Below are 576,716 nucleotides of genomic sequence, written 5' to 3'. Positions count from 1 at the left end.
CTGAAAAAAAAGTAGTTTACAGACTGCTGTCAGTATCATCTAGCATTTTATGATAAAGTAATGAATTGCATGCCACCTGATAAACAGTCCAGGAGCCATATTTGAGGACTTGTTACAAAACTATTATTGCTGAACTATGCCTATTCTCATTTCAGCAATGATAGTTTCATAACAAGTTCTCAAATTTGGCTCCCAAACAATTTTATCAGGAGACAGACCAATTCCTATTTTATCATAAAATACTATATTATACCGATAGTAGCTTTTTGTGATTAAATGAGTGTTCCAAATGTATAAGTTGTCACTGACTGTTATTCTGTGCTGTGGGATTTACATAACAATCTCACTCACAACAGAGTGCTAAGAAATCACATTTTTCTGTACAAGCAGGGATAAACTAACCTGCAGGTCCATAGACATTTCTTTAATATGTTATAAGACTTACAGTGATATGGTTGGGGGGGGGGGGGGGGGGGGGTGATTCAGTGGCAACATCTTTCGTAGAGGAGTTTGGGAGACCCTCACTAGAAGATGCATCTCTGAAATTTCATGTATGTTCACTGGAATATTTTTAAGTAAGATGCATAGCTGTCAGCTGAGTCTTTTCTCTTTCCCTCCATCCCTCTCTATCTCCCTCTCCCTCCCTCCCTTCCAACCCTCCCCCCATGGTCCTCCCTCCCTCCCTCACACACATTCTCCTCTTTCCCTCCTCCCTCTGACACCTTCCGTCCTATGTTACATTGTACTTATTATAATTATGCAGGGTTTAGATACAAAAGAAATCGTAGACATTATTCTTTGTTACTGCATGGTACAAGCATGAATGACATCAGTTTCACTTGATCTTCTAAATTGATAGATTATATTTTCGGAATACTAGAGGTAGGGTCAAATGCAAAAGTTTTGTCACAATGTAGTGGTTCTTGACTAATATGCAGTTTGACATACTTATATAATAGTCAAAAGAGTATTTGTGTAATTAAATAGATATTGTATTTATACAAGTTTGGTCAAATAAATATGCATGTTTGGAAACAGATTTTATTGCTAATGCTAGTTGGTGTTAACCTTTGTGTGGTGCCATCTTTATGTAATTAAATTATTAAGGTCTTACTTATTTAGAATTACTAACATTTTAAAGGTGTAAAATACTAAAGGAAGTCTGACAGTTTGAATTATCCTCCTATCTACCAATGCTAGGTTTGTTGTAGGTTCTAAGTGAAGCTCACCCCAGTATTTCTGTGTGTGCTCCTCATAAGATTCAAAATGTCCATCTTGGTACCCTTTAGCTATGTTGTGCAATATTAGTCAAGGAACCTTTTTGGGAAAAAACAGATCTTATCACAGCAGAGCTGTTGAAATGCGAACCCATTTAATATTTTATATGATAAGTTGGCTATAACAAATTCTTGGTCCAGCATGTGCTACAATTCCTGATATACACGTCTTAAAGAGTTGGTGCAATGGTTAGCATACAGGACTAGCATTCAGGAAGATGACAGTTCATATCTACATCTGACCATCCTGATTTAGGTTGACCATGATTTCCCTAAACTGCTTCAGTCAAACACCGGGATAGTTCCTTTAAAAAGGAATTTCCTTCTTTATTTTCTCTTCTCTTTCTATAATATTGTCTTCAAGTTTGTTTCCCTTATATAGCCCTTCTGTGTACTCTTTCCCCCATTCAATCTTCCCTTCTTTGCTTAGTATGAGCTCTTAATTTTCATTCAGCTGCTTCCTTTCTCTCAGTGGTCTCTTAAATTTTCTTATGTGCCGCATCTATCTTTTCCATGGTCATGCATCCTTCTTCAGCCATACATTTTTCATCTAGTCCTTTCTGCTTTGCACTTCCATCAGGCTCATTTTTGAGAAGTAGGTTTTTCTGTTAATAACCTCATTTGATGTTTCCTCCTTTAGTCAATTAGAGTCAATATCTATATTCAACATCTCATGTGTTATCCAAAGACTACTGCTAGGCCTTGTCTTTTTGCCAGTTTGATACTCTGCTGCCTTCACCCTACAGAATACCAATTTTTCTTCTCTTGTCTTGGTTCTTCCAACTTTTCCAAGTCCAGTTCCTTAATCTCTTACCTTTGTGCAGTTTCTTAAGTTTTAATCTGTGTTTCATAACCAATGGCCAGAGTCCACATCACTCATGGAAATGTTTTGCAGTTTATAATCTGGTTTCTTACCATTATGTAGTCTACTTGAAATCTTTTGGTGCCTCCAGGTCACTTTCAAGTCTACAACTTTCTTCTTGATTTATAGGCAAAGTATTAGCAGTGATTAAATTGTGCTTGGTGCAGAATTCTAGCATTTGGTTTCCCTTTCAGTCCCCTCCCCTAGTCCATGTTTTTACACTACTTTTCCTTATGATCCTTTTCCTGCTATTGAACTGCTGTCCCCTGTCACAATTAAATTTTCATCTCCCTTAACTATTTGAATAATTTCTATGATCTTACCATACATCCTTTCATTCTCTTTGTTGCCTGTGGAACTGTTGTGGTCTTCAGTCCAGAGACCGGTTTGATGCGGCTCTCCATGCTACTGTATCCTGTGCAAGCTTCTTCATCTTCTAGTACCTACTGCAACCTACATGGGTCTGAATCTGTTTGGTGTATTCATCTCTTGGTCTCCCTCTATGATTTTTACCCTCCACACTGCCCTCCAATTCTAAATTAGTGATCCCTTGATGCCTCAGAATATGCCCTACCAACCAATCCCTTCTTCTAGTCAGGTTGTGCCACAAATTTCTCTTCTCCCCAATTCTACTCAGTATCTCCTCATTAGTTATGTGATCTACCCATCTAATCTTCAGCACCACATTTTGAAAGCTTCTATTCTCTTCTTGTCCAAACTATTTATCGTCCATGTTTCACTTTCATTCATGGCTACACTCCATCATACAAATACTTTCAGAAATGACTTCCTTGCACTTAAATCTATACTTGATGTTAACAAATTTCTCTTCTTCAGAAACGCTTTCCTTGCCATTGCCAGTCTACATTTTATATCTTCTCTACTTCGACCATCATTAGTTATTTTGCTCCACAAATACCAAAACTCATTTACTACTTTAAGTGTCTCATTTCCTAATCTAATTCCCTCAGCATCACCCGAGTTAACTCGACTACATTCCATTATCCTCGTTTTGCTTTTGTTGATGTTCATCTTATATCCTCCTTTCAAGACACTGTCCATTCCATTCAACTGCACCTCCAGGTCCTTTGCTGTCTCTGACAGAATTACAATGTCATTGGCAAACCTCAAAGTTTTTGTTTGTTCTCCATGGATTTTAATTCCTACTTCAAATTTTTCTTTTGTTTCCTTTACTGCTTGCTCAATATACAGATTGAATAGCATCGGGGATAGGCTACAACCCTGTCTCACTCCCTTCCCATCCACTGCTTCCCTTTCATGCCCCTTGACTCTTATAACTGCCATCTGGTTTCTGTACAAATTGTAAATAGCCTATCGCTCCCTGTATTTTACCCCTGCCACCTTCAAAATTTGAAAGAGAGTATTCCAGTCAACGTTGTCAAAAGCTTTCTCTAAGTCAGCAATTGCTAGAAACCTAGGTTTGCCTTTCCTTAATCTATCTTCTAACAGGGGAACCTCCCCATCGCACCCCCCTCAGATTTAGTTATAAGTTGGCACAGTGGATAGGCCTTGAAAAACTGAACACAGATCAATTGAGAAAACAGGAAGAAGTTGTGTGGAACTGTGAAAAAATAAGCAAAATATACAAACTGAGTAGTTCATGGCAAGATATGCAACATTAAGGACACTGGGACCGCAGCAGCACCGTGGTCTCGTGGTAACTTGAGCAGCTGTGGAACGAAAGGTCCTTGGTTCAAATCTTCCATCGAGTGAAAACTTTAATTTTTTATTTTCAGTTTATGTGACAAACTCTTATGTTTTCATCACTTTTTTGGGAGTGATTATCACATCCACAAGAAAACCTAAATCGGGCAAGGTAGAAGAATCTTTTTACCCATTCGCCAAGTGTACAAGTTAGGTGGGTCGACAACATATTCCTGTCATATGACGCACATGCCGTCACCAGTGTCGTATAGAATATATCAGATGTGTTTTCCTGTGGAGGAATCGGTTGACCTATGACCTTCCGATCAAATGTTTTCGGTTCCGATTGGAGAGGCACGTCCTTTCGTCTACTAATTGCACGGTTTTGCGATGCGGTCCCAAAACACAGACACTAAACTTATTACAGTGAACATAGACGTCAGTGAACGAACGGACAGATAATAACTATGCAAAAATAAAGAAAGTAAAATTTTCGCTCGTGGGTAGACTTGAACCAAGAACCTCTCCTTCTGCAGCTGCTCACTCTACCACGGGACCACCGCGCTCTTGAGCTCACGTTCTCCTTTATGTTGCCTATGTGGCCAAGACTGATGACCAGTTTGTATATTTTGCTTATTTTTTCACAGTTCCACACAACTTCTTCCTGTTTTCTCAATTGATCTGTGTTCAGTTTATCAAGGCCTATCCACTGTGCCAAGTTATAACTAAATCTGAGGGGGGTGCGATGGGGAGGTTCCCTTGTAAGATAAGTTGTAGGGTCAGTATTGCCTCATGTGTTCCAACATTTCTACGGAATCCAAACTGATCTTCCCCGAGGTCGGCTTCTACCAGTTTTTCCATTCGTCTGTAAAGAATTTGTGTTAGTATTTTGGAATTAGTAGGCATATAAATTTGAAACACTGTGGTGGGTGTTGCCTTCATATCTATCTATCTCGGATACTGATGGTTTCACTGTTCTGTTCATAGTAGTCTACCCACGTTGTCTTATACAATATTAGATCTACTCTTTCATTACCCCTATTTGATTTTGTGTTGATAACCGTGTACCGATCTGAAAAGAAATTTTGTTCTTCCTGTGACCTCACTTTGCTAATTCCCACCATAACTGACTTCAACATACCGATTTTTGTCTTTAAATTCTCTAACACACCTACCCAATTAATGGGTCAATCAAAATGAAATGGTCCAATAAAAATTAAGTTGGTTGCTGGGCCATTTTTAAATATATATACCCTATAATTGTGAAGTTCAAAACAGTTTAAAAAAATTACCTTTTATCTTTACTGAATGGCGGCCATTTTCGTTTGTAAGCACGCAACGATGTTTCAGTTTAGAGACGTCAGCAAAAATATGAATATCTCTGCACTGGGTTAAGTTACAACATTACAGTTGACATGATTGTTTTTAGAAAAGTGTCCTCTGCAGCATTGTCTATTACACAAAATACCCTAAATTCAAAAATATCCAGTCAAAATGACCTCCAAAGTTTGGTATCCAAATTTTCAAAATTCCACATTTAAGCTCAAAATAACAAACAAGGAATGATTTACAAGAGTCTATTTTTTTCCTATAGTTAGATATCATACACCACTAACCTCATATGGATCAAGAACACTTACAAATGTTTCCTTAATTTTTTATGAATTTTTGAAATTTGAAAATTTTCATTTTTTGTGAAGTTTGGGGTTTGTTATCTCAGGAGGGACTGAATATAAAAACATGATTTTTGCACAGTTTGTACACCTATATGATAGCAACGACTTGTAAAAATTTCAACATAGATATCTGATTGTGAACAAGATATGAATTTTAGAAAATGAGGAGATAATTCACATTAGTCTACAACTGATCTTATGGCCGTTGCCTATTCTCGTGTGATATTGGCAGGATATAATCAATTTTTATTGAAGTAAGTTACTGAATTATATACAAAAAGTGGAAAAATCACTGAAATTAACATTTATATTATTTTGACATACTTAAAATAAATATTTTCAATTAACATCCCTCAAGATGCGACTGTTCTTAAACCTGGTGGTGAATGTTAAGAACACTTATTTCTTCAGACGGCTTCTGTGATATAGAATATGCAGGCAACTGGCATATTCTGTGACCTGTCAAAGTCTGTGTGAATTGCAGCATCTTTTAAGTAAATTAGAATATTATCGCATCACTGGTAGTGCTGAAAAGTGGTTTCAGTCATATCATACTAATAGAAAATAAAGGGTGTCATTACGTGACACTTCAGCAGTAGGCAATCAGACATCATCTGATGGTTCAAATGGCTCTGAGCACTATGGGACTTAACATCTGAGGTCATCAGTCCCCTAGAACTTAGAACTACTTAAACCTAACTAACCTAAGGACATCACACACACCCATGCCCGAGGCAGGATTTGAACCTGCGACTGTAGCAGTCGCGCGGTTCCGGACTGAAGCGCCTAGAACCACATGGCCACACCGGCCGGCTGACATCATCTGACTGGGAAGAAATTACATGTGGTGTTCCCCAAGGTTCCATACTAGGTCCCTACTTTTTCTTGTGTATATTAATGACCTGTCATCTGTTACATTACCAGTGCTAAGTAAGGGCAGCTAATCAAATTTTTACTGACATTAATAAGTGGTTCATAGCCAATTCACTGTCATTAAACTGAAAAGACCCACTATATTCAGTTCAGAACTTCCAAGAGATTTCCTTCTAGTGTGTATATAAAATAAAATGACATGGAAATAGGAGAAGTTGGGAGTGTAAAATTCCTGGGATTACAACTTGATAATAAATTCAGTTGGGAGTGACATACTAACAAACTGCTAAAGTGCCTAAAAAAGTCTGTGTTTGCAATGCGAATGATGTCAGACATAGGAGATATAAATATAAAAAAACTGGCATATTTTGCTTATTTTCACTCCATTATGTCATATGGTATCATATTTTGGGGTAACTCCACAAACCGAGAGAAAAGTTTTAGAGTACGGAAGCGTATAATAAGAGTAATGTGTAGTGTGAATCCAAGAACATCATGTCGAAACCTGTTCAAAGAATTGGGCATACTAACCACAGCTTCTCCGTATATTTATTCCTTAATGAAGTTTGTTGTAAATAATACATCTCTTTTTCCAACTAACTGCTTAGTACACAGTATCAATACTAGGAATAAGAACAATACACATAAAGATTTAAAATCACTTACTCTTGCCCAGAAAGGACTCCAGTATTCAGCAACGCATATTTTCAATAAGTTACCAGCAACCAGTTTCAGACAAGGCACAATTTAAACATAATTTAAAAGAATTTTTGGTGGCCAATTCCTTCTATTCCATCCATGAATTTCTCAACAAGTGCAGTAGACCATTTTAATGAAAGTTTATTATACTTTAATTTTTGACAATACTTGGTTGTAACAGCCAAGTAACTACCTACTGTGTGAATGATGGATGTATGGAAAGCAGATGTAAGTCTTAAGTCTGTAAATAGTGAAAGTTTAATTTTAAATCTTGCACATAATTTGACTGTTCTTAACTGAGGACCATTGAAATGAATAATTTACTTTAATTTTTGACAATACTTGGTTGTAATAGCCAAGTAACTAGCTACTGTGTGAATGAAGGATTTAATGAAAGCAAATGTAAGTATTAAACCTGTCAATATTAGAAGTTTAATTTTAATTCATGTACATAATTTTACTGTTTATTGACTGAGGATCATTAAAATTAATGAAACTCAAGTTTTTCTATTTACATATTTGTAATGTGTTTATCTGACATGTTCCACACCCAGGAGGATCCCCTCATTTGTGGGTCTGTGGAATGAATAATTAATCTAATCTAATCTAAAAGAATAAGACCTCCCAGTTGCTGTGGTAATTTCAAGCACTGAAAGTTTCCTTAAAACATTTTTCATTGGTATCCAAACTTTGTCACTAGTAGTTTTCTTGAATGATGTTCTTGGGTGGTAAAAATACACAAAAACATGATTTTCTTCCGAATTTATTCCTTCAACCTCTGCAAGCCACCACTGTCCATCATACACACATGCCACTACGTCATTCAATGTTAAAGACAGAGATATAATTTTACTCACACAATGATTATCATAAATTTCAGTTTCTGATGTTATATAGCATCAAACTAAGTTTTCTGCGATGCCAAGGAATTTGTGGAAATGCCTTGTTCCTTTTATTGCTAAACAGTTTTCAAATCTGGTTTGAAGTGTTGTTTTCATATGCAGAACCACTTCTTTCTTGATCAGAAAATAGGTAATCCTTTAATATTATCCTTGTAAAAGACATGCATGTCCTGTACTGTGAGAATTTGGTCTGTAGTTGATCTTTGTAGGCTGGCTTTACTTACTTCACATTTTGTTGTACCTCCTACTCCATCACATGCATTTTCACCTTGGCAAGATCCAAAAAAGTGCCATTCAGCCTCCAACCCAAAGTCTACTTTGTTGTTGCACAGATTTGAAAAATTCTTTTTGTTCTTATACTGATTACCACTTCCTTCTGAAAAGTATATCAACTTCTCAACTTTGGGAAAATTTTCATTTACGTAATTTATTACATACTTTTGAAACACATGTACAGCCAAAGTGTTGTGCTCCAAGTAGTCACGTAGAATGCAAATTGAAGAACTGCAAACTTCATCTAGTTCATTTTTAAAGTAGAGAATAAATGGATGCACTGTTGGCTGGTCATTGACCCAGTGGTATCCTTGTATTGCATCCTGAATCACAAATGTAAAATTTTCTGCTAAATCAGCTAGCACTATGCATCCTGTTTCATGAAGTTGTGCTTTTTTTGTCCTTCAAACACGTACTTTGGATTTTAGAAACATAGTGGTGACTTTTAAGTTTTTGTAAGTTATCAATTAAAGATTCCAAGTACTCTTCCTGAGGCTTAACCACTGTTATCATTTCTGCCCTGTCAATTGTGACCCACTGTTTGAAGGTAACACTGTCTGGCATTTCCACATCATATTCGTGAAACATAACGGTTTCCTTACCAGCGTATTTATTACACAAACTCATCATGCAGTCATAATTGTTAGTGTCACAGACCGTTAAATCTAGTAACTCTTGTTGTTAAGATCACTGAGTTTTGCACCCACAATCATCAGTTTGACATTTTGATGATATAGACAAACACATACAGAGTGTGTCCCTGAGGATCTAGCCAAAATACACCACTTAGGGTGGAGGTCACAAAATTTTGACCTTCCAATTTTGCATTCAGGATGAGGATTTTTGAAGGCCACATAAAGTTCATTTAAGTTTGACAGCACCAGTCGTTCCTGCTTTGTTACTTTAACTCCATTTATAACAACTCTTTTGCTATCTTTGCAACCAGGGCACATTCTACTGTTTTCATAATCTTCAAAAAACTGCTGGATCTTTTTAATTGTTTCTTCACTTATACCTACTCCTTTCTTCTTTCCTAAAACTGGAAAAATGCCTTGCTCTTTCACTAATTTTCGGGTTAGTTTAACCAAACGATGAGGAACATTAAATTCATTAACTATTTTTTCTCTTGTCCTTGAGTTAGGGAGCAAACTTAAAATTTTAACTTTTTCCTCATTAGATGTCACTGACCATTTAATTTTTAATTTCTCTATTAAGCTCAAATATTGAGTGTTAGATGATGCTGGTGGTAGGTTTTCTTCTTCTTTAGAAATAATGTTGGTATCTGTATTATTAAAGCATGATACCAAGTCTTTTCTAATTTTGTCTGAAATTTGATTTACCTTATTTTCAGTAGCTGCTTTTCTTTTGCTGCTACTTGATTTTATTAGGAGATACTTAGAACAAGCAAAATCCAATATACTAACAGCTTCCTCATTAGGAATATAAATGTCATTAATAAGGTTACATCATTCTGGTTTTGGATCCACAGCAAATATTTTTTAGTAACAATTTGGGCACAGGGAATTTCCAGTAATCACATTACGTTTCACTTGGGAAGCTTTTTCACTCTCACATAACAAGGACAAATGTTCAAGTTTTATTTCCCTCAAAGCTTTAAAATGGGTTTTTTATGAACTGTAAGTGGATCACAGCACTTTCTTCCAAAAATGTGGTTGTACTTCAGAATATATTTCTACTCATGATACTCAAACACTGATGTTACAGAAGAACTTACTCAAAATTTAAACAAGGTTTGTCTAACTTCACAAAAGTCATTGACATTTTTCAAGTTTTTTTGAAACTGAACCATAAACTATTTGTCCAATAGAGCACTGTTCATCCACATTATTGCATTCCAGTTAATCTCTCAAAATTAATTACAAATTTCACACAGAACAAAGCACATAACACATTCTACTCTCTTGACGAAGTATGTACATCCACTCTTAACAGAGGTTACAGGACAGACTAACTACAAAAATGTCACACCCAGCAATAATGTACTTCTACAATGCCACACCCAGCAATAATGTACTTCTTTATTGACAATAACCTAAATGTAAATGGACATTTTTATTACCATGAAACAAAAGCGAATGCTCCTATTGTTTAATATAGCATTACTAAAAATAAATAAACTATATGAATATTGGATGATAGTGTTGACTAAATATATGTCACAATTAAATTTTATTACAGTGAAACAAACCATTTAAATAGGCAACAGCCATAAGATCAGTTATAGAGTTATAGAGAGTGAATTATTTCCTCATTTTCAAAAATTCACATCCTTGTTCACAGTCAGATATCAATGTTGAAATTTTTGCAGTACATTGCTGTCTTATAGGTGTACAAACTGTGCAAAAATCATGTTTTTATATTCAGTCCCATATGAGATAACTAACCCCAAACTTTACAAAAAATGAAAATTTTCAAATTTCAAAAATTCATAAAAAATTAAGGAAACGTTTGTAAGTGCTCTTGCTCTGTAAGAGTCTAGTAGTGTGTGATGTCTAACTATAGGAAGAAAATATACTCTCATAAATCACCCCTTGTTTGTTATTTTTGGGCCTAGAAAGTGGATTTTTGAAAATTTGGATACCAAACTTTGGAGGTCATTTTGACCGGTTATTTTTTAATTTAGGGTATTTTGTGTAATAGACAATGTTGTAGAGGACACTTTTCTAAAAACAATCATGTCAATTACAATGTTGTAACTTAACCCAGTGCATAGATATTCAAATTTTCGCTAATGTCTCCAGAATGAAAAATCGTCGCGCACCTACAAATAAAAATGGCTGCCATCCAGTAAAGGTGCAAGATAAATTATTTTAAAAAACTTTTTTAAACTTCTCAAATATAGGGCAGTGACATATAAAAAATTAAAATAGCTAAAAATTGTCAAGCAACCATCACTGGTCCACTTCATATGGATTGACCCTAATGGATTAATATTCCTCATTCCGACCCATAGAACACCTCCCCCCCCCCCCCCTCCCCCCCCCACCGATACTCTAACAAATGATATACCTGTATCCCACTACTGCAGAATAATACTTCAACAATAAAACATAAATGAGGAAAAAAAACGTAAATTTAAAGGAAATATGCCATATACAACAACTACACACAGTGCTCATGCAAGCATCTGCCTGCAGCAAAATGTGTCAAAGTCCTTAGGAAGGCTGTGCCATGCTTCATAACAACAAATTGCCTCCAATGAGCAATGCCTGTTTACATTAGATTCGTTTTAGCAGTTACGAGCGAGCTCATGTGCATGCGCAGTTGAGTCACGTTTGAGTAGTACCTTCTCCCGCCTCTGGCTACAGAAATGTGGCCATTGGCTGAGAAAGCACTAGCGGCAAGTAACCAGATGCTACTGGCAAAAGGGGGTACCAAATTTATATTCTTGATGGGAAAAAAAACGTGTTTGACACAGCGCCTAGCATCTAGCGCATGTTGCTCTATCGATTATTCATATGATTTTGAAATGCATCCCTGTTGGTTTTTGAAGACATTTTAAGTCGATTTCTGAATGAATCATAAATTGATTTTTGAATGCGTGCATAGTGTACGTGATGTCTCTGTCAGGAGAATCCTCGTCACATCTAGAAATAAATTTTTCACAGACAAAAGCGGGCGGGGCTATACAAGTTGAGTGGAGTAAAGCCGAATGGATGGATGCCAATCGCTGTCGTGATTTTGTGGTGGATTGGGTTTGCCAATGATCAGCATTGTAATAGTTACTAGCAAAATCTATATATTCAGACTATCACAATGGAAATAAATGCCTAACAGGTGAGAAAGATATGTATTATCTTGTTGGTGTATACAACAAAATGAAATTTTGACAGAAAATTTTAGACCATATTGTTACACTAGTAAGGACCAGTTGTACAGTCCCCGGATAGCAGCCGCTTAAGTTCTATTCTGGAAGCAAGGTGGAAAATGTGTTGTACGAACATGTAACAATGCCTAACCGGAGAATAATTGTGGGATAACTAAACCCGTGATTCTGGCAGGATTGGTGAAGTTAATCAGCGAACAAATTTTGACAATGGCAGGAATAGCTACAGAATAGGTGATGACAAGATTGTTTGTTAGAACGATGAAGGAGAAGAACTGGGGACATCACACAAATTATGGAAGAATAAGACGATTCCAAATTTATATAAAAATTTTGTAATACTACTTTTCGATCTCATGCTTGAGAAACTGGTGCGTATGAATGAAATGTGAAACTATTTCCTAACATAAAGCTTTTTGCTTGTAGTAGGCCTAATAGACATTTGATATTGGTAGTTCATGAATTACATTCTGTTGTGAAACTTCCTGGCAGTTTTAATCTGCCAGGAAATTTCATATCAGCGCACACTCCGCTGCAGAGTTAAAATATCATTCTGGATACATTCTGTTGTGTTATAAAAATGACCATTCATGCCAAAACAGCCTTGTTTATTTGGTGTGTGTTACAAAATTTCTGCAGTATTAGAAAGGCCTATTTTTTTTTTAACTATCAGACATGTAATCAGATTGAGAAACCACACCAGTCTTGGGTATTAAATTTATTAACAGCTTTTTCAATATTAGATAATGACATTTCGATTTTTCATGTAGCAAAACGTTTGACGAACTTTGATGAGGTAATAGATTCTTTCGCAGAAAGGAAATCACGCCATATAAAGCTGTAGCAAGATTAGAGAGAGAAAAATGCTAGGAGCAAAGGACTGAAGAAATGTGTACTTTCTTGCTTTTCTGTTGTCTTTATTGGTTTTATGTATCCTATATTTAATTTTATGTCACACAAAACAGCAAGTCATTAGCTAATAGGCAATAAACAGTGTAAATTTTCTGTAGAGTTCTTGTTCTCCTGATCACAAATAATCCCATCCGCTATTAATTGCGAGGTCATGGTGTCAAACCAGCTGACTGGGAGCAGGAGAGGCACCACAGGACATTTCAGTTCCAATGTTCTGAATATAGTGTGATGATGGCATCCATTACAAAATATTGTTGTTGTTGTTGTGGTCTTCAGTCCTGAGACTGGTTTGATGCAGCTTTACATTCTACTCTATCCTGTGCAAGCTTCTTCATCTCCCAGTACTTACTGCAACCTACATCCTTCTGAATCTGCTTAGTGTATTCATCTCTTGGTCTCCCTCTACGATTTTTACCCTCCACGTTGCCCTCCAATGCTAAATTTGTGATCCCTTGATGCCTCAAAACATGTCCTACCAACCGATCCCTTCTTCTAGTCAAGTTGTGCCACAAACTTCTCTTCTCCCCAATCCTATTCAATACCTCCTCATTAGTTACATGATCTACCCACGTTATCTTCAGCATTCTTCTGTAGCACCTTATTTCGAAAGCTTCTATTCTCTTCTTGTCCAAACTAGTTATCGTCCATGTTTCACTTCCATACATGGCTGCACTCCATACAAATACTTTCAGAAACGACTTCCTGACACTTAAATCTATACTCGATGTTAACAAATTTCTCTTCTTCAGAAACGATTTCCTTGCCATTGCCAGTCTATACAAAATATACACGTTTCAGAGTGAAATACATTGACATGCAATAGAAGAATGCTGTATGAAGAGGTGTGACACTGCACTTTGGCATACTTAAGACCAAATAACATGTCTTACATTTCCTCGAACACATATGTTTTATGTTTCAGACTTTTCAGAAAGATGTGCGCTACAAGATGAACATGCGCAGACCAGTCTGAGTTATAGGTTATAGTGGGTAGTCTCCACATGACCCACGTTAACATTTAGTGATTTTGCTGTTTCCCCTTCGTTTACTCTCACGTCAAATGCAAGCAAAATGGATATCTGTGACCAGGAGCTATCAAGTGAATTAAAATATATTCACGTAATCATGGAAGGCTAAAATATGTTACTAGTTTCAGATTTTATTTCCTTTCCACCTTTCTGACAGTCAAGCATTAACCGCCTTGCTGAACAATGAAGTTATTTTTGTCTGTTTTCTAAAGAAATTTGACTTTTATTAACATTTTCCGCAGAGGCAGTCAATGTATTTGAAACGAAACGTTTAATTCCACAGTATTGGCTAGTTTCAATTGTTCGCTGCATTTCAAGTGCACTTTTTCATCTTCTAGCAAGTATGGCATTATGCCATAATAAAGAACCAAACATGATATAATACAGCAATGATGCTCCAAGAAAATTTACATCCCGAAAACCACATAGAAAAGCTTAATATCAGGTCGAGCTCTACTTCATTGGGTATCTGGACATACGAATGTGCACTTTATGTATGCACTTTAAATGTGCACCTTTTAGTGTAGTTCACAAAATTCTGATGCCCTTGGAGTATCTTCTGATGTCTTGTTTCTTTTATGACACAAAGTATGATCTTTCAATGTTTTACATGTACATACATACATACGGGCTTCCTACATCATGGTAGCTACGCAAGCACAGTGTTGCCTGTTATGTGCCCTCTCTGGCAACTGCTGAAACGAACCTATCTATTTCTAACAGGTTGCGGGAAAATATTGTGAATAACCTTTCACGTAAGTTGAACAAAGCGCGAGTATGTACCATGAATTTCTTAAACCACAGAGTGTTTGACTCTCAATTAAAAATGGCTCTGAGCACTATGGGACTTAACAGCAATGGTCATCAGTCCCCTAGAACTTAGAACTACTTAAACCTAACTAACCTAAGGACAACACACAACACCCAGTCATCACGAGGCAGAGAAAATCCCTGACCCCAACGGGAATCGAACCTGGGACCCCGTGCTCGGGAAGCGAGAACGCTACCGCGAGACCACGAGCTGCGGACACTCTCAATTAAAAATCAACTCTTTGATGACGAGCCATGTAGAAGAATTTCAAACCGTGAAGATTAGGCATTTATGTCATTATTAATATGCGAAAGCTTAGCTTCTCTTGCAGCTTATTAATCTTAGAGACCAATATTATATGTGAAAGCTGTGCTTTTCTTGTGGCAGCACTATGTGTATTAATTTAAACTATTAACTTTCCCTGTTTGTGTGTTCATGCTACTTAACAGTGTCATCGGCTGGCTAGACTGGCTTACAAAAGCACATCGCAATCTCAATTTCAGTGCTTCAGAAAGTAACTTGTGGTGTTTGGTGGAATTTCAATGTGTACTTTCAAACAATGGAAAATCCAGGATAGAATGTAACAATACCAGAGAAGGAAAGCTGCTACTCACCATATAGTGGAGATGCTGAGTCGTGATAGGCACAATAAAAAGATTCACACAATCAAAGCTTTTGGCCATTAAGGCCTTTGTCAGCAGTAGACACACACGCACACTCACACAAACGCAACTTGCACACAGGTCTGCAGTCTCAGAGAGCTGAAACTACACTCACTAGTTTCAGCTCTCTGAGACTGCAGATGTGTGTGCAAGTTGTGTTTGTGTGAGTGTGTGTGTGCATGTGTGTATGTGTGTCTACTGCCAACAAAGGCCTTAATGGTGAAAGCTTTGATTGTGTGAATCTTTTTACTGTGCCAATCGCGACTCAGCATCTCCGCTATATGGTGGGTAGCAGCTTCCCTTCTCTGGTATTGTTACAATGTATACTTTCGTAATACGAAAATACGCAGCGTACATGTTGCTGCACATCAAAGATATTTCCAAAACATGTCCTTTTCCCTGAGTTTCGTTTTCTAAAGTGTTGGGAAATTCTACGCCTGTGTATAAAACCATAACCATTCAAAGGATTGACACGTTTTGCAGTTCCGAGGCAAAATATACTGTCACTTAACATGGAAAGAGTGTGTTTTCACCTGAGAGACGTGTATTTTGAACTAGGAAATTCGGGAAAAATCCGGAAATTTTTTTCCTTGTCTGCATGTACACCCTGATTAAACGCAGAAAGAAATAACTGGTATGTGAATCATTGTGTTACAAATTCTAAAAATGTTACATAAACAATGGAAACTCTAGGTAGGAATATCAACAATGTAGGAAAAGACAGATTACTGTAAAGAAGACATGTCAAATTGCAGACAGGCACAATTAAAGGACACTCACATCAAGCTTTTATACATAGCTTTCATCAGTAAAAGACACGCACACACAAGAGCAAGCACACATCACCATGGACAACCACCAACTCCAGCATCTTGGGCCAGAAACTGTTTTAGTTTTATTGGAAATTAGTTGTGCATTTTTAGTGAAATATTTCCCTCTACAGTCTGTCTTGAAAAAATAAAAGCAAGTGAAGTGTATTACTTGCGGTAAAAACTTGTGAAGTGATGGAAAAAGTAGTTACACAATTAACTGAAAATTAATACAAATTAACACTTCACAAACTACATCAAATAAGATAAAACTATATTTAGAAGTGCGGAGGCTGCAAAACAAATGGCACAAATATTCATTGTTAACCATAGAAATAAATCAGAAGACAGTATGCTCAATTGTAGACTGAAGAGCCAAAGAAACTGGTACACCTGCCTAATATCACGTAGGGGCCCCACGAGCTCACAGAAGTGCTGCAATACAATGTGGAATGGTCTCAACTACTGTCTGTAGTGCTGGAGGGAACTGACTCTATGAATCCTGCAGGGCTGTCCATAAGACTACAAGAGGTTGGAGATCTCTTGTCAACAGCCTGTTGCAAGGCATCCCAGATATGCTCAATAATGTTCATGTCTGGGAGATTTGGTAGCCAGTGGAAATGTTTAAACTCGGAAGAGTGTTCCTGGAGCCACTCTGTAGCAATTATGGACGTGTAGGGTGTTGCATTGTCCTGCTAGAATTGCCAAGTCCGTCGGCGTGCACAATAACCTGTCAGAGACATACCTAGATATACCAGGAGTCCCATATCACTCCAACTGCACACACCGCACACTATTACGGAGCCTCTACCAGTCTGAACAGTTGCTTGCTGACATGCAGGGTGCATGGATTCATGAGGTTGTCACCATACCCGTACACGTCCATCCACTTGATACGATTTGAAATGAGACTCGTCCGACCAGGCAAGATGTTTCCAGTTATTAACAGCCCAATGTTGGTGTTGACGGGCCCAGGCAAGGCATAAAGCTTTGTGTCATGCAGTCATCAAGGGTACATGACTGGGCCTTTGATTCCAAAAGACCATATTGATGATGTTTCGTTAATTGATTTGCACTCTGACACTTTTTGATGGCAGAGCATTGAAATCTGCAGCAATTTGCAGAAGGGTTGCACTTATGTCACATTGAACGGTTCTCTTCAGTCATCATAGGTTCCATTTGCAGGATCTTTTTCCGTCCGCAGCAATGTCAGTGATTTGCTGTTTTACTGGATTCCTGATATTCACGGTACACTCGTGAAATGGTCATATGGGAAAATCCCCACTTCATCGCTACCTCAGAGATGCTGTGTCCCATCGCTCATGCGCCGACTGTAACAGCATGTTCAAACTCACTCACATCTTGATAACCTGCTGTTGTAGCAGCAGTAACAAATCTAACAACTGCGCCAGACACTTGCTGTCTTATATAGGCGTTTCTGATTGCAGCGCCATATTCTGCCTGTTTACATCTCTCTGTATTTGAATACACTTGCCTTTACCAGTTTCTTTGGCACTTCAGTATATAATTCTGTCTCTGTTGTATTATCTGGCAGTCTATAAATTTCCAAGTTCAAGTTTTGTGATAACTTAATCGTAAATCCTTCAAAAATTGGAGACATTTAATGACCTTTTTTTATAAGTGTATCAAAATCTAATACTGACATAAGTGGTTACCTAGGTAATATTCATCCTTTTTTTTCATCCCTTCAGATTATATCATGATATCCATGAAGTTCAAACTAACAGAGCTGTCAATTTTATGGCCCAATACTGGGATAAGTCAAAAGCTTCATGCTTACTCGGCCAGAGGTCATCTAGACAGCAATGTGCAGGACAGTTTTGGCATGTTAGAAGATATTTCCATGTTCAGTATTTTTCCACAGTCACATTTATTGTCATCAGGTTCCAATAAGTCTGTGTTTTATCAGATTGATTTATACAGGGGCTACATCAATTCTGATAAAGTTGTAGCATTTTCCATGATTTGTAGTTTAGTTCAATACCACATGATGGCTGTTCTTAAATAGGGTTGCTAACTGGGGGTTCATTCAAATGTAATTGAGGAATCAATATATTGATTTTAATCTTTTTAATCCATAAATGATACCATATAGGGGATGACACTCATCAGATGTCATTTTGAATGGCTCGTTATATTCATGAGCTACCCTACTTGGGACTACCGAAACCTGAAGCTTGCTTAAGCTATTCAGTGAAGAGGACTTCATGCATCCTATGACTAGGTTACAGGTATCGTTAAGCCTTGTATAAATCTTCTTTGTATGTGCTGATCTGGACCCAGTAGGGCATGCATACACAGATTTGGAAAAGCTAACTGCTAATGTGGGGGTTCTAAGCACAGTAGGTTTGGTGCCGCAGTTACTGCCAGCTAGCTTTCTAAGGATATTGTTCTTTACAGCTACGTTATTTCCAGTTCTTTTGCAGTGAAATTTGTATGTAAGAGACCTGTTATAGGTCACTCCAAGGTATGTCAGTTGGTATGTGTGCTCAAGGGTAGACCCATTTCCGTTAATGTGCAGCTTTCTATTTGCGAGGCGTATGTGCAGATGACAAGCGCAAACTTTTGTTTCAGTGGGATTTCATTTGAAATAGTTGTCATCGTAATATGTTGACACAGCTTCAAGGGTATTTACCTCTACTTCCTCAAAGGTTTGCACTGTGGTACCCAAATCATCAGCATAAAGAAAATTTCCCATATATTCGGGTATATATGTTGAACAGGATATGAACTAGAACACTTCCCTGAACAAGGCCATTTTTCTGCTTTCTCCAGAATTTTTGGTTCTGCAGCAAGGATTTTATGGTTTTTACTATTTGATGGTCCATAGTAATATCAAAGATCTTGAGTAATAGTTTTGGGTGGTTTACTGTATCAAAGGCAGCACGTAGATCAACCAGAGCCAAGTCCAGTATTAATTTTCATATCCCTCCCCTATATGCTCTGTGAGTGTCAAAACCTGGCCAGTACAAGATCTACTGCACTTAAAGTTAGCTTGCTGTAGGATTAACTTTGAATCAATGATATTATTGATTTGATTAACAATCAGCCTTTCATACAGTTTGAAGAGATGGCACAGAAGGGCTGTGGGTCGATAGTTGCTTTATGAGTCAGGCTCTTTTCCTGGTTTTATGAGTGCTATTATCTTACACTACTTCCATAGTTTAGGTATTTTAAAAGTTTCTAGCAGTGGATAAATAGGCTTAACACCCAATTTTTGGTATTCAGTCTGAACTGCTTTACCTGTTCTACACACATATCCTCAGCACCAGCTGCCTTTCAGTTTTTTGTACAGTTTATACCCCCATTGAGTTCTCATTATGAAAGGAGAAGAGAAGTTGTGGATTTCTGTGTAGATACCATGTTGTAACTTGCTTTTCTCACATTTTTCACTGGGCGTGGCATTCAGTTGTAGTTGATACACAATTTGATTATGTGTTGCTCTAGCTTTCTTCCCCCCCCCCCCCCCCCCTTTTTTTCTTTATCCCCATTGAGCTTTCTGATCTGATTCCATGCAGTTTTGCTGTTATGTAACACATCTATTTTCTCCAAGGTTTCAGCCCATTTCTTTTGCCTTTTCTGTGTCTGTTTTACATGAATGACCTACAACTTAACATTGAGTGTCACTCAGTTATATTTGCAGATGGCACACTGTAATCATTGAAAGTACAGGTACTGATCAAGTTCCTCTAACTGTATTAAATACTTAAGAAAAATTAGATACCTGATTTGATTTAAATGTGTTAAAATGAAATGATGTTTGAATCAGTCACAAAAACCAGGATTTGCAGGAAGCTAACTGTATGAAATTCCTATGAAAGCAGCTGGATAATAATCTATCATGGGGTTCACATATACATTACCTTGCTAACAAATTAAATAGGGTAGCATATGCAATGAGGATATTGTACAATGCTACGAATATGGACATAAGAAAAGTAGTATGTCACTGCTACTTCGAATCATATTAAGATATGTAGTTGTATTTTGGGCTAACTCAAACCATATGTGTTGAATATTAAAACTTCAGGAAACCGTCATTATAAATATGCACAGTGTAGGGCGAAGTGAAAGGAAGCGAATTGCTTAGTGTAAGTTTAGAAACACTGGAAAAAACCATATATGAGAAACTAGTGCAGAAATGTTACTTTTCAGTAGAAGAATTCATGGAGGACAACCTACAAATTTGAGCAGGAGAGAGCAAGTACTTAGGACTGTTAATTTTTAAAAGTTTGCTACTTCTTAAGAAAAAATATTAGTTGCAAATTAATTTCATATCCAGTACAGTATATTATATTAATGATATTAGAAGAAAAATTGTAAACCAATGTTTTGTGTTTTGACAAGTATTCTGTACATTAAGTCAATGACTTGAAATTGTATGTTACAAGATAATGAATGTCTGTTCTATTCTTTTCTATTTCTTGTTTCACTGAGTGCTCTCATAAGCGTTGTGCCACAAACTACTGTCTTCTTACTGAAAGGGTCTGAATACAAAAAACAATTACAACTAAAGATGTAAATATAAAGTAGCACTTACCTTTGGGGTGGGGGGATCAACTGGATAATATAAAATATTTACAAGACCAATGAAAACAGTTTCTGGTTTAATATAAGGACCCATATCCCCCGTGAGTAATACGTCATGTGAAGAATGGTGCTTCCCAGGTGATCTAAATTACACAGTGGTAAAGCCATTAATCAAACAGAGGTCACAGGAAGATGTAGGAAACTATTGAGCATATGTCTTTCGCCAATCTTATTAAAAATATTTGAAGAAATTTTTGGAACTCAGAAGTTTCTTCACAAAAACGGAATTAACCAAATTAAAGCAGTTTGGCGCCAGAAAGGCATACCTGTCATTAACTGAGATGTAAAGGGAATCTGTTTATCTTTGGACATGTCTGAAAAGATCATACAAATCTGTAACTTCATAAAGCATGAGCCTACACACAACACCACAAAATACAAAAAAAAAAAAAAAAAGCCATCAAACGCTGGACCGAAAGCCCTTGAAAAACTCCCTTCATTCTTGAGAGAAATGAACAATAAAAATATTTTCAAAAAAATGTCTCAAACATTTTCTGATAGAAAACTGTTGTTGTTGTTGTCTTCAGTCCAGACACTGGTTTGATGCAGCTCTCCATGCTACTCTATCCTGTGCAAGCTTCTTCATCTCCCAGTACTTACTGCAACCTACATCCTTCTGAATCTGTTTAGTGTATTCATCTCTTGGTCTCCCTCTACGATTTTTACACTCCACCCTGCCCTCCAATACTAAATTGGTGATCCCTTGATGCCTCAGGATATGCCCTACCAACCTATCCCTTCTTCTAGTCAAGTTGTGCCACAAATTTCTCTTCTCTCCAATTCTATTCAATACCTCCTCGTTAGTTATGTGATCTACCCATCTAATCTTCAGCATTCTTCTGTAGCACCACATTTCGAAAGTTTCTTTTCTCTTCTTGTCCAAACTATTTATCGTCCACGTTTTACCTTCATACATGGCTACACTCCATACAAATACTGTCAGAAACGACTTCCTGACACTTCTCAATGTTAACAAATTTCTCTTCTTCAGAGACGCTTTCCTTGCCATTGCCAGTCACATTTTATATCCTCTCTACTTCGACCATCATCAGTTATTTTGCTCCCGAAATAGCAAAACTCATTTACTTCTTTAAGGGTCTCTTTTCCTAATCTAATTCCCGCAGTATCACCCGATTTAATTCGACTACATTCCATTATCCTCGTTTTGCTTTTATTGATTTTCATCTTATATCCTCCGTTCAAGACACTATCCATTCCGTTCAGCTGCTCTTCCAAGTCCTTTGCTGTCTCTGACAGAATTACAATGTTGTTGGCGAACCTCAAAGTTTTTATTGCTTCTCCATGAATTTTAATTCCTACTCCGAATTTTTCTTTTATTTCTATTACTGCTTGCTCAATATACAAATTGAATAACATCGAGGATAGGCTACAACCCTGTCTCACTCCCTTCCCAACCACTGCTTCCCTTTCATGCTCCTCGACTCTTATAACTGCCATCTGGTTTCTGTACAAATTGTAAATAGCCTTTCGCTCTCTGTATGTTACCCCTGACACCTTCAGAATTTGAATGAGAATATTCCAGTCAACATTGTCAAAAGCTTTCTCCAAGTCTACAAAAGCTAAATACGTAGGTTTGCCTTTCCTTAAATCTATTTTCTAAGATAAGTCGCAGGGTCAGTATTGCCTTGCATGTTCCAACATTTCTACGGAGTCCAAACTGATCATCCCCGAGGTCAGCTTCTACCAGCTTTTCCATTCGTCTGTAAAGAATTCATGCTAGTATTTTGCAGCCGTGGCTTATTAAACTGATAGTTCGGTAATTTTCACATCTGTCAACACCTGCTTTCTTTGGGATTGGGATTATTATATTCTTCTTGAAGTCTGAGGATATTTCGCCTGTCTCATACATCTTGCTCACTAGATGGTAGAGTTTTGTTAGGCCTGGCTCTCCCAAGGCTGTCAGTAGTTCTAATGGAATGTTGTCTACCCCCGGTGTCTTGTTTTGACTTAGGTCTTTCAGTGCTCTGTCAAACCCTTCACACAGTATCATATCTCCTATTTCATCTTCGTCTACATTCTCTTCCATTTCTGTAATATTGTCCTCAAGAACATCGCCCTTGTATATACCCTCTATATACTCCTTCCACCTTTCTGCTTTCCCTTCTTTGCTTAGAACTGGACTTCCATCTGAGTTCATGATATTCATGCAAATGGTTCTCTTTTCTCCAAAGGTCTCTTTAATTTTCCTGTAAGCAGTATCTATCTTACCCCTAGTGATATGCGCCACTACATCCTTACATTTGTCCTCTAGCCATCCCTGCTTAGCCAATTTGCACTTCCTGTCGATCTCATTTTTGATACGTTTGTATTCCTTTTTGCCCACTTCATTTCCTGCATTTTTATATTTTCTCCTTTCATCAATTGAATTCAATATCTCTTCTGTTACCCAAGGATTTCTATTAGCGCTCGTCTTTTTACCTACTTGATCCTCTGCTACCTTCACTATTTCATCTCTCAAAGCTACCCATTCTTCTTCTACTGTATTTCTTTCCCCCATTCTTGTCAGTCGTTCCCTAATGCTCTCCCTGTACCTCTGTACAACCTCTGGTTCTTTCAATTTATCCAGGTCCCATCTCCTTAAATTCCCACCTTTTTGCTGTTTCTTCAGTTTTAAACTACAGTTCATAACAAATAGATTGTGGTCAGAGTCCACATCTGACCCTGGAAATGTCATACATTTTAAAACCTGATTCCTAAATCTCTGTCTTACCATCATATAATATATCTGATACCTTCTAGTCCTCCCCCCATGAACCATGGACCTTGCCATTGGTGGGGAGGCTTGCGTGTCTCAACGATACAGATAGCCGTACCGTAGGTGCAACCACAATGGAGGGGTATCTGTTGAGAGGCCACACAAACATGTGGTTCCTGAAGAGGGGCAGCACCCTTTTCAGTAGTTGCAGGGGCAACAGTCTGGATGATTGACTGATCTGGCCTTGTAACACTAACCAAAACGGCCTTGCGGTTGTGGTACTGCGAACGGCCGAAAGCAAGGGGAAACTACAGCCGTAATTTTTCCCGAGGGCATGCAGCTTTACTGTATTGTTAAATGATGATGGCGTCCTCTTGGGTAAAATATTCCGGAGGTAAATTAGTCCCCCATTTGGATCTACGGGCGGGGGCTACTCAGGTGGACGTAGTTATCAGGAGAAAGAAAACTGGCATTCTACGGATCGGAGAGTGGAATGTCAGATCCCTTAATCGGGCAGGTAGGTAAGAAAATTTAAAAAGGGAAATGGATAGGTTAAAGTTAGATATAGTGGGAATTAGTGAAGTTCGGTGGCAGGAGGAACAAGACTTCTGGTCAGGTGAACACAGGGTTATAAATACAAAATCAAATAGGGGTAATGCAGGAGTAGGTTTAATAATGAATAAAAAAATAGGAGTGTGGGTAAGCTACTACAAACAGCACAGTGAACATATTATAGTGGCCAAGATAGACACGAAGCCCATGCCTACTACAGTAGTACAAGTTTATGTGCCAACTAGCTCTGCACATGACGAAGAAACTGAAGAAATGTATGATGAGATAAATGAAATTATTCAGGTAGTGAAGGGAGACGAAAATTTAATAGTCATGGGTGACTGGAATTCGACAGTAGGAAAAGGGAGAGAAGGAAACATAGTAGGTGAATATGGATTGGGGCTAAGAAATGAAAGAGGAAGCCGACTGGTAGAATTTTGCACAGAGCATAACTTAATCACAGCTAACACTTGGTTCAAGAATCATAAAAGAAGGTTGTATACATGGAAGAAGCATGGAGATACTAGAAGGTTGTTGTTGTGGTCTTCAGTCCTGAGACTGGCTTGATGCAGCTCTCCATGCTAATCTATCCTGTGCAAGCTCCTTCATCTCCCAGTACCTACTGCAACCTACATCCTTCTGAATCTGTTTAGTGTATTCATCTCTTGGTCTTCCTCTACGATTTTTACCCTCCACGCTGCCCTCCAATGCTAAATTTGTGATCCCTTGATGCCTCAGGATATGTCCTACCATATATTCGGGTATATATGTTGAACAGGATATGAACTAGAACACTTCCCTGAACAAGGCCATTTTTCTGCTTTCTCCAGAATTTTTGGTTCTGCAGCAAGGATTTTATGGTTTTTACTATTTGATGGTCCACAGTAATATCAAAGATCTTGAGTAATAGTTTTGGGTGGTTTACTGTATCAAAGGCAGCACGTAGATCAACCAGAGCCAAGTCCAGTATTAATTTTCATATCCCTCCCCTATATGCTCTGTGAGTGTCAAAACCTGGCCAGTACAAGATCTACTGCACTTAAAGTTAGCTTGCTGTAGGATTAACTTTGAATCAATGATATTATTGATTTGATTAACGATCAGCCTTTCATACAGTTTGAAGAGATGGCACAGAAGGGCTGTGGGTCGATAGTTGCTTTATGAGTCAGGCTCTTTTCCTGGTTTTATGAGTGCTATTATCTTACACTACTTCCATAGTTTAGGTATTTTAAAAGTTTCTAGCAGTGGATAAATAGGCTTAACACCCAATTTTTGGTATTCAGTCTGAACTGCTTTACCTGTTCTACACACATATCATCAGCACCAGCTGCCTTTCAGTTTTTTGTACAGTTTATACCCCCATTGAGTTCTCATTATGAAAGGAGAAGAGAAGTTGTGGATTTCTGTGTAGATACCATGTTGTAACTTGCTTTTCTCACATTTTTCACTGGGCGTGGCATTCAGTTGTAGTTGATACACAATTTGATTATGTGTTGCTCTAGCTTTCTTTTTTCCCCCCCCCCTTTTTTCTTTATCCCCATTGAGCTTTCTGATCTGATTCCATGCAGTTTTGCTGTTATGTAACACATCTATTTTCTCCAAGGTTTCAGCCCATTTCTTTTGCCTTTTCTGTGTCTGTTTTACATGAATGACCTACAACTTAACATTGAGTGTCACTCAGTTTTATTTGCAGATGGCACACTGTAATCATTGAAAGTACAGGTACTGATCAAGTTCCTCTAACTGTATTAAATACTTAAGAAAAATTAGATACCTGATTTGATTTAAATGTGTTAAAATGAAATGATGTTTGAATCAGTCACAAAAACCAGGATTTGCAGGAAGCTAACTGTATGAAATTCCTATGAAAGCAGCTGGATAATAATCTATCATGGGGTTCACATATACATTACCTTGCTAACAAATTAAATAGGGTAGCATATGCAATGAGGATATTGTACAATGCTACGAATATGGACATAAGAAAAGTAGTATGTCACTGCTACTTCGAATCATATTAAGATATGTAGTTGTATTTTGGGCTAACTCAAACCATATGTGTTGAATATTAAAACTTCAGGAAACCGTCATTATAAATATGCACAGTGTAGGGCGAAGTGAAAGGAAGCGAATTGCTTAGTGTAAGTTTAGAAACACTGGAAAAAACCATATATGAGAAACTAGTGCAGAAATGTTACTTTTCAGTAGAAGAATTCATGGAGGACAACCTACAAATTTGAGCAGGAGAGAGCAAGTACTTAGGACTGTTAATTTTTAAAAGTTTGCTACTTCTTAAGAAAAAATATTAGTTGCAAATTAATTTCATATCCAGTACAGTATATTATATTAATGATATTAGAAGAAAAATTGTAAACCAATGTTTTGTGTTTTGACAAGTATTCTGTACATTAAGTCAATGACTTGAAATTGTATGTTACAAGATAATGAATGTCTGTTCTATTCTTTTCTATTTCTTGTTTCACTGAGTGCTCTCATAAGCGTTGTGCCACAAACTACTGTCTTCTTACTGAAAGGGTCTGAATACAAAAAACAATTACAACTAAAGATGTAAATATAAAGTAGCACTTACCTTTGGGGTGGGGGGATCAACTGGATAATATAAAATATTTACAAGACCAATGAAAACAGTTTCTGGTTTAATATAAGGACCCATATCCCCCGTGAGTAATACGTCATGTGAAGAATGGTGCTTCCCAGGTGATCTAAATTATACAGTGGTAAAGCCATTAATCAAACAGAGGTCACAGGAAGATGTAGGAAACTATTGAGCATATGTCTTTCGCCAATCTTATTAAAAATATTTGAAGAAATTTTTGGAACTCAGAAGTTTCTTCACAAAAACGGAATTAACCAAATTAAAGCAGTTTGGCGCCAGAAAGGCATACCTGTCATTAACTGAGATGTAAAGGGAATCTGTTTATCTTTGGACATGTCTGAAAAGGTCATACAAATCTGTAACTTCATAAAGCATGAGCCTACACACAACACCACAAAATAAAAAAAAAAAAAAAAAAAGCCATCAAACGCTGGACCGAAAGCCCTTGAAAAACTCCCTTCATTCTTGAGAGAAATGAACAATAAAAATATTTTCAAAAAAATGTCTCAAACATTTTCTGATAGAAAACTGTTGTTGTTGTTGTCTTCAGTCCACACTGGTTTGATGCAGCTCTCCATGCTACTCTATCCTGTGCAAGCTTCTTCATCTCCCAGTACTTACTGCAACCTACATCCTTCTGAATCTGTTTAGTGTATTCATCTCTTGGTCTCCCTCTACGATTTTTACACTCCACCCTGCCCTCCAATACTAAATTGGTGATCCCTTGATGCCTCAGGATATGCCCTACCAACCTATCCCTTCTTCTAGTCAAGTTGTGCCACAAATTTCTCTTCTCTCCAATTCTATTCAATACCTCCTCGTTAGTTATGTGATCTACCCATCTAATCTTCAGCATTCTTCTGTAGCACCACATTTTGAAAGTTTCTATTCTCTTCTTGTCCAAACTATTTATCGTCCACGTTTTACCTCCATACATGGCTACACTCCATACAAATACTGTCAGAAACGACTTCCTGACACTTCTCAATGTTAACAAATTTCTCTTCTTCAGAGACGCTTTCCTTGCCATTGCCAGTCTACATTTTATATCCTCTCTACTTTGACCATCATCAGTTATTTTGCTCCCGAAATAGCAAAACTCATTTACTTCTTTAAGCGTCTCATTTCCTAATCTAATTCCCGCAGCATCACCCGATTTAATTTGCCTACATTCCATTATCCTCGTTTTGCTTTTATTGATGTTCATCTTATATCCTCCGTTCAAGACACTATCCATTCCGTTCAGCTGCTCTTCCAAGTCCTTTGCTGTCTCTGACAGAATTACAATGTTGTTGGCGAACCTCAAAGTTTTTATTGCTTCTCCATGAATTTTAATTCCTACTCCGAATTTTTCTTTTATTTCTTTTACTGCTTGCACAATATACAAATTGAATAACATCGAGGATAGGCTACAACCCTGTCTCACTCCCTTCTCAACCACTGCTTCCCTTTCATGCTCCTCGACTCTTATAACTGCCATCTGGTTTCTGTACAAATTGTAAATAGCCTTTCGCTCCCTGTATGTTACCCCTGACACCTTCAGAATTTGAATGAGAATATTCCAGTCAACATTGTCAAAAGCTTTCTCCAAGTCTACAAAAGCTAAATACGTAGGTTTGCCTTTCCTTAAATCTATTTTCTAAGATAAGTCGCAGGATCAGTATTGCCTTGCGTGTTCCAACATTTCTACGGAGTCCAAACTGATCATCCCCGAGGTCAGCTTCTACCAGCTTTTCCATTCGTCTGTAAAGAATTCGTGCTAGTATTTTGCAGCTGTGGCTTATTAAACTGATAGTTCAGTAATTTTCACATCTGTCAACACCTGCTTTCTTTGGGATTGGGATTATTATATTCTTCTTGAAGTCTGAGGATATTTCGCCTGTCTCATACATCTTGCTCGCTAGATGGTAGAGTTTTGTTAGGCCTGGCTCTCCCAAGGCTGTCAGTAGTTCTAATGGAATGTTGTCTACCCCCGGTGTCTTGTTTTGACTTAGGTCTTTCAGTGCTCTGTCAAACTCTTCACACAGTATCATATCTCCTATTTCATCTTCGTCTACATTCTCTTCCATTTCTGTAATATTGTCCTCAAGAACATCGCCCTTGTATATACCCTCTATATACTCCTTCCACCTTTCTGCTTTCCCTTCTTTGCTCAGAACTGGACTTCCATCTGAGTTCTTGATATTCATGCAAATGGTTCTCTTTTCTCCAAAGGTCTCTTTAATTTTCCTGTAAGCAGTATCTATCTTACCCCTAGTGATATGCGCCACTACATCCTTACATTTGTCCTCTAGCCATCCCTGCTTAGCCAATTTGCACTTCCTGTCGATCTCATTTTTGATACGTTTGTATTCCTTTTTGCCCACTTCATTTCCTGCATTTTTATATTTTCTCCTTTCATCAATTGAATTCAATATCTCTTCTGTTACCCAAGGATTTCTACTAGCGCTCGTCTTTTTACCTACTTGATCCTCTGCTACCTTCACTATTTCATCTCTCAAAGCTACCCATTCTTCTTCTACTGTATTTCTTTCCCCCATTCTTGTCAATCGTTCCCTAATGTTCTCCCTGTAACTCTGTACAACCTCTGGTTCTTTCAATTTATCCAGGTCCCATCTCCTTAAATTCCCACCTTTTTGCTGTTTCTTCAGTTTTAAACTACAGTTCATAACAAATAGATTGTGGTCAGAGTCCACATCTGACCCTGGAAATGTCTTACATTTTAAAACCTGATTCCTAAATCTCTGTCTTACCATCATATAATATATCTGATACCTTCTAGTCCTCCCCCCATGAACCATGGACCTTGCCGTTGGTGGGGAGGCTTGCGTGCCTCAACGATACAGATAGCCGTACCGTAGGTGCAACCACAACGGAGGGGTATCTGTTGAGAGGCCAGACAAATATGTGGTTCCTAAAGAGGGGCAGCACCCTTTTCAGTAGTTGCAGGGGCAACAGTCTGGATGATTGACTGATCTGGCCTTGTAACACTAACCTTGCGGTTGTGGTACTGCGAACGGCCGAAAGCAAGGGGAAACTACAGCCGTAATTTTTCCCGAGGGCATGCAGCTTTACTGTATTGTTAAATGATGATGGCGTCCTCTTGGGTAAAATATTCCAGAGGTAAAATAGTCCCCCATTTGGATCTACGGGCGGGGGCTACTCAGGAGGACGTCGTTATCAGGAGAAAGAAAACTGGCATTCTACGGATCGGAGCGTGGAATGTCAGATCCCTTAATCGGGCAGGTAGGTAAGAAAATTTAAAAAGGGAAATGGATAGGTTAAAGTTAGATATAGTGGGAATTAGTGAAGTTCGGTGGCAGGAGGAACAAGACTTCTGGTCAGGTGAACACAGGGTTATAAATACAAAATCAAATAGGGGTAATGCAGGAGTAGGTTTAATAATGAATAAAAAAATAGGAGTGTGGGTAAGCTACTACAAACAGCACAGTGAACATATTATAGTGGCCAAGATAGACACGAAGCCTATGCCTACTACAGTAGTACAAGTTTATATGCCAACTAGCTCTGCACATGACGAAGAAATTGAAGAAATGTATGATGAGATAAAAGAAATTATTCAGGCAGTGAAGGGAGATGAAAATTTAATAGTCATGGGTGACTGGAATTGGACAGTAGGAAAAGGGAGAGAAGGAAACATAGTAGGTGAATATTAATTGGGGGTAAGAAATGAAAGAGGAAGCCGTCTGTTAGAATTTTGCGCAGAGCATAACTTAATCATAGCTAACACTTGGTTCAAGAATCATAAAAGAAGGTTGTATACATGGAAGAATCCTGGAGATACTAACAGGTATCAGATAGATTATATAATGGTAAGACAGAGATTCAGGAACCAGGTTCTAAATTGTAGGACATTTCCAGGGGTAGACTCTGATGACAATCTATTGGTTATGAACTGTAGATTAAAACTGAAGAAATTGCAAGAAGGTGGCAATTTAAGAAGATGGGATCTGGATAAACTGACTAAACCAGAGGTTGTACAGAGTTTCAGGGACAGCATAAGGGAACAATTGACAGGAATGGGGGAAAGAAATACAGTAGAAGACAAATGGGTAGGACTGATGGATGAAGTACTGAAGGCAGCAGAGGATCAAGTAGGTAAAAAGACGAGGGCTAATAGAAATCCTTGGGTAACAGAACAAATATTGAATTTAATTGATGAAAGGAGAAAATATAAAAATGCAGTAAATGAAGCAGGCAAAAAGGAATACAAAGGTCTCAAAAATGAGATCGACAGGAAGTGCAAAATTGCTAACCAGGGATGGCTAGAGGACAAATGTAAGGATGTAGAGGCTTATCTCACTAGGGGTAAGATAGATACAGCCTACAGGAAAATTAAAGAGACCTTTGGAGAAAAGAGAGCCACTTGTATGAATACCAAGAGCTCAGATGGAAACCCAGTTCTAAGCAAAGAGGGGAAAGCAGAAAGGTGGAAGGACTATATAGAGGGTCTATACAAGGGCGATGAACTTGAGGACAATATTATGGAAGTGGAAGAGGATGTAGATGAAGATGGAATGGGACATACGATACTGCATGAAGAGTTTGACAGAGCACTGAAAGATGTGAGTCAAAACAAGCCCCTGGGAGTAGACAACATTCCATTAGAACTACTGACGGCCTTGGGAGAGCCAGTCCTGACAAAACTCTACCATCTGGTGAGCAAGATGTACGAGACAGGCGAAATACCCTCAGACTTCAAGAAGAATATAATAATTCCAATCCCAAAGAAAGCAGGTGTTGACAGATGTGAAAATTACCGAACTATCGCTTTAATAAATCACAGCTGCAAAATACTAACGCAAATTATTTACAGACGAATGGAAGAACTGGTAGAAGCCGATCTCGGGGACGATCAGTTTGGATTCCGTGAAATGTTGGACACGTGAGGCAATACTGACCTTACGACTAATCTTAGAAGAAAGATTAAGGAAAGGCAAACCTACGTTTCTAGCATTTGTAGACTCAGAGAAAGCTTTTGACAATGTTGACTGGAATACTCTCTTTCAAATTCTAAAGGTGGCAGGGGTAAAATACAGGGAGTGAAAGGCTATTTACAATTTGTACAGAAACCAGATGGCAGTTATAAGAGTTGAGGGACATTAAAGGGAAGCAGTGGTTGGGAAGGGAGTGAGACAGGGTTGTAGCCTCTCCACGATGTTATTCAATCTGTATATTGAACAAGCCGTAAAGGAAACAAAAGAAAAATTTGGCGTAGGTATTAAAATCCAGGGAGATGAAATAAAAACTTTGAGGTTCGCTGATGTCATTGTAATTCTGTCAGAGACGGCAAAGGACTTGGAAATGCAGTTGAACGGAATGGACAGTGTCTTGAAAGATGAGATGATCATCAACAAAAGTAAAATGAGGATAATGGAATGTAGTCGAATTATGTCAGGTGATACTGAGGGAATTAGATTAGGAAATGAGACACTTGAAGTAGTAAAGGAGTTTTGCTATTTGGGGAGCAAAATAACTGATGATGGTCGAAGTAGAGAGGATATCAAATGTAGACTGGCAATGGCAAGGAAAGCGTTTCTGAAGAAGAGAAATTTGTTAACATCGAGTATGGATTTAAGTGTCAGGAAGTCATTTCTGAAAGTATTTGTATGGAGCATAGCCATGTATGGAAGTGAAACATGGACAATAAATAGTTTGGACAAGAAGAGAATAGAAGCTTTCGAAATGTGGTGCTACAGAAGAATGTTGAAGATTAGGTGGGTAGATCACGTAACTAATGAGGAGGTATTGAATAGGATTGGGGAGAAGAGAAGTTCGTGGCCCAACTTAACTAGAAGAAGGGATCGGTTGGTAGGACATGTCCTGAGGCATCAAGGGATCACAAATTTAGCATTGGAAGGCAGTGTGGAGGGTAAAAATCATAGAGGAAGACCAAGAGATGAATACACTAAACAGATTCAGAAGGATGTAGGTTGCAGTAGGTACTGGGAGATGAAGGAGCTTGCACAGGATAGATTAGCATGGAGAGCTGCATCAAGCCAGTCTCAGGACTGAAGACCACAACAACAACCTTCTAGTATCTCCATGCTTCTTCCATGTATACAACCTTCTTTTATGATTCTTGAACCAAGTGTTAGCTGTGATTAAGTTATGTTTTGTGCAAAATTCTACCAGTCAGCTTCCTCTTTCGTTCCTTAGCTCCATTCCATATTCACCTACTACGTTTCCTTCTCTTCCTTTTCCTACTGTCGAATTCCAGTCACCCATGACTATTAAATTTTCGTCTCCCTTCACTATCTGAATAATTTCTTTTATCTCATCATACATTTCATCCATCTCTTCGTCATCTGCGGAGCTAGTTGGCATATAAACTTGTACTTCTTTGGTAGGCGTGGGCTTCGTATCTATCTTGCCCATAATAATGTGTTCACTATGCTGTTTGTAGTAGCTTACCCGCATTCCTATTTTCCTATTCATTATTAAACCTACTCCTGCATTACCCCTATTTGATTTTGTATTTATAACCCTGTATTCACCTGACCAAAAGTCTTGTTCCTCCTGCCACCGAACTTCACTAATTCCCACTATATCCAACTTTAACCTATCCATTTCCCTTTTTAAATTTTCTAACCTACCTGCCCGATTAAGGGATCTGACAATCAATGCTCCGATCCGTAGAACGCCAGTTATCTTTCTCCTGATTATTGTTATTACAGTGTAAATGAATTTATGTGCACTGCAGTTCAAAACAGTTGCAATACCTTTATTGTATCAAAAGAAAAATGGCACAAAACCTAATTTAATATGAAATAGCCCTAGAATAATTTTGTAATAAATTATATTTTTGTTAAACAGTAGACAGTAAATACTACATACCTGTTGGTGGATGAAATGAAAATATATCTTGATCCATACAATGTACTTCATCAAAGGATAAATAAATAAACAAATAAACCACTACCTTCTACTCTATAAATTAGAAAGCTACTGTGTCAGCGACAGTCGTTTTAAGTTGGTCAAATTTTATTTGATAGGGAGATGGTAAAATGGCAGATATTAAATTAGATACAGGTAATTATTTCACAGGGGATTTCACAAGATTCTATTTTCAGTCTAACCCTGTAGTTATTTTATATAAATGATTTACCCCTATACTTAACTTCCCATCCATTTATATTTGCACTCATTGAAAGTGGAACTATAGAAAAAATTCACAGTCATTGACATTATTGAACAGTGTACAGCACTTGTTTGATCTAAATAGATTAAAATTAAGCATGAGAAATACCCAGTACTTACAGTTTAAAAATAAGTTGAATAACTTTCAAACTACTCATAACAATCAGTAATTTGTGGAAGCATTTACTGGAATTTTTTAGGAAAAAAAAAATCCATCGTGATCTTCAAGCACAAATTATTGGCAAACAAGTTAAACAGTCTTGCATTCACATTGAGAATACTGCCCTATGCAAGTGACTTGGACACAAGAAAACATTTTATCACAGCAGCTGTCCTAAGCAAATGAGTTGGACAAAAAATATTTTATCATAGCAGCTTTTCAGTTGTTGCAGTGTGTGCAATTAATTGAGGGAATGCAAGTAGTGTGAGTAATATATTATTACAATTACAAAAAAGTATGATTGTAAATATGTATTATATTTAAGCCTTAAGAATCTAAATATTTGAACTCTTAAGTGTTTGCACATTTATAAATTGTTTATATTTAAAACTTCAGGACTATTTTCAGTTTGGCAAAATACCTCATGTACCTGAATTTGGCAGAAATAATCCAAATTTCGGGATTAAAATGAAAGGCAAATGCAGAGAGAATGAATTACCAAAAGCCTACAGAATCACTTAGTACGTACATAACAAAAAATCAGTACTACAGAATTCAAAACTTAAATATTACAGCACAGTACTCGAACTGTAGGCATTTTATTCACTTCAAACCTTATTAATTGGATGTTTTGTAAATTAAGAGAAATTTTAGGTTTTTTACATCATGTATATGTCTCAAATAAAATACTTGCATTGATGAAACTCCAGTACATTTAACCAATTATGTACGTAATAAGATTTAAAAATTCTGTTTTTAACAGTGCAGATGCCTCACATGATTTTTCGTGCATAGTCTAATATAATTCATTCTAAAATTTCAGCAATGCCAAATAACGAGCCTTGCCACTTCGGTCCCTACAACATTGTTGATTACTGTGGTCCATTCAAGTATTCAACAAATTATATTCCAAAATATTCCACTTATTCTATGGCGAATGTCTGCTACGAAGAAACTCCGGTCTAGGAAATGGCAATTGGTGAATTTTGAATACAAAAAGAAAGTCAAGTGGAAAAATTCTTGATCTGATTCAAATGCCATAGTTGGTGTAACACAGCAATTATTGTCAGTGGTACCACAGTGGAATGAAACATTGACATGCTGAAGATTAATGTGATTATTTTCAGTTGTAGTATGATAGCTCCTAGTGTTTTGTTACAAATGATGCAGCAACTGTAGTCTTTATGTGCAATATATTGTCAAGTGTAATAGCACCAGAAACAATTGTTGCAAATGATACAATTCTATTCTAGTTATATATCACCTATTACACATATATCGTATGAGCCAAGAGCTGTTCCATCTGTCACCTAACACACACATTTTCACTTTCAGCAACTCTAGTAGTGTCAGTAAACATTGAGTTTCTAGTTAATCCTTGTCATCATCATTTCAGTTATTTGTTAAGTATTAATAGTAATCCTTATAATATTGTCATTTGAGTGATTGATTACTGCATGGAAATATATGTTAATGTGCTTTTTTTTTTTAAGTAGTAATTTCGAATGCCATGTGAACTTGTCTTGAAAATGTTTAATTAGACTAAAAGTCTTGCACTGAAGCTATGCTTCTGCATTTTTATTGGTTGCTGTAGTTGAACATTGTACCACTTGGAACTTCCTGAATTAAAATAAATTCAGTTATAAATGTTTATGCATTTGGTATACTCACAGCTATCACACTTAATGTACTTATCAAATTGGTACTACTGCTACACAGTATCTATCAAGCACTTTTTAGCTTATCTTTTACACTCCAGATGTGCACTGTATGTACTTGCAGAGTAGTTTAGGCTGCTATTCACCAGTTAATGCAGCCTTCATATACATGTGTTTTTTTTAAAAAAAAAATCGTAATTACACTTTTCAATATGCAAAACATTGTGGAATTTTCATATATTAGATCTATTTTTTCAAATTACAGCTTTAGCCAATAATTACATTCTTTTTTTTTTAACTAAATTACAGATTCTTACATATAAAGAACTGGCAGAATTTCCTGACTGTGGTGTAATATTGATAACATGGCATTGCAACGTAATGAGCTCTTTCGCACATCGACGGCAGTTCTGCAACATAAATTGTCCACCTACCTCGACACTGCTGCAGATCTGCACACATAACTCCTGACTGCAGCTACTTAAGAGATCTCAGAAAAGCAGTGTTGAAGAAACTGAGATTTCATAACTACACGTCGGAGGCCACAATAAGTACAAAAAGCTGAAAATAGTCTTGTGAACTCTAAAGAAGAAATCGGAAATTGGTTGCTGTTCAAATTTCTAAGTTCAAAGGTCCTTTTAAACTTGCATTAGAATTTTTTTATTGCTGTTAAACAAGATCATCAGCCCACATGTGTTCAAATCATTAAAGTTCCTGTTCACAGCCATCGTTACACTCAATCAGCCAGAACTTTTCCTATCCAATTCCGAAATCATTTATGAGAGTAACACAGTCAATAAACTGCTATTTACTTTTGCACTCGGCATTCAGTGGTTGTCTTTAAATAAAGCTTTTGCTCACCATAAATACTCAGTAAAAAAAATTTACTTAGTACCGCCATGCTTTTAGTTCAAAGTTTACACACTTGATTTTCTCCAGAACAAAATATCTCTCAACTCTTAAAATTTCACAAATAGTTAATTGTAAACACCATCTACCTTTATCACAGTACCAAAAAGCGGAAGTCACAATATCACTTCGTTTTACACATAATGCATTCGGACACTTTCAGCACGATCCGGCTCCTTCGAAAGCTAGTCCACCACCTCCTTCCTCTCTCTCCCTCTACAAGCACCTCTATCTCATGCGTTAGGTGGCAAACCGTCTCACTTCTTATTGGCTGTACAGAATTACGGCCAATCAGAACTGACTTTCAGGGTGTGCCTTGCGCCAAAATCTAGCAAGAACCAACCACTGCTCTCAGCTCATTGATGTCATTAAAATAAGCAACTCAAAACTCTCTTGTTAAACAAATAAAATGAAATAAACTTTAAGCTGTACTTTATGTCTGGGATTTAACTATATAGTCGCGAATGTTCTGGCTGTCTCTTACATATTCAAACATTCTTGGACATCCGTCATCCACTAGTAGGGGAACCACTGGTGGATTCGTTCCCACGATACAAAGTTGAAACACCTGCAAGTTCCTATAGAGAATTACAAACTGAAAATTTAATATTGGCGAATGTCCCACATACACTCACACAAGCACTCTCTTTCACACTCACCCTAACACAAAACATAAATATCTACTTGAAATTCTTAAAGTTATTACTACAGTAAAATTACGAAAGGTTTTCTAAAATGAGAACTTTCCAAACTTAATCTAAACACTGAAGGTGTTATCATATCTTTTCAAATAGTCACAGTTGGTGAACTATTAACGAATATATACTGATTTAGTTTTTTAAGTGTCAAATAATTACGTTTTTTTGCCAACTTCTTTTTTTTAACTTCCAAATTATGACAGTTATTGATTTCAGATTTTGACAGATTGTTCCTTTACACAACAGAAGGTTATGTACCTAATATAAAGTTCCTCAGGCTATTTCTAGATCAGTTATTAATTTTTTATAGTTACAGAGAATGTAATGACTCTGTAAGCGCCTCTCCGCTACTTTCACACGCTGCAGTCATGCCATATGGTCATGACGCATGTCTGCAGGACACTGCTTGCCCATTGCAGATCATGTAAGATTCTGACTGCTTACACTAGATCCCGCATACATTCATACAAGAAAGCTTTAATAGACAAATTGGCAATTGCGCCCTAGCTGCGACGCCTCAGCATCATGTAATCAGATATTTGCTCCGCAATTGTTTGTAATGTTACCAGTAACATTTGGCTGGATAAGAATCTTCAGACCTAAAGAATTGTTATAGTAAAACCATCATATTTTGTTGCTTATCAATGTGCTTTCATGGTTTTGTTGTGGTATGCCTATTATTGACTATCTGCTGCTAACAGGCATTTACAGTAATGTTTGCTCAATGTTATATAATGCACGTAGATTCTGGTAAATCTGCAGTGAAGTGACGTTTGCTTTGAGAAAATATTCAACTACAACTTACACACTCACGCGCGCACACACACACACACACACACACACACAACTGGATATTATTTCCCATTTATTCAAACTAAAACACAAACTAGTGATCATCACATCGCTATGTCTTTTCATATATCTAACAGTTTGTCAGCAACAACATCATTATTAATTAGGGTCTGATTAGACCACTTTCCTTCAAAATAATATTGCCAGTGAACCAAGTTAGGAACTGCACAAACCAGATTCTAGACACCGGCAATTTCTTCATTAATAGATACTTGACAGAGGACTTCATTAATGTATTTACATAATGAAGCCCTCTGTCAAGTATCTATTAATGACGAATCTTCATCAAAACATCATTTTATCAAACATGGATAATTAGAGACTGTTTTTTAGAGTCATTCACTGAATAATTATGAACACTCAAAATTTATATTAATTTGTAATACAGCTGGATGGTGTTCAAGGTGACTTTTTAAAGTCTTTATAATGGTCAACTGCAATTGCACTAGAGACAGAAACTGACTTTTACATGGTAACAAACCTTAACTGCGAACATTCCTGCTGGAGTGAGGACTTCATTCAGATATGTTGACTGAGTGATTGTCAGGTGTGAACTCTCAGACTGCTGAGTTGTTGTCTGGTGATGGTGATGGTGATGGTGGTGGTAATTAAACTTTCCCTATTTAACATGTTTTAACATGGAAACTAATTACTGTATGTGGACCAAACTTGGTAGCATTAATTTCAGGGACATGGGGAAGAGAAATAATGCAGAATCGATTCAATTGAAACACTTTAAATGTACTGCTACGGTACATGATACCATTACATATCGGTACCATTACTGCTACAAAAGGGGCTCAATATGTGGCATCAGTGTCCAGAAGAGTCTGAAAGTGCAGGATTGGATTCTGATATGCTGTACTTCAGATCAACACTTGTGTGGATGTTCCCCTGGTAAACCCTGTCCTTCAGGTAGCCCCATAACCAGAAATCACACGGAGTGAGATCAGGTGATCATTGTTGGCCAAGCATATGGAAACAATTGGCTGATAATTCGATAGTTTCCAAATGTGTTTTGGAGAAGCAGGTGAACGTCACGAACAACGTGCAGTGGGGCCCGACCTTGCATGAAAACTGTTTGAGTTCATTGTGTCTCTCTCCAATAGGGCGGGTATGACATGCTGGGAAGCATATGTCAGTAATGCTGGTCAATCACACTGCACATCTTTGGTCCTTGAGCACCAGTATGTTTCAAAAAAAGAGTGGGCCAATGATGAATGTAGCCGTGAGGCCACTATATGGTGACACCTTCACCATACAGAGGAACTTCGTGCGCAGTGACTGGAGGTGAGGTCCCCACACTCAGCAGTTCTGTGCGTTCAACTCATCCATCAGAGAAAAATGAGCTTTGTCTATCTGCGGGATGTGTTGCAAGCTGCTGTATGATACGGATTTTGTGCAGATACATTTGAGATTGGTTCAGAGCATCTTCTGTATGGTGGTCCATGGAATGTTCAATTTCCATGACACAGAACATGCACTGTGTGATGATCGGGAATTGCACACAGTGTTGTCTGCCATAGCAACAGCAACCAGTCGTTGGCCTTTTCCTGGAGCGGTGCCCAGTTCTCAAGTTCATTCAAACTTGTTCATCATGCTCCACACAGCATATGGAGAAAGAGGACCCTTCTGTAATCCTTTCAGCTGGTGATATTCTCGAAGTGCAGCTGCTGCATTACAGTCGTTTTGATAATAGAGCTTCACCAATAATGCCCTGCTCCTTTTGTCCAAGCTCATGTTGACCTGTCAATGAGTGCACTGCAACTGGTCAGATGTGTAAGACTATGAATCACAATGACTGATCATGGCACCTGGTGGCCATAGTTGGAACTGGACAGTGGCGCTATGATGCATGGAAATCATGCACCCAATACTCTGGACATTATCATGCACCCCATACTCTGGACATAAATGCTACCGAGTTTGGTACTCATACAGTAATTGGTTTCCATTTATAACATATTTCATAGGAAAAGTTTAGTTATAACCAACCAGTACAATAGACTACAATAAAAACAATTGGTAAAGTCAGTAACTACATTCTACTTAATAACGATACAGGTGTCAAATTTAATACTGATTTTGTTTTAGTTAAGCATGTAAGAATTTGATTTAACCATATTGTGGGGAAATGCGTTCCTCACAAACCTTGTACACATAAGCTGCCTATGGTGAATTAGTACGTGCAGGCATTAGCAGGAAAAAATCGAACAGGACATGGCAAGTGATTGTCATTTTCTGGTTCCTTTATTGGAACAGAACACAATTACATAAAAATTAACCAGGAGAACATTAGCACAGTAAAATTATATAGCAATAAGAATGGGCACAAGGGATATAATTCCTATAGAACACAGTAGCCTCACTGAACGGAAGGTTGCAGTGAGTGGAAAGTAACAAATTGTAAAGGCCAAAAATTATATACAGCAATTCTGTACCTTATCAAAATACTAGGATAAAGTGTGTAGATCGGTTACTAAGAATTCCATGATGCGGAAGTAACCTACATCCCATGAAATTGCCACAGCTGCGTGAAAACATCAGTATCAAATTGGTCCATACGAACAAAATTTTAATACTGCCACTAGCCCTCAGCACGGTTTGCTGATGCCAACAATCATTGTCCAAGCGAAGGGTGCATTGCAGAAGCACCACCTTCTCTGCACCCATCTGCGTCCAGAATATGGCTACTGCACCTTGTGGCCAGTCCCCTCTTCCAAGTTCACGCAGCGCAATACACTCACTGTTAAACACTATCCCACTTGGGTGAGCTGTCAGTTGTTTGCTGTCAGTATGGGAAGTAACGGTAAGGGGTTCTTTTCATCACATGCTTTTCTCCGGAGAAACCTCAGAGCTGGAGCAAGGCAGTCCATTGCGAAGAGAGATTCTGCAACTTAGACTGCTTTGCTTGCAGCTGATCTGTGTGTCATCTGCTGAAGCAGATGGGTGGCTTGCACTGCATTGTGTTGCCACACAGCTTTTCGGACAAATTTACAGGATTCCCAATTCATGTGTTAGTTAACGAATTAACTTCTGGGCTGAAAATCAAGTATTCTTAGGTTGCACCCACACATCTTACATGTATTATACACTTATTTGTTAAATGTTTGCTTGTGTCACACTTATTTGATTTCGCTACTTTCTCAGACAACAGATCTGGTCTGGGAGGCCCTACTTGCTTTGCAACTAAATTTCCCTGGTAATTTTGTTTTCTGTTAGTGCTTAATACAGGTTCAACAGAGTTCATGTTGACACTGCACATGAAAGCAGATTGCTGCACAGTGAACAACCAACTCCAAACACAAACTGCTGTTTTCGGAAATTACTAAATTCAAGTCATAATATCTACCAATGTGGTCCTTTGACTGGAATACAAACGAGGTGCTGAGAGCAATAAGAGTCAAAAGCACACAGTTTTTGACCCCCATTTTTAAGTAAATATCAGAGAAATCAGTGAAACTGTTTTTCATGAATGTTCAGATATACGTACAATGTGAGCCCACAGTACAGATAAACCTGATCCACTATAACATCAACAGATGTCAGAAGCATGAATAAACGCTACAGTCCCACAATCAATGATGATGTGCTTTATCGTTCTTAGTGCCTGAAATGGATTAGTGTATGGAAAAATCCAAAACTAAATGTACTATATATCATTCAGAATTCCACAAAATAGGTTTTTCTGTCATTATAACTTGTGAGGTAATGGGCGAGTTGTGACGCCCTGGAAATGTTATATGTTCGGAACTGGGGCGGACGCATAGGACGCTTGTCAAAGCCGGGGCACGGCAGCAAACACGTGGTGCCAAACGTTAGCCGGATGAGAGGGTTAGCCCCAGCTCATGGTTCAGTGCGTGGCTGGGAATTCTGCTGTGATGAGGACGGTGCTTTGTGTCGATGAAGGAGATCTCTATGCCAGGAGTGCCAAAGGTGGCGGACTTTGTGAAACCTTAATGGCAGACATTTCACAGTTCGTACAGAAATTAATAGTAGCCAGAAGAATCATGATCCCTCAAAAAGAAACATGTAGATTACCATTATTTGCACGATTATTCGGATGGTGTAATGAGATTTCAATATCTCTATTAGTTTAAAGTTTAGTATCGAACAGTAAATTATACAAATAACACCCAGCAACAAATTTCCAAAATATAAACACTTCACTCATCGATTTTGTCGATAGCCGTGTCTTTAGAAAGCTATTAGTGTAAACCTAAATTGGTATGAATTACAGGCATATAACTTAAGTAGTATATGAGTTATTGGAGGTCAAAGTGGCCGATTACTATCGATTGCATCAGGCCATAATTACTCCACAGTTAGACAAAAAAATGGTAGCAGCATGCTGATAAATATATTGATTCATCGATGTCTTTGTTTATATCCATTATATACAATTCATGAAGAAATTGGTTAAATATATAATGTGTTTCGAAAGCACAGAGACATTAGGCTACTGGCCTATCTTTTGTTATATTCCTTTGATATATGTTTATTTAATATGTTTATGTATCTAATAATGTGTGTTGGAGCGTGTTTATGGTCCAGCCATAGGAACATTTATTTAATTTCAAGTTATTTAAATGTAAATCCTGTATTTCGCATGTGCTTAAATATGTGTATGGGTGCATTGGTTTGAAGACATGGCACGAGCGCTCTAGCCAATCACAGTACTCGTGAACGGGGAGACTGGATGGGAGCATCATTTCCGGAGAGGACACAAGGTAGTTAGGAACAGGGCAGTGCGAGAGATGGTACAGCACAGGACACGGTAATGAGTGCTGGACATGGACAATACAGTGCGACACACGAACAGTCGGCAGAAAGGCTTTGACAGTGGAGCAGTTTGCGCGTGGTCGCGGAGGATAAAAATATTTTGGAGTGGCGACTGTGGTCTTGTTTGATTTCCGTAGCTTCTACAGTGAAGACGTAGTGTGTGTTTAGATGTGAATATCTCGTGAGTTGTGTTGTTGTTCATAACTAATTATGTGCTGTAGGAATCTATTGTTTCCCTGTTATTGATCTTATATTTTATTTAATTGCTGGACCATTGACACCAATAAGTGTTGTGCAGAAGTATACTGCATTCTCAAAAGTATTTCTATCATACCCATCATTTAAAGTCATTAAGATAGTACCGGCAAATTATATTTAATTGCAATCTTTCATTTATAAATTTATATGTCACATTCATAATTCGCAATTGCCGAGAGATAGAAACCTTTGACTGTTCGATTACTGTGTTTATTCTTATCAGATACTGTAGAAACAGCAGTATTTGGCTCGTAATGCGACAACTACATATCCCAGCCCCTAGACAACAAAACCAGCCAAAACTTTTAATATTGCAATGTTGAGTCGGAGGGTGCGTAGTTTTTAGAAAGCCCGCAGACTCTAACATATCCTCATGTCCAATCAAATTTTTCTATATAATGAGTGAATTGGCATATCTGTGGGGTATGCTACCATCTAGTGTGGGATTTATGCCAAGCAAATGTGGATAAAAGAGTGCTGCGGTGTGCTCCCACCTGGTGGCATTGACATAAGCTTGTAGTTGAGTGGTAAGGGCTAGTAGTCCACACTGTTTATTAAATCTATATGTATTTGGCCCATAAGGCAATTACATCATGCCAGTTGCACACGTGCAGAAGCTCCTTAAAACATGTACTAGTGAAGACGTGCTTGCGATCCTGATGCCACGTTTCACAGATTCTAGAGGCGCAATGGAGCACATTGCAGTAGATTTAACACCGTGTATTTCAGATTACCACATCTACATTACATTTAACAGCATTCAAAGAAAAATAAGCAATAAATATGCAAGGTGTCAAAGTTTGCGTGTTCATGTGCTCTTACACAACAGCCACCACTGGCTGTGGGCATCCACTGCGGGTGCCTCAAGCTTGTAGACGAGCGCACACGTTGCTGTGAGCTGCACGCCAAGTGCTGTTGCAGCGTCAAACAGCCCCTCAGTGCCAGGGACACAGTGCTTTTGCATGGTGACTTGGCCTTGGCAGCTGGGAATGTCCAGGATGCGGTGTGGCTGACGTCATCAGTGGCTCTGTCAAGGTGATTGCTGGCATGAACAGCAAGGCAACCTCCACCCTGGGGTTCCAAAGGTCGCCACAAAGATCGCTGGGTGAGCTGCTGTCTTCGTTGCTCGGTGCCATCTCAGTCTCGATGTTTGGGGGCACACACGGGCTCGGGAGGTCGAGCATGTATACCGACTTCAGGCCCTGCTGAGGGTGCCTTGGAGCTGCGAGGAGAATGTCTTTGTGGCAAATGAGAAGATGAGATGGGGGCTCCCCATTACGGGTGAAGCAGCAACTGGCAGGCATCCACCCAGAGCATCACATGTGTGTGTGTGTGTGTGTGCTGAGATCCCAGTGCATGAAAGGCTGGCAATGTCACATGGCAGGCACTGGCACAGGTGCTCATAGAGGCAAGGAGCTGCAGCACATAGGCTGGAATGTAGGTTGTGCGTGGCAGGGGGTGTGGCCTGTCCGTTTGGTGGTGGATGTGACCAAATCCACCTTGTGAGCCACCCGCAGACCAAAGAGGAGTAGAGGCAGAGTAGAGCAGTAGACCAAGTTGCAGAGAGGTAAATGATGGCAGCTTGTAGAGACCTGTATTATCGCTCCACCATGCCATTATTGTCGCAAGATTCTTGAATAAACACTGTGTGAACTGCCTCCTGCAATCAGTGGTGATGTTGCAGGGGGTTCTTGAAACATGACACCCATGTGTGTATAAAGGACTTTGCCACTGTGTCTGCGGTTATGTCAGGCAGAGGTAGTGCTTCAGGCAAAACCAATTTTTTCTTTTGTTTCCTTTATTGCTTGCTCAATATACATATTGAACAACATCTGAGATAGGCTGCAAGCCTGTCTCACTCCCTTCTCAATCGCTGTCTCCCTTTCGTGCCCCCCTCCCCTCCCCCCTCTCCCGGCTCTTTTAACTGCCATCAGGTTTCTATACAAATTATGAATAGCCTTTTTGTTCCTGTATTTTATATTTTACTTGTGCCACCTTTAGAATTTCAACAGGAGTATTCCAGCCAACATTGTCAAAATCTTTCTCTAAGTCTACAAATCCTATAAACATAGGTTTGCCTTTAACCTATATTGTATGAGAATTCATAGGGTCAGTTTTGCTTTGCGAGTTCCTACATTTCTCTGGAATTGGAATTACTATATTCTTCTTGAAGTCTGAGGGTATTTCACATTTCTCGTGCATATTACCAGATGGCTGGCCCTCCCAAGGCTATCAGTAGTTCTAACAGGCTGTTGTCTACTCCTGGGGCCTTGTTCCGACTTAGATCTTTCAGTGCTTTGTCAAATTCTTCACATAATATCCTATCTCCCTTCTCATCTTCATCTACATCCTCTTCCATTTCCATAATATTGCTCTCAAGTACATGTCTTTTGTATAGACCCTCTATATACTCCTTCCACCTTCCTGCTTTCCCTTTTTTGCTTAGGACTGGTTTTCCATCTGAGCTCTTGATATTCATACACATGGTTCTCTTTTCTGCAAAGGTCTCTTTAATTTTCCTGTAGGCAGCATTTATCTTCCCTAGTGATATATGCTTCTACATCCTTACATTTGTTCTCTAGCCATTCCTGCTTAGCCATTTTGCACTTCCTGTCGATCTCATTTTTTTAGATGTTTATATTGCCTTTAACCTGCTTCATTTATTGCATTTTTATAGTGTCTCCTTTCATTGATTAAATTCAATATCTCTTGTGTTAACCAAGGATTTATACTAGCCCTCATCTTTTTATCTATTTGATCATCTGCTGCCTTCACTATTTCATCTCTCAAAGCTACCCATTCTTCTTCTACTGTATTCCTTTCCCATGTTCTTATCAATCGTTCCCTAATGCTCCCTCTGAAACTCTGTACAACCTCTGGTTCTTTCGGTTTATCCAAGTCCCATCTCCTTAAAATCCTGCCCTTTTGTAGTTTCTTCAGTTTTAATCTGCATGTGGTCAGAGTCCGCATCTCCTCTTGAAAATGTTGTACAGCTTAAAACCTAGTTCCAAAGTCTCTGTCTTAGCACTATGAAGACTACACATAAAGAAAGAGTTAAGTCCAAATTTTATGAAAATGAGTTTGTGGTATGAGTGTGGAGTTCATCAGATGCACTGTCAAGTGGGTGAACTTAAATGAATGTGATGAGTATAGTCGTGGAATTATATCCAGATTAAAATATGGTGTACATGGAGAAAACGGGTCAAGTCCATCAAATACACAGAGAGAAAGGGTGAAGTCCAGCAGGTGCAGATTTCTGAGCTGTATTGATTTTTTTGTCTGCTTTTATGGAAGTCTCATTGTTGACATTTTTAAATGTGATGTCATTGTTGATCTTTTTTATGTATTGTCAAAGCTAACACAGAGTAGATTTGACATTAGCTTCTTTGCTTTGTGCTGTGATGGAACTGAATTTCGTGTCATGATTTGTACTAACACAGAGCAGCCTTGACAATCGCCCCAGCACTTCATGTAAAATCCAACTAAGGTTGGTGTTTCAACTGGTGATGGAATATCCAGAGTCAATCTGCAGTGATAAGTCTAGAAAAAGACAGAGCTATGGTAGACAATCTAAAGTATCTAAAAAGCTAAGAACAGTGTCACATGAAGTAGTAATAGTAAATAGCATTGTAACTCAAGAAGGATTGTACTGATTTGCTAACTGATGCAGAGAAGTCTACATTAATATCTAATTTCAATTTGCTGAAGGACTGGAATAAGAAAAGTTGTCACCTGACAGGACTGATTTCTGTTGACAATGTACAACACCTAAGGCCTTGCAGAGATGGAACAGTAGCTAATTTGTGTTATTATACATTTCATTATAAGGTCAGAATAATGAGAGACAATACTGTGAAAGAATTTTCTGTTTGACAAAAGGCCTTTATATTACTGCATGATGTTTCAAGGAAAAAGTTAGAAACTATCCGGAATTCCTTAAAAAATGAAGGTATGGTGCCAGTTGACAAACGAGGGAAATACGGAAACCAAGTTCATAAACTTTCAACAAAAACAGAGCAAAACATCTGTGCTCACATCAGGTCATTTAAAGGGCAGTCCAGTCATTACAGCATAAATAAAACACAGAAACTCTATTTGCCTGAAGAACTCACAATCAAGAAGATGTTTCAAGAGAAACATTCTACTTTTCCTGTATTATATGAAACTTATCATAAAATATTTAATACAAAATTTAATATCTCATTTGGTTTCCCTCGAAGTGATACACGCAGTACTAGTGATAAGTTTTCTGTAACTTTCAAAGCTCTAGAGGCACAGCTCACTCATGCAAACAGCTGGCATATTTCTAGACCTTACTAAAGCCTTTGACTCGGTAAACCATGAGTTACTTTTAAGTAAACTTGAGTCATACAATGTAAATGCTGCATCCATGCAATTGCTGGCTACATATTTATTTAACCACATGCAGTGTACAATGCTGACTTACAAAATCAATAATCAGATCATTAATTGCCAGTCCAAATATGAGACAGTCACACAAGGTGTACCCCAGGGCTCAATTTTGGGCCCTTTCCTTTTCCTAGTGTACATAAATGATATAGAGCAACCTTTCAACTCCCAATTGGTAACCTATGCAGACGATACCTCACTGTTATTTCTTGGTAAACAAAATGATGAGTTAATGTTGGTAGCCACTGAGGGCTACCACAAATAACTACTTATTTCCAAGATCAAGGTTTGAAAGTTAATATCAGTAAATCTCAGTTATTGCCATTTAAACTTACAAACTCACACCAAACCTCTATCAGTAACATAGGTGAAATTGAAGTAGTGGACACAGAAGGCTGCAGATTTCTAGGTATTCACCTAGATGAAAATCTAAGATGGGTAAATCATATCAAATTTTTATGCAATAAAATTAGCAGTTCATTACATCTAATCAGCCAGTTATCAAATGTAGTTCCACATCAGACATTAAAAACAATTTATTATAGAACCATTTTTCCACAGATTAATTACGGGATAGAGATATGGGGTTGTGCTGCCGAGATACATATGAACAGAATATTAACCCTACAGAAAAGAGCAATCAGAATTATCCATGGATTAGGGTATAGAGATTCATGCAGGGAAATCTTTGTTCATCATAAATACCTCACAGTCTACTCACTGTATCTTTACAAATTAATTATATTTTTTGTGACACATCAAAACAAAGAAACAAAGTGCTCCGATATGCATGCCTATAATACAAGAAATAAAGACTGCTACTACAGACAAAGAACAAAATTAAAAACAACAGACCATATATATATATATATATATATATATATATATATATGGTTATAATAGAGGGAAACATTCCACGTAGGAAATATATATCTAAAAACAAAGATGATGTGACTTACCAAATGAAAGTGCTGGCAGGTCGACAGACACACAAACAAACACAAACATACACACAAAATTCTAGCTTTCGCAACCAACGGTTGCCTCGTCAGGAAAGATGGAAGGAGAGGGAAAGATGAAAGGATTTGGGTTTTAAGGGAGAGGGTAAGGAGTCATTCCAATCCCGGGAGCGGAAAGACTTACCTTAGGGGGAAAAAAGGACGGGTATACACTCGCACACACACACATATCCATCCACACATATACAGACACAAGCAGACATATTTAAAGACAAATATTTAAATATGTCTGCTTGTGTCTGTATATGTGTGGATGGATATGTGTGTGTGTGCGAGTGTATACCCGTCCTTTTTTCCCCCTAAGGTAAGTCTTTCCGCTCCCGGGATTGGAATGACTCCTTACCCTCTCCCTTAAAACCCAAATCCTTTCATCTTTCCCTCTCCTTCCCTCTTTCCTGACGAGGCAACCGTTGGTTGCGAAAGCTAGAATTTTGTGTGTATGTTTGTGTTTGTTTGTGTGTCTGTCGACCTGCCAGCACTTTCATTTGGTAAGTCACATCATCTTTATATATATATATATATATATATATATATATATATATATATATATATATATATATATATATATATATATATATATATATATATAAAAAAAAGCGCTGGCAGGTCGATAGACACACAAACAAACACAAACATACACACAAAATTCAAGCTTTCGCAACAAACTGTTGCCTCATCAGGAAAGAGGGAAGGAGAGGGGAAGATGAAAGGAAGTGGGTTTTAAGGGAGAGGGTAAGGAGTCATTCCAATCATGTCTGCTTGTGTCTGTATGTGTGGATGGATATGTGCGTGTGTGCGAGTGTATACCTGTCCTTTTTTCCCCCTAAGGTAAGTCTTTCCGCTCCCGGGATTATATATATATAAAGATGAGGTGACTTACCGAACGAAAGCGCTGGCAGGTCGATAGACACACAAACATACACACAAAATTCAAGCTTTCGCAACAAACTGTTGCCTCATCAGGAAAGAGGGAAGGAGAGGGGAAGACGAAAGGAAGTGGGTTTTAAGGGAGAGGGTAAGGAGTCATTCCAATCCCGGGAGCGGAAAGACTTACCTTAGGGGGAAAAAAGGACAGGTATACACTCGCACACACGCACATATCCATCCACACATACAGACACAAGCAGACATATCCATCCACACATACAGACACAAGCAGACATAGATGTCTGCTTGTGTCTGTATGTGTGGATGGATATGTGCGTGTGTGCGAGTGTATACCTGTCCTTTTTTCCCCCTAAGGTAAGTCTTTCTGCTCCCGGGATTGGAATGACTCCTTACCCTCTCCCTTAAAACCCACTTCCTTTCATCTTCCCCTCTCCTTCCCTCTTTCCTGATGAGGCAACAGTTTGTTGCGAAAGCTTGAATTTTGTGTGTATGTTTGTGTTTGTTTGTGTGTCTATCGACCTGCCAGCGCTTTCGTTCGGTAAGTCACCTCATCTTTGATTTTATATATAATTTTTCCCACGTGGAATGTTTCCTTCTATTATATATATATATATATGTCTGCTTGTGTCTGTATATGTGTGGATGGATACGTGTGTGTGTGCGAGTGTATACCCGTCCTTTTTTCCCCCTAAGGTAAGTCTTTCCGCTCCCGGGATTGGAATGACTCCTTACCCTCTCCCTTAAAACCCACTTCCTTTCGTCTTTCCCTCTCCTTCCCTCTTTCCTGATGAGGCAACAGTTTGTTGCGAAAGCTTGAATTTTGTGTGTATGTTTGTGTTTGTTTGTGTCTGTCGACCTGCCAGCACTTTCATTTGGTAAGTCACATCATCTTTGTTTTTAGATATATATATATATATATATATATATATATATATATATATAGTACTAAACTTGTAAAAAAATGCTATGACGTTTGCAAAAGACACCAGTTGAGTCTCCATGCAAAAAAAAAAAAAAAAAAAAAATACAATAAATAAATAAATGTATTAGATGGAAAGGAAAGATCAGACGTTCAAAGCAATATTAAGAGAGAGAAGATTGAATATGAACTGCACCATCATAAAGCTGATGTATTCTATCAGTGTAAAAGACAATTTTGTCAGATGAGCAGAAGGTTTACAAATACAGAATCAATATGTATGGATTTCCAACAAAATCTTCCATGTCCAAACATCAGCACCAACATTGTCTATTATAAGTGACAGCTTTCTCTATATCTATTTAACATACATCGACACAGACAGTAATGCAGTGTTTTATGTGTATCCTGAAACTGTTGGGAAGAAAGGTTCAAATGAAGTAGTTTCTTTGCCGCATCATTACGTTGCTTCACTTCCGGATCCTAAAAAAAACCTTACACCCTTTTCAAGTTCATCCATTATCTTGTCCATCATGCAAAGTGATTTGAATTAATTTGTGTGACATTCCAAGTAAGAGGACATTTGTATCTGGAAAGCGACAAATACTTGGGCCTCATCAGGCGTAGAATAAAAGTTGAGCTCCCAAAGGACTGGACAGACATAATTAAAGACATGCATGCGAAACCCACTCCTTTTTAGGCTGTTGAAGTTGATGGCTCAGTGATACGTCATTGGACTGATTTCTTGCAACCAGGATACAGACCAAAATGTCCATTCCCATCACAAATTATTAAGGAGATGAAGATGGAACATCACCATCCAAGGCTTATCATATGTCGTGACACAACGGATCTTGGATCACATCAGTTGTTACTACTACTGCTGGACGAATGGCAGAGGAACCAGAACTTGCAGGAGGAGAGTTTGTGTCCCCTTCAACCTGTTACGAAGGTAGGTTGGCAGAGATTTTAGTCATAGTAATGAAATGAAGCTAGATCATATCAGTGTGTGAAATAGCAGGTCCTGCTTAATTATTACAAAATCATTGAGATACCATGCTAATAAGAGGTTGCATGTCCAATGTTTCAGGACTGCTACCTACCACCAAGGAAAAGTATCGTGATCTGCAAGAACTGAAAATGTTCTGTGACACAGGTGCCCAGTTGTAATCTCTTAGACTTTCCCGGCGATTTGATGACACCTCGTGGAAATCGGGTTTTCTGCTGGATATCAACGTCTTCCAAACACGATATTTCAATGTCATTACTTGATGTCTTCATCAGATGTTCCCTGTTCTCAGGGAACACCTGATGAAGACGTCAAGTAATGACGTCGAAATATCGTGTTTGGAAGACGCTGATATCCGGCAGAAAACCCGATTTCCACGAGCGTTTTGTGTTATTTGTTTGTAATTAGTAAAAAGTGAGAAATGAAGACTATGGTTTATAAAAATTGTGATTTATGCTGATAACTGAAATTACATCCTATTAACTGTATTTTTAATGTATGTGTTGTAACCATTTATTGAACAATTGTTTGTAGTTGTATAACAGGTGATTTAAAGATACAAAAGTTGAGACATGGGCGTATTAATCATTATAATTTATACAAGTTCAATGAAAATAAAAACAAAATATTGATAAACAATATTGTTACTAAAATCTGATTAGTAATGAACATATCCTGTACAATAATGACGAGATTCAAAGCTGAATAGGTCTTTGTCAAGGGAGTTGCAGGGAAGTTTTATAGTGAAGTATCATCCCAATATCACATTACATTCTGACTTACAATCTAATTAGTACATTATACAAAGAAATTAAAAAATAGACAATCAGATAAAAAGATATACAGAATCCCGTTTTTTATATTGTTTTTTGTTTTTCAACTTTTAAGGAATCCTAAAGAAAAGGTCGTTGAATGTACTATATAAATTACAAAAGCATACTTCAATAACCAATGGAACTGTAACATTTTGAACTTTAAAACTGCTCTCCTGAAAAATCTATAAAATGGACTTACCCCTTCTTTCCATGTGGTCTTCATTATAGAATCGATCTGAAACCTTAAGGTGTCTCCTGGTATCTTCCATGTATATACCGTCTTTTGTGATTCTTAAAGTAAGTGTCATTAACCATGCAAAATTCTACCAGGCGGCTTCCTCTTTCATTCCTTTTCCCCAGCCCATATTCACCTACTACTTTTCCTTCTTTAACTTTTCATGCATTTTAATTCCATTCCCCCATGATCATTAAATTTTCTTGTCCAGTAACTATCTGAATAATTTCTTTTATTTCATCGTACATTTCTTCAATCTTCTCCTCATCTGCGGAGATAGTTCGCATAGAAAGTTGTACTACTGTGGTGGAAGTGGGCCTTGTGTCTTAGCTTGACTACAATAATGCTTTCACTGTGCTGTTCATATCTGTGATCCTATTTCTTTTTTTTTCATTATTAAACCTATGTCTGCATTATCCCTATTTGATTTTGTACTTTTAACTCATTATTCACCTGACCACAAGTCCTGTTCCTCCTGCCACTGAACTTCACTAATTCCCACTATATCTAACTTTAACATATCCATTTCCCTTCTTTAATTTCCTTACCTACCTACCCAATTAAGGTCTCTGACATTCCAGTTCTGATCTGTAGAATGCCAGTTTTGTTTCTCCTGATAATGATGTCCTCCTGATTAGTCTCCACCCAGAGATCCAAATGGACGACAATTTTACCTCTGGAATATTTTACCCAAGAGGATGCTGTCATCATTTAACCATACAGTAGAGCAGTATGTCCTCGTGAAAAATTAAGGCTGTAGTTTCCTCTTGCTTTCAGCCATTCACAGTACCAGCAGAGCAAGGTGGTTTTGGTTCATGTTGCAATGCCAGATTAGTCAATCATCGAGACTGTTGCCTCTGCAACTGTCGAAAAGGCTGCTGCCCCTCTACAGGAACCACATGTTTGTTTGGCCGCTCAACAGACACCCTTCCGTTATGGTTGCACTTTTATACAGCTATCTGTATCGCTGAGGCATGCCAGCCTCCCCACCGACAGCAAGGCCATGGTTCATTTGCCTATGGATGGCCTTTCTTTCGATCTTACACTGATACTTCTGGGTTTTATACAGCTATTGTTATCTGGTCTGGATTGAAAGTCTCCTAATCTAAAAAACCCTTGTGTGCACCCCACACACCGTCAGTTCCCTTAGTAGCAGCCTCCAATGTGTAGTGCACACCTGACTCATTTAGGAGGACCCTACAGTTCTGAACCCTATGGCACAAGCCCAGGAAGTCACAGCCAGCTTGTCACAGAACCTTCATAGTCTTTGGTTCAGTCCTACAAGTGTAGTAGTTCACCTACTCTCAGAATATCACACCATCACCATTAACAAAATGATGGCCAGCTATCATGTGGCTGTGAGATGTTCTTATGTTTAAAAAAGGAGTATGTGATTACCAAACCCATACTGGCACAGAAATCCAAGAGTTGTTTCCCATTCCTGTTGGAAAATAATTACATTTTAAGTTTAGAAGTGGTTTATGTTCTATGTGAACAATTTAATCTTGGTTTACAAGTAATATTTCTTTTTACAGCAAGTGTTCAAATGGCTATCACAATCATTTTTATTTTCCACGATACTGGTGGAAGCATGGTTCAATACACAGGGGCACTTTGCAGGAGCAGCATATGTATTTTGTTCTTGTTTCCAGCTTTTGTAAAAGACTTTCGGCATCATCTGTATGTTTTTCCCAACATAGGTATTTGATATCTTACTTTTGGCAGTTGAACATGATTGGATACAGTATTCTTGGTTAACAGGTTTACTGAGTGGTCTTTCTCTGTGCGGAATGTGAAGCCATCTATCAAATGTTTTGCGACTAATAATTAAAAGTTCAATTGATCTTCATATTATTCTTGTCCTGTATTAGTTTCGTGCAATATAAATGCATTTATAAGCACCATGTCTAGAGGGAAGTAGAGAATATGATGCCACCACTTATGAGAATGTCGACCAATTGCATAACGTTCTCTAAGTTGATCAAAGTGGTTTACACCTCCCACTATATTATTGTCTGTTGCTACAGCTTGTGGACAAGTAATATTGCTGGCAGTACCACCCTTATTCTTCCTTGAGACAAATGTGGTGTCTGTAGGGTTGTCCAAAGTTGTCAGAATAGTGACAGGTTTACTGTCCATCCATTTTATAGCTGCAGGACCATGTTTACACTGGAACTGAAAGTCTCCTCTTTTCATGGTAGATTTCTCTTTCATCATTGGAGGCAACCCTTTCGGTTTGCTATCTTCAATAGTGTTTGTATTAGATTCACAGTGGTGAAGAAGTTGTCAAATGCTACCATATTGTTACTATGTTTCAGGTCTTTGGTTAGGCTAATGACTACACACTCTCCCAGAAACTTTTCAGTACATCCATCGGCTGATTTTTCCTATGTAAATATCAAATTTTGTGCTAAACAGCACACATTGTATCCTCGTTTGACTGGCTTCAAAGGCATGTACTGCTTGAGTGATGTCCATCCCTTGAAAGGTATCATGCTTTCATCCACAACCAATAACTTACTGGCAGTGTATGGCTTACAAATTGTGTTGTTTAGAAAGATTGTCAGAGATCTGGCCTTATGAAGTTTATCATGGCGGATTCAATGTATTGTCATTTATGTGAATAGTTTCACATAACTTTTTGAAATGTTTGCATTTCATAGGCTGCAATTTATAAGGATTAGCTAAAGCAGGTTCTGAACTCCAGTAGTGCACCATCCTGGGTAACACAATGATACCCATCAAGATATTCATTCCAATCTAGGCCTGTAACTCGTCTATTAGTTAAACTTGTCCAGTTGTTTGTCACCTCACGTACGGTCTGGCCAGACTACCATTTTTTCTTAATTGCTCTGCATTCAGATTTGTCTGCTGAACCACATGCTCTAGCATCACAACTGTAAATAAAGAAAGGAAGTAGTCCGGCTCAGTGCTGTCTTTGTTTTTTTTTTTTTTTTTTTTTTTTTTAAGTGGGCGGTTAACAACTGATTCTTGTTGTGTATACACATCAAAGAAAGTCAAAAACAGCAATGTTACCAGACCATTCCTCTTCTGCCAATGGATCTTCTTCTGTACTTATGGTACCATCACTAGAAATCTCAACACCCATAGTGCAGGAACCATGTACACTATTATTGATATCAGGCTGTGGAACAAAACATGGATCAGGGTCCTTGCACAATGTCTAAAACAAATTCATTTTCTGTAGCTTTTGTTGTTGTTGTTGTGGTCTTCAGTCCTGAGACTGGTTTGATGCAGCTCTCCATGCTACTCTATCCTGTGCAAGCTTTTTCATCTCCCAGTACCTACTGCAACCTACATCCTTCTGAATCTGCTTAGGCCTATCTCACTAGGGGTAAGATAGATACCGCGTACAGGAAAATTAAAGAGACCTTTGGAGATAAGAGAACGACTTGTATGAATATCAAGAGCTCAGATGGAAACCCAGTTCTAATCACTTCCTATTTTGTAGTCCTCAGGATTGGTAAGTTGTGGAAACAGCAACTCCAATGCTTCTTCTGGCGTGTATGTCTTTGTATGCACATATATACATTATTCTTTGTCGTTTTCCTTTAAAAAATGATAAACCAGTTTTCAAATTATATTTGTTACTGGTATTAAAGTTTACTTACCAGACTGTGAAAACACTCCTAGAAACTTTGTCACGCAATAAGGGTATGAGCTGATACAGGTCACAGTAATGTATATTACAGAAGAGAAGTAATGTGTTCTGACAATAGAAGTGATCCCATGAAAAACAGAAAATGATTATTGCTGGAGTTTTCACACACCTCGTGCCCTGTACAACCATAAGATGCTTGGCATAGACAGAGGTGGTAAGACGTATTCCCAAAAGCTATGGGATATCCATAAGTTGGTGGTTAAGTATGCTTCCCTGGGACCATATTACTTTATTACTAGGTCTGAGTCATTTACCAGCCATGACTGGACAGACTGTGTCAGGGATACATATATAAGATTTGGTCACAATTTTATACAGCATACAGAAAAGTATTCACAATAAGGGCAGATACAACATATTATGTCAATATTATTTTGTCCATTCACTTTGGTCAATCTTGAACAATTTTTCAATAGAATATAATGAGTGTTCTTCAAGTCCTGTGCACCCTTCCTCTTCTTCTTCTTCCTTTTTTTTAACACCTCTCTACAACCTGGAGATTGTCCCCATAACAGCAGACTATAATTAATATGGCTATGAAAGAGTGCATAATAAACTGTTAATAGGTACTGGTCGGTTAACACACCTTTTAGTGTTATTAGCAGGTATATAACACGAAAGAGCTTCGAACACACATACTCTGTGTGCTTGTTCATTGTCAGTTCGCTGTCTGTCATCAAGCCTAGTAGTTTGACAGCCTTAATGTTATCCTGGCAGCCAACGTTGCTGAGACTGCATATCATGTGTTGTGTTTTTTCTTGATTCATTTATTTTTCAATGAACCACTCTTTAATGCTGCCAACAGAGTTGGTTCAGCCGTTTTCCCTTGGCAAACAGTGTGGTATCATCAGCAGACTGTAGAATGTCATAGATACAACGTATATTATTGACATAGTAAGGAACAGGAGAGGTCCTGTGACGGATTCCGGGGGTACACCTTGCTCTAATTTTTGCTCTTGAGAGATTGCTCCATGGACTGATACTATTTGTCTTCGGTTTTCATGATGGGGTTGAAGAATAGCTAGGACCACACCTTCAGTACCATAACATTTTAGCTTATTAATCAGTATCTTGTGTGAGATGCAATCAAACACCTTGCTCAGGTCGCAGTGTGTCAGTGCCATATCATAAAAGACAGGTTAATCTTGTGGTAAGTACACTTCCCAGACCTCTTCCAGAAACTACTTTGGTGGTAACTACACTAAATAAGAACCATTAATATACCGTTGTTTGGTGGGAAATATACTTTCCACAGTCCTGAACGCTTTATTTCAGTAAACAGAATCTGCGGCTGGTGTCGTGGACTCCCGCTAGATGGCAGGAGCGTACCAAAGTGGGACATATATTCCCGTAAACGCTGTAAAGAAATACATTTAATGGGAAATATATCCCCTCCCGCAGCGCACGAAATGGCTGAAGTATATGATTCGTGGCTTCATTAGTTGAATTTAGTTCGTACTCACCGCCACCCGAATACCCATCTTTGTCCATAATGTCTCGGGGCGCCTTTTCAGTTCGTAGTGACAAACTTTTAACTTTTATTTAAAAAAAAAATGATTTAACAGAAGCTTCATATTTTCTGCCGGCCGCAAAAGTTAGTGCTCATTCTGACCTATAGGTTACATGCCTCCCATTGTTTCAACTTTTACCTAGAGGTAACTGTTGCACCAGTTGCTGTTTACGAACTATTCAAATAAGGCGCTATGACCTACGTAATGCGATGTAGAATTAAGCGGCATTTCTTTCTTCAAAAATTGTGCTAAATTATTGTATCTTTTCCTTAAAACAGTCGTATTATAAAGTAACTTTCCAAATTTAATTTTTCGCAACATCAGCATATTGATTGCCATTAATATACAGTGAACGTGAAACAAAAATGACTAGTGAGTTAATTGGCAACCCTGAGGAAAACAGATCAGACGACGCGCGAAGTACATTTGTTATGACACTTTCTGACAGTCGAAGTCGTATAACGTAATTTACCGGTAAATATTTGTATTGAATCTTAAATTCTCCGTATTGTAAACATAACCTTCTCAGAGGACATTCGAAGTGACCTTGGAAACAGTGTTGCGGAGAGATAACCGATGCTTGCGAGTTAATAACTTGACATACTCATGACGAGATTAGGATTGTTCTTGTGTCTCGCATCGTCAACAACGAAGAGAAGTTTTGCCACACTAAGTACAATGGAACGGAAAATAATAGCTGTCTGTCAGCTTACAGCCACGAATGACAAAGATAAAAACTTCGAAACCTGTAAATCTTTAATCGAAACTGCAAAAGAAAGTCGTGCACAGGTAAGGCTGCTAACAAAAAACGCAGTTTTGCAGAAATCACCTCTTTCTAGCTACACCACTGTTCGAAATTTGATTACTTTATAAAAATTTCTATTGACCTGGTGTTCAACACTTGTAACTCTGGTATAAAATCATTACCAAAAATTTTCAAAATACAGAAAACACATTGATGTCTGTGTACTATTTGGATAAATAGTGGCACGAAAGGTGTTGTCAGGGAAAAAATGGATGAAAACAACACTAGAAAGAAGCCAGGTTCCAAATATAGCAGCAAACAAGGCAAAGAAAAGCTGGGAAATCAGACAAAGTGAATACGTTAAAAATTTCAATAAAGTACTACAAACTGCTCGGCCCAAGCCATGAAAAGTTATTAAAGACTGTACAATTGTTTGTCAAACAATCCAGTTTGCTGTGTGAAATAGTTTTACGATCTGGGTTGTGCCGAGATCAACTTGTAGAAGCAACCACGCTCACTGTTTATTTGGCTTACACAGTACTGTAAGCCAATAAATGCATAATTGTTATTAGCATGTAGGATAATAAGTCATATTTAGCGTCTAAAAATGTTTTTGTGCATTACTTTTATTAATTGCATTTAATCCCAGTGTCACCATATCTTGTATTTAGCAGATGGGTTTGTTAACTGTGTTCACCAAGTTAGTAACTATTACTGGTTCACTCATTCCATGTGTTACACCATATTCAGGTATAGGAGAATGACATATCATTGTCTTGCACCATTAGTTACTTCTTCCATAGATCTAGGGTGTGATCGTGCGTTATAGTTTGAGTGGCAGCATGTGGAACAGAATGATTACTAATCAGTGGTTTCAGTTGTGAAGATAATTGGATTATGAAACTTAAAATGCAATGTAGAAACTAGTGGTGCCCACCAGCTTCTTCTGTTTAGGGATGGGTTTTCTAACAGACTTAATGTGGGTTATCTAATGCAACCTACTATAACTTTACCTCTAATTCATGTAAATTTCACAGTCCTTTCCTGTGTGTTCCATCTTTCACCCAAACCACTTGAAGAAGTCACAGGGCATAAGATCTGGACTTGTGACAGACCACACAAATGGTAGTGAGCGACATTAAAATTTTTATCAATAAATTTAGACATGGTTGCCATTGTTAAAAGTTGGGCAAACAATGTGCTATTTGAACTTACCAGGACTGAACATTGACTCATGACATAGAATGAGATGTCATACATACTGGTACAAACCCAGCAGGAGCCAAACATTCATAATATTTATTTTGCTGTTATATTATTTTTAATGTGTAGATTGTAGTTACAGACTGATCTGTAGCAAAGCCCAATAATAATAATAGTAATTTTATTGTCATTAGGCCATTACAGCAATAGACCATGTCAGGCATATAATACAATATAACTTAATTCAAAGAAAACAAGAGGCATGTCATTAATACTACAAAATTATATTTCAGTTGAAATAATCATTTATGTCATAGAATGGGTGAGCAACTAGCCATTCATACAGTTTTTGTTTGAATGCATGTTCAGTTAGTTCGTGTACATATTGTGGAAGCTTATTAAATAATTGCTGAAAATTAGATGGGTAGATCAAGTAACTAATGAGGAGGTATTGAATAGAAGGAAATACAGAAGCGTCCGATCCCACCCGTCTGCTTTGACCCATGACGTCACAAATATGGCGGAAACAAAAACAAACACACACACTTCCCACAAGAAGCCTAATGACACTAACGGGACAAGCGCGGGAAATGGGGTGTTTTGGGTGGGCGGCAAACTAAATATAAACAAATTTAGACGCCTTGCATAGCTACAAAGTGTAAGTGAAGACAGCCATGCATGAATACCCACCCACCTCCCCAGGGGTCGTAACCCCTGCAACCCATAGAAGATAAAGATGCTTCAGTAGCTGATTAGTGTTTTTTGTCTTTTTTAAAAAAAAAAAAAAAAAATCTCGCGGGATAGAACGAACAGATCAGAAAGATAAATATAATAAACTAAAACAGAAATTTGAGGGAACAGATAATTAAAATAAGTAATAAGTGTTTTTAAATTTAAAAAAAAAACTCACGAGATAGAACGAACAGATCAGAAAAGTAAATAAAATAAGATAAAACAGAACTGGAGACAGCCACACTCAAACCAAACTCCGCACCGTCATGACGTCACACACGACTACACCCTTACGTCACGGGCCAAAGCCGACGCGTTGGATCGGACGCTTCTGTCGACCCTGAATAGAATTGTGGAGAAGAGGAGTTTGTGGCACAACTTGACAAGAAGAAGGGACCGGTTGGTAGGACATGTTCTGAGGCATCAAGGGATCACAAATTTAGCATTGGAGGGCAGTGTGGAGGGTAAAAATCGTAGAGGGAGACCAAGAGATGAATACACTAAGCAGATTCAGAAGGATGTAGGTTGCAGTAAGTACTAGGAGATGAAGAAGCTTGTACAGTGTAGAGTAGCATTGAGAGCTGCATCAAACCAGTCTCAGGACTGAAGACAACAACAACAACAACATTAAATAATTTGTGCTGTCAGTTCATAGCTGTTAAGTGACTTTGACCATCTGTGGTAAGAAGTATAAATGCATCTGCTCTTTCTCGCATTGAGGAAATGTATCTTTTCTCTACATTTTGCTTTCAGTAACTTCTTTTTTGTGTGGAGTAAAACATGGTAAATATATAGGTTTATTACAGTCATGATTTTTTATTCACAGAACAGTGGCTTGCAGTGTGCTTTATATGGAGAACCAGTAATTATCCTAATGTTTTTCTTTTGTAGTATTAGGATGTCACGCACTGAATTAGAGTTCTCCCATAAAATAATACTATATGTTAGGATGCTTGGGAAAAATGCAAAATACAACATTCTAACATAATTTTGAGGTACACAGTCCATAAATCGCCATGACAGAAACATCGCTCTAGATAATTTACCAGTAATATATTGTTCATGTTGGCTCCAGGATAATTTTTCACCTATATATACCCCTAAAAACTTAACACAACTAGGAAAATCTGATGGAGGCTTCTGTTTTACACTGATAACTATGTGCTGCATTTTGTTATCATTCAGTAGGAAGCCATTTGCTTTAAACTAGTAGGCTGCTTGAGCCATTGTCTCTGCAACACAAGCTTTGAAGCTACTGAAATCATTAGTACAATGAAGGAAAGTTGTATCATCTGCATGTAGTACTGTCGTGGACTCGATGAATGATAGCAGATCATTTATCATCTGCATATAGTACTGTTATGGACTTGATGAATGATGGCAGATCATTAATCATTATTGAGAACATAAAAGGCCCCAGTACAGATCCCTGTGATACACCTGTTTTAACTAATTCAATACTGTACTTTTCTTTACCTACACAAACAGCTCACTTGCGACCCTGTAGGTGCGATTTTAATAGATTAAGGCTGTTACCTCCACTGCCGTAGCACTCCATTTTTTCTAGGAGTATTTTATGCTCTACACAGTCAAAAGCGTACTTAGATCACAAAAGGTGAATTGAACAGCAAATCCTTTATCCTCAAAAACTTGATGTATGTGTTTGACTGCTGAGTCTATAGCATCAACAGTTGACAAGTTTTTCCTAAAACCATACTGTGATTTGCTAGTTATTCATGCATTTTGAAAGTAAACAGATAATTGGTGGTATATTACTGATTCAAACACTTTAGAGAGAGCTGGGACTATGGAAATTGGTCTGTAACTTGAAGGTGAGTCAATATCTCCTTTTTTGTCTATTGGGACTACCCTAGACACTTTTAGCTCATCAGGAAAATATCCCTCAGATATACACTTATTTATGCAGTATGTTAAAGGATACACAATACAATCTATTACTTTTTTTAGTATGTCTAGATTATAACTATTTTGGTTTCTTGGTGGCAAAGCTAACTAATGTCAGTACAAAATCATAGTGTAGCAATAAGTCTTACTTAGGAAATACACGGAGTTGTAATAGAAGTGTGGCAACATAGGCATGGTCCTAACTCGGCTACATGTGTGTGGAGTAGCGTGCAATGAAAAATGTGAAAAGGCTAAGTAAACAATGCATAATTATTTTATGGTATCAAGCTAACTTATTCCAAGTATACACAAATGTAAGAGAATTGAATAAACATGAAAAAAACCATCTAAACAGCCAAAATCAAGTGACTTCCAAATTATCCATAAAAATCAGGAACTTAAGGAAGTAGAATCTGTCAAATTCCTGGAGATATTTATAGAAAAAAATTATCCTTGCCTTTGCATATAAGCTACTTGGCAAAGAAGCTAAACAGTCTAGCATTCACAGTGACAATATTGCCCTGTGGCAAGTGGTGTTGGCACTAGGAAAGCTGTTTACCACAGCTGCTTTGAAGCCATTTTCAGATACGGAATAATCCTTCAGGGGAATGCAAGTGGTGTGAATAGAACATCATTACTTCAGAAATCTCTCTTTATAAATGTGTGCAACATTAAGCCTAGAGGATCATGCCCACCTTTATTCGGGGATATAAAAATTTTGACTGTTTCATGTATTTACATTAACGAACTTTTTGTCTTTATCCACATCAGTCCAGAATTATTTATAGAAAACCATTTTTAACATATGTATAACACAAGAAACAAAGATAATGTCATATTTCCATCTCATATACTAAAACTCTACTCCGGAGTCCTCATTAGATGGCTGTGAAGATTTATAGTAAATTAAAAAACAAATAACTTTCATGGTATGGAATTAGGTTTACTAGAGATAAGATTATGCATCATCGTAGTTCAAAAATGTTGTTACCCATTCATGAAACTTTTAAATGATGATGAAGGTTTCTTTGTGGAGTAATGATTTTTGTAAATTGAGATTGTGTTTGTTCTTTGTTTGACACATTGTGTGTATCTCAGGTACATTATGTATATTTATAAGTCTCCTGTATTTTAAGTGAATGATTTACGTGTGTGTTTCATGAGGCAGTCAAATTCTGATTCTGTTTATTGAGGAGGCAGTCCCAGACAGTCACATTGTAAAAGACTGCAAAAATAAGCTTTCGGGCAAATTCTGTAATGGCACATATTCACACAAGCACAACTCACACTCACATAGCTGCTGTCCTACAAACTGGAGCCTGACTGCCATCCAGGACTTTCCATTGTCTAATCTATGAGTAATAGAATTGTATGTTAGGTATAATCAACAGAGCTAGTTCATTTGTTAAGATATGGGCCTCAAATTCTGGAGGATGGAGGCTGATATTCAGTACAGTCATCTTGATTTATATTTTCTGTGGTTTTCCTAAATTACTTCATGCAGTTTCTGGGATGATTGATTAAAAAGATGACAGCTGACTAACTGCTCTCTTCTCTCCTGATTAGACATGTGTATGTTCATAGTCTGTAAATATGATTTATACTTTCCTTGCAGTAAGCTCTCACATATATAATTGTTAATTGATAATTGTGCAAATATCTTGCTAATACTGAGATTGAAAGGGTAGAGTATGGTTGTGAGTTGCCAAAGCCCATTAATGTGCTGTCCTGGATGAATGAGAATGACTGTAATTCTTGTTGTGAATAAAATAGAACAGAATAGAATTTATTCATCCTTGGACAGTTTACATGTTATTGGTGTAAATATTTACATATAAATCTAAGAGACATGTACATAAAAATTTGATGATATTTACATCAGTGACACATTGTCATATGTAATGTGAAAATTATATATGTGAGAACCTTTTAACCAGTGATTTATTGCAGCTTAGTATGACAGTAGTCAAAACATTGTCATTTAAATCTGATTCCTCATCTCTTTAATGAAGTGGTTCACTTTCTTCTTAAACTAATTTGCTATAAAAATCTTAAATGCGCTATAGGAGACAGAATGGGAAGATAGACTCCCAGTCTATTGAAAAATCTGGAGCCTAGATAGTTTGGCTGTTGTAAACCTTAGCTAGCCTGCTTTAGGATATACCATTTGATTGTTATATAATACAATGAATGGGAATGGACCCATTACTGAGCCCTGTAAAATGCTTTTTGTAACAGGAAATGAGTTTGAGCTTTGGTTGTTTATAGATACCACCTGCTCTCTGTTGCTTAGGTAAGACTCAATAAGCCGAGTAATGTTCTCTCCAACTCATATTACTGGAGCTTTTCGATAAGTGCACTATGAGAGGCTGTATCAAAAGCTTTTCTCGAATCTAGAAGAGTTGGACAGAATATTTTCTTAGTCTCAAAAGTAGGATGTATTTTTGTGATGATAGTCTCAACTACTTTGACAAAGGAAAGATGAGGTCTGAAACCATATTGTGAGGAGCTAAGTAGATCATTTGCTTGATGTGCTGATTCATGTGTTTGTGCATACAGTATGCTATAATTTTTGATATGATTGATATAGTGAGATGGGACGATTGGACAATAGTTATCAAGGGATGCTTTATCACCTTTCTTAGGGATAGGTGCCACGGTAGTAATTTTTGGGCAGTCTGGGAAAATTCCTACATGTAGCATTTGGTTGGTGATTTTGGTTAGTTCTTTATATTTTTATTACTTAATTTGGAAGTCCTTTGAAATTTTCTGCTGTTGAGTTTCTAAGTTGGGCAATTGGTTCACTAACTTGTCTGTGGGGTACACAAGACCAGCAGAAGTTGTCATGTTGCTTACTGTCTAAAGCTGGGAGCAAAACTACAGCTTTATTTGAATCTTCATTCAGATTTTTATTTGCGTCAGAACTGGTAAAATGTCCATTTAAGGTATTTGGTTAAATTGTAATATTTTTATGCTTATTTTCGGTGCTTATCTCTGTTTTGTTAACTTTCCGCACCGCTTTACACTTATTTGTTGAAGTGAATATATAATTGTCGTTGGCTGTCCTCTTGGCAACTCTAATTTCTGGTCTATACACCCTTCTTGCTGTTGTGTAAGTTTCCTTCTCAGCTTGTCTCAATTGCAGTCTGTCATAATGTACCATCATTTCCTCCCTAGGTTTGCTCAGGTATGGCATGTACCAGTTTCTCAGTTCTTGAACTTTTATATAACACTGGTTCTGCTTTGTGTATTTTTGTAATACTTGGGACAACACAAGTCAAGGTTCTCCACTAATAATTCTAAAAATTAGTGAGTACTGTACCCCAGTTTATGTGATTAAGATTGACTTTTAACTTTCATTGATTGGTATGGTTATTCTCCTAGGTCACTTGAAAAACTGTATGTTTTGTTGTTTAGAGGTTGCCTTAGCCAAAGCCCTGCATGATCTGATATTCCGAAGAAAGCATGCATTGTGCCTGGTGGGTTTGTCATTTAGACTGTAGAAGTTTAGCAATCTTAATGTGTCTAATAGGTGCTTCATATGTTTGGTCTTATACCTAATCTCTACTTTCATATCGCCGAATATCATAAATCTGCCATTTTTATATTTTAAAAACATTTTTGTCAATTTTTCAAAATTTTCTGTAAATTATTCTATGTTATTACTAGGGGAATGGTACACTGATACAGCTGTTAGTTGTCAACTTGGCATCAGTATTGCTGAAACATCGAAAACTGTTTATATAAATAAAAAAACTTACATCTCTCACTTCATATTCTGAATTATTTGTTTCTTTGATATAGATTGAAATGACCATCGTGCTTCAAATTTATTCTACAGTAACATGTCACTAATTGGTATTGATAAGGTACACTTAAAGATTCAAATTCACTATGAATTAGCTAATGTTCATTTTCTAGCAAAACCTGATAATTTAATTCTTCCAACCATTAATCCATTTCTGTTAGTTGATTTATAAGTGACTGTACATTAATATGTGAGAAAAACCCATTTTTTGCATTGATATGTGGCTGGCTAGACATGCAAAAGTCTTGAATACTGTCATGTGGCTGCCCCGATGAAATGCATCAGATGACATATGCTGTGCCTCCATTGGGTGACTCACCATAAAAAATGCTGAGGGTCCTTCCTAGTGCATTTCAGATGAGATGTTTTTTCTGCAGGTGTTGTTGATAACGAAGGTGTTGGTGTGGTCTCGCCTGTGCTGTGAGAATGCCAGTTTAAGATGATTTCGTGTTGGGTATTTGGTTCCTGTTGTTGATGTCTAATCTAATTGTTTATATTTTTAACAAGCAGTTTTTCCCTAGGCCATTAAGGTTTATTCATGTAGAGTGTGTAATCAGCAGTCGTGTTGCTAACATCCAGGATTTTTAAATTTATGAAATGTGTGCATAATATTGGTATTTGTTTATTGGCAGCAGTAATTTCCTTGTTTACCCATGACTGTGGAGATCAGTCGTATCGACATGGGACATTCAGTGTGAAAACATTTGTGTGTGTCAGCTGTCCTGGGCACTTTTTTGAATCTAGTTTTGCTTTTTAAGTTACTTTTTTGTTTACGTCATTTGACCAACTGCAAACACAACATAATCTTTCGAGGACAAACTTATTACGTCTGTGGACCATGGTGTGTATTTTACTGATATTGGTATTCAGTGAGCATTTTATGTCTTTGTTTTTTGCTGCTGTCATGGGGAGACAGACTTGTTGCCAGTAGTTTCTGTTTTTCCCAAACTAGCATCCATACTGTAATGAAATGGGGATGAGATGCTGTACGTATCATTCTGTCATATTATGTTGCTTATTGTCTTTCCTTGAGTGTAAATTCTCACTAATAATATAGTTTCATTGTTGTTTTTTTTTTTTCTTTTTTTAAGATGGTCTTTCTTCCTGAAGCATGTGATTTCATTGGAGAAAGTAAGGATGAGACATTTGCATTGTCAGAGCCTTTTCCAGGCCCATTGATGCAGAAGTATTGTCAGTTGGCCAAAAACAATAATGTGTGGCTCTCTCTGGGAGGTTTGCATGAGAAGGTAAAATAGTTTTCTTTTTAATAAAACTGTGATGACTATGCTGTACATATAATCTGATTTACGTTTTTATTTTCAGGTGTCACCCACTAAAGTAAGAAATTCACATGTTGTGATAGACAGCTCCGGAAATGTGGCAGCAATCTATAGAAAAACTCATTTATTTGATGTTGAAATTCCAGACAAGGGAGTGAGGTTAAAAGAATCAGATTATGTTGAAAGAGGGAAAGAGATAATAGCTCCAGTTGAGACACCCATTGGAAGAGTTGGTCTCGCTATTGTATCCTTAAAATAAACTTGTTCTCAGTCATATTATCCTCTTGATGATAGTATATGCATGTGGTGCCCATATTTTAGGGCTTCTATTATTACTAATATAGAAACATTTTGCTACTGTTTCTACGTGATAAATGCACTGCTGGAGAAAGAATTAATAGCCCTGGAAAGACATCAATTTTTATCCGATGATGGCATATAGCACATGGGGGATAGTAGACATCTGATAATGGTTTCAGCATGGTCCGCCAACAGATAGCATAGTGGCATAGCTACCAGAGCACCATCTATCTGTGTCTACATTTTAGTAGGAAATGCTCGCAGCCAGAAAGCTCAGTGTGGTGTAAACATGTGAAGCAAGCAGGTAACCTTGCATGATGCACTCGTGTTTCGTACTGGCAAATGAGTGAGTTTGAAAGGAGTTAAATTGTGGCCTTCCGAGTGGTAGGATGGTCCTTTCAGAGAATTGCCACTCAAGTTGGACGTGCTACATCAGTGGTCACGTGGACATTCTCACACCCTAGACGAGGTTCTGTTTGTCCACACAGCACAGGTGCCCACCAAGATCATCAAGTGTCAGACTGTGCACTATCTCAGCACAGATAAGAGGATTTGTGAGCCTAGACACATCAGCATGACCTGTTACAGATTGATTATTAGCTGTGGGACTACAGGCACGCACAGTCTAACGCATTTTCCAGTCACACCACAGCATCGACTTGCGTGGCTCGGCTGGTGTCATCTGAAGATCACTTGGAAAATGAAATGGAATGCCGTGGTCTTCGATGATGAAAGCAGATTCTTCCTTAATGCAAGTGATTGTCATTTGTGCGTACAGTGTAGACCTGGTGAGTGCTATCTGGTAGAGTGACACTCTGGCCCCTGCAAAAAGCTATGACTCCCGTTCATCTTTGATGTTTCTGGAGGGGATGCTAAACCAGTGCTTGGTACGTGCAGAATGTTGTTAGGCCTGTTCTTTTGTTGTTCTTGCAACAGGATGGTGGTGTGTTGTTCCAAGAGAATAATCCTCGCCCACACACTGTCCCTGAAGCTCAACACACCCTGCAAGATGTACTGCAACTTCTTAGCCAATGTAATCTCCGAACTTGTCTCCAATTCAGCACGTGTGGGATACGATATGACAAGAAGTGACTCACGCACCTTGTCAATCGACAACAGTTACAGAACTGTGTCAACAAGTCGAGTAGGCATGGCATCACATATCTCATGACAGTACAATTGCCATCTGTATGATTGACCCTGTCATCCAGGGTCAGCATCTGCATTCCCACCTGTGAAGGCTACGCCACTTGCTGATATGGATGTTTCAGCATGGGTTGATACCTGGTACCTCAGATCCACTTGTGCTATTTATTTGCAAATGTAATCACTTCGTGTACTCCATATGCACTGTTGCAACAATAAATCTTGAGTGAATTGGAAACCTGTAAAAGGGTGAGAGAGAGAAGTTGAATTTGTATGCAAGTGGCTTACTTATTGTCAAATGTCCTGTACTGCATCGTCAGCAGCAGCAGATATATACATTCATGTTGCTCTTGCACGTTTTTTACTGTCATCTGCCCACCTTCTATAAGGTATATTTCTCGATCCTTTTTTCTCTTGGAATCCAACAAAAACTTTTCATGGTCCGCCAATAACCCATTTGCATCGCTATGTATTCTCTCTACATCTTCCACTCCAGTTGTGATGTTCGCCAGTTTTATTATCTCGTTGATAGTCCTCGGTGTTGATGTACTCAGTTGTTATACTGGCTGAAAAATGGGGGGTGGAAGTTCAACACTGAATACTGTATATGATGTAGCTGACAGGTGCACGTTTGCATTTCACAGTTATTTTCTTTCACTGTTCATAACCCCCCAATATTACACACTTATATGGCCAGTTAACTACTGGAAAATGTTGATAAGCCTCATTAATAGTTTGCAGGCATACGTCAGCATACTGCTACAATAGTTTGCAGTTGAACATCTATGAGCAGTAAAAACCTAACCACACATTTCACAGTCTTTCAAATAAATTGACTAGACACATGCCCTATTTGAGTTACACTTATTTCGCAGTTAAGTTGATGCATTTTTGTTGTTCTAACCAACACAGGTTTCTTGTCTGAAACTCACCCGTGGACTGACTGTCTCGAGACCAAAAATCAGGCCTTATATAGCATTACAGTTATAGGCACTGAAACTGCACATTGTTTGACATTTAATTGACAGAAATTACAATTGAAATAATGCTTCATTCAATTAATTGGATATATAGCAAAATTCTATCTTTTTAACAATTTCTTCTTCTACCCAGGTTAAGCTGAATTATTTGTTTAAATGATGAAATTAGAAGATACAGTTACTCAAGCAATATTTTTTCAAGACTGGTAATTACTTTGGAATTGATTAAGGGCTTGCTCTGCTAACATGTTTTCGAATAGATCCAAATAGAGGCTTTAAGAATACTATCAGTTGTTCCTCCAAATGTTTATAATTAGTACAGAATTTATATTTGTTTATAAGTCAACAACAGAATTTAAGTTACGAAAATATTACTAATTTCATCCTATAACAGAAGTATTAACTAGGAACAGTTGAAATAAATTAGAAAATCAATTACATACATAAAACTAAACACAAAATTAGATCTGGTGTTATATTCTTTAAAACTGAGGGCCAACCTTTCTCTTTTATGAAAATGCAGGTTATACTTAGTATGTTAATGGTAATTAGCCAGACATGAAAAAATGGCTTTTAAGGAGGCAGATGGCAAAAAAAGAGGGGAAGTGAAAAGATCCCAGCTTGCTTCATCACACAGTCCATCCCATGATGTATTTATTTCTTTTTTGACTCTCCTATTAATTTCCATCAAGCATCTCCGAATTGCTCACGGAAATCCTCAATTTTTGGATTGTTTTTGCTTTAAAAGCCTGTGTCTGATTGCCATAAGTCAAAATTGTCAACATACACTGAATGTGAACATTACTTTTCAGGAAGTTGGTGTTGGAAATGATGTAGCTTCTCAAAAGCACTCGAAGCCATTTTTACTCTTATGGTCTTTTGCTGTTCATCCAATCATAGTCTTCAGCTGTTGTAAATACAAAAACACTTTAAACTATTGAGACTAAATCATAAGTAAGGCTGTGGAAATTACACTGTGTGTCAACGATTTAAGAAAAAACATAATCTATGCAGTCACCTATGCATGGAAGAGAATACTTGATATTGAGAAACTGCATTAACATACATTCCATATTATATATGACATTTTGTTGTTGGTGCCTGTGCAATTTCTGATTGCAGAATGCAGTACTGCGTCGTTTAAAATTTCATTACTGCTTCAACAATGATGGCAAGAAACTGTCTGTAGAGTAGATGCTTGTAGTAGAAGAAAAGAAATTGTAAATTGTTACAAGCTTAGCTCTTCCATACATTAATGCTTCGCAATTTACAATTTCACTCAAATTAGTAGGTTGAAGATGTTTGATGCTTCAGATCTGTAGGCTGTATATGTAAACAACTGTAACTTATTTAAATTACTAATTTTTATAAATAAATATTTAAATTAATATTTAGTTCTTACATCTGTCAATTGTGTGGCCTCTAGGCCTTTTTGGTAAATGTCAGACCACTGATCCAAATTTCAGTATTAAATCTTCAGTTGGTCCTAGGATTGCTTGTCACTTGTAGTTTCTTTCACCTGTGGCAATGATATATTAATGTGAAGAACACCAAATTGCACTGTGACTCAGAGCTCATGATAAACTATTGGTCTCTGTATAACTGAGGGTTCAAAGGGATGCCTACTTCACTAAAGCTCCCTAATCACGTGGAAAGGCTGTGCTGATCTCCAGATGTACATTTTTTGTGTATTCAGGTTCCTGAAAGATGAAAGATTACATTGTCTCTGAAACAGACTCAAATAAGGAAAGTCTCATCCGCAGACATTAATTGCAGCATGTTAACTCCAAACTCTTTTTATTATAGTTAATCTTTTTCTTGAGTGCCTAAAACAACTGCACTTTGTAAGGGTATAAATTTTGGTACAGTGATTCCTGTACAGTCTGACAGACATGTACATAGACTTTTCAACAGAGTGATTGAAGGTTTATCTTACACAATCAATATTCTTGGTTATCTACTCCTCTCAAATCATACACTGTCCCTGTCTCCATAAATTTCTTGTGCCATATACAAACTGATGGATGTTGTGATGAATCCCCTCCATATTTAGTTCTGAAGGTCTGTGTGTACATCCAATTTTAATTCAGTAAACCTGTGCCTGCTCTTGGGGAGTTATATAACTCCTGTACATAGGCCTTCAGTACCTCAGTTGTCTTTCATTGCTTAGCAGCTATTTTCCATCCTGAGCTCTTGATATTCATACAGCTGCTTCTCTTTCCTCCAAAGGCCTCTTTAATTTTCCTATGCACTATATCTATATTTGCCCTAGTTATACCACTTCTATAGACCTGCATTTGCCCTCTAACCATTCCTTGTTAGTGCTTCTAATTGTTGGTGTTGTTGTGGTCTTCAGTCCAGAGACTGGTTTGATACAGCTCTCCATACTACTCTATCCTGTGCAAGCTTCTTCGTCTCCAAGTAACTACTGCTGCCTACATCCCTCTGAATCTGCTTAGTGTATTCATCCCTTGCTCTCCCTCTATGATTTTTACCTTCCACACTTCCCTCCAATACTAAATTGGTGATCCCTTGATGCCTCAGAACGTGCCCTACCAATCGATTCCTTCGTTTAGTCAGTTTGTGGCACAAACTTCTGTTCCCCCCAACTCTATTCTGTACTTCCTCATTAGTAACGTGATCTATCCATCTAATTGTCAGCATTCTTCTGTAGCACCACATTTCAAAAGCTTCTACTCTCTTCTTGTCTAAACTATTTATCGTCCAAGTTTCACCTCCATACATGGCTACACTCCATACAAATACTTTCAGAAACGACTTCCTGACACTTAAATCTATACTCGATGTTAACAAATTTCTCTTCTTCAGAAATGCTTTCCTTTTCTTGCCACAGCCAGTATACATTTTATATCCTCTCTACTTCAATCACTTCAGTTGTTTTGCTCCCCAAATAGCAAACCTCATTTACTACTTTAAGTGTCTCATTTCCTAAACTAATTCTCTCAGCATCTACACTCCATTATCGTCATCTTGCTTTGGTTGATGTTCATCTTATATCCTCCTTTCAAGACACTGTCCATTCCGTTCAACTGCTCTTCCAGGTCGTTTGCTGTCTTTGACAGAATTACAGTGTCATCGGCAAACCTTAAAGCTTTTATTTGTTCTCCATAAATTTTAATTCCTACTCCAAATTTTTCTTTTGTTTCCTTTACTGCTTGCTCAATACACAGATTGAATGACATGAGGGATAGGCTACAACCTTGTCTTACTCCCTTCACAACCACTGCTTCCCTTTCATGCCCCTCGACTCTTATAACAGCAGCCTGGTTTCTGTACAAATTGTAAACAGGTTTTCACTCCCTGTATTTTATCCCTGCCACCTTCAGAGCTTGAAACTATATGTGGAAATTAATACTTGGTACATATGTCCGTGAAAGTAATGGTGATCACACATTCCAAGATACAGGAAACCAACTACCAAATGCAGTATCAGTTTCAGTTTTACTTAAATTTATGGATTTGTTATGAGAAATTATGTATTATTCTTTTAACAGGTTAGTAGGTGCTATTTCTGTGTCACAAAATTTTAGTACTCCAATAAGTACATATTCTGACACATGTATACTGATTATGTGTAGAAATTACAGTAGTACTGATCAAAGGAAAATGAAGTGCTACAAAAAATAATAAATCAAGAACTTGTTTGATAGATATTCATAGGTACATGCAGCTATGGTGAGGCATCAGTAAGTCAATACAATAGCCTTTTGTAGGACAGAGGAGCAAATGTCAGTACAGATAGTTTAATTAGCTTCACGTTTGTTTCTTGTTTTGTTTATCCTGTTTCATTTGAAGTTAGTTATGTGTAGGGAGGTGCAATTTTGTCAATTGCGATACTTGGTAGAAAGGTGTGAGGAAAACAAATGTATTGTTATATGAGGCTGGAGGTGTATCAGCTCTATGCAACATGCTGCAATTTGAACTAGTAGTGTGGAATTGTGAACATAAGTACTATGATTGGTGCAGCCTGCATGCTTGAAAACACTAATGTGTCCTAGAAAGAGAACAGACTCAGTACTTATCTCCCTTCAATGTTCTGCATTGAGAAGAAGATGCCAATGTACAGGGAGTTATCCAAAATTAACATTAATCTTCTTCAGATGACACAAAATTTCAATAGAAGAAACATGTTTCATTATGCATTGGGTGGAACAATGAAAATTATCAGTGGCTGGACTGCATTAGCACTCTCAGAGTTTGCCAGTGCCAAGTTTACAAGCAGGCGCTGTGGGAACTGTTAAAGTTTGCAGACCATAGAGAATGCTGTCATGGCAGTCCCAACAGCCCACAAACTTATGAATGTTATGAACCAAAAAACTATACAGACTGTCATAGCTAAATGAACTTTACCTAACTCAAATGTAAGCTAATACTGCCTAAGCAGAGACACTTTGAATTAGTAGTACAGTATTGTCTTTGGATGTTGAGAGAATTAAATTGCACCAATTAGGATAGACATGTATATGTGTGTATTGTGTTGTTTTAGGTACCTCTGCCCTCATACTTAGAATCAAGACAATCAAGTAGGTTTTCCTGAGCTAATGATGGCTGAGATGCATTTCCAGGAAGAATTGTCTGTTTAATAATTTTATTACTTGTTGTATCTTTGTATTTTGTCTACAACACGTTGCTGAAATATTGCCAAGACATTGGACCACAATCCAGCCTCGCACCACACTGCAGCTAATGAACTTCGATGCTATTGTTGTTGATGCACTTCCTGGCTTGTCTTCCTACTTCTTCGGTAAAATGAATACCAAAATAATGAAGTATGGCTGATATAATCCCAAATTGGAATGTCCTGCACCCAGTTTTTGTGTTGATTTTCTGTGGGCCATGGGCAGATATCAGGATGTGAGCCAACCCAGTGTACTTAGGAGGCCACCAGTCTGAGGATAACAAAACCGTTTAATTAATTAATTTTCAAAGAAACTTCAATTCTAAAACTTGTCTCAGCTCACTGATGTGTCCTACATACTCTCTGTAGACTTATTTACAATGACCTTGCCATACATGGCTATTTTCTGGGCACTGATTCAGACACTGTTATTCCCAGGTGTCAATGTTTGGTCCTCACTCAGATATGTCTATCTTCCTAATGCACTGTGGTCCTCATTCTCTGTTCGACTGTATGTTGTGCCTACCATGAGTGCACTGACAGTGTTTTCATGCACTGGGAAGTGGTTTGTATTAGAGTGCTCCCGTGCCTGACAAAGTTACAATGTTCTCTAACACTATTATTTGCGTACATTAATTGCCAAGAGGTATCCTCCTCTAGAAGTCAGTTTGTGTTTGGCTCAATAAGAGTCAGAATCTATTATTTTTGTGGTGTATTTGTAATTAACTGGTGTTCAGCAAAACCTGTGTTTTTGACGAAGAGGACATAAAACAATATTGTGAGAAGGAAAGTTGATACTCACCATATAGCAGAAATGCTGAGTCGCAGATAGGCACAACAAAAAGACTCTCACAATTAAAGCTTTCACCCATCAAAGCCTTTGTCAACTATACACACACAGACACGTGCGCACACACAAACACAACTCACGTGATTGCAGTCTCAAGCAACTGAAACCACTCTGCCTGAAACTGCAGTCGTATGTGTGAGGAGTTGCGTTTGCGTGATTTTTGTGTGTGTGTGTGTGTGTGTGTGTGTGTGTGTGTGTGTGTGTGTGTGTGTGTGTGCGCGCGCGCGCGTGTGGTTGATGAAGGCCTTGATGGCCAAAAGCTTTAATTGTGAGAGTCTTTTTGTTATGCCTATCTGTGACTCAGCGTCTCTGCTATATGGTGAGTAGCAACTTTCCTTCTCATAATATTGTTACATTCCATCCAGGACATAAAACAAGTAGCCTTAGCTCCTTCATCAGAGAGTAAAGGAGGGATAGGTTGGTAAAGTCTGGAAGGAAGGAGCAGATCACTCAAATCACTGATTGACAGGAACATACCTGTTGGGTGAGTGAGAGATACAAAGATAATGTATAACTAACATGGAGAAGCATTACGACCAGTTGATGAGAGTGAATATCTAGGGTAGATGGAGCTAACATTTGGATGAACATAAAAAGAAAGAAAGAAAAGAATAACAAGATTTTGTAAAACTAAACAGGGTTTAAAAAGTTTCTTATCTATTGCAAGTGGAATGCCTACAATCACTGTACTTAACAGTTTTGACTGTGAGATATGGACTTTAAATACAAAAGCCATCCTCAAACTGATAGTTGCTCAGTGAGCAATGAAAAATGTGTGCTGGGAATTACTAGGAGGAACATTAAAAGGATCATGCAGTACACTGGACTGAAGTAATAATGACTACAATGAAAATGAAATGGGGTGGGTAAGTCATGTAGCCATGAATGGGCAGCAGATGGACCAAGAAGTTCTTTACTGAACCCAAAGGAGAAAAGAGAGAGAGAGAGAGAGAGAGAGAGAGAGAGAGAGAGAGAGAGAGATGAGTCAAGTTGTTGACAAAGTGGAATGTGTGACGATCTCATTAGAAGATATGCTGGAGTGAAAGGGACACATTAAGCTGAAGATCACGGTCCATGGACAGTGGATGCCAATAAAAGTTCTTTACAATTGAAAAAAAAAAAATTACATAGGCAACTGATGCAATATCTTCCAACTCAGTGGTTCTGAAGTTTTTAATTAAACTACTTTCGCATGTTACACATACTGTAAAATGATCTCCCTATAAAATGGTTACTCCCCAAGAGCAGGCACAGGTTTATTGAAGCAAAATTGGATATACAGACAGACCTTCTGAACTAAATATGGAGGAGATTCATCACAATGTCCATCAGTTGTATATGGCACGAGAAATTTACGGAGATAGGGACTGTGTTTGATTTGAGAGGAGTAGTTAACCAAGAACATTGAAGGCAGTATTATAAAAAGGGAAGAGGAAGTATATGAAAATGATATGGGAGATATGATACTATGAGAAAAAGACTCAATTCAAAGCAAGGTCCCTGGAGGAGACAACGGAGCCCCAGAACTACTGATATACTTGGGAGAACCAGCCATGACAAAACTGTTCTACCTGGTGTGCAAATTGTATGAGACAGGTGAAATACCTTCAGGCTTCAAGAAAAGTGGGATAAATCCAACCTCAAAGAAAGTAGGTGTTAAAAGGTGTGAATATTACCGAACTATCGATTTAATAAGTCATGGTTGCAAAATAGTGACACAAATTATTTTCAGGAAAATGGAAAAACTGTTAGGAGCCTACCTTTTGAGAAGATCAGTTTGGGTTCCAGAGAAAAGTAGAAACACACTAGGCAATACTGACCCCTAAGACTTCTCTTTGAAGGGAGATTAAAGAAAGACAAACTTTTGTTTACAGCATTTATAGACTCAGGCAAAACTTTTGACAATGTTGACTGGCATACACTGTAAAAATTTTGTAGGTTATGGGGATATAATCCAGGGAGTGAAAGGTTATATACACCTTGTACAGAAACCAGGTGAAAGTTATAATAGTCAGAGGGCATGAAAGGGAAGCAACGGTTGAGAAGGGAATGAGGCAAGAGTTCTAGTGTGTCCCTGATGTTATTCACTCTGTACATTGGGCAAGCAGTAAAGGAAGACACAGAAAAATTTTGAGAAAGAATTAAGGTTCAGGGAGGAGAAATACGACATTGTAATTCTATCAGAGACAGCAAAGGACTTAGAAGATCAGCAGAATGGAATGGACAGTATCTTAAAATGAGGATCAACAAAAGCAAAACAAGGGTAATGAATTTAGTTGAATTAAGTCAGGTGATGCTGATGGAATTGAATTAAGAAATGACACACTAAAATTGGTAGGTGACATATACTGTTTTGGCCATAAAATAACTGATGATGGCTGAAGTAGAGAGGATATAAAATGTATACTGGTAATGTCAAGAAAAGTTTTGTTAAGAAGAGAAATTTGTTAACATCAAATATAAATTTGAGTAGGGAGGAAAAGATAGATTGCTACTTACCGTAAAGGTGACATGTTAGTTGCAGACAGGCACAACTAAAAGATACTTACATATTAGCTTTTGGCCACATCCTTTGCCATAAAAAGAAGTGCGCGCACACAAGCCAGCACACCTCATGCACATATGACCAATATCTCAGGCAGCTTCGGATTGGAATGCAGCTGATATGTAGAATGGAAGCAGCAATCTGAATGGGGTGAGAAAGGGGAAGGGATAGCAGTGTACTGGTGGGCGTGGTGGGGGGGGGGCGGGGGAGGGGGGGGGGGGGGGGGGAGAGAACACTGTATGGTGGTGTGTGCAGGGACTAGACTGCCAACAGGCACAACGTCAGGAGGCTGTGGGACAAGGAGAAGGGGGGGGGGGGGATAAGGAGTGAAAAAGGAGAGGAGTGAGGTAAGATGGGCAATTGCATTGGCAGAGGATGACACATAGAGAATGTGGTAGATGAGAATGGAGAGGAGGTGATAGGACAGAGGGGGTGCAAACAGTAGCTTGGAGGGTGGGAGGACAGTATGCTACTGTAGGTTGAGGCAGGGATAATTTTGGGAGTGGAGAATGTGTTGTAAGGGAAACTCCTGTCTCTATGGTCCAGGAAAGCTGGTGGTGGAGGAGAACCAGATGGCTTGGGTAGTGAGCAACCAATTAAATCAAGCGTGTTACATATAGGTGCACGTTGTGTCACTTTGCTCTTGGCCATAGTTTGGCAGTGGCTGTTTTTCCTGGTGGGCAGCTGGTTGGTAGTCACACCAGTATAAAAAGCTGAGCAATGATTGCAGCAGAGTTGGTATATGAGATAGGGTAAGCCTGTGACAGGACTGGCATAGGAAGTGCTAAGTAGGTAGTTTGGGCAGGTCTTGCACCTGGGCCTTCCACAGGATATTATCCTTTGTGTGTGTGTGTGGGGGGGGGGGGGGGGGGGGGGGATTGGAAGTGGCACAGGAATGGACTAGAATGCTTTGGAGGTTGGGTGAGAAACAGAACACCACCATGGGCACCTGCAAAGTGCTCTCCTATGCCAACCTGTTTATGGGCCATTTCCCAGCCTCCTAAAATGTGAAAGCCCTGGCCTGGTTCAGGTTCACTGCTGATATCTTCCTAATCTGGTCTCAGGGCCAAGACATCTGGTCTTCATTCCTTCACTATCTCTACACCTTCTCCCCCATCCACTTCACCTGATCCTACTCAACCCGGCGTGCCACCTTCCTGGATGTAGAACATCTCCTCTCTGATGGCTCCATCCACACCTCTGTCCTCATTAAACCCATCAACAACCAACAGTCCCTGGATCACTCTTACCACACCAAAAAAAAAACCCTATCGTACTGTCTGGCCACCCGGAGACAGTGTAGTATTCTGAGGGGCTCACGAAGGCCTTTACAGACAAGGACTATCCTCCATACCCAGTCCGCAAACAGATCTCCCGTGCCATTTTCCCTCACACACCCAACCCTCACACTACCCCTAAGAAACAGCCATGAAGGAATGCCTCCTTGATCACCCAGCACCACTCTGGTCTGGTGGTACTGGAACAACTGAATCACATTCTACGTCAGGGCTTTGATTTCCTATCATCATGCCCTGAAATAAGGGACTTCCCATCCCTCCTAGAGTGATGTGCAGTCACCCACCCAACCTCCACAACATCCTAACACATCCCTGTGCCACTCCCAATCCCAACTCCTTGCCACAAGCATGTGGACGGTCCAGGTGCAAGACCTGCCCAATCCACTCTCCCAGCACTTCCTATTCCAGTCCTGTTACAGACTTATCATATCCCATCAGAGGCCAGGCCACCTGTGAAAGCAGCCATGTTATATACCTGTTCTGCTGCAATCACAGCACAGCTGTTTATATTGGTATGACTGCCAATAAGTGTCCATCAGGACAAACGAGCACCACCAAAATGTGGCCAAGAGCAAAGTAGACCACCCTGTGGCACAACATGCAGCTGAACATAACAAGCTTCATTTCAATGGTTGCTTCACTATCCAAGCCATCTGGATCCTCCCCTCCACTACCAGCTTTACTGAATTGCAATCTCCAAATTATCCATGCCTCAAGGCACGGTAACATACTGTCCCCACAGCCTCCACCAAACAGTTTCCACCCTTCTGTCCCATCACATCCTCCCTATTCTCACCCCCCCCCCCCCCCCCCCCACACTCTGTGTGTTGCCCTCTGCCAGTGCACACGCCCATCTTTCCCCACTCTTCTCCTTTCTCACTCTGCTTTTGTAACCATAGTTGCTACAATGACGTCATGATCGCTAATCCCAGTTTGTATACTGGCATTCTCAATGAGGTCCAGCCTATTTGTAACTACAAGGTCTAAGATATTTCTGTTGGGTGTGGGTTGCCGAGCTAGCTGGATAAGATAGTTTTAAGAAAACATGTCCAAAAGTATTTTGCACCACTGTCTGTCCGTACGCCCCACAGTTTATCCGTAGACATCCCAGTCTGACATCCTCCCTATTCTCACCCCCCCCCCCCCCCCCCCACACTCTGTGTGTTGCCCTCTGCCAGTGCACACGCCCATCTTTCCCCACTCTTCTCCATTCTCACTCTGCTTTTGTAACCATAGTTGCTACAATGACGTCATGATCGCTAATCCCAGTTTGTATACTGGCATTCTCAATGAGGTCCAGCCTATTTGTAACTACAAGGTCTAAGATATTTCTGTTGGGTGTGGGTTGCCGAGCTAAATTGCACCACTGTCTGTCCGTACGCCCCACAGTTTATCCGTAGACATCCCAGTCTGACATCCTCCCTATTCTCACCCCCCCCCCCCCCCCACACTCTGTGTGTTGCACTCTGCCAGTGCACACGCCCATCTGTCCCCACTCTTCTCCTTTCTCACTCTGCTTTTGTAACCATAGTTGCTACAATGATGTCATGTGAAACCCCTGGTCTGGTTCAGGTTCACTGCTGATATCTTCCTAATTTGGTCTCAGGACCAAGACATCTGGTCTTCATTCCTTCACCACCTCTACACCTTCTCCCCCATCCACTTCACCTGATCCTACTCAACCCGGCGTGCCACCTTCCTGGATGTAGAACATCTCCTCTCTGATGGCTCCATCCACAAAATGGCCATATATCCGATGCCATGGGAAACATCCCTTATTTCAGGGCATGGTGACAGGAAATCAAAGCCCTGACATAGAATGTGATTCAGTTGTTCCAGTACCACCAGACCAGAGTGGTGCTGGGTGATCAAGGAGGCATTCCTTCATGGCTGTTTCTTAGGGGTAGTGTGAGGGTTGGGTGTGTGAGGGAAAATGGCATGGGAGATCTGTTTGCGGACTGGGTATGGAGGATAGTCCTTGTCTGTAAAGGCCTTCGTGAGCCCCTCAGAATACTACACTGTCTCCAGGTGGCCAGGCAGTACGATAGGCAGTACGATAGCTAAATGCATCGCTAAATTACTCGGACCTTTACACTTTAGGTTTCAGCCAGCTCTCAGTCCCAGGAATAATTTGAACATGAGAGCTTTCCTGGAGGGCAGTAAATTCGAGGACTTCGTAACAAATACTATGACAATTTACTGATAAAATTATGACAGTTGAAATGCGTTAACTCGGAACGTGGTCTGACTCCCCCTGCTGCATATCAACTGCACTATGCATCCTGCACACTGCACGCTCGACGCTTGACATCAGGGATCACCAATTTAGTATTGGTGGGAAGTGTGTGGGATAAAAATCATAGACGGAGACCAAGAGATGTAGAGTAAGCAGATTTATAAGAATGTAGGTTGCAGTAGTTATTCAGAGGTGAAGAGGCTTGCCATATTTTGTGGACTGTTAAGATGCACTTCTTCCTTCAAAAAATTGCCTCCTAAATTCAGGTGCCTCTTATATTCGCAATTAATATAAAAACGTCCAGTGTTTGAAATCAAATTCCCACCAGTCTTAAAAATGGCCATATATCCGATGCCATGGGAAACATCTCTCTATCTGGCAACATTGGATTCAATTGGCACCAGCAGTTCACCGACATGACTGAGAGCTGGCTGAAACCCAAAGTGGAAAGCTCTGAGATATTTAACAAGTTCTTGAACATTTATCAGAAAGATAGATTAGAGACCATAGGAGGGGGAGTTTTCATGGCAGTTTACAAAAATATTGTCTCTATTGAGATCGAAGTTGAGTGTGACAGTGAAGTCGTCTGGTCACATATAATAGATGTAGGTGAAACTTAGTTAATTGATGGATGTTTTTACTGGCCAACCGATTCTGGTGTGGCAGTTCCAGAGTCATTCAAAGAAAATCAATGGTCAATAGTGCATAAATACTCAGCTCAAGCAGTACTAGTCGGAAGTGACTAACCTGTTGAGTATAGACTGGGATGTCTATGAATTCATTGTGGTAGGCACAGACAGACAGTCATGGGAAATATTTTTGAACACGTTTTCTGAAAATTGTCTTGAGCAGCTAGCTCGGCAGCCCGCACACAATGGAAATATCTTAGGCCTTGTAGCTACAAATTGACCAGACCTTATTGATAATGTCAGTATAAAATTGGGATGATGTCATTATAGGAACTTCGATTTAGAAAGTTAATAAATTAGTCAAGAAGGCTAGGAGAGTGTTCTTGCTAGACAGAGCAGATAAGCAGTTATTAACATCTTACTTAGACAGTGAATTGGATCACTTAGTACTAGTAAGATGGATGTAGAGAATTTATGGGCAAAGTTTAAGCAGATTGTAAATCGTGGTCTGGAGAGTTACATGCCTAGTAAGTGGATAAAGGATGGAATAGACCCACCATGGTTTAACAACGAAATTCGTAAGATGGTGAGGAAGCAGAGGCTGTCGCACCTTAGGTTCAAAAGAGGATGCACAGTTGACAACAAGCAAAGGTTAATAGAGATTCATGCTGTGTGGTAAGAGCTATGCGCAAAGCAGACAACAGTTGCCACCATCACACTTTAGCAAAAGATCTGGCAGAGGACCTGAGAAAATTCTGGTCGCATGGAAAATCGCTAAGCGGGTCTAAGGCTTCCATTCAGTCCCTTGTTGATAAGTCTGGTGTGGCAGCTGAAGATAGCAAAGTGAAAGCTGAAGTTCTAAATTTCATGTTCAAGAAATCATTCATGCAGGAGAACCATACAAACATACCATCATTTGACCATCAGACAGACCCCCATTGGGAGGACATAGAAATAAGCATACATGGTGTAGAGAAGCAAATAAACACCAAATCACCAGGTCTGGATGGAACCCCAGTTTGATTTTACAAAGAATACTCACGGCATTGGCCCTTACCTAGCTAGTGTTTATTGTGAATCTCTCACCCAGCACAAAGTCCCAAGTGGCTGGAAAAAGGCACAGATGACTCCAGTATATAAGAAAGGTAAAAGAATGGACCGGCAAAATTACAGACCAATATCACTAACTCCGGTATGCTGCAGAATCCTTGAACACATTCTCATGGCAGTTTACAAAAATATTGTCTCTATTGAGATCGAAGTTGAGTGTGACAGTGAAGTCGTCTGGTCACATATAATAGGTGTAGGTGAAACTTAGTTAATTGATGGATGTTTTTACTGGCCAACCGATTCTGGTGTGGCAGTTCCAGAGTCATTCAAAGAAAATCAATGGTCAATAGTGCATAAATACTCAGCTCAAGCAGTACTAGTCGGAAGTGACTAACCTGTTGAGTATAGACTGGGATGTCTATGAATTCATTGTGGTAGGCACAGACAGACAGTCATGGGAAATATTTTTGAACATGTTTTCTGAAAATTGTCTTGAGCAGCTAGCTCGGCAGCCCGCACACAATGGAAATATCTTAGGCCTTGTAGCTACAAATAGGCCAGACCTTATTGATAATGTCAGTATAAAATTGGGATGATGTCATTATAGGAACTTCGATTTAGAAAGTTAATAAATTAGTCAAGAAGGCTAGGAGAGTGTTCTTGCTAGACAGAGCAGATAAGCAGTTATTAACATCTTACTTAGACAGTGAATTGGATCACTTAGTACTAGTAAGATGGATGTAGAGAATTTATGGGCAAAGTTTAAGCAGATTGTAAATCGTGGTCTGGAGAGTTACATGCCTAGTAAGTGGATAAAGGATGGAATAGACCCACCATGGTTTAACAACGAAATTCGTAAGATGGTGAGGAAGCAGAGGCTGTCGCACCTTAGGTTCAAAAGAGGATGCACAGTTGACAACAAGCAAAGGTTAATAGAGATTCATGCTGTGTGGTAAGAGCTATGCGCAAAGCAGACAACAGTTGCCACCATCACACTTTAGCAAAAGATCTGGCAGAGGACCTGAGAAAATTCTGGTCGCATGGAAAATCGCTAAGCGGGTCTAAGGCTTCCATTCAGTCCCTTGTTGATAAGTCTGGTGTGGCAGCTGAAGATAGCAAAGTGAAAGCCGAAGTTCTAAATTTCATGTTCAAGAAATCATTCATGCAGGAGAACCATACAAACATACCATCATTTGACCATCAGACAGACCCCCATTGGGAGGACATAGAAATAAGCATACATGGTGTAGAGAAGCAAATAAACACCAAATCACCAGGTCTGGATGGAACCCCAGTTTGATTTTACAAAGAATACTCACGGCATTGGCCCTTACCTAGCTAGTGTTTATTGTGAATCTCTCACCCAGCACAAAGTCCCAAGTGGCTGGAAAAAGGCACAGATGACTCCAGTATATAAGAAAGGTAAAAGAATGGACCGGCAAAATTACAGACCAATATCACTAACTCCGGTATGCTGCAGAATCCTTGAACACATTCTCAATTCGAATATAATAAACTTTCTTGAGACTAAGCAGCTTATGTCCACGAATCAGCATGGTTTTAGAAAGCATCGCTCATGTGAAAATTAGCTTACCCTTTTCTCACATGTTATACTGGGAATTATGGATGGAGAGCAACAGGCAGATTCTATATTTCTAGACTTCCAGAAAGCATTTGACATGGTGCCCCATTAGAGGCTGTTAACGAAGGTACAAGCATATGGAATAAGTGAGTGGCTCGAAGACTTCTTAAATGATAGAACCCAGTATGTTTTCCTCAGTGGTGAGTGTTCATCAGAGACAGCAGTATCATCAGGAGTGCCCCAGGGAAGTGTGATAGGATTGCTGTTGTTCTCTATATTCATAAATGATTTGGAAGACAGGGTAGGCAGCAGTGTGCAATTGTTTGTTGATGACACCATGGTGTACGGTAACGTGTCGAAGTTGAGTGACTGTAGGAAGACACAAGACGACTTAGCCAAAATTTCCAGTTGGTGTGATGAATGGCAGCTGGCCCTAAATGTGGGAAAATGTACAGCTTGACACACTCAAGTCGTTTAAATATCTAGGCATAACGTTGAAAAGTGATATAAGGTGGAACGAGCTTGTGAAAACTGTGGTAGGGAAGGCAAATGGTCAACTTCAGTTTATTAGGAGAATTTTAGGAAAGAGTGGGTCAGCTGTAAAGGAGACTGCATATAGGATCCTGGTGCGACCTATTCTCGAGTATTGCTCGAGTGTGTGGGATCCGTTTCAGGTCAGATTAAAGGAAGACATCAAAGCAGTTCAGAGGAGGATTGATAGATTTGTTACTGGTAGGTTCAAACAGTTACAGAGGTGCCTCGGGAACTCAAACAGGAATCCCTGGAGGGAAGGCGGCATTCTTTTCGGGAAACACTGTTGAGAAAATTTGGAGAACCGTCATTTGAAGCTGACTGCTGAACGATTCTGCTCCTGTCAATGTACATCACGTGTAAGGACCACAAAGATAAGCTACGAGAAACTAGGGCTCCTATGGATATGTGCAGACAATCGTTTTTCCCTTGCTCTATTTGCGAGCGGAACAGCAGGGGAGATGACAAGAACTGGTATAGGGTACCCTCCGCCATGCACCTTACGGTGGCTTGTGGACTATCTGTGTAAGTGTAGATGTAGATGTACATGTAGATGCGACAAATATGAGTTGCGGGGATTGCTAACACTGTCTCCATCCCACCCCGCCATCATACACACACAGCACTGTCTAGCCTATAATGCATCCAGTCTATGGTGCCAGTGAACTTGAAATTGAGTTGTGTTATCAGTAACAGAACAATACTTTTGTTATAGCTAGTTTCATAATGGAAAAAAATAAAAGGTATTTATATGGTGCAAGCTATAAATTGAAAATAAAACAATGGAAAATCCTGGCTGGAATGTAACAATATTATGAAAAAGAAAGTTGCTACTCACCATATAGCAGAGATGCTGAGTTGCAGACAGGTACAACAAAAAGAATGTCGCAAATAAAGCTTTTGGCCAGTAAGGCCTTCGTCAACAGATGCGCGTGCACGCACACGCGCACACACACACACACACACACACACACACACACACACACACACACACACACACACACACACGTGCGCGCGTGCGCGAAACAGTGTGAATTCAGTTTGTGTGTGTGTGTGTGTGTGTGTGTGTGTGTATGTGTGTGTGTGTGTGTGTGTGTGTGCGTGCGTGTGCGTGTGTGTGTTTCGTCTATTGTTGACTAAGGTCTTACTGGCCGAAAGCTTTATTTGTGTTGGTCTTTTTGTTGTGTCTATCTGTGACTCAGCACCTCCACTATATGGTGAGTAGCAACTTTCTGTTTAATAATATTGATAAATTGAAAATAATAGCATAGGCAGAACAACATAAAATCAGAGCAGCTGAGTGACATTTTGCCCCTCCACCAATAGAAAAAAAACCATTCACCATGTACGAACTAGTAAAAAAGAACTGAAAAGAATGAGGAAGACTAAATGCCCAAGTAGAGAACTGAAAGCAAAATGGCCAAATCTGGAAGACGAGAATTTTCAGGGATTTTAAAGGTCAGTTCAGTTTTACAAACTAAGAATTTTTTTAGTCTGGATTTGCAATCTAATAAGGAAAATGGTAAAAATGTTATTTTTTAAAAAAATTACGTAAAAATTTAGGTGTGTCTTATAGTGGGTAGCATCTTATAGTCTGTAAAATTTGGTACACAGGATAGAGTAATGTGAAGAACTGCATCAGACCAGTCTTCAGCCTGAAGATCACAACAACAAGCATTATTAAGTATTGCTAGTTAGGTCAATTTGCAGTATTTTGTGTGTCTTACTGCACATCAAAAACTCTAAATACAAGCAAACTATTCTAAATTTGTGAAGTTGGAAATTTTGAAGCATTAATGAAAGGCAGCCAAGAATGGCAGTATGCCACTGAACATGTCATACTAATTTAATTAGTTAATAGCATTAAAACAGATAGATGTGGTTAATACAGTGTCACAGAATGGAAAAAGTTAATTTAAACTGAAATGAAGCAAAAACTGAGACATCAGCACTCAGGAACTAGAAAGAAAATGATTTAGGAGTTAATTAGATTTAAGAATGTGAAAATATTATTAACGAAGATGGAAACAGAACACACAACCAATTAATGGAAAGAGAGTGCAAAAAACCTGAGAACAAAATATCATAGGGACAAACTGAGAGAGAGCAAGTGAGAGGAAAATGATGCATGAATAACACAAAACATTGAGATGATGATAACAGTGTAGCAGGTGATGAATGGAGATAATGACAAATAGAGAATGGCAACAATAAGAAAAATGGCAGGAGTAGTTACTGGAAAACAAGCAGCAAACAGGTGGAGGCATTAATTTAAGCTGAAGCCTGTTTGTGAATTGCACATACCAAATATGTTCTCACCAGAAAATTCTGAGTTACTGTCATTTGGAAGCAGAAATATACATGAGAAAGAACCAAGATTTCTACTGTTGTGTTTTATACCTGTCAGTGTGAATGTGCGGCAGCATCAGGCTCTACCTGTTTCTGTTAATTGTTAATTATAATTTGGTGATGATGATGCCAAACCATATTTATTTCACAGATGAGCAGTGTTTTTCAATTTTTCTATGTTGGCGTGATGATTACGAATTTGGCAGCAATAATGATTTGATGTAGTTAAACCTGTACTTATAATACACTTTAACCTCCCTTAGCTAATGTTATACATCACAGTATCATCAAATGGCACATATTTTACTGTAAGGCACTTCAGAACTTTGCAGTAGAAATCAACCCTACAACAAGAGACTGGTTCTCACCATCTACTTGCGTAAGATATACATCCTCACTATTGTCTCTCTTCTTTTATTTCCTCTTCCCCTCCCCCCAGTCTCTCTCTCTCTCTCTCTCTCTCTCTCTCTCTCTCTCTCTGTGTGTGTGTGTGTGTGTGTGTGTGTGTGTGTGTGTGTGTGTGTGTTGGTTTGTTTGTTTGTTTGTAATTCCCCCTAAAGATCTCCACACACCTTGGCTATCCAAACAAGGCTCACTCTGTACTAGAAACCTTTCTTCATTTTGTAGTTTTAAATCTATGTTTTTCCTACCATCTGATGTTTGCTTGTGTCATCAACATATATTTTATTGCTTTTTCCAGTTGTATAGCTGTTACATTTGATATTTTGTTTGCCTTTTCATCAACTTTCTTGCTCTGAAATCACATCTCTTGTTGGCATTCCACAATTAATTCTGTCTCATCTTGTTATGAAAAGTCTTAAGTTATATTCCAACCTAATTGTTTGTTGTTGTTGTTGTTGTTGTTGTTGTTGTGGTCTTCAGTCCTGAGACTGGTTTGATGCAGCTCTCCTTGCTACTCTATCCTGTGCAAGCTTCTTCATCTCCCCATTCCTACTGCAACCTACATCCTTCTGAATCTACTTAGTGTATTCATCTCTTAGTCTCCCTCTACGATTTTTACCCTCCACACTGCCCTCCAATATTAAATTGGTGATCCCTTGATGCCTCAGAACATGTCCCACCAACCGATCCCTTCTTCTTGTCAAGTTGTGCCACAAACTCCTCTTCTCCCCAATCCTATTCAATACCTCCTCATTAGTTATGTGATCTACCCATCTAATCTTCATCATTCTTCTGTAGCACCAGATTTCGAAAGCTTCTATTCTCTTCTTGTCCAAACTATCATCCATGTTTCACTTCCATACATGGCTACATTCCATACAAATACTTTCAGAAAGACTTCCTGACACTTAAATCTATACTTGATGTTAACAAATTTCTCCTCTTCAGAAATGCTTTCCTTGCCAATGCCAGTCTACATTTTATATCCTCTCTACTTCGACCATCATCAGTTATTTTGCTCCCCAAATAGCAAAACTCTTTTACTACTGTAAGTGTCTCATTTCCTAATCTAATTCCCACAGCATCACCCGACTTAATTCGACTACATTCCATTATCATTGTTTTGCTTTTGTTGATGTTCATCTTATATCCTCCTTTCAAGACACTGTCTATTCCATTCAACTGCTCTTCCAAGTACTTTGCTGTCTCTGACAGAATTACAATGTCATCCGCGAACCTCAAAGTTTTTATTTCTTCTCCATGGATTTTAATTCCTACTCCAAATTTTTCTTTTGTTTCCTTTGCTGCTCGCTCAATATACAGATTGAATAACATCGGGGAGAAGCTACAACACTGTCTCACTCCCTTCCCAACCACTGCTTCCCTTTCATGCCCCTGGACTCTTATAACTGCCATCTGGTTTCTGTACTAATTGTAAATAGCGTTTTGCTCCCTGTATTTTACCCCTACCACCTTTAGAATTTGAAAGAGAGTATTCCAGTCAACAGTGTCAAAAGGTTTTTTCTAAGTCTACAAATGCTAGAAACATAGGTTTGCCTTTCCTTAATCTTTCTTCTAAGATAAGTCATAAGGTCAGTATTGCCTCACGTGTTCCAGTGTTTCTACGAAATCCAAACTGATCTTTCCCGAGGTTGGCTTCTACCAGTTTTTCCATTCGTCTGTAAAGAATTCATTTTAGTATTTTGCAGCCATGGCTTATTAAACTGATAGTTCGGTAATTTTCACATCTGTCAACACCTGCTTTCTTTGAGATTGGAATTAGTATATTCTTCTTGAAGTCTGAGGTTATTTCGCCTGTCTATACATCTTGCTCACCAGGTGGTGTAGTTTTGTCAGGACTGGCTCTCCCAAGGCTGTCAGTAGTTCTAATGGAATATTGTCTACTCCGGGGGCCCTGTTTCGACTCAGTTCTTTCAGTGTTCTGTCAAACTCTTCACGCAGTATCGTACCTCCCATTTCATCTTCATCTACATCCTCTTCCACTTCCATAATAATGTCCTCAAGTATATCGCCCTTGTATAGACCCTCTATATACTCCTTCCATCTTTCTGCTTTCCCTTCTTTGCTTAGAACTGGGTTTCCATCTGAGCTCTTGATATTCATGCAAGTGGTTCTCTTTTCTCCAAAGGTCTCTTTAATTTTCCTGTAGGCAGTATCTATCTTACCCCTAGTGAGATAAGCCTCTACATCCTTACATTTGTTCTCTAGCCATCCCTGCTTAGCCATTTTGCACTTCCTGTCAATTTCATTTTTGAGACGTATGTATTCCTTTTTGACTGCTTCATTTACTGCATTTTTATATTTTCTCCTTTCATCAATTAATTTCAATATTTCTTCTGTTACCCAAAGATGAAGAAGAAATAAAAACTTTGAGGTTCGCCAATGACATTGTAATTCTGTCAGAGACAGCAAAGGACTTGGAAGAGCAATTGAATGGAATGGACAGTGTCTTGAAAGGAGGATATAAGATGAACATCAACAAAAGCAAAACAAAGATAATGGAATGTAGTCTAATTAAGTCGGGTGATGCTGAGGGAATTAGATTAGGAAATGAGGCACTTAGAGTAGTAAAGGAGTTTTGCTATTTGGGGAGCAAAATAACTGATGATGGTCGAAGTAGAGAGGATATAAAATGTAGGCTGGCAATGGCAAGGAAAGCGTTTCTGAAGAAGAGAAATTTGTTAACATCCAGTATTGATTTAAGTGTCAGGAAGTCATTTCTGAAAGTATTCGTATGGAGTGTAGCCATGTATGGAAGTGAAACATGGACTATAAATAGTTTGGACAAGAAGAGAATAGAAGCTTTCGAAATGTGGTGCTACAGAAGAATGCTGAAGATTAGATGGGTAGATCACATAACTAATGATGAAGTATTCAACAGAATTGGGGAGAAGAGGAGGATGTGGCACAACTTGACAAACAGAAGGGACCGGTTAGTAGGAAATTTTCTGAGGCATCAAGGGATCACAAATTTAGCATTGGAGGGCAGCGTGGAGGGTAAAAATCGTAGAGGGAGACCAAGAGATGAATACACTAAGCAGATTCAGAAGGATGTAGGTTGCAGTAGGTACTGGGAGATGAAAAAAGCTAGCACAGGATAGAGTAGCATGGAGAGCTGCATCAAACCAGTCTCAGGACTGAAGACCACAACAACAACAACAACCCAAGGATTTCTACTAGCCCTCATCTTTTTACCTACTTGATCCTCTGTTGCCTTCTCTACTTTATCCCTCAAAGGTACCCATTCATCTTCTACTGTATTTCTTTCCCCATTCCTGTCAATTGTTCCCTTATGCTCCCCCTGAAACTCTGTACAACCTCTGGTTTAGTCAGTTTATCCAGGTCCCATCTCCTTAAATTCCCACCTTTTTGCAGTTTCTTCAGTTTTAATCTACAGGTCATAACCAATAGATTGTGGTCAGAGTCCACATCTGTCCCTGGAAATTTTAAAACCTGGTTCCTAAATCTCTGTCTTGCCGACCGCGGTGGTCTCGCGGTTAAGGCGCTCAGTCCGGAACCACGCGACTGCTACGGTCGCAGGTTCGAATCCTGCCTCGGGCATGGATGTGTGTGACGTCCTTAGGTTAGTTAGGTTTAAGTGGTTCTAAGTTCTAGGGGACTAATGACAACAGAAGTTAAGTCCAATAGTGCTCAGAACCATTTGAACCTAAATCTCTGTCTTACCATTATATAATCTATCTCATACCTTCTAGCAACTCCATGCTTCTTCCACGTATACAACCTTCTTTTATGATTCGTGAGCCAAGTGTTAGCTATGATTAAGTTATGCTCTGTGCAGTATTCTACCAGACGGCTTTCTCTTTCATTTCTTACCCCCAATACATATTCACCTACTATGTTTCATTCTCTCCCTTTTCCTACTTTCGAATTCCAGTCGCCCATGACTATTAAATTTTCATCTCCTTTCACTACCTGAATAATTTCTTTTATCTCATCATACATTTCATCAATTTCTTCATCATCTGCAGAGCTAGTTGGCATATAAACTTGTACTACAGTAGTAGGTGTGGGCTTCGTGTCTATCTTGGCCACAATAATGCTGTTTGTAGTAGCTTACCCGCACTCCTATTTTTTTATTCATTATTAAACCTACTTCTGCATTAGCCCTATTTGATTTTGTATTTATAACCCTGTATTCACCTGACCAAAAGTCTTGTTCCTCCTGCCACCGAACTTCACTAGTTCCCACTATTTCTAACTTTAACCTATCCATTTCCCTTTTAAAATTTTCTAACCTAGCTGTCCGATTAAGGGATCGACATTCTACGCTCTGATCCGTAGAATGCCAGTTTTCTTTCTCCTGATAACAACGTCCTCTTGAGTAGTCCGCACCCAGAGATCCGTATGGGGGACTATTTTACCTCGGAATATTTTACCCGAGAGGACGCCATCATCATTTAATCATACAGTAAAGCTGCATGCCCTGGGGAAAAATTATGGCTGTAGTTCCCGCTTGCTTTCAGCCGTTCACAGTACCAGCACAGCAAGGTCGTTTTGGTTAGTGTTACAAGGCCAGATCAGTCAATCATCCAGACTGTTGCGCTGCAACTACTGAAAAGACTGCTGCCCCTCTTCAGGAACCACACATTTGTCTGGCGTCTCAACAGATACCCCTCCGTTGTGGTTGCACCTACGGTACGGCCATCTGTAACACTGAGGCACGCAAGCCTCCCCACCAACGGCAAAGTCCATGGTTCATTGGGGGTGGGGACCTAATTGTTTAAGAAGTTTATTTTTATTTGCACATGTTATTTATTTAATTTTTTCTGGAACAAAGGGGTTCCGAGTGACCAAACCATTTGAGTTTATACTTTTGTATATGGGATGTGTTCTTGATTTGCTCCTATCTGAGAATGTGGGGGGAGACATTTTGTTCTAAATAGGTTGTGTTGATAATGCATTGTTCGCAACACAGTAAGATTGTTTGTCATTTACTTTCATTCAACTTATTTGTCAAATATTCAACAATTGATAATACCTTAATTCAGTCCATTGCTATGATATGAGGTTTCCAGAGTTGAGTCTGGTGTTAGCACGACATGGTGCACAGATTCTCACCTACCCTTCTGCATTCACATTTGAGACTGGATCTGCTCACTGGGAGACACTCCTACGAGCCCGAGCCATAGAAAGCCAGTGTTATGTTGTAGCTGCTGCCCAGACTGGCAGGCATAACAAGAAGCGGACGTCTTGGGGGCATGCTATGGTATATCTTTTTATCTTTTCTTGCTTGAGAAACCTGCCATGAAATGGTTGTTGTGACAGCGAACAATAATAATCATTGTAAGAATTAAGTTCATTTAATAGTTAGCTTCTAAAAATCATACATTTTATGAAGGTCGTAAGTTCCACAAATCTAATGTTTATCGTTTGGAAGAGGGATTGCTATTTAGTCTGCAAGTGAGTTTGTAAACTATGACTAGACTTGAAGATTAAAACTTTTTCTCTTATATGAACATATCTCACAAGTCAGAACTATTTGCTGGACCTGGTCCCAGATGCAGTTTATTGCCCACAAAAAAGCAAATATTTGTATTTGAGCTCTTGTCAGTTACGCAGTTTTAATTCGTCAGAAAGATTCTTATTAATGGCAGTTTTAGAATAACTGATAATTTTTTAAAAATGTTACGATGCCAACAAAATGTAAGTTAACTTAGCCATTTTGAAAGGTTTTGTTAAATATTACAAAATAGTTATAGACCATGATACGGAAGCAAATAAGGTAGGCAGAATGGGTTTTTAATAACAAGTATAATCACAGATAGGTACCGAAAATTGGAAAGTTACATCTAGGTACCAGAAGGGTCTGCACAGGAACTCTGAGATAGCAAATGAGTGCAGGAAAATGCACAAATGAATAGGTGAGAGTGGGAATTGTAAGGATGAAATAGAAGAAAACCTAGATCAAACACTAATTATTAATGAGAAAAACCTAAATAAGACAATATGTATTTATTTTTATAAAATACACACTTTTATGCTTTACTTACATCTTAATAGCAGTGTTTTATTAGGCATGACACATTTTGGCAGGATGCTGCCACCATCATGTGCCCATCTACTAATTGCACATTTTTGTGTGGCATATGTTTTTTGTTATTGTTGCTGTGTCAGTGACATTAGATGGAAAGTTTAATTTGTTCTGCCAAAAAGTGTACTGAAAGTTACAGTTCAACATTTTTTACTGTGTGTAGAAGATCTGTAAGTGCTTTTTCATATTTTTCTACAAGTTTTACTGACCACTGTCTCAGATAAAGGAAGATACTGACCAGCTCACTTTGCTTTATGTGACTGTAACATATTCATAATGTATAGTCATGCACATGAATCAAAAACCAACAAGAAGGGGGGGACACAGATTTATGGCTGTAGGTGAGATTTGATTTTCAATTTATGATGCCCTTGTACTATTTATTCATTAGAAGTATGCAGGTGGACAATTGTCGGCACACATGTACGTAGCTATTGCCATTTTTTGGGGCTTCTTTTTAACTTACTTTTCCCACTATACCTATCCAACACTATAGCTTTATTTTTCTGTTCCAAATCATTAAGAATCTTCTTGCTCACTGACTTCCAAGTACTTCCCTTTATGAACACACATCCGTTTTATCTAACTTTCTCACAATCCTTTTGTTCTTGTTTGTTTAATTCACCTCTCATGACTTAAATGAAATCTTATTTATTCTTTTATTTGTCCCCTTGTCAGCGTTCAGTCATTTAATGTATGTACTTATGTATTCCACAAACCATAGTGGAGTGTGTTGCAGAGGACACCTTGTACCAGTATTAACTACTTCATGACTCCATTCTTTCGTTTTTTATGCAGAACAAGGAAATAATGACTGTAACTGTATGTTTCTCTTTGTGCCCTATTCTCATGATACTTATGTGAGATATACCAGTTTTTTGTTAGTTACCAAACAGGGTCTGAAACATGTAACTTTATTTTCCAACAATGTCCATTTATATTCCGTATAAATAAATGTAATGTAAGAAGGAAATACTTGTATTCAGAAATAGGTAGATGACAGTAATGATGACAATAGTGTGTTAATGACATTTAATCTACAGCTAATCAGTTACTATCCCTAAAGTACTTACTTAGTGAACCTAGGTAGTTATCAGTCATTTGTCAGTGTTTTTATTCATTTCATGCTAAATTACATAGTCTATGTTTGGCCAAAGCATTAGGTGATATCTTGACAGTTCTTGAAAGAGAAGCCTTTGGTTTTGAAAAATTTGGAGATATTTGCTGTTAACTCTTTCTGTTGATCCTACTGTAATATTTAAAATGTGTGCTAGCACAAACTATCTACATTAATACAAATTAACAATAGAGGAAAGGATCTTATGAAATGCATCACTGTGTGTTGTTTCTTTCTTCAGGTTGTGGACCCATGGGGTGTTGTTATAGCTCAGTGCTATGAGGGCACTAACATGGCACTTGCAGAAATAAACCTGAAGTATGTGGACAAAGTCAGAACATCAATGCCTGTATGGCAACATCGAAGACTAGATTTGTACCCTGAACTTGTGCCACTGAAAAATGAGGGTGACATAGCTAATGAAAATACTGTTTACCAGTTTGGTCAAACATCAGTTAGTGCAGATGCTGTTTTTTACAGAACACCCTACACAATTGCATTTACAAACAAGAAGTGTGTTTTGCCTGGTCGTATCCTTTCTTGAAAATTGCTGGCTAGCAAGTGTCTTTTTCTTATAACCATTACGTTCATATCTTTTAATACAGGATGCAAAATGTGAAGTAATTCAAATTTTGAAATATTTTATTTGACATATCTTTCTGGGTATTCATATTTGATTTGAGTTTTTCCACTCCCTCTTGGCATGCACTGGATTGCTAAGAGCTTGTGTGCAGATGACATTACAAAAGAAGAATGAAGTAGTTTCTGCGTTGGTTTAAAGGGTTTTAGCGCTCCTTTTTGTTCTACCGGCTATTTGGTTGTTTTTTCAGTTGGTTCATCCATAGATCATTTTGCAATAATTTAGACATGTCATCTTAATAAGACAGTAAGGCACAATTCAAAAATAAATACTTGCTGGCATGTAATAATTTACAGTTCCAGTGTCCCAAGGTTTTATACATTGTGTACTATGCTATTTTCATATTCATGTTAATTGACAATGTTGCACTATTCATCATGCTCTCATCACTATTCACAACACATGGCACACACTGCATAAAACCCTTTCAGCCAACATGAGGACCATGTTCTGTTAAAATCACAAGGGGCTAAAAATTTTAAACAACAAAAAAAATATGTGTAGATACAATGCGTTTACAATAAAATGACTCGCAGATAAACAAATACAACTTAATTTTGAAAACCATATTGTTCTTACAGATTTTGAAAACGCTTTTAATTGAATTGTCAACAATGTAAGGAAAGGATAGATGGCTACTTACCGCAAAGATGACATCTTAAGTTGTAGACAGACACAATTGAAAGATACTTACACATAGCTTTCGGTCACAGTCTTCATCAGAAAAAGAGAGAAAACCACACGCCATTCATTCACACAAGTAAGCACACCTCACGCACACGTGACCTCCAATTTGATTGGTTTGATAGAAATAAATTAGGCGCAGTTATGAGTGACAGTGAGTATGCACTGTACATTATAAGGACAATTAAAATCTTGTATTGTGAAACAAAGTACTACTGAATCCAGGAAAGAAAATAACAAATGAGATAAAAATAAAATAAAAAGGAGTTATATATCTAAAAACAAAGATGATGTAACTTACCAAAAGAAAGCGTTGGGATGTTGATAGACACACAAACAAACACACACACAAAATTCAAGCTTTCACAACCAACAGTTGCTTCATCAGGAAAGAGGGAAGGAGAGGGAAAGATGAAAGGCTGTGGGTTTGGTTGCAAAAGCTTGAATTTTGTGTGTGTGTTTGTGTTTGTTTGTGTGTCTATCAATGTGCCAACGCTTTCGTTTGGTAAGTTACATCATCTTTGTTTTTAGATATATTTTTCCCATGTGGAATGTTTCCCTCTATTATATTCATATCATAAAAAGGAGTTAGGCAGAGAGGTTCTTTTGACATTTATACTGAAAATGACCTTAAAAATTGAAAATCATATAATTATCCAGGAATTAAATTAGATAAACCCACCAATCTAAGTGGATCACTGTTTGCAGGTGATAAAGTAATAATATAAGAAACAGAAGATGACCTCCAGGTAGCAGAACATTGCCAAATGAAGTATGTAGAGAATACTGTCCTGAAATTTCATTACGTGAGATGAAGGTTATGGGTTTTCGAGGTAAATACCATGTGTGGTCAAGAATGGTAATTAACACCAAATTAATTGAACAGGTGCCATATTTGAAATATCTGGGTTGTAACACAAGTTATGATTATAATAGTGATATAGCTGGAAATCTGCACAAATAAGCAGAACAGTTAACTGTATAATTGAAAAAGAAACAAAAATTAAATTTTAGAAAACTGTGCTGATAAAATTATTGTTGTGTAGATGTGAAAGTTGACAAGTAACGGAAGACTGAATTTGGCACAAACATGATGAATAAATTTAAAAAGTGATTACTGATCTTGGAGTCTGTGTTGATATAGGTCGATAGAAATTTGAAATTGTGGATGTCCATCAGACATTCATATAGTGTCTTGAGCTTTAAAGGAAACATTGCACTGACTTATACAGTGTACTGAGAAGTTATGTTTTATCATCAGCAACAAATGCTGCAGTGGAAAGATTTAGAGATTTGAACAAATGTGGTTATTTAACATAGCCATAAATAAAAGATTTGGTTTAATCCTATGTGCCTTATGATTTTTGACCTGTTTTAATTGTGTAAAAAGACACTCATGTTCTATATGTGTGGTCACACTGGAGTTTTTAATAGGTCTCACACTTCTCCCTTCTAAAGTATATCTTTGTTCCAAAATAAAGAAAGGTAAGTGGAATTATCATTTTATTTGCCAACTGCATCTTCACATAAAGCTATTGTGATCATAGCAGCTTCCTGCATTTGATTCTAAGAAGTCTTGAAGACTTTAATAAAAGTGTTGAATAAAGAGAAAAGTTATTGTAGCTATCTCAAATTCACTCCAAATTTTATTGTTGTGGAGTATGATCGTTTCATGTAAATGTTTGGATTTTTTAAGCCAACTCAATTTGCAAATAGACTGTTCTTACAGTTTCTGTTATTCACTTTAGTCTAGAAGCCAACTACTACATTTACAGGTATACACAAAGCCTGAGCCTAAAAGATGCGTTCTTGAACAATTGAGTGGTTGATATTTTGTTAGTTGTACATATGTGTTTTTTACATTAATAAGTCTCTTTCTAAGATGGTGTGAGTAAGTGTGAAGCTATATATGCTTATTCAAGTAATTTTAATATAAATGCGATACAAGTAAATTTCACTGTTTTGCTGTTAGTTGGACTTGTGCCAACTGTTTTATGTGAAAATACTGGAATTAATTAAAATATAATTATTTCACTTTAAGGACAAGAAAGATATTCGGTTTTCAGAATAACAAAAAGAATAATGGTGATATTATTTTACATCAGTTGACTAAAATATGAGCTTTAGAATTGTGGAAAAATGATGATGATGAAAAATACTGGATAATATTAATGTTTTATGTACAAGATATTAAACAAATGCAGACAGAAAGAATAATTATCATCATATTGTTCTTATTTTTTCTTCTAAATTTGCTTTAAATATTGTTCTTAAAATCAAGATATATATATATGAAATCCAAACAGCGTAATATGAAAGCATTGTGTATAGATGAATTATTACTGTAAATCCAAAATAAAAAGTTATAATTACAACTCCATTGAATGTGGATTTGCACTGTTTAGAATATGTCCAACATATGTAAACACTTGTGCTATTGTGTATCATGTTTTGTGTGAGGCAACAAGCAACTGTGAGCAATATGTGTATGGACATAGCTTGTTGCACAAGCTGCTTTATGTTTTCAAATATTTTAGTGATGACAAACCTTTTATAATGTGCTATTTTTATCCACATGACTTTTGTGTGTGAGATCAGTGTACATGAACATGTTTCACAACAATAGATTTTAAGACTTGAAGATGACAGCATAATCTGTTTAACCAATTGTCTTAAGTAAAAAAAAAAAAAAATATTTTATGTGATCTTGGCTGTTGTTGAAAGGTTAACAATTAAACAGATCGCCCTTCAGTTCTCACAAAATGAGAAAATTCAATCAAGTTGTGGTAAACTGTGCTGTTAATTGAGCATGGGTGAGAAATACAACATGCTACGAAAGAAGCTGTCATTGAAGTTTTTTCTAGAGTTTTTTTCTTTCCCTCTCTTATTTGTATCAATAATTTGGTTTATTCTTTATTATGTGCTTCATGGAACATGTTGAAATGAGGTCCTCTCAATGTAAATTGCCTATTATTATTTCACAGTTCTCCTATTGGTAGTGTATATCTTGTCATTGGAGGATAATGAAAGTTCCATGATTGGGTATTAAGATGAGTGATCAGCCTTGAAAGGAGCATAAACTAAGATTTAGTTTCTTAGCTACTTGATTGTTCAGTATGTTTATGACACAATATTAGTGGAGTTAGTGACTTTTTTCTTCTTTTTCTTTTTGTCTTCTGTATTTTTGCCTGTTACTTGGCATAGTTTACATGGTTTCAAAGGTTTTTCCTTAAAACTATAATCAGATGTTCTTGTAGCACCTATAAGACCAGCAAAGCGAATACAAGACCTAACTAAACATGAAATATCAGATTTATTCAGTGCTGTGCAAAAAGTGCAGAAATCTGTGGAAAATGAGTACAAAGCAAACTCGTCCACAATTACAGTTCAAGATGGAGTTGATTCTGGGCAGCATGTGTTTGTAAGTCTGTTTCCACTATCTATTTTAATTGTGCAGTATGTTTAATTATTTAATTAGGGTGCCTCAGTGGGTTCTATTTTTTCTCTCTTAATGTGGTATTACACAAACATTTTCAACATTCTTTTTGATATCACTGGCTACATAACTGGATATGAATGCTGCAGAGACATTTCAGTAAGCGCAATGTACTTCTGTAGCAGTGATGATAAACTGTAGAGCTGTGTGGGTTGAGTGCCAGTATGAAATAAAGGAGGACAGTTAATCTTGGGTGTATGCGACCATGTATCTGACTGTTGTTACCATCAACCATTTGCTGTTGTTTCAGTGATTGCTAAGAACTGCTGTTTTTGGTGACTAGTAAGGAAGTGTTGTTCATCTAGTCAAATGTTCTTTTTTACCTGTTAATGCAACAAAAAGTGCACGTCTTACTTGTGGTGCAGGATTGTACTGAATTTAACAGAACAAGGAACAATTCCAGTATTTTAACGATAACCTTTTGGGAGGTTGTTTTATTTGTGCCATAACTATTCCAATATGGGTAAATGTTTTCTAGTGATGTACCTACATTGCAATTCTTCATTTTAGTTGTACTTGACTTGTAATATCAGTTGCCTATGTGGAAAAATTTCATTGACCGTTAGACATAAATATTACTAATTCATAACTGAAGAGCTCTGAAAGTGATTTGGATTTCTCTAGCTAAAAATATTGGTTTGAACTGAGTTGTTGCTGCTGTTACTGTTATTGTTATCTACAGTGCAAAGATTGGTTTGATGCAGCTCTGCACACTTGTTTACACACACACTCACACACACGCACACACACAGCATCATCATCATCATCAGAATTTCCTTCCAGCGCACTGGGTAGGAACTTGGTGAATGATATGCCTCCATTGGTTTTTGTCCTGGTATAGCTTTTCCCTCTCCACTACATCCCATGTTACTTGTCTCCTCTTGATATCTCCTTAACCTGGTCTGTCCACCTCATTCTAGGCTGCCCAACTGGTCTTCTTCCTGGTACCTCCATCTCCAAATACTGGTGTGGGGTTTGAGTTGAGTGCATTCTCTTCACATGACCAAACCACTTCAGTCTCAAAGCACTCGTCCTCTCCTCTGTTGTCAATGTCACCTGCAGGTCTCTCCTTACATAATCCTTCCTGACTCTGTCTCTCCTAGTTTTTTGTAGAGCTGACCTAAGGAACTTAATTTCACATGCTTGCATTTGACTCTCTTCCCTCTTATTTATGACACAGGCCTCTAGACTATACATCAGGATTGGCAGGAGGTAAGTTTTATAAATGGTCTGTTTGGCTCTTTGGAGGGACTTCCTGGTCCCAGATTAGATTTCGTACTTGGCGGAAGAAGCTAGATTCTTTTGTTATTCTGTTTAAGACTTCTAGTTTGGAACTTCCAGCGCGTGATGCGATGCTTTTCACACGTTCAACCTTCTCCCCATCCAGTATGATGTGACAAGGTGTGGGTGTCCTGCTCATCTTCATTGCCACTGTCTTGTCCCTACTCACAGTTAATGTGAATATTTTAAATTTTGTGTTCCAGTTACCTAGTCTCCTCTGAACCTCCATGTCCGCCTCTCCCCAAATGACGATGTTATCAGCAAAAACAAAAGGATTGAGATCTTCATTTTCTTCTGCCTTGATTTCTTTCATGATTGTGTCAATAAGTGTAATGAAGAGTAAAGGGGAGAGCTAACTGCCTTGCTGAACCTCTCTCTTTGTCTTAAACCATTTTGATCTTCCACATACTACTATTTGTACACTGCTCTCACAACCCTTGTACAGCATCTGGACTTTTTAAATTAATGAATCAGGAACATTATGTTTTCTCAGCATTCCCATACTTTATTCCTTGCTACACTGTCATATGCTTTTTCCAAATGAATACTACTATCAAGTCCTTTCCTTTTTCCCAATACTTTTCCATTTACTGACAGAGGGAGAAAATGAGATCTATTGTTCCTCTATTACTTCTGAACCCATGCTCTTCTAGAATTTTCCACAATCTTTTTTCTATGACCTTTCCCATTATCTTAAGGCAGTGTGATAACAGTGTGATTCCTCAGTAGTTGGTGCATTTCTTTCTGCTACCTTTCTTGAACAGTGGTATTATAATTCCTGTTTTCCATTCATCTGGCACTTTGTTTTCTTTCCATATCACCCCCAGTGCTCAGTGGAACCATTGTATCCCATGGATTACTGCGGCTTTAATTATATCTGCTGTCAGCTCATCTACTCCAACCACCTTCCCGCTTTTCATCTATTTCAGAGAATTCTCAGTTTCTAACCAAGAGATTGGATCCTACTCCTCCTCTAATTCAATGACTTCAATGTCACTTTCTTGTGCACCTTCCCCATTTTTCATCTCTTCTCTGATACCTTCCACATCCCTGATAATATCCCCATCCTCTGTTTCAATCGCTTTTATGTCTTCTCTGTCCGATCTTTTACTTTTCAGCAACCCATATAGTAGTTTTTGGTTCTCTTTGCTATCTAGGTGAATATTTCGCAACTCTTCACCTTTTCTTCTTTCACAATTCCCTTTGCTTGGAGTTTCTTTTGTCGGTATTCCTTCTCCAGTGTTGTCACCTTGTGTTCATCTTTTGGCACTAGGCACTGGTTCTGATTTCTTTTTTCAAACTCCATGTTTTTCTTTATCATATTACATTTTTTAATTGCGTCTTTTACTCTATTGTTCCACCAACTGGTTTCTTCGTCCTTCACTTTACCTTTTGTTTTGCCTCATATCTGCACAGCACTATTAACTGTTGATGTTCTAAATTGGTTCCACTCTTCCTCTACACTACCCCTTTCAGTTATTGGCAACTTTTGTGCTTCTGGATTTTAGAAACTTTTCTTATTTTCTTCTTCTTTCAACTGCCACTCCTTAATTTTTGGCATTCTTTGTACAGTATTCAAACTTTTCTTCTTATAATTTAGATCAACTACTAGTAACCTGTGGCCACTAGTGCTCACTTGGTATGACTTTGGTGTCCCTTATTTTTTCTCCAATTAATTTGTCTGTTAATTGTCTTAGATTTGCTACACCAGCCATATCTAGTAGTCTTATGGCTATCTTGTTTCTTGAAGAATGTATTCTTCACTAAAAGATGATTTCTTATGCACAGATTTAGAATTTCTTCACCCTCAACATTTCGTCTTCCGTATCCATTTCTGTTCGTGCCAATCTGAGCATTCAGATCCCCTATTATCATGATGTTGTCTTCTCTTACTAGGTCTTCCTGTTCTTCACACACACACACACACACACACACACACACACACACACACACACACACAGATATCCTCTCTTTCCTTCATTATTCCTTGACACATCAAGAGTTGTTCTGTCATCCCCTTTTTAATCATCAAGTTTCATAAATCTCTTTTTACCCCAATTCTATTCAGTACTACTTCATTAATTTTTTGATATAACTATCTAATCCTCTTCACACTTCTGTAAAATCACATTTCAGGAATTTCTGTTCCCTTCTTGTTAATTATCATAATCATTTCACTTACAGACAAATACCTTCAGAAAAGGCTTCATAATACTAAAATTTATATCAAATGTTTACATATTTCTCACTTTCAGAAAAACTTTTTCTGCTGTTGTCAACCTGCATTTTATGTCGTCTCCACTTAGACTGGCCTATTAATTTTCCTGCCCATGTAATAAAACTCCTGTACTACAGTTAGTGTCTCCTTCACTAATCAAATTCCTTCAACATCACCATATTTAATTCATCTACATCCCATCATCCTTGTTTTACTTCTGTTGATGTCCATCTCATAACTTCCTTTTGAGACATTATACATTCTGAATAAAAAGTTCTCGGGCTTTCAGCTGTGTCAAGTGATTAAAATTACATAAGTTTTCAGACAAGCACTGCTTGGCCATTTTCAAGTGGTGAAGGAATGTTTGGCCAAAAGCTCACGTAGTTTTAGTCTTTTAGATGCAATTGAAAACATGAGAACTTTGTATTCAGTGTTACTGCTGCGAGACTCTGCAGTCTTACGCTATAGATTCTGTTCACCTGTTCGTCCAAATTTTTTGCTGTCACTGATAGTGCTGCAGTATCGCTGACAAACCTCAGTGTTTTTATTTCTCTCCATCAACTTTAATTCTGTTTGATAATTTCTTCTTGGTTTCCTTTAATGCATGCTCAATTTACGAATTGAGTAATAAAAGGTGTAGGCTTACAACTCTGCCTCGTACTGTCCTTATTTGAGGCACTAACATGGGAAAGCATGTAAGTCATAAAAGCTACATTTTACCTAAGCAGAAAACATTTTTGGTCATATTAAAAAAGATTTTCAGTTGTATAAACTGATTATGAAACATACAAAACTCTTGTAAAACAAACTCATGCCCCACAAACACGTGTAACTTCTCCCTGTATTATCAAGAACCAGGCATAGATAATAATTGTACAACTTTATTATTTATATTCGTATTCCATGGATCATAATTGTGACATCTTGCTTATATGGAATGAATTAGTTTTATAATTAAAGTATATCTAGAAAATATGGCAACATCCTGACCATTTACACAATTTCTTAAGGGTGGTATATATATATATATATATATATATAATAGAGGGAAACATTCCACGTGGGAAAAATATATCTAAAAAGAAAGATGATGAAACTTACCAAACAAAAGCGCTGGCAGGTCGATAGACACACAAACAAACACAAACATACACACAAAATTCTAGCTTTCGCAACCAATGGTTGCCTCGTCAGGAAAGAGGGAAGGAGAAGGAAAGACAAAAGGATATGGGTTTTAAGGGAGAGGGTAAGGAGTCATTCCAATCCCGGGAGCGGAAAGACTTACCTTAGGGGGAAAAAAGGACAGGTATACACTCGCACACACACACATATCCATCCACACATACACAGACACAAGCAGACATTTGTAAAGGCAAAGAGTTTGGGCATTTTTTGGGCAGAGATGTCAGTCGGGGCGGATGTACAGAGGCAAAGATGAAGTTGAAAGACAGGTGAGGTTGAGCGGCGGCAAATTGAAATTAGAAATTAGCGGAGATTGAGGCCTGGCGGATAGCGAGAAGAAAGGATATGCTGAAGGGCAAGTTCCCATCTCCGGAGTTCTGACAGGTTGGTGTTAGTGGGAAGTATCCAGATAACCCGGATGGTGTAACACTGTGCCAAGATGTGCTGGCCGTGCACCAAGGCATGTTTAGCCACAGGGTGATCCTCATTACCAACAAACACTGTCTGCCTGTGTCCATTCATGCGAATGGACAGTTTGTTGCTGGTCATTCCCACATAGAACGCTTCACAGTGTAGGCAGGTCAGTTGGTAAATCACGTGGGTGCTTTCACACGTGGCTCTGCCTTTGATCGTGTACACCTTCCGGGTTACAGGACTGGAATAGGTGGTGGTGGGAGGGTGCATGGGACAGGTTTTACACCGGGGGCGGTTACAGGGGTAGGAGCCAGAGGGTAGGGAAGGTGGTTTGGGGATTTCATAGGGATGAACTAAGAGGTTGCGAAGGTTAGGTGGACGGCGGAAAGACACTCTTGGTGGAGTGGGGAGGATTTCATGAAGGATGGATCTCATTTCAGGGCAGGATTTGAGGAAGTCGTATCCCTGCTGGAGAGCCACATTCAGAATCTGATCCAGTCCCGGAAAGTATCCTGTCACAAGTGGGGCACTTTTGGGGTTCTTCTGTGGAAGGTTCCGGGTTTGAGGAGATGAGGATGTGGCTCTGGTTATTTGCTTCTGTACCAGGTCGGGAGGGTAGTTACGGGATGCAAAAGCTGTTTTCAGGTTGTTGGTGTAATGGTTCAAGGATTCCGGACTGGAGCAGATTCGTTTGCCACGAAGACCTAGGCTGTAGGGAAGGGACCGTTTGATGTGGAATGGGTGGCAGCTGTCATAATGGAGGTACTGTTGCTTGTTGGTGGGTTTAATGTGGACGGACGTGTGAAGCTGGCCATTGGACAGGTGGAGGTCAACGTCAAGGAAAGTGGCATGGGATTTGGAGTAGGACCAGGTGAATCTGATGGAACCAAAGGAGTTGAGGTTGGAGAGGAAATTCTGGAGTTCTTCTTCACTGTGAGTCCAGATCACGAAAATGTCATCAATAAATCTGTACCAAACTTCGGGTTGGCAGGCCTGGGTAACCAGGAAGGCTTCCTCTAAGCGACCCATGAATAGGTTGGCATACGAGGGGGCCATCCTGGTACCCATGGCTGTTCCCTTTAATTGTTGGTATGTCTGGCCTTCAAAAGTGAAGAAGTTGTGGGTCAGGATGAAGCTGGCTAAGGTAATGAGGAAAGAGGTTTTAGGTAGGGCGGCAGGTGATCGGCGTGAAAGGAAGTGCTCCATCGCAGCGAGGCCCTGGACATGCGGAATATTTGTGTATAAGGAAGTGGCATCAATGGTTACAAGGATGGTTTCCGGGGGTAACAGACTGGGTGGGGTTCCAGGCGTTTGAGAAAGTGGTTGGTGTCTTTGATGAAGGATGGGAGACTGCATGTAATGGGTTGAAGGTGTTGATCTACGTAGGCAGAGATGCGTTCGGTGGGGGCTTGGTAACCAGCTACAATGGGACGGCCGGGATGATTGGGTTTGTGAATTTTGGGAAGAAGGTAGAAGGTAGGGGTGCGGGGTGTTGGTGGGGTCAGGAGGTTGATGGAGTCGGGTGAAAGGTTTTGTAGGGGGCCTAAGGTTCTGAGGATTCCTTGAAGCTCCGCCTGGACATCAGGAATGGGATTGCCTTGGCAAACTTTGTAAGTAGTGTTGTCTGAAAGCTGACGCAGTCCCTCAGCCACATACTCCCGACGATCAAGTACCACAGTTGTGGAACCCCTGTCCGCCGGAAGAATGACGATGGATCGGTCAGCCTTCAGATCACGGATAGCCTGGGCTTCAGCAGTGGTGATGTTGGGAGTAGGATTAAGGTTTTTTAAAAAGGATTGAGAGGCAAGGCTGGAAGTCAGAAATTCCTGGAAGGTTAGGAGAGGGTGATTTTGAGGAAGAGGAGGTGGGTCCCGCTGTGACGGAGGACGGAACTGTTCCAGGCATGGTTCAATTTGGATAGTGTCTTGGGGAGTTGGATCCTTAGGAGTAGGATTAGGATCATTTTTCTTCGTGGCAAAGTGATATTTCCAGCAGAGAGTACGGGTGTAGGACAGTAAATCTTTGACGAGGGCTGTTTGGTTAAATCTGGGAGTGGGGCTGAAGGTGAGGCCTTTGGATAGGACAGAGGTTTCGGATTGGGAGAGAGGTTTGGAGGAAAGGTTAACTACTGAATTGGGGTGTTGTGGTTCCAGATTGCGTTGATTGGAGTTTTGAGGTTTTGGAGGGAGTGGAGCTGGAAGTGGGAGATTGAGTAGATGGGAGAGACTGGGTTTGTGTGCAATGAGAGGAGGTTGAGGTTTGCTGGAAAGGTTGTGAAGGGTGAGTGAGTTGCCTTTCCGGAGGTGGGAAACCAGGAGATTGGATAGTTTTTTGAGGTGGAGGGTGGCATGCTGCTCTAATTTGCGGTTGGCCTGTAGGAGGATGCTCTGAACAACAGGTGTGGATGTGGGAGAGGAAAGATTGAGGATTTTTATAAAGGATAGGAGTTGTTGGGCGTGTTGATTGGCTGAGTGGATGTGTAGGTGAAGGATTAGGTGGGTGAGGGCAATGGATTGTTTGGTTTGGAACTGGTATAGGGACTGATGGAAAGAAGGGTTGCAGCCAGAGATGGGAACTTTAAGTGTGAGGCCTTTGGGAGTGATGCCAAATGTCAGACAAGCCTGAGAAAATAAAATATGGGAGTGTAATCTGGCTAGGGCGAAGGCATGTTTGCGGAGGGAATGTAAATAAAACTTAATGGGGTCGTTGTGGAGGTGTTGTGAGGGTGACATGGTACTAGAAGGTGGAAAGTGGAACACGAGGCTGAAATGAAAATGAGAATAAATATGAAAAAATATATGGGGAGAGATAAAGGTAAAATTAGAAAGCAAGTGGAGATCTGGTGTGAAAAAAAGGCGAAAAAGGGTTGGTTAGGGCTGGGCTATGTTGATCCTGTGGTGAACTTGTGTAGGTAGATAATGATGTGCATAAAGGTTAGGTGGTTGTGTTGCCGCCAAAACACGTTAAAGGGTGGAGAAATTCGGGAAAATTTCGAAAAAACTACGTGAGGATGTATTAAAAGGAGTGGTTTGGTGGTGGCAGATTATGGAAATGAAGCTAGCAATTGTTTGATGAAGAAATAATGACGTTAAAACCTGTGGGAAGCGGCTAAAAATGATCGGTGATGTGAGAAAAACGGAAATGGAAATAAAGCAAAAGTTATTAAAACTGCCGAAAGGGTTGTTTAATAGCTGAAAGGAACTGTTTGTGGACTGGAAACGGTGGATTTTATAGCAGCAAAGCGGAAAAAAAAAAAAATTTTTTTTTTTTTTTTTTTTTTTTTTTTTTTGGTTAAGGTTTGGAAGTGATTTACGTATTATTACGTATTATTGAGTGTATATCGACGGGATAAAATTGTATACTGGATTACGGTAAAAAAGGAGAAGGTGAATAGAAAGTGATGGCAAAAACAGAAGGAGGAAATAAGACGACAGAAAAGACTTCGAAATGTAACAGTGACAATAACAATAACGATAACAATAACAAACGTGATTGTTGGCTTCAAATTAATGATATGAATATAATAGAGGGAAACATTCCACGTGGGAAAAATATATCTAAAAAGAAAGATGATGAAACTTACCAAACAAAAGCGCTGGCAGGTCGATAGACACACAAACAAACACAAACATACACACAAAATTCTAGCTTTCGCAACCAATGGTTGCCTCGTCAGGAAAGAGGGAAGGAGAAGGAAAGACAAAAGGATATGGGTTTTAAGGGAGAGGGTAAGGAGTCATTCCAATCCCGGGAGCGGAAAGACTTACCTTAGGGGGAAAAAAGGACAGGTATACACTCGCACACACACACATATCCATCCACACATACACAGACACAAGCAGACATTTGTAAAGGCAAAGAGTTTGGGCATTTTTTGGGCAGAGATGTCAGTCGGGGCGGATGTACAGAGGCAAAGATGAAGTTGAAAGACAGGTGAGGTATGAGCGGCGGCAAATTGAAATTAGAAATTAGCGGAGATTGAGGCCTGGCGGATAGCGAGAAGAAAGGATATGCTGAAGGGCAAGTTCCCATCTCCGGAGTTCTGACAGGTTGGTGTTAGTGGGAAGTATCCAGATAACCCGGATGGTGTAACACTGTGCCAAGATGTGCTGGCCGTGCACCAAGGCATGTTTAGCCACAGGGTGATCCTCATTACCAACAAACACTGTCTGCCTGTGTCCATTCATGCGAATGGACAGTTTGTTGCTGGTCATTCCCACATAGAACGCTTCACAGTGTAGGCAGGTCAGTTGGTAAATCACGTGGGTGCTTTCACACGTGGCTCTGCCTTTGATCGTGTACACCTTCCGGGTTACAGGACTGGAATAGGTGGTGGTGGGAGGGTGCATGGGACAGGTTTTACACCGGGGGCGGTTACAGGGGTAGGAGCCAGAGGGTAGGGAAGGTGGTTTGGGGATTTCATAGGGATGAACTAAGAGGTTGCGAAGGTTAGGTGGACGGCGGAAAGACACTCTTGGTGGAGTGGGGAGGATTTCATGAAGGATGGATCTCATTTCAGGGCAGGATTTGAGGAAGTCGTATCCCTGCTGGAGAGCCACATTCAGAATCTGATCCAGTCCCGGAAAGTATCCTGTCACAAGTGGGGCACTTTTGGGGTTCTTCTGTGGAAGGTTCCGGGTTTGAGGAGATGAGGATGTGGCTCTGGTTATTTGCTTCTGTACCAGGTCGGGAGGGTAGTTACGGGATGCAAAAGCTGTTTTCAGGTTGTTGGTGTAATGGTTCAAGGATTCCGGACTGGAGCAGATTCGTTTGCCACGAAGACCTAGGCTGTAGGGAAGGGACCGTTTGATGTGGAATGGGTGGCAGCTGTCATAATGGAGGTACTGTTGCTTGTTGGTGGGTTTAATGTGGACGGACGTGTGAAGCTGGCCATTGGACAGGTGGAGGTCAACGTCAAGGAAAGTGGCATGGGATTTGGAGTAGGACCAGGTGAATCTGATGGAACCAAAGGAGTTGAGGTTGGAGAGGAAATTCTGGAGTTCTTCTTCACTGTGAGTCCAGATCACGAAAATGTCATCAATAAATCTGTACCAAACTTCGGGTTGGCAGGCCTGGGTAACCAGGAAGGCTTCCTCTAAGCGACCCATGAATAGGTTGGCATACGAGGGGGCCATCCTGGTACCCATGGCTGTTCCCTTTAATTGTTGGTATGTCTGGCCTTCAAAAGTGAAGAAGTTGTGGGTCAGGATGAAGCTGGCTAAGGTAATGAGGAAAGAGGTTTTAGGTAGGGCGGCAGGTGATCGGCGTGAAAGGAAGTGCTCCATCGCAGCGAGGCCCTGGACATGCGGAATATTTGTGTATAAGGAAGTGGCATCAATGGTTACAAGGATGGTTTCCGGGGGTAACAGACTGTCTTTCAACTTCATCTTTGCCTCTGTACATCCGCCCCGACTGACATCTCTGCCCAAAAAATGCCCAAACTCTTTGCCTTTACAAATGTCTGCTTGTGTCTGTGTATGTGTGGATGGATATGTGTGTGTGTGCGAGTGTATACCTGTCCTTTTTTCCCCCTAAGGTAAGTCTTTCCGCTCCCGGGATTGGAATGACTCCTTACCCTCTCCCTTAAAACCCATATCCTTTTGTCTTTCCTTCTCCTTCCCTCTTTCCTGACGAGGCAACCATTGGTTGCGAAAGCTAGAATTTTGTGTGTATGTTTGTGTTTGTTTGTGTGTCTATCGACCTGCCAGCGCTTTTGTTTGGTAAGTTTCATCATCTTTCTTTTTAGATATATATATATATATATATATATATATATATATATATATATGGTTATAATAGAGGGAAACATTCCACGTAGGAAATATATATCTAAAAATAAAGATGATGTGACTTACCAAATGAAAGTGCTGGCAGGTCGACAGACACACAAACAAACACAAACATACACACAAAATTCAAGCTTTCGCAACAAACTGTTGCCTCATCAGGAAAGAGGGAAGGAGAGGGAAATACGAAAGGATGTGGGTTTTAAGGGAGAGGGTAAGGAGTCATTCCAATCCCGGGAGCGGAAAGACTTACCTTAGGGGGAAAAAGGACGGGTATACACTCGCACACACACACACATATCCATCCACACATATACAGACCATATATGATGTGTCTGTATGCCAGCGCTTTTGTTCGGTAAGTCACCTCATCTTTGTTTTTTTTATATATATATATATATATATATATACTACCATGTTCATTGTCTCTCTCACCTTTCTCTGACACACACACACACACACACACACACACACACACACACACACACACACACACACAAATAATACTACTACTGGGACTACACATTCAGAAATTCTTCTAGGGATTAGAAGGAACTGTCAAGCAGATACGATTTCAATTTGTGTTTGAAGTAAATTTTTTCCATCAAATTCTGTACATAACTAGTCAAATGGAAACCAAACACGTGCAACAACAGGAGCATGAAATAGTTCCATTCAAAAATATTTACCACACATGTTAATATATTTATCCCACTGGGACGGTTGGTCGCTGACAGATCCACAACTGAACCCATTGTTTTACTTCCTCACCCGACTGAAATGGAAGTCTATACATGTCCTCCTTCAGGTTAGCAACACGGTGAAAATGACACAGTGAATGATCTGGGCTGTGGGGAGGATGTTGCAGTGTTTCCCAACCAAATCGCTGAAGCATTGCCTTTGTCCAATAGGCAGTGTGAGGTCGGGCATTATTGTGCAACTTCAACTGCAGATGCCCTCTGCTTATCAACTTCCTCAAGAGTGGGACCGCAGTCAATGTGCAGCACTACCCTGTGCAGAAAATGCACAGTGCTACAAACCAAAATGGCCAGGAATGCTGTTGGACAGAATCACCCTGTTACTGATAACACCCATTGATTGTCCCGTCATAGATGGTCAAAAATTTTTGTGGGTGAATGCCTCACTTTCTTTCTGTGGTACAGTAAGGCTGTGTGATGGATAGTGTAAATTGTTTCCCATTCTAATATCATATTTATGAGTGTTGTTGCTGTTTTCAGACTGTGATTGATTGTTGATAACATACTTCATTAGGGAGTAAATGTATGGTAAGGCTATAGTCGAGATGCCAACTGTTAAAAAGAACTGTCCGTTAGAGTTTCCAGAGTGGACACCGCACGTTATTCTTATTAGACACTTCTGTGCAATAAACACTTTTTTTTCTCTGTGATGAGTTCCCCAAGGATTTGATGCCGTAAGACTTTAGTGAATGAAAATAGGAAAAGTAAGTCAACCTTCTTACAGTTTCATCTCCGAAATTTGATATTATACATAACAAAAGAGTTGCAGAGCTTAGATGTTAAGGATCTGTAACATATGACTTCCAATTCAGGTTCTTATTCACTGGATTTAGAATTCACTTATCCACTGGATTTAGAATAATCTGTTTCATTTATTGATTTAGTCTCATGCAGTATTTTTAATCACATGGTCAGGCATTGTGTAATTCTGATTGCGTGTAATGTCTTTTATCTAAGTTCAGTGACACTCAATTTGCAGAGAACTAGTTATTAATTTTCAATTAAATATCATTTACATTTTCAAAATGTGAAGTTTCGCCATTGGACTTGATTTTAATACTTGCAGTGACAGCAAGGAGATTTATTTCTGATTGTTGGGTGTATAAAGGAAAATCATATGTGTGTCACAAGGACACAAGAAGACTCAGTTTTAATCCCTGCAATACACTTCTAGTGATTATTTCCCATTCTGAAGTACTGTTTTATTTTGTGCACTTTCAGAGTTTATTAATGCAACACAGGATTTTATAGCTAAACAGTATGAAAACCGGTCACCAGCAATATCTCTGATACAATAATATTTGAGCTTCTTTTGGAGAATACTGTCAACTGCACAGTCACATGCTTTTGATAAGTCACTGAAAATACCGGTTAGCAATATTTTGTAGTTGAAATGTGGCGTAATCTGATTTGTGCATTGAAAAGCAGTGTGATCTGTGGAGGGATGTGTTCGATATCCAAATCAAGATTGAAATATCTTATTTTGAGAGAGGTGTGTTACAGTTTATATATATACAATTATTTTCTATTGCCTTTGAGAAGGATGAAGGGGATGAGACTGGTTGTTAATTATTGATATGTCTTGCTACCTTTCTGTTGTAAAACACATTAGAATAGGTCAACATTCTACATCTACATCTGTACTCTGCAAACCACTGTGAAGTGTGTGGCAGAGGGTAGATCTCATTATATCAGTTATTACCATTTTTTCCCCTTTTCCATTCACTTACACACATGGGAAGAAAGAATGCCTAAATGCCGCTGCACATTCTGTTCAAAAATGGCTCTGAGCACTATGTAACTTAACATCTGAGGTCATCAGTCTCCTAGAACTTAGAACTACTTAAACCTAACTAACCTAAGGACATCATACATAGCCATGCCCGAGGCAGGATTCGAACCTGTGACCGTAGTGGTCGCGCGGTTCCAGACTGAAGCACCTAGAACCACTTGGCCAAGGCGGCCGGCCACACACTCTGTAATTAGGCTGATTTTGTGTTTTCAATTCCTGTGGGAGCAATATATAAGAGGGTGTAATATATTCCTAGGTTCTTCTCTTAAAGCTGGTTCTAGAAACTTTGTAAGTAGGTTTTCAAGGGATAGTTTGCTTCTACCTTCAAGTGTCTACCAGGTCAGTTCTTTCAGCATCTCTGTGACATTGTCCCTTGGGTTGAACGAACCTGTGACCACTCATATAGCCCTTCTTCGTGTCTGTTCAATATCTGCTGTCAAGACTGTTTGTTATGTGTACCACAAACTTGAGCAATATTCTAGGGTGAGTCACACAAATGATTTTTAAGCAATCTCCTTCATAGATGTTTACCCACACAGCTGGTAGACTGACTGAGCCTGTGTGACCATTTTATTTCATATCCCTACAAACTATTACACCTAGGTGTTTGTATGAGTTGAGTAATTGCAACAGTGACTTGTTGATATTATAGTCCTGGGACACTATTTTTTTTGTTAAGTGCATAATTTTACATTTCTGAACATTTAAAGCAATTTGCCCGTCTTTGCACCACTTTGAAATCTTATGAAGATCTGACTAAATATTTATGCAGCTTTTTTCAGATAATATTGATAATGAAACTGCATCCTCGGCAAAAAGTCTAAGTTTCTATTAATGTTGTTCACAAGGTCATTAATAAGCACTATGAACAGCAAAGTTCCCAGCACACTTCCCTGGGGCACTCTCGTTTGTACATCTAATGATGACTGTCCATCCAAGGTACTTGCTGTATCCTCCCTACCAAAAAATTGTCAATCTGGTCACAGGATGTCATTTGAGAAAAGTGCAACTTGAGTTTCACATGGTCGATATTTTTGGAATCCGTGCTGGTTGACTTTGAGATGGACGCATCTGTACATGTTGTTGAGATAACAATTGAAGGAATTGTGTTCGCTGTTGTTGTATTTGAGGTGGGAATTTCAGGAGATGGGACCTGGATAAACTGAAAGAACCTGAGGTTGTAGAGAACTTCAGGGAGAGCATTAGGGAACGATTGACAAGAATGGGGGAAAGAAATACAGTAGAAGAAGAATGGGTAGCTTTGAGAGATGAAATAGTGAAGGTAGCAGAGGATCAAGTAGGTAAAAAGACGAGGGCTAATAGAAATCGTTGGGTGACAGAAGAGATATTGAATTTAATTGATGAAAGGAGAAAATATAAAAATGCAGTAAATGAAGCAGGCAAAAAGGAATACATACGTCTCAGAAATGAGGTCGACAGGAAGTGCAAAATGGCTAAGCAGGGATGGCTAGAGGAAAAATGTAAGGATGTAGAGGCGCATATCACCAGGGGTAAGATAGATACTGCTTACAGGAAAATTAAAGAGACCTTTGGAGAAAAGAGAACCACTTGCATGAATATCAAGAGCTCAGATGGAAACGCAGTTCTAAGCAAAGAAGGGAAAGCAGAAAGGTGGAAGGAGTAAATAGAGGGTCTATACAAGGGCGATGTTCTTGTGGACAATATTATAGAAATGGAAGAGAATGTAGACGAAGATGAAATAGGAGATACGATACTGCGTGAAGAGTTTGACAGAGCACTGAAAGACCTAAGTCGAAACAAGGCCCCCGGAGTAGACAACATTCCATTAGAACTACTGACAGCCTTGGGAGAGCCAGGCCTAGCAAAACTGTACCATCTAGTGAGCAAGATGTATGAGACAGGCGAAATACCCTCAGACTTCAAGAAAATATAATAATTCGAATCCCAAGGAAAGCAGGTGTTGACATATGTGAAAATTGCCAAACTATCAGTTTAATAAGCCACGGCTGCAAAATACTAATGTGAATTCTTTACAGACGAATGGAAAAACTGGTAGAAGCCGACCTCGGGGAAGATCAGTTTGGATTCTGTAGAAATGTTGGAACACGTGAGGCAATACTGACCTTACGACTTATCTTAGAAAATATATTAAGGAAAGGCAAACCTACGTTTCTAGCATTTGTAGACTTAGAGAAAGCTTTTGACAATGTTGACTGGGATACTCTCTTTCAAATTCTGAAGGTGGCAGGGGTAAAATTCAGTGAGCGAAAGGCTATTTACAATTTGTACAGAAACCAGATGGCAGTTATAAGAGTCGAGGGGCATGAAAGGGAAGCAGTTGTTGGGAAAGGAGTGAGACAGGGTTGTGGCCTCTCCCCAATATTGTTCAATCTGTATATTGAGCAAGCAGTAATGGAAACAGAAGAAATATTTGGAGTAGTAATTAAAATCCATGGAGAAGAAATAAAAACTTTGAGGTTTGCCGATGACATTGTAATTCTGTCACAGACAGCAAAGTACTTGGAAGAGCAGTTGAACAGAATGGACAGTGTCTTGAAAGGAGGATATAAGATGAACATCAACAAAAGCAAAACAAGGATAATGGAATGTAGTCGAATAAGTCGGGTGACGCTGAGGGAATTAGATTAGGAAATGAGACACTTAAAGTAGTAAAGGAGTGTTGCTATTTGGGGAGCACAATAACTGATGATGGTCGAAGTAGAGAGGATATAAAATGTAGACTGGCAATGGCAAGGAAAGCGTTTCTGACGAAGAGAAAATTGTTAACTTCAAGTATAGATTTAAGTGTCAGGAAGTCTTTCTGAAAGTATTCGTATGGAGTGTAGCCATGTATGGAAGTGAAAAATGGATGATAGTTTGGACAAGAAGAGAATAGAAGCTTTCGAAATGTGGTGCTACAGAAGAATGCTGAAGATTAGATGGGTAGATCACATAACTAATGAGGAGGTATTGAATAGAATTGGAGAGAAGAGAAATTTGTGGCACAACTTGACTAGAAGAAGGGATCGATTGGTAGGGCATATTCTGAGGTATCAAGGGATCACCAATTTAGTATTGGAGGGCAGCGTGGAGGGTAAAAATCGTAGAGGGAGACCAAGAGATGATTACACTAAACTGATTCAGAAGGATGTAGGTTGCAGTAGGTACTGGGAGATGAAGAAGCTTGCACAGGATAGAGTAGCATGGAGTGCTGCATCAAACCAGTCTCTGGACTGAAGATCACAACAACAACATATTTGAGGTTTTTTGTAGCTTTACTGTTATTTTTATATATATAGACTTCTTATGCCCCAGACTTCCTTTCGCTTTGGTTGTCATTAGATTCAAAAGTCCTGCAAGTAGCAGTAGTGAAGTGATAGTTTCTTGAAGTGCTATCTGGAAACCTGGCAATAGAACTTTTGACAAATATGTGTTGCCGTATAAGCTGTATGAAATGCACAACTCATATCATAAAGATTTTTAAATCTATGTTTAAGAGTAGCAAACTTTATTTGTCATGGATTGTGACTTTTTTATGTTGGGAAAGAGAAAATGTGGACTATTTTACTCTGTGTTTCCTCTTGTGGCTATGAGACTGAGGGTTCCTTTGCTGTAGGTTTTGACTAATAATGGTACCTCTCTTCTTGTTCTTTTAGCAAGTTTTCAGACAACTGACCACATACTTGAGAATGATCATGATGTGATGTAAAGTAAAGTAATGTTGGCTGAAGTAGTTGCATTTGACTGATTGTTTTGTACTAACTCCTTGTAGATAGTAATGAACATGCAGAGGGTTTCAGGATAACCTCTGCATAGATTTCATTTCTGTTTCTCAAAGAATAGCCACATACTCAAATAGTTACATGTTTCTATAAATCATTTTCTGTTTCTGCTTGAGTCACTCAACTACATACAGGAGATAAGATGATAAACTCAGACCTAAAATACCATAGTTTAAAACATTATATCAGCTTTGTGAGACACTGATTACTTTATGCATTACTGTATAATGTAATCAATGCTGATCATAGCATTAATAATAATTCTGTCATTTTGTTTTGATCTCGTATGTGGGAGTTACAGTAGGGGAAATGTGCAGATATTACTAAGAAAATCTATATGAGTGATAAGAAAAAAAGATTATATTGTCTTACACTGATACAGGATGGAACTGAAACTAGAGACAGCAAAATTATAATGCTTTAATAGTGGCAGTGAGTACTGATTCCATGAGAGGGCTCAAGGAGAAATAAGTGCCATATTTAGAGGATCACTGCCAAATATATGAAGAGTGTACATTAATGGTGTCATTGAGGAGTACACAGAATAGTTGTATAGTGGGTTACCATTTTCAATCAACTTTGTAAGTCAACCATTCAGGCATAGTGATTTTAGTGTAAAACCACATTTTAAGGGAAGTGGATCAGTGATCTCATCATGAGGACTCGATAAGCACGTCCGACTGTGGTGAAAGCCTCTTATTCCTAATCGAAACACTGTTTCCTTTGTTGGTTTTGGGTGTGGTGATTGTCGGGTCAATACTAAAACAAAATGCAACATCATACCACCAAATGAGGTTTCACATTGGTTGAGATACTGGACAGCAGTTCAGATTCCCTTATGAGCATCCAGTTTTAAGTTTTCTGTGATTTCCCTAAATTGCTTAAGATAAATATTCAGATAGTTCCTTTGAGAGGGACGGCAAGTTTCCTTCACAAGTTGAAGCTTTTGGTCCATCCCTAATGGCGTCCAGTGAAAGCATGCTTTGTGCTAAGTGCAAGAAAAATGTTAAAAATAAGGAATTCAGTGTTTTGTGTGGACAGTGGTGTGGAAAATCATTTCACACAGAATGTGTGGGGCTCACCAGAAGTGAAGATCACATTCTAAAGTGTTCAAAAGGTCGCTTAAAATACGTTTGTGACAACTGTGAAGTGAGGTTAGCTGCCGAAATCTCAGAAGACATCAAAACAGCGAAACATGAACAAATCTTGTACTCTAATCAGCAATGTAGTGTTGATCTAGTTGCATCAGTGAGTAATCTCACGCAAATTGTGAAAAAACTTACCAGTGATAACAAACAAATAAAAGAAAAACTAGACACTGTGATTGGCACAAACTCTAAGTTAGAAATATTGGTACCACGAAGTGAAGAAGCATCTTAATCATCGAGAAACACAGCAAGACAGTGTGCAGAGGATGTAGAAAACAACATGCCATTCCAGTACGATTATGCCATAGGTGGTAAATCATTGGAAGCGGTAACGACCGTAAAATACTTAGGAGTTACTATCCGGAGCGATCTGAAGTGGAATGATCACATAAAACAAATAGTGGGAAAAGCAGGCGCCAGGTTGAGATTCATAGGAAGAATTCTAAGAAAATGTGACTCATCGACGAAAGAAGTAGCTTACAAAACGCTTGTTCGTCCGATTCTTGAGTATTGCTCATCAGTATGGGACCCTTACCAGGTTGGATTAATAGAAGAGATAGACATGATCCAGCGAAAAGCAGCGCGATTCGTCATGGGGACATTTAGTCAGCGCGAGAGCGTTACGGAGATGCTGAACAAGCTCCAGTGGCGGACACTTCATGAAAGGCGTTACGCAATACGGAGAGGTTTATTATCGAAATTACGAGAGAGCACATTCCGGGAAGAGATGGGCAACATATTACTACCGCCCACATATATCTCGCGTAATGATCACAATGAAAAGATCCGAGAAATTAGAGCAAATACGGAGACTTACAAGCAGTCGTTCTTCCCACGCACAATTCGTGAATGGAACAGGGAAGGGGGGATCAGATAGTGGTACAATAAGTACCCTCCGCCACACACCGTAAGGTGGCTCGCGGAGTATAGATGTAGATGTAGATGTATTATAGCCGGAAATAAAGAGTTAAACATCCCTAATCTGAGGCAAAGTTGAAATACAGGTCTGGAGTGTGTCAGAGAAGCAGCACCTATCACCATCACCAATCACAACAGCAGCAAAAAACCTGCAAATTCATCAGGTGGTAATTTTCCAACGAGAAATAACGTTGAAGAGCCAAACATTGCTAGAGTGGCAATGAGTGTGTCAGTGAAACTCAACCCCACATTAAAAACAAGCCAGATACAGATGTAAACAATCTAATGGATGAAAACTCTTCGGAAGGCATCAATACAGACTGGCAAAAAGTGAAAACAAGTGAGGAGGCAGAAGAAATTTGACTTTATAGAAACAAGAAAATGAACTGGCCAAAACCACTGCAGACACAGAAAAAGAAAACAAAACATCTTACAAGACTGTGCTACAAAATGAAAATCTGGTGAACTGTGTTTGAGGCCCACTATACAAACGTTTGTGAATGCCAGTACTAAAAACAGAAATAGAGCCATCATAGGTATTGGCGATGAAAAAGGAATGCTGTATGGTGACAAAAAAGCCTGGTTCCACCTAAGCAAACTAAGAGGTGGCGCCACAGCTGAAACTGTAACTAACTTCTTACAGAAAACTTTCAAAAATCACAACAGTTTTACAGTTGAAAAACTGGAAACAAAGGGATTAAATAATAGCTTCAAAATTGGTGTTGATTTTGACCTAAAAGATAAAGTAATTGACAACAGTATATGGCAGAAGAACATTGTGATAAAACATTTTTTATTCCGGAGGATGTGCAGTGCACCAGTGCGATAAACTCGCAAGACCAAGAACATTCCAGTGAAAAAGGAAATGATATAATTGAAGAAAATGCTGTCTTACTTATAGCGAATGTAAATGTGCAGTGCCTCAGAACAAAACTTGATACATTATCACTGTTTGTTGACAAAGTGAGACCTGATTTATTATGTATATGTGAACACTGGCTAGCCCAACCAGAAACAGAATACAACAGAAACATTGAATATTTAGAAATGGCGAATGCATGGTGTAGAGAAACTATTATCCATGTTGTGTGTCTGTGTATGTAAATAGTAAACTCAATGCCAATAAAACTGATATACGTAAATTTTGTGTAGATCTAGACCTAGAACAAGCAGCTATGGGCTATTCGTAGGAAACTTTCTGCCAACAAGAGGAACTATTTGTCTTGACACAATTGTGACAAATCCAAATAGTTGGGACTACAAAGTAAGTGTGGTGGACCCTATACTAGCAGATCACCATGCATTAATCATGAAGTTATGGACAAACTCAGTAAGTACACAACAAATTCCCAGCTGGCATTCAAATTATGTATTCAGAAATAGAGTTATTACAAAAAAAGCTTAGGCGATTTCAAAACTACAGTGTCTTCTATAGATTGGCACCAAATAATTGATGAATTGCCATCAAACTTTGCATTCGACCACATGTTCCAGAACCTTAAAGTGAAATTTGATGAACATTTTCCATTAAAACCCAAAAGATATTCAAATGCTAAATCAAAATGTAGACAAAAAACTAACAAAGTAAAGAGGTGGTATACTCCTAGACTAGCCAAAATAAAATGTATTGTCCAAATACTAAATGACAAGGTTAAAGCTGCTAAAGATATGGGTATTAAGGATAGACTGTACTCTAGTTATTTACAGACCAAAAGGATCTACAGAAAGGAAGAAGAAAAAGCAAAGAAGGAAATCAATGCCAGATTTATTGAAGAAGCTCACAGTCCTTCTAAAGCGGCATGGGATTTGGTTAATGAGCACAGGAAAAGCCCACCTATTGCTCTAATTCTTGCAGTCCAGATGAGTTTAATGACTATTTTATAAAAATAGTGAGAAACACAGTAGATGAAATTCCTGACGTTGGAATAGATCCTGCAGCTGCTGTGAAATTTGAGAATAAATGTAGCATGGTAATGTGGAAGAGAGTGTATCCAAAAGAAATAATAAAAATTGTAAAAAGCTACAAATCTTCACGGAGCCTTGATATCTATGGCATGTCCTATACTATGTTAAAAACTATAATCAGTGAAATTGCACAGCCATTAACAGTAGTGATAAATAAAAGCCTCCACACAGGGGAATTTCCAGACTTCCTGAGAGTAGCACGCACAGTGCCTGTTTACAAAAAAGGCAGTCCACATGAAGTGTCGAGCTACAGGCCCATATCTATAATACCAGTACTAGCGAAGGTGATGGAGTTGATAATGAAAGAACAACTATTAAGTTACTTTAAAGGAAATAGTCTCTTTTGTGATGCGCAACATGGCTTTCGGAAGGGCAGGTCAACAACAACAGCTGTACTTGACTTAGTTAAAAACATAAGTCAGGGTTTTGAAGACAAAGAGTCTATAGCACTAGTACTCTGTGACCTTAGTAAGGGATTTGACTGCATCCCACATAGGGCCCTGCTCAGAAAGCTAAAAACATATGGTATAGGGGGATCTGTCCTGCAAACTCTTGAATCCTACCTGAGAAACAGATGACAGATTGTCTCCATGCAAGAAGCTGATTCAGGTAAGAAGAAGCTACAGCATGGTGTGCCACAGGGATCGGTAATAGGGCCCTCCTTTGCTGTTCCTTATCTTCGTAAATGACATAGGCTCCAATGGGCACACCTTGCAGTTTGCAGATAATACAACCTTGTTCTCAAAAGGAGAGAATGTTGTACAGGCAGTCCAACAAGCAGAAGTCTTGTTCGGTGAAGCTAAGGCCTGGTTTATCATGAACAAAATGAAAATTAATGAAGAAAAAACACAGAGGATGATATGCTGCCTCAGCAATACTGGAGCACTGGGTAACGCAGCAGATGTTAAACTTCTGGGCTTTCTCATTGATACCAAAGTAACCTGGCAACAGCATATCAAACATGTATGTTCCAAACTTTCACGGGTCCTGTACCTCTTGATGAAACTGAAAAGTATAGTACCAGAACAGTACCTGCTAACTGTGTACTATGCAATGTTCCACAGCCACATCAGTTACGGGCTGTTGTTTTGGGGCCATTCTGCAGGTTGCAAGAATGTTCTTTTACTGCTAAATAAAGCAATGAGGATCATTACTTCAAGCAAAAAAACAGACCACTGTAAACCAATTTTTACCAGGTTAGGCGTTCCGACTGTTTACAGCCAGTATATATTGAGCTGCCTTTTCCACATAAAGAGAAACCATGATATCTACAGAAAGAGAAATGAAGTTCACAAATACAGCACTCGCAACAAAGACATGTCGATGACATGCCAAGGTGTCGACTAGCAAAGACACAAAACAGCTTCACAATGGTGGCCCTAAAATTGTTTAATGCTCTATCTGATGACATTCAGTCTTTATCATGGGAGCAGTTTAAAACTACTATTTTTTTTGTAAGCTAAAAGAGCAACCCTTCTACAATATTGAAGAACTCTTCTCTAGTAATAGCATAATGTTTACTTGAGCTGCAGCTCAGTTCCATGACTCCAAAAGCAACCATTGTATTTAATTTAATTATATACTTGTATCTATTTTATTGTTGTGATATTATTGTAATCTGATTTATAACTTAAATATGTCTTCTGGTATTAAATTACTATCATAGTAGAGTTGTATTCATGTATTTTGATAATGTTGTATCTTGATGCTGTCTGTCCAGCTATGGCTGGTGAATGACATAGAATTGGTAATAATATTGACCTTGTCATCATCAGGAAGTTAAACCACAATCTTTGTTCTCCAACATCATAGTGTTTGAATGACTGAAAATATTTGTGTGTAAAGTTTCTGCATCAAACAGTCTCCCAGGTGTTCCACAAGGAAACATGCTTCGCTCCTTGGGATTGCCAACTGCATTGTTAGAAGAATGTTGTAACAAAATGTTGGGGTACCTTGACACAAAATTAATGCAGTGCAAGAACAAAGAAAGAGGGACTGGAAAACATGTCAGACCTTTCTTCAAGAAATTCCAAAATACTTGCCTTATGCAGCTGTTGTATTGTTTAGCCACATTTTCGTCTGTATGTCAAACTGTACCTTTCTTTTGCACTTTTGCCAAATTTGGATTGTGCAGGTAGAATGATCATGGTTTCTCTAGTATCAGTCACCTTTTAAATTAGTGGCAGGAACTACCTGAAAGTCTTAGGAAAGAGTTGGTCAGCCAACAGGCTGGCTCTGTGGAAAAAATAGATGTCTTCAGGAAGCTCCATAATATTATCAGGGATTACTCTCTTTTGCAGTTGTCTGATGTGTTATTGTCAAAGACTGATTGTAAGCCGGGACAATAAAGAACTTTCTTCCACACAAGTGACTTATAGGTTGGTGCCTCCCCTATATTCTCTCATACTTTTTTCTGTACTAATTGTGAAATGCACTGTGCACGAATCTTGCACTTGGGCACCCCTCTCTGCTTAGCATCCCAAACAAATGCTACTAATTGTGGTACATGCTGTACAAGAATCTTAACAGCTGTGGCTCCCCTGACAACCCTGTCAGCGTAGTGACCCAAGCGGCAGCTTCTATCGCTTGAGCCTTAAACTATACCTGAGTGCAAGTATGTAATGCTGTTAAATATTGACCAGCCTTTATCTAGGAGGTACAGTTACTTCAAGATAGGTCTACCACCATCTTTTTCCACTTCTCCTCCTTCACATTTATGTATTTATTTCTTGATTTCATCCATGATATATGTTTAAGAGTTTGTTTGCCTTGTATTTTGTGTAACAACATTTACACCACTGTTTATTTTGTGTTATCTCCTGTTCTGTTGTCACCCACCTTAACCTAGTCTGCACTCCATTCTGTATTCTTATATGCTTCCTTCGTCAGTTGCTCTGCTGTGGTTTTGAACTTCACAGGTTTTTAAAAGAAGTCCGCTGCTGCCATTTTAAAACTGATTTCCCTGTCATTCTGCTTTTCTGTGTGTACCCTGACAAAAGGGATTGAGTGACTTTCTTGCTGACTGGTTGCATCATCTTTTCCAGTCAGTCCATTCCTCTATTTTTTTAGGTGAAGAAACCCACATTTTTCTAAGCTACCAGTAGTATTTTTGGTATCTTTCTTTTTCTGTGCATATTAGTCTGTTACAGAGAATTCCTTTTATCAGTAATATGTAAATTATTGTTGGGTCCAGTTTCAAATAAAACCTTCTAGGTGTAGCCTCAGAAAAAAAACCATGTTTGCAATTAAATATCGTGCTTGATTCTAGTGAAATTGAAGTCTGTTTGAGACCTTATTGAGTAATGTAATTATCAGAGACTAGTTATCAGTGAAAACTACCATGGTAATACAACGTGTTTGTGATGACTATATGCGCTTGCTCATAAACTAGTGACCTCTCTGTCTTGATGTAGTGTGCAGTTGGAGATAAAGTTGATGAAATTATTATTTACTCTGTGCTGATGACCTGGAAGTTGTCAGGTGATGGAATGCAAACTCTGAGCGTGGAGTACATGGAACTGAATAGTTGTATGAAAGTAGAATAAACAGAAGAGAGTAAAGACAAAGACCATTTTAAGTACATAGAGGTGAATGGTTGATATATGTACACACGTGAAACACATTAGAAAATTGAACCAACGTTCAAGGTTTCATTCTTATGAATCTGTTGCGTGTGTTTATGTGCTACCTATCATTTGGTAATGGAATGTTGCTTTTGCACATTTTTGTTTGTTGTTTCTTTTGTAGAATTTCCATTACCATAAAGTAGCAGAATATATTTGTATTTCACAGGGTGTAATATTGCGAACAGTCTAGCTCTTATAAGAGAGGAATTTGTTAGCCAAAACTTAATTTTATAACCTGCTTTGCAGTTGAATTTGTAGTACAGCATCTTTTAGTATAAATGGATCAGTTATTAATATTGTTTTTTTCAGCATGTGCATGTTCATGTAATTCCAAGAAGGCCTGGGGATTTTAAGGAAAATGATGAAATATATCGTGAGCTGGAAAAGCATGACAAAGAAGAAACTGGATGGAGAAGTGAATCCGAAATGGCAAATGAAGCCGCAGCTTTGAGGAGACATTTTTCACGTTCCTAGTTAGTTCGTTTTGACTGTGTATATGTCTAGATGGTCACTGCTGTTTTAATAACCTGTTGTGTATATTAATGTATCTTAAATGAGAGAAATAGTAAAATAATCTTTACTGATTCTGTATGTCATAAAATCAACTTTTATCTATGACTACCTATCAACACGCAAGTCGCTGAAGTGGCATCAACTCGAAAGACTTGCACCAGGCAACCGGCCCACGCGACGGGAGGCCCTAGCCATACTATGTTTCATTTCATCTGTTCATTTACACAATCCAGATTATTTATCCGCTAGTGGGATACTGTCAACAGTTATAAAATTCCAAATGCTCCATCCACTAGCAGTATCTTATCAAAGTTTTGTAATCACCTTCGATGCAAAGGTACTGCAGTCTTTAACTCATGACATGCTTGTCGGTTTCATAAGGTTTTCTTGAGGAGATGGCTAATTTATTCATAAAACTGAAACAGAACAAATTGTTCCATTAATGATTAAATTGCATTAAGCCTTCACTACTTCACATTAAGCAGCAATTCTCTAACTGAAGTTTGTAAGCAGATGCTATATTTGCTCCAAATGTTGTGTGTTACTGCAACATTAATTGTTTTGTTGATGGATAACAGGCATTGTGTCTATGTGTAAGGCATTTCCCTCCACAGAAATAAATCACCATAAAAAATAGATACTGAGAACAATCACCTAAGTGAGGTGATGCAGTTAGTATGGTGTTGCCCATGTTATTACACATGTAATGCTTTCCAGTTGTGTGGGATGTGTTGCTTAATGGCCTAGCTGATTATACAGTTTGTAATGGGTATAAGTGCAGATATTTTGATATGTAATACCTTAAGACATTGATTGCCATGATATAGTTGGCATACCGACCCCTTGGGGCCATTTACTTTTTTTCAATATCCTGCTTTAGTTTGCTCCAAGTAAACTTGTTAAGTGCAAATAAAGTGAAAATATGGCATTTTAGTTTCTTTTTTAATTTTTTTGTGTGAGTTACATATTATTCACATGGCCCCAGAGTAAAAGTACCAGGTGTGTCATTTTATGTCGCTAATAATTTTAGGCTTGTACTCCTGTCAGTTTTTTATTCTACTGCATTATTTGTGTGCACTTCCATTATTGCTTCCCTGCATTGTTGCTACAGTCTTTATTCAGTGTTGTTTGTTCTGTAACAGAGTGATATTGTGGCAGAAGAAAATGTCTCGTAGAAGTTATGAAGATGAACAAAGGCATGTGCAGTAGCTTTTAGATGAAGTTATGGGCATAAGTGATGAAGATTCTGTGTATTTATTGGGTGATAGCTCAGACGAATTTTTACCAGAGGAGGCCGGAAGCAAAACCGGAAGTTCTGATGATAAAAACACATCAGCGAAGGTAGGAAGAATAGTTTTATGTCCATATTCAGTCAAAGAACCAGAGTTCACAGCGGTAAAAACCAGGCAACAAAGCACCTCTAACTGTGTTAGTGCCATAACTACTGCAGTTGATTCAGGTTCAATTGAAGTAAAGTGTAATATTAGAAAGTTCTGAAGATGAAGATGACACACTTAGAACAAATTCTAATGAGATTGTCTGGGGGCCAGTTACAGGTAGAAATATGAAAAACTTTACATTTATTCATTCCAGTTCTGGTGTAAATGCTTCTGTTGCACCAACTCTCAAAGGCAAGACACCATACAATTTTTCAAATGTTTTGTAACTGATGAAATTTTAGAATACGTGACTCAACAAACAAATTTTTATGCAAAACAGGTCTTAGGAAGTCATTCAGTAACTGTTAATTCACGACTGAAAAAGTGGACTGACGTCAGCAAAACTCAAATTGAACAATTTTTAGGATTTTTGTAGTGGATGTCACTAAATGTAAAACCAAGGATTCCAAATTATTGGTCAAGAAATATGCTCTATCACAACAATGTAAAAAAACATTATGTCATGCAATCATTTTGAAATGCTTTTATGTATGTGGCATTTTTCCGATAACAACCAGTGCCCACCGGGAAACCGCTTATTCAAAATTCAACCTGTTATTGATAAATTACTGCAGAGATTTAAATGTGCAGTTGTGCTGGAGAAAAGTTTGCATTGAAGAAACACTTGTGCCATTTTGAGGAAGACTAAGTTTCATTCAGTATATAAAAAGTAAGTGCCATAAATTCGGAATTAAATTGTTCAAACTTTGTCTGAAGGGTGGCTACACATGGAATATGAAAGTTTACTGTGGGAAGAATGCCAATCCTGGTGTTCCCCTTGCCACTTCTGTTGTTATGAGCCTTATGAGTGGATTACTAAATGAGGGCAGAATCTTATATACAGACAATTTTTACACAAGTGTTCATCTAGCACACCAGCTTCTTGAACAGTCAACACATTTAGTTGGTACTCTCAGATCAAACATAAAACTAAATGCTCAAGATGTTGTACAGACAAAACTGAAGAAGGGGCAACACAAAGCAAAGGAAAGTACCACAGGTGTAGTAGTACTGAAATGGAAAGATAAGAGGGATGTTCTGATGCTGAGTACTGTTCATGGAGAAGAAGAAGCAGAAGTTCAAACCAGGAAGAGCACAAAGAAAAAACCAGCAATGATAATTGACTATAATCAGTCAAAGTCTTATTGATCTTTCTGACCAAATGAACTTGTACTCGCATTGTGTAAGGCGGGATGTGAAATGGTACAGAAGCTTGCAATTGAATTGTTGACAAGGTCAGCAATGGTAAATGCTCATGTGATTTACCGATACATCAACAACAAGAAGATTTCTGTCACAGAATTGAAAGAGGAAGCGACTTTGAGACTACTCCATACAGAAGATGCCCAAGACATCTCTCACCAAAGCCACTGCATTACCTGCAGGTTGTCTACTTGTGAACGTGGGAGCAGCCAGACAGGTGTACAGTGAGCTACGAAAAAATGAATGAATTTTGACGAAGGCAAGCTGTCAAGAAATGAAAACAAACTGCATGGAAATGTAAGAAATGTGACTCATATTTTTGCGTAGAGTGTTTTTTCGTAAAGCACAGTGCATACAGGTGTTAGAGAAACGGAGTGGAATGACCCAAATTTTTCAGTTTCATTGTTGTTGTAATTAGAGTTGAAGAATGTAAATAAAACTGTATGTGATTTGCAATCTACTGTGTATGTAATATGTCGAACTAAATAATAAAAAGAAGAAAAGTCCAATACGACTGAGCCATGTGAGTTATATATAACACATGAATTAAAATGTCAATAACTACTCTTGAGCTCTTGAAAACCATAGGCCACGAACATGATTTGTTACTGGGACAATAACTTACTATAACACAGAGTCACAGCATGCTCCTGTGAGTTACAACTGCACCATGGAGCTTTAAATGGAAAAATGTTCGTGAGTTGTATTTACTTCACGTGGCCCAAAGACAACAGTTCCTCTGAGTTATTTTAACTCACATGGCAATCAATGTGTTAATATGTTCACACATCAGTAGGTTGGTTGTTTTTTCTCTGCATCGAACCGTCTTCCTACAAACACGTCGCATAATTTACTACCTGACTTTCCTGAATGGTCGTAACAATGCCACTAAGTCAATTACACCTGTTGCAATAGACTAAATGTTTTGTGTCCACACTTCAAAGCCTGAGTTGCTGCCCAGGGGGAAAAAATTGTTGATGGTTTGCTCTTGCCATATGTACTTGTAGGTACTACCAGACCTAAAAACACACGACGTGTTAATAGCTATAGTTATCAGTCTGCAAATGATGGAAATACTGATGTAACAAATTTATGAAACAGATATTTGCTCCTCACCATATAGCAAAGATGCTGAGTCGCAGATAGGCACAACAAAAAGGCTGTCACAAATAAAGCTTTAAAGCTTTCGGCCAGTAAGACTCTCTCTCTCACACACACACACACACACACACACACACACACACACACACACACACACTCTGTTCTAGTTTCTTAAAGGTTCAGGAGGTACATTTATTACTCAATTAAAGAAAATGATCCCAAAGAAATTTGTTTATTCTTCAAAGTATACCTGTATACAAAGTTGACATTGCTCATTCGATTTTGCTGAATGTTTACGTTGTTTAGCCACATAACCCAGAAGATACATACATAATGAACAGAAAGTAGAAGTTTGGGATACAAGCTGTCCATCTTGTATCCATATCATTGTTGAAGTTATCTTCTTCTGCAACTTGTGTATGAACTGACTCAGTTTAGCTTCGGATCTAGGTCAAATCAATTTTACACGTAGCAATGCACTTAAGTATATAACCATTACTGTCTTTTATGATACTAGTAGGATATGTTTGAAATATGCATATATTGTTTGCGGTGAGTAATGTTACTGTTATATGTGACAGTACTAGCCATCCACGTGAGTTTCACCAAGAAGAACCAGGAATTTTCTCTTGGTATCTTTCTTAGCAGCATTTGTCATTCCAGCCATCCTGAAAACCACTTTGACTCGGAATTGACCATTGGATCTGGAAGAATTGATAGTGAAGGATTACCTCCAACAGCTAAAAATGGTAAATGTCGAGCAGAAGAAGAGTGGCCAGTGTACACAACAGATGGTTGCTGTAACAGGCAAAGGAATACTCAGTGATGGGCAGGGGAAGCAGCTCACCACCACCATCAACAACAGCATAATTTTATGATCTCTACGAACTGATCATCCATTCTGCCTTGTTACACTGACATCCATATCGGTTCATTATCACTTTGCAGCAATTCAGAGACACTGAAGAGTAGCAAGTGCACCCAGAATCGTTAATAATTTGTTGTGAAATCTCTAAACTAGTTCTCCATTTGCCGCTATGCTCCTTGAAGGTGTTCTGTGTTACTGGCCAGTGATAAAAGCTACTAAAATGAGAAAGCATTCACACAGTTTCAATTGTCACTTTGAAAAAAAAAAAAAAAAAAAAATCAAGCTATAGTCATGAAAAATGGTGATGGAGTTAGTCCTTCTGTACATATGCAACCTTCAGCGTGTCATATTTTCCCCAATGGATGATTTAGGGGAGACCTTGCTTGAAGAAGTCTGAATTTTTGCCAGTCCCGGAGATGTTCCACCATGAAAATTACCTCATCATCATTTTGGAAACACCTATCACACGATGTTTTCTTATCCAAGGAAAGAAGAAGTCACTAAGTGCCATGTCAGGTGATTGCAGAGGAGGGAGGGAGGAGACAAAATTTGAATTTGGTTGATAGCCCAAAAATGCAGCAAGTGTAATGCTGTCCTGTGCAGAGTGAGCTGTGGCTTTGTCATTTGAGCAGAAAGGCCGCTTGGACAGCTTTCCGTAACACTTCATCTGCACAGCTTTCCATAATATTGTCAGGAGCTTATGGTAGTAGGCACCTGTGACAATTTAGCCTTATGAGCATAATAGCACAGTCATTAATAAATGGTTTAAAGCTAATTCACTGCCATTAAACTTTGAAAAGATCCCTAATATATGAAGACGTGCTGGTCGAAGAGATTGACAGTGTTAAATTTGTGAGATTGCAACTCGATAATAAATTCAGTTGGGGGGCATACCACAGATTTGCTGAAGTGCCTGAATAAGTCTGTATTTGTCAGATGTAGAAAATATAAATATTTTGCTTACTTTCATTCTTCACAGAAGCGCCAAAAAAACTGGTATAGGCATGTATATTCAAATACACAGATATGTGAACAGACAGGTTACGGCGCTGAGGTTGACAGTGGCTATATAAGACGACAAGTGTCTGGCACAGTTGTTAGATCGATTACTGCTGCTACAATGGCAGGTTATCAAGATTTAAGTGGGTTTGAACGTGGCATTATAGTCGGCACATGAGCGATGGGATACAGCATCTCCGAGCTAGCGATGAAGTGATATCATATGGGATCATATTCTGGGATGATTCATCAAACTTAGCCAAAAATTTTAGCATGCAAAAGAACATAACAACACTCATTTGGGGTGTAAAGTCAAAAACATCATGTAGAAACCTATACAAGGACCTTTGTATTCTAGCCCCTGCTTCTCAGTATATTTATTCCTTAATGAAATTTGTTGCAAATAAAATGTCTGTTTCCAACCAATAGCTCAACACATAGTATCAATACTAGGAATAATGGCAATCTACATAAAGATTTAAAATCACTTACCTTGGTCCAAAAGATGGTCCAGTATTCAGGAACACTCATTTTCAATAAATTGCCAGCAACAATTAAAAATTTCAGTACAGATAAAGCACGGCTTAAACAGAGTTTGAAAGACTTTTTGATTAGCAACTACTACTCTTCAAATGAATATCTTAACAGGGACAGATAGAGCAGCTTAAGTAAAAATGTTTTGTTAGATTTCAGTTTTTACAGCACTTGGTCACAGTAGTCAAGATTAGTAATTTTTTGTATGATAAATTTATTAAAAGTGCGTAATTGTGTTTCATTCTGTGTATTAAATCTGTAATTGTTAAGAGTTCTGGTTTATTGTAATGTATTCTCATATATTGAGATTCTCCTGACAAATGATCAGGGTAGTATTATATTCAGACAGTGGCATTGCTGCAGTGGTAACACTGGTTTCCATCAGATCACCGAAGTTTAGCACTGTCAGGCTGGGCTAGCACTAGGGTGGGTGACCATCTGGTCTGCCGAGCACTGTTGGCAAATGGGGTGCACTTGGCCCTGGTGAGGCAAACTAAGTAGCTACTTGATTGAGAAGTAGGGGCTCCGGTCTCGTAAACTGACATAAGGCTGGTAGAGCGGTATGCTGACCACATGCCCCTCTGTATCCACATCCATTCCCATTACCCCTGTTGGCTGAGGATGACGTGACCGGTTGGAACCATTGTGCCTTCATGACCTGTTTGAGGGGAGCTTAGTTTAGTATTACATTCTGATGTTTTATGTTATACTTTATGGCTTGTTCCACACCCCTAGAATCATCTCATTTTAGGGTCTGTGGAATGAAGACTGAATCTGATCTTATCTAATATGTTTTCACCACACCAAGGGAGTGTCCAAAAAAACACTCAACATCTCCTCATCCGATGTTAGCTGGGTCATCTTCACCTTTCTTGGCAGTGGTGAATTCAGCTTTTCCACTGCTTACTTTGCTCATTTGTCTCAGAATCAGAATGACAGATCCAGCTCTCATTCATGGTGATTAGGTGACTAAATAAGTCATTGGGATTGACCAGATACACCTGTAACATTTCCACTGCTGCCATAGTTTTGTGAGCTTGTAGACTTGGTGTAAGCAGTCATGGATCCCGCAGGCAAGGCAACATTTGTTGTCTTAAAGTTGTTGAAAGCTGACCCATGACTGAGTTTTACTTTTCCTACTTTCGGTTCGATGATGATACTCCACCCAGCTGTTGTGCCTTTTTTGATGTTACATTGTTGCTATACATTTTCACCAACTCAGCATGGATTTGTTATCACTGCATTCCTTCCAATGCTGGAAAAAAAAATTAGCATAATACTTCACTTTATCTGTGAATTTTGCCCTCACTGAATGCTACAGTTTTGTGGTATGAGTACTTCAGCACATACCAGGACTGCAAACTTATACCTGCAAACAAGTAAAAAATTAATTATATAACTTTAGTTTCTAGAGATACAAATTAAAGTTGTATGACTATCCCTCATATGGAAAGCATTCGTAAGGAACTGAACTGAACTGCCTGACAGCAAAATAATACCTACTGTTTCTCAGTTAACAAGATTGCAAGTACAGCAGTAGTTGCATCATTAGTTTGTTTAGCAATTAAGAAATGTAGTTTTTCAATAGTTTTGAGTTTAATTCAGTGAGAGATTGTACTAAGTTTCTTGCATCTTCCAGCGACAGAATTCATATGAATTGTGACTCTCCTCCCCCACCCCAATGAAGTTCTTATCCCTTGATGATAGTTTATAGTACCAAATAAAATAATTGTCACACACACACACACACACACACACACACACACACACACACACACACACACACACACACACAAATGCAACTCACATGCATGTGACTGCAGTCTCTGGCAGCTGTAAGCACACTGTGTGTGGCTTCACCTGCCAGAGACTTCAGTCACATGTATGTGAGTTGCGTTTATGGGTGCACAAGTGTTTGTGTGTGTGTGTGTGTGTGTGTGTGTGTGTGTGTATCTGCGACTCAGCATCTCCCCCATATGGTGAGTAGCTAGTTACCTTTTCGTAATATTGTTACAAAAGCACATGCACCCTAAGTAGTGGACATTAATATGGGTCATGTCCACCCTTCGTCCTTGTGAAGGGTTAAACTCTGCTGGAAACACTTTCAATGAGGTGTCTGAATGCAGGAATGCCAGCACACACTTCCACTTTAGACAAGACCAGAAATGGTAGTGATGTTGGAGGCTGGGTGTTTGGAATGAAGTTGATGATATAACTCATCCTAAAGGTGCTCTGTTGGGTTCAAGTTGGTAACACTTGGCAGACCAGTCCATTTCAGGTATGTTATTGCCCATGAACTGTCACCTCACAGGTGCTGATTTATGACAGGGTGCATTATTATGCTGACACAACCAATCTTTGTCTCCAGAATGTTCCTCTACTGTACACAGTAAACAATGCTGTAAAATGTGTTCATAACCTTCTGCATTTATCGTTCCGTGAAATGCAATAGGGGAATCACACCCTAACCATGAAAAACACCACCATACTGAAACACCAGCTGCATCGTAGTTCACTGTTAGCTTACACATGACGGCAGGTAATGTTCTCCAGGCACTCACCAAAGCTGAAACCTTCCATCAGATAGATACGCAGCATGATGTGCTTAATGACTGTAAATAATTTGTATAATTTTTTACAACCACTGTCCAGTTGCTGTGCTCTTTCTACCACCTTAAGCGTCAATCAGCATAAACTACAGAGATGTGTGGCTTATGAGGAACTGCTCGACCATTGTACCACATTCTTGTAACTGCCTACAGCTCGTGTGCTGGTAGTACTTCAGAAGTCACAAGTGATTCCTTCCATCGATTTATTTTTTACAACCACCCTTGGCAATGCTCCACAGTCCCTGTTCTTTAGTACATGAAGTTTTCAGGGTCTTGGTTAGCTGTGGTTGTTGCTATGCATTTCCATTTCACAATCATATCACAAACATTCCACTTGGGCAGCTTTATCAGTCTTAAAATGACCCTGATGTATTTGTTACTCAGATTACATCAAGTGACTAGTCCCTGTTTGATATCATTGTGCTCACCTGACTGACCCATTTTGCTGTTACTTCTTCTCTACTGACAAGACAGTATGTACAAGTGATATTTTGAAAGTAAGTTTCTTCATCACTTTTGAAAGAGAAGATGGTACACCATGTGACACCATATGAGCCTACACCAGTTGCTGGTTCAACAATGGAAAAGCCACTAGCAGAAGAGGAATGACATATGAGAGAATAGCAGAGATCAGCATGTCTTAGGTTATTCAAGTACGCATCACGGTGACAGAAAAATGTATACTGACAACGTGGTCACCAATGAATGTGCAGGCTGTTATCATTACGAATGGGTAGCTAGTATGTCTGTCATCCATGAACACCAACATGCCACGTATGGTGAAGATGTCACGTATCATCAAATAGTTGGTCGCTGGTTTTGCATGTTCAGAGAAGGAGGGCAGAGTGTGGAGGATGAATGTTGAAGTGGGTGTCCCTCGATATTGAGGAATGAAACAACAGTGATAGAATACAGGACGTGATGTTAGCAGACAGGCACATAACGGTGTCAGATGTGGTGTCTGCACTGTGTATTGGCTGTGCTCAAGCTCATCACATGCTCGATGATGTGTTGGATTACTGCAAGAAGAGTGTCGGAAAACCTGACTGTGTATGACGAGTGCAAGAATGAGGTTCAGTCCTGATCACTTGACGCAGTACATATGAGAGAGAAATGAGTTCCTGGTCAGAATCATCACAGGTGGTGAGACATGGGTGCACAATTTTACCCCAGAATCCAAGGCTGCCTCAGTGATGTAGAAGCATCCCAGTTTACCAGTAAGGAAAAAATTCAAAATGTCTCACCCTCTGCAGGAAAAGTTGTGATCACAGTTTTTGGAGACACAGAAGGTATGAGTCTCCTTGGTTTCCTCCAGCAAGGGACCATCAATACAGCATGCTGCTGTGGGACCCTCACCACACTGAGACCCGCAATTTGACGACAGAGACCAAGGCTCTTCATTGAAGGTGTGCCACTAACGCAAACCACAACAAGGCTCACTCTTGATCAGATTCATTGCTTTGGATGGGAGAGATTGGATCAACAGCCCCAATCTTGGGCCATCAAACTTACACCTGTTCCCTGTGTTGAAAGCTGCACTTTTGCATTGGAGGGCTCGGAGTTTTACCAGTGTGGTTTCTTCAGACTGAGAGCACGCCGCGACAAATGTCTCAATGTCAGTGCCAATTATGATGAAAAATAGTGCAAGTTGTATAGGTCATGATGGCATGATGTATTTGTTTTGACAATGAAGTTTGTGTGAAAAACAATGATGAAACTTACTTTCAGAACACCCCTTGTACTTTAAGTCTGGTGGGTCCACCTCTCATGAGACCTAATCATCAATTCTGCATTACATTGGGGTGTCTGGATATCTTTGATCAGAGAGTGTACATTTGGGGCTATTAATAGATTACTTTTGCTTTACATATTCATTGCACCCTGATCTGGATATTACTCTTCGTTGTATCTAATCCCAACAAGTGACAGCCCAAATCTGTAAGCCACAATTCTTTAAAGAATAAAACTCCCATGTATAAAACACTTTGAAATGCCTAATTACTTTACAGCTGAGTTAATGTATTAAATTATCTTATGTTAAGTATGTAAACGAGAAAAATTTTGGAAACTGTTTGAAATGACATGTACTGTTTGTTGGAATTCGCTAAGTGCTCTCATTCCCAAATACTGGGTGAATATGAGGTTGGTTTGATAAGTTTGGTAAATTTCTGTGAAAGAATAGAACATTTTTATTGGGCATTCATGATTGGTAAGCTCGATTATTCCAAGGATCGTATGGTATAAAGAATTTCAACAGTGTACAGTTCATTGTTGACAGCCATATGAATTTGTCGGTGTGTCGACTACGAATGAAAATGAGAAAACCGAGTTCTGTGCTGTTATTGAACATTTTCATTTGAAAGGTTGGACTGCCACGCAAATCAAACCAGAACTAAATGAGCATCACATGATCCATTTACTTTTAGATTAATGAATTTAAATGTGGTCAGACAAGCACCGAAGACGGAGTGTGCTCTGGCCGTCCAGTTGAGGTCACCACAAAGGAAACCACTGACAAAATCCTTGATATGGTAATGCAAGGCAGCCAAATAAAAATTTGTGAGATTGCTCACACTGTAGGCATCCCAAGTGAGCAAGTTCATGGTATCCTACTTGGAGAATAAGCTATGAAGAAGATGTGTGCGGGAGGAGAGCCGCGATTGCTCACAATCGATCAAAAGCGCGCTCGGCACAACATTGGAGTATAATGTCTGGCGATGTTTAATCGCAATCAGCAAGACTTTTTGCGCCAATTTGTGACTGTTGATAAAACCTGGATCCATCATTACACATCAGTCAAGCCAGCAGTCAAAACAATGGACAAAGGTTGGTAGAAGTACACCAAACAAAGCAAAAGACCATTTTGTCAGCTGGTAAAGTGATGGGCACTGTTTTATTGGGATTCCCTAGGAACATTTCTCGTAGATTATTTGGAAAAAGGCAGAACCATAAGAGGATCCTATTATGTTTGATTGTTTGAAACTCGCGTTGGCTGAATACAACGATGATGACACGCAAAAAATTGCTCTTTCACCTGGATAATGCACTATCCCACACGTCAGCTATAACAATGGCGAAAGTGCATAATTTGGGTTTTGAATTGGTTCCTCATCCACCCCATTCACGAGACTTAGCCCCAAGTGACTTCTTCCTGCTCCCTAACTTGAAACTTTGGCTTACTGGGAAGAAATTTTCATCAAATAGTTGCCATCAACGAGTATTTTGCAGAGTTTGACAGAACCAATTTTTCCGATGGGATGAAAAAGATGCAGGATCGCTGGACCAGAAGAGACTATGTCAAGAATTAAGGTGAGTTGTTAACGAAAAAAACATTTTTTGTTGCTTTTTTACCAGATTTATCAGACTACCCTTGTAGATCCTGGATAATCTGTGCGTCATGCGAGCTATGCTGCATCAAAATGTATACACAGTTTCTAACAGTAATACTTGCCTGGCTTTGTTAAACCTTTAACTTAAGGTTATGCGTAGATTATGAGAGTATCTTAAATTTTTAAATTCGATCAATAATTGTATGAACTAATGAAAAACAAATTTTTGGTGGCTCTGGAAGCTGTTAGATACGCAATGAGGAGCGGGTGACCATGCATCGGGGTAATATATTGGGTTGGTTCATAAGTTCGTAGCGTTTTTGTTCTGCATGTTGGTGAGCGTTTAAACGCATTAATCCACAATGATCCAGGTCAGTGTACTCGTGAACTGGCAGAAGTGATGAACTGTGGTCATTCCACCATAATGCAACATTTGCATGCAGTGGGGAAGGTTCGTCGGGTATATGGATACTGCTCTAATCCAAAACTACAAAAATTAGCAGGTAGATATGTACATCCCTGCTTGTTCATTATCAGTTAGCTAGTGAGAAACACCAACCATTCCTATCTTGCATCGTTACTGGTGACGAGAAATAGTGTCTTCATGTTAACATAATGAAAAGAAAGGAATGGTTGAGCTCAAACGAAGCAGCACTCCTCGTACCTTTGACCTGCATGCATCCAGAAAAGGTAATGTCAAGCACCTGGTGGAACAGCGACGGTATGGTGCACTAAAATTGCTGACATTTTCTGTCAACAACTGAGACGCCTTGCAGGCGCATTCCAGGAACAGTGACCAGGAAGGCTGCGTGAAGTGATGCTACTCTATGATAACACCCGCCCACGTTCTGCTAGATTGAAAAAGAGAACACTTTACTGGAGTTGGGTTGGGAAGTCATTCTGCACCCACCTTATCCACCTGGTCTTGCGGCCTCAGATTTTCACCTTTTCCGTCCTCTGTCGAAGAACCTTGAAGGAATTTCCGTTCCGGAGGAAAATGGCTCCGAACACGGTTTGACAAGTTCTTCGCCTCAAATTAAAGTCGCCAAATCGAGAAGTTTTAAACCAGCATTGGCAGACTGTTGTAAACAGTGAAGGAGAGTATATTATTGACGTCTAAAGTTTCTGTTATCTATATCTGCTGCATACAGGGTGTTACAAAAAGGTGCGGCGAAACTTTCAGGAAACATTCCTCACACGCAAAGAAAGAAAATATGTTACCTGGACATGTGTCCGGAAACGCTTACTTTCCATGTTAGAGCTCATTTTATTACTTCTCTTCAAATCACATTAATCATGGAATGGAAACACACAGCAACAGAACGTACCAGCGTGATTTCAAACACTTTGTTACAGGAAATGTTCAAAATGTCCTCCGTTAGCGAGGATACGTGCATCCACCCTCCGTCGCATGGAATCCCTGATGCGCTGATGCAGCCCTGGAGAATGGTGTATTGTATCACAGCCGTCCACAATACGAGCAAGAAGAGTCTCTACAATTGGTACCGGGGTTGCGTGGACAAGAGCTTTCAAATGCCCCCATAAATGAAAGTCAAGAGGGTTGAGGTCAGGAGAGCGTGGAGGCCATGGAATTGGTCCGCCTCTACCAATCCATCGGTCACCGAATCTGTTGTTGAGAAGCGTACGAACACTTCGACTGAAATGTGCAGGAGCTCCATCGTGCATGAACCACATCTTGTGTCTTACTTGTAAAGGCACATGTTCTAGCAGCACAGGTGGAATATCCCGTATGAAATCATGATAACGTGCTCCATTGAGCGTAGGTGGGAGAACATGGGGCCCAATCGTGCATGAACCACATCTTGTGTCTTACTTGTAAAGGCACATGTTCTAGCAGCACAGGTGGAGTATCCCGTATGAAATCATGATAACGTGCTCCATTGAGCGTAGGTGGGAGAACATGGGGCCCAATCAAGACACCACCAACAATGCCTGCCCAAACGTTCACAGAAAATCTGTGTTGATGACGTGATTGCACAATTGCGTGCGGATTCTCGTCAGCCCACACATGTTGATTGTGAAAATTTACAATTTGATCATGTTGGAATGAAGACTCATTCGTAAAGAGAACATTTGCACTGAAATGAGGATTGACACATTGTTGGATGAACCATTCGCAGAAGTGTACCCGTGGAGGCCAATCAGCTGCTGATAGTGCCTGCACACGCTGCACATCGTACGGAAAAACTGGTTCTCCTGTAGCACTCTCCATACAGTGACGCGGTCAACGTTACCTTGTACAGCAGCAACTTCTTTGATGCTGACATTAGGGTTATTGTCAACTGCACGAGGAATTGCCTCGTCCATTGCAGGTTTCCTCGTCGTTCTAGGTCTTCCCCAGTCGCGAGTCATAGGTTGGAATGTTCCGTGCTCCCTAAGACGCCGATCAATTGCTTCGAACGTCTTGCTGTCGGGACACCTTCGTTCCGGAAATTTGTCTCGATACAAACGTACCGCGCCACGACTATTGCCCGGTGCTAATCCATACATCAAATGGGCATCTGCCAACTCCGCATTTGTAAACATTGCACTGACTGCAAAACCACGTTCGTGATTAACACTAACCTGTCGATGCTACGTACTGATGTGCTTGATGCTAGTACTGTAGAGCAATGAGTCGCATGTCAGCACAAGCACCGAAGTCAACATTACCTTCCTTCAATTGGGCCAACTGGCGGTGAAACGAGGAAGTTCAGTACATACTGACGAAACTAAAGTGAGCTCTAACATGGAAATAAAGCGTTTCCGGACACATGTCCCCATAACATCTTTTCTTTATTTGTGGGTGAGGAATCTTTCCTGGAAGTTTGGCCGTATCTTTTTGTAACGCCCTGTGTATTAAACTTACAGAAAAACGTTGCGAACCTATGCACCAACACAATAGATCACAGTTGTAATGTACTGGCGACAGGCGAGGAAAGGCGCTTTCATTGCTGTGTTCATGGAATAAAGCCGGGTTCACACACGCAACTGTTACGTCACAGCTTGTGGCTTTCTGAAATGGCATTGCGAGCTACCGTTGTTAATGCGGGACGCCATAAATTCTACGTAGTTGCACAGCTTTCAGTTGGCGTCTACTGAAATCATATGGGGAAGGTGTGAATGTTGTAGTGCAGGTTACGGCATTAGGGCTGTGACAAGATTTAAATAAATGGAAGACAAAACCCAAATGTTGGACCCGATAACAGATTTCGCACAGAGATAAATCAGGGGCCACAAACACATTTTTAGAAAAAGTAACATTCGGAGACGAAAATACTGTCTGCAATGTCAAACTAAGCAACACCTGGTATGTAAATATTATCGCACCACTCTTCCAGATTTTAAGATGTTATTGTTTTACTGATATAGGTTTTTTGAGTAACTAATTTCTAGTTTTAACAGCTGCCACATCATAATCGGGAGTTATTTTCTGCATACAATCCACAATTTATACAATGCTTGGTCTCACACATAATGAAGTTTATACAGCTAACCTTTTAGGTTACATATATTAATTTTATTTATTTATTGATCCAAAAACCTTTTAAGATTGTGGGATATGACATTGGTTTGCGCGCGCACACACACACACACACACACACACACACACACACTGCAGAAAATCAAACACAGGTTACTGTCTTGTAGTTCCAGGAGCTACGAGGGTGTACCTGGCGACCACTGTTTTCACCCCCTTTTTTTTAAATAAAAATGAAAACACACTGAAATCTAATGGACCACAGGAGCATTTATCCACGATAAATGCGACAGAATGCTCGTATTTCGAAATACTGCTACCAGGGAGCAATGGTGGAAGGAAAGTGGCGCAACAAAGTACAACCAAGTTGAACTTTTTATTGTGGGGTGACAAAAGTTGCTTCTCTTAAGTAGCGCCACTAAAAACTGGGAGTTCACACATGCAAATGCATTGGAATTGTAGTATGCCACTAGTTGTGGCGACGCTTTTGTTGCGTATGTGAACCCGGCTTAAGTTTCGTTGAAGATTACTCCAATCACTCAAAGACCAGACTCAGAGCCGCCAAGGCGCACGTCAAAGCAGTAACACTGAGGCGAGGTCGCCCTTATTTAGCGGCGAAACGGCGGACACATCATTCGGCTGCCGCAGACCCAGTTTCGCGGAAGTAGGTCTCTGTGTTGCTACATTCACAGATGACGGATGAGCCGGCGCTTTTCGTGCTACGCCGCCCTATTGTACCGACCAGGGTTGTTTCGCGCGCAGCCAAGCCATGGCGCCACGTCCGTCCCTAGAAATATAAGGTGGAACCTAGTCTCTCGCCGTATTGCGCCTAGCTACGTAATAATTAAAAAAGAATCTGGATATATAAAGAGAGACAGAGAGAGATATCATTTGAAGTACCGTATTCGCCAAAGAAACACAATATATATATTCCCAGTATTACGAGAAGAAGTTCTAGTTATGGACGGAGTCGAATTAAAAGACCGGTACAAATGTGTGCCTCTCCATAGCGACGCCCTACAGAAGTCAGGTAACTGATAAAGAGATGATCGGTTAGCCTCTGTGCCACTCATATAGTTAGTCTATAAGCAGCGCTACAAAGATGGCGTCAGGTGAGTTACACGTGATGTTTCTGAGAGAGGGAAAAGTATATTTTAATCGGTGATGGGATTTTCGAAACTTTAATTCAAACTCTTGTCAGATGTTCATGTTTTTTTGCCGCCTCGATAAGATGTGTGTGTAGTCAGAAAATTTCTTTTATGCATACCTGTTGCTCCACCCAGAGAGGTCACGAAGTTTTAATTGTAATCTTCAAACAAAGTTACATAATTAATTTTTATTTGCTTTAAATTTTATCAATGGGCTGCAATTTTGTTTTGGATCTTCTGGCGGCGTGCTGTGGTATTATTGCGCGGGATTTCGTGGTATACAAATTGTGCATTTTAACAATATGAGGTCAAATGTCTTGGATATCATGCAGGGTGTACCACAAAGCTCTGTGTTTGGACCTTTACTTTTTATAATATATGTAAATGATTAAAACTGTGTGCCCGACCGAGACTCGAACTCGGGACCTTTGCCTTTCGCGGGCAAATGCTCTACCATCTGAGCTACCGAAGCACGACTCACGCCTGGTACTCACAGCTTTACTTCTGCCAGTACCTCGTCTCCTACCTTCCAAACTTTACAGAAGCTCTCCTGCGAACCTTGCAGAACTAGCACTCCTGAAAGAAAGGATATTGTGGAGACATGGCTTAGCCACAGCCTGGGGGATGTTTCCAGAATGAGATTTTCACTCTGCACCGGAGTGTGCGCTGATATGAAACTTCCTGGCAGATTAAAACTGTGTGCCCGACCGAGACTCGAACTCGGGACCTTTGCTAGATTTTCAGAATCACTAGGCAACAGTGGAAAAATAACTGGGATGAAATAACGGTTTCTTAGTTATATCGACCACGTTGATAACAAAAACGACAGTGAAAAACTCGACTTAGCTCTCGTTTCCAAGTTAAAGAGGGTGCGTTTATTTATAGTTACATTTTATTAGCATTCATTGTCAATCACTCCCCATATAGACTGGTAGAGCGAGTGGTAAGAGTTTGAGGCAACAATGGCGGTGTGTATTTTATCGCTACTTTTAGCGCGGGATCGTAGAATCAAGGGAAGGAGAAGAGGAAGAATTTCTGTGGTTAAATATGCCTCGAAAATGCGTAAACAGTGCTGACAATTTTTGCTACATTTGCGGACAGGTTACATTGAAATCGCAAAGAAGGCCAATAATGCCATTATATCAGGCAGGCGTACAGACTATACTTTGGCTGTGAAATTTCGGCTAAAATCGCCTTACAATATTCTGTGAAATCGCCGTTGATTATTAAAATTACCTTGTTCTTGCACCTACGACATATAAAATTGACGTCTGTGTAAATATTACCTCAAAATTTGAACTTATAACAGCATAAAATTGACAAATATCGCCTTTTGTTTTTGTGGCTTAATTTCTTCGAAATCACTGTGCTTGTAGGAGTTAAATTTAGTTCGAATGGTAAAAGCGATTAGTTTTTGCATAATTTGGACAAAAGTCTCTTTTTTTCGTTACCCCCTAAGGGAAAGTTTAAATTAATAACCGACAGTTGAAATAGTTGATTAAGCGAAGAGAGGGAAGAGGATGCACTAGCTAGCAAAATTTTACTTGTTTTCTGTAACTGGCATGAAAACAGCTCATATTTATATTTTCGGGTGTGCTGAGAACGAAAATGTTAATGAAAATGCAAGATTAGTTATCGTTTTGAAATTATGATGACTTTACGTTATTGCCTACATAAGCTTCTGCATGTGTTTACCTTTGTGTTATCCCTCAAAGGAAGGTTAGATTAGAATAGATTAGATTAGTTTTTCATTCCATAGATCCGTGTTGAGGAGATCCTCATGGATGTGGAACACGTCACTTAAAAAAAAAAGCTGAAATAACAATACTAATAGTATGAATATATACAATACATCATTTGTTTCTATTAAAAAAATTCGTCAATGGAGTAGAAGGAGTTAGCCACTTGTAAGTCTTTCAGGCTCCTTTCAAACTGATCTTTATTTGTAACTAAATTTTTTATGTTTGCTGGCAAATTATTGAAGATGAGTGTTCCTGAGTAGTGGACCCATTTTTGAACTAAAGTAAGTGCTTTTAAGTCCTTGTGCAGATCATTTTTGTTCCTGGTATTGTACGTATGAACTGAGCTGTTTGTTGGAAAAAGAGATATATTATTTAGGACAAATTTCATTAAGGAGTAAATATACTGAGAGGCAGTAGTTAGTATACCCAGTTCTTTGAAGAGGTTTCTACAAGATGTCCGTGAGTTTACTCCACAAATAATACGTATTACACGCTTTTGGACTCTGAAAACTTTTTGTTTGACTTGAAGAGTTACCCCAAGATATTATACCATATGACATTATGGAATGAAAGCAGGCAAAGTATGCAAGTTTTTTCACTTTTATGTCGCCTATGTCTGCTAACACTCGAATTGCAAATACGGATTTGTTAAGGCGTCTGTGCAGTTCTGTGGTGTGCTCCTCCCAACTGAATTTATTATCAAGTTGTAATCCCAGGAATTTAAGACTGTCAACCTCTTCTATCTGCTCTTCTTTGTACTTAATGCATATGCTGGGTGGAAACCTCTTACAGGTTCTGAATTGCATATAGTGAGTCTTTTCGAAGTTTAATGTCAGTGAGTTGGCTTTAAGCCATTTATTAATATCCATGAAAATATCATTAGCAGATCTTTCTAGAACTACACTCGACATACTATTTATTGCAATACTTGTGTCATCTGCAAACAAAACGAACTCTGCTTCTGGCAGTGTAACTGATGAGGGATCATTAATGTACATAAGAAAAAGCAATGGCCCTAAGATGGATCCTTGTGGGTCACCAAATGTAATTTCTTCCCATTCTGATGATGACTGATGACTTAATTCACCAGTCCCTTGCACTGACACCCTTTGTTTCCTGCTAGCGAGGTATGACTTGAACTATTTTGCACCTCTGCCCATGACACCATAGAATTCTAATTGATTTAAAAAGATTCCTTTAACAAATCACAGAATATACCTACTGCTTCTAATCTGTTATTTAATTAATTAAGTAAATTTTCACTGTAGGTGTAAATAGCCTTCTCGATATCAGAACCCTTCAGAAATCTAAACTGTGTTCTTGATAATATGTTACTTGTGGTCAGATGGTTGAGAAGCTGCCTGTACACTACTTTTTCTAAAATTTTTGAGAATGCTGGCAAAAGTGAAATCGGTCTGTAGTTTGATGGCATCTCTTTATCCCCTTTCTTGACTATTTCAGCCAGTCAGGAAATGTCCCAGTTATAATTGGCTGGTTACACAAGTAACTTAGAATTGTACTAAACTCACAAGAACATATCTTAATTAACTTTGTTGATATTTCATCATAACCACTAGAATGCTTTGTTTTTAAAGATTTTATTATGGAAGTTATTTCTTTTGGTGAAGTGAGTGACATATTCATGTACCTGAAGCTATTTGTAAAGGCTAGTTTCAGATATTCAAGGGCATTATTTACTGATCCTGACAATCCCATTCTATCAGTAACGGATATAAAGTACTTGTTAAATAGATTTGCCACACTATGCCCATCGGTTACTAATGTGTCATCTACCCTTAGTGCTATTTGCTCCTGTTCCTTTCTGGTTCTACCAGTCTCCTCTTTCACTATATCCTATATTGTTTTTATTTTGTTCCCTGACATTGCTATCTTCTTCTCGTAGTGCATTTGTTTAGATGTCTGTATTACTTTTTTTTAATATTTTACAGTATTCCTTGTATCTGGCTAAATCACCAGCATTGGAGCTATTCTTGGTCGACAGATACATTTTCCTTTTTGTCTTACAGGAAATCTTTATTCCTTGTGTGATCCATGGTTTTATTATAGACTTCTGTTTAACTTGAGTAACTTTTAGAGGAAAACAGTTTTCAAACATGGTACTGACATTGTTCTTGAATGTGTTATATTTTTCATTCATGTCATGAGCACTATAAACATCTTTCCAGTTCATATCTTTGATCAGTTTTCTAAAACACTCAATTTTTGGTTGATTGAATACTATCCTGTACTCAGATTTAGCAGTCTTGATAATCTGCTTAGAATTTACATCTAAAACAAGTAGCTGCATGTCATGATCTGATAGTCCATTTATTACAGGTTTTATGATATGATTTTGTTCCTTTGATTTGTCTATAAAAATGTTATCAATGGCTGTCCTTGAGGATTTAGTGATCCTAGTTGTAAAGTTTACAGTGTGAGTTAGATTGAAAGACAACATTACTAACTGCAGTAAATGTTTACTGGAAGATTGAATTAGAAAATCTGTATTAAAATCACCAGCAATCAAAATTTCTTTGTTTTTTCCTGTTAAATAACCCAAAAGAGCTTCTAGATGATTTATGAATAGATTATAATTTCCTGCAGGTGCTCAGTAAATAGTTACTATTATATAGGATCTGTTATGGAACTCTACTTCTGTTGCACATGCTTCTAGATGCTGCTCTAAACAGAATTTATTAATGTCAATGTTCTCGAATTTATGGCAGTTTTTAATAAATGTGCAACTCCTCCTCCATCCATATCTACTCTGCAGAAATCCTGAAATGTCTAACATATCTATACCAGTGGTCACTTGATGTTCAGAGAGGCAGATTACGTCAATTTGGTTAGATGAATTCATTTCATCAATACAAATGAGTAGTTCATTAACTTTATTTCTGAGTCCCGTAATGTTCTGGTGTAATAAAGATAACTGATACTGCATACTAATTGGATTATAACTGCATTGGTGAAGATGAACTGGCAGTTTCTGATTACTTACTGTTAAACATTGTTTAAATGGAGGCTGTATGCTAAAATCTGAATCCTGTTCATCTGTTTTCTCAAACCGAGTGTGTCTGCCAATCTCTCTTAAAACTCGTTTTCTATCCCCCTTCCCTATCCTAAAAAAGGCATCCCTCTGACACCTGTGACCACTGGTATTTTACCACTTGTGACAGTGTCCCCCCTTAAGTTTTCTGCAATCAACCCAGACAGTTTTCCCTTCCCTTTCCTATTGAGGTGAAGGCCATGCCTAGTGTAGTCCCACCTATCAATAGCATCCACAGGAATCAAACCAATATGGGACCCTATATCCGCCCTAAGCAGCCACTCCAACTCCAAGTTAACCCTCCCTACAGAAGAGTTCAAATGAGGCCGATCCAGGCGTCTCAACACAGACACAAATCCCACACTCGTATGCTTCGTTGGTGATGCCATCTTTACCAGGTCACTCTCTATGGAATATTCAGAGTCTCTGTCAATGCTGTTTCTCGGACAACCCACTACAACCACGGCATCCTCCTTCGTGAAATCCTTGCATAAAGAACCTATATCCTCTGTTACCTGACCCAGATCTGCACTAGGCTTGAAAAAGTTTGTGACCTGGTACTCTGGACCTAGATTTTCCTGCAGTAGTTGCCCAATACCTCTACCATGGGAACTACCTAACAACAGAACTTTCTTTCTCTTTACAAATTTCCCTACCTTTTTCAAGTCCTTGAAAGCTTGTTGTGCCCTTTCTACAGCTTCAGCTACATGAGGCTCATCCGATTCTGACTGAGGCAACAGATCAAATCTATTATCAAGATTTATCACAAAGCTGTCTGATGCTCTCCTTTGCCTGTTCCCCCTATTACCTGTTGCCACTTCCCACCTCTGTTCACCCTTCTCCCTCTTTAACCTGTCCAGATCTCCCTTGCCTTGTCTAGGTCAGCTTGAAGAGCTGCAATTTTCCCTTCCTGTTCCAGTATTTTCCTATCTCTACTGCAGATTCTACAATACCACTGGTGAGCCTCATTTAGGTCCCCATTTCCCAGGCCACTACATTCGCCCCAATGAAAGAAGCTACAACACCCATCACACCATACCCCGGAACTAACGATCCTACGGCATGTCACACACTTCTCACTCATGGCGAAAACAGAAATCATATAAACTGATTTAAGTACTGACTAATACGTAAACAAAGGACCCTAGAAACTATTCAGGCAGATATAAATAAATTGAAAGAGTAATGAATTAAAAAACTGGTGATTACATATAAGTTTAAGTCACTGTTCACTTACGATACGCGCGCGTGAAATTAAGCCTAAAATCTGTGCTATAGGCGCGAGAAGGAAAATAAACTTCTTACCCCGTTTAATCTTATTTAACACTTCACTAACACTTCCACTAATGTAACAATACTTATAATATATTTATACCAACTGGAAACGTTTACCTATAAGTTTAATGCACTGCTTACTTACGATTCGCGCGCGTGAAATTAGGCCTAGGATTCGTGCTACAAGGGCGAGAAGAAAAATACGCTTCTTACACCGTTTAATCTTATTTTATACTTCACTAACACTTACACTAATTTAACAACACTTATATTTATAACACCTGTAGACGTTTAAAAATAGCTTAATAACAACGCTTTTTATAATTATTTAGTGCAGCAAATACTTGAAGAGTCCGCGGTCACTGAAGGCGCGGCCACTTCGCCTGTCGTTGGTAGTTTTCTGCTGGTGATTCCCTGATTAGTGTCCAGCAATAGTCGGCTAACACTGATGCACTCCATTTTCCCCGGTATCTCATTTCAATGTCCGAAATTTGCGTTCTCCTTGCTCGTCGGGTACAGGACCACGGTTGTCAGGAAAGGAGTGGGAATCTGGAAATGTAACTTTAAGGACATGATGCATCCCATTCTATTGTAGCAGTGCAGAAGATTTACCGCAAGATCCTTATAGTTTTGTGCCCTCTTATTTCTTAAAAAGTTCATTGACACTTGAACAAATGTATACCAAGCTAACTTTTCATCACCTGTCAGGATGGTGTTGAAGTGCTCATCTTTATATAGTTTGCGTATCTGGGGAGCCACGAAAATCCCCTCTTCTATTTTCGCCTCACTAAGACTTGGAAACTCCCCGTGCAAATACAGAAACGTTTTCCGCAGTTTTGTCCATGGCCTTAACATGGTTTTTCATTTGGCCCAATTTTATACCCCTTTCCCCCACAAACCAACCAACCAATTTTATATGAAGAGCAGAGACAACTTAGTTCTTGGTGTTTCGTGCTTGACATTGTGAGATCCTGGTTCAAGTGACAGACACTTACCGCAGTGGCCGGTCGGGGTGGCCGAGCGGTTCTGGGCGCTACAGTCTGGACCGCGCGACCGCTACGGTCGCAGGTTCGAATTCTGCCTCGGGCATGGGTGTGTGTGATGTCCTTAGGTTAGTTAGGTTTAAGTAGTTCTAAGTTCTAGGGGACTGATGACCTCAGAAGTTAAGTCCCATAGTGCTCAGAGCCATTTGGACCATTTTTTAACTTACCGCAGTCTTCCTTTTTATAATGAAGTGCTTTGGCGCGAATATCCCAGAGGCACAGGAAGCAGCAGAATTTGGTGTCGCCGTGTTGTAGCCCAAGTAATATACCTGTGGCTTTCAGATTCCTGGAAATATATCATTTAAACTTGTCATAGTTCAATTGCAGTAACAATTGTTTCATGTTATCAAATGTTTCTTTCATGTAAGCTGCATACCCAGAAGGAATGGATGGTGTCAGGGAATAAAGACTAGTGGCACCGATAGGTCACATCGACCACGTAAAGCATGATCTTTCAGCTCTAACTGCTCTGACGAGCCGCGATGTTAATGTTCCAGTCAGCCTTTGTACCTTGTACAGTGTACACTTGTATCTTTCTTTGTGCTGAGATATATGTATGTATAGACATTTATGGGAACAGTTTGTTGCATATACAGTTATCCGTATTCGCGTTTTCCATATTGGTGACCCCGAAGTTGCTACGTCTTCCGCGACTTCCGCGCCGGCTGTGTGGAATCAACAGGTTGTACTTTCGACGCCATGGCTGCCTCACCCAACGTTTTATACGAGGATTTTGAGGCTCAGCTACTACTACCAGGCCATTCCAATCCCCTGCCAACGGTAGTTTCGCCGCTAACGGACAGTGATTCACGATCTCCAATGAAGTTAACCTCAAACTTTGCAGCTCTACAACGGCCGAGTGTTACACCGTTACCTCAAACAATGGACTCAGGTTTCGTGTCGCCAGAATGTGCACGTCAACATATGAAAGGTGAAGTGGACGATTTCCAGAATCGTGTAACGATCGATCGCTCATGTAGTGTTCAAAGGGACCCAAATTCGCACACGTGCTTTGATCCTCTACGCGGCGCAACGTCGGTTACAGTAGTGCCGTGTGCAACCCCGCCTTTTGTGCAAAACACACATGTGGTCAACTGCTATCAAGTTATGCCAGTTTTGCCTTCCTCACAATTTAATAACGAACATTTTTATACATCAAGTTCGCCAGGCTCAACCACCAGATCTGCTGCCCAGTTTCTCGACCATGTGGGTTTGAGCATACCCGACGGTGCTTCGCCATCCAGGAATGTTGTACCACGACAATGTGACTGCCAGCAGGTTTCAACAGTGATTTATGGTCTTACCACACGTGATGCGTCTTCGATGTGCACAGAAAACACCAAGTACCAAACCACCCCCCCCCCCCCCCTACTCCGCCCCCTCACTCACGGGGGGCCCCGATTCCGACCATACAGCCGCTCGCTTCTTCCGTAGTACCTTCTGTGCCTGCGACACCGGCCTCCTGCGTCATTTTCGAGGTGGACTGTGCCTTTAACCTCCAGTCCAGTTTACAGGCCTACCTCAAACGCCGCTCATCCATTCATTCCCACAGTACCGACCATGCCTGCCACGTTGTGCTTCCGTGACTCATCAGGGACTTTGCAACTTGCCGTTGTTAGGGATGTTTCTGACAGTAACACGCCCACGCCACTAGTGCCAGGTTACAGGACAGCCTATCCTACCACAGGACAGTAGACCTTCCAAGATACACCGAAGCAACCCTCATCCCCCTTCCCCCTGGCCGTCTGCCAAAGCTACCTCCTTTACACGAGGACAACTCCGTTTCACGGTTCGCACTTGTGGAGCACCTTTTTGGGTTACATCAAGTGACTGATGACAACTCTAAATTACTATGTCTCGTCGCACACCTCCATGACCACTCAAATTTAATTTGTGACCTCCTCCTTTCGTCACCGCCGCCGCCAAAATACGAGTTCGCCAAGAAGACAATATTGGACCAACTCGCCTGCTCTCCACAGGAATTAATACGAGGAACACCCGGGGGACCACACTCCATCACTACTCTGGCGCCGCCTTCGGCTACTTGTGAGTGAGCGCACGATGCCGGACCTTACCCTGTGGGCGGTATGGCCTGCCAAGTTACCTACCGACCTGCAGATACACCTGGTACCGCACTCCTTCGAGTCTATCGGCTCTCGCTTTTGCATCGAAGATCAGCTGTATGCACTACTGTAACAAAAACAATCAGCACACCTCTCACCGCAGGTTGGCACTACGCGCCTGTTTACCGGCCATCTGCCAGCAGAGGCAGGGCTCATTCCACCTCAACACCATCTACACCACCGGGCAGTACTCATTTGCTCTCTCCTCTTTCTGAGCACTCAAGAATCGCACACGCACCATATGTCGTGGTTTACATTCCAGAACAGATCAACGACGACAAACCTCCTCTGCTGTCACAATTACTGCCACCGCCACATCCAGCTCATCCATACTGTTGGTACCACAAGATTTTCGGGGATGAGGCCAAGAAGTGCAGATTACCTTGCCAGCACCCAAACGCCAGCCGCAGGATCTAAAAGATGCCGAGTCCTGCGGGGAACTTCACAGGCGTCCTCAAACATTGCACTCCATCCACTCGTCCTCTCGGCCGAGCGGTCGTTTATACATGACCGACATTTCGTCGCAGCTTGTTTTCCTACTCGACACAGGCGCTGACATGTTCATCATACCTACATCGTTGGCTCCTCCCGTTTTTTCACCGACGAAGTAGCTTCTACGTGCTGTCAACGAATCAACATTACAAACTGTCAGCTCTGCTAAAGTTATGGTGCATCTATCTCCTTCCCTACGTTTTCCGAGGACTTTTTACATTGCCAACGTTGACGAACCAATTCTCGGTATGGATTTCTTGTCCCATTACAAACTCTTCCCGAACATAGTCCAATGTTCAGTGCTACACCAACCTTCTGACACTCAGATAACGTGCTCAGGCACTTATGCTTGTCGTTACGTTTCCGTCGCGACATGTGATTTGGTTCACAAGTGCTCCACCCTCGCGGACAAAATTGTGACCTGCGTCACTAATCTACTGACAGAGTACGACGCAGCAGCGTAACTCTGTCGGCAAAACGACGAGTTGAAACAACGCATTGCTCACACTTTGCTGCTGCAACTGCAATCCCCAGGTCCTTCACGTGATCGACCTTCATCAGCAGACACCAGCACGGACACTCATCAGGTTAGTTCAAACACATTCAATGTGTGTGACGATTCGCATTCAGTGATCTCTGCACCCGCGACACTCCCGCTACGTGCAGTGCCATGTGTTTCAAACAGTGCTTCTAATGACAGTCGCGCGCGCAATGCGAACATACCCACCGCACAGGCAGCCGCCATGCGTGTTGGTAAACACTCTCTCTCTCTCGCTCGCCAACCACGTGATTCGACGGCCATCGCCGTTCCCCGCGCGACGCCAACGCCTCTGTCGCCGGTTACTCAAGGCAAAGCTAACAACAGACAGACGCTGCACGTCCCGATCCACTCCGTGCTGCGCGTACAGCCGACATCTCCAAACAAGCGCACGTCGCCCTCACGTAATAGGCATGTGACTTTCGTGCTGCCTTTTCCCACTCAAGCTAACAGCTACGCCTCATCGCACCCCACTCATCCCAAAACCTCACGTCAGGACATTACTCAGCCTCATGTGCAGTTCTCAGTCTCTTCCGTCACTGACAGAACGACAACGACACACAAGAAAATTACCACTGCCAGCCCTCCTATTAGGCACAAGGTTAGACGCCTCAACCCCTTAAGTTGCTTGTGGCCTGGCAGCAAATTAACGAACTTCTGGAGGCAGGCATTCTACAGCCATCGGGCAGCAATTGATCTTCATTGATTCACCTTATCACCAAGCACAGTGGTCCTTTTCGAATTTGTGGTGATGACAGATGCTTAAATGATCGTACCGTCATGGACAATTACCCAGTGCCGAACATAAAAGATTTCACCCATATGTTATAGGTTGTCACAATCTTCGGTGTGATTGTCTGTAAACGTGCCACCAGATTCCTGTAGTGCTGGAAGACATTCCAAAGACTGCTATCATCACGCTGCTCGGTTTGTTCCAACACAACTTCATGCCATTCAGCTTAAAGAATGCAGCACAAACGTGGCAACATTTCATTGACTCAATCTTAAGACAATTCGAGTTCTGCTTTGCATACCTGGATGACGGCCTCATTTTCAGCGATTTGACTGAGGACCACGAAGATCATTTATCCCAGATCCTCCAGACCTTGAACTCCAACAGTGTCAAGGTCAACAAAGATAAATTTCAATTGTGCCAGTCTTCTGTGTCATTTTTGGGTTACACCATCTCCACAGACGGAATACAGCCTCCCAAATCGCACGTGCAGGCTATCACGTCATTGCCACCCCCGGCTACGTACAAAGAACTCTGATATTTCCTGGGTGCTATTAATTACTACTGCCGACATCTACCTTCTGCCGCCGCCGTGCAGGCGTCTCGTTGTCCAGCAAACAGACTTTGGGCCTTAAGCCAGTCCGTTGGACTGAACCTATGCTAGAGGCCTTTAGGGCTCTAAAGACAGCGTTAGCTCACGCCGTCGTAATCGCCCACCCCGATCTGTCTGCCGAGTTGTTCATCACTACGGACGCCAGCGACATCGCGGTTGTGGCAGTATTACAGCAACGCAAAGGTGACATGGTTTCACCCCTTCATTTCTTCTCTAAAAACTGTCTACAGCACAGAAGAAATATTCCGCTTTTGTCAGAGAACTACTAGTGGTCTATGAAGCCGTCAAACACATCAAGGGCCGTTCTTTCTTCATTCTTGCTGACCACAAACCGCTGGTGGACGTTTTCTGAAATCCTCCCGAGGACCCACCCCCTCGGCGTTTCCTCCACTTCGACCTGGTCTCTCAATTTACTATGGATGTACGCTACATCAAAGGCACGGAAAACATCCCTGCTGATTTCTTTTCACGGATCAATACTGTCTCCCGCATCGTCGATTTATCCAACCTCGCTGCTCTCCAGGCCTCTGACAAGGAATCTCAAGCTCTCCTCACGGATCCTCAGACATCGCTTGTGTTTACCAAAGCCAAGTTCTCCGGTGTTTCAGACTCTAACAACCCTACCACAACAAAGGTCAAAAATTAATTATGATTGTAGTGTTGCTCAGGCTGCTAAATATTGCATTTTCGGGCAATAACAAACTTATATTATGTGGCAGGTGTCATTAGAGCACAGTTAATAAAGTCATTTATTGAAATAATGGATAAACTAGGCATTCATCTTTTCGTGTTTCCCACGCTGGTCTCGTTGTGAACTCATGGTTCAATCGTCGAAAATCTAGGTAGTGATGATTCCAAGCTCGGATGCAAAGAGGCCTAGGTGTTATCCTGTGATACTGAAAAGTTTTATAGATGTGTTTCATAAACCATTCTTGAAGAATAACCTTTTGAAAGTTAGTACAATGGAGATGTAAAAAAGTAATCAGCACTCCGAATTTAAGTTACACTTCTTTTGTATTACTTCTGTTGCAATATCACGTAACTCGTTCCAAAACATCACTTCACAATATAAAACATAGTTGAAAATTTCTTCCTCACAGTTAAAGTTCACGTTTCATAAACTGACTACAATTTGCGTCTTTTTAACATGACGACCAAAGCTTGACTCTCTAATAACCGCTTACGCGCCCAAAAATCAGAGTTACAAGTACATCAAAGATCATAGTGACAAAAGAAAGAATACACATAAGAATAATATCATTGCAATATAAACATATCGATCTATCGAAGTACCTCTACATTAATGAGATCAAATCTGAATGTTGTCACAGAAATATGTTAACTATTTTACAGAAACACAGTAGAATATTGCTGGCATCGAGAGGTTGAGGTGAGGTGCCGTAATGGTTACGTAATGCAAGTACCATTACAAGACGAAGTGTGGTGCGACTCTTCTACTGGCACTCTGCAGCCGTTGCTCCCTCCCACATTATGCCGACAAGCCTTCGACACCTTGCATAACCTCACCCACCTTGGCGTCCACACCACCACATGCCTCGTCACCGAGCGTTTTGTTTGAAAAAATGTTAAGCAGGACTGTCAAACTTGGACATGCAGCTGCATTTCCTGCCAACACAACAAAATTGGACGCTACATCTCTCCCTCCCTTGGCAAGTTTGACATTCCACAAGGACGTTTTCGTCATGTACATATCGACCTTATCGGCCCTCTGCCACCATCAGAGGGCCACAGGTATATCCTCTCCACAATCGACCGCATGTCTCGTTGGGTGGAAGCTGTTCCTTTACCCAACATCACAACAGAAACCGTGGCCAAGAGATTCATCTCATCATGGATTGCTAGGTTCGGTTACCCATCCTCCATCACCACTGACCAGGGTCGACAGTTCGAGTATGTATGTATATATAGACATTTATGGGAACAGTTTGTTGCATATACAGTTATCTGTATTCCCGTTTCCCATATTAGTGACCCTGAAGTGCATTTTTCACGATTCCATGTACCCTTAAAACAGCACTCAGGTGCCATGACTGCCTCTGCTCTATGGCGCTTCCTTGGGTGTTACTCTGCCTCCATTAGACCTTTAAACTTGACTTGCAGGGAACCATTTCCAAATTCGTTTTCGGCGAGAACCCGGTTCCACCTGGGGAACTTACCCTGCCTCAAGCACCCGAGGATTTCCCGATCTCCCCAGACTTTATTAGTAGAATGTGCACCCACTTTAGACATGCATGACTACACCTGCCTGTCAGTAACTCCCCGCCAGACACTTACATGCCAGCTGCACTCAACACATGCTCCCACGTTATGCTCATGGACGATTCTGTTAGACAATCCCTGCAACCCCCATACCTTGGCCCCTTTGAAGTACTCGGGAGGGGCGAGACGACGTTCAACATTATAGTTAAAGATCACCTGCAGACCGTTTCACTACACAGGCTAAAGCCTGCTTTTGAGGACTCCAACGCCCCTCTGCCATCCCATTTGGACCATCTGGACGAATTTTCCATTGCTGAGCCCGATAATGATTTAGCTCATCCCAAGGTAGGGTCTCCTCCTTCTGATGATTCATCACCGCAGTTCGCGGGTTTCTTAAGCATGTCGTCATCAACCCCATGCACAGGTTTTGATTACGTTTCATCTACTGGAGAGATTTGCTGCCTGACTTTCAACTTGCGCTGTAATGTACCACCTAAGCATGTCGACAACATGTTGATTGTCGCTTTTGACGACCGTGTGCTCATGCTCCTTACAGACACTGCAGACTTAACACTCAACGAGGAACTAGATGTCAAGATGGTGCGTAGCCTGTCCCTCACACGAGAGCGCAATCCATCAAGAATTCGTGCGTTCATCTTCTCAGATGGCTCGATCTGCATTAGGGGCAGGCACGCTCACACGCCACACCCCTCCCCACACCTCTACTCCCGGGTTGGGCGACGCATTGTCCACCCCCGCTGGCTGTCTGATTACGATGTGGACCTGCAGCCTGTCACCGCGCCTTCGCATGCCGCCCTGACTGAGATGGAGCTTCCAGTCATGCACCTACTGCCTTGCACTACTCACTCCAACGTCCATGCCCTCACGAGCTCTCCACAGGCCTCACAGGCCGTACTCCATACTGGAGGGGGGGGGGGGGGGGGGGGAGCGGGGAGGGGGGCTGTGTGGCGTCGATAGAGTACATCGACCACGTAAAGCATGACCTTTGAACTCTAACTGCTCTGACGAGCCGCTATGTTAATGTTCCAGTCAGCCTTTGTACCTTGTACAATGTACATGTGTGTCTTTTTTTTGCTGAAATATGTGTACATATGTATAGACATTTATGGGAACAGTTTGTTGCGTGTACAGTTATCTGTATTCCCGTGTCCCATAGATTCTCATGCCATCTGTGGTGTTGTGTTAAGACTGCAGATTGTGCTGCCCTCTGCAGCGGATATATAACTTCTTAACTGTAAATGGACGTGTGAAAATAAATGTGCGTGAGCAGAAGTTTTACTGTGTCGATTCCTTGATTTCACTAGTGTGTGGCAACAGATGGTAATACGTTGCGTTATGCAGTAGCACACACTTGAGACTTTATTTGGAGGAGTCGATGAACCACCTCCACTTATCCCTTTTATAGTCAGGGCCCACAGCCATCATTAGCCCCTGTACATCACTACGAAATACCGAGTTCTTGTCACTTTCGAAAAATGAAGGAATTGCACATGGCAGTTATGAAAGGCAGTCACGTCTACCGTCAAGACAATTCCACTGTTGTAGTCTTGACGACAACAGTTAACCTTTACCTTTCGGCCATTCCATATCTCTCCCTAGTCCATTAAGTTCACACTGCATAATTCTATGAATCTCTGTAGACTCATCGTTACGCACTTTCAAAATCTTTTGAAGATCTGGGTTTTGAAGGTCATGGTACAGCACTAGTTTCATTACCTCCCTCGTCACTATCACAGTCAGGTGGGACAGGACAAGACAGTCCATCTCCGTGAGGCACCGGTCTCTTGGCCGATGGTATGGTAGGGCACCGTATCTAAAGGGAGACTTTTTCTGCTTGTAAATACCATGTGTTAATGGAGTTGTCATACAAAAGAAACAATCATTCACATGGTTTGATGGTTCTCGCTAGATCATGGGTATAGCAAAGCCCATGGAAGATATTTTACGATTCAACTATGAAGACTCGAAACACAAGATATACAACATACGAGGTCTGTTCAAAAAATTTGAGATTTTTTTCAGTAGTCTGATCAGTGAAATTTACTTCTCCTTTCTACTGTCAAACTTGGATGTGTTAGAAAAAAATATAAAAAGCGTGGAGAAGAATAAAGTCTAGATAAACAAATATACACTCAAAGATGTCTGAATGAAAGAAAGATTGTCACTTTTATTGGCATGCAAACCAAGATGAATCTGAACAAATTAAAGAATGAGAACCCTAACCAAGAAATAATCAATTTGATTTCGAAATTTGAGGAAGAGACAATGACTTTCTATACCATAGTATTTCATTACCTAGAGAAATAGGCTATTTCTTTTGATAAATATCAAGTATTTGATTGGGTGACGCTATCTAAAACCCCAGATTGGAAGATGATTGAAAACCTGGCTAAAAATGATGTGAAGATTTCAGGCGACAATTGTTTTCAGGAATATATGTCTGTGAAGAACTTTTCAGAAACTAAGTGTGACTCAGAAGAATGGAAGGCTAATCATTCCATGGAAGAAAGGTGGATTTAGTTTCTTAAGGAAGTCGAAAATTCTGAACGCAGATGCCAGCTGCTAAAATTTGCGAGTGTATTTTTTCTATTACCGCCCTCAACGCCACTGTGGAAAGAGTGTTTCCGCTGATGTCGGCCCAGTGGACTGATGAAAGAAATCGACTGCTGCCAGGGACTGTGGAATCAATCTTACAGTGCTAGTTTAACTATAAGCTGGTTTGCAGAGAGTTTTATAAATAGGTAAAATGGAAAAAAAAACTTGCTGAAAAGGGTGAAATCTTCCGAAAAATATGGTGTACCAACTACTTCTGCCGCAACAGTTGCACGTAATTGTGTTCTAAATAAAAAGTAATTGCATTAAATAAAATTTTTATTTCATGTCTAGATCCCCCCCATCTCAGAGTGTCCGAACGATGTCGCAGCTAGGTATGGCAACCCTAAGCTTGGAGGAAGGCAAGAGCGTACCATGTGCAAACTCTCCTTAAATACTTAAATAGAAAATTCCGAAATTTCTAACGTTCCGCTGGAGTGTCAGACATCTGTTGCGACCATCCCAAGCTACTCACAAAAACTCTTGGGCAACAATGTAGCTTAAACAATGTATAAAAATTCTAGTTCCAAAACACAATGCATTGACGTGCGTCGCATTACAACAGAAGAGCTTTAGAAATTATGATGAGAAATTATAAATAGGAAACGAACTGGGAGAATAGAAGCAGAACAATTAAAATATTGAGACAGCATTTTGCACTGCGGATCATTACATATAGTAAACCAAATCTGACAAACAAGCAAAATTTCAGGTTCATGGAAAAACAGCAGAAATTAGATTTGTATTCGGGAAAGGTGAGCGGAAATACAGAAATTTACACTCAAGAGCCAAAGAAACTGGTAAACCTGCCTAATATCGTGTAGGAACCTCGCGAGCACCAGAAGTGCTCACAACATGGTGTGGACTCGACTAATGTCTGAAGTAGTGCTGGAGGAAACTGACACCATGAATCCTGCAGGGCTGTCCATAAATCTGTAAGAGAACGAAGGAGTGGAGATCTCTTCTGAACAGCACGTTGCAAGGCATGCCAGATAAGCTCAATAATGTTCATGTCTGGGAGTTTGGTGACCAGCGGAAGAAGAGTGTACCTGGAGCCACTCTGTAGCAATTCTGGAAATGTGGGTGGACATGAATAGACGCAAGTGATAATCAAGGTGCTTACGTATGTGTCACCTGTTACAGTCGTATCTAGACGCATCAGATCCAACTGTACACGCCCCACACCATTACAGAGCCTCCGCCACCTTGAACAGTCCCCTGATGACATGCAGGGTCCATGGTTGTCTCCAAAACCGTACATGTCCATCCACTCGATACAATTTGAAACGAGACTCGTCCGACCAGGCAGCATGTTTCCAGACATCAACAGTCCAATGTCGGTGTTGGCGGACGCAGATGAGACGTAAAGCTTTGTGTTGTGCAGTCAGCAAGGGCACACATATCGATGATGTTTCGTTGAATGGTTCGCACGCTTACACTTATTGATTGCCCAGCACTGAAATCTGCAGCAATTTGCGGAAGGGTTGCATTTCCGTCACGTTGAACGATTCTCTTCAGTCGTCGTTGGTCTCGTTCTTGCAGGATCTTTTTCCGGCCGCAGGGATGTGGGTGATTTGTTGTTTTACCGGATTTCTGATATTCATGGTACACTCGTGAAATGATGTACGGGCAAATTCCCACTTCATCGCTAACTCGGAGATGCTGTGTCGCATAGCTGGTGCGCCTACTATAACACCGTGTACAGGCTCACTTAAATCTTGATAACCTGCCATTGTATCAGCAGTAACCGATCTACCACCTGCGCCAGACACTTGTTGTCTTATATAGGCGTTGTCGACCGCCGCACCGTATTCTGCCTGTTTACATATCTCTGTATTTGAATACGCATGTCTGTACCAGTGTCTGTGGCGCTTCAGTGTATGTACTTAATTCAAAATATATATTATGTTGATGAATAATAACCGAGGTTTAAATCAATTTTTTGGGCATCTTATTCGAGAAGACCAAAATCTATTTAGAAATTATAAACACATCAACAAAACATGTTTCATCACTTCGATATGTCATGCAGGTGTGCAACTACTGTCATAGCTACTCGCATCTGCCGTGTGTGGGTTGCTCGGAGCAGGGAGAGTGCAAAGTGTATGGCGTGGAGTTGGTGGGATGCGTGGGAGAACAAACTCAGCCTTTGTGTACCGCAAGTAAGCAGTGCAGGGAACAGAAAACTGCATTTTGAGCTTCCGCGAACTCCTAATAACCTGTTTCCTCTTCCAGAATGGAGCAGAAGATAACTCCCGCGACGGGCCAGGAACCACGTCTTCACTCACTTTCGAAAAAGTCGCAATGAAAGTTGCGCAACAAAACACAAGCAGCGACGGCACAGCTCAGCAACAAAGTGGACGACAATGCAGTGAACAGCGGCTAATGCTAGCCTACAGAGTTGTCAACGCATGTCTGCAAATCACTATGGCACGAAGTCTCCCGACTGCAGCTGATCACAACTAGGGAGTCTGCATGGCAACTTACTGTTCCCGGATGATATTCCTGTACTGGTTGGAAGGTCAGCCCTGACGTTTGTAAACATCCCCACAGTTGCTATGAGCGCTACCTATGGGCGAGTCACTACACTCAAATGGAGTGCAGCACTTCGACTGTAAGTAAAGCATCATTAGGGAAAACATCCATCATGCCAGGAAGGCCAATCGCGACAAATGATTGGGATCGCGTCATCACGTCACTTATGCACAGTCATGTTGTGCGGACATGGAAACGGTTCCAGTTGACAGGTAGTGTTGATGACTTAGACCGTACAGGCCGTCCACATTCGACAGATGGACAGGATGATTGGTATCTAAAGCTTGTGAGTCAAAAGAAACGCGGGCTGAGTGGTCCAGAACTGAATTCAGCTTTCGAAGAGGCTACAGGATCTCATGTATCGCGTTGAACTGTTAGCAGACGGCTGCATTATGCAAGTCTCCGTTTTTGACGACCATGGCGAGCACCTTGTCGTACAACAGGAGAAATCAGCCGGAATGGACGCCTCAGGGTTAGCGTCGTGTGTTGTTTACGAACGAAACTCAGATCTTTATGCACCCTGATAATTGCAGACCTGTTTGGCGACAAGCCGGCAATATCGAACACCACCAACGCTGTACCCCACATGTGCATCAAGTTGGTGATGGAATTATGTTTGGGGTAGCATTACATGGGGCCACATCATGTGGTAGCTGAGGACAATCTCACTTTTCTACAGAACAGGAACAGGATTCTGCAACCAATAGTGGGACCGTATCACCAACATTATGGTGACAATTTCTATTTAATGGATGATGACTCGCATACTTATCGTAGTGTTCTCGTGAACACGTTCCTTCAGCATGCTAGGAATACAAGAAAGGAGTGGCCTGCACGTTCCCTGGACAGGAACCCAATCGACATGAGTGGGATGGATTGAAACGAGCTGTTTTTGGATGTTGACAACGACCACGTACCCTGTGCGACTTACACAGTATCGCCACTGGAGTGTAGAACAGTTTGAACCAGGCTTCGTGAACTCAACGATGGTATGGCACGACAGATTCATGCTTGCATCCGAGCAAGGGGACGTTCCACCACGTATTGACGCTGCTCAAGAGTGCTGTGAAGACCCTCCCCCCAACCTTGGGATATAGCTGATTTTTATCTTTACACACTTTTTTAATTTGGTTGCGAGGTTGTGCCGGGGCTAGCAGTGTATTTAACACCAAATTCTTCTAGAATCTGCATATATAAATGATGCTCAAAGGCCTCCCTATTCTAGCTCTGACTTTTGCTATTGCACATGGATTAAAAAGAAACACAAACTGACTGTAATCGACCCTGCAAGTGAAGTAGAAAAGAGTTTGGCACCTGCAATAATTTCATTTGATAAATAAGTTAAATAAAGGAAATTTTCATTAACGTAGTGAGAAATGAAAGGGTTCCTCTACCGATTAACAGAATGACAGTTCTGTCCAAAATAACAATATGATTTATTATGACTAAACTCAAAATAATAAACAAAACACATGAAACATTTACAATACATCAAATTGGCTCAAATTGGATACTCAAATAAATCCTGTGAAGGTGAAGTTGTCCATAAACTAGATTGTGACATTTATGACGAAGTGGTATGTGGAGCCAATTCCTTGCAACTCACATCTTAAGAGAAACACACAGCCAACCCAACATTAATTGCTGCTACAGTACTGAGAAGTCAGACAATGAACACCCGAGACAGAACAAAGTTAGAGAACACAAACAGGCGCGCTCTGCTGAGCTCTGATTATCACCTAGCAAAATTCGCTAAGCTGCCGGTGCTGCAGACATACATTACCAAGCTGTCTTCTTAACTGCAAGATCGTGTTGATCTGGCGTACCAGAGGCGATTGCTGGTTGCTTCGATGTCCCGTCGTGGTGATTATAATGTCGCGAGTATAGCCCGAAACATATTATCCTGGTCTGGTTGTTCCAGACTAAAGACTTCCTAGCAATACAAATGACCCTCTGAGGGAGACGAAGAAGACCTGCCACACAATCACTGATGGTACAGTGATTGATTTTAACAAGCGAAGTCACACAGTAACTCCGATACAGTCAACTTTAGCCAAAACTGCTCAAGACAGACAACATAGGCCGCTTGTACGCACAACAATCAATTGCCAACTGTGCTCGGAAAGTTACATTGAAGTCGAAACTTCAGCAACTTCGTCAGTTTCAATTAAATAAAAGTATATTAGACAGCCAACGGAAGGCAGGCTGTCCAGAGCAGCGAGAGCTCAGACTTGTAACCTACTCCGACCGAAAGACGAGAGCCGACTCTCACAAGAGCACCTGTGCAAACCGAACACAGAACAGTCCTGCCTCCATGACAGTGGCCGTGGTTAAACGTTCTAATCAGCAGCTCGAAAACTGGCAGAAAATTCCACTCTAATGCCGAAGCACTACCTTTCCACCAATGGAGATTCTTGGCGCCAATTTCTGCCCCGATTTTGCTACGTCACGGAGCTATGCCCTGAGCAAGCCAATCACAGTTACGATTTTGCAGAAAACGCGGGAATTTGCCCACCAAGACTGCCTGGGAACACAAGTCTTTCCCACGCCTCGCTGGTAGCCCGCCAGAAACGGTTTTCACTAAGTTTCTGCAAAGTAACGGAATGTTTAGCCCAGCCGCTCCATCAGTCCCCTGTGGGCGTGTCGCCGCCGCTCTTATGACAATGTCAGCGTCTGGAAAGCATTCACTCGACTCCCTCACACCCGGCAGCTTGACCCTTTCAAGATCAGCAGAGCCCGCCTGTCACCGGACCACCCGGGTAACGAGACGCTGCGTGGGAAGTCCGCGTGTGAAGCAATAGCGACTTTTCACCACATGCAATTAGAGAGGAAGATCGAATTACTCTGAGAAATATGAGAAGGGGCTCTTGCCACCTCTCATGGTAATCTGGACACATTGCAAATTAATATATGTATGCGAGCCTCAGAGCCAATTTTTATTTTCTGTATCATGAATTTCGAAATAAAGGGGTGATTTTAAACTTTTGTTGTGTGTGTAGACCAGCTGGAGAGAATGAATTTATTTACAGCAGATAATACAGGAAATAAATGAATTTAATTAAAAAAACGCACAAAGCATTCACAGCCATTGTAAAAGCATTAAGCAATGTTAATAGCAAAATGCCATGTTCGATAATAGGATATAATAGATATCCTGACAAACTAGTATACGAGGTGCGACAATAAAGTAATGAGACTGATTTTCTTTGCAAGATGTGGCAACCATCCAGTTTTGCGTAGGCACAATATCTTTGACCTTGGTCTCCTAGTCCAAACGGCACATCGATGCAACTGCTCAGTCGTGAGTTGTGTTGTAATAAGTTAACACGTGTTTGTGTCTCTCGTCACAGAAATGGAACCACATAATATTGCGCAACAGTATGCCATTTCTTTTTGCATTAAATTGGGTGAAAACGCGACGACAACTTACGGTAAGCTTCAGAAGGCTTTTGGAGAGGAGGTTATGTCAAGAGCTCAAGTTTTTTGTTGGCATAAAATGTTTAGTGAAGGCAGAATGAATGTCGAAGATGAAGACCGCAGAGGACGATCAGCAACCTCACGGAGGGATGTCAACTTGGCCAGGGTGCATGAACTCGTATAATCTGATCGAAGATTATCCGTGAAAATGATTGAAGAAAAACGGAACATCAATCGAGAGATGGTTTGTCTAATAAAAACTGAAGATCTTGCTATGAGAAAGATTTGTGCAAAAATGGTCGCCAAAAATCTCACACCACAACAGCGAGATACACAGAAAAATGTGGCAGCCAATCTGTTAGAGCAAACGGAAATCAACCCAGAATTGTTGAGCCGTGTTATCACTGGTGATGAAAGTTGCTTTTTTTCAGTACGATCCAGAGACAAAACGCCAAAGTTCGCAATGGTGCTCAAAGGGATCACCCAGACCAAAAAAAGCTCGCACATCAAAGTCAAAAGTGAAACGCATGCTTGTGTGCTTCTCTGATTCCAAGGGAATTGTTCACAAAGAGTGGATGCCTCCTGGACAAACAGTTAACCAATATTACTACAAAGAAATTTAAAAACGTAAAATAGTTCTTCGTGTCCGTGCCAACGTTGCTGGTAATTGGATTCTGCATCACGATAATGCGCCATCCCATACTGCTCTGTCAGCACAGCAATTTTTAACCTCAAAACAAATTTCAGTACTACCACAGCCACCTTATTCATCAGATATCGCTCCGTGCGACTTTTTTTCTGTTTCCAAGAGTCAAAACGGCGGTCAAGGGACACCATTTTGAAACAACACAAGATGTCCAAAAAGCTGTGTCGAGGGTCTTAGAGGATATTACAGAAGATGAGTTCCAGGAATGTTTCCATCAATGGCAGAAGCGCTGGAAAAAGTGTGTGCTGTCGGAAGGGAACTACTTTGAAGGAGACTACACTAAACTTGACTAAAACGGTAAGCAACATTTTTTTCACATCAGTCTCATTACTTTATTGTTGCTCCTCGTAAGTCTCAAAAACGATGTGCCAAGACTCAAAAATTATTATAAACTGAAGAACATACACAGATGAATTTTAAAAAAATAAAGACGTACAACTAGGATGCCACGTATAATATCACATTCCATTTTCGTCATCTATAATGCACAAATAACCACATCAATGACTGGATGTAATTTAATCACAGGTGTATTGGTATTGAAAAAAGAAGTTTTTAAATCACTACTTGGTCAATATTATTCGGAAATTCCTATGTAATGCGGAATTGACGAGTAAGTGTCATCAACGGCTAGCCGCCCCAGGATAAATGGAGATAGGGAGTAGGCTTACTGTGTCGTCAAAGCAGTAGTGACGCCAGAATCGATCGGTCGGGAGAGCTTAGTGACTTCGCACGTGGACTAGTCATCGCATATCACGTGAGGAACAAGTACATCAGGGGCATTTCAAACCTTCTAAATCTGCCCAACTTGACTGTTGGTGATGCGATTGTGAAGTGGAAAGCGAAGGAACAACGACAGATAAAAAACGAAGGAAGAACGACAGATAAAAAAGACCAGGCAGACCTCTCGTGCTGATGCAGAGGGCCCGTCAACAGTTACAGAGGGTGGCTGTAAAACATCGCACGAAATCAGCGGAAGGAACCAGACGTGAGTTCCATAGTGCTACCAGCTCTCCAGCTATCACAGTGACTGCATAGGGAATGAACAGGCAGAATGACCGAATAGCTCCTCATAAGCCCCACATATCAGTGGTCAGTGCCAGTCGATACTTCAAAGAGTTACGCCATGGGGCAATGAATGACTGGAAACGAGTGATTTGCAATGATGAATCACGCTAAACCCCGTGTCAGTCCAACGGAAGCGTTTGGATTTGTCGGGTGCCTGGAGAACTTTACCTGCCACCATTTGCAGTGCCAGCAGTGAAGTGAAGTACCGAGCAGCTGGTGTTACTGTCTGGAGATATGTTTCATGATTAGCTTGCGGATCCTTATTGCGCTTCAGAAAACGCTAAACGGAAGGATGTGAACACGTCTTGCAGCATTGTGTACTGCGAACAGTGGGAGGGACACTTCGGAGACATTTATTGTTTGTATTAGCATAACAACCTGTCATAAACCAACATCTCTGAAGCAACGGTTTTATAAGTCTACCCCTGCTATTGTAATTTAGTGCGCTTTTACCTAAATAATAGAAAAACCTTTCTTTATGTTGTCATGTACACTATATCCCAACAGAACAAATAGTCCTGCTACGGAAAAAGCCACGTATAACCCTCTTACTAAAATTTAGTTTAGTTTCCAAATAAAGTACACTGAGGGAGGATAGTCCTGTTAATAGTAAAAGCTAATCAATAGAGGTATCCTTTTTATAGGATTTGACCGTGTGTTGTGTCTAATGGATAAGTAAATTAGACAATTCAATTCTTTTCCTAAGATTTTCTGCAGCGGTTAAATAGAAACGCAATACAAATAATATTATACTGAAGCTAGGACAACTCAGTTCCAAGTTCATTTACTGGTTTAAAACACTTACTAATGGTGGCCAACCTATCCAGGCCATGAAACAGTGAAGTATTGAAAAAGCAGAAGTATGAATTTTGCCTACTTTCTTGTTACTGTTTAATTTGGTTCTATTCCACGTAAAAAATGTTGGTGCAGACACTGGAATTTCTTTTTGACTACTACACCATTATACACTAAGTTTTTAAAAGAGAAGAAGCTCAGGAGGTAATTCATGGTAGCTAAAAAAAATTGGGCAGAGGGGACCTATAGGAAAGCATTTTCTATTATAAACAAATGCTAAAATGCTTAGATACTAAAGCAGGCACTTTTTATACTGAACATTTCACTTAAGAAAAACCTCTTTCTTACTGCAATTTACTTTCAAAACCTGTTCTTCTTTGAACTAACCCTGTAAAGTCATTTACCAGATTATAATAACTTGGCCACACTCTGATTGGATTTTACGTACACAAACTTTTACTACAACACTTTGCAATTGTTAAGAAAACACAAAAACAATTTAAATGGTACCTCTTTATATTAACTTGGCACTTCATAAGTCTGTAAAATAGAATACTCGGATTCATCAAACACCAGGAAGGAACCCTATATAGATGTATGATTAGGATGAAATAACAGGGTGAACCATTTTCTTTAAAATTCAAGAATGATTATTGAAACACAGTTTAAATTAATAGTTCACGCTGTACAAAAGTAAATTTACTATAAAAGTCTTATCTGGTAGCTATAGCTTGGGTGTGGCGAACAATTGTGGGCGGCTACACTGCCCACAGTACGGCCTGCAAGTCTCTTGCTGTGTGGGCTCAGTTTCTCTTCTTGGCGTTGGTCAGATCTACAAACAGTAACCCAACAACTCGAAGCTATGCCGTAAGCCATTGGCAGTCTCCATCCGAGGCATTTTCTACGAATTTGCAGGCAAAGCTCCTCCTGCTCCACAAAGGTGTTGCCTCAATCACTGCTGCCTACAGGCTGTGTGACTTACTTTCCGTGCTTGCTCTAAGTAGAGCGCCAATTCGCCCTTACAACCTTTTCCACTCATCCGAACCACTTTCGTTTTAAACCAAAGCACACTGGGTTTTACATAACACCTGTTTCTTATATTGTTGCTAAGCGTGACCATTTCTTAAATTATCAAATTTACATTAACATGAACAATTTATACACACAAATATTTTTAAGTACTAAATGTCATCAGAAAATTATTTAACATAATAAACAATTTACATAGTAATTTACTTACATTACTCACATACAATACAAAGAACTTCACCCTCCAGTATAACACACTTTACCTTACATATACAGAAAATTTAGTACCAGTCTGCGAAAAATTTTTGAAGGAAAAAAAAGTATATAAAAATTTTAAATGAACCATAAACAAATATTGTTACAGTCTGTAGTCAACAACATTCCTGAAATCGATTGGCCTGCCCGCATTCCCGATTTGAACTCAATGGAACACTTTTGGGCTCAGTTAGAATGTTGACTTTGCTCCAGACTCGAGCGTCCACAGACATACATTTTTATACTGGCAATACCATATACAGAATCATTGGTGTTACTGAAGCCAGCTCTTAAGTATGGCAATATGGCAACGAGCGCAAAGGACGTGTGAACAGCTGTTTATTTACTGATAAAACAATCGTAAGAAATGGCGATAAACTGATATAACTATGCTACCTTTAGAGTTTTGAGAAAATGCTTAATATGAGGGCCACTTCAAAAGAAATGCACACTTTTTTTTTAAATCCATCATTTTTCCACATGTTTGAAAGTTTTACAGTGTGTAAAAACATCCTTTAGGAACAATATTTTCAATTCTCCACATAATTTCCATCCCTCTCAACTGCCTTACGCCATCTTGGAACCAGCGCCTGTATACCCACACGATAAAATTCTGGACCAACCTGTTGGAGCCACTGTTTGGCAGCGTGCACAAGGGAGGAATCATCTTCAAACCTTGTTCAATGAAGAGAGTCTTTCAGTTTCCCAAAGAGATGATAGTCACATGGAGCCAGGTCAGGACTGTAAGGCGGGTGTTTCAGTGTTGTCCATCCGAGTTTTGTGATCGCTTCCATGGTTTTTTGACTGACATGTAGCCGTGCATTGTCGTGCAACAGCAAAACATCCTGCTTTTGCCGATGTGGTCGAACACGACTCAGTCGAACTTGAAGTTTCTTCAGTGTCGTCAAATACGCACCAGAATTTGTGGTGGTTCCACTTGGCATGATGTCCACAAGCAAGAGTCCTTCGGAATCAAAAACACCATAGCCATAACTTTTCCAGCAGAAAGTGTGGTTTTGAATTTTTTTTTTCTTGGGTCAATTTGCATGATGGCACTCCATTGTTTGCCTCTTCGTCTCGGGTGAAAAATGATGGAGCCATGATTCATCGATTATCACAATTCTTCGAAGAAATTCATCTCCACCGTTCTCGTAGTGTTCCAAAAGTTCGCTGCATACCGTTTTTCTTGTTTCTTTGTGAGCCACTATCAACATCCTTTTTTAATGCCAACACTTTCAGTATTCTGCAAACACTTCCTTCCCCTATCCCAACGTAGCGTGACAATTCGTTCACTGTGATGCATCTGTCAGCAGTCACCCAATTCGTTAACTCTCTGCACATTGTCTGGAGTGTGTGCAGTACGAGGCCTGTTCCTGCCGCTGCGGGGAAAATCCTCAATATTGCCGTGCCCACTTTCATCATGTAACCTGCTTGCCCACCGACTAACTGTACTGCGATCGACAGCAACATCTCCATACCACCTTTTTCAACTTCTTGTGGATTTTTCCCACTGTCTCGTATATGACAGCACGGGAATTCTATGACAGCACGTTGCTTCTGACAAAGTCAAGGGTAGCAGTCATCTTGAAGACATGCTGTGACGGCGCCACTCACGGGAACAGGTCGAACTAAGTTTGAAAACAAGCGGGAAGGATGTATCTACACACTGTAAGACTTTCACACATGCAGAATGAAAACTGTGTTTTTACAAAAATAGTGTGCATTTCTTTTGGAGTGACTCTCGAACTTGCGTCGTGTTTGGTTGTTATTTCTCGTGCAGCAGACGGAAGATACAACGAAAGGAACGTATCACAGTGCTAGAATAACTAGAAACATCGTACGTATTTTTGCTTTCGTGCTGCACGTAATCCTAAACAATTAAATTACTGTTATCTGAAGTACTGGCAGTGATTAAATAGTTTATGTGCATTTTAGGAGGTTTCATAAATCTAATAGTAACAGACGTAGCTTAATGACGTGTTCTTATCCATTTTTTATCAACTTTGGCTTTTCTTCGAATATTATGCTCGTTATAAAAGTGCTCCTATAATTAGAAGGTGCTATTTGTCGTTGATAACACGTGTCTTTATTCATTTGAGTGTTCTTACGAAAACTACAGCCTGCTTTAAATGTATGTACGTGTAACTTGATGTTCTTCTCATAACACGATTCTACAACATAATTATGTGTTAACCTCAAACGAATATTTGCTCAACTGCAGAACTTGATTAGACCATCTCGTAAAGATTAAAACGTCATTTGTTTTCAGAAAATTGTAGCAGTACCGTAATCAAACTTGCTGACGCCATCTTACCTCACCAAACGTCAGGCTTCACTAAAAGATGCATCTTTGCCACTCTAGTAATGGATGTCTGTACCAGCGTCCAACGGCAGTAGCTTCTGTGGTTTCGATTCTTGGGGAAGAATGGACGGCTATTTCTTTCCTGACATTCTAAAACCCCACAGAAACTATCCTCAGCGGAGCTCAAGCTATCATAAAGGCGAAGAACGAACACAATCCATATTAATGTCGACTAATAGGTGTCCGGATACTTTTGATGGTATAGTGTATGTTACGATATCCAAAGGATGCCACAATATTTCGAGAACCAGAAGATGCTTTGCAGTGCTCACTCTATCTTTAAATAATTCTTTTAAGGGGCTCCGGAACGCCCTATACTTGCAATGTTAAAATAACGCTTATAAATTACATCTTTCCTCACAAAGTATTTGAGGTAGGAAGTTGAATTTTTTACAGATTATTTATTGGAATATGGGCTACAACTTAACACAGGGATTTTACAAAATTTTAGTTCAGTTATTAAAGATGATTTTTTTTCAATTGTAATGAAAATTCACAACATTTTTTTTGCAATTTTTTATTTATATGTTCAAAAATATACAGTTTTTTGGAAAAAGGCTGTGTTAAATTATGCAGAAGGTACTGTGTAACATTTACTGAAAGTTTGAAACAAATATGTTTGGAAGATCCTTAGAAAACATGTAATTAGTACGAGAAAATAAAAGTTTTGGGAATCGAGCGACAAAGATTGGATTAACTTTTTAGTGCATTCCAGGTCCATAGGATGGATTATCTTCATCCTCTGCAAACTCCTCTTCCAGCTTCCTCTTGTTCCTCCTCCTGTTTACTCTTGCTTGTATTTCTAGACTCTTTACAGCCCTGTCTGCAGCCCGAAGGCGTTCCTTGTCTAAAGCAAGCATCGCTCGTTGTTGTGTTCGTAGATTTTGCTACCATTTTCTTCAGTTGCAGTTACTGCAACACTGTTCCAAAAGGTGGTCATGTATGAACACTTATCACATTTCAGTTCTATTTCACTAGCAAGTCCTACGTGCTTTATTATGGAGAGTTCCAGACCAACTTCACTACAATGAATACATCTTACACAGTTTGAAAAAATTCCTTTGAGAACCGACATATCAAATATTTCATTCACATCCGATTCGCCCATAAAACATTCATAGTTTTCACTCATTGAACCAAGCTTCTTCTGTGAAGTATTTTCTTTCCCACTTTGACTGCTATGGGCATGTGTACTTGAGAGGTTAGGTTCACTCACTTGGTTATCGTCTTTATTGTTTACAGTAATAACACATACCTTTGGCTTTCCAACATTTCTCCTTTTCTTAAAAGCCTTCAGAGGATTTCTAATAACTTTACTTTTACTCATTATTATACTTCAACAAAAGAGAGACTCAAGAAACAGAATTAATTACGAATATTTTCGAGATAACGATAGAGTAAATAAACATGAAACAATCGACAATCACACCAGCGATATATATTGAACCATCACAGGTTAGCCACAACACATACTTTATCTCACATCATTAAAATGTACCTGATGAACACGGACGTTAATAATAATACCATTTGACAGCAGTTTAACAGCGCCACAGTGGGTCACGCCCATGTAGAACACATTTCAAAAAAAATTTAAAAATAGTTGTAGTCTTCGGAATTGAATAAATTATATATCTATTAAAAGGTAATAGTCTGCAGATTCAGAAAACGCAAAAAAGTAAAAATTGAACTTTTCATGATTTTGAGCCTTTCCGGAGCCCCTTAAGGTCTATGACTAATCACTGAAATGACACCATGTATCCTCTCAGACCGTGAAGTATAATTTCGTTTTCTCCTCGCCTTGCCGGCGCTTAGCTTTTTTTTTCTCTCAGGCAGTCAGGCAGTGTATCTTACAAATTGTTTCTGTGTATTGAGAACATTAATAATCCTCTTAGGCTTGGTTACGGGTACGCCTGATGTTATTTTCGTTTATGATGAACCTTCACCGTGTAGGATAACGTACTGAGATGTATTATTCAGCAGTTCAAAGTGACAGTTATGTATCAGCGAAGATACGACATAAGAGCCTGTTTTAATTACCAGTCGTTAATGTGTTTGGGGGATTCGAGGGAGCCAGATGACAGCCACGGCTCTCTGTTGAGTGGCATCGCCACTGCCGCCCAGGAGGTTCTATAGGACAGTACCTGTTGTTTGCAAACAGCCTTGGCAGGCGAGGCCGGGGTCACGCGCCGCTGCAGCGGCTGTTGCGCCAGCGCCGGTTCCAGCCGTGATGTGAGCTGATGTGATGTGATGCGAGGCACCTACAGCGGCGTCCCCGCCAGTTTGGCAGCACCGGCGCCGCGGCCCACACTCGCACTGGAGCCGCTCGCAGATTCTTTCTCGCTGTAAGTACCACACGATCCTGCAGCTGTGCAACTACGTCTACATCTTATACGTGCTCTGCAGGCAACTGTGAAGTGCATGGCAGTGCATACTTAGCATTGTTCTTCACGTTCCGATCGCGTACGGAGCGTCGGAACTACAGCTTAGGCTGCACCTTCGACCATAGATACTAGTAGACTGGCCTTGCTGTGCAGAAGCTATAGGGCTGGTGTGGCTCCAACATAAACCACGTGACTGTTGGCAAAACGTGGCGGGATTTCAAATGAGCGGTCTGCCATCCTGTGTTTGTATCGTATTTTACCCACATTTCTGAATTGACTGCCAAACGCTTCTAACAAAAATTACTTTTTTATTTGTGAAAAATTATTTCAGAATTACATTTGACCTGGATTTGTTCACAGTACCATTTATAAAATCTAACAAATATATCGAAGGCCCCTCTGGTGGGCAGCAGGACTAAATTACTATAAACTATCAGTTAAAGTAAAATGTCGTAAAAATTCTTTTAAACAGTAAGAGTGGGCTCGTGTCAAAACTTTAAATATTGGATTCGTCGCGTTTTAAGCTCTAGTCACTTATAAAAGAAAAGGGGATTTGGGAATTATGTCAACTATAGGTCCCAAAATTGTCGACTTTAGGAGCAGGTCTATTTTAGAGTATCAGTTTTAGGTGCACTTCAAAGGTTCAGTTCCTACTATTTTTACAAAAGTTTAAACTATCAGTTTTAAAAAAAATGATATTTTAGATGAAAGGTGACACACTGAAGTTTCAGAAAATAATTTTGGAACCTACGTTTATTTAATAGTATTTGAAGGTAGAAAAAAATACTCTTCATGTGTCGACTATAGGTGCTCTTACCTTACTATAATCTCACTTGTATATACAAAGAGGCGCGTATGTGCAGGTGGCTTAAAGTTCTTCCGTTTCAGGGCCTGCATCCAAAGCTGTCTTCGGTTTTCATCCTTAGGGAACCTATGAGTAGGAACGAGAAACACTTATTCTTACTTCTGTAACCGAATTATCACAGATACTTTCCAAAATGTAATATGAGTCTGACTTTACAGGCATCACTTTCAACACTTTAATTTACGTGATACTCTATTTCAAGTGTAAAAAACATATAAAAGTCACTTCAGCAGATTTCAATAAACGTATCTGCATTATCATAGAAACACACGTGAAATGTAATGCCATTTCCCCCGACAAAACGCTGAGTACAGCCATAAGCGCAACACGAAACAACCATGTTTTGCCAACATTCACGTGACTTTAGCCCAGAGATGTTGGAGCCACGAAAATGACGTCAGGGCCAGTCTATTGTATTTATGGTCGAAGGGCTGCACTCACAGTAGCATCGACGTCGGTGGGTTCCGCCAACGGCCGACGTGCACCGAAGACGGACGATCTTTTCAAATCAGTTCGCCGTTACGTTAGAGAACACAATGCAGCTGATCTCATCTCCCGATCTTACAGTCTTCGCATGACAGACGGTGAAAATTAAAACTGTTTCCCTCGGTCGGAAAGGCCGATGTCTCGTACACGAAAAGTGAACACTGAGGAACTGATAAGTTTAGTCCAACCAAGAAGCAGTGTGTGGCATCCTGAGGATGATTAATATCATAATCGTGGTATACTCGTAGCTGGGCATCTATGGACCGAAATCGCGGAAACCATAAACAGGCAAAGTCTTTGTAGGAAAAAATAATTTGTTCAAGTGGGTGTCACTTATGCTTAAAGTTACTGCAGAGAATCTGTCTGCATCTACATCTACACGGATACTCTGGAAATCGCACTTAAGCGCCTGGCAGAGGGTTCATCGAACCACCTTCACAATAATTCTCTATTATTCTACTCTCGAACAGCGCGCTGAAAAACCAACACATATCTTTCCGTGCGAGCTCTGATTTCCGTTATTTTATTATGATGAACGTTTCTCCCTACGTAGGTCAGCATCAACAAATTATTTTCGCAATCAGAGGAGAAAGCTGGTGATCGAAATTTCGTGAGAAGATTGCGCCGCAACGATAAACGCCTTGTTTTACTGATGTGAATTCCAAATCCTGTATCATATACGTGACTGTCTCTCCCCCCTGTCTCGCGACAATACGAAACGTGCTGCTCTTTGTTGAACTTTCTAGAGGTACTCCGATAATCCTACCTGGTATGGATCCCAGACGGCGCAGCAGTAATCCAAAAGAGGACGAACGAGCGTAGTGTAGGCAGTCTCTTTAGTAGATTCTTTGGTTTGCCTTCCCCACAACATTTTCTATGTGTTCTTTCCAAGTTAAATTGTTCGTAGTTGTAATCCCTAGGTATTTAGTTGCAATATTATGAAAAGGAAAGTTGCTACTCACCATATAAAGAAGATGTTGAGTCGCAGATAGGCACAACAAAAAGAATGTGTCACAAATAAGCTTTCGGCCAACAAAGCCTTTGTCAAAAATAGACGACAGACACACACACACACACACACACACACACACACACACATTCACGCAAACGCAACTCACAAATAGCAGCATGGCTTCAGCTGCCAGAGACTGCAGTCATATGTGTGTGTGAGTCGCCTTTGTGTATGTGTGTGTGTGTGTGTGTGTGTGTGTGTGTGGGTGGGTGGGTGGGTGGGTTTGTCGTTTATTTTCGACAAAGGCCATGTTCGCCGAAAGTTTATTTGTGACAGTCTTTTTGTTGTGCCTATCTGTCACTCAATATCTCCATTATATGGCGAGTAGCAACTTTCCTTTAAACGTTTTTTTTTAACGTGTGTGAAATCTTATGGGACTTAATTGCTAAGGTTATCAGTCCCTAAGTTTACACACTACTTAACCTAAATTATCCTAAGGACAAACACACACACCCATGCCCGAGGGAGGACTCGAACCTCCGCCAGGACCAGCCGCACAGTCAGTGACTGCAGCGCCTCATAACATAATATCTTAAAAATGAGATCGACAGGAAGCGCAAAATGGCTGAGCAGGGATGGGTAGAGGACAAATGTAAGGATGTAGAGGCATATCTCACTAGGGGTAAATAGATACTGCATACAGAAAAATTAAAGAGACTATTGGAGAAAAGAGAATCACTTGTACGAATATCAAGAGCTCAGATGGAAAACCAGTTCTAAGCAAAGAAGGGAAAGCAGAAAGGTGGAAGGAGTATGTAGAGGGTCTATACAAGGACAATCTACTTTAGGACATTATTATGGAAATGGAAAAGGATGTAGATGAAGATGAAATGGGAGATATATAACTGCGTGAAGAGCCGGCCTGTGTGGCAGAGCGGTTCTAGGCGCTACAGTCTGGAATCGCGCGACCGCTACGGTCGCGGGTTCGAATCCTGCCTCGGGAATGGATGTGTTTGATGTCCTTAGGTTAGTTAGGTTTAAGTAGTTCTAAGTTCTAGAGGACTGATGAACTCAGAAGTCAAGTCCCATAGTGCTCAGAGCCATTTGAAACATTTTTTTTTACTGCCTGAAGAATTTGACAGAGCACTGAAAGACCTGAGTCGGAACAAGGCTCCAGGTGTAGACAACATTCCATTACAACTGCTGACAGCCTTGAGAGAGCCAGCCCTGACAAAACTCTACCATCTGGTGAGGAAGATGTATGAGACAGGCGAAATACCCTCAGACTTCAAGAAGAATATAATAATTCCAATCCCAAAGAAAGCAGGTGTTGACAGATGTGAAAATTACCGAACTATGATTTTAATAAGTCACGGCTACAAAATACTAACGCGAATTCTTTACAGACGAATGGAAAAATTGGTAGAAGCCGACCTCGGGGAAGAAATGTTGGAACACGTAGAAATGTTGGAACACGTGAGGCAATATTGACCCTACGACTTATCTTAGAAGATAGATTAAGGAAAGGCAAACATACGTCTCTAGAATTTGTAGACTTGGAGAAAGCTTTTGACAATGTTGACTGGAATACTCTCTTTCAAATTCTAAAGATGGCAGGGGTCGAATACAGGGAACGAAAGGCTTTTACAATTTGTACAGAAACCAGATGGCAGTTATAAGAATCGAGGGGCATGAAAGGGAAGCTTGGTTGGGAAGGGAGTGAGACAGTGTTTGCAGCCTATCCTCAATGTTATTCAATCTGTATATTGAGCGAGCAGTAAAGGAAACAAAAGAAAAATTCGGAGTAGGAATTAAAATCCATGGAGAAGAAATAAAAACTTTGAGGTTCGCCGATGACATTGTAATTCTGTCAGAGACAGCAAAGGACTTGGAAGAGCAGTTGAACGGAATGGACAGTGTCTTGAAAGGAGGATATAAGATGAACATCAAGAAAAGCAAAACGAGGATAATGGAATGTAGTCGAATTAAGTCGGGTGAGGCTGAGGGAATTAGATTAGGAAATGAGACACTTAAAGTAGTAAATAAGTTTTGCTATTTGGGGAGCAAAATAACTGATGATGGTCGAAGCAGAGAGAATATAAAATGTAGACTGGGAATGGCAAGGAAAGCGTTTCTGAAGAAGAGAAATTTGTTAACATCGAGTATAGATTTAAGTGTCAGGAAATCGTTCCTGAAAGTATTTGTATGGAGAGTAGCTACGTATGGAAGTGAAACATGGCCGATAAATAGTTTGAACAAGAAGAGAATAGAAGCTTTCGAAATGTAGTGCTACAGAAGAATGCTGAAGATTAGATCGGTAGATCACATAACTAATAAGGAGGTATTGAATAGAATTCGGGAGAAGAGAAATTTGTGGCCCAACTGAACTAGAAGAAGTGATCGGTTGGTAGGACATGCGCTCAGGCATCAAGGGATCACCAATTTAATATTTGAGGGCGGCGTGGAGGGTAAAAATCGTAGAGGGAGACCAAGAGATGAATACACTAAGCAGATTGAGAAGGACGTAGGTTGCAGTAGGTGCTGGGAGATGAAGAAGCTTGCACAGGATAGAGTAGCATGGAGAGCTGCATCAAAACAGTCTCTGGACTGAAGACCACAACAACAACAACATCAACAACAACATTGTTCAATTTATGGCCTCTAGATTAGACTGATTTATCGTGTAACCGAAGTTTATCGGATTCCTTTTAGCACTGATGTGGGTGACCTCACACTTTTCATTATTTAGGGTCAATTGCCAATTTTCTCACCATTCAGATATCTTTTCTAAATCGTTCTGCAACTTTTCTAACGAGTTTACTAGACGATAAAAGACAATATCACCCTCAAATACCTAAGACGGCTGCTCAGAAAGTCTACTAAATCTTTTATATAGATAAGGAACATCAGAGGGCCTGTAACACTACCTCACGGAACGCCAGAAATCACTTCTGTTTCGCTCGATGACTTACCGTCAGTTACTACGAACTGTGACCCCTCTGACAGGAAATCACGAACCCAGTCATATAACTGAGACGATATTCCATAACCACACAGTTTCAGTACAACCCGCTTGTGTGGTATAATGTCAAAAGCCTTTCGGAAATATAGAAATACGGAAACAATCTGAACTCCCTTGTCAATAACACTCAACACTTCGTGTGTGTAACAGTTTGTTGTGTTTCACAGGAACGATGTTTTCTAAATTCGTGTTGACTTTGTTTCAATAGACCGTCCTCTTCGAGGTAATTCGTAATGCTCGAACACAAATATGTTCCAAAATCCTGCTGAATATCAACTTTAATGATATGAGCTTGTAATTTATTGGATTACTTCTACTACCTTTCTCGAATATTGGTGTGACGTGTGGAACTTTCCAGTCTTTGGATATGGATCTTTCGTCCAATGGGTGGTTGTATATGATTGTTGAGTATAGATCTATTGCATCAGCCTACTTTGAAAGGAACCTATTTGGTATACAGTCTGGACCAGAGGACTTGCTTTTATTAAGTAATTTAAGTTGCTTGCTTCACTACCCCGAGGATATCTACTTCTAAGTTAGTCATGTTAGCACCTGCTCTTGACTCGAATTCTGGAATAGTTACTTCATCTTCTTTGGTGAAGGAATTTCGAAACGCTGTACTTAGTAACTCTACTTTCACAGCACTGTCGTCGATAGTATTTCCATTGCTATCGCGCAGAGAAGGCATTGACTGTGTCTTGCCACTAGCATACTTTACATACGACCAGTATTTTTTCGGATTTTCTGCCGGGTTTAGAGATAAATGCGGAAACTATTATAAGCATCTCGCATTGATGTCCACGCTAAATTTCGAGCTTCTGTAAAATATCGCTAATCTTGGAGATCTTGCGTTCGTTTAAATTTGGTATGGTTTTTTTCATTGTTGCTGCAACAGTCTTCTGACCCGTTGAGTGTACCAAGAGGGACATCAGCTCCGTCGTTTGTTAATTTATTGCCGGCCAGAGTGGCCGAGCGGTTCTAGGCGCTACAGTCTGGAACCGCGCGACCACTACGGTCGCAGGTTCGAATCCTGCCTCGGGCATGGATGTGTGTGATGTCCTTAGGTTAGTTAGGTTTAAGTAGTTCTAAGTTCTAGGGGACTGATGACCAAAGCAGTTTAGTCCCATAGTGCTCATAGCCATTTGAACCATTTTTTTGTTAATTTATTTCGTATAAATCTCTCAACTGTTGCCGACACTATTTCTTTGAATTCAAGCTATATCTGATACACACTTACACTGTTAATTTGGAAGAAGTGTAGACTGTCTCTCTTAAGGGCGTCAGATGAATTTTTATCTGCTTTTTTGAATAGGTATATTTTTCGATCATTTTCCGAAGTTTGGGGGTTACAGTATTCAGTCTCGGAACAAACGTGTGCTCACTAATCCCTGTATCCATTTTGATGCTCGTTATTAGCTCAGGGTTGTTTGTTGCTAAAAGGTCAGGTGTGTTCTCACAACCATTTACTATTCGCGTAGGCTCATGAACTAACTGCTCGAAATAATTTTCAGTGAATATGTTTAGCACAATTTCGGATGATGTTTTATGCGAACCTCCGGATTTAAACATGTCTTTTCGCCAACGTATCGAGGGTAGATTAAAGTCACTACCAACTATACGCGTATGAGTCAGGTATGTTTCTGAAATTAAATTCAAGTTTTGTAAGAACCTTTCAGCAATTGTGTCATCTGAGTTGGAAGGTTGGTAAAAGGGTCCAGATATTATTTTATTCCGGTTGCCAAGAATGATCTCTGCCCACACTAACTCGCAGGAACTATCTACTTCAATTTTGCAAGGTAAACTCTTTCTAACAGCAACAAAGACGCCACCGCCAGCTGTGTTAAGACTATTCTTTCGGAACACTGATTTTTTCGCAAAAAAATCGGCTGAGCTTATCTCCAGGTTTAGCCAGTTCTCTTTGCGTATAATGAATTGAGCGTTCTTCCTGTGTTCGGGCTGCACCATTTGTGACTGAATCCCTTTCTCTGTTTTCCCGAGACCCTCTAATCTAAAAAACCGCCCAGTCCAAGACACACAGGCCCTGCTACCCGTGTAGCCGCCAGCTGAGTGCAGTGAACTCCTGACCTATTCAGCGGAACCCGAAACCCCACCACCCTATGGCGCAAGTCAAGGAATTTGCAGTCTGTACGGTCGCAGAACCGTCTGAATCTCTAATTCAGACCCTCCAGTCGGCTTTGTAACAAAGGTCTGCAGTCGGTCCTGTCGACTATGCTGCAAACGGTGAGCTCTGCTTTCATCTCGCGGCAATACTGGCAGTCTTTACCACTTCTGTTCGCCGCTTGAAACCAGAGAGAATCTCTTCTGATAAAAAGTGACACACATCATTGGTACCGACGAGAGCCACTACCAGCAGTTGGCTGCACCCTGTGCTCTTCATGGCCTCTGGAAAGGCCCTTTCCACATCTGGAATGACTCCACCTGGTATTCACACGAGTGTACCTTGGCTTTCTTCCCCTCCTTGGCAGCCATGTCCCTAAGGGACCCCATAACGCGCCTAACATTGGAGCTCCCAACTATCAATAACCCCACCCCCTGTTATTGCCCGGATCTTGCAGGCTGAGAAGTTCCCTCTGTAGCAGGTTAAGCAACGGCATCTGGCCGAGGGACAAAGTCAGCCACAGACAGCACCTGGAGCCTGTTTGTCAGACTACCCGGGGAGGCCTTCCGTGCGACTCCCTGGGAAGTCTAAATGGTTCAAATGGCTCTGAGCACAATGGGACTTAACATCTAAGGTCATCCGTCCCCTAGAACTTAGAACTACTTAAACCTAACTAACCTAAGGACATCACACACATCCATGCCCGAGGCAGGATTCGAACCTGCGACGGTAGCGGTCGCGCGGATCCAGACTGAAGCGCCTAGAACCGCTCGGCCACTCCGGCCGGCCTGGGAAGTCTTTCGCCACCTGCCACGCCTCGAGGCGAACTCCCACCCGACCACAGGTGAAGGCTCAACCTCAGTGCAAGCAGTAATTGGGCTGGTCACCAGTGCTGGCCGATCGCCTGACTCAGACGTGCTGGACGTCTGTTGGATCCTCACGCACAGCCCATAACAGTGACGCCCATCCACTGCAGCCTCAAGCTGTTTTGTATCGTGGTAGATCGGCGTTAGCCGTTTTATATACATTGGCGGGAAAAAATTTCGCAACACTAAGAAGGAGTTGTGCGACATAAACGAAAGTTGGTAGGCGTGTTTCTACACCTGAAACATGGTGTCTATTCAAATTTCGTGCCAGTCGCATGAGTTGCGCTAGTACCGCCATTATGAGGTTGCGAATCAGGTTTGCTTTAAATACATGCTGTAACGGCCGTTATCGTTAGTTACCTTTGAGATTGGACGTGGTGAGTTGATGTTACTCTAGAATGCGTTTAGGGCGACAAAGACGCCTTTATCAGCACTGAAACCTGTGGCTCAAGCACCTCACTAGTTTGAACAAGGCTGTATAATGGGGTTATGAGAACCTGGATGTTCCTTCTGCGATACTGCCTAAAGAACTGAAAGGAATGTAGCCACCGTACATGAATGCTGACAGCGGTGGTCACGAGATTGTTCTGTCACAAGAAAATTGGGCTCCGGACGACCATTGCTACCGAGAGGGAAGACCATCGTGCATGAAAGGCGTTCGATACAGTTCCGCACTGTCGCCTGATAAACAAAGTAAGAGCCTACGGAATATCAGACCAGCTGTGCGGCTGGATTGAAGTGTTTTTAGCAAACAGAACACAGCATGTTGTTCTCAATGGAGAGACGTCTACAGAGGTTAAAATAACCTCTGGCGTGCCGCAGGGGAGTATTATGGGACCATTGCTTTTCACAATATGTATAAATGACCTAGTAGATAGTGCCGGAAGTTCCATGCGGCTTTTTGCGGATGATGCTGTAGTATACAGAGAAGTTGCAGCATTAGAAAATTGCAGCGAAATGCAGGAAGATCTGCAGCGGATAGGCACTTGGTGCAGGGAGTGGCAACTGACCCTTGACATAGACAAATGTAATGTACTGCGAATACATAGAAAGAAGGATCCTTTATTGTATGATTATACGATAGCGGAACAAACACTGGTAGCACTTACTTCTGTAAAATATCTGGTAGTATGAGCGCGGAACGATTTGAAGTGGAATGATCTTATAAAATGAATTGTTGGTAAGGCGGGTGCCAGGTTGAGATTCATTGGGAGAGTCCTTAGAAAATGTAGTCCATTAACAAAGGAGGTGGCTTACAAAACACTCGTTCGACCTATACTTGAGTATTGCTCATCAGTGTGGGATCCGTATCAGGTCGGGTTGACAGAGGAGATAGAGAAGATCCAAAGAAGAGTGGCGCGTTTCGTCACAGGGTTATTTGGTAAACGTGATAGCAAACTTAAGTGGCAGACTCTGCAAGAGAGGCGCTCTACATCGCGGTGTAGCTTGCTGTCCAGGTTTCGAGAGGGTGCGTTTCTGGATGAGGTATCGAATATATTGCTTCCCCCTACTTATACCTCCCGAGGAGATCACGAATGTAAAATTAGAGAGATTAGAGCACGCACGGAGGCTTTCAGACAGTCGTTCTTCCCGCGAACCATACGCGACTGTAACAGGAAAGGTAGGTAATAACAGTGGCACGTAAAGTGCCCTCCGCCACACACCGTTGGGTGGCTTGCGGAGCATAAATGTAGATGTAGATGGCGTATGGCTCTGGCGCATCGTACTGCATTAGCAGGAGCAATCTCAGCAGCAGATGACATCACAGTGACACAACGAACTGTTTCAAATCGGTTACTTCAAGGACAGCTCCGAGCCACACGCCCTGCAGCATGCATTCCACTGACCCCCAACCACCGCCATCTGCGACTTCAGTGCTGTCAAGCGAGCGCCCTTTGGTGGGCTGGACGGAGATCTGTTGTGTTTTCTGGCGAAAGCTTGTTCTGCCGCGGTGCCAGCGAAGGCCGTGCGTTGGTTACAAGGACTCCAGTTTAGAGGCTGCAGCCCTCCTGTCTGCGTGCTAGACACACTGGACCTACACCTGGCGTTATGGTCTGGGGAGTGATTTCGTGTGGCACTCTCGTGGCTATCCCGTGCACCGTAACTGCAAAACTGCACGTCACTCTGGTGATTCGACCTGTTGTGCTGCAATTCATGAACAGCATTCCAGCAAGAGTTTTCCAACAGGATAACGCTTGCTCACATCCCGTTGCTGTAACCCAACATGCTCTACAGAGTGTCGGCATGGTGACTTGGCATGCACGATCACCAGATCTGTTTCTAGTAAAACACATATGGGACATCATCGGATGACAACTCCAACGTCATCCACAAACAGCATTAACCGGCCCTGTAGTGACAGACCAAGTGCAACGGGCATGGAACTCCATCCCTCAAACTGACATCCCACACCTGTGTGACACAATGTATGCATGTTTGCGTGCTTGCATTCAACATTCTGGCTGTTACGCCAGTTAATGATGCAGCAGCTGTTCACATTTTCAATGGATTATCTCCATTTTACATTAGCCTGTGATCTTGCACTATTAATCATTTACATATGTTATCTATTCTAATGTATTTCCGAAATTTCACTGTTCTACATTAATTATTTTCGGGGTTGTGATTTTTTTTCAGTCAGTGTATTATTTTTACTCATTACTAGGGTATTTATGGTAGTAGGATGGTGATTACGTTATATGAAATGGTTTGCAAATGTGGTGCGTATGTTTCCACTTTCCAGTGCTTTGGGTATTGTAAGTGGGCTGCTTCTGTGTTGGCAGCGCTGTGTAGCGCTTTGCATTGGATCTCTGACTGCGCTTCTTTGTAAGAGACTCTGTGGCTGGTTGGACTCGTTGGAAGTTAATCGTCAGTAGTGTTGGGCAGTTGGAAGTTAGTCGCCAGCAGTGATGGAAGTGCTGTTGGGCAGTTGGAGGTGAACGGCCAGCAGTGATGGATGTTAAATGTGAGAAGTTAGCATTGATGGAGGGCAGAGGTCTGAAGTGTTAGCGTAGGCTAACGATCTGGAAGTATCCGACTTGGAGATTGAAAATTCTTCATGATTATGTATCTTTGTACTGGATGTCAATGACGATTTATATTCGTGTTTGAAATGGATGTCACATTATTAAGGTAAAATTATGTTATTTGGTTTGCAACAAAATCTTTCCTTTGCTAACCACATGCCAATTACTAGTTAGTGGCTTCAGTAGTTAGAATCTTTTATTTAGCTGGCAGCATTGACGCTCGCTGTATTGCAGTAGTTCGCGTAATGAAGATTTTTGTGGGGTAAGTGCTAAATGAAATGTATAGTTTATTGTCAGGGTTGCTTCTAATTCAGGGCCATTCTTTTGTATTAATTATTTGAAGTCAGGTTGCAATTTTTTTTATTTTTTTATTTTATTTTATTTTATTTATTTATTTTTTTTTTGTTTTGAGCAGTCAGATTGCGTTGCGCTAGAATATTGTGAGTCAGTGTTGACATGATAAGAAAAAGTAAAGAGAAAGTACGCTCAAGCTCAGTACATTCAGTTTTACTCAGCTGTTTGAGACTCAAATAACGTAGAAGTTTCATCTTCTCAGTCATTCAGCAATTTAGGTACAGATTCACACATATAAATAAAGAAGTTTCAGTATTCAGAGCATCATATTCTAACATTTATGTTTGTCTTTCACACGAATGCTGAATGACAGTAATTGAAGTTTAACTGGCATGTGTCTGTTTCACTGAATTTTTCTGACGTTTTGCGGAGTGTATGTAATTTTGCTTTTGAGTGTCACCACCAATCATCTCGACTGTGTAATAGAACGTAAGTTGGCTGTTTAGGTTTTTATGTCGGTAACGCCACGTAGCGCTCTGTGTGAAAATCACAGACTGTGCTGTGTGCAGTCTGTGGCTGGTCGGACTCATTGTTGGAATATTCGATTGTGTAGTGTTGGGAAGTTGGATGTGAACAGCGCGTAGCGTTGCGCAGTTGGAGGTGAGCCGCCAACAGTGGTGGATGTGGAGAGAGAGATGCCAGAGGTTATTATAAGCCATGAATTGACTTTTGAACATTATTAAGGTAAATACATTGTTTGTTCTCTATCAAAATCTTTCATTTGCTGACTATGCCTATCGGTAGTTAGTGCCTTCAGTAGTTTGAATCTTTTATTCAGCTGGCAGTATTGGCGCTCGCTGTATTGCAGTAGTTCGAATAACGAAGATTTCAGTGGGGTAAGTGATTCATGATAGGTGTAGGTTATTGTTAGGGCCATTCTTTTGTAGCGATTTTTGAAAGATTGCGTTGCGCTAAAAATATTGTACTTCAGTTTAGTGATGATCGGAATAAGTAAAGAGAAAACTGATTGAGTACGTTGAGTTTTGCTCAGCTGTTTGAAAAACAAATAATGTAGAAGATTACCAGCACAGTCATTCATAATTTTTCGAGGTGACGTTACAATGTGTCTGTTTTACTGAATTTTTCGGAGGTTTTGCCGAGTGTCTGTAATTTTGCTTTTGAGCGTCACCACCGATCATCTTGACTGTGTAATAGAACGTTTCTCTGTTCATCTCATACGTTCGTAAAACTTGTTTCTTTACTCCAATAAACTGCGGAAAGTGGATACAGTACCGGCCACATTCTTCTCGAGACAGATGTAGCTCATTCACACGCATTTTTTTTTTCGTGGTACCCATCCCGCCCAAGGAAGTTATGACCTTCTCGACAGAGCAGATTCCAATCTAACCTAGCGTCCTTGAACCGTGCCAAAAACTAACGAGGGAGATGGGTCGCATTGTGACGAAGCTGTCAGCTGATGTTACCAGGTAGCCTCTGGCGTCTATGTCTGCTGACCGTGGCTGGCCGGTGTGGCCGTGCGGTTCTAGGCGCTACAGTCTGGAACCGCGTGACCGCTACGGTCGCAGGTTCGAATCCTGCCTCGGGCATGGATGTGTGTGATGTCCTCAGGTTGGTTAGGTTTAAGTAGTTCTAAGTTCTAGGGGACTGATGACCACAGATGTTAAGTCCCATAGTGCTCAGAGCCATTTTCTGCTGACCGTTGTCGGTGCCTCTCTGAACATAGTCTTAAACGTCTCTGCTCGCATCGTACTCCCTCTGACTTTGCTGTCCCTACGAGAGAGATGGGCTGGGAACTGAAGTACGCTGAGGTGACAAAAGTTGTGGACTACCTCCCGACATCGTGTCGCAGATGTGCAGAAATATAGACCTATATCTCTAACGTCGATCAGTTGTAGAATTTTGGAACACGTATTGTGTTCGAGTATAATGACTTTTCTGGGGACTAGAAATTTACTCTGTAGGAATCAGCATGGGTTTCGAAAAAGACGGTAATGTGAAACCCAGCTCGCGCTATTCGTCCACGAGACTCAGAGGGCCATAGACACGGGTTCACAGGTAGATGCCGTGTTTCTTGACTACCGCAAGGCGTTCGATACAGTTCCCCACAGTCGTTTAATGAACAAAGTTAGAGCATATGGACTATCAGACCAATTGTGTGATTGGATTAAGGAGTTCCTAGATAGCAGGACGCAGCATGTCATTCCCAATGGAGAGAAGTCTTCCGAAGTAAGAGTGATTTCAGGTGTGCCGCAGGGGAGTGTCATAGGACCGTTGCTATTCACAATATACATAAATGACCTTGTGGATGACATCGGAAGTTCACTGAGGCTTTTTGCGGATGATGCTGTGGTGTATCGAGAGGTTGTAACAATGGAAAATTGTACTGAAATGCAGGAGGATCTGCAGCGAATTGACGCATGGTGCAGGGAATGGCAATTGAATCTCAATGTAGACAAGTGTAATGTGCTGCGAATACACAGAAAGATAGATCCTTTATCATTTAGCTACAAAATAGCAGGTCGGCAACTGGAAGCAGTTAATACCATAAATTATCTGGGAGTACGCATTAGGAGTGATTTAAAATGGAATGATCATATAATGTTGATCGTCGGCAAAGCAGATGCCAGACTGAGATTCATTGGAAGAATCCTAAGGAAATGCAATCCGAAAACAAAGGAAGTAGGTTACAGTACGCTTGTTCGCCCACTGTTTGAATACTGCTCAGCAGTGTGGGATCCGTACCAGATAGGGTTGATAGAAGATATAGAGAAGATCCAACGGAGAGCAGAGCGCTTCGTTACAGGATCATTTAGTAATCGCGAAAGCGTTACGGAGATGATAGATAAACTCCAGTGGAAGACTCTGCAGGAGAGACGCTCAGTAGCTCGGTACGGGCTTTTGTCAAAGTTTCGAGAACATACCTTCACCGAAGAGTCAAGCAGTATATTGCTCCCTCCTACGTATATCTCGCGAAGAGACCATGAGGATAAAATCAGAGAGATTAGAGCCCACACAGAGGCAAACCGACAATCCTTCTTTCCACGAACAATACGAGACTGGAGTAGAAGGGAGAACCGATAGAGGTACTCAAGGTACCCTCCGCCACACACCGTCAGGTGGCTTGCGGAATATGGATGTAGATGTAGATGTAGATCTCCTCCTGACCGCGTTAGTGCAGCAACTCGACGTGACATGGACTCAAAAAGTCACTTGCAGAAATACTGAGCCATGCTGCCTCTATAGCCGTCCATAATTGCGATAAAGTTGCCGGTGCACGATTTTCTGCAGGCACTGAGCTCTCGATTTTGTCCCATAAACGTTCGATGGGATTCATGTCGGGCGATCTGCGTAGCCAAATCCCTCTCTCGAATTGTCCAGAATGCTCTTCAAAGCAGTCGCGAATGATTGTGGCCCGGTGACATGGCGCATCGTCATCCATGAAAACTCCATCGTTGTTTGGGAACATGAAGTCCATGACTGGCTACAGATACACTCCAATTAGCCGAACGTAACCATTTCCAGTCAATGATAGGTTCAGGTGGACCAGAGGACGCAGTCCATTCCGTGTAAACACACCCCAGCCAGACCAGCCTGCACAGTACCTTGTTGATAACTTGAGTCCATGGCTTCATGGGTTCTGTGACACGCTCGAACCCTACCACCAGATCTTGCCAACTGAAAGCGGAATTCATATGGCCAGGCCACGGTTTTCCAGATGTCTAGGCTAAAGCTGATGTTGTCACGAGCGAGCCCAGGATAGGCGCTGCTGCCATAGCCCATTAATACCCAAATTTCACCGCACTGCCCTAACGGACACGTTTGTCTTGCATCCCACATGGATTTCTGCGGTTATTTCAGGCAGTGTTGCTTGTCCGTTTGCACTGACGACTATACGCAAACGCCGCTGTTCTCGGTCGTTAAGTGAAAGCCATCAGCCATTGGGTTGTCCGTGGTGAGAGGTAATACCTGAAATTTGGTATTCTCGTCACACTCTCACTATGGATCTTGGGATATCGAATTCCCTAACGATTTCCGAAATTGAATGTCTCATGCGACTAGCTCCAGCTATCATCCTTTTAATTCCCGTTTTGCGGCCATAATCACGTCGGAAATATTTTCACACGAATCACCTGAAAATAAATGACAGCTCTGTCAATGCATTGACCTTTTATACGTTATGTACGCGATACTACCGCCACTCATATATGTGCATATCGCTATCCCATGACTTTTGTCACCTCAGTGTGTATTCCTACATTTGTCACTGAATGGTTCGTGGAACTCCGTAAGCAGCCTACCACGGGGTAGATAATGTCTGTCTTCAAGCGTTTGCCATTTCAAGTTTTTTTCTAGCGTTTCTGTGGCGCCCTTCCGTGAGTCAGACAACCATGTGACAATTCGTGCCGCCTTTCTTTGAATACCTTCAATACCATGTGTTAGTCGTATCTGGTATAGGTCCCACACACTTCAGCAGTATTCTGGGATGGGTCGCAAGGTAGTTTTGTAAGCACCACCTTTTGCAGACTGGTGCATATTCCCAGTATCCTGCCAATGAAATAATGAATGCCATCTGCTTTTTGTGCGGTTGAGCCTATGTGGTCATTCCATTTAATATCTCCATAGACTGTTACACGTAGGTATTTGCGTTATTTCACTGACAATAGGACTGCGCATTCTCGACTTCACTGATTTCGTCCAAATTTATGGTATATGCAGGTCTTGGCTAGAAATGAAATGAATGTGACAGAAGTGCCAACTCCGGATGGTCGAGCTTTAGATAAAATAGCATTTTTGGTGCTGGTCGAGCGAGGGAAGAGCCATTCACGTTAGCTTAATTTCTAGCTAGTGGTTGGTGCAGTGGAGATAGTAAGCGGCGGTAATCCGATGGTCGTGGGGTCGAGTCCCTATGGGGAAACATTTTTCCTTTCTTCTATTTTCAATTTTTACGTGAATTATACTGCAAATAAACCGCAAGCATATTCAGTATATTGCAATGATTAGTATTTTTATTAGAGGCCGTAAGGCAGATCCACACAATTATAGACCTATATCGTTGATGTCAACCTGTTACTGTAGAATTATGGAACATGTTTTATGCTCAAGAATTTTGACGTTCTTTGGAAAATGAAATTCTCCTGTATAAAAATCAACATGGATTTCGTTAACAGAGATCCTGCGAAACTCAGCTCGCTCTGTTCCTCCAAGAGATCCACAGCGCAGTGGACAACGGAGCTCAGGTAGATGCCGTGTTCCTTGACTTCAGTAAGGCATTTGACACCGTTCCTCATTGCGTTTAATGAAAAAATTATGAGCTTACCGAGTATCGGAGCAGACTTGCGATTGGATTCAAGACATTCTTGTAGATAGAACTAAATGCGTCGCTCTTCACGGGACAAAATCGACAGATGTAAAGCCAATATCCGGAGTACCACAGGGAAGTGTGACAGGACCCTTGCTGTTTAGTGTATACATGATTTATTAGAAAGCGTCGTATGCTCTTTAAGGCTATTCACAGATGTTGCAGTTGTCTATACCAAAGTAACAACGCCAGAAGATAGTAAGAATTTGCAGAACGACCTGCAGAGAATTGATGGATGATGCAGGCTCTGGCAGTTGCCCCTGAACGTAAATAAATGTAACACATTGCGCATACGTAGGAAAAGAAATCCACTACTGTACAGCTACAGTATTGATGACAAAAAGCTGGAGACAGCGTCTGAAGTAAAATATCTAGGGATAACTATCCAGAGCGACCTTAAGTGGAATGACCACATAAAACACATAATGGGAAAAACAGATACCAGACTCAGATACATCGGAAAAATCTTAAGAAAATGTAACTCCTCCACGAAAGAAGTGGCTTGCAAGGCGCTTGTTCGCCCGATTCTTGAGTATCGTTCTTCAATCTGGGATCCCTAACAGGTAGGAGTGATAGAGGAGATAGAGAAGATCCAACGAAGGGCTGCGCGTTTCGTCACGGGATCGTTTAGCTGGCGAGAGAGCGTTACGGAGATGCTAAACAAACTCCACTGGCAGACTTAACAAGAGAGGCGTTGTGCATCACAGAGAGATTTACTATTGAAATTTCGGGACAGCACTTTTCAGGAGGAGTCGGACAACATATTATTCCCCCCACATACATCACGCGTATTGATCACGAGGAGAAAATTCGAGAAATTATAGCCAATACAGAGGCTTACCGACAATCATTCTTCCCTCTCACTATTCGCGAGTGAAACAGGGTTGGAGGGATCAGATAGTGGTACCGAAAGTACTCTCCGCCACACACCATTAGGTGGCTTGCGGAGTGTGATGTTGATGCAGGTGTGAAAAGCAAAAGAAAAAAAAAGATCAAATTAAAAATAAATTTCCTGGGAAGGATTGTAAGGCTCACACGAGAACTTCGCATATAAATTAGACTCGTTTTACTATTGTACAGTTGACAATTTACATGTGTTGGGTGATATTCATCGCAGAAACAGGGAAACTTATTGTTCCTGTCCACTTGCCAAGAGCTGCTTGAAGGTCAAAAAGTAACTGACGGAATACAAAGTAGTGTCCGCGTAAATTACAATCCCTTCTTTGAAAGTTATTTTCAGAGCCATCTTGGACGTTGTAAGTGCAGTCCTTTCTTGGAAATTATTTGCAATTGCAAATTTGCTTTTGCCTTTCCTTTTCATGCCGTTTATGAAGATACAAAATATTCAGGAATACTTCGGCTTATTTGTAGTGTAGGTAACGTAAAAATTGACAGTAAAAAATTTAAAAAATGTTTCCGCGTAAGACTCCATCCCAAGACCTCCGCGTTACGTCTCTGAAGTCTTTCTACTGCCTAGAAACGACCGTTACTTCATTGGCTCATGCCTATCCCGACCCCCGCCAAAGATGCTACTATTTCTAAATGCTTGGACATCTGGAGCTCCTAATTCTATCCCTTCCATTTCTGTCCAGACCCTGTATGTACCACAATTATGGACGAAATCGCTGATGGCGAGTAGACCTTGTCCTCCTGTGAGTCCAACCGTGACTCACTGATGTGTTAGTCATAGGACACCAGTTTCCTGCGTTTTGTGAAGAGCACAACTGTACGTTTCTGTACACTTAGAGCAAGTTACCAATTTCTGCACCACTTTGAAATTCTATCTAGCTCTGACTGGATATTTATGCAGCTTTTTTCGAATAATACACTAGTGGCCATTAAAATTGCTACACCAAGAAGAAATGCAGATGATAAACGGGTATTCATTTGACAAATATATTATACTAGAACTGACATGTGATTACATTTTCACCCAATTTGGGTGCATAGATACTGAGAAATCAGTACCCAGAACAACCACCTCTGGCCGTAATAACGGCCTTGATACGCCTGGGCATTGAGTCAAACAGAGCTCCGGTGGCGTGTACAGGTACAGCTGCCGATGCAGCTTCAACACGATACCACAGTTCATCAAGAGTAGTGACTGGCGTATTGTGACGAGCCAGTTGCTCGGCCATCATTGACCAGACGTTTTCAATTGGTGAGAGATCTGAACAATGTGCTGGCCAGGGCAGCAGTCGAACATTTTCTGTATCCAGAAAGGCCCGTGGAGGACCTGCAACATGCGGTCGTGCATTATCCTGCTGAAATGTAGGATTTCGCTGGGATCGAATGAAGAGCAGAGCCACGGGTCGTAACACATCTGAAATGTAGCGTACACTGTTCAAAGTGCCGTGAATACGAACAAGAGGTGACCGAGACGTGTAACCAATGGCACGCCATACCATCACGCCGGGTGATACGCCAGTATGGCGATGACGAACACACGCTTACAATGTGCGTTCGCCGCGATGTCGCCAAACACGGATGCGACCATCATGATGCTGTAAACAGAACCTGGATTTATCCGAAAAAATGACGTTTTACCATTTGTGCACCCAGGTTCGTCGTTGAGTACACCATCGCAGGCGCTCCTGTCTGTGATGCAGCGTCAAGGGTCTCCGAGCTGATAGCCCATGCTGCTGCAAACGTCTTCGAACTGTTCGTGCAGATGGTTGTTGTCTTGCAAACGTCGCCATCTGTTGACTCGGGGATCGAGACGTGGCTGCACGATCCGTTACAGCCTTGTGGATAAGATGCCTGTCATCTCGACTGCTAGTGATACGAGGCCGTTGGGATCCAGCGTTCCGCATTACTCTCTTGAACCCACCGATTCCACACTCCGCTACCAGTCATTGGATCTCGACCAAGGCGAGCAGCAATGTCGCGATACGATAAACAGAAATCGCGATAGGCTACAATCCGACCTTTATCAAAGTCGGAAACGTGATGGTATGCATTTCTCCTCCTTACAAGAGGCATCACAACAACGTTTCACCTGGCAACGCCGGCCAACTGCTGTTTATGAAAGCGGTTGGAAACGTTCCTCATGTCAGCGCGTTGTAGGTGTCCCCATGGGCTCCAACCTTGTGTGAATGCTGTGAAGAGCTAATCATTTGCATATCACAGCATCCTCTTCCTGTCGGTTAAATTTCGCGTCTGTAGCACGTCATTTTCGTGGTGTAGCAATTTTAATGGCCAGAAGTGTACTTCATTATGGGTAACTGTATATTGTCTGCCAGATCATTAACATAGATTACTAAACCCTGCTAAAATTTACCATTGCATTAGGATAAAAAAGGGGATTTTGGACTTTATTTGGTATCTAAATACCATTGGAGATCTTATAATTGAGATTAACTAATGCAAAATCTATAAATTATCACTTCCTTTGAATAAAATATGTAGTAAATTTTCGATGGTTTAGTAGCAGTTTAACATTTTCCCTCCGTTAGTATTCTAGGGTTAACACACAGTATGAACAGCAATGGCCCCAAAAGACTTGTCTGGGGTACATATGAAGCTATTTCTACCCCTATGGGTAACTTTCTGTCGAGGATAACAGGCAGCACCCCCCCCTCCCCCCCCACCCCAGTCGAGCACACATATGGGACATCATCGGAGGACAACTCAAGCGGATTCCACAAACAGCATTAACCGTCCCTGCATTGACTATCCAAGTGCAACAGCATAGAATTCCGTCCCAGGAAACTGACGTCCGGCATCTGTACAACACAATGCATGCACGGTTGTATGCTTGCATTCAGCAATCTAGCAGTTACACTGTTTTTTTTATGTACCAGTGTTTCACATTTTCAATGGCTTATCTCGCGCTTACATTAACCTGTGATCTTGCAGTATTAATGACCTAAATATCTTACCTACACAAAAGTATTCCCAAAATTTCATTACTCTACTTTAGTTTTTTATTGTGTTGCAATTTTTTCCGTCTGTGTATATGAGGATTAGGAGTGGACACAAAATTGAACCCTGTGAGACTCCCATTGTGACATCGCCCCAGTCACTAAAATTTTCTACTCTTCCGACATTGTTTGCAGTAAGAGGTCGCGGAATCGAATCCCGGTCGGAGCACGGAAATTTCTACCCTGCCTTCATCTCTCAAAATTGTGACAAGTCGCCAGGGGCGACATAAGGCTCGCATCTCCCGATAAACTGCAGGTCCTCTTTCGCCGGTTGGATAACTTAGGTAGATAATGGACATGTAGGTCGCCAAAGTGGTGCGCAATTAAAAGACTTGCACTCGGCCGTTGAGCCACATGCAGTCATTATACAGGATGTATCAGAAAAGTCATCTGATCTTTAAAAAAAATCATAACTATTATGTTATTTGAGACAGGTGTCTGAACAACCTACTGTTGGAAAGAGCAAACTTTCGAGCTTTACATGGTTCCCGCTAGGTAGCAGCAGTGTACGCCCACTTCAGTTCTAGTAAAAACTGCGTCGAGACAACAGACAGCGTTTTGTGTTCTACGTTTTGCGCAGTGCGGGTCAGTAATAGCTGTTCAGCGTGACTTTCGTACTAGGTATGGTGTGGATCTTCCAACAGCACAGAACATTAGACGATGGCACGAACAACTCTGAGAAACGGGTTGTGTGTGTGTAAGGCTCGTTTCACACTGAGAGACTGATGACGGTCCTCAGTGATGGTCACCGGTGACTTCGCTGAACACTCTCAGATCACTGGTGTCCGACACCATAGGTATAGCCAAATGATCAGTTAGTGAAATGTACTCGTTCAGTGGTAGCAACTAAATTTCGCTAGCCTTTTAAGGTCCGAAAAATAAGGTATTAAATTTGAAAAAAGAATGTACAACTTACCAATTTTGTTTTTCTCATCCATGCTCTTCTCATTGAAATCAGGCACAAACTTCGTTATAATTTCTAGCCATCCATTCGTTTTCATCACTTTGTTGCTATAGTCATTGCTTTTCACATCCCAAATAGCAGGATGGCCTTCTACTGCACTTACAAAATCTTCCGTGTTAAGCAAATCTAAACTCATGAGTAAAGTGAGAACAGTGTAATGTACAACGAATATTTGGCATCACTGTCTCAGAAATGACTGCCTGTCGGTTGGCAAAACTGCAGCGCTCTGTATGTGATCTGTGTCCCAAAGCAAACACTCCTATTAAAACTAATGCATGTCCGGCGGTGACTGCTGTGAACACAGCGATAGTGTCCACCACATGTGGCGAGGGTGAGTCACTGCTGGGTCACAGTGGATCGGGGAGGCGGTGTAGTGTCCCGGTGTGTAGGCTCCAGTTCAAACGAATGTACAGGGTGTTTCAAAAATGACCGGTATATTTGAAACGGCAATAAAAACTAAACGAGCAGCGATAGAAATACACCGTTTGTTGCAATATGCTTGGGACAACAGTACATTTTCAGGCGGACAAACTTTCGAAATTACAGTAGTTACAATTTTCAACAACAGATGGCGCTGCAAGTGATGTGAAAGATATAGAAGACAACGCAGTCTGTGGGTGCGCCATTCTGTACGTCGTCTTTCTGCTGTAAGCGTGTGCTGTTCACAACGTGCAAGTGTGCTGTAGACAACATGGTTTATTCCTTAGAACAGAGGATTTTTCTGGTGTTGGAATTCCACCGCCTAGAACACAGTGTTGTTGCAACAAGACGAAGTTTTCAACGGAGGTTTAATGTAACCAAAGGACCGAAAAGCGATACAATAAAGGATCTGTTTGAAAAATTTCAACGGACTGGGAACGTGACGGATGAACATGCTGGAAAGGTAGGGCGACCGCGTACGGCAACCACAGAGAGCAATGCGCAGCTAGTGCAGCAGGTGATCCAACAGCGGCCTCGGGTTTCCGTTCGCCGTGTTGCAGCTGCGGTCCAAATGACGCCAATGTCCACGTATCGTCTCATGCGCCAGAGTTTACACCTCTATCCATACAAAATTCAAACGCGGCAACCCCTCAGCGCCGCTACCATTGCTGCACGAGAGACATTCGCTAACGATATAGTGCACAGGATTGATGACGGCGATATGCATGTGGGCAGCATTTGGTTTACTGACGAAGCTTATTTTTACCTGGACGGCTGCGTCAATAAACAGAACTGGCGCATATGGGGAACCGAAAAGCCCCATGTTGCAGTCCCATCGTCCCTGCATCCGCCATTTCTTCCAAAGGAATCATTGGCCCATTTTTCAGATCCGAAACGATTACTGCATCACGCTATCTGGACATTCTTCGTGAATTTGTGGCGGTACAAACTGCCTTAGACGACACTGCGAACACCTCGTGGTTTATTCAAGATGGTGCCCGGCCACATCGCACGGCCGACGTCTTTAATTTCCTGAATGAATATTTCTATGATCGTGTGATTGCTTTGGGCTATCCGAAACATACAGGAGGCGGCGTGGATTGGCCTCCCTATTCGCCAGACATGAACCCCTGTGACTTCTTTCTGTGGGGACACTTGAAAGACCAGGTGTACCGCCAGAATCCAGAAACAATTGAACAGCTGAAGCAGTACATCTCATCTGCATGTGAAGCCATTCTGCCAGACACGTTGTCAAAGGTGTCGGGTAATTTCATTCAGAGACTACGCCATATTATTGCTACGCACGGTGGATATGTGGAAAATATCGTACTATAGAGTTTCCCAGACCGCAGCGCCATCTGTTGTTGAAAATTGTAACTACTGTAATTTCGAACGTTTGTCTGCCTGAAAATGTACTGTTGTCCCAAGCATATTGCAACAAACGGTGTATTTCTATCGCTGCTTGTTTAGTTTTTATTGCTGTTTCAAATATACCGGTCATTTTTGAAACACCCTGTATCTCAGTCGGTGACCGTCGCTGGTGACTGTCACTAGTGTCCCAGTGTGAAACGGGCCTAAAGGTAAATCGTCTGGCCATCCCCGAGTGTCTGGTTCCTCTCTCCCCTTCCCCCCCCTTCCCCCCCCCCCTCCCCCCGCCCTTCACCGGTCCTTGTCCCCCCCCATCTGCCGTCGTGTCTCCTCTGTGGCGCAGTTTTAAGTGAGTGTTCAGTGTTGTGCATCCCCTTCCAGTGTTGCGAACAGCCACCATACTGTCGATAGGTGTGTTTTAATTCTTACGAGCAGAAACCAGATTGTCGCCATTTTTTTTAATTGTGCCTGTCTAACTAATATGTATTTTACTCAGCATCACCAACACTTTATTTTTTTATTTTCACTTCACAACTTTTCGCCCTGTCGCAGTTTTAACCAGTTACCGTTTTATCACCTGTTTTTATTGTTTTATTATCTCCTCATTATGATGTTACCTTCTGTTGGCTGCAGAGCGGCATGTGACGCTGCTGGCAGCCCTCTCCCCCTCTGGGAGAAATGGAAATTCAATAAAGCAAAAGAAAAAAAAAAAAAAAAAGAGTGTCTGACACAGACTTCGAACGCATCCGCCGTAGTTTCACAAGGAGTCCGCAGAATTCCGTTCGCCGTGGAGCTCGACAGCTCAACGTAACCCCGATGTCCGTCTGGTGTGTGTTGCGTCGACGTTCGCACATGAAACCGTACAAAATTCAGCTACTGCAAGCTCTTCTTGAAGGAGAGGAGTTCTGTAACTTCGTTCTTGACACGATGAGGATGACAGTTCTCTTCCACGCTTAGTATTTAGTGACGAGGCAACATTCCAATTTAAATGGGAAGGTGAACCGTCGTGATGTGAGAATGTGGGGTACGGAGCAACCACATGAAATTGTACAACATGAGACGGACTCTCCAAAATTTAATCTGTTTTGCGCAGTTTCGTGGGAAAAAGTGTATGGTCCATTTTTCTTTGCCGACACTCCGGTTACAGGAAGCACATATCTCGATATGCTTGAGAACTTTCTTTTCCCACAGCTGGAGACTGATTCGAACGATTTCATTTATCAACAGGATGGGGAACCGCCACACTGGCATCTGGAAGTGCGGTAATTGTTAAATCAATGGATTTCTGCACGACGGATTGGTCGCACTGGACGAAATGATTCAGCCTTACATTACTGGCCTCGAAGGTCACCGGACCTGACTGTATATGATTATACCGTGTGGGGTTTATAAAAGACTCTGTTTATGTGCCTCCGTTATCAGCAACAATGAATGAACTGAGATATCACATAACAGCAGCTGTGGAAGGTGTAACTCGAGACATGCTCGCTGCAGGATGTGAACAATTTGAATACCGCATTGATACATGCCGTGTATCTCAAGGGGGGCATATTGAACACCTCCGTCTTCAGGCGACGAGTGGCCTACCGGAACCATCCGACCGCCGTGTCTTCCTCAGGGGAGGATGCGGATAGGAGGGGCGTGGGGTCAGCACACCGCTCTCCCGGTCGTTATGATGGTATTCTTGACCGAAGCCGCTACTACTCGGTCGATTAACTCCTGAATTGGCATCACGAGGCTGAGTGCACCCCGAAAATAGCAACAGTGCATGGCGGCCTGGATGGTCACCCATCCAGTATCGAGCACGCCCGACAGCGCTTAAATTCGGTGATCTCACGGGAACCGGCGTATCTACTGCGGCAAGGCCGTTGCCCATGTTGAACACCTATGAAAAGATATGAAAAAAACTTTTTAAGTTTCCCGTTCATCAAAAAACAAAATTCATGGTATATGTTTATTACTTTCAGAAATATAGACGTGCCAAATCGTATGATTCTTTTTGATACATCCCGAATTTTATACATGCGATGCCACATGTTTAGCCGAATGGACGAGTTCCTTCAGATTCAGCAAGTGCTATTTTTGTTTTGCAGCTACTTTTGTGATGTTTTGTTGATTTATAGATGGCATTAAATTTATAAGGATTGGCTAGTAGCCGAGCATGAAACTGGTTATCATGATGTATTAATTGAATTGGCGCAGATTACTCGTAAGGGCCACTTTTGCGTGCTTGACTAAATATTTTAACGTAATGTAAAACGTCTATACACCTGGTTTTAAGTGGCACTTTTAAAGAACGCGGAAAGTAGTTGGAGGCCGAAAGTACTCTTCTCTTGATGTAGTACACCCTAGCTAATTTTTTCAGAGCGCGATCACTCTGATTTTGCTCTTTCGATGTGTCTTCTGTTAGTCGACAACCATGAACTCTGCCGCTCTGTGAATATTACGGTCTTGAAAACTTGCCCCGTCCAGATGCAGCTTTGCCCTTGTGAACGCTCATACAATGCGCCTACTTCAGCCCTGTGGGGGCACTGAAACTGAAACTTAGGGGCGGAGGGGGGGGGGGGGGGGGGAATTCGCTGCACCCAAAAGGATGTTTGCAAAGCGCGTTACAGCATGGACGTGAATGTGAAATTCTGAAAGTTTAAATTAGCCTGTAACTTGGAAATGGTATACTATTTATTGAAATCGTGTCTAATTGACAGCCAGGTACTACTATACATCTCCATCTACATCCATACTCCGCAAGCCACCTGACGGTGTGTGGCGGAGGGTACCTTGTGTACCTCTATCGATTCTCCCTTCTATTCCAGTCTCGTATTGCTCGTGGAAAGAAAGATTGTCGGTTTGTCTCTGTGTGGGCTCTAATCTCTCTGATTTTATCCACATGGTCTCTTCGCGAGATATACGTAGGAGGGAGCAATATACTGCTTGACTTCTTGGTGAAGGTATGTTCTCGAAACTTCAACAAAAGGCCGTACCGAGCTACTGAGCGTCTCTCTTGCAGAGTCTTCCACTGGAGTTTATCTATCATCTCCGTAACGCTTTCGCGATTACTAAATGATCCTGTAACGAAGCGCGCTGCTCTCCGTTGGATCTTCTCTATCTCTTCTATCAACTCTATCTGGTATGGATCCCACACCGGCGAGCAGTATTCAAGCAGTGGGCGAACAAGCGTACTGTAACCTACTTCCTTTGTTTTCGGACTGCATTTCCTTAGGATTCTTCCAACGAATCTCAGTCTGGCATCTGCTTTACCGACGATTAATTTTACATGATCATTCCATTTTAAGTCACTCCTAATGCCTACTCCCAGATAATTTATGGAATTAACTGCTTCCAGTTGCTGACCTGCTATATTGCAGCTAAATGATAAAGGATCTTACTTTCAGTGTATTCACAGTACATTACACTTGTCTACATTGAGATTCAATTGCCATTTCCTGCACCATGCGTCAATACGTTGCAGATCCTCCTGCATTTCAGTACAATTTTTCATTGTTGCAAACTCTCGATATACTACAGCATCATCCGCAAAAAGCCTCAGTGAACTTCCGATGTTATCCACAATGTCATTTATATATATTGTGAATAGCAACGGTCCTACGACACTCTCCTGCGGCACACCTGAAATCACTCTTACTTCGGAAGACTACTCTCCATTGAGAATGACATGCTGCGTTCTATTATCTAGGAACTCTTCAATCCAATCACACAATTGGTCTGATAGTCCATATGCTCTTTCTTTGTTCATTAAACGACTGTGGGGAACTGTATCGAACGCTTTTCGGTAGTCAAGAAACACGGCATCTACCTGTGAACCCGTGTCTATGGCCATCTGAGTCTCGTGGACGAATAGCGCTAGCTGGGTTTCACGCGATCGTCTTTTTCTAAACGATTGCTGATTCCTACAGAGTAGATTTCTAGTCTCCAGAAAAGTCATTATACTCATACATAATACGTGTTCGAAAATTCTACAACTGATCGACGTTAGAGATATAGGTCTATAGTTCTGTACATCTGTTCGACGTCCCTTCTTGAAAACGGAGATGACCTGTGCCTTTTTCCAATCCTTTGGAACGCTACGCTCTTCTAGAGACCGACGGTACACCGCTGCAAGAAGGGGGGGCAGGTCCCTTCGCGTACTCTGTGTAAAATCGAACTGGTATCTCATACAGCCAGGTACTGCAGTCAGACTGACTTTACTTCGATGCCGTCTTCAGACATTGTATGAACTGCGGCAGTGCACCACATACCCTGTGTTCGAACTTGCTCTGACGTAGCACTGGACATGTAAAGGCTGTACCAACGTGAGATGGAATCTTACCACCCTTACAAAATTATTCTAATTTCTAGAATTATTTAATTAAATGTCCAATACACAAGAAATTTATCTTAATCTGAAGAATTACGAATTTCCATGAGTTATGAGCTTTACAATCAGATAAAAAAATGAAATTCCTTATTTGGTTGCAGAAATTCACCGCGATCTTCTCTAGTGGCGCGGCGTTACTGAGACTGACTTCTAAATCCATGTTTTCGTCTTTCGCACTCACTACTCTTCCAGCTGAAATGTAGTGCGGTTCGAAGCTCTGAATAGTCTATGAAGCGCGCTAGAATCACTTGTGGCGTTGACGTCCTTCCTTCGACGTTAGCTTCTTTAGTACTTGCAACATGGATACCGGTAGCACGTGATATCCTGGTGTTAGTTGCTCAAATAAAAACGCACTGTTAGTTACTTAAATAAAAACGCACAACTCTCTGTTGAGATTCCTTAAACTTTAATTCCGGTCCGAGGTTACTTCTGTATATGCCGCAGATTACGGCGATTTTTCATTCCACATGTCTATCCAGATGCCTAGCTGACGTCCTGAAACCTAGAGCTACAAAATAAGTTTTGGCTGGATGACGGTCGGTTCCCAAATATTAAGCTTCGCGAAGGCTGGTGACGGTAATTTTTCTTTTTTACTGCTTCAAGTTGTTTAGTATTCCTGTGCAGTTATTCACAAAGTTTACAGGTTTTCCGCTTCGCGGAAGTCTTGCGTTGTAATATACCTTCCCTTTATTGACTGCAACTCACCAAATAGAAGACATGATGTAAGATACCTTGAAAGTCATGTTTTTCGTTTCGTGCAATCTTGATTTCTACGCTCTAGATTCACACCCACCCTCAGTCCCTTTCTCTTGATTACCAAGGGACGTTTATAGCCTACTACGACATTGTAGGCTTCACAAGCTCACGAGTAAGCCGTTATATGGTCTCGCCGTCCATTCTTTACGAGTATTACGCCAGTCTGCTGGTGACGTCATTGGCGCTGCGGCCCTGAGCTTCGATACCGCCTTGCGGCTGTTGCAGGACATTCAGAAACATTCGCGAAAGTGTCGTCACGCCAAGGTCTTGATGAGCTTCCTGACATGTTGTGTTTAACGGGAGGTAAAGTTACTGTTGTCGATCTAAGGTGATCACTGACGTTTTGGTACTACTGTTCACAGACCCTTTCTTCTATTTCTCTTTAAAGATCTTAGCTTATAGGGACCGTAAACGTTTTTGTGATTGATTTACTTTGAAGAAAAACAGTAAAAAATAGACTTTATCTCCCACTGATGTCTAGGTCATTAGAGACAGAACACCAGCTTAGCTGAAGAGGTATAGGGGTGGAAATCAACCTTAGCAATTTGAATGAACGGTCTTGGAGTTTGGTCGGCTCATTTATTAGTTGTGCAGACATCATCGGGTATATAAAAACACCATAACAAAACTAAGCGCTTTTTGGAGGACTGTTATTGGCTCTATCATCTAATGTACAAGTACAGCTCACCAATTTCCATATATTATAAGAGCTACCGGATTCCACTGATCGTAAAACACACTGATGTAGTTTGCCCTTGGTACAACAAAGGACCAACCCGCCACTTGTAGTAACCTCTTTGCTAACATAGTAAATCGAAACTCGCGAGACTATGGGAAGTGGGCGGTCACATAAATGCAGTTCTGCAGGATAAGCGGTGGGTAGAATGCAGTCTGTTGGATATATTCTGTGAAGTCCTTTTTCTGCCAGTTCTAGAGCCATATTCAGATATGTGAAATGGGTAGGAAGTATGATGTCATAGATAATGACAGGTGGAAGAAGGTAGTATAATCTCAGACAACAATAACGAAATGTGAAGTAACTTCCTTCCTGAAAAGAAAGCCCGCTGGATGGCATACAGTGATCGGATAGAAAATTGCGATCTTACAGCACTTTGTTCCATTGTTGTAATATCCATAACATAACGAAGTGCAGGTGTTTTACTTTCGGAGCCCTCGGTACGTGGTCCCAGTGGATGCCACCAGGCGTCCACACATGGATAGCGCATTTACTGGAGGTAACGATTTGTGACTTCCAAGCCGGTGCCAGCCATTTGAGTCTTCTGAGTCGTCTACACTGCTACAGCGCCAACTCACGACGTGTCTGTGTCTACTGCAATCGTACCTGACAATATCGCTCCTTCAACAGAGACACATGTTTCTTAAATACTGTCATGTTCTTCGCATCAATCTGATATGTCACAATGACTGAACATGTGTACTGACTTACAAAAATACACTACTGGCCATTAAAATTGCTACACCAAGAAGAAATGCAGATGATAAACGGGTATTCATTGGACAAATATATTATACTAGAACTGACATGTGATTACAGTTTCACGCAATTTGAGTGCATACATCCTGAGAAATCAGTACCCAGAACAACCACCTCTGGCCATAATAACGGGCTTGACACGCCTGGGCATTGAGTCAAACAGAGCTTGGATGGCTTGTACGGGTACAGCTGCCCATGCTGCTTCAACATGATACCACAGATCATCAAGAGTAGTGGCTCGCGTATTGTGACGAGCCAGTTGCTCGACCACCATTGACCAGACGTTTTCAGTTGGTGAGAGATCTGGAGAATGTGCTGGCCAGGGCAGCAGGCGAACATTTTCTGTATTCAGAAAGGCACGTACAGGACCTGCAACATGCGGTCGTGCATTATCCTGCTGAAATATAGGGTTTTGCAGGGATCGAATGAAGGGTAGGGCCACATTTGAAATGTAACGTCCACTGTTCAAAGTGCCGTCAACGCGAACAAGAGGTGACCGAGACGTGTAACCAATGGCACCCCATACCATCACGCATAGTGATACGCCAGTATGGCGATGACGAATACACGATTCCAATGTGCGTTCACCACGATGTCGCCAAACACGGATGCGACCATCATGATGCTGTAAACAGGACCTAGATTCATCCAAAAAAATGACGTTTTGCCATTCGTGCACCCAGGTTCGTCGTTGGGTACGCCGTCGCAGGCGCTCCTGTCTGTGATGCAGCGTCAAGAGTATCCGCATCCATGGTTTCCGAGTTGACAGTCCAGGCTGCTGCAAATGTCGTCGAACTCTTCGTGCAGGTGGTTGTTGTCTTGCAAACGTCCCCATCTGTTGACTCAGGGATCGAGACGTGGCTGCGCGATCCGTTACAGCCGTGCCGATAAGATGCCTGTCATCTCGACTGCTAGTTCTACGAGGCCGTTGGGATCCAGCACGGCGTTCCGTAATACCCTACTGAACCCACCGAGCCATATTCTGCCAAGAGTCATTGGATCTCGACCAACGCGAGCAGTAATGCAGCGATGCGATAAACCGCAATCACGATAGGCTATAATCCGACCTTTATCAAAGTCGGAAACGCAATGGTACGCATTTCTCCTCCTTACACGAGGCATCACAACAATGTTTCACCAGGCAACGCCGGTCAACTGCTGTTTGTGTATGAGAAATCGGTTGGAAACTTTCCTCATGCCAGCACGTTGTAGGTGCCGCCACCGGCGCCAACCTTGTGTGAATGCTTTGAAAAGCTAATGATTTGCATATAACAGCATCTTCTTCCTGTCGGTTAAATTTCGCGTCTGTAGCATGTCATCTTCGTGGTGTAGCTATTTTGATGGCCGTAGTGTAATTAATTTTTATCACTAAAAATAGTATAATGCAACTAAGACAGACTACCCCAAATACATCCAGGACTAAATGCAGGGTGTTAAAAAAAAGTATTTCACATTTTGGATGGTGGTAGTATGGACCAAAACAAGGCAAAAATGTCCAGTTAACGTAGGCACTAAAATGCACACCTTTAGAGCTATGAGCACTTGTTCATCTTCGCTAGTGTGAAACACATTTGTTCTGCTCAAGCTCTTTGCTATTACGAACGCTCTCTAGAATGGAGTAAGCAAATGAGGACAAATTCCTTTGTTATTGTCCGTGCATACAGCGTGCAGTAAATATATGTCAGTGTTGTTACTGTAAAACGTATTCACAGTTCTGTAAGTGCAGCGCATACATTAGTGTTAATAGAACCAGATTGTGTTTCGATAGATTAGTGAAATGCTTTTATAGTATAGTTTTATCTTCGCACTGGCCAGCGTACTGGAAGCCTGTTATTCCACACGGGAAATGCCAGACATATTCTTCCTGCACGATCTGGAAGATGGAAGCAACCGTCGGATCCGTGCCCTCCATGCTGAAAAATATCCAGAGTGCAGGGTCCTATGAGCACGATTGTTCAGCTGTCCTCTTCAGCTACTTGCAGTCTCTGGTTCCGTAGCTCCAACGGCCTAGATCATACGGAACACCTCCCTTCGCGATGGCTCACAAGTGCAGGTCGTAAACTGACTTAATAACGAAGAATTACATATTGGTGAGCCTGGGTATGGCATTGCAGGCTTGCTTCTGAGAAAATACTAACATCGCATTAATATTTAAGAAGCGTTCATAAAACTTTGGGACAGCATTTTTCTGAAACTGGTCATTCCATAGGAAGCATTGAGAATTGTATGCGTATTCTTCACAGAGTGGGGAAGAGCCGTGGTCTTAATTTGTTAGAGGAGCTTGAGATTTATAGAGCAAAAAATAAAGAAGCAACTAAACTACTTAACGGAAGAGTGACTATGTGCCCAATGCCTACTTTGCGCACTGTACGCCTCTGTTACATATAGTTTGTTGATAATTTCGCCTAGTATTGACTGCCTCACATATTTGCTTCGTTTTCGTATATTTTACTCATGACTCTAATATGTTCTTGTTCCTTCTCTGTTCATTTCATAGACTGCATTAACCAGATAATGTAGGTCATGCACTGTTACGGAATTTTATCATTCTTTACTTGCAACGGAGTACTGCAGGGTACGAGGGGTCCTCTGGCGGTCACGCTCCTCCAACCATTTTTTTTTTTTTTTTTTTTTTATAAATAGTGTGTGGTGTGGACTGAAGAGATCATCCTTGATGACTTATTCTTCTAGGATGGGATGTAAGGATAAAAGGAAAACACTTTATTTATTACACATTCAGTTAGGCTTGGGCACGCAATGGGTCCTTTAGCCTGCTGTCTTTGGTGATGTCTATCTCCTGTGGAGGGTGAAATGTGTTGAAACACGTATGTAACGTAGCAGCGATGGTGAGGCATGATAAAATCTTTGACCAGAGAGCCATTTATCGTGGTTAGTCTGCGCTTGACCGCGCGAGTGTTGCGAGCGGTAGTCAGTCTGTTAGTAGTAGTCGTCGTGCAGTCTGTCAGTAGTAGTCGTGCAGTACAGTTGCGAGCAGTGTCAGTGGACAGTATGTCGGTAGTAGCAGTCGAGTACAGTTGTGTGTGAGGAGTCGGCGGGCGTCGACATGGCATTCTGGTCAAGATTCAGGACGAGGTATGTTATTTTTTAAAACAAGGTAATCAATCAGCAATGCCCTTAGCTAATAATGTAAATTAATTGTAACTAATTTGTGCAATAATCGCCCCAATAATAATTTTGATTTCAAAGCAATTTTTTACAAAAGAAGCATTTAATTGAACCAACGATTTCCTTCCATTTCCTTTAAAGTAAAGTTTCAGTTAAATTTCAAAAAAAAAAAAAATATTATTTGCAATGCATTTCCTCCAAGCCGTGGCCAACAATAAGAGCAGAAATTTGACATGCAGTTTCAATGAGGTAAGAAATTAATTATGATTTTTTGCACAAGGCCAAAGACCGATATTTCGCTTTAATTGAATTTTCATTGTCACTGAAGTCTCGTTAGCATTGAATTGTTTTTCATTATTTTTGTGACAGCTTACACCTTGAGTCAGATTGCGAATTTCACATTTTTATTGTCTTTGTCAGCACATTTCATTGCAGGGAGGTTACGTTTGGCTCCCATTTCTATTAAATATTGTCCTTTTAAATTTCTGTGGGGAGGTTACACTTAGCACAATGTCCATTAGCATTCTTAAATAATATCCTTTTTAAAATTACGGTGGGGAGGTTACAGTGTCAAGGCTGTTATGTGTGACTGCTTCGTCGTGTTATGATAGATTGCCTATGGGGGGTGAAACGTTATTGACTTCGGTACTCGATACTTGTGCCATCTTGCAGGGTTTACCGTTCCTACCGATTCTAACTGTCGAACTTCGTCCCTAAGGGCATCGATCTTGTCAAAAACTCGTAGAGCTTTGTCATGGACCTTCTCTTGTATAGTGGTCTCGTGGAGTGCGGTGCGGATGTCGACGTTTCTTGTCCACCATGGAGCTCCTGTGATCCATCGATAGCAAATGTTTTGCAGCGCTTGGAGTTTGTTGTAGTTGGAGACGCACGTAGTTCCCCACGAGGTGGAGCCATACAACATTGTGGGTTCCATCGTTGCCTTACACAACTGGAGTTTATTTAGTCTTAGGGTTGAGATCCTGACTCTTCAGGAACGGAATCAATGACCTGGCCATCTTCTGGGCTGCCGTCTTCTTGTCGTCAATATGCTGCGTAAAGAGTAATTTTTTGTCAAGGTAGACACCGAGATACTTCACTCCCGGCGACCATGGGATAAATTGGTCAGCTATTTAGAGTCTGTCGTTCAGAACTGGTTTCCTCCGTGTGAACAGAACGGCTGCCGTCTTCGTCGGGTTGATAGTTATCTTATTTTGCAGCGCCCAGCGTTCCATTACAACAAGTTGCCGTTGCATCCAACCACTTCCCGCCTGTGCGGAATTCTGGCGTTAGCGCTAACAGAGGGGGCTGATTACGTGCAGAACTATATTTTCTTTCATTTGTGGCTTCTTTAGCGATTTGTTTTATGGTTGTCTAATATTATCCGGTGCACTATCAAAGGTGTTTAATATCTATGCCATTATCTAGAATATTGGTACTGGAGCATATGTCAACTACTGTTTCTTAACTCTACCTCTTTTTAACAATCTTACTTTTGTCGTGTTCTTTTTATTGCTTTTTATTACTGTAATGCCTTTTATACGTTATAACCTCATTACAGTCTCCAACTATTGTATCCCCCTTTATTTTCGCTGTCCAATTAATTATTGAAAACTAGTTTATTCCGACATTAGCGACAACTGATTAACTTACAACACAAACATCTTGTGGCTACTGTACGGCAGCTTGTTTTAAACAGTAGTACTACTGACAACATGACTCGTGCTTGTGATGTTATTTATATATATTTGACGATGCTGGTGCTGCTGCTGCATTTAACATTTGACGATGCCACTATGGCTGCGGTACATTAGGACTTTGTTTTTATATAACAGGTATGCCTCTTCATAGTTAAAGCGCATAAATGCATATATTGTCAGGAGTGTTTTTCATTATGGTCTATGTATTGTTTTTAAGCTGTAGACAATCTGCGAGTGTATTTATGTTTTTCCCATTTTTTGCTGCAGATCTGATAATGGTCATTATAGACCGATATCGGTAATCTGTTAAAAAAAAAGTTTGTGACCATAAACGTAAATTAAAGGAAACTTGATGTAAAGCAATCACTAAAATTTTTCTGAGTTTGTGATTACATTGTGAGTATGTAAAACTACCGACGTTTAGATCACTGTTGCAAGTGACCTTCTTCAGGGTGTGTTTATTTACAAACACGCCCTGAAGGAGGTCACTTGCAAAATAATGGTTCAAATGGCTCTCAGCACTATGGGACTTAACATCTGTGGTCATCAGTCCCCTAGAACTTAGAACTACTTAAACCTAACTAACCTAAGGACATCACACACATCCATGCCCGAGGCAGGATTCGAACCTGCGACCGTAGCGGTCACGCGGTTCCAGACTGAAGGTCACTTGCAACAGTGACCGAAACATCGGTAGTTTTACATATTGACAATGCGGTCACAAACCCAGAAAAATTTTATTGACTGTGACAATGGCTGCGGAAGCCTACGTTTATATTGATGTAAAGTACTTATTGAAATAATAAAGAAATGACACAATTTCGTAGACCTTACTGGTGTCATACGGATATGATTTTACGCACATAAACTGAAGCGACGAGTGAAAATTCGTACCAAAGCCGGGACTAAAAAAAAATGGCTCTGAGCACTATGGGACTTAACTTCTGAGGTCGTCACTCGCCTAGAACTTAGAACTAATTAAACCTAACTAAGTTAAGGACATCACACACATCCATGCCCGAGGCAGGATTCGAACCTGCGACCGTAGCGGTCGCGTGGTTCCAGGCTGTAGCGTCTTTAACCGCTTGGCCACCCCGGCCGGTCGGGACTCAAACCCAGGTCTCCTGCTTACTACGCAGGCGCCTTAGCCACTAAGCCACCTTGGCTCAGAGGTTTACACGACTGAACAGATCACCCTGGCACGCCTCCCTCCTCGATACAGGTTCTCACTGCCACCGCAATCTAGTTTAAGGCCCTCTGTTCGTGCATAAGACGGAATTTCCGTGCATTTGGGTGAACTGCTATGCCAAGGTGGCTTAGTGGTTAACACACCTGCCTAGCAAGCAGGAAACACAGGTTCTATTCTCAGCCTTGATGCAAATTTTCACTCGCCACCTTATTCTATATACATAATGATCTGATACTGTCTATGATGACTTATCAAAAATGCACATGGCAAAAATGTATAAGAATTCTTTGAAATAGTTATATGGAAACATAAGCCGGCCGCGGTGGTCTAGCGGTTCTGGCGCTGCAGTCGGGAACCGCGGGACTGCTACGGTCGCAGGTTCGAATCCTGCCTCGGGCATGGGTGTGTGTGATGTCCTTAGGTTAGTTAGGTTTAAGTAGTTCTAAGTTCTAGGGGACTTATGACCTAAGATGTTGAGTCCCATAGTGCTCAGAGCCATTTGAACCATTTTGGAAACATAAGGAAAAGTGGCTACCTCATTTGGTGAAACATACAATGAAAAGTCTCTACATTTTATGTATTCAGTGAATCATGTTTCCGTGTCGAGTGTTGTGTGTGTCATGGGTTTGAGTACACGCGTACCGGCGTTTACTAGGTCGGTAGTGTGGCTTCTCGCTGCCCTGAGAGTCGCGTTCCGACCCTGTCCGTCACAGGTGTTGACAGCTGCTGAAGCCTTTCAGTTAAAAGGCTGACGGCACCGCTGAAAGAAGCAGTCGCCAGACGGAGCTCGCATTACAGGCCTTTAGCGTTGTCTGAGGCTGTCGGACGGATTTCTGGGAACGCCAGCCAGTTACCTGCTAGACGCCGTTCACGTGCTGTCACCCCATCGCGATTCTAGTTGAAAGCGAGTGCAGGCGACAGTGAAACACCAAAAGCGTCTCCCCTGCCTTATCTTCTTCACAAATACACAAAAAATTCGTGCAAATTCCTATGCATCAGTTTATTGTTAGGGTCTGCTATTAGTAATGTCAGTGTGTGGGTGTTATGTTGACGAGTTACGCATCGGATTGATCTGACAAATACCCTTTGGCTCCTGCAAGAAGCAATTTCCACCCCACACCACTACAGAAGTCAGACAAACGCTCTTAACGTACCAAAAAGAAATACCTGAAAAACTTTCAGCAATAAATATCTTCTGGAGTCGTCCGCTGTAAGGAAAAGACACAAAAATATTCTATTTTCTTACGTAACTAGTTGGATACTTGGGTACTGGAGTATTGCTAGTTAGTGTAAGAAAAACATCAAACGAACGGAAAATATTATTTATTGCGAAATTTAAGAAAAATCAAATGAAACTTTTATTTATAAACTGCTACACAAATTTCCAGGTTCTTTTCAGAATAGGAGGTTACCTCTTCTGGATAGGAATCCTGTTAATGACACTTATATACAAAGTGTGGGAAAGCTTTTTTATCCCTTTTCTTTAAGAATGTTATTTACTAGGCAGAATGGCTGAGAACCGCGCCTACTCAACTTGAATAATTATCTGATTGAATTTTTCTAAGTACAGTCGAGGTTGTCACGTGAGAAATGTAATGGAGTGACGTGAATGAAGTATGCTATTTCTAATGGAGGAAAGATGGTGCTCACCTACGCTGTAGCGCACAATACTGTGAGCCGCGACGACTGCTGCCTGCATCATTCGCTGCTGTAAAATAACACAACTATCTCCTTCTACCGGGATTGATCTTCGCCAATCGAACTTTCACTACGCCTTGATGAAGTCAAGGACTCCTATCTGCCCCTAGTCTAACTATTGGCGTCGTACACCAGTCAGATAACCAGTCCACTGCGATGCCACTCAATGTTCGCTTGCAGGCGCTAACTAATACTCTGTCTGTGTTCACACCGCACATTATGTGTCGCGGCCAACAGAATGAACAAACGCTTAATCGTCAGCGACTGAATATAGAGTATCACTCCAACTCGCTAGCGACAAAGATGCTCTCTCAGTGCAGTACTGAGTAGAGACTTTGTTCCTCGCTCTCTGCGTACGTGCACGAGCGCACTTGCTCCCGCTATGTGTTCCCGCTACAAGAGCATCACTGGAACGACTTCCCTCCTTGCAAAAAGCGAAAGGGTATATCATCCACTGTCTTTCCCTCACTCCTCCAGCTCATTGCGTCAGACATAGTCCACCAATCTGCGTTACTCTTACAAACGGGAGAATGGCGCTCCGTTTAAGCTGACCAATCCGGAAACATATAGCATCTACGTTAGATGTTTACTGTCCCCCTGTGAGAACTCTGAAACTGCACTCTAGGTCCGTCAAAAAATGCGTATGCTGGGGCTCTCCCAAACAATACAGCAGGTTTTGCTTTTAAGGTGAACACGCAAGCCATTATCCCTTTTCTCTGGCAAAAACTGTTTTGGTCTGTGGGCCGTCGGCCGGCTGGCACAGCTACATGCTAACTCACCCTCCTACGAACTTTCCAGCAGGCTGGTTGCCTCCGCCAAACAAATATTCCTGTGGCCATCGTGTCTTGAATGTTTGCGCATGCCAGCCCCAACTTTTTAATCTCTGTGCGCATTTGTGATTTATTTATTAGATTTGCATATCGATTAAATGGAAATATGTAAAATTGACTGTAACCTATAGAGTTTGGGTCGAATGAAACGTCTTGATACACAGAATATGATGGTGAGGTTGGAATATGTAAGAAATGAAGGTCAGGAGACCACGCCACCTTACAGTAATTTTATTGAAATACAGAAACTGTGGAAAGAAATTTAAGTATCTTTTTTTAAAAAATATTCCATTTCAAATCTGAAAATTATTCACAGTATTCACGACTGATTATAGAAACTTAATAGAAATATAGAGCTATGCTATCATAAGATAACAACTGGAATTACACTGATTAGCCAGAACGCTATGACCACTGACCTCCTGTCGATATAAACCCATCCAGGTGGTAGCAGCGTCACCTGGCGAGGAGTAGCTGCTAATCAGACACACACATGCTGCATGTAGTATCAGTGAGTGTACTGTCTATGTGTGGAATAGGGAAGGCATGCTATCTGTCCGAGTTTGACCGAGGGCAGATTGTGATGGTCCAACAGCTCGGCGCAAGCATTTCGCAAACTGCACGACTTGTCAGGTTTTTGGGGAGTGCTGTGATGAGTGTCTTCAGCACGTAGCGAAACCGAGGAGAAACTAAGTCCAGATGTCGTGGGGTTGGGCGGCCGCCCGTCATTACAGATGTCGGACGTCGTAGGCTGTGCAGACTGGTAAAACAGGACAGGTGGCTAACTCTAGGGGAACTAACATCAGATTTCAAGGCTGGGCAGAGTACAAGTGTGTCTGAACACACAGTGCACGGAAAGCTCCTAACGACGGGCCTTCGCACCAAACACCCATGCGTGCGCCAATGTTAACACCAACAAATCGGCAACCAAGAGTGAAATGGGTACATGATCATCGGCACTGGACGTTGGCGCGGTGGCAGACCATCCCAATACCTTCATCCGCGATCTGTCGTTTTCCTGTATAATACACTACTGGCCATTAAAATTGCTACACCAAGAATAAATGCAGATGATAAACGGGTATTCATTCGACAAATATATTATACTAGAACTGACATGTGACTACATTTTCACGCAATTTGGGTGCATAGATCCTGAGAAATCAGTACCCAGAACAACCACCCCTGGCCGTAATAACGGCCTTGATAGACCTGGGCATTGTGTCAAACAGAGCTTGGATGGCGTGTAGAGGTACAGCTACCCATGCAGCTTCAACACGATACCACAGTTCATCAAGAGTAATGACTGGCGTATTGTGACGAGCAAGTTGCTCGGCCGCCATTGACCAGACGTTTTCAATTGTGAGAGATCTAGAGAATGTGCTGGCCAGGGCAGCATTTTCTGTATCCAGAAAGGCCCGTACGGGACCTGTAACATGCGGTCGTGCATTATCCTGCTGAAATGTAGGGTTTAGCAGAGATCGAATGAAGAGTAGAGCCACAGGTCGTAATACATTTGAAATGTAACGTCCACTGTTGAAAGTGCCGTCAATGGGAACAAGAGGTGACCGAGACGTGTAACCAATGGCACCCCATACCATCACGCAGGGTGATACGCCGGTATGGCGATGACGAATACACGCTTCCAATGTGCGTTCACCGCGACGTCGCCAAGCAGGGTTGCGACCATCGTCATGCTGTAAACAGAACTTGGATTCATACGAAAAAATGACGTTTTGCCATTCGTGTACCCAGGTTCGTCGTTGAGTACACCATCGCAGGCGCTCCTGTCTGTGAGGCAGCGTCAAGAGCAACTGTAGCCATGGTCTCCGAACTGATAGTCCATGCTGCTGCAAACGTCGTCGAACTTTTCGTGCAGATGGTTGTTGTCGTGCAAACGTCCCCATCTGTTGACTCAGGGATCGAGACGTGGCTGCACGATCCGTTACAGCCATGCGGATAAATGCCTGTCACCTTGACTGCTAGTGATACGAGGCCGTTGGGGTCCAGCACGGTGTTCCGTATTACCCTCCTGAAGCCACCGATTACATATTCTGCTAATAGTCATTGGATCTCGACCAACGCAAGCAGCAATGTCACGATACGATAAACCGCAATCGCGATAGTCTACAATCTGACATTTATCAAAGTCGGAAACGTGATGGTACGCTTTTCTCCTCCTTAAACGAGGCATCACAACAACGTTTCACCAGGCAACGCCCGTCAACTGCTGTTTGTGTATGAGAAATCGGTTGGAAACTTTCCTCATGACAGCACGTTGTAGGTGTCGCCACCGGAGCCAACCTTGTGTGAATGCTCTGAAAAGCTAATCATTTGCATATCACAGCATCTTCTTCCTGTCGGTTAAATTTCGCGTCTGTAGCACGTCATCTTCGTGGTGTAGCAATTTTAATGGCCAGTAGTGTAGGTCCTAGACACCTGTACTGCAGGATGGAGACAAGCTGGCGGCGGCTCCATTTTGCTCTGGGGAACATTCACGTGGTCATCCGTGGGTCCAATGCAGCTCGTGCAAGATAACATGACCATCGCACAGTGGTTACAGACCACACACACCCCTTCATGACGATCATGTTTCCTGACGGCAGTGCCATTTTTCCAACAGGATAATGCATCACGTCACAAGGCCAGGAATGTGATGGACTGGTTCAAGGAATACAGTGACGAGTTCAAGTTGATATGCTGGCCCCCCAACGCGACAGACCTGGACTCGATCGAACACATCTGGGATATGATTGAACGTGGTGTCGGGGCTCATCGCCCCCCTCCCCGGAATTTATGGGAATTAGGTGACTCATGTGTGCAGCCAGCGACCGACCAAGACTCATCGCTTCCATGCCAGTACGTGTCGCCGCTATTATCCGTGCCAAAAAGCGGACATACCGGCTACTATAGTTGAATTCTTTTACCTTGGCGGCTCGCGCAAGCCCGCCCAGACGCGGGAGATTGCTGCGTTGCCAGTTGCACACGACGCACGCGCCAATAGAAGCAGCACCATAGTATGGCATAGTTCGCAAGCTTATGTTTAGGGGAGAGCGCACAGTTCATGAAGTAAAGCCACCACGGCCGCATTAACCCTTTCGCTGTTACAAAGACGTGCTCCCTGCACTCCGCGCTGTGCGCGATTCTGTCACTGCACTGTTCGCCTGTGCAGACACATGGTGTTCCCACTGCTTTGACACACTTATCATTCGATTCCACAAAAACTATTTGGCCCAAAAACTAGATTTTTACATGTCTTCTTGACTGATACCTTCCCCCCATAAATGACTTAATTTTGTTTCGATGCTCAACGCTAGTTTCGTTCTCATTATTCTGTTCCTATTCAGTCAGACTTTCAACATGGATAGCTTTCCTACTCTCCCTAGATCTGACTCTATTTTTCTTATCCATTGGTTCAAAATGGCTCTGAGCACTATGGGACTTAACATCTTAGGTCAGCAGTCCCCTAGAACTTAGAACTACTTAAACCTAACCTAAGGACATCACACACATCCATGCCCGAGGCAGGATTCGAACCCGCGACCGTAGCAGTCCCACGGTTCCGGACTGCAGTGCCTAGAACCGCACGGCCACCGCGGCTGGCTCTTATCCATTGTACTTTAAGTAAAACTACACTCCTGGAAATAAGAACACCGTGAATTCATTGTCCCAGGAAGGGGAAACTTTATTGACACATTCCTGGGGTCAGATACATCACATGATCACACTGACAGAACCATAGGCACATAGACACAGGCAACAGAGCATGCACAATGTCGGCACTAGTACAGTGTATATCCACCTTTCGCAGCAATGCAGGCTGCTATTCTCCCATGGAGACGATCGTAGAGATGCTGGATGTAGTCCTGTGGAACGGCTTGCCATGCCATTTCCACCTGGCGCCTCAGTTGGACCAGCGTTCGTGCTGGACGTGCAGACCGCGTGAGACGACGCTTCATCCAGTCCCAAACATGCTCAATGGGGGACAGATCCGGAGATCTTGCTGGCCAGGGTAGTTGACTTACACCTTCTAGAGCACGTTGGGTGGCACGGGATACATGCGGACGTGCATTGTCCTGTTGGAACAGCAAGTTCCCTTGCCGATCTAGGAATGGTAGAACGATGGGTTCGATGACGGCTTGGATGTGCCGTGCACTATTCAGTGTCCCCTCGACGATCACCAGTGGTGTACGGCCAGTGTAGGAGATCGCTCCCCACACCATGATGCCAGGTGTTGGTCCTGTGTGCCTCGGTCGTATGGAGTCCTGATTGTGGCGCTCACCTGCACAGCGCCAAACACGCAAACGACCATCATTGGCACCAAGGCAGAAGCGACTCTCATCGCTGAAGACGACACGTCTCCATTCGTCCCTCCATTCACGCCTGTCGCGACACCACTGGAGGCGGGCTGCACGATGTTGGGGCGTGAGCGGAAGACGGCCTAACGGTGTGCGGGACCGTAGCCCAGCTTCATGGAGACGGTTGCGAATGGTCCTCGCCGATACCCCAGGAGCAAATTAGGGACAAATTTGCTGGGAAGTGGCGGTGCGGTCCCCTACGGCACTGTGTAGGATCCTACGGTCTTGGCGTGCATCCGTGCGTCGCTGCGGTCCGGTCCCAGGTCGACGGGCACGTGCACCTTCCGCCGACCACTGGCGACAACATCGATGTACTGTGGAGACCTCACGCCCCACGTGTTGAGCAATTCGGCGGTACGTCCACCCGGCCTCCCGCATGCCCACTATACGCCCTCGCTCAAAGTCCGTCAACTGCACATACGGTTCACGTCCACGCTGTCGCGGCATGCTACCAGTGTTAAAGACTGCGATGGAGCTCCGTATGCCACGGCAAACTGGCTGACACTGACGGCGGCGGTGCACAAATGCTGCGCAGCTAGCGCCATTCGACGGACAACACCGCGGTTCCTGGTGTGTCCGCTGTGCCGTGCGTGTGATCATTGCTTGTACAGCCCTCTCGCAGTGTCCGGAGCACGTATGGTGGGTCTGACACACCGGTGTCAATGTGTTCTTTTTTCCATTTCGAGGAGTGTAGTTTGCGGTACAGTAAATGGACACGAAAAAAATATTTTTCACGCATCTAAACGTCTATGACATACCTCCCGGATTATGTGTCGTACGCTGATATAATTTTGCAGGTACACTGAGAGTTATATGTAGATATTGTCTGCAAAATATGTTTACAAATAGAGTTAATATTAAAGAATAAATAAATTAAATATCACCCCTAATGCTGAAGTTTTACTGCATGAACAGTTCAAATGTAGCGAGCGATAAACTTTTTTCCTTTCATCTTTTTGTGGAGGGTGCCAACGAGGAAAGTTTCACAGAGGTTTGAGATTATGTGTAAAGTTTATTGCAAGTGACTGAGTGCTTTCATTCTCAGACAGTGGAAGAATATAGTCTGGGTGTCTGCGCGTGATGTGTTGCGGTGTCTCAAGATATACACTGGAGAGCCAAAGGAACTGGTACACCTGCCTAATATCGTGTAGGGCCCGCGCGGGCACTCAGAAGTGCCGCAGCACGCTTGGCATGGACGCGACTAATGTCTGAAGTAGTGCTGGAGGGAACTGATACCATGAACTCTGCAGCACTGTCCATAAATCCGTAAGAGTACGAGCGATTGCAGATCTCTTCTGAACAGCACGTTGCAAGGCATCCCAGATATGCTCAATAATGATCATGTCTGGGGAGTTTGGTGGCCAGCGGAAGCGTTTAAACTCAGAATAGTGTTCCTGGAGCCACTCTGTAGCAGTTCTGAAGGTGTGGGGTATCGCATTGTCCTCCTGGAATTGCCCACGTCCTTTGCAATGTACAATGGACGTGAATGGATGCAGGTGATCAGACAGGATGCTTACGTACGTGTCACCTGTTATAGTCGTAATTACACTTATAAGGGGTCCCATATCACTCCAACTACACACGCCCACAGCATCACACCATTACAGAGCCTCCACCAGCTTGAACAGTCCCCTGCTGACACCCAGGGTTCATGGATTCGTGAGGTTCTCTCCGTACCTGTACACGTCCATCCGCTCGATACAACTTGAAACGAGAATCGTCCGACCAGGCAACATGTTTCCAGTCATCAACAGACCAATGTCGGTGCTGACGGGCCAGGCGAGGCGTAAAGCTTTGTGTCGCGAAGTCATCAAGGGTACATCAGTGGGCCTTCGGCTCCGAAAGCCCATAAAGATGATGTTTTGTTCAATGATTCGCACGCTGACGTTTGTTGATAGCCCAACATTAAAATCTGCAGCAATTTGCGGAAGGGTTGCACTCCTGTCACGTTTTTTATTTTTATTTTTATTTTTACACGTCAAGTTCCGTAGGATTAAATTGAGGAGCCAATCTCCAAGGTCATGGAACATGTCAATACATGAAATTACAACATAAAAGAAATAACAGATAAAAATAAAATAATGATATTTTCACTCTGCAGCGGAGTGTGCGCTGATTTGAAACTTCCTGTCAGATTAAAACTGTGTGACGGAATGAAAATCTCATTCTGGAAACATCCCCCAGGCTGTGGCTAAACCATGTCTACGCAGTATCCTTTCTTTCAGGAGTGCTAGTTCTGCTGGGTTCGCAGGAGAGCTTCTGTAAAGTTTGGAAGGTAGGAGACGAGATACTGGCAGGAGTAAAGCTGTGAGGACGGGGCGTGAGTCGTGCTTGGGTAGCTCAGTTGGTAGAGCTCTTGCCCGCGAAAGGCAAAGGCCCCGAGTTCGAGTCTCAGCCCGGCACACAGTTTTAATCTGTCAGAAAGTTTCATATCAGCGCACACTCCGCTGCAGAGTGAAAATCTCATTCTGGAACATCCCCCAGGCTGTGGCTAAGCCATGTCTCCGCAATATCCTTTCTTTCAGGAGTGCTAGTTCTGCAGGGTTCGCAGGAGAGCTTCTGTAAAGTTTGGAAGGTGGGAGACGAGATAATGGCAGAAGTAAAGCTGTGAGGACGGGGCGTGAGTCGTGCTTGGGTAGCTCAGCTGGTAGAGCTCTTGCCCGCGAAAGGTAAAGGTCCCGAGTTCGAGTCTCGGTCCGGCTCACAGTTTTAATCTGTCAGGAAGTTTCAAGAATAAAATACTTATGAACCCGAAAAAGTCAGTCCATAAGTTTAAGCAAGCCCAATCAACAATACAAGAAGAATCATCTTAATTTTTCAAGGAACTCCCCGACAGAATAGAAGGAGTGACCCACGAGGAAACTCTTCAGTTTCGATTTAAAAGCGTGTGGATTATTGCTAAAATTTTTGAATTCGAGCTGTAGCTTATTGAAAATGGATGCAGCAGTATACTGCACACCTTTCTGCACAAGAGTTAAGGAAGTCCGATCCAAATGCAGGTTTGATTTCTGACGTGTATTAACTGAATGAAAGCTGCTTATTCTTGGCAATAAGCTAATATTGTTAACAAGAAATGACAGTAACGAATATGTATATATTGAGAGGCCAATGTCAAAATACCCAGACTCGTAAACAGGGGTCGTCACGAGGTTCATGAACTTACAGCAATTATTACCAGAACCTTCCGTTTCTGAGTCAAAAATATCCTTATAGAATGGAAAGAGTTACCCCCAAATGTAATACCATACGACATAAGCAAAGTAGATTAATTTTCGTGTCGAACGATCACTCACTTCAGGTACCGTTCGAATAGCAAAATGGCAGCATTAAGTCTTTGTCCAAGATCCTGAACACGATCTTTCCATAACAGTTTACTATCTATCTGAACACCTAGAAATTTGAACTCTTCAGTTTCACTAATCATATGCCCATTGTGTGAAATTAAAACGTCAGGTTTTGTTGAATTGTGTGTTGGAAACTGTAAGGACTGAGACATACTGTGATTTGTCGTTAGTTTATTTTCTACGAGCCATGAAATTGTGTCATGAACTGCACTATTTGAAACTGAAGCAATGTTGCACACAACATTCTTTACCACCAAGCTAGTGTCATCAGCAAACAGAAATATTTTAGAACTATCTGTAATAGTAGAGGGCATATCATTTATACAAATAAGGAACAGGAGTGGCCCCAACACTGATCCCTGGGGCAACCCCCCCCCCCCCCCCCCACCCCACCCACTTGACTGTACCGCACTCAGACCCCACATCACTGCCATTCTCAACATTGTGAGTAATGAACTTTTGCTGTCTGTTGCTAAAGTAAGAGGTTACTCCCCGTATTCCGTAATGGTCCAACTTCTGGAGCAATATTTTGTGATCAACACAATCAAATGCCTTAGTTAAAGCAAAAAATATGCTTAGCGTTCGAGACCTTGTGTTTAACCAATCCAGTACCTCACGGAAAAAAGAGAATATAGCATTTTCAGTCGTTAAACGACTTATAAAGCTGAACTGTACATTTGATACCAAATTGTGCGATATAAAATGATCATTTATCCTTACATACACAGCCTTTTCAATAACATTAGCAAGCACTAATGGCATAGAAATAGGTCTAAATTGTCTACATTATCCGTTTCTCCATTATTAAAAAGCGGCTTTACTACTGAGCACTTTAATCGTTGAGAAAACTGACCATTCTTAAAGGAAAAATTACAAATATGGCTAAATACAGGGCTGACATGTGCAGCACAGTACTTTAATATTCTGCTAGGCAGTCCATCATAACCATGAGAGTCCTTAGTCTTCAGTGATTTGATTATTGACTCAAATCTCCCCTTCTCTGTATCACAGAGGCGTATTTCAGACATCAATCTCGAAAGGCATTTGCTAAGAGAGTTATATGATTTCCTGTAGAAACTAAATTGGTTCAAATGGCTCTGAGCACTATGGGACTTAACTTCTGAGGTCATCAGTCCCCTATAACGTAGAACTACTTAAACCTAACTAACCTAAGGATGTCACACACATCCATGCCCGAGGCAGGATTCGAACCTGCGGCCGTAGCAGTCGCGTGGTTCCAGACTGTAGCGCCCAGAACCGCTCGACCACTACGGCCGGCGAAACTAAATTTTTATTTAATTCACCAGCAGTGCTCAGAAAATTATTGTTAAATACTGTACATATATCTGATTTATCAGTAACAGAAATGTTTTTACTACCAACTGACAATATCGTCGACCTTGTGCTGCTGACTAGAGACTCCCTTCACAACTGACCATATGGTTTTAGTTTTATCCTGTGAATTAGCTATTCTATTTGCATACCACGTACTCTTTGCCTTCCTAATAACATTTTTAAGCATCTTACAATACTGTTTGTAATGGGCTACTGTAGCTTGATTGTGATTACTACGAACATTTTGATATAATTCCCACCTTGTTCTACATGATATCCTTATCCTACTAGTCCCACCCAGGCTGCCTATTATTGCTAGTACCCCGTTTAGAACGTTCTAATGGGGAGCAACTCTCAAAGAACGTGATGAATGTGTTAAGGAAAACATTATATTGATCGTCTATGTTATCGGCACTATAAACATTCTGCCACTCTTGTTCCTTGACAAGGTTTAAAAAACTTTCTATTGCTGTTGGATAAACTTTCCTAGATAGTTTGTAATTACATGTGACGTTTGTTTGAGTACAAAAGCCTTTTAGTGTTAAAATTTGTGCATCATGGTCTGAAAGGCCTTTCATCCTTTTACTAACAGAATGCCCATCTAGTAATGAAGAATGAATAAAAATATTGTCTATGGCTGTGCTACTTTTCCCCAGCACCCTAGTTGGAAAAACACAGTCTGCATCAGATCATATGAATTTAGGAGATCTACCAACATCCTTTATCTTGTACCATGATATACAAAATTCGTACTCAAGTCACCACACATAACTAATGTTTGGTATTCTTACAAAGAGAATCAAGAACCCTCTGTAGCTTGAGCAGAAATGCTCTGAAGTCAGAGTTAGGGGATCTATAAACAACAATAATTATAAATTTAGTTTCACTAAATTCAACTGCCCTACACAACATTCAAATATCTGTTCAGTGCAGTGCCGTCTATGGACTCAAATGGAATACTGTTTTCTGTTTTTTACGTACATACCCGCCCCTCCCCCCCCCCCCCCACATCACAAGGAACTCCTTGAAAAACAGCCAGCTAATCTGTATTCTGGTAAAGGAAGCCTCTTAATTGTCAAATTATTTAAGTGGTGCTCCGACATAACAGTAATTGCAGAGTCAACAACTGTAAGCAGTTCACTAACTTTATCTCTAATACTTCCTATATTTTGATTAAATATGCTAATTCCTTCTCTACTTGGAAACACGACGTTCTTTGAAGGTGATCCCTTAGTTAGAGCAGGCATACCTATCAGCTGACTTCAATCTATAAAAGGTGCAGCTCTAACACCAACTACTGCAGGAATTTTTCCATGAGTGATCTCACCACCAGCCACTATCCTGTCACCTATAATCTTTGCCAGCCTCCTCTGCCCATACCCATTGAGTTGCAGGTCATGCCTAGTGAAACCCGATCTACTGATAGACCCAACTGGCACCACTGAGATGTGACCCATGCCCTCTGCCATCAGCACACTCTCCAGCCCCATGTTAACGCGCCTGACAGCCGCATTGAGATGCGACCGATCATGACGCTGAAACAGTTGCATGAAATGCACATTAATGCCACCAGTTTGAGTAGCTACCTTTACCAGGTCACCACCTACATCATATGCCCTGTCCCTACCGAGACTGTTCCCTGCTCCAATCACTATCACTACCTGATCCTCCTCCACAAAATTCCTACATAACGCCCCTATGCTGTCAATCACCTGAACCAACCCTACACTAGGCTTCACAATGCTGGTGACCTGGTATTCACTCCCCAACACTTCCTGCAACTGCTGGCCCACACCTCTACAGTGCGAACTACCTAGCAGCAGAACCTTTTTCTTTCTATTAGACTTTGCAACTGACCTAGGCCTCCTAACTGCTGAGGACCGCTGCATCTTTCCTGCACCTACAGCTAAACGAGGCTCCTCTCCACTCAACTCTGACAGTTGGTCAAATCTATTTCATATACGCAAAGTAAAACTGTCTGAACATCTCCTCCTCCTAGCTACCTTCTTGCCAACTGCCAGTTCCCATTCCTCACCACCCTTCACCCTCCTCAACCTATCTAGTTCCTCCTTTGCGCGTTGTAACTGCTCCTGATGGACATAGATCTTACGCTCCTGCTCCTCTATCAACTTATTTCTACTACAGATTCTGCATTCCCGGGAGAGGATCTCGCGAGAATGCCCACTGGCTTCCCCACTGCATTCCCCCCAATGAGAATACTTTGAACAAATCCCACACCGTAACCCACTACTCACAAACCTACGTCAGAGCCAGCACTTCTCACTCATAGTAAAATTTTACAGTTACTGAAAAAACTATACTTCTACGTTACCTAAGTCCAGATACACCAGAAGAACTATTTATAGAACTAACAATAGCGGTGTCGGAATTCTCTGTCTGCTAAGAAAGCGACTACTTGTATTAATACTACTACATCACAGCTAATACTAATACCAACAAAACTTCTGAAAATTATTAGCTAAAACCAAAAATTCATGCAGCCACTGGAACACTCAACGAAGTTAAAACACTGAATGAAAATTTTACTGAAATACACTCCTGGAAATGGAAAAAAGAACACATTGACACCGGTGTGTCAGACCCACCGTACTTGCTCCGGACACTGCGAGAGGGCTGTAGAAGCAATGATCACACGCACGGCACAGCAGACACACCAGGAACCGCGGTGTTGGCCGTCGAATGGCGCTAGCTGCGCAGCATTTGTGCACCGCCGCCGTCAGTGTCAGCCAGTTTGCCGTGGCATACGGAGCTCCATCGCAGTCTTTAACACTGGTAGCATGCCGCGACAGCGTGGACGTGAACCGTATGTGCAGTTGACGGACTTTGAGCGAGGGCGTATAGTGGGCATGCGGGAGGCCGGGTGGACGTACCGCCGAATTGCTCAACACGTGGGGCGTGAGGTCTCCACAGTACATCGATGTTGTCGCCAGTGGTCGGCGGAAGGTGCACGTGCCCGTCGACCTGGGACCGGACCGCAGCGACGCACGGATGCACGCCAAGACCGTAGGATCCTACGCAGTGCCGTAGGGGACCGCACCGCCACTTCCCAGCAAATTAGGGACACTGTTGCTCCTGGGGTATCGGCGAGGACCATTCGCAACCGTCTCCATGAAGCTGGGCTACGGTCCCGCACACCGTTAGGCCGTCTTCCGCTCACGCCCCAACATCGTGCAGCCCGCCTCCAGTGGTGTCGCGACAGGCGTGAATGGAGGGACGAATGGAGACGTGTCGTCTTCAGCGATGAGAGTCGCTTCTGCCTTGGTGCCAATGATGGTCGTATGCGTGTTTGGCGCCGTGCAGGTGAGCGCTACAATCAGGACTGCATACGACCGAGGCACACAGGGCCAACACCCGGCATCATGGTATGGGGAGCAATCTCCTACACTGGCCGTACACCACTGGTGATCGTCGAGGGGACACTGAATAGTGCACGGTACATCCAAACCGTCATCGAACCCATCGTTCTACCATTCCTAGACCGGCAAGGGAACTTGCTGTTCCAACAGGACAATGCACGTCCGCATGTATCCCGTGCCACCCAACGTGCTCTAGAAGGTGTAAGTCAACTACCCTGGCCAGCAAGATCTCCGGATCTGTCCCACATTGAGCATGTTTGGGACTGGATGAAGCGTCGTCTCACGCGGTCTGCACGTCCAGCACGAACGCTGGTCCAACTGAGGCGCCAGGTGTAAATGGCATGGCAAGCGTTCCACAGGACTACATCCAGCATCTCTACGATCGTCTCCATGGGAGAATAGCAGCCTGCATTGCTGCGAAAGGTGGATATACACTGTACTAGTGCCGACATTGTGCATGCTCTGTTGCCTGTGTCTATGTGCCTGTGGGTCTGTCAGTGTGATCATGTGATGTATCTGACCCCAGGAATGTGTCAATAAAGTTTCCCCTTCCTGGGATAATGAATTCACGGTGTTCTTATTTCAATTTCCAGGAGTGTATTTAACTAGAAACAATAAGACACTTATTGTCTTATGTAGGCGTTGCCGACCGCAGCGCCGTATTCTCCCTGTTTACGTATCTTTGTATTTGAATACGCATGTCTACAGCAGTTTCTTTGGCACTTCACTGTATATACAGTTTGTAACTGTAATAGTTCTTGTCTTATTGTCTTAAACCTATAACAGAATATTAAACGCTTTAATGAGTAGATCATGAAAGAACTTGAAATTTTTAACTTCGCTCAATAATATGTGGAAAGTATTGAAAATAAATTTTTTGTTGCCCCTGGAAGTCGTTAGATAGGCAACCTGTAACTGGGGCTGTGAGCCATGAACCCATGAACCATGCATGGACAGGAATAGTTGTTTAGGTTGTTCATCCGTAAACAAAATCTTGCAGTGAAACACCGCACCGCTTTGCAGCTTTCGTAGACACCACTCGGAAAATGGTGACCCATTTTGAAAGTCTTTGACATGAACCTGTTGACGGGGCGAAATGTGGAATGGATGAAATGCACTAGAATGTAGTATTCATAGATCGCTCCTTTGGATGATAACCCCTCGTATATTCTCATGGCCTAGTGGCGACGTCAGAATTGTGCGTTAAAGCTGCAAAAATGTTAAAGTTGCATTTCACTCACCTGTTTCTGTTCTTATTGATTATTGTATTTTGTTCTTCTCACTTCCAGATTTTTATGACATTTGCAAAGAGATATCGTGTAACTTGATGAGATCAGACCGCCTTTCAGCATACAAGCGCACCCGTACTGCAACAGTTCGGCGCTGTTCGACAGAAACGATTAACAATATCCAATATTTTGGCTGTCCTACACATTACGAAAATCATTACAGGCAAGTTGTCCGATCAGCACAATGTATATGTTTGGAAGATGGGCAAGTTACAGAATTGAGCAGTAACATTCTAGCAATAGCAGAACAGCAATTTACACTTCATTATTTCACTGTAAACCGAAAGACACCACAAATTCATCGCATAAATTAGCACCCCAAGTATTATAGCGCTGTTCCCGGGTAGACGCTGTTCCTCAGTGACGTCACAGCGTCAGCGAATAGCAGCAAAGAACGCTTACTGCCCATCTGTATTACTCTACGGACCCTGGGCACAACGTCAGACGGCAGATCGATGGACATTAAGCGCTTAGGTACAAGCACGAACCCTACCGGAGTCACTTGTTTTTTCTCATTTTGTGGAGTAGGGTTGACTTTTGTGTGATCTCTTCTCCTGGCGGCGGTACACTGGTTTCCGAGGTTCCACTCGTTACCTGCCTGGTGGCCACTAGTGCGGTTCATCAGATTTTCCGCCATATCCGTGATTTGGTCTAAGCTAGGACGACAGAATAGTCAGACAGCCATGGCCAGTGGGAACCTGGGGAAGGATGAGTTCCGCAGTTCCACCAGCGACGGAGTTACCCACCAGGTAGCGTGACCAGTCTGTCAACACTTGTGTGGCTCAGAGAGCACCAGGGTGGATATAGCGCACTCCCCTGGCCACCAAGCGTTCCACATTTAAAGCCAGTCGAGAATATGAGGCACCAATTAGATCGGGCTGTCCGCGCCGTGGATCCTCAACCGAGAAACCTAGCGCGGCTGGACAGGGCACAAGAGTCGGTATGGCTCCACATCCCTGTCAGTACCTTCCAGAACTTGACGGACTCTCTTGCTGCCGTATCACGCTGCAAAAGGTGAGTATCCAGGTTTTTGACAGTTGGTCGCATTAATGTGACCGGACAGTGTACTTGTGTATTACGGGAATATGCAGTTTTGCTGATACACCGCATTTAAGATACACTTGTGATCAAAAGTATGTGGATACCTGGCTGAAAATGACTTCCAAGTTCGTGGCGCCCTCCGTCGGTAATGCTGGAATTCAGCATGACGTTGGCCCACCCTTAGGCTTGATGACAGCTTCCACTCTCGTAGGCATACGTTCAATCAAGTGATCGAAGGTTTCTTGCGCAATGGCAACCCATTCTTCACCAAGTGCTGCACTGAGGAGAGGTATCGATGTCGGTCGGTCAGACCTGGCACGAAATCGGCGTTCCAAAACATCCCGAAGGTGTTCTTTAGGATTCAGGTCAGGGATGTTATTGTGGTATAACAACTCCACCACAGGCTGTGCATTATGAACAGGTGTTCGATTGTGTTGAAAGATGCAATCGCCTTCCCCGAATTCCTCTTCAACAGTGGGAAGCAAGACGGTGCTTAAAACATCAATGTAGGCCTATGCTGTGATAGTGTCACGCAAAACATCAAGGTGTGCGAGCCCTCTCCATGAAAAACACGACCACACAATAACACCACCGCCACTGAATTTTGCTGTTGGCACTACACACGCTGGCAGATGACGTTCACCGGACATTCGCCATACCTACACCCTGCCATCGGATCGCCACATTGTATACGGTGATTCTTCACTCCACACAACGTTTTTTCCAATGTTTACCCTTCTTACACCAAGCTAGGCGCCGTTTGGCATTTACCAAAGTGATGTGTAGCTTATGAGCAGCCGCTCGACCACGAAATCAGAGTTTTCTCACCTCCCGCCTAACTGTGGATCCTGATGCAGTTTGGAATTCCTGTGTGATGGTCTGGAAAGATGTCTGCCTATTACACATTACGACCCTCTTCAACTGTCGGCGGTCTCTGTCAGTCAACTGAAGTGGTCGGCCTGTACGCTTTTGTGCTGTACGTGTCTCTTCACGTTTCAACTTCACTATCGTGTCGCAAACAGTGGACCTAGGGATGTTAAGGAGTATGGAAATTGCGCATACAGACTATGACGCAAGTGACAACCGATCACCTGACCACGTTCGAAGTCTGTGAGTTCCGCGGAGCGCCCTAGTCTGCTCTCTCACGATCTCTAATGACTACTAAGGTCGCTGATATGGAATACGTGGTAATAGGTGGCAGCACAATGCATCTAATATGAAAAACGTATGTTATTGGGGGTGTCCAGATACTTTTGATCACATAGTGTATCTCCAGAACGAGTCATGTTTAATGCGATTCGTTCCAAGTGTCGGGAAATGTACGAGTACATGAAATGCGTGGAGGTAGTGAACTCAACACTGAATTGCAGTTCCAGCTTTCCGTAGCATTAGTGCAAAACGTTGCACATATGTCGGTTGATGCTTTTCGCTGGCTTTTCGTCAGAAGTGAGGAGGAAATTTAACAGCGTAACACTAATTACGACCAATATTACCTGAGGAAAGGATAGCATTACGCTCTTCTTGTTAGCAATCAGAGACATTTACGTTAGCTGTTTCAGTAGCTGCTGTATATCAAGTAGTTTTTCATGCTTGTCAATAAAATAAGATTAATGACATGTGAAATACACGTATGACCGGTCACGCAGGCTATGTGAGGAAATCTGCTGTATGGTCCGTTAAAGGGGAGATTTTTATTTATCACCAAAAATCTCTAACATAACAGTGACAATCAGTCCTGTAATTACAGACACCTCATATGGACATAAGGAACGAGAATTTTTGGTCTATCGTATATTTATAATTCTAATCAGCACAATGAATACATAATCGCATTTGTTTACTTGTAAGGAAATTTATTGTGCTTTTCGTTTTTAATAGAAATAATAACGAACTCTGTTCCCGGCTGATGCAAGCATCTAATGAATTACCGTTTTTCTAATGTCCCCAGTCGGGCGTTGATTGCTTCGGCAATTTTCTACCCCTCATATTTCTTTACCGTCGGCGTTTGGACTGTGGATTTCTTCCATCACAGAAGCACGTATGGTATTTGTATTTTTCTAACAGCGACATTACATTCTCTTCAGATCACTCCATAACACACGCAAGTCATGTCAACAACGACAGAAGTAGACAAGACAGCAGACGAAAGATTTCTGTACTGCTAGCGCCTATGCGGAGAGAACGCCAGCTTACTTTGATGGTTCGCTGAAAAGCCGACAACCTGCGACCCACGCACGACCGAATGCCGTTCACGGACGCGAGCCTAGCGTTTAGACAAGTCAACTCTCGCTCGCTGTGTTCTCTTCGAAGTAAAGGCGGCTTTTTTTTCTTTTTTCTTTCTTTTTTCCCCTTCTTCTTCTTCTTTATTGTTATTTCAACCTCCTCGAGCCATATGATTTGGGGGGGGGGGGGGGGGCGGAGGGAGGGAGGGCTGCCAGCGGCTACAATTTGCTGCTCTTCAGCCACACGGGAATAAAAATGTAAAAAAATAGTGTAAACATTAGACATGGTTGTTGACGAAAATGAAGTTTTTGCACAATAAAAAGGCATTTCGTCAGCTGCGTAAGTTACAATATAAAAGGCTGACTTGTTGATTAATTAAAATATGGACAAAGAAGAGTTTCCGCATGAATATATAAAAACAGACGGACAGTTACATAAGTTAAAAGATAAAAGGCCGATGTGTTGACTGACTAAAGTAGGTAAGAAGATGAGTGAAGCGATGAGTGGATGTAGATTTCCAGGGACAACGGTATCATGGGAACATAGCATTCAGGATGGTGCGTAGGAGGGTGTTTGCATGGATGGATGTTTGGGGGAGGGATGTGGGGAGAGTGAAGAGGGATGCGATTATGAATCAAGACTTAGGAAGTGGGCGAAGAAACGTGAAGGGGAAGGGAACCATGACGAGGGAAGGGTGGTAGGGACCTCCTACATCTGGTAGGTATATATCTGGGCGGATTTCATGGTTTTGTTTTGTTGGGAGGGGACGTGGAGGTTGTGCAGGCGTAGTGTTGGGGGAGTGTGGTGGTAGAGAGGCGGCAGACTACCAGGATCAGTGAGCAATGGGGTAATTAGAGGGGGGTAGTGGCTAATTTGCGGGTAATGTAGCATACTCGGAGATGACCAAGATGGAAGAGTAGGGTGAGGAATTTTATAAGTTGGAAATAACGTGAATGGGTGAGTGTAAGAGGATCCAAAAAGCTAGGCGAAGAACGTAGTGTTCGACGATCTGTAGGTCGTGATAAAAGGAGGGAGGGCTACATTTGCATAGCAGACGATGGGTCGGATCCGCGATTTATAGGTGTAGAGGATCGCGAAAGAGTGCAGTCCCCGTGTTCGGCCAGTTACTAGTTTTAGTAATTTTAGTCTATTGTGGGCTTCCTGTTGTGTGGATAGTTGATGGGGCTTCCATGTTTCTCGGCGATCAGGTGTTAGTCCGAGGTATTTTAATGTGCTAATCAAATGGATAGGATAGTCGTAAATGGTAAGGTACAGCCTATAATCATTGGCTAGTTTTTGATAGGGTTGATTGTGAGGAGCCCCTGGTTGCACCAGCAGATGAACTAATTGAGATGGAGCTAGAGGGGTCGGTGGGATTTCTGGAGTGTAGCGCAGAAGAGGGACAAGGGCAATGCAGGCAGTCTCCTTAATATATCTGTTGCATCTCCCTAAGTGTTCTGCCAATGAAACGCGGTCTTTGGTTCGTCTTCCCCACAACATTATTTGTGTGGTCGTCCCAGTTTAAGTTATTCGTAATTGTTATCCCCACGTATTTAGTTGAATTGGCAGCCTTTAGATTTATGTGATTTATCGTGTAACCGAAATTTAACGGATTCTTTTTAGAACTAATGTGGATTATCTCATTATTTTAATTCTTTAGAGTCAACTGCCACTTTTCGCGCCACGCAAAGATCTTCTCTAAATCATTTTGCAATTGGTTTTGATCATCTGATGACTTTAATATATGGTAAATGACAGCATCATCTGCAAACAGTCTAAGAGGGCTGCTCAGGTTGTCTCCTGAATGTTTTATACAAAGTAGGAACAGTAAATGGCCTATAAGATTCCCATGAAGAACGCCAGATATCAGTTCTATTGTACTCGATGACTCTCCGTCAGTTACTACGAACTGTGACCTTCCTAACAGGAAGGCACAAATCCAGTCGCACAAACTGAGACTATAATCCGTAGGCACGCAAACCGATTAGAAGCCGCTTGTGAGGAATGGTATCAAGTGTATTCTGGAGATCCAGAAATACGGAACCAATTGCAGATATCCTGTCGACAGCATTAATTACTTCACGAGAATAAAGAGCTACTTATATTGCACAAGAACGATATTTTCTGAAAACATGCTGACTATGCGTCAATAGAGCGTTGTCTTCGACGTAATTCATGTTTGAAAACAGTATATGGTCCAAAACCCTATTGCAAATCGACGTCACTGACTTGAGTCTGTAATTAAGCTGATTAGTCCTATTTTGCTTTCTTGAATATTCGTGTTACTTGTGCAACTTTCTAGTCTATAGGAACAATCTTTCGTCGAATAAGCAGCTATATATGAATGCTAGGCATGCAGCTATTCTATCAGCATACTCTGAAAGGAATGTAATTGTTACATAATCTGTAGCAGGAGACTTGCCTTTATTACGCGGTATGAGTTGTTTTGCTATACCGGGGATATCTACTTCCAAGTTAATCATGTTGGCTGCAGTTCTCGTTTCGAATTCTGGGATATTTACTCCGTCTTTTTCGATGAAGGATTTTTAGTATGTAGTAACTCCGCTTTAGCGCACTGTCATCGGTAACATTACCATTGTTTGTGCGCAGCGAAGGTATTAACTGTATCTTGCTGCTGGTGTACACTACATACTAACGGAATTCCTTTGGATTTTCTGCCAGATCTCGAATTAGAGTTTCGTTGTGGAAATTATATAAAGCATCTGGCATTGAAAACCGCGCTAACTATCGAGCGTCTGTACAACTTTTCCAATCTTAAGGAAGTTGTGGGGGGGGGGGGGGGGAGGGGGAGCGTTTCACTTTGAGGATAGGAAAACATGATGTTTCCTGACAGGTATTTCAATCGAGTGACCAGTTCTAGAATCAGGTGAAGGAATGTGCACTAGAGACCATCACAGGAAGTTTCCGCCATTTTCTGTAGCTTGTGTTATTGTGACATGCGGGGTTGTTTTTTGTGCGGCATTTGTAACTATTTTGAGTTCCGTGTATATACCATGAGTGTTTTATAGTGTATTGAAGCCATTTCAAGAGTCTTCTAATATTTCAATTACAGATTTTTATGGTGGGTAAACTTCTACACATTTTTCTAAAACTAGTTGTATAACTTGTGGACAGTTAAGCTATATGTCGTCGGTCGAGCACCATCTTGTACCCTGAAACGGAGCGAGGTCTTGTACCACGAAACACGTGATATACAGGGTGTTTCGCAATTCATGGTGCACACTTGCGTAGAGGCTGAGAGGGAACTTAGCAGATCAAGTTTTACTTAGGAACCCCTGCCCGGAAAGGTCATCCAACCGCTCTACAAAGCGTCCAAGTTACAGACGTCAGCACCTGTAAATGTATGCATGCACAGGATGATTCCGTGATGATATTACAAACTTTCAAGTATAATGGAGACGGATGAATGTATCAATTTGAGGTAAGGGTCCCTGTATCGGAAACGATCAAGACGAAAGTTCTAAGCGAAAACCGTTATGACAGCTCAGACAGTGGAGTACATGTACCGGTACTCTTGTTGCTGAGAATGTAGGGTAGGAAACTTTCAGAGGTGGCAGTAATGAGCAAACGTATCAAACTGATATGTATGCCGCGTGCTAAGGTCTATGGTCGCTTGGCGATGTAAAAAATTTAAACTTCTACGTAATTCAAATAAATGATACGGTGATTTATGCCACATATTTTGATATCTTACCAGTATCGATAGCGATAACAAGCAAAAATTCTCGAAATTCTCGATAGAGATGGATAAACAACCTGTATGCGTAATTAAGTTCATAGGGAACCCTGGTTGCGCGAATCCTGCTCGCACTTAGCTGGATTTTTTCCTCCCATTGTTCACAGTCCTTTGCATATTTTTTTCTGGATTCAGACCCATGTGTGAAGTATAGGTGAATACACGTACAGCATAGCATGACTGTGTTATTCGTACTTTACTACAATCACTCTACCGTGTAAAACTGAGTGTAGTCGCAGCAAGCCTTGACTGGCCAAATGCGACTCACTGTGAGCTGTGAGTCTGGTTGGAGACCAGGCAGTGAGTGCACATAACAGCAAAACTCGCAGCACCTGAATAAGACGGCTGGATCAGTCGCCTAAATATTGTGCAGAAAATGGAAACTTCTCGGCAGAGCTCCCGGACGCACACTATTAAGCAAAATTACTGTTCAGATTAAGACGTGCGCGAGCGAAGGGGCTGTTCTGGTGGAAATTTGGAACGAATGTCGAGCATGTATGCCAACGGCCTTACCGCAGTGGTAATACCGGTTCCCGTCAGATCACCGAAGGTAAGCGCTGTCAGGCTGGGCTAGCTCTTGGATGGGTGACCATCCGGTCTGCAGAGCGCTGTTGGCAAGTGAGGTGCACTCAGCCCTTGTGAGGCAAAACTGACATACGGCCGGGAGAGCGGTGTGCTGACCACATGCCCCTCCATATCCGAATCCAGTGACGCCTACGGGCTGAGGATGACACGGCGGCCGGTCGGTATCGTTTGGCCTTCATGGCCTAATTGGGAGGAGTTTAGTTTTTGTCGAGCACGTGTACTAAGCCAAGTCTGTGCTGCGCTAGTGTTAGAGCTCTCGCTTTTTGTAACTCATCAGCTGTACAAACAACCGACAGAGAAAAGGTCGGGGACTATTTCCGCAATGTTATGTAAAGATTCACTTTACACCCCTCAAGAGTGCAGAACAACACTCAAACTACTGCCGCGACACGAGAGTGGTATAATTTCCTGTGAGCAACCTGACAACCAAACACTGTAATATTTACGCCGAGGTGACAAAAGTCAGGGCATAGCTATTTGCAGACATACGGATGGCAGTAGTGTCAGGTACTCAACGTATAAAAGGGCGGTGCATTGTCGGAGCTGTCATTTGTACTCAGGTGATTCATGTGAAAAGGTTTGCAACGCGATTATGGCTGCACAAACGAAATGCGGAACAGTAGGTGGAGCTAGACGCATGGGACATTCCATTCTGGAAATCGTTACAGAATTAAATATTCCGATATCCACAGTGTAAAGAGTGTGCCGAGATTGCCAATCTTCAGGCGTTAGCTCTCACCACGGACATCGCAGTGGCCAACGGTCTTCACTTAACGACTGAGAGCAGCGGCGATTGCGTAGAGTTGTCAGTGCTAACAGAAAAGCAACACTGCGCGGAATAATCGCAGAAATCAATGTGCGATGTATGACGAACGTATCCGTTGGGACAGTACGGCAAAACTTGGCCTATGGTAGCAGACGACTGACGCAAATGCCTTTGTGAACACCGCTACATCGCCTGCAGCGCCTCTCCTGGGCTTGTGACCACATCGTTTGGACCCTAGACGACTGGAAAACCGTGACCTGGTCAAATGAGCTGCTGGTAGACTTCGAGTGTGGTGCAAACCTCATGGAACCATGGGCACAACAGGAAGGCGCTGCAGAAGGTGGTGGCGGCTCTGTAATGGTGTCAGCCTTGTTTACATGGCGTGGACTGGCTCCTCTGTTCCAACTGAACCGCTCATTGACTGCAAACAGCTATCTTCAGTTACTTGGACACCATCTGCAGCCATTCATGGACTTCATGTTCCCAAACAACGATGGAATTTTTATGGACGATAATGCGCCATGTCACCGGTCCACAATTGTTCGCGATTGGTTTGAAGAGCGTTCTGGACAATTCTAGAGAGTGATTTGGTCATCCAGATCGCCTGACGTGAATCTCATCGAACATTTATGGGACATAAGCGAGAGGTCTGTTCGTGCTCAAAATCCTGCACCAGCAACATTTTCGCAATTACGGACGGCTATAGGAGCAGCACGGCTCAATAATTCTGCAGGGGACTTCCAATGACTTGTCGAGTCCATGCCACATCGAGCTGCTGTTTTACTCTGGGAGAAAGGAGATTCGAGGCGTCAGAATTTTGAACCACAAATTCCAGATTCCAGGAGGGGAAAGTGGCTGGTGTTGCACCCTGGTCCCCCTCTAGACCCCCTTGAGGACGTGTGTGTCGTGTGTGTGTGTAGTGTAGCGGCACCACCGTTCAGGATAGGGAAAGTTAGTTTTGTGCGATATTCTGAGCACAAGTTACAGCCAGGTGAGGGCTGGATTGCAGTAAGTTACACTGACCAGCGGTTGCGAAGTGGAATGGAGGCCACAGTGCCATCAAATCGCTGAAAAGAGTAAATGCAGCTGTTCACATGTCGCAAGTTACAGGAAGAAGGGGCCCACTGGCGCAACCGGGGTGTTGGGCGTATGTGACTCGGAGCGATGCGTTAGTGGAACAGAGGCGCGCAGCCGAGTATAAATAGGTTCAAATGGCTCTGAGCGCTATGGGACTTAACTTCTGAGGTCATCAGTCCCCTAGAACTTGGAACTACTTAAACCTAACTAACCTAAGGACATCACACACATCCATGCCCGAGGCAGGATTCGAACCTGCGACCGTAGCAGTCGCGTGGTTCCAGACTGTAGCACCTAGAACCGCTCGGCCACTCAGACCGGCAGTATAAATAGGTGTTGTTTTCTTACGAGAGTCATTCAAGTGTGGCAGCTCTCCTGGACAGTGGGGCGTGTCACACTACTGGCGACACATGGTAACAGATAGGGCGACAGCGTCCCAGTGCATGGCGGATCGTTGGTTCGACCTTCTGAGGCCGACGCAGGGTCCGCAGCCAGCCCGGGTGGGCCACTTTTCGAGTCACTACCATGGGCAGTCCCGACAGACGCCAGAGACCTACAAGGCGAGGGCCGCAGGTTCGGACGCCGGAATGGGTGCGATCATTGCCACCGTGTTCCCAGCTACGCCAGTCGAGAAAGAAACTACAGCGGGGCCAGCCTATGGCCCCTGGCGGAGCAGCATGGAGTCAACAGAGATGGTGGCCGCTGAGTCGGCTGCTGGTGCAGCCATACTGATGTAGTCGGAACTCTACAGCTGTCGAACAAGGCCGGCACGACACAGCATTGCGTTGCACAGGTCGCTGGGGCGGTGGCCTCAGCATTGCAGGGCCTGTGACGCGGACTGAGGTGAACGAAGCTCTGTAGTGGAAACGAATAAATAATTTGAAAAGCTCGGGCGAGTTTTAATATGGCACCTCCTGGCACCCGTCCACTGCAGTAGTGTGATATAATGTTTGAGTTGTATGATGATAATGAGAGAAGGGAGAAGGATAAACACATTGTCAAAACAAGCCTATGCCTGTTGAATAGCATCAAGGAGGCCGGGTCGCCGAGCTTAACATCACAATTCGACGGACGGATTGCTATTAACAGTATCACATGCCCTCACTTCATGAGACACTGCGGAGAGGTTCGGAATTTAATCGGCGGCATTGGTGCAAAGGCTGGGGATCAGGGACTTTACGCCGCCGCCTTTCCTGCCCTTTGATGTAAAGCCAAAGGGAAACTAGCCAACAACACGTGGCGTACCCAGAAACACACCCATCCAAGTACTAGCCACGCCCGTCTTTGCGTAGTTTCATTGATCTGAGAGAATCAGTGCATTTAACGAGGCAAGGCCGTTGATGTACCTATTGAGACAGAGAACGGAAAGCGCCTATGGCTGCTGTGTTAACACCATCTCCACTCGGCACTTGTAGGGTAACGAACGACTGGAGATATCGCTGTGTTAGGGAGGAGGTAGGCGCCTCTATTGGCAACCACATGAATCAGCAGTTCACAACTGGCGCCAATGTACAGTTTTATTTAATTTCGATGCGTAAATTAAAATTCCACCAAGTTTCTATCCTCATTCATGAACAGGACGCAGCCTTCTGAAATCTGATGAATCTTCTCAAAATACACATTTTACTTCAGTGCTACAGCTACTAGTAGACTTCATTTGGATAGTGAAAAACTCAAAATTGACAGCGAAGTCAGATGAGTAGCTTCCATATCGTTAAAAATACTCTTCGAAACCCTATAAGAAAATTTGGATCCATAAACTGGGAAGAGAACGTATCTTAAACACCTCCGTTTTGCTGATGACATTGTACTATTCATCTCTAGAGCAGATAAATTTCAACGACGAATGGACGAACTTGACAGAATTAGTTCGATACTAGTCACACACTCCACACTGGTTTCGGCCATATTATGATTTTTATAATGTTGGGAACGACATTAAAGGTTTCAAGCCTTTTCACGCATCGAGAATACATTAGCGTTAGATGGACAGTGGTGAGACTACGCACACATAAGCGACGCTTGCTGGAAGAGATTAATGTGGTTTGATGACTCATAGCTTACCTTGCTCCCAGCAACAAGCCGAGTGTGTTTATGGCCGACATCTACACAAAGGCAACGCGTCGGAGTGGCTGCTTCCTACTCGTAAAGGCACAGATATCCTTGTGATGGTTTGTATGGCAACTGTGTGATTTTCCAAGATTTATTGTTGTTCTGCAGCGAGGAATTTTGACCAAGGCATAAAAAGGAAAGGCGGAAGATTAATGTGTACGTCGTGTCGATGGCGACGTCATTAGCGATGGAGCACTTGCAGAAGGATAGGGACAGAAGATGACTGTGACCTTTTCAAAGGAATAATACCGGCACCAAGGCATAGGTGAACATTTCTGTGACTTTATACTTCCGATAGTTTATACAGTGCTCGCCAGCGATAACAAGTGTATCCCAGTTTCCTCTGTCCAGCATTAGTTTTACCAACAAGCGTCTGAACTTCAACACCAGACTTGAACATCATCAAGCATTTACTGTAGATTTCAGAATCGAAAATACCACGCAGACATAAAAGAAAACTACAGCTAGATACAACTCGTCGGTTGTATCATGGGCTCCATGAGGAATTGCAGGTGCCACTATGCCACAGAAAGTTAAAGACCACATTTACAATGTCCATCTAGTCCCAATGAAATTCAGTTATAAAAAAAAAGAAACAGTTGTCAGGGTCATGAAGTAATCCCGCTGGTGATGGGTGAATCAACTGATAGTAAATCAGGATGTGCTGTCTCCCCAGCGTGGGCCTGGGCTGTAGATGTGGTGGTGACTGGTATTGTACGGTAAATTGTCAGTAAAATATCTGTCCTTATAATAGTTCTTTATTCATGTTAGTTCCAAGGATGCAGTTAAGGTTGCAGAGAAGATTACTGGCCTCGGTAACGTAGGTGGCCGTGAGCACGTAGCATCTCAGTGTCAGCGTTCCGGCCACCCAGCAGGCAATGCATGTAGGGAGCTGCAGCTGCTGACAGACATGCAGTACGGGGAACCCTGAAGCAAGTGCCGCACTGCGGCTGCTGCTTGTGGCTTGGCTGCTCCACTGCTGCAGCAACAGCCCACCAGGACACATGATGCTTAAACTGTGATGTGTGGCATGACTGAAATTGGTGGTGCGAGCCTGCCCTGGGTGACGCTCAGCAACATAAGTAAAGAGGGAACTGTCTGAGTACGTTCAGTTTTGCTCAGCTGTTTGAAAATCAAATAACGTAAGAGTTTTTTCAGCACTGTCATTCTTTACATTCAGAGGAGAAGTTTCACAGTATATAGATCAGGAACCTAATCCCACTGGCTTTAATTTTATTCTCACGCATGACATTGAGACAGTAAATAACAAGAGGAATAACAAAACTCTCAGAACCAATACAGAGAAATCAAGTGTCCAGTGGATTCAAATGTTTGCTATAATAGCGAATAATTGCTTTCACTGACTCCTTCTTGCCTACGTTTCTCAGGCAGACAATGTTTGAAACTAGGACTAGGAATGTAAAACATTTTTCAACAAATTGTCAAATTGGAAGTCGAAGAGCAAGTTACATAAATTACGATGACAACAAACGTTTTTCAAGTAGACTGATCACTGTAGGCATCCAACGCTTTTATTGTGTGTTACATGCGCAGTTTGTAAACTGGCAACGTCACCAACACACAATACCACTAAGCTATGAAACAACTGTAGCAAAACAAAGCATCCCCTCGTTGTCCATGCGATGGATAAGACGACTAATTCGCAACATAAATGTTAATGTAAGCAACAACTTCTGCTGGAACGTACTTCCTGGACCAAATACAGGGTGGCGCACGAAATGTGTTACCATTTTGTTTTTGAATATAAACTTTATTGTCAATACAACCTGAAAGGAACATATACTACAATGAAGAGCCGTCCATGGAGATTTGTTCTAACTCAGCACATGGTCAATATGTCCACCACTTCGTTTCCTAACTTCCTTCAAACGAACACTCAAGTTAGTGATTACCGTACGGCACATGTCTTCCGTAATTTCACTGCAAGCTTGAAGAATAAGTCTTCCGGGCTCCATTAAATCACGTGGACGTTTCGGGAAGAATTTTTCCTTTAGGTACCCCCAAAGAAAAACGTCTCATGGATTGAGGTCTGGACTATTGGGGGGCCAATTTTGTCCGTCATTGAAGCGACCTGGAAACCTGAGTGAAATGATCCGCATGTTGAAATGCTCGTGTAAAAACTCCAACACAGTGTTTGCAGTATGTGGCCTTGCTCCATCTCGCATGAACCACTGCGTGTTGAAGGGCTAGGCGGTAGCAAGAAGCTGCGGAATTTAATGGAGCTCAGAAGACTTATTCTTCAAGCTTGCAGTGAAATTACGGAAGACATGTGCCGTAGGGTAATCACTAACTTCAGTGTTCGTTTGAATGAAGTTAGGAAACGAAATGGTGGACATATTGAGCATGTGCTGAGTTAGAACAAATCTCCATGGACGGCTCTTCATTGTAGTATATGTTCCATACAGATTGTATTGACAATAAAGTTTATATTCAAAAACAAAATGGTAACATATTTCGTGCGCCACCCTGTAACATACATTTCCTACGTCTTTAGTACGAATCATGTAGCAAATGTAATTTAAAGAACTTAAAAATATCGAGTGGACTTACTAACATAATTATGAACCACTCAGGAACGTAAATCGATGGTCACATAGTTGTCAAACGTATTCTACGGTGTCGCCATTGTCCATTAGACTAGCAGCAGGAAGAAAATGTTCGCTCAGCTGATGTTCTGAGATAGCTAGCACTGGCGAAGCTAGCGCTTCGAAGACGCCACAGCATCGTCTGCCACCACTTCGTGGGAAACGAAATACCTCAAGTATAAGCCAGTGTGTTGTATTCGCATATCTGTGGCTATGACTTGGCGCTAAATTGTGGTTATGGATAGTACGTATGCTCAGATTGCGAATCTAACATTATCAATAAAGACAGGGGGAAATAAATTAGGCGTCCTTCCTCTTCCCTAAAATCAAATATATTTTAGTTATTCTATCTTAAATGAAATGCGCAGAAAATCATTCACCAGAAGTGAATAGCATCTAAGCAACACGAGATGATGTTAACAGCTTGCCGGCGCGGGATAGCCGTGCGTTCAACGGCGTCATATCGCGGACCGCGCGGCTGCTTGCACCATCAGTTCGAATCGTTCCCTGGGCATGGATGTGTGTTAGGTTAGGTAGGTTTGAGTAGTTCTAGGCCTAGGGGACTGATGACCTAAGCAGTTTGATCGCATAGTTCTTAGAGCCATTTTTTGACCTTTCGAGTAAATTTTCTTTACACAAACGGCCGTGTCTTTAGATTGTGTTGACATAGAAGCTCACTTTTTTACACCACCAACGGACCGTATACCGCAGGAAGTGCGATACACTTCCGCTTATTATATCTACCCCTACTCGAGGTAAACGGGTTTTAGGGGTTGGGTAGACAGATAGACGGTCAAGAAAGTGAGACTAGTAGGGTTCCATTTTTACCGATTTAGATGGCGAAATCCTAACAACGAAAATAGCTACGTCAGTTACTGAAGATGATGGCCGCATAAATAATTCTTTATTCGAAATGTTCTAGTTGCAGTCGATACATCAGCATATTAATCGTAGCTACGCTTTCGATCCAAATCATGTTTACAGGAATGCAAATAAAATCCATTTGCCTATACACGTGGTAATTCAGATCCCAGTATTAATGCCACTGCGTTTTAGAAGTGCGAGCCATTCCCATTGCTAGCTAGCTTAAGAAACACCTCGGCTAATGAACGTTTTCTGGCTGTGGCGAGTCTAATGGAGAATTCGAAACACTGTAGAATACGTTTGACAGCTATGTAGCCGTTTATTTCCTGGGGTGGTGCAGAATTATCCTACTAAAGTTACTCGGTAAGAACAGTACTTTGTTATTTCGATAAACATCCCGAATGATTGTCACATAAGCGGTGACATAAAGGTAGAAAATTCATGTTATTTAGTCCAGAAAGCTCTATGCAACAGAAACTGCAGATCATTTTGCCATTTTCATTGCGAAATTGCCGGCTTATTCATGTCTGGGGTAATAACAGAGGGCTGTTTGCCTGCGTTGTCTGCTAGTGTAGTGAAAAGTGTTTGCTACTGCAAGGCAGATCTGGTTTGTTTTCGGTTCTAATCTCGATGGAGGCAGACAGACCATCAGTAAAGCAATTTTAAGAAATTCTCGCGCCCCCAATACGTTTTATTGCTTCCTTTATTCTGTACCGGCGCCCTGTGGATGTCAATATGAAACTCTTGTAGAATTTCATACTTGTTCCTGCCTACTTTTTCCGCTTCTGTCAATAATTTAATTGACTTAAGTGTGGCACTGAATGATTTTTAACTGAATTTCGTTATGAATCTTCACGCATTGCCAAATTTGCAAACTTTCATGATAGGTCAGCAACGGTAATCCAGATGACTAGTCTGAATGTTGACACATGAATGAAGATAGGTCAGAATGACAAAATGGTTAGTTTGGACATAGTGTGTCGTTTTACGAGCGTGCTGATATAAAATACATTGGAACTTCTGGCTCAACAATTTCTACGTGGGATCGTCAAGTTGCTCCGCCGCGTACTATCGACAACATACTTCCTGCATAGTGACGAACACTATGAGATGACGGATGGCAAGTGACGGTATCCCCACTGTCTCTGGCTGTCGAGAACTGCTTCATGGAGCACTCTGAGGAGAAAGTTCCGAACTCTGCCACATTGCATGCACCTTTCTTCCTATAGTACATTGACAACACCTTCCCGATATTGCCTCACGCAGAAAATGCACTGCAGCAGTTCATCAGTAACACGAATGATGTCCATCTCAGTCTTAAATTAACAGCCGAGATGGAGAAGGATGATAAGCTCCCATTTTTGGATGTTTTAATTGAGCTGAAGATAGGAAACTGGGTTGGCCATTCATTGAGCAAGATACCAACATACACAGATTGATACTTGAACACTGATAGTTTTCAGTGCCATGAATGCAGAAAGTGGGTCTCAGACTGCTAGTACACAGAGCAAAGATTATTTTTGAAATGAACATCTAGAGTCTGAATTGCAGCATTTGAGACGGCATGTTCAGAGAAAATGGTTACAGCAAGGGAGGCATTGCGAACGCCAGCAGGTGCAAGTCGGCTGTATTCCTTCCAACTGTGGGGCAATGACCATCAAGATAGGATGTGTGCTGCAGAGACATGGACTAAGACGAGTGTTCCGACCCGCCTCCAAGGTACAAGATATGCTGCTTCCAACAACCCTACCACAACAAAGCTCAAAATTTAATAATGATTGTGGTGTTGCTCACGCTGCTAAATACTGCATTTTCGGGCAACAACATAGTTATTAAAGTTAATAAAGTCATTTCATGTAATAATAAATAAACTAGGCACTCATCTTTTCGTGTTTCCCACGCTGGTCTCGTTATAAAATCATGGCTCAATCGTCGAAAATCTAGGCGGTGATGATTCCAAGTTCGGATGCAAAGAGGCCTAGGTTTTATTCTCCTATATTCAAAAGTTTTATAGATGTATTTCACAAACCATTCTTGAAGATTACACTTTTGCAGGACAATGGTGATGTAAAAAAGTAATCAGCACTCTGAATTTAAGTTACACTTCCTTTTTATTGCTTTTGTTGCAATATCACGTAACACACAAAACATCACTTCACAATACAAAACATACTTGAAAACATCTTCCTCACATTTTATAAGCTAACTACAATATGGGTCTTTCCAACATGACGTCCAAGACTTGACTTTCTCAAGGTCCGACTCTAACAACTAACTAATAACCGCTTACGCGCCCAAAAATCAAGAGTGACAAGTACGTCAAAGATCATAGTGACAAAAGAAAGAATACACATAAGAATAACATCATTGCAATACAAACATATCGATGTATCAAAGCACCTCTACATTAATGAAATCAAATCTGAATGTTGTCTCAAAAATATTTCAACTACTCCATTAAGTTTCGGGAATGCAGCCGCATAAATTCTGCTTCTTCTTCTAATATTTCGGCTGTATATCTTTCAGCCATCTTCAGAGAGAGCCGTACGACAGTCGTACGACTCTCTCTGAAGATGGCTGAAAGATATACAGCCGAAATATTAGAAGAAGAAGCAGAATTTATGCGGCTGCATTCCCGAAACTTAACGGAGCAGTCTTTGCGCCGCGAAAACCTGAAGATTCACATATGTCAACTACTTTACAGAAACACAGTAGTATTGCTGGTATCGAGAGGTTCAGGTGAGATGCCGTAATGGTTACGTAATTCAAGTACTATTACATGCTCTTCTTAAAGACGACATTGGTCTTGGAGCGGCCGTTTGTTATGGTACCCTTGCGAATTCAGGAGTATATGTACAGTCCTGACTGTTCATGTTGTTGATGAGCGTTGTGCTGGGCACATGCGAGACATTAAACAATGAGAACTGAGAAATCGGTTGTGGCCGAATATTGCTTCGAGAACGTGCACAAAATATAATCTGAAAAGACGAGAGTTTTGGTTCATGTATCGTCATATTGCGATTCCGTTATAAAGGAAGATGCCGAGATTAGAATAACCGCCACTCTTTCAACTGACAACAAGGGTACACACGTTTTGGGGCATGGGGTGGGCTTCGGACATTGAATGAAGGCAAAGATGAATGCTCGACGCTTGTAGGGAGGTGGGACCTTCAGTGTCAAACATGGCTCCAACTCCACGTGCCACTTGATGCCACTCAGTCCCCCAGCGGGCAGGAGCGGCTGGGCTGCACACCTCACCTTCTTCCTGCGCAAGCGTCATAGTGGCCCTCCCTGGAAGATTCCAGACGCTGCTATCGCATCTGTTTGAGCGGAACAACGTGCCAGCCCCGAAAGTCAATGGTGTTTTACTCCCGATGACGATAGTAGAGACAGCTGTCGGAAACTTGAGTATTGTATTTGAAGTGTCGGAGTTTGAAAACCGAGAATATTATTATTCAGGCATGCCGCCACAAAAGACTGCGAGGACGTATAGATGACATTACAAAATCAGCTAAAGATCTTAACGTGCGAAAAATTTTAGAGAAAGCCATTATATAGCATGAATGTGTAGTGGCATGTAGTGAAAATGAACTGCAGTCATGATGCATATGCATCGTCAGACGTTCTCTGTCAGCAGAAAGACCTAATGAGCATTAATGCAACGATTAACGGTTTTATAACCATCACTAGCAAACCTGACAATGTTTCGCAATTGCTAAATAATATATGGGAATTAGATATACGTTCTATATCTCCTCCTCCCCCCTATTTCTATCTTCTCTTCCCCCTCTCTTTGTCCATCCTCTCCTCCTATCTGTCTGTTTCTCTCTGTTCACCTCCTCCTACCTCCTCTCCCTGTCCATCTCATACCCCCCCCCCCCCTATCTCTCTCACCACCACCACCTCCTCCTCCTCCTCCTCCTCCTCCTCCTCCTCCCTGCCCATCTCTTCCTTCCCCTCTCTGCTTCCAATTTCTCCTTCCATCTGCTCATCTTCTCTTCTCCCCTCTCTCTGGCCTTGAGCTTTGTTTGACTCGGAACTGAACTCCTTAAATGACTGGATAACTCGTGTATGGGTTATGACAAACTTCTGTTGCTGCTGCATCTGTGAGGATGGTAACTTCAATGACACAGTTCCACATAGTTTTAATCTGGGAGCAGATAGGATTACAAAGTTTCAGATTCCATACAAGATTTAATCATATATATATATATATATATATATATATATATATATATATATATATATGTTCATTCTAACATTTATTAGAGTATTGTTACAGGTAAATCAGTTAATAACTTTACAAGAGTGTTGTAGCATCTTTGTTTCCATCTGAACGTTACTAATTGTAAAATTTGAAGTAAACTGGCCAAGAGCTTTTCGAGATTTTTGCTAACAACCTTTTCGCTTTATACAGTAAATATATATTTAGATACCTTACATAACAGAGAAATGTGTAGCCTATCTGCAGAGAAATGTGTAGCCTATCTGCATCAGAACGTTTACTAGAGTATCATGTAGAAGTTTGAAGTAAATCAGCTAAGAGCTTTTCGAGATTTTTCATAACAAAGCTTAACAACTTTTTTATGTATTAGCATAGATTACAGAGCATTTCATTATTAAAAAATTAATCACTATTAACTTCAATGCATCGCAGTAGTTTTATGTAGTTCTTCACATTAAAAATTATTTAACTTTTCCGTTTATGAGAAGTAATATTAATTTTTTCTGAGGTGACCATATTTTTGAAACAAGGAAATGGAACATTTGAAGTTTTTCTAACGGAGAAAGGGACAAAAGAGGACACACAAAATTGTTTCTTCATAAATACGAAGGTTTCGAAGCTAATAATAAACAAATAAAATAAATTATGTGTAAGTTACTTATATAGTAGGTCTGAATTCACTGTAGCCAAACGGTTCTGTACAATTATTAGTACAAGAGTCCTTCCTAATGGATATTTTGCTGATTTTCTTCAGTAAGTCCGCTTTACTACACAACATTCGGTAAAAAATTACACAAGTGTGATTGAAGTTCACCTTTTTAATCGGCAAAGCTTTCTAAGTCTGTACCGAAAGAGTGTTCTTTTAATTTGTCCACAAACCATTCAAACGAGAAAAAATTCGTTCAATGGGGGTGTTAGTCCCATGTAAACAGAGAAGAAATTATAATATTTTAAAGAAACTTATATAAGGCACATTGTTCATGTTACAATGTGAAATAATTTCTACCCGACAGTCTCTACGTGATGTTTTTTCCAGTTTCCTTTTTTCTAATATTGTCGGTGTTGTTTAGTACACACATACTCATCATGCATTTTCAGCCTTTCGTATATCTTTCCATTGGGGTACTCCTGCCTTAAGTGTTCTCCAACTCCAGTCCCGCAAACTCTCGACTGCAGCTTAATAAAGTGTACGGACATACTTCTCAAATTTTGCAGACTCTGATGATAATCCCTCATTTTGCATTTTACCAAGAACTGATTTGACAGTTGATGTTATGAAAAACTCTTTACCTTTGGAAACAAAATTAGCTTTTAAATCATTTAACACAGTAATTACTTTAAAATCTATAATTGTTTCCCCTCTACTTTTTGAACTGGGATGTGAATGGCTGATGCTTGGTTGTGAAGAAAGTACAGTCAAGCTATTGATAAAGGATTTTCAAAGAATACTATGATAATAAATGGTCATTTACTTTGAGATTCGAGATACATTTTCAGATGAACAAATTTAGTCAGGAGACTTTCGACTGCAGGGCGTGATGCAGGCCACCTTCTTTTGATACAGCCTATAACTTGTTTGTAATACAGGTCTACAAATTTACAAAATTCACCTCTTATAGTCCACACTTAGAAATAGGAATATATTTTAGAAGCAATGCCTCCATTATCAATAGAAAGCGTAGCTGCGTAGTCTTGTAAACTATATGAGCAAGTAAGTTATGACCTAAATTTCCTTTTCGTTTTTTGAATATGTTGTTGAAGCCCGTTCTAGAGACACCGCCAAAATTGCAGTTCGCATTACCTGCACAAAGAGCTAGTGCTTTATCTGTTTCTCCAGGCAAAGATTTCAGATCCAATACAGAACACGGTGCTGTCTTCTACCACAGTCACAACGGTAATGAATTGTTTTTTACTCGCACTCGAGCATATGCGTTTAAAGTTTTCGTTAATGGTGGTGGCATTCACAACAAACACCAGCGCAATCGGCACAGTTCAATTGTCGTCCGAAGCTGTACCTTTCCAAGCGAATCCTCCACACAGTTTCAGGTATATACGGGTGTCTTATAGACCCATGATATAAACAGCACTTAGCTTTGTCAGTTGTTAGTATCTTTAAAGTTTTCATCAAACTGATGCAAAACAGGACATTTTCAATTTGTGAGAACTACAGTTAACGGTGTTTTAATCCGATAAGTCATTGCCACAAAAGGGAAATTTTGGCGACACATCCTTTCTTAAAAAGTGGGACAGAGACTCAAAACAAAAAGAAAAAAATAAAAGGGATTGTCCTGACTAATACGGGACGTCTGGCCACCTTAATATTCACTAAAATACGTACATTTACCGTCTTAAATCGATATTTTTTACATTCGTCAACTTCTGGACTTTGTACAATCATATTTTCTTTTACATTGGTTTACACTTGCCCACAAGTACAGGGTGAGTTACTAGCTATTGCCACCAAGAATAACTCCGAAAGTATGATAGGAGCTGAAAAGTTTGTGGGACAAAAGTTACATGGGACAAGGGGGCCCATGATATGACGCTGGTTTTTTTATTACTAGGTGGGGTCGCATCAGAGATATGCTCAACTTTGTTTTTTTAGATGGGATGCTATAGTTTGGTACTTATTTTCTGATAGCGGCTATCGAGACGAATCCAGTGATGTGTAACAGTAAGGTCTTTGAAGGTCAACGAAGGTCAAAAAGGTGGCATGAACGTCCATTTACAGAAGGTATTCGAAGTGATGACCATTGATATCAATGCAGTGCTGCAATCTTCTTATCATGGACTGAGTGGTATTCCTTATCCCTGCGGCACTTATGGAAACACATGCTCTGACAATTCTCTCTCGCATATCTTCAGGTGTAGTTGGAACGTCTTTATAAACAATGTCTTTTACGAATTCCCACAAGAAAAAAATCCAGAGGCGTCAAGTCTGGCGAACGAGCCGGCCACGACATATCTCCTCCGCGTCCAATCCAACGATTTGGGAATTGTCTCTGCAACTCATTACTAGCCATCAGCGGAAAACATGCCGGACATCCATCGTATTGATACCACACTCTGTTCCTTGTTCCTAAAGGTATTTCTTCCAATAACAGACCTAAGTTTCTTACAGGAATGTGGTATACTTCCTACGTTAACATTTCGTTCGATGAAACAGGGACCTATAATTCTGTCCTCCAGAATCCCACACCATGCATTCACCGACCACGGTTTTTGGTGTGCAACTTTCCGCAGCCAACATGGATTTTCAGTTGCCCAATAATGCATATTATGCAAATTAACATTTCCATGGTTTGTGAATGTGATCTCGTCAGTAAATAAAACCAAAATAATAAATGTGTCATCCCACTGAATCTGAAGTTGAGCCCATCGGCAGAATTCAATGCGACGCATACAACCCGTACCAGTTAATTCTTGGTGGAGACTGATACGGTAAGTATGATATTTATGGGGATGCAGAACACGAACAAAACTACTCTGGCTTATGCCAGATTGCCTTGCGATTTGACGCAAACTAACACAAGGCTCTCGAACCACAGTGGCAAACATACCAATTTCCATTTACTCGTTTATAACTTTCCTTTGCCGGATATGTCTCCGATACGTTAAAGTTACAGTTGTTCTCACTTTATCATACACATATTTAAATGTACGACGTGTAGGGTGAATACGTTGAGGATATCTTTCAGCGTGTAAGTCTCTAGCTTTCACTGAACTTCGTTGTCATTCTCCGTAAATGAGAAGCATATCAACTTTCACTTGATTCGACGATACTAGTCTTACCGTTCTTATTAGTGTTGTAATGCGAAACCGTCGAATGATGTTTACATGTCAATGGCACATTAGATGGATACGCCGTATTCGGCGAATATTTACTATTTGCACGATATACGAGAGAGAATTGTCAAAGCATGTGCTTCGATAAGTGTCGCAGTGATAAAGAATACCACTCAATCTATGATAAGAAGATTGCAGCACTGCATTAATACCAATGGTCATCACTTCGAACACCTTCTGTAAATGGAAGTTCATGCCACATTTTGAAAATAGTTGACCTTCAAAGACCTTACACATCATTGGATTCGTCTCGCTAGCCGCTATCAGAAAATAAGTACCAAACTATAGCATCCCATCTCCAAAAACCAAGTTGACGTTCATATCTCTGACGCGACCCCACCTAGCAACAAAAAACCAATGTCACATTGTGGCCCCCGTTGTCGCATGCAACATTTGTCCCACAAACTTTTTAGCTAAAGTCATACTTTCCGAGTTATTCTAAGTGGCAATAGTTAGTGACTCACCCTGCATATAATGTTTGAGGCTGTTTAACGATTAATACAGTTGTTGTTTATAGTAAGTGTTTTCGTCAAAATAGGGTAACACTGTCTTCTAACGCCTCGCGGGATTAGCCAAGCGGTTTGCGGCGCTGCAGTCATGGACTGTGCGGCTGGTCCCGGCGGAGGTTCGAGTCCTCCCTCGGGCAAGGGTGTGTGTGTTTGTCCTTAGGATAATTTAGGTTAAGTAGTGTGTAAGCTTAGGGACTAACGACCTTGGCAGTTAAGTCCCATAAGATTTCAAATACATTTGAACATTTGTTTGCTAGCAAGGGTTCATAAATTAATTGTACATTCTTCTTGGCCATATAATTACAATTCGAAAAATAAGTTCTCTTGCCTGAAACCAGGATGATACACATTAACTGTTTAGTAATTAGACGGATAATTATTTCTTTGCTTCACATAATACACTACTGGCCATTAAAATTGCTGCACCACGAAGATGACATGCTACAGACGCGAAATTTAACCGACAGGAAGAAGATGCTGTGATATGCAAATGATTAGCTTTTCAGAGCATTCACACAATGTTGGCGCCGGTGGCGACACCTACAACGTGCTGACATGAGGAAAGTTTCCAACCGATTTCTCATACACAAACAGCAGCTGACCGGCGTTGTCTCTTGAAACGTTGTTCTGATGCCTCGTGTAAGAGGGGGGAAAAGCGTACCATCACGTTTCCGACTTTGATAAAGGTCGGATTGTAGCCTACCGCAATTGCGGTTTATCGTATCGCGACATTACTACTCGCATTGGTCGAGATCCAATGACTGTTAGCAGAATATGGAAACGGTGGGTTCAGGAGGGTAATACGGAACGCCGTGCTGGATCCCAACGGCCTCGTATCACTAGCAGCCGGGATGAAAGGCATCTTATCCGCATGGCTGTAACGGATCGTGCAGCCACGTCTCGATCCCTGAATCAACAGATGGGGACGTTTCCAAGACAACAACCATCTGCACGAACAGTTCGACGACGTTTGCAGTAGCATGGACTATCAGCTCGGAGACCATGGCTGCGGCTACCGTTGACGCTGCATCACAGACAGGAGCGCCTGCGATGGTGTGTACTCAACGACGAACCTGGCTGCACGAATGGAAAAACTTCATTTTTTCGGATGAATCCAGGTTATGTTTACTGCATCATGATGGGCGCATCCGTGTTTGGCGACATCGCGGTGAACGCACATTGGAATCGTGTATTGGTGATTGCCATACTGGCGTATCACCCGACGTAATGGTGTGGGGTGCCATTGGTTACACGTCTCGGTCATCTCTTGTTCGCATTGACAGCACTTTAAACAGTGGACGTTACATTTCAGATGTGTTACGACCCGTGGCTCTACCCTTCATTCGATCCCTGCAAAACCCTACATTTCAGCAGGATAATACACAACCGCATGTTGCAGGTCCTGTACGAGCCTTTCTGCATACAGAAATATCCGATTGCTGCCCTCGCCAGCACATTCTCCAGGTCTCTCACCAATTGAAAACGTCTGGTCAATGGTGGCCGAGCAACTGGCTCGTCACAATACGCCAGTCTCTGCTCTTGATGAACTGTGGTATCGCGTTGAAGCTGCATGGGCAGCTGTGCCTGTACACGCCATCCAAGCTCTGTTTGACTCAATGCCCAGGCATATTAAGGCCGTTATTAGGGCCAGAGGTGGTTGTTCTGGGTACTGATTTCTCAGGATCTATGCACCCAAATTGCGTGATAATGTAATCACCTGTCAGTTCTAGTATAATATATTTGTCCAATGAATACCCGTTTATCATCTGCATTTCTCCTTGGTGTAGCAATTTTAATGGCCAGTAGTGTAAATCAGAGAAAGCTTAGTCAGAATTGCGTATGTACCGGTAACTCTTACTACTGATTTTTATCGATTAATTTACTAATCTCAGATACGTCAGTTGCGTATCACGTGGGACAGTGGGTTGGGGGTTTTATGAGAAAATAGGTCAGAGTTCCTGACGAGGCACTCTAGTGGGTGTGAGAGGAGACCAGTCTAACAGTACACGTCGTGCCATTTTGACATTTGTTGCGTGTCGTCTTCACGGCGTTGCAGTTTTATTGGCTAGCCGTGTAGTTCTTAGATGCCAACTTAATGTACGCTGAAGAAGCACTCCAGGTGTACACTCCACGCCACGCTTGCTAATTGCCTGGCCTGGGATACGAACGACTGTAGCGATGCTGCCACGCGGCTGCTGGTGCTCCCGAGATGCACCGCCGCCTCCGCGGCCGCCATGTTTGGCAGGGTGAGCAGCTGAGCCTACGTCACAGTAGAGGCAGCGCGACTCGCTGTACCACAACGTGGGTGAGCACGACACCGCCTTTTGCAGACTGCTGGGACCCCGCCTAGCTCACACTCACTCTGCGAGGGACGCTACAGGCTTTCCCTTCCATTTCTACTTCCTGGTTGGTTCCCGTCAGGAAAATGACATGCAATGATGCCCTTGGTAGACACAAACAGTTTTAACCTATCAGTCATTTACAGCGAAGTTACTACATCTACATGTACATACATACTCCGCAATCCACCATACGGTGCGTGGTGGAGGGTACCTCGTACCACAACTAGCATCCTCTCTCCCTGTTCCACTCCCAAACAAAACGAGGGAAAAATGACTGCCTATAAGCCTCTGTACAAGCCCTAACCTCTCTTATCTTTGTGGTCTTTCCGCGAAATGTAAGTTGGCGGTAGTAAAATTGTACTGCAGTCAGCCTCAAATGCTGGTTCTCTAAATTTCCTCAGTAGCGATTCACGAAAAGAACGCCTCCTTTCCTCTAGAGACTCCCACCCGAGTTCCTGAAGCATTTCCGTGACACTCGCGTAGATTAGATTAGATTAATACTTGTTCCATAGATCCTGAATACGACATTTCGTAATGCTGTGGAACGTGTCAAGTTGATAAAAGATGTCTGTACAAGATATTACATTACACAAAATATTGCATGACACTAATCTTTAAGTTTTTTTCCCTTAATTTATATCTAAAAATTCAGCCAATGAGTAGAAGGAGTTGTCATCTAGAAATTCTTTTAATCTATTTTTAAATGTTAGTTGGCTATCTGTCAGGCTTTTGATGCTGTTTGGTAGGTGACCAAAGACTTTTGTGGCAGCATAATTTACCCCTTTCTGTGCCAAAGTCAGATTTAACCCTGCATAGTGAAGATCATCCTTTCTCCTGGTGTTATAGCTATGCACACTGCTATTACTTTTGAACTGGGTTGGATTATTAACAACAAATTTCATAAGTGAATGATGATCAAACCTACCAGTAACAAATCTAGCAGCCCGCCTCTGAATTGCTTCTATGTCCTCCCTCAATCCGACCTGATAGGGATCCCAAACGATCGAGCAGTACTCAAGAATAGGTCGTATTAGTGTTTCATAAGCGGTCTCCTTTACAGATGAACCACATCTTCCCAAAATTCTACCAATGAACCGAAGACGGCTATCCGCCTTCTCCACAACTGCCATTACATGCTTGTCCCACTTCATATCGTCTGCAATGTTACGCCCAAATGTTTAATCGACGTGACTACTAAAGACACATCATACTTACCACAGGTAGTGACAGGAGGCAGTGTAAAGATACTGGGCGGAAAATGCAACGTTACTTCTGACCTTTATTGCATTATTTATAGATATGATGAAGAATATTGCCTTCCTTCTCAATAATCGCTTTCAGCCACTAAAACACTATCCTTTATTGTATACCAGTTAGTTTCCTGAGCTGTGGGGAACTCTTAGAACCTTGATGATGAAAAGGTATCGGGTTCACACCCGCGACGTTTCGAAAAATGTCTTACTCATCGTCTTCTGGCAAAGCCTTGTTTTCCTTAAGCCTGACAGCACTCCACTCTTGTAACGCCTGTATACATAATTATCAGCCCAAACTGGTGTTCATATAGATGCTCGAATCTATCCTCGCTCAACGCATCCTCAAGCACCTACAACAAGGCATGACTTTTGTCCAGTCTTCTCTGTCGAATCATTTACTTCTGCACCTCATCTTCCATCTAACTCATTAGTTTAATGGCCACTAGTAGGCTATTTTTGTGTCTCTTGACCTTCAGAAATCCGATTACTGTGTTGACATACTGACCATCAGCTTCACGCAGATAATCTTCTCTACTAGTCAGTGGGTCCTTCACATAAGCCCTGCCCAAGGGTATGCACTGTGTACTGCATGGAACCATTGTTTGCATCGCACCAGGCATTTGGTTTGTGTTTCATGAGCCACTTGTAGTAGTTAGATTCGCCAGTCGAGTGATAGTTCTCTTACCAGCAGCAGCAGCAGCAGCAGCTCATGTAGGTCCTTTGATATGGCGCAGCTTGTCATAAAAAGCGACTTACTTTACATTTCGTCAGTGCTCTATGGTTTCAGTTTCTACACTTCATGTGTGTCTGTGTATTTATCAGGTCATCTTTAGTGTGGACATGAACTGTGACTGCTGTGTTCATATGGGACCTGAGCTCGTGACCCTTCGCTCACAGGTCCAAGGAGTGTTGGCGTCGGTCACACTTCTTGAGACTGTTACTAGTGCTCATCGCTGTGGGGTGGTGTATGAGACGATACGTGGGACATCCAGCACGACCCACATGTCCCCCAATCTGTCACTACTGTGGCCGCCCCGAGTACTGCCCGCACTGTGGTTGACCCCTCACCTGTGGTCGAGTGGCAGGTCAATCCAAGTGTGGCCGGCAGTGAAGGACTGCCCAAGGGTTTGATCGGAGGGCCTTCTTGCAGCGGTGTACCGTACGTCTCTAGAAGAGCGTAGCGTTCCAAAGGATTGGAAAAGGGCACAGGTCATCCCCGTTTTCAAGAAGGGACGTCGAACAGATGTGCAGAACTACAGACCTATATCTCTAACGTCGATCAGTTGTAGAATTTTGGAACACGTATTATGTTCGAGTATAATGACTTTTCTGGAGACTAGAAATCTACTCTGTAGGAATCAGCATGGGTTTAAAGAAAGACGGTCGTGTGAAACCCAGCTCGCGCTATTCGTCCACGATACTCAGAGGGCCATAGACACCGGTTCACAGGTAGATGCCGTGTTTCTTGACTTCCGCAAGGCGTTCGATACAGTTCCCCACAGTCGTTTAATGAACAAAGAAAGAGCATATGGACTACCAGACCAATTGTGTGATTGGATTGAGGAGTTCATAGATAACAGAACGCAGTATGTCATTCTCAATGGAGAGAAGTCTTCCGAAGTAAGAGTGATTTCAGGTGTGCCACAGGGGAGTGTCATAGGACCGTTGCTATTCACAATATACATAAATGACCTTGTGGATTACATCGGAAGTTCACTGAGGCTTTTTGCAGATGATGCTGTGGTGTATCGAGAAGCTGTAACAATGGAAAATTGTACTGAAATGCAGGAGGATCTGCAGCGAATTGACGCATGGTGCAGGGAATGGCAATTGAATCTCAATGTAGACAAGTGTAATGTGCTGCGAATACATAGAAAGATAGATCCCTTATCATTTAGCTACAAATTAGCACGTCAGCAACTGGAAGCAGTTAATTACATAAATTATCTGGGAGTAGGCATTAGGAGTGATTTAAAATGGAATGATCATATAAAGTTGATCGTCGGTAAAGCAGATGCCAGACTGAGATTCATTGGAAGAATCCTAAGGAAATGCAATCCGAAAACAAAGGAACAGTACGCTTGTTCGCCCACTGCTTGAATACTGCTCAGCAGTGTGGGATCCGTACCAGATAGGGTTGATAGAAGAGAGAGAGAAGATCCAACGGAGAGCAGCGCGCTTCGTTACAGGATCATTTAGTAATCGCGAAAGCGTTACGGAGATGATAGATAAACTCCAGTGGAAGACTCTGCAGGAGAGACGCTCAGTAGCTCGGTACGGGCTTTTGTTAAAGTTTCGAGAACATACCTTCACCGAAGAGTCAAGGAGTATATTGCTCCCTCCTACGTATATCTCGCGAAGAGACCATGACGATAAAATCAGAGAGATTAGAGCCCACGCAGAAGCATACCGACAATCCTTCTTTCCACGAACAATGCGAGACTGGAATAGAAGGGAGAACCGATAGAGGTACTCAAGTTACCCTCCGCCACACACCGTCACGTGGCTTGCGGCGTATGGATGTAGATGTAGACAGTTCGTTGGACGAACAGCTTTCGGGCGCTATCTGTGGCTGACAAAGTCCATGAACCAGGTGAAATCGCTCAGTTCCAGAGGAACTCTCTCAGTCTGCAAGACCTGGGCGTTCACTAAGGGTGAATTTACTGGTAGTTGGAGCTCCGACATTAGGCGTGTAATGGGGCCTGTTAGGAATATGGATGCAAAGGAGGGGAAGGAATCCAGTGTGCCTACTGTGAGTAGTTGTTCCAGATGAGGAGACGATGCTTCCGGATGCCATGAAGAGCACAGCGTGCAGCCAACTGCATATGTTGGCTCAAGCTGGGGCTAATGAAGTGTGTCGCTTTGGTCTGGAGGAAATCTTCTATGGTTTTTGGCGGCTAACTGAAGTAATAAAGATTGCCAGTCTTGCTTGCGAAATGAAGGCGGAGCTCACCATCTGTAGCATTGTCGACAGAACCGAGTGTGTTCCTTTGGTACAGGGCCGATGGGGGGTCTGAATCAGAGGCTCAGACGGTTGTACGACAGTGCGGGTTGCAGCTTCCTCCACTTTCGCCATAGGATCGTAGGTTTCCGGGTTCTGCTAAATTGGTCAGGAGTCCACTACATGCAGGAAGCGCCTACACGGGCAGCAGGGGCTGTGTGGAAAGGACTGAACGCTTTTTTGTTATGGGGGACTCAGGAAAGTGCAGAAAGGGCGTCACTCTGAAATAGTGCAGCACGAACACAGGAAAAGGGTAGACATAGGAACAATCAGTACTGTAGTTGTGAACTGTCGTAGCTGTGTTGGGAAAGAACCAGAGCTCCAAGCGCCAATAGAAAGCTCTGAAGCTCCAATCGTTACAGGCATGGAAAACTGGCTAAAGCGAGAAATAAGTTCAGCCGAATTTTTTGCAAAGGACCTGACAATGTTAAGAAAGGGGTGGAGTGTTTATTGCTGTCAGAAGTAGTTCACATTGTAGTGAAACTGAAGTAGATAGTTCCTGTGAGTTAGTATGGGTAGACGTTATATTTGACAACCGGAATAAATTAATAACTGGCTCCTTTTACCAAACCTCCGACTCAGATGATACAGTTGCTGAACATTTCAAAGAAAACGTTAGTGTCATTTCAAACAGGTACTCCACTCATACAATTATAGTTGGTGGTGACTTCAGTCTACCTTCGATATAACGTTTTTAAAGTCGATGGTAGGCCTAAAACGTTTTCCGAAATCGTACTGAATGCCTTCCCAGAAAATTATATTGAACAGCTAGTTCAGGAGCCCACTCGAACTACAAATGGTTGCGCAAACCATTGTCATCAAATGATCCTGACCAAAGAGGGAGCATTACGACAGATACAGGGATTAGTGACCATAAGGTTGTTGTAGCTAGACTGAATACCGTAACATCCAAGCCCACTAAAAATAAATCCAAAATACATCTATTTAAAAAGATCATAAAAATTCGCTTGACACCTACGTAAGAGACACTCTCCATTCCTCCCAATATGACTATGTAAGCGTAGACCAAATTTGGTTGAAATTCGAAGAAATAGAGTCGAGGGCAATTGAGAGATACATGCCAAATAAATTAATAAGATATGTTCCTGATCCCTCACGGTACACAAAACAGGTCAGAACACTATTGCAAAAAAAAAAAAAAAAAAAAAAAAAAAAAAAAGGCCTGCCAGATTTACAAGAACGCAAAATACCCAAGACTGGTGAAGTTTTACAGAAGCTCGAAATTTAGCACTAACTTCAGTCCGAGATGCTTTCAGCAGTTTCCACAATGAAATTCTCTTGAAATCTGACAGACAACACAAAGAGATTCAGTTAGTAAGTAAAGTACAACAGTGGCAAGACGACAAGTCACTATGAATACTTTCATTGCGCGATAACAATGGTGATCTTATTGATGACAGTGCCACTAAAGCCGAGTTACTAAACAAAGGTTTCCGCAATTCCTTCAAAAAAGAAGGCAAAGTAAACATTTCAGAATTCGAGTCAAGAACAATTTCCAACATGAATAACTTAGAAGCAGATATCCTCGGTGTAGCGAAGTAGCTAAAAACACAAAAAAAGGCAAGGCTTCCGGTCCAGGTTTTTATAGCAGTCAGTGTCCTTTCGGAGTATGCTGATACAGTAGCTCCATGCTTAGCAATCACATACAACCACTCCCTCGTAGAAAGATCCGTATCCAAAGACTGGAAAGTTGCTTAAGTCACACCAATACCCAGAATAGGATGTAGGAGTCATCCGCTGAATTACAGACCCATATCACTACGTCGATTTGCAATAGGATTTTGGAACATGTAGTGTGCTCGAATATTATGAACCACCTTGAAGAAAAAGATGTATTGATAAATAGCTAACACGGAATCAGAAAATATAGTTCTTGCGACACACAACTAGCTCTTTATTCTCACGAAGCAATGAATACTAACGACAGAGACGTCACGCTCATTCCAAATTTTTGGATTCCCAGAAAGCTTTTGACACTATTCCTCACAAGCGGGTTCTAATTAAATTGGGTGCGTATGGAGTATAGCCTCAGTTGTGTGACTGGATTCGTGATTTCCTGTCAGAAAGATCACAGTTCGTAATAACTGACGAAAAGCCATCGAGTAAAACAGGAGTTATTTCCGTCGTTCACCAAAGAAGTGTTCCACGCCCTCTCTTGTTATGGTCTACATGAACGATTTAGGTAAGATTCTGAGCAGCCTTCTCAGATTGTTTGCAGATGATGCTGACATTTATCGTCAAGTAAAGTCACCAGATGATCAAAACAAATTGCAAAATAATTCAGACATGATATCTGTATGGTGCAAAAAGTGGCAATTGACTCAAAACCATGAAGAGTGTGAAGTCATCCACATGAGCACTAAAAAGAATACGCTAAATTTCAGTTACACGATAAATCACACAAATCTAAAAGCCGGAAACCCAACTAAATATTCTGGTATTACAGTTACGAATAACTTAAATTGGAATGATCACGTAGATAATGTTGTGGGGAAAGGAAAACAAAGATAGCGATTTATTGGCAGAACACTTAGAAAATGTAACAAGTCTGCTAAAGAGACTGTTTACACTACGCCTGTCCACCATCTTCAGGAAAATTGTTGTGCGATGAGGTATCCGCATCAGATACGATTGGCAGAGGTCATCGGAAAAGTTCCAAGAAGGCCAGCTCGTTTTCTATTATCGCGAAACATGGGAGAGCGATCCATGGATATATACTTGATATTGAGTGGTATTCATTTAAACAAAGGCGCTTTTCGCTGCGGCTAGACTTTCTCATGAAATTTCAATTACTAACTTTCTCCTAAGAGTCTGAAAATATTTTGTTTGTGACCACCTACAAAGGAAGAAATGACCATCATAATAAAATAAGAGAAGCCAGAGCTCTCACGGAAGGATTTAAGTGTTTGTTTCTCCCGGGAGCTATTAGAGAGTGGAACGTTAGATGGTTCAAATGGCTCTGAGCACTATGGGACTTAACTTCTGAGGTCATCAGTCCCCTAGAACTTAGAACTACTTAAACCTAAGGACATCACACACATCCATGCCCGAGGCAGGATTCGAACCTGCGACCGTAGCGGTCGTGCAGTTCCAGACTGTAGCGCCTAAAACCGCTCGGCCACACCGGCCGGCTGGAACGGTAGAGAAGTAACTTATAGGTGGTTCAATGAAACCTCAGCCAGGCATTTAAATGTGAATTGCAAAGTAATCACATAAATGTAGATAGATGTAGATGGAGAAGTAATATAATGCGCGTTTTAAAGTAAGCACCGTTTTGAAACAAAATATAAAACAACAACAACGTTACAACTGCTTTATTTTTACATGAAAGCCTGGACCTTAACCTACTTTTGCACTTATATTAAGGCAATTATTGCATCATATGATCAGCCTCTGGAATCTGGTCTGACGGAAATGTCTTGACTGTATAACCAGACCTGTACTGACGTTTTGACGCCGTCAATTTCCTCGTAGCGCTGACCAGCTAGGTGCTTCTTATGCAAGAACAAATGACAGTCACTAGGTGCTAGGTCAGGGCTGTATAAAGGATGATGAGATTGTCCCCCTCAATACGACACGACGAGATCTTGAGTGCGATGATCGACATGTGAACGTAAATTGTTATGCATGCCACGCATTTTGCTTTGGATGGGACATTTGCATTGGTTGTATTATCCCGAGGCAACAAATCGACAAATAAGGCTGATGCCTATCCCAGAACACAGAACATATGATTTCTTGGTCTGAAATTATTTAGTGAAACTTCAGTTTATCTGGGGAATGCAGAACGCCTCCATTTCAAGTGATGTTGTTTTGATTCTAGTGTACCGTGAGCAAAGGCCAACGGCCTTGCCGCAGTGGTAACACGGGTTCCCGTCAGATTACCGAATTTAAGCGCTGTCGGGCTGGGCTAGCACTTGGCTGGGTGACCATCCAGTGTCACGTCCCGGAACAGCCTCACTCTACCAGAATGAAGTAAGTGCGAACTTCGTAGCGCAATCGGGACGTTAACGACAATGGGTTAGTTATAAATTGCTGTCAACATTTATATCGGAAATGAGAGGGAGAGAATCTCCTTGGTTTGAAGCAAATAAGTTTCCTGAAAATAGGTTACAGAATTGCAATAGGCAGAAAAGATTGGTTGGTTTCTATCAAGTTTATTCTCACATATACTTATGTGAGGTGTTGGACCATAAAGCCCTTAGTAAGATTCAGTCTATTTATTCGGACTTGCTACTTCAGAGCTAATTGCCAGTACATATAAGAACCAAGTAAAAGGAAATAACTTGTTCTTGGTTAGCACTGAAATCTCTGTAAATAATTGAGACAAAAACTGACAGCCTCTGTGCAACGCTATTCCAATGAAACTCTAAAAATCCTACTTGACCTGCAGTTTCTGAGTGTCCACCAGAGTCTATCACCGTCTTCTCATAGTTGAAGTCTTTATCAGCTGCATCAGCTGCTATGGGCTTACTTAGCCCCATCTCCCAACTGCCGGCACTGGCTCTGAATCTGCATCTAAATCTCTGCCTCTAGCTATTCCGCTGACTGACCTTTTATTTCGTTTCTCATGTACTTGGGTGCACATGAGTTAATTTGTTTCACACGACCCTTTCATTTTTAAGTGATCGGATTGCACAAGAATGCCTATGGTTCCACAGGTCACTCTCGTTTCTAGTTGGTCGGCTTGCGCAAGACTGCCTTCGGTTCCACACGACACTTTCGTTTCTAGCTGCACACAACTTAATTTAGCTCCACACGAGTCTTTTCCGCACGTGAATAACACTCTCTCCTGCTGTATTATCGCCCTGGTGTTTGTGTCTTCCATTGCGCAAGTTTGATTCATGCTGCTTCCTCTTGCAGGAAGTCAAACACTAAGTTATTTGATCAACAAGCCATACTTGGCAGCCTCCGCCGCTTATCTTGTCCCTACATCCTGGTGGACTATTTCTCAATGTCGGCTGGCTGTTTGCCTATGGAGCCTGGACTCTTATTATGGTCACAAAAGCAAGAATAAAAATTAAAATTTTCTACGGTCACCACACCGGCCTACCGAGCGCTGTTGGCAAGCGGGGTGCACTCAGACCTTGTGAGGCAAACTGAGGAGCTACTTGACTGAGAAGTAGCGGCTCCGGTCTCGTAAACTGACATACGGTCGGGAGAGCGGTCTGCTGACCACATGCCCCTCCATATCCGCATCCAGTGACGCCTGTGGGCTGAGGATGTCACGGCGGCCGGTCGGTACCGTTGGGCCTTCCAAGACCTATTCGGACGGAGTTTAGTTTAGTTTAGTACCGTAAGCAACCCATGTTACGTGACCGGTGATAATTCGGCTTAAAATCTTATTCCCTTCGACATATCGCATGTGGAGGAATGTAACTGCACTGGCTTGACTGTTGGTTTTTTGAAAGTCTCTCAACATTTCGGAACCCAGCATGTACGCAACTTCCAGTACCGCAATCGTTCTGTCACAAGAGCATACAGAATATTTCTTGAAACATGGTGAAAGGCACCAGACAATGACAAAATCTTCTTAAGTCCTTTATCGACTTCCTGCGCCAAGTCATCAGTAATAACCCACAGTCGCCCACTTCGTTTCTCATCGTGCATTTTTGTGCGACCAACTTTAAATGCTGTACACCATTCCCTAACCATTCTAACACCCAGAGCTTTTCTCCATGCACTTCATTACTCTGGTGATCAGTTTCGCAGTTTTCGCGTCTCTTGCATTTAAGAAACGAATAACGGAGTGTACTTCACAAACGGCCGTATTTTCAATCGGCTGAGCCTTTTAAAACACGAATGAACGTTTATTGATGCGATTTATTTTCGCCTGGCTTCTTAATCATTTGTAACTTTCAGAAAAGCGTCGCGAGTCGCGAATTTTGAGTAAAGCCTAATTGCGTTTATTAAGTTTACTGAGGAACTCTAGGAAAAGTAAGGTGAGTGTATTACGAGAAAGCACATCTTTGATACAAAATAAATGTGTAATGTCTGCACTTATTAAGTTCCAAAACCCACAGCATTTCTCGTTATACCAGCTATCGATAGCTCTTAAAAATTACATTCTTTCATCGAATAAGTGTGTAGTTAGTAAAATAACACGCTAGATAATTTAAGTTTTACATAATAACGATATGGTAAAATACTCTCCTCTTTGTGTGCTATAAGTTCGATATCTCAAACTGTTTATGAAATATGAGGAATTTGTGCATATTTGAGTCTGGATTTACCGCAGGCTCGCGATAGCAAAGGCGTATCTATGTTAGATCAATTGTATTGAGATTAATGACAGATTGAGATCTCCACTGAAGTCTAAAGAAAAATTCAGTATGTTATGATCATACAATGTAAGCTATGTATGTTAGCTAAATTTCATACAGAGTAACGTATTGTGTAATATGCACCAAACGCAAAATCATAGCGACCCCTATTTTTCATTGAACACTTTTTCGAATGTCGCGCAATGTCTTACTTGCACATAAATATCATAATAACTACACTACTGGCCATTAAAATTGCTACACCACGAAGATGACGACCTACAGACGCGAAATTTAGCCGACAGGAAGAAGATGCTGTTATATGCAAATGATTAGCTTTTCAACGCATTCACACAAGGTTGGCGCCGGTGGCGACACCTACAACGTGCTGACATGAGGAAAGTTTCCAACCGATTTCTCATACACAAACAGCAGTTGACCGGCGTTGCCTGGTGAAACGTTGTTGTGATGCCTCGTGTAAGGAGAAGGAATGCGTACCATCACGTTTCCAACTTTGATAAAGGTCGGATTGTAGCCTATCGCGATTGCGGTTTATCGTATCGCGACATTGCTGCTCGCGTTGGTGGAGATCCAATGACAGTTAGCAGAATATGTAATCGGTGGGTTCAGGAGGGTAATCCGGAACGCCGTGCTGGATCCCAAAGGCCTCGTATCACTAGCAGTCGAGATGACAGACATCTTATCCGCATGGCTGTAACGGATCGTGCAGCCACGTCTCGATCCCTGAGTCAACAGATGGGGACGTTTGCAAGACAGCAACCATCTGCACGAACAGTTCGACGACGTTTGCAGCAGCATGGACTATCAGCTCGGAGACCATGGCTGAGGTTACCGTTGACGCTGCATCACAGACAGGAGCGCCTGCGATGGTGTACTCAACGACGAACCTGGGTGCACGAATGGTGAAACGTCATTTTTTCGGATGAATCCAGGTTCTGTTTACAGCATCATGATGGTCGCATCCGTGTTTGGCGATAACGCGGTGAACGCACATTGGAAGCGTGTATTCGTCATCGCCATACTGGCGTATCACACGGCGTGATGGTATGGGGTGCCATTGGTTACACGTCTCGGTCACTCCTTATTCGGACTGACGGCATTTTGAACAGCGGACGTTACATTTCAGATGTGTTACGACCCGTGGCTCAACCCTTCATTCGATCCCTGCGAAACCCTAGATTTCAGCAGGATAATGCACGACCCTGTACGGGCCTTTCTGGATACAGAAAATGTTCGACTGCTGCCCTGGCCAGCACATTCTTCAGATCTCTTACCAATTGAAAATGTCTGGTCAATGATGGCCGAGCAACTGGCTCGTCACAATACGCCAGTCACTACTCTTGATGAACTGTGGTATCGTGTTGAAGCTGCATGGACAGCTGTACCTGTACACGCCATCCAAGCTCTATGCCCAGGCGTATTAAGGCCGTTATTACCGCCAGAGGTGGTTGTTCTGGGTACTGATTTCTCAGGATCTATGCACCCAAATTGCGTGAAAATGTAATCACATGTCAGTTCTAGTATAATATATTTGTCCAATGAATACCCGTTTATCATCTGCATTTCTTCTTGGTGTAGCAATTTTAATGGCCAGTAGTGTATCACCATTAACGTTAAGACGGTCACGTCATCCTGAACCTGGCGTACAGAGCTACAAGTAAGCAAAAATGTATTTTTTTTACCGAATAGTTTCTGTAAAATCGTTTGAGAAATACTGCGGGACGTTGACCTCGATTGTGTCACCCTCGGCCGGCTGAAAGGCGCCAGACAGTGTACCTCTCACTTTTCCGAACGAACGGATGAACCCGCCCAGCGCTTTTGACAAAATCTGGTGACTGTACATCGGCCACGGTGCCCTGCACGAACTCTACTCGTTGCCACCACGTCGTGCGCCTGGGCTTGTAGCGGATGCTGGATGTCTTGACGGCGTGCAGCAGTGCCCCGGTCACCCCCAGTGTTAGGCCAGGGCGGAGGCTGAAGACATGTAGGTGTTGAGGAGATTGCGAGGGCGCACCTCCCCCAGCCGGATCGTAGACGGCTTGAAATCCGTCGGCTGATGACGCTCAAAGGGCGGAGCCTGGCTGGCTCGCAACTCCACGCATCGGCGAAACTTCCCCCAGAGTCCCGCAGCCGCAGGTACGGCGTGCCGCAACTCGATGACTTAATCAGCGGCAAGCTCCCAGCAGATTTTCATCACCAAGGGCGGATCGTGGTTTCTCTGGAACTCAAAAGACCATCATTCTCTCCGCATCAAGAGGCAGATAGAATGCCGGGACGACTGAATGCATTGAACCCCGAATCTCGATTATTTAAATCCTTCTGATGCAATCCTACTAGTTGGGGTTGAGTAAGTTTGCTTCATTGTCCTTTTTTCCTAGCTCACTCTGTGCCAAGCATAGATTGTAAAACGAGTTAAATTTGTAACGTGTTCCTTGGTAGCACGCAACTAACCGAATTACAAAATATTACTTCGCTCTTGATCGCACTGTGTTAGCTGTTCCATGCGCTTGACCATTGACCAGTCTCGCAAACTCCTGTCTGCCCAAAGTGTTTTGTCATAATGTCAACAATATCGTCCAGTAGCACAACGGCCAGGCTGGGCCTCTACTGTCTGGCCGCGTGTAGGAATAAAACTTCAAGAAATTCACAAGCTATGCGTCGAACTTTTTCGGGGTGCATCTGACCTTACTAAATGAACCAGTAACGAAGCGCGCTGCTCTGCGTTGAATCCTCTGTGTTTCCTGATAAGGATCCCAGACTGACAAGCAATGTTCAGACACTGCACAGACGAAAATTTTGCATGCCTCATGGGTCGCCTACACTATCTGGGGATTCTTCCAATGAATCTCAGTCTGATTTCTGCCGTTCCGGCGTTTTCTTTTATGTGGTCGTTCCACTTTAAATCCCTCCATACGCATACTCTTAGATACTTTATGGAAGTAACTGCTTCAAGTGACTGTTCTGCAGTCGTGTAATCATACAATGAAGTTTATTTTTGTCTATTTATTCGCAATATGTTAGACCTCCTTTTGTTGAGTTCAACTGCCATTCTCTGCTCCAAGCATCGATCCTCTGCATCTCTTCCTATATTTCTGTGCAATGTCCCACCGTTGCAACTTCTCTTTATGCTACAGCATCTTCCACGAAAAGCCTATCGAACTTCCGAAGTTTTCTACTAGCGTTTATTAACGAATCTGTCAATGTGAGTACACAGTTGTGGCGACTAATTTCGAACCAGCTGGTTCATTTTCGAGCCTGGCTTACCGAGGCTGCACTGGAAGTGCTTGATCTCAATGATAAACTTCAAAATGGCAATAAATGTTTGATAAAATGTTCGCAGAACGACTATCACAATCCACATGTGCTTCTTAGCAAGTCAAAATTTGATTCTGATTTTGACTTGCTAAGAGGCACACGTGGATTGTGGCAGTCATTCTGCGAACACTTTATAAGGCATGTGTTGCCATTTTGAAGTTTATTATTACGATCACGCACTTTCAGTGCAGCCTCAGTAGACCAATCTTGAAAATGAATCCGCTGATTCACAACTAGTCGCCAAACTCATGTACTGCAACTGTTAACAAACGTTTCATGAAATATTAAATAAGATGCTGGTTCCTGTCTACAAAATGTTCAAACTGAAAAAATAGTGACCTACTAGGTCATTTACATATATCGTGAGTTGTAATGGTCCTGTAACACTGCCCTGGGGCACGCCCAAAGTCACTTTTACGTCTGAATATTTCTTTCCATTGAAGATGACATGCTGTAGTCTGTATGCTAGAAACTCATCAATACGATCACACAATTGGTCTCATGTTCCATATGCTTGTATTTTGTTCGTTAGGTGGCAGTGTGGAACCGTGTCGAACGCTTTCTGGAAGGCAAGGAACACGGCACTAACCTAGGCGCCAGTATCTATTACTATCTGGGTTTCGTGGACGATCAGAGCCAGATGGGTTTCACGCGATCGTTGTTTTCACAACCCACGTTGGTTCCTACAGCAGAGATTTTCGGTTTCCAGAACCGTCATATTAGACGAGCATCAAACGTGCTGCAAAAAATTGTACAATACACCAAAGTCAGAGAAAGTGGTCTACAGTTTCGTATGTCGTGAGACTATCTTTCTTGAAGACTAAAGTGAATTGCGTTTTTTCCCCATCACTAGGAACTCTTTGTTCCTCCAGCAATCTACAGTACACTTCTGCTAGAAAAGGGGCAAGTTCTCTCGCATTCTCTGTGTCAGGGCCGCCCAACTTTCTTATGTGCTCGAGGAACATTTATTTAACTCATGCCTAATGTGGTGGTCACTTTTCAGTGACGGAGAAGCAGTTGAACAAGCAATGATCAGTGATGCATAACCTCTGTTCGATAAATCTGCTCTTGTCTTCTATAAAAGGACTTTAGTTATCTTAGAAAACTGTTGGTAGACGCGATAGAAATATGTCTAAAAATCTAGAATCTCTGTTCTATAAATCTGCACTTGTCTTCTATAAAAGGACTTTAGTTGTCTATTGAGCAGACTGTTGGTAGACGTGATGGAAATATTTATAAAAATATAGAATCTGAGACATATCAAGACCTGCAACAACATGAATATTTTTCGCATTAGTTTGATTTAAGTACTGATATTTCTGACAACCGAGAGTTGTGTTTATTTATTAGAATGGTCTTTCATGGATTTACGGTTAAGGAGAAGTTCGCAAAAGTGGTGCCACTTTATGGATGTACTAGAGGTGAAGACATATTTAATGGATTCTCGAAATTTTTTCCACTCTCTAAACTTGTTGCTATAACAACAAATGGGATGGCTTCAATGACTGGAAAGTATAATGAGTTTCTTCCTTTTTGCGCGAAAGATGATTCAATTCAAAAATTTCTTTCTTATCACTGTATCATCCACCAGACAGCTTTGTGTGCAAAGGTTTTCAAGTGTGACCATGGTATGAACGCTGGTAACTCGTGTAATAAATTGCACTCGATCATATTCTGCACGTCACCGATTGCTTGGAAATCTTTTGAATATATCAGATTCTCAGTATGGTGCAGTAATTCATCATGCAGGCGTAAGGTGGCGTAGTTGGGGGAAAAACTCTGAAACGATTCTGCTATCTTCTGGATGAGATAAAAGAATTTATGAAACCATCTTGTGGGGAATGTTGTCAAGAACTTGACGAGATGCCATGGCTCCTAGGGTGTGGGTTCTTGGCAGATATGACCTCATAATTGAATGAGCTACACGTTCCATTCCAAAGGAAAAATCAGCCATGATAAGTACTATAAATGCATTTCAGACGAAACTAAAATTATGGATGGCATATTTAAAAAGAAATTTCTGAATCACAGTTTCCAGCTCTGAAATCCAAGTCACAGAATTTAGTAATAGGTTTAACCAGTTTCCAACACTTAGACCAGCTTGTGAATTAAAAATGGAAATCTTAAAGCTTCAAGAAGGTATATCTTTGAAATCGTGTTTTGCAACTTCAAGTTATTTCTGGACTCTAGTGAGCAGGAATAAATATCCCATGAACGTTAGTGTTGCTCTGAAAACTAATTCTTGTTTTTCCTCGACACATGTTTGCGACATCACATTTTCATCTATGAGCACTATCAAGAATAAATACCGGTCGAGCCTGACAGACATCTATATGAAGCATTAATAACGTTATGTTCCAGTTAAACGTCAGATTTTTATAAACTTAGAGTGACCATGCAGTGACAAACTTAACATTAATTATGTAAGCCGTAAATCTAAGGAACTTTAATGGTAATTCTTTGAAATACCTTTACAGCATTACAGGTTTGTAGCAGCAGTAGTAGTAGCAGTAGTATAGTCCGCACCACGAACGATGCAGTTCGCGCAGCTCGAGATAAGGACGGGGAGTGCGTTGTTGGCCGTTCCAAGCGACAGCTGCGGAATCCGCATGCACGTGCTTTGCGCTTGGTGAAAGCATGTATCCCGCAGATTATGCCTCTCACTTGCTCGTATAGAATTTGTCGTTCACCGCCACCACCATCTGCCATGACAAGTCGCAGCAAATGGAAGAGAAGTTCACTAAATAAATCGCTACGTTCGCATATAACGCTCGCATTGCCTACAACACTCACAACAGTGCGCTCAGAACACTTGTGAACACTCATTGGCTGCGAGAGAACGCCTGGCTTAGGTGCGCAAAACAAGCCTAAACTCGACCGCCATCGTTCGTGACTCCAACAATAGTAGTAGTAGTAGTAACACCCGTCGGGTCTAGTCTTCCTTGTGTTGAGTGATTTCAGTTGCTTTTCTATCCTATGGTCACGTACTTTGATGTCACACATTTTGTCATTCGTGCGACGATTTAAACGAGGTACTACAGTGCAATCTTCTTCTGTGAAATAATTTTGGAAAAAGACCTTTAGTATTTCTGCTTTTTCTGTATCGTCCTCATTTTCCATCCTTTTATGGTAATAGAGTATCTGGACAGATCATTTCGATCTGTTTACTGATTTAACACTAGACCAAAACAGGACTTTCGGTCAAGTCGATAAATAGAATTTTGTTTTTTAATTCGTTGAATGCCTCGCGAGTAGCTCTTCTTAAGCTAATATCAATTCCCTTCAGTTTTAGTTTGTCTGTGATACTTTACGTTTAAATTTGCAGTGAAGCTTTCTCTGCTTTCGTAGCGGCTTTTTAAGGCGGCATCTTTCACACCTTTGCTCGGCACGTATCCGACCAAGGTGTATTGTGCAATACTTCCGAACTCTGTTCACTGTTGTCCAACATTTTCGATCCTGGAGATGAACTTCCCATGTAGAACACTCAGGTTTTTGTCGCTCTGTCTAAGCAGAAATATCTTCCTACCTTTCTTTACACTCCTGTTTCCAACAATATTCTGTGGTGCTTTAACGACCTTACGATCACTTTTCATGCCCAGTCCGGACAAGTGCAAAGGATGGGCGTACTTAACATTGGGAGGTCCAATGTTAGGCGGGTGATGGAGCCCCTCAGAGAAATAAGAGGCAAGGTGGGAAAGAATGCCAGTGTGCACTCGGTATGTTTGCTGGGGGAATGTCTCGTCAGTGGCGTGGAGGAGGCCCTGCCGGCGGCTATCGAGCGCACTGGGTGCAACGGGCTGCACGCAGTCGGCACGAATGGGTTCTGAGGGCATCCTCGGCTCCGTTCGGCGGATGGCTGATTTGGTGAAGGCGACTAGCACTGCACGCGGGGTGCATGCTAAGCTGTCTATTTGTAGCATCGTACCCTGGGTTTTTCGCGGTTCTCTGCTTTGGAGCAGAGCGGAAGGTCTAAACCAGAGGCTCAGACGACTGTGCGACGGTATTGGATATGGATTTCTCGACCTCCGCTATCGGTTGCAGAATTGTAGGGTTCCCCTTAATAAAGTCAGGCGTGCACAACACGCAGGAAGCGGCTACTAGGGTAGCGGAGTGCGTGTGGCGTATACATGTGACTTTTTTTAACTTAGAGGAACCCACCCTGGGGATCAAAGACGATTTGCTTGCTAAATTAGCCACAATGTACTCAGAGAAAGTTCGTCGACGCAGATCAGAGATAGAAAAGGTCAATCGATTTTAGTAAACTGCAAGAGCATCCAAGAAAGGCTCTAGAATCACACTACTGGAAGATGACGTGCTACAGACGAGAAATTTAACCGACAGGAAGGAGATGCTGTGATATACAAATGATTAGCTTTTCAGAGCATTCACACAAGGTTGGCGCCGATGGCGACACCTACAACGTGCTGACATGAGGAAAGTTTCCAACCGATTTCTCATACACAAACAGCAGCTGACCTGCGTTGCCTGGTGATACGTTGTTGTGATGCGTCATGTAAGGAGGAGAAATGCGTACCATCACGTTTCCGACTTTGATAAAAGTCGGATTGTACCCTGTCGCGATTGCGGTTTATCGTATCGCGACATTGCTGTTCGCGTTGGTGGAGATCCAATGGCAGTTAGCAGAATATGTAATCGGTGGGTTCAGGAGGATAATACGGAACTCCGTGCTGGATCTCAACGGCCTCGTATCACTAGCAGTCGAGATGACAGCCATCTTATCCGCATGGCTGTAACGGATCTTGCAGCCACGTCTCGATCCTTGAGTCAACAGATAGGGGCGTTTGCAAGACAACAACCATCTGCACGAACAGTTCGACGACGTTTGCAGCAGCATGGACTTTCATCTCGGAGACCGTGGCTGCGGTTACCCTTGACGCTGCAACACAGAGAGGAAAGCTGCGGTGGTGTACTCAACGACGAACCTGGGTGCACGAATGGCAAAACGTCATTTTTTCAGATGAATCCAAGTTCTGTTTACAGCATCATGATGGTCGCATCCGTGTTTGGCGACATCACAGTAAACGCACATTGGAAGCGTGTATTCGTCATCGCCATACTGGCGTACCACCCGGCGTGATGGTATGGGATGCCATTGGTTACACGTCTCCGTCACCTCTTGTTCGCATTGACGGCACTTTGAACAGTGGACGTTACATTTCAGATGCGTTACGACCCGTGGCTCTACCCTTCATTCGATCCCTGCGAAACCCTACATTTCAGCAGGATAATGCACGACCGCATGTTGCGGGTCCTGTACGGGCCTTTCTGGATACAGAAAATGTTCGACTGCTGCCCTGGCCAGCACATTTTCCAGATCTCTCACCAATTGAAAACGTCTGGTCAATGGTGGCCGAGCAACTGGCTCGTCACAATACGCCTTTCACTACTGTTGATGAACTGTGGTATCGTGTTGAAGCTGCATGGACAGCTGTACCTGTACACGCCATCCAAGTTGTTTGACTCAATGCCCAGGCGTATTAAGGCCAGTGTGGTTGTTCTGGGTACTGGTTTCTCAGGATCTATGCACCCAAATTGCGTTAAAATGTTATCACATGTCAGTTCTAGTATAATATATTTGTCCAATGAATACCCGTTTATCATCTGCATTTCTTGTTGGTGTAGCAATTTTAATGGCCAGTAGTGTAGTACCGCTTACTGAAGGCTATAGTGCACAGATAGTATTAGGAGCAAAAAGTTGATTGAAGCCGGATGTTAATGACAACGAAATCCAAGTTCAGATTGGAATATTCATTGTAAGGAAAGGATAGTCGCCAATGGTGGCGGCGAGTTTATTGCAGCAAAGAATTCGATAAAATCTAGCAAGCTTATCATGGATTCCGATTGTGAATTAATCTGGGGGAAGTTAAGTATCTAAGATCAATCAAAAATGGTAGTCAGATGCTTTCATAGACTGCCTGCGTGAGGAGCTAGATTGGGAGTGTCACGCTATCATAACTGGCGCCAGAGACAGGGATTCGTGTGGCATTGTTCTAGATATCTGGTCCGAAAATGACTCTGAGCAGATAGTTAGAGAACCATCTCGTGAGGGTAACGTGTTAGACCTCCTCGCAAACAAACAGGCCGGATCTTATGGAATCAGTTGACGTAGAGGAAGGTATCAGTGATCATAAGGCTGTGGTAGCATCTATGACAGCGGGTCTTAACAAAGAATATTAAGACAGGTAGGAAGAAATTTTTGCTTAGCAAGAGTGACAGGATACAAATTTCAGAGTATCTGAGCAGTCAGCATCAAACATTCGGTGATGAGGACGAAGAAGTGGAGAACAAATGGAAAAAATTCAGAGGCATCTTGCAATATGCCTTAGACAAGTCTGTTCCTAGTAAGGTCTAAAGGGATGGGAAAGACACACCATGGTTTAATAGCCGTGCTAGAAAACTGCTACGTAAACAATGAGAACATTTCAGATTCAAGAGAAGTAAAAACCTAACTGACAAACAAAAGCTGAACGAAGCGAAAATGAGCATAAGGAGAGAAATGAGAGAAGTGTTCAATGACTTTGAAAGTAGAGCTTTGTTAACTGAGCTGAGTATAAAAACCCTAAGAGATTTTGTTCGTAAATAAAATCAGTAAGTTGGTCAAAATCATCTATTCATTCACTCGGTGACCATACTGGCACCGAAACGGAAGATAACAGAGAGAAGGCCGACATACAGAATTCACATATACTGAATTCGGTCTTCCGAAACTGTTTCACCGAGGATGAATGTGACGAGGTCCCTTCTTTCAATCGTCGTGCGAAGGTCGAATTGGCAGATATTGAGATAACAGATCGTTCAACAGGAAAACAACTACAATAGCTTGGTAGTGGAAAGGCGTCAGGACCGGACGAGAAACCTATAAGACTCTACAAAGATTATGCGAAAGAACTTGCTCCTCTTCTAGCAGTAATTTATAGTAGAGCGCTTGAGCAAAGAAGGATGCCTAGCGACTGGAAGAAAGCGCAGGTCATTCCCGTTTTTAAGTTCGGAGACTGAAAATCTCCTCTATAAAAATCAACATGGATTCCGCAAACAGAGAATCTGCGAAACTCAGCTGCCTCTGTTCCTTCGTGAGATCCACAGCGCCGTAGACTTTGCGATTGGATTCAAGACTTCCTGCACATAGAACTCAACACGTCGCTCTTAACGGAACAAAATCGACAGATGTAAATGTAATATCCAGAATACCTCAAGGACGTGTGATGGGACCGTTACTGTTTACAATATATATAAATGATCTAGTAGTAACTGTCGGAGCCGACCGCGGTGGCCGTGCGATTCTAGGCGCTTCAGTCCGGAACCACGCGACTGCTACGGTCGCAGGTTCGAATCCTACCTCGGACATGGATGTGTGTGATGTCCTTAGGTTAGTTAGGCTTAAGTAGTTCTAAGTTCTAGGTTACTGATGACCTCAGATGTTAACTCCCATAGTGCTCAGAGCCATTTGAACCATAACTGTCGGATGCTCTTCAAGGCTGCTTGCAGATGTCGCGGTTGTCTATAACACAGTAGCAACGCCAGAGGATAGTAACGATTTGCAGAGTGATCTGAAGAAAATTAATGAATAGTGCAGACTCTGCCAGTTGACCCTGAAAATAAACAAATGTAACATATATTGCATATATGTGGGAAAAGAAATGCACAGCTGTACAGCTACACTTGATGACAAACCGCTTGAAACAGTATCTGCAACCTTAAGTGGAATGACCATATAAAACAAATAGTGGAAAAAGCAAACGCCAGACTCAGATTCATGGGAAGAATCATCTACGAAGGAAGTAAGTTATAAGGCGCGTGTCTGACCGATTCTTGAGTACTGTTCATCTATCTGGGATCCCTACCAGGTAGGAATGATAGAAGAGATAGAGAAGATCCAGCGAACAGCGGCGCGTTTCGTCACGGGATCGTTTAGCCAAAGAGAGAACGTTACGGAGATGCTAAACAAACTCCACTGGCAGACGTTACAAGAGAGGCGTTGTGCATCACAGAGAGATTTACTACTGAAAGATCGAGGGAGCACTTTTCGGGAAGAGTCGGACAACATTTTACCTTCCCCTACATACGACTTACGTAATGACCACGAGGAGAAAATTCGAGAAATTAGGGCCAATACGGAGGCTTACCGACAACCGTTCTTCCACACCCCATTAGATGACTTGCGTAGTATTACGTAGATAGATAGATTCCTTATTCTAAGCTGAATCGAAAAGTTCGAGCCTGTTTATGACCACAGGACCTGATATGTTACCTTGAGTCGGTTATCTGATTAGCTACTCGAATAATGTTCAGGACGAGGCATTTAGAACATTTCACATTAGTCCCTGTCCATAGCCGCGCGGGGTAGCCGTGCGGTCTAAGGCTATTGTCACGGTCCGTGCGGCTCCCCCCGTCGGAGGTTCGAGTCCTCCCACGGGCAGGGGTGTGTGTGTTGTCCATAGCGTAAGTTAAAGTTAGATTAAGTAGTGTATAGGCTTATGGACCGATGACCTCAGTAGTTTTGTCCCATAGGACCTTACCACAAATTTCCAATTTTTCCCTGTCCACACTATCCTCCCAAATCACTTGACTGTCCCTGTCTATAGTTGGTAAGTTGAAATCGTCAACTAATACTATAACGTAACATGGAAATTTACGCAAAAATCTTCTCAAAGTTTCCCCTCAGATGTTCCGTTACTACTGCTCCTGAGGCAGGGGGTCTATAACAGCATCCGATGACCATGCTTGATCCTTCTGTAAAATTCATCTTCGGATAAATTATACTGCATTCCGTATCCGTACTAACCTTAAAGGATATTATCGTATTATTATAAACACGCCTCCACTAACGGTGATCAGCCTATCTTTGCGATATACATTCCAAACGGAATTTAGAATTTCATTGCCATTAATATCTTGTTTCAGCCAGTTTTCTGTTGATAGTACTTGGTCAGCGTTATTGCCGTTCATGGCATCATGGTAAGTACCCCATGCCTTGCACTTCACAGTGGTTTGCATACTATTTATGTTGACGTATATGACCACTCATTGCAAATGTCTTCGTTCTCCAAAGATCAAGAATGTATTCTTGAGCTTCATTTGCTCGTGCAACCTTTCAGAAAACGGTCAGTGGCCAACAAGAAGGAAGTATTCCCTCGTCAATCATTCTGACACGGGAACTGTATTTGGGAAATCAAGTTACGGTGCAGTATATGTTGGGAGACAATGTCTGATGGTCATCCGGATGCTTGTTGATTCTGATAAACTGTAAACAGCGTTAGAGCGAGGTATTTGATTTCGTTCGTGTCACTGGTCGTAGAAGGAGAATCGAATTGACTATCCTCGCTTTTTGGATGTACCACCTTACAAGCAGTTATTACAGAATACATACATAACGCATTTCTGATAGACGCCCTGTATAAGCGTGAAATACACACATCATCAATAACTTTCCGAATTCCTTCGTTAGCAGTCGAGATGTCGATGTTAACATGTGGCTAGAGATTGTGGGGGTGAAAAACGTATTGTTTCCCTGGTATCTCGACAGTTTATTACTAATTTACATGGGTAATAAACGTGGCTAAGAATACTGATACTATCACTCTTTGGAAATGATCCTATCAGATTAATAACTTGTCATAATGTAAATTAGTACACTCATAATAAATGAAACAGCCATTATTAAGCGTTGCCGCAATGATTCATAGGGTTCATTGATCGTCGACCATTGTCAGAATTTGTGTTGTGAACTAGTCAGAAGCAGGCCAAAACAAGCTAACTGTATGGTTGAGAAACTAGAACCATGCGTAAATCATATTTTTATTTTCGTGTTGGTCAAAGATAATGGTTTGTCGCTCACGCATTCAATAAATTTAATGACATCGTGCATCTTGTATTTTCACTGCTCGTAGTTTTTTCTCTGTGTGGAAAAGGGATATGGACAAAAACAACGGATTTCCGTAAACAAGGCCAAAAAAATACTTACAGTATGTTCGATTTTGTTGACAGAAGTACGATGTCATCAGTTGTTTTTCGTTTCCTTTGAGCAGTACGCTCGTAATATCGCTGCCGATATGCAGCTATCATCTTTGTCCCCGTTATTGCATTTTTTTCGGACTGTAAGCTAAATTCTCAGTGTGTTGTCATTTGTTTCAAGTATACACAAAAAATAATTCGAATGATACTAGTTCTTCGCATTGAAAATCGAGTTCAGATGGAGCCTACAATACGAGATTATAATGTGGCACGTTCTCGTGTTTTTTGATAGAGCGACGTACGCTTCGCGGAGTGTGTTAACGGAGACAAATCGGGAAAGTGTATTTGTAGAGGGCGCCTGACAAATGAACTGGCCTCATTAAATATACACCTGTTAACTCCGCTTTTAAACTAATATGCACGGAGGAGCGTGTTTATTTTAGACAGGCTACAGGAAGCCGGTGAAGCCTTGACCTTTAGCGCATCGCAACAAAGGCTGCAGCGGTTTTTCGCTGCGCTGTTCTCGCCCGCCGGCGCCCCGTAGCACCACCCCGGTCTGCGGTGACGTCACCGCCTTCCCCCACAAACTAGTAGCTGCGCGCCAACTGCGGCGCACACGTCCCACCGGCAGTCGGTACCCGACTGCCGCGCCGCACGCACGCGAGTGAACGAGTGTGCCAGCGGCGAGCTCAGGCGAACGAAACACGACGGAAGACATTTCCGGGAAAACGAACGAACCGGGTCCACGGAGGAAAGAATTGCGAGGGCGCTCGCCGGAGCAGGAGGTTAAAGAAGCGGACCGGATGAAGTGGGAACTAAAAGACAGGCACTCCAAGTCTCCGCGCGCTTACCAGATCGTAAGCGAGAGGCCGCAGATCGCGACCCAGCGCCCGAGCGACGGGGTCGTGTCTCCCATAGCGAATAACTACTCGACCGCGGACGTGGCATGCATAGACCAGATGCACGCGGGAGGCAAAGGCGGCGGCCACGGACCCCCGCCGCCGTCGTGGCCCAAGCTGAAGAGCCAGAATCAACAGAAGAGGCCGACCACGCTGAAGCTGGACGTGGGGGCGGCGCAGCGGGCGCCGCCGGAGCGACTGCCCAGCCCGCGGCCGCAGACGGCCACCCTGGACAGACCGCGCATCCTCGACATCGCGCTGCTGGGTAAGATCGACATGACGCTGACGCGTAAGGCGCTGCTCTCCATCTCCAGCCTGTGCGCGGGCGCGCCGGCCGACGCGGCCAAGCGGAACGGCGCGTCGCCCGGAGACGGCCGCGGCGGCAAGTCGCGCAGGTTCGCGGGGGTGGCGGCGGCGGCGGGGGTGGCGCGCCGGGGGCGGCAGCAGCCAGCTGCGGGCCGCTCCGCTCACACCGACGAAGACGATGGCACCAGCAGCGGCACCGCGCCGCCCACGCCGCGCCGCCAGCCGGCCAAGAAGCAGCAGCTGAAGGTGCCTGCGGCTCGCAGGCGGCCCGCGCCCGCGGGGGAGGCGGAGGAGGCGCGGGCGGGGGCGGGGGCGGTGCCGCAGCCCTGCACCACGTGCGGCCGCCACGAGCAGCCCGAGCGCCTCCACAGCCACCCGCCTGCCAGGCACCAACAGGTAGCCTCACCGAGCTAAACCATACTTTGCCTTCGTCGGTTTTATGACTGTTTCCTTTTCACGTAGTGTAGTATATAGACTGTAGAAAGTAGTCGGGATGAAACTGGAGTTGGTATACTAGCCGTCAGCTTTGCTCAGTGTTGCAGTTAATTTGCGTCGAACGATTTACACAACAATACGACTGTAACGTCGTGTCCTTGGCCATATTTTGTAACAAATAAGACAGCTTGGTGATTTCCAAGAAACGGTACACATCGAAATCGCTCCTCACTACGAGCGGTAAGTGTCGAACGCTCGACCATCGAGATGTTGACAAGAGAGACGACAAAATACGAACGTCGAAGTCATTAAAAAAGAGAGACTAACAGCTGTTATTTCACTCACTGCAATTTATTAAAGGAATGGATAATACCACTTACATCTCTGATCACTGTCGTGCACAACACCGTGTCTGGTGTAGCCACCATTCCTTTTACCCCATATCCGGGAAGCACTTTTGACACGTCTTTTCGGAAAATTGGGAGAGTCTCACTGGAGAGAGATTTACCAGACAGTCGTAAGTTGTGAAAATATAAAAACTGAAATATTTACCCTCACGCGACGTTGCTTTGTCACACCAGAAAACAATATCCATAATTCCCGCTTCGAGAGCCGAGCATTCGATATACACCGCTCGCAATGAGGCCGCGACTTCGATGTGCACCGTTTCTTGCAAATTACTAGTAAGATATACATTTATCAAACACATTTATCGTAAATACTACTGAAGTGGAGACTTAATAATAATTAGGACTATATCCCTGTAAATCGGATCTTTTATCATGAAAAAGTACCGTAACTATTTACCCGGCCGGCCAGAGTGGCCGAGCTGTGCTAGGCGCTACAGTCCGGAAGAGCGTGACCGCTACTGTCGCAGGTTCTAATCCTGCCTCGGGCATGGATGTGTGTGATGTCCTTAGGTTAGTTAGGTTTAAGTAGTTCTAAGTCTAGGGGACTGATTACCTCAGATGTCAAGTGCTTCGAGCCCTCTGGTTCCCATTCCAGGATCATTTTCTCTATCAGACTTCTTCCATTCTTCGTACCTGCCTGTACCATTGTAACTTCCTTACGTCCACCACGTCATATATTCTTTCTCTTACTTCCATTCTCTTTCTTATTTCTTCGTTTCTTATTTTCTCTTTTCGAGAAATTCTTGCTGATTTTCTCAAGAAATCTCTGCAGTTTTTTTTTTTTTTTTTTTTTTTTTTTTGAGTGTTGAGATTAGTAGTCCATGTCTCCACTTCTTACATAACTAAACTCTCTTGTATCGATTGGTGTACGATTCTTTTGGTTCGGTTTATTACATTTCTGCTCCATAAGATTGAGTTGAGCATCCCAATGACCTTCTTTCCACGTTTTTTTTTTATTAATTTCTACCTCTGATTTTTCCTCCATCTCTAAAAGGGCCCCAAATAACAGAAAGTGTTGCCTTAATTCTTTCCCTCTAAGTATACGCCATCTGCCTCATTAGTGAGGTTTTCTGTTTTCTGATAATTAATCTTCAATCCCCAGTTTCACTATTCCATTGCTAACTGATTACATATATAATTTGCATCCTCCTCGCCTTGTGCTATAACTACTTGATCATCAGCAAATAGTAGGTGATGTAAATAAACTCCATCTTTAATTTCTAGCCGCATCCCATTGCATTTACAAGACCATATCTTAAGACTTATGTCTATACAGATTTCAAATAACGTTGGTAACATTGGGCAGCTTTGCAAAAGACCCTAGCCTGTTCTAAATTTCTGTGAAAGTGTATTACCATTTCTCTCTTGACATATGTTATCTTTATGTACTTTTTGCATTATTTTAATTAAAGGACCCCTTTATGCTCGCCATATGTAATGCTCTCCAAAGTACTTTTCTCGGACAGTATCACATGCTTTTTCTAAACCCATTAAAATTAATCGTATGTTTTCTGATTTTCCTCTATGTTTCTGTAGTAATGTGAGAATATGATTTACGCAATATCTACCAGCTGTGAAGCCGCATTGTTCTTCCTGGGTTTTAAAATTTATTAAGAGCTTATATATAATTATTTTACCAAGAAGTTCTCATTAATGTGCTTATATCACAAATTCCTCGGTAGTTGGAGCAGCTTTTGCGATGTCCTATGTTATATATGGTATTAATATATCCCAGCTTCATTTCCTTGAGTACTTAATCTCCATGTCACATTTTATTGAATAACCATGTTAGTTTCACAATTTTGTCACTACCATATTTTAGGGACTCCAGATTGGTACTGCCTCGAGACTTACCATTCTTCCCTGTTCTTAATAACTTACTCACCTCACTTTCTAAAATTTGGATATCCTTTCCTTCCTTCTCCTTTCCTTCCACTGTTCCTTCCTGCAGATATTCTCCTCTGTTCTCACTTAATAATTTCCGGGAATATTCTTCCCATTCCTTTGGTGTTATCAGCTGAAGATTGGTTTTGGCTTTCGTCTCTTCTCGAATCCCGTTTAATACTGATCATTCTTCTTTCGCTTTCCCAAATCCTAGTTTGCTATTGACATTGTCACATTATCCTTCCGCACTCTTCATTCTTTACGATCCTTATTTTGTTCATCACTTCATTCTTCTTTCTCTTGTAGATTGTTTGTTGCTTCCGATATATCATTCAACCATTGGTTGAATGCGTTCCTCTTTTCTTTAATTCCACCTATATTTCCTCCGACCACCATTATACTGTACGGCTGTGGCTGTATCTCCTTATGCCCAGCACCTCTGTTGCTATATTTATAACATTGGTTTTTATGTATTCATATATATCCTCTGTACTTCCTTCAAATGATTCTTCCAATGTCCTTTCCATTCTGGCAGCAAAGAATGTTCGTGTGCTTTCATTTTGTAGGCTATCAATACTGAGATGCAGATTTTGAGCTTTCTCAGCACAGTTCGTTTTAGTATTGTTAGTGTCATTCTTTGCATTCTTCCATGGCCAAACACTCTTCGTTTTTGCTAGGTAATGGCCCGCACTGCGCTCCTCTATAACATCTAACATCTGCTGCCTTGAAACTACTTGTCTGTCTAATGGTAATATAATCTATTACAGAACGAATTTCTCTAATCTTATGAATATCCTTGTGTATAAAAAATGTGTTGGTAATTTTCAGATAAAAACTGTTCACAAATTTCAGTCAATCGTTCTCCATTGTCATTATATTCCGTCTCTCCATGTTTTCCCACTATTGTACATGATTCTCTGATTCCTACTCCTCCGTTCATATCCCCATGATAATCAGTTTCTTCCTCCTCGGGATTTTTACTGTAGTCTCCCTGAGGGTTGTCCAGAAAGTATCTTCCTCCTGGTCTCTTGTAGCATTCGTGGGTGCATACACACCAATAATTACAACTTCCCTGGCAAATAGAGTAATTTCCACCACAAAATACGTTAAATAATAAATTCCCAATTTGTGATTCTCTTTTTCCATACTTTCTTTATCATACTGGAGACACCTGATTTGGCTCCTGCCGCTTTGGACGTCCCACTCCACATACGTACATACACACATCAAAAGAAGTTTTGCATTACCTCGGTTCCAAGAGATCCGGAACTTGTACAGAAAATTGGAATAGAGATCAACATAAACATCATTTCCGCCCTTTATATTGCTCATGAAAACCACACATTGCATGTTGTACCACCATACAGCGAGACCTCCACAGGTGGTGGCCCGATTGCTGTACACACCGGTGCCTCTAATACCCAGTAGCACGTCCTCTTGCATTGATGCATGCCTGTATTCGTCGTGGCATACTATCCACAAGTTCATCAAGGCACTATTGGTCCAGATTGCCCCACTCCTCAACGGCGATTGGACGCAGATCCCTCAGTGTGATTGGTGGCTCACGTCGTCCATAAACAGCCCTTTTCAGTCTATCCCAGGCATGTCCGATAGGGTTCATGTCTGGAGAACATGCGGGCCACTCTAGTCGAGCGATGTCGTTATCCTGAAGGAAGTCATTCACGAGATGTGCACGATGGGGGCGAATACCTCGCCAATATGCTACCGATATGGTTGCACTATCGGTCGGAGGATGGCATTCACATATCGTACAGCCGTTATGGCGCCTTCCATGACCACCAGCGGCGTACGTCGGCCCCACATAATGCCACCCCAAACCAGCATGGAACATCCACCTCGTTGCACTCGCTAGACAGTGTGTCCAAGGCGTTAATCCTGACCGGGTTGCCTCCAAACACGTCTCCGGCGTTGCCTGGTTGAAGGCATATGCGACACTCATCGGTGAAGAGAACGTGATGCCAATCCTCAGCGGTCCATTCGGCATGTGGTTGGGCCCATCTGTACCACGCTGCATGGTGTCTTGGTTCCAAAGATGGACCTCGTCGTGGACGTCGGGAGTGAAGTTCCGCATCATGCAGCCTATAGCGCACAGTTTGAGTCGTAACATGAAGTCCCGTGGCTGCACGAAAAGCATTATTCAACATGGTGGCGTTGCTGTCAGGGTTCCTCCGAGCCATAATCCGTAGGCAGCGGTCAGCCACTGCAGTAGTAACCCTCGGGCAGCTTGAGCGAGGCATGTCATCGACAGTTTCTGTCCCTCTATATCTCCACCATGTTCAAACATCACTTCGGTTCACTCCGAGACGCCTGGACACTCCCCTTGTTGAGAGCCCTTCCTGCCAGAAAGTAACAATGCGGACGCGATCGTACCGCGGTATTGACCGTCTAGGCATGGTCGAACTACAGACAACACGAGTAGCCGTGTACCACCTTCCAGGTGGAATGTCTGGAAGTGATCGGCTGTCGGACCCCCTCCATCTAATAGGCGCTGCTCACGCATGGTTGTTTACATCTCTGAACAGTCAAAGGGCCTGTGACTTGATACAATATCCACAGTCAACGTCTATCCTCAGGAGTTCTGGGAACCGGGGTGATGCAAAACTTTTTTTGATGTATGTATTTAGCGAGTTCTTCTTCTTCTTTGCCTTTCCTCTTTGTTTCAGAGAGTAAGACAACACCCATTTTTAACCTGCCAGGTTCTGTTGGTAATATATTAAATTTTGTGGAGATACCTTGCACATTACAACATCTAAATGTCATTTTCCCTTTTTCTTCGCCAGTTCTTTGTCCAAGATTCAAGTTTTTCCGAGGCATATAATTAGATTTTTTAGCGTTTGTTATATTCGTTTTTTTATCTGAGTGCTTTACTGCAGATGGATGTGGGTGGATGGGTGGGTGGTGGTGTATTGGGGATGGTTTGGGTGCTGTGGATTCTTGGTATGATTTGGGTGCTGCGGATTTTTGGAGTGATTAGTGTGTGTGTGTGTGTGTGTGTGTGTGTGTGTGTGTCTGTGTGTGTGTGGCCCGTCTAGATTAACTTGGAGTTGGCTATCGTTGTTAAGACCACATTTTGGGAGAATGTAGTTTCTTATGGAAGGCAAATTTCTTTGAAGTGAGGAGTTTCTGATTTGTGTTTGATTAGATAGATGGAGTGAAGGGGATTTGATATTGCTGTCTTCGTTTGAATTACGTAGGTTAAGTGAAATTTGTTGTAACGTTTTGTATGGCTTCTTTATGTGTGTGTGTGTGTGTGTGTTGGGGGGGGGGGGGGAGGGAGGGTTCCTTCATTTGAGCCGTAGGTTAAGGGAAATTTGCGTAACTGAGGTTGTATGGGGGGCATCTGGCATCGCAAACGACATGAACGCCATCGATGCTAATGAACGAGTGCCAAACGCTAGTGGGTGTGGAGTATTTATGTCGCCGAGGAGAGGCTCTGCTGTATGACGTCATTCGTAATGACCGAATTGATTCTGCTCTTCCCGAGTTGTCAGCGGTTCTCAGTTCCGCTGCATTTGCTTACAGAATTTGTACAGGGTCTTTAGTGCTTATTGTTAGTCAGTCTCGGTAGTCGTTGTTGCGTCCTGCCTAGTGTCTCTTGTGAAGTTCTACGGAAGTAACGAAGGCAGTTCTGTCTGCGCTGTTCCAACCATTTTCCGCTGAGTTCCTCCCAGTCTCTGTTAAGAGCGGCGAGGTGCTATTCTGCCTGATCCAATAACGGTGTTGAAATGTTTAGGCTCCCCGGCTGGCGGTTGGCGACGCTTCCGGTAACGCTAATTGTTTTGAAGATAGAAAAATTTTTATTCTCCCATTGTTTTACTAACTTTGTCGCGTAACGCTTCTGTCCACGGCTAGGGAACCTAAGGCCACATGCTCGCGTACTTTGATTCATCCTTTGTGTAGCTCTTCCTTAACTTTTGGAGAGCAGCGTAGTATCCATTTCTTTTACTGACACGGTATTCTACAAAGACAGACACACAGAGGTGGTGAAACAGAGATAAACTGAATCAAGTCTGAAAAACGTGAACGTTCCATACAGTAATAAGCTAGCGTAAGTTCCGAGGTAAAGTCGCTCGCTGTCGAAACAGGTCACTCACTCTACTGGCCCGCTGAAGGTTTCGCCAGAGCCGCGCGTAGGCCAACGCCTTCTGCAGAAGGCGCCCTGTGTTGGTGGCATACGTGTTACGAACCACACCGTGGCCGAAACAGTGTACCACCAGGAGCCAGAGAAACGGTAACCTCAAAATCATCGGCAGACGAACAGAAGAAGCATTTTTTGATGTTATATACGTTTAGACTTACTACAGTCAAAACATGAGCAGTCAATAGTAGGGACTGATCTATCCTGGCGTCCGCTATTTATGCAGGAATTTAGGTCATGCGTTTCCTTCGTGTGACTTCTTCCAGCAACAATTGCAATGTGCCACACTGAGTTAGCATCACTGCCAGTACCACATATCACATCTCTGGGAGATCTGTGATTTTGTCTTAAAAGTCAGACCATATATATTGACCACGACATCTTGGTAGATGATTGTTGCAGTGTCTGTATGTTTGTGGGTTGCATTTTTTCATATGACTTATCAAGCCAATGGCAGCACGGCATCTCTTGCCGCAATTGTCACAAGTGTATCTGGCTGCTGAGGCAGGAGCAGTGGTAGCATTGCGAAGCTTTATCTGTCTTAATCTCTCTAACAAGCCTTCATCGTGCTTCGACATTCCAGATGATATATCATCACGCCACTCTGGTCTCATGCTAGCCCTTGCCTCCCATCTGTTTGTGTCGATTCTAGAGCTCTCCATTTACAGGAGTCCTTGAACCTCAATACAGGACGTCCTACAGGTCTTTTGGCTGTAGAGATCTCTCCAAGCATCACCTCACGTCGTAATCTGTCAGGATCCATACGGTGGACGTGTCCCAGCCAGCGGAGTCGACTCTGTTTCAAGATAGCTGAAATACTCTTGCAGTTAGTTTTAGATAGCACTGCTTCGTTGGTCACTCGGTCCTTCCACGTTACTCCGAGCATGGATTTCAGGCACCGCATGTGGAAAGCATTAAGGCGACGTTCTTGTTTGGCATAGGTAGTCCATGTTTCCGATGTATACAAAAGGATGCTAAGGACGCAAGTTTGATATACATGAATTTTGGTGGTCAAAGAGAGTTTGTTGTTTTTCCAAATACGTGTAGAAAATTTGCCAAAAGTTGTCGCAGCTCTTCTAATGCGAGCTTCAATTTCCTTGTCAACAGACATGCTTGATTCTATAGTAGATCCAAGATAGCAGAAGTTATCTACGACTTGCAGAGTAGTGCTATCTAGTGTGATATTCGACTTTGTGTTAGCACCCTGAACCATGATTACGATCTTACTGCCGTTTACACTCATCGAGAATAGGTGGCATGCGTGACTAAATCTTGATACTAGCTCTTGCAGCTCTTCTGCGGAGTTCGCAACAATTGCAGCATCATCAGCATACAGGAGTTCACGAGCGACTATCTCGTAGCACTTTGTCTTACTCTTCAGAAGACTGACATTGAAAAGCCTTCCATCTTTCCTAGTATGCAGATGTACTCCAACACTGCAATTCTCGAAAGCCACTTGGAGCAGACCCGAGAGGAAAATTCCAAAAAGTGTAGTTGCCAACACACAGCCTTGTCTTACGCCACAGTTCATACTGAATGGTTTAGATGTACTGCCATCGAAGATTAAAGAGCCACGCATATTGTCGTGAAATATCTTATTAAAGACAGCAAAGTTGGGGGACATCCAATTTTTTCCAATATGCTGCAGAGTCCCTCCCTACTGACGGTGTCAAAGGCTTTGTTGAGGTCAACAAAAAAGCCACATATGATGGCACTTTGTGTTCACGGCACTTCTCTTGTAGTTGGCGCAGGGTGAATATCATGTCACTTGTGGATCTGCCAGTTCGAAATCCACACTGTGACTCAGGGTAGATCCGAGCAGCCAAGGTTTCCAGTCTCTTCAGGATTATCCTTGCACACGCCTTTCCAGCAATGCTCAAGAGAGATATTCCTCTATAGTTGTTACAATTACCTCTGTCTGTCAGACCAGGGTGCAATAGTTTTGGCGCTGTGCTTGTACATGTGCTGTTTCTAAATGGATGCTGTTTCTAAAAACCTGTGATATGTGTGTAAACCTGCGATATTCGTGTTTGTTATCTACAAACAGCACGTAAACTATTTGTCGTCTTTTGTTTTACACTTCACGTGTATTCGGCTTACTCCTTGCATTTCTAAGTACCATTTGCTGTTTACATTATGAAACAGCAAGATCAATACGGATTGTCTATCTTCGCATTTCCAGTTGATTAAACAGTATTCTTGAATGCGAGGGTTGAATGAAAAGTAATGCCTCCACCTTCGTTAATTGGGTTTGGATGGGAATATTTTAATAAATCAAACGCAGAAATAATCCTTAGAATGTGATCTTATAATTGCCAATATTCACTTTTCTACATAATCACCAGTCAATTGGATACATTTCTGCCAACGATGAACAAGTTTTCTGAAGCCGTCACGGAACCAGTCGACACACTGTTTCCGCAACCACAGTCTCACAATTCTCTCAACGTCTTCATCAGAAGCATAATGTTGTCCCCGCAGATCGTCTTTCATTATCGGGAACACATGGAAGTCGGACGGTGCTAAATCTGGACTGTATGGAGGATGCCGTACAGTGGTGAGATTCAGTCTCTGAAGTTCTACCGTGGTGGCACGTGGAGTGTGTGTTTTGGCATTGTCATGCTGCAGGAAAATATTTCCCTTTTCCTTTCGGACCCTTGTTAGCCGTCGTTTCAGAGTTCGCAGCCGTTGTGATGTAACGCTCTGAATTTATTGTTGTTCCATGATCAAGGAAATCAACATAGATAACACCATCTGCGTTGTTTTGTTTGTCACACAGGTCAGACGTTCACGCCCCAACATCTTTAAACTTACTAGCCCAACGACGCACAGTACTCACATCAACACAACCACCATAAACTGTTTTCACTCTCTGATGAATCTCCTTTGTTCCGCTCGGGGTAGCCGCGCTGTTTGAAGCGCTTTGTCACGGTTCGCCGGCTCCCCCCGTCGGAAGTTCGAGTCCTCCCTCGGGCATGGGTGTGTGTGTTGTCCTTAGCGTAGGTTAGTTTAAGTTAGATTAAGTAGTGCGTAAGCTTAGGGACCGATGACCTCAGTAGTTTGGTCCCATAAGACCTTACCATAAAAAAAAAATCTCCTTTGGGGTGACACCTTCTGTTGTCAAGAATTCAGTGACTGCACATTGCTTAAATCGCATTGACCGACCGTCTGCGCAGGGTTCCATACTGTACACTGTAACAACACAGCCGTTCATTGCTAAGGCTTCCCGCCAACTGGAGCTGTAGAGAAGAGGCTACGGAACAAGCCAGTACCTGCCGCATACTAATGCTGCCAACTGTTGAAGAGCCACGAAGGTGGAGGCATTACTTTTGAGTCAGCCCTCGTACTACTAGTATTTCCTGTATTCTTGTGTAGTTCTCAGATTCTGGCATATTTTTATTTTTGTGAAAAGGGTATATTTTGGCTACTGCTACATCTGCTGGAAACCACAGCTTTTCCCAAAATTTCCTTAGCACATATGTCAAATCGATCGACAAGTTCTTACTGTGGTGTCACCGCCAGACACCACACTTGCTAGGTGGTTGCCTTTAAATCGGCCGCGGTCCGGTAGTATACGTCGGACCCGCGTGTCGCCACTATCAGTGATTGCAGACCGAGCGCCGCCTCACGGCAGGTCTAGAGAGACGTCCTAGCACTCGCCCCAGTTGTACAGCCGACTTTGCTAGCGATGGTTCACTGACAAATTACGCTCTCATTTGCCGAGACGATAGCTAGCATAGCCTTCAGCTACGTCCTTTGCTACGACCTAGCAAGGCGCCATTATCATTTGATATTTATCTTGTGATGCATGTACCGTCAGACCGATGTTCGCCAATTATGGATTAAAGTTAAGTATTCCGGAAGCTCCGTACTTTATTTATTAGACTCAACTCCTTTAACTGTTCCAGACCTCACGCCAGCCTGCGTGAGCTTAAACGGGTGCCCTTCGGCCTCCCGTCCTAGTGGATTGGCTGTCTTGCCAGTCCACAAAACTTACTATTCACTTTCAGAGCTCTACATTGATTGCATCTCATTCAGAGGCTTCACTGTTCTTCACGATATTTGGAATTCCCTAAACTTCTTCTATAGTCAGTGACTTTGCATCGCCAGGGCCTTTCACAGTTCATGTTACACACTTGTAGAGGCTGTAGAAGGCACTTAGCACATCAAGTTTCACATGGGAACCCATGTCCGGAAATGACAGCCAACGACGCTACAAAGCATCAGAATTATATCCGCCGGCGCCTGTAACTGTATGTACACACGGGGTGACTCTGTGATGATGTTACAGACTTGCTAGGATGATGGAGAAGGATAAGTATATCAATTTGAGGTAGGGGTCCCTGTACCGGAAACGAACGAGTCGAAAGTTATAAGCTAAAACCGTTCTGAGACCTCCGACAGTGGAATAGATGTATTGGTACTGTTGTTTCTAAGATTACAGGGTGGGCAACATTCAGAGTTGGTAGTATGGACCACAACAAGAAAAAATGTACAGTGAACATGGACTGCTCATACCTCTTAAAGTGGGCATTTTAGAGTCCGTGTTTACTAGGGAATTTTTTTTCCTTTGGCAGCCCAACAATCTTAGCAACAACAGTACAAATACATGTATTCTACAGTCAGAGGTGTCAGAACAATTTTCGCTTATAAATTTCGAAGTTACAGGCACCGGCGTATATATATATATATATATATATATATATATATATATATATATATATATATATATATATATATATATATATATATATATATGCAGGCGACTGTAACTTCGACGCTCTGTAACGTCGTAGGATAACATTTCCGGGCTTGGGTTACTGTGTGAAACTTATCTGCTTAGTGCCCTCTACAATCTCTAAAAGTGTGTAACATGAATTGGGAAACACCCAGTATATTTGATATTATCTGACCAAAATTGAATTTATGTTGTTTCGTAGTTAACAACTTCAGAGCACTTGGTCAGGATTTGACTGTCTCCCTTTTATGTTCTAGAAGATGAGGATTGAGCAGTCTAGCAAACTTAACTGACCTGATTTTTTTTTCAGTAGTGACTCTTACGACAAGAGTATAACGCGCCTGAAGCAGAAGTACTACTTTTTTATTCTCGTCTTTCATTAGAGGATAAACTAAACGCTTCAACTAAAAAAATACTGAATGTAACTGGAGACGAAACAGAGTTCATTTTATTCGGACCTTTCTGATGGAACATACTGGCTTTTTTTTTTTAAATGTTGTCTTGCCACTTTCCCAAAATTCATTGAGGCAGATTTTAGCCTCTTACAGAGTGGCCGCGTCATCGATTATTTCTCCACCCACAATGATGTAGTCTCTTTTAGAACACATTTTTTCTTTTGTGTATCATGGACTTTACCAGCAGTTTCTCTGCGTTGTTTTTATTTGCTTTCGTTTTATTGTTTTGTATCCGTAGAAATATTGGAACACGTGAGGCAATACTGACCTTACGACTTATCTTAGAAGAAAGATTAAGGAAAGGCAAAGCTACGTTCCTAGCATTTGTAGACTTAGAGTAAGCTTTTGACAATGTTGACTGGAACACTCCCTTTCAAATTCTGAAGGTGTCAGGGGTAAAACACAGGGAGCGAAAGGCTATTTACAATTTGTACAGAAACCAGATGGCAGTTATAAGAGTCGAGGGGCATGAAAGGGGAGCAGTGGTTGGAAAGGGAGTAAGACAGGGTTGTAACCTCTCCCCGATGTTATTCAATCTGTGTATTGAGCAAGCAGTAAAGGAACCAAAAGAAAAATTCGGTGTAGGTATTAAAAACCATGGAGAAGAAATAAAAACTTTGAGGTTCGCCGATGACATTGTAATTCTGTCAGAGACAGCAAAGGACTTGGAAGAGCAGTTGAACGATATGGACAGTATCTTGAAAGGAGGATATAAGATGAACATCAACAAAAGCAAAACGAGGATAGTGGAATGTAGACAAATTAAGTCGGGTGATGCTGAGGGAATTAGATTAGGAAATGAGACACTTAAAGTAGTAAAGGGGTTTCCCTATTTGAAGAGCAAAATAACTGACGATGGTCGAAGTAGAGAGGATATAAAATGTAGACTGGCAATGGAAAGGAAAGCGTTTCTGAAGAAAAGAAATTTGTTAACATCGAGTATAGATTTAAGTGTGAGGAAGTCGTTTCTGAAAGTATTTGTATGGAATGTAGCCATGTATGGAAGTGATACATGGACGATAAATAGTTTGGACAAGAAGAGAATAGAAGCTTTCGAAATGTGGTGCTACAGAAGAATGCTGAAGATTAGATGGGTGGATTACGCAACTAATGAGGAGGTACTGAATAGAATCGCTGAAAAGAGAAATCTGTGGCACAACTTGATTAGAAGAAGGGATCGGTTGGTAGGGCATATTCTGAGGCGTCGAGGGATCACCAATTTAGCACAGGGTTATTACAAATGATTGAAGCGATTTCACAGCTCTACAATAACTTTATTATTTGAGATATTTTCACAATGCTTTGCACACACATACAAAAACTCAAAAAGTTTTTTTAGGCATTCACAAATGTTCGATATGTGCCCCTTTAGTGATTTGGCAGACATCAAGCCGATAATCATGTTCCTCCCACACTCCGCGCAGCATGTCCCCATCAATGAGTTCGAAAGCACTGTTGATGCGAGCTCGCAGTTCTGGCACGTTTCTTGGTAGAGGAGGTTTAAACACTGAATCTTTCACATCACTATGCGTGAAACTTGCCCACACGTGTTCAACCGTTTCTTCGCTCACTGCAGGCCGACCCATTGATTTCCCCTTACAGAGGCATCCAGAAGCTTTAAACTGCGCATACCATCGCCGAATGGAGTTAGCAGTTGGTGGATCTTTGTTGAACTTCGTCCTGAAGTGTCGTTGCACTGTTATGACTGACTGATGTGAGTGCATTTCAAGCACGACATACGCTTTCTCGGCTCCTGTCGCCATTTTGTCTCACTGCGCGCTCGGGCGCTCTGGCGGCAGAAACCTGAAGTGCAGCTTCAGCCGAACAAAACTGTATGAGTTTTTCTACGTATCTGTAGTGTGTCGTGACCATATGTCAATGAATGGAGCTGCAGTGAATTTATGAAATCGCTTCAATCATTTGTCATAGCCCTGTATTTTGAGGGCAGCGTGGAGGGTAAAAATCGTATAGGGAGACCAAGAGATGATTACACTAAACAGATTCAGAAGGATGTAGGTTGCAGTAGGTACTGGGAGATGAAGAAGCTTGCACAGGGTAGGGTAGCATGGAGAGCTGCATCAAACCAGTCTCAGAACTGAAGACCACAACAACAATATGACCTCCTTTAGGTCAGTATGCTGTTTTAAATGCGCTGTGTCAGTGTGCTGTGCTTGTTTGGCCTTAGAGCTCCTCGATCGATTTTAAAAATTAGTCGTCTGTGTTTATCTCGTGTAAGGGCGCTGACGGTCCAGCAGCGCTGCTCTCTGAAGCTGCTGTCGCCTCTTGAGCCTCGTGGTAGACGCGTGTGTGTCTGTCGTTTCGCAGGCCCAGCAGCCGCAGCCGCAGGCCCAGGCGCCGCCGCAGCCGCCCAAGAGCTCCGTGCGGAAGCCGATGCCCATCAACTTCCGCAGCTCTGCCTCGACAGCCCAGCAGCTGCAGCAGCAGCAGCAGCAGAGCTCCGCCGCCGCCCCCGCGCCTGACAAGTCCCCCGGCCCGCAGCCGTCCGCCTCCACCGCCACCGTCACCGTCGCACCAGCACCGGCCTCCTCTGCGTCCGCCCCCGTGGCCGCCCCCGCGGCAGCCACCGCAGCCGCAAACGCCCCCGCCGCCGCGAGGGCGCCGGGCCGCCCCCGCACGGTGGTGTGCTACCTGTGTGGACGCGAGTTCGGCACCAAGTCGTACCCGCTGCACGAGCCACATTGCCTCCAGGTCAGAGCGCGCATCTCACCCTACACTTAACGCGCACGGCGACACAAACTGGCTTGCTAGGTGTTCCGATGTAGTCGGGACTGCCCCGATTTTCCTGCTGAAATCCCGTCTCTCGATTATACAATATTTTGAACATGGCTGCAACGATCACACAGCAGCAGGAATAAAGGACGGCCATCCAGTTGGAAAGAAAGGAAAGAAAAGGTGGTTTTCATATAACCCTGGCCACGGTTTCGACGGATCTAAACACGTCTTTTTCAGAAGGAAAGACCTTTGGCTCATTCGAAACAATAACATGTCAAATTAGTGCATGTAGCTAGCAACTCCCTCGCACTACGTGCGACTTGGAGATTCAAAACGACGGGAGTGGGAGGGAGCTGCTAACAGCTTGCATTTATTAGACAAGTTGTTGTTTTGAACGAGCCAAAGGTCTGTTCTTCTGAAGAAGATGGGTTTAGATCCGTCGAAGCCGTGGTCAAGGTTTTATGAAAACCACTTTTTTTTTTTTTGCATCTGGTTCGCCGTCTTTCATTCCTGCTCTTGTCTATACATTAGAAGGACACTTAAAAATCTCAAGTACACTAAAATGGGTAATAAACTACTGGCCATTAAAATTGCTACACCACGAAGATGACGTGCTACAGACGCGAAATTTAACCGACAGGAAGAAGATGTTGTGATATGCAAATGATTAGCTTTTCAGAGCATTCACACAAGGTTGGCGCCGGTGACGACACCTACAACGTGCTGACACGAGGAAAGTTTCCAACCGATTTCTCATACACAAATAGCAGTTGACCGGCGTTGCCTGGTGAAACGTTGTTGTGATGCCTCGTGTAAGGAGGACAAATGCGTACCGTTACGTTTCGGACTTTGCTAAAGGTCGGATTGTAGCCTATCGCGATTGCGGTTTATCGTATCGCGCCATTGCTGCTCGCGTTGGTCGAGATCCAATGATTGTTAGCAGAATATGGAATCGGTGGGTTCAGGAAGGTAATACGGAACGCTGTGCTGGATCCCGACGGCCTCGTATCACTAGCAGTCGAGATGACAGCCATCTTATCCGCATGGCTGTAACGGATCGTGCAGCCACGTCTCGATCCCTGAGTCAACAGATGGGGACGTTTGCAAGACAACAACCATCTGCACAAACAGTTCGACGACGTTTGCAGCAGCGTGGACTATCAGTTCGGAGACAATGGCTGCGGTTACCCCTGACGCTGCATCACCGACAGGAGCGCCTGAGATGGTGTACTCAACGACGAACCTGGGTGCACGAATGGCAAAAAGTCATTTTTTCGGACGAATCCAGGTTCTGTTTACAGCATCTTGATTGTCGCATCCGTGTTTGGCGAAATCGCGGTGAACGCTCATTGGAAGCATGTTTTCGTCATCGCCATACTGGCATATCACCCGGCGTGATGGTATGGGGTGCCATTGGTTACAATTCTCGGTCACCTCTTGTTCGCAGTGACGGCACTTTGAACAGTGGACGTTACATTTCAGGTGTGTTATGACCCGTGGCTCTACCCTTCATTCGATCCCTGCGAAACACTCGATTTCAGCAGGATAATGCATGACCGCATGTTGCAGGTCCTGTACGGGCCTTTCTGGATACAGAAAATGTTAGACTGCTGCCCTGGTCAGCACATTCTCCAGATCTCTTACCAATTGAAAACGTCTGGTCAGTGGTGGCCGAGCAACTAGCTCGTCACAATACGCCAGTCACTACTGTTGATGAACTGTGGTATCGTGTTGAAGCTGTATGGGCAGCTGTACCTGTACACGCCATCCAAGCTCTGTTTGATTCAATGCCCAGGAGTATCAAGGCCGTTATTACGGCCAGAGGTGGTTGCTATGGGTACCGATTTCTCAGGATCTATGCACCCAAATTACGTGAAAATGTAATCACATGTCAGTTCTAGTATAATATATTTGTCCAAGAATACCCGTTTATCATCTGCATTTCTTCTTGGTGTAGCAATTTTAATGGCCAGTAGTACACAATATTTTGAACATGGCTGCACTACAGCAACGGTCCACAGCAGCAGGAATAAAGGACGGCCATCCAGTTGGAAAGAAAGGAAAGAAAAGGTGGTTTTCATATAACCCTGGCCACGGTTTCGACGGATCTAAACACGTCATTTTCAGAAGGAAAGACCTTTGGCTCATTCGAAACAATAACATGTCAAATTAGCGCATGCAGCTAGCAACTCCCTCGCACTACGTACGACTGCGAGATTCAAAACGACGGGGGGGGGGGGGGGGGGGGGGGAGTGGGAGTGTTACCAGCAGCTTGCAGTTATTTGACATGTTATTGATTTGAACGAGCCACAGGTCTGTTCTTCTGAAGAAGACGGGTTTAGATCCGTCGAAACCGTGGGCAAGGTTTTATGAAAACCACTATTTCTTTGCATCTGGTTGGCCGTCCTTTATTCCTGGTCTCTTTTTTACATTATCGGGACACTTAAAAATCTCCAGTACACTAAAATGGTTAATATCTCACATATAAGGGTTAGTCAAATTAAAACGAGACAGATGGGAAAAAATAAGTAAACTGTTTATTATCTCAAAAGTAACCGCCATAACTGTTAATACAACTATTCCACTGTGAAACAGACGGGGTGAAGAGACTTCTCGATCGCGAAATGCGGATTCTCAGTCCCCCACATGCGCTGGTTTTGCTTATTGACCAACCTATCCAAATGAAAGTGGGCTTCATCGCTCAGCCAAACCGTATTAATTCCCATCATTCGCCGCGGCCAACAGTGCAGTTTTAACGTCCCAACGTAAACCGTTCAGAAGTTATGACGATTTATTTCATGTAGCTCAATAATTGTCACCCTGTATGTTGATTTCATTCGTGAAAGTACCCCTATTCTTTTCACGTGTGCGAACTACACGCTATGTGTCTTTTCGAGACTGAGTCAGATTTTTGTGGTGTTGGCTCTGAGCACTATGGGACTTAACAGCTATGGTCATCAGTCCCCTAGAACTTAGAACTAATTAAACCTAACTAACCTAAGGACATCACACAACACCTAGTCATCACGAGGCAGATAAAATCCCTGACCCCGCCGGGAATCGAACCCGGGAACCCGGGCGCGGGAAGCGAGAACGCTACCGCACGACCACGAGCTGCGGACTTTTGTGGTGTCTCCCAGAAAATTTCTTTGATACTTCTTGATATATAGTTCTCTCATTTTATTATTATTTATTTGTCTGGCTGTAACAGCTGCCGAACAAATTGACAAAAACAGTACAAGGGGAAAGAGAAAGAATGCCACAGGTGAGTTTAGGCTTTCTCGGCGAATCTGGATGAGTCGGGTAGTCGGGTTGTCAGCCGAGTCAAGGCGTCGTTCTACGGAAACGTTCCAACAAGTTTCCTAGTTGTCATCTGAAGATGACCAATAGGAACCTTGTTGGATCGTTGCCGCAGAACGAGGGAACGGAAGATGAGATATATTGGTGAGATAGTTCAATGCGTGCAAGACAGGCTATTCAAGGGAATGGTAGACGGACAATGGGGGAGAAATATTGCTGGTGATGAGAATTGCAATGTGCAGGAGAGATGTGACATTGCCGCAACGTAGGAAGAAAAGAAACACTGTACCAAAACAGGCGAAAGACGTGTGAGTCTAAATGGTAGTAGCCAGCCGGAGTGGCCGAGCGGTTCTAGGCGCTTCAGTCTGGAACCGCGCGACAGCTACGGTCGCAGGTTCGAATCCTACCTCGGGCATGGATGTGTGTGATGTCCTTAGGTGAGCTAGGTTTAAGTAGTTCTAAGTCCTAGGGTACTGGTGACCTCAGAAGTTAAGTCCAATAGTGCTCAGAGCCATTTTCTAAATGGTAGTAATACTAGTTAAAAATAATTTTGAACGGCCGAGAGAAATTCTCTTTGATACAAACACCACACTTCTGATAAAAAGTGAAATGTCGGCAGGCGTTTAAACGGCGACGTAATCGTGCTAATAAAATGTATTCGACAACAAACGTCATATAAAATGCTGCCCAACAGGAAGTACTCACTTGTAACTCCTACTACCAATCGTTTCTTGCGATTGACGACAGATGAAGAGTTTAAGTGAAACAAAGCGTTTCTCCGGTTGACTTGGATTTTAATTCAACTTTGTCGATTGCTCTTTAACGGACGCTTCTGCAGTGTTACTTGTTAAGATTTGACAACGACACTACTGGGAACGTAAATTTACACATAGACTTTCAGTATTCGCTACGTCTTTTTTCCACGAAGGCTAATAGTCTATTACAATTTAAGCATAGACAATGCTTTGTGTAAATGCATTAGTTACAGAAATAAAACGGCTCAAACGTTGCACCTTTGTCTGAGTACTGAAAACATTAATCGTAAAACGTGCTACATTTAATTTACAGTCGCGTACTTGTAAAGATCCTCGCTTAGGGTTTCGTGTGCCTACATACCGTATAAATTATAGTGACTCGGTTTCGAGTTGATTAAAAAGAAGAAATCCGAAGAACAGAAAGTTCTGAAAAGTAACATTGCATTCAGTGCGCCCTTGGGTTTGCCGACGAAGTGGCCTCGTCAGGTATCTGTAGGTCGTAAATATCTGGTGGTGGAGTATACTGGTATTAGCATAATGACTGGCACTGCACTCATCGTCAAAAAACCTTTTTTCCCTGTTTTGAATATTATGCGCCCTTAGACCCGTGTGCATTTATCATTTTCGGCGGTGCCATGAACACAACGATCCATTGTCCTGGCGTCTCTTTCGACACTTCGTGACGTGATGGCGGCTACACCTGAGTAGTACGGCATCCTGTTTGCTGGAATACTGAGTATGCAGATAAACTGCACAGCCAAGGCGATTGTGAAACAATGCAGTGGCGAATTTGGGTGTCAGTAGGTAGATTCCCCCGATAGCATCAAAACACTAAAATCTTATAATGTAATTTGGAAGAGAGCAAAGAAACACACATGTACATTCCCTTCTTCGGCATTGGTATCACCTGCCATAGAAACTAACGACTGCGATGCGCAGTTAACTTTCTTTGCATCATAATCCAAAGCTTAGTATTTTCATCAGCAGGTTTTGTCTTATTGGATACCGTACATCCTTGCCCTCCTGTAACCTGAGAATTGATGCACTCATTGTGAAGTCGACTTTACATTATTTCCGTAGACGAAACTCACTTGACGCATAAAAACCAAGTACGTGTTCCAGAACCTTGCGATAGACTGTACTTCGAAGCAAGCGGCATTGCTCGTAATAAGGTGTGCATAATTTTTATGTTGTCCCATGAAATTTCGGGCAAACTGCCTGATGTCGGTAAGTTCCTGCCACGACATATCGAGTCACAGACTTCTGGGCATCTTCAGTTGTATACTGGCTAACTTCGATAATGGCGAAATTATACCGAACTCCCCTATTTAAGACCTCGGTGGCGCACGCGTGGTGCTCACGAAAGTTTCTGCGCAAGCGTTACGTGACCGAATGCTCTTCTGATTTAACTCTGTGCATTGGTGGAAACTCGCCTTATCGACATCAGATCGATTACTTTCATTCGACAAAATCTCAAAACGACGTCGGGTACGCAGAACACGAAGTTTTCCAACGGCAGGATGCCATCCATATGTACCTGGAGATCACAGTGACGATTCATAAGTTCCTCAGGCAGTCTTTTTCCCACAGGTTCCTTAGTGACAGTGCTCCAAATGTTCGAAATACACTCCTGGAAATTGAAATAAGAACACCGTGAATTCATTGTCCCAGGAAGGGGAAACTTTATTGACACATTCCTGGGGTCAGATACATCACATGATCACACTGACAGAACCACAGGCACATAGACACAGGCAACAGAGCATGCACAATGTCGGCACTAGTACAGTGTATATCCACCTTTCGCAGCAATGCAGGCTGCTATTCTCCCATGGAGACGATCGTAGAGATGCTGGATGTAGTCCTGTGGAACGACTTGCCATGCCATTTCCACCTGGCGCCTCAGTTGGACCAGCGTTCGTGCTGGACGTGCAGACCGCGTGAGACGACGCTTCATCCAGTCCCAAACGTGCTCAATGGGGGACAGATCCGGAGATCTTGCTGGCCAGGGTAGTTGACTTACACCTTCTAGAGCACGTTGGGTGGCACGGGATACATGCGGACGTGCATTGTCCTGTTGGAACAGCAAGTTCCCTTGCCGGTCTAGGAATGGTAGAACGATGGGTTCGATGACGGTTTGGATGTACCGTGCACTATTCAGTGTCCCCTCGACGATCACCAGTGGTGCACGGCCGGTGTAGGAGATCGCTCCCCACACCATGATGCCGGGTGTTGGCCCTGTGTGCCTCGGTCGTATGCAGTCTTGATTGTGGCGCTCACCTGCACGGCGCCAAACACGCATACGACCATCATTGGCACCAAGGCAGAAGCGACTCTCATCGCTGAAGACGACACGTCTCCATTCGTCCCTCCATTCACGCCTGTCGCGACACCACTGGAGGCGGGCTGCACGATGTTGGGGCGTGAGCGGAAGACGGCCTAACGGTGTGCGGGACCGTAGCCCAGCTTCATGGAGACGGTTGCGAATGGTCCTCGCCGATACCCCAGGAGCAACAGTGTCCCTAATTTGCTGGGAAGTGGCGGTGCGGTCCCCTACGGCACTGCGTAGGATCCTACGGTCTTGGCGTGCATCCGTGCGTCGCTGCGGTCCGGTCCCAGGTCGACGGGCACGTGCACCTTCCGCCGACCACTGGCGACAACATCGATGTACTGTGGAGACCTCACGCCCCACGTGTTGAGCAATTCGGCGGTACGTCCACCCGGCCTCCCGCATGCCCACTATACGCCCTCGCTCAAAGTTCGTCAACTGCACATAGAGTTCACGTCCACGCTGTCGCGGCATGCTACCAGTGTTAAAGACTGCGATGGAGCTCCGTATGCCACGGCAAACTGGCTGACACTGACGGCGGCGGTGCACAAATGCTGCGCAGCTAGCGCCATTCGACGGCCAACATCGCGGTTCCTGGTGTGTCCGCTGTGCCGTGCGTGTGATCATTGCTTGTACAGCCCTCTCGCAGTGTCCGGAGCAAGTATGGTGGGTTTGACACACCGGTGTCAATGTGTTCTTTTTTCCATTTCCAGGAGTGTTTTCACTGTTACTCATGGAGTGAGCGGTAGAAATACCGTGTTCATTAATAGCGTATTTGCTAGTTTGGAGAAGACGAGCGTATCTCTGACCCTGTATGATGTGCTTCTGAACAGGGGCCGCGATTTGCCCGACAAAAGATTTGCCTTTCTCGCACGGAATCGTAAAAAAATCCCCAGCTTGCGCAGTTCTAAGTCGTTTAATTTCGCACATGCACCGACAGTTTTACTACAGGACGAACGACTGCTTTAACCTTGTGTTGTCTTAGTGCTCTGCCTATTTTCGCGGAAACATTTCTAATGTATGGCAGATAATCTGTCGTTTTGAAGGCCTTAACCTGTTCCCTGTTCTGCCGTTTATACGTCTGTAGCGCTCTCTGTATCTGATGAGATCATTAGCTACTTTGTAGAAATATTGGTACATGTGAGGCAATACTGACCTTACGACTTATCTTAGAAGAAAGATTAAAGAAAGGCAAACCTACGTTTCTAGCATATGTAGACTTAGAGAAAGATTTTGACAATGTTGACTGGAATACTCTCTTTCAGATTCTGATGGTGTCAGGGGTAAAATACAGGGAGTGAAAGGCTATTTACAATTTGTACAGAAACGAGACGGCAGTTATAAGAGTCGAGGGGCATGAAAGGGAAGCAGTGATTCGGAAGGGAGTGAGACAGGGTTGTAGCCTCTCCCCGATGTTATTCAATCTGTATATTGAGTAAGCAGTAAATGAAACAAAAGAAAAATTCGGAGTAGGTATTAAAATCCACGGAGAAGGAAAAAAACTTTGAGGTTCGCCGATGACATTGTAATTCTGTCAGAGACAGCAAAGGATTTGGAAGAGCAATTGAACGATATGGTCAGTATGTTGAAAGGAGGATATAACATGAACATCAACAAAAGCAAAACAAGGATAGTGGAATGTAGTCGAATTAAGTCGAGTGATGCTGAGGGAATTAGACTAGGAAAAGAGACACTTAAAGTAGTAAAGGAGTTTTGCTATTTGGGGAGCAAAATAACTGATGATGGTCGAAGTAGAGAGGATATAAAATGTAGACTGGCAACGGCAAGGAAAGCATTTCTGAAGAAGAGAAATTTGTTAACATCGAGTAGAGATTGAAGTGTGAGGAAGTCTTTCTAAAAGTATTTGTATGGAGTGTAGCCATGTATGGAAGTGAAACATGGACGATAGTTTGGACAAGAAGAGAATGGAAGTTTTCGAAATGTGGTGCTACAGAAGAATACTGAAGATTAGATGGGTAGACCACATAACTAATGAGGAAGTATTGAACAGAATTGGGGAGAAGAGGACCGGTTGGTAGGACATGTTCTGAGGCATCAAGGGATCACCAATTTAGTATTGGAGGGCAGCGTGGAGGGTAAAAATCGAAGAGGGAGACCGAGAGATGAATATACTAAACAGATTCAGAAGGATGTAGGTTGCAGTAGGTACTGGGAGATGAAGAAGCTTGTACAGGATAGAGTAGCATGGAGAGCTGCATCAAACCAGTCTCTTGACTGAAAACCACAACAACAAAAACAGGGACACGGTTTGTAGTTGTTCCAAATCCAGCAGGAGGTTTCGACATCCGAGATGTACGGAGTTTGTGAATCAAGGTCTTGAGAACGCCGATTGTCTGTGCTGGACGGAGGCAACTGGTAGCTACTAAATATAGACCTGTACGGGCGGGCTTTCGATACACAGAATGTCAGAGTGTAAGGGAGAGAATGATTACGTTTTAGACCGCATGAATTGGATTCTGTTTCCAGGTGTATGTATTGTTGCATTTAGAAATGACAGCAGTACTTTGTTCATTGTCTTGGGTCCACGTGGCCGATGTGACACGGGCCAAGGCGAACTAGATTCACATCAAGGCTAAGACAAGGCAAGCCGCAAAGTTTAACCGCCTTGCGACGCTGATACCGGAGGCCTATTGTTATCGATTTATTGGGAAATCTATGGATGAGGCACCAGTGTTCGAGCTGCCAAGGAGTCTCATCTCTGCTGTTACAGGTACACCCGTTTCATCATTAGTAATTGACTCTGTCGGCTCCATCGAGGGCGGTGTGTGCTTTTCTAAAGCAGTTGCATGAGAGTAAATCGTCGGGGATCTTGAGGAGAGCTGCGCCACCGAAGGGGAACATTTGGCCTAAGGAGAGGACAGCCCTCCGTACATGAAGTTACGAACAGACGTGGATACTGGAGCACTCAAAACGGATACATGTAATGCCACCGTCTTTATTCCACGGGTGGACCCTATTGAAAATTTCAGTTTTTTATTATGCAACTCAACGTATCCAAAGATCGATAAGGTCCCTACTAACCGTGTGATGAGGAGAACGTCGGAAGTTTTTAGTTCTAGGTATCTACCAAAGGATGTGATTAGGAGACTGTGATCACTTGGCTCAGTTGCACTTAAGACTGTACAGACTTCCTGAGATTAACAAAGAAGGTGGAGCCTAGCACTATACTCGTCTCGTATCGCTCACCTAGGGATAGGGACGATAATACTGGAGTAATCACTGAACGCACAGAGGCCTTCAAACAACCATTCTTCCCGCGGTCCATGTGTGAATGGAACGGGAAGGAACCCTAATAACCTGTACAGTAGGACGGTACCCTCTGCCACGCACTTCACGGAGGTTTGTAGAGTACAGATTTAGATGAAGAAGTACTTAAAGGTAGCGAATCCGCTATTGCTAGACACTCTGATTGTAGTGGTCATTCGCTGAATAACAGTGCAACGAAAATTGTGGCCCATACTTAGAACTTTTGAAAGTCCATCACTGAGGAATCAGTGGAAATACGAACTGTCTGAATGTGCAGGCAGTTGCAATTTGTGTGAGCCTCCATTGAGAAGACTTCTTGCTTCTGGCAAGAGCCTCACACTAAATGAGACTCCCCGGATATTCTGTCGCAGCCGTAGGTTAAGAATCATTCATGGGTTGTTGAAAACGACGTGTCAGGTCAAACCAGTTTACCCAGTGAAGATTTTGTGCGAGTATTTGACTACACTAAACTTTTCCACAGTTAAATGGAATTAATTTATTAGCATATCACAGTTTGGTACCAGAAGGGCTGCTCGACTGAGAATGCTGTTTACACATGATTCATCAAATAGTACAAGCCTCAAAACAAGATCAAGTTGATATTCTTTGTGATCTTTTAAAGTTAGTCTCTTAGAAATACTGGAGTTTTATGGAATTGGTGGCTTTACGCACAGCTGATTTGTATCATACTTAATAAACAGAATAGAAAAGATTGTGCTGAATAATACAGATGATGTCGGAAGGTTAGAAAATTTTAGTGACTGGGGAAAAATCAAAGAGGGAGTCGCACAGGGTTCAGTTTTGCGTCCACTCCTGTTCCTTATATATGTGAATAACCTTTCAAATTTTAAAGGTGGCAGGGGTAAAATACAGGGAGCGAAAGGCTATTTACAATTTGTACAGAAACCAGATGGCAGTCATAAGAGTCGAGGGACATGAAAGGGAAGCAGTGGTTGGGAAGGGAGTAAGACAGGGTTGTAGCCTCTCCCCGATGTTGTTCAATCTGTATATTGAGCAAGCAGTAAAGGAAACAAAAGAAAAATTCGGAGTAGGTATTAAAATTCATGGAGAAGAAATAAAAACTTTGAGGTTCGCCGATGACATTGTAATTCTGTCAGAGACAGCAAAGGACTTGGAAGAGCAGTTGAATGGAATGGACAGTGTCTTAAAAGGAGGATATAAGATGAACATCAACAAAAGCAAAACAAGGATAATGGAATGTAGTCTAATTAAGTCGGGTGATGCTGAGGGAATTAGATTAGGAAATGAGGCACTTAAAGTAGTAAAGGAGTTTTGCTATTTGGGGAGCAAAATAACTGATGATGGTCGAAGTAGAGAGGATATAAAATGTAGGCTGGCAATGGCAAGGAAAGCGTTTCTGAAGAAGAGAAATTTGTTAACATCCAGTATAGATTTAAGTGTCAGGAAGTCATTTCTGAAAGTATTCGTATGGAGTGTAGCCATGTATGGAAGTGAAACATGGACGATAAATAGTTTGGACAAGAAGAGAATAGAAGCTTTCGAAATGTGGTGCTACAGAAGAATGCTGAAGATTAGATGGGTAGATAACATAACTAATGAGGAAGTATTGAATAGGATTGGGGAGAAGAGAAGTTTGTGGCACAACTTGACCAGAAGAAGGGATCGGTTGGTAGGACATGTTCTGAGGCATCAAGGGATCACCAATTTAGTATTGGAGGGCAGCGTGGAGGGTAAAAATCGTAGAGGGAGACCAAGAGATGAATACACTAAGCAGATTCAGAAGGATGTAGGTTGCAGTAGGTACTGGGAGATGAAAAAGCTTGCACAGGATAGAGTAGCATGGAGAGCTGCATCAAACCAGTCTCAGGACTGAAGACCACAACAACAACAACAACAACAACAACCTTTCACTTAACATTCATCAAGGGGAATGGTACTTTTTGCAGACGATACTAGTGTTATAAAAAATACCGTTTGAGAGAAAGGAATAGACCAGTTGGTAAATGATATTTTCGGAAGAATTATGAAGTGGTTCTCAGAAAATGGACTCTCCCTTAATTTTGAAAACACACAGTACGTTCTGCCATACCAACAATTGATGTACCACGTGAGCAGGAGTCAGAAAATAGGGTAGAATGCTCCAAAGTTTCGACTGTACAAATTGATGAAAACGTGAACTGGAAGAAGCACATTACTGAGCTTGTCAAACAATTAAGTTCAGATACTTTTGCTCTTCATATAACTGCTGATCTTGGAAACATACTATAGCGGTAGCATGGCGATGTAAGTACTGTTCTGTCACCTTAAGACATATACGACGATAGTATGTACACGTAGTTTTGTTCTAGTCCTGTCTAAAGGCCGCTTACAACACCCCTGTTTCTACTCTTGCAATTACGTTTAGTACTTCGGATGTTATTCTAGCTTCGATAATTGAAACACTTAAAGACAACTACCTCTTTAACAACCACTAGGAACCTCAGATGCCGCGTAATGGATAAAGCTCGGCCAAATGTGAAGGTATCGTGTAGTCTTGGTTGCAGCTTTTCTTTTTCGTCAAACTACTTCTTGCGAGTGATAATAATACTGAAAAACACGCTCGCCAGCCAAAATGACGAATCGATTGACGTTATTTAACAAATTCACCAAATTTGGTCTTTACTATATTTTGGTTTTTACTAAAAAATTTTCTCTTTTAATAATTTCTATCACTGAAGGAACAGGCTAATGCACACTCCTTTCAGAAATGGTCACATGCACACACTTAGAAAGTTTTGGTCCATGAAAACAACACCGAAACGACAATAATGCCTACTTACGTTTCTGAAGGTAAGATCAGCAACACTGCCTCTGAAAACATGTATTATACATAAGCAATATTTTACGATAGTTTTGTTAGTATCGAAATGATTACAAAAAGTTTTTTATACTTGGTTTTTCTCAGTTTTATTGAGACAGTTGCTTTACGTAATTTCTTGGACAGATGGTCCCAGTAACCAAGTTCACACACTAGGTAGAATTGTTATTTACTTTCCTTAATTTCAAGGCAATCTACAATTCTCCACATTTACTTTAATGTTGCACTTGAGTTATTATTTAAATTTACTTTGCAAGAAAACACTCAGTTGCGCAATAATGTTTCACACCAACGGATTCTCGGTTTCATTCTCTTTAGTATAGGAATGGAAACCTACTTGAAACACTTTAGGTTAAATGAGCAGTTCTGCGTAAAAAAAATTAAATGATTATTGAACAAAACACGCAAAAAACTTTTCAACACAGCTCGTTTACAGAACTACGGACGGTTAATTTCAGTAGTGTCGTTGTGAGCACAGTTGCTTGGAGGTTTAGGTGCTCAGAAGGCACACATACCGTTTTGAAGCGACGGAGATTATTACTTGCCTTCGTGGCGTCGAATTATGCGACTTATACCATCGCAAATATGAGTTTGGCTTTCTTGGGGATCTGCGTCAATCTAAGTAATGGATGCCCTAGACCATTTTACATTCAGGAACCAACACTCGTTGCAGATGTAATTTTATATCTCCTCTAAAGCGTCGCAAACTTGTACCTTAGCACTTCCCCTTCACTCACATCTATTAAGCAATTAAACTTGAGCTTTGTTTAAACAACACTGCTGGGTACAGCGCGCATCAGCTTTCGTCACCTGCCTCAACAGTATACTTATATGGATATGGTGTCTGTTCTTTCGGACATGTCCGATACCATTGATGATCTGCAGCCGTCTAGAACGAAATTAGAATTATGTATTAATACCTTTAGCTGCTGACGGGCGTTGATATGTATCAACGTAGACAGGAAATTGTGTGCCCCGACCGGGACTCGAACCCGGGATCTCCTGCTTACATGGCAGACGTTCTAATCATCTGAGCCACCGAGGGCACAGAGGACAATGCGACTGTAGGGACTATCTCGCTCACGCCTCCCGCGAAACCCACATTCTCACCTTATATGTCCACACACTACATTCGTAGTGTCCCTATCCAACACACTCATTACTCGTGGAAGACATTCTTACCGCCGTAAGAGTTCGGGGAATAAGTGCACATGAGCACAGAAGAAGAAGGTCATGGCCGGTATTGTCAGTACTATATACTTATATGGATATCCATATCCATATAAGTTGTAATATGTGTGCATCCGCACATATCCATATAAGTACCGGTATATAGCTCTGGCAATACCGGCCATGACCTTCCTCTTCTGTGCGGACGCACACATATTACCCGAACTCATACGGGACTTCGTAAGAATGTCTTCCACGAGTAATGAGTTTGTTGGGTAGGGACACTACGAATGTAGTGTGTGGACATATAAGGTGAGAATGTGGGTCTCGCGGGAGGCGTGCGCGAGATAGTCCCTGCAGTCGCACTATCCTCTGTGCTCTCGGTGGCTCAGATGGATAGAGAGTCTGCCATATAAGCAGGAGATCCTGGGTTCGAGTCCCGGTCAGGGTACACATTTTCACCTGTCCCCGTTGATATATATCAATGCCCGTCAGCAGCTGAAGGTATTAATATATAATTCTAATTTTGCCTCAACAGTGTCTTGCGCCTGTCTGACCCGCTCCACTTCTCCCCTTTCCTACCTGCTTCCGTCAGCAGAAAAAATCTCCACCTTTTCCGACCTTCCAGAACGTCGGTAAATCCCTCCTGGTTTTCACCTATATTTAACTATAGCCCTGGGCTGGTGTTGACTTCACTTTACAAACAATTACACATAGCTAAATAAAAGATACTTATTGTTACTTACATAACATAATAAACATTTGTTAATTACATATAAACATTAAACTTCACACAGTCAAAGGATACTGTCTTCTGCAGACCCTCTTATACGCTGCATACTGTACAAATCTCATTCTTTGCTTCAAAAGTGCCAAGCCTCTCGACTCTAAAAAGGTCGATAGTGTTACAACACATATCAACCTCCTGACATGTTTTGCATATTTCGACTCAGCGTTGTACTGAATAATTTCCTACGGCAATCCATCAGCTAGGAAAAAAAGTTTTGGTTGCACAGAAGCGAGCAGTAAGAATGATACGTGATGTTCGCACGGACGTCCTGTAGGTACCTCTTCAAGGACTGGACATTTTAACTACGCCGTCACAATACATATTTTCGCCAGTGGAATTCGTCATAAATGATCCTCTTTTCCCTTTCATAAAGCTAGTAGTGGCTCAGAGAGGAGTTCAATATGCACCAATAAAAATTTTTGATCACTTGCCCAATTACGAAGCATATCTGACAGTTAGCGAAGCACGTTCTAAATGCAATTTAAAATCATTTCCCGTGGACAACTCCTATTCCATTAACGAATTTCTATTTAGAAGCTGGTAACCAGCAAAAAAGAAAAGAAAAAAAGAATGAATTATATGTAGTTGCTGAAGTGGGATTAAATATAATGATGTGTTCATTAATGTTAACACTAATAGTGTATACATATCCTGTAAAGTGACTCGTTCCACATCATTTCGATAAAAGAACCGCCGAATGAGCTAGGGAACATGTAACTAACTATGTTATTGTCAAAAAATGTACTCACAGCAGCCGTGTAGGAGCAACATAGCAAACATGAACAAATTAGGTCTTAGCGGCCGGAAGAAGGACAGGATCGGACTGGAGAGGGATGAGGGAGCAAATCGTCCGAGTCCTTTGCCTTTGAGCCCTTTAGGGAGAAAATGGAGCACTTAAATTAGGATGTCTTGGCGGGGATTTTAACGCCGCTCCTCCCGAATGCCAGTACAGTACGTCAAGCACATCACAGGTGCTCTGTGCGCTCGACGACGCAGCTGGAAGAGGGAAGCATGACCTTCTACTTAAATGTTGTAGACCAGCGCCGGTTGAAGTATTTACAAGCATGCACAGGTATGACACCCTTCGTCACTTGCCACGGTGGATATCCAGTGTGCTTATGCACAAGAAACAGGTGCAATCGTGCTGCTGTCGGGTCGTCAAAGCAGTAATGAGGAAATACATGGAAAATCTGTGCTGTTCATGGTGTAATTCGTCTATTACTGTTGTTGATGACTGAAGCACCTGGTGCAGCTTCCACGAAGCAGGTCACAGTTGTAAATGAAATTTGAAAACTACTGCTTGCGTTAGTTTTGTTCTTAATTGACTGCGGGCCCCGCTTCGCTGTTACCACACCAGGGACGGACTGCAGTGTGCCACGGTGACCGACATGAGGACCCTCACACAGCAGCGACCAGAGTGGTTGGCACAGAAGAAATACCGACCTGTCTGCAGGCGGGCTCCCGCCTACTCGCCCAGGCGGCTGCCGCCAGCGCCGTGGTCCGCCCACCTGCCTTGTAAGGCACCTGCTGGAGTCCCGCTTTCCTCTGGCGGTAGACGCGGTAGCGCCCACGCACGGCCTACTTTGGTTCTGGATCCAAGTCCGTAGCTAAAACACAATTTCCGTATTCCCTCAGGTCTCTTATTAGACGGCCTCGTAAACAACTTGGGCGAATCGGTAAACTGTACATCCGAAGTACGAAATGGCTTCTTCGCGGGCAGCTTCGAAAGTGGGACGGAGTCCAAAAAGGTCTGCTCGACCAAGAGGTACTTTCCTGCGCACCAGACAAAGCAGTAAGTCTCCCCCTGGCAACATCTTGTTAATACCTTGCACGACCGCCTCTAGCCTCAATATGACTTCAGCGAATAACGAGTGCAGCAGCATTTTCAGGCGTGTCATGTCCAGCTGAAGCCGGCTGATACTTAGAGCTCGAGGAGCTAGTAGACTGTGGAGAAATTTCCACTACGATTCAGCCGCTGCTCCATATAGTCCCACACATTATTATGACATCAGAATAGCATGGTTTAGCGGCCCATTAGAAGCGCAATGGCTACCTAGACTATCTAATTGAAAGTACCCAGACACATATTAGTGGACATTAATATGGGTAGTGATGGAGGTGGAGCCCCTCCACGGCCACACCGGCATGATGACCAACTCAAAAGGTCTACTGCCATCTCTGCATAAGGGTTAGTTTTCACTAAAGTGAGGCGTCGCAGGACGTGGGTACTGCGATGTTTGCGCGCGTCTGGTTAAGGTTAACCATTAATACGCACTCATCTGGAGATAGATTGGGTCAAAAGTTGAATGAAGGGTAGCGGTTTGAAGGGCAGTGGAAAAAAAGTGCCATGGCAAGAGCCCAGGGAAAAAAACCTCTGCGATAGTTAGGTCTGGTGGTAAGAGCAGTAGCGGATCTCTTGCTGCCTGCGATAGGTCGTGCAAGGGCAGGCTTTGATAGTCGTGGGTATCATGCATGTCGATACCTTGACGTTGTGGGTTTGTGCTGCTCGGCGGCTGGCGTTGGGTGCTGGTACAGAGTCCTCGTTCAGCGTCAGCAACCTGCAACAGTTAGGTTTATTATCGTTTTTGTGCCTGATAGGTCATATATCGGATGCACAGTGTAGGGTGATGTTGGCGAATTGTTTGTGCGTCACTGGGCGAGCTCGTCGGCGTCCCTGCAGTGGCCTGTTGGTCGGCTCTAATAGCAGCTGGTAATTACCAGTCAGTGTTGTTGATATTCAGGGGCTTTCTGACGTTTGTCGCTTGTTAGATCGTAGTATCCCAGAATGAGGATGAAAGGATTGTTCGAGTGTCTCGAGTTCCTGTATAGTCGTGTGGCGTGTTTTTTGAATACTTCCTTGGGGGTTTCATGGCGGTATTCTTGGTGAAGATCCACCGTGCGTGTGTAGCGTGGAGCGTTGCTAACGATTCGTAGCATTTTGTTCTGTATGACCTGCAGGCGGCGCAGTCGTGTAGGAGCTGCATATCCCCAGACGGGAGCTGCGTACGTCATCAGAGGTCTAATCAGTGTCATGTATATGAACCTCGACACCCTCCTATTCAGTGTGCTTTCCCTGTTCAGCATTGGGTAGAGCTGTTTGAGCCTCGCGTGCGCTCGGTTGGCAACGTATTCGATGTGGTCCCCCCATGTAAGTTTCCGGTCCAGCCAGACACCAAGGTACCTGACTTTCTCTCGGAAACGTATTGGGCGTGTATGTAGTGTTATTGGTTTGCAGTGTTGGTGTTTGCGCAGTAGTATCGGTCTGCGTGTAAACAGAACTGCTTCGAAGTTGTCGACGTTTACTTTAATACGTCATCGCTCCAACCAAGGCTCATCTGTTCTGAGTGCTGTCTGTATTCGTGAATTAATGTTCGACGGTTTCCAGTCTTGTGCAAGGATGGCGGTGTCATCCGCGTAGATGGCTAACGTCGTGTTTTGTGTTCCTGGGCCCGCATCTCGTGGTCGTGCGGTAGCGTTCTCGCTTCCCACGCTCGGGTTACCGGGTTCGATTCCCGGCGGGGTCAGGGATTTTCTCTGCCTCGTGATGGCTGGGTGTTGTGTGCTGTCCTTAGGTTAGTTAGGTTTAAGTAGTTCTAAGTTCTAGGGGACTTATGACCACAGCAGTTGAGTCCCATAGTGCTCAGAGCCATTTGAACCATTTGTGTTCCTGGGAGTGTCCACCTACGCCTTTTTGGCGGCTTGAACGCTGCTGGGGACACCTCCAGTGCGGTATCTGAAGTCCGTAGAGGACTTGCAACTCATTCGTCCTCAAGGTAGTGAGATTGGGCGCTGGGGTCTAGAGCGAGGTCGTCCATGTCCTTCTGCATTTAGCGTTTTCTTAAGCGAAACAAGGAGACCACAGTCTAACCACGAAAAACACAATCATCCTCCGTGCTTCACTCTTGACTCTGAACATGACAGCAGGCAACTTTCTCTAGCGATTCACCAAACCCAGACACTTCCACCGCACTGCCACAGGGTATAGCGTGATTCACCAGCCCAAATCACTCATTTTCAGTCATTCACCCTCCAGTGCCGTCGCTCTTTACACCACCTCTGGCGTCACTTAGCAATGACTACAGAAATGTGAAGCTTATGAGGAGCTGAAATTCCCTGTGCACAGTCATTGTGCTAGCTGGACTGCAAGTAGGAATTCTGACCTCGCACGTGATTCCTCCCGCTGGTCTCAAGAGATGTTTTACAACCAAACTCCGCAGTGCTCGACAGTCCCTGTACGTCAGTGCATGAGATTTACCTGGTTTATCCGTGGCTGCTCCTGCACTTTCCCGCTTCACAATCACAACAGTATTCGACTTGGGTTAGCCCTAGAAGGGCTGCAATGTTCCTGATGGATTTGTTACTCAGGTGGCAGCCAATAACTAGTCCTCGTTCAAAGTCACTGAGACCTCGTGACCGACCCATCCTGCTATTAATGCTTCTCTACTGACGACAGAGTAGTCGCCGCCTCCTTTCAGACTAGTGGGTCTGCCCCTCGTGACACCTGGTGGTCAGTGCCGCATTACGTAGGGGTGTCCGGGTACTTATGATCAGATGGCGCAAGTGTTCATCAAACAAGGAACCTGTGCATGCAGCCCTGCGAGCACATGACCCGCCCTCACAGCTTTACAGCCGCAAGTACGCCCCTCCTGCTCTCTAAACTCCACAGAAGGTCCACTGCGTAACGAGAGGGTCCCGCAGTTAATTTGTCTGCCACCCCGTTTCAGATCATACGAGGGTAATCCCAAAAGTAACATCTCCTACTTCTTTTAATAAGTACATTGACTTGAAACTTCCTGGCAGATTAAAACTGTGTGCCGGACCGAGACTCGAACACGGGCAAGTCCTCTACCGACTGAGCTACCCAAGCACGACTCACGCCCCCTCCTCACAGCCTTAATTCCGCCAGTACCTCGTCTCCTACCTCCCAAACTTCACAGAAGCTCTCCTGCGAACCTTGCAGAACTAGCACTCCTGGAAGAAAGGATATTGCGGAGATATGGCTTAGCCACAGCCTGGGGGATGTTTCTAAATACATAGACCTGTTTATTTCTACAATGGTTTACATCAGTTTACAGCTTGAACATTTAGCTATTTTCGACATAATCACTATTTCTGTCGATGCATTTTTGTAGACGCTGTCGTAGTTTTTGTATCGCCGTGTCATACCAGCTCGCCGCCATGCTGTTCTTCTTTCACCTCGTTGTCTGAACTGAATCGCTTTCCGGCCAAATGTTCTTTTAACCTAGGGAACAAGTGACAGTCACTGGGCGCCGAGTCAGGACTATAGGGTGGGTGGGTGATTATGTTCCACTGAAACTGTTGCAGGAGAGCAACGGATTGCCGAGCGATGTGTGGGCGAGCGTTGTCATAGAGAATGCGTACGCCCTTGCTCAACATTCCTCTTCTCCGGTTCTGAATTGCCCGTTTAGTTTTTTCAGAGTCTCACAATACCTGTCAGCGTTAATTGTGGTCCCAGCGATTCAGCTCCGGCGACGAGGCGAAAGAAGAGGTTCATAACTTTCTGAACAGAATGGTGGCGAGCTGGTATGACATGGGCATACAAAAACAGCCACAGCGTCTACAAAAATGCATCGACAGAAATGGTGATTATGTCGAAAAATAGCTAAATGTTCAAGCTGTAAACTGATGTAAACCACTGTAGAAATAAACAGGTCTATGTAATTATAAAAAAATAGGAGACCTTACTTTTGGGATTACCCTCGTAGTACAGTTTGTTATTAACCAAAGTCAAACACATAGTGGATGTTCTTGACGAAGGTCGCGTGATAAACTCCCTACACTTTTCAGAACTGAAAGAAAAACAAAGTGTCATAAACATTTCAAGAAAATCGCCGTTTATTTCGTAAAACATAGACATACAAACCACATCAAATACTGTCTATAAAGGAGAACGCAGCGTCTTTTTTTACCTTATCCTTCATGTTTTGCTTTCTTTCCAAGGGCAAAATTGCATAAAATACTATTTTTCTACTGCAGTAGAACTTACTTTTTAGCTGTGTAAGCTACTGTGCTATGCATTTTCGTTCTTATTTACACACAGTGTAGGCTCGTTCCGCGTCCAGGCACCATGAAACACAAATAACTTTCTCCCTTCAGTGAGTTGCTCTCACTTGTGACAGAACATAAAGATCAAGCTCACGTGCAGCATTCGTAACGTATCACGAAAGCAAAGCAAACAATAACGCGAAGATTGAGAATTTAACACACAAATCCGTTACTACGAGAGTCACTCCAAAACATACGCACAAAGTTTTTTTTTAAACATCTAATTGATTTTCCACATCTTTTTTATTTTAACAGTATTTTTATACGTTCGTCAGAGACAAAACGTCATTATTCCATACAATCTTCGTCCCTTTCATCTACCTTACGCCACCGAGAAATTAATGCTTGTGCACACGGGTGAAGTCAGCAGCAGAACATTTCAGACAGTGTTTACCAGGCTCCTCAAGGGAGTCATCGTCTTCAAACCTCATTCCGCGAAGGGGTTCACTCAGTTTACCGAAGAGGTGCTCTTCACACGCTGCGAGATCCGCGCCGTAGGGAGGGTGTTTCACTGTTGCCCACCCAGGCTTTGAGAGTTCTGTGGTGTTTCTCTCACTGACATGCGGTGGGCAATTATCATAAAACAACGAAACATCGTTTTTCTCACAGAGTTTTCGGACGCTACACATTCCAGCATGAAATTTTTTGAAGGCTGTCACGTGCTCGTCAAAATTGATAGTGCTTCCGTGTGGCTTGATGTGGGCAAGCGATAGTCCTCCTGAATAAAAAAACTTTTCCTACTAAGTCGCTTTTTTGATTTTCTTCTCCTTCAGCGAGTTTGCATGATGCCATTCCATCGGTTTCCTTTTCGTCTCCGGTTCGAGTACAACCAGCTTTCACCTCCCGTCACAATTCTTCATCTCCAGAATCCTTGTACTGTTCCAAAAGTTCGGTGCAAAGTGTCTTCCGTGTTTCTCTCTGGATATCCGTCAACATTCACGGAACCCACCTGGTGCAACCGCAGATTTCCCAGTATTGCCCATACAAACGCTTCTCCTATTCCCACTCGGACTGACAGTTCGTTCACTGTTATGCGTTGGTGAGTCAAAATCATACTGTCAATTCGCTGCACATTGTCAGGAATTTGTGCTGTGCCTGGACTGTCACTATTTGTGCTGTGCCTGGACTGTCACTGCGTGGGAGGTCCCGAGTATTGGCGTGCCCACTTTCATCGGATAACCTGCTTGAAGAACTATTAAGTCTACTGCGATCAACAGCATCGTCCCCACACATCTTCTCCAATCTCTTGTGAGTGTTTGTCACCGCCTCGTTCTCACAACACAGGAAAGAGCGCAAACAATGTTTGTATGACCTCCGTGGAAAACAAAGATATAAAACAAAAGTTGCACTTTCGGAAAAATGTTGTGCACTTCTTTTGGGGTGGCGGCCCACCTATAACACAACCGAGCGCATGCGTTCATTGGCGTCATCGGCCCACTTGCAGTGCGGTTGGCGGCTGAACTAGCGTGCTGACACGTGGCGCCCGCCCGCAAAGAGTAATCGACTTAGACAAGGAAGGCGCTCGCATGAATCGGGTTTGAGACTGTGTTACCATGATGTGTAGGGAACAGAAGGCCCAGCGTTGGAACACGCGACTACCTCTGTGTGAGATCGACGGGTTTCCAATCTGCCGTTGGGCTCCCTTCGCAGTTTGTGTAGCGGATGAGACCTCGACGCCGCTGGCGAGGTTGTCTTCTCTCACTGGCAGGGTACCAGCTTCTCTCCCACTCTGAGACCCGCTGTTGTCTAGTGTATACAGCTGACGCAATAGCGGCGCTATTTTTCTTGGCGCAGTTTGCCCTTACTGCTGCAACAAGACGATTATCTTTCGTGCCAGCTGGTTCCTATGTTTCTGACATAATTTTGTTTTTGTGGTTTATTCAATATTTACCGCAACTAGTGTATTTAGAGAATAATATCGTGTGAGGTAGTTGGTGTTCGGTGCACAGGTCTGTCATTCTTCTCGTCATCGTCGCTTAAGGGGGAACAACAAGGTGATGGACGAAAATACTGCTCAAATTCAGGATTTTTTCCTGCGCACTTGAATGTAGTAGACAAACGGATTTGGCTACAATGAATAAAGCATATATTGTAGTTTTTATTGCTATTTTTTCATTGAAAAATGTTAATATATTCACTGTGTAATTTGGAATTCCCAGAGGCGGCTCTGGAAGGTGGCAGATCGACCCTTGTCGCTGTAACTCCGGTTTTGGCTATTTGAAATATGAAATTAACGTATCAGCCTGATCCTTACAGATGTAATTTTAGTTCATCGTAGGGATTTTAAAAAAAGCTGTTTTGGCGCAATTATAGGTATTTGGAAACGTGGCCATTTTGGAACCCCTCTTTTTTGGCCGAAAAAAATGCTAAATACCAATTTAAAAAAATCAGCTACGATGAATTGAGAGAATTCAATTTTCTTCAAGGTCTAAAAACCCTACCACAACAAAGGTCAAAAATTAATTATGATTGTAGTGTTGCTCACGCTGGTAAATATTGCATTTTCTGGCAACAACAAAGTTATATTATGTGGCAGGTGTCATTAGAGCACAGTTAATAAAGTCATTTCATGAAATAATGGATAAACTAGGCATTCATCTTTTCGTGTTTCCCACGCTGGTCTCGTTGTGAACTCATGGCTCAATCGTCGAAAATCTAGGTAGTGATGTATCGAAGCTCGGATGCAAAGAGGCCCAGGTGTTATTCTGCGATATTCAAAAGTTTTATAGATGCGCTTCACAAACCATTCTTGAAGATTAAACTTTTGCAAGTTAGGACAATGGTGATATAAAAAAGTAATCAGCACTCCGAACTTAAGTTACACTTCTTTTTTATTACTTTTGATGCAACATTACTTCACAATATAAAACATACTTGAAAATATCTTTCTCACTGTTAAAGTTCACATTTCATAAACTGACTACAATTTGCGTCTTTTCAACATGACGACCAAGACTTGACTCTCTCTAATAACCGCTTACGCGCCCAAAAATCGGAGTTACAAGTACGTCAAAGATCATAGTGACAAAAGAAAGAATACACATAACAATAATATCATTGGAATATAAACATATCGATGCATCAAAGTACCTCTACATTAATGAAATCAAATCTGAATGTTGTCACAGAAATATGTTAACTATTTTACAGAAACACAGTAGAATATTGCTGGTATCGAGAGGTTGAGGTGAGGTGCCGTAATGGTTACGTAATTCGAGTACCATTACAAAGGGACACCAAAAATCTTTAAAATCGGGTGAAAATTGTGGCATGGGTGACAGTAACCATGCCGAAAAACATGGTTTTGAGGGAAACGCATTTAAAGTTGGACAAGTATTTATCATATAAAAAAAGGGACAAAGCTTGAAACTTAAGGGATATCATCGATACCTGGTCCCTAATAACAATCGCCCCGGCTAGTGGGTGGCCGCTTTCTGCTACTTTGACCTGATAAACCCTCATTTTCGTCCTCAAAGCCCTTTTCGTCGCTGAGCACGTCCCCGACGGCGTCTCTATCTTCACAAAATCGGGGCATTTCATCGCCGATTTTGATTTGAACCGCGTTGGCCACTTACATTAATGCAGCATGACCTACGCTGAACAGACATACGTCCAAATTTGAAGCAATATTGACAATTTCTCTTCGGCTGGGTGTTATTTTTGGACCGTGTCTCCAAATGACACTATTCAAACTTTCGTTCACATTTTGAGTAAAACCTCCAAAACAACGCTCCAGCAAATCAGATTCACTCAAATCGGTGGCAGTGACGGCATCGATAATGACTAGTGGAAACCGGTTCTCTAACGCCAAACATGCCGTGCCCGAATATTTTGGGGAATAATTCTTCAATAACATACACTTGAATTCCGTGAAAAAAATAATTTCAAGCTGTTTCGAGCGTCGCCCTGTTGTTCCCCGTTAAGGCAGCCGTTTGGTTTCTCATCAGAGAAACCACGTACGAGAATAGCGGCTGGCGCCTGGGGACGGCCCTGCCTGCCGCAAATAGAACGACAGCATTTCCGGTCCCCAGCGCCGTGTTTCCGCTGCGGACCGCCCCAAGGGTGTTGTGGCGCGATCTCTCGTGCGTCACTCCCATCCTAAATATTCATACGCCGAAGCACGCGTTCCCGCACTCTAGATTCTGCTACGCAAGTACGCCGGGAAAAAATGAGTTCCTTTTTGTTTTACTGTTGTTTATATGGCTTCCATCTACATATAACAGTTTGCAGCATTTTCACAACTCCGCGCGCTAACATTCATTCTGCGATGGTAGGGGACCTGACATCCAAGGGAAAGCTCTCAAAAACATTACATTATTAATACCGTAGAGTCTCGATTATCCGACCTAAACCGGCCGCGGCAAGGTCGGATAACACGGAAAATAATACAAAAAAAAACAACACAAAAATGAAACTAAAGTAGGCCATATGAGTTAAACATTTAATCCAATACAAATCAAATTATACTGAATAGATATCTACTGTGTGAAGAAGTTAGTAATTGTCTTTTGTTTGCCTGCTGTTTGCCGTTTTTTTGCCGCTAAATCACGTAGTCTCTTAAGAAGTAAAACCGCGGTAGACGATGTTTCCTACAGTTGCACTACATATTTTAAAGCACCTTTATCTCTATGTTGAGTAAATCATAAGAACAAAGCTTCACTTACATTTTCATAATCACGTTTTTTCATGGTTTTCCGATCTCCCAAAACAGCCGAGGTTGCTCGCTGAGAACACCACTTCTCAATTTCATTGCGGTTCCTTTTCCAGTCTCCAACTGTTGCTTTCCCGACGTTATAATCTTGCGCCACTTTTAACAAAGTTTCACCATTGTCTATTCTTTTTAAAGCCTCAAGTTTTTCTTCCATTGAAACGACCACCTTTTTCCGTTTTGAAGCCATCACCACAAATTTTTTCAATAAACAAAGTGCAACACGTCTACTCCACTACAGATCTAAGTTACCACTTCAGTAGTGAGGAGTAGCAGACGGCGATAATGAACTGAGTATCAACAAACAACACGTTAGTCACTGACTTGTCGTCGGCTGTCGCACGGCCGGCGCGGTGAAAAGGTCGGATAACGCAGAAGGTAGGATAACCGAAGATCGGATAATCGAGATTCTACTGTAACTTCTAGCTCATCTGGTAGCGCAGTAGCTGATATGGCAGGGATGTATTGCTACACACAATTCTGAATTCTGACAAATATTCGTAACCTTGTTTTATTCTTCGTTGTGAAACCAGTGGAGCTTTACTCTTCATAGCAAAACGAGTGAAGGTTTATTCTTCTCAGCAAAATGACTCTGTGAGTGTCTACGATTGTAGAACTGTCACATCCTGAGCGGTTCGAGTTCCATTGCTTCATTTTCGGAAAAACGGGGGGGGGGGGGGGGGCAGCGGAGAGGAGGATTAATAAATCATCAGATCGTGTTCCATCGATAAGCATTCATGATGTACACTTTAAGTTAATCTCAGTCCACATTGTATGTTAATTTCAGCCATAAACACTCTTTAACTGATCATCTCATGTGAATACCCATATTACTGTCAATTTTCACCGTAAAATCATCGAAAAAATTAAACCTGACAACTTCATATTTATATCAGTACCAGAGTTCTCGGATTTTCTTTCCTCGTCATAAATAGGAACCTGTAATACATTTAATGCCTACAGGCATTTCATAAAACAACACATAAAGAAATCGTCGGAACACACATGTTTTGATCAAGGCTTCCGCGTGCTTAGTTTATGGTCAGTTACGGTAAATTTAGTGTAATGAGAAAGACACCGCGAGAGTCATGTGGGTCTAAAAGAAGAGTTGTTAGAGCGAAAGTACCCACCTGCGGCCCGCATCATTAACCTCTTTTGCACTGCCGCCGCAATCTGCGTGCAGTACACGCGGAAGCTGCATTCGGATTACGTAACGCAGCCGACATTCTGCGGGCTCACAGATGCGGAAAACAAACACGCAACGAGGCGGGGTGGCGGTTGAAGTACCCAGCTCGTTATCGGTAGGGGCGCGGTTCGGAGTCCGACATCAGTTTCCGTGGTTTCTCTAGACAATTTCACCTGAGTGCTGAAATGATTCCTCCTGTATGCTTCCTCGATCCTCCTGTCACAACTTTACAATTGACCTAGAGCTCCATTTGGAATGACATTTGCGTTCTCTTATCAGCGGAATATTTCTAGACTGCCTAAAATATGCTGAAGTTAAGCCTCTTTACAAGAAGGGGGATAAAGAGATAGCATCAAACTACCGGCAAATTTCACTTTTACCGGCTTTTTCAAAAAATATTTGAAAAGGTTGTGTTTAAGCGTATCCGTAAGCATCTGACTGCAAAAAATATATTGTCCAAGTCACAATTTGGGTTTCTTAAGGATCCTGACGTTGAGAAAGCTATTTACATGTACAGTGATAATGTACTCAATTCATTGAAGTAAGTTAGAATATTATGTTGTCACCGACAGTGCTTCGAAATGGTTTGAGTCTTAGCTTACTAACTGGAAACAAAGGGTGTCGCTGCGAAATACCTATCAAGTAAGCAGCCAGTCTTCATCTCATTGGGAACTAATTACAGGTGGTGTTCCTCAAGGTTCCATCTTGATCCTGTTGCTTTTTTTTGTGTACATTAATGATCTCTCGTCTGTTACATTCCTAGATACTAAGTTTGTTTTGCCTTCAGATCATACAAACATTGCAGTAAGTAGCAAGTCAGGTACAGATTTAAAAATGGCTGCTAATCAAATTTTCGCAGACATTAATGAATGGTTTAAAGTAATTCGCTGTCATTAAACGTCGAAAAAACCCGCTATATGCACTTCGGAAACTCTAAGAGATTTCCTTCCAGCATGTTTATAACATACAGTATGAAGGCATGCAGATGGAAGAGAATGACTGTGTTAAATTTCTGGGATTAGAACTCGATAATAAATTCAGTTGGGAAGGGCATACCACAGAATTGCTGAAACGCGCAAACAAGTCTGTACTTGCAGTCAAAATGATGTCAGTTTTAGGAGATATAAATGTAAAAAACTTGCATACTTTTCTTACTTTCATTCTATCATGTCATACGGTATCAAATTCTGGGTAAATCGTCAAAAGCGAGCAAAAGTTTTTAGTGTGCAAAAGCGTGTAATAAGACTCATTTGTGGTGTAAATTCAAGAATATCACCCAATCTATATAAAGACCTAAAATCACTTACCTTGGTCCAAAAAGGGATCCAACATGCAGGAGCAGACATTTTCAATAAATTGCCAGCAACCATTAAAACCTTGATTTCGGATAAAGCACAGTTTAAAACAGAGTTTGAAAGACTTTTTGGTAGGCAACTTTTTCTACTCTAAAGATGAATATGTTAACAGACGCTGTTAGACCAGATTAAGTAAAAAATATCTGTTAGATTTAAGTTTTGACAGCACTTGGTCACAATAGTCAAGACTAGGTATTTTGTGTATGATAAACTTAGTAAAAGTGCATAACTATATTTCATTCTGGCAGTGTATCAATTCTGTAAATATTAGCAGTTCCAGTTTACTGTAATGTGCTCACGCATTTTGACAATCTCCTGACAAATGCTCAGGGTAGTCAGTATTATATTCCAATGTTTTATGTTTTTCTACGTTATGCTTTCTGGCATGTTGCACGCCCACGAGAATCATTTCATTTGTGGGTCTTACAGCGTAATGCACACATCCATCAAAAATGAGTGTCCATTTTGTTCGTCCGCGGTACATGCATATTAATCGTACTGGAAAGCAGAGCCGGCCGCGGTGGACGAGCGGTTCTAGGCGCTACAGTCTGGAACCGTGCGAGCGCTACGGTCGCAAGTTCGTATGCTGCCTCGGGCATGGATGTGTGTGATGTCCTTAGGTTAATTAGGTTTACGTAGTTCTAAGTTCTATGGGACTATTGACCTCAGATGTTAAATCCCATAGTGCTCAGAGCCATTTGAACCATTTGGAAAGCAGTTGATGTTTTAAATCTTTCGAGGTAGCTGCAGTCAGGAAAATCACACTCCAGTTCTTCATTTTAACCATCATTTCGACGCGGAAATGATGGACGTAGAAGTGAATTTTTGCTGAATCAAAAATTTACCCAAGTCTCTCAATAAAAAGAGGCAGGAACGCTGTGGCTTAACGACCCATTGCAATGAGGTCACTACAGACCGAGCACAAGCTCGGTTTTGTTATGAGAACGAGAAAGAAAATCGGCCAAGTTCCTTTCAAGTGATCCGTCCTGGTAGTCTTTTTAAGACATTTATGAGATTCGCGGAAAATCTCGAATTGGATGACCAGACCATGCTTTATACCCCGCACCTCCTGAGCGTACGACGTATTACGAATTTCGATCAGTCGCTCAACAGACTGGCGAATACTGTATATGTCAAGGAACACGAGACAGCACGTCGATTTCGCTTCAAATTGCATCTGGCCTTGAAATAGTCTCAGTTCAACGACGAAGAGAGTCCACAAGTTCCTTCAGGCATACCGTGTGCAGGGGATGAAGCTACTCAGCTGATGATCCGATCATCTAGCGCTACCAAACTGCGGGGATGTTGATAGCTGCTTTTCACCCGCTGCTGCGAATAGTCCCAGACATTTCCCATGGCATTAAGATCGCGCGATTTAGCGGGCCAGTCGAGGTGCCAACGGCTGCCTGAGTGCTGTTCAGATCAGCAAAGTACGCCGCCAGCCCTGTTGATAAGGCTGCCATGATCGATTCCCCACAGCATACCCGTCACGAACATGTAAAAGAAATGGCAAAAACTTCCTCACCGATAATGTCGAAATGAACGTCCTGGTTCATGTTCACGGCAATCAGAATGGCGGGATAGGGAGGGGGATCAAAGTCATGGTGGAAAAACAACCCGCATAAACACCACAGAACCACCTCCAGCCTCAGCTACAACGTCCACATACTGCGGGTTAAACAACAGATTGAGCCGCCGATACACTCGACGCATTGTGTAATTGGAAAAAGAGGCAATGTCGCGAGACACTGGACCACACTACATGCCTCCAGACATCTTCTGTTTCTGTGCTGCTTGGCCCACTGAAGACGTGCAACTCTATGTTTTGCCATGAGCATTGGTTGCTTTGAGGTATCCGACTCCAAATGTTCAATGCATGCAGTTCCCTTCCCAGTGTTCGCTCGGTAATTGATTGAGATGGATCTCTATTCACTAACAGTAGCAATTCCTGTCGGGTTTGATACCGATTATTATTGACAAGGTCAGAGACTCGATCTGCGGCCCTTGTTGCTTAGGCTCTTTTTTACGACCGCTATTCTTACGCCACGTTACCTGGTTAACGGTGCTACACCATTCCTTGAAGACACGCTGGGCAGCACAGCTTGATACACAAAATATCGGGCAGCTTTGTTCACGGTGTGGTCATGTGCATGTTCAAACACGGTAGGTCGTTTCTGGCACTGTGCCACGTGTGCATCTCGACCCATACACGCACCACTTCACTGCGTGATCTACGTCACCGGTATAGGAGTCACGTGACCATCCATGGTACCATATCTACAATACATCTGGCGTACCAAAGCTACCAATGTGCTCTTTTAACCTGATGACTAAACTTTTGTCCGGGGAGCTTACCTATCGTGACATATCAGGCTTTCCCGAGGGATCTATTGTAAGTACGCTTCTCGGGTTTGCCGCCGATCGTATTGTGCAAATCCCACAGTATTTTGTCGATATCAGCTAACACCACCTGAAAACGTCGAACTGTTGTATGGACGAAATATTGTGTGGTTTGTATAATAAGATCCGGCGGCAAACCCGAGAAGTGTGTTTGCAACTTACCTATCAATTACAGGTGATAATTAACCTCAGTTGTAGCAGAAGTTTATCGATCTCTCTGGAACAAGGTCTGTAGGTCTGGAAGAGGTCGCAAGCCACAGGGAGATCCGTATCGCTAACGTCACTTAGTTGAAGTAAGTATACAGTTGTCCTCGTGTAGGGTGACTTTTTGAAGACTACGTAACTCATTTTCAACACAGTTAGGCAAACAATCATCCTTCAGAACTCATATTTTCGTTCAGGTTTTTGATGAAGACCGTAAATAAGCAGAGTGTTGATTAATGCTATGTTTCTTGACTTCTAGAAAGCCTTTGATTCAGTTCTACCGAGCTATCTTCTTACCAATGACCCCCCAACGTAAGCAAGTATTGTACAATGTCCGTACATACACGAAAAGAAACTACTTTATTTGACTATACCATCACAGCTCAATCGCTAGGGCCAGAGACAATCCTCAAATCTCGACGTTCGTCCATCCGGAGGTATTTAAGGTAAAATAGGCACATTAAACTGGCTGTGTAGCAGGTTTGTTGTAAAAAATTAAGTTGATTAGTTGATCAAGGAGGCCGTGTACAAGACACCCGACAGTTATGTTCTTGAGTATTTTTCATCAGACTGGAACTGTTGCGAAGTTCTAGTAAAGGAAGAGACCCGGGATAAGAAGGTAAGCGGTTCTCACCTTGAAGATTGTTTTATTGGGTATAAACCTTTTGCATGTGGCATATTGTTGACCTAGCTTATCCAGTCAGTTATAGGGCGGTCCAAAGATTAACGTGCATTCCTGCAGTTTATCGTAGACTTCGGAGTACAGTGTAACGTTGCATTTTTTTTTTTTTATGTACAGGTCACTGCCAGAGGGCAAAGAAACGTTAAGTGATAGGAAACCAATTACTGCCCGCTGAGTACAGAGTCCCGGGTTTTTGGAATTTTCGTCAACCACCCAATCACTTAGCGACGTATCAAGGCAACTCAATAGGCAGATCAAATTAGAAATAGAACCCCGCGGTTCGTCACAAGTTTGTGTAAACAGTGCGAGAAGGCCACAGGAATGGTCAACAGTCTCCAGTGCGAGATGCTACAACACAACACTGTGCTTCACGTTAAGACTTGATCTCGTAAATCCGAAAGCCTACGGTGCAACATGATTCAAGAAACTTATCACTCCCCTGCACATACGTCTCGCGCAACTGTTTCCACGGTACAATTAGACACAATCAGATCTGCCGAAAATCTTTCTTCCTCCGCATCGAATTCGAATAGAATAGGAAGAGGCAAACGTGGTACTGAACTGGTGCACTGAATACCCTCTGGCGAGCTTTGCATGTTGATGCAGAGTACATACATGCGGGAGAGATGCAAACAGTGGTACCCTCAACAATAGGTTGTGTTCTTGCTGCATGTTGTAAAGAATGGAATTCTGAGAAAAATGAACACACTTCACTTCATGTTCTCATTATCTGCAAGTGGCACAAATCAGAAATCTGGTACGCTAATTTGTACCAGTCCGTGCACAAATTGTTCGAGGGGTGTTCAATAAGTAACGCAACAGATTTTCTTCTGAAACCATGTTGGTTTGATTCTGGATTATTGACACATGTTTTGGCTACAGAACCCTATTTTTCAAAATAATCTGCGTTCGATGTGACGACCTTACACCACCCTACTGGGAGGGCCCGTGTGCCCGCATGGGAGGTCTCTACTGATCAACGTCGAAGCCAACTTCTTGTTATATCAGTAACCTCGCCACCATCCACGTACTGTTTCCCGCAGGATGCATCCTTCATTGGGTCGAACAGATGGAAGTCGGAAGGTGCGAGATCCGGGCTGTAGAGTGGAAGAGCAATAACAGTCCAGTGTAGTTCTGCGAACTCGTCTCGGGTGCGCAGACTTGTGTGAGGCCATGCTTTGTCTTGGAGGAGAAGTTCGTTTGCATTTTTGTGGCGACGAACACGCTGAAGTCGTTTCTTGAATTTCCTGGGGGTAACACAATACATTTCCGAGTTGATTGTTGCACCATGAGGAGGACATCAAACAGAATAACCACTTCAGAGCCTCAGAGGACTGTCGCCATAAGTATACTGGTTAAGGGTGTAGCTTTCAACGTTTTCTTCGGAGGAGAGGTGGTGTGGTGTCACTCCACGGATTACCGTTGTGTTGCCGGTTCGAAATGATTAACCCATGTTTCATCGCCTGTGACGATGTTCCACAAATAATTGTCACGATCGGCCTTGTAACGCGCAAGCAATTCCGCACTGATTGGTCTTCTGACAGGTGGCGAGGAAGCCACCGGGTACACACCTTTGAATAACCTAAACTGGTGGATGTGTGTGAGTAGCGATCACCTCGAATGAGAGTGTTCGAACGTTCCAACACTGCACGAGTCACAGCTGTATGAGGCTGGCCGGTACGGAGGAAATTGGACTGGTTTGCGCGACCTTGTTGCGATGATGACAGACGTCTCACCCAACGACTCAATGTGCTTTTGTTCACTGCCAGGTCTCCGTACACTCTGCAGTTACTTAGGAATACCTGCGATGCTCTGGTTTTCGGCAAAAGAAACTCAATGACAGCTCTCCGCTTGGAACGCATCTCCGTTACAGGCGCCACTTTGAAGGCTACGTTTAGTGCCACCACCTATCGGAACTTCATGATACTATAGAGGCTGAAGCGGAAATATTCCGCAATATTCCACAACAAATTCAGCATTTTTTTTTTCAATCGAAATTGGCCGAGAAAAAAATTAGAGAGCATTATTTATTGAACGCCGCTGGTGGCACTCTTGTAATCTACACTCCTGGAAATTGAAATAAGAACACCGTGAATTCATTGTCCCAGGAAGGGGAAACTTTATTGACACATTCCTGGGGTCAGATACATCACATGATCACACTGACAGAACCACAGGCACATAGACACAGGCAACAGAGCATGCACAATGTCGGCACTAGTACAGTGTATATCCACCTTTCGCAGCAACGCAGGCTGCTGTTCTCCCATGGAGACGATCGTAGAGATGCTGGATGTAGTCCTGTGGAACGGCTTGCCATGCCATTTCCACCTGGCGCCTCAGTTGGACCAGCGTTCGTGCTGGACGTGCAGACCGCGTGAGACGACGCTTCATCCAGTCCCAAACATGCTCAATGGGGGACAGATCCGGAGATCTTGCTGGCCAGGGTAGTTGACTTACACCTTCTAGAGCACGTTGGGTGGCACGGGATACATGCGGACGTGCATTGTCCTGTTGGAACAGCAAGTTCCCTTGACGGTCTAAGAATGGTAGAACGATGGGTTCGATGACGGTTTGGATGTACCGTGCACTATTCAATGTCCCCTCGACGATCACCAGTGGTGTACGGCCAGTGTAGGAGATCGCTCCCCATACCATGATGCCGGGTGTTGGCCCTGTGTGCCTCGGTCGTCTGCAGTCCTGATTGTGGCGCTCACCTGCACGGCGCCAAACACGCATACGACCATCATTGGCACCAAGGCAGAAGCGACTCTCATCGCTGAAGACGACACGTCTCCATTCGTCCCTCCATTCACGCCTGTCGCGACACCACTGGAGGTGGGCTGCACGATGTTGGGGCGTGAGCGGAAGACGGCCTAACGGTGTGCGGGACCGTAGCCCAGCTTCATGGAGACGGTTGCGAATGGTCCTCGCCGATACCCCAGGAGCAACAGTGTCCCTAATTTGCTGGGAAGTGGCGGTGCGGTCCCCTACGGCACTGCGTAGGATCCTACGGTCTTGGCGTGCATCCGTGCGTCGCTGCGGTCCGGTCCCAGGTCGACGGGCACGTGCACCTTCCGCCGACCACTGGCGACAACATCGATGTACTGTGGAGACCTCACGCCCCACGTGTTGAGCAATTCGGCGGTACGTCCACCCGGCCTCCCGCATGCCCACTATACGCCCTCGCTCAAAGTCCGTCAACTGCACATACGGTTCACGTCCACGCTGTCGCGGCATGCTACCAGTGTTAAAGACTGCGATGGAGCTCCGTATGCCACGGCAAACTGGCTGACACTGACGGCGGCGGTGCACAAATGCTGTGCAGCTAGCGCCATTCGACGGCCAACACCGCGGTTCCTGGTGTGTCCGCTGTGCCGTGCGTGTGATCATTGCTTGTACAGCCCTCTCGCAGTGTCCGGAGCAAGTATGGTGGGTCTGACACACCGGTGTCAATGTGTTCTTTTTTCCATTTCCAGGAGTGTATATTCCTAAGCTTAAAGATATGCACAAGTCCAAGTTTAAAGGACTGATACATATTTTACATCACTTTTTTCTGGCAATACAATATAACTTCCTACATCTACATCTACATCCATACTCCGCAAACCACCTGACGGTGTGTGGCGGAGGGTACCTTGAGTACCTCTATCGGTTCTCTCTTCCATTCCAGTCTCGTATTGTTCGTGGAAAGAAAGATTGTCGGTATGCCTCTGTGTGGGCTCTAAACTCTCTGATTTTATCCTCATGGTCTCTTCGCGAGATAAACGTAGGAGGGAGCAATATACTGCTTGACTCCTCGGTGAAGGTATGTTCCCGAAACTTCAACAAAAGCCCGTACCGAGGTACTGAGTGTCTCTCTTGCAGAGTCTTCCACTGGAGTTTATCTATCATCTTCGTAACGCTTTCGCGATTACTAAATGATCCTGTAACGAAGCGCGCGGTTCTCCGATGGATCTTCTCTCTCTCTTCTATCAACCCTATCTGGTGCGGATCCCACACTGGTGAGCAATATTCAAGCAGTGGGCGAACAAATGTACTGTTACCTACTTCCTCTGTTTTTGGACTGCATTTCCTTAGGATTCTTCTAATGAATCTGTCAGGCATCTGCTTTATCGACGATTAATTTTATATGGTCATTCCATTTTAAATCACTTTTCCAGTGCTTGCTCCACCCCACACACTTTGTATGAGTCCATAATTTTCATTTACGCACCTGTTTCTTTCGTTCGACCTTCCTCGCAAAACTCGCAATATCACTCCTCTGTCTTACGAATGAATGCTGCGGTGGCTTCCCCAAAAATCTCAAAAATATTTCCTTTTGACAGATGGGTTTGAAGATGTAGGTTTCTTCTTCTTTGCTTCGGACAGATTTTTTTAGCAAGGTCTGCTCGTCAGCTCACAGGCTCCTTGGCCTGAAGGCTTGCTTTGAGATTTCACAATTTCCCTCGGATTCGACGATATTTCTTGGATGAACAACTTCAGCTCACTTTTTGCCTGCTAAGCCTCCTACTGCATTAAAATTATGGGGCAGTCCGTTTCGTTCCGCAATGTCGAAAGCAAGTTTTCTTACGTCCGACTGACTTAAACCGAACATCGTGTCTTCAAATGTTCCTCTTCGTTTTCAACTTCGTTGAAAGGCACTTTACTGTAGACAAATTTTTTTTTGTCCTGATTGCATTTTTCTTTTTATTTTCAGCATGCCTCTTAATAGTTGGTTTAGACACATTGTATATGCATGCGTATTCATTTAATCCATGATCCCTATTTAGATATGCTGTTGGAGATAAATACAGTTCAGATATGCTCATCTTTCCATAATGCTTCTCTGTTGCCATACTGCAACACAAAATTTATTTAGTTAGTAACTTAGGGCAACGGACGTATTAGAAAATTTACCACATTTCGAAACAATATAGTGCACGCATTTAAAAAAAAACTCACTAAACTTGAAAATTTCTTAAATGTACAGATTCAGTAGCGGAAATTTATGGCGGTGCATTGTAAGCAACGTCGTCATTTTTTCTTTGTCAGTTTCCTCCAAATGAATTTGTATTATCGCAAAATATGGGGGAGAGTGTCACAGAAATGATACAGGATTTAGACTGGACGTCATTAAAAGTCAGGCGTTTTTCGTTGCGACGGAATCTTCTCACGAAATTCCAATGAGCAACTTTCTCCTCCGAATGCGAAAATATTTTGTTGACACCGACCTACATAGGGAGAAACGATCACCACGATAAAATAAGGGAAATCAGAGCTCGTACGGAAAGATATTGGTGTTCGTTCTTTCCGCGCGCTATACGAGATTGGAATAATAGAGAAATGTGAAGGTGGTTCGATGAACACTCTGCCAGGCACTTAAATGTGATTTGCAGAGTATCCATGTAGATGTAGATGTAGAATACAGATTCATGACTGTTTGAAAAGTACGTTTTTTTCGTCTACATTTACCTGTTTATAAAACATTATGTTCCCGTATACCTTATAACAATAACTGTCTTTGCTACGTACACGAACAGTTTGATGAAAACTACAACAAAAATAACGCTGTTTCAGACGATCTGTTGCTCAACACACAGAGCTTATAGCTGACTATTATGACTCCAGGAAGCACCTAGTTTACTCTGATATTACTAAAAGTCGGGTAGTACAAGACGTACGAATTTTATGGTCGTGGAGACGGTACATTATATGCAAATGCCCCTAGATGAGGAAGCGTGTTGTCATCGACGTCTGAGTTATCGGCCGTTTTAGCGAACGACGCGCGGCCTTACGAAGGCGTTTACTTTTCGTCCGTCGCAGCAATATGGCGAAGGACATTTAATGTTTAATTCAGGACCTCCGTTGGCTTTATGACTTATTTTGTGGCCCTTTCTCCGAGAGAAAATCCCTGTTTTTGGCTGTCTTTCCTTCTGGCGATTGTGCTTAACGTGTAGTCGCTTTCAACTCCTTTTTCGTCTTCGTGTTCTATGCTTCTGACATGGGCGCATATAACCTTAGTTGTTGGTTGTTTTTTTTTTTTTTTGCACCCTAAAACAAAAGCAAACAAAAAGTTCAACGGCATGGAACTGGAAACTGCTTAGTATAGACGTTGTTCATTGTTCACAAATTGGAGCGACTGGAACTGGTAAGGAGAACATTGTTCCCCTCCATAAGTCCCTCAAGAGCTGCCTACATCTGTTTGAAAGCGTAGCAGATATACAGAAAAAAAGTCCTCTTTTATCGAGGCCAGTTGCGTAAATCGAAGGCTGTTAATCTGAAAAACTTACTGCGGAAGGAAAGAGGAAGATTTGGTTTAGCGTCACGTTGACATGAAAATCAGTAGAGACGGAGCACAAGCTCCAATTGTGTGAGGGATGGGGAAGGAAATCGGACGTGCCATTTCAAAGGAACCATCCCAGCATTTGCACGGAGTTGTTTAGGAAAATCACAGAACACCTAAATCTGGATGACTGGACGCGGGTTCGAACCGTCGTCCACGCGAATGCGATCCCAGTGTGCTAGCCACTGCGCCACCTCGCTCGGTAAATTAATTATGAGTTGATTCAGTAACAGAGTCCTGTTTCAAAGTGCACGATCGGTCGTAAGAACTTGATACGTAGAGAAGAGAGAGTCAGCTGCCTGCCTGTGTGTTTCTTGCCCTCTAAAAGGTGTTGGCAGAGTGATAATGGAAGTTCTTGAGTCCTTTGCATTACGTCAGGCGTTGTGTTCCTATGAGAATGAGTCAATAAATAAATCGCAAACGCCAGAATACCGTATATCGTTTTAAATTCCGCGGCTATACGTATCAAGATGGCGGCAGCGCATTTCGCGTGTAAGGTAGCCGATACACGGTTTTCCGGGTACAGTGGTTAATGATCTGCAGTCAGACCTTGATGGCAGGTGTCCTATGAGTGTGTATCCGACTAGACTAACAAGATTTATATCAGCCGAGGGACTGTCTACAGAGCGCATCCAAAGCGAAATTCGTCCCGTATATGGTAAGAACTGTATTACATGGAATTTGGTATTCAGTCGGATACAGGAATTCAGCAAAGGACAAAAAAAATATGTCCCAAACAAGGAGTGTCCTGGCCGCCCTGGTTATCCAGTGATGGCTGATTGCTTGCCCGTCTAATTCTGTTTCGCTACCCTCGGGGAAATATCGATCCTGTGGACTGAAGCAATATTAGGAACCATATAAACTTATTGCAACACGAGAGGTCAATCATTACATACGAACGCTGCCACAAGCATTCTAAGCTGCAGGCTTTTGATGTCTTGTCGAACGGTGGCATAAATGTTTTAAGTTTACAAGGAGAGTACGGTGAAAATGAAAATAAATTTCTGGTTGATACACACGCCTCTGATGTCTCTATACCAGTTTGCGACGTATTTATTGACTCACCCTCATACTTTTGGTTCCTTATCGTTTCTCACTACAGAAAATTCTACAAGGGAAGTCTTAATTCCACACAGACTTGATTTTGTCCTGCGCAGACAATGTAGTCGACAAACAGATGGAAATGTTGCGCGCGCGCGCGCGCGCGCGCACACACGCACACACACACACACACACTGTGAGATGATATTACACAACCTAAGAAAAAAGGAAAATACCAAGAAAGGGAGGAGGAAACGAAATGAAACATAACGGTCTGAGAGTGTATGTGTTACTATTTCTGCGATTACGAGGTCGGAGGAAAATTTACAAAGAACTCGGTAGTCTGAGCCCACTAATCACTGTGACGTTGCATCCGCTCTGGCCTGGATGCAGCCACTGTTTCAATTGGGAATGTTGCCGTATAGGCATTGTATCCGCTCCTCAGGCAAGATGGTCCGCAACTGTTATAACCGGTCGCTGATACCCTGCATACTCTGTCTGAGACGGAACTGACGTCCGAGCTGTTCCCACACCTGTCCTATTGGGGGCAGATCTGGGGATCTATCTGGGCATGGGAATACCTCAGCATCACACACGGACAGTGGACAGACACACGTGCCATCTGTGAAAGAGCATTGTCCTGCTGAAAAATGGCGCCCCGACACTATCACATGAGAGGTAACCCACGAAGACGCAGTTTGTCCGTGGCCGACCGTTGCGCCGTCAGAGTTCTGTCAATCACTAGCAGCCATGACCTCAAGTCAGACCCCATGTCTCCCCACACCACCACGCCAGCAGTGACATTGCCATGCCTCTCCAAAACACTGGAAGAATGGAACCTGTCCGCAGGTCTCCGTGATACTCGCCGACGATGGTCACGTTGGATAGTCCAGAACCGCGATTCATCGCTCAACACGATGTGATGCCACCCAGAAGCAGTCCACGCTTCCCGGTCACGACAGTCCTCCGAACGCAGCCGTTTGTGTTGCGGTGTTAATGGCCGCCTACGAAGGGAACGGTAATTCCTTAGTCCGGCTGTTGGTCAGCTCCGACCAATTGTACGGTGATAACACGGAGGCTCGATTGTACAAACATCTTTGACTGGAGATAAATTTTGACGTTACTTCAGCAACTAAACTCTATTCACGACTCCCCTCTGTTGTATAGTACTAAACTTGGATCCTCTAAAGGAGGTTCAGTGTTGATCTAAGACAGCAAGAAACATGCTTGGCAACACCGCAGAAATGGCTATCATCACGATTATCACGCTTCGAACATCAATCGTACTTCGTTGATACACAGTATTTACTATCGAAAGTGTCGTTTTCGGAAGATGGAAGAAAGTAAGCAGAAAAAGAACCACTCTTCTAACTCATCCCCATACAAAATAGACTTTTTGCTGGAAATCGTAAGAGCCAATACAGGGTGTTTCAAAAAGGAGAGTCCGCAGCTTGTGGTCGTGCGGTAGCGTTCTCGCTTCCCGCGCCCGGGTTCCCGGGTTTGATTCCCGGCGGGGTCGGGGATTTTCTCTGCCTCGTGATGACTGGGTGTTGTGTGATGTCCTTAGGTTAGTTAGGTTTAAGTAGTTCTAAGTTCTAGGGGACTGATGACCATAGATGTTAAGTCCCATAGTGCTCAGATCCATTTGAACCATTGTTTCAAAAAGGAGGTTACAACTTTAAAAATTCATATAAATTTATTGAAAGAAGATATAGAGCTGGGTTTAGTGTTATTTTGTAGGGGAACACATCAAGTTTTTTTTAAATCTTAAACTAAGTATTTACTATCGAAAGTGTCGTGTTCGGAAGATGGAAGAAAGAAAACAGAAAAAGAACCACTCTTCTAACTCATCCCCATACAAAATAGACTTTTTGCTGGAAATCGTATGAGCCACTACAGGGTGTTTCAAAAAGGAGGTTACAACTTTAAAAATTCATATAAATTTATTGAAAGAAGATAGAGCTGGGTTTAGTGTTATTTTGTAGGGGAACACATCAAGTTTTTTTTATCTTAAAGTAAAAACGTTGTATGTGGCTTCCGTTGGTTATCCTGTACACATCCCATCAGAAGTAAATTTCTTCCCAAATTCGCCGTAGCATTGCAGGTGTAACTTTCTCCGAGACGGCTTAAATTCTAGCCCTAAGTTCAGGTATAAAAACCGGCACAGGAGGTACAAACATAATATCCTTGATGAATTTCCATAAAAAAAAAAATCAAATGGTGTCACGTCTGCGGAACGTGGGGGCCATGCAATTGGCGCATCATGGCCAATCCATTAACCTGGAAAGCGGTCAATGAGAAAATCCGGGACGTCAGCCATTTATGTCAGTCATAAATTGTAGGCCTACTAGAAGGATCTTTAGCGTACTTGGTACGGAAATTACGCTGAACTGTTGTCGCCGACTTAGATTCTTCAAACCAAAACACACACATGCTCGGGTCCAGTGAAGGCAGCTATTTTCAAAGCAACTGCCACTAGCGATCCTTACGGTGCGATTCGGCACTAGTGAACTTCGCGAGACAAAACTTGATGTATTTCCCTACAAATTGACACTACAATCACCTCTTTAGGTACTATGATTAATTTACCTGAATTTTCAAAGCTGTAAAATCCTTTTTCAAACAACCTGTAGTAGATCGATACAACAGAACACAAACAAACTGATAAAGTTACTACGACCAACAAGGAAAATGGGTAACTTTTTTTCTTTTTTGTAAACACAGTGTTAACGAATCCTGCACTCATTACATTATCTTCGTTTTGTGTTGGTTCTGGACTTTCTTCGTAGGAAGATTTTCATCCACAATTTACGTGCAATCATTTTATACATTTTAATACGCTCTGATTGGGCTTAGCGCCTGAGATTGCTTGTACGTTTAACGAAAACCACCAGTGATGATTCGTAACTATCTCTGCACTTTAACCACCAGGAGATGTGATGAGGATGTGGGTACAGACCACAGCGCCTACAATACCAAGAAAACGTGACATTTGATGAAAAACCCTCTGCGTTTCCGTCATGCTATTTTCTTCCGTAGGTATTTTGATGAATTCTTTCTTCAGTCATGGAACGGAGGCCGGTATCTTGAGAATGACTCTGCAAGCTGTTGTTACATCTGTTTGAACAAATCGCCAACCATCATCTGAAAGCTTCCTGTAGGACAAAATCTTAATGTTAAACGTAGCATGCACACTGGGGTCATAGCTGGTTTCTTTTCGTGATTTCAGCAGATTCGTACTCCCTCAACCTTTGTTCAAACAGCAGCGCGGTATTTTTCTTTCCCAACCTTAAATAATTTATCACTTCATTTCGAGAATGAGTTCGCCCTGTGTCGCCCTGAGCAGGCACATTGATATATTCAGATATTTGCGAAGTAAACGAAAGGAAACAATACACCGTAATTCATATCGTATAAGTTCCTTGCACACGCAATGCTGCCGGGCACAGAGTCCCAGAACGCACGGAAAACGGAAAAAGTGACGTGGTCTCGGAACGTAGCGTTGTTATAGTTATCTCTATGGCCAACTGAGCAGAGAGAGTAGTATCAAATGGAAAAAAAGTCCCAGATTTGAACCTGAGTTCCTTCATACGAGAGACTAAAACGCAAACCCTGAGCTATCGAAACAATTGTGCAGATATCGCCTGATAAATAATAACTTGCTAAACAGATGACATATGCATGCTTACTTATCCTTTATTCACCAGCGCTCATACAGTCGCCATAGCTGTTTAGTCACTTGTTCGGTACTTCCAAAATTAATACGCATTGTACAGTCACTGCTACCAGAGCTGAGACAGCACATTCATAAGAGACGCTCAATCATTATTCGCTGTTCTCAATATCAACATACGCTAATTGTTCATGGCAGATATTTCAAATTTTGTTCTTACTCTGCTAGTGAGTGTCTATAAAATGCCTCGACATTAATCACCTAAATTGCGAGGCGTCTCCATGAACTGTTATGAGATAAATTAATATCTGCACTCATTACATACATATCTGATAAGTTCCTCAACGTAACCTTATAGGTCGACATATATATATACACTGCTGGCCACCGTAAATGCAACACCAAGAAAGACAAGAGGTAGCACAACAAAATTTATTTTGTAGATAACATGTTGACCAAGTATCAAATGATTACGTTTACAGACGCCTGTGACATGTGGTTCCTGCCAGAATCAGTAGCCAGAGTAGCCGCCATTGTTGGAGATCACCGCTGTCACACGTCTCGGCATTGAGTCAAAGAGACGTTGGATGTGTTCCTGGGGTACAGCAGCCCAAGCGGCTTCCACACGTTGCCAAAAATCATCTGGTGTGGCAGCTGGGGATGTAATCCGGGTCACTCGTTGAGCAACCATGGACCACATGTTTTCTATCGGCGAAAGATCCGGAGAGCGAGCCGGCCAGGGAAGCAATTCAATCTGGTTATTGACGAAGAACCTTTGGACAATGCATGCCACGTGTGGTCGCGCATTATCGTGTTGAAATATGGCTGTGGCCGAGCCCTGAAGGTAAGGAAGGACAACTGGCTCCAGCACCTCGGATATGTAGCGCCGGCTATTTAAAGTACCGGCAATGCGTACTAGAGGCGTGCGAGAGTAATATCCAATACCGCCCCATACCATAGTACCCGGTGCAAGACCAGTGTGGTGGTGCATAATGCAGCTGTCCAGCATCCTCTCTCCACGGTGTCTCCACACTCGAATCCGACCATCGTGGTGCTGCAGACAGAAGCGTGCCTCGTCAGTAAAGACAATGCCATTCCATTCTGCCGTCCACATCCGTCTGTCATCACACCATTGGCGACGGAGACGTCTGTGGTTCTGCGTCAATGGTAGAGGAAGCAATGGACGTCTTGCGGACAGACCACTCTGCTGTAAACGGCGTCGAATGGTACGCGCAGACACTGGATGATGCGTTACAGACGCAATGTGCTGTGCTATGGTTCGGGATGTCACTGAGCGATCCGTCACTGTCATGCGCACAATTTGCGTATCAGCACGTGCAGTGGTGCACCGAGGTGAATGCGATCGACCACGTCGGTCCGTCGTACCCTCCTGCATCCAACGGTCACATATCCGCATTACAGTTGTTTGGTTTCGTCCAACACGACTAGCGATTTCTCTGTATGATAATCCACAATCTCGGTAAGCCACTATCCTTCCTCTGTCGAACTCGGATACTTGATCCAAAGATGTTCGCTGTTTTATACGAGGCATAATTGATCGTCTTGTGAAACAACCACAAGGTAAACACACGTGCCGAACGTACACTCGTCGAAATCGCCAATCCTTAAATGGCGCTATGAGGTGGCGCCACAGGCGCGCGTGATGTGCGTCTGCACTGAAATTCTAATCAGTTGCATATCTCATCGCTGCAAACTCATGGTGTAAATTTCACTTGATTCGGATGCTTCCGTCAGGGTGTTGCATTTACGGTGGCCAGCAGTGCATATCGGGATTCAGCAGTGTGACATTGGCATAGTTACATATTTGCGTGTTAATAACAACTTCTTTATTATTTCAGTTTGTATTCGAGCAAAACAAAAGCGTTGTTCTGTAATGTCACTACGCTATAAACTGACGATTACATTTGAACCTGACTTTGATCCGCGAATTTTCGACCGTAAAATTTGATCCTACTTCACGGCGATGTTATCTGGGATTAACGTTTTACAACGCAGATTTCCGAGTTAAGCTTGATCTGAGGTCGTTTTTTGTGTTAATCTATCGTCGAATCCTTTAAACATTCGGCCCAGAATGTTGCAGAGTGTCCATTACTTGTTCTCGTATGTGGAGGGCACAGAGAATTGCAGATCTAATCATTTATGTACCGGCAGATGGTGTGCACGTTTATGAAGTTATGTTCACCATATCTTCTGACGGCTTCACGTTCTTTTGTCAGCCAGTACGTGTTCGTGGTGAGCGCCAAGGGACATTCTCACATGGGTGTCCATGTACATAAACAATCATGGATATGCCTAATATTGAGCGTCACCGTCTTCAATGTGGAAAGATCCGAGTTATATTCCCGGTTCCTCCTCAGATTTTTTTATAAGGCAAGGAGGCCTCGTACGGGATCCACTCGGTCTGATGGGGCCAAATGAGGAGCTGCTTGAATAAAGAAGTGGCGGCATCGTCAGGACTCATCTACTGGCGACGACGGCTGGAAGTATTGCCGACGTGCTAATCACACGCCCCACGATCACAGATCGCTCCTCTTACTACCTGAGCAGACCTAAGGCCTACCCATTGTTAGGTGTATACGATTACAGATATTTTAGCGAAAGCAAAACATAGTGGAGTGCCTTAGAGATTTCTCCATGGTACTAGGTTTCATTTTGGTACGAAGATGTGGGGATATTTTGAAACGTCCCCTTTGAACAATTTTTACACGACTGACCTTAAACTGACACACAATATTTTGTTAGCGCAACGCAATCTGACTTTCAAAATTCTCTACAAAAGAATGGCCCTGACTAACATTAAACTATACCTTTCACAAATCACTAAATCACTTACCTCACAATAATCTTCGTTTCTCCCACTACTGCAATACAGCAAGCGCCACTACTGCCAGCTAAATAAAAGATTCAAACTATGGAAGGCACTAACTACTGATAGGGATAGTTAGCAAATGAAAGATATTAATAGAGAACCAACAATGTATTTACCTTGATATCATCATGTATAAATATAGCAGTTCATGACAAATTACAAACCTCCGCCATCTCTCTCCCCACATCCACCACTGCTGGCGGCTCACCTCCAACTGCGCAACGCTACGCGCTGTTCACATCCAGCTGCCGCTGCCCAACACTACAATGGCGAGTATTACAACAATGCAAAGCAGCCACAGACTGCACACAGCACAGCCAGTGATTTTCATATTGAGCGCTACGTAACGTTGCCAATAAGAAAACCTAAACAGCCTACTTACGTAGCCCCCATGCTCCCCACAAAAAATTTTGCAAATTTTTTTTTTGGGCAGTGGCCAATAATGATTTGATAAAATTTTTCATAATTACAATAACAAAGAAATCAAATGCACACACTTATTGATATTATGTTGGTCAAAAGCTCAAATTGTCTTACAGTCTATAAAGACAGTCCTGATTCATCACAGTGAAACTGCCATTTCTTTTCTCAAAGTCTGAGCAGTAAAAGACAATGCACACAGAAGTAGTGGATTTCCATGCCGTCTTGAAGAAGTAGTGTTGTCCTTCCAACGGAAAGACAGTGCTGACTCTTGATATGCTGACAGGTAATGGGCCACAATGGAGCAAACCCACAGCAGAGTCATTCGAAGTTTTGAAGAATATTGGTAGGTAGGTCATCACAGAGCAGACCCACTGGAGTCCTGGTAGAGATTGTGGTATTGGTGGGCCACCAGAGGTGCAGACCCACTGTAGTCCTTGTAGAGATAATGGTATTGGTGGGCCATCAAAGATGTAGACCCACTGTAGTCCTTGTAGAGATTACGGTATTGGTGGGCCACCAGAGGTGCAGACCCACTGTAGTCCTTGTAGAGATTACGGTATTGGTGGGCCATCGAAGGTGCAGACCCACTGTAGTCCTTGTAGAGACGGCCAGCAGCCATCTGTTGCGACTGTGCAGGTGCACAATCACCATTGAAGAGTCTTGCGGATAATATAGCAAGTCCATAAACCACCACTTGTGCACTCACAAAGTTTTTTGAAATTGTCCTTAGAACCAGCAATGCTGTTATCCAGTCCCTTGCTGAATTATCAACACACGTGCAAACACTAACAGTCCCAACTTCTCACATATTGTCCATATACTATGACCAACAGAAACGTGTGCAGTGAAATGTAACTTAATTTGAAGAACTGGTGTCTGTACAATTATAAATTTACAACATGAAAATACAATTACAAAGGTACAAAATACATCATTAAAGAACATAACAATACAGATAACATTAGTAGTACAGGCTTTACAAAAGAATCGAAATAACATATACATCAGTGTTACAGGAATTATGACATTAGTAAATACATAAAAGATCAGAATAACTTTTGAAACATCAATTTCACACATGAGCATGAAACAGAACAGAATTAATAATGTCTAACATCTTTCCAAAGTAAATAACATATTATTAATGCCAATTATATTCGAGGATAACAGTATTCCTCATGATAGTGAATGTAGCTTAATATTAAAAGAAGAAAAAATTCTATGAAACTACACAGAGACAGGAAGAAAACAAATACACAAGGGTACACAAACACATAGTGGGATAACACCAACAGGAAAGGACAGGGTTCGTTTTCAGTGTAACATGTGGTACTGCAGTCCAACCTAAAACTTCATATATCTTTCCTCTTATTTCATCCTTTGTTTCCACCAAAAAAAATTCTAACTAAGCATGCTTTCTGTGTTTATATGTTCACACATCTCTTACCTCATTTTTATTTTCCATTATCTTACCTCATCATTTATTTCCAAGAAAATCCTACCTAAAATACTTTTTTTTTTTTTTTTGGCCAAACCATTTTCTTATAGCGTCTAAATGCATTTCTTCCAATTCATCATAGTTAGTTTCTTATATAGTCTACCCCTCTTAAGCTAACTTAAATCTACTGAGCTCAGATGCTAAACTAAGGGACGAGGCAATGCAGCAGCACAAAACAATTAACACAAGCAGCAATGACAAAAAAATACAGATTGGCAAAGCTAGCAGCAGCAAATGTAATAACTTATATCAAAAACATGACATAGCTCAAGCAGAAAAAATATTACACTAAAGATAACAATGCAGATAAGGGAAATGTATAATCACATCTTAATGTCTATGTAATTAAAGTGGTGCACCACAAATTATTCTACAAAAGAAATTACCAAGTACTTGAAAAGAAAATTATAGATGCAGTTACTGGTACTAGTTCCTTCTTATTGTTCTTTCCTTTCCAAGAGCTCCTTTATCGAAGAATGTGGGTCATAAAATAATTATTTAATAGATCTGTTGACAGAAAGTGTTCACATTAGCAAATGCATTTTATTTTATAAAAGCAATGCTGCAACACAGCTGGAAACCAGATATCAAGTGAAATAAGCAATTACGAAAAGCAAAGTATAAAAATATCATTCAGTAGTCATGTGACATTTCATAAGTTAGTAGAAACTCTCTCAACTCTTGTAGAAAGACGCTTGTCATAATCAGGTGTGCAGATGTAAAAATATTTCTCGTCATTTCATTAGGCATTTCAGTAAATATCGTAAATTACGAGCTCCACAGTATGCTTTCAACAAGGAGATGTCAGTAGCGCGGACAATGGCCTTCCCTTTCTTTTTTTTTTTTCTACCTGTGCTTCTGACGAGGCACTCACACTAATGGCTTGTTCTCCAGATGTTTGACACAGCTGCGTGCCCACGACGCATTATGTGCAGGTGGTCACTTAACTTTCTTACGGAAATATTTACGAGACCAGTTTCCGCTACAGTGACAGTCTCACATAAAAATATTTCACAGGTCAAGAATTAGCGTTGCAAATCTGTAGAAACAAAACCTTATGAATATAACAGTGTCCAAAAAATTTTCGCCAGCATTGTGATACATTCACGCATATACACACACATTTCATAACTCTTAAAGTACGTTTCTTGGTTTCCAACATCCCTTTCATAAATCAGAGTCCCTAAACACTACTCATTATTCCTTACCTCATTATACATATACATATTCGTCGACACTTCTTCAATATTTCATCATGAGAAATACGTAGCATAATAAACATTCCTCAACAACATAATACACATCGTCGTCATAATAATAACATCATAACACCTCAGTCAAATCTCAAAATCGTCGTAGCTTTCTGCAATAATTTCAAAACCTAAAGAAAATTCTCTGCTCATGTCAATAGTGTCAGCTGCCTCAAACGTACTTTAAAAATCATGAATCCATACCAAATACATCATTCAAAGCTCTCATAGTATCACAATGGTTCCGAAAAAATATGAAGAGTTCACACAGTACAGACAAAATACAATTTCGTAAGTGTGAAGTTATCCAACGGTGTAATTACGTAAACATGTGTCACTGACGTAGTAAAAACGTTTGTCTGTCTCAGTTAAAGGATCAGATAGCTGTGTAATTATGTGTTGGAGAAATATGGTACCGATGTGTAAAGTTGTATAAGCAAATACCATATTAGCTAGGGTTCCTTGTGGTTGCCACACACATGGTACACAAAGTAAGCGTGTACCCCCCTGAGGATTAATGTAATTATACCCTCAGGTGTTACAGATTACAGCAATAGAATGAAATATATCACGGAAAACTTTCTTTGTAATTCAAAAATCTTGAAAAGTAAATGTTTTAAGTACAAAATTAATCACTCAAATACGTGTACTGTAGCGCTAAATGTGCGTCTTGTTGCAACATAATCTGTGTGGAAGTGTCGTAGTTATCGTCCTCCGAAAGCTACGTTCTGCAGAAGTCAATGTACTTACCTCATAATACACAAAAGTGAAATGCTTTGCATATAAATGTCTTAGTTATTACGCTTATTGCCGTGATGAAGAAAGTACTGTGCTGTAACGTATTGTTGTGCTACGGAAAAGGCAGTCTCATTGTAGCTATACCACAAAAGTTACTACTAAAACCTGTTTTACTTTCCAGAAGAATTCAGAAAAACTGTGCAGATATAAAACAGATACACCGCAAAAGCAACATTGTAAATTGTCACTCATTAGTAGCGTCGTGATAAAATCATGTAGCTGTCACATTAACTAACCGCTGTGTCATCTGTTCGCAATAACAATGCATTCGTAATTTCTGTTTGAATAAGTTGTCTTGGTTCTTGACTGGATATTTAACTTTAAACATTGTTGCATGGTAACAGTTTCTAAAGCATACTAGTAACGTGAAGTGAAACGTTTTATGGCAAAGACAAAGTTAAAAAGCAGATTATCTTTCAATAAACGGTTTTACATGTGAAATATGGTGTAAACCTTTACTCTTCCTAGTACGCAGAATTTCAACTTGAATGCAATTATCATGCGGTATTCGTCCGTAAAGAATACTGGAATCTTGCTCAAGGTTAGCGTCAATGTTATTTTTCTCTGAGCCAGCCGGCGCACGCGGCTGCCTGCTGTGCGAGTCATTGTCTGTCTCTTTGTTGGCGCGCGCCGTTATTGGGATTAGGAGACCTAACTTCTACAAATTCACGTTGTCGAAAGTGCCCTGCTCTGTTTGAATCCCGCCAGTTCTGATGCAATTCAGGTCTGTCGTTACGATCACATCGTCTGTCGTCATGTCGGTAGTTCGTGTAGTTTCTTTCTTGTCGGTTAAGTGGCGGAGAATTTCTCCCTGAATCGTAACTGTGCGCTGGACCGTTGCGTCTAAAGTTATTCTGTCTCCCTTGATAATAATTATTTTGGTTCCCATATTGTCTGTTTCTCTGATTGTCTCTGTGATAGTCACTACCACGGAGAGGTGATCTTTCCCTGTAATTATTACTACTCTGCCAACGGTTGTCATACGGGTGGTGTCTGTTTTGGTCACGATATGTGTTGTGAGAATAGCCTTGTCGTGTCCAGTTATTATTTCTTTCATCGTGGAATTGTGACAGATGTGACCTGTAATTGTTGTGCTCCTGTTTCCGCGTTCCCCGATTGTCAGTGTCAATTTCCAATTCTTGTAACAGACCCTGAAAAGCTTCAATGTCGTCTTTGCAACGTCCTGCTAAAATAATATGTCGTAAATGTTCAGGCAATTTGAGTAAGCAAATGCGGATGAGTTCTGAGGGGCTGTATGGGTTTGAAAGATACTGATTCTTATGCAACATGTCTTCAAAATATTTCATAAGACTGGAAAATTCAGATTGTTCGAAACATTTCATCATTATGATGCCATGTTTTACACGGTCTTGTGTAGCTTGAGACCAATATGCTGAGCGGAAGGCATGGTAAAATTCTCCTTCACTGTGGCAATCGTGAATTACCGATCGCATTCTTACAGCTGGTTCATTCTCCAAGTAGCCACACATAAATTCTAATCTGTGTTCTAACGACCAGTTGGGAGGAAAACAATGAGAGAATTGATGGAGCCATGCTTGTGGATGAATGTCGTTGCCAGAATTCTTAAATGTTTTGAATTTACGTGTAGTAATGAACAGCTTATAGTCAAAATCATCATGTCGGCGAGTCGCATGTCGGTCATTGTTACGTCGCTTCGGCGGTTCCAACTCAAAATTCGGTGCACATTGCCGATTTCTTTCATAACTTCCGAAATGCGCTGTGTTATTATTTTGTGGCTGTTCCGTATTTCTATGTCCCTCTTCCCGTATTGGGGCGCGAGTGTCCTCTGAAATACGTAATTCTTGTACTACCTGTGTTAGCTGATCTTGTACTTCCCGGATTTCTCTTTGGTGTTGCGTATCAATTTGATTCAGATTTTGTTTCAGTTTCCTAATTTGTTCGCTCTCTTCTGTGTTATTAAAGACTACCGGTTTTGTGTCATTCAGATTATCATCTACCTTCGTAGATAAATTATTTAGCTGATCCGAAAGTTCAACTACTTTCTCTGATAATGAACTAATTTCCTCCATGTGTCTTTCTACTGTGTCCTTTAAGTTTTCCTGAGTTTTTGCAAGTTGCGTAACCGAATCGGTAGATGCAACTGAGTCAATTTTAGTTTGCAAGGTCTCATGATTTTCATGAACAATAATTTGCAGTTCTTTTATGGCTGCTTCGTGATTCTGTAATGCATTTTCATGCCGCGAAAAAATAGGTTGAAAATGCTCACAAATTTGTGTTTTTACGTCGTTACAGACTTTTTGACATTTCGATTCGATTTTATGTAACTCAGTAGTTAAATCTTCACGTGTTTGTTCAAGTGTGGTGTCTAACTTTTGAAGATTTTGTTCCATTGTGTCTAACTGTTGCTGTGTTTGTCTCTGGTGTTGTTCCATTGTGTCTAACTTTTTAAGATTTTGTTCCACTGTGTCTAACTTTTTAAGATTTTGTCCCATTTGTTTCTGATTTTGTTCAAGTGTTGTGTCTAACTTTTGTAGCTTTTGTCCCATTTCTTGCATTAACTGTAATAACAATGCACTGGTGTCTGAAACATGTTCCTCAGTGCTTTTCGGCAGTGAAGTTGCACCGGCAACATTGACATTTTGACATGCAGAAAATGTGTCTTGACTTATTTGAGAAAACGGCGAGAACCCAAAACCTGAGTCTACAGTATTCGCAAAATTGTGTCCTGTCATTCCCGATTCCTGAGGCAAGCTGTTGCCGACCGATCGATCGATAATGCGTCCCTCTTCACTAATTGTTTCACTGTCCACGCCATTGTTTGCCGCCCGCTCCATTTCCCTATGCACGATTACCAAATTACTACTTTGAACATCAGTTAATTCATTACTCGGTGGCGCTAACACACTGCTTTCATTTTCACTGTCATTTCTCAGTTTACTTTGGAGCCTAGTATTACGTTTTTCACACGCCATTATTGTCACAGTATTTCACACGACAACACAGAAAAACGCAATTTGAAGATCAAAAATAAGAGAACACATTAACATAGCACTGAAAATAATATCTAGTTAATTCAATCGCAGCTGCGAAATACTTGGTGCAAATCTACATGCATGCCACAACTGTTTTACTGTACAACAATGAAAAACTACAACTACAAAGGAAATTCTCTCTATGATTACGCGCTACCAATAAACAATAGCTACACCAATTACACAAACTACAAGAAAAATCAGAAGATTCCAGTGAGGTATCCTAGGCTAAGGGTCGACATATGAAACGTCCCCTTTGAACAATTTTTACACGACTGACCTTAAACTGACACACAATATTTTGTTAGCGCAACGCAATCTGACTTTCAAAATTCTCTACAAAAGAATGGCCCTGACAAACATTAAACTATACCTTTCACAAATCACTAAATCACTTACCTCACAATAATCTTCGTTTCTCCCACTACTGCAATACAGCAAGCGCCACTACTGCCAGCTAAATAAAAGATTCAAACTATGGAAGGCACTAACTACTGATAGGGATAGTTAGCAAATGAAAGATATTAATAGAGAACCAACAATGTATTTACCTTGATATCATCATGTATAAATATAGCAGTTCATGACAAATTACAAACCTCCGCCATCTCTCTCCCCACATCCACCACTGCTGGCGGCTCACCTCCAACTGCGCAACGCTACGCGCTGTTCACATCCAGCTGCCGCTGCCCAACACTACAATGGCGAGTATTACAACAATGCAAAGCAGCCACAGACTGCACACAGCACAGCCAGTGATTTTCATATTGAGCGCTACGTAACGTTGCCAATAAGAAAACCTAAACAGCCTACTTACAATTTGCTCAAGGATTTTTTTTAAGAGTGAACTGCAGTATTGAAATTTGTGTCGATTTACGCATTTTTCAGCGATTAGAACTTCGAGGGCAGCGGTTCAATGTAGGAATCATGGATATCTAAGAAGGCTGCGGCACTGGCCGAAAGGCAAGATTTTCGATGCAGAACGTAATTTCACATTTGTGAGATGTGTCTTGACAGTCACGCTCACAAGATTTTTTTTCTGCGCTGTTTCTTTTTTCTTTTTCTTTTTTTTATCAGATCCATTTGAGTACAATTTTTCAGGACGCCTGACTGCGTCACGATACGATAGAACTACCGGCGTTTCGGCTACTACGGCAGGCAGCCTTCATCAGGCGACTACTTGGTGATCTTTTTGTGATTGTACGCTGTTGTGATTTACCCGCCATACACATTAAAACCATATGTGCGCGAGCTAACGCGTCCAGAAGCCACTTCAATAATTTGTTTTCGAATCTGCAAATAGGGCCTATTACTCCTGATGTAGGTTGTCTGCAGTAATAAGCGAAACGTTGATAGTTTTGCCGTTATCACGACGCGGCCAAACTCGCAGAAGACTCTTACTTATGTGAAGCCTGGCCGTGAAAGCTTAAACTCATGTATTACTCTTGAGGATTTGCCTCAAATGAACGCCGATGGGGCGTTAAACTCTAATTTTCCTTCTTTCCTTCTGCAAATGAAAGATAACGACATGCGACAGACAAATTGAAAGGTGCCAGCTGCAATCAAATGACAGCTGTCTGGGAAGAAAAATACAGATTTAAAAAATATTCGTGGTGGTATTGTTTTTATAGTTCATGTAATATTTACGCTATGAGAGGAGTATGACTAAAAACGTAAAATTATGTATACTGTTCTACATGTATATGCTTAAAGGTGTATAAAGCAGTTAACATTTACGAGTGAAAAGCAGCGATTCAGATAAACGACACTGTTTAATTATGCCTCAATGAAAATAACTGGAGTAAGAGAATGACCAGCTTCTTTAATAGAATTCGCATAAAAATTTGATCATGAATCTGGGCTACACGAAAACCTTAGACCTTTCGTACATTATTGTTATTATTATCTAAAATACAGGTTACGTCGTTATCAAGGCAAATTGCTGCCCTATTTTCCGAACAAAAGGGGCAATCAATCACAACGTAGCTAACAAAAGCTGGCACGCCGCAAACAAGCACCTCACTTCTGCCACTGGAGGTCGCCACACACTCCAGTCCGTACTGTAGTTACTCAGAGGTTCTAGGAATCAATTGTGTCATCTCGCTACAATGTGGATCTCATCAGTTGGTTTCAAAATATGGTTGTATACTTCCCATTTACATGATTCGTTTTTACATTAGTCTCGGTCTTCATTTAAGTCTATTAACTACAGATGTTAAGAAGAAATTCGTCGAAGGTATAGAAAGAGATAGTTTTAAAACTGTTTTCATGTCTGTCAGTACGTTTAATTCTTAATGAGACGTTCAAATATTTTTATGGCTGCTTATTTCTAAGAGTAATGCTACGTTGTAAAAGGAGACCATCTTCGTTCGTAGCATTAGATTTATGAAATCCACTAATATTTTCAAATTGTGGCAACAGTTCGGTAATTTTGGAAACTAAAAGAAAGGCGAAGGCTGTCACTGAGAAAATGACTTTCAAGAATATGAATTGCAGTCAATTTTAAAATAACAGAACCAGCCAGGATAAAATATCTTCAAGCCATATTTCGCATTCCGTACCAGATAGACATGAAGAAGAATTTAACAAACGATAAAAAATAGAATACTGAAAAGAAACTTCGATAAACAAACGAGAAAAGAAATTCACATTGTGATACCAAAAATGATGAAACCAGAATAAATACGGCACAGAAGATGGGTACGAAGTGAGAGGGAAACAATGGCCTGCATAAAAAATGGTGTATCATGTAGACACGTACCATCCTAAATGGCATCAACGTATTATTGGGATGCCAGACAGTAGGTCGATAGCTAGTATTGCAATGGGAACCTCTGGGAAGGAATCACATCTTCAACGGATTCAACGGACTGAACAGTTAGTGTAGCCATAGAAGGGGAGCGTATCGAATACTGCTACTAAATGATGATGGTTATGTGATGGGTAATTAACAATTAATTCCTTGAGAGAGTAAATGCATTTCCGATGCAACAGCACCATCAGCGCCCCTCCCTAACTTCTCAAAAGAATATTCCAAAATTAAAGTACTCTTTTATACTGTAAAACACAGTAAAAAAAAGGTCACAGAGAGCCAAACGAGCAACGCTTTTGTCAAAACCACGCGTTCTTTCTTCGCCCCCCCCCCTCTCCCTCCCCCAGCACTTGCTCCTGCGAGGATCTGCTGCGAAAGTGGTGACCGAGAAAATCACCCGTAGTACAGCAAGTCCCTGCTGACTTACGACGTGCCTCTTCTTATTTATTGCTTCTGAAATCAGTGATACTGCATTTCGTGTGGAAACTCAGTAGTACAGCTGCTTAGAAAAACGAAAAACATATCCCCCACTTCTTCTGCCCGACTGCGGTATTTTCCCCTCCAAATCAATCTCTCCTGTACTCAGTCATAACGAAATCAATACAAGCTTGCAGTGGCGCCGTGTTAAATACTGCCAACGCCTAGTCAACTTCGGGGCAGTCACAGAACAACCTTAAAACTCTTTGTTCGTGGAACATGTATATAGCTTTAAAAATATTTTAGCACGTAATTCCCGATGCGATTAATGCAAAAGTGTCAAAGCTTTGTTAAGTTGCATACATAAACGTGTAATACAGTTTATGGGAATGAAAACGTCCTGTCGCTGGGGATACCATTGCAATACTAATAGTGTTGTGTTAAGTTACAACTATACCTACCGATTTACTGATGTCACAGTTAATTTGATCGTGGAAGTATTATCTAAATTTTAACTTGAAAGTGTAAAAATTGCAAAAAGTAATTATACGCCTGTTCTTAGCTTAAATTAGCTTTGAAAATACTCCCTTATACTGAATAAAATTTAATTTTGCTTAATTCGACAGTCACTTCCAGCCCAGTCTTTTATCATTCAGTCGGTAATATGATACGTTTAAAATTTAAAATTATAAGAAGGGATATATATCGTTTTTTTACGATGTTTGTCGTCTTCCGCTTCTCAAATTCCATAGTTTCCGAGCTATGCAGTCGCCCTTCTGAAGGCCCATCAGATTCATTGCACCTAAAAGAAGAAGGATCAGACACAACAAAACGTGATTAGTAACAACTACACATACAAAACATTTTGACACTCCAAAATCACGCTTTTTTAAAAAATCAAAAGATGTGTTAACTCGCCGATGAAATTTACATTTACATCGTTTGGTCTGCAGATGACAAGCTATCAGTGCACGACACCGTACTGTTGGACCTGCAAAATGATGTAATGTAAAATCACAGTATTAAGCAAAACAAACAAAAACTTTCTTTAGGGGTCACTTTGATAGATCAGTTATAACCTAAAATAATTTCACTTTTTACAGCTTTCAGTAAACAAAAAATCACTTATGTTGGCAGAGAGGTGCTGAAGCATGTTTGGGTAAAAAGAAAAAAACAGTTTGTTTACAAAAAGACGGAACCCATATCCTATAATTTGCCCGTATAGTTTTGATCAGATATTGTGGGTTCCAGTGAACGTTGCGCAAATAAATACGGCATTTTCGACAAGAACATCGTCTCACGATCGTGTAGAAAATAAGAGGCGTCTGTATCGATGACACGGGAACACAATACACTAGCGTGGGGCTAGCAAGGCTAACACGGTGGAGCAACGCGACACCTTCTGCCCGTGTTATGTTCAGTAACTGGAGACCATTCTCAGGGTAGCAGGTGGGATTACTTGCGGGGTGGTTTGCCTCGCGGGCACACTCCTGCCGCCATTCGCCGTCGGGTTTTTGTCTTTTTTTTAACGCAGTCAGTCACACCGTAAGGAGTGTTTCCATGCTGCCACTGCTTTCTGCTTTAGGACCTGTCTGACAGACGCCGTCCAGTTAGTCCACTGTGTTGTCTGCAGAGGTATTTTGAATTTTGTTTCGTTACATCACAGTGTGTTAGACGAAGTTGTGCACTTCCAAGATAAAAGCGAACTTATGTTTCCTACATTGTCATGTAATGCAAGGAATACAGACTGTATCCACATCGCTAAATCAAAATGGTTCAAATGGCTCTGAGCACTATGGGACTTAACTGCTGTGGTCATCAGTCCCCTAGAACTTAGAACTACGTAAACCGAACTAACCTAAGGACATTGCACACATCCGTGCCAGAGGCAGGATTAGAACCTGCGACTAATATTAGTTTTATTATTTTTATTATAATGTCACACACCTTGGTATACTTTACAATGGCAAATAACTGAAACCTAAAACGATATTTTCACTTTTTCCTCCATTTCCGAAGAACATTCTGACTCCCTTTGTCACTGTAACAATCACAGATTTCTGTGGCTGCTTCCACAGTTCTGCTGGTATGCCCAGTTACCTGAGACCTTCGTGCTCTGTTGGACGTGTGACCTCTTGCTAGGATTGTGACTGATGTGCTTGAAATGAACACTGGTGTGGTGCGAATAATTTAAATGTGCCCCTATCTTTCTAATTGTTCCGGCAGATCAGCAAACGTGCTTGCATTTTTCCGTTGTCTTTACCTGTGAATTGCTTTCTTGAGTTGCGATGTCAGTAAGGCATTACTTGTGGCCGGATTTACGCTGTAGCACTTTGTCAGGACCGTGCGTTAGTGCTGCAACATTTTATGGTATTTTTTGCTCCCAGAAACAATCGCCGTTCTTCACTTTCTAGTATAATTCGAGATCTTGTTATAAGAACAATACACAATCTAGATAAACTATCAAAAAACTTTATTTAAACTGTGCTTTGTTGACACGCAAAATACGTGTGAAGTAAACTTTTTTTTTCACGGATAGTCAGCACGGGATCAGAAAATACCTTTTCTGTGGAACGCAACTGCTAGGAGGTTCTGGAACGCCGTACAACCTGATATTAAGCGCTGATTACAGCCGTATCGACAGATGGTGTCAACCACAGCGGTGTCTTTTCCGATGTACTTCACATACGTGTATCTACGTATACAGCCACATCTAGATCTACATCCACACATGCATCTACAGGATTTTTCTGCAGTTCGCACTTAAGTGTCAGAGTATTTATCGACCTGTCCACTCTCGAATAGCATGTTGGAAGAATGAACAGAAGGGAACGTGTTCATTTTTCCCATGCACTGTTCGAGAAAGGAACAGTCGAGAGATATGTAGTACGAATGCCATTATATGAGCCCTCTGCCGAATACTTAAGTGTGAATTGCAGCTGTAGTTATAGAATTCAATATTCTCACGCGGGCTTTGATTGCTCTAGGTGTTATCACGGTGGCTATTGATTCCTATGTAGATAGGAGGCAACAAAATGTTTTCGGAGGATATAGTTGGTAATTGTAATTTCGTAAAAGATCTCGCCGCAACCTAAAATGCCATTGTTTTAATGACTGTCACTGCGCCTCGCTTATCACATCCGTGACACGCACACTCCTATTTCGTGATAATGCAAAACGAGCTGCTCTTCTGTGAACTTTCTTGATGCCCTCCGTCAGTCCAATTTGTTGTTGATGCCACAGCGCGCAACAGTACTCCAGGACATGACAGACTAGCCTAGTGTTGTACCTTAAATAGACCTGTTGCTCATACTGCTTTGTAATGTCAAAGCACTTAGAAAGTACATCAATTGTACTAAGAAAATCCCCAGCTACCGTAGTAAAACGACAACTTTTAAATTTGTGTGATTGATCGTGTATGATAAATCTAACAAATTTCTCTTAGTACTTTTGTGGACTGCCTCGCACTTCTTGTTGTTATGTCAATTGACACATATCGTAGCGTGCAGCTATCTTGTCAAAATCATTCTGCAGTTCGTTTTGATATTCTGATGACTCAAAAGCTTTGGTAAACGACATCATCATCTCTAAACAATTTAAGGGGGCTGCTCATATTCGCCGACCGGAGTGGCCGTGCGGTTCTAGGCGCTTCAGTCTGGAACCGTGTGATCGCTACGGTCGCAGGTTCGAATCCTGCCTCGGGCATGGATGTGTGTGATGTCCTTAGGTTAGTTAGGTTTAAGTAGTTCTAAGTTCTAGGGGACTAATGACTACAGATGTTAAGTCCCATAGTGCTCAGAGCTATTTTTTTGCTCATATTCTGTTCAAAATCCCTTAAGCAGGTTCAGAACATTATAAAGGCTATACTGCTTCCTTGGGAACCACAAATATATTTCGATTTCACTAAATGATTTACCGTCAGTTACTACCATCTGCAAAGAAAATACAATTCCAACCCCACATCTAAAAAATTACTCTGTAGACTCGCACTTTTATTAGAAGCCGCTTGAGAAGAACGGTGTCAAGACTGTTCTAGAAATTTGGAAAAATAAACTGAACACGAGATCGCCTGTCGATAGCACTCATCATTACTGCGCGTGGATAGAGAGACTGCTGCGTTTCATAGTAACGATATTTTATGGATCCGTGGTGGTTATGCGTCAGTAGGTCGTTTTCTTCGAGGTATTTCATAATGTTGGAACACACCATATGTTCAAAAATACTACTACAAATCGATGTCACTGACACGTGTGTATAATTCAGCAGATTACTTATGATTCTTATCTTGGGTACTCGTGTGACGTGTGCAATTTTCCAATCTTTAGGTATGGATGTCTCATCGAGCGAGCGGTTATATGAGTCCTGAGAATAATGCTATTTCATTAGCCTATTGTGAAACGGACGTAGCTGTTATACAGTCTCGACCGCAAGATTTTCCTTTCTTAAGTGATTTAAGTAGGATACCCGCTTCCAAATTATTCAAATTGGCAGCTGTCCTTGATTCGAATTCTGTAATATTTGCTGCATGTTCTGTGATGAAAGAATTTCGGAAAACTGCGTTTAGTAACTGCGCATTAGTGATGCTGCCGTCGGTAACATTATTTTTGCTATCATTTAGTTGAGGTATTTATTGTGTCTTACCGCTGGTATACTTAACATACGACCAAAAGTACTGTTCGGTTTTCCTGCCAGATTCAGAGGAATCGTGTCATTGTGGAATCTACTAAAACATCTCGCACTGAAGTGCGCAGTAAGTTTCGACTATCTGTAAAGTATCACCATTATAGGAGATTTTGCGTCCTTTTAAATCTGGTAGGCTTTTTTTCCTTGATCCTGCAACAGTGTCCTGGCCTGTTTTGGGTGCCATGGCGGATGTGTTCGGTCTCTTGTTAAGCTGCTTGGTATAAATCTCTCAATTGGTGACGACACTATTTCTTCGAATTTGAGCTACGTTGGTCGAGGCTTACACGTTTGGTATGGAAAGGGTAGAGGCTGTCTCTTTGGGAGGCGTCAAGCGAATTCTTATATTCTTATTCAAATAGTTTTTTGAATAGTTTCTTGAAGCTATCGCTTGGCCTTATCTACTTTTTCTTGGGTGACATTATAAGGATGTTGCCCACGCAAGGGTTTTATTATGCTTGCATTCTTTTCCTGGCTGTCGCTATAAGCTTTAATAATTTTTTGTTCCAGACTGAGGCGAAGCGGTGTTGAATAGTCTAGCGGACACACTGCGTCTTGCGTCGCAACTTAGGTTATTGTTTATTGTTATACTGTGGCAAAACGTACCTCTCTGTGTATCTACCTTCTCTGAAGCAACGTCGTAACAGAATAATTAGTAGGTAACAATATGAAGCCTCAATGGTCATCTGACTGCGGACGTATACAGTCTTCGACGCTACTGTCTTAACAGCTTCCACGAGCTTTGTTATGCGCCGCATAAGGTGTCGTATGTTTGTGTCATCGGAGTAACTCGCGCAGCTAGACCACGTTATGTGGGAAACGGGCCGTGCCGTTTTGGGCATGGTTGCAGGATGCTCCAGAGGCTGTCAATGGCGTTTTAGTCTGGAGAGTTCGTGGGCCAGTGGAGAAGTGTGATTACTGATGGTCCTTTCTCGTGTCATCCACATACATCCTGAGCTCTGTGCAGGAATTCTATGGTCTTCGTTAAGAAGAGACTGGTAATCCTCAATTCCTGGTTGTTCTGAGTCTCAATGTTGACATTATGATTAAAGGTACTTAGCACCCCGACGAATGGACATAGTGAAGGAACTGAATTTCTTGAAAGAAGTTGGTAATGAAATTAGAAGTATCAGAGTGTTTAAGGAAGACGTTCCCCACATGGCATGTATATAAGTTCGCATTGGATGTAAGTGATGTGTGATCTAGGAGAAAACCGTAAAAATCAAAACCTTCTTGTATTTTAAATGTTCTGATTACGATTGACAGGAGAGGAAATAAGTCCATGGACGATTACTAAAAAAAAGCACCAAAATCACGACATCTAAGGGGAGAATTGTCACGTCCTGAACGAATAGCAGAGCGAAATAACGGCGAGGAGGATAGAATCTGCAATATGTAAGACGTAAGATTGACGGGAAAGTAGTTTTGGCTTCTTAGACACGAATACATTGACTATGAGTTGTTGGGTATTGAGCGCTTAAGAAACTGAGGCTACGCTAAACGTTTTTCTGGCGAAAACAAATAGTCTTTGTAAATCTTTCCCTTCTATTATGAAAGAGCAACGCTTTCTTCCTCCGTAGCTTCAATATGAAGCAAAACAACTCGTTTTTACGAGGTGGGTTTGCTTATCGGCGAGTTGGATTTACATGAACATTGCTGATAAATCCTATTGATGTTACTGAAAACCAGGAGGAGGAAGAGTTCCGCAATGACCTCGGCAAATGCATTTCACATTTCACTACCTCTCCTGCCTTCCCTCCTACATTCCCCCATGGTGGATGGTACACCAATTACACACACGCCCGCATACCCCTAGCTAGACAACACGCAGTTGCGTGGCAGGCGATTAGGCAACCCGCCAACGATAAACGTATCTGCCGAATGTGCTGTTACCACACACGTAACAGCATGTGTCCGTAACATTTTCAAATTTTCCGCCACATGGTCAGGTTTAAAGCGTGGAAATAATGAAAATCGAATAAGCTCATCGACGGTTTGTTAGCCACACTGAATACAGTAGGTCCTAATAACTGCACGTTCCCTGCTGATTTGGACTGGACTAGTTGTATACAGAAGCCCCAGACATTTTAACTGAGGTTCAAATCTGGGTACTTTGCGAGCCAGATGGATGCCCGATCAAGAAAAGTGCTCGTATGATCCAATCATGGAGAACTATAAAATGGTCTTCTTGAGAGACAGAAACAGTAAACTTAACGTTCTTCGTTAAGGTTACGGGAAAAGGACAGAACCTAGTTGTCTGCCATGTTGATGCAGCCATTTCCTTTTAAGGCATATCTCGCTTGAACCAAAAGACTTGTGTTGCAGAGTCTCCAGTTAGTATCGAAACCAGGACGTGGGCTCTGGAGAGTATCTGGAAGGGAGTGGTACTCTTGTTAATTTCGCGATGAATGACGAAATACACTCCTGGAAATTGAAATAAGAACACCGTGAATTCATTGTCCCAGGAAGGGGAAACTTTATTGACACATTCTTGGGGTCAGATACATCACATGATCACACTGACAGAACCACAGGCACATAGACACAGGCAACAGAGCATGCACAATGTCGGCACTAGTACAGTGTATATCCACCTTTCGCAGCAATGCAGGCTGCTATTCTCCCATGGAGACGATCGTAGATATGCTGGATGTAGTCCTGTGGAACGGCTTGCCATGCCATTTCCACCTGGCGCCTCAGTTGGACCAGCTTTCGTGCTGGACGTGCAGACCGCGTGAGACGACGCTTCATCCAGTCCCAAACATGCTCAATGGGGGACAGATCCGGAGATCTTGCTGGCCAGGGTAGTTGACTTACACCTTCTAGAGCACGTTGGGTGGCACGGGATACATGCGGACGTGCATTGTCCTGTTGGAACAGCAAGTTCCTTTGCCGGTCTAGGAATGGTAGAACGATGGGTTCGATGACGGTTTGGATGTACCGTGCACTATTCAGTGTCCCCTCGACGATCACCAGTGGTGTACGGCCAGTGTAGGAGATCGCTCCCCACACCATGATGCCGGGTGTTGGCCCTGTGTGCCTCGGTCGTATGCAGTCCTGATTGTGGCGCTCACCTGCACGGCGCCAAACACGCATACGACCATCATTGGCACCAAGGCAGAAGCGACTCTCATCGCTGAAGACGACACGTCTCCATTCGTCCCTCCATTCACGCCTGTCGCCGCGACACCACTGGAGGCGGGATGCACGATGTTGGGGCGTGAGCGGAAGACGGCCTAACGGTGTGCGGGACCGTAGCCCAGCTTCATGGAGACGGTTGCGAATGGTCCTCGCCGATACCCCAGGAGCAACAATGTCCCTAATTTGCTGGGAAGTGGCGGTGCGGTCCCCTACGGCACTGCGTAGGATCCTACGGTCTTGGCGTGCATCCGTGCGTCGCTGCGGTCCGGTCCCAGGTCGACGGGCACGTGCACCTTCCGCCGACCACTGGCGACAACATCGATGTACTGTGGAGACCTCACGCCCCACGTGTTGAGCAATTTGGCGGTACGTCCACCCAGCCTCCCGCATGCCCACTATACGCCCTCGCTCAAAGTCCGTCAACTGCACATACGGTTCACGTCCACGCTGTCGCGGCATGCTACCAGTGTTAAAGACTGCGATGGAGCTCCGTATGCCACGGCAAACTGGCTGACACTGACGGCGGCGGTGCACAAATGCTGCGCAGCTAGCGCCATTCGACGGCCAACACCGCGGTTCCTGGTGTGTCCGCTGTGCCGTGCGTGTGATCATTGCTTGTACAGCCCTCTCGCAGTGTCCGGAGCAAGTATGGTGGGTCTGACACACCGGTGTCAATGTGTTCTTTTTTCCATTTCCAGGAGTGTAGTTTTGAGCTTTCACAACATACGTCGCTGGGTGCACTTGTTACTAGTCAATACGCCATACACGTCTCACTTTTCTGTGAACCAATATGGAGCGACACGTCTGTCTATTTGGCGGACAGGGAACGTGTTCGGATAGCGAAGACGTTGTTTTTTCCTTTAAAAAAAATAAGTACAGCTGCCCGTCTCTAATGGCCTCGCCGTCGACACAGCGTTTAACTTTAGTCTACTTTCTGTTTGATGAACTCGTCACCAGCAGTTTTCGCCGTGCTGGTTTGTTTATACGTCTACCCATCTTCTATTATCTTGTTGTCTGTGTCGATTGTTGTCAAAGGAAATCTGGCGATAAATCCATCTTGTGTGCATCCGACTGAATGTGCATTTCTCCATTTCATTTTCAGAACACTCACTATTTCGCCGTCAACAGCAGTCTTTTAATTACAAAAAAAAAAAAAAAGTTCAAATGGCTCTGAGCACTATGGGACTTAACATCTGAGGTCATCAGTCCCCCAGAACTTAGAACTACTTAAACCTAACTAACCTAAAGGCATCACACACATTCATACCCGAGGCAGGATTCGAACCTGCGACCGTAGAAACAGCGCTGTTCCGGACTGAAGCGCCTAGAACCGCTCGGCCACAACGGCCAGCATTTAATTACACACTTCCTTCTCTTCATGTCTGCTCTCGCTGTACCCAGCATGCTTCTTCCCAGTCCGGTCTGCGTAACTACCGATTTTTGCGTGGTTCTCGCAGTTACTGTCAATTTGTTCTTGATCCTTTCCTTACTGCTGTTGCCCTACGTTCAAGGAATAAATAACGTCATAGTTAATCTTGCAATAGTGTGTTTTAGGTTTTCTAACCGAGATCCGACAAGGCCTTGTTGGCCGAAAGCTAATTGTGTGACAGTCTTTTTGTTGTGCCTTTCTGCTACTCAAGATCTCCGCTATATGGTGAGTAGCAACTGTCCTTTTCATTATATTGTTACATTCCATCCTGGATTTTCCATTGTTCGAGATCCGATTTTATTTTTATGTGCAGCGTTTCGTTGACCTTGTCGCCTCTGTCAAGTATTGCTAGCGACGGACATAGACGTAATTCATGTGTTGTTGGAGTCTGTATAACGCACCACATGACAGATACGAATAGGTCGGCTATCGAAATGTTGGGCGGAAAAATGATGTCTTCAACCAGGGTGGATACTCACAAACACATCTTGCACACTGATTATACATTATTATGGCTTTATTCGTGCTTAATTCCCCAGTCGCGTGATAGAACCAGTCTCCTCCACGAACTGTTCACCGATTCTTGATGTGTGTCGGCGATAGAGAACTGTTAAACAAACCTGCCCACACGCACACGAAACTGTGGTCGTATTCTGTACTTGGATATGACGACGCGCTCCTAGGAACAAAACTGTGCACGCAACCTGATATCAACGTTGCTGCTAAGCAAACATAAATTCGAATGCCGACACATACCGCTCGCTGGAGACGTATACTGTTGTTCCTCTATGTCGCGCGCTAACGTTACGACATAGTGTACATCTAAATCTAAAAGGAGCGATCAAAAATTTTCCAGAGGCCGTTGCTGCAGCGTATATGCGGACTCCGATGCGGGTATACGGCGTAGTCAGAAACGGTTTGAAAAGGTTGTAACAGTGTTACTGGGTAAGGTTGCGCCGAGAAATGACTGTTAAGAAAAGAATTCGATACGTTGCACCGTTTCCGCGTTAATTACCATTGTAGCGCGGAAATTCAAATGACCTGAGAGAGACAGTGTCGCTAAAGGCGTTCTTCGTTTTGTTTACTAAATCCGAACAAGGGAGCGATATAACAATTGGACATGGGACGGTAGTAAGGATCGAACCCGAGCTAAAGGCCGTGCAGTCGCGTGCGCTATCATTTACGCTACGACAGCGTCGGACACTAATTGTATCTGCCTGACCGCTTGGATTTGCGCTCGCAACAGCCTGCTTGGCTAACTTCGTTGTTAGGTAACTCGAAAACGGTGCAACGTATCGAATTTTTTTTAACAAACATTTCGCAGCACAACCTTACCCTTACTAACTTTTCAGAATGTTTCTGACTACCCGACATGTAGGTTAGGGGTTAGTGTAGTACTGGTGTCTTTCCGAAGTGCATGTGGTAAATGGGGAAACTTGAGTCGTGGCGACATCATTACCGAGTGCTTCCAAGAAAACCACTGCGATTTTGCGTGACTGGCTCACCAGTTCTGGACTGTATGGTCTTCGAACGGAAAAGTTTTTGATCGCCCCTTAAACAGCTACGTCAACCTCCGCAAGTGACTTTTCAGTCCATGGCGGACGACACATCGTACCAGTATTATCGATTTTCTCTCATATTCCATTCGCGTATTGAGAGAAGGAAGAAATGCGTGTGTACGCACTCAAATCTCTCTTGTCCGTTTCCTCGTGATCCGTATGCGAGGTATACCATGGTGGCACATTCTAAATTCACACAACGGGATGAATTTGTACTGTGAAGTGTCGTGCCTACTGGATAAAGGTTCTTAACACCGGAGCGGTACTCTACGATTGCTAATACCAACTTTTTGTACGCAATTTCCTCTAGTACAGTTGCATTTGCATTTTCCCACAACAATTCCAACTAATCTAAGCCTTCCATTCGCGTTCCTCATCACTCATTTTACGTGACGGTCCTTTCATACCGCTTCTTAAAATCACATCACAAAGCAGTCGGATTTTTGTAATTTTTTTTATATTTATGGTGCATGAACTTCAGAGATGAAACATCTATCCTCCAAAGCATGTCGACACAGCTCTCGGAAATTCTGAAGAAAAACGTCTTTGAAGTTTTCCGAGCATGTTTAATTCACTAAAATTACGCCAGTTTTTCGATGGGCTGCGCGGTTTTGTGACAGATTGTTTTCGTGCCATGCGGTCGATACGGGTTCGATTCCTGGCCTACACAAATTTTTAAACAAAGTTTCCTTGGAACACGTTTGGTGTTAGTTTCGTTTCTATAGAAGTTTCAGCGTCCACTGTAAAGTAGTTACCGGGTGTTTTTTAGAGTTCAGTACTCAATCGGTAAAAACGGAACTGTTATACGATCACTTTGTTGTCCGTCTGTGTGTCTGTTCGTCTGTTAAGACGCCTTTTTGTTGGGAACGGGTGGAGGCATCAAGTTGAAATTTATGTCAAATAGTTAGGTCTACGGTCCCTTGACGGTGTAAAATTTATGCTTCTAAGTCAATGAAATTAAAACATTCAGCCATTCATGTTACATATTTTGATACTCGCAAACTCACTCATCAAAGCTTATAGATGAACTGTGTATAGACACTACTAAGTCTGTACGGAACCATCTTGAGTGCGAGTCCTATACGCAGTTATCCGTTTTTTTCCCTTTTTTTCATGGCTCTTTTCATAGTACTAATCTCTTCATCTCAGGCTACCTCTTGCACGCAACGTCCTCGATTATTGGCTGGAGGTATTGCAGTCTCCGTCTCAGCAGCTTTTCCCCACAACAGCTGCCTCTAGTACAATGGAAGCCTGTGAAAATTCTTGTGGACGAGACGCTTGTTGAAATCGAAGGGGATCTCTGGCAACAATTCTCGGTGCTTGCGTTACTGCTCAAGCAGCACCATAGATGTTATAACGGATACGACACAACTTTGCCGGACACGCTACCGCTCAGCAAAGAAGACGAACAGATTGTTGCTGCTCGACCATGTAAACATGTACGTGTGTGAAGTTCATGGAGGAAGTACGTCCACGGATGGTTCTCTACCACGAACCCGAAACAGGGGCTACAAAACATAGCTGGAAGACTTATACCTTGGGCCAAGCCACCCTATAAAGACTGAATGGCCGGCCGAAGTGGCCGTGCGGTTAAAGGCGCTGCAGTCTGGAACCGCAAGACCGCTACGGTCGCAGGTTCGAATCCTGCCTCGGGCATGGATGTTTGTGATGTCCTTAGGTTAGTTAGGTTTAACTAGTTCTAAGTTCTAGGGGACTAATGACCTCAGCAGTTGAGTCCCATAGTGCTCAGAGCCAAAGACTGAATGGTATAAATCAGATGCACGTCAAGTGCTGTTCCTACCAAGAGTGGACGGTACGCTCCACTAGAAGAGGAAGAATTTCTGGTAATACTCTGGTATGGCCCGCGTACTCCGTCTGTGAGAGAGACGACTTTAGTACACCCGACGGCGTCGCGAGCATAACCCGCGGAGTAAAGCAGAACAGTCTATGTCGGCTATTGAGCGGTTTGCGGTGAAGACCATTGTTCGATATTTGGAACTCGTGTTTCATCGCGAGGACGCACTCTGGTTACCGACCCTGTAGCACAGTACTAGTAGGGTGTTCGGTATTTTCAGCTCGTAGAGCCTTGCCTGTCTCTTTGACTGCGGTAGCTGCTAGAGAATTCGTGAGCATTACTATGAGAGTTCCTTCGCCATTTGTGGTAGGCTGGCAGGAATGAGAAGGGCGAGAGAATGGCATAGTGGGAGGTTAGGAGTGCTGAACACGAGGCCACGTAAGCTTCCGTGTTTGGCGCAGGTAGAGAGGACGCTGCAGGAATTGTATCAAGGCCTGCCACCACACAGACGCTCCTAAAAAAAAAAGTCACTCCACAGCTTATGGATGAGGTACCTTTTTTCGCACTGCGAGCAACATGTTTATCAGAGAAAGATATTGTTCTCAGATGTTGTTGTTGTGGTCTTCAGTCCGGAGACTTGTTTGATTCAGCTCTCCGTGCTACTCTATCCTGTGCAAGCTTCTTCATCTCCCAGTACCTACTGCAACCTACATCCTTCTGAATCTGCTTAGTGTATTCATCTCTTGGCCTACCTCTACAATTTTTATCCTTCACGCTGCCCTCCAGTGCTAACTTGGTGATCCCTTGATGCCTCAGAACTTGCCCTACCAACCGATCCCTTCTTCTAGTCAAGTTATGCCACAAATTTCTCTTCTCCCCAGTTCTATTCAATACCCCCTCATTAGTTACGTGATCTACCCATCTAATCTTCAGCATTCTTCTGTAGCACCACATTTCGAAAGCTTCACATCCATACGTGGCTACACTCCAAACATAGCTACACTCTCAGATAACAAAGTTTAAATACAATATACGGGTAAGATAGATATAAGAATGTGTGCAAATACATGAAATACACTGGAAAGCAGTTGAAAACTGTAAAGAGACGAGCATCTGCTAATGTAAAGTAGACCAGTGTCATCTACGTTAAGAACACTTGGTGCTATGTATACTAGATCCTTCATAGTGTACACTACTGGCGATTAAAATTGCTACACCAAGCAGAAATGCAGATGATAAACGGGTATGCATTGGACAAATTTATTATACTAGAACTGACATGTGATTACATTTTCACGCAATTTGGGTGCATAGATCCTGAGAAATCAGTACCCACAACAACCACCTCCGGCCGTTATAACGGCCTTGATACGCCTGGGCATTGAGTCAAACTGAGCTTGGATGGCGTGTACAGGTACAGCTGCCCTTGCAGCTTCAACACGATACCACAGTTCATCAAAAGTAGTGACTGGCGTATTGTGACGAGCCACTTGCTCGGCCACCATTGACCAGACCTTTTCAATTGGTGAGAGATGTGGAGAATGTGCTGGCCAGGACAGCAGTCGAACATTTTCTGTATCCAGAAAGGCCCGTATAGGACCTGCAACATGCGGTCGTGCATTATCCTGCTGAAATGTAGGGTTTCGCAGGGATCGAATGGAGGGTAGAGTCACGGGTCGTAAAACATCTGGAATGTAACGTCCACTGTTCAAAGTGCTGTCAGTGCGAACAAGAGGCGACCGATACGTGTAACCAATGACACCCCATACCATCACGCCGGATGATACGCCTGTATGGCGATGACAAATACACGCTTCCAATGTGCGTTCACCGCGATGTCGCCAAACACGGATGCGATCATCATGATGCTGTAAACAGAACCTGGATTCATCCGAAAAAATGACGTTTTGCCATTCGTACACTCAGGTACGTCGTTGAGTACACCATCGCAGGCGCTCGTGTCTGTGATGCAGCTTCAAGGGTAACCGCAGCAGTCTGGGTAATTTACTCGCCGAGAGTAAACACCGCCTCGCGACATGTGCACAGCTCCTAACTGTAATAGTTGTCGCAATGTGTTAAACCTTTAACATAATATTATACCTCTTAATGAGTAGATTATGACAGCATTTTAAATTTTTAAATTAAGGCAATAATTGTACGAAACACTGATAATGAAATTTTTGTTGCCCCGGAAAGCCGAGATAGGCAATCTACAGTTGGTATCGTAAACCATAAACAGGCTTGGCTGTTTAGTGATACGGGTAAAACGTAGTGATTGTTAGTGACGCAGGGCCACCCGTGGAGGGAATGGAAACTCGCCCTTGTGGGACAAAGAGGAAACAACGAAGCGGAACGTAGTTATTGTTGTATATACCACTGAAAGAAAGTTCAACACTGTATATTTGTGTAGCTTCGGCAGTGTCACCCAAAATGAGTAAAGAAGTATAGAGAGATGTATTTGCATGAAGCGCTGGTCATCTTGTAATCTTCTTTATTAAGAAACAATTTTCTAAAAACGTGACTTCCCTGTATAAAATTGCACCCTCTTTGAACAGTCTTAGGAAGCTAAAAATATATCCGCCGGGTATTTTATATCCTGAAAGCTGATGCCCCATCAGACGTTCTTGAAGTACATCGGTCAATACTTTATCTACTGACGACGTCTTAACTCTTCTGACAATGCGTAAGCATGCTTTTCGTTTATTAGGCACTCGTGCGGAACTGTACCTAATTTTCTGCGCAAGGAAATAAACACTGCAACAAATTTGACCCCACCGTCTACTGTATTCTCGATATTGTGAACGAACGGAGAAAGCCGAGTTTCCTCCAGGAGTATAATCCAGTCTCATTAGATCGTCATACGCAGCCACAAAAGATATTCCATAATTTCTTCAACAAACTGACGTCCGTGAGATAATTCAAATGTTCAAATTGTGTGAAATCCTATGGGACTTAACTGCTAAGGTCATCAGTCCCTAAGCTTACACACTACTTAACCTAAATTATTCTAAGGACAAACACACACACCCATGCCCGAGGGAGGACTCGAACCTCCGCCGGGATCAGCCGCATAGTCCATGACTGCAGCGCCTTAAGCCGCTCGGCTAATCCCGCGCGGCATCCGTGAGGTCTGAAGTTCTACGCATATGTCCTGTGACTGTTCTTAAAGACTTTTATGACGGAAATCTTTAATCGCATGTGACCTTCATTTCTTTCATTGACCCACGATAGACTCTTAATCAACAATGGACACATTTTGCACGTGTTATATACAGAATCTAAAGAGTAGCTCATCAAGCCCTGTGGACTTCCTCTAACGATGTCATTTATCAATTTTGTGTTTCATTATGATTATCCGGAATCTTCTCAGCCGATATAGAGATTTCAGGAATAGAGTAAGGTCCGATTCCACCCGTCTGCTTTGACCAATACGTCGTAGTACACGTAAAGACGACCGTTTACCTTAGCTACAAAGATTAGCACAGATAATATTTAATAACAGGTTCATTACCTTCTTGAAGATGGCGACGACAAAATAGACCATTATGTTCATAAACAAACTTAAAAACCCGCAAAGTATTTCAATCAGCAACAAAAATGGAATTAATGCTACATCCGCGAGAATGAGGAGGCTATGGGTGGGACAAACTAAAAAAAGGCTAATAAAGAAAACAGTATTCGGGAACAACCAAGGCATCGAAAATAGCAAATGCGAATTCATCGGGAATAAACGAAACTGAAAATATGCAGAAAACACAAATAATGGGATAGGTATAATCTTCTGAGGAAGAAATTAAACTTCTTTTATGCAACTGGTTGCTGATTATTTGGATTCAGAAAACACAAAACTGAAATCGAATAGTTTGCGGCTCAAAGTACAACTTGCGATGACTTTTGTCATGTTTAAAATGAGGCGCGAAATGCTGAGAACTGGACCATGACTGATTTTCAGTTTTTACACAAATCTCGTAGACTAAAATTAGTCGCTCTTTGAGCACCAGGGCCTCCTCCACTTCTCTTGTGATTCCCAGTTCTTAACAGAGAGATGGTCAGCCACTTCGTCATTCAGGCTTGTTTGACTGCACTGGCAGCGTCTGTGCCACCTGTAGCAGAGCCGGCGAAAGAACATGCTTGACAGCTGTCAGCACTGCTGTCAGCTGTCACCTGCGAAGCGCAAACAGCTGTGGGCGAAAACAAGTCTTCTGTAGAGCCGTGACCGCACTGAGGAGTTGCCATGGAGACGTACACAAAATCGCCTTACGTCACTGGTTGAGACAGAGGCACGTAACAGCCGCACCAAGCCCACTCTAACTGTCAGGGATCTTCTTATAATATATAATGCCCACTGCATCCTATGGTGGCGAATTTCCTGTCCCATTTATTCGCCTATTCGGGGGAAAATTACTGTGGTCAGCATTAAAAGAAGTTTATGGTTTAAGGTCTCGTCGAGGACTAGAACATGGAAGTCGGAGGTCAGTTCTAGTGTCAAATTCCACCCGTCGGCTTTGACCTATGACGTAATGTATGATGTTATTTTGTTTATGTCGCACATTGAACTTACGAATGTTAAATGGTCTCTCTGGATTTCTTCGTTACGCGCGCGTAATAAAAATCTGATGTATATTCCTTTGTTTCATTTCGCAATTTGTTTTCGGTATCTTTTGTTGATGAAAGGAGGAAAGTATTCGTGATTTATAAAATTCTGATTTCTTACACAGTTGCTTTTCATTATGGATGAGCCAGCTGTGTTTACACCTAAAATGCTCCTTGACAGAATGGCTGACCGTAAATCTACTATAAGATTTTTACGATCATTGGACGTTATTACTGAATTTTGCAAGTGCAGTATTTGTGGTAATTATATGGTGCTAACAAACGTCCCATCTTCAAGAACTCCCGATGAATACATGTGGAGGTGCGGAGGGATCTAGTTCGAAAGATCGAGGCTGACTGTGGAAGTAACAGCCATTTTAACTTACTATTTTTACTATGAATATTCTTCTAAACCAACATGCACGAAAGAGGGGTGGCGTGTGGCACTGTAGTTGACTGGTTTTCATTTTGTAGAGAAGTCTGCGGGAAATTTTAAAGTACTGGGGATCATTGGGGGGAGGGGGGGGAGGGCACAGGGGTAACAGTTGAAGCATACGAGTCACATTTTGGAAAGAGAAAGTATGAAAGGGAGTATGAGGTTGTTAGGCTTTGGGTTTTTGTAGAAATAATTTCTGGAGGGGATTGTGCCGGTGTTGTATTAAGGGTCGTTCCAAATTATACGAAAGGAGTGTTAACATCTTTAATTGAAGATTATGTGGAAGAGGGTTCAATAGTAATGTCTCTTCCTACAAGGGGCAGGGGGGAGGGGGGGGGGGGTGACAGGGGTTATCATTTGGCTGTAAATCACAATATTGAGTTTAAAGATTACAAGACAGGGATATGTACAAATACTATCCAGGGGTATTGGGAGGTTGTAAAATCTGTTGTCCGGCGGGGAAAGAGAAGGATTTCAGTGTTGCAAGGCCATTGGATGAATACTGTTAAAGGAGGACTATTCCTAAAGGTTATTGTGTATTTCTAGCATTTATGAAAATAGTCACCAAAAAGTACAAGCCCCATTTTGTTTTTACGTATGGGTGGGATTCATTTTTTTTCTTATTTCTGTTGTTTTTTCCATTGTCTGTGGGTTTCGTACCTTTTTGGTTTCTCTAGGAGGAGGTTTTCCTGTTTTTTTTTTTTTTTTTGTTACAATGGTGGGGCGAGGGTTTGGTTGTTGTGTCTTGTGCCTGTGGGTTTATGTGATTGACCTTTGATATAATTTGCCTTTTTTATTTTAAAATTTTGCGGCTGGTTGGGAGCGGGTGGTGGGGAAGAATTGATTGGGTGGTGCGGTGCCTCTTTCGTGCCTGTCCGTTAGTGTTTCTTACTAACTTTTTGATTAGTTATACTGGTTTTTGCATATTTCGTTATAGTTTTACCTCCTACTATTATTATTTCTTGTTATGTCCTTATTTTGTTCTTTCACTCCTTTGGAAGTTCATATGTGTTAAGTTTCCTTTTACGTAGCCAATTTTTGTTTTCCATTTCGATGTTTTTGCTTTACTTCTACCAATGTTACTTTCATTCCTGAGGTACAATTTCTATCGTTTGTCATTTTCGAGCTATTGTAGCTGGGGTGAGTTACGTATAGTATAGTTATTGGTTCCAAGTTTCTGTTATTTTTGCGTTATATTTTTTTGAGCGTGTAGTGATGTTTTTAAGGATTTTCATTTTTGGAAATGTCTTCTTTACTACTTTGGACAATAATGCTCTTTGAAATGGATTAGTAAATTTGTTCTATGTAGGAGAATTCTTTTGTCGGTTCCAAAGTATGCGAGTTCTGCGTTTTTACAACGTGTGTTTGCAGTGATTTCTTTCAGTATTTCCATTGATTCTTTCCTCTCTTTACTCCCGTGACAAATAAACAATTTATTTATTGCAGTAGCACAGAAAGTAACAGCGAAATAGAAATCCTACAACAACACAGCACGTAATTACCGCAGAGACGTTGAAAAATAATGATTTTTGGAATTAGTAACTACAATTGACCTATACTGGATATTATCTACCATGAAAAGCGAGGAACAGATAACTGGAGTCTAGGTATATAGGCCAATTGCAGTTACCGATTCCAAACATTCCGTGGTTCATTATGCACATCGTTTTTCCATATATATATATATATATATATATATATATATATATATATATATATTTATTCTAGTTACCGATTCCCAGCATTCTATGGTTGAATAGTTGGAATCGGTAATAGGACAGACCACCCTTGTAGGTCAGTTCTTGTCACCGATTCCAACCATTCTAACGTTCATAATTTAGGACGTTTTTGCAGTAGCTTTGTGCACTGAAATGTGATGGGATTCCCGTAGTACTAATTGCTCTTCGAACTACCGCGAAGAAGTTATTATTATTGGAATTGGTAACTAGAATTGACCACCTAGATAGGTTCATTAATTAGATCGTTTCTTCAGGATGTGTGTTAAATATAATACAATTTCAGCACTCGTTTTATTGCTCTCTGAACTTCTGCGAAAAAGTTAATAATATTGAATCGGTAACTAGAACTGACCTTATAGAATAAATTCTAGATACAGATTCCAACTATTCGATGGTTTATTAACTGGATCGGTTTTTTCAGCAGGTGTGCCAAATGTGATAATATTTTTCCTCTTGTAATTGTTCTCTGATTTACTACGAATCAGGTGCAAACATAAGAATCGCTAACTGGAATTGACCTCCTATATACGTCAATTCTAGTTACCGATTCCAACTATTCGACTGTTCATTAATTAGATAGTTTTTCCAGAACGTGTCTTAAATATAATGCCATTTTTGCACTTGTAGCTGCTCTTTGAACTTCTGCGAAAACGCTAGAAATATTGGAATCGGTATCTAGAATTGACCAGATATATAGGTCAATTCTAGTTATCGATTCCAATATTTGTTACATTTTATGGATTTTCCTTACTTATGTACCTGTTTTTTGTTTTTGTTTTCTTTTTCTTAGGATTTAGGGTGTTGGTTTCTCGATATTTCATGTTAATAGTTCGTATTTGTTATCGTTCACTTTATTTTTCCCTGGTTCTGTTGTAATTTAGTTTCTCCCCGTCCAGAACCCCAACTTTCCTGCGCTTCTTCCGTATAAATGAATAATTAATATTGAAATTAACAGAATTTTATAATAGTACGATTTCACCATGCCCTATACTATAATGCAGTTTAATGACTTACTGTGCCCCTTTACTCGCATTAATCATGATAATAACTCTAATAAGACAAAACTTTCTTTCCGTTCTTGTTCTCATTTATTTTGTCTATCTGTACTCGTTTGCATGTAATTCGCTCGTAAATAATAATCACGTTAAATGTGAGTGTAATTTTATCGCATGCTGCATTCGTTTGTTTACGAGTATGATCCGTTCCTTGCCTTTATGCAGCGTCTTTGCCTCAGGTGTGACGTCATTGGCCAAAGCCGACGAGTGGAATCGCACACTAAAATTTATCCGAAGGCGGAGCATTAAACTCAGATTGGAGAGGGAACTCGGCAGTGTACTTTCAAATGAACCAGTGAGGCATTTGCCTCAAGATGTTTAGGGAAACCACGGAAAATTTGAATCTGGATGGCGAAACGAAGATCTGAACTGCCGTTTTTCCGAATGCGATTCCACCGTCTTACCGCTGTGTCACCCCGCTCGCTCAGTACTTTTCATAATCTTCCTTATCTTGCTTTTATGGTCCGTGGAAATGGAAGAGGATGCAGATGAAGATGAAATGGAAGATATGATACGGCGTGAAGAGTATGACAGAGCACTGAAAGACCTGAGTCGAAATAAGGCCCCGGGAGTAGGCAACATTCCATTAGAACTACTGACAGCCTTGGGAGAGCCAGTCCTGACAAAACTCTACCATCTGGTGAGCAAGGTATATGAGACACGCGAAATACCCTCAGACTTCAAGAAGAATATAATAATTCCAATCCCAAAGAAAGCAGGTGTTGACAGATGTGAAAATTACCGAGCTATCAGTTTAATAAGTCACGGCTGCAGAATATTAACGCGAATTCTTTACAGACAAATGGGAAAACTAGTAGAAGCTGACCTCGGGGAAGATCAGTTTGGATTCCGTAGAAATTTGGAACACGTGAGGCAATACTGATCCTACGACTTATCTTAGAAGCTAGATTAAGGAAAGGCAAATCTACGTTTCTAGAATTTGTAGACTTAGAGAAAGCTTTTGACAATGTTGACTGGAACACTCTCTTTCAAATTCTGAAGGTGGCAGGGGTAAAATACAGGGAGCGAAAGGCTATTTACAGTTTGTACAGAAACGAGATGGCAGTTATAAGAGTAGAGGGACACGAAAGGGAAGCAGTGGGACAGGGTTGTAGCCTCTCCCCGTTGGTATTCAATCTGTATATTGAGCAAGCAGTGAAGGAAACAAAAGAAAAATTCGGAGTAGGTATTAACTATCCATGGAGAAGTAATAAAAACTTTGAGGTTCGCCGATGACATTGTAATTCTGTCAGAGACAGCAATGGACTTGGAAGAGCAGTTGAACGGAATGGACAGTGTCATGAAAGGAAGGTATAAGATAAACATCAACAAAAGCAAAACGAGGATAATGGAATGTAGTCAAATTAAGTCGGGTGATGCTGAGGGAATTAGATTAGGAAATGAGACACTTAAAGTAGTAAAGGAGTTTTGCTGTTTGGGGAGCAAAATAACTGATGATGGTCGAAGTAGAGAAGATATAAAATGTAGACTGGGAATGGCAAGGAAAGCGTTTCTGAAGAAGAGAAATTTGTAACATCGAGTATAGATTTAAGTGTCAGGAAGTCGTTTCTGAAAGTATTTGTATGGAGTGTGGCCATGTATGGAAGTGAAACATGGACGATAAATGGTTTGGACAAGAAGAGAATAGAAACTTTCGAAATGTGGTGCTATAGAAGAATGCTGAAGATTAGATGGGTAGATCACGTAACTAATGAGGAGGTATTGAATAGAATTGGGGAGAAGAGGAGTTTGTGGCACAACTGAACTAGAAGAAGTGATCGGTTGGTAGGACATGCTCTGAGGCATCAAGGGATCACCAATTTAATATTGGAGGGCAGCGTGGAGGGTAAAAACCGTAGAGGGAGACCAAGAGATGAATACACTAAGCAGATTCAGAAGGATATAGGCTGCAGTAGGTACTGGGAGATGAAGAAACTTGCGCAGGATGGAGTAGCATGGAGAGCTGCATCAAACCAGTCTCAGGACTGAAGACCACAACAACAACAACAATGGTCCGTGGAATGAGAATGACACTGAGGCAGTAGAATCCTACCACGGCGTATTTTGTTCAGTGAATCTCCAAATTTACTTAAAAGCATTTTATGAAAGGGATGTCGTCGTTCAACCAATGATTCGCATGTAAAAATCTCTGAGTATCTCCGCAACCGACTGGTACACAGCTTAATCTCCTCCACATTTTTCCTCAGGCCGGTTCAGTCCGGATACGAACCAGTGTCTGCAGCTATCGTACTTTCTGGGGACTCTCTCTCTTTATCTCTCTCTCTCTCACACACACACACCTCTCTCTGATACGTGAGTGTTCATTGTAGCACCACGTAAACACGAGTTATATACATTGTCTGTAACGGTTTATCCAACGCGAGGTTGAACTTCATTATCGATTCTGTAAACTAATGCTGTGGGACTTCATTTTTCTATTTTAAAACGAGAGAAACTTATCTAAGTCCTCGAAGGTTTTCCAAGATTTATTTAGCAATGATAAATTCCCTTCCTGTAGCCGTCAGCATCACCAACGAACTCTCACGGACAGGTCGTTCATACATACACATCGTGTTTTGCTTAACGTGTGCATACTAATATTATATAAACGATTCAAGGTAAGGAAACACGGTCTCGAGTAATTGATAATAGACAGGAGTAGTACAGTGATACAAGGTTTGTTGTGGATCGTTTCTCTAACCTAGCGTGTGAAAGTAGTAAAGCAGGAGTCTGCAGCCTAAGCGCAGTTTTAGCATCTTTATGGAAAGTTTAATCTGCAGCGAATGTGAAACTTCTCTTACTAACAGCCTTCGGACCAGTCTTCTATTATTGCTCAATCTTTCACCGCCGCATTTAAAAGTGCCTCGTCACACCTCTTCTCTTTACAAGCTGTTATTGAATGCCGTCGAAAACGTACAGTGTTTCATCAAAAAGACATTTCTTCCCATGTCAGAGTAGACAAAAAGGTGTGGGGTGTTAATAATACTGGAAAGTACTCTTCTCTTTACATCTTATCATTTGTTTCGATAGTTTGTGAAGTATTTGGTTCATGTGTGTTACATGAGACTAGAGTTTGGAAACAGCATTTCTATCACTCCTTCTGGTATACCAATTCAGTACACCCTCAGAACACCACACTACTTCTTAACAGATGTCTTAATGTATTTGAAAAGTAAGGAAGCAATACTCTTCCAGTATCTCGACGGCTGCTAAATATTCTTGAAACGTAACTACATGTGCTCAACCTGTAGTTCGACGGTTCCACGTATTTTTCTCATCTTAATAGTTATATAATTATTCTTCTAGAAATCTGAATAAGACGTTCGATAAATGCTAAATCTTGGCAATTGTAAAGTTCTGAATTTTGGTATGATATCTCGAAGGCTGACATCAACAACTCGATAAACACCGAAAAACCGATTTATGCAATATTCAAGTGTCGCCACTTATTGTGATAATGAATGTCTCAGAAAACGTCGCAGACAGGGGAAGATAGTGATAGAGCGGTCCTACCGAGGCCATCAGAGGTGTTATCTGTGGCACATCTCCAGGCCGACAGATGGCGTACGCTGTTTGGTAAGGCAGTAACTGTAGCAAGTTATGCGCATGTTCGATGCTGACAGAAAACAAAGTGGGTTACACAGGATGCTTGAAAGTGAAGTGACGAGAAGCAGAAAGCCAGACAGGATACGACCCTGTAGCAGAGGCAGCTGATAGAGCGCGGGAGACGGCGAGTAACTGCAGACTTACTGAGTCGTTGCCGCTTACACGGGCAGTAAGCATCTACACACAAAGAACTTGTCAGTGTGGCGTATCTGCGTAATTACTACGTGTGAAGTGCTGCAATATACCCATAGATCGCCATAGTCGCTTACTACTGAGATGTGCAACTGTTCCCGAAATCAGTCTGCTATTTCGACATTTTCGAGGACAGTCTCTTTCACAGATGTCACAAGAATCAAACAAAAAACTCTACGTTTCCACACTGTGCCTGTTGAAGGAACGTAGTGTCAACTGTTGACTGAATTTACAAACCCTCCGCCAGAAGTACTGCGTATCTTTTTCACAAAGTGTAAATAGACAGACAAGATGAAATGGTACTGCACTTTCCAGTACAAATAAGTAATGCGAGGAATAAAGTCTAGATTTAGAAGTATAGGGTCTTCAAGACATCTTTACTTATTGAATCTACGATCATTTACATAAATCAAGCAAAACAGCTACAGATGTGTTTTTCTTGTCTTATTTTTTTTATGACTTTCGAAACTTCCTACCTGTATGTATACAATGTGTAGTGAACAATTAGGAATCAGTCACACAAAAACATGTAGGACGTGACACGACCAAAATAAAACATTGAATGCACTGCCCGACGAAGAATTTATTTTCGCACATTTTTAAGAGGTACAATGTGGACGTGTTTGTTCGTTATACTAACACAAACAACGTCAATACATGACTGTGATTACTCCGAGAATACAGCGGTTGCTGGCGTCTCGGATCTCGTTAGTAGGCGAATGCTTATTCTCCGTACAAAATAGTTCTCAGCGCTACAGGGACTTGGGGATGAGAACTACGAGCAGCGACTCAACCCCTGAGAGAGAAATCACGCCTGCTGTAATTAATAGGTCGAGAAGCTGTGCTGGCGCTCATTGCGCAGAGTTCTTTTTCTGGTACCGGTATTCGGGCTCGAGACAACCCCCTTGCGGTCGAGCGTTATCTTTTACGATGGACTCATAACATTTTGCTGTATCAGAACCACGCAGATAATTGTCAAGAATATTACCTCTAATACACCTGCACAGTCATAGTTCGAGGTGGTGACGCATGGAGACATGTGCGTCCACCTAAACAGATGCTAAACTGCGCGTAGATGTGCAGAAAGACCCGTTACTGCATGATTGGACGATTGCCGGATTATCACTGGGAGCTGTCAGACCTATTAATACCTGGAAGTATAAGTAAAGAGCAATTTAAAGCGGAACTGCCGCTACAACCTAATCGTACGAGTGGCAGATGCCAGACAGATTCGTTGGAAGAATCCTGAGGAAGTGTAGTCCATTCTCTAAGGAGGTGTCTTACAAAACCCTCGTTTGACCGATACTTGAGTACTGCTCGTTTGTCTCGGATCCGTACCCCATAGGATTGGTAGAGTAGAGGAAATTTTAAGGTCCAAAGAAGAGCTGCACGTTTCGTTATGGGTCCATTTAGCAAGCGCGAGAGCATCACTGAGATGCGCAACCAACTCCAGTGGCAGAAGCTGCAGGAGAGGCATTCTGCATCACGGTGTGGTTTTTCTGTTGAAGTTCAGGGAGTTTACTGCGGTGGCCCGGTGTAATGTTGAGCTCTCTCTATACAGCTTAAGCGTTTTCGTGGACTTACTTGTTGAAGAATGCTGGTTCTGCTTTCTTGCAGCGCCGATGTCTTCTGCTAGCACCGGACGCGTCTCCGAAGAAGAGGAAATTTTCACTCTCTCGCTCTCTCTCTTCTTATTTAAAAAATACGCTACTTTTGGAATATCATTCAATGCACCAGAACAAATTTATTTCCACTTTGTACAAAAAAAAAAAAACAACTAAACTTTATGACGTAAGCCCACACATTACCGGGCACCCAGAATCAGTTAATTACACATTTTGGAACACTATTAATACATAAGCTTTTATCGTGGCTGACTATCCACGTCCAGTCCACGTACGCTCAACAGCAGTTCGACGTCTAATAAACAGTCACTATTTCGAGACTCTCCATTTGTTTTTTAACAATACAAAGCTACATTACTCTTTGCAGCCGGCCACGGAGCTTCCGGGCCGTATTTGCTTATTCTTGGCAGGTCGCGCTGAACACTTGCCAGCGCCGACGAATTATCTCCCTTCCAGTTTCGCCTGCACAAACAATAAATGGGTGCAGTATCCCATGCTCATCCTTACGCCCTGCTTCAAAATAACGCGTGTTCGAAACGGCTGGAACACAAGTGTCTCCAGACTTTCGTAAAATTCCGGGGGCACTACATTACGTTTTTAGACGAGTCAACCAATATACTCCTTTCTCCTACGTATGCCATGTGAAAAGGCCGTGAAGGAAGGTAAAATTAAAGAGGTTCGGGACGACACGGAGGCTTACCAGCAATCATTCTCCCCAACCAACCATTCACAACTGGGGGGAAATGACGGTGGAACACAAAGTACACTCTTCCACACACCGCAAGGTAGGTTGCTGAGTATAGATATAGATGTAAATTCCTAAGGCTCTTCTTGACCTTTGACGAGTCCTGAGGATTTAATTCCCGTTGTTGCTTTTTTCGTCTGCTGGCAGTACGGAAACGTTACAATTATGTAGAATTTGGAATCGCTTTAACTACGAGCGAGCTTCTTATGGGAATAGACGTGAATAAATTTAGGACTCAGTAACTCATCAATCTCGCGTTCTCTGGCACGACATTCAAATGCACATCCAGTCCTCCACATATAGGATTGCCGTAGTTTTCCTGAACCACTTACGGAGGAAGGTTGCTTTGCAAAAAACACCGCCGATTTTCTTCCCTATCAGTGTTCAGTCTAGATTAGTCCGCCGCCTGTGATGAATTGATTGTCATCGGGACGTTCAGGGCGTTAAATCATAATCTTGCTCGTTGCTGCATTACGCATTCGCCTCCTATATGGCAGGGGAAAGATTTATGAGTAGGTTACCTGTGGCTTACGAAACTGCGAACTCCGCCCCAGTAAAAGTGCGTCAAATGAAACATTTCTCAGTCTTCTGTGTCAAGTCTACAGGCTTCCAGTAATTGTGTATTTGTGTGTCTTCCTCAGCAGCACGGAGAAGCCTCACGAAACGAGGCTAAGGCAAAGACCTTCAGAGCAGAGCAGGGCTGGCGTGTTCCACTTTTGCGTGGAGGTCAACTAGTGCAGCGCGGGCGACGGGAGGTAAACAGTATTCCGCTGTTTTCATAGCCAGCCAAGCGGCGTACTGCCCGTTGAAGCGAAATGAAGACCTGGGGGAGGATGCCGGCGCCGTAGTGTTTAGGCAGGGAGTGGAGGTAGCAATGGCGTACGCTCCACCATTCTTACAAGCGGAGCGCTGTCACACGCAACACGCCGACGCCCTGCATGGCACAGCTCTCTGATCCGCGCCTTTGTCTGACAGTACAGCAGTGGTAGCCAACCTGGAACCTGTCGCATGCAGGCTGAAGAGGTTTTAAAACCATTTTCATTAGGTTTTCCTAACATTTTGACGTACAGTATTTGGTAACTAATCGTGCTCTGTCTTCTAAATTTTAATTTAATAAATCACCATGACAGTGGAACTGGTGGCCGATTAGAAAATTTAACTATAAACAGAGATACGAAAGTGGGCAGAAAGTAAGAGAGGTTGACTGCCCCTGTCGTACACTATCACCGTGACAACATTTATTCACAGCGTAACGCGTGTGAACGCTGTTTCGCCGCGATCTTAAGAAAGTAGAAAGCTTCAACCAACGGAAGTTTAGATACATCATGGGACGGCTTCATATCAGTCACACCTGTTCTTGAGAAGGCGAAGATGAAGAGTGCAGAAGTCACCGCCATTGGGCACTAACTCATGGAGTGTGCCTCTCCAGAGGATGAGAAACGACAGACTTCTCAGTGAGGGGAGCGCAGGAAAAGGCCGCATGGCGCTCCACTGAAAATGCTACAGGGAGGTCGCAAGGGTTTAAACATAAACCCGCCACAGCAGAACAAGATCGCACTCGCTGGCGGCAAGCTATCGCAGCTGCTGGTTTACGTTTTGAGCCGGAACGTCGAAAACTAGAGAATGAGAAACGTCAGAGATGTAAAGTTCGACATGCCTAGCCAAGCCCTCCAAACCTCTAATCTATGTGGCCGCATCTTTCATGCCACTATTTGTCTGCTAAGCCATCAAAGGCATCTCCGCATGTGAACTGCTATGCAGTAAAGCTAATACAGGAAAAAAAATCAAAACTGAGTTGTAAGTAGGCTGCTTAGGTTTTTTTATTGGTAACGCCACGTAGCGCTCTGTATGAAAATCACTGGCTGTGCTGTGTGCAGTCTGTGGCTGGATGGCATTGTTGTAATACTCGCCATTGTAGCGTTGGGCAGCTGACTGTTAACAGCGCGTAGCGTTGCGCAGTTGGAGGTGAACCGCCAGCAGTGGTGGATGTGGGGAGAGAGATGGCGGAATTTTGAGAGCGGATGATCTGGACGTGTGTCCATCAGAGAGAGTAAATTTGTAAGACTAGATGTCATGAACTGATATATATATATATATATATATATATATATATATATATATATATATATATATATACACAATGACTTTTGAACACTATTAAGGTAAATACATTGTTTGTTCTTTATCAAAATCTTTCATTTGCTAACTATGCCTATCAGCAGTTAGAATCTTTTATTCAGCTGGCAGTATTGGTGCACGCTGTATTGCAGTAGTTCGAGTAACAAAGATTTTTGTGAGGTAAGTGATTCATGAAAGGTATAGGTTATTGTTAGTCAGGACCATTGTTTTGTAGGGATTTTTGAAAGTCAGATTGCATTGCGCTAAAAATATTGTGTGTCAGTTTAAGCACAGTCATTTATAATTTTTCTAAGGGGACGTTTCATAAATCCCTACAAAAGAATGGCCCTGACTGACAATAACCTATATCTTTCATGAATGACTTACCTCAAAAAAATCTTCGTTACTCGAACTACTGCAATACAGCGAGCGCCACTACTGCCAGCTAAATAAAAGATTCAAACTACTGAAGGCACTAACTACTGATAGGCATAGTTAGCAAATGAAAGATTTTGATGGAGAACAAACAATGTATTTACCTTAATAGTGTTCAAAAGTCATTATATATGCGGAGAGAGATGGCGGAGTTTTGGGAGCGGATGATCTGGACGTGTGTCCATCAGAGAGAGTCAGAGTCCAGATCATCCGCTCCCAAAACTCCGCCATCTCTCTCCGCACATCCACCACTGCTGGCGGCTCACCTCCAACTGCGCAATGCTACGCGCTGTTCACATCCAACTGCCCAATACTACAATAGCAAAAATTCCAACAATGCAAACCAGCCACAGACTGCACACAGTGATTTTCATACAGAGCGCTACGTGGCGTTACCACCATAAAAACCTAAACAGCCTACTTACATTATAATGCACTAAGAAATGAAAAGGACGCGAGGCGTAATGCAGATTGGTTACAAATTTATGTCCATACAGGTAGCGTCAGAAAACGCAGAATTGTAAATTGTGGCCACCGATGGAGAATGTGTGACGCTGCAGTGCAGTTCACCGCCGGCTGGCGAGGACAGTAAACAGGGGCATGTCGACACTCTGGCATAAAGTCTTTGCGAATTTCATTCCGTGTACTGAGTTGCACAATAAACATGTCCCGCAGACACGATCGTGAACTATATACGCAGATGTCAACAATTGACAGAGGATGTCAGTTGGGCTCAAATAAGCCGGTTGGACTAATCGGCGATCGCTCGACATTTGACTAGGAGTAACGCCACTATTCGATGATATTGGCAGGAATGAGTAAACCATGGACTAACGGAGCGTCAAAAAGAAGCGGTAAATCTTAAGAAAGGCAGAATGTGAGGAACGAGCAGTCGGCAGAGAGGCACTCGGAGCCCCAGATCCATCGTTATCATCGATCCGACGTGCAACGGTGCTTCAGTGACCACAACGACCAGTACCAGATGGTGTCGGGCACATTCGGCCTGGGATCTCATTGACTGGAATAGAATTACCTTCAGTGATGAGTCCCACTTCTAACTGACCCCTGACGACCGGCGAAGGTGTGTCTGGAGACTCGCCAAGTAGCGGTGTGAAACCAACCCGCCCGACTACCAGGAGTGATGGTCTGGCGTGCCATAACAAGACCCCTGTGGCTATCACCTGCGGCGCCCTTACAACAAAGCGCTTAGTCGTCGATATTTTACGCCCGGTTGCCCTTCACGCCAAGCATCACAAGCTTACGTTTCCGCAAGATAATGCCCGCCCCCACACGGCGAGAGTTTGTACTGCTTGCCTTCGTGCTCACCAAACCCTATCTTGACCAGGAAAGTCGCCATATCTCTCACCATCTGACAACATTTGGAGCATTATGGGCAAGGCCAGCCAAACCAGCCCGGGATTTTAACGATCTAACGCGCCGATTGGAAAGATGTTGGCACGCTTTTCCTCAGGAAGACAGCCAACCAACTCTATCCATTAGTGCCAAGCTGAATAACTGCTTCCATAATTGACAGAGATGGACCAGTGCGTTATTGACTTGTTGAGTTCGTGAAGCTTTTTCTCTTGAACAAATCATCCAATTTTTTACGAAATTGTGATCATTTCCAGAATGAGATTTTCACTCTGCAGTGGAGTGTGCGCTGATATGAAACTTCCTGGCAGATTAAAACTGTGTGCCGGACCGAGACTCGAACTCGGGACCTTTGCCTTTCGCGGGCAAGTGCTCTACCATCTGAGCTACTGAAGCACGACTCACGTCCGGTACTCACAGCTTTACTTCTGCCAGTACCTCGTCTCCTACCTTCCAAACTTTACGGAAGCTCTCCTACGAACCTTGCAGGACTGGCACTCCTGAAAGAAAGGATATTGCAGAGCTATGGCTTAGCCACAGCCTTGGGGATGTTTCCGGAATGAGATTTTCACTCTGCAGCGGAGTGTGCGCTGATATGAAACTTCGTGGCAGATTAAAACAGTGTGCCGGACCGAGATGGTAGAGAACTTGCCCGCAAAAGGCAAAGGTCCCGAGTTCGAATCTCGGTCCGGCACACAGATTTAATCTGCCAGGAAGTTTTGTAATCATTTGTTTGTCTGTACATGTACATTACATCTGCCGGTTTCCGTCCTATTCGGATAATTACTTGGTGGTACGTCGTTTTTCTGTAGTGTACAAAAAATAGTTTTTCACTGCACCACTGCAGACACACCTTGCTAACTCCATCCTACTATGGCCCTTATTCTCCCTTCAGTCCGTTCGAAAAGCTGACACCAGGCCCGTAGACATGCTACTGTGGCACATGCGTCTGTCCGCGCCCTCCCTTCGACCCGTCCCGAAGACTGAGTCTACGGTTCGTTTTGTCGAGTGGTGACGAGGAACGCGGTGACACCTCACAGCTGCCACTGCTCAGGCGCGCACAGACGGGGCAGACTCTTCAACAGCTGAGGCGTCAGGTCGCGGCCTGGAGTCGGACCCCCCTCTAGGCGCTGCTCTCTCCTCTCGCTATTCGCGCCGCGCAGTCCGGCTCGGCCACTTGCAGCTCCCCTGCCCGTAATGAGGCCTATATATAGCGCCTATCGAACCAGCGGCCTGGCACCGGCTCCTCCACTTGTTTCTCGGCGCCTCGGGGTGGCGCCGAAGGCGGCGAACAGACGCATCGATCGTCTGCTAACACCAAAGGAAAAGAAAAGAAAGTGAATCGATAGTCGACTTGTGAACGTGTTGTTCTGAGGCCAGCACTGCTAAGGAGTACACACTGGTGTGCAAAACTTAGGACGAAAGTGACTTCCGATTGATGTGTTACTGGCAAGTAACATACCTCGAAGAAATTTAGACCAAACATAGAAAGAACTACTGCAATACAGCAGTGAAGTTAAGTGAAAGAAATAGACAATGAGACAAGCAGAACGACACTCATGCGAATGTTAATTTCATCTTTAAGTTTTGTACACCAGTGTAGTTTAGATGTACACGATCATCTAATAAGATTGTGTAATTCGAAACCGCTAATCTTTAATTAATAACTAGTTTGTTAAATAAAGTTACTACGAAGTCTAACATCTCAGATTCCCAGATGGTAGAAAATGCTTCAAATGGCTCTGAGCACTATGGGACTTGACTGCTGAGGTCATCAGTCCCCTAGAACTTAGAAATACTTAAACCTAACTAACCTAGGGACATCACACACATCTATGCCCGAGGCAGGATTCGAACCTGCAACTGTAGCAGCAGCGCAGTCCCGGAGTGGAGCGCCTAGAACCGCTCGGACACAACGGCCGGCTGCACCCAGATACCATGTGAGTGTTACCCTCTATATGTTGACGTTCGGTGAGTGCCTCTTACATCTTCTTCTTATCCACCGTGACATTACGTGAAATTCCTCTTCATTGCTTTTTACCTTTCTGCATAGGTTTTACGGGAGCGTTCTCCACCATATCTTATAACTTTTAGGGCATACGCTTTTTTCGCGGATAATCTGTTGCGTGGGACTGACTATGAACGCTGGGTCTTCCCGTAATGTGTTAAGTGTATTTCACTCCATTGAGTGCGTTTCCCATTACGGTTTCATCTTGAGTTTGGGGTTATTTATTTTTCTACATGGTTGTTTTTCTACTTATGTACAGAATTGCATCTTAAGGTGGCAGCTGGCAGTGCAGCGGAACCGGTAGTACCTAAGAATAAAAGAATTTTACAGCTGAAGTGGTTTCATTTCTCGATATGAAGACTTCTGCAGTTCGAGGAAATACTACACGAAGAAAAATACATGAAGTTCTAGCATGTCACTAACAAGGAAAGTATGCCTACTCGAAGTACTAAAACAGAATATAACTGATTTTAAATTACGGATACGTGTCTGTTGCACCACCCATAAGTTATTTATCTGTAAAACTCTCCGTTAATGTACAATCGCAGACTCCTCTGTTGCTGCTGTCTGCCTCTGCAGCAAACTTTCCGGCTTTCTGGTGACACCTTAGAACATTTAAGAAGGAGCTAAAGCACTTCTTTCTGTCAGCCTCATTACGTTTCCCCAAAAAGTAACGAATGTGGCCAGTTTTCCCATCTGTCAAACAGTGAAACAAATGTTGCTGTCTTCTCCTATTTACGTTTCGTTCTCTTTGCCATTCTCAATCAGCCACGCCAATTTCTTTTCCCCTTTTCTCTGTCTCCATCTTCCACTCCTTCTCTCAAGTCTCATAGTTGAAATCTATTGGCAACCGCTTCGACACCCCTTAGCTGCGGTTTGCCTGACTTCAGGCGCCAGAGCTGCCGGCAGGTTGAATTGGCGTCCACGTCTTTGCTCAACAAAGGTATGTGGGTGAAACCGATGGTGTTGAAGGCCGATCGTGCGTCTTACAAGGACAGTTTGGCATTTTATTCGCGAATGTGTCGATGTCGAGCCTTCCCGTGGTCTCGCCACAGGAGGGGTTGAACTAGGAATGCTGGAAAGGTATAAAGCACCCTTTTCTGCTTCGAATCACGTTCAAATTTCGTCGAATGGTTTTGAGCGTCCCTAGTGGTTCCAACCTGTACACCAGAGCAAAAATTGCGGTCGCTCTGCACTCCAAAGCGGTGCGATCAGCCTCAATGAGGATGGAGCTCCACAGTGTCCTTAAAGGAGCGTCGAAAAGTCAAGAGGGTGTCAACAGTGTCTAAGGCGGTCAAAAACATCGTCTTGTTGCTCATCGCACTGCGTGTTGTTCCCAACTGCGAAATTTGTAGGAATCAACGCCTCAGCGAAAGGGGTGGTTTCTTTGCTGCCCTTTATACCACCCCCTGAGGGCTTTTTGGGTCAGTTCTGAGCGGCGGTGTTTCTGAAATGTTTTTCTCGGACACCGATAAGAAAACCGTGGTATTTCGACGCTAGGTGTCGCGGTTCTGACGTAGCCCTAGAGACGTCAGTAGAAGGGGTGAAATGTAGGTAAGAAGGGCTGTGGCGACCTTCCTCTCGTGTAACACGTCCACGGTGCTGTTGGGCAGAATTGTGGTGAAATTTGGTGCCACTGTGACATATTAACGCACCTTTCAGCTCACACAACTTTTGAGTTCTGACCTTTTTTTCTCATGGGTCGACACCTCGCTATTTGAAGCGCGCCGAGACCGAGGGGGAATTCGGAGGGCCCCACGCTTTTGCAAAAATGGTTCAAATGGCTCTGAGCACTATGGGACTTAACTTCGGAGGTCATCAGTCCCCTAGAACTTAAAACTACTTAAACCTAAGTAACCTAAGGACATCACACACATCCATGCCCGAGGCAGGATTGGAACCTGCGACCGTAGCGGTAGCACGGTTCCAGACTGTAGCACCTTGAACTGCTCGGCCACAGAGGCCGGCGCACCATTACAGAGCAAGGTTGTAGGCACATTTGAGCGAAATTTAAACCTACGCGTCGCAGTGGGAGACAGTTACGGGGTTTCGAAAATGTGATACTTTAATTCTATTGTGTGGCCATATTGTCCGTGGTTGCTTCACAATTCTTGAAGGTATTTTTGTTCTTTCGTTGCAACTACAAAAATGCGTTTTTTTTGTTTTTTTTTTTTTTTTACCAGACGCATTTCACTTTATTCAGGTAAAGTATCATCAGTGGTCCGAAAATAAGTTATTCACATTTTCATTTGCTTTAAGATCGATAACAGTTCGTTTACAATATGTTGGTTTGTACTTAATGGTGATTTTTGCTTGATTCCTCGCTTACGTCGGGAAATGCCTACTAGCATATCGTTGATGTTGATCATCATAAGTACAAACCAACATATTGTTGACGAACTGTTTTCGATCTTAAAGTAAATCAAAATGTAAATAACTTAATTACAGACCATTTATGATGATTTACCTCAATAAAGCGAAATGCGTCTGGTGAGAATAACACGAATTTTTGTAGTTGCAACGACAGAACAAAAATATCCTCAAGGATAACATATTTTGTGTCGAGCAAATGTTTAGTTTTATGCAACATAATATCTCTCTTATGACTCTTGTCTGTTTGCCTGTGTTAAATGACTGTTCGCTATATTGTTTCTTTCTCGTTTATTGTGCCTCTGTTGTCTTTACAGTCCTTAATCTTCAAACATAGATTGTACAGTTTTACTGGTAAATGATCTCGATGCGCGGTAGGACACACACGTACCAGTAATTTAAAGCCTTTCGAGCTGGTGTAGCTTCCTTGTTAGAATATTCTGTCTGCCGATGACGATGAACGAGAAGTGAATCACTGTTTGGAGGTATTCCGCATTCTGCATTAACGGCGGCAAATTTAGTTAGGCAGGCCCGGCTATCGGCCAGAGGATCTTCCGCACGGACACGCGCAAGGCATTCTCACGCAACATGACGCTATAGTGTATGCATCGCGTGTCACCGCCGGCGCCGTTTCGCATCGACCGCGGTAATGAACAGCACAGTGTTAGCGCAGCTGTCCGGCAGGCCGCAGGGAGGGTCCCAATTCACACGGCGTTAGTGCACTAAGGCAGTGGCAGTGACAAACACTCCAGAGACTTCTCGCGCTGTTTTGCGGCTGACAGCTCGGAAGTCGCCCATGTTGTCCGAGTAAGTTGAAAGAAGTGATGAAGAGAGAAGAAAAACGGAGAACCCCTTAGCTACACTGCGACGAGGGCAGGAAAGGACTTGACCTTTTGACCTCTACCTTTAGACGGTGTTCCAAAAAATAACACTTGTGTTGTGTAACGTTCCAGTTTGGAATCATACGTTCCAGTACTGAAAGTATTCCCGGCAAGCTATCCACTACGAACGAGGCCTCTTCCATATTTAAGGAAGCGACGTTGTTTTTCTCGTTCTCTCCTTCAACAGTGTACCTCAAGCGGGCAATAAGAATGCCTATATACGCCTCTGTCGTAACTTAAGCGCAACAGGAGATGCGACAGCCCCCCCCCCCCCCCCCCACTGTTATCGGCAGTGCGGTGTACCTCCCTACCCGCGTAGCTGATAGTAAACGAAATATGTTTATAGTAAAATATAAAAAGAAAACATCTTGCTACACTCACGGACTAGGAGGTCAATCTGCACCAGGCTTAAAGAACACCATAGAAGCTGGAGATGGAAGCCTGATTCAGCCTATGCAGAACATTACCTTAACAAAAACCTCAAATACATAATATAGACGTCTTACACGTAAAGGAAAAGGAGGCGAAACTCAGCCAAGTAGAAATTCTTGAAATTAAAAAACAGGTGTGGGGACATCCACACCTATTATTATTAAATGAGCAATCCCAATTCAATATGATATCACAATTCCTAGAGAGAAGTAAAACTTCGGTCTGAGTTCATGAGCAGACAAAAAGTTCGCCGGCCGGAGCGGCCGAGCGGTTCTAGGCGCTACAGTCTGCAACCGCGTGACCACTACGGTCGCCGGTTCGAATCCTGCCTCGGGCATGGATGTGTGTGATGTCCTCAGGTTGGTTAGGTTTAAGTAGTTCTAAGTTCTAGGGGACTGATGACCTCAGCAGTTAAGTCTCAAGTTCAAGGCTGACGCCTAACTTTATTCCTAGGTATATTTAGTGATTTTAGTGTATTTGATGAATTGTGAAATTTCGTATGTGATTTGTCAAAAAATCATCATTGAGCCGGCCGGAGTGGGCGAGCGGTTCTAGGCGCTACAGTCTGGAACCGCGCGACCGTTACGGTCGCAGGTTCGAATCCTGCCTCGGGCATGGATGTGTGTGATGTCCTTAGGTTAGTTAGGTTTAAGTAGTTCTAAGTTCTAGGGGACTGATGACCTCAGAAGTTAAGTCCCATAGTGCTCAGAGCCATTTTTTTTTGTTCATTTTGCCTCATCCTGTTTATCTTCGCTTCGTCGCCTTTGGAATTAATAATGTACTTGAAAATGAGCTTATAACCCGAAACCTGAGTTGTGCAGTAACCATAATAAAATTTATGAAACAAAGTGAAATGCAGTGTTTGTTCAGTTAATTTACAGTGTTTCACCATGAACCCACAGTTGATTCAATTAAAATGAAAACATTTCGTTCAAAAGTCGGTCATTGTGTTATGCTGAGGCAGTTGCCAAGTCTATGTGAGATATTGAAAAGATCAGTAGCTGCAGGTCACCTACGTTCTCCAAAACCTGTTGTTACCTTTGGAAGATTACGCGCTATACGGGATTCATCGCTACGCAAACAGCGTTCATGGCCAACTGCTTGATCTCAGGTTAACGTCGCTGGCCCCTACGATGGAAATCGCAGGTTCTGTTCCACATAGAATTATAGTGTTTCCGCACTCATGTCTGATGGCAACTAATAGACATGGACTCTTTGATGGAAGTCGTCGTTGAAACTGGCATCAGTGACTTGAGGCGCCTTGTAGCAACAGTGGATTACGACAGTACAAAAGGGGGAACTAAAACACGTGGAAAGATTTACATGTTTAATAAGCTAGAGTGTGTGTGAAATCTTACGGGACTTAACTGCTAAGGTCATCAGTCCCTAAGCTTACACACTACTTAACCTAAAGTATCCTAGGGACAAACACACACACCCATGCCCGAGGGAGGACTCGGACCTCCGCCAGGACCAGCCCCACAGTCCATGACTGCAGCGACCTACACCGCTCGGCTAATCCCGCGCGGCAATAAGCTAGATGAAGATGCAGTAGCGTCGTATGTCAAGTATGAAAACTGAAACGCTTAGGTTCTGTTGACATTTGTATCATTGGCGTTAGGCTGTGGTCCAAGGCGTAATTCTGTGCCTAACAATTTGTCTTACAATTCTGGCGACGTCATCAAAGACTTTAACGACTCACAAAGCAGCTGCTAACTCAAGCTAGCTCGGCAAGTCGAACACTGTTTACACGTATCCACGCAACGGCCGGTTCGTGACGTCATCAGAGTACTGCAGTCGCGCCGACGTATGCTGTGGAGGTTGTAGTGGGGAAGAGTTAGCGCTGTTTGTTTTATTTAGAACTAGGGCCCACATCGTACCTAATTTCAGTCGTTCTTCTTTCTTGCTGAAATTGCTTTTGTGTTTTTGTATTTCTATGGCCTCTACGTACACTCTAGCTTAGTAATTATTAGATCTTACTAAAACAATAGTGTCAGAGAAACGAATTTGGTGGTTTCCCAGTTCTAGTGCATTATCTGCTGCTGCTGATTTATCCCTCTTGCCCAAGGACAACTGCTGCTCAGTTCCTTACAGCGTGGGTATATGCTTCTTTTTATAGTTCTTGGACACAAGTGCGAACGATTTTATACACTCCTCCCGTAGCAGGTGATGGGCGTCGGTTCTTTGCAGTATTCAAATATTCGCGCACCTCTTTTGTTAGTTTAAACACTATATCATCCCGTGTTTTTCGAATATTTTGTTGATGCGATCCGTGACAGTTCATACAAATTGAAGGAAAACTTTTCCTTTCGTTGGATCTTTTTCATCGGGAGCTCTAGACCTTTTAGGATATAACGCCTAATTTATCTTTTTATCAAAGTAACCGATCCGTCTGAAGGCCGATCTTAAGTAATGGAGCTCGTCCTCCAAGTACTGTGCCTCGCGGATTCTTTCATCGCGGTCCACCAGTGTGTTTTGTATTTGGGATGATAAGGCGGCATGCTAACGCGCTCTGCTATCCGAGCGGGTCGCTGAACGCTAGATGTTAAAGTGGTTCGGTGCCATTTATATGTAGAGTGTTGTATCTTGACGATAATGTACATAGGAACGTATGTTTTTCGGTCGGTGCTTCAGTCTAGTGACTGATATTAGAATTATATGAAGGTATGCGTATTAGAGACAGCCGCAAGCAGTTTTGTTATTTTCCACTGATTTTGTTGCTGTCAGACGTGAGGTTGTGTCTTGTGGAGCATTTAAAATATTTTGGGCTGAACACATGTAGGTGTCGTATAAAGTATTAAAGCAATTTCGAATATCGTGTTAGTTCTTCAGGTACAGATTCTAGAAGCAAGAAAAATTCTGTACGATTTTAAAGCTAGTTGTATTACTTATAAATTATAGAGTGTAGCAATCAGTCGTCCTTTTTTAGATTTTATTACGCAAATCCAGATTTCGGCTAGTAGCTAGCCATTCTCAATGCACTATTTTCTATTGTAAATTCATGTAAGTCCCTGTTGTTCGGGCGTCAGTCACAGTTCTTTGAATACTATTATGTTGTTGTTGTGGTCTTCAGTCCTGAGACTGGTTTGATGCAGCTCTCCATGCTACTCTATCCTGTGCAAGCTTCTTCATCTCCCAGTACCTACTGCAACCTACATCCTTCTGAATCTGCTTAGTGTATTGATCTCTTGGTCTCCCTCTACGATTTTTACCCTCCACGCTGCCCTCCAATGCTAAATTTGTGATCCCTTGATGCCTCAAAACATGTCCTACCAACCGATCCCTTCTTCTAGTCAAGTTGTGCCACAAACTTCTCTTCTCCCCAATCCTATTCAATACCTCCTCATTAGTTACGTGATCTACCCACCTTATCTTCAGCATTCTTCTGTAGCACCACATTTCGAAAGCTTCTATTCTCTTCTTGTCAAAACTGGTTATCGTCCATGTTTCACGTCCATACATGGCTACACTCCATACAAATACTTTCAAAAACGACTTCCTGACACTTAAATCTATACTCGATGTTAACAAATTTCTCTTCTTCAGAAACGATTTCCTTGCCATTGCCAGTCTACATTTTATATCCTCTCGACTTCGACCATCATCAGTTATTTTACTCCCTAAATAGCAAAACTCCTTTACTACTTTAAGTGTCTCATTTCCTAATCTAATCCCCTCAGCATCACCCGATTTAATTTGACTACATTCCATTATCCTCGTTTTGCTTTTGTTGATGTTCATCTTATATCCTCCTTTCAAGACACTGTCCATTTCGTTCAACTGCTCTTCCAAGTCCTTTGCTGTCTCTGACAGAATTTCAATGTCATCGGCAAACCTCAAAGTTTTTATTTCTTCTCCATGAATCTTAATACCTACTCCGAATTTTTCTTTTGTTTCCTTTACTGCTTGCTCAATATACAGATTGAATAACATCGGGGAGAGGCTACAACCCTGTCTCACTCCTTTCCCAACCACTGCTTCCCTTTCATGCCCCTCGACTCTTATAACTGCCATCTGGTTTCTGTACAAATTGTAAATAGCCTTTCGCTCCCTGTATTTTACCCCTGCCACCTTCAGAATTTGAAAGAGAGTATTCCAGTTAACGTTGTCAAAAGCTTTCTCTAAGTCTACAAATGCTAGAAACGTAGGTTTGCCTTTTCTTAATCTTTCTTCTAAGATAAGTCGTAAGGTTAGTATTGCCTCACGTGTTCCAACATTTCTACGGAATCCAAACTGATCCTCCCCGAGGTCCGCTTCTACCAGTTTTTCCATTCGTCTGTAAAGAATTCGCGTTAGTATTTTGCAGCTGTGACTTATTAAACTGATAGTTCTGTAATTTTCACATCTGTCAACACCTGCTTTCTTTGGGATTGGAATTATTATATTCTTCTTGAAGTCTGTGGGTATTTCGCCTGTCTCATACATCTTGCTCACCAGATGGTAGAGTTTTGTCATGACTGGCTCTCCCAAGGCCATCAGTAGTTCTAATGGAATGTTGTCTACTCCCGGGGCCTTGTTTCGACTCAGGTCTTTCAGTGCTCTGTCAAACTCTTCACGCAGTATCTTATCTCCCATTTCATCTTCATCTACATCCTCTTCCATTTCCATAATATTGTCCTCAAGTACATCGCCCTTGTATAAACCCTCTATATACTCCTTCCACCTTTCTGCCTTCCCTTCTTTGCTTAGAACTGGGTTGCCATCTGAGCTTTTGATATTCATACAAGTGGTTCTCTTCTCTCCAAAGGTCTCTTTAATTTTCCTGTAGGCAGTATCTATCTTACCCCTAGTGAGATAAGCCTCTACATCCTTACATTTGTACTCTAGCCATCCCTGCTTAGCCATTTTGCACTTCCTGTCAATCTCATTTTTGAGACGTTTGTACTCCTTTTTGCCTGCTTCATTTACTGCATTTTTATATTTTCTCCTTTCGTCAATTAAATTCAATATTTCTTCTGTTACCCAAGGATTTCTATTAGCCCTCGTCTTTTTACCTACTTGATCCTCTGCTGCCTTCACTACTTCATCCCTCAGAGCTACCCATTCTTCTTCTACTGTATTTCTTTCCCCCATTCCTGTCAATTGTTCCCTTATGCTCTCCCTGAAACTCTGTACAACCTCTGGTTCTTTTAGTTTATACAGGTCCCTTCTCCTTAAATTCCCGTATTTTTGCAGTTTCTTTAGTTTCAATCTGCAGTTCATAACCAATAGATTGTGGTCAGAATCCACATCTGCCCCTGGAAATGTCTTACAATTTAAAACCTGGTTCTTAAATCTCTGTCTTACCATTATGTAATCTATCTGATACCTTTTAGTATCTCCAGGATTCTTCCAGGTATACAACCTTCTTTCATGATTCTTGAACCAAGTGTTAGCTATGATTAATTTGTGCTCTGTGCAAAATTCTACCAGGTGGCTTCCTCTTTCATTTCTTCCCCCCAATCCATATTCACCTACTATGTTTCCTTCTCTCCCTTTTCCTACTGACGAATTCCAGTCACCCATGACTATTAAATTTTCGTCTCCCTTCACTACCTGAATAATTTCTTTTATCTTGTCATACATTTCATCAATTTCTTCATCATCTGCAGAGCTAGTTGGCATATAAACTTGTACTACTGTAGTAGGCATGGGCTTTGTGTCTATCTTGGCCACAATAATGCGTTCACTATGCTGTTTGTAGTAGCTAACCCGCACTCCTATTTTTTTATTCATTATTAAACCTACTCCTGCATTACTCTTATTTGATTTTGTATTTATAACCCTGTAATCACCTGACCAAAAGTCTTGTTCCTCCTGCCACCGAACTTCATAATTCCCACTATATCTAACTTTAACCTATCCATTTCCCTTTTTAAATTTTCTAACCTACCTGCCCGATTAAGGGATCTGACATTCCACTCTCCGATCCGTAGAATGCCAGTTTTCTTTCTCCTGATAACGACGTCCTCTTGAGTAGTCCCCGCCCGGAGATCCGAATGGGGGACTATTTTACCTCCGGAATATTTTACCCAAGAGGACGCCATCATCATTGAATCATACAGTAAAACTGCATGTCCTCGGGAAAAATTACGGCTGTAGTTTCCCCTTGCTTTCAGCCGTTCGCAGTACCACAACAGCAAGGCCGTTCTGGTTAATGTTACAAGGCCAGATCAATCATCCAGACTGTTGCCCTTGCAACTACTGAAAAGGCTGCTGCCCCTCTTCAGGAACCACATGTTGTCTGGCCTCTCAACAGATACCCCTCCGTTGTGGTTGCACCTACGGTACGGCCATCTGTATCGCTGAGGCACGCAAGCCTCCCCACCAACGACAAGGTCCATGTTTCATGGTGGGGGGGGGGGGGCGGAATACTATTATTCAAAGTATTATATTAGATATATTATAATAGTATTCAAAGAACTGTGACTGACGCCCGAACGACAGGGACTTACATGAATTTACAATAGAAAATAGTGCATTGAGAATGGCTAGCTACTAGCCGAAATCTGGATTTGCGTAATAAAATCTAAAAAATGACGACTGATTGCTACACTCTATGTAAGTCACAAAACAGTCGCTGGGTGCACCCACTTTCCGAATGTAACCTGATGTAGTTGTATTACGCTGCTGCATAAGTTGGTAGCGTTTTTGTTTCGCATTTTGGTATTCCGGGTGCTATGCGTATATTTATGCATTGTCATTTTTAATTTGTAGTTCACTGTTGCTTTTTGATTTTACATATTGTCATTTTGCCATTTGGAGAAAGCTAGTGGAGCTGTGGACGGTAGAAAATAGAGTGGCAAGTGAAAGAATCGGAATATTTTCGACATATTCTTCTGTTTGAGTTCAATAGAGGGCTGACAGCAGCGGAGGCAGCCAGAAACATTTGCACCGTATATGGTGATGATGACCTTGGACAGAGGACGTCAAGAAAATGCTGTTCTCGTTTTAAGGAGGCTCTTTTTGACGTTAGTGACTCTCCAAGTTTAGGAAGACCTACAGGATTTGATGAAGATGGTTTAAACACATTAATCCACAGTGATACATGTCAGTGTACTCGAAAACTGGCGAATGTGATGAAGTGTGATCATTTCATCATCGTACGACATTTGCATGCAGATGGCAAGGTTCAAAAATTGGGTGTATGGGTACAACATGCTCTAAGTGAGAAGCACAAAAATTACCCTGAGGCGATATGTACATCTGTGCTTGCTCGCCGTCTATTGGCTCGTGAAAAACACCGACCATGCCTATCCCGTATCGTTACTGGTGACGAGAAATGGAGCCTTTGTGCTAACATAACGGAAAGAAAGGAAAGCAAACAAAGCAGTAACTCCCCGTACGAAGACAGGTGCACATCCACAAAAGAGAGTGTTATTCATCTGGTGCAACAACGACGGTGTGGTGTACTACGAATTGCTTCCCCGAGGTCTAACCATCACTGCTGACATTTGTTGTCAACAACTGAGATGTCTTCCAGACGCAGTTCAAGGACAACGACCAGGAAGACTCCGTGAAGTGATGGTGCTCCACGATAACGCCCGCTCGCATACTGCTATACTAACAAAAAACGGTATACAGGAGTTGGGATGGGAAGTCATTCCTCATCCCCCTTATTCGTCTAATTTTCACTTTTACGCTCTCTATCGAACAACGTTCAAGGAACTTACTTTCCGGAAGAAATTGCGCTCCCAATATGTCTCGACGAATTTTTCGCCTCAAAACCACGTGATTTCTATAGTGGCAGAATCGAAAAGTTTCCCCAGTGTTGGCAGACTGTTGTAAATAGTGAAGGAGAATATATTATTGATCACTAAAATCTCTGTTATGTGCCAATCTAATATAATTTATATACTTATATGGATATATTTCTGGCAATACCGGCCATGACCTTCCTCTTCTGTGCTGCGGATGCACACATGTTACCCGAACTCTTACGGGACTTGGTAAGAATATCTTCCACGAGTAATGAGTGTGTTGGATAGGGACACTACGAATGTAGTGTGTGGACATATAAGGTGAGAATGTGGATCTCGCAGGAGGCGTGCACGAGATAGTCCCTGGAGTCTCACTATCTTCTGCGCCCTCGGTGGCTCAGATGGATAGAGCGTCTGCCATGTACACAGGAGATTCCAGGTTCGAGTCCCGGTCGGGGCACACATTTTCACCTGTCCCCGTCGATATGTATCAACGCCCGTCAGGAGCTGAACGTTTTAATATAGAATTCTAATTTCAATCTAATATTACGTGTGAACGGTTAAACCATGCTTCGTCGTTCCTGCACCATGTTGTACCTTGAAAGAGAAGAAGGTCTTTTACCATGCAGCATGCGATATTTACAAATGAGTTGACTTTGTCGAATGTGCAGGGTAACAATTACTGAACTGCATGAAATAAAATCGTCGTAACTTCTGAACGGTTTTAGTATGCGCAGTATGGTTTGGTTTAGCAACGAAGCCCACTTTAGCCGGCCGGAGTGGCCGCGCGGTTCTAGGTGCTACAGTCTGGAGCGGAGCGACCGCTACGATCCCAGGTTCGAATCCTGCCTCGGGCATGGATGTGTGTGATGACCTTACGTTAGGTTAGGTTTAAGTAGTTCTAAGTTCTAGGGGACTGATGACCTCAGATGTTAAGTCGCATAGTGCTCAGAGCCATTTTGAAGCCCACTTTCATTTGGATGGGTTTGTCAATAAGCAAAATTGGCGCATTTGGGGGAGTGAGAATCAGCATTTCGCCATCGAGAAGTCTCTTCACCCTCAACAGGTGGCTACGGTGTGCAGTGTCCAGTCACGGAAAAATCGGTGCGATATTCCTTGACGGCACGATGACTACCGAACTGTACGTGAAGGTTTTGGAAGATGATTTCATCCCCGTTATCTGTCCAAAGTGATCGTGATTTCGACAAGATGTCGTTCGTGCAAGACTGAGTTCGATCCCATCGAAGCACGAGAGTATTTGGTGTCCTGGAGGAGCACTTTGGGCGCCGCATTCTAGCTCTGGGGCACCCAGGGGCCACTGTCATCGATCTCGATTGGTCGGCATGTTCTCCGGATCTGAACAGATGCAACTCCTTTTCGTGGAGTTATATTAAAGACAAGGTGTACAGCAATAACCTCAAAACCAATGCTGAGCTGAAAATGCCATTCAGAGGTCCTCGACAGCATCCATGTTCTGTCACTTCAGCGGGTCACGCATAATTTCGCTATTCGTCTGTGGCACATAATCAATGATGGCAGGCATATCGAAAATGCCATAACCTAAATCCGAACATATGTAGTGACGTTTACATGTTGAATCAAGAGTGTGCATGCCGTAGTTTGTAACTAATTTAGGTGTTTTTTCATATAGTTCAATAAATGTCACCCTGTATTAACACTTTTACCTGCGTTGAATGGAGAAAATGTGTCCGTTTTCTGACAGCTTGTCGTTTGGCCGCATGCTGTTGCAGAAGTGGCACCGCGAGAACAGCCTGCTGCCGCCGCAGCTGCAGCGGGAGCCGCCCCCGCGGCCCGACCAGCCGCCCACCACGAGCCAGTGGAACCACCTGGCCTGGGAGGCCGCCCAGGTGAGTCAGCGCAGCAGCTACTGACAGTCACCGAGAAAGAAAACAAGCTGCCATCTCCAACTCGCCGTAATCCTCTGACAGTTCCCATTTAAACGGCTTTGTGAGAGCCTGCGGTCTTGAAACAGTGGGTTTGTTTGTAAATAACTTTTCTGCTACCAGGCACGATTTTCTTTAATTCTTATTTTACACGGCACGTTTCGGGAAATGATTCTCATTTTCAAGTGCGTTTCCTCTTTGTATTATACCACTTTTACTTAGTGTTTTGGATGTGTAAGGTTCTGTTTCGTTTTGTCGACTTTACTGCAATAAACAAAAAACGCGCAATTTTTAGTTACTTATCGATTCTTACATGAAAGGGATGCAGTGGTTGGGAAGGGAGTGAGACAGGGTTGTAGCCTCTCCCCGATGCTATTCAATCTGTATATTGAGCAAGCAGTAAAGGAAACAAAAGAAAAATTCGGAGTAGGTACTAAAATCCATGGAGAAGAAATAAAGACTTTGAGGTTCGCCGATGACATTGTAATTCTGTCAGAGACAGCAAAGGACTCGGAAGAGCAGTTGAACGGAATGGACAGTGTTTTGAAGGGAGGATATAAGATGAACATCAACAAAAGCAAAATGAGGATAGTGGAATGTAGTTGAATTAAGTCGGGTGATGCTTCGGGAATTAGATTAGGAAATGAGACACTTAAAGTAGTAAAGGAGTTTTGCTATTTGGGGAGCAAAATAACTGATGATGATGGTCGAAGTAGAGAAGATATAAAATGTAGACTGGCAATGGCAAGGAAAGCGTTTCTGAAGAAGAAAAATTTGTTAACATCGAGTATAGATTTAAGTGTCAGGAAATCGCTTCTGAAAGCAGCACAACTTGACTAGAAGAAGGGATTGGTTGGTAGGACATGTTCTGAGGCATCAAGGGATCACCAATTTAGTACTGGAGGGCAGCATGGAGGGTAAAAATCGTAGAGGGAGACCAGTAGATGAATACACTAAGCAGATTCAGAAGGTTGTAGGCTGCAGTAGGTACTGGGAGATGAAGAGGCTTGCACAGGATAGAGTAGCATGGAGAGCTGCATCAAACCAGTCTCAGGACTGAAGACCACAACAACAACAACAACAACATATGTAGTTAGCAACGAAATTTGGAAGATCTTGTACTTACAGTTTCCTCACGGTCCATTTGTGCAGACTCTCACACTTGTTAATCATTGCACACAATTTTCGGTGCACACTATACATCGAGAATAATTTACGTAAACAGTTTCACACATATTTTTAGATGTAGCTGACAAAGATAATATTACAGGTCTTCCACAGAGTATAATACGCTTTTGAACAGTGTAGTTGTGATCCATATTCAGACTCTGGAATATACATAGTAACATGGAAGCAGTATTCCATGTTCTACCTAGGACAAACCGGCCGAAATTTCAACACCAGGTACACAGAGCACATTGAACCCTGCACACGCCATGGACACATAACATCAGCGATAGACACATACATACAAACATACATATATAATATAGGACTCTCATTTGAAAAGTAGAGAAAAATGTCAAAGTACTCACCGACTAAATAAAGGGCACAAAATGGCTTTGTTAGAAGAACAAGGGATACATACACATTACAGAAAATATAAATGTAAAATATTAAACGAAAAACTGGAAAGTGAACCAGTGAATTTCTCCAGACGCTTCGACAATATAACTAAATAAAAATAGTACTACATAGAAATAGGCACCACTGTAAAATAGAAGTAAGAAAATTTTCATCCATGTTGTTAAGATAAATACGTTCTGCTCAAAAGCGTATCACAATCTTTGGAAGACCTGCAACATCATCTGTGTCAACTACGTCTAAAATAATCTTCGTAACTGCTTGTTTATGTAAGTTATTCTCAATGTACACTGTGCACGAAAAGTTGTGTGTGATATTCAACATGAGTGAGACGGTGCAAAAGTGGACCATAAGAAAAGTGTAAGTACAAGTTTTTCCAAATCTCGCCACTAACTACATATAAAAATCGATAACTAAGTAAAAATTGCCCTTTTTTCATATTTTGCAATAAAGTCAACAAAACAAAACAGAACTCAGACATCGAAAACATTACGTAAAAATGGCATAGTACAAAGAGAAAACGCACTTGAAAATAGGAATCATTTCCCAAAACGCATCGTGTAAAATAAGAATAAAAGAAAATCGTGGCTGGTACCAGAAAAGTTATTTACAAACAAACTCGCCGTAATTAGAACTGGGCGAGTTAAGTCGATGAAAAGTCGACGGATTACATAAGATATTATTCTCTCACAATAAGTGCCTTGGCTTCGTATTTTGGAGAATCAACATCTGGAGTATTTCAAATGGAGTATTTTGATTTGGACTGAGCAATAAAACTTTTTTTTTTTAATCAACGTCTCTGAACAGTCAAAGGGACTGTGCCTGTGATACAGTATCCACAGTCAACGTCCATATTCAGGAGTTCTGGGTTTCGCGATACAGTAACGAAAAGAAAAGCGGAAGAAGGAAGGAACATTAGGGTTTAACGTCCCGTCGACAAGGCGACCATGAGACACAGAGCAGAGGCTCGGATTGCGTCAAGGATGGGGAAGGAAATCGGCTGTGCCTTTTCCAAGGAACCATCCCAGCATTTGCCTGGAGCAATTTAGGAAAGTCATATGAAATCTCAATCTGGACAACCAGACGTGAATTTGAACCGTCGTCCTCTGCAATACAGGTCCCCTGTGCCAACCAATGCACCACCTCGCTGAGTTCGGGTAAACGACAGTGTCATAAATAAAGACTCGAACAAAGCAGAACAAGTGGAACCACATGCTGCCGGAAGGCAATCTTATAAAACAAAAAAGGAGATAAAAATGTAGCATTGCCGGCAATCTTGCTTATTATGATACTGAAAGTCTAAAATGAAGAACATCTGTCACCTGGAAACTACGTTTCAGTCCCCTGACAACCTTTTCATCAGTATTACCTAAAAATAAAATTTTCTTTTCTGTCTTCCACAAGTTTCCTGAAGCAGTAAAGTCTTGGGCAGTATTTGTAGTTTCGTTTCCTCCCTCCTTATTTATTCTCTTTATCCTACAACTGGAATAGGTAGTAGGTTCTCTAAAGCTCTCCAGAAATCTTTCTAATGGGATTTTTGCTTCCTCGTTTGCCTCTCACAAGATGAATTTAATGGCATTCCATACAATCACACATGCCTGATTATGAAGAACTTCCCCTGCACCTAAAGTATGCGAAGACCGCAGTGCCGTGCTGTGTAATAAAGAAACAGCGACCAAGTCAGCTGAGGCGGCCACTCTTAGGAGCAGTTGGGTGGACTAGCCCACTGCTGAGGACGAGAATGGGCATCTGTGCTGTGACCATGTTACTTTGCGAGGGCTGTATCTCACATGTATCGGGGCACTTGAGTATTCGACCCCTCCCCCTCCCCCCCCCCCCCACCCCAACACACACAAATTTCAAATGGTGTCCTTGTGCCATTACGTTGTAAATATTTACCAATGGACAGCTCTCTGCTCTCAGCATTGAATGCAGATGACTGGCCGGTTATGAGTTTAATACACTGATCTTACGGAAATCTTGGTGGCTGTCGCAGTATTTAATCCTTTTCTCTCTTTCTTTTTTGCGTTATCTTTCCGATTACGCCAAACTCTGGCCACCAGTTCATTGGGAAAGCCTGTTTCCAACAGATAAATGGGATTCTCAGCCACACGTGTAGCACCCCACAGAAAGAGGACATTTTTGCTGAGGCCTTGGAATATGCAATTGTTAAAGTATTGCATAAAAGGGGGGATAGGTTTGATGCCAACGACTACCACCCAGTCTCACTTCTGACAGCTTTGTCCAAAATTCTTGAAGAAGTAATGTATTCAGGTGTAGTTTCACGTAATTGTAAAAATAAAGTGCTAACAGAATTCCAATTTGGTTGTCACAAAGGTTTTCAACAGGTAATATACGCTTTCAGTGATCAAATATTAAATGCATTGAATAACCAAACATACCAGTTGGGATTTTCTGTGATCTCTCAAGGGCTTTTGATTATGTAAATGTGGAATTCTTCTAGATATGCTCAAGTATTGTGGTATGATTGGGACAGTGCACAAATGTTTTAATTCATATTTAACTGGAAGAGTACAGCCGGTTGAAATAACCATTTCACATGATGCACAAAAATCAGCAGATTCTTTAAACTGGGTAGGTGTTAACAATGAGGTCCCAAATGTTTTATCTTGGGTCCCTTATTAATCTAAATATATATTAATGGGTCTATATTCATGAAGATGCGAAGCTAAATTTTTGCTAATGATACAAGTATACTAATCACACGAAACAAATAAGATTTAGATGAGAAAATTGTAATTAATGTCTTTCAGAAAATTATTAAGTTATTCTCTGCAAATGGACTCTCATTAAATTTTGTTAAAACAGAATATAAATAGTTCTGTACGGTCAATGGTACAGCACAATTAATAAATATAGAGTTTGAACAGAAGTCTCTAGCTAAGACAGAATATTCCAGATTTTTTAGTGTGAGCAGTGATGATAGATTGAATTGCAAGAAACACATTGATGATCTGCTGAAATGTTTAGTTCAGCTACGTATTCTGTTAGGGTTATTGCAAGTTTTGGCGATAGCCATCTAACTAAATTAGTTTACTGTGCCCATTTTTATTCGCAGCTTTCGTATGGCATCACATTTTGGGGTAATTCATCACCAAGGAAAAATGTATTCATTACACAAAAGTGTGTAATCAGAATTATAGCTGGAGCCCAGCCAAGATCATCATTTAGACATTTATGTAAGGAACTAGGGATATTCACAATAGCTTCGAACATGTATATTCATTTACGAAATTGTTATTAATAATCCATCCCAATTCAAAAGCAATAGCAATGTGCATAGCTACAACACTAGGAGAAAGGCTGATCTTCACTGCTTTGGGTTAAATCCAACTTTGCCACAGAAAAGGGTGAATTATGCTGCCAGAAAATTCTTTGGTCACTTACAAATACCAAACAACCAACAATTAAAAAAATTAAAAGAATTTATAAATTACAACTACTTCTACTCATTAGATGAATTTTTAGATATAACGTAGTAATCTTTAAAATAATCCTTGAATTATGACATGAAAAGAAACTTTTTGTTAAACCGACACTTGCCACATTGTTACGAAAAGCATACACATGATCTACAGAGCAGATATTAATCTAATCTAACCAAATCTCTAATCATTATTTCTACTGGCTTTATATAGAATTTGTACACGAACACATTCTGTATGTTTAGTGCACATGTAAGGTAGCATTAAGCAGTTTGCAGTAGCAAAGTGGAAACGGAAGTGTCTCATAAGATTTTTGTAACTACTGCTGTAATTTATACTTCCTTATGAGATTTTTTATGTTTTATCCTCATGACTAACCAACCCAATGTCCAGTTAGAAAGGGAAAAAATATGTAGAGACAATAGAGAAACGGCCATCACAAAGAAGAACAAACAGGAATGGCACAAGACTGGTGGAATTCTGTAGAAACAATGGCACGGTCTCAGTGTCAACATACTTTAAGAGAAGACCAAATAAACTAAAAAATTAGAAGCATCCAGACTGAAAAAAAGAGAATGGCAGCTGGATCGTGTCTGTATGGATGAAAATTATCGCAGGAACTCTGCAACAAGAAACTTCTGAGAGGAATCAGATCACTACATGATAAAAATAAAAATTAAATTCGTCCTATTGACAAGAAAAAAATTTCAACCCAAAAAGAAGAGAATCTATGATCCTCACAGATTGTTAAAGTAAGAAGGAATACGAAGAACAAAGAAGGAAAATAAAAATAACAGACAGTATAGAGGATATAGATCCCCAGTTGAAACAAATAGCTGAACAGGTAACCCCAAGGATCCAAGGAAAAGTGTGATAATATAGTGGTAGATAGTACCAAGCCTGGTTAAGGTACCAGAGTCATAAAACGAAGGGATCACCCTTGGAACTCCATCAAAAAGAAAGATAACGAAAAAGGAACAAGAATGATTAAAGGTTACTATCTAGAATATATGCCGCCAATGATAGAAACAAATAATCACGAAAGAAACTCAAAAGGATTACTACAAAATATTTAGCAGGCAACTACAACGGTATGACTCTCCAACGTTAATGTTAAAGGGTAAAAATAATAAGTTCGTCCATAGCAGTAGAAAGCAATAGAAAAAATATAGAAATTTTGGCAGAAACATTTAACAAAGTGCTAAATTACGAAGATCCCCGAGAACTACTTAATAAATAAATAAAAACCTAGATACACATATTAAAACACCAGCAGAGAATATAAACCGACCTGCAGTCCATAGTCCACAAAAGCTTTGAAACAGCTCATACAATGCAACATAAGTGGAACAGAGGAAACATTTGCAGAACTTTGGAAACATTCAGCAGAACCAGTGAGGATTTTATTACACCAATGGATAGTGAAAATATGGAACAAAGAAGAACTACCAGAACACATGGGACTGCAGCTATAATTAATCCATCACACAAAAAAGGAAACAAATCACATCCAGACAGCTGTAGAGGAATTTCCCACTTGGATATCACATGTAAGGTCATGTCAAGAATCCTACACAATCATCATAAAGATCAACTTGAACTGGAACTAGGAGAATACCAAGGAGTATTTAGACCCTGGCAAAGCTGCCCAGAACATATAATCACTTTGGAACTGGTAATGGATCACTACAAAAGAATACAAAAACAACAAGTCATAATCTTTGTAGACTTCAAAAGAGCTTATGACTATGTCCCAGATCTTCAATGATGAAGATACTAAGGAATTCCGAATCCACCCCAAATTAATAAAAGTGATAAACTTAACATCCCAAATTAATAAAAGTGATAAACTTAGCTCTAACAACCACCAAATCTAAAGTAAAGTTCAGGAGAAAAATACGATTAAAACAGGTTTAAGACAGGGAGATGGTGTATTGCCAGTACTTTTCAAGTGCGCTCTGGCGTACATGATGAGGGAATGGTACAAGGACAATCCTAAAAAATTTTAGAACTCCGACCAAGAAAATTAAATAAACTTAAATTGCCTGGTATTCGCAGATGACTTAGCGTTACTAGTTAATAACATTCAAGAAACCAAAAATCAAATAACAAACCCAGAAAATATAGCTCAAAAAATAAGATTCCAAGAATCACTTGAAAAGACTGTGATAATGGTAATATATCCACTAGTAATCAACCACATAACGACGATAACATGAAAGTAAAAACGGTGAAACAATTTAAATGCCTAGCATAAATTATAACATACACTTTTGACGAGAAGACTGCATGGCAAGAAAGAACTAATAAAATTATGTAAGGTCAAAAATTAACTTGTTCTACATACATTAAACATGTATATGAATCAGATTAAATTACAACATTACAAGACGATTGTTCAACCAGAGGTGACATTCAGAAGTGAAACTCTTTTCAAAGTCATCCAGAAAAACAGGATCGACAAAATCCGACAAAACAGAGAAGAATAGCTACTACATGCATAAAAATAGATATCAAAAAGATGTGCAATGGCGGACAGTGCGAAGTGAAGTGGTGAATAGCGAACTGCAGCCCATTACAGAGACTATACGAAAAAAAATGATCACCAAGAAAGATTATAGAGATACTTTGGAATATGAAGCAACAAGTTGGAGTGATAAACGAAATCAGGTAGGATATGAAAGGGCTAGAATTAATCCAGGGCCATTTGCAAAAGAAAACAGAAAATTTAAAGAAACTGAAAAACATAAAAATAGGATTTAAATCAAAAGTAGACAAACGACATATAGTTAAAAGGATATTTACAGCTGAGGACGATAAAAAAAGATCAGAACGAATGGAAAGATACTGGAAAATTCGGAAAGAAGACTTATTAAGAAGATGACCAAAAATGATTGACTGAAGTGGTCCAATTAAGTCGTAAAACCAGAAGAAGAAGAAGACTTAACTACGAACTAGTTTAAAGCTACAACCTATAAACAGACCCTAGTTCAAGAATTATAAATCGTTGGACGTTAAGAAAAGTGAACATGATTTAGAAACTACTGACGGGAAACCATCCAGAGAATCTTTGTAGTTCCTTTGTAACAAACAGATACTGGACTAACCATACTAAGCGATTGTCCTTTTTACTAGTATACTCGTCACTCGAATTTATTTGTTAATTTTTGTATATGCCCTCCACTGTTGTGGTGCGCCAGCTAACTTGGAGATTATTTCCTCTGGCCGTTGTGGCCGAGAGGTTCTAGGCGCTTCAGTCCGGAACTGCGCGACTGCTACGGACGCAGGTTCGAATCCTGCCTCGGGCATGGGTGTGTTTGATGTCCTTAGGTTAGTTAGGTTTAAGTAGTTCTAAGTTCTACGGGGCTGATGACCTCAGATGTTAAGTCCTATAGTGCTCAGAGCCATTTGAGATTATTTCCAATTTGTTCGCTCACTGCCTTCACTTCATGCAACTACAGTGGTTTTTCTTTTTCAATTTCGTGGGTGCCCTGACTTTGCTATATAAACGCATCTGGTTATTTGTGTATTGCCGAACTTTTATTTTCAAACATCGTCTGCCCCGAACGTTAGAGCAGACTCAGGCCGTTGCAATCCTTTACGAGTTTTTAAAAACTCCTACCGGGAAATATATTCGGAACCATCAGCGGCTCTGAGCGGGGTGGAGATAACTGCCGTAAGAGCGCTTTCATCTTAGCATTGTCTTAAAATGGTAGCTGTACTTGACGCCTGAATTACGCGAAACTTAATTAGTTTGTGATATGATAGGAGTTATCACAGCCACAATATCTGAGATCAGATGAGGCTCGCGGTGTTGCTGTGGGCAATCGCCACAATATGTTCTGCCAACAACTGCCTCCAACAGAGTTTCTCAATGAACGCCAAAAATATATTAAGATTACAAGAGAAGTAGAAAAAATTGTTGCTTATGGTAGGATGAAGAACAGAAAATATTCGTGCTGCTTCGGCAAGCTAATATTTAAGTTTCCCGATAAACTTCGGTATTAGTCCTAATGAACTACATACCGCTCAGGATAATCTCATCCATATGAAGAAACTTGTAAGAGTCACTTTCAGATGCAATGGAAAATTTGTCTATGAAGTGAGTAGAGGGTAGTGTAATCGACTGCTCATTCTCCATCCGAATATACGTAATTTCACTCTTCAGCCACTTTTTCAGATGGTGACTAGTTCAGAAAGGATATCAGCTTTTCTGGTGGTTTTCACGTTCCAACGGATGTAAAAGTATAAAAGTTCCCATTTATGATTTAGTAAAACATTCGTGATGACACTGACTGATCACAACGGCAATAAATCACCTCTCCTTCCTTTTGTAGTAAGCGAATTTATTCACCTAGCGTACGACTATTGTTGTACAGAAACATTTTCATATGAACGGTGTCATGTCTTTAAGATCGCAAGGTAACTTCATATTGGAGTACGGGCAGTCAGACTCATGAAATATTACTTAAGAAACGGCACAGGTGATACGTAGGTTGACAAAGGTTTCCCGGAATTTTTTTGAATTTTGAAACGTTTTTCCAACTTTGGCACCAAGCGGCATCTCGTAGAATGCACGTTTGATAATGTTTAGTACCGTTGCATAGTAACTCTGGCTTGATAAGTTTTCACAGCATTTTTCTGTATACAGATCCACAATGGATACACTGATTCATGAAAGTGAACTTATTTCAATCGTCTGGCCATCCTGATTTAGGTTTTCCGTGATTTCCCTAAATCGCTCCGGGCAAATGCCGGGATAGTTCCTTTCAAAGGGCACGGCCGACTTCCTTCCCCGTCCTTCTTTAATCTGATGAGACCGATGACCTCGCTGTCTAATCTCCTTCTCCAAAACAACCCAACCCAATAATCTCTTAATTCAATCATTCACAAGTTACTGTTCAAAGGAAAGGAATATCAACCTGTGGCATTTTTTAATCCTGTGGGCAGGAAAGCATGTCGAGATTTTGGAACTAGTAACTGAAAAGATCGGTGGCAGAATGTGCGAACTCTCAGTTTAGTAAGAATGAGCCTGATCAAGCTTCCTGTTGTGTTTTCGTTGCACCACGTGCAGGTAACAAGTAGCTCCATTTGCCATTTGTACTAGTAGAAAGAGCTGTCTCACATGTAAATTGCTTTGTCTTAATGTATTTATGTTCTTGTCTTTGAATTTAACCAGTGATGTGACATGCAGGAGCCCAAAATACTCTCTTGTGAGTTAGCGCTTCCTTCCCCCGACTTCTTAAATGATGACATTTCTTGACATTGATAGGATATCGCATTGTTCACAGGCATTCAACATCGTACAGATTTATAGTTCGTGGATACATTTACTTGCCCCTTATAGCGCAGCGCATTGAGCGGCACTACATTACCTGTATTTTTCTGCTGATTTATGTGCACGTTGCATAAGTGAAACGTTGGAGAAGCCGGACCGTTTTTTGAGACTCTATCCATCGCTGTAAAGATAAGAATTATAGCTTGAAATTCTCCAGTAATTCTTCACCGACCGCTTTGGCAGTGCTGCTTTTACAATTCTCACGATGTATAGGGAGAAAACAGATATAGTCGACGCAGATGTTATGCTATTTAGTAAATTGTCTTAATTTGCCAATGATAAGTACGAGGAGCACAGATTTGATCTCTTTTCGTGAAAATTGCGAATTAATGAGCTAAGAAGCGTTGCAGCGGCGGATACTACGAGGGTAATCCCAAAAGTAAGGTCTCCTATTTTTTTTATAATTACATAGACCTGTTTATTTCTACAATGGTTTACATCAGTTTACAGCTTAAACATTTAGCTGTTCCTGGACATAATCACCATTTCTGTCGATGCATTTTTGTAGACGCTGTGGCAGTTTTTGTACGCCCATGTCATACCAGCTCGCCGCCATGCTGTTCAGAAAGTTATGAACCTCTTCTTTCACCTCGTCGTCGGAACTGAATCGCTTTCCGGCCAAATGTTCTTTTAGCCTAGGGAACAGATGCTAGTCACTGGGCGCCAAGTCAGGACTGTAGGGTGGGTGGGTGATTATGTTCTACTGAAAATGTTGCAGGAGAACAACGGTTTGCCGAGCGATGTGTGGGCGAGCGTTGTCATAGAGAATGTGTACGCCCTTGCTCAACATTCCTCTTCTCCGGTTCTGAATTGCCCGTTTTAGTTTTTTCAGAGTCTCACAATACCTGTCAGCGTTAATTGTGGTCCCAGCGATTCAGCTCCGACGACGAGGCGAAAGAAGAGGTTCATAACTTTCTGAACAGAATGGTGGCGAGCTGGTATGACATGGGCATACAAAAACAGCCACAGCGTCTACAAAAATGCATCGACAGAAATGGTGATTATGTCGAAAAATAGCTAAATGTTCAAGCTGTAAACTGATGTAAACCATTGTAGAAATAAAGAGGTCTATGTCATCATCATCATCATCATCATCAGCCAATTCAATCATTAGATGATGTGGCCTCTTCGAGTCGTGGATTCGGGTAGGCTTTCAGAAGTCTTCTCCAAGTGGGACGGTCTTGGGCAGTTCTCTGCCAGGTGTTACCAGCGATCTTCTTGATGTCTTTGTCCCATCTGTCTGGTGGTCTTCCTCTAGGCCTCCGGTGCTCTCTCGGACTCCACTCCAGTACTAGCTTCGTCCATCTGTTGTCTTTTCTTCTTGCGACGTGGCCAGCCCACTGCCATTTCAAGGAACCTACTCTCTCTAAGATGTCATTAACCTTCGTCACAGACCGAATGTCATCTGCCCTTTTCCTGTCCTTTCTTGTATAGCCCAGCATTGATCTCTCCATGGCTCTCTGTGCTGTCCTAAGTTTCCCTTTTGTGAATGAGTTCAGTGTCCATGTCTCGCAGCCACACGTCATCACAGGAAGAATGCATTGATCAAATACTGCTTTCTTCAGATTTACTGGCATTTTTGATATGAATACTTTTGAATTCTTCCCAAATGCTTGCCAGCCAAGCTTGATGCGTCGATAGATTTCTGGCCTTATGTCTCCCTTCATATTTTTAATCTGGCCAAGGTAGACATATTCACTGACCTCTTCTAGTAGACTGTCCTTGACTTTCACATCTCCAGCTCGGACCCATTTGTTGGATATTACTTTTGTTTTGGAAAGGTTCATGTTCAAGCCAACCAGCTGACATTCCGATGCAAGATCTGTAACTAAGTTTTGGAGCTCTGCGAAGTCTTTTGGGATTACCCTCGTATTTTGGAAGATAGTACGTGTTGGCCTAATGTGTCCTCACGTTGCGACAGCTACTGCGTCAGGCGAAGCAGTCGAAATACAGGAACGTGGGAGGCAGAGGGCAAGACAGTAATAGGACGCTCGGGGCATGCGTTATTCACGCCCCAGCAGTCTGTACGGCAAACAGAATACAAATCAGCCTGAGGGCGGAGAGCTCCAGACGAAGGAAATCAGAATGACATTACTTACAGGCAGCTTGGAGAGATGTATTCATTTAATAGTAAGTATGAGCAACTTGCGGTTACCGCATTTATACACACCTGTACTCCCCGGGTATTATCAGTCCGCCCCTCACTGAAAAAGACATCAATTTCCAGTGAATTTGTGTATGATATAGATAGTTTGCAACAGACAGTTTGCAGTATGATACAGATACTAGTTCTCTGTTGAACAGAAAAATTGTCCTTTGTACTGCTCTTCGAAGGAATTGTGTTCTATTTGTCTCGCTGAAATGAGTGAACTGAAATACCGTACCGTCTTAACAGTCTTTGATTTAAACTGTTTATCAGCAATGTAAATTAATTCATAATTAGTGAAGAATTATAAGGCATCTGCTCCTTGACTCAGGTAATAAATGTGCTACCGCTTAGAAGATGATCTACGTTAAGGGCTCCGAAACTAAAACCATAAAAGGAAACATCGAAAAGTGCAGAATAGGACACTTGGACTGTTAACTATTAAGCACACACCAAGGAAGAACGAGAATGGTACGTTTTATATGAACAATTGGGTATTAGAAAGCTTTGTGCATAGCTTGTGCCGTATTGATGGAATGCTGACTGAAAGCTAATTTAAAACGACTTTCTCGGTAATGTTTGGATCGTTTCAAAAAAGGATTTAACAGACTTTGCGCGCCAGTTTGCTCTAGGGCGGGTTTAAGGCCGCAAGCCACCCCTAGCACTGATTATCGTGGGACCCTGTTCAGCTACAATTATGTTCCTGTATATTTTTAAATGTGTGAGCTGTACTTCCACACAATATTTTAACACATTCGAGACGGCTCCCGAGTCTCACTCATGCGCTGCCTCTGGAGAATCTTCGACAGAACCGTCAAAATATTCACTGACACCATTATTTGGATCTTCGTTTTCACTAGGAACATCTGAATAATCATCGTCAAAGATGTCCGAAAGGTTTTCAGATTCGTTCATTTCCTTCCGTTTTGTGAACAGGGCTATCCCCAAGAGGAAGAGAAACTTCAAGACGAAAATAGTAAGTATGTGAAATATGAAAATTAAAATGCTAAATAAGCAAAAAGTACAGGAAGGGAATCAACTGTGATAAATTGACTACTGGTGTATACATCTAAATAGACGAACTCATTAAAATACAGGGTTATTGTAAATGATGGACCCATTTTCAAAAATTCGTATGTATTCAACTACAAATCCAAAATAAACAAGCTTTACACCAATGAAAAGAGGAAGTTTCAGAGTTTGCGGCGGGCGGGCGGTGATGGTTTCAGAAGCGGCCGTTAGAGTTCGCGCGGCAATAGGGCCGCCATTCCGTTTCACTGTCAGTTGTGAGTGACGTGGCGACTGTGGAGTACAGGGTTTTCTGCGTTCTTCAGTTTGCGAAAAGTGAGTCGCAAATTGCAATGCAGCGGGCGTTTCGTAACAAATTCGGTATTCAACCACCAACTCGCAAAAGCGTTAGCAAGTGGTTTAAGCAGTTTAAACAGACTGAGAGTGTGTGCAAAGGAAAAAGCACAGGTAGACCGCGTGTGTCAGAGGATGATGTCCGACGGATTCGAGAAAGTTTTGTGCGCAGTCTACCAATAGAGCCAGTCGAGAACTTGAAATGCCCCAACCAACTGTATAGAAAGTTCTGAGATGGCGTTTTCTGTACAAGGCCTACCGATTACAACTTGTGCAGGCTCTCAACCCCAATGACAAAGAGAAGCGTCTCGCATTTTGTGGTTATGTGCTAGCAAAGATGGAGGATGACGCATTTCCACAGCGTGTAATTTTTAGTGATGAAGTGACGTTCCATCATAGTGGAAAAGTCATACTGGAAACATACCCCAGGCTGTGGCTAAGGCATTTCTCCGCAATATCCTATCTTCCAGAAGTGCTAGTTCTGCTAGGTTCGCAGAAGAGCTTCTGTGATGTTTGGCAGGTAGGAGACGAGGTACTGGCGGAAGTGAAGCTGTGAGGATGGGTCGTGAGTGGTGGTTGGGTAGCTCAGTTGGTAGAGCACTTGCATGCGAAAGGCACACAGTTTTAATCTCCCAGGAGAGTTTCCACATTCACCACTGCAACACGAAAGAGACTCACGGAAGATCAGAGTGTTCTGTGCCGTATCCCATACAAAGGTTTATGGACCATTTTTCTTTGTGGAAAGAACTGTAACGGGAATCATATACCTGGACGTGTTGGAACAATGGCTGGTGGTCACTTACCAATTTCAGTTGTGGTTGCCAATGTCGTGGTGTTAACATTGCCAGATGCATGGGTTGTCAGCTATGGAGGCCCATCATCAAAAGGTGTGTTTGGGGCACTGTGTGTTCAGGCACACTTGTACTCTGCCCATTATGGATGTCTGATGTTAGTTCCGCCACAGTTCGCCGTCTGTCCTGTTTTACCAGTGTGGCCAGGCTATGAGGTCCTACAATTGCAATCAGGGGTGGCCGCCGAACCCCACGACGTCTGGACGTGGTTGCACCTTGGTTTCGACTCGTGTTGAAGACACTCATCACAGCACTCCCCAAAAACCTGACAAGTCGTGTATTTTTCAAAATGCTCTTGCCGAGCCTCGAGGCCATTACAATCTGCCCTCGGTCAGACTAAGATACATTACATGCTTTCCCCATTCTAAACGTGGACAGAATGTTTACTGATAATACATGCACCATGTGTGTGTCTGACTAGCAGTCATTCTTCGCCAGGTGACTCTACTATCGCCTGAACGGGTTTATATCGATGGTAGGTCGGTGGTCGTAATGTTGTGGCTGATCGGTGTATATGGGTAGAGAATTCACATGGAGTGGGAATTAAGCGTGGTAGCGACAGAAAGGAATATCGAAGTCTTCAGATATGCGCAATCTTTATACATAAAATCTTATTTCATCAGACAATAAGTCAAATAAAACCGGATTAGTCTTTACAATGTCACCTACAATTTCGCCGTTTCAGGAATAAGCAAAGAAATAGGTTGTTTCGAAATACCAAATAAATAGGTCACACTTGCTTAAGAATTGTCGGTTTGTCGGCACCAAGGCGCCATTGCTAGCCTTACTCTGCAGAAGATGTATCATGAGGAAGCATATCTTGCGTAGAGATACTCATTATCAGTTTTCCAAGCAGAAGAGCAGAGTCTTGATGAAACAATCTTGTGAAATATGAAAAAAATATCTTGACTGTATATCTGGCAGTATGTTGTCTGTGTTTCTTTTCATACGTTGATTTACCATAGTCTGTTCTGTGTAGTCTTGTCCTTTTAGCTGTTAAAATAAACGAGGCACAAAAACGAGCGCGCAGGAAGGCGAATCTTTGCGCATTGCGAGGTAATGTAAGGGTAATTTGGGGATTACTCCAACGCAATGTTATAGAACCAGTGGTATTTACAATGTATATTTATGATTAGTGCATAATGTTGCAGCATTCGTAAGACTACAAACGGACGATGCTGCCGTATATAGAAACGTTGCGACATCGCAAGGCTGTGGCGAAGTACAGGAAGACGTCCACCGATTAGAGCACGGACTCTAGTTGACTCTGAATGCAAATGAATGTCACACTTTCGGCATAAAAAGGCGAAGAGATCCACTGCTTTGCGATTACACTGTCGCTGACAAATCGCTAGAAATAGTAACCACCGTAAAATACCCAGGAGTAAGCGTCTGGAGTGACCTAAAGTGGTATGACCACATAAAATAAACAGTAGGAAGAGGAGATCCTAGATGGGGGTTCATTGGGCAGAATCTTAAAGAAACGTCACTTATCCACGATATCTTTCTTGATGCAATAATTTACCAACAGCAGTACGTATTGTAGAAATTTATTTTATGAACTTCTTATGTGCTACCAGTTTCGGCATTACATTGATGCCATCTTCAAGACCCACTCTGTGCCGCCTGGCCACCAAGAACTGTTGCATAACGATTTTATTCACGGATCCAGTTATATGGCTCCTTCCGTGTATAGCTATTTTGCGACTGGCTTGAAGATGGCATCAATGTAATACCGAATCTGGTAGCACATAAGAAGTTCATAAAATAAATTTCTACAATTCATACGGCTGTTGGTAAATTATTGCATCAAGAAATACAAGCCAGCCGTTGTCCCACGGTCCATAATGGATTAACGAAGATTATCCACGATAACGTCGCTCACAAAAACTTTGTTCGTCTGGTTCTTGAAAATTGTCCATCAGTCTGGGCCCTTTTCCGAGTAGGATTAACAGAAGAAATAGAGAATAAGGGAAGAAGAGCGGCTCGTTTCGTCACGGGATCGTTCCCTGCGCGCGCAAGACCATTACAGAAATGCTCGAGGAGCTCCAGTGGCGGACTTTACAAGAGAAGTGTTGGCCACCAGGGAGAAGTTAACTGTTGAAAGTCAGAGACGTACTTTCCAGGAAGAGTCGAGCTGCATGTTCTTATTTTCTCCCACATACATCTCGCGAGATGACAAAATCAGAGAAACTAGATGTCATGCCGAGGTTTACCTACAATTACTCTTCGCAGGCGCCGTTAGCGAGTGGAACAGGAAAGGCGGCCTGAGATACTCGTGGTACAAGGACCTTCCGCCACACACTGTGAGGTTGCTTGCGGAGTACAAACACTTGCGTGGCAGAACTTAAGGACGAAAGTAACTTTCTCATGATGCGTTGCTGCCAAGTAACATAGCTCGATGAAACTTTGACAATATATAGAAAGAACTGCTGCAGTACCGTACAGTACAGTAGAACACAGTTCAGTATAGTACAATACAGTAAAGCACAACACAGAAGGCAAGTGAAGCAGTACGCAATGAGACGAACAGAAATGACACTTTTTATTCAAAGAAAATAGTTACAACGAAGTCGCCGCTGTTTGTGACGATCCCCTGCACAGTAGGAAAGGCAGGACAGGGTTCTTAATAGGGTGTGTGATCACCACGGATGGGTGTCAGGCTGCCTCCAAGATTCGTAGGGAATTCTGAGGTCAGTACACCCGTGCAGTATCACACCTCACGACACTATAACTCCTAGAGTAGCAAAACGATCATGTTCGGCAACGTGCCTGGGTGCGTTATGTGTTCCCACTTCTCGCCATATAAAGGTACGTTCAGAATCACTACTCAGACTGAACATCCTCTCATTCGAGAAGAGTACGACCGCAGTTCTCCTGTGCTCTCGGCACCATCGGAAACGGTGACGCAGATGTGCGGCTTTCAGCGGAACACGACGTATACTCGACGTCCGGCAGAGAGACCGCACACATGTGGTCGCTTTGCCACTGTGCAGCGTGACGTTGCCTGCGTTGCAGTCGTTTTAAGTGCGGCTGTAATTGCGCCCGTTGTTTGACGTGGCGTAGCTGTCATCTGCAGTTTTAGTTGACCGTGTTGTTACGGAACAGTCTAGTTGTAGATGCAGCTGTAGGTGCAGATAGTGGCTTAAAAACCGAAAGTTGTTGCATATCGAAGAAGAGGTCTAAATAAACGCCGTCATCGTGTAATAAATACAGTGTACGGTTGCCGCGGCCACTTGGTAGTAGCAAGGGTCGCAGCCACTGCCGGTGTTATATCTACTGCACGGTTTGGGGCACAGTTTGCAGAACAGTTCGGTTTCCGACGCGGCCACAGTACGCAACAACGACTACTGCGCGTTGTCGAGGACGCGATGGGAGCTCTGGAGCGTTGGAGAACTCAGTGGCGGTATTTCTTGATGTCTCCAAGGCCTTTGACTGCATGTTGCACGAGGGCCTCCTCTACAAGCTTTTTGTACTGAGGGTTCGGACACCAGAAGTGAGACTCATCGCGCCATATCTGCGCGACCGGACGGTTCACGTTCGTGCCGAAGACGGCACCTCGACAAACAGGCCTGCACGAGCGGCGGTGCCGCAGGGGTCGTTCTCGGCCCCCAGCTGTACTCCCTGTACACGTGCGACGTGCCACACACCGACAGAGCATCACTTGCACTACACGTGGATGACACCGCACTCTACGCGCGTTCCCTAAGGATCCACGTCGTTCGCCGCCGCTTACAGGAGGCATGTGACGCCCTGGGGGCTTTGGCAACGAAATGGCGGCTGAAATTTAAGGGGGGTAGGACGTCAAACGGGCCGACTTGGAGCAGGAGAGGCACCACAGGACATTTTAATTTCCAGTGTCTATACTTTTACAAATAAATTCATAAAACTTTGTCAGCATGACCAGGAACGATTCAGAATTCACACTCATAGCAGTGGAAGTTCTAAAACATAACGAAGTATTTTTTTTACATGTGAAATTTCTTCATTTTTTTCACTTACTAATGGCAGCATTTGTTGCTATAGGTACACTTTTGTTCGTAAGTAAGAGAGATTCTTCGATGAATTTTGCACAGCATACAAACCATACTTAAAGGTGTATGAAACTCTAGAATTTTCCAAATCTATTAAAACCTGTGGTAAAAATTCAGGTAACTAACTATAAAATTTGTGTTTTTCCTAAACATGAAGTTTAAAATATAACAGCTCATTCGTTTTTTCATAAATTAAATAAGTTCTAGAGTTTCATACAACTGTAAGTATGGTATGTATGCTGTGCAAAATTCATCGAAGAATCTCTCTAACTTATGAAGAAAAGTGTACCTATAGCACCAAATGCAGCCATTAGTAAGTTAAAAAATAATTAAATTTAGCACGTAAAATAGAAAATTATTTTGTTATGTTTTCGAACTTCCACTGCAATGAGTGTAAATCCTGAATCCTTCATGGTGATGCTGACAAAGTTTCATGAACTTATTTGTAAAAGTATAGACACTGGAAATTAAAATGTCGTGTGATGCCTCTCCTGCTCCAAGTCGGCCCGTTTGACGTCCTACCTCCGCTTAATGCCAGTCATTCAGGCCGTCGTAATGAGACGTGGAGTGTCCATGGACCTCCAGCCGTTGCGAATCATGGGAGGCCCCATCCCCTGATCTCGCACGGCTAAATATCTAGGGGTAACCCTCGATAGGCAACTTACCTGGAAACTACACGTCCGTGAAATATGGGGGAAATCTAATGGTCGTTTGAAGGCGCTATATCCCCAACTAGACACAGAAGCGACGCTTCCTCCACACTGTGGAATTAACGCTGTGTCTGGCACTGATCCGACCATTGATACGCGTCTGCAGTGCGGGGGAACGCAGCCGATACACACATACGTCGGCTGCTAGGGGTACAAGGGGGAGCTTCGTGACTATACGACCAGTGCCTTGCATGAGGAAACAGGGACCGCATAAAACAGACTGCCCGACCGTTTTCATTTCAAGTCTGGGACGACGGACCACCAGGTGGACCGACCTGCTTCGGCAGTGAGTTGGGCGGTAACACAAACGCGTCAGTGCTCACGGCGCAAAGAGGAAACACAAAAACGTTATGGTAATAAAGCACAGATTGAGGAAACGCAGTAATAGTTGGAAAAGCTTAGCGTGCATAACCACAGACAGAAAGGACTGTCGTGAGGGAAAGAGCAGGTGGTTTGTGAGCGGGCGAGCCACGTGCGGCGGCTCTGGTCGTGTGTGGCGCTCTTCCCGACACACGTTGTCGCTAACGAACGGCGGCGGCGCTGTGGGGTGGTGGTTGTACGTCAGCGGCGGGAGGCTCTGCGGGCTAAGTGGACGCTTATCAGACGCGGCACGCGACGGGGTCACGCCCTGACCTATACCGGCGCCGCCTCTGTCTGCCCGGGAGTCGAACTGTCGCCACCGCACGCCGGCGGTCCTCGCCGCTCTCGCTCTATTGTTGGGAGCGTAGACTGACCTAACGTGGCCGTTTCGTTGCGATACTGATGCAAAAGGTTTTCCATTCCACTGTGGCAGGGTGCGACAACAACCAAAAGTTCAGAATATAAACAGTCTTGGTTGCGAAGTTATTTAATATCAGTGACGAGTTTCAACGTTTTTGGGACATCATCAGATGTATCTGGATATGTAACCCATCCGTAACAAAACCACACAAAAAGCAAAATGGATGCAAGAGTAACTGGATATGTAGACCATCCGTCACAAAAACACATAAAATGCAGAGTGGATCGTGAGCAGACCCTAGCGGTGCAAAATAGGGCCACGCTTATAGAATAAACGCAGTATGAGCTGCACACGGCACGATGTCCGTTTGTCGCACACACAAATATTACTGTGACAGACCAAGATGCAAACACCGCGTGTAACTGGCATGAAGTGCCCAGTTGGCATGCGTGAGCGGCTAAGACACCTTTACGAAACACAGAAACTACGTAAGACTGGTAAATTACAAAGTATATACGTAAACCATTGCAATCACATGAAACCACTGCACTGTAGTTCCTTCTCTAGATTGTCGCACAGATGACAAAATGGTAGATATCGAAATAGACGACAGAGGGATAGAAAAACAATTAAAATCGCTCAAAAGAGAAAAGGCCGCTGGACCTGATGGGATACCAGTTCGATTTTACACAGAGTACGCGAAGGGACTTGGCCCCTTTCTTGCAGCGGTGTACCATAGGTCTCTAGAAGAGCGTAGCTTTCCAAAAGATTGGAAAAGGGCACAGGTCATCTCCGTTTAAAAGAAGGGACGTCGAACAGATGTGCAGAACTGAAGACCTATATCTCTAACGTCGATCAGTTGTAGAATTTTGGAACACGTATTATGTTCGAGTATAATGGCTTTTCTGGAGACTAGAAATCTACTCTGTAGGAATCAGCATAGGTTTCGAAAAATACGATCGTGTGAAACTCAGCTCGCGCTATTCGTCCACGAGACTCAGAGGGCCATAGACACGGGTTCACAGGTAGATGCCGTGTTTCTTCACTTCCGCAAGGCGTTCGATACAGTTCCTCACAGTCGGTTAACGAACAAAGTAAGAGCTTATGGACTATCAGACCAATTGTGTGATTGGATTGAGGAGTTCCTAGATAACAGAAAGCAGCATGTCATTCTCAATGGAGAAAAGTATTCCGTAGTAAGAGTGATTTCAGGTGTGCCGCATGGGAATGCCGTAGGACCGTTGCTATTCACAATATATATATAAATGACCTTGTGGATAACATCGGAAGTTCACTGAGGTTTTTTGCGGATGATGCTGTAGTATATCGAGAGGTTGTAACAATGGAAAATTGTACTGAAATGTAGGAGGATCTGCAACGAATTGACGCATGGTCCAGGGAACGGCAATGAAATCTCAATGTAGACAAGTGTAATGTGCTGCGAATACATATAAAGAAAGATCCTTTAACATTTAGCTACAATATAGCGGATTAGCAACTGGAAGCAGTTAATTCCATAAATTACCTGGGAGTAGGCATTAGAAATGATTTAAAATGGAATGATCATATAAAGTTGATCGTCGGTAAAGCAGATGTCAGACTGAGATTCATTGGAAGAATCCTAAGGAAATACAGTCCGAAAACAAAGGAAGTACTTTACAGTACACTTGTTCGCCCACTGCTTGAATACTGCTCAGCAGTGTGGGATCCGTACCAGATAGGGTTGATAGAAGAGATAGAAAAGATCCAACAGAGAGCAGCGCGCTTCGTTACAGGATCGTTTAGTAATCGCGAAAGTGTTACGGAGATGATAGATAAACCCCAGTAGAAGACTCTGCAGGAGAGACGCTCAGTACCTCGTTACGGGCTTTTGTTGATGTTTCGATAACATACCTTCACCGAGGAGTCAAGCAGTATATTGCTCCCTCCTACGTATATCTCGCGAAGAGACCATGAGGATAAAATTAGAGAGATCAGAGTCCACACAGAAGCATACCGACAATCCTTCTTTCCACGAACAATACGAGACTGGAATAGAAGGGAGAACGGATAGAGGTACTCAAAGTACCCTCCGCCACACGCCATCAGGTGGCTTGTGGAGTATGGATGTAGATGTAAAACCAAAAGTACTGTAAGGTACCCCTATAAAAAGCAGGAAAAGTAGGTATAATGATGGCATGAAAAATAGCGAGTCGAAAAATGTCATTAAAACTGTTACACGGAGTAAAATAGCTAAATTTTAAAATACAACCACAGCGTTTGCATACAAGATCAACAATCAAGCATGAAGGCATCATGGTCAGGGACAGTCGTAATCACTACAGACGAGCGACAAAAACGTATGTTTAGTCGCTAAGTTAAAAAAATATATGTTACAGAATATAAAAAGGTAAAGTCACCTACGATAAAATAAGGTCATTGATAAACCACACTTGAAATATAACTCCCTTAGCTTCACTCAACAAAACGAAAATAATGGCTCATACCATATTTTGCAACCACGGCCCTATACTGTACTACCATGGCGGATTCAGCTGGTGTGCTCAACGTCCACTTTGCATTTTATATGTTTTTTATGAATGATGAATTACATATCCCGTTACTGTTACCACCATTTTTCATTTTATGTTGTTTCATGACAGATGGATTACATATCTAGCTACTTTTACACAATCTGATGATGCTGCAAAAGGTTGAAACACATAATTGATAGTAAATAACTTCACATCCAAGACTGTTTTTATTCTGAAATGATACTGATATATGTTGACGGAAATGGGAAATGGTGCACTACGAAACGCCAGTACGATATTTACAGAGATGCTCGTCACATGTCGCGTATTAGATGACTAAACTTTCATCCCATTCGAATCTGCTATCATCGACATTACAACGAGGTATGAGGTATCGTTCAATGAAAGCCTACGTTTAATAGCGCGGAAATACCCCGATCATACAATATTAGTCGGATGTGACTTGTACCTTCCAAGTATACTCTGCTACGTCTGTGCATTCATTGCAGGTGGTACGAACAGACAGTCTTCTGAAGTAGTTCTGAACACATTTGACCAGCTAGTTCGACAACCCGCACTCAATGGAAATATTGTAGACACTGTAGCTATAAACAGACCTGACCCTATCGATTGTGTCAGGATAGAGACAGGGATTAGTGATCTTGACGTGACCATAGCGACGATGGTTACTAGACTTAATAAGTCTATCAAGAAGGCTACGAAAGTTTTTCTGCTGGGAAGAGCAGATAAGCAGTCATTAGCAACTTACTTCGACAATGAATGAACATCATTTGGTTGCGATGTCACGGACGTAGAGGAATTAAACTGATAGTTAATAACGCTCTGTAGAGGTATGTACCTAGTAAGTGGATTAAGGATGCGAAAGACACACCGTCGTTTAATAACAAAATTTGGAAAATTGTGAGTAGGCAGAGATTGTTACAAAATGAACGCGCAGATGACGACAGGCAAACATCAGTACAAATTCGTGCGTCTGTAAAAAGATCGAAGCGCGAAAGCAAACAAAAACGTTAGCCGAAGATCTTCCCAAAAAACCGAGAAATTTCTGGTCCAACGTAAAATCACTAAGCGGGTCGAAGACTTCCAACTAGTCTGCCGTTGACGAGTATGGCATGGCGGTAGAAGAGAGCAAAGGGAAAGCATTTAAAAGATCAATCACACAGGAAAATCGTACAAAAATATCGTCGTTCGATCGTCGCAGAGACTTCCATATGGAGGACACAGTAATAAGCGTCCCTGGCGCAGAAAAGCGGCTGAAAGAGTTGAAAACAAGTACGTCCCCAGGTCCGGCTGAAATTCCAGTTCGGTTATACAGAGAGTAGTCTGTGGTATTCGTCCCTTACGTAGTTTGCGTTTATCGCGAATCTTTTGCTCAACACAGAGCCCCAAGCGACTGAAAAATGTACAGATGACTTCTGTATATAAGAAGGGTAAAAGAACGGGCCCGCTAAATTAGAGACCAATATCCTTAACATCTGTTTACTGCAGAATTTTTGAACATATTCTCGGTTCAAATACAAAAGAAATTCTAGTGACAGTATAACTTTTGTCCCCAAATCACCACGAATTTGAAAAGCATCGATCGTGGGAAACTCTGTATGCCCTTTCCTCACATGTTTTACTGCGAAATACCGAAGAAGGGTGACAGAGGAATCCCTTATTTCTAGATTTCCGAAAAGCTTTTGACGCGGGGCCCCATTACAGGCTGTTAAAAAGAGTACGAGCATGTGGATAGGTTCCCAGATATGTGAGTGATTCGAAGAGATCTTAAGTAGTAGGACCCAACATGTTGTCCGCGAGTTTTCATCAGAGACAAGGGCGTCAGGAGTGCCCCAGGAGAGTACACTACTGGCCATTAAAATTGCTACACCAAGAAGAAATGCAGATGATAAACGGGTATTCATTGGACAAATATATTATACTAGAACCGACATGGGATTACATTTTCACGCAATTTGGGTGCATAGATCCTGAGAAATCAGTATCCAGAACAACCACCTCTGCCCGGAATAACGGCCTTGATACGCCTGGGCATTGAGTCAAACAGAGCTTGGATGGCGTGTACAGGTACAGCTGCCCATGCAGCTTCAACACGATACCACAATTTATCAAGAGTAGCGACTGGCGTATTGTTACGAGCCAGTTGCTCGGCCACCATTGACCAGACGTTTTCAGTTGCTGAGAGATCCGTAGAATGTGCGGCCAGGGCAGCAGTCGAACATTTTCTGTATCCAGAAAGGCCCGTACAGGATCTGCAACATGCGGTTGTGCATTATCTTGCTGAAATGTAGCGTTTCGCAGGGATCGAATAAAGGGTAGAGCCACGGGTCGTAACACATCGGAAATGTAACGCCCACTTTTCACAGTGCCGTTAATGCGAAAAAGAGGCGACCGAGACGTGACGAGATGGAGAGGCTTGGGTCTCGAGACTGGCGACTTGCTGTGATCTTTCACCAGCCCGTCTATAGGCTGGTTGCCGTCGCACTGACCGCCACAAGCAGGAGCGAGACCACAGAATGCCCGTGAGTACTGCAGTTGTTTCTGTGTCTACACCAAGCAAGTCTCTGTTGCATACGGTGTGGTGTCAAAGGTAAGCGACGCGTGGCTACTCGAGATCTGAACCCAGCTTCCAGCAATCTGTACCCGACTGTTTGTACTGACGCTCTGCTCGTAACGTTCGCGCGGATTTCAATTGTTGTTACGTATCTACTTGTCAGGGCAGTCTAACTGTCCTACCATCTTCTCGTAGTGTGTAGTCCTTCTGGGATGACCCGCAGCTGCTCTGCTTGCGCACTGTTGTATATGGTCTCCACTGGTCGTCACTTATTATGCATGCAGTTCATTGTATCCAACTGCATCTGTGCGATATAATTTTAATGAAGGAATCCCACAGGCTTCGAAATACTGGTATATTAATTGGGTAGCGTTCTGTCTAGGTGGTCATGGTTTGGCGACATTTTCCATTTCCGTCAGCGTTTCAGGAAATGGTGACACCATTGCTGACGTAAGCATGTCCCCAGTTTCTGATGTTTTCGGTCGTATTTTCGACAGAAGTTGTACTCTTTATATAACGCTATATTTTCTCCGATACCGATCATAAATACATCGTCTTACCAACTTGTCAGAGAAGAGAGTAATATTTGACGTTGCTGTTTGACTGTATGTCGCATGGGGCTAAAAACTGTACGTTGCTGTTATTATTGAGAGACACTACTGGGTTAACGGCCGGTACTAGGTGGCGCGTTTGTATGAATGCGTGCTTAGCGATAGTGGTGCTGCGGCTCGGCGTCCATTTAGACAGCAATCTGGACGCCGAGCCTCTCTTGCGGCGTCGACATGAAAAGTGTTACTGCGCCGTAGCGGCAGCAGTGCGATGCATTTTGGTTGTGTTGTCAGGTGTTTCACACTGCGTACTTTTTGTCTCCACCACACCAGTTATCAGACACGTCGCAATTCTTCGTAAACGTCAGTAAGATGGCAACAAATCCATGTACAGTTCACGTTTTCGTACTGCGCTACCCTGGGCGGATATTAGTGTTTCAGTATTCAGGACATGGCAAAGGAACAATTTGCAATATGAAAACAGAAGCATGAAACAGTGTATTACGATGCAGTGAGCTGATCGTTTAGCGTAACGCGCAGTGCGCTAGCCGCTGAAACATGGCAGTGGGCCACGGGCTGCGTCGAATCCAGGTGTCGGGCTAACGACCATTGGCCTCGAACACCCGCCAGACTGGGTGTGGTTTTTAGGCGGTTTTCGACGGTAGTTTAGACAAATTCTGGGCTGGTCCCCAAAGAGCGACTCAGAAAATGAGCTACACAAACAGTTAAAATAGGATAACACAGAGAACAAAGTTCACACGGTTCTGAGACAGGCGGTGCAAACTAAACATAGAGCCGCAGAGTTAACAGTATATATTTATATATATCACGAAAAACGACGGTCGCCGGTCGCTGTACGATAGGATAAACGGTAGAAAAGACGAAGGTATTCTTTTTGTTCTTCTTTCTTCCTCACTTTTAGCCTGTATCTTCACAGTATCAGCACGTTGTTTCTGGATTTGGCAACGTTAGTGGTAAAGGAATTAATATCCATGGGGTAGAAATGAAAAAAATTGAGGTTTGCCGACGACATTGTAATTCCGTCAGAGACAGCAAAGAGCAGTTGAACACAATGGACAGTGTCTTGAAAGGATGATATAAGATGGACATCAACAAAAGCAAATCGAGGATAATCGAACGTAGTGATGCTGAGGGAATTAGATTAGGAAATGAGGCACTTAAAGTAGTAGATGAGTTTTGCTATTTGGGGAGCAAAATAACTGATGGTGGTCGAAGTAGAGAGGATATAAAATATAGACTGGCAATGGCAAGGAAAGCGTTTCTGAAGAAGAAAAATTTGTTAACATTGAGTATAGATTTAAATGTCAGGAAGTCGTTTCTGAAGGTAATAGTCTGAAGTGTAACCATGTATGGCAGTGAAACACTGACGATAAAAAGTTTAGACAAGAAGAGAATAGAAGTTTTCGAAATGTGGTCCTACAGAAGAAGGCTGAATATTAGACGGGTACATCACGTAAATAACGAGGAGGTACTGAATAGAATTGGGGAGAAGACGAATTTGTGGCACAATTTGACTAGAAGAAGGGATCGGTTAGTAGGACATTTTTTGAGGCATCAAGGGCTCACCAATTTATTACTGGAGGGCAGTCTGGAGCGTAAAAATCGTGGAGGGAGACCAAGAGATGAATACACTAAACAGATTCAGAAGTATGTGGGTTGCAGTAGTTACTCAGAGATGAAGCAGCTTCCACAGGATAGGGTAGCATGGAGAGCTGCATCGAACCAGTCTCTGGACTGAAGATCACAACAAATGTTCAAATGTGTGTGAAATCTTATGGGACTTAACTGCTAAGGTCATCAGTCCCTAAGCTTACACACTGCTTAACCTAGATTATACTAAGGACAAACACACACACTCATGCCCGAGGGAGGACTCCAACCACCGTCGAGACCAGCCGCACAGTCCATGACTGCAGCGCCTCAGACCGCTCGGCTAATCCCGCGCTGCGATCACAACAACAACAACAACAGTGGTAGATGTAGATAAGATCCCCTTCCTGTCACCAAGCCTTCACCCCTTCCGCCACCCCCACCTTCGTAGAATGCAGCTCTCACCGTAGCGCCGCAATGAATAAAGGGTTACGCCACCGCTAGCCCAGAACGTGGCCACAATCATTTTTTTGTCAACATTGGCGGTAATCCGAAGTCTTTTGTTCGGGGCGAGTGTGGACGCTTCCACTGTCCTGACCGGTTCATTTCAGGATTGAAAAACGGCACCCACGTCTTACTCATTGTCACAGTCGGTGAGATGAAAGTCCCATTTATGCCGTCATCACGCGTCGACATTGCCTGGCAACATTCCACGCGCGCAGTATTCATGGCATCCAGGATGCACCTCGCATTTTCAGCCCTGTGTGCGCAGATCCTACGGAACTGCGAATTTCGGAGGCAATGTGTTCTGCACTGATTCTGCGATCCACCGAAATAACGTTCACCATTCGCTCGATCGTGTCGTCAGAGCGGCTGGTGCGAGGCCGAGATTGTCGTGATTTGTTGTCGGCTGACGTTCTGCCCTCTTGGAACTGTCGCGCCCTCGACCGCACGTTAGATAGATCCATGATACCATTACCACATGCTGTACTCAGCTGGTGATGAATTTCAACCTCTGTCACACCACGCAAATGGAGAGAACGATTGATTGCACGCTATTCTTGTAATCAAAACGTCGCCATTTTGAGTAAAAAAAAAAAGTCATCGCTCTCGCCTCTACCGCAAGAGTTCTAGGCGTCGCGCAGTGCTGCCACCTTCGTCGCGCATTCACAACGAATGCAGGGGTGTTCCAAAACAAATCGCTTATTTCTGTGTGTTTCCAGTCCCGGAAAAAAATGGGAAGTGTTGTAACTTGTATGCACCCCCTAGTATTAGCGTGATGTCTCTGGACGGTGATTAACTTTGTATGCGAGTATACTTATCGTTCGCATTGTAGCTAAGAGTGGATGACTTTTGGTGCATTCGGAACTATAGCGAGGCGACAGTCTGCAAACATTACGTAAATGAACACGGACGGTGTTTCCAGTAGAAATGAGATTATCATTTTCTTATGACACATGTGGTATAACATAGCTATGACTCTCACATTTTTTTGTTCAGCCGTAGTACATACACTGCATGGCGTTACATCTAGCATGTAACGTTTCACATATGATTCAAGACAGAAGACAAGGATTTCTACGAGTGACACTATTCAAAGAGACTAGTATTTTGCCGTAAGATTAGTACTCTAACTTCTTAATGTACCAAAATACTGAAGCAAATTTTTTTTTAATAAATAGCTCGGCGTGCTTCTTCTGACGACAATCAAAAACTCTGAGGAGAGTATCGTCAAATACCCCTGGTTTGGTCTGAATCATTTGGCAGAATAAGCTAATAAATATGACACATAAAAGACCGAGGCAAAGTGGACATCGCAGTCTCAGGTCTGTTGCTACGTAAGCAGTGTGAAACACAAAGAGAACTGCTTTCATTCGGACGTGACGCTGTTCATGTTTACCGTATTTACTGGCTTATTTTGTGAAAGTTCCATATAAAAACTAATTTTATACAGATTATCCCGTTGATGTCGTTCTGCCTTCGTCAACAAATTATGGACACAAGTTCCAAAGTACGAAAGTGCGGAAACACCACCCATGGGCAGCTCTTCGTTGCGCAACTGCAGTAGACTGTGGTGTGGGAGAGTGCAGCGAACTTTAGACCAGCTCAGTTGCTGGCGTCATCTCAGCGCCCACGTAGCTGAGATAATAGCCTCGGCACTCTCCAAGCGTATGACGCGGCGATTTTGCGTCGATAACACAGAACCACTATCTTTGCGAATCTTATCTGCAACCGCATTCTGACTGTCGACTTCAGTACTACGGATGTGAAGCAATGATTTCGCTGTTCCGAGTATCGCACAAAAAACGTATGCCGCACGTTTCTAATTCGTGCTAACGACGTTCCCTGTTTCGACCCCAGACTTGACAGAATGAATATTCCACACTGGTGCGGAGTCCGTACTGCAGTGCTCGTTAAAAGCAGATTCAAAATGTCTGCTGAGCCGGGATTCGAACACGGGCCGTTGCCTGACCGATTCAGGCGTGGCTGGAAGGCTCACCCTGCTGGTACCTCTCTCCTGCTGGAAAAACTCCGCAGTAGTTCTCCTGCGTAACTAACTGGGCGAGCCTTACAAGGGAGATGTGGCATGGAGGAGAATGGTTAGACCAGAAAGAGCCCAGTTGTTCACAGAATGAGTCTCTCAGATTGGAACATGCAGTGTTGTGAAACTATCTGACTGGCAGAAGCAGTTGTCTTTCGCGAGCTTTCCTCTTGCCAGCTAAGCTTCGTGGTACGATTGAGAGAACTTAAAAAAATGTCGCACAGACTTCAGCTAGGCCACTACTTACGGTGTCTCTTCTCCTAAATACGCTAGTCCAGCAAGGTTTACATGAGAGCCGATGTGGTGCTTTTATACCGGAAGAGATTTTCTATTAGTTAAATGGTAGCATCGAATTGCGGACTAACCATATACTAGAGCTTTAACTACTATCACATTAACATCTTTTTAATTTGGATTTTATAAAAAAATGTTATAGACAGACATCTAAGTTTCTAATATACAGTATCTGATCAATCGTATCCTAGCACTTATTAGTGAATATTAATATGTGTCGTGACCACCATTCACATATATAAAGGCTTCTAATCTGCTGGGGTCACTTTTAATTAATACTGTTGTCCACAATATATTGCCTCACAAATTGTGCGTTGTGGTAGGGCGCATTGTCAAGCTGAAAAAAGAATCATCGTATCCGAAGTTTTGTTCTGGTGCGCAGAGTACACAATGCAGTAAAATGCCTTCATACCCTTCGGCATTTAGCGTTTTTTTGGGCGCCAAAAGCAAACCACACCCTGACAACAGAAAGAACCCTCTCATCCCAACGCCACCTCCTCCGTACTTCGCTGTTAGTGCTACACACGATGGCAGGTAACGTTCTCCAGGCACACGCCAAAGCCAAACTCTTCCATCAGATTGCCACAGGGTATAGCGTCATTCATCACTCAAATCAGTCATTTCCAGTCACCAGCTGCCCAGTGGCGTCACTATTTATCCCACCTCAAGCATCACTTACCGCCGGATTTTGAAATGTGTGGCTCATTAGGGGCTGGCTGGACTAAGTGTGGCACTTTCGGGCTCACGAGACGCGCCTTCCGCCGATTTTATGCGATTTCTACATCTACGTCTACATGGTTACTCTGCAATTCACACTTAAGTGCCTGGCAGAGGGTTCATCGAACCATTTTCGTACTACTCCCCTACCATTCCACTCTCGAATGGCGCGTGGGAAAAAGGAACACCTAAATCTTTCCGTTCGAGCTCTGATTTCTCTAATTTTATTATGATGATCATTTCTCCCTATGTAGGTGGGTGTCAACAAAATATTTACGCATTCGGAAGAGAAAGTTGGTGATTGAAATTTCGTAAATAGATCTCGCCGGACAAAAAAAAAAAAAAACCGCCTTTGTTTCAGTGACTGCCACGCCAACTCGCGTATCATATCAGTGACACTCTCACCCCTATTGCGCCATAACACGAAACGGGCTGCCCTTCTTTGCACTTTTTCGATGTCCTCCGTCAATCCTACCTGGTAAGGATCCCATACTGCGCAGCAATATTACAGCAGAGGACGGACAAGTGTAATGTAGGCTGTCTCTTTAGTGGGTTTGTCGCATCTTCTAAGTGTTCTGCCAACAAAGCGCAGTCTTTGTTTCACATTCCTCACAATATTATCTATGTGGTCTTTCCAATTTAAGTTGCTCGTAAATGTAATTCCCAGGTATTTAGTCGAATTGACAGCCCTTAGATTTGTGCTATTTATCGTATATCCTAAATTTATCGGATTTCTTTTAGTACTCATGTGGATGACCTCGCACTTTTCTTTTTTTGGTGTCAATTGCCACTTTTCACGCCATACAGAAATTCTCTCTAGATCATTTTGTAATTGGAATTGATCGTCTGATGATTTTACTAGATGGTAAATTACAGCGTCATCTGCAAACAATCTAAGGGGGTTGCTCAGATTATCACCTAGATCACTTATATAAATCAGGAACAGCAGCAGAGGGCCTATGACACTACCTTGCGGAACGCCAGATATCACTTCTGTTCTACTCGATGATTTAACATCAGTCACTACGAACTGTGACCTCTCTGAGAGGAAATCACGAATCAAAATGGTTCAAATGGCTCTGAGCGCTATGGGACTTAACATCTGAGGTCATCAGTCCCCTAGAACTAAGAACTCCTTAAACCTAACTAACCTAAGGACATCACACACATCCATGCCCGAGGCAGGATTCGAACCTGCGACCGTAGCGGTCACGCGGTTCCGGACTGAAGCGCCCATAACCGCTCGGCCACCACGGCCGGCAAATCACGAATCCAGTCACACAACTGAGACGATACTCCATGAGCACGCGATATGATTAATAGTCGCTGTGAGGAACGGTATCAAAGGCCTTCTGGAAATTTAGGAATATGGACTCGATCTGAGATCCTTTGTCGACAGCAATCATTACTTCATGGGAATAAAGAGCTAGCTGTGTTGTACAAGAACGATATTTTCTGAATCCGTGTTGGTTATGTATCAATAAGTCATTTTCTTCAAGGTGATTCATAATATTCGAGTCCAGTATATGCTCCAAAATCCTACTGCAAATTGAGGTCAGTGATATGGGTCTGTAATTCAATGGGTTACTCCTATTTACTTTCTTGAATATTGGTGTGACCTGTGCTACTTTCCAGTCTTTAGGAACAGACCTTTCGTCAAGTGAGCGGTTGTATATGATTGCTAAGAAAGGCGCTATTGTGTCTGCATACTCTGAAAGGAACCTGATTGGTATGCCATCTGGACCGGAAGACTTGCCTTTCTTAAGTGACTTGTTTCGCAACACCTAAGATATCTAGTTTTATGTCGCTCATGCTTACAGCTGTTCTGGTTTCGAATTCTGGAATATTTACTTCGTCTTCTTTCGTGAAGGAATTACGGAAAGTAACTGAATTTCGCATGCTTTTTTCGTTGCTTCTGAAACAGTGTTCTGGCATGTTTTGTGTACCATGGTGGATCAGTCCCGTCTCTTTTCAACTTATGCGGTATGAATCTATCTACTGCTGTCGATACTGTATCTTTGAATTTGAGCCATATCTGGTCTACACTTACATAATTAGCTTGGAAGGAATGGAGACTCTCTCGTAGGAAGGCATCAAGCGAATTTTTATCTGCTGTTTTCTACAAGCACCTTCCAGAATGTTCGACAGTTCCTGTTCGTCAGCACGTGAGTTCTTCCTGGTCCTGGTCTTATTGCAGTTGTTCCTTTGTGTTTCCACTTCAGTGTCCCATTACCAACGGTCGGATTTGGCAGCTTTAGAAGAGTTGAAATGTCCCTGATGGATTCGCTACTCGTGTGACGCCCAATGATTAGAGCACGTCCTGAGCCTCTGAGCTCTACTGATCAACCTGTTGTGTTGTTTCTGCTTCTCTGCTGACAACACAACACCCCTCGCCTCCTTTTATACTGGCTGGTCCACCTCTCGTTACACCTAGTGATCAGTTCCGCATTACATAGAGGTGTACGGACACTTTTGATCAGGCAGTGTACAAGTATTCAAAGTCTTTTGGTGCCATCAGTACCTCCTCCATATTCTCAGGATATGCTCGAAGTGGGCACGTGCGAACGATGTGGGTGCTTGAATGTTTGTTTCTCAGCGCCGGAGTCACAGCTCGGGGGAGCTGTTAGCTCCCATTTCCTGCGCATCTCCCACATTTATCCGTATTGTGTTAGGTGCATAGAAAATGATGTGTCGTTCGTCAAACGCAGGAGGACTGGTCGAGATACAAGGCTTGAGTTACTGAGTCCTTTAAATGACGTCATTTTGCGGTTTTGACTGTAACTGTCGTTTGTTGTACTATTGCAATTTCTATACGTTTGATATTATCAGGCATAAGATTCGATTTCATATTAATACATACAAACATGTTAAAAGCAATCCCGTCCTTTTAGGCTGTGTTATCCTCCTCGATGGTTGTTGTTGTTGTTATTGTTGTTGTTGTTGCGGTCCTCAGTCCAGAGACTGGTTTGATGCAGCTCTCCATGCTACTCTATCCTGCACAAGCTTCTTCATCTCCCAGTACCTACTGCAACCTACATCCTTCTGTATCTGTTTAGTGTATTCATCTCTTGGTCTCCCTCTTCGATTTTTACCCTCCACGCTGGCCTCCAATACTAAATTGGTGATCCCTTGATGCCTCAGAACATGTCCTACCAACCCATCCCTTCTTCTAATCAATATTCTATTCACTACCTCCTCATTAGTTATGTGATCTACCCATCTAATCTTCAGCATTCTTCTGTAGCACCACATTTCAAAAGCTTCTATTCTCTTCTTGTCCAAACTATTTATCGTCCATGTATCACTTCCATACATGGCTACACTCCATACAAATACTTTCAGAAACGACTCCTGACGATTGAATGTATACTCAACGTTACCAAATTTCTCTTTTTCAGAAACGCTTTCCTTGCCATTGCCAGTCTACATTTTATATCCTCTCTACTTCGACCATCATCAGTTATTTTGCTCCCCAAATAGCAAAACTCCTTTACTACTTTAAGTGTCTCATTTCCTAACCTAATTCCCGCAGCATCACTCGATTTAATTCGACTGCATTCCATTATCCTCGTTTTGCTTTTGTTGATGTCCATCTTATACCCTCCTTTCAAGACACTGTCCATTCCGTTCAACTGCTCTTCCAAGTCCTTTGCTGTCTCTGACAGAATTACAAGGTCATCGGCGAACCTCAAAGTTTTTATTTCTTCTCCCTGGATTTTAATACCTACTCCAAATTTTTCTTTTGTTTCCTTTACTGCTTGCTCAATATACAGATTGAATAACATCGGGGAGAGGCTACAACCCTGTCTCACTCCCTTCCCAACCACTGCTTCCCTTTCATGCCCCTCGACTCTGATAACTGCCATCTGGTTTCTGTGCAAATTGTAAATAGCCTTTCGGTCCCTGTATTTTACCCCTGACACCTTCAGAATTTGAAAGAGAGTATTCCAGTCAACGTAGTCAAAAGCTTTCTCTAAGTCTACAAATGCTTTCCTTACTCTGTTTTCTAAGATAAGAATAGAAGCAATACATATTATGAATGACACGAGTAGGTGATGCGTAAATTTGTGTTATTTACATGCAGGCTGAAATACAATTGTGTCCGTAGAGAGTCAGTCAACTTAGGGCATGGTTAATAATGTTGACTACTTTGTACATACAGTGTTGTATTTCATCCCACATATAAAAAAACAGGTTTATGCGTCGTTTACTCGTGTGATTCATAACAACTGTTGCTTCTATTACCGTCGAGGGTAACAGAGCCCTACAAGGACGTTGTTACCTTTGTAACCTCTTTCTGTGCCATAATATGACATCGATTCTTATGCATGATATTGCCACATGAGCAGAAATGGTCATAGTGCAATAAAAACAGTTACCGAGCGAGGTGGCGCAGTGGTTAGGACATTGGACTCGCAGTCGGGAAGACGACGGTTCAAACCCTTGTCCGGCCATCTAGATTCCCCTAAACCGCTCCACGCAAATGTGATGATGGTTCCTTTGAAAAGGCACTGCCAATTTCCTTCCCTGTCCTTGACAAAATCGAAGGTTGTGTTCCGTCTCTGATGACCTTGATGTCGGTGAGACGCTAAATCCAATCGTCCTTCCTTCCCTAATAAAAACAGTTACATGACCAAAAGCACCAATGAGGCCATTTAAAGAACTTACTGTGGATCAGCGTTAGAGGAAGATGAGTGTAGCGTACCCATAATTCTGACCAGCGTTAATTCATACTACCCGAAATGACGCTGTGTTCTGTTTCTGCACACAGACGAGGACGAAGACATTTTTATTTGTTGATGGTTCAGCTGTCATTATGAACCAGAAGTCTGCATTCTTTGCCAGTTCCATCGTCACAGCGGTGAAAGTGCTATTTTGTCTACGGGAAGGTGAACCGAACTTTTGATTGATTCCGGGCATTCCTGTGATAACTTCTGTAGCTGTGTATGAAAAAGCCTAATTCGGGCTGTGTTTAGCCAAACATGGACGCGGTACTCTGCCACGGGGTGCGGCAGCTGAAGGGCAGATTTTTCTGTGCCGATGCTGACGAAGTCTAGCAGCCGTTCTCGGCAATCGCTCTTAGAATATGATTTTCCTGTCTAGTAAAGCTTCCAGAAATTTTGGATTTCTGTTACGCGTTAGCTGTTTCGTTTGAAAGTAGACGCAGATTTTCTTATTTGAGAGTCTGTTGTTGAGATGAAATGCGCTTTCTCCCGTCTTAGCGCGGTTCGGTGTCAGCCCCCATTCACAGAAGAAATGGCAGACTGAACCTGTGAGTTGGGTCGTAAAGCGTTCTCGACAGCTATATCGACCTTAGATGTGCGTGCGGAAGCTAAGGGTTTGATTTCGGAGGTGGTTTGGTTCAAATGGCTCTGAGCACTATGGGACTTAACAGCTATGGTCATCAGTCCCCCAGAACTTAGAACTACTTAAACCTAACTAACCTAAGGACATCACACAACACCCAGTCATCACGAGGCTGGGAAAATCCCTGACCCCGCCGGGAATCGAACCCGGGAACCCGGTCGTGGGATCGGAGATGGTTTCTGCGCGCATATACAGCATGTCAGTAAGTTTTACCGCATAGATCAGAAGTCTGAATAGGGAACTGTTGCCCGCGTCAGGAAACTCTCGACACAGACGTAGACGCACCGGCCGCAAGGTCGACGTAGCACCGCGGGCTGCGCTTTGTCCAGCCGTGGGCGGCTGTAGGTCAGACCGGCAGAGGACAGAAGCCGTCTGAGGCCCTGCGGACGGCGTGGGAGGCACCACTGACGTCACGTCTTGTTTGCTGCGTGATGTGCGCGGCATTGCCAGGTGCGCGATATGGATTCTGCTCTGCAATCAGACAGCATGGCGGTGTCCTCGACACCAGTAGAAGTGACCTTGGGGAAAGGTGGGAGTTCAAATTCCTCCCCAGGAGTTCAAATTCCTCACCAGCCATCACAAGACTTTTCGCTGTTTCGCGAAATTGTCTCGTGTAAATCCCATAACCGCATTCACCATTCTTTCAAACTGAACTCGTGCTGCGCCACAGAATGACCTCTATGTCGACGGAACTCAGGTGTCGCGCGTCAGCCGTGGTTCAAATATGGTTCAAATGGCTCTGAGCACTATCGAACTTAACATCTGAGGTCATCAGTCCCCTAGACTTAGAACTACTTAAACCTAACTAACCTAAGGACATCACACACATCCATGCCCGAGGCAGGATTCGAACCTGCGACCGTGGCAGCAGCGCGGTTCCGGACTGAAGCGCCTAGAACCGTTCGGCCACAACGGCCGGCGCCGTGGTTCCACTTTCCGAAAAACGTGAAGTGTGAGCGACAGCAAGTCACTGTGCTTGACAGTCGCTAACCAGCAATTAGCTATCCGTGCCTAGTATTTTCCTGAAGTTACGCGCCTGCAATGACGTAACTACGGTAACTGGTGCTCAGGGCAAACTTCGACTTTGCGCCTCTACCTTACACTTCCTCCTCAGTGTCGACATCAACCCAATTTATTTATTTATTTAATCTTTAGAATGAAATTTTCACTCTACAGCGGAGTGTGCGCTGATATGAAACGCCCTGGCAGATTAAAACTGTGTGTCGGACCGAGACTCGAACTCGGCACCTTTGCTTCTGTGAAGTTTGGAAGGTAGGAGACGAGGTACTGGCGGAATTAAAGCTGTGAGTACCGGGCGTGAGTCGTGCTTGGGTAGCTCAGTTGGTAGAGCACTTGCCCGCGAAAGGCAAAGGTCCCGAGTTCGAGTCTCGGTCGGTCACACAGTTTTAATCTGTCAGGAAGTTTCATATCAGCGCACATTCCGCTGTAGAGTGAAAATTTCACTCTAGAAACAACCCTCAGGCTGTGGCTAAGCCATGTCTCCGCAATATCCTTTCTTCCGGGAGTGCTAGTTCTGCAAGGTTCTCAGGAGAGCTTCTGTTAAGTTTGGAAGGTAGGAGACGAGGTACTGGCAGAAGTAAAACTGTGAGTACCGGCGTGAGTCGTGCTTCGGTAGCCAGATGGTAGAGCACTTGCCCGCGAAAGGCAAAGGTCCCGAGTTCGAGTCTCGGTCGGGCACACAGTTTAAATCTGCCAGGAAGTTTCATATCAGCGCACACTCCGCTGCAGAGTGAAAATCTCATTCTAGAAGCAACCCCAGGCTGTGGCTAAGCCATGTCTCCGTAATATCCTTTCTTTCAGGAGTGCTAGTTCTGCATGTTTCGCAGGATAGCTTCTCTGAAGTTTGGAAGGTGGGAGACGAGGTACTGGCGGAATTAAAGCTGTGAGGACGCGGCGTGAGTCGTGCTTGGGTAGCTCAGTTGGTAGAGCACTTGCCCGCGAAAAGCAAAGGTCCAGAGTTTGAGTCTCGGTCCGGCACACAGTTTTAATCTGCCAGGATGTTTATTTAATCCTTATCACTGCTCAGCCCGTGAGCCGTGTATTGAGATGAACACGACTTAACGATGAAGTGAAAGGTACACGTTTTAGTGATTTTTTTTTGTGTGGTACTGTTAAAAAAACAGCACGCTATCCAACGTTGCGCTGTTTGGAACAATAACGCGATTCATTCTCCACTGTTTCATTGCCGTTGAAAACAAAAGCGTAACAAACAAAACAACAGAAGCAAAATGTTCTTTTTGGGGTTCCGTTGCTCATTGTCATAGCGAGAGTGGCTCCATGTAGTAGCCGAAAACGGCAAAAGTGGGCTGTACCAAGGAGGGGTAGATCTTATTGAATTGCTGCTCAACACAGTTCAGTACGAATCCATTCAACGTTGTTCCTTTTCATACATCTTCGCCCTCTTACCCCATTTTAGTACCCGCCAATCCACTCCCTTCCTCTTCTTCTTCTTCTTCTTCTTCCTCGTTTCCATCTTACTTCACCATTCACACACACACACACACACACGTCGCCGCTGCTCGCAGAACGCACTGCCAGGCCGCCTGTCGCAATGCTACTCGAAACACCGCCCTCAGCGCTGTCTTGTCACGAAAAATTTAAAGCAACAGGAAGGAACGTGGTAATGGGTGTCACAACGGCCCATACAGTATCACCCGAGGCTTCTTAGTTCTGGTCTCAAGCGGAGGCAGTTGCCGCTATTATAAGGTTAAGAGCAGGTCACATGTCACATGGATACCAGCGAAACGATGGACTTGCCAAAATTACTGTCCTATTGAAGGAAGCGTGCAAGGCAACATAGACAAAAACAAATACTCTATCCGCAGTTCTAATACTGTTGATTGCTTTTCACTCTAGGTCTATGTTTGTTGAACAGTTAATTCCGTAATGCAGTTACAAATTTGTTATAATCGAGCAAGGAAATTTCATTGTTAATTTAAATTTTTACACTCAATCTGTTTTGTTCTGTCATTCTATAAACTTATGATTGCGTATTAGCTATATATGACATGATGCTCGCTTTGTTCACATTCGTGATATGAAAGTGGATAGCTATTGAGATAATAACTTACCGTATGTATATGTTATAGTGACGCAGTAACTTCAGTTTAGTCTTTTAACTTGTCTCTTCGAATGCAGGTGCTTTTCGTTAGAACTATATCGTCTTTCTTCCAAAGATCCCCGTTTAACTTCCCTAGCATTTCCGTTACAGTTTTCTATGGACTATACCATTTGTTACGATTGTATCACCGTGTGTCTGAATTCATTCGACTTCTGTAGTCACGATCAGAGATCCAAACACCGGCTCAATACTCTAGAATTGGTCATGTGATTTTCTTTACAGATTCATTGCACTTTCCCAGAACCCTTCCACGAAATCCAAGTCTTCCCTAGTACTGACTTTACGTAATCGGCCCATTACATATCGCTGATTAATGTTAGCCCTAAATAATTTATGAAGTCATGTGCTTACGATACTCACCGCTAACATTGTAATCACATATAGTTGCGTATTTTCTCTTTGCCATAACCACTTTCTTACACTCCTCCACACTTAAAGAATCCTGGTCCGATCTGAGTGGTTATATCAACTCAGAGAATCGCAGATTTTGGGCAGCGGAGAATCCGTATAGCTTCCACGAAACACCATTACATGTCAGAAGGGTGGGGTTTGGTGTGCAGTGTCTCCACGCCGCTTTATTCGTCCCACCTTCTTTCATCAGACGCTGACTCCCATCTTCTTTCACCAGATGCTGACTTCGGCGCGTTGCAGTGCCAACATTTTGAAATAATTTGTGGCACAATTAACGGAGGAAGAAAATACCTACAGTTACTTCCAATAGGATGGAGCAACTGCCCATACAACCGGCCAAATCCTCGAGCACATTTACACAGTCTTCACGCCTGACAGAGTTCTTATCAGAGATCACTCTGGTTGCCGTCAAGTCTAAGGCGTATTGCAACAACCTTCATATTCTTCAACAACTGCAGCAGAACATTTCGGATGAGATTGCAGCAATTGCGACAGTCCAGCTTCGATCCGCCTTTACCAACTTGCTGTCCAGCGCCCAAAAGTGCCAAGAGATGAATGGTGGTCACTTTCAACATTTCCTTTCCTCTGCTGTGTTTCTCTGTACCCAGGAACACTGCTTTCCGGGGCACTTTTATTTGCCCCACCCTGCAAAACCTTCCTTGCGAGCAGAGGCTATCCTGTCTATAACTGCTAAACAAATATGGCTGCGTTGCCACCATCCACTATAATGGATAGTCAAGGGCTCCTGCATTGTGACCAAATTTTTCTGCGTTTTCTTACGATAGTCCAACGACGTTACAGCGCTGCTAGCAAATAATCGTATAGTGCTGCTGAGCCCGTGTGGCGAATCTCTTATGTATATCGGCAATATAAGACGTCTGATTACGCTTCCTTTGGTAGACCCAGTGTTCATTTCGTTTCTGTAGGTCTTTCGGCTGCTGGATTCTGTAAGTCAAATATTCATCGAGTTCAATTTATGGAAGTCGATCTTACTGCATGGACGAGCGACTTCAGTACCACCACACCTGTATCTTGAGAATGTCATTTTTCTCTCAAGCAACTAGTTTCGGCAGCACATTACCGCCATCCTCAGGCCCCACCACCGCCAGAGGAGTATTTGATTTCCTTGCTGCACGCTGTCGAGTATACACTCCTGATGAAAGCTTGCCCACGTATACTAGTAACAAGGATCTCACATTAAATGCGCCAAGGAAATCAAAATGGTGGGGCCAGAGGATGGCGGTAATGCGCCGCCGAAACTAATTGTGTGAGAGAATAAAGACATTCTCAAGTTACAGCTGTGGTGGTACTTTTTCTCATATATTCATCAAAAATTGGTTCAAATGGCTCTGAGCACTATGGTACTTTACTTCTGAGGTCATCAGTTCCCTAGAACTTAGAACTACTTAAACCTAACTAACCTGAGGACATCACACACATCCATGTCCGAGGCAGGATTCGAACCTGCGACCGTAGCGGTCGCGCGGTTCCAGACTGTAGCGATATATTCATCGAGTTGATGACACTACAGATATGCGACGTTCTTTGTACGAATCTGTCTGTCTGCGCAAAAGAGTAAAGTCGGTTACTTGTCCGATTGCTCTGCGTGGTCGCGCAGCAGTACGGCAACAGTGATGACTATAACTGTACTTTCGCCGTCCCATGACGCTTAGATTCTACAGAGCCGGGCGCACTGACTGCGACCAGAGAGAATCTCGCTGACTAGCTCGACAGTTTTTTGTCGCATCCTACTGGACAAGAAAGATGAAGCGATAGCGTGCACCTCCTGCGATACACTTTTAGGAGTGCAGCCTGAAATATAGATGGCACAGTGTCGTGTTCGGCGGCCGGGGACCTGTGTGCCGTTCCTCGGTGCGGGTGGGCGTGGGTTCGGCCCTGCCGCTGGCGTGCGGCCGCAGCCCTGACACACAAACCCGCGCAGCCCGGCGGGGAGTCTGCAGCGCGCTATTCCAGACACAGTCGCGTGTCAGCCTCCAGCTGCGATCCGCCGCGGGCCATGCTATACGGCAGAGCACCTGAGAGCCTGTATAGGGATGGTAGGTTGGTTGGTTTGGGGAAGGAGACCAGACAGCGTGGTCATTGGTCTCATCGGATTAGGGAAGGATGGGGAAGGAAGTCGGCCGTGCCCTTTCAGAGGAACCATCCCGGCATTTGCCTGGAGCGATTTAGGGAAATCACGGAAAACCTAAATCAGGATGGCCGGACGCGGGATTGAACCGTCGTCCTCCCGAATGCGAGTCCAGTGTCTAACCACTGCGCCACCCCGCTCGGTCTGTATAGGGAGAGAGCGGCCATAGGTCAAGTTGCCCGTGATTGGTTGATTAGCTTTGGCGCCATTTTTCTGCCAAACGTCTCTCGCGCTTCCTATGTTCGCCGTGCTTTTGAGTTGAATTGAAGTTCAGAGGACTTTTGGAAACGGTTAAAAGGTATTCGAATTGTTGGGAGACTTGTGCGTTGTGCATGCATGTTCGATTTAGTTGTATATCGTTTATTAAGATCTTAGTTCTTTAACAGTTCGTTCATACTGGTAGCATCACAACCTTTTCTGAAGCCAACACCTGACAGTCCTGTAATTGTTGTGCCATGCTCATTCGACTTTATAGGGTCAAACTTTATTTCGTTCCGAATCAGAACACTAGGCACTATTTTGGTTTCAGTATTATTGCCTGACTGTTGACGCAGGCAAGTTGTAAGCACGTTTTCGGCAGTTGTCGTGGTTCCTGAAACATTATTCGTAGTAAATAATTGTAGGTACTCTTGAAGACAGTTTTTAATAGGCCTACTTTCTGTGGGGTAGAAGGGATGCGGAAGTTTTCTTGTTATATTTGGTCGTTATTACAGTAGCCTACATTTAACATTACCTGATTTTTGTAATCTTCGTAAGCACTTGTTTAGTTGTGACATGCAAAAATTTTGAAGAGGTGACAAGAAGTACTAATACGTCTCACACTTTTTCAATGTCACAAGTAAACAACAGCTTACGACTTTCATTCATCTGACATAATACAGATACGTTAAATCTTTAGCGCCGGCCGGGGTGGCCGAGCGGTTCTAGGCGCTACAGTCTGGAACCGCGCGACCGCTACGATCGCAGGTTCGAATCCTGCCTCGGGCATGGGTGTGTGTGATGTCCTTAGGTTAGTTAGGTTTAAGTAGTTCTAAGTTCTAGGGGACTGATGACCTCAGAAGTTAAGTCCCATAGTGCTCAGAGCCATTTGAACCATTTTAAATCTTTAGCGTTATGCACTTCCGATACAAAACAAATGCTATACACTATATTTTTTTATTTACGTTACTTTCATTGCAATATGTCTAGTAAACGAACTTTAAAGGAGATAAATGCAAGTAACGAATAATTTTTACAGCCACCGTATCAAATTTTCCTGTGCTGTACGTAGTAGGCTACTATGAGTATATTATAGCTGTAAAGAAAGTCATTTAAAGAATGATTTCGCCATATTTTCTTGTGCTTTTGATTCGGTGAGTGTGTACTCCACTACTCCACTACTGGCCATTCAAAAGTCCCGCCCGCAGTTTGGCAGAAAAATGGCCGCCGTATCGTCCGGTTGGCCACTCTCTCCCTATACAGGCTCTCTACAGATCACGAGTGCGCGGGCCGACGGGGGGGGGGGGGGGGGGGGGCAGTAGGCGAGCCGGTGGAGGGAGGGAACACACGGAGGGCACGGCTGCCACAGCTGCGCCCCTGCGGCCAGCATCCCTCCCCGTCTCCCGCCGCCCTCACCCCAATTTTGCAATTTTTACTACATCTACATCCATACTCCGCAAGCCACCTGACGGCGTGTGGCGGAGGATACCCTGAGTACCTCTATCGATTCTCCCTTCTATTCCAGTCTTGTATTGTTCGTGGAAAGAACGATTGTCGGTATGCCTCTGTGTGGGCTCTAATCTCTCTGATTTTATCCTCATGGTCTCTTCGCGAGATATACGTAGGAGGGAGCAATATACTGCTTGACTCCTCGGTGAAGGTATGTTCTCGAAACTTCAACAAAAGCCCGTACAGAGCTACTGAGCGTCTCTCCTGCAGAGTCTTCCACTGGAGTTTATCTATCATCTCCGTAACGCTTTCGCGATTACTAAATGATCCTGTAACGAAGCGCGCTGCTCTCCGTTGGATCTTCTCTATCTCTTCTATCAACCCTATCTGGTACGGATCCCACACCAGTGAGCAGTATTCAAGCAGTGGGCGAACAAGTCTACTGTAACCTACTTACTTTGTTTTCGGATTGCATTTCCTTAGGATTCTTCCAATGAATCTCAGTCTGGCGTCTGCTTTACCGACGATTAATTTTATATTATCATTCCACTTTAAATCACTCCTAATGCCTACTCTCAGATAATTTATGGAATTAACTGCTTCCAGTTGCTGACCTGCTATATTGTAGCTAAACGATAAGGGATCATTCTTTCTATGTATTTGCAGCACATTACACTTGTTTACATTGAGATTCAATTGCCATTCCCTGCACCATGCGTCAATTCGTTGCATTTCAGTACAATTTTCCATTGTTACAACCTCTCGATATACTACAGCATCATCCACAAAAAGCCTCAGTGAACTTCCGACGTTATCCACAAGTTCATTCATGTATATTGTGAATAGCAGCGATCCTACGACACACCCCTGCGGCACACCTGAAATCACTCTTACTTCTGAAGACTTCTCTCCATTGAGAATGACATGCTGTATTCTGTTATCTAGGAACTCTTCAATCCAATCACACAATTGGTCTGATAGTCCATATGCTCTTTCTTTGTTCATTAAACGACTGTGGGGAACTGTATCGAACGCCTTGCGGAAGTCAAGAAACACGGCGTCTACCTGTGAACCCGTGTCTATGGCCCTCTGAGTCTCGTGGACGAATAGCGCGAGCTGGGTTTCACACGACCGTCTTTTTCGAAACCCATGCTGATTCGTACAGAGTAGATTTCTAGTCTCCAGAAAAGTCATTATACTCGAACATAATACGTGTTCCAAAATTCTAAAACTGATCGACGTTAGAGATACAGGTCTATAGTTCTGCACATCTGTGTAGATTTAGCAAATTGTACAATTTTGTGAGGAGGTTTAATAAAAATGATATTCATGAATAATATTGCTTGAAACAAATTAAATGTCTGTTGTGGTAAATAAACTACAAACTACTATCTGCTCGATGAGAAAGGCTGATTAGTATGAAAGACTGAGTTTTGGAAAGCGACCGAAGTCTGAGGGAACCAAAGCCGAGGGAACACGGCGGATGTTGAACACATCAAGCGCATACCCCTGAGTTTTCCTGTTGTCGAAACACTTCTGTGGGAAAGTGCATTGTCTCTGAGGAAACGATTGTTTTTTCTGCAAACCAAGTCTCTTCCCTTAGCTTTGCTGTTGTCGGAACACTTTTATGGGCAAGTGCATTGTCTCTATGGAAACGATTGTTTTTCTGCAAACCAAGTCTCTTTTACTAAATTCTTACACCCAGTCCCGTTAGAAGGGACTCCCCAGTTAATGCTATGCGTTTCTAAAGATGGGCCGGCCGCGGTGGCCGAGCGGTTCTAGGCGCTTCAGTCCGGACCCGCGTGACTGCTACGGTCGCAGGTTCGAATCCTGCCTCGGGCATGGATGTGTGTGATGTCCTTAGGTTAGTTAGGTTTAAGTAGTTCTAAGTTCTAGGGGAGTGATGACCTCAGAGTCATTTGAACCCATTTTTCAAAAGATGGTTAGTTCACAGAATTCCTATTTCATCCCAGAACACCGATTTCGTGCCCTTTCCCACCGACAATACTGTCTTCGCCTTCTTTGAAGCTGAAGAATCGGCTCCTGTCCAGTCATTCGATTCTAATGTGTATTAGTGCAACCATGTTTTGAGTCAGAAAATTACTTCTCTTTCTATTTAAACGCGCCAATCACTGTTCGGCAACTGTCGTGATCTTTGTATCAAAATAAACCGTAGAATTCAGTCTCCGTCACATCTCGTGAGGAGGTAACAGCAGAAATACACCGCCTGACAACAAAACTGAAGCACCGGTTGGGAGGAGGAAACAAAACGAAACTCCACGGGTTGAGAGAGTGGGTCGTGTTATTTCGCAGGTGACAGTGTCGAGTCAAATTACAAAGCAGCGAGAAGTCAGAGTGCAAGTGTCAGCGTCAAAAGAAGAAGGAAACAGAAGACTTGGTAGCAGACGGCATTTCCTGATGTAGGCGAGAAACCAACCAGTAATTACCCCAAGTAAAAACGCACAAATTTGTAAAGAACTGGTTTCCGATCTTTAAAACAAATCAAATTGTAAATGTCTTTACAGACTACTGAAGGTGCTTTACCTCAACACAGCGAAACGCCCTGGCGTAAAAACACGCAAGGCCATGTCCACGAATCAGCACGGCTTTAGAAAGCATCGCTGGTGCGAAACCCAGCTTGCTCTTTGATACAGTGCGAACTGTGGTCCAAGGGCAACAGGCATATTGCTTATTTCTAGATTTGCGAAAAGCGTTCGACTCGGTAACCCACTGCACACTGTTAACGAACGTACGTGACTGATGTGACTGGCCGGAAGTGTTCTTATGTAACAGAGCGCAGTGGGTTGTCTACGACGACGAGTCATCATAGCAGACAGCCGTAACATTAGGAGTGCCCCACGGAGTCCGATAGGACCTTTGCTATTTTCTATATACATAAATAGTCGAGCAGACGAGGTGCGCAGCAATGTGCTGTCGTTCGCTGATGATGCTATGGTATACAAGAAGCTGTCGCAGATAAGTGACTGTAGGCTGATACAAGATGAACTAGACAACATTTACAGTTGGTGTGATGAGTCGTAGCTGGTTAACGCGGATGAGTAGAGAAAACGAACCCTTAATGTTCGGATACAGCATTAGCAGTGTCCTGCTTGCCACAGTCACGTCTTTTAAATATCTGGGCGTAACATTGCGAAGCGGTACGAAATAGAACGAGCGTTTGAGGATTGTGGCATGGAAATCGAATGATCGACTTTAGTTAATTGGGAGAATTTTAGGAAAGTGTAGTTCATCTGGATTAGAGACCGCATATAGTTGACTAGGGCGACCTATTCTTTAGTACTGCTCGATTGTTTGGGATCCGCACTAGGTCAGATTAAGGGAAGACATCGAAGCATTTCAGAGGCGGACTGCTAGGTTTGTTACCAGTAGGTTCGATCAGCATGCGGGAGTTACGGATATGCTTCGAGAGCCCAAGAGGGGATCCAGAGGGAAGAAGACATTCGTGTCGAAGAACGCTACTGAGCAAGTTTACAGAAAAGACATTTGAAGCTGACTGCAAAACGATCCTACTGCCGTAGGGACCACGAAGATAACATACGAGAACTTGGGGCTCACACGGAGGCATATAGACAGTCATTTTTCCCTCAGTGCGTTCGTGATTGGGACAGGCAAGGAAACGACTAGTTATGGTAAAGAATACTCTCTACCACACACCGTACGGTGGCTTGCAGAACATGTATGTAGATGTAGATTTTCTTGTAGTCGTAACGACAGAACGAAAATACCTTCACGAACTGTAAAGCAGTTGCGGACAATATGGCAATACAAGTGAGGAATCACATTACAAAGAACTTGGCAGTATGGGCACGTTTATCTGTATGACGTAGCGGCCACCCCTGGCACGGATGCGCTCAGTGACTCGTTTGAGAACGGTATCATAAAACCATTGTAGCCTCTCCTGAGTCAACCTGGCCCACAGCTTGATATCCGCGATACTGGCGCAGGAACGGATTTGACGTCTGAGCTGGTCCCACGCATGTGCCAGACCTGGTCCCACACATGTGCCAGAGCTGGTCCCACTCATGTGCCAGAGCTGGTCCCACACATGTGCCAGACCTGGTCCCACACATGTGCCAGAGCTGGTCCCACACATGTGCCAGAGCTGGTCCCACAAATGTGCCAGAGCTGGTCCCACGCATGTGCCAGAGCTGGTCCCACACATGTGCCAGAGCTGGTCCCACACATGTGCCAGAGCTGGTCCCACACAAGTGCCAGAGCTGGTCCCACACATGTGCCAGAGCTGGTCCCACGCATGTGCCAGAGCTGGTCCCACGCATGTGCCAGAGCTGGTCCCACGCATGTGCCAGAGCTGGTCCCACGCATGTGCCAGAGCTGGTCCCACGCATGTGCCAGAGCTGGTCCCACGCATGTGCCAGAGCTGGTCCCACGCATGTGCCAGAGCTGGTCCCACGCATGTGCCACTGGGGATAGATCTGGGGATCCTTGCTGGCCGTGGGACTACCTCAGCATCATGGAGACAGTTCACAGACACGTATGACACTTGTGGCCGAAGACTGTCGAATTGAAAGCTGGCACAATCATACTGTCGCATGAGAGGTCGCACATGAGGACGCAGGATGTCCGTGAGATACCACTGTGCCGTCGAAGTTTCCTCAGTGAGTGCCAACCGTGACCTAAAGTCATACTCGAGTGCTGCCCACGCCATGACACCAGGGCTAACACCACTGTGCCTCTACAAAACACTGGAAGACTGAGAACTCATCCCAGGTCGGCAGGTCATCGCTGGGCGCAATGCGACCCATTCATCAGCTGTCCAAACCTCCTGGTCACGGCACCAGTGCAAAAGCAGGCACTTGTGTTATGGTGTAAACCGAAACCCACACATGAGATGGTGTTTCTAACCCGGCTGCTGCTAATCTGGAACAGTGTACGAGGATGTCAGAGGATGTTACAAGCAGTCTGTTACTTGTTGTCTGGTGACATGCGCAGATGTGTAGGGGTCACGATGTGCTTTGTGCACAGTATGGTGGTCCACCCTTGCGGCGGTCAGACGTGCTCCACCGGAACCGTGACGACGCATTTGCATCCTCTACCGGTCTCATGTTATGCAACTTCGCACCACTGTCACATCCGAATGCTCCAGAAATCTGGACGTTCCGCGGTTCGACCAGCTGTCCAAATGGAGACCCCTTTCAAATCCTGCCAGGTACTATTAGCGGTGTCTCACACGAGCACGAAGCTTCTTCACGTCCTAATGCACTCCAGTGGCTGTGCTACCTGTCACGAAGAACTGCAACTCCAGTCGTTCACGTACCCGCCTGTGGTGTGTAGCTGTCTGGAGTTACACTGACATCTGATCATCTCTTCTGGATGCCTCATTCGCCAGGCAGTGTGTTTCTTTTCGCTGTTACAAAAGTAATATCTTTCACTTTTGTAACAATATGGATTGTCGTCACTAAGGATCATTGAGTTTGACAATTTTAGAGTGGTTGAGACATACCGACCGCTATTTTATGCATTATTTTGAAGTTTGAATGTTTGTGCTTCTAATACTTCGCCGGAGCGTATTTTAATGACGGAGCTAATAACCACACTGTAAAGCATGCCATAAAGTGAGGTGGCCCAAAACACAAGAGACACTCTAATTGTACACAGGTGAGAGGTATTTCACCAGCACACGCCACTATGCCGCACTCCGTGATAAAGCTATCTGGCACTTGTCTTAAGACAATCTTGATAACACTCAGCACATTCTGCGTGTTGCGCAGTGAAGCACAAGGCTGACGAGAAACGCTTTGGAATGGGTCCTACGCCACTGCCTCTTAGGTTTCACACGTCAGAATTAAGAGAGCTTTTCAGACAAATCCTTCTTTCGTCACGGGATGTCATCGTATCCAATGTTCGTGTCTAATATTGCGAAGAACTGTGGACGCGCAAACTATTTACAATTATCTGTTGATCCGGCTGCAGTTGAGAGGCTATTGATACTTGTTGCTCACTCGGACAGGATGCTTTTAAAGTCCAGCCAACATGATTGACAGTCAACAGCGAGTCATGTGATGCGATTCTGATAGCGGTGGACCCGTATTCCGAAGTAATTCTACATTCAGAACCAGATACGGGCGTATCGATAAACGGTTTTCAGTGATTCGTGTCTATCAGTCCCGCCAAATACGGGCATGGTTTCTTCAACTAGGCCACCAAGATGTCCACACCAGTGGATGGATTTGATCTTTGGGGCGCTAAACTGCGAGGTAAACAGCGGTTATTTTTCAGAATAACAGGACGAGAGTAATTAAAATTCTTCATACTGGAAAAGTACACTAGTTATTAAAAAAAGCGATCATAACGTTCGCCAGTATCTCAGACATACATTTCAGTCAGTGCAGACATGTATATTTATCGTTACGATAACATAATCCAGCAGTGCTCGGTTCATCACGCAGTTGATATGATGAACGGATGTCCCTGAAATACATTACAACTTGCACCCAATCGGAATGAGAGGAAACTCTGATGTCATACAAAATCATAAAAACGTCCCATTAACGTGTAAATTGAGGGTAACACTGTTTGCAGTACTAAACTTTCCCTCCTGTTACCATATAAAGCTATAAAGTTAAAAACAAATTTCACTGCGTTACGGCGGCACTTGTTGTGGTAGGAGGCATGCTTGTATCAGAGGGCATTGTCGCTCGATGAAAACAGCTTACTCGTTCCTATGAGACAGTACCCACCTCCGGATCGGTGTGCAGTTGGTACTCAGAATTGCAATTGTCTGTTCGTCGGCATTGCTCACATTCAACAAGAACATAATGAGAAAATTGGTTAACACAGCGTTAACAAGACTTACACTTCGTAAACTTCATATATTAATTGCTATTATTATTATTATTATTATTATTATTATTATTATTCATACACGACGCATATTGTAATGTTGACTCACTAAGAGTGCCTGGCAACATGTAAGAGAGGGTCCAAAGTCCCTAATCTTGGCTAACGAATTAAATACATTAATAGCTATACATTTCATAGCTGTTTGAAAATATAAATGAGCCACATTTACTCAATACTACTGCTTTGGCCACTTATACAGTGTTAACACAACAGAGCGCACACTGGGACAATATTGCCTGGAGGAAAGAATGAAAGATTCGCATGGCTTCGTCGGACTGGAGTCCTTGAGGAGTTGTTGAGCATCTAATCGGAAAGGATTTGAAACTTAACAAAAAATATTGCAGATTATTGAGACAAATGTTGCAACTACTACCTTACATATGTTTCATCATCATCATCATCATCATCATCATTTAAGACTGATTATGCCTTTCAGCGTTCAGTCTGGAGCATAGCCCCCTTATACAGTTCCTCCATGATCCCCTATTCAGTGCTAACATTGGTGCCTCTTCTGATGTTAAACCTATTACTTCAAAATCATTCTTAACCGAATCCAAGTACCTTCTCCTCGGTCTGCCCTGACTCCTCTTACCCTCTACTGCTGAATCCATGAGTCTCTTGGGTAACCTTGCTTCTCCCATGCGTGTAACATGATCCCACCATCTAAGCGCTGACTGCTACATCTGTAGAGTTCATTCCCAGTTTTTCTTTGATTTCCTCATTGTGGACACCCTCCTGCCATTGTTCCCGTCTACTAGTACCTGCAATCATCCTAGCTACTTTCATATCCGTAACCTCAACCTTGTTGATAAGGTAACCTGAACCCACCCAGCTTTCGCTCCCATACAACAAAGTTGGTCGAAAGATTGAACGGTGCACAGATAACTTACATATGTTTTATCGGACCAAATAGAAGATCGATACAATAGACGCAGTGTTGTAGTTACAACCATACACTTTGATCCAAAATGAGAAAGCAGACAGGCTATCAGATTAGAAGTAGATCGATTTTTTCCAACGAGTTACGCTTCATTTTGCAATCGTGGTGGCAGCGTTGGCACGTAAAGGTAGACAGCCAGTCTTGATACTGCGCAACGTATCTGTTATCAGTTACATCAGCTACTGTGATTTGTTAGCAATCTTATGAGTAACCTAAATACCAACCACGGACCACACATTTGAACAAATAGCTGCATCGATCAGCCACTTACCGCTGTGTTATTCTATCTTTTGGCATCAAGCAGCTGTGGATCTTAGTAATATGGATTCTAAACGCGTCGTTGGTGTGTAGCTGGAAGTAGATAGCACCAGATGTCCCTAGTCGCCGTTTACATTATCTGCAGTTGGTTTGTAGGTTCTGACCTGGCGCTCAATGGCATTTCACATGGTTTCGATGCGTCGGGATCCGGAATATTGTGGGACCAGGGCGTCAACTGTAAATCATCGTCAGGAAGCCATTATGAGATCAATCTGGGCTTGTAAAATGGACAAGTGGCCTGCTGCTGAAACTGTGTCAATTGCTTTCTCAGGCCTTCTGTAACGAAGTGTACAGAGCTGCAGCCAGGAGGCATTCGAACAGTTGTAGTCAGTGACGAGGTAGTGAGGTACTGTACAAGACCGAGTAGCCAATGAGTAGGTAGGGAGGTGAGCGGTTCTCTGCCGTATTTTCATGAGTTTCTGGAAAGAGAGCCAGTCGGCGAAACCATCGTCTTTTTTCCTTCTCAATAACTTAGCATGAATTGAATAATGCTTTCAAATTCTTTGTAGCCTTCGTGTTGTATCTCCCGTGCAGCGTGCAGATGAGAAGATAAAAAGTGAGACTTGCTGACCCTCACCCCTCCCCTCCCCAGTGTCCCAATATGCTGTAGCGACATCTCGATGACGATTTTGTAAACGATGTGTGATGCGCTTGTGCGAGAGCTCCAACGCCTATCCCGAAGACACAGCGAGAGAAAATTGTGTAGCAAGAAAATGACACTCCAGCCGTGCCGAACGCTATTGTAGCGGCTGGAGAAACCACACGGACATTCACGGTTATTTCGTCTTGTGGTCGAGAGGTAACGCACAATGGAGACGCCAGCGTAAGAATTTATGAATCGATGAGACGCAAAGTTTGCAGATTTCGACAGACGTCACCAAACTAAGTATTATACAGGAATGCAATTATTTTAATAAGTAACGTTTTTGCTATGTGTGTGTTTTTAGTGTGGGAGAAGATGGCATTACCAAATAGAAAGTTGCTAAATGATATTTCGATTGGTGAGACAAAAAATAAGGTGTCCTACCAGAGATTAGGGGAGGCCCAGGGGATCCGGCATAAGGAGAAGAGGAGAAAAAAATTGTTCAAATGGCTCTGAGCACTATGGGACTTAACATCTGTGGTCATCAGTCCCCTAGAACTTAGAACTACTTAAACCTAACTAACCTAAGGGCATCACACACATCCATGCCCGAGGCAGGATTCGAACCTGCGACCGTAGCAGTCGCGCGGCTCCGGACTGAGCGCCTAGAACCGCGAGACCACCGCGGCCGGCGAGAAGAGGAGAGTTAGAGATATTCCTGTACGGACATTTCAGTGCTAGGCCTGGTTTGAGAACATGAACGTTGGCCAGGAAGTCTGGCAAGACGTTGGTGGCTCTCATAAACAACGACTGTGACTCGAATCATTGCTGGTAGAGGGCTGACTAAGTCACATCCGGGCAGCACATGCACAAAAGGCGTCTGCGAGTGGCGGTATACTTTCTCCCAGGACACAATACAGACATCACTGAACAGCCAGTGCCGCTTGACAATAATATCCATTGCAACACTGCACTAAAAGTCCACCTGCCAATGTTCTGTTTGTCTCACCATAATAACCAACGTCCTGGAAAGTGACTCACAGCTTGTTTTCAAACAACATACGTATAATTGTCCTCTCTTGAACATAGTTACAGGATAGAAGTCGGTTTACTCGTAGACCAAACTACATTAAATTTTGTACAAATAAAACGATTATAATGTAATTTCATTAAAATCTCGTGGCTGACATACTTAAATGTTTTATTAGATATTGATAGCAGATGCTGCATTCGAATGCAATTCAGTTAATACATTTATCACCTCCTCAAGGGACACCGCCCTAACGTAGCAGTGTCCGTGCGGGTGAGGAGGTTTGCGGAGCTAAGCCAGCAGTAGCTTAGCTACCCATGCCGGACAGGCCGAAAGGGAGGAGCCAGACCAAGTGTGTCCCACAACGACCTATCGAAAACCTGTCTCCTATCCTTTTCCTACGCGTAGCTCATCATTTTTCTTTTCCTTCCCATTTCCTCCACTTAAGCGATGCTGGCGGTTAAACCACGTTTAGGGGTGCGGAGGAAATGCCAAGCCCATATGCCGAACATCTGGCAAATCTTCAGTGCCTGGGCGATAAGGTGGCAGCCCCACCAGGGCAATCGGAAGCGGTGGGCCAATCACCCGCCCTTCTTAAATAACCTGGTTACTGAAACCGAGACGAGAATAAATTTATTAACACGGTTTTGCTGTACATGTTGGACGGTATAATAAATCCATCACTACCGAAATTAATTTCCAGACTCGGCCTAGCAAACCAGCGCTGCACAAATAATGCTGTTTATGTGTGTCCAGAAAATTTCTCGGTGCACAAAACGGTTCCCAACGTGGAACCAGCTAAAAGTTGCTCTGAAAACTTTTGACGCAGTCATTACCAATATATCCCTTCAATGGAGCTGTATTAGTTGTCATTACTTTCTTCACATGCAGAAAATTATTTGTTATTTTAAATTCCTTGTTTTTCTCAGAGGACGATGAACTTTTTAAAGGTTGGGTGGTTGTTTGGGGAAGGAGACCAGACAGCGTGGTCATCGGTCTCATCGAATTAGGGAAGGATGGGGAAGGAAGTCGGCCGTGCCCTTTCAGAGGAACCATCCCGGCATTTGCCTGGAGCGATTTAGGGAAATCACGGAAAACCTAAATCAGGATGGCCGGACGCGGGATTGAACCGTCGTCCTCCCGAATGCGAGTCCCGTGTCTAACCACTGCGCCACCTCGCTCGGTGAACTTTTTAAAGTAAAGGTCTCTGATGTAAATAATGTCCTCTTACCGGGCGTTAGCTGTCTTTGGCACTTATTCACGGAGTAAACGGTGCTGTGAAAATTTCTGGAGTTTTCCACCTGAGGGTTAAGATTGTAGGATGTTGTTTCTTTGTGCGCTCAGTTGCGGGGAGACACTGGTTTAATGTGGATGTGTTGCTGAGTGATGAGCCGAGCCGCGCCGCAGCGCAGCAGCAGGTGACCGCCCTGTGTTGCAGGCGAGCCTGGTGCCTTGCGAAAACTGCGGCCGCACCTTCAACCCGGACCGCCTCGAGGTGCACCAGCGCAGCTGCAAGGGCACCCAGCCCAAGAGGCCGCCTGTCCACCAGCAGCAACCGCCGCAACAACAGCAGCAGCAGCAGCAGCAGCAGCAGGTGAGACCCTGGGTTCCGTTGCAACGAACCTCTCATACTTCAAAAAAGTCGCTACATAAGTTGACATTCTTTCCAGACTCAGTAGGACAGGATCGCAGAACAGACACATTGATTTTGAGATCTGTTTCCCTGAAGTCATTTTGCTGTTAGAACTGCAGAGCATATTTTGTGCTGCAGTATGTTGACTATTATGAAGAACACACAACTGCACTGCACGAGCCAGCTGCAGTTCCACAAGCACCGATCGTGTGAAACTCAACTTTGTCTTACAGAGAGTGAACATACTGGCTTTTTTTTTTTTTTTTTTTTTTTTGTATCAGCTATACGACTGTGCTTCGCGGCTGCAGTTAAAGAAGAGTCTTTGTATACTGTCGCTTCTTAGGGTCCTGTGCCTTAGTCGACAAAAACGGAACCCTTATATGGTCACTTTGTTAATATATTCGTTTCTCCTCGCCAAGAAGTGAAATATAAATAAACTCTATCGAAAGAAGCAAAGCGATTTCGTTAAGTTTTTAATACAGAAAGCGACAGCAGTAAATGCATATATCCTAGGTAAGTAAATTCAATGTTAGTTTGCATTCGTAACGATAAGATTGTGGTGCTTAAGATTGTCACTGTTGTAAACTTTTTAAGATCCTTCTCTCACTAAGCGCCATCTATTGCTTCTTTAATGTACTACATCATTATTGTCGTGTCAGTAAAGTAAACATCCGAACTAGTAAGATGGACAGAGTCCCAAAACTTTAAAGTAAGATATCTTTTTTGTGATCCGATTTTGATGAATCAGACCTACGCTTAATTTACCTGTGAAAAGCCCTTGAAAATTCGTCTAGTTGTTTTGATGATCAGTATGTTCAGACAGACAGACAGACACGTTGGTTTTAGAGATTTATTGTTAGTATAGACTAGCTAAAAAAGACCCTATTCGCTTAGTCTTTATCTTTACACCCAATGGATACCACTTCATCTAGTGCTGATTTGAATACATGAACCAGTTCACTGTACTTACATAAATTCCTCTCCTTGTCAATCTACTTACATCTGTCCAAAGTTGATCGACTTACGTTGGTTCGTCGTCAATGAAATCCACTTGCAAACAAAATTATAGTATTCCTTTGACGGTGTTAACAATTACCCCACTCTATGTCAGACAGTGTCCTTCAATCGAAACACATGAGTGAATTGATGTTTTCCACAGTTGAAGGAAGTAGCACAAAATGATGTCATTTGAAAGCTAGCATATATGGTAGAAAATGTTTTGATTCTGGAGTTTCTCCACTCACGTAATGAAATAATTGTGGTGGAGGCCCTTCCAATGAAGCTGACCTGACTTTCGCACTCAGGCAATACATTTTTGCTGTTTCTCTGCTGCATATTTTGCCACCGCAGATGTGAAACACTTGATCCATTTTCCGTGATTGTATTCGAATCTTGGTCCGGCGCAAAAATTTTGATTGTGCCGTTTCAAGTTGTAGCATGGGCACACTTTGTTGGTTGTGACTGCAGCCATATTTAAGATCTTTCATGGTTAGTTAACAGGCGCAATAGTTGTTGGATTGCAGACCAGATTCCCAGTCCAATACTAAAGTCTTCCTCACGTAATTTCAAATCGAAACCTCCGTTTTGAAATGTTATTCATTATAATAAATTTCAAATTACAAGTGTTAAAGATTGTGTCGTCTCTAATAAAGTGTTAGTAATCATTTCGTATAGTCAAACGACTTTACTGAAAAGAGAGCAGAGGACCTGCAAGACAGAAACGTTATGTGGGTTGCACACAAATCGGGCGGAACCCCTTCAGATCGTACGGACACTTTTGAGCATGGTAGTACATTAAACCATCTTGGGGTACTTGGTACTGCTGTGGTTATGATAAAAGTTTTGATTTACTTTTCAAGGGATGTCCTCCACGGCATGCACGGCAAACATCTATAGGACTGCTAGACTGCATTCACTATTCCTACTATGTGGCGGTGCAGTTCACCCAAAGTCGTGCAAAAGAAGGCACATTAGCAGAGTATTTTCTAATCTAGACAAAAAAAATGACGAACCGTGCGATCAGACGACGTCGGAGGACACTGTTGCAGGGCAAGATGCGAGACACGTGCGCCTCCTACGGCTGATTGACCGTTGAGTCATCTACAGGGTGACAAAATCGTCATAACTTCTGAACGGTTTGTGTTAGGACGTTCAAACTGCACGGCATGATGGGAATTAGTATGCGCATACATGGTTTTGTCTAGCGACGAAGCCGGCCGGAGTGGCCGAGCGGTTCTAGGCGCATCAGTCCGGAACCGCGCTACTGCTATGGTCGCAGGTTCGAATCCTGCCTCGGGCATGGATGTGTGTGATGTGCTTAGGTTAGTTAGGTTTAAGTAGTTCTAAGTTCTAGGGGACTGATGACCTCAGCTGTTAAGTCCCATAGTGCTCAGAGCCATTTGAACCATTTTTGTAGCGACGAAGCCCACTTTCATTTGGATGGGTTGATCAATAAACAAAATTGGCGTATTTCAGAGACTGAGAATCCGATTTCGCGATTTCGCGATCGAGAAGTCACTTCACTCTCAACGGGTGACTGTGTGGTGTGCAGTGTCCAGTCACGGAATAATCAGTGCAATACTCCTTGATGGCACGGTGACTACCGAACGGTACGTGAAGGTTTCGGAAGGTTATTTCATCCCCATTATCCAAAGAGATTCTGATTTCGACAAGACGAAGCTCGGCCCCGTCGAAGCACGGGAGTGTTTCATGTCCTGGAGGAGCACTTTGAGGAACGCATTCTGCTTCTGCAGTACCCAGAGGCGACTGGCATGGCCCTCGATTGGCCGCCATATTCTCCGGGTCTGAACACAGGCGACTCCTTTTTGTGGGGCTACATTAAAGACAAGGCGTACAGCAATAACCCCAAAACCATTTGTGAGCTGGAAACAGCCGTTCAGGAGGTCATCGACCCCATCGGTTTTCCAACCCTTCAGGGGGTCATGCAGAATTTCGCTATTCGCCTGGGCCACATCATCGCCAACGGTGTCAGGCATATCTAACATGTCATAACCGAAATACGAATATGTGTAGCGTGTACACGTTTTTTTTCATATAGTTCAATAATTGTCATCCTCTATGTTACTAAATGGGTAGCCTGGAGTACATTTCTATTTGTTTGTTGCCAATCTAACGGTTGCCAGGGGGAACAAAAATTTGACGTCTAACATTTCATTACAGTTATTGGGCGAATTTAAGAATTTAAAATGCTGTCAAAATTTGCTCAGTAAGAGCTATAATCTTATGTTGAAGGTTTAACACAGAAAGTCAAGTATTACAGTCAGAAACTGTGTGTGTCTTAAGGCAGCGTAACTGGCGGCGCGCAAATTACCCAGAATATATTCTTCTAGTATTTGAGAATGAGTGCACTTATCGACTTCCAACAAACTTTACATATGAGCCACTGAAAACCATGCGGGAGCAAAGCACAGACACAAAGTTCTGAGAAAAATACACTGTGCAATAGACTTAAAGGATCACTTTTTCGAAACCCTTTAATTACCTTGCATTCCGATGCACAACTTTCAAATTTGGCTCAAAGGTGCCTACAACCTGCCTCTGTACTGGTGTACGAGCGTGGCACCCAGCGATGTCACCTTCGGCGTGGGCACCGTTCAGACAGCGAAGTGTCGACGCACGCGAAGAAAAGGCCACAGCTCAGACGTTTATGTGAGCTGGAAGGTGGGTTACTGACGCCACGTTGGCACAACACTTCCCGACAATTGCGCTCTATGCCGTCGTGGACTTGATACAGCGAGAAGATCGTCACAGCCTGTCTTACCCAAATTTCACCCGTTTCATTGACGTAAGCTCAGAATCGACATTTCACTGTTGGAAACGGCAGTTCGCAGTGCGATGAGCAAAAGGAAGATTTTCTTGGCAATCTTTGACGCTGCGGACACCCTCAGACGTTTCAACCCTTCTCTAAAGACGTTGGGGGCTGCATCCCCACTGAACGTGATCGCACCCCTTTGGAGAGCAGCGCGAAGGCAATTTTTGCTTTCGTGTAAAAGTTGGAACCACTAGCAGCAGTTGAAAACCATTCAGCGAAATTTGAACATAGTTCATACTGTTCAGCCCTTCTGTTTCCCGACATCCTCTCGCATGATCACTACGGCAAGAAAGGATGAATGAATTGATTATTGGTGTTAATAAGGATCATCCTACTTTACCTCCTCTGCATTACTGCAGATGACGTGTCGCTGAGCACATCTGTTCTGTGCATGCATTACACGTGAGACGCCTAGCTGTTTCCACTGCCCTGTGTGGAATACAAAGGTTCTGCTATAGTTAACTAACCTGCTGTCTTCAAGTTGATGTTCCCAGCGCAGTAAACAGCACGCAGGTCGTAGGTCCTGTATCTTGAGGCTGAAACTGACTTCTAGCGAGGTTCTGTTCTAAAATGTATGGTATGTAATAATGGGATGCCACTCGCGTATTTTAATATAGCCACACGAGAAGACTACATGATCTTAATACAACACCTTCTGATACAGCAAAGTACATGATCAAACACAATGTTTACGAAAATGTATCTACACACTGTTTGTGGCACGTGTCTGTGCCTCATGACTACCGGAGTGAATCTTTTAATACTGAATACTGGCAAACACATCCTGCCACAGACAACATGGCTGTACATCTCGACTGCCTAATCCAGAGTGGCGAACAGGAACTTAAAATAAAAATTGGAAACACATCTTACGACACACAACAAGTCTGTTCTTCTCGACGGCCTAATCCGGAGTGACGAACAGCCCGAAACACTTCGCGCGCCATACCAGAAAAGGCGTGACCCGAACGCTTCCGAAGTGTTTCGTCTGCAAGTTTGTCAGTCTTTTGTTTTTGATTTAAATTGTTTTTAATAATTCTAAAATGACTGTCTGATAGTCAGCCGTTGAGAGATATTTATATTAAAAAGTGAAGTCATTACAATGAGTAGTTCAACTAATAATAATAACTATACTTTAACGTTTTGGCGCCCTTGCTCCGAACACAGCAGCCAATCACAGAGCAGTAGCATTATGCAGCGGTCTTTCTTATGGGAATGGTACCGAACCTCATCTGTCACAGGTACCTCACACCACATTTCGTCATCTATATGCTTCTTGCATCTCCACTGCTCTCGGAACTGCTTCTTCGAGCCTAATGTGATGTCTGACTAAGCCAGAAATCCTACATCGCGCGGTAGTGCAACATCAACTTCAGCGTCAATAACATGGGAAAGGGTCACTTTAAGACCCCCAGTTCGGCAACACTCTTTTGTTGAGCGCATAAAAATATATGCGTTCAGAAATTTCGACACCAAATAAGCATAGCGGTTGCTATAGCACTTGAGGGTTGCTCTGTGTCCGTGCTTTGCGCCCGTACGGTTCTCAGTGCCTCATATGTAAAGATTGTTGGAAGTCGATAGATGCTCGTACCTCGAGGGTGCGGTTTTTCATGGTTTTCACGCGCTAGAGAAGCCGCCAGGCCGAATTGCTGTCGAAGTTTCTGACAGGTAGCTTTATATCGTGCGCAGCACGAAAGTTCGATTCTTCAAACAATCGGGGATAGGAATTTACTGATGGTTAAAAAAATGCTCTTACATGGCCGTGCAGATGCACTGGTGCTCCGTCCTGTTGATAAACGTAACTTTCGGCACGTTCTTGCAGCTGCCGAAAAAGCCAGGTGTACAAAATATTGCCGGCCGCGGTGGTCTAGCGGTTCAGGCGCTCAGTCCGGAACCGTACGACTGCTACGGTCGCAGGTTCGAATCCTGCCTCGGGCATGGATGTGTGTGAGATGTCCTTAGCTTAGTTAGGTTTAAGTAGTTCTAAGTTCTAGGCGACTGATGACCACAGATGTTAAGTCCCATAGTGCTCTGAGCCAACCAAAATATCCATATACTGTACGTCACTCCTATAACTGCCGGTTCTCGATGAACGTTGGGCCACGAACGAGCGAGCGAAGTAGCTGCAGGATTGGTATCCCTTACCAGCAGCCACATGAAACAGCAGCTTGTAGTTGGATCGTGGGTAAGTTAAAATTCATCCCAAATTTCTATCTTCATTCATTTAAAAGATACAGTCATCGTGGAATTGCATGGAAGTCTCCGAACGCCCTGAAGTTCATCGCGACTCGAACAAGCCTAGAATATTCACTTTGTCCTTTGAAAGTTCTCTTTGTGCTAAGTCAGAGAGTCTGGAAATGTAGGCTAAGCAGTTAAAAAATTGGCTAGCGGGCAGCTTAGCCTGCGACAGTACTATTTTTATTTTTTTTAAATTAATTAATTTATTTATTTTGAGAGAGTACAGCTTCGCGTTTGTCTACATTAAAAGTTCTTTCACAGCCGTAGCAGCTGTTTGCTATAACGATTCTCCCACACGTCTTTCTTTTTCGTGTTTGCCTGGGAAGGACAGCTACCCATTGCACCGAAATGAACTGGCCAGCTTAGGCTGAGGGAAGGAAGGAAGTGGGAGCAGCGTTGCAGTGTCAGGAGCAGGTGAAACGCGGACGTGTGGGCCCGGCTGCCGTCCACAGACACGGGGCGCTGCTAATCGATGCTTTTCCCGCACTGTTTGCGTGGTTACCGCCGCCCGACACCACAGCACGGGCACAACGGCGCGGCGCGCAGGCGGCGGCCGTCCCGTGGTCAGCTGCGCGACGCACGTGTCGACGTGCAGGCGGCAGCAGGCAGCAGGCAGCAGGGGCCGCTGCCGTCAGGGTCTCGTAGCTGCCCACGTGTTCTCTGCCTGCTGCTGACGAGAAATGGATTCCACTGCCGCATCGGAACTTTGCGTTGGCTTGTAAATGTCGCGCAGAGTACCTTGGATTGCAACCTTGTTTGGTGATGACTGGTCGAATAAATGTGGAAAGTTTCCAACTGATTTCCCATACACAAACAGCAGTTGACCGGCGTTGCCTGGTGAAACGTTGTTGTGATGCCTCGTGTAAGGAGGAGAAATGCGTACCATCACGTTTCGTCTTCGATAAAGGTCGGATTGTACCCTATCGCGATTGCGGTTTATCGTATCGCGACATTGCTGCTCGCGTTGGTCGAGATCCAATGACTGTTAGCAGAATATGGAATCGGTGGGTTCATGAAGGTAATACGGAATGCCGTGCTGGATCCCAACGGCTTCGTATCACTAGCAGTCGAGATGACAGGCATCTTATCCACATGGCTGTAACGGATCGTGCAGCTATGTCTCGATCCCTGAGTCAACAGATGGGGACGTTTGCAAGACAACAACCACCCGCACGAACAGTTCGACGACGTTTGCAGCAGTATGCACTATCAGCTCGGAGACCATGGCTGCGGTTACCCTTGACGCTGCATCACAGATGGTGTACTCAACGACGAACCTGGTTGCACGAATGGCAAAACGTCATTTTTTCGGACGAATCCAGGTTCTGTTTAAAGCATCATTATGGTCGCATCCGTGTTTGGCGACGTCGCCGTGAACACAAATTGGAAGCGTGTATTCGTCATCGCCATACTGGCATATCACCCGGCGTGATGGTATGGGGTGCCATTGGTTACACGTCTCGGTCACCTCTTGTTCGTATTGACGGCACTTTGAACAGTGGACGTTCCATTTCAGACGTGTTAGGAACCGTAGCTCTACCCTTCATTCGATCCCTGTGAAACACTACATTGCAGCAGGATAATGCACGACCGCATGTTGCAGGTCCTGTACGGGTATTTCTGGATACAGAAAATTTTCGACTGCTGCCCTGGCCAGCGCATTCTCCAGATGTCTCACCAACTGAAAGCGTCTGGTCAATGGTGGCCGAGCAACTGGCTCGTCACAATACGCCAGTCACTACTCTTGACGAACTGTGGTATCGTATTGAAGCTGCATGGGCAGCTGTACCTGTACACGCCATCCAAGCTCTGTTTGACTCAATGCCCAGGCGTATCAAAGCCGTTATTACGGCCAGAGGTGGTTGTTCTGGGTACTGATTTCTCAGGATCTATGCACCCAAATTGCGTGAAAATGTAATCACATGTCAGTTCTAGTATAATATATTTGTCCAATGAATACCCGATTATCATCTCCATTTTTTCTTGGTGTAGCAATTTCAATGGCCAGTACTGTATATTCTAACCACTTTCCTACTAGGACGTCGTTTTAATTCGAAGGCTAAATCTGTATTCGTTTCTGTCTGTTCTTTCACCATGTCATTGCGTTTACAAAAGATGCGAGTGAAATTGTGCGTTAACGTGAAGTGCAACGTTTTTATTTTCTGAGTTTTATTTCGGTTTTAAATTCAGGTTGAGGGTTTCGGAGTTGGTCGCTTTCCGTATCATTCAGTGGCACGACCGCCATCGCCTCCCTCTGGTTCCCACTCTGAGCGGGATTTCCAACCGATGTACCGACATGTAAAACATTAAGTGCTCGTGAACTGTTGCCCACTGACTGAAATAGTCTCAGTGAAAAATAAATGAGGCAAGTCTGGTGACGAGTTGCAACTTTATCACAGCACCGAAAGGCAAAGACGTTAAACGACTGATTCCTGAAAGCGAGGACGAACTTTACGGAGCAGGAGGCTTCAGTCATCAATGGATGACGATCTAAGACCTTTATGGCCTCACACTCTCTTTCCTGATTGAGATACAAGTTTTTAAATGAGTCACTGTTGACAGAGTGTCTGTTGCATTTTAGACCCAGAATAAGCAGGTTTACAGGAAAAAAATCAAACTTCATTGGTAATATGTTATTACATAATTTTATCATTTTAATATAGATTAATTATATTTAGTCTGTTGTTAACATTCCATATCTAAATCGCGAATCAGTTCTTGTATGCAACACTTTGTGAAATTACGTTGTATGTATGTGACCTTGCGCAGAACACTGTTGACTGATGACCATAGATGTTAAGTCCCATAGTGCTCAGAGCCAGCAGAACACTGTTGGTGGCAACTAATTATTTTTTATCCACACATTCACCCCTCAACTGATCCGTTAAAGTAGATGACGATTAACATAATTATTTTGCGTTTTACTCCACTCGTCCCCTTTGCAATAAGAACTATATGATCACAATTTAAGTCTAGAAACTGAAGACACATTACCACTCGAAAATAACGATGATAATTGTAAAGATAATGGAGGACTATAACGTTGTAAAAACCCCAGTTACAGATAACTTTTAAAGACTATATTTAAAAGTCACTATAAGCGGTGACGAATATGAAAAGTCCGTCTTCCGATACTTGCTACAGGCGTCGACCATTTATCTTTCACTCGCGGGAACACAAGGTCAAATATTAATAAAAAGAAAAAGCCTGTAACAGCATTCCGAAGAAGAACTTTTCAAATCTGTAACCGTTTATGATGAGTTTTAAATGTAGTTTTTAAACCTAGGTTGTGGCTGGTTGTTTTTTCTGAGTTGTAACTCTAATACACTACTAACTGACATGAAAACGAAGAAAAAGGAACAAAACAAGATGGTGCAGATCTTTTTGAGATGATAACTCCTAACCAACTAAATCATCTACGTTCCACTGTTTCGCAAGTAAGAGGCCTCCGTCAGTCTGATTATAACTACGTGACCTGAACGCGGACTTTTAATCGGAGTAAGACATTATGGGACGCTAGCGGGGACAACATCTGTCCATCAGCATTTGGTTTTCTGATATCCTTTCCACTGGCGAAAAGACTGAATTTATACTTGTGGTCCCGTGCCCATAGTCAGTCCTGTCTACTAGATATCTCACGACTTCACGTCATTGATAAATACTCAAAACTGTCAAAAAAGCAGGCCTTACTGACTCGAAACAGTATGTTCAGCGTAACGATTACTGTTTAAGGTATTTACAATTGTCATCCGCCCTACACCATTATACGGTTTAAACATTGTACAGCGATTGCTGCTGAGCGTTTTTTCTTTCTTTTTTTTTTTTTTTTTCAAATCATTCCTTGTTTGTACAGAGTATCAAGCTTTAGAACATCTCGGAATATCCATATTTTGGATCCACGTTTCGACAGAAATTTACATCCTTCAGTTACAATACTGAAAGCTGCTGTCCGATACACATAAAAAGTCCTACTGTCAATTGCAACGATAAGAACTCTTAAGTATGTTAACCCCTGTATTGATTGATTATTTTTCTGTTTGTAAACTATACTGTCGCGACATGTCCGGTATCCTTGTAAAAGTGGTCCAAGATGAATGAAGCTGGTACTAGTACTATTACTACTACGATCCTGATTATTGTAGGCCGAGGGTGCAGTAAGACAGGGGTTCCAGCAGGCCATGGAGAAGCTGTTAAGCGAAAGACACTCAGCATGGCGAAAATCGCACGAAGGTTGCTGACAAAGGGAGTGTTCTGGATCCCTACAATTCAGAACACCTTCCAGAAATCCAACAGGTGCACTCACCCGTCTCGACTATGGCGGCCATTGGCACGGGAATTACTCATCTTGCACGAAAATTACTCTCCAGACTTGGAGATTTGAGAACGAAATGCTTTTTCCGTATTATTGTTTAATCGGCCTCGCCCCTTGTGGGCTGGGGCGGGAGTGGGTGGGGGAGGTAGGGAGTTGGCTGTCAGTGGTACAACCACCTGCTGTTCAGCGAAAGGATTTAAACATCCATGAGACGAAAATACATTAAAAAGGTGAAATACTTACAAATGATTTTAAAATTTGTAAAACGGTGAATTTTGTGAAGGTTTTTATATAAAAGAAACTTGATTTATTTCGGTAAAAAAAACGAAAACAGTAAGAAAACTAAATAGTAGGAATTAAACAATATAAATACATTTAAAACAATTGTAGAAATGGTGGCCTTAAAAAAAGTCACTGCACGCTCACTTAAAGTTAAAGGACTTTAACTGGGAAAAAACTGCCTGTTTTTGAAATAAAAAAATGTTAGGTGTTTAGCAGAATAGCGGCGAATGGGTATAACTAAAAAATTCTATTGGTAGCATCTATGGAGAAGATGTTAGAGTGGATGTTGGGAAGACAGGGAAGGAGGCGTAGCTTTTGATGTGAATAGCTCCATAATATGAAAGGGAAAAGGTGTAGGGAAAGATGGAGAGGTTCAAATGGCTCTGAGAACTATGGGACTTAACAGCTGAGGTCATCAGTCACCTAGAACTTAGAACTACTTAAACCTAACTAACCTAAGGACATCACACACATCCATTCCCCAGGCAGGATTCGAACCTGCGACCGTAGCGGTCGCGCGGTTCAAGACTGAAGCGCCTAGAACCACTCGCCCACACCGGCTGGCTCATAATGCACATGCGGATAAACTGCACACACACACTTATTTACAGTGAACACATTACTGCACTGAAATTGTGCAGAAGTTATATTGTATTATACACACACACAAATCAGTCGGTTCTACTGAGAAATTTATCAGTGGTGTAGAAGGAGTTGGCCACCAATAAATCCTTTAGGCTTCTCTTAAACTGAATTTCGTTGGTAGGTGTTGGGTGGGATAGTGTTAACGCTGAAAACGAGGAGGTGTCGGGTGGATGGGCAGGGTCGTCGTATCGAGAGGAGAAGGAATGGGGGGAGATGCAGAGGAAGACGTCTGTGATGTTTGTGGCGCCACCGCTCGCTTTTGAACGTAAACAGGTCGGGAAAATTTCTCTGGATCTCCCAGGATCGAGATGCTGTTTCCATGCGAGACTAAGATTGTAGGCGCTGTCCCGGTAAAGTTTTGGTTGCACTGTTTGACCTCTACGGCTCCTTTAATGACGTAGCCTCAGTAGACTGATGCGCAGGACACGACTTTTGTTTCATTAAACATTATTTACGTTTATTCTTGTTACTGTGTTTTTCCAGACTCAGTGCACTCCACTTCTTGATGGCGCACTTTCTTTTTCAGTTCCTGGAGCTCCTAGAAAGATAGGTGCCCTCGTCAATCCTGCCTTGAGGCAGCCGTCCCGAGTTTCATGAAGTTTTCTGTGGGAGTGCAGGTGTCTGTTCTGACGGTGTCCTATTGATTTGCCTGGGAACCGGGTCAACCGCAGGACAGGGTTTCGAGCTCGGATCGCGCTATTCATAGCAGTCTGATGCGTCAAACGCCGTTTGCCTACGGTCTGTCGTTCACGCCAGTCCCGCTGTCCTGTGCATATCTGACACCACCAGATACCCGGAGACACGCGTCCTTATAGCTAAGGGTTGAGTTAAAATAAAAGCAGCGCCGTGAAACTGACCACATCCACGAGTCAGAGAAAGAGGAACCAAAGAACCAGAATTGGGTCACAGAGAGAGGTACGTTATCGTGGAACTGAGTGCTTACACGGATACTGATATTAGCGGGATTCAAGAACTTCACCAAAAAAGGAGAGTGAGAGGAGATCGTAAGAAGGCGTAAACTCACTGATGTGGAATATAAGGTGTAGACACAAAGAATTTCTCGGAACGACAAATATGCTACATTCTGAGACACTAGAAAACACAAATGATGATCGTGCAGTTTATCCGCATTAATAATTATGAGGCAGCCAGTGTGTAGCCGAGTGGTTCTAGGCGCTTCAGTCTTGAATCGCGCGACCGCTACGGTCGCAGGTTCGAATCCTGCCTCGGGCATAGGTGTGTGTCCTTAGGTTAGTTAGGTTTAAGTAGTTCTAAATTCTAGGGGACTGATGACCACAGATGTTAAGTCCCACAGTGCTCAGAGCCATTTCAACCAATAATTATGAGTTGGCTGGTAGAATTTTCCGTGAACTTTTGGCAGCAACGGTTTCTCAGCGTGTGCAATCACACTCGTTCACATCCCCGTACTTAATGTGGAAATCAGTAGGGTAACGGAAGAAATGAAAACAGAGAAATAGAAAAACGTCGTGGCAGTTGTTCATGCATTTTTGACGCAAGAAAGCCGTCCACAAAGACTGCATCCGTAAAGCACTCTCGCTGAGATTTATCAGAATAACAGTGATCGGTACCGATAATATTTGTATGCTGTTCTTCAATGTCGATATAGGGTGATTTTTCTTTCTAGTAGATAAGGTAAAACGTCAGGGTAGCATAAAGTGTAATAGGATATAAGAACACGTGACGAAAAAAGTATTGGAGAGAAGGAGCTCAGAATAACAGTATATTGACGAATAAGATAAAGACAGAAACTATAGAAGGGTAAGCTCTTATTTAGAAGGAAGAAAGATGGAGATGCGGTTTATCAGCCTATAAGAAAAATTGAGAAAGGACGTGAAGTCTGAGAATAAGGTTAGTGGAGGGCATTGATTGTATCAGTATCTGAAGAGATGTGGGAAAAGTGCGACGAATTAAATTAAGAGAAATGAAACTGGTTGTAATGAACGATGCAGGTTGAGGTTAGAAAGGAAAGGAAACAAGTTACGAGAAGGGGCGGGACGGCGATAACTACATGCCGCGGATTAACATTTAGAAATGGAAGGAGGGCGATTAAGGTCATAAGATTTGGAGCGGTAGCTGCGTTTGCCAAAGACAGGGAAGGAAATCAGCTGCGCCTCTTTCAGCAGAGTATCCAATTGATTTTAGTACCCACATAAATACATGGAGATTTTTTTAACTTTTGCAAAGATTCGCGATGACAGTCGTAGTTTTTGTTACACATTTCAACAACTCTGTTTTAATCTTCATGTGTTCGCGAAACTTGTTGCCATAACTTCCAAAAGAGAAAACAGATTCTTGGCAGCACTGGTTTCTGCAACAACATACTAACCACCTACTTTGCGCTTCATTAAGTTTCGTAATTACAGTATCCTGGACAATGGTATGACACCCTGCAGGTCAACAGAACAAGGAAGTTTTGCAGGATGCACTGGTCCCTCCGATATCAATCTTTTAAAGAAGAACCTTGAAGCTTTACACCGCAGAATAGTCTGCTGTCATGTAGTACAATAGGCTTGTAGACGTTCCACTTTCTTAGCTAGAGCTGCATGGCGTGACGAAGTGTGTTCACGAACATGACGAGTTTGTTAACCTTCGACCCAATACAGCAGCCATGCCAGTCTCTCGCGTGATCCGTCGAAAGGCGACGCCGGTTGAGACTTTGAATCGTTCAAAAAATGGCTCTGAGCACTATGGGACTTAAAATCTGAGGTCATCAGTCCCCTAGAACCTAGAACTACTTAAACCTAACTAACCTAAGGACATAACATACATCCATGCCCGAGGCAGGATTCGAACCTGCGACCGTAGCAGTCGCGCGGTTCCGGACTGAAGCGCCTAGAACCTCTCGGCCACCGCGGTCGGCCTTTGAATCGTTCTTTGGAACCTTACGATTAAGACATCCTTTAATTAAAATTATTAACAACTCTTTAGTTGACTTACCCGCACCAACAAACATTTCATTTTGATGAAATTTTGGGTCCCTACTAGGACTGTGTTTGGTAATTCAAATCGTAACGGGACTTCTAAATGGTTCTGACTTTTTGTGTAACTGCAGTTTATTGTATCAGTAGCACACTGTAAACCTTATGAGAAAAAAATAAACCTTCTGGAAACGAAATGGGACTTACAGAGCTGCAATGTAACCTCTTCTCCAGAAGTGCCAGAGATTTCTGGCAATATGACGTTAACTTTCTTTCTTCATGTAGAGAAACGTCATTAAGCCGTTGTACATTGCTGTAAAATGAATTTGTTTTATCTCCGACTGCCGTTTATTTTAATACTAGCAACTGTGTTGTGTACAATACGCAACGTCAGCCAAGATTTTATTTCGTGTTCTGTGCAAACAAATTTAATACTTCCGTATCTTCAACTAATTGAAGTAAAGGAAGACAGTCTTATAATCGCTGCGTGCAATTAGCCCAACAAGTATGAAATTAATTTGGAGGCCTGTGCAGCTTTCAGCGAGGACGGAGTTACTTGAAAAAAAAAAAAAGTGTTGTATGTATGTGTTGACGGCTGAAGCCATCACAATCATCGAAGAGTAGAAGTATACTACAAAGAATGTTTCGATATTAGAATCACTGAAAACTAACTTTCTCGCGTGCTCTCATCGATAACGTTTCAGCGTGTTATCAGCTGAGCAATAGCATCGTCTTGAAGCAACATTTCGACAAAGATTTTGCTCTGTATCTTCGGGTAAAGTGGCGGGATCATGTAGAAAGTGTTTGTTTGACTCGTATGTGTCTCAGCTTTCCTCTCCAGTGAGGGCAACGGGCGAATCTGTCACGTGTCTTCCGAAGCGAGTGTCCCGTCTGGTGGCGGGGATTTCCTGGTGTGGGTGCTGTGCACCGAGTCCCGGTAAAACCGTTCACTAGGGATAGAAAATGAGAGTGCCTGTCTCGAGGCACCAGAAGACTTCCCGTTGCATTTCTCGTAAAGAATACTTCCTGAGACGCTCGGGAATGTCAACAAGTGTATGATGTCCCGATTTCGTGGCACTCTTAAGTGTCTGAGGTCAACAACATGCTCAGACTCTTAGCCAACAGGCTGAGTTCCACGTGGAGGTTGGCCCACTCTTCACATAGAATAGTATACTTGCAGTCTGGTCGGCCTGCAGTTCCAAACAACGCACGAGGAAAGTCGGATCTTTTCATTCATTTGGCGTGAGCGCGAGCTAGAAGACGTACTTGTACTGCAAAGCTGCAGGACCGAAGAAGAAAACATTGGTCCGAGAATAGTTTATGGATATCTTAGAAAGTAAAGACAATGTCGTGTTTATTTCTGGTATATTCGTTTCGAAAGCCAAAATGCAGCAGACATTATTTGTCAACTGAAGAACCATTAAGAAGGTTAGTAGTGCGGGTGTGACTATAAGACAGGCTGGAAGTTTTTTGTCTTTGCGTTAAGGATGAAGGCTTTGGATAGCGACGCCGTAAGTAAGGTGTGCACCAGATCGAATTTCCTTGTAGATGCCTTGCGTAGTTACAGCCTTACTTATCTGCCTCTGCCCTGTCTCAAAGAACACTAAGTGAAAAATGTTTTCGGACACGTAGGCATTTCAGGTATGGAACTCGGTTAGCAGCCTAATGACTGCGTTAACAATAACGTGTGCCGCAGATTGTGGACGCTTAGTATTTATTTTTTTATGAAGCACGCGATACATTTACTGGCTACTTGAGCCAGTGTAAACGGAAAACTATTTACCGTATGGATACGCCAACGTTATAGGAATGATGTTCAGACCGAGCGCTGCAGGATTTGCTTTGTTAGTAGTATTAGTGAGTGACTTGCCGTTAGGCGCCGGAACTGGTACGGCGACGTAGGATTGAAACACAAGCATCAGTGTGTGTGTTATCCAGAACTGCGAGGTTCACTATTTGATTTAAGTAAAATGTGGGGACACATTGGTGAGCTGTGTCCACACTTCGCCTTTATGTCGGCTTGAGCTCTGCTCGGGACACTTAAAGTGAGGTGTCTGAATGTCTTTGGAGGAATGAGAGCAAGTTTTGCTTAAGAACCTAAACCAGAAGAGGTAGGGATCTGCAGCGAAGTCGATGTTGTAACACACCACAGAGGCGTTCATTGGCTTAAGGTAGGGACTCTGAGCAAGCCAGTCCATTTCATTTCAACAAAACACGACGTTTTAATTTCACAGAATGAGCATATGATTAGTGAAACTGAACAGTTCAAATTTCTAGGTGTTCAGATAGATAGGAAACTGTCGTGGAAAGCCCACGTTCAGGATCTTGTTCAAAGACTTAATGCTGCCATTCCGTTCGAACGGTATCTGAAGTAGGTGATGCTTGGACACGAAAATTAGTCTACTTTGCTTATTTTCATTCGCTGATGCCGAATGGTATTATATTTTGGTTTAACTCTTCCCATTCTCAAAAGATATTAATGGCTCAGAAACAGACAGTTCAGGCAATAAGTGGTGCTAGTTCGCGAACCTCTTCTCGACCGCTGTTGACTAGTCTGGGTATTCTGACAGTGGCCTCCAATCTGCATTTGGATCGCACTTTCTTGACTCTTGTCCAGAAAGGTGTGCATTATACTGCTGCATCCGATTTCAATAAGCTACCACAAGAATTCAAAAATCTTAGCAGCAACCCCCACGCCTTCAAATCGAAGCTGAAGAGTTTCCTCATGTGTCACTCCTTCTATTCTGTCGAGGAGTTCCTCGAAAAATTAAGCTGATTCTTGTCGTATTGTTAATTGCGTTTACTTAAACTTATGGCTTGGCTTTTTTCGGGTTCATAAAATTTTTATCTGTTATTACTTTTATGTTGTAATTTCATGTACTGACACGTTCCATGACCTTGGAGATTTGCCCCACAGTTTGGTCCTACGGAACTAGACGTGTAAATAAAATAAAATATATAAAATAAGGAATGTCACTGTCCACAGAGCTTTGCCTCACTGATGCTTTAGGACAGGGAACGCTGTCACGCCGACAGAAACAGTCGTCTTCTCCGAACGGCTGAGCGAGGTGGCGCAGTGGTTAGCACACTGGACTCGCATTCGGGAGGACGACGGTTCAATCCCGCGTCCGGCCATCCTGATTTAGGTTTTCCGTGATTTCCCTAAATCGCTCCAGGCAAATGGCGGGATGGTTCCTTTGAAAGGGCATGGCCGACTTCCTTCCCCATCCGTCCCTAATCCGATGAGGCCGATGACCTCGCAATTTGGCCTCTTCCCCCAAACAACCCAACCCCAACTCTCCCAACTGTTCCTCTACTGCACGCAGTATTCAGTTCTGAAAACTATGTCCATATCCTTCCGCGTTTGTGTTTTCTTAAGCACAATAAGAAGACCACACCCTAAACACAAAAAGCACCCTCGTACCATAACACCATATCCTGTATATTTCACTGGTGGCACTACACACGATGGCGAGTAATGTCCGCCGGACGTTCGCCAAGCTCAAACCCATCCATCAGATTCCCATAGGATACAGCGCGATTCATCACGCCAAATCACTCATTTCCTGCCATCCACTGTCCATGGGCGTCGGTTATCACTGAGTACGGGAAACTGTCACTTATGAAGAGGTGTTCAACCTTTGTACGCTTTTCCTTTTTACGCCACAGACGCTGTCAATTTGTGGTAATTGGTCTGTCGGTAGCACCTTAGCACCTTAACACTGACGAGTGAATCCTTCTGGTGATTTGTTGCCACTTTGTGCAGTCACCATAAACTTTGTGCATTCACCATCAGCAGCACTGGATGGTCCCCGTGCGACAGTCGTGATGTGTGCGTGCTGTTGGTTTAGCTGCGGTCGTTCCTTCGCGGTTCCACTTCACTGCCACATCATCAGGAGTCGGCTTTAGAAGCGCTGATTGGCTCATGGTGGATACATCGAACGACCAGTCCACGTACGGAGTCACTGACCTCTCCTGACCGATGCAGTTTGCTATTACTGCTTCTCCACTGACAAGACAACACCTCTTGCCCGCTTTTATATTGGCGGGTCTGCCTCTCGTCACATCCAGTGGTCAGTTCCACATTACACAGGGGTGTCAGGATGTTTTTGATCAGACAGTGTACATCGCTAAGTTCTGCCGATGTACTGGTTTTCGCCCCCCTCTCCCCTTCAGGGCGTGAATTACTCCGAATTCTAGACCTCTTTAACTGTAGTCTTTCTCTCCTTAACGTACGTAGAATGTATGGTGGAATCTGGTTTTGACTGGAATGTAGTGTAAGGACCTGGTGATGTTCGGACCGCGCTACCTAGCGTGTGACGTGAACGCCAACCACAGGGTGTCTTTCTCTTCTTCCCATTCCTTTGGAGATAACATTCCATTTCCGTTTCCTACCTGCCGTTACTGATAACGATTTCCTGAAGGTTTTCTCGAAGTGCTTTGCATTTACGTCTGCGAATCCTATAGCTGGCGAAGATCCCCTAGCAACACGGTCTATTTACAGTCAGTTCCACAAGAAAGTGTACGCCATTATCTGTATGAAATAAAACACACTATGTTAAATACAGGGTGGTCCATTGATCGTGACCGGGCCAAATATCTCACGAAATAAGCGTCGAACAAAAATACTACAAAGAACGAAACTTGTCTAGCTTGAAGGGGGAAACCAGATGGCGCTATGGTTGGCCCGGTAGATGGCGCTGCCATAGGCAAACAGATATCAACTGCGTTTTTTTTCAATAGGAACCCCCATTTTTTATTACAAATTCGTATAGTACGTAAAGAAATATGAATGTTTTAGTTGGACCACTTTTTTCGCTTTGTGACAGATGGCGCTGTAATAGTCACAAACATATGGCTTACAATTTCAGACGAACAGTTGGTAACAGGTAGGTTTTTTAAACTAAAATACAGAACGTAGGTACGTTTGAACATTTTATTTCGGTTGTTCCAATGTGATACATGTACCTTTGTGAACCTACCGCTTCTGACAACGCGTGTTGTTACAGCGTGATTACCTGTAAATACCACATTAATGCAATAAATGCTCAAAATGATGTCCGTCAACCTCAATGCATTCGGCAATACGTGTAACCACATTCCTCTCAACAGCGAGTAGTTCGCCTTCCGTAATTGACAATTCGCTGACGCATGTTTTGAGGCGTTGTCGGTGGATCACGATGGCAAATATCCTTCAACTTTCCTCACAGAAAGAAATACGGGGACGTCAGATCCGGTGAACGTGCGGGCCATGGTATGGTGCTTCTACGACCAGTCCACCTGTCATGAAATACGCTATTCATTACCGCTTCAACCGCACGAGAGCTACGTGCCGGACATCCATCATGTTGGAAGTACATCGCCATTCTGTCAGGCAGTGAAAGATCTTGTAGTAACATCGGTAGAACATTACGTAGGAAATCAACATACATTGCAGCATTTAGATTGCCATCAATAAAATGAGGACCAATTATCCTTCCTCCCATAATGCCGCACCTTACATTAACCCATCAAGGTCGCTGATGTTTCACTTGTCGCAGCCATCGTGGATTTTCCGTTGCCCAATAGTGCATATTATGCCGGTTTACGTTACCGCTGCTGGTGAATCACGCTTCGTCACTAAATAGAACGTGTGTAAACAATCTGTCATCGTCCCGTAATTTCTCTTGTGCCCAAGTGGCAGAACTGAACACGACGTTCAAAGTCGTCGCCATGCAATTCCTGGTGCATAGAAATATGGTACGGGTGCAATCGATGTTGATGAAGCATTCTCAACACCGACGTTTTTGAGATTCCCGATTCTCGCGCAATTTGTGTGCTACTGATGTGCGGATCAGCCGCGACAGCAGCTAAAACACCTGCTTGGGCATCATCACTTGTTGCAAGTCGTGGTTGACGTTTCACATGTGGCCGAACACTTTCTGTTTCCTTAAATAACGGAACTATCCGTCGAACGGTCCAGACACTTGGATGATGTCGTCCAGGATACCGAGCAGCATACATAGCACACGCCTGTTGGGCATTTTGATAACAATAGCCATACATCAACACGATATCGACCTTTTCCGCAATTGGTAAACTGTCCATTTTAACACGGGTAATGTATCACGAAGCAAATACCGTCCGCACTGGCGGAATGTAACGTGATACCACGTAGTTATACGTTTGTGACTATTACAGCGCCATCTATCACAAAGCGAAAAAAGTGGTCCAACTAAAACATTTATATTCTTTACGTACTACACAATTATGTAATAAAAATGGGGGTTCCTATTTTAAAAAACGCAGTTGGTATCCGTTTGACCTATGGCAGCGTCATTTGGCGAGCCAACCATAGCGCCATCTGGTTTCCCCCTTCAAGCTAGACGATTTTCGTTCTTTGTAGTTTTTTCGTTTGATGCTTATTTCGTGAGATATTTGGCCCGGTCTTATTACTAATTGCAGAATTACCTAATAGTTAATCCAATTGCCGCCATTATCGTTTATAGCTTGCCACCTTAGCCCTCTCTCCGGTAAATCATCCACGTTTCCAACCTCCAAATATTGTTTTACACGCTTCGCAACGAATGTCTTTGACTTTCTGAGAATTTTATCAGCATCTCGATGTGATAGCTTTTATGCCCATAGATGACTTATATGGAACAAAGCCTGGTGACGCTTCAGATTTTTTGCACGTTTTAAACTGCAACCGACAGAACAAAACATTCAGCTCTCACACTCTGTTTGTCTATACACTTTGCAGAAGCGCATTGATTACGGATCCGAGACCACTACCAGAGATGTCGCTGTGGACGTTACATTTAAAATTATGGTGTACACTTTCTTGTGGAACTGACCGTAGTCATAGAACGACCACCACTTTGGAGGTAGATGGCAGTCAGCGCGTCCCGAAACAGTTTTTATCTTTCCTGAAATGACTACCCAGCAGTGTCAAGGAAACAGCTGTCGAAACAACGATGCTGAAACAAAAATCCTTCATTGTTTGGACGAAACTTTCTTCTTGTGGGTGCATAGTGAGGAGAGCTTGATGTGACACATCAACCGCAAACCACTCAACTCGCAGGCCCTTTATGACAGTGATTAAAGAAGGACGTATGGGGAGAAGCTAGCTGTATTGCCGGGCGCTCGTAACCGTTTGCGCCCAAAAATCCAAATTTCGGAACCTTTTGTCACCTAGGGATGCCGCGTGCTGTCGGTGACTTCTGCAGCTCACGTTTACGGCTGCGAAAGTAACGGCTAAATTTTGTACAGTGTGTATTCAGTACTGTCGAGACACATACCCAATTACAAACACCGAGCGAGGTGGCGCAGTGGTTAGCACACTGGACTCGCATTCGGGAGGACGACGGTTCAATCCCGTCTCCGACCATCCTGATTTAGGTTTTCCGTGATTTCCCTAAATCGTTTCAGGCAAATGCCGGGATGGTTCCTTCGAAAGGGCACGGCCGATTTCCTTCCCAATCCTTCCCTAACCCGAGCTTGCACTCCGTCTCTCATGACCTCGTTGTCGACGGGACGTTAAACACTAACCTCCACCTCCTCCACCAATTACAAACAATTCGTTATTCGTTGCTGATGTGGCCATCACATACAAATACTTTTCTTATCAACCTACCAAGTTGTGGGTATGTGAGTGCTCGTGAATGCACCATTTGAGTCATATGTTTTCTGTAAAAAAAAAATTCTCTTCTACATTCACCATGGCTATACTGACACTAATGGTAACACTTGAAGTTGTGAGGAGTGAACTCGCTGCTGTATGAAAATAATTCCAAATTTAATGGCCAGGACACACGTAGGACACAACGGGCAGAGACGGCAGTTGTGCCGTGCTGCGGCCGGCCCCTGCTGTAGTAAAAAATAAAGGGGGCGACACGCGATGTCGGGACAGCACTACTAGGTGCGGTCGCAACACTTGCTGCTGCATTACCCCAGTCTGCGCTGTGGGCTGTGGAAATGCCGATTTGCCGCACGACGGAAACCGTATCTCCCGGGAAGGAGGAATGGGACGATTACGAATACATACTCCCCACCCTGCCAGAGACGGACACGAAATGGCAGATTTTGAGATGCCTGATCGCGGAGTAGAACAGGAAGTACAGTGGCGTACGGGTGGGAAAGCTCAATGGACCGGGTGAGATACCTGTAAGACTCTACAGAGATAACGGCAAAGAACTTGATCCCATTCTGGCAGCAGTTTGTCGTAGAACGCTGGAGCCACGATGGGTACGTGGCAACTGCAAAGAAGCGCAGGTCATTGCTGTTTTTGAGAAGGGTCACAGCACGGGTGCACATGTTTGTAGGTCTATACCGCTGAATCCGATCTGCCGCAGCGTTATGGAGCGTATCTTATGCTTACGTTTTGTGGCTATTTTGGAGTCCGCCTGTCTCTTCTATTAAAATGCCCATGGATTCCGCAAAACAGAGACCCTGCTAAACTTTTGTTCGCTCTGTTCGTCCATGAGATCCTCAGCGCTGTAGACAACGGCCCTTAGGTTGGTGCCGAGTTCCTTGAGTTGAGGAGGAAAGCATCCCACACCGGCCCGCACTTCCGCCTATGGGGAAAAAATCGAGCTTACCAGATTTGTGGCTGGATTCAAGACTTTCTTCCAGAAAGAACTGAACACGTTGCCCTTAACGGAATAAAGTCGACAGATGTAAAGGTAATTTCAGGAGGACCACACAGAAGTATAACAGGACCGCTACTGTTTAGAATTTGTATAAATGATCTAGTAGAATGCGTCGGGAGCTCTTTAAGGTTATTCGCAGATGATGCAGTTGTCTACATGAAGGTAGCAATGCCAGAAGACTGTAACGACTTGCAGAAGGACCTGCAGAGGACTAATGTGTTCTGCAGTTGACCCTTAAAATAAATAAATGTAACATACTGTACACATATGTGAGAAGAACACACTGGCTCCCAATTACACTACTGGTGACATAAACTGTTGCAAACAGTAGCTACCGTAAAATGTATACGAGCAACGGTGTGGAACGACCTGAAGTGGAATGACCACATAAAACAAGTAGTAGCAAAAGCAGGTGCCAGACTGAGATTCGTAGGAAGAATCTTAAGCAAATGTAACTCAGCCACGAAGGAAATGACATGCAAGACGCTTGTTCGACCGATTCTTGAGTATTCTTCAACAACATAGGATCCTTACCAGGTAGAGAGAAAGATCCAACGAAGAGCGGCGTTTCGTCACAGGATTGTTCAGTCGGCGCGGGAGCATTGTAGAGGTGGTAGAGGATCGACAAACTCCAGTGGCAGACACTACAAGACAGGTGGTGTGCATTACTGAGAAGTTCACTAATGAAATTTCGAGAGCGCAATTCCCGGGAATAGTCAATGTGTTAGTTCTGAGCAATTAGAGTTAATACAGCGGCTTACCGCCAATCATTCTTCCCACGCGCCATTCACGAGTGGAACAGGGAAGCGGGTACCAAAAGTACCCTCCGTCACACACCACCAGGTGGCTTCCGTTGTGTAGAACTGGATGGCGGGGAGCAAAACATGCGAGTAACGTATCTTTCTAGGCAGTAACTAAAATGGTAGTGAATCTCGTCTCTACCACCCACTAGTGGGCGTTCGAACTTTTGATTGTGGACGCTACAAGGAATTTTAGAAACATTTTCGTAAGATTTTCACGTGAAATGTTTGGGAAGTAATTACACTGGTGTCCAAAATTAAAGCAACAAAATGAAATTTTGCAAGGTTGCTTTTATTTTGTCACAAAACAGTGTAAACAGGTGATAGCAATGTAGAAACAATGTAAAGAACACAGAACGTAAGAAATTGCAACGGATTTGCTCACACACATTCCGACAACTGGTTAATGTGCTCACTGTTGGATGTGACCACCTCTGGCACCAATACAGGTCTGACAAAGACGGAAAATGCTGTGAATAACGCCATCAGTGTCATGTTGATGCAATAAGGCTCATTCTGCCTGCAGAGCTGCTCACATGTCTTGGAGAGTGGTCGGTGGATGCTGACGTGATGCAATCCGTCTCCCTAGTGCAGCTCATACATGCTCTATAGGATTTCAGTCAGGAGAGCGAGGAGGCCACGCCATGCATGCAATATCTTCCGTTTCCAGGAAAACATCAACCCCCTGTGCTCTATGACGTCGAGCATTATTGTCCATCAGAACGAAGTCTGGGCCCACATCACCTCGCAACCATCGCACAGGAGGTCCCAAGATCTCGCCACGATACTTCACACCAGTTAAACCTTGCCGATTTACCCGTATAATCTGATGAAGAGCTGTCTGAGTGGTTAACATAATCCCTGCCCACACCATTAAGGATCCTCTTTGATATTAGTCTCTTTAACAATGTTTGGATTCCGAATCGTGTTCCACGTTCACTCCAGATGCGATGAATCGAGAATCGCTCTCAAGACCAAATCGGCACTTATCTGCGAAAAGAAAAGTGGCCCGCTGTTCGACCGTCGAGGTGGCATGTTGACGACTCCACTCTAGACGTTTCCTTCTGTGAAGTCGCATCAGAGGTACACGTACAGATGGTCTCCGACAATAAAGGCTATTCTGCCGAAGCCTTTTGTATACCGTTTGTCTCTATACAACACGACCAGTGAATGCTGCGAGGTCAGATGTCAGTTGCCGTGCAGTACTAAGGCAGTACCGGCGTGTCCTTACGGCCAAATAGCGGGTCCTCTCTTTCTGATGTCACTCATGGTCGGCCCTACCCTGGTCTTCGGGATATGGCTTCGGTCTCTATAAATTATCGCCAAATCCGAAGAAAAACAGAACGATTCACACAACGGCATCGAACCACGTGAGTTTGCGATTGTCGTGCTTCCATTCTTCTAATAGCCTTCCACCACTGAGAGTCTGGTAGGCGTCTTCTATGTGCCGTACTGAACCGTCTGTGACTGTGCACAGAGCGATTGCGGATATGGGATTACCCGGCAAAGACTACCCCGTTTGAGATAGGTGCCCTGACATCATCGCTGACGTGGTTGTCCATTCACCTGAGTGCCATCTTCGTGAAGAGCACGATTGTACGGATATCTGTTGACATTTTGTATGATTACACCGTGATTTACATACAACATGGGGAAACAGTGGTTTGTTGCTTCAATTGTGGACACTAGTGCCTTATTATATGCTTAAACTTGCTGTAACTCTGCTTTATATATTTTATAATGTAAAGTTAGTTCCCTACTTTGTATATCACCTAAAGTGAAATGAAACATGCCATGGAAATCCAAAACGAGAAATCTAAAGCGATGTGGTTATGAAAACAGGAGATACATTCGAGGGTAACTGCGACAGTCGACAACTGGAGAATGTGATGCAGTTCAGTACTTGGGAATCTTGCTGACAATGGGTACCCACTGCACAAATTAAATTCGAGCAAGAACTGCCATGATCCAAGCCGCATGCAAAACGAAGAGGGCTCTGCTGACCAGCATGCTGAGCTTGGAATTAAGGAAGAAACTAGTGAAGTATTACATGTGGAGCAATGCACTGTACGGAGCAGAGACATGGACCATGAGGAAATTTGAGAAAAAAAATACGTGGAAAGTTTAGAAATTTCGTCCTAGAGAAGAATAGAGAAGATCAATTGGACAGATCGGATGAGAAACGATGATTTACTGAGGAGGATAAGAGAGAAGAAAACTATTCTGAGCCGGCCGGAGTGCCCGAGCGGTTCTAGGCGCTACAGTCTGGAACCGCGCGACCGTTACGGTCGCAGGTTCGAATCCTGCCTCGGGCATGGATGTGTGTGATGTCCTTAGGTTAGTTAGGTTTAAGTAGTTCTAAGTTCTAGGGGACTGATGACCTCAAAAGTTAAGTCCCATAGTTTCTCAGAGCCATTTGAGCCATTTTTTGAACTATTCTGAATACAGTTGTTCAGAGGAGGGCTAACTGGATCTGACACAGACATGAGGGGCTCATACACGACGCCATTGAAGGGAAGATTAAAGGGACTACAGGACGAGGAAGAAAGAGAATTCAACATCTGGATGACATGAAAGACGGAAGGAGATACAGCAGACTACAGGAAGAAACTGAAGACACGGAACATTGGCGTCAGAAATTCTCCTTACGAAGACATGGACCTGCCACTAGGCAGAATACTAGATAATAATACAATAGTGAGAAACCGTTGGGAGGTTAGAAAATTTTTCTACTAACACAGACACAAAAGCAGCGTTAGGTAAAAAAAGCTTGACTACCACTGAACTAAATGGTAGTTAGAGTCTCGTCGAATACCCGAGACTCGCAATGGAATGTCAGACTTGTGTCGCAACATACCATGACATTTGGTAAGCGAGTAGTTAACGTCAGTTGACATCCACATGCTAAATTCCAGTTGCCAACAGGAACTGGATGTTCACCTAAAAAAACGTAAGCGGGCATTTCCTTATTCGGGGCCTTCAGTTAAGAGATGGGTAGCCTTGCACCTCGCTTACCGCTGTTACGGCGAGCTTCGTGCACGTGACTCGGTTATGTGCGGCCGTCTTGTTACCGCCTCAGCGTTAACGGAATAGGAACGCTGCTTCAAGGTTTTGTCAAGAAGAAATGTGTTGTTCATTCTTTTGGGCTCTTTCTTTTTCTGGTAAGTATTTCGAAACAAATTTTTCTCACTCGTTCGAGTTTCAAAAACTATTCTGTGCATTCAATCTCGCGTCGCAGGTGACGGATGGGAAATACTATGAATTTTCTGATGCTTGCTAGAGAGATTACGCCAACTGAAGCCAATTGGGAAAAAGGGGAAATAACAACGTTACATTTTTCATGCGTCATGTATTCCTTCCGTTTTGTGGGGACAAATCCCTTCTCTTTCTAGATTCATGGTCAGGTCATAATAGTTCTGATTCAACAACAGCCGCTTGTAGCACTTACACTGACGAAGAAATAGAGATAATTCAGATTTCTCATGGCGCGACGAATGTACTTCAACCGTTGTAATTTTTACGTTACTTAAAGGAATTTTACAGAAAATAAACAAAGAAAATTATTATGAACAGGTCAGTTCAGTTTTGGGTCTCCCATAGTGATAATATCCTCGAGATACAGTCACTGCTACACTATCATTTTCCTCTCTTCTGTTGCAAGATTGACTAAATATGTGTGACACTGGTATTAGACCTGATTCATTCCTACAACTGGTCTAGTTTTGTCTAAAAGCATCTATCTAAAACTAGCACGGCTGTCAGATTTCGTCCTTAACTGTATGTTCACGATAGACAAAAAAGACGGCATATGTTTGAAAAATTTGAGTCAAGATTTCGCATTTTTACAGTAGTTACAAAAATAAAATAAAAGCTTACTTGTTGTAAACCTTGTACTTAATGAATAGAACTTAATAAATGCTTACATGCATGTGTGGAACAACAGACAATGCTGACAACCCATAGCTAAAAGAAGTAATTTCGAAATTTATTCGCAGAATGCGAGTTTGCTGACATCAGCTGTATTAGGTATAGACCTACTACCAAAGTTGTGCTGAATAGCACAAATAATGTTGGGAGGGTGGTAAGTTCTAGTGAATGGGGAGTTATCACAAAGGCATTCCCTCAGGGTTCAATTCTAGGTCCTCTGCTGTTCCTTATTCATGTGAATGACCTCCCACTTGACGTTCAGCAAGCGCAATTAGTACTTTTTGCAGATGACATGAGTGTTATAATAAATCCCATTCCAGAAAAAGCAGCTGAAGATATTGTTAAGGATGTCTTTCAAAGAATTATTAAGTGGTTCTCAGAAAATGGACTCTCCCTTAATTTTGAAAAAACTCACTATATCCAGTTCTGTACACCAAACAGAATCATACCGACAATTAATGTAGCATATGAACAGGGGTCAGTTAACGGGATAGATTTCTCCAAATTTTTAGGTATTCACATTGATGACAACTTGAACTGGAAGAAGCATATTACTGAGCTTCTCAAACAACTAAGTTCAGCTTCTTTCGCTCTTCGTATAATCGCTAGTCTTGCTAATAAACAGATCAGCCTCCTAACGTGCTTTCCATATTTCCACTCAATAATGTCTTATGGAATAGTTTTCTGGGGTAACTCAAGACTTAGACATAAAGTATTGATTGCACAAAAGAGAGCAATGAGAATAATTAGTGGTGTTCGCCCAAGGACGTCATGTAGGCACGTTTTCAACGAGTTACGTATTTTAACTGCACCATCAGAGTACATATATTTGCTAATGAAATTCGTTACAAATAATCCATTTCAGTTCGTGAAAAACAGCGATGTTCATACGTACAACAGTATAAGGAAAAATGACCTTTCCTATCCGTTATTGAAGCTGTCAATTGCTCAAAAAGGAGTACATTATTCCGCAACAAAAATCTTTGATCATTTGCCCAACAACATTAAGTGTCTGGCAGGTTGCAGATCAAGTTTTAAATCTAGCTTAAAATCATTTCTTTTGGACAACTCCTTCTACTCCATGGACGAGTTTCTGTTCCAGAAATGGTTAAAAAAAAAGATTGTACCTTTAAATGTAGTTGCATGTGTAGAAATGAAAATTTCAGTAATATTAATATTAGCACTCTTCATGTGTATATATATATCTTGTAATCTGACCTGTTCCACACAATATCGATAAAATAACCGGGAAAATAATCTACGGAACATGACATAACTAAAACTAAACTAAGGAAATAGTGGCATGAAAATTTGTGGCAGACCGCGACTTGAATCCGCACTCGGCGCTCTAAGCGAGCGGTCACCTTAACCACATGAGCTATCCGTGCACACTCGCTGGACCGCCGCAGACATCCACAAGTCACACTATCTTAATCCACCAAATTCATCGCCTACGTGTATAGCCCACCCTTATTCGCATTCGCCGTTCCCGATTCCGGGTTCGAGTTCCGGTTTGGCACGAATTTTCATATGTCGCTATTGGGTAGTAGATCAATACCTAAACAGCTGACATCCAGGAATTCGCAGTCAGCGAATAAATTTCGAAATTTATTAAATACGATGGCTTAAGAAGCCGAAAGCCGATTCGTGAGCATATATGTATAACTCTACATAATATTAGGAAAGTGTTAGCGATTTGTGTTCGGCCAAACACCGAGGTACAACCTATTTAACCTTGCATTTATTTGAGTATGCTCCATACCTATAGTGAAGGAACGTTATACAGGGTGATTTTCTCCACCGTGTACAAACTCTAGGGATTGATCGACAAGAGGATACCGAACAAGAAAGATGTAATGAACTTGTGTCCGAAAATACGAGTACATGGTTTCTACGCTAGAGACCATTTTTTCAAGTGTTCAGATGTGTGTGAATTTCTAAGGGACCAAACTGCTGAGGTCATCGACGTGACTAACTGATGCTAAGAACAACACACACAGCCTCCCCGAGGGAGGACTCGAACCTCCGGCGGGACGGGCCGCGCAATCTGCTACAGGGCGCCTCAAACCGCGTGGCCACTCAACGCGGCGGCCATTTATTCAGTCATACTTTGTTGCAGAGACTGCGGTCTAATACGTACTGTACCATGTAGTCGCAGTTACAGTATGCATGGTTTCCTCCTAAAGGGTGGTACTATTCCTTATACGTTATACCCTAGTGCCCTCTCCTGCCCTAGTAATTGGTAATGTCTTGTCCGATTCATTTCTCTTGCTGACTCACCTTGTAGTGGATGTGATACAGCGTTCAACTCAATGGTTCCGTGTTCGAATCGAGAGTCGAGAGCCTGCCGACATGGTGTTCAGTTACCGAAAGGCAACGGGCGGACGGCAGCAACGTTCTATCAGGGGACCTATCCCCGCCGACAACAAACACAGCAACAGTGTTATGCCGTTTGTCTAAGACAGGGTCGTTTCAGGAAGCAGGATATCATGAAAGACGCACCCGAAATGTTGGGACGCCACACTTCGAGGAAAATGTGATTAACATTGTGGAAAGTGACCGCCGTGTCAGTACCAGGCAGTTGGCCCACCAGTACAGGGTAAGCCAGACGACTGTGAGGAACATTGTTACTATCCTTATCATTACAGCGTGTACAGGGCTTAGTAGGACAGAATTTCCACATCGGGAGCAGTTTTGTCACTGGTTTCTTCACCAGGCAACCACAGTTCCGGGATTTGTGTCATCCATCCTATTCACAGATGAGGCCACCTTTTCGCAGAGTGGCATCTTCAGCTTTCATAATAGTCGTCTGTGGGATAGTATGCAGAACCCCCATGGTATGGTGGCCGGGATAATTGGCGACCGTATTCTGGGAGCAGTCTTCCTTCCACGTCGCCTAACAGGCCGGAACTGTCGACGTTTCTTGCGGGTGACTTTGCCTCTCCTTTGCTGGAAGAAGTGCCACTGATGATTCGAAGTGTTACGTGGCTGCTACATGATGGTTCTCCAGCCCACTTCGCCTTCAACGTCCGGACGCATTTCAGTCGTATCGGACGATGGGGTCCAGTTGCATGGCCTGCTTGTTCACCGGATCTCAACGCGTGCGATTTCTCGTTATGGGACCATATCAAAAGTATGCAGAGCCCATTGCAGATGGCTGGAGCAGCGTATTCGTGCTGCCTTTGGCACTGTTCGGATGCAGCCTGGCCGATGTGAACGTGTGAGACAGAACATGCTGTGGCGCGTACACGCATGTGTTAAGGCACATGGAAACCATTTTCAACACATAATATAACTGTGGCTGCATCTTACAGAGCGTATTAGACCGCTGTCTCTGTAACAATGTATGACTGAATAAATGGTCTCTAGCATGGAAACCATGCATTTCAGGACATACGTTCAACAGACCTTTTTTCCGTATCCTCTCATCGATCAATCCCTAGAGTTTGTGAACATTCAGTACAATAGTTGGTACTTTCTTTTCAAGATGGATTCAGTCTCTGGGTGTCTTCTGCTGCGTAATATTCTATGAAAGAAGGTCCTGGGTGTTAATTTTTATCTTCTCACTTAAAACTGATATTTCCGCAAATACTGCATAAACTCTTCCAAAGAAACACATTGAAAATATACCTTGTTCATACAGTCCAAAGTCCGGCCCCGGTAGCTGAGTGGTCAGCGTGACGGAATGTCAATCCTAAGGTCCCGGGTTCGATTCCCGGCTGGATCAGAGATTTTCTCCGCTCAGGGACTGGGTGTTGTGTTGTCCTAATCATCATTATTTCATCCCCATCGACGCGCAGGTCGCCGAAGTGGCGTCAAATCGAAAGATCTGCACAAGGCGAACGGTCTACCCGACGGGAGGCCCTCGTCGCACGACATTTCATTTCATATAGTCCAAAGACTTTCATCGGAAAAGCGTCCGATCGTAAGGTGACAGCAATATGAATTAAACTCTTAAAAATGATAATCCCAGTCTGACGTGCTCGGTCCCAAAAAATTGCATGTATGTTATAGGCCCAGATTACAGAACCCTCTAGCACAGGAAATAAATCAGTTTCACGTTAAGATGGCTTTCATTATCAAAAGTGCTTGTCACTTTTGCCAAATTTATTATTTTCTGAAAATAATTTTTTTACGTGACGGATTATAGGTCTAATGGGTAATAACAAAGATTGCAAATTTTGAGAACATTAAATACAGAAGCTTCCTGTTATTTTATGATATCTATTTCATTATAGAAAGTAAAATTAATGAAATTATAAATAGAGACAGATATTTTGTTTGAAGTTAACACTGAAAAATACAAATTATTGTATCTAACATAGACTTCTTTTGAGATCATATATTTTTAAAACTGCGACTACTAGTTTTGATTGTGTAAGATATATGCATGACAACAAATCGAAATAAAAGTAGAAAAATATATTTGTGGAGCTCGTTTCCAAAAGGTACCAAATCCAAGTGAGCAAATTTTCCATTATAGCAGGAAAATTCCCCATAGCCATAAAAGTTCTCGTATGTGCAAGGCAAAGTTCATATACTGTTTGTCTGGGACTCACTGATGTTCCTTTAAGAAAAGTTTAAGGTATTCTTCGTTATCATTGTACAGTTATTAGTAATTTGATTTTGGATTTCGTACTTTTTGTCGTAAAAATTATTTTAAAAGTGTACAAATTATACATGATGAGCAAATAACACTGAATACTAATGTATTTTGTCACACTCAATGCATATGACTTTAGCGTACATGTTTGTCAATCAAACATTTAAAACATAATCTATCTTTGTCTTACTTAGAACATAGCTTATCATATATTGATTCTCCACTGGACCTTCTAGAATAGGATGTAGTTAAAGTCTTACAGAGTTATTTTGTTTAAATTGTGAAGAGATAGTATATTAATAATGATTATACATGCAGAAATTAAATTTCCTGGTACTATCGATATTTGGTTGGAAACATCAGTCATCCGAATTCATGTGTATGTTATCATTGTCTCCATCCTCATTAACTAATTTTACATCATTATCCTCTACCACAATTTTGTAGAAAGGGATTTGGTTCAATTCATATCCCTCTGCAGAAAGTAGGGGTACCAAATAATTTTTCTTTGGCTGTTGTACATGACTACTATTTGGTACATCTTTTACTTGAGACAAAATACGATAATACCTTACCCCACTTCTGATCATTTTGTGTTTGCACACTGGGGTCATTGCATATGCAGCGGGCAAATGAACCACTGCACATATGCGATGAATAGTGACACGTTTAGCTTCACTAATTTTGAAAGTTTTTTACTTTGGAAATGACATTTGACTGAGGACTTACCAAGTGACGCAGAAAAAATCAGAATTCACGGAGTGACGTGTTTCTACTGTCTCAGATACACTGTCATATTCCTCTGGGAGCATTACAGTTTCAAGCTTCCAGAGTTACTTTTCTACAATTCCAAAAGACCTGTCTGCACGCATGTATGAATGACAATACACGGAAAAGAACCACTCAATCTGAAATCCGTATTGTCATGCAATCACACAGAACAGTAACAAAATACAATAATTTTGGTTTTCAGATGCACAACTGTCACATAACAATCGAATATGCTTCATATTAATTGCTTCACAGAATGGTTTTTGAATTGACTGGAAAGATGGATCAGTGCAGGAGGATTTGGTACATCTGCTATGAAAGATCCGATGCTGGATTTGACGACCTCTATATACGAGATTTGGTACTTTTTGCAAGGAAATATTTACTTGTTAGATCCAACAAGTTATTAGGTAGGGGCTGTCATCTCTAACTCATTTTTTGAATTTTTTGGACTTGGTACCGTTTGGAAACAACCTTCACATTTACGGAAAATTTTGGACAGTTAGGGAACATTATTAGCTTTCATAGATAAAAAATAATTAATTTATGCTTTAAAATTAACTCAAGTCTGGGTAAAATTTAAATGATATCAGAAATAAATAATTTATATAATACAATCAACTGAAGTGTGAGTAAAATTTAGATGGTATCGCACATTTCATTACTTGAGCAGAAGTTCCAGTGGGGCTGTATTCATTATAACATGATATATGCACATTGACATTGTAATTCTCTCAGAGACACCGAAGGATTTGTAAGAGCAATTGAACGGAATGGGCAGTGTTTTGAAAAGAGGATATAAGATTAACATCAACAAAAGCAAAAAAAGAATAATGGTATGTAGTAGAATTAAATCTGGTGATGCTAATGGTACCAGATTAGAAAACGAGACATTTTAACTAGAAGGCTATTTTGGCAGCAAAAGAATTGATGATGGCCGAAATGGAGAGGATATAAAATGTAGATGGACAATGGCAAGAAAACCATTTCTGAAGAGGAGAAGTCTGTTAACATCGAATATAAATTTACGTGTTAGGATGTCTTTTCTGAAGGCATTTGTCTGGAGTGTAGCCATGTATGGAAGTGAAATATGGACGATGAACAGTTTGGACAAGAAGACAACATAAGGTTTTAAACTTTGTTGCTACAGAAGAACGTTGAAGATGAGGTAGGTAGATAATGTAACCAATGAGGAGGTACTGAACCAAATTGGGGAGACAAAAGACTTGTGGCACAACTTGACCAAAAAAACGGGTATGTTGATAGGACACATTCTGAGACGTTAAAGCATCACCAATTCAGTATTTGAAGGAAGTGTGGAGTACAAAAACCGTAGGGGGAGACCAAGACATGAATACAGTAAGCAGATTCAGAAAGACGTAGGTTGCAGTTGCTATTCAGAGATAAAGAGGCTCGTACGGGATAGAGTAGCATGGAGAGCTGCATCAAACCAGTGTTCGAAATGAAGACACAACAGCAACATACAGGGCGACAATTATTGAACTATATGATAAAATCTAAATTAGTTCCAAACTACACACTTTATTCAACATGTAAACGTCATTACAGATATTCGGATTTAGGTTATGACATGTTCGATATGCCTGCCATCATTGGCGATGATGTAGCGCAGACGAATAGCGAAATTCTGCATGACCCGCTGAAGTGTCGGAACATCGATGCTGTCGACGACCTCCTGAAATGCTGTTTCCAGCTTGGTAATGGTTTTGCGGTGATTGCTCTACACCTTGTCTTTAATAGAGCCCCACAAAAACGAGGCTTATGTGTTTAGATCCGGAGAATATGGCGTCCAGTCGAGGGCCTTGCCAGTGGCCTCTGGGTACACTAGAGCCAGAATGCGGTCCCTGAAGTACTCCTCCAGGACATCAAACACTCTCCTGCTTCGACGGGGTCGAGCTTCGTCTTCAAACAACCACATTTTGTCAAAAAAGAGTCCTTTTGGATAATGGATATGAAATCGTCTTCCAAAACCTTCATGTACCATTCGTACTCACCATGCCATCAAGGAATATCGCACTGATTATTCCGTGACTGGATACTGCACACCAGTCACCCGTTAAGGGTGAAGTGACTTCTCAATAGCGAAATGCGGATTCTCGGTCCCCCAAATGCGCCAATTTTGCTTATTGACGAACCCATCCAAATGAAAATGGGCTTCGACGCTAAACCAAATCATGCATGCGCATACTACCCTCAAGAGCCAAAGAAATTGTCACACCTGCTTAATATGGTTCAAATGGCTCTGAGCACTATGGGAGTTAACATCTGAGGTCATCAGTCCCCTAGACTTATAACTACTTAAACCAAACTAACCTAAGGACATCACACACATCCATGCCCGAGGCAGGATTCGAACCTGCGACCGTAGCAGCATCGCGGTTCCGGATTGAAGCGCCTAGAACCGCTCGGCCTCCGGGGCCGGCTCCTGCCTAATATCGTGTAGGGTCCAGCGAGAACGCAGAAGTGCCGCAACACGACGTGGCATGGACTCGACTAATGTCTGGAGTAATGCTGCAGGGAATAGACACCATGCAGGGCCGTCCTTAAATCCGTAAGAGTACGAGGGGGTGGAGAGCTCTCCTGAGCAGCACGTTGCAAAGCATCCCTCATGTGCTCAATAGTGTTAATGTCTGGGAAGTTTGATTGCCAGCGGAAGTGTTTAAATTCTGAAAAGTGTTCCTGGAGCCACTCTGTAGCAATTCTGGACGTGTGGAATGTCGCATTGTCCTGCTGGAATTGCGAAAGTCCTTCGGAATGCACAATGGACATGAATGGATGCAGGTGATCAGACAGGATGCTTACGTACGTGTCACCAGTAAGAGTCATATCTAGATCTATCAGGAGTCCCATATCACTCCAACTCCACATGCCCAACGTCATTACAGAGCCTCCACCAGCTTGAACAGTCTCCTGCTGACATGCAGGGTCCATGGATTCATTAGGTTGTATCCATACACGTACACGTCAATGCACTCAATAACAATCTGAAACGAGACTCGTCCGACCAGTCAATATGTTCCCAGTCATCAACAGTCCAATGTCGTTGTTGACGGGCCCAGGCGAGGCGTAAAGCTTCGTGCCATGCAGTCATCTAGGATATACGAGTGGGCCTTCGGTTCTGAAAGCCCATATCGATGATGTTTCGTTGAATGGTTCGCACGCTGAGAAGTGTTGATGGCTCCGCATTGAAATCTGCAGCAATTTGCGGAAGGGTTGCATTTCTGTCTCGTTGAAAGATTCTATTCAGCTGTGGTTGCTCCCATTCTGGTAGGATCCTTTTCCGGTCCCAGCGATGTCGGAGATCTGATGTTTTACTAGATTCCTGATATTCGCGGCACACTCGTACGGGAAATATCCACATTGCCTCGGTACCTCGGGGATGCTGTGTCCCATCGCTCGTGCTCCGACTATAACACCACGTTCAGACTCACTTGAATCTTGGTAACCTACCGTTGTAGCAGGAGTAACCGATCTAACACCTGCGCCAGACACTTGTTGTACTATACAGGGTGGTCCATTGATCGTGACCGGGCCAAATATCTCATGAAATAAGCGTCAAACGAAAAAACTACAAAGAACGAAACTTGTCTAGCTTGAAGGGGGAAACGAGATGGCGGTATGGTTGGCCCGCTATATGGCGCTGCCATTGGTCAAACGGATATCAACTGCGTTTTTTAAAATAGGAACCCCCATTTTTATTACATATTCGTGTAGATCCGTTTGACCTATAACAGTCCCATCTAGCGGGCCAACCATAGCGGCATCTGGTTTCCCTCTTCAAGATAGACGAGTGTCGTTGTTTGTAGTTTTCTCGTTTGATGCTTATTTCGTGAGATATTTGGCCCGATTGCTATCAATGGACCACCCTGTTAGGAGTTGGCGACCGCAGCGGCGTATTCTGCCTATTTACATATCTCTGTATCTAAATACGCATGCCTGTACCAGTTTATTTGGCGCTTCAGTGTAATTCTTATCGTGCCACGCCACCAACCGTGCAGTTTGAACGTCCTAACGGAAACCGTTCAGAAGTTGCCACGATTTCATTACATGTGGTTCGATAGTCGTCAGTCTGTACGTACACGGCAGACAGGGTAATTTGTGGCGTGCTGTGTTGCCGCAGGAGGAGGCGAAGGGGATGGGGGAGCCGTTCTCGGCGGCGGCGGCCGCCGCCATGGCGCGCGTGGGCCACGCCTGCCGCTGGTGCGGCCGGCTGTTCGGCAGCGCGTCGCTGCGCATCCACGAGGCGCAGTGCGCGCAGCGCCAGGACCGCGCCGCCGCCCCCGCCTCCGGCGCCGCGTCGCCCGCCCCCACGTCGCCGGCCTCCGCCTCCGGCGCCGCCTCCCCGGAGCACCGCCCGCGCGGGCCGCGCATGCTGCTCTGCTACCTGTGCGGGCGCGGCTTCACGCAGGCGTCGCTGCACATCCACGAGGCGCAGTGCCTGAAGCGGTGGCACCAGGAGAACGACCGCCTGCCGCCCGCGCAGCGCAGGCCGACACCGGAGAGACCCGCCATCGTCCTCACAGGTAGGCAGCCACTCCAGCCCACCCACCCTGCCGAGAGGCACGCATGTTTGTCCATCGCTGGAGCAATCTACACTACTGGCCATTAAACTTGCTACACCAAGAAGAAATGCAGATGATAAACGGGTATTCATTGGACAAATATATTATACTCGAACTGACGTGTGATTACATTTTCACGCAATTTCGGTGCGTAGATCCTGAGAAATCAGTACCCAGAACAACCACCTCTGGCGTAATAACGCCCTTGATACGCCTGGAAATTGGCCCAAACAGAGCTTGGATGGCGTGTACAGGTACAGCTGTCCATGCAGCTTCAACACGATACCACAGTTCATCAAGAGTAGTGACTGGCGTATTTTGACGAGACAGTTGCTCGGCCACCATTGACCAGACGCTTTCAATTGGCGAGAGATCTGGAGAATGTGCTGGCCAGGGCAGCAGTCGAACATTTTCTGTATCCAGAAAGGCCCGTACAGGACCTGCAACATGCCTTCGTGCATTATCTTACTGAAATGTAAGGATTCGCAGGGATCGAATGAAGGGTAGAGCCACGGGTTGTAACACGTCTGAAATGTAACGTCCACTGTTCAAAATGCCGTGACACGCCAGTATGGCCATCACGAATACACGCTTCCAATGTGCGTTCAACGCATTGTCGCCAAACACGGATGCAACCATCATGATGCTGTAAACAGAACCTGGATTCATCCGAAACAATGACGTTTTGCCATTCGTGCACGCAGGTTCGTCGTTGAGTACACCATCGCAGGCGCTCCTGTCGGTGATGCAGCGTCAAGGGTAACCGCAGCCATGGTCTCCGAGCTGATAGTCCATGCTGCTGCAAACGTTGTCGAACTGTTCGTGCAGATGGTTGTTGTCTTGCAAACGGCGCCATCTGTTGACTCAGTTATTGAGACGTGGCTGCACGACCTGTTACAGCCGTGCGGATAAGATGCCTGTCATCTCGACTGCTAGTGATACAAGGCCATTGGTATCCAGCACGGTGTTCCGTATTACCCTCCTGAACCCACCGATTCCATATTCTGCTAACACTCATTGGATCTCGACCAACGCGAGCAGCAATGTCGCGATACGATAAACCGCAATCGCGATTGGCTACAATCCGACCTTTTTCAAAGTCGGAAACGTGATGGTACGCATTTCTCCTCGTTACACGAGGCATCACAACAACGTTTCACCAGGCAACGCCGGTCAACTGCTGTTTGTGTATGAGAAATCGGTTGGAAACTTTCCTCATGTCAGCACGTTGCAGGTGTCGCCACCGGCACCAGCCTTGTGTGAATGCTCTGAAAAGCTAATCATTTGCATATCACAGCATCTTCTTCATGTCGGTTATATTTCCCGTCTGAAGCACGTCATCTTCGTGGTGTAGCAATTTTAATGTCCAGTAGTGTAGCTGAGACTACGGTAGTGGAAGTCTCTATTTTGGCTGTTCCCAAAACGTTCCGACTACAGCATCACCTGTCATTCTGCAAATCATGCCACACTCTGGTTTCTTCCTCCGAGGACGAAAGAGGAAGAATCCATCCGCTGCCGCGTCTGCAGAATACTTGGCGATGAGAAAGTTTGATAGCTCAAGGGATTACCACCTGTCCTCTGCAGGATAAAGTGGGTAGTTGTCGTGGACAACACCCTCGGCCAGCTTCCCACGATGTTTCGTCTCGAAAGCCTCCCCCTAACCTCCTCAGCTGATTTCGGTAGTATGTTGCTGTAACAGTTTGCGCCGTAGCAGCATTAATCTGTCAACACCACATCTAAGAGTCTCAAAAGAGACGTAGCATTACGTTACCCAGTGGCGGTTCTACATCTACATCTACATCCATACTCCGCAAGCCACCTGACGGTGTGTACTTTGAGTACCTCTACCGGTTCTCCCTTCTATTCCAGTGTCGTATTCTTCGTGGAAAGAAAGATTGTCGGTATGCCTCTGTGTGGGCTCCAATGTCTCTGATTTTATCCTCACGGTCTCTTCGCGAGATATACGTAGGAGGGAGCAATATACTGCTTGACTCCTCGGTGAATGTATGTTCTCGAAACTTCAACAAAAGCCCGTAACGGACTACTGAGCATCTCTCCTGCAGAGTCTTCCACTGGGGGTTATCTCTCATCTCCGTAACGCTTTCGCGATTACTAAATGATCCTGTAACGAAGCGCGCTGCTCTCCGTTGGATCCTCTCCATCTCTTCTATCAACCCTATCTGGTACGGATCCCAAACTGCCGAGCAATATCCGAGCAGTGGGCGAACAAGTGTACTGTAACCTACTTCCTTTGCTTTCGGACTGCATTTCCTTAGGTTTCTTCCAATGAATCTCAGTCTGGCATCTGCTTTACCGACGATCAACTTTATATGATCATTCCATTTTAAATCACTCCTAATGCCTAGTCCCAGACAATTTATGGAATTAACTGCTTCCAGCTACTGACCTGCTATATTGTAGCTAAATGATAAAGGATCTTTCTTTCTATGTATTCGCAGCACATTACACTTGTCTACATTGAAATTCAATTGCCATTCCCTGCACCATACGTCAATTCGTTGCAGATCCTCCTGCGTTTCAGTATAATTTTCCATTGTTACAACCTCTCTATATACTACAGCATCATGCGCAAAAAGCCTCAGTGAACTTCCGATGTCATCCACAAAGTCGTTTATGTATATTGTGAATAGCAACGGTCCTACGACACTCCCCTGCGGCACACCTGAAAACACTCTTACTTCGGAAGACTTCTCTCCATTAAGAATGACATGCTGCGTTCTGTTATCTAGGAACTCTTCAATTCAATCACACAATTGGTCTGATAGTCCATATGCTCTTACGTGATGGTTCAAATGACTCTGAGCACTATGGGACTTAACATCTGAGGTCATCAGTCCCCTAGAACTTAGAACTACTTAAACCTAACTAACCTAAGGACATCACACACATCCATGCCCGAGGCAGGATTCGACCCTGCGACCGCAGCGGTCGCGCGGTTCCAGACTGTAGCGCCTTTAACCGCTCGGCCACCGCGGCCGGCTAATGGCGGTTGAGTCTTCGCGTGTTTCAGCGGTATGAATCCACATGTTTGCACTGTCCGCGTTGCTCCTTTTTCCCGAAGTCGTAATCGTACGCCCAGCACTCGTCAGTGCTAGTTGGATGTCTTAAACCAGTCATCTGGATCGTCCAGACATAGCTTCAAACTTTCCGCTCTTGCCTCGGTTCGGCGTGCTGATTGAATGCGTGTAAGAAGTTGCGGAATCCAGTGTCTGCTGACCTTTTCATGTTCGCCATGTACCAAAATTCGTGCAGGACGTCGAAAACTGATCCATGACATTTTCACTTTCTCCACTGTCGCCTCCATTGTTGGAGGCGGAGCTTATAGCACCGGGGCCTCTACTTTGCTCGTGATTCCAGGTTCTTCACAGGAAGATGGCCCGTCACTTCGTTCGTCGTCGTTCTCGCTCGTCTGAGGCACTGGAACCGTCTGTCATGTGATGGTCCATTGTTGCCCCGTACACTTCAACCAAACCAGCACGGATGGACACAGCGTTGCTGCACTTGAAACGCAGAAATGTAATTGCAGCACGATACCCTACCTTGCCTGAAGGTTGCACTAGTTTGATTTGCCGGCTCCTACGCGCGCTATGACACTGTGTCGCGGGAATTTCAACGTGCTGATATAAACACACAGAAAAGATTAATTACGTAACTTCATTATTTCAACTTGATGATTTCAACTTGACACCCGGCCCTTGTATAAGGGGTGAGCTGTACTATTAATTGCGAGTGATACGTTACAATATACTAATTCCGTTCGGGTAACAGGTTCCAGAAACATACTCATTAGCCCACCAATCAATCTGAAACCTCCGAAACACGAAAGTACATCACTAAAGGTGTATAAATGCTGAATGATGATTCTCTTATTACGGAATAACGCATCTGCTTCACCACAGATACATGTACGTCTAAAAATAATGGAAATTCGTAGCTGTGACAACATCTTTCATTGAATATTACGCACAGTTTTGTCGAAACATAACGGTTGACCACAAACATTGCACTGTGCAATTTTGTTACTTTTGTCTCTTACATAAAAGTGTCTCACATGTGGCCACGCGGTTTAGGGCGCAATGTCCGGGATTGTGCGGCACCTCCCACCGTAGGTTCGAGTCCTCCCTCGGGCATGGGTGTGTGTGTTGTTGTTAGCATAAGTTAATTTAAGTAGTGTGTAAGTCTAGGGACCGATGTTCTCAGCAGTTTGGTCCCTTAGGAATTCACACACATTTTAAAATTTTTATCTCACATGTAACTAGACTTATTTTACTCATTGTTGACAACTGCAGGCAATTACAGACAAAACTGAATCCTAAATTTTCATACTTCATAGTGCTGTAGTGAATGACATTTGCACAATACGCAAGTACAGGACTGCAGTCTAGAACGCCCAGCATACTTCCAGCCGTAGACGTGTCATGGCATCTGGAAGTTGGAATAGTCGATTTGATTATGTATTGGTATGACTCTGCAGTCCACCCGCGTTACCAGCTACCGAAGGAACGAGGAAGTTGGAGCCGTGTCTACACTCTGCCCACCCATAGTTGGATGCGAGAAGGAACTCCTTAGCTGTCCATTGCAGTGACAAGGCAGGAGTGGTGTTTCCGAGTTACTCAAAGTTTTACAGCAATAGGAAAAACATTGTAACAGATACGAATAGCTTTCTCACTGCTATTTAAAAACGAAGCGAGTGGTGAAAACCCCCTTTTCGGTTTTTGAATGCTGCCATTATTAAAAATTTAATAATGTCCAGTACAGAAAGTATTATTTGCTCAATAGTTACGAATCAGTAACAGTGTTACTGTAATACAGTTTTAAATGCCGCTGTTACAGCCGTATACTACTTTCAACATAGCATTATACAACCAACCGGTTGCAAATAAGTGTATGGTACACCGATCTAGGTGTCGAACCTATTAAGAGTGTCTTCATCAAAATGAAATTTTGGTAAACTGTAACATTACATTGCGAAACAGCATGGTCAGAATTTAGAGCAGCTATGTTCGACTAAAAAGTAAAATAAAATGCTCCAGCCTTTACCACGTGTGCCTAACTAGGAACAACATCAGACTCTGATGTTCCTAGTTAGGCACACGTTGCAAAGGCTGGAATGTTTTATTTTATTTTCTCGTCTTAGTTTTGAAAGAAAAAATTACTCGGATGGGACAGAACAATACATATTTATAAGCCACGCCAAAACTTGCCTCTAGAAAACATAAATGAACAAAGTGGTAGCATTGTTGTTGTTGTTGTTGTGGTCTACAGTCCTGAGACTGGTTTGATGCAGCTCTCCATGCTACTCTATCCTGTGAAAGCTTTTTCATCTCCCAGTACCTACTGCAACCTACATCCTTCTGAATCTGCTTGTGTATTCATCTCTTGGTCTCCCTCTACGATTTTTTTCCCTGCACGCTGTCCTCCAATACTAAATTGGTGATCCCTTGATGCCTCAGAACATGTCCTACCAACCGATCCCTTCTTCTGGTCAAGTTGCGCCACAAACTTCTCTTCTCCCCAATCCTATTCAATACTTCCTCATTAGTTATGTGATCTACCCATCTAATCTTCAGCATTCTTCTGTAGCAACACATTTCAAAAGCTTCTATTCTCTTCTTGTCCAAACTATTTATCGTCCACGCTTCACTTCCATACATGGCTACACTCCACACAAATACTTTCAGAAACGACCTCCTCACACTTAAATCTATACTCGATGTTAACAAATTTCTCTTCTTCAGAAACGCTTTCCTTGCCATTGCCAGCCTACATTTTATATCCTCTCTACTTCGACCATCATCAGTTATTTTGCTCCCCAAATAGCAAAACTCCTTTACTACTTTAAGTGTCTCATTTCCTAATCTAATTCCCTCAGCATCACCCGACTTAATTAGACTACATTCCATTATCCTTGTTTTGCTTTTGTTGATGTTCATCTTATATCCTCGTTTCAAGACACTTTCCATTCCGTTCAACTGCTCTTCCAAGTCCTTTACTGTCTCTGACAGAATTACAATGTCATCGGCGATCCTCAAAGTTTTTATTTCTTCTCCATGAATTTTAATACCTACTCCGAATTTTTCTTTTGTTTCCTTCACTGCTTGCTCAATATACAGATTGAATAACATCGGGGAGAGGCTACAACCTTGTCTTACTCCCTTCCCAACCACTGCTTCCCTTTCATGTCCCTCGACTCTTATAACTGCCATCTGGTTTCTGTACAAATTGTAAATAGCCTTTCGCTCCCTGTATTTTACCCCTGCCACCTTTAGAATTTGAAAGAGAGTATTCCAGTCAACATTGTCAAAAGCTTTCTCTAAGTCTACAAATGCTAGAAACGTAGGTTTGCCTTTCCTTAATCTTTCTTCTAAGATAAGTCGTAAGGTCAGTATTGCCTCACGTGTTCCCAGTGTTTCTACGGAATCCAAACTGATCTTCCCCGAGGTTGGCTTCTACTAGTTTTTCCATTCGTCTGTATGACTCGAAAATTGCAAAATGAAGTGACTGCTACAGCGTCCCGATAGTAACAGAACAAATCAATATCCTGCGAAACAAAGCCCCATATTGAACATACTGATAATATTAATTTATTCAGTTTACTGCTTGTTGAACTCTATGTCTGTGGATTATATTACTTTAACAAATACAGCGACCATCCATTTGGGATTTCCCCTATCTTCAGTTGGACTAATACATATTTAAATGTTCAGTTAGCAAATCGTTAAAAATGATCAACTGCACTTTGGAAGCTGCGACTGCCCCGCTTAAAATAACAGTTTTGTACCTACTACAAGTCCCGATTTCTATATTTACAATATGCACTGAGCCGGCGAAAGTTACGGGATTTCCATTTCGGAAATCGTTAGGGAATTCAGTATTCCGAGACCCACAGAGTATGCCGTGAATACCTCATTTCTGGCTTTCCCTTTCACGACGCACAACGCAGTGGCTGATCACCTTCACTTAACGACCGAGAGCAGCGGCGTTTGCGTAGAGTTGTCAGTGCCAGCAGACAAGCAACACTGCGCGAAATAATCGCAGAAATGAATGTGGGATGTACGACGACCGTTTAAGTTAGGACAGCGCGGCGAAAATTCGCGTTAATGGGCTATGGCAGCAGACGACATCGCCTGCAGCGCCTCCCCTGGGCTCGTCACCACGTCAGTTAGACGCTAGACCACTGGGAAACCGTGCCCTGATCAGATGACTCCCAATTTCAGTTGATTTGTCCACGTTATCAACAAGGCACCGTGCAAGTTAGTGGTGGCTGGGCTGTGTTTACATCGAATGGACTGCGTCCTCTGGTCAAGCTAAACAGACCAAAAAAGTTATGTTCTGCTACTTGGGTGCAAATAACTTGCGAGTTTGCTCCCGGGTGACGTCGTCGACCACCGCCGATATTTCGACAGGAGCACACCCTGCCATTCTCAAGGCACAACTGCAAGGAGAAAGTAATGTGCAAGGGAATTTAATACCTCGGTTCACAGAGGAGAAACAAGGAAGATACGACACACAGAACAAGTAACCCCAGAGTCAACACACAACCAAAGATAACCAACATCAGAAATATCGATAGTGACTATTAATCAACAGGTGAGGTATCACTAATTCTGTCCCTCTGTTTTTTGATGAGAGACAGAGCCGGATTCCAAGCAGCATTTAAACAAAATCCACCATCTTTGTTTATAAGGTTGCTTGATAGTTTGATTTCAAAAGCTTCCTTAATAACACTATCCCAATAGCTGAACGTGCAAACCAGAATCTCCGTGTTGTATTCCATAGGATGACCGGTGTTAAGGCAATGTTCTGCAATAGCGGATTTGTTCGGCTGTTTTAAGCGTGTGTGACGCTTATGTTCAATTCACCGGTCTTCCACAGTCCTGATTGTCTGACCAATATATGACATGCCACAACCGCAAGGAATACGATAGACACCAGCCTTACGCTAGCCAATATCATCTTTTACCGACGCCAACAGGGCCTTAATCTTAGAAGGTGGTCGAAAAACACATTTCACATCGTATTTCCTCAAAATACGGCCAATCCTGTCGGAAATGCTATCAGCTCGCAGATACAAGTCAGTGTGAGTAGGCTTCCTATAAACAGAATGTCCCAACATACCATCAGTCTTCCTTCTGACCAACACATCAAGGAAAGGAAGGCATCCAGTCTTTTCCACCTCCATAGTGAACTGAATATTCGGGTGGATTGAATTCAGGTGTTCCAAAAACTGGTTTAAATTTCGCACTACCATGAGGTCAAACAACAAAAGTATCGTTTACATATCTGAAAAAACACGCAGGTTTCAAGGTCGTTGACTCCAATGCGCGTTCCTCAAAGTCCTCCATAAACAAATTGGCCACAATAGGTGACAACGGGTTTCCCATTGCAATTCGATCAGTCTGTTCGTAGTACTGATCATTGAATTAAAAGTAAATGGAAGTCAGCACATGTCGAAACAAATTTGTTAACTCGACACCAAACTTAACCTCAATTAGCTGCAACGAATCAGAGAGAGGAACGCAAGTGAAAAGAGAAACCACATCAAAACTGACTAAAATATCAGAGTCATTCAAACGCAATCCGTGCAATCGACCTAAGAAATCTGCAGAGTTCTTCTTGATGTGGTGTTCACACCTACCTAGTAGTAGGCTCAATAAACTAAGGCTGGTGTCCATCGTATTCCTTGCAGTTGTCGTCAGACAATCAGGACTGTGGAAGACCGGTGTATAGAACATAAGCGTCACACACGCTTAAAACAGCCGAACAAATCCGCTATTGCAGAACATTGCCTTGACACCGGTCATCCTATGGAATACAACACGGAGATTCTGGTTTGCACGTCCAGCTATTGGGATAGTGTTATTAAGGAAGCTGTTGAAATCAAACTATCAAGCAACGTTATTACCAGAGATGGTGGATTTTGTTTAAATGCTGCTAGGAGTCCAGCTCTGTCTCTCATCAAAAAACAGAGGGACAGAATTAGTGCTACCTCGCCTGTTGACTAATAGTCACTATCGATATTTCTGATGTTGGTTATCTTTGGTCGTATGTTGACTCTGCGGTTACTTGTTCTGTGTGTGGTATCTTCCTTGTTTCTCCTCTGTGAATCGAAGTGTTAAATTCCCTTGCACATTGCTTCCTCCTTGCAGTTGTGCCTTGAGAATGGCAGGGTGTGCTCCTGTCGAAATATCGGCGGTGATCGACGACGTCACCCGGGAGAAAACCCGTAAGCTATTTGAACATTGAATTCGCCGGGGAAAGTTAAGGTCTTACTTGGGTACAATTTGCAGCCATTCATGGACTCCATGTTTCCAAACAACGATGTCATGTCACTGGGTTACAACCGTTCGCGACTGATTTGAAGAACATTCTCGGCAATTCGATCGAATGATTTGGCCCGACATAAATCCATCAAACATTTATGGGACATAATGGAGAGATCAGTTAGTGCAATAAACCTGCACCGCCGACGCTTTCACAATTATAGGCGGATATAGAGGCAGCATGGCTCAATATTTCTGCAGGGTACTTCCAACGACTTGTCGAGACCATGTCCCATAGAGTTGTTGCAATACGCCGGGCAAAATGAGGTCCGACACGATACTAGGAGGTATTCCATAACTCTTGTCACCTCAGTGCGTTATTCGTTAGATACACTTACTTACATTTGTGCTAGTAGCTGGAATAAGCATAGGTTACTCTGCAGTACTATGCACAGAATGGCTTGCAAAGCATCCAGGCAGTCGAAGCAGATGAAGAATTTTCTTGCTCGAGTACGCTTCGTGTACTACCCGGGCTTCAGGATAGCGTCCACCTCCGAACTGTAAGTGGCGAATTGTTTCGGCAGGCAAGACTTAGGAACATGGTCGTTACAAACTGTAGAGCAGTCACGTCCCCCAGCTGATGTCCGTCAGTGCAGAGTCAGTGCTCCTGTGTTGCAAATATAGCACCATTCTTACCCATCATCTATCAGAGATCATTGGAACAGCGGAAAGTTCCACGGGACTAGAAGAAGGCCCAGGTCATAGCAATCTATAAAAAGGGTAGAAAATCGGATGCACATAATTACCGGCCAATTTCACTGACATCTATTTGTTGTAGAATCATGGAACATATTTTGTGTTCAGACATAATGACCTTTCTAGACTCTGAGAAGCTCATCTGCAGAAACCAGCACGGTTTTAGGAAACAGCGGTCATGCGAGACACAACAGGCTCGAGATACCGGCTCCCAGGTTGATGCCGTATTTCTCGACTTTCGAAAGGCGTTCGACTCAGTTCCGCACTGTCGCTTGTTGCAAAAAGTGCGCCGGTCTATCCGATGACATATGCGGTTGGATAGAAAGTTTTCTAACAGACAGGGAGCAGTATGTCGTCCTGACATGTCGTATGTCGTCAACAGAAACAAGCGTAACTTCAGGTGTGCCCCAGGGCAGCGTAATAGGTCCTCTGCTTTTTACGATTTACATAAACGATCTAGTTGATGGTATTGACAGCGGCCTGAGACTATTTGCCGATGATGCTGTAAACTACAGGAAAGTAGTGTCACACGAAAGTTGTGAACAAATCAATGAGGATTTGCAGAAAATAAATGCGTGGTGTACTGACTGGCAGTTATCTCTCAATGTTAGTAAGTGTAAGCTACTGCGTATAATAAGGCGAAAATCCCCATTAATGTATGAGTACAAAATAAATAATCAGTCTTTGGAAGCGGTATCGTCCGAGGAGTATTTGGGTGTGACTACTCGAAATGATCTCAAATGGAATCACCAGATTACACAAGTAACGGGTAAGGCGAACTCTAGATTGCGGTTTATTGGTAGAATCCTGAAGCGATGCAGTCCTTCAACAAAGGAAATTGCGTACAATACGTTAGTTCGTCCAGTCTTATTGTTCGTCTGTATGGGACCCTTACCAGTTGGGTCTGATTCAAGAGATTAAGGGGGTCCAAAGAAGAGCGGCAAGATTCGTAACTGGTACATTAAGCCATCACGAGAGCGTTACAAATCTCATAAAAAGTTTGAAGTGGGGCACACTTGCAGACAGACGGCGCGCTAAACAGAAGGGGCTGCTCACTAAATTCCGAAGTCCGATCTTCGCCGACGAAGTAGAGCACATATTTTTACCACCAACTTTCAAACCGCACAATGATCACCATTCACAGATAAGGGAAATAAGAGCATAAGAGCTCGTACTGAGGCGTTCAGACAGCCGTTCTTCCCTCGCGCGATCCGCGAGTGGAACAGAGGGGGAGGATATGACTGTGGCGCAAATTGTGCCCTCCGCCACGCACCGCTTGGTGGCTAGCGGAGTATATATGTGTAGATGCATATGTAGATGTAAGGAAATGCCGGCTATCAGAGGAGCGCCTGTTCGTCACTACATGATGTTCGGTAGCCTTTGCCACGGGGAGGGGTAAGTGCGGTACCCCACGGCGTCCCCTGTGAGCCGGTGTTGCTCTACAGCGCTGAGGCAAACAACTCTTCGGGAGCGCACTCGCGTCTCATTTCCTGTACATTCCGACGACAAGGCTGGCACGTTCAGAGCTGGTGCACGAGGGAGTGAAAAATGACTTCGGCCTGGATATGAACTGCTATTCAATAAGATTGTTAAGCGTGGTTGTTTTCGGTTACAGCTGTCAAATAACTTACTGAAATTGCAATTTCGTGTATTACTACTCATCAGCAGACAATTCGAAGCACACAACTAATCGGTACTTACAACGGTTCATAAAAATAAGAGTTTCTCCTATACAAAGTATTTAAAAAAAGTATGTGTGAGCGTCGCTTTTTGGCCTCAAGTACTGATATCCAAACACAGACATTAGAACAAACACTTATGTTTGTGAACCGTTGTATGTACTCATTTGTTGTGTGCTTCCAGCTACCTGATGATTGGTAGTAATTCTAGAAACAGAAAATAAAAATCGGTAACAACTATGTTTAATAATTATATGAAGGATGTGTACAACATCAGATTATTCAACAAGATGTTTCTCAAAACACTGTAGAACGAATTTTGAATTAGTAGCATGGAGAATTGTTCTGTTCTAAAATTCCACGTTTTGTGGGAATGAATTTGCCCATAAGGGTTACTAGATCTGGGAAGTCACCCACGTTTCTCATATTCTTATAAATTACAGAATTAGCAGCTTGGCGACAATTATCTGAGATTTAAAATTTTCAAATCGTGGACCTAGTCGGCTGAGAGGATTCTGCAGTGCATTTTGGTGTACGAGCGTCGCATATTCAGTTTGTTGACAGCAGAAGCATCTCCATGCAATGCTGGTGGTGTTGCAGTTTCAGGTCGAACAGACAATCCGTGGCTGATCAGTTATTTAAAAGGCGGAAGCACAAGTTTCTGGTGAGGTGCCGCCGGCGCCCGCAGCGACTGAGTTGGCGGTTATTCCGGGAAGTGCCGGGCCGTAGGACTGTGAATGACCCAGTGCCGGGTGTATCGATTACGAAACGACCTGCCGGCGGTGTTCGGATCTCTCCCACCTACGCTCTGGTTTATTCCTAGTTAACTGTCGCGGATCGCTGCCGAGCCTCTTCTTAAAAATGTTGTTCGTTGTCATGCGGTTTCCTGCCCCGGCGGGAGGGCCCTCCGGTGGCACTTATGATGAACCGATTATATGTAGTACGCCACATTTTAAGTGAATATACACTAATGGCCATTAAAATTGCTACACCAAGAAGATATACAGATGATAAACGGGTATTCATAATACATTATACTAGAACTGACATGTGATTACATTTTCACGCAATTTGGGTGCATAATCCTGAGAAATCAGTAACCAGAACAACCACCTCTGGCCGTTATAACGGCCTTGATACGCCTGCACATTGACTCAAACAGAGCTTGGATGGCGTGCACATGTACAGCTGCCCATACAGCTTCAACACGATACCACAGTTCATCAAGCGTAGTGACTGGCGGATTGTGACGAGCCACTTGCTCGGCCAGCATTGACCAGACGTTTTCAATTGGCGAGAGATCTGGAGAATGTGCTGGCCAGGGTAGCAGTCGAACATTTCCTGTATCCAGAAAGGCCCCTACAGGACCTGCAACATGCGGTCGTGCATTATCCTGCTCAAATGTAGGGTTTCTGCAGGGATCGAATGAATGGTAGAGCCACGAGTCGTAACACATCTGAAATGTAACGTACACTGTTCAAAGTGCCGTCAGTGCGAACAAGAGAACCAATAGCACCACATACCATCATGCCGGTTGATACGCCAGTATGGCGATGACGAATACACGCTTCCAATGTGCGTTCACCGCGATGTCGCCAAACACGGATGCGACCATCATGGTAAACAGAACCTGGATTCATCCGAAAAAATGACGTTTTGCCATTCGTGCATCCAGGTTCGTCGTTGAGTACACCATCGCAGGCACTTCTGTCTGTGATGCTGCGTCAAGGGTAACCACAGCCATGGTCTCCGATCTGATAGTCCATGCTGCTGCAAACGTCGTCGAACTGTTCGTTGTCTTGCAAACGTCCCCATCTGTTGACTCAGGGATCGAAACGTGGCTGCACGATCCGTTACATCTAAGCGGATAAGATGCCTGTCATCTCGACTGCTAGTGATACGAGGCCGTTGGGATCCAGCACGGCGTTCCGTATTACCCTCCTGAACCCACCGATTGCATATTCTGCTAACAGTCATTGGATCTCGACCAACTCGAGCAACAATGTCGCGATACGATAAACCGCAATTGCGATAGGCTACAATCCTTCCTTTTTCAAAGTCGGAAACGTGATGGTACGCATTTCTCCTCCTTACACGAGGCATCACAACAATGTTTCACCAGGCAACGCCGGTCAACTGCTGTTTGTGTATGAGAAATCGGTTGGAAACTTTCCTCATGTCAGCAAGTTGTGTGAATGCTCTGAAAAGCTAATCATTTGCATATCATAGCATCTTCTCCCTGTCGGTTAAATTTCGCGTCTGTAGCACGTCATCTTCGTGATGTGGCAATTTTAATGGCCAGTAGTGCCAAAAGGTTTTAATGTTAGTAAAACGTGAAATGTGGTGAAAATTTACGTGGTGTATGATCCTGAGTGACGAAATCGCCGTGTGTTTTCCCAGGAACTAACATCAAACATTTCTGACTTTGGTTTTCCGGAACAAACAACATACGCAGCTACTGTGAAACACATAAAACCAGCAAAGTATGCAATCATACCATATATAGCCTCACTTTCATATAAAATTTCCGGCCTATTCAAAAAGAAGACTGTTAAAATCAGCTTTTCCACCAATAATAAACTTCAATTGAAAGTCGTACAGAGACGTCCACACATTAGTATCCCCCCAAAAAAGAACCGGAATCTATGAACTGTACTGTAATAACTGTGCCGAATACTACATTGCCCAAACAGGTACAAATTTTGAACCGAGGTTTAAGGAACACCAAGATGCCCAACGACTGAACAACTAACCAGCCTTTGCCACCCACCATACAGAAAATGACCAGGCAGCAGACAATTTAGAGAAAAATCTCCATATCTTACACCTTGCAGATAAGGATGGCTTAATGAATCTTCTAGAGGTTATTGAGATTCATATACATAAGAACACTTTTCCTGATATCATTCTGAGTGAAGAAACAGAGCTTTCCAACACCTCCTTCGTAATAATTTAACCGACGCGTTGTTCCCATAGTTCCAGATAGCCATTGTAGGCTACTTAACAATTCTTTCACAAAAAAACCTTTTAACCACCTTGTATTCAAGCATTACAAACTACTAATGCCTTTACTGTTAAATTCACATTTAAATAATATCCATAGTGTGATGTATGAAAACATTACTATTTATAATTTAAATCGCAACCACAGATTCGGTGTTCAGACTTAGCTTAGTCACGGAAATAGCAAACATATCTTATTGTGGTTATGTACTGTACACTGTGTTTGGTGTTGCTTTGTATGTGTAATAGTAACCACTGAGCGCAATGGAAAGTATTGTAAATAATTTTACTTCTTTTTTCGTTTTTTAAATTAGTTTCATCCCTCTAGCAAAGCCGTATTTTACTGCGGCAATACACTGCCACTGTCTTTTTAATAGCTATACCGCAACCATAAAAGTTGATGGTGAATACTTGGAATTTTTCGATGCGACAAATGGCGTCAGACAAGCATGCATACTGTCATCTCAGCTCTACAATAGCTATGCAGAGTGTGTGATCAGGAAAGCGCTGGATGGCTGGGACGGTGGGATTTCAAATGGCGACAGGAAAATCAACAATTTCCGCTTCGCAGGTGATACTACACTCATAGCAGGAAGTGAGAAAGAACTTGGTAATCTGTTCTCAAGAGTGAACGATATTAGTCTACACCTTGGCCTAGATATAAACATGAAAAAACCAAACTAATGGTTATAAATCGACAAGGCATCGATCAAAACCAACTTACAGGATGCTCAAGGAATCTGGAGATAGTGAGTGATTATGTATATCTAGGCTGTCTGATCAATTGCACAGGAAAATTTGGTAAAGAGATAAGACGAAGAATCATTTTTGGCCGAGCCGCAATGGTCAAACTCACTAAGATATGGCAGAATCGGGCAATATCCAAGACAACGAAGACGCAGTTTGTAGAAGCTTTGGTGTTTCCTGTATTCTTATTCGGATGTGAGACTTGGACCGTGAAAGATAGTGATAAGAGCCGCGTTGATGCCTTCGAGATGTGGTGCTGGCGGAGGATGCTACATGTACCGTGGACACAAAAAAGAACAAATGTTTCAGTAATAGAAGAACTTAAAATCACAAGAAGGTTATCTTCTCGTGTCAGCCAAAGATACCTTCAGTTCCTTGGGCACATCTTGAGAAGGAAAGGGAATAATTTAGAGAAGACCATCATGCAGGGAAAAACTGAGGGCAGAAGACCACGTGGGAGAGCAGCAAACAGTTGGTTGGTTCAAGCGAAGAAGATTACCAGCCTGCCTCTTCACATCATATTAAGAAAGGCCGAAGATCGCTGTGGATGGAGACATCTGTCTGAAGTTTCAACTACGTAAGAATGAATGAGGAAATGAGGTCACGACACTCAGCAATGAGTAAAACGACTAATGTGTGTGTGATACACTGTCAGATCATCGGTAAAATAACATCTGTAACATTTTTGAAAACGTTATTTATGGCGCTCATGTGAAGTTGGGCCACGGTTTGTAATGTTTATCGTGTGTGCTTCCTTTAAGCACAGAATGGTGTGGTGTAAGATGTTTTTCAGTGAATTGAACAGCACTCAAATAATGCACGTCCGCGAATGTGTTGTTTTAAAACTCGGAAAAAAGCATAGGGTGATATCGTCACACAAGACCATACAGAACATAAATTTTCACGACATTTCACGTTTTAATAACTTTAAAACCTTTTCATAAATTCTATTATGAGGTCATAAGAACCAAACCTCTCGTAGAATTTACCAAATAGTTAACAAACAACTGTAGTGCAGGAAAACAATAACGGATGCAGAACAAGACCCCAACAAGAAAACCACGATTCCTGTAACAACCATCTGAAGACGGATTTGTAACAAATCCGAAATCGATCATGGTTGCTGTTTCTACCATAAACCTTAGAGTGTAATCAGTCATCAAGAATCTGTAAACATCAGTAAAAAGTTTCATGCAAACACAATACAACATAAACAATAATAATGTTATTGTTTATGCAGGGACGTGGGCACTGGTAACAGTAATAAAAACCTACCCTTCCTAGCAGTAAGATGTGCTTGTCTTGCAAATCAAGATCCAGTGTCAACGTGTAGCATACGAAACAGTCAAAACAAGTGTGAACTCTGATCCGAGGCAAGTCCAGCGTCAAACGACGCAAGGACATCTAGCGGGAAAAACCAGTGATCTTCGTGTCACATAAAGGAAGTGTTTCTTTTTATATCCTCTGACAACTCCACAAATTTGTATGCGCAGTTTATTTATACCCTGTACTACAGCATACTCCATTAACAATGTCATGGACCTTCCGACTTTCTCTACCAGGTCATTTACCACGTTTTGTGGATAGTGATGGTCGTATAACACTCTGTTGGGGTATTTTCCGTTTTGAACGATATGTTGTTGTTGTTGTTGTGGTCTTCAGTCCTGAGACTGGATTGAAGCAGCTCTCCATGCTATTCTATCCTGTGCAAGCTTCTTCATCTCCCAGTACTTACTGCAACCTACATCCTTCTGAATCTGCTTAGTGTATTCATCTCTTGGTCTCCCTCTCCGATTTTTACCCTCCGCGCTGCCCTCCAATGCTAAATTTGTGATCCCTTGATGCCTCAGAACATGCCCTACCAACCGGTCTCTTCTTCTTGTCAAGTTGTTCCGCAAACTCCTCTTCTCCCCAATTCTATTCAATACCTCCTCATTACTTATGTGATCTACCCATCTAATCTTCAGCATTCTTCTGTAGCACCCCATTTCGAAAGCTTCTATTCTCTTCTTGTCCAAACTATTTATCGTCCATGTTTCACTGCCATACATGGCTACACTCCATACAAATACTCGTACTTTAAGAAACGACTTCTTGATACTTAAATCTATACTCGATGTTAACAAATTTCTCTTCTTCAGAAACGCTTTCCTTGCCATTGCCAGTCTACATTTTATATCCTCTCTACTTCGACCATCGTCAGTTATTTTTCTCCCCAAATAGGAAAACTCCTTTACTACTTTAAGTGTCTCATTTCCTAATCTAATTCCCTCAGCATCGCCCGACTTAATTAGACTACATTCCATGATCCTCGTTTTGCTTTTGTTGATGTTCATCTTATATCCTCGTTTCAAGACACTTTCCATTCCGTTAAACTGCTCTTCCAAGTCCTTTGCTGTCTCTGACAATGTCATCGGCGATTCTCAAACTTTTTATTTCTTCTCCATGGATTCTAATACCTACTCCGAATTTTTCTTTTGTTTCCTTTACTGCTTGCTCAATATACAGATTGAATAACATCGGGGAGAGGCTACAACCCTGTCTCACTCCCTTCCCCACCACTGCTTCCCTTTCATGCCCCTCGTTTCTTATAACTGCCATCTGGTTTCTGTACAAACTGTAAATAGACTTTCGCTCCCTGTATTTTACCAATGGCACCTTCAGAATTTGAAAGAGAGTATTCCAGTCAACATTGTCGAAAGCTTTCTCTAAGTCTACAAATGCTAGAAACGTAGGTTTGCCTTTCCTTAATCTTTCTTCTAAGATAAGGCGTAAGGTCAGTATTGCCTCACGTGTTCCAAAATTTCTACAGAATCCAAACTGATCTTCCCCGAGGTCGGCTTCTACCAGCTTTTCCATTCGTCTGTAAAGAATTCGCGTTAGTATTTTGCAGCTGCTACTTATTAAACTGATAGTTCGGTAATTTTCACATCTGTCAACACCTGCTTTCTTTGGGATTGGAATTATTATATTCTTCTTGAAGTCTGAGGGAATTTCGCCTGTCTCATACATATTGCTCACCAGATGGTAGAGTTTTGTCATGAGTGGCTCTCCCAAGGCCGTCAGTAGTTCTAATGGAATGTTGTCTACTCCCGGGGCCTTGTTTCGACTCAGGTCTTTCAGTGCTCTGTCAAACTATTCACGCAATATCGTATCTCCCATTTCATCTTCATCTACATCATCTTCCATTTCCATAATATTGTCCTCAAGTACATCGCCCTTGTATAGACCCTCTATATACTCCTTCCACTTTCCTGCTTTCCCTTCTTTGCTTAGAACTGGGTTTCCATCCGAGCTCTTGATATTCATACAAGTGGCTCTCTTTTCTCCAAAGGTCTCTTTAATTTTCCTGTAGGCAGTATCTATCTTACCCCTCGTGAGATAAGCCTCTACATCCTTACATTTGTCCTCTAGCCATCCCTGCTTAGCCATTTTGTACTTCCTGTCGATCTCATTTTTGAGACGTTTGTATTCCTTTTTGCCTGCTTCATTTACTGCATCTTTATATTTTCTCCTTTCATCAATTAAATTCAATATTTCTTCTGTTACTCAAGGATTTCTACTAGCCCCCGTCTTTTTAGCTACTTGATCGTCTGCTGCTTTCACAACTTCATTCCTCAAAGCTACCCTTTCTTATTCTACTGTATTTCTTTCCCCCATTCCTGTCAATTGTTCCCTTATGCTCTCCCTCAAACTCTGTACAACCTCTGGTTTAGTCAGTTTATCAATGTCCCATCTCCTTAAATTCCCACCTTTTTGCAGTTTCTTCAGATTGTGGTCAGAGTCCACATCTGCCCCTGGAAATGTCTTACAATTTAAAACCTGGTTCCTAAATGTCTGTCTTACCATTATATAATCTATCTGATACCTTTCAGTATCTCCAGGGTTCGTCCATGTATACAACCTTCTTTCATGATTCTTGAACCAAGTGTTAACTATGATTAATTTATGCTCTGTGCAAAATTCTACCAGACGGCTTCCTCTTTCATTTCTTACCCCCAATCCATATTCACATACTATTTTTTCCTTCTCTCCCTTTTCCTACTGTCGAATTCTAGTCACCCATGACTATTAAATTTTCGTCTCCCTTCACTACTTGAATAATTTCTTTTATCTCATCATACATTTCATCAATTTCTTCATCATCTGCAGAGCTATTTGGCATATAAACTTGTACTACTGTAGTAGGCGTGGGCTTCGTGTGGGCTTGAACGACATGCCATGTTCTCTTTGCTAGTTACCTATCGTCATGGCAGTAGTTGGCATAATGACTTGCGGGAGACGCCTACTGTGGCAAAATGTAGTTTGTATTGAACCTCCAGAGCCGAATACAAAAGGGGGAGCGCAAGAGACAACAGGGAAAATTGGGACGGCGAGGAGCGAGCTATTTGCGGCGGGGAAGTGGCCAGCTGTTTCGATCGCGTTTAGGGCCCGCCGGGCCTTGAAGTCGGACACGGCTTTATAGCCTCGCATGACCCACCCCCGCTGCCTATGCATGACCCACATAAAAGTCCCCCGTCGCCTTCAGGAACAGCGCACGGAACTTCTAGATTCGACTTTTCCTCTTCTCGTATGCAGGGTTAATTGCAGTGTCATTCCTATTTTACGAGCGACTGATTTCAGTCGTGGTCACGCCCGCTCTATCAGAATTCATAAGAAATACCTACCTACTGTAGCGGTTACAGATGCAGATCTGCAAATTAAAATAAATGTATCGTGCAGGTGTAACTATTTGACTGCTTGACGTAGTAGTGCTGCCATTTTCAAGGGTCCTTTGTCGCGCACGCCATTGTTTCGCTTTTTCATTGCGGGACGTGACATGCATAGTGGGAGTAACCGTTCAGTATGGTTGACTGATGACTCCGTGTAAAGTGAAGCGAAGTCACACGTTTCTGTTGACATCCACAACAGTTATTCATCATCAGTGATAAAAACTGCTGTAATTGTAAAGCTGTTTATTTCTGAAAAGGAAAGCACAGTTTCAGAGCATCTGTTCCATCTTCAGGTGCATATTAAAATGTGAGTCCACAAAGGATGCATAACTGAGGTCAAAATATGTTGAAATAGTGCATCCCTGGTACACGGCATGCAGAGGACATCCTCTTCAACCTTAGGCCTGCCAGAAAGCCCTTCGCAGAGGACAACGGTCTAGGCTTATGGGGTGTGCTACACGTGGATTCGCATGAAGACAGTTTATGTTTGGGTTGTGCTACGTACGGAACTGATGGGTGTCTATGCAGCACTGTGTTAGAAAGACCGCCTTTCTTTCTTCACAGGAATCCACGTGTGGCGCGCCCTCCAGATCGCTGTGCTCCACTGCGAAAGGCTTTGAGGCAGGGATAGGATTGAGGGTTGGGTTGTTTGGGGGAAGAGACCAAACTGCCAGGTCATCGGTCTCATCGGATTAGGGAAGGACGAGGAAGGAAGTCGGCCGTGCCCTTTCAAAGGAACCATCCCGGCATTTGCCTGGAGCGATTTAGGGAAGGCACGGAAAACCTAAATCAGGATGGCAGAACGCGGGATTGAACCGTCGTCCTCCCGAATGCGTAGGATTGAAGAGGATATCCTGCGCATGCCGTGTACCAGGAATGCACCATTTCAACATATTTTAACCTACACTCCTGGAAATGGAAAAAAGAACACATTGACACCGGTGTGTCAGACCCACCATACTTGCTCCGGACACTGCGAGAGGGCTGTACAAGCAATGATCACACGCACGGCACAGCGGACACACCAGGAACCGCGGTGTTGGCCGTCGAATGGCGCTAGCTGCGCAGCATTTGTGCACCGCCGCCGTCAGTGTCAGCCAGTTTGCCGTGGCATACGGAGCTCCATCGCAGTCTTTAACACTGGTAGCATGCCGCGACAGCGTGGACGTGAACCGTATGTGCAGTTGACGGACTTTGAGCGAGGGCGTATAGTGGGCATGCGGGAGGCCGGGTGGACGTACCGCCGAATTGCTCAACACGTGGGGCGTGAGGTCTCCACAGTATATCGATGTTGTCGCCAGTGGTCGGCGGAAGGCGCACGTGCCCGTCGACCTGGGACCGGACCGCAGCGACGCACGGATGCACGCCAAGACCGTAGGATCCTACGCAGTGCCGTAGGGGACCGCACCGCCACTTCCCAGCAAATTAGGGACACTGTTGCTCCTGGGGTATCGGCGAGGACCATTCGCAACCGTCTCCATGAAGCTGGGCTACGGTCCCGCACACCGTTAGGCCGTCTTCCGCTCACGCCCCAACATCGTGCAGCCCGCCTCCAGTGGTGTGGCGACAGGCGCGAATGGAGGGACGAATGGAGACGTGTCGTCTTCAGCGATGAGAGTCGCTTCTGCCTTGGTGCCAATGATGGTCGTATGCGTGTTTGGCTCCGTACAGGTGAGCGCCACAATCAGGACTGCATACGACCGAGGCACACAGGGCCAACACCCGGCATCATGGTGTGGGGAGCGATCTCCTACACTGGCCGTACACCACTGGTGATCGTCGAGGGGACACTGAATAGTGCGCGGTACATCCATCCCGTCATCGAACCCATCGTTCTACCATTCCTAGACCGGCAAGGGAACTTGCTGTTCCAACAGGACAATGCACGTCCGCATGTATCCCGTGCCACCCAACGTGCTCTAGAAGGTGTAAGTCAACTACCCTGGCCAGCAAGATCTCCGGATCTGTCCCCCATTGAGCATGTTTGGGACTGGATGAAGCGTCGTCTCACGCGGTCTGCACGTCTAGCACGAACGCTGGTCCAACTGAGGCGCCAGGTGGAAATGGCATGGCAAGCCGTTCCACAGGACTACATCCAGCATCTCTACGATCGTCTCCATGGGAGAATAGCAGCCTGCATTGCTGCGAAAGGTGGATATACACTGTACTAGTGCCGACATTGTGCATGCTCTGTTGCCTGTGTCTATGTGCCTGTGGTTCTATCAGTGTGATCATGTGATGTATCTGACCACAGGAATGTGTCAATAAAGTTTCCCCTTCCTGGGACAATGAATTCACGGTGTTCTTATTTCAATTTCCAGGAGTGTATTTTAACGTCAGTTATGCATCCTTTGAGGACTCAAGTTTCAATATGCGCCTGAAGATAAGATATGTATTGTGAAACCGGGTTGTGCTTTCCCTTTTTGGAATAAGTACGTGGGTTGGAACTTCAATAGTGGCAACTATTTATTCACAACCGATACAAAAGAGTTACATGTTTGCACTTATTTCTGTCCTCCAAAGTAGTCACCAGCGTTGTGTAGAACCCGTTGCCAACGATGTGGAAGGTGTAGTATACCGTTAACAGAGTCTGCTCTGTTGATGGTGCGAATGGAGCGGTCTACTGCCTGTCAAATCTCTGGAACAGTTCCGAATCCAGTGCCACGAAGTGGTTCTTTCATCTTCGGAATCAAATCAAAGTCGCAACAAGGACTTAAGTCCGGGGAGTATTGTGGATGGTACAGTACTTCCCAGTCCCATCGACACAACAGAGCAGCCACAGCTCGATCTGTATGCGCCCGCGCATTGTCTTGCAAAATGATGGGTGGGTTGCGCAGAAAGTGTCGCCGCATCTTTCGTAAAGTTGGTCGCAGGTGATGCTCCAAAAACGAACAGTAATACGACTTAAGTCCTTGTGACTTTGATTTGATTCCGAAGGTGAAGGAATCACTTCGTGGGATTCGCTTCAGAACTGTTCCAGAGATTCGACAGGCAGTAGACCGCTCCATTCGCACCATCAACAGAGCAGACTCTGTTAACGGTATACTACACCTTCCACATCGTTGGCAACGGGTTCTACACAACGCTGGTGACTACTTTGGAGGACAGAAACAGGTACAAACATGTAACTCTTTAGTATCGGTTGTGAATAAATAGTTGTCACTATTTAAGTTCCAACCGTTGTAGTTTTAGCAACTGTAGTGGTTTTTGTCATTGATGTAGTGAAGTGCTTTTCTTACTGGTGACGCAATAGAGCAAACGGAAACGGTAAAACCAGATGCCATCGCACAGCCAACTCTTAAGAGGAGTGTCGAAAATTAACGAAAATATTCAGTATTTCTGAGTGTCCAAACATTTCGAGACTAATGACGTTAGCGCGCCTGCGAGTTGGCGGAGAGGTAGCGGAATTCGTCTTGCGTTCCGGAGGAGCTGTGTTCGAATCCCCCGTCAAAACAGCCACATTTAGGTTTTCCTTCGTTTCCCAAAATCAAGTGACGTGACTTACGAGATGGTGCAATTAAAACATTAAATAAATAGGAAGATGAGAAATACGCAAGGAAAGGATAACAGAAACCTGACAGCTTTGTTTTTCCGTGACATTTCATCATGTAGGACCCTGGTTAAAACGGTTGCCGACACTTTAAGGGGCGAGACTTGACGCCCCTTCTGGCGACGGAAGTGGTCTGTCCTGAGGCGCAGCGGCCGGCCGGTGTGGCCGAGCGGTTCTGGGCGCTTCAGTCTGGAACCGCGCGACCGCAATGGTCGCAGGTTCGAATCCTGCCTCGGGCATGGATGTGTGTGATGTCCTTAGGTTAGTTAGGTTTAAGTAGTTCTAAGTTCTAGGTGACTGATGACCACAGATGTTAAGTCCCATAGTGCTCAGAGCCATTTGAACCATTTTTTGAGGCGGAGCGGAGGTTTCAGGCCATTTCAGCCGAGAACTTGAGATAAGTGGGTCGAGCTGACTGCCTTACGTATCCCGCGGACGTTTCGCGTACGTTTGCACGTAAACATCTCCATAAATTTTCCTGTTTATGTGTGTGTCAAAGGAAATAGAAGTTTAAAGAAGAGAAGATGGTTCAAATGGCTCTGAGCACAATGGGACTCAAACTTCTGAGGTCATCAGTCCCCTAGAACTTAGAACTACCTAAGGACATCACACACATCCATGCCCGAGGCAGGATTCGAACCTGCGACCGCAGCGGTCGCGCGGTTCCAGACTGTAGCGCCTAGAACCGCTCGGCCACCCTGGCCGGCTAAGAAGAGAAGATTTCAAAATCTAGTGATATCTTTTGAACGCATCAGAGTAGAGCCCCCAAATACTCTTCTATCGCTCAATAATATCTATATACATGTACGAATTAAAGTCTGCCACCGCGGTATCTGTCTGTATTTTAAAGTCAATCTCAGGAAATAGTGTAGAGATTTTGATACAGTTGTCGCTGATGGATAGACTGGGTCAGGAAAAACGTTTGTGTGTGTAATTTATAAACATTTCGCGCAAACTGGCTGAACTATGACGAACTAAATTGCGCTTTCACTGTGGAAACGATGCCGCTGCTGTCTTGTGATCAGTGAAAAAACTGCTTGAAGTCACCCACACGTATCAGTCACTGCGCATTTCTGTCTGTATGTGAAGGGAAATGTCAGGAACTACTGTAAAGATTTTGGTACGATTTTCACTAACAGACCGACTGATTCACAAGCGAAGTTTGTGGACGCAGGAGCCTGGCCTGAGGCAAGCAGGCGTGGCACGAGCTGCCGTGGAACAGGTACGAGTAACATTCTTGCCGCCTGGGAACTTTCCGGGAGCGCGCTGCTGAAGGCGTTAATTTATATACAACTAGTAATATTCAGCTGCGTAATGTTGTTCTCTCAATTTTAATCACAACTCCACGCGGTGACGTGTAAACGAAGTTAGCGCTGCACCACACATGGCTTCCAGTCGTAGGCTCTGGATGCTGCCCGTGCGAATTTGGGGCAGGTCGCTAGTTCTGTACGAAATTCACTTGGTGTTTAGCAGGACATAATTGCATTTCTTTGTCTTAGTGGATTAACGCATTTGAATTCAAACTCACAATAACACAGGCTGAATCACCTAAAACGCGCACAGCAGATATTGTGGAAATGGAAAATGCTGTTGATGTGTGGTTTTCACAGAATAGATTGGTAGTATGGGTCCGTATTGTTAGCCAATAAACAGAATGTAATAATACTTAGGAAGTGTTGGGTTGGGGTTGGGTTGTTCGGGGGAAGAGAGCAAACAGCTAGGTCGTGGATCTCATTTGATTAGGGAAGGACGGGGAAGGAAGTCGGCCGTGCCCTTTCAAAGGAACCATCCCGACATTTGCCTGGAGCGATTTAGGGAAATCACGGAAAACCTAAATCAGGATGGCCGGACGCGGGACTGTACCGTCGTCCTCCCGAATGCGAGTCCAGTGGGCTAACCAATGCGCCACCTCGCTCGGTACTTAGGAAGCGAATTTTTTTGTGCAAACGTGCACTTTTTTTAAGTGGAAGAATGTCTATTGACATTAAAGACCTAAAAGTAGGGTAAATTAGAATGCCATTGTTGTTTGTTGCATTATCTACTGCAGTACGTTTACGACATTTCGTATTTTGAAAAGTTCTCACACTGATACTTGTACAGTACCTTAAGGAACAACGCAAGTGCATAGACTATAGTCCGATCGACGAACGATGGCGGTTCGCGCATGCCGAGGCACGGACGCGGATTGCATTGTTGACGATTCCAAGCGACAGTTACGGTGCGCGCATGCGAGCGCTCTCCGATTGAAGAAAGCGTAGACTATATCCTGCAAACTATGCCTCTCGGTTGCTTCTGCAGTATTTATCACTTACCACCACAATCAGCTATGACAACTCGCAACAAATGGAATCGAAATTCTCTAAAGAACCCGCTACGGTCACCTTTAATGCTCGCATTAGCTACGGTATCCACAGTAGAGCGCTCAGAACATGCTGGACGCTCATTGGCTGTCGGACAATACGTTACGTAGGTGCACAGAACAGGCCTAAACTCGACCGCCATCGTTTCTTGACTTCACCTATAGTTATGTGAATTATGATCAGTAACGAGACAATTGACCGTAACAGGTTGTGTTCAGTATGACCACCGGCAGCGGCAATACACGCTTTCAGCCTGGTGTGGAACGACTGCTGCACACATTTCAGTGCAGATGTACGAGAGGGCTGCAGTAATACGTCGTTGCATACCAACGGATGTAGTTGGTATGTCCTTGCAGACAGCGTCTTTCAGCTTTCCCCATAGAAAAAAATCTACAGGTGTCAAATCTGGGGAACGAGCCGGCCATGGTAGAGGTCCTCTCCGTCCAATCCAGCGATTTGGAAGAGATTCGTGAAGACATGCTGTGGTACTTCGTGCATTATGTCCTGGACAGCCATCATGTTGGTAGCACAGGTTCCTCCTAGTCTGCAGAGGAACGTCTTCTAGCAGCCGTGGAGGATAACCGGGCCTCTGAGCTGATGGTTCACTATCGCACGTTTAAACTCCGGCGAAGCTGACGTTCCACCTGACGAAGGCAACCGAGATTGTCAACAGACCAACAGCGCATGTTTCGGCGGAAGTAAATGTGGCTTCAAATGCTCACATGAGTGTGAATTCCTAAGGGACCAAATTGCTGAGGTCGTCGGTCCCTAAACTTACAAACTACGCATACTAACTTAAACTTACTTATGCTAAGAACAACACATACACCCATGCCCGAGGGAGGACTCGAACTTCCGGCGAGAGGGGCCGTGCAATCCGTGACAGGGCGCCTATAACTGCGCGTCAAATGTGGCTCCGTCAGTAAACAAGGTGCGTGACACATCTGGAATATCCTGTCTTAATGCCCATGTACAGAAGTTAACACGATACTCATAATCGTTTCCAAGCAGCTCTTGATGGAGAGAGATGTGATATGGATGGAACCTACATCAATAGAGAATGGGTAGGACACTTGCCTGATTCATGCACTTCCTCGCGAGATTGCAGGGGAGCTAATGTGTGCATCAACTGCAAGAATAGCAAGAACATTAATTTCTCCCTCTTCTGTCGCCACTTGTTTCCTTCTCTTACGTTGTCCAGGTGTTACACTACCATTTTCACGTAAATGGTTGACGAGAGTGATAATTAATTGCCGAGATGGTTGGCGCCTATTGGGGTATCTTGCCACATACACCATAAGAGAACGGATTGCATTCTTCGTACACCACGCATATACCATTAGCATGTCGGCTTTTTCTGCATTGGTAAGTCCCATTGTCCACCCACGACCTTCTGCCTTGACTGTCACACACTGACTGACCAGCAAGCAGCAGTGCATTCAAGGAATACACAAGTACGCTGTAAGCAATCATAACAACATCAGACATAGCAGCTACGCTGGTTTATTGGCACAACGAAGTGTCGATGTGGAAGCCGGCCGCTGTGGCCGAGCGGTTCTAGGCGCTTCAGTCCGGAACCGCGCTACTGCTACGGTTGCAGGTTCGAATCCTGCCTCGGGCATGGTTGCGTGTGATGTCCTTAGGTTAGTTAGGTTTAAGTGGTTCTAAGTGTAGGGGACTGATGACCTTAGCTGTTAAGTCCCATAGTGCTTGGAGCCATTTGAACCATTTGTCGATGTGGAAACTTACCAAAACACGGTATCTCGTAAACGACTCGCACTAGAATCCTGCAACAGACATCACCGACATTCTAATTTACACTATTTTTATTCTGTAAATGTCAATAGGTACTGCTCCATAAAAACAACTGTATGTTCGAACAAAAAATACACTTTCTAACTGTTATTACAATCTACATCTACATCTACATCCGTACTCCGCAAGCCACCTGACGGTGTGTGGCGGAGGGTACCCTAAGTACCTCTATCGGTTCTCCCTTCTATTCCAGTCTCGTATTGTTCGTGGAAAGGATTGTCGGTATGCTTCTGTGTGGGCTCTAATCTCTCTGATTTTATCCTCATGGTCTCTTCGCGAGATATACGTAGGAGGGAGCAATATACTGCTTTACTCTTCGGTGAAGGTATGTTCTCGAAACTTTAACAAAAGCCCGTAACAGACTACTGAGCGTCTCTCCTGCAGAGTCTTCCACTGGGGGTTATCTATCATCTCCGTAACGCTTTCGTGATTACTAAATGATCCTGTAACGAAGCGCGCTGCTCTCCGTTGGATCTTCTCTATATCTTCTATCAACCCTATCTGATACGGATCCCACACTGCTGAGCAGTATTCAAGCAGTGGGCGAACAAGCGTACTGTAACCTACTTCCTTTGTTTTCGGATTGCATTTCCTTAGGATTCTTCCAGTGAATCTCAGCTGACATCTGCTTTACCGACGATCAACTTTATATGATCATTCCATTTTAAATCACTCCTAATGCGTACTCCCAGACAATTTATGGAATTAACTGCTTCCAGTTTCTGACCTGCTATTTTGTAGCTAAATGATAAGGGAACTATCTTCCTATGTATTCGCAGCACATTACACTTGTCTACATTGAGATTCAATTGCCATTCCCTGCACCATGCGTCTATTCGCTGCAGATCCTCCTGCATATCAGTACCATTTTCCATTGTTACAACCTCTCGATACACCACAGCATCATCTGCAAAAAGCCTCAGTGAACTTCCGATGTCATCCACAAGGTCATTTATGTATATTGTGAATAGCAACGGTCCTATGACACTACCCTGCGGCACACCTGAAATAACTCTTACTTCGGAAGACTTCTCTCCATTGAGAATGACATGCTGCGTTCTGTTATCTAGGAACTCTTCAATCCAATCACACAATTGGTCTGATAGTCCATATACTCTTACTTTGTTCATTAAACGACTGTGGGGAACTGTATCGAACGCCTTGCGGAAGTCAAGAAACACGGCGTCTACCTGTGAACCCGTGTCTATGGCTCTCTGAGTCACGTGGACGAATAGCGCGAGCTGGGTTTCACACGACCGTCTTTTTCGAAACCCATGCTTATTCCTACAGAGTAGATTTCTAGTCTCCAGAAAAGTCATTATACTCGTATATAATACGTGTTCCAAAATTCTACAACTGAACGACGTTAGAGATATAGGTCTATAGTTCTGCACATCTGCTCGACGTCCCTTCTTGAAAACGGGGATGACCTGTGCCCTTTTCCAATCCTGTGTAACGCTACGCTCTTCTAGAGACCTACGGTACACCGCTGCAAGAAGAGGGGCAAGTCCCTTCGCGTATTCTGTGTAAAATCGAACTGGTATCCCATCAGGTCCAGCGGTCTTTCCTCTTTTGAGCGATTTTAATTGTTTCTCTATCCATCTGTCGTCTATTTCGATATCTACCATTTTGTCATCTGTGCGACAATCTAGAGAAGGAACTACAGTGCAGTCTTCCTCTGTGAAAAAGCTTTGGAAAAAGACATTTAATATTTCGGCCTTTAGTCTGTCATCCTCTGCTTCAGTACCATTTTGGTCACACAGTGTCTGGACATTTTGTTTTGAGCCACCTACCGCTTTGACATAAGACCAAAATTTCTTAGGATTTTCTGCCAAGTCAGTACATAGAACTTTACTTTCGAATTCATTGAACGCCTCTCGCATAGCCCTCCTCACACCACATTTCGCTTCGCGTAATTTTTGTTTGTCTGCAAGGCTTTGGCTATGTTTATATTTGCTGTGAAGTTCCCCTTGCTTCCGCAGCAGTTTCCTAACTCGGTTGTTGTACCACGGTGGCTCTTTTCCATCTCTTACGATCTTGCTTGGCATATACTCATCTAACGCATATTGTACGATGGTTTTGAACTTTGTCCACTGATCCTCAACACTATCTGTACTTGAGACAAAACTTTTGTGTTGAGCCGTCAGGTACTCTGTAATCTGCTTTTTGTTACTTTTGCTAAGCAGAAAAATCTTCCTAACTTTTTTAATATTTCTATTTATGGCTGAAACAATCTGCTTGTTGGCTAAGAATACCAGCCCCTGACTGCCAAGTCATTTTGTGAAAACCGCACATCGGTAGCACTTCCCATTTCCGCATGTTTGCAGTATCTGTTTTAGGTGATTCACCATGTATAGTTGCTTCTGCTGGGTATAATAGTAAAATAAAACGCCAGTAATATGCAGCACAGTAAATTAACAATAAGAAATACGTCAATCTCCATCACAAGAAACAAATATTATCTCTGACTAACTACATTCAAAACACGACTATACTGTCATTAAAATCGAAGTAACACATAAATGATCGTTACCGCTCATTAAAAAAGCATGTCTTCCTTCGCCTGGTTTTGAAAACGCTGCCACATGCCTAATATTTGTTTTGACATCGCCAAAAATAACGTATTTTCGGATTACAAAAGGTATTATGTTCTCCAAGACCGCATTTCTATATGTGACCTGTAATTTTATTGTAAAACACAGTTCAGAAGTCCGTTCACCTTCTTTCGTCTTGTGAGTGTCTCGTGTGTTTCTCGTCAAACCATACGGCAGTGCCGGCCGGTGTGGCCGAGCGGTTCTAGGCGCTTCAGTCTGGAACCGCGCGTCCGCTACGGTCGCAGGTTCGAATCCTGCCTCGGGCATGGATGTGTGTGATGTCCTTAGGTTTAAGTAGTTCTAAGTTCTAGGGGACTGACGACCTCAGATGTTTAATTCATACTTAACTGGAAGAATGCAGAAAGTTGAAACAAGTGGTTCGTGTAATGTTAAAACAACAGCTGATTCCTCAAACTGGGGGGCTATCAAGTACGGGGTCCCACAGGGTTCGGTCTTAGGTCCTTTACTGTTCTTGATGTACATTAATGACTTACCATTCCACATTGATGAAAATGCAAAGTTAGTTCTTTTTTATGATGATACTAGTATAGTAATAACATCCAAAAACAAAGAACTAAGTGATGTAATTGTAAATGATGTTTTTCACAAAATTATTAAGTGGTTCTCAGCAAACGGAGTCTCTTTAAATTTTGATAAAACACTGTATATACAGTTCCGTAGAGTAAAGGGCACAACTCCAGTAATAAATATAGACTTTGAACAGAAGTCTGTAGCTAAGGTAGAATTTTCAAAATTTTTAGTTGTGTCCATTGATGAGAGGTTAAACTGGAAGCAACACATTGATGGTCTGCTGAAACGTCTGAGTTCAGCTACGTATGCTATTAGCGTTATTGCAAATTTTGGTGATAAGGATCTCAGTAAATTAGCTTACTATGCCTACTTTCATTCACTGCTTTCGTATGGCATCATATTCTGGGGTAATTCATCGTTGAGTAGAAAAGTATTCATTGCTCAAAAACGTGTAATCAGAATAATTGCTGGAGCCCACCCACGGTCATCCTGCAGACATCTATTTAAGGATCTAGGGATCCTCACAGTATATATATTCACTTATGAAATTTGTTGTTAATAATCCAACCCAGTTCAAAAGTAATAGCAGTGTGCATAGCTATAACACCAGGAGAAAGGATGATCTTCACTATGCAGGGTTAAGTCTGACTTTGGCACAGAAAGGGGTAAATTATGCTGCCACAAAAGTCTTTGGTCACCTACCAAACAGCATCAAAAGCCTGACAGATAGCCAACTAATATTTAGAAATAAATTAAAAGAATTTCTAGATGACAACTCCTTCTACTCATTGGCTGAATTTTTAGATATAAATTAAGGGAAAAAAACAACAACTTAAACATTAGTGTCATGCAATATTTTGTGTAATGTAATATCTTTCATTATCCTGATACGTTCCACATCATTACGAAGTGTCGTATTCATGATCTGTGGGACAAGTATTAATCTAATCTAATCTAAGTCCCATAGTGCTTAGAGCCATTTGAACCATTCATTACGGTGGTATTCGATAACACCAAATATCGATATTCATATTTCGATGTCCCATCCCTAGTCCGAGTTACTCGACATCTTAACGGAAGGAAGAGCATTGATTTGTTTGGAGATCCCTATCTTTCGTTCATTAATTGTCGCTATCTTTCATTCGTTAAATGTCGGTATCAAAATTAATATCGGTAGTGGTCAGTTATATCGAATATCGATATTTACATTTCGGTGATTCGTCCCTACCCTAATTTACCGGTCGTTTTAACGAAAGGAACAGCATTGTTCGATTTTATATTAAGTACTATCTGATTTTACAAGGTATATCTTTTACACGTAAGCACATACTACCACGTTACGGTACTTTTTACAGTTATGTCTAGTATCAAAGTATTCATTTGCCTTTCGCAAATGTTCCGTGTGGACCCCACCAGAGGCACGACAAATACCCAGACGGTAGTGAAACTCGTCCCAAACTTAATGGAGTCACTACATTCGCCAGTGTTGCTATACGACATCGCAGTGCACTCAAATTATCCAAAAGTGGAGGGACGCGTACCATAGAAAACAGTGGGAGGCCAGGCTAGGGGCCAACAGTACAATGCAATACTCTTAGCCCCGCCCCCTCCCCCACCCTCTCGCGCTCCGCATAGTCGTAATTGAATTGCAACTGTTGAAATAGAGCACACAACAACCCTTTTAGCATTGTCGCTTCGATAATGAATGATCGAGCGATCCAGATACGCCACAGAGACACTTATCGGCAAGCAGATGAACCAGCAGCTTACAACTGGGTCTTGGTAATCTTTTAAAATCCATCCAAAGTTTATATCTTCATTCATGTAGAATATACATTCTTGTGAAATTGTATAAATCTCCTTCAGACACTCAGTAAATCACATGTAGAACCCAGAAGGACCCATATTCATCAAACTCGATATTAACTGTCATGTTGAGAGGAATTCCGTCATATATGCAGTACATGTACCTGTGACACTGAACGGTAACATGCATACCTGTAGGCAATGCATCACTTCAGATAATAAGCTCGTAAAAATGTATTTCGCTTTCGATTGAGAAGAAGATACCCTTGCACATTCTACTATCGGTTTCTATTTACTCGCAAGCAGTACCTACGTATCCCATTCTAACAGCAGTGACGTGTTTAACTATTTAAAATACATCAACTTTGCACAAGAATGGTCTGCATTATTTGGGACACTTTACTTTTCTAATCCATTGTACTTAGAGGTAGCTAATTATCGATCTCCTAGCATTGTTTCAAATGAAATAGAATAAATGAGTAAAAGTAAGAGATAATAAGGCAGAATAAATATTCTATTTGAATTGTCAATTATCGCCTCGTCCTCGTGTTTTGAAGTAATACTACAGAACTGTCTTCCCTCTTTTTTTCACTAGTTCTAAAGCAGTTCATTTCGCTCTTCAGAATTCTGCAACATCCTCTGTAATACACTCACTCCGCTTACACGGGGCTCCCAAAACCGGATTTCGTAAACCGATTTCCCAATACCGCTTCTGAGTGGTCATGTAAACACTCAAAAATCGATTGTGGAAATCCGCTTCGAGTTGCCTGTTTTCCAATTCCGCAATCGATTTTCCCTCCCATGGAAACGCAACCGGTTTTGAACGTGCTTGGACTGTCAAGTTTCGTCTTGTTTTTAAACTGAAGCTGTTTACACCTCATCTAACTGAAGAGAAACAGTGATTGTGCTACGTAAATCACCATTTGTAACAGCTGTTTTCGAGTTGCCATGATTAACTAAGCTAGCAAGTCCGTTTCAGACCTTAACATGTAAAGGCGTAAATAAAGTTGAGACTTGGCGCGACGTCTGATGGGAGCGACTGGTATTTGGGAAATGCCTTTACGGTTGCTCCCAGCAAACACCGCGCCGAGTGCAAACTTTATTTGCGGATAGTAAACAAGACAGCGAAAAACGGTTTTCGTCTCGCGGAAAATGTGTCGCATGTAAACGTAGTGACTGATGGGCACGAAGAATAGGAAAAGTATTTTATTTCGCATCTGTTGATAATCGCTTCGTGGCCAGGGCCGGATTTAGAAATGAAGACACCCTCCCCTGCCCTCCCCCTCATCACATACCACTCGTTTGTTTTCGAAATGTTTAGTTTTCGTTTTTTGTTGTCCTAGAACAATAGGGTTGCAAATTCTAAAAAAAAAATGTCAATAATGGAACTGTGCATCTTCATACTTTCGCGGCTCATTTGATTTGAGGCTGCAACCGCAGGAGCCCTGCTTCCTTACCTGATATTTCGGCCGTCGTCCCATTGCTCGCTCGAAAGATGACCGAAATATCAGATGAAGAAATCTGGTATCGGCGATTGCGCGCCTAAAATCTGATAGATTAATAACGGAATTACTTAAAAGAAACATATCATCGACTCCGCACTTACACTCGCAAAATCTCTTAGCTTCAACAGCATCTTCCCGGTTTCGTTCAACAGTTCGAATCGATGCGTAACACAAATGTACAACAGTTACGATCAGCGATAATAACGGTTGCCTCTAACTGAACTCAACAATGAACCAAACGCTACTGCTGCTGGCTTACTTTCATGTGTTCAAATTACATACCTTTTTTTTCCTTTTTGGCTAGCTCTATCGAAAATACAAGCTCTGCTAGAGGTCTCTAGGCGCCCTCTTTCTTATTGGCAACCTAGGCACCAGCCTACTGGGCCTATGGATAAATCCGGCCCTGTTCGCGGTAGCCATATTGTTATTAGACAAGAGACGTTGTACGGGTGTGTTCTTATATCACACTGAGACTGTTGCCATTCAACATGCAGTTTAGGTAGAGGTAACTGGGACAGAACGCGCGCAAAATAACTTGGCCCACGAGCAGAAACGCATTCTCCTCCGCAGCCCTGGGCGAGCCCAACCGTTTGCTCCAAACGGATGGGGCCCCAGTTGGCTGTCGCCTTCCGACCTGCACTCTTCCGAGCGTTCTGATTGCTAACTCTGTACTACATCACTAGACACTAAACTTCTTCATAATCAGGCTCATATGATAATATGGAGTGCCATTAAATTTATGAGAGCTGTTCAATAAAGAATGATTACGATTGTTTTCACAAAATACCTTTACTCATCCACATAATCTTGATGGTCCTTCCCAAGATAGTCTCCTTTGGATGCAGTGCACGTGCCTCAATATTTCTGCCACTCTCCTAAGAAATGCTTGAAACCATTTTTTGAAAGGTCTTTCATGATCACTTCCGCACTCTTCACTACTGCTTCTGACGATGGAAAATGCTTCGCACAACAGGTGTCTCTTTAGGTCTGGGAAAAGAAAAAAGACACATGGATCTAAATCGGGGGCATAGAAAGTGTGAGGGATGCACTTCACATTGAATTTTCCAAGATATTCAGTAACAACATTTGTAATATGTGACTGTGCATTAATGTGATGCAGCATTCAGCCTGCTTCGTGGGTATGTGTTCTTTTATGTCTGATATGGGCATTCCTGTAGTACTGGCCAGTTGCGTGTGTCCAGGTACAATATGCTGATGCAACATTTTAAGAATATCAAAAAACGAGATGACCGTAACTTTCCCAGCAAACTTTACTTCTTTGGGGCTTGCTCACTAACATCAACTTAAACTGCATGCAGACCTGTGCATGAATGTCCTTTTGTTTGGGAACTGGCAGTCTTCGAACCCTAAATTTTCTGTCTCAACTTATGGGTGGCATAAAATGAAATATTTAGTATTTCAGAAAGTGTTCATAAGGTTATTCGTCAATTCTCTCTCACAGTGACAAGAGTGGTGGTGTTGTTTTATTCTGTAAGATTAGTAACGGGAGTCCCATATCCTCCTTCCTTTGGAATTGTTTGTGTCCCATTTTTAAAAGACTTAAACCATCATCCACTCTTCTGTAGGGAATAACTGACTCTCCACAGGCCACCTGTGACAGTACGCAGACCTCAGCTCAAGATTTGTTGAGACGCAAGCAGAATTTCAAAACGACATATCGTTCACTGCACATCACCTACATTGCTGCGGTAGGTGATACTGAACATGTCTCAGCTTGCCCGCCTCTCACAGTTGAGAATCAGGAGTGCTGAGAATGACATTAAACTAGTAGAAAATCATAAGACTAAATTCTGATGCAAGAAATTATGATTGGAAAAAAGAAATACGATCATTATTTACTGAGCAACCCTCGTATGTCGGAAAAGGCAATCGAGTGAGCAAAAATCTAATTAAAAAGTGTGCTTGAGAGGGCTGTTAGTAATCCAAACTGCACAACAAATAGAATAAAGGACGTGGAAACTTCAGGAGAGACAAGGAAAGAGGTGTAGAAAATTTTACATTTAGATAATATTGACAAACAGGTCGTCAGAGGATGGACATGTAATTTCCTAGTGACACACTTGCTTTACTTTATATTGTTACTGTTATAGTGAGTGAGATGTGACCCGCCAGGGTAGCTGAGAGCACTAATTCGCTGCTTCCTGGACTCGGGCAGGAACGCCGCCCCGGATCGAATCCACCCAGCGGATTAACGACGGTATGCCGGCCAGACTTGATGTGGTTTTTAGGCGGTTTTCCACATCCCACTAGGTGAATATGGGGCTGGTCCCCAAGTTCCGCCTCAGTTATGCAACTCACAGACATTTGAAAATGTTCACACTATTTCATGACTTACACTAGATGCAGCCAGTTGGGGTACACTAATTCCATCCCGGGGTGATTTGGGGTGGCGTCAGGAAGGGCATCTGGCCACCCTCTGCAATTAAGACTGCCACATCCGTGCTAACAAAACTGACCACATGTTAGAGCGGGACAAAGGCCCCGAGAAAGAAAGAAAGAATAGTGAGTGAGATGTGCACTAGGCGCAGTACTGCCACGTTCTTACTTTATTAGATTTCCTACTGGCAGGATGCGATTGCACTCGTTTTGCTGTTGTTGGTCCTTTATTTACGCGACTATTTCTTTTTTGTGCCCTAGTGAGAGAATATCGAATTTGGACGACTATATTTGTCGTATTATTGGTCATACTGTTGGCGCCCCGGTGGTCCCGGTCGCCTACAGTGGACTGGAAGCCGAGCGGTGACCTCTCCAGTTGACGGGATGCTAGGAAATGACTGTGGACGCGTCAGAAACGCCAAAGAAATATTATTAATTCATGACACCTTTATTCCTGCCGAGTACAATGTGCCCCGCGTAACACAGGCTGGCTGAGCTTGGTGATATCAACGACCTTCCCCGAGTCCTCGCTGACTCGGACCAATGACAGCAGCTCCGGGCCGCACCAGTCTCGCTAGCGCAGCGCCACGTGCTGTGACATAGTGGTGGAATGCCCTTACTTCAGCCGCGCGTGGCTGGCGGCGCCCTGCTGGCTGACCGGCTCGGCAGTGGACAGCAGGCCACTGCGCGTAGGAGGCTCCGGGTTGGAGTCCCGGCACTGTTCGCACGAGAGGCGTTCTCGTAGTGCGGAGTGTACTCTATCCCACCCCGTCTTCTTCCCTGCTCCTCCTGGTGGCTCGTCCGCAGTGGACGGGCGGAACGGACTGCAATCCCCCAGCGTCGTCGGCTCACCCCGTTGTGACGGCGGATGCGCAGGGCCTAAGCCCCGCACGATCTTGATGACAGCTCACTGATGTGGTCAGCATTGGTGGCGAGCGAGTCTGCCGCGATGTCTGCTAATCCTTGGTTGATGATTGACAGCGGCAGCAGTGAGGACCAGAGCTGGTACTGTCCCCCCACGTCTGCTGCTGGATGGGCCGCCCTTACTGCAACATCTCCTTAATAAAGATTAACGTGTTGACCACCGAGCTGAGTGCTATGCAGCGTCCCATTACACATCTAACTGCAAATGCCGTGTTGCTATCAAAGCTGGCGTATTTAAAGGAAGCTCGAGTGAGGTCCTGACGTCATGCTCATTTGTAATGAACGCATTCGTTCCACTTATACTACTGATTTATCCTCGTACTCGCCCCTTAGGTGTTCTTGCGACAGACTTACGTGAAGTTATGAAATGCATTACAGCTGACGCTATACCTCTGTCTTACACTCTACGGAAGTCTCCGTCTAACACAAACCCACGTGGTAAGCAATTCTCTCTCGCCTGTTGTGTGTAACCAGGCCACTGCCCCTGCGTGACGACACATTCCGATACATGTGCAATCCTCTTACCTCTTGGCTAACCTACTGCCTCTGGCTCTCGGCATAGGCAACGAAACTTTTGACAATATTCCACGTTTCCAACTCTTTTACTATTCCGCGACACTACAATACTGACGTAACCCATTTGCAAACTCGCCAGTTTCAGTTTAGAAGTTGTGCGAGGATACGCATCTGTGTGTAGGCCCGAGCAGTCGAAGTGCCCTGTGCCCCTCCCTTCCCCTACTGCGCAGTGGCCGTTCGTGGCAGATTCCCCCACCACTACCGGTGACCCTCCCCTGCGAAGGTGTGAGCCAAGTTATTTTGTGCGCACTGTGTGCCGCTTGGTGTAGTCGGTGGCCGGGCAGTGGTTGAGAGGTGAGCCTCGCTGTGGCAGGTGTGGGCCCCGGCTGGCAGTGACGGCTGTTGTGTTGGTCAGCGGGGCAGCGGCGCCGCCTCAGGACGGCGGAGGGCCGCGCGCTGCTGGGGGCGCAGCGCCGCCTGCTGCAGCTGCTGGCAGGGGGCGCCGGCGCCGGCTGCGGCTGCGGCGAGGGACGCGCGGCCGGCGGTGAGTGCGGCCGCACTCGTGTCCGGTAGTCAGCCTCCCGGCTGCTCCTCTTGTGTGGGCGGACTCGCGCTAAGAGGGACAGAGTGCTGCAGCAGAAATTTGGACGTCGTGGGGTTGGGCTACCGAGTACATTCTGGATGATGTTGTTTCGGGCTGACACCTTACGTTTCGTACTGAGAGAGTACAGCCAGAGTGAGTGATCTGTCTGAGGTAACTTTTTCCTGCCTGTCTACATTGTAGATGGAAGGGGCAGACGCGAGTTTTGTGTAGGTTCGGATTCAAGTGGTTCTCATTGCAGTAATCAGAAAACACTTCCAGAGCTCTTGTCAACACCTGCTCTGCTTCTTCAAAATCGTGTCTCTGTAACGCGAGTGGTCAGCACAGCAGAATGCCGTGCGATGGGCCCGTGTTCGCTTCCTGGCCTGTTTGGAGATTTTCTCCGGTCGGAGACTAGGTGTCGTGTCGTCTTTGTCACCATTTCGCCCTCATCGAGATGCAAATTACCAAAGTGATGTCCCGTGAGAAGACTTGCACCGGACAATTGGTCTACCCGACAGGTGGCCGTAATCACACAATCATTTCATTTCATCTTTCCGTACTGTGAAAGCGAGGTCATTCAGCATCTGTGATAATACACTCCCGTGGAGTAGACTATTTCTTTGGTTCCTATAATGACTTTGTCTTCCTTGAAATTCAACTAGAATCTTCGATTGGGCAGTGAGTTAACAACTATTCTAGCGAAACCATAGTCCTCAGAAAAGTTCTAGTGATCATCAGTGTTTATCTGAAAGGTATTTTTCAGGTCCAACTTTGAACATCATATCTATAAATGTAGAAGGAATATCTGGACCCCAAATATTAACTGAGGGGAATATTTATCTAGATCCCCCCCCCCCCCCCATGAACCATGGACCTTGCCGTTGGTGGGGAGGCTTGCGTGCCTCAGCGATACAGTTAGCCGTACCGTAGGTGCAACCACAACGGAGGGGTATCTGTTGAGAGGGCAGACAAACGTGTGGTTCCTGAAGAGGGGCAAGGTCTTTTTCAGTAGTTGCAGGGGCAACAGTCTGGATGATTGACTTATCTGGCCTTGTAGCACTAACCAAAACGGCCTTGCTGTGCTGGTACTGCAAACGGCTGAAAGCAAGGGGAAACTACGGCCGTAATTTTTCCCGAGGGCAAGCAGCTTTACTGTATGGTTAAATGATGATGGCGTCCTCTTGGGTAAAATATTCCAGAGGTAAAATAGTCCCCCATTTGGATCTCCTGGCGGGGACTACTCAGGAGGACGTTGTTATCAGGAGAAAGAAAAACTGGCGTTAAGAAGCTTCCACAGGATAGAGTAGCATGGAGAGCTGCATCAAACCAGTCTCTGGACTGAAGACCACAACAACAACATGTGAGCATAAGATATGTTACTCGTTCTGTAGAGTTACAGCAATGAGTGATAATTTTTTAAAACATAACATTATTTATGATACATTTAAATCAAATGTGTACAAATCAATTTAAATCAGATTTGTATCAGGTTCAGTTAGGAAGCCAAAAACTTCCAATTTTTTTATGGGTAGATGCAACATGCTGTATACAGGGGTGAATCGCATGAAACTTGCACCGCAGATATTGCAGAAATGGAAGGTGCTATTGATGTGCAGTTTTCAGAGAGTGGATTGGTAGTCAAGGGTTCATACTGTTAGCCAATAAAAAGATTGCAGTAACACTTAAAAAGTGCATTGTTTGTGCAAACATACAATTATTGGAGTGAACAAACTGAAAGGCAGGTAAATTGGATTGTCAGTGGTGTTTGTTGCAGCGTTTTAGTGCGAATCGGTTGCATACATTAGTTGTGTGGATTCTGACTAGTAGCAAGACAATGGTACATCACAGGTTGTGTTCAAAATGCCCAGTGGCAGAGGCAGTGCACACTTTCGTTCTGGTATGGAACGACTGCTGGCATTTCGGCGGATTACCACTGGGTATATCGTGATCCATCACTCCGGATCACTCGTCCCCATGCATCCACTGTCCAGTGGCGTTGCTCTTGGCACCACATGAAGCGGCGCTTAACAGTGACTACAGGCATGTGCAGCTAATGAGTTGTTCACCTACTGCACCGCATTGTTTTTAGCTCCCTACACACAGTCACTCTGCTAACTGCATTGATGGTAGCAATTTCGAACACACGAATGATTCTTTCCACTGATTCTACGCGATATTTTACAGCCACACTGTGCAGTGCTCTACGGTCCATGTTTGTGCTCTGCCTGGTCTTCATTTAGCTCTGGTTCTTCCTTCGCATTTCCACTTCACAATTACGTCACCGCAATCGACTGGGCAGCTTTAGAAGGGTTTGACAAGTCACCCCTGTCATACCTTAGCAAAATATCTTTCTGAAAACCCAAGGAAATTCTGGTCTTACGTAAAATATAAAAAGGGTAGAAGGACGGATCCTCAAAATTACAGACCAATATTCTTAACATCGCTTTGTTGCAGGATTCTCGAACATATTCTCAGTTCGAATATAATGAATTTCTTTGAGACAGAGAAGTTACTGTCCATGCATCAGCACGGCTTTAGAAAGCATCGCCCCTGCGAAACGCAACTCGCCCTTTTTTCACATGATATCTTGCGAACCATGGATGAAAGGTATCAGACGGATGCCATATTCCTTGACTTCCGGAAAGAGTTTGACTCGGTGCCCCACTGCAGACTCCTAACTAAGGTACGAGCATATGGGATTGGTTCCCAAGTATGTGAGTGGCTCGAAGACTTCTTAAGTAATAGAACCCAGTACGTTGTCCTCGATGGTGACTGTTCATCGGGGGTGAGGGTATCATCTGGAGTGCCCCAGGGAAATGTGGTAGATCCGCTGTTGTTTTCTACCTACATAAATGATCTTTTGGATAGTGTGGATAGCAATGTGCGGCTGTTTGCTGATAATGCTGTGGTGTACGGGAAGGTGTCGTCGTTGAGTGACTGTAGGAGGATACAAGATGACTTGGACAAGATTTGTGATTGGTGTAAAGAATGGCAGCTAATTCTGAATATAGATAAATGTAAATTAATGCAGATGAATAGGAAAAAGAATCCTATAATGTTTGAATACTCCATTAGCAGTGTAGCGCTTGACACAGTCACGTCGATTAAATATTTGAGCGTAACATTGCAGAGTGATATGAAGTGGGACAAGCATGTAATGACAGTTGTGGGGAAGGCGGGTAGTCGTCTTCGGTTCATTGGTAGAATTTTGGGAAGATGTGGTTCATCTGTAAAGGAGACCGCTTATAAAACACTAATACGACCTATTCTTGAGTACTGCTCGAGTGTTTGGGATCCCTATTAGGTCGGATTGAGGGAGGACATAGAAGCAATTCAGAGGTGGGCTGCTAGATTTGTTACTGGTAGGTTTGATCATCATGCGAGTGTTCGGAAATGCTTCAGGAACTCGGGTGGGAGTCTCTGGAGGAAAGGAGGCGTTCTTTTCGTGAATCGCTACTGAGGAAATTTAGAGAACCAGCATTTGAGGCTGACTGCAGTACAATTTTACTGCCGCCAACTTACCACAAAGATGAGATAAGAGAGATTAGGGCTCGTACAGAGGCATATAGGCAGTCGTTTTTCCCTCGTTCTGTTTGGGAGTGGAACAGGGAGAGAAGATGCTAGTTGTGGTACGAGGTACCCTCCGCCACGCACCGTATGGTGGATTGCGGAGTGTGTATGTAGATGTAGATGTAGACAAGTCTGTGATTCATTTGTTCCTCGGATGATATCCATGACTAGTCCACATTCAAAGTCTCTGAGCCCTCCTGACCAACCAATGCTACTGTTGCGGCTTCTCTGCTGATGACACACTACTCCCAGCTTCCTTCTATACTGGAAGGTCCGCTTCTCGTCACAGCCAGTGATCGATTCCGCATTAAATAGGGCTGCCTGGACACTTTCGATCAGATAGCGTATCTCACTCTTCAATTCTCCTCAGTTTGTTCCATTCATATAATTTCAGCTTAATAAAATTAAGCTCCACTCTCATGATCTGCATAGGGCTTGTATCATAAACCTCCACTGCTATGCATATGAAAGCAAACTTACATTTTCAGGTGTGATTTAGTAGCGCGCAGTGTCTCTCCAATTATGATCTGGATTATGTGCCTCGTGTGCACTGTTCAGTCTGTCAACAAGTAGGACAATGTCGCTTTACAGCAAGAAGGGTTGTCAGTTGGCTGCAGAGCTGACGTACACACAGGATCGTCGTGCGAACATTCGGCCACTGTGGCCACACAGCAAACGTTGAAGATCTGTCTCTTAGCAGACGCCAGCAGTCAACAACAGCTGATGATCGATACCTCCAAATAACATGGGTCGTAGGTAGGCATCTTAAGTAGAATGAAACAGAACAGCATGCTAGGATTGTGGTGACAGCAGTGGGGGCTGTGTTGATGAGAACAGTATGGAGAGTTTATCCAGCTCGTCCTCTAGACGTCCATTACCAGCAACAGTACTGATTCTGCAGTCCACTTGTGTGCGAAGAATGTGGACGAGAGAACACCTGGAATGGAGTGTGAATACATACATACATACATTTATCCTTGTTCCATAAATCAGTAATGCGACATTTCGTAATGATGTGGAATGTGCCACTTTAACATAAGTTTTCTTTATGCAAAATAATTAATTAATTAATTATTTTTTTACAGTTACTACTTCATATCTATTGAGAAATTCTTTTAATTTGGTTGGCTACCTGTCAGACTTTTAATGCTATTTGACAAATGACCAAAGATTTTTGTGGCAGCATAGTTCCAAAATGAGATTTAATCCAGAATAGGGAGTATCATCCTTTCTTCTAGTGTTCCAGCTATGCACTTCGCTGTTATTTTTGAATTGGGATGGATTATTAATGGCTAATTTCGTAAGTGAATACATGTATTGCGAAGGTACTGTGAATATGCCGAGTTCCTTAAATAAATGTCTGCAAGGTGATCCTGGGTGGGCTCCAGCTATTATTCTGATGATACAGTTTTGTCCAATGAGTACTTTCTCTCTTAATGACGAATTGTCCCAAAATATGATGACATATGAAAGCAGTGAATGAAAATAGGCATAGTAGGCTAATTTACTGATATGTTTTTCACCAAAATTTGCAATAACCCTAATAGCATAAGTAGCTGAACATAACCGTTTCAGCAGATCATTGATGTGTTTCTTCCAATTCAATTTCTCATCAATGCACACACCCAGAAATTTTGAGTATTCTGCCTTAGCAACAGACTTCCGTTCATAGTTTATATTTATCAATGGTGTTATGTCATTCACTGTACAGAATTGTATAAACTGTTTTTTCCTCAAAATTTAGTGAAAGTCCTTTTGTAGAGAAGCACTTAATAATTTTCTGAAAGACATTATTTGCAATCTCCTCAGCTGATTCTAGCTTTTTGGGTGTGACTACTATACTTGTATCATCAGCAGAAAGAACTACCTTTGCATCTTCATGAATATAGAGTGGCAAGTCGTTAATATATATCAAGAACAATAAGGGACCCAAGACTGAACCTTGCGGGACACCATTCTTGATACCTTCCCAGTTAGAGGACTCTGCTGGTTTTTGCAGACTATCTGTACCGTTAATTTCAACCTTCTGCATTCTTCCAGTTGAGTATGAATTAAACCACTTGTGCGCTGTCCACTCATACCACAATACTTAAGCTTATTTAGAAGGATTTCATGATTCACACAATCAAAAGCCTTTAATAGATCACAAAATATCCCAATGGGTGATGTTCGGTTATCCAATGCATTTAATATTTGATCAGTGAAAGCATATGTAACATTTATTGTTGAAAAGCCTTTCTGAAAGCCAAACTGACATTTGTTAGAACTTAATTTTTACAAATATGTGATGCTACTCTTGAATTCATTATTTTTTCAAGAATTTTGGATAAAGCTATAAGAAGTGAGATTGGGTGGTAGTTGTTAGCATCAGATCTATCCCCTTTTTTATGCAATGGTTTAACAATGCATATTTCAGTTTGTCTGGAAAAATACCCTGTTTAAGTGATCTACTACATACATGGGATGAAAATCCTACTTATTTGTTGGGAACAAGGTTTCAGTACTCTGTTGGAAATGCCATGTGAACTTTTACTTTTGAGTGAATTTATTATATTCCTAATTTCTATAGGAGACGTGGCTTGAATTTCAGTTTTATGAAATTGCATAGGCACTGCCTCTTCCATATACTGCCTTGCATTTTCTAATGAATAACTGGATCCTATTTTCTCTACAACACTTAAAAATGATTATTAAAAATGTTTTCTACTTCTGACTTCTTGTTAACAAACTTTTTATTGTGTTTGACAGAAATACAGTCTTCCTGTGCTCTCAGTTGCCCTATTTCCCTTTTCACAATATTCCAAATTGTTTTAATTTTATTATCAGATGTTCTAATGTCAGACCTAATGCACATACTTGTGAACTTTTTAATAACTTTTCTTAATAACTTTTCTTATAATGTTTCACTGTTTCAGGAGCATTACTCCTCCTAGCTATAAAATATATTTCCCTTTTCTGTTTACAAGATATTTTTATCTCTTTACTAAGCCATGGCTTTTTACATTGTTTCCTACAATTATATTTAACTGTTTTCTTAGGGAAACTGTTTTCAAATATACTCACAAAAGTATCATGAAATAGGTTAAATTTTAAATTAGCACCATGTTCCCTGTACACCTCATCCCAGTCTAACTGTTGCAAGCTTCCCCTAAAATTTTGAATACTTAAATCGTTAATGGAACGCACTATTTTGGAGGACTGTTTCACATTACTGTATTGAGCTATATCATATACTGTAACTAGCTGTGCATCATGATCAGACAGACCATTCTCAACAGGAAAAGTTTTTATTTGATTAAATTATCATGGTCTATGAAAACGTTATCAGTGTGCTGCTTTCCTGTACCACCCAAGCAGGAAAATCAATAACTGATGTCAAATTGAAAGAACCAAGTAATACTTCAAGGTCAAGCTTTCTATCGGTCTCTTTCAGAAAATCTATGTTGAAATCCCCACAAACAATAATTTGCTTTCCTTTGTCTGACAGGTAGCACAACAAAGTATCCAAGTTTTTCAAAAATAGTTGAAAATTTCCCAGTGGGTACCTATACACGGCTACAATTATAAAAGTGCCATTATTTAGTTTAAGCTCCCATGCACATGCTTCTATATGTTGCTCTACGCAAAATTTTTTAGTTTCCAAATTTTTGACGCTGTGACTGATTTTAACATATATGGCAACTCCTCCTCTCTCTGTAGTGTCTCTACTTACATGTGCTGAAAGCTTATATCCACCTACATTTACCATTTCTATACCTTTGACTATATGATGTTCAGACAGGCATAGTACATCTAGTCCACCCTCAGTTTATAAATCTTCTAAACAGACAAGAAGCTCATCTACAAGAACCTCTCCCTAACGCACATCGCGTCTCTTGTAGCCCCTGCCACTGCAGTTAGTTGAGCATATCTGTAACGCTCTCGCGCCGACTATACGATCCGGTGACGAAACGTGCCGCTCTTCTTTGTATCTTCCCTACCTCTCCTATTAGTCCTTCCTGGTACAGATTCCAGACAGATGAACAATACTCAGGAATCGGTCGAGGAAGCGTCTTATAAGCCACGTCTTTCGTGGATGAATTACATTTCCTAAAGATTCTTTCTGTGAATCTCAGTCTGGCGTCTGCTTTTCATACTATTTTTTTTTTTTTTTTTTTTTTTTTTTTTTTTTTTTTTTTTTTTGCGTGTCCATTCCACGTAAGACCGCTGTGGATAGTTGCTCCTAGACATCTTAGGGTAGATACTGTTTCCAGCAGTTTCTCATCAGTAATATAGTTGTATAGTACTGGATTTCTTTTCCTGTGTATGCGCAATACGAGATCTGTTCAAAAAATTCTGAGGCTTTGTCCACAAAAATTTTTCACGCTTACCTTTCACTTACTGTACTCGTACATGGTCTCTCCTTCCAAAGATTCTTCTCCACAGTTGATACACCGCTCCCAATGCCGTTTCCACTCCCGGAAGCAGTCTTGGTACGCCTCTTGCTGGATCGCGCGAAACGCCGTCTGCGAATTTCCTTTTATCACGTCCATCATTGCTAATCTTCGTCCTTTCTACGGGATTTTCAACTTTGGAAATAAAAAAAGTTCGCAGGAGGCAGCTCTGGAAAGTAAAGAGGATGAGGCAGCACAGTGATCTCGTTTATTATGCAATAGTCACGCACTGACAGGGATGCATGTGTGGGTGCGTTACCGTGATGCAAGAGCCATGAATTGTCTCGCCACATTTCAGGCCGATCCCTTCTCACGTGTTCTCGCAGGCGTCGCAACACGTCCCGTTAGTACCATCGATTAAGTTTGTCTCTGTGGAATGAATTTGTGATGAACTAATCCTTCAGTCAAAGAAAATTGTCAGCATGGCTTTGACGTTTGGCCTCAGCAGACGAGCGTTTTTTGGTCTCGCAGAACATTTCCTGACCCATTGTGGAGACTGAACCTTGTCCTCAACATCATAACCGTAGTCCCACGTCTTATCACAGGTTATGATTCTCTTCAGGAACATCTCGTTCTCATTTGCGCGAACCAAAAACTCTTCACCGATTATGTGGCGAATCTCTTTCTGGTCTTGACTCATGACCCGTGCGACGAACATGGCGCCAGCACGATGCATTCTAAGATGCTGCATCAGGATTTCATGGCATGATCCAACCGACATATTACATTCTTCTGCAAACTCTCGAACAGTCAGTCTTCGATGTGCACGCACAATTTCGCTGTGAGCATTGTCGGTAGACGTCGAAGGGCATCCTTCACGAGGGCGATCTTTAACTTCCTCCGGCCATTTTTAAACCGTGTGAACCATTCGTAACACCGAGTGCGGCTTAAGTAGTCATCACTGTAAGCTTCCTGCATCATTTGGTGTGTCTCTGTAAAGGTTTTCTTGAGTTTCACTCAAAATTTAATGCAGACGCGCTGCTCCTCTAACTCTGCCATCTCGAAATTTGCAAACTGTGCGACACAACGTTGTACTCACAAGGGAACCTCCCCATCGCACCCCCCTCAGATTTAGTTATAAGTTGGCACAGTGGATAGGCCTTGATAAACTGAACACGGATCAATTGAGAAAACAGGAAGAAGTTGTGTGGAACTGTGAAAAAATAAGCAAAATATACAAAATGAGTAGTCCATGGGCCACAAAAGCACCATAATGGATATTGTAAAAATGGAATTGTCGTGTGGCTAGGGCCTCCCGTCCGGTAGACCGTTCACCTGGTGCAGGTCTTTTGATTTGACGCCACTTCGGCGACCTGCGCGTAGATGGGGAGGAAATGATGATTAGGACAACACAACACCCAGTCCCTGAGCGGAGAAAATTTCCGACCCAGCCGGGAATCGAACCCGTGCCCTTAGGATTGACAGTCTGTCACGCTGACCACTCAGCTACCAGCGCGGACATGGATATTGTGAGATCAGGAGCGTCGTGGTCCCGTGGTAGCGTGAGCAGCTGCAGAATGAGAGGTCCTTGGTTCAAGTCTACCCTCGACTGAAAATTTTACTTTCTTTATTTTTGCATAGTTATTATCTGTCCTTTCGTTCATTGACATCTCTGTTCACAGTAATAAGTTTAGTGTCTGAATTTTGCGACCGCATCGCAAAACCGTGCGATTAGTAGACGAAAGGACGTGCCTCTCCAATGGGAACAGAAAACATTTGATCGCAAGGTCATAGGCCAACCGATTCCTCCACAGGAAAACACGTCTGATATATTCTATACGACACTGGTGACGGCATGTGCGTCACATGACAGGAATATGTTGTCGACCCACCTAACTTGTACACTTGGCGAATGGGTGAAAAGATTCTTCTACCTTGCCCGATTTAGGTTTTCTTGTGGATGTGATAATCACTCCCAAAAAAGTGATGAAAACATAAGAGTTTGTCACATAAACTGAAAAGAAAAAAATTAAATTTTTCACTCGATGGAAGATACAACAATGAAACTTCCGGCAGTTACACGTTAGACACAGGCTTGTGCAGGGATGCCAACCGCATTTCGCTCCTTCACACCACTGGCAGGAAATTACGAATGTTCCGGGATTCTTTGAACGGACCTCGCATGTTACACTACTGGCCATTAAAATAGCTACACCATGAAGATGACGTGCTGCAGACGCGAAATTTAACCGACAGGAATAAGATGCTGTGATATGCAAATGATTGGCTTTTCAGAGCATTCACACAAGGTTGGCGCCAGTGGCGACACCTACAACATGTTGACATGAGGAAAGTTTCCAAACGATTTCTCATAGACAAACAGCAGTTGAGCGGCGTTGCCTGGTGAAACGTTGTTGTGATGCCTCGTGTAAGGAGGAGAAATGCGTACCATCACGTTTCCGTCTTTGATAAACGTCGGATTGTAGCCTATCGCGATTGCGGTTTATCGTATCGCGACATTGCTGCTCGCGTTGGTCGAAATCCAATGACTGTTAGCAGAATATGGCATCGGTAGGTTCAGGAGGATAATATGGAACGCCGTGCTGGATCCCAACGGCCTCGCATCACTAGCAGTCGAGATGACAGGCATCTTATCCGCATGGCTGTGACGGATCGTGCAGCCACGTCTCGATCCCTGAGTCAACAGATCGGGACGTTTGCAAGACAACAACCATGTGCACGAACAGTTCGACGACGTTTGCAGCAGCATGGACTATCAGCTCGGAGACCATGGCTGTGGTTACCCTCGACGCTGCATCACAGACAGGAGCGCCTGCGATGGTGTACTCAACGACGAGCCTGGGTGCACGAATGCCAAAATTTCATTTCTTCGGATGAATCCAGATTGTGTTTACAGCATCAAGATGGTCGCATCCGTGTTTGGCGACATCGCGGTGAACGCACATTGGAAGCGTGTATTCGTCATCGCCATACTGGCGTATCACCTGGCGTGATGGTATGGCGTCCCATTGGTTACACGTCTCGGTCACCTCTTGTTCGCATTGACGGCACTTTGAACAGTGGACGTTACATTTCAGATGTGTTACGACCCGTGGCTCTACCATTCATTCGATCCCTGCGAAATCCTACATTTCAGCAGGATAATGCACGACCGCATGTTGCAGGTCCTGTACGGGCCTTTCTGGATACAGAAAATGTTCGACTGCTGCCCTGGCCAGCACATTCTCCAGATCTCTCACCGACTGCAAACGTCTGGTCAATGGTGGCCGAGCAAATGGCTCTTCACAATACGCCAGTCACTACTCTTGATGAACTGTGGTATCGTGTTGAAGCTGCATGGGCAGCTGTACCTGTATACGCCATTCAAGCTCTGTTTGACTCAAGACCCAGGCGTATCAAGGCCGTTATTACGGCCAGAGGTGGTTGTTCTGGGTACTGATTTCTCAGGATCTATGCACCCAAGTTGCGTGAAAATGTAGTCACTTGTCAGTTCTAGTATAATATGTTTGTCCAATGAATACCCGTTTATCATCTGCATTTCTTCTTGGTGTAGCAATTGTAATGGCCAGTGGTGCACATTTATTTACGTTCAGGGTCACCTGCCAGAGCCTGCATCATTTATCAGTCCTGTGGAGGTCATTCTGGAAATCGATACTGTCTTGTGGCATTGCTGTTTTCTTACAGACAGTCGCATCATCGGCAAACAGCCCCATGGAGCTTTCGACTTAATACAACAGATCATTTGTATATATTGTGAAGAGTGAGGGTCCTGTCACCCTTCCTTGGAGCACTTTACATCTGTCGATTTTGTTCCGTCAAGATAGCGGCTTTAAAGCTCTACCTGCAAGGAAGTCTTGCATCCAGACACAGACCGGATGTGACGTACGGAATGATGTACGTGCTGGAGACGCTACAGCCGGGAGGGGGCGGTAGCAGGGCGCTGGAGTGTGTCCGCCGCGTCCCCCTGCTGATGCAGGACTACAAGTCGGGGGCCGTCCACGTCCATGTCCAGGCACCGGCTGGTCCCACGCCGGCGGCGGCGCCGGTCGATGTCGCGCCGGTCCTTCACCCCTGGCCGGCCGGCCCGCTCATGCTAATGCGGCACTCGGGACACGACAGCCGTATCGTACACGCTGGCTCTTCCACATTAGTGAAAGCAGGAAGAACATTGGTACTAAACTTAGGTTCGACTAGGGACAAGGAAATGAACGAAAAGTATCGATACTCGAGTGATGGGGAAATCTGTTTCGTTCAGCATTGTCAATCGTATGTTTTCGTACGTCCGACGTGGGTAAACTGAAGATCGTGTCTTGAAATATAAGAATACGCTCTATCATTTCGCTTTCAACTTCTCTGGAAAACACTTGTACTGTGAGCAAACATTTTTTTCATCCCCGTTTGCATTTTTGTTTTTATTTTCTGCGTGCCTCTTAGTTGCCGGCTTAGGCGCCTTTTAAACACTTACTTACTCACTCACTGGTCATACCGGACTCGAGAGTCCATTACCGCAGCAACGTATTTTCGCCATCTGTCCTTGTCTTGGGCTTTTTCTTTCCATTCGCCTTCAATACCTAGGCTCCTCAAATCAGCCTTCACATTGTCCTCCCATCTACGCCTCGGTCTCCCCACAGGACGTTTTCCCTCTAGGTGCCCTACCAGTACTCTGCTCGCTGCCCTGCCCTCATCCATTCGAACTACGTGAACCGCCCATCGCAGCCTACGTCATTTAATAATACTGATTATGTCAGGGCTTGAATAGTGCTCGTGAACCTCTTCGTTACGCAGTTTTCGCCACTCTCCGCTAATGTCATCCCTTTTTACTCCGAAAATTTTCCTCAAAATTTTGTTTTCAAATACTCGAAACGGCTTTTCATTTTGCACAGTGAGAGACCAAGTCTCACACCCATACAGCATAACTGGTAGAAAATCTTTAAATTCCTAGACAATATCCGTGATGGAAGTAATCTATTCAGTGAGAAGTAGCACGCATTTCCCGCCCGTAATCTCTTCTTCAGTTCGGATTCAATCTCATTTCTCGAAGTGATGTCCACGCCTAGATACTTAAATGTGTTCATTTTTTCAAACTGCATGTCTCCAACTCTTAACATTTCCTGATCTACTGCTGTTGGCATTCTAGTAGTAACCAGGTATTTAGTTTTGTCTTCACTTATCCTTAGATCAACATCTTCACTACCCTTGATTAACGCATTGCTGCTAAATGCAGTTCATTTGAACTCCACTTCCCATAACGCTTTTCTGCCGTATTATAATACGGAAGTTTGCAGTATATTACACCAGGCAACGTAATCTGCGACTCTAGCCGTCTAAAATCAATTGAATTACACTTCTAAACGCGGTGACCTGAGGCAACAGACAATGCAAAAAGAAACACAAACTGATAAACTACTCGTGGTTTAGTGCGCGGAGTCGGCATCGAAACAAATGAAGAACGAAATTGGGATTTGTCGTCTGGTTTCCCGTGATCCATCGCGCCATTACCAACTTCTGCACACCATGGAAGAGCTGCAATCCGCTAGCATTACGTAGTACCAACCATAAAGTACAAATATTGCCACTCTGTGACACCAACAATAGAACTTCTCGTTCAGTTTTATTTAATCAGCCTATTTACTTTATTGGTTCAAATGGCTCTGAGTACTATGGGACTCAACTGCTGAGGTCATAAGTCCCCTAGAACTTAGAACTAGTTAAACCTAATTAACCTAAGGACATCACAAACATCCATGCCCGAGGCAGGATTCGAACCTGCGACCGTAGCGGTCTTGCGGTTCCAGACTGCAGCGCCTTTAACCGCACGGCCACTTCGGCCGGCTATTTACTTTATTCTTTGGTAATGACCACATTTGTTCTCCATTTGGTTACGCTACGCGTTGTTTAAAAACACGCTTCTTCAAAATAAGAAATGAAAATGAAGTCCCATGCTTCTTTACAGAGCGTAGGGGAACGATGCGGGAGACCCGCACCGCCTTACTAGGCAAGGTCCTAATGGAGGTGGTTTGCCGTTGCCTTCCTCCGACCGTAATGGGGATGAATGATGATGATGAAGACACAACAACACCCAGTCATCTCGAGGCAGGAAAAATCCCTGACCCCGCCGGGAATCGAACCCGGGACCCCGTGCTCGGGAAGCGAGAACGCTACCGCGAGACCACTAGGGGCGGACTCTTCAAAATATACTCGACGATTAATAAAAAACGGTACAATGTAGCAACCGTAGCTGTTTTGTCGGGACAATGGTACACTGAAGCTAAATAAGGGTCGATCCCGTAAGATACGGGACGTCTGGGCACTCTAACTTAGGGTAAAGAACGCATTAGAACATTCACCACGTCGTCCCTAAACATTACGTTGCCCTAATAATACTAAACACATTTTTAAAGCTTTATTTACGAGCAAGATTCTTAAATTCTACCGATGCAATATCGGAAACTTGCAGCGGTACATTACGGACAACCTCGTAATTTTTTCTTTGTCAGTTTTCTACAAACGAACGGCAACGAATACAGATTCCTAACTATTTGAAAAAAATCGTTATTTCATTAATATTCGCCCATAAATAAAACATCAAATTGCCGTTTACCTTCTAACAGTGATTCTCTTGACCATGTGCACAAAAAAATTACAAAAAAGGCTACTACAAAATCAACGCAGTCTTAAACGATCTGTTCCTCAACACGCAGAACACATACTGTAGTTGACAATATGGCTCCAAGAAGCACCTAGTTTACGCTGACCTCCCTAAATGTCCGGTAGTACAAGCAGTAGTGCGAATTAGGGGCCGGTACAATATAAGCAACTTTCCTCTACTGTCCGTGGCTGGTTGTAAGCTAGACTTCGTGGGTAAAGCTTTACTGTTTGATCAACTACGCTAAAAGTACTATAATGTCATTATTTTGTTGAGATAGTAAGCTGTGCTGTAAAAAACAGTACTGCAGTAGGATAGTCGACATAGGTGTGGCACAGTAATGTCCAATGTTATTGAAAATTAAATCTAAAGGCCACATACTGTAATTCTTAGTAATTTACAGAAAACGCGAATGAACTTTTATTCTAATAAATACACGTGATCAGTGTCAACCAAGACAGTGGTGAAAACGAAAAGAGAAATTAAATTTTAAACACACTATTTAAATTTCTGCCTCCAACATCGCCACAAAATAGGCATCGCTGAACTAGCTGGCTCATCCCCTCGAAGAACGCAGCAGCAGCAGCTCAGTCGGACAGAGCACACTGCTATGTACTCCCAGACATGTTCGTTTTCTGGTCAAAGTTCAGCTGGCTCGCGTCTGATTGGCAGTCGTCCCATAACGCTGCATTTCCGACCTCTCGTCATTTGGTACATTTTGCTCGATTCGATGTCTGCTACCCGGTTCTGACCTCATTGTCGGGTTATCTTTCTGCTTCCTGTATACGCGAGGTAGTAGCGCCCAGAACGTTCGGTACACAAACACACCTCTGGAAACTTCTCTACACTGGTGCCTCGCTTATACAAAGTGAGAGGGTAAGGCGCAATACCCCATTCATTCCGATACTGAAACGAGGTTTTCTGCAATTGATAGTACACAGAGGGGCGCGCTGTTTTGTTGTATGTTTAATCGTATTTAACTCTTGGAACAACTGAGATGCTGAAGCAGGTACTTTCTGTTGACAGCAAGTAGCTGTTGAGAAGATCATTGTAGTGGTATAACATTTGATAACATTGGCATTGAAACTTTTTTCAAAACAATCCGAGAAATATACTAAAACTGAAAGGTGAAATGCCAGGAAGAAGTTGAAGGGAGCTAACAAGAAGTTCGAGTAATTGAGAGCTCTGTAAAAGGGGTGTTTGGCTGATCAAGTTGGAATTGGGAAAAAGCTGAATAAGAGTACTAGTTAAAAAATGACACTGTAGTTTCAATAACAAACGTATTTCTGTACAAAGGGAAGCAGAAAATAGTAGCTAGAACTCAGATTATTTTTACCAGTTTTATTTTTTATTCATTTTAATTTTTTCAAACGAAAAGCAGACACAAATTTCTGTAACTATATAGGAAAATCTCAGTTTCATGTATTTTTCCGTCCTGAGCAAAAAGTGTCGCACATCCTTCACATTCACCTTGAGAACGAGGTTATGCGTTTCTTAAAATGTTAGTCATTTGCGGCGAACCTTTCAATGTTCTGGAGGGTATGACTTCCAACGGGCACGTCCTGTCCTCTGCATTGAGTAAACCATTTCCGTACGTGTTCTTCCAGAGTTGGAAGTCACCACGCCCGTTCTGACTCCTCCTTCATTGCGATATGCTTCTTTCATGCGAAAGTCGAACACTTCTACTTTTCTGATGTAATTTTTACAGCTGATTTATGTAGACCTTCTGTGGTAAGTTAGGCATTATCGATAAAATGACCTGTCGGAGACTAAAACAAATTCTTAGTTTATAAAACCGAACTGACTTTTAAAATCCCTGAAAATCGTCATCTGAACTTTCTTCTTATTATTATTCTTCCTCCTCCTCTTCATCGTCATCGTTGTCCTCTTCATATATGTAAGATGGTCTTCACTGCCATCGAGAGCGTTACTTAAGCCGCACTTCGTGAAAGATTTAACAGTAATGTCTTCTCTCACTCTAGACCACAACTGTTTTGCCCACTGATACACTTGTTCGATTGTAGGTCGTTTTAAACTGGTGTTACGTTTCATCCATCATCCATTTGTTTCGTCCCTCTCTCATATACACTTTAAATAGTTTATTTATCGAGACATGAAGAGGTTGCAACTGTGAAGTAAGTTCTCCAGGAATAACAGCAAGCTTTATATTTCTCTGTCTCAGTTTCTCTTTCACAGAATCTTTCAAATGACCACTAAACTGATCTAGAACAAGAAGAGAACTCATCTTCAATAAAGCACCTTTCCTTCTTTCCCACACTCTGTTTATCCATAATTTCACACGAGCCTCGTGTCCATCCAGCCATTGTCATGTACGTGACACCTGATGGTATTTCAGGCTTTGGCATTGTTTTCGCTTGAATTTGATCATTGGATTAAGTTTAGTACCGTCAGTACAACAGGAAGGACAACAGTATAGCGCTTTTTTCCATGTCCACTTGTTTTTATAGTTACAGTTTTAGCACCTTTCACGGCAACAGTTCTGTTACTCGACACATCAAATGTCAGAAGAGTTTCGTCCATTTCGCTATTTGGCATGGTTCCACGGTAGTTTTCTTTTGATGTTGATAATAAAGCGATGGAAAGGAAATACTTTCTCTTCACACTCTTGCATCTTCTGAGATCTTTTCGTTTTGGTTCGCATCCTAAGTCCATGACAATTCATAAACCTGTAGCACCAACCAACTTCAAAGTTCCATTGTAGCGCTAGCTTACGAGCGTGTATTTGAATCATTTTTGTATTAATTCCAGTGCCATTTTGACGGTGTCCTTGACTCCATTTCAATAAGTCATCTTCTAGTTTCGGCCATTTTGCATTCAGTGCTTCGTTACTTCGTTATTAGCCTACCAATCGCGAATGGTTTTTTCTGTTGGTGGAGGGCCAAAATGCCGCTCAGTTCCTGTGTCTTAATGTTCTTCTGCATATGCAATTACTTTCAATTTATAGCCCGCATCACATGAGCGGCTTTTTATTTTTTGCTATTAAGAAACTAACTACTTGTGAATCCCCGCAACTCATGTTCATCACATCGGTGCACTGCTGCTGCCAATTGAATCCAATGTTGACAGAGTCTTACAGTCCGTAAAATATGGTAAATAAAACTTTCCAAATTGTTGGTAGAACTGGAGTGAAATCAACGGTCTTTTTCGGACCGATTATTTTGTGAACAAACATTCGTGAACTGCAGCAAAAATGTATCCTAATGAATGCACAAACGATGTGACATTGTGGACGCAGCAAGAATTGTCTCTAACAATTTAGTGATGGCGCAAAGAAGTCATTGTTGAAAGAGTGAGCACGTTAACTTATCAACTTGAACTTAGGTCGTACTTCTGTTTGTTGCATCATACAGCCGAGATTATAGATGTTTTCAGTGTGAAAATGTTGCGAGTGTAAAGGCGAAAATAGGGTGATTCGAAGTACAGCCTGGATGTTTGAGAATTGTGTCTCACATCAATTTCAAATGGAAAAATAAACATTAATAGTTAGTTCATTAGCTTTGTGTTTCACAGATCATTTTTCACAAATAATCCTAATGATGTGGAACGAGTAATTTTACATTCATATCCCAGATTATTTTCTAAATACGGCTGGATGCTGAAAATTAATGTTTGTTTTATTTTATTTTACTTTCTTGATTAATATTCAGATGTGAGTTAGCAATTCCTATCCATCACCTTTTACACATTGCAATAATAGAAATTCATCTACGGAATAGAAGCAATTGTGTAGAAGAAACTTTTACTTTGCTGTCTGTCAGACTTTTTATATTCACTGAATAAGTGATCAAAAATTTATGTTGCAGCGTTGTGCACCTTTTTTGTGCTAAAGACTACTTTAATGCGGAGTAGTGAATGTCATTTTTTTTCTTCTGGTATTGAAATTATGTACTTCGTTGTTCCTTTTTAAATGTAGTAGACTGTTTACAACTAACTTCATGAGGGAATAAATATACTGAGAAGCAGTAGTCAGAATGCCAAATTCCTTAAACAGATATCTACAAGATGATCGTGAGTGAGCACCACATACTGTTCTTACAACGGAGCGTACGAAGTTCCCAAAGGATTACCTATAAACAGGGTTGTTGGTCGTAATGGTAAAACACAATGTCGTCACCCAATTTATAGTACTAAAGGAGAAGAGTGGATGTTTCTTCAGAATTTCGTAAAATACGTGATCATATCATCTTGTCCTTAGACTTTCTTTGTATGTTAATTTGAAATTAATATTAAAATTTAATTATTATGCCACATTTATTTTTCAGTTATTGATAAAGTTTCACGCTAATCAAAGTCACCCTAGAGTCTTAAACAATCCACAACTACCAAATAATAGATAATTTTTTTTAATTATTCAATCTATTAGAGTAAAAGGTAATAAAAAGCCAAAAATTTTATTACTACAGGTCAATACCCACACTTTCAAAGAAATGTTGTTGTTGTTGTTGTTGTTGCGGTATTCAGTCCTGAAAATGGTTTGATGCAGCTTTCCATGCTACTCTATCCTGTGCAAGCCTCTTCATCTCCCAGTACGTACTGCAGCCTACATCCTTCTGAATCTGCTTACTATATGCATTTCTTTGTATTCCTCTACGATTTTTACCCTCCACGCTTGCCTCCAGTGATCCCTTGATGACTCAGGATATATCCTACCAACCGATCCGTTCTTCTAGTCAGGCTGTACCACCAATTTCTCTTCTCCCGAATTCGGTTCAGTACCTCCTCATTAGTTACGTGATCTACCTATCTAATGTTCAACATTCTTCTGTAGCAGCACATTTCAAAAGCTTCTATTCTCTACTTGCCTACACTGTTTATTGTCCATGTTTCACTTCCATACCTGGCTATTCTCCATACAAATATTTTCAGAAAGGACTTCCTGACTCTTAAATCTATACTCAATGTTAAGAAATTTCTTTTCTTGCCGTTACCAGTCTACATTTTGTATCCTTTGTACTTCGACCATGATCAATTATTTTGATTCCCAAACAGCAAAACTCATTACTACTTTAAGTGTCTCATTTCCTAATCTAATTCCCTCAGCATCACCTGATTTCATTATCCAATATAGGTACACTAATGTTATTAGTTTTTGGAATTATTTAAGTTTAAAGTCCAAAATCGCTTAATGCCGTTAACTTCTCCCCATTTGAGGTACTGCCAGCAATGCCCTCGACAGTCGTCGTGAACTACCTTGAGTGATGTGAACAGCTGCAGGGGAAATTCTCCCTGCGAGCAGCAAGGCTGCCGCACAAACTTACCCCAAGACGGACGCCTCGCCTATCCCAGTAGCCAAAAGTTTGAACGTCTCAGGACGACAGCTGTCAAAAGCTCGAGAGTTTCATCTCAGCTCACACGATGACAACATATTAGCCGCTCCGAGTCCTGGGGCCCTATTCTGTACCGTTCATACCGATCGGTGCCCTAGGTTATCCTCGGTAGTGACGTCATTTTCGGTTATTTATCCGAAGTTGCTATTCTGTAAGCTTCTGAGATCTGTTAAGTCCTACCGCCGATTTTCCGACAACTGAACTCAGAGGTGGTTAGTTTTCGGTATGGCCACTCGTTCGATTTGGTGTGATTTTTTTTACAGCTAGAATTTGTTATTTTAGAATTATTGAGTGGTTTTAGTTTCTGATTTAGTGATGATGTTTTACTGAAGGATCACCAGAATGCATCTGTGTGGAAAGTGATTTCATGATAGACCTTTTTCCTTTGTTAGAAATATGTTTTATGTTTTGTTTCAGTAATGATTATAACATAAAAAAACACTTTCGGTCAATATTCTCACGAAATAAATATTATTTTTACGTAATTGAGAGTTTAAAAAATCATCAAATTTCCGAAGGTCGGCTGTGCTTACGTATATTGAATGAGTGTTAGTTGAAATTACCGATGACTTCGCGTACGCGTTTAAAACTCTTACGTAGCAATTGGAAGGAGCTTTGTGAAGACTGATAGTGGAAATCTTACCAAATTTCATGCATTTACGGCCTACGCCCACATCATTCGGCAACAAAGTCAGCCTGCATCTCTGTCGATTAGAATTACCAAGAATAAAGCAGCGGCTGCAAGTGAGCTGTCGTAACCAAGTGGTTAAGACTCTTAATTGTAGTGCTAAAATGGTCGTGCGGTAGCGTTCTCGCTTCCCACGCCCGGGTTCCCGGGTTCGATTCCCGGCGGGGTTAGGGATTTTCTCTGCCTCATGATGGCTGGGTGTTGTGTGGTGTCCTTAGGTTAGTTAGGTTTAAGTAGTTCTAAGTTCTAGGGGACTGATGACCATAGATGTTAAGTCCCATAGTGCTCAGAGCCGTTTTGTAGTGCTAAATGTCGTAGGTTCGCATGCTGCTGGATATGAAAAAAAAATTTTTTGCCCTTCATGTTTGTAACACATTGTGAGACTTCGTTATTCATGAAAGTAAATATATTCGTTGTAAGGCGCTCTTTCTCAGTAATGACTATCTTCGCTTTCGTGACTTCCATATGTTTAAGAAATGAGAGGTGATGTTGCTTTGCTTGAAACAACTGACTGTAACATTTGTATTTTTTTGTCACAAATAATTCAACATTTTTTTCCCCGAATACGTAGCTATTTCAGAGCGTGTGTCAGACAGGAATCTAACAGCAAACTTAAATTACTGCGAATGAAACTAGCACCAATCGTCTTTCTACTTTTGCTTGTTACAAGTATTTATCTGCGATCGAATCCTTAACAACAGTAGACAGAGATGAAAGATCCGCGCCATAACATTTTTAGACTATACTACCATATATGAAACATTTTGATTCATCAGATGCATGTTATGAACTATGACAAACTTCAATAGCTGCGCTCACCACATGTTCTCGAAAAGGCATTTTCTTAAATTTTGTTTTTAAGACCCAAATCGTTGATGTATCATACAGGGAAGTAGGCTACTTCATCATTTGGATCTCTAGGAGAGAGTTACAACCACATTCTATGCATCTTCTTATTCTTTGACTTTCTCTTTAACAATTTTTTGGGTTCATAGAAGTATACCTCCATGAATTTTGAAGCAACTAAGAAACGACGGAAAAAAAAGACGAATTCTTCAGGTGCTTTTATAGATGTGTTTGTGTGCTGTGGTACTACACACCATTCCTAACTCATATACTGTAACGTAAAATCCAAAACAAGACGTCGACGTGAATGAGAATAAAATGACATAATGTGACATTTGTGGCAGTTTCCAGAACACAGCCAAATTATATATCGCTGTTAATAATGCATAAAAACAGGGTCAGCGAAATTTGAACAGTACTACGTACTCTAAATACACTTTTCGGTACTGCAAACAACAGCGTGCCCATGTCAGCTGCTAGCTACTTCAGGTTCGTGCCGCTGTGCGCGCTGCAGTGCGCACGTGCGGATCTGCGGTAGACTGCGTTTGACTGGAGGAGAACAGACAACAGCGTCTCGGTTCGCTAGAACCGTACGGCATCGTTTCTGAAATGCTTACAGAATAATGTGGAGGCTCTCCTTCGAAGACAATGTCACTCGGTGCGCTCGCCTGTCAGAGCGGCAGGAAGGTAGAGAAGAGGGCCCCAGTGAGCACACGGCTGGCGTTGCTTTCGGTTGCAGAGAGCGGCGGCCTCGACCTGGAGGCCACAGTGGAGGCGGCGTGGCAGTCGCACCTGCAGCAGCTGGTGCCGTGCCACGGCTGCGGCCGCACCTTCTACCCGGACCGGCTGGAGGTGCACCGGCGGGCCTGCAAGGGGCAGGGCCGGCGCTGAGCACCCGGTGGGCGTGTCCAGTAGTGTCTGGCAAACTGGAGACTGTGTCGTCGTAGCCGTCTGTAACCACTAACTCCAGAGTGTTGTGCGTGGTAACCTAGTTCGATACAATTACCTGTGTTAACGATTAACATTTAATAACCTGTGTGAGAAATTGAAAAGGACTTCTTAAATTTCCAAAAAACGTGAAATAAATTTTTTTAAAAATTCGTATACTGTTTATTTCTTTGCATAGCGTGGCAGTGTTGACTTTTACAGGAGACGTGGCTCTATAGTGACCTACCAGCGTGTTACCTAAACACATCCCAGGCTACAGTTCAGTTTCAACTACCTCATTATGTTTCTTTTTCTTTAATTTTATAGGCCTTTAGCTTACACCACACAGCTAGCTTATTCTTTCATAAAATGCAAGAAAATTACTGTTAGAATATTTGTTTGCACACACACACACACACACACACACACACACACACACACATATATATATATATATATATATATATATATATATATATATATATGTATATATATTGTAGAGAGAACATATACAGTTGTAGATTGACCAACATAGTATAATCATCGTTACAGAACACTTTTGTACAGTCCATTGTCTGTGATACGTTGGTCGTAGGTGTGGATACCTTCGGTAACAGTGCATCGATACAACTAGATGAAAATGCTGTGACCTTTGTAACCTCCTCCTCACTTATCGACCTTAATGACAGTGAAAAATTAAACCGCGTGTATCTAATGGAAATTTGGGAAAAGCAATCGTCACCAAAGTTAATCTGTCGGTAAAGAGGGAGGAAAGGGTTACATCTAAATGAAAGGAAAAATGCAAATGAAACTGGTGGAAATTAATTTTGAAAAGGGGTAAAGTTAATAAAGAAAGTAAATGTGCGGCCGTTACGTTAACAATTAACTAGCGTTAATTAGATATTTGAGATTTGGGGGAAATTACGGTCGCCAGTCCTATGGACAATTACTATAGTAACTGAAAAAGAAAGGTTATTATACATATAATTAGCGCTAGAAGCGTGGCAACTGAAGGTTGACACGTGTAGTGTGAAAACTGAAAGTTTGTCAGAAGTAATAAATTTCGCTACACTCTGACTTAATTTAGCAAAAGAATTAATAAAACCGGAAAATTGAAAGTTAATTTAGTGACTGAAATTAATAGTGAGCTTTGTTTCTCAAGCACATCGAAATTCAGTAAAATACGGTTAGTCTTGGGCTACCTGAACAATCATTTCAAAAGCCACTTGAATCTGCGCAATTTAGAAATAAGAGATTTAACTTTGAACTTGAATTAAATGATTCTGAACAATTAACAATAGTAAAATTTAGTACGTACCAAGCTGAGCTGCAGTCACAGGTAAGCTAAAATACGGTAACAAAACTCGTACTCTTAATTTGTGCTTGCGTAATCTGAATATTGTAGCCAGCTATGAATACCTTAACTGAACTTTGAAATTAAAACAGTGAAATCGAATGATATTACTTTAATACTGGCGTTTGAATTTCAACGACACTCGGGTTCATTCCGGAAAAGGAAGGGACCCTGCTTGGTAATGCAATTGGGACAATGAGCAACAAAGGTTCATGCTACGTTGCTTTAATGTAGTGAGAAAAATGTAACAGTTTGAAAAGCTGAGGTCTGCCATACGGTTCTAAAACTTTACGTGCTACCAGTCTTCCTTGTTGGTTGATTGAAGGTTTGAAGTCGTCGATCGAGGAGGTGGCGACAGTCACTCATTGTCGGCCGTCGCTGCTGCAGAAGCTGGATGTTGGCGCGCCTTCTTCTCGACACGGTCACCAGGTGAAAGGGGCTCTTGATGTGCGCCAGCTAAATGCTTGCCGTCCGCGACACCGTGTCAGAAACTAACATAGCAAGTCGAGCGAAATTACATGCTGCCAAGCCCCGAAAGCGCGGCAACTCGCGGGAGCGTCACACAACACCCCTGCTCAACCGCACTACTCCAGCCAGACCCTCTCTGCCCGCGCTCCACGCGGCCGAGTTCACACTACCAAAGATCCTAAACACTTTGGTTCTCCACACGACCTATCGATGTATTCGTTCGATAGCATAGTTTTCCCTAGGCAAGACCCAGCGTAAAAATGCAAATAGTATTTACAAAACAAACCAATTATACATCGACATAAATGCATGTATATACAAATAGTAAAACAATTACAATATACAAAGACACAGAAACGTCATATCTTCAGGTAACAAAATAAGGAAAAAAATTTATAGTACAATAGATGGAAATAGGAGGATATGCATGTCCGGCGTTACACCCTGTGTTACTAACAAAGCTGTCATGCAGGTTGGCAACGGATGTCCAAGCTGCAAAAGTTCTTGTAAAAGTATCGTAGTATTTCCATGCAGTCTGAGACACCCAAATAAAAGCTAATCTGTCAGGTCCCCAGAGGATTTAATTAACAAAATGACATAGCTATTCATAATGTAAAGGTTCAGCCAGTATTTCTTACGCGGACGCCGTGCGGTGCAACGCGAAGTTCCACAGACACGGAAGGGAAAGTGTCACACAGTACAAATAGCGTGAGCTAGTAAACACGTCGAGGATACGAACAGCGCGTCTCTCGGACGTTGGAGGGCGAGAAGGAACTTTCCGCCCCGGGACTCTGCCGGACATATCGAAACCCATATAGGTCCACAGCGACGAAATGTCCGGGAAGACCGAAAAATAAGTTAGAGAAAGCGGATGCGAGAGCTGCATCCGAGCAGGGCAGACCTTCAAAATGGGGATTTAAGGGCATCCACGAGCAGCAAGAAGCAGAGTCGTCGCAGAAGTTGAAGAGGACACAAGCAGACGAGGCCCGGCAGCATCGAGAAGGTAGCAGCCGCTACTGATGAGTCTATAGTAACTGCAACTACGAGAAGACGGTGATGCTCTGGTGGACGTAACTACAACTGTCAGTTAAGTAGAAGTTTTGCATTGGAATAGTTTTGAACACGGACAGTTTGTCTCTGTCTCAAGTAGCCTCTACAGTTAGTTTCAGCAATAGAAGAAACAAGACACTGGCTGGTGCTTGTCTCCTGTGAGATAGGACAAGGGTTCATTATTTAAACGAAGAGTGAATTCAAAGGTGGTAGTTCTCGTGAGTAGTCGTTTCCGACATAGAGTGAGAAGTGGAGATTCTGGCTCAATCTACAGAAGTATACAGGGTAAGGGAAGGGTCTGACACCTCACATGTCCTTTGTGATATTAGTTCAATAAATTGCGTTAAAGGAGAAATCTCACCTTACTGTTTTGACAGTTCAGTTCTGCCAATTCCCCCCTTGTACCCGCTACCAATTGAAAGTACTGTCTAATGTATCTACACCTCCTACACGCCCCTACACAGTCCAGGTGATTCTACTCCCTCTCACCTCCGTAATAAAGGCTAGTTAAAGGGAACCACAAACCCATAATTGTCGCCGGCCGCGGTGGCCGTGCGGTTCTAGGCGCTGCAGTCCGGAACCGCGCGACCGCAACTGTCGCAGGTTCGAATCCTGGCTCGGGCATGGATGTGTGTAATGTCCTTAGGTTAGTTAGGTTTAAGTAGTTCTCAGTTCTAGGGGACTCATGACCACAGATGTTAAGTCCCATAGTACTCAGAGCCATTTGAACCATAATTGTCATCAACGTCCCGATTGCGCCACGCAGGCTCAACCAACTCTATATTGGTATCCGGAAGCTGTGCCGGGACGTGACAAATCTGTATCCTCTTCCTTAAGACAAAGTGGCTCTAAGCACTATGGGACTTAACATCTGAGGTCATCAGTCCCCTAGAACTTAGAACTACTTAAACCTAATCTAACCTAAGGACATCACACACATCCATGCCCGAGGCAGGATTCGAACCTGCGACCGTAGCAGAAGCGCGTTTCCGGACTGAAGCGCCTAGTCTTCGCAAGAGCAGTAAGGTGTGTGGGTACGATGTGCAATCTTTCAAAATGTTTACAGAAACATCCGTCGCCAAATTTGAGACTCCCTATAAAAGAGACGAGGTGCCAAGACACTGAATGTATGTGGGATTTCGTGATGTGGGGGACTGACAGGTGAATTATTGTGTACTTCTTGCCTTTGCATGTTATCGTTTTCGCCCATTCCCGTCGTCAGTCTTCTGTCCTGCCTCTGTGCAGTACACGTCGGTAATCTGTTTATTGGGGCTGCAGTCCAGTAGAATGTCCTGTCGCGAAAGCTTATTTAGCTGAGCAGTCAACGGCTTCATCGCCAATGATCCCAGAGAGTGATTACACCCAACAAAGTTAACGGTATGGTCTTCATAACGCATAGATTCTAGGACTTTTATAATCCTGTATAAACTGGTATTTTCATTCAAACAGGTCCTAAATTTTTTTAAGTTCTGTTAGTGTACATAATGAGTCACTGAATAGGCAAACTTGAGAGGCTGTCATGCACGAACAGAAATGTAGTGTTTCTAGTAGAGTTACAGGCTCCATCAGCCATGACACTTTTCCCTATTGGTGATTTGAATAGCCCAGACTTCTGCAGGCATGGTATGTCGTATGTCCTTACAGCAAAGTCACTAGTTTGGGAGCCGTCAGTACAGATATAGATTGGCTTTGGATGCCGTCTTAAAAACTGCTCATCATGTTGCTTACTGTTGTTCCTCAAATGGTGAAATGAACTGCATGGTGCTGATGCTCTGTATAGTATTATGAAAAGACTTTGCACAAATAATTAATTGAAGCCACACTTTCTCACAATGACAAGGACAATGTCAGAGCGATTACAAATGATTGAAGCAGTTTCATTATTGCACCACAGCTTTTTCTGATGTAATGTAGAGCTTTGCAGCAATACACAGAACTCATTAAGTTCCTTTTACAAGTGTTCAGTGTGTTCCTCCTTACACACATAAGTAGAAAGCCGCGACAGAAGTGAACTACGGAAGACCGTTCCTTAGAATTCGTTCCTCGCTCCTTCCGTTCATCTTGGTGAACCGTTCCCGTGGACCGGTTAGTTCGCGAATGACCCATCTCTTAATCTACACCAGGGACGGCCAGGATTTCGGCTCACAGTCTGCGCTCGGGCACCAGTATCAATGGGCTCAGCCTCACTGCACATTTCCCCCCACTGCCGTGCCACGCTGTCGTGAGATTGTGAAGGGGAAGAGGGGAAAACTGCGAATGCGCTGCACTCAAATGGCAGTGCAGATGCACTACATATGACTTTGTTTTTTGTTTCACATTTCGCAATAACACGTATCAAAAACAAAACAAATTTTCAGCAATATTTAGTTATTATTGGCACAGTGAACATATAATTTTTATCTGTTACAAACTGGTGACTTACAGACAAAAGCATGCAATTTCACAGATGTTCGCACTCAAGTTCCCATGTAATCATGACTATTTAGTTTCGTAATCAAAAAAACTTCTTCTGTTCACACATGTCTGTCCATTGTAGCACTTTTTCAACCTCAGTATGGAGACGTGGAAACTCTACCTGAGGAAAGCAAACACAGACATCACAGACAGTTTTAACATGAAGGGGATTTGTCTTTAAAACGAGAATTGCATTGCAGATCAATCAGTTGCATAAGAAATGCACAGGGGAGCTTTCAACTGAAAGGGCAAACCACCCCAAAAACAGATATAAGATTGGCAGTGTCCTCAAAACGTTTAGGAAATCATCCTTGTAATTCTTTCAAGGCCACAATGAATTCTTCAAACCTCGCGTTTTATTAACGCCACTGAGCTTGGGGAATTGGACTGTGTTTGTCAGAATGTGTACCCGCTAGAACACGATTTTCTTTTTAAATGCATATCCATCAAATCAGAAATCAGTACCTCACCTTGCAGTGTCTCGCTATGGGCAGTGTGCACTCTAGCCCACTTACAATGCAAGGTCTGCAATCCATTCTGGATTTTCGTCCCTGCACTTCTTTTTGCTTCATGCATTCAACAATAGCGAGTTTTAAATCGTCAAACATCGTTCCAAGCATGCACCCTGACTTAACCAAAGCACTCTGAGGTAATATATAAAGTCTCCATACTCTTCGTTCGGTTCCATCAAAAACTGTTGCACGTGACAGTGGCATAATGCATGTGACTTAAGTATTCATACCATCAATTTCTTCAGATGCTCCATATCTGCAAATTTAGAACAAATTCTTTCTTGATGTATTGACCAATGAATCGCATCTGTGGATCAGTGTAATTTTTTGCTCTTTCATCGTCAACTAAATCTTTAAATTCTTTCTGCATGGTGGTGTAATATCGCTATTCCCATTCATTTTTAAAGGCTTGTGACCATAGATTCCTAGATTGACTCTTTTTCTGCAAACATCCACTAGACATGTGAACATCCATCATACCACGAACAAATAGCGAAGGTAAACAATGCTAACACATGATTCTGCCGAACTGAAGAGAGTTGTGCCGACCGAAAAATGTCACACCGGAATACTTAACGAAATGTCGCACCGTACCAACAGTTCCTGGAAGGACCAACCAAAGCCGAGCCATGGCCTGCACGCGGCCTGCACAACCTCCCCGTGGGAAGTGTGGCATGCTATGACCTTCCCTGACCTACACCTTCCAAACCAATGGGAAATACGTAACCAAGGATTATTCTTATTGTGTCATACATCAGGGTTTCTTCCTGTTACATTCACATGTAAAGCACAGGATGAATGACTGTTTAAATGCCTCTGTTCTCACTCTCATTAGTCTAATAGTGCCTTTGCAGTCCATATGGGAGCAATGTGTATTGGGCTGTAATACACTCCTGGAAATGGAAAAAAGAACACATTGACACCGGTGTGTCAGACCCACCATACTTGCTCCGGACACTGCGAGAGGGCTGTACAAGCAATGATCACACGCACGGCACAGCGGACACACCAGGAACCGCGGTGTTGGCCGTCGAATGGCGCTAGCTGCGCAGCATTTGTGCACCGCCGCCGTCAGTGTCAGCCAGTTTGCCGTGGCATACGGAGCTCCATCGCAGTCTTTAACACTGGTAGCATGCCGCGACAGCGTGGACGTGAACCGTATGTGCAGTTGACGGACTTTGAGCGAGGACGTATAGTGGGCATGCGGGAGGCCGGGTGGACGTACCGCCGAATTGCTCAACACGTGGGGCGTGAGGTCTCCACAGTACATCGATGTTGTCGCCAGTGGTCGGCGGAAGGTGCACGTGCCCGTCGACCTGGGACCGGACCGCAGCGACGCACGGATGCAAGCCAAGACCGTAGGATCCTACGCAGTGCCGTAGGGGACCGCACCGCCACTTCCCAGTAAATTAGGGACACTGTTGCTCCTGGGGTATCGGCGAGGACCATTCGCAACCGTCTCCATGAAGCTGGGCTACGGTCCCGCACACCGTTAGGCCGTCTTCCGCTCACGCCCCAACATCGTGCAGCCCGCCTCCAGTGGTGTCGCGACAGGCGTGAATGGAGGGACGAATGGAGACGTGTCGTCTTCAGCGATGAGAGTCGCTTCTGCCTTGGTGCCAATGATGGTCGTATGTGTGTTTGGCGCCGTGCAGGTGAGCGCCACAATCAGGACTGCATACGACCGAGGCACACAGGGCCAACACCCGGCATCATGGTGTGGGGAGCGATCTCCTACACTGGCCGTACACCACTGGTGATCGTCGAGGGGACACTGAATAGTGCACTGTACATCCAAACCGTCATCGAACCCATCGTTCTACCATTCCTAGACCGGCAAGGGAACTTGCTGTTCCAACAGGACAATGCACGTCCACATGTATCCCGTGCCACCCAACGTGCTCTAGAAGGTGTAAGTCAACTACCCTGCCCAGCAAGATCTCCGGATCTGTCCCCCATTGAGCATGTTTGGGACTGGATGAAGCGTCGTCTCACGCAGTCTGCACGTCCAGCACGAACGCTGGTCCAACTGAGGCGCCAGGTGGAAATGGCATGGCAAGCCGTTCCACAGGACTACATCCAGCATCTCTACGATCGTCTCCATGGGAGAATAGCAGCCTGCATTGCTGCGAAAGGTGGATATACACTGTACTAGTGCCGACATTGTGCATGCTCTGTTGCCTGTGTCTATGTGCCTGTGGTTCTGTCAGTGTGATCATGTGATGTATCTGACCCCAGGAATGTGTCAATAAAGTTTCCCCTTCCTGGGACAATGAATTCACGGTGTTCTTATTTCAATTTCCAGGAGTGTATATTACTAGATTCCGCACTAAAAACTGGTGCTGGCACCAAAACCCTCTTCTTAAATAGTTGTTGTACAGTGAAGAGCCAAAGAAACTGGTACACCTGTCTAATATCGTGTAGGATCCTCACGAGCACGCAGAAGTGCCACAACACGACGTGGCACGAACTCGACTAATATCTCAAGTAGGGCTGGGGGGAACTGACACCATGAATCATGCAGGGGTGTCCGTAAGAGTACAAGGGGGTGGAGATCGCATCTGAACAGCACGACATCCCATATATACTCAATAATGCTCACGTCTGGGGAGTTCAGTGGCCAGTGGAAGTGATTGAACTCATAAGAGTGTTCCTGGAGCCACTCTGTAGCAATTCTGGACGTGTGGGGTGTCGCAATGTCTGCTGGAATTGCCCAAGTCTGTCGGAATGCACAACAGACATGAATGGCTGCAGGCTATCAGACAGAGAGCTTACATACATGAGTAGTGGAAGGAAGTATATACCACACCAATTCCCATTATTGCCAATTTTATTCAAGATGGTGGATCCAAGATGGCAGCTCCAAGATGGCGGCGACAGATATGGCAACATTGCAATGACATCATGGTGGGAACTTCAAATTTTGGCGGGAAGATAGGTCAATTGGGCTACCTCCACTAACCTAAGTCACCCGACCATTACCTCTTCCTAGGAATTGGCAGGAAAATGACTCAGCCTGTGCTGGATAGGATGGAAGTAAGTCTTTATTTAAACAGTCTTTATTTAAACAGTCTTTATTTAAATAATTTGAGGCACTGCCTCCATCAAGTGTGTTCACCACTAGGTCCAGAGTCCAACTGACCTAGTACACAGTACTGCTACCAGAGGCACCATCATCCCCCTCCTTGACATACTCCAAGAAGGTGTCTGGAGGGGAAGAATGCTGGGAAAAGGACTCAGCCTGCATTCGTCTGCTGGAGAGAGAAAGGGATGTACTTTATTTATTTAGGAACAATTTAGTTACGGACGGATTTCACGAACTCATTTATTATGCTGATTCAAAGCACTCGCTCTGACATGCTTGGGGTCGTAATACACAGTTAACAGACCTGCAAACTACTTGTAAATCACCGAAATAAGGCAGTACACTGATGTGCAGACACTCTCACTAAATATGAACTGTCGAAACAATGTGTACAATTTATTTAGGGACGGATTTCACATAGTTTATTTATTACACTGGTACAAAACACTTACCCTCGCGTGCTTGTGGTCGCAGTAAACAGTCTATAGACCTGCAAACTACTCGTAAATCGCCGAAATAATTGTCAAAATAATGCATGTATAAGGCTCTCCAAACATGCTTGCTAATCATCAACTGTCGAAATCACACTGCACAGTCTGCACACTTGTTCACAAAATAATGCAATTGACAGGAAAACAGCTCATAAATTGTAAAAAATAACGCATGTGTAACACTATTCAAACAGGCTCGCAATGCTTAAACACCCGAAAACAATGTATTGCACAAACACTCAGTGTATGTAAATATTGCCACATATCAGTGAACTGATCCAACGCACGCACACGCTTTTCAGGGCCAGCCAGACGCAATCCAGTGCCAGAGCGCGAGCCATTGCTATGGCGCCACTGCCGACAGCAAGTGAAAATCGCGTCTATGTTCGGGTATACAGTTAGAGTTCTTCGAGTGTTATACTGTTGTTACATGTCTATGTAAATAAGCGCAAAGTCACCCTCTCTCTACCTGCAGTCCAGCGAAGACCTAATTGCCGAGTGACTCACCTTCGTAGCCACTGCAGAAATCTGTTCCATTGCTTCCCAGAATAGCACAGGCTGCATTGTTCGTAGCAATCCTAACAGGACATGTGAGTTGCATCTAGCTGTGAATGCATTTACCAGCCAAACATGGCTGACACATCGCCGCAAAATGCTCACATGGCTACATATCATCGCATTTGCATCTAAAAGATTCTCAATGTTATACTGATGTCACATGGCTACGTAAAATAAGAGCTAAGTCGACCTCTCAGGAATTGTATAGTGTCCCAGAAAGAGTTAACGGTAGCCTTTGTAGGCACATTCATGCTGTCTCAGCTTGTCTGCAAGGAAATTCTTGCCGTAACAGAACCTGTCAACGAAAATAGCGCAGAATAATTCTGAATGCATTCCTCCTGATGGTCCTTAGTGGCACCCCATCCATCACATTTTACCCTTCCTGGAAATCGTTAAGACCTACTTTCAACATACATCTCTGAAATGCAAACATACTCACCACTATGTAGAGGCTTCTACGTCCCGCACAAAGGATATCTTGTTAATGAATGGAGCATTATGATTGGCTCTCACTGAATTTACCTGCCGAATTGCTGAAGCCGCTGGTGTGGAAGCACTGTCCGCCTTTTTTTTTTTTTGTTTTTTTTCCGGTTGGTGTGGCCATGCGGTTCTAGGCGCTTCAGTTTGGAACCGCGCGGCCGCTACGGTTGCAGGTTCGAATCATGCCTTGGGCATGGATGTGTGTGATGTCCTTAGGTTAGTTCGGTTTAAGTAGTTCTAGGTTCTAGGGGACTGATGACCTCAGATGTTAAGTCCCATAGTGCTCAGAGCCATTTGAACCATTTGAACCTTTTTTTTTCTTTCTGCAGATGAGACCTTCAGCAGCAAAAAACTATTTTGTACAGATCACCATATTGCACTGACAATTACACCCTGCAAAGTGGCCTACATATCGTCAAATACGGAAAGACTCTTAGTCAATTACACCACTCTGCCACTGAAGGCGGGAGCTTGAATATTAGAGCATTAAACGGATCTCCAACCTGGCAATATATCTCTGTGTACCATGTCGATGTCATAAACATACAATTCGTATCCTGCACCATACAAAATCACCCCTTTCACATCATTTGTATAGCTATTGACCACCAGACACTCGTACATATAATAAGAAAGACAGCATAAGCACATAAACTGTAGGTATACTCCTCACTGCAGTAGATATGTACTGCGAGGTTGGGTGATCATCCTCTGCCGATGCTTGACCAGAGCACCCTCTCCCAGAACTGTTCTACAAATTAGGGGTTGGCTCCCCTCGGCCAAACGCATTACTGTTTCTGGTCCCAACCTGCTTGCTATTCCGCACCCATTTCCAGACTGTGGGATTACAATAACATATGTAATTTCGCTTGGTTTGCAAGAATATCGTACCAGTTTCGCAATACTTCTCGATATCAAGCACACAGCAATATTGTTTGCACAGCAGTATTGCTCATGTAACATAATTCCAAGGATATAGACTGGGAATTATTTCTCTAGAAACCAGAAACTTTAGCGAGGTGGAGCGTGCTGGAAAACAGTGAGTAACTAGAAGCTTATCCCATCTATGAAGACCTTTATGTGGAAACTCGAAAAAATAGCGGAAACTTATGTTTCCGCTCATGGATATCGATGACAGTGATGTAACATATTTCAAATCACCTCTATAATTTACAAAGTCAACTAAGGTGTTTTTCATTTCTAGTTGACCAGCAAAACATGTATTCCACCTGTTATTTCATCTACAAGATGCACACACCACAATAGATGTTCCCTCAACTAAATAGACATGCGAACTGCGCAGAAGCAGTCAACTGGTCAATTTACACGGCAGGGAATAACACACGTCCATATTAAATTTTCTCAAATTTCCACACGATCATGAAAGCTATCCAGCACATACTAAATATTAGTTCGCTATTCAACCATCTAGAGGACATCATGGTTAAGTCAGCTACATTCTGCACCCCAAAGACCTCTCCATTCTAACAACTCCTACCGTTGGCTGGAAACGTGAATCATTCCCACCACAGGTCACTGGTACTGCACGCCAAGCACGCATAGGCAGAATCATCATCCTAGGAAGCCTCACTGTACTTACAATTAAATATTACGATCGCGTTCTCAATTGGACGACATTCAACAATGAGTGAAGTATCGGAAATACACACTGTTGACGGCTGTGGCCCTGGAAATATAATTGTCTGTACCATTCTTATGACCAAACATACTTTCCCCTCGCTATCCCAGTATTCCATGTCAAATCCATACCTTCCTTACGACTGGTCGTAGTCCTCAACTTTGCACATGTCGGAACACACACACACACACACACACACACACACACACACACACACACAGACTATTTTATAAGCCTGATTCTCAAGGAGAACCTATCACGCACCCCCTACTACTAAGTATAATAACCTGCCAATAACTGATTGCTGGGGATACGAAATAATACTGAGAGAAAATCAGCAATGGGTGGACATGTCTCAATATGGTGATAGTTTTTTGCTGCTGAAGGTATCATCTGCAGAAATGAAAAAAAAAAAGGCAGACAGTGCTTCCACACCGGCAGCTTCAGCAATTCAGCAAGTAAATTCAGTGAGAGCCAATCATAATGCTCCATTCATTAACAAGACATCCTTTGTGCGGGACGTAGGAGCCTCTACATAGTGGTGAGTATGTTTGCATTTCTAAGATGTATGTTGAAAGCAGGTCTTAACGATTTCCAGGAAGGGTAACATGTGATGGATGGGATGCCACTTAGGACCATCAGGAGGAATGCATTCAGCGTTATTCTGCGCTATTTTCGTTGACAGGTTCTGTTACGGCAAGAATTTCCTTGCAGACAAGTTGAGACAGCATGAATGTGCCTGCAAAGGCTACCGTTAACTCTTTCTGGGACACTATACAATTCCTGAGAGGTCGACTTAGCTCTTATTTTACGTAGCCATGTGACATCAGTATAACATTGAGAATCTTTTAGATGCACTTGCAATGATGTGTAACTATGCGAGCATTTTGCGGCGATGCGTCAGCCATGTTTGGCTGGTAAATGCATTCACAGCTAGATGCAACTCACATGTCCTGTTAGGATTGCTACGAACAATGCAGCCTGTGCTATTCTGGGAAGCAATAGAACGGATTTCTGCAGTGGCTACGAAGGTGAATCACTCGGCAATTAGGTCTTCGCTGGACTGCAGGTAGAGAGAGGGTGAATACGTGCGCGTGGTCCAGAGGGTGACTTGGCGGCTTATTTACATTGACATGTGACAACAGTATAACACTCGAAGAACTCCAACTGTATACCCGGAAACAGACGCGATTTTCACTTGCTGTCGGCAGTGGCGCCATAGCAATGGCTCGCGCTTCGGCACTGGATTGCGTCTGGCTGGCCCTGCAAAGCGAGTGCGTGCGTTGGAACAGTTCACTGATATGTGGCAATATTTACATACACTGAGTGTTTGTGCAATACATTATTTTCGGGTGTTTAAGCATTGGGAGCATATTTGAATAATGTTACATATGCATTATTTTTTGACAATTTACGAGTTGTTTTCGTGTCTTTTGCATTATATTGTGAACAGGTGTGGAGGCTGTACAATGCATGATTTCGACATTTGTCAGTTAGCAAACCTCTTTGGAGAACCTTTAACATGCATTATTTTGACAATTTAGGAGTTGTTTTCGTCACTGCACATCAGTGTACTGCATTATTTCGGTGATTTACTAGTAGTTTGCAGGTTATAAACTATTTACTGTGACCTCAAGGACGCGAGGGTGAGTGTTTTGTAACAGTGTAATAAATAAACTTCTTGAAATCCGTCCCTAAATAAGTTGTATGCATTATTTCGACAGTTTGTAATTAGTGAGCGTGTCTGCACATCAGTGTACTGCATTATTCGGTGATTTACAAGTAGTCTGCAGGTCTGTAAACTGTGTATTGTGATCCCAAGCACGCCAGAGCGAGTGTTTTGTATTAGTGTAGTAAATGAAGTACGTGAAATTCGTCCCGAAGTAAATTGTTCCAAAATAAATAAAGTACACTCCTTCCTCTCTCCAGCAGACCAGCGCAGGCTGAGTACTTTTCGCGCCAATTCCTAGGAAGAGGTGATGGTCAGGTGGCTTAGGTTAGTGGAGGTAGCCCAAGTGACCTATTTTCCCGCCATTTCCTTTGGTTAGTGGTGGTAGCTGTGGTGTGTTGCATTGTCTGGGTGGAATTTGAAGTTCTTCCCATTTTATGGGGGGCGGGGGGGGGGGGGGGAGGGAGAAGGAAAGGCGGCTAGGTTAGTGGAGGTTGCCCATTTGACCTATCTTCCCGCCAAAATTTGAAGTTCCCACCATGACATCATTGCAATGTTACCATATCTATCGCCGCTATCTTGAATAAATTTGGCAACATTGGAGAGTGGGGTGGTACATACTTTGTTCCACTACTTACGTGTCACCTATCAGATTCGTATCTAGACTTATAATGTGTGCCATATCACTCTAACTGCAAATGCCCCACACCATTACCGAGCCCCCACCAGCTTGAACAGTCCCCTGCTAACATGCAGGGACCGTGGATTGATGAGGTTGTCTCCATACCCATACACGTTCATCCACTCGGTACAATTTCAAATGGGGCTCGTCTGACCAGGCAACATGTTTCCAGTCATCAACAGTCCAATGTTGGTGTTGACAGGCCCAGGTGAGGCGTAAAGCTTTGTGTTGTGCAGCCATCAAGATTACACGAGTGGGTCTTTGGCTCTAAAAGCCCATATCGCTGACACTTGGGGATGGCCCAGCACTGCAGTCTGTAGCAGTATGCGAAATGGTTGCACTTCTCTCATGCTGAACGATTCTCTTCTGTCGTCGTTGGTCCCGTTCTTGTAGGATCTTCTTCCAGCCTCAGTGATGTCAGACATTTCATCCTGATATTCATGGTACATATGTGACATGGTAGTATGGGAAAATCCCCACTTCATCGCTACCTCACAAGGGAACGTCCCCATCGCATCCCCCTCAGATTTAGTTATAAGTTGGCACAGTGGATAGGCCTTGAAAAACTGAACACAGATCAATCGAGAAAACAGGAAGAAGTTGTGTGGAACTATGAAAAAATAAGCAAAATATACAAACTGGGTCGTCCATGCCTAAGATAGGCAATATTAAGGGCGATGTGAGCCGAGGAGCGCCGTCGTCCCGTGGTTAGCGTGAACAGCTGCGGAACGAGAGGTCTTTAGTTCGAATCTACCCTTGGCTGAAAATTTAGCTTTCTTTATTTTCGCAAAGTTATGATCTGTCCGTTCGTTCATTGATGTCTCTGTTCACTGTAATAAGTTTAGTGTATGTGTTTTGCGACAGCACCGCAAAACCGTGCGATTAGTTGACGAAAGGACGTGTCTCTCCAATGGGAACCGAAAACATTTGATCGCAAGGTCATAGGTCAACCGATTCCTCCACAGGAAAACACGTCTGATATATTCCATACGACACTGGTGACGGCATGTGCGTCACATGACAGGAATATGTTGTCGACCCACCTAACTAGTACACTTGGCGAATGGGTAAAAAGATTCTTCTACCTTGCCCGTTTTAGGTTTTCTTGTGGATGTAATTATCACTCCAAAAAAAGTGATGAAAACATAAGGGTTTGTCACATAAACTGAAAATAAAAAGTTTAAATTTTCGGTCGAGGGAAGATCTGAACCAAAGACCTCTAGTTCCGCAGCTGTTCACGCTAACCACGGGACCACGGCTCTCCTCGTCTCACATTGCCCTTAATATTGCCTATATTGCACATAGACGACCCAGTTTGTATATTTTGCTTATTTTTTCATAGTTCCACACAACTTCTTCCTGTTTTCTCGATCGATCTGTGTTCAGTTTTTCAAGGCCTATCCACTGTGCCAACTTATAACTAAATCTGAGGGGGGTGCGATGGGGAGGTTCCCTTGTCAGAGATGCGGCGTCCCATCGCTTGTGCGCTGACTTAGCACCACGTTCAGACTTCCTTAAATCTTGATAACCTGCCATCGTAGCAGCAGTGACCAATCCAACAGCTGTGCCTGACTCTTGTCGCCTTACACAGGTGTTGCTGACCGCAGTGCCGTATTCTGTCTGTTTACGTATCATTGTATTTGGACACTCACGCCTGTACCAGTTTCTTTCGCGCTTCAGTGTATTTATGAAGCAAACTCAAAACTATTCACCATGGCCTTGGACATCAGAACTTGTGGCAATTGGCTCTCTACTTGCTTCTTATGTCGACTTTTGTGGGCTACATAGGAAATTCGCCTGCACGCACTTAACTGTTATTTCAGTAATTATTGTTTAAGCCATTGATTTCCACTTACATAGTAGACATCCTGTGCCTGTAAACTGTTCATAACATCTCTGAATGGAATTGTGGCTCGTTAGGTGATTTGTAAAATCTTTTTCTTATTTGTCATTGTACTGTTGTAACAGAAGCATGCAAATGAAATTTAAACATAAAATTACCTTTATCAGCACACTAGCTATCTCTGTGGTTCCTCAAGAATCTGTCCCACCATTTTGCCTGTTCGATGTACTGACATCACCTTAGAATAGTTCTGATGGGCGTGTCGCACGGCAACTGCTGCGTGGATGAATCACTTACTTTTACCGATTCATTAGTTGTCGTGTTGTTGTAACACATGTGACTTAGCACGACGACTATTGTCTCTAATCCAGCAGTTTCACTTCTGTGACAAATATTATATAATTAGATGGATAAAAAATCTACTCACCAAGCAGAGGCAGGAGAACACATACAAAAATTCAGAAAATGTGCAAGTTTTCGGAGGCAGTGGCTCTTTCCTCTGGCAGAAGGGTTGAAGGGGAAGGAAGAGAGATGAGAGATGGAGGAAATGGACTGGAGAGTTACGGAAAAGTAGCCAACAAACCCAAGTCAGAGGAGGTGTACCGGATGAAATGAGAAGGAAAGACGAGATCTGAAAATCTGAGAGCTCAAAAGTGGACAGATAGGGTAATAAGCAAGACAGAGATTACTGACAAAACACCGTGCAAGAGTTAATAAGAACGGAAAGCTAAGTGGTGGACAGGTGAAGTTGAGATGGAGTGCGGGGGGAGGGGGGGGGGGGAAGGTTAGAAAATAAAGGATATAGAAAACTAAACGTGAATGAAGAAAGGATTAATTGCTGAAAAGAAATCCTGAGATCGAAGAAATTAATGTGTATTAACGCCAAATGGGTGGCGAGAACCAAGGACTTGTAACGCCAGTTCATCTACATCTATATTCCTCTACCGTTCCACTCTAACAGCACGTGCGAAAAACGAACACTTAAATCTTACCATCCGCGCTCTGATTTCTCTTATTTCATTATGGTGATCATTTCTCCTTGCGTAGGTGGGTGCCAACAATATATTTTCGCATTCGGAGGAGAAAGTTAGCCGTTTAAATTTTTACGAGAAGATCCTGCTGCAACGAAAAAGTCTTCGTTTTAAAGATTGCCATCTAAATTTGCGTATCACATCCGTGGCACTCTCTCCCCTATTTTGCAATAGAACCTGCCCTTGTTTGAACTTTTTCCATGTCCTCCTTCAGTCCTGTCTGATGCGGATCCCACACAGCACAGTACTTCAGAAGAGGGACAATCGCAGTGTTAGCTGTCACTTTAGCAGACCTGTTGCATTTTCAAAATGTTCTGCCAATAAATCGCTGTCTTTGGTTCGGTTTCCCCACAACATTATCTATCTATAATCCCTAAGTATTTAGTTGAATTCATAGTCATTAGATTTCTGTAACTTATCGTGTAATCAAAATTTAGCGGATTCCTCTTATTATTTACGTACTTCACATTTTTCATTATGCAGAGTTGATTACCACTTTTCGCACCATACAGACATTGTGTCTAGGTTATTTTGCAGTTGGTTTTGATCTTCTGATGACGTTGCAACGTAAACGACAGCATCATCTGCAAACAATCTAAGAGGGCTGCTCAGATTGTCTCTCAAATCGTTTATGCAGATCGGGAACAGCAGAGGGCCTATAACACTTCCTTGGGGAACGCCAGATATTACTTCTGTTTTACTCGTGACTTTCCATCAATTATTACGAACTGTGACCTTTCTTACAGAAAATCACAATCCAATCACACAACTAAGACGAAACTCCGTGGGCACCCAGTTTGATTAAAAGTCTCTTGTAAGGAACTGTGTCAAAAGCCTTCTGGAAATATAAAAATATGGGATCAGTCTGACGTCCCCTGTCGATAGCACTCATCACCTCGTGAGAGTAAAGAGCTAGTCGTGTTTCACAAGAACAATATTTTCTGAATCTATGTTGGTTATCTGTCAATAAATCGTTTCCTTCGAGGTAATTCATATAGTTCGAAAATAGTATATATTCCAATATCTTATTACTAATCAACGTTAATGATACGGATCTCCAATTCAGCATAATGCTGCTATTTTCTTTCTTGAGTATTGGTGTGACCTGTGCAACTTCCTAGTCTTCAGGTATGGATCTCTCGACGAGCGAGAGATTGTAAATGATTGCTAACTATGCAGCTTTGTGTCAGCATACTCTGAAAGGAACCTGACTGGTATACAAGCAGGACTGGACGCCTTGCCTTTATTACATTACATTACATTAATACTTGTTCCTTAAATCACGAATACGACATTTCGTAATGAACTGTAACGTGTCATTTGAACCTAATCTTTCATCACTTTTCTTTTCAGTTATATCACTTTTCTTTTCAATTACTCCTTCATATCTAAAAAGTCATCTGTTGAGCAGAAGGAGTTGTCATTGAGAAATTCTCTTTTAAATAGTGGTTGGCTATCTGTCAGACTTTTAATGCTATTTGGCAAATGACAATGATTTTTGTGGCAGTATAATTCACCCGTTTCAGTGCCAAAGTCGGATTTTATCCACAACAGTGAAGGTAATCCTTTCTTCTAGTGTGTAGCTGTGCACTTCGCTATTACTTTTGAACTGGGATGGGTTATTAATAACAAATTTCATAAGTGAATATATGTATTGCGAAGGTACTGTGAATATCTCGAGTTTCTTAAATAAATGTCTGCGTGATCTTGGGTGGCCTCCAGCTATTGTTTTGATTACATGCTTTTGTGCAATGAATATGGCTCTGAGCACTATGGGACTCAACTGCTGAGGTCATAAGTCCCCTAGAACTTAGAACTACTTAAACCTAACTAACCTAAGGACAACACACACATCCATGCCCGAGGCAGGATTCGAACCTGCGACCGGAGCTGTGCAATGAATACTTTTTCTCTTAATGATGAATTACCCCAGAATACGATGCCATATGAAAGCAGTGAATGAAAATAGGCATAGTAGGCTAATTTACAACTACGTTTATCGCCAAAATTTGCAATACTTAGAGCCGTTTTCTGCTGCACTACGTTGAGGATATCTATGTCTATGTTACTCATGTTGGCAGTTGTTTTTGATTCGGTTATGGAACATATACTTTGCCTTCTTTGGCGAAGTAATTTCGGAAAACGGTGTTTAGTAAACTCCGCTGTAGTGGTACTGTGATCAGTAATAATTCCATCACTATCGCGCAGTTAAAGTATTAATTATGTCTTGCCGCTGATGTACTTTACATACGACCAGAATCTCTTTGTGTTTTCTGCAAGATTTCGAGACAGAGACAGAGTTTCGTTGTGGATACTATTAAAAGCGTCTCGCAGTGAAGATCGCGCTAAATTTCGAGCTTCTGTAAAACTTCGTCAATCTTGCAAATTTTGCATTCTTTTATATTTGGCACGCTTTTTTCGTTGCTTCTGCAACAGTGTTCTCACCTATTTTGTGTCCAATGGGGGATCAGTCCACGTCTTACTAATTTATTTGGTTTGTATCTCTCAACAGCCGACGATACTGTTTCTTTCGATTTACACCAGATCTCGTCTACGCTTACACAGTCCGAGTGGAAGGAGTGGAGAATGTCCTATAGGAAGGCGTCAAGCGAATTTTTATCTGATTTTTTAAATAGACATTGCTTGCGTTTATGTTTGCTGGGTTTGGATATTATGCTATTCAGCTTCACTACAAAGATTTTGTGATCACTAGTCCCTGTGTCCGTGATGATGCTCCCTATTTGCTCGGGATTATTTGTTACTACGCGGCCAAGCATGTTTTCACAACTCTAACTAAGTGTTCAAAATAATTTTCTGATAAAGCATTCAGTACGATTTCGCACGACGTTTTGTACTTGCTACCGACTTTGAACATTTATTTTCACCAACTTATCGACTGTAGATTGAAGTCAGCACCAACTATAGTTGTATGAGTGGGGTACCTATTTGAAATGAATGATAGTGAAATTTCCTTTTAACTACTCAGCAATTGTATCATCTGAAAATTGGGTTGGTAAAAGGAACGAGTTATTAATTTTTTCCGGTTCTCAAGTATAACTTCTATCCATAGTAACTCGTAATAATTATGTACTTCAGTTTAACTGCGCAGCAAACTACTTCTGACAGCAATAAACACTCTACCACCAACAGCAATTAATCTGTCCTTTAGGATCAATGTTAGATTCTTTGTAAAAATTTCGGCTACCTATAACGATTTGAGCTTCAGTGCTTTTTATTAGCACTTGGAACTCCTGTTCTGTCCCAACATAACTACGACAAATTACAACTACAGTACCGAATGTTGCTAGGTCTAACCTCGTCCTGTGTCTGCCCTGCACCTTTTTAGACTGATAGCCTTTCTGCAGTTTCCTGAGACCCTTCTAACCTCAAAAACCACACAGTATGCTCCACACAGCCCTACACCCACTCCATGTAGCCGCTTCCTGTGTATACTGTACCCCTGATCTATAAAGTGGATCCTGCATACCCACTGCCCTATACCCCAAGTTGAAGAATCTGCAGCCTGCACATTTGCAGAAATGTTTGAGATTCTGATTCAGACCCTCCGCTGGACTCTATACCAGAAATCACAGTAGGTTCTGTCGATGATGCTACAGATGGTAAGCACCACCTTCATCTCACAATAAATGCTGGTGGTCTTTACTATTTCTGTTATCAGTCCGAAACAAAAAAGAATCTCTTCCAATCCAAAGTGACATACAACATTAGTAACGACATGAGCCGCAACTTGCAGTTGGCTGCACCCTGTGCTCTTTCTTGCTTCCAAGAGTACCTGTTCCACATCTGGAGTGACTCCTTCTGGTATGTGCACAGGGTGCGCACTGTACTTCTTCCCCTTTTTGGGCAGCCATGACCTTAAGAAACTCCATTATGTGCCTGACATTGGAGCTCCATCTACCAGTAACCCTGCGACTGCCCAAGTCTGCATAGTTCTGAGAAACTGATGTCAGAGGGGAGAATCTAGATGACGTATGTGATGAAACAGATGTCAAGGTCATGACTATCATGTTGTAGGGCATTCTCTGCAGCAGGATATTGGATAGTTCTACAACATGACGGTTGTGACCTTGGTGCCTGTTCCACCATATGTGCCACCTGATTTCTCGCCACTGGCACCAGTTTGTCAGAACTATGCAAGTAGAAACTGGTGTTACAACATGTCTTGGATCTCACCACAACCTAGCCTTAATTTGCGTTATTATTTTTGGTCTTAGCGTTTTGTTTCAGTAACTTCTTCTTCCTTCACTCATTTTTAGTTTTCTATATCTCCTATTTTCTGACCTGTCCCTCTCACCTAGAATGTGTACCATGTATAATGCACTTCCCATTCTTACACTACTGGCCATTAAAATTGCGACACCACAAAGATGACGTGCTACAGACGCGAAATTTAACCGACAGGAAGAAGTTGCTGTGATATGCAAATGATTAGCTTTTCAGAGCATTCACACAAGGTTGGCGCCGGTGGCGACACCTACAACGTGCTGACATGAGGAAAGTTTCCAAACGATTTCTCATACACAAACAGCAGCTGACCGGCGTTGCCTGGTGAAACGTTGTTGTGATGCCTCGTGTAACGAGGAGAAACGCGTACCATCACGTTTCCGACTTTGATAAAGGTCGGATTGTAGCCCATCGCGATTGTGATTTATCGTATCGCGACATTGCTGCTCGCGTTGATCGAGATCCAATTACTGTTAGCAGAATATGGTATCAGTGGGTTCAGGAGGGTAATACGGAATGCCGTGCTGGATCCCAACGGCTTCGTATCACTAGCAGTCGAGATGACAGGTATCTTATCCTCATGGCTGTAACGGATCGTGCAGCCACGTCTCGATCCCTGAGTGAACAGATGGGGACTTTTGCAAGACAACAACCATCTGCACGAACAGTTCGACGACGTTTGCAGCACCATGGACTATCAGTTCGGAGACCATGTCTGCGGTTACCCTTGACGCTGCATCACAGACAGGAGCGCCTGCGGTGGTGTACTCAACGACGAACCTGGGTGCACGAATGGCAAAACGTCATTTTTTCGGATGAATCCAGGATCCGTTTACACCATCATGAAGGTCACATCCGTGTTTGGCGACATCGCGGTGAACGCACATTGGAAGCGTGTATTCGTCATCGCCATACTGGCGTATAACCCGACGTGATGGTGTGGTGTGCCATTGGTTACACGTCTCGGTAACCTCTTGTTCGCATTGACGGCACTTTGAACAGTGGACGTTACATTTCAGATGTGTTACGACCCGTGGCTCTAACCTTCATTCGATCCCTGCGAAACCCTACATTTCAGCACGATAATGCGCGACCGCATGTTGCAGGTCCTACGCGGGCCTTTCTGGATACAGAAAATGTTCGACTGCCGCACTGGCCAGCACATTCTCACCAATTGAAAACGTCTGGTCAATGGTGGCCGATCAACTGTCTCGTCACAATACGCCAGTCACTACTCTTGATGAACTGTGGTATCGTGTTGAAGCTGCATGGGCAGCTGTGCCTGTACACGCCATCCAAGCTCTGTTTGACAATGCCCAGGCGTATCAAGGCCGTTATCACGGCCAGAGGTGGTTGCTCTGGGTACTGATTTCTCAGGATCTATGCACCCAAATTCCGAAAAAATGTAATCGCATCACAGTTCTAGTACAATATATTTCTCCAATGAATACCCGTTCATCATCTGCATTTCTTCCTTGGTATAGCAATTTTAATGGCCAGTAGAGTATTAACTGTTGTTGTCAGTCATCTCTGTCTTGCTTATTATCTTACCTACCATCTCAGCTTTTAGATTTCCTTATCTCATGCAGTGCAGTCCCCAACAATCATTTCTTCCTTCTTCTCATTCAGTCCAGTAAATCTCCCTTGACTTGGGGTTGTGAACTACTTTCACGTACCTCAGCCCATTTCCGAAACCTCGTCGGTCTTTTTCCTTCATCTCTCTTCCTTCCCCTTCAACCCTTCTGCCAAAAGAAGAAGCCACTGGCTCTGAAAACTTGCACATTTTCTTAATTTTTATATCTGTTTCCTCCTGCCTTTGCTTGGTAAGTAGATTTTTATCCAACAAATTATATCATATTTTCAAAAATTGATTATTTTCGTTGAAATATCATGTGAAATCACACATGATGTACCAATAATAAGATCTAAGTGCTCAGGGCACTCTAAACGAGTGTTAGTGAAACAGAATTATCATAAGTGATACACACTGTTGTTTCTAACAGGCCATTCTGCTGACTGACTTTTGAGTGAGCTACATTTCAGAATAAATATTCATAGACCTTCTTGATATAATGATTGGCCCATGCTGTGGTTACACTGTGTGACCAAGCAGCACATTTGCCACTTTTGTTTGCTTCACTAGCTTCACACACACACACACACACACACACACACACACACACACACACACACACAAATCACTTTGGTAGCAGCAGGATTTGTATGAGCAGAAATGTTTTGGTACGTAAAACCCACTTTGCAAAGCCAAACACACTGCCCCATTCATACTCTCGCATAGACTGATATTACAACCTATGATGCTGATATGGAATACTTCCACTGGCTTTAATGTTTGCACCCCATTTGACAGGCCTTTGCTAACTGAGCTTTACGTAACACAGTCCCGTACAGTAACACAAGAAAGAGCATTGCTGGTCCTAGATTTACTCTTTCTCTTTGAGATTTAATCATTTATCAGTTTCTTGTTCATATGCAGTTCTGCACAGCAGATGGGCTCGTTTGGGCCAGTCTTTCTAGGAACCGTAATTTTTACAAACATCAGAGTATATTATAATCATATTTTCACTTTTTAAGTTAGCTTTATACCTGGATGTCAGCAATCAGATTTACGCCATATGACTTAAGGCAACTTAATGCAGAACTTTACACCTTCATGTGATTCTTCGTAGATAATTCCTCTAACTCTGGCAGTTGCCATACCTCTGATGCTGTCAAAGGTTGTATCACTCTCCACTAAAAATTGTTAGGCATCAAAACAACTATTGAAATGAACACTTTTATATCCGTGGGACTTCGAGAACTGAAGTCTAAGACAGTAATTCTTCAGGATAACAGCAAGCATTTAGCAAAAGTTCCTCCCATGTCAGAAACAGTTAGGATTATATCTAACAGGTTCTTACAAGACTCCTTTGCTTCTACATCTACACGGATACTCTGCAAATCACATTTAAGTGTCTGGCAGAGGGTCCATCGAACCACTTTCACAATTCTCTATTATTCCAATCTCGTATAGCGCGCGGAAAGAACGAACACCTGTATCTTTCCGTACGATCTCTGATTTCCCTTATTTTATCATGGCGATCGTTCTTGCTAAGTAGGTCGGCGTCAACAAAATATTTACGCATCCGGAGGAGAAAGTTGGCGACTGAAATTTCGTGAGAAGATTGCTCTGCAACGAAAAACGCCTTTGTTTTAATGATGTCCATCCCAAATCCTGTATCATTTCGGTGACACTCTCTCCCCTATTTCGCGATATTACAAAACGTGCTCCCCTACTTTGAACTTTTTTGATGTACTCTGTCAATCCTATCAGATAAGGATACCACACCGCGCCGCAGTATTCTAAAAGAGGACGGACAAGTGTAATGTAGACAGTCTTCGTAGTAGATCTGTTACATTTTCTGAGTGCCCTACCAGCAAAACACAGTCTTTGGTTAGCCTTCCCCACAAGATTTTCAATGTGTTCCTTCCAATTTAAGTTGTTCGTAATTGTAATTCCTAGGCATTTAGTTGAATTTACGGCCTTTAGATTTGAGTGATTTATCGTGTAACCGAAGTTTAACGGATTCCTTTTAGCAGCCGGCCAGGGTGGCCGACCGTTTCTTGGCGCTACAGTCTGGAACCGCGCGACCGCTACGGTCGCAGGTTCGAATCCTGCCTCGGGCACGGGTGTGTGTGATGTCCTTAGGTTAGTTAGGTTTAAGTAGTTCTAAGTTCTAGGGGACTGATGACCTCAGAAGTTAAGTCCCATAGTGCTCAGAGCCATTTTTGAACCTTTTAGCACTCATGTGGATGACTCACACTTTTCGTTATTTAGGGTCAATTGCCAATTTTCGCACCATACATATATCTTTTCTAAATCGTTTTGCAATGTGTTTTGGTCTTCTGATGACTGTACTAGTCGATAAATGACAGCGTCATTTGCAAACTACATAAGGCGGCTGCTCAGATTGTCTTCCAAATCGTTTATATAGTTAAGAGACAGCAAAGAGCCTACAACACTACCTTGGCGAACGCCGGATATCACTTATGTCTCACTCGAAGGCTTTCTGTCAGTTACTACGACCTCTCTGACAGGAAATCACGAATCCAGTCACATAACTGAGATGATATTCCATAAGCACGCAATTCCACTACAAGTCACTTGTGAGGTACAAGGTCGTAAGCCTTCCGGAAATCCAGACATACGGAATCAATACGAAATCCCTTGTCAACAGCACTCAACACTTAATGCGAGTAAAGATCTAGTTGTGTTTCACAAGAGCGCTGTTTTCTAAATCCGTGTTGACTGCTTGTTCAAAAATGGTTCAAATGGCTCTGAGCACTATGGGACTTAACATCTATAGTCATGAGTCCCCTAGAACTTAGAACTACTTAAACCTAACTAACCTAAGGACATCACACAACACCCAGTCATCACGAGGCAGAGAAAATCCCTGACCCCGCCGGCAATCGAACCCGGGAACCCGGGCGTGGGAAGCGAGAACGCTACCCGCACGACCACGAGCTGCGGACTGACTGTGTGTCAATAGACCGTTTTCTTCAAGCTAATTCATAATGTTCGAACACAATACATGCTCCAAGATCCTGCAGCATATCGACGTTAATGATATGGGCCTGTAATTTAGTGGATTACTTCTACTACCTTTCTTGAAGGTAGACTTTCCAGTCTTCAGGTACGGATCTGTCGTAGGGCAAACGGTTGTATATGATTGTTAAGTATGGAGCTACTGCGTTAGCATACTCCGAAAGGAACCTAATTGTTATTCAGTCTGGACCAGAAGACTTTGTTTTATTGAGTGATTTAAGTTGCTTCAATACTCCGAGGATATCTACTTCTATGTTACTCATGTTGGCAGCTGTTCTTGATTCGAATTCTGGAATATTTACTTCGTCTGCTTTTGTCGAGGCATTTTGGAAGGCTGTGTTTAGTACCCCTGCTTTGGCAGCGCTGTCTTCGATAGTATCTCCATTGCTATCGCGGAGAGAAGGCATTGATAGTTTCTTGCCACTAGCATACTTCACATACGACCAGAATCTCTTTGGATTTTCTGACAGGTTTCGAGACAAAGTATCGTTGTGGAAACTATTATAAGCATCTCGCCCTGAAGTCCGCGCTAAATTTCGAGCTTCTGTAAAAGATCGCCAATCTTGGAGATTTTGCGTCTGTTTAAATTTGACATGTTTGTTTCGTTGTTTCTGCAACAGTGCTCTGGCCCCTTTTGCATATCAAGGGGGATCAGCTCCATCGTTTGTTAATGTATTTGATATAAATCTCTCAATTGCTGCCAATACTATTTCTTTGAATTCAAGCCACATCTGGTCTACAATTATATGTTAATTTGGAAGATTGTCTCCCAGGAAGGCATCAAGTGAATTTTTATCTGCTTTTTTGAATAGGTATACTGTTCGTTTATTTCTGGAGGATTTTTGGAGTTACAATATTCAGTCTCGCTACGACAATCCTGTATCCGTTTTGATGCTCATTATTGACTCAGGATTATTTGCTGCTAAAAGGTCAAGTGTGTTTTCACACCCATTTGCCATTCGCGTGGGCTCATAACCTTAACTGCTCGAAATAATTTTCAGAGAAAGTGTTTAGCACAATTTTGCATGGTGTTTTATGCGTACCTCCGGAATTAAACATGTATTTTCGCCAACATATCGAGGGTAAATTTAAATCATCACCAACTGTAATAATTATTGTTTTAAGTCGGGTATGTGTTTGAAATCAGACTCAAGTTTTCTTTGAACTTTTCAGCAACTGTATTATCTGAATTGGGAGGTCAGTAAAAGGATCCAATTATTAATTTATTCCGGTTGCCAACAATGACCTCTGCCCATACTAACTCACAGGAACTATCAACTTCACTTTCGCGACATGATAAACTACTTCTAACACCAACAAACACGCCTCCGCCAACCGTGTTTAGCCTATCCTTTCGGAACACCGTTTGGTTCTTCGCAAAAATTTCCGCTGATCGTATCTCCGGCGTTACCCAGCTATCGGTGCCTATAACGATTAGAGCATCAGTGCTTTCTATTACCGCTTGGAGCTCTGGTACTTTCCCAATACAGTTACGACAATTTACAACTGTTATGCCGATGGTTCCTGTATCTACGTTTTTCATGTGTTCGGACTGCGCCCTTTGTGACTGAAGCCCTTTTTGTGTTTTCCCGAGACCCTCTAACCTAAAAAGAACGCCCAGTCCACGCCATACAACCCTGCTGCCCGTGTAGCCGCCGCCTGCGTATAGTGGACTTCTGATCTCTTCAGCGGAAACCGAATAGGCCTTCTTGGCTATCATTGAACCTCTGGTATTCTGCAAAAGCAGTTAGCTCTGCTGGGAACTGATTAAGACTGATACTGTTACGACACAACCAACACGAAGAAACCATGACTCCCACTACTGTAACCAGTCTCACCGCATCCAGGATTTAAATGTAAACACACGCCATTTAGCTGTGACACCTTCTTTATGTTTTGGTTCTTTCTCTCAAATCAGCCAGAAGACAATGATACTATACAGAGCCCAGCCAGAAGTTCATGTTTGCCAAGACAACTTATGGATGACATGACAATTTCACTGTTCGCGCAGAATTAATTTTTCTATAGAGATGACATCAGCCTCTGGCCAGCTTACCATTCAAGAATTCTGTCACACCATGTGTTATATTCAATGATTAACTAGTCTGAGATTCATTATTTTGTCACATGGTTAGGCTTTCTACTGTGCATGATCCAACAGCAGATGTCTCTGGACTCAATGTTTTTTTTTTCCAAGAGTGTTGTATATAAATTAACTTTGATTTGACATTAATATTTATGTCATAAAATCAATGGAAACTCCAGGTTGGAATATCAAGAATATAACGAAAAGATAAGAGTGTTACTTACCATAAAGATGACATGGCACATTGCAGACAGGCACAATCCTCCCACCAACCCCAAGAACCAGCCACTTATCTACCATCATGCCCTGGAATGAGGTAGGATGCTACCCAAAATGTTTCCCACCCCTCCTAAAGTGGTGACCCATCGTCCACCTAACCTCCGCAATATCCTAGTTCGTCCCTGTCGCATTCCGAATTCCAAAACCTTGAGGAAAAGATCATACCCCTGTGCAAGACCCAGGTGCAAGACCTGCCCAATCCAACCGCCCAGCACTTCCTATTCTACTCCTGTCACAGGCTTATCCAGAACCATCAGCGGCTGGGCCACCTGTGGAAGCAACCATGTCATAAACCAGGCCTGCTGCAATCACTGCACAGCTTTTTATATTGTTATGACTACCAACCAGCTGTCCACCAGGATGAGAGACCACCACCAAACTGTGGCCAAAAGCAAAGTAGACCACCCTCGGGCACAACATGCAGCTGAACACAACATGCTCGATTTCAATGGCTGATACACTACATGAGCCATTTTAATCCTCTCATCCACCACCAACCAGCTGTGCAGATGGGAGTTATCCCTACATTCTCTGCTTCCAAAATTATCCTGGCCTCGACCTAAGTAACATACTTTCCCCACAGCTTCCACCCAACAGTTTTCACCCCCTGCCCTAACACCTCCTCCATATTCTCATCTCCCACCCTCTTTGAGAGCCGCCCTCTGACAATCCTCCTTTTTCACTCCATCAACCTCCCCCCTGCCCACCCCCCTGCCCTAAGGTCTCCCACCAACAAAGCACCTGTTGGCGGTCTAGTCCCTGCACATTCGGACAGCACTCTTCTCTCCCCCCACCCATACACTGCAGTCCCTTGCTCAACCTCTCCAGACTGCTGCTTGCATTTCATGTGACAGTTGCATTCTGCCCTGAGCTGCTGGAGATGGCAGTCATGTGTACACAAGGTGTGCTTGCTTGCCTGAATGAATGCATGTGTGTTTCTTTTTCTGATGAAGGCTGTGGCCGATAGTGTATGTATAAGTGTCTTAATTGTGCCTGTCTGCAACTTAACATGTCATCTTTATGGTAGCAACCTACCTTCCCCTTACTTATTTTTGCTGTAAGATGCAATATACCCCCCTAGTTTTCTCAAAGGGGGTTCCCAGTATGAGACATGTCAAGTGGTAAATATTAACTGCACTGAGTACCTTAAAGTGCATCATTTATCACTGTACTTTATTCAGGGAAGAACCTCAAGCACGGAACTCCAAACATGTCATTAATAACAGAAATCAACAAAATAACTGTTTCAAGGATAAAGTTACTTGCTTATTTATGTTACCATATACCTGGCAAGACTCCATATTTAAAGCAGAGCAGTTTCAAAATCCAACATAGTTATATCCTGCTATAATGTAATAAGGTAAAACTATGTGATGAATTTAAATTAATTCCCAAACTAGGAGTCACGCTTCAGTAACTTCCCTCTGTGAGCAATTCTCTACGAAGTCACTCTGTTGGACTAGTATGTTCACCTCTGAGGCGTCATTCACTGCCTCAATTTGTAGGCACTCTGCCCACCAAAGGAGAGTATTTAAGATCAAGTCCCAGTTTGGTAAAGTCTTAACTTTGCTCATATAAGGCACACTATAAAAAAAGGAAACGAATTCCACCATAACTACACTATCCCCCGTCCTCCCACCCCAAGGGCCACAAAGCATGATATTGTGGTTTACTCCAAAAAGCCACCTGAAGAACTGAGGTTGCTAAGAACAATAATGATATTTCCCAACTACCCTCCAAATCCAAGACTGAAACATCTTCCTTTCCAACGATGAAGTATCAAATAAATTGGAACAAACCAAAAGTTTCATATCCCAGCCTTAAAATGAGTCCATAGTGATTATGAATAAATATACATCTCAACTAATTCTATTTTCATTTATGTCTGCTATTATTCCATTAAAATATGGTACACTGTGCCTAAGCATATTGATCCAGAAT

General features: G+C 42.6%; 2 protein-coding genes across 4 annotated transcripts; both read left to right on the top strand.

Moving 5' to 3' along the window:
- Positions 1-58,148: 58,148 nt before the first annotated feature.
- LOC126484138 (nitrilase and fragile histidine triad fusion protein NitFhit) lies at positions 58,149-125,431 on the top strand. The gene is made up of 7 exons (XM_050107521.1): positions 58,149-58,547; positions 67,243-67,398; positions 67,475-67,675; positions 93,004-93,216; positions 95,400-95,688; positions 99,728-99,903; positions 125,140-125,431. Exons 1-7 carry the CDS (start codon positions 58,365-58,367, stop codon positions 125,302-125,304), a joined length of 1,383 nt encoding a protein of 460 aa, XP_049963478.1. The 5' UTR covers positions 58,149-58,364; the 3' UTR covers positions 125,305-125,431.
- A 150,571-nt stretch (positions 125,432-276,002) lies between these two features.
- On the top strand, positions 276,003-546,413 carry LOC126484385 (zinc finger protein 474-like). Of its 3 annotated transcripts, none has more exons than XR_007587846.1 (6): positions 276,003-276,990; positions 291,011-291,394; positions 392,251-392,367; positions 447,303-447,458; positions 484,621-485,020; positions 546,053-546,187. XR_007587846.1 is itself a non-coding variant. In XM_050107878.1 (6 exons), the coding sequence occupies exons 1-6, from the start codon at positions 276,203-276,205 to the stop codon at positions 546,202-546,204; spliced, it is 2,007 nt and encodes a 668-aa protein (XP_049963835.1). In that variant the 5' UTR covers positions 276,005-276,202; the 3' UTR covers positions 546,205-546,413. The 3 variants fall into 3 exon arrangements, 2 of the variants coding, with proteins under 2 accessions (XP_049963835.1, XP_049963834.1); XM_050107878.1 differs by having other exon boundaries at positions 276,005-277,000; positions 546,053-546,413; XM_050107877.1 differs by having other exon boundaries at positions 276,005-277,000; positions 484,618-485,020; positions 546,053-546,413.
- Positions 546,414-576,716: the final 30,303 nt, after the last annotated feature.

This window comes from Schistocerca serialis, chromosome 6, assembly GCF_023864345.2.
Source record: "Schistocerca serialis cubense isolate TAMUIC-IGC-003099 chromosome 6, iqSchSeri2.2, whole genome shotgun sequence".
In the NCBI taxonomy this organism is placed as follows: domain Eukaryota; kingdom Metazoa; phylum Arthropoda; class Insecta; order Orthoptera; family Acrididae; genus Schistocerca; species Schistocerca serialis.
The sequence above is the reverse complement of the archived record's forward strand: the minus strand, read 5'-3'. Positions and strand labels throughout refer to the sequence as shown.

Coding starts and splice junctions, on each gene's coding strand:
- LOC126484138 (XM_050107521.1), top strand. CDS start 58,365: ATGACGAGATTAGGATTGTTCTTGTGTCTCGCATCGTCAACAACGAAG. Junction 67,399..67,474: donor TGGGAGGTTTGCATGAGAAG/GTAAAATAGTTT, acceptor TTTTATTTTCAG/GTGTCACCCACTAAAGTAAG. Junction 99,904..125,139: donor ATTCTGGGCAGCATGTGTTT/GTAAGTCTGTTT, acceptor TGTTTTTTTCAG/CATGTGCATGTTCATGTAAT.
- LOC126484385 (XM_050107877.1), top strand. CDS start 276,203: ATGAAGTGGGAACTAAAAGACAGGCACTCCAAGTCTCCGCGCGCTTAC. Junction 277,001..291,010: donor CGCCTGCCAGGCACCAACAG/GTAGCCTCACCG, acceptor GTCGTTTCGCAG/GCCCAGCAGCCGCAGCCGCA. Junction 291,395..392,250: donor ACGAGCCACATTGCCTCCAG/GTCAGAGCGCGC, acceptor ATGCTGTTGCAG/AAGTGGCACCGCGAGAACAG.